At 42.2% G+C, this 576,716-nt stretch overlaps 3 protein-coding genes, 1 long non-coding RNA gene and 2 pseudogenes across 11 annotated transcripts; 3 read left to right on the top strand and 3 right to left on the bottom strand.

Moving 5' to 3' along the window:
* The first annotated feature begins 26,695 nt into the window (after positions 1-26,695).
* LOC142443530 (acyl-CoA-binding protein pseudogene) lies at positions 26,696-27,167 on the top strand (annotated as a pseudogene).
* Positions 27,168-196,796: 169,629 nt separating this feature from the next.
* NFKB1 (nuclear factor kappa B subunit 1) lies at positions 196,797-340,473 on the top strand. 4 transcript variants are annotated; one of them, XM_075543986.1, is made up of 24 exons: positions 196,797-197,260; positions 220,771-220,816; positions 226,921-226,996; positions 232,211-232,251; positions 237,283-237,381; positions 278,103-278,251; positions 292,298-292,461; positions 293,315-293,473; positions 295,615-295,719; positions 298,925-299,016; positions 301,258-301,396; positions 308,403-308,546; positions 310,337-310,426; positions 311,630-311,806; positions 313,287-313,428; positions 317,887-318,001; positions 325,669-325,870; positions 326,868-327,037; positions 327,569-327,671; positions 330,436-330,560; positions 331,902-331,968; positions 332,317-332,489; positions 333,454-333,631; positions 339,634-340,472. In XM_075543986.1, the coding sequence occupies exons 2-24, from the start codon at positions 220,778-220,780 to the stop codon at positions 339,792-339,794; spliced, it is 2,910 nt and encodes a 969-aa protein (XP_075400101.1). In that variant the 5' UTR covers positions 196,797-197,260; positions 220,771-220,777; the 3' UTR covers positions 339,795-340,472. The 4 variants fall into 4 exon arrangements, with proteins under 4 accessions (XP_075400101.1, XP_075400098.1, XP_075400100.1 ...); XM_075543983.1 differs by having other exon boundaries at positions 197,128-197,260; positions 220,771-220,801; positions 339,634-340,473; XM_075543985.1 differs by lacking the exon at positions 339,634-340,472 and adding an exon at positions 336,647-336,777 and having other exon boundaries at positions 197,128-197,260.
* A 23,728-nt stretch (positions 340,474-364,201) lies between these two features.
* MANBA (mannosidase beta) lies at positions 364,202-515,041 on the bottom strand. The gene is made up of 17 exons (XM_075543981.1): positions 514,766-515,041; positions 493,545-493,639; positions 490,221-490,326; positions 480,323-480,496; positions 477,450-477,573; positions 455,021-455,196; positions 453,927-454,037; positions 423,970-424,121; positions 417,929-418,046; positions 414,718-414,804; positions 411,051-411,218; positions 401,027-401,245; positions 393,791-393,955; positions 376,719-376,863; positions 372,502-372,644; positions 371,429-371,686; positions 364,202-365,157 (listed from the first exon to the last, which is right to left on the bottom strand). Exons 1-17 carry the CDS (start codon positions 514,940-514,942, stop codon positions 364,933-364,935), a joined length of 2,643 nt encoding a protein of 880 aa, XP_075400096.1. The 5' UTR covers positions 514,943-515,041; the 3' UTR covers positions 364,202-364,932.
* Positions 515,042-531,536: 16,495 nt separating this feature from the next.
* On the bottom strand, positions 531,537-564,890 carry UBE2D3 (ubiquitin conjugating enzyme E2 D3). Of its 4 annotated transcripts, none has more exons than XM_075543979.1 (8): positions 564,778-564,890; positions 563,320-563,477; positions 547,259-547,322; positions 547,143-547,174; positions 539,056-539,133; positions 537,460-537,565; positions 535,258-535,351; positions 531,537-533,326 (listed from the first exon to the last, which is right to left on the bottom strand). In XM_075543979.1, the coding sequence occupies exons 2-8, from the start codon at positions 563,341-563,343 to the stop codon at positions 533,281-533,283; spliced, it is 444 nt and encodes a 147-aa protein (XP_075400094.1). In that variant the 5' UTR covers positions 563,344-563,477; positions 564,778-564,890; the 3' UTR covers positions 531,537-533,280. The 4 variants fall into 4 exon arrangements, with proteins under 4 accessions (XP_075400094.1, XP_075400095.1, XP_075400093.1 ...); XM_075543980.1 differs by lacking the exon at positions 564,778-564,890 and adding an exon at positions 564,507-564,655; XM_075543978.1 differs by lacking the exon at positions 564,778-564,890 and adding an exon at positions 564,426-564,652.
* Positions 564,766-572,915, top strand: LOC142442732 (uncharacterized). Of its 2 annotated transcripts, none has more exons than XR_012783461.1 (3): positions 564,766-565,286; positions 568,205-568,404; positions 569,931-572,915. It is a non-coding gene; the product is annotated as an uncharacterized LOC142442732 (long non-coding RNA). The 2 variants fall into 2 exon arrangements; XR_012783460.1 differs by having other exon boundaries at positions 564,771-565,135; positions 568,213-568,404.
* On the bottom strand, positions 567,491-567,685 carry LOC142444041 (small nucleolar RNA SNORA73 family; annotated as a pseudogene).
* Positions 572,916-576,716: the final 3,801 nt, after the last annotated feature.

Here is a 576,716-nt window from a genome sequence, read left to right as displayed (position 1 = left end):
ACCTTGCGTAAGGTTTTGTTCTGGGTCTAAGATGCCTGACACCTGATCCGATTGACACCTCACGATCACACAAGCTGGTATGCTTCTTCAATGTGGGCTTTGTTGCTTCTGAGCTAGATGACCACTTGTTCATCTTAAAGCCTTTTAGACCCCAGACACTATAGCTTTTGATAGCCAGGCACCATCAGCTTTCGTCACCACATTTACTTATGCACTCATTTGTCTTCAGCAATTGTGTCGGGAAGGTGAGCATCATAGAATGCCAGTTTCATAGAACAAAGTGTTCTTGTGTTGAGGGAATACTTGATTCGAGGCCCAGTGTCTAGCTGCCACCTTAACTCTTAACACATGTTGTTGAAGCTAGCAGGCTAATGCATAGTGCTTAGGGTCTCAATCCCTTTCACTCCCTTTCCACCAAGCATGTGGTCCTTTTGCAAAGACCACTCTCTCCTGATAATGGAGCCAAAGTACATGAGGCAAAGGCTTCTCATCCTCTCTTCTGAGGAGCACACTGGATGCACTTCTTCCAAGAGAGGTATGTTTGTCCTTCTGGCAGCCCATGGTACTTTCAATAGTCATTGCCAACACCACAATTCAAGTGTATAAATTCTTCTGTGATCTTCTTTATTTATTGTTCAATTTTAAAATGTATATGAGCTATTGAAAATACCTGTAATCTCTTGACTACTGCTTCCCTAAGTGTTAATCATGGATCCAAATAAAATGAAATTACTGACAACTTTTGGACAAAATTATTGAAAATGTCGATCTTTTCTCTGTCTTTAATGATAGATTATATGCATATGTTTTATATAAAACCTATGTTTATATTTCTGTAGATTAATTATTATTATGTATGCAGCAATACACTGACAGGAAATGGCCCAAGGTTGAGGCCAGATTCAGAAGAGGATGTGAAACAAAGGACAGCATTGCAGCTTTTAGACGGATCTTGGCTCAAAGTAGAGATTACCAGAACAATGTTTACTTGTGTTGCATTGGCCATGCAAAGGCATCCAGCTGTGTGGACCATAGCAAACTGTAGATGACCTTGAGAAGAGTGGGAATCTCAGAACACTTCATCGTGCTCATTTGGAACTTATACGTGGATCAAGAGGCTGCTATGCAAACAGAACATACTGCATGATTTAAAATCAGAAAAGGTCTCTTTCAGGGTTGTATCCTCTCTTCATACTTATTCAATCTCTGTGTCAAGCAAATCATCAGAGAAGCTGAGTGTGGATATGCAGATGACACAAACTTGCTTACTGAAAATGAGGAGGAATTGAAGCACTTGCTGATGAAGTCCAAGGATTTTAGCCCTCCAGTACATATTTCAACTCAATGTAAGGAAGACCAAAATTCTCACAACTGGACCAATAGGTGACATCACAATAAATACAGAAAAGGTTGAAGTTGTCAAGGATTTGGTCTTACTTGAATCCACAATCAATGCTCATGGAAGCAGCAGTCAAGAGATCACACGATGCATTGCATTAGGTGAATCTTATACACAAGGCCTCTTTAGAGTACTGCAGAGCAAGAATGTCACTTTGAAGACTAAGGTGCACCTGCCCCAAGCCATGGTATTCTCCATTGCATCATATGCATGTGAAAAGTGGGACATTGCATAAGGAAGGCCAAAGATGAATGAAGGCATTTGCACTGATGTGCTGGAGAAGAATATTGAAAGGCCATAGATTGCTAAAAGGACAAACTGAAGATGTATTGGAAGAAGTAAGGGCAGAGTTGTCATTAGAGGCAAAGACAGCTAGACTTCATTTTACAGACTTTGGACAAAAATTCAGGAGAGACCAGTCCTTGGAGAAGGACATCATGTTTGGTAAAGTGGGTGAGGAAAAAAAAGAGAAGGCCCTTAATGATATGGATGGACACAGCGGGGCTGCATCCATGGGCTTAGGCCTAGGAACAATTGTGAGGATGCCGCAGGGCCGCACCATGTTTCTTTCTGCCATGCATAGGGTCACTATGAGCCAGCATCAACTCAATGGCACTGAACAACATAACCACAACACGATGATGTTGCCTATTGATCCATATATGAGGATTTTGCTTTATTTTTTACGTTGAGTCACAATCCATATTGAGGACTTTGGTCTTTTATTTTCATCAGCAAGTACTTCAAGTTCTCCTTACTTTCAGCAAGCAGTGTTTCAAAATATCTACTCATCACACAGATTTTATAAATATTGTAAAAGGACAAAACTCTGATACATAATTTTCCTGGATTTCAACCACACAATATTCCTTTGTACTGTTTTGTTTTGTTTTTAAATCCTCCTTGGCCCATGTACAGGTTCCACATACACACAATTCAATGTTCTGCAATTCTCATTCTTCACAGTATTATCCATTGTTTGTCATGATCCACACAGTTGAACACCTTAGTTTAGTCAAAACACAAGTAAACATCTTTCTTGGTACTCTCTGCTTTTAGCCAAGATGCATCTGATGTCAGCTATTATACCCCTTGTTCCATATCATCTTCTGAATCCAGCATGACTTGTGGCAACTCCCTATCAATGTTCTCTTGCAACTTTGTTCGAATTATTTTTAGCAAAATTAAAAAATTTGTTATTAATGTGTTATTAATGATATTATTCAATACTTTCTGTGTGCAAAAATATGGATCTTCATTAGACAATTCTGTGGTGCAGTGAGATTACTTGGTATGGCTCATCTATCACTGTCATTGTAACTCCCACCAAAGGATTGGGTGACACCATCTAACTAGGGCCTGGGCAACAGTGATAGGGGAATCGGTCAGTTTTGTCCTTCCAGTGGATATTCAAACATTTCAGAATCAGGAAGATAGAGAATTCTGTGGCCATCAAGAAATAAGAGCCACTAGTGAAGCACATCTGAAGTGCTGGAGACAGTAGCGGTACCAGAGACTGCAAAACCAAGATCACGGAATGCAGCAGAGAAGCCTTGCTGAGATCATGAGACAGAGCAGATGAGCAGCAACAAAATCATCAGGCAGAGCTGTCAATTTCCCAGCCCACTGAACATGGCGGGGGTCAAGAGATCATTTGACTGAGAAGATGAAGACCAGAAAGGGACATGCCCACCAGCATAGCTAAAAAGAAACATTGTGGACAAAAAACCCGCATCCTTAACACTTTGTCACCTGTAAATGTGGGGAGAGGTCAGACGCTCACAGACATCCGCCCCGAGGGCAGTTAGTCACCAGACTACAGGGTAGGCCTCTAGGGCAGTTAGTCACCAGACTATATGGCAGGCCTCACTCCCTGCTACCGGGGACAATAAGCTATCACTCCCTGAGGACTGCGACCAAGCATTCTCACCCTACCAATAATGATCTCTATCAGATGAGTCAGAGAACAGGCCAAACTGACTCTGTGACATCCAAAATTAAGTTATTCGCCCCTCTTATCACATGTATACCCCCAATTCCTCCTCTTATTGTTGCATGTTGTCCCTAGACCACCCCCTCTCATTACTGTGTTACCTATGGCACAACCCCTCCCTGTGATGTATGCCCTCACTTGTAATTAGGGGGCTTGCATGTCCCCAGAGAATATAAAAATCCTGGGCTAGCATTAAAGACGCTTTCTCCTTCCACGTGGACCACCAAGAGGGGCTGAGGTGAGCATGCTACCTTGAAATGTGTCTGACTCCATTTATTTCAATATTTCTCTTCTATCTCATGCTCTCTATAACTTTACTATGATCTTTACTTATTCTCGCTGTGCAATTGCGCCCACCGGACCCGTATGATGTGTTAGGGGCTGGCTTCCCCTGACATGTAAAGTTCTCTAATAAACTCCATGAGTTCTATGTGTCCACTGCAACAAGTTATCGAGTCCCGCGTAGGTGGAGAGTGCCCTGGGAGGGATGGCTGTTGTCAGATATGATAAAGAAATATGGAAGGTGAGGCATGTCTGACATCTACCTTGTCGCAGTCAGCCACATGCTGGTCTGGAGTTACAGTCTCCTACTCTTGTATACTCAAGAGGAAAGCAAATGTGGCCACCAGGCCATTTTCACCTCAGTTGAGGTCAGAAGTAGGATTTTTTGAAATTGCCGCAGATTCATGGAAGCATGACATTTTGTAAGATATAGAAGGATGGGGCATGGGAAGCAAAATCTTTGAATCTTAGAAGGTTACGTTGATTATTTTTATGGCTATTGGCTAAATATCTAATGGCCAGAAATGGCCTTTGGGCCAAGAGGCAGTTTGAACACAATTGACTAACAGGTAGCATCAAATTAGGGAGGATGTGCATTTTAGCGCATTTATGCAATCTCTATGCTGAGCAGACAGTCGGATCAACTGGGCTCTATGAAGAAGAAAGCGGCATCAATCTTGGAAGGAAGCTTGTTAGCAATTAGAGATATGCAGATGACACAGCCTTGTTCGCTGAAAGGAGGGCTTGATACGCTTGATACACCACCTGCAGCCTTCAGTAAGGACTATGCCGTAAGCTAAAATCCTCACAGTCACCGGACCAATAGACGAGGCTGTAACAAATAATTAAAGATTGAAGACGCCAATGGTTTTATTTTTCTTGGATCCCACAATCAATGCTCATGGAAGCATCTGTCAAGAAATCAAATCTAAAAGGAAAGAGAAATCAAATGTACTGTACAGGAGAGTTTTAAAGTGTTGAAGAGGAAGGAGGTCATGTTGAGCATTAAGGTGCGCTTGTCGCAAACCATGATATATTCACTCGCCTTGTATGCATGTGAAAGTTGGACGATGGATAGAAGAGCTGTAAACGAACGGATGCCCTTGAACAATGATGCTGGTGAAGAATATTGGCAGTACTGTGGCCTGTCAGAAGAACAAATTTCCATCTGTCGTGGAAGAAGTATAGCCAGAATTCTCTTTAGAAGACAGGATGGCAAAACTATGTCTAGTGTATTTTGAACACGGTATCATGAGAGTCCAGTCTCTGGAAGCGGACTTGGTGAAATAGAAGTTCAGGAAAAAAGAGTAACACCTTCAACATGGTTGATTAACACGAGGGTTTCAGCAGTGACTGGACCACTGCAATTGCAAGGGTAACCCAGGAAGAGGCAGCGCTCAATTCGGTTGTACAAAGGGTTGCTGTGGGTCGGACCTGACTTAATACCGCCAATAGGGAATGCTTCAGGGACTGCTCCCCCTTAGTCTCCTGGCATCATGAGACTATAGAAAAGCAATGACATAAGAATCAAAAGAATTGAATTCTCATTCTAAACGAAATGCTATGAAACATTTTTTGTTTGTTTGTTTTTGTAGTGTGAGGTGCTTAGCTATCTTGTGCATCTCACAGGTTTCTTCTAAGAGTTGAGATAATACCTATTAAAGCATTTTGAAAACTACAAAGCATGATATGAAGTGAAGGGAAATTAAAATCTCAAACTGGCCAAACCTGACTGGTAAATCATGAGAAGCACAATTTACATCAGTGTTGTGACACTCCTTGTCTGTCTGTTTCTACATACATCACATCAGACTAGATAGTTCATCCTCTCAAGACCAGAAAATTACTTCTATGTAAGTTCAGATCATTTAGAGAGAACATTTCAAAAGCACTGTTCTATTCTACAAGAGCGCTCAGAAAAGTACAAGGTTAGAGAAACACAGAAAGACAGTTAGTGAGACAGACTTACATATTGGGTACAAGCATGCCCCTGAAGATGTGCAGGACCACGTAGCATTTCTTTCTGCTTTACACAAGGTCACTTTAAGTTCACATTGGCTCAAAGGTACCTAACAATCTAATAGCATTGTACATGGGTAGCATTTTCCACTTTATCATAGAAAATGTGACGCTTCCTAGTTCTATTTTCTATGCCAATGCATTTGTTTGGTATGCTTACCGAGAAGGAAATGTACTCTTGGCACACACAAATGAAAAATCAAGCTTTGGTTCCTGTGGTTTTACATTTTAAATATGATCCATTCTTTTATGAAAAGCTTCCTACATGTAAATTAGATCAAATAAAGTTTAATTTACACAAAAGTAGAATAAAAACAGGATGATTTCACAGTGAAAGATAATAGATTTGAATACACAGGAGCCATACTGTCCCAAAAGATATATACTGTCCCCATATAGTCTAAGATCCTAAAAACCATCAGAAAGTGTTCAACTTGTCTTTGTTATGAGAACAAAAATCTTAGATGTATAATCTGAAGCCACTGAAAATATAAAGGATTTACTAATGTTTACAGGTCTTTAAACAAACACTGGTAGCTCTGTGTGTAAAACATCAGATTGCAAACTGGAAGGTTGTCGGATCCAAAACGCCAGTTGCTTTGCTTGAGAAGAATGACAAGCCACAAGGAGCAGTTCCACTCTGTTGTATGTAGAGTTCGTATGCACAGTTCCACTCTGTCGTATGTAGAGTTCGCATGCACAGTTCCACTCTGTCGTATGTAGAGTTCGCATGCACGGTTCCACTCTGTCGTATGCACAGTCACTGTGCGTGGCAATCAGCTTGATTGCAGTAGGTTGCTGTGGTTGGTCTGAGAGATTTGAACGTGCCAGGCACGATCTCCATAAAGCTCTCAGCTGTTGGCAGCGTGTTTCTCAAAGACTGAAAACAACCTGTGGTCTTTTGAAAGCCCTGTGTCTTTGAAAAAGTTCATGGTCAGGGTTCTTTTTCCCCCTTCTTCTTTTTATTTGGAAATAATATCTTATTTTGGTTTAGGTGAAGGTTTTCACAGTAATCACTATATAATTTTGTTGGTAACTTTGGCTATGTCCTTCACAATGTGTGAGCATTTTCATTATTTCCACTCTGGTTGCGTGAGTCTAGAAGCCAAAACCAAACCTACTGCCATCAATAGATACTGCCATCAAGTAGATGCCGACTCACAGAGACCCGTAGGCCCTGTAAGTTTTGAAGACTAACTTTTTACAGAAACAGGGAGCCCAGGCTTTCTCCCATGGAGTGGCTGGCAGTTTCAAGTTGCTAACCTTACCGATCACAGCCCAATGCTTAACCACTACGCCCTCATGGCTCCTGTCTTAGTCCACAGTGAATCCTTAATGTGCGTTACCGCTGCATGCTTGTTCTTTTTCTGAATGTGGAAACTACATTTCCAATGAAGGTATATTGAAAACTTAGTTAGTTTTTAAAATCACACTAAGAGAAGCTAAAGTACTTGCTAAGATAAAATGACTGTGAGTCTTTTTGAAGTGTTTAATACACAGGAATAAGTAGGTGCTTTGTTCCATCCTTCGGGGTTTTTTTTTATCTATAAGAAAGACTTGTCATATTGGAGTTAATTCCAGACAACTAAAGAGTTCAGAAGTATTCTTTTTTAATATTTTACTGTCTATCACCTATAAGGTGAAGGTAAAAGCAAGGGGAAAAAAGAGAAGTGGGGAAGCTTTGATCTATAATGGAATGAGTTTATTATCAGGAACTTCATATATTAATTGTACTCAGTTCCTTTGATATTTGACAGTTCATTTTTTTATTACAAATACAACTAAATCTTCACCTGTCTTCAAAATATAGGTAATACTTAAATTGTTATTTTCAAATTAAATTGAGATTTTTAAATAGTTTCACTGTTTTAATTTTTTAATTATCTTGACTTTATTTTTGCAAAAAAATTATAATTCTAGAGGAAAATTGGAATTAATATGCAAAACATCAACTCTAATTACCTAAACATTGTGAGAATACACAAGTTTTTCTTTGTGATTTTTTAATATTTTTGAAGTCTTCTGGGAAATGATTTAGCAACTAAGCTTGTAATATTATTTATGAACAACAGCAAAATAAAAGTTAGAGATCTGAGTAAGATGAAAGTTGAAACACTTTTTCTCTGAGACGCCAATGTTAAGGATTTATAAAACTGTCTGATTTGAGATTTCATGTCAGTGGAGTATTCTTTCTCATAAGGAAAGAAACCTGCTTTCTCCCTATCTATAGAATAAATTAGGCTCAATTACAGAGTCACTATTAGTTGGAATTGACTTCACAGCAGTGAGCTAAGAATTGAGTAATCACATACAATTTCAATCAGGGAGAACACAAGGCCAGAATTATGATGCTCAGCTAAACTTTGCAAATGAGATTACACCCTTCAGATGCAACGGAGAAATTTAAAACGTTCTATCCAAGTGAATAAAATAAAATAAATGACCCCCAACTTCTGGATAGTTACCACTCCGCAGAATTTTAGTCTCAAATATTGTATAGGAATAGCAATGACCTTAGAGATTTTAAATATAAAAAGTGCATAGGAGTAAAATATTAAATGGTTGAGTTCTTTCTTCCTACTTAGTCTACTGAAGCTTAGAACAAAGTAACCTTTTACCAAAGCTATTTTAATGTTTTGAATCTTGAAAATGCAATATCGTTTCTATTATATTCTATTATATTTTTCTCTGTTTTGTGACTCAGGTTATGAATTCTTTTTTTTAAAGATTCAGAACAATCATGGAACAAACTTGAAACCAAAATAAATTTGTCATCAGCAGAGACCGGGACAGAAAGTTGAAGCTGATAAACCTTAGTGTCCCTTTTACTCTTTATCTTCGAAGAAGTTTGTAAGGCCTTCAGCTTGGCCAAGGCTGGAGAAAGTAAGATTAGGCGAGAGACCAAGATTAGAACAGAAAGGAAATGTGTGTTACATTGCAATCTACATCCACAGGGGTAGGCTCTGTGTAAAGGTTTATGAATCTTGCCTGAGTTGAAATCAATTTTTTCATATGTCTCTTCTAGCCACAATCTGCTTTGTGAAGTATTATAAAATCTGGCTTCCAAGCCTGTGATCATAACCCCACTCTGGAAGGATTCTCTGTTATCCTAATGCACAGGATTAATCGCGGGATGTATCCTGAGCCTTCACCTTGCTCTAGGGTGTGAATCAAATCACCAACCTTTAGTTCCTGGAGGGCATGGTCTGCCTTAAGAACAAACAGGTGTGTCTTGGGAGAAGTACAACCAGAAAGCTCCTTAGAGGCAAGGATGGTGAGACTTCACCTCTCGTACTTTGGACATTTAACAGGAGAGACCAGTCCCAGAAAAATATCATGCTTGGTAAACTAGGAAACCCAAAGCCAAACTCACTACCATTGAGTCAGTACTGACTTATACATTGGGCTGCTAACTGCAAGGTCAGCAGCTTGAAACGAAGTCACCAGTGTGCTCCAAGGGAGAAAGTTGGGGCTTTCTACTCCACTAAACAATCACATTCTTGGAAACTCCCAGGGACAGTGACCTTGAACTATAGGGTTGCTATCAGGGGTAGAGGGTATCAAAAAAGAGGAAGACCCTTGGCTAGATGGAGTGACACCGTAGCTGCGACAATGCCCATGAACATGAGAACAATTGTGAGATGGCATTAGACCAGGCAGTGTTTCATTGTGCTGTACCTAAGGTCACTATGAGTTGGAGCGGACTCAATGGCACCGAACAGCAACATGGTCTGATGAAAAACAAAAGCAACACCTCCATCAAAGTCATGCCCGGTGTATACGAGGCATCTCAGAAGCAGGAAGACGGAATCATGGACTAGACAACCTTTGGTTTGATGCTTTGTTAATAGCTAACAAAATGATTCCACATATCCTCTGTCAATGTATCTTACTCTGGTGGCTTACATGTTGTTGTGTTGCTGGAAGCTGTGCCACAAGTATTTCAAATTCCATCAGGGTCACCCCTGTGGACAGGTTTTAGCAGAGCTCCCAGAATAAGAGGGAATAAGAAGGAGAATCTGGTTATCAACTTCCAAAAGTTGTTCGGGGAAATCTTTGTGAATAGCAGTGGAATGGTGTCCATTGTAGTGCTGGACTATGAGGTCCAATCAAAATATTACTGAAGACCAGAGCGACGTTACTGATGTGGGTAGAGTAAGTCTTTCAGGATCTCCGTTTGCTGGTAGAACATGATTAACATGCTTATGACTCAAAATGAAAACAAACTGCTGTAAACATTCATTAATAATAGGAAAGTGGACTGCACAAAACACACAAAAAAGGAAAATTGGCAATTGTCAAAAATGAAGTGAAGCTTTTAAGGATTCATATCATAGGCATTATTTAGCTGAAATGCACTGGTTCCATAGGACTTATGTGGTCCGCTATCCCAGGGATGGCAAACTGAGGAGGAGCATTGTTGCATCCATTGTGAAAAAGAATATCTCAAGGGCCATCCTGAAATACAGTCTTGTTTATATGATAATATCCATATTCCTATAGGCAAAAGAATTTGTAGGACTGCTATTCAAATTTATGCACCAACTATTCATGTCAAAGGTGAAGAATTTGAAGGTTTATACCAATTCTGCAGTCTAAAATTCATAAAACATGCCATCAATAAGATTGACCATTATTGGTGATTGAAAGGCAAAAATTAGATTTTTTTAAAGGCTCATTGGTGGGGGAAATATGGCCTTGTTGGGAGATGCAGGAGATCATATAATAGAATTTTACAACCAAAAATTTAGTCATGGTAAATACAAAATAAACGGTGACTATTACACATGGATCTTGCCAGGTGGCAAGGTGGAATACACAGAAATCAAGTCAACTACATCTGTGGAAAGATCATCTGTGGCAGAGATCACAGAATGGCTCAGTATCATCCGTCAGGTTAGGAGATGCCTGCAGAAGTGACCAAAACGTGCTCAAATGCAAGTTCAAGTTGAAGCTGAAAAAAATTCAAACAATTCCATGTGAGCCAAAGAATAACTTTGAGTATGCCTCACTGGAATTTAGAGACCATCATTAGAATAGATTTAACATACTGAGCATTAATGACCAAAGAAGTCGTGGCATGATATCAAGAACATCATGCATGAAGAAGCCAGCATAGCATTTAAATGACAGAAAAGAAAGACCAAAATTGATCTGAGAATACTCTAAAACTTGCTCTTAGATGTAGAATAGTTAAGACAAACTGACGAAGCAAAAGAGCTGAATCCAAAGTTCCAAAGATGGCTCAAGACAACAAAACGTAAAGTATTCCAATGAAATGCACAAAGACTTGGAGCTGGGCATTCACACGGAGAGAACAGCTGACGAAAAACACCAGCCATGGGGTTGCAGCATCGAAGCTTCCCATGGGCAAAATGTTGAAGCATCAAAAGAAGATGGAAAGAATGCATAGACCCACTGTACCTAAAAAGAATTGATTGACATTCAACCATTTCAGGAAATAAACTATGATCAAGAACGGATGGTATTGAAGGAGCAAAATTCACACTGCACTGAAGGACTACTCATAAAAAGCAGGACTGGGAGTGCTCACACGTGCTCATGTGCGCCAATAAACATGGAAGACGGCTATCGGCTTAGATACAGGAAGAGATCCACATTTGTGTGTGCCCCAAGGAAAAGTGATCCAGCAAAATACAGAAATCGTCGAACAATATCATGAATTTCACATGCAAGTAAACATTTTTGGAGGATAATTTAAAATGGTTCTGACAGTACATCAATGGGGAGCAGCCAGGAATTCACGCTGGCTTCATAAGAGCAAGCGGAACAACGGGCTGTTGTTGCTGAGGTCAGGAGAATCTTGGCTAATGGCAGAGAATAACAGAAAGAGGTTGGTCTGCATGGTATTGGCTATGCAAAGGCATTAGACTGTGTGAAGCATAACAACTGATGGATAACCTTGCAGAGAAGGAGAATTCCAGAACATGTCATCCGACTGTTGAAAATGAAAATAAGGGGAGACTGCATCGCTGAAAATCTAAACCGCGTGTGTCAGAGCGCTATCCTTTCGCCATCGCTGTTCCGTCTAGATGGGGAGCAAATAATTAAAGAAGCTGCTCGTGGGAGCGGCTCTGAGCTTCAAGTCAATCCCGCTCGCCAGAAGGAGTTCAGATAAAATTCAGACAAGCGTCAGAGGAAAAGTATGAAGGGAAGGAATGAGTTTATGGAAAGGGAATACTTTGACAAAGAAGCCCAAGAAGAACAAAGCTCCTCACAACTGGATGACTAAACAACATGGTGCTAAATCCGAAAAGATGGCACTTGTCAAGGATCTATCATTGGATGGATCACCAAGGCCAATTGAAGCAGCAGTCAAGAAATCAAATTAGGAATTGGGCTTCACATTGGCCAAGTCTGCTGCAAAATGCCTCTCTAGAGTGTTAAAAGGCCAGGCTGTCCTCTGGAGGACTGAGGTGCCCTGTTCTTTTCAAGCACCTCATTTGCATGTGAAAAAGGGGCAATGAATGCGGAGGGCCAAAGTACATTGTGAAATATGGAGTAGGGGAAGAATATCGACTATTCCAGGGTCTGCCAGAGAAGCCCTGGTGGCAGAGTGGGAATGCATTAGGCTGCTCAGCACACAGTCAGCCGTTTAAAACCACCAGCCATGTCTGTAAAGATTGACCTCTCGGAAAGCCACAGGGGTAGTTCTACCCCGTCCTGAAATAGGCTTTGCTGTGTGGTGGAATAGACTCAGTATCAGTGAGAGTGAATGAGGATGTACCAGAACAAACAAATCTCTATTGGAAAAAGTACAGCCAGAATGCTCCTGAGAGAGAGAATGGAGAGAGTTTGTCTCCAAACATAGGCCCGCTTATCAGATCTCCCTCTTGGTAGAGAGTAGAGGATCAGAGGAAAAAGACCTCCAGTGAGCTAGAAGGACACTGTGGCTACAGTCGTGGTGTAGCATCGCTAGCTAATATTCCAAAATGGCCACCCTTCAGGTAAGAGTCAGCGCAAAACACATCTAGACATATGGCGAATGCTTCCTTGTGCTGCCTTATCACCAAGATAACCTAACAATGAGGGTCCAATAGTCCCAGTAACCTGCCTCACTCAAAATTGATTCAAAAGCACTCCCACAGGCACCCGCTTAGCAGATCATTTCCTGTCCAGACATCTGCTGCTGGATGTGGTGCTGCTGTTCTTGTCTGAGTTCCTTAATTCAAATGAACTGTGATGGCTCTCCAATTGGCTCAAGATCACTTTTTCCATCTCTAGGGTTCTGCAGATAGGGAGTCTCTCCCTCATTGGGCCTTGAGCCCAAGATTAGGCGCTCCAACTTAGCCCAGACCATGAGACTGGTACAGGACTGGTCCGTGTTGTCTTGTGGTACACGTAGAGGTCACCCTGAGTCGGAACCAATTGGAATAGCATGGAAAACACACTAATATATTGATCTACATTTGAGAAAGGAACCAGGGCCTGCTGACTGGGCTTCCTGCCCAAAGGCCTAGGTTAAAGTACAGAGAAGCTGTAGTGTTTATCAGTGCCTGAGGTTTGTTACAAGATCCTACCTGTGCTAGTTTGTAGTGCATTTTTGCCTTTGATAATTTTTAAGTTGGTAAAATGTTTTCTTTTGCTTTACTTTCTGTTTCTTTCCTCAGCCTGTCCTAAAAGTTTTAAATTATAAGAGAAACTTTCTTTCTTTCAGGCTTCGTGATCCTGTTATTTGTACCACATGACTGATTTCTTACATCAATAAGCATTAATTGAGCTTTAATCAATATTTCAAATATATCTGAAATTAAATTTTAGAACTATTTTCTTCTCAACTTTGTTCTGAATATATTAAAACCATCCAAGAACCTATTTACCTAACTATGCACTATTGGGTAACCTTCTATGTGAACATCTTTACTACTCAACCTAATTTCTATAGTACATAGAAAAAGAGGTTCTTTTGTCAACAAGTACTACTGTCAAATGTTTTGAAGATTAGTGTAGGTGTTCTTATATACCTGCCCACATAAATACCTGTAGACAAAAATGTATAAAGCATCGAGGTATATGGCAAATGCTCAGTAACAGAAGAATGCTTGGGGCTGGGAGGGCAGGCTGTGTCTCCTCAGTGTGCTTTGCTTTCACATACTTCTTTCTTTTCCCAATACCACTCACAGAGTCCTGAAACAATACCCATGATGAGTCTGGCATTGGTCTGCATTTGCTCTCCTTCTTGAAGAGAATGGAAACATGCTGAAAAGAGATTTCTCTTCGCACCATCACACTGGCCCACATGCTCTCATTGGAATGTTAAAACGATCCCTTCTCTCTGCTTTCAGCAAAGGATGTCTGTGCTGAAGACTCACCTTTCACCAACCCCACTCTTCTTACCTGTGCAAGGTCTCTTTCGCACATCTATGCCTTTTCTCTTCTACGTCACATTTTCCCTCTCTGCACTAGATCCTCCCTATGTGTGCAAGCATTCGGTTTTATCTTCCAAACTGTCCTGAACCCAATATCTCCTTCAAACCACCAGCCTACTCCTCTGCTTCCCTTTTGTAACAAATGTCTTGAAAAAAGTTCCTTATACTGCTGTCATGAGGTCACATGAACCCGCACGCCACATACCACTCCCCAGAAATTACTCCTTCCTTCTAGGTAATTTATGACTTTATTTTTCTTCATAGCAGATGATATATTTTCCTTGCTCCTTTATTTAGCTATTACCTGCGTGCCTCAGTAGAAGCCACCTGGACTCTGGAGTCCTGAGTCCCAAGCACTCAGTAGTCGCAATGAAAACTTGTCAAATGGCAGAGTGCATTTGATTTTAGATTGTCAATTACCTGTTGAATATAAAATTCTTTATAAAAGCTTTCTTTATTCTTGGATGCTGTACATTTGACATTGGGAAAATCTTCTGCACAAGATCTATTTAAAGTGACAAAGAGCAAAGCTGTCTCTGAGAACTCAGGACACCTGACCCAATCCATGGAATCTTCAATCACCACATGTGCATGTGATCATTGGACAGTGAAGAAGGAAGTCCACAGAAAAATGGATGGATTTGAAATATGGTGTTGGCAAAGAATACGAAAAATACCAAGAATTGCTAGGAAATCCAACAAATGTGTCTGGGAAGACATACAACCAGAATGTTCCTTAGAAGCTAGAATGGCAAGACTTCAGCTCATATACTTCGACATGTTAACAGGAGAGACCGGTCCTGGGAAGAGACATCATGCTGGGCAAAGTACAGTGAGCTGGATTGACCCAGTGGCTGCAACAACGTGCTCAAACATGACCGTTGTGATGATGGCATCGGAGTGAGGAGTGTTTCCTTCTGTTACACACAGGGTCGCTGAGCCCCAGAGCTGGCTGGACGGCACCTAACACAATAACAACACCTATTCTGCAAGGAGTTTGTGATAATTTTTCAAGGAGTTGAAGATTATTGATAAATAGGTTTTATGTGATATGTATTTTACAAACATACATTATCCTAATCTCCCAATTTAAATAGCAGAGTCTTTATAGTACACGTAACAGTTATTTTTGTGAGGTGCCATTCGGACTGTAAACAAACATTCACCCTCATATTCCTGCTACATACTGAGTGAAAGAAGTTTATATTTAACTTTTATCTTACAGACTTTGGAAAATAAGAGAATTAATGTTAAGTGCCTTCTTGTGACATGTAAGAGAATAAATGATAAAATGCAAACTGGGATAAAAGCTTTTTAACTATTATGTCAGTTTGATTTCCACTGAAATCCACCATTACTAACCCCTCCTTATAATTTCATTGATGTTTAAGATTATTATCTTAATTACATTAAATGAGAAAAATAACTTCCTCTTAGCTATCCAGGCAATCTATAAATGAGTAATGTGAAGTCATAGATAATATATAAATTAAATAAATGGAAATGCTTTTTTCTGTATCCAATGCTTTGATGGAGCAATAGAAATTCCACATGATGCACTGAGTTTAAAAAGGGAGTTAAGGATCACTATTATAGGGATTCACAACGCCATTATATGCAATTAGAATACATCTGTTTCTAAATAAGCTGTGTTTCCTGTGTTCTCAGAGCCCTCTTTGTCAGCAGTAACCAGTAGCTGAACAGCGAGATAAGGCAACAGGTTAAAGATACTGAACCTTTGCTAACTGAAGATACCACGGATGCATTGTTAAACTTTTGAGCAAGACTTTAGCCTCCTTACAAGCGTTTTGTATTTTATTCAAGCTATTTTGGGGGGAAATGGAGCAGTGTAATACCATTGTACTCATTCATATATATTCACAATGACAATACTTTCATGAATACCTCAATTTCATACTTTCACCTAAATTCTTTAAAAACATATCTTGAGATACTGATTTAATAATTAAAACAAACAGACATAAGAAATTTCGAGGCCCAAAGTGATATAGAGTTAACAACATAAAAGCCTCCACTGACAGAGGGGTACAGACAACATGAGATCAATGAAATTCTTCTGAAAAAGGGGGACTTCTAATGCTCAACCACCACCACTGCCTTTCAGTGAGAACGTCAGTGCTGTTCAAGTTTAGTTTGTGCCTGGCGACCTTTCTTAGGCAATCACACCCACCTTCTTTGTGTGGATTACTTCCTATGATTAGATGATGGCTCATAAACTCAATGCAATATCAGTACCACATGCCAGAAAGCTCTCTCAAAGATATCTCTAGAATCCAACATAGACAGGCCTATCCAATTTCCTGAGTTAAAAATGTGGTCACTACAAAACAGCCCTACCTACTCAGATGCAACCGTTCACATTTCACATAAACCAGTCTCACATGGCTGTGACAGTCTTCCCTCCTAAGCCAGCTGCAGGGCAGGCCGGATCGCCCATAAAGACGTGCCCAGGATGGGGACAGTGTGGGCCAAGTAATGCTAGGGGGACCATGATTGAACTGTGGCTCCTGAGACACATATCTTTAAATCAGAACCCTACGAGACTACACAGACAAAATGGGGGGACTAGGCTTTCCAAGTTGTGGGAGCTGAGAGAAATCGAGTTTGATAGCTTGGGTTTAGGACTCCATCGAATCAGCCCAGCTAGGTGCAGGCCTGGCCTAGCAGGCCATGAGCCTAGCAGACAGAAGTGGGGCTCCAACTGGAAGGGTCTGGTGCGGTCCTCAGACCTGAGTGCCCTTGTAGATGGTTGGTGCTGGGAATTCTCAGATTGCCTGCCTCAGGGTTGTTTCCAAAGTTGGAAGCACTTGCTCAGCTACGCCCAAGGGCAGACCGGAGACTCTCACGGAAGGCAACCCTAAATCAAAAGTGCAGTAAAACCCCAGCCTTGAATCTTTGCTTTCAATATGGTTCCTGAGAGGATTCCCCAAGACTGTACCCCAGTTTTCATAGCAATAAATAGCTCCATGGTGCATCCTTAACTGGCTTTCTTATTTTTTTCTGAATTGGCGTTCCTTCTTCTCTAACTCCCTCTCCCCATTCGCTCCCTCTTACTTCATGGAATCACTGCGACAACTTTCCATACGCCGTCTCTGACTCAATCTCGCTTTTCGAAGGAACCTACACAATCAATGTGTTTACTTAACTTTTTACTTTTTCCATTTTATTTGGCTGTCAGGAATGAAATGCTGGCTAGTCTACCAGGGTTTTGAAATTGGTTTACCCTCTCCAAGTCTTTATCACAGGTTTAAGTATAAAATAAGATTCAACTGCATTGCCTTTGAGTTGATCCTGGCTCATGGTGACTCTATCAAACAGATAGGACTGTGCCATAATGTTTCCAAAATTGTAATCGTGATGCCAGCGGACAGGCAGCTGGTGAGCTCTTTCCTGTTAGCTGGTGGGTACTTGTCAGTTAACAGCACGGAGAATTCCCCGACTGATCTCCTTATCCTCGGTTTACGCTGCCACCAACTCCTACCTGGATAGCACTGCCATCTTCTAGCTGAGCTCCCTTCCTTGTGAATCATCCATTGTTCCTCGCCAAGTGGTTCTCCACAGGAAGAACAGTTAAGCTATTTGACCTGACTTACTCCCATGTTAGGAGTTTCATTATTCCATTGCCTGTAGCATGGCGTTCTTAAGATGATTTACAAAATCTATCATAATTAGCGCTAATTTTCCTCTTCCGTTTCCTTGTTCCTACTTTTCACTGCATTCACGTCACTCCTGCTTTTCACTGCATGTGGCTCTTAGTTGCCATCACACTGGTTCGGATTCATGGCCCTGCTTTCAGCTCCTTAGCCTGCCACGAGGCCTCTCATGGCAGTGCCTTTGGGTACACTGCTTCCTGCCCTCCTACGATTTTCCAATCTCCATCACCACTTCTACTCGCCTTGCTGTTCATCTGCCTGGTTTAGATGGCACTTGGTATTACTGAAAATCTGCTCTGATGAAAATTTTTGGTTAGTTGGCCCTCTTCCATGTTCAGAAAGAATACTATGCTTTTAAAATTTAAGACTAAATTCAGTTATACTTTTGTGATGGTGTCTATTTTTCATCTTGTCTCAAGCATTTAACATAATGTAGGTAGTGAATAAATATTGATATAACTAATTATAAATGATGAATTGTTTCTAAGATTTTTTTTACACTCCTCACAGTGCAATATTGTTTTTTCAACTTGCACGCTACATTTCTGTTTCCTCATTTTTCCTCATTCTCCCTGCCTTCTGACCTTTGTCCATGGGAAAATGTTGCTCTTTTGATGTCAAATACATGATGATTCTGAGAAGTACATGCCTCTTTAGCGTTATTGTTCACCTTATAGACCTATTGTTTGACTGATAACGTATCCAAAGTGCAGAAAGCTCCTAAGGAACGTTCTCATTGTACTTCTTATGAGACAGATTTGTGCGCCGTTTGGGCAGCTCATTGTACTTTCAGTATTCTTTGCCAGCATCACAATTCAAATAGATTGATTCTTTTTTCATCTTCTTTATTGAATGTCCAGCATTCGCATGCATATGAGGCAATTGACAATACCCTGGAAAGGGATGTAATATTAGTAATATAGAAGGGCAGGGGAAGGGGGAGGCCCTCGATGGGACAGACTGACACAGCGGCTGTATCAGTGAGCTCAAACAAAGTAACAATTACGAGGACAACCCAAGACTCGACAGTGTTTCGTGCTGTTGTGCACAGAGTCGCTACGAGGCAGGACTGACTTGACGGCACCTAACAGCACAACATTGCGTAGCTGAATGTTAATCATAGTGATGAGCTCCGTTGTGGGCCTGGAAGGGTAACTAAGGGCCATAGTCTTAGAGTTCCACCAGTCGGTACTTAAGCAGTAAGTTTGTCCTTTCAGGATTTCATGTTTTGTTTCACATTTGTCTCCCACTGTACCTGGGATGTTCTAATGTGGTCCCTGTCAAGGAGTCTGGTGGCAGATGAGCACCATTTAGTTCTTCCAGTCATGGAAGTTGGGTTTAACAAAATCAGCCCATTGGGCTAATTGGTTCCAGCCTTCCATGTTCTCCACTCTTCTTTATTATGGATGGGGAGAGTCCAACACTTATACCTTAGATGACCGCTCACAGGGTTCTAAAAGCTCAGTCACTACTCACCAATTGCTGATGACTTAATAACAACAAAACACCGGAAAACAAGTTTTTATAACACATAAGAAGGGCTGAAAAATAGCAAAAGCAAAATAAATAGAAGCTCTGTAACAATCTAGGAACAAAATGCTCTCTTTAGAAATGTTTGATATCATTATTGTTGCAACCATGGTTACATGCCTATTTATATGTCTTTTAAATACATTATGTAGAAAGCAATCTTTAAAGTGGATAGTATGAATCAATTTTGTTCAAGTGGAAAATTTAGACAATCCCATAAGCTAAAAAGTAAATTTTTGAAAACCTTCATGAGACGATTTTAAATGATCAATTCACTTTATGTAGTAGTACCCAAATCCACTGTCCTTGAGCCGATGCTGGCTCATAGCAACCCCGATGGGTTTCCAAGACTAACTCTTTATGGGAGTAGAAAGCCCAGCCTCGCACCTGAGCAGTTGCTTTTCATTTCGAATTGCTGACCATGGGGATTGCAGCCCAGGGTGTAACTACCACCCCAGGGCAGTTACAAGGTGCTTGATCAGACTAAGGAGTCTTTGGGTGATACAAATGGTTAAGCACTTAACTACTAACTGAAAGCTTAGCAGTGGGAAGGCCTCTGAAGAAAGATCTCCCCTTTTCAAAAGTCACAGCCTTGAGTAACCTAAGAAACCAGTTCTGTTATCCATACATCGGGTCATTATCAATCAGGATCAACTCCAGGCTACGGGATTTATGGACGTTAAAAGGTAAGCCTTCAGTGAGACTACAATGTATTACATATTTTCACATATACTATACCCACAAAAATAGCATGCACCCATGTAAAAGACTGGAATTATGATGAAATTATGTAAAAGTGTCCATGCATACACTGCTCATCTTCTGACACTTCCAGATATTGATTTTGCTCTCATTCACCAGTTTTTTTTTATCGCATTTGATACTACTGTTGAGATTGGAATAACAAAGCTCTAAGCCGTAGTCAATAAGTCATGGATCAAGTTTATTAGTAGTCTGCTGGTCAGAAAATGAACAATTAAGCCTGTGCGTCCATTTCTCAGGAGCTCTGGTAGTGCAGTGGTTACACATGGGGCTATGAGCTGCATGATGGGCAGTCTGAAACCACCCGGACCTCCATGAGAGAAAGACCGGATTTTTATCCTTGTAAACAGTTACAGTCTCAGAAGCACTCAAGTCAATTCTGCCTCAAAATGACCCTATAAACAGAGTAGAACTGCCTCTTGCGTTTCTGAAGCTGGGCGTCTTTATAGGAGCAGAAAGCCTCAACCATCTCCCTGAAGAGGCTGGTGGTTTCCAATGGAACAGTCTCACTTGTAACTCCCTTGAGCCTGCTGAAGCTCACCATAAGGGAATCTCAAATTAACCTGCATTTACAAAACTATCCCATCATCCGCCAGTTCTGGCTTCAACACTTATACCTTAGATGACCGCTCTCAGGGTGCTAAACAAAGCAAAGCCAATATGTACCCAGCCTCCCTTGGCAGTGAACATCTTATCAGATCATCTTAAGTAAAACCTTTAAACTATGTTCTGTCTGCTTATTTCACAGTCCAATTATGTCTTATTAGCAGCAGTGTCTTTGATGAATGATCATGAGTCACCTCAATTCTTGTGCACGTTGACATTTGAATTTCGTGATCTCTTTATTAAAAGGACGAACCCTGGAGGCTTAGCGGGTTCTTGGTGGCGCTGCTAACCGCAAGGTCAGCAGTCTGAAACCTCAAGCAGCTCTGAGGGACAAGGATGAGACTTTTTCTACTCGCGGAAAGATTTGCAATCCCAGAAGCCCACAGGGCAGTTCTACCCTGTCGCTCGCTACGAGTCAGAATCGACTTGATGGCAGCGAGAAATTAATCTAGCCAGGTTATTGCTTACTGTACACATTCTTTTCAATTTACAAATCTGAAACTCAGAACCCTTTAGGGTCCTGTCAGAAATTAAACACAGTCCTGCCCTGCAAACTTCAAACTAAAAGTAATTGAGAGGGCAGAAGGCAGGAGCAGCTGGAGAGAGTCCAAGGTTGGAGAATCTTCCTTTCACAATTGGAGAAGGAAATGGAGTGGAGGAAAGATATCCACGAAACACGCGCACACGGAGGGCACAGAGCAGTTGTGAAGAGACTGGAAAGGGCAGATTATTTCTCGGCGAGAACAAGATTGAGCGGTCTCTACTGTCATAATCTAGATCAAAACAAAACGCACTGTTAAGGAGTCCGGTCCGGGTTTGCGGGGCTGTAAAGCTTTACAGTAGTTTGCAGACAGCCTCATTTTTCTGTGTGGTGGGCTTGAATGGCTGGCCTTGCTCATCAGACCACACCATCAGGAGTCCTCTGCTTCTTGAAAACATCAAGGTGAGCTTCACGTGAATGTCTACATTCATTCAAAGGAATGGCCTTTTCATGAGACAAGAATCGCCATAAGGTCAAAACTTCAGGAACAGAAGATCACCTTCTGCTAATTAGTCACAAAAGAAACGTTTTAGCTCAGTATCCTGCCAAGGGTGGACTTTATCTGGATGAGGTCATGATGTCATTCAGCAGTGCTTCAGGATAAAACCGGCAGCCTTAACAATTACTGGGCATGAAAGGGTTTGCTGCTCTCTAATTCGTGGTGCCACTGCAGGAATGGGGGGAAATTCAAGTAGATGACTTTCAAGAGGATTATCATTCAACATGGAAAACTGCCCACTTGTGCGACACTTAACTTTAATAAGATGCGCTATAATGCTAGCAAAGTGTGGGGTAGCTAAGTATTATTGGGCCAGGCAGGGAGATTCTTTTTGAAGAAGTCACTACTAATTTTCAACACTATGACTGCTCACAAAGAAAAATAAAATGAAAAACATTCAAAATTATTCTAACTCAACTGATGCCCAAATAGCTGGTGACCTTAACTCAAGCTGTAGCAATAATATATACCGGTCAACTTCACGTAAAAACCTTCACTGCGAAGAGAGTAAGGTGAGAGGATGCAAGCCTGGATTCATACGTTCACATCATTAGAGAAACTGAAGCCAGAAACATTTACAGAAGTCTGCAAATGGGTGGTGGAAAAGTACCCCCAGAAATCCACAATGGCTTCAACAAGGCTGACTTCAGTTACCATCTGAGCCAAAACAAATTGCTTTCAGATCTGGTTCCTAAAGCCAGATGGCAGCTAGAGCACAGGAACTTCATCTACAGGGGGCTTCCCAACCTCCCATTTCTTCCCATCTCCTCGCAGGCTCCTTGCTTGCTGGCAAAAGGTGCCGAACCATTCCAGGGGCCTCCACCCTCAGCAGTTTGTCCTCTGGGGGTCCTGTCTCTGACCGGGTTTTCTCCTTCCCTGCTTTTCTTTTCCTCCCTTTTCGTTTACCCCTTCCCCACCTTCCATTTCCGTTTCCTCTGCTTCTTTCCCTTTTCTCCCTTCCTTCTTTCTTTTACTTGTTGTTTCTTCACGACTCCTTGTTGCCTTTCTACTTCCCATCCCCTCATCCACTCCATGCTTTTTCTTTTGCGCTTTCCCTTTTCTCTAGTCTTCTTTTAAACAGCCTTTCCTATCTTTCTTTTATAAAATTACTTTTCTTCCTGTTGTTTATCTTCCTACCCCTGCTTGTCTCTTTAATTTTGATTATTGTCTTTTTTGAGTTCTTTGTGTCTCTGTCTTTCTTTTGTTTCAGGTTACTTTTCCCGTCTTGCCCACTGGAGTCAAGCAACTGCAACACAGCCCATATGTCCTACATCCATGGTACTGGGCATGAGCCCGTACACACTCCAGTGCTACCTGTGCATCAATAAAAAGCAGGGGGCAATCCAGCCACTTTGCTGTTAACTATGCTGTACAAACAGCAAAAAGATCAGGTTTACCAGTTGACTACAGACTGGTGAGACTTACAAGAATATGGCCCTTAGATATAATTCCAGTTAACACTATGTTAGACTAATCAACCATGTAAGATTATGAGGAAAGCATTTAACCAAGGGTAACGTTCAGACAGTTTGGAAAGACGGCGATAACACATCATTATAAAGTGGGATTCATACTAAATATGCAAGGATGGTTTAATATTACAAAAGCAATTGATGTGAATCGCCACATAAACAAAATAAAGAGGAAGAACAATATGGTTATATCAATTGATGCAGAAAAGGCATTTGATATAATTCAACACCCATTTCTGGTTTAAAAAAAACTCAATAAAGCAGGAATAAATTCCTCAACATAATAAAGGCCAGATATGTAAAACCAGAGACCAACATCTCATATAATGGAGATAAGTTAAAAACACTCCCCCTTTGAATGAGAACCAGATACATTCTCACCACTTTTATTTAATACAGTCCTGGAAGTTTCCACTAGATCTACAAGACATCAAAAAGATACTAAAGGCATTCACATAGGCACAGAAAAAGCCGAACTCTGTGGATTTGCAGATGATATAATACTATATATAGAAAAATTTAGATTCAGTTTTTTAAATTGTTGCAATTATTGAAAGCTTTAGTAACATAGCAGGATATAAGATAAATCAATTGGCTTCTTGTATACTAAAGATGATGATATTGGAAAAGACATTATAAAGAACAATACATTTATAATCATGAAAATGGTATTATAAAAAACAACATATTTAGGAATGAATCTTACCAGAGAAACTAAACACATACAAAGAAAACCACAAAAGATTCCTACAAGACACCAAAAGAAATTCACACAGATAAACCAGCTACCATGTCCCGGGAGAGATACACTAAACATTGTGTGTGGGGGAAAAAAAATCAATATTATCAAAAACACTTCATAAATTCAACACAATTCCAATCCAAGCCCCACTATAATTCTTCAAAGAAATGGAAAAACAATCACCAACTTTGTATAGAAAGAAAAAAAGTCAGGATAAGTAAAACACTATTAAAAAATAAAAACTGAGTAGAAGGTCTTTCACTTTCAAACATTAAAATCTATTATATAGCCACAGTAATCAAAACAGCTTGGTCCTCATACATGAAGACCAATGGATTAGCATTGAGAATCCAGAAATATAACCAAGTACCTACAGAAACCTTTGATAAAAAGCTAAAGCACATGAAATGGGGAAGAGGTAGACCTTTCAATTAATGGTGCTGGAAAAACTGTATCTTCACATATAAACTAGAACCCATCCCTCACACCATGTACAAAAGGGTACTCAAGAGGGATCCAAGACCTAAATACAAACCACACAACCATAAAGACCATCAATGAAAGAATAGGGATAAACTGAAGGGACCTATGAAGACATAAACATACTACTGAACATAACAAAAATATTCACACTATAGAACACAAAATGAAGGACTAGGGCCTTCTAAATATAAGACATTTATGCACATTATAAGATTTCATCAGGAGGATTGAAAAAGAACCCACATATTTGGTGGGGGAGGGGGCTATGTAATAATACATTAGATAAACAGATAATCTCAAAAAGCTATAGAAATCTACAACATCTTAAGAAAAATACAAGTAACCCATTCAAAAAATGGACACAAATCATGACAATTTATGAAAGACAACATCCAGGAGGCCAACAATCATATGAAAAAAAATGTTCATATGAGCAATAAGAGAAATGCAAATTAAAACACTATTAGATATCACCTCACACTGACACTTTTAGAAAAATTGAGAAATAATAAATGCTGGAGATGATGCGGAGAGATTGGAACTCATGCATTGCGGGGATGTAGAATTGTACCACCACCATGCAAAGCAGTATGGAACTTCCTTAAATAAATGTAAATACAAGTACCTTATGATCCAGCCATCTTTCTACTTGGTATGTCCCCTGAAATCATATTGATGTGACTGAGGGGGAGGGAAGAGTGGAGACGCAAAGCCCTCTGTAGACAATTGGACATCCCCTCAGAGAAGGGTCCCAAGGAAGAGATGAGTCAATCAGGGTGCAGTATAGCACCAATGAAACAGGCAGCTTTCCTCTAGTTCTTTAATATTCCATCCCCACTCACCCATCTTGACCCCAATTCTACCTTACAAATCTGGCTAGGTCAGAGCATGTACACTGATACAGGTAAGAGTTCACAACACAGGGAATCCAGGACAGATAAACCCCTCAGGAAAAATAATGAGAGTAGTGATTCCAGGAGGGGAAGGGAAAAGTGGGGAGAGAGAGGGGTAACTGATCACAGTGATGGACATATAATCCCTGCCAGGTGGAAGGACAACAGAAAAGCGGGTGACGGGAGACAGTGTAAAACGTGAAAATAATAATAATTTATAAATTACCAAGGGTTCATGAAGAAAGGTGTGGGGGAGATGAGCTGATACCAAGGGCTCAAGTAGAAAGAAAATGTTTTGAATCTGATAATGATGAGAAATGTACAAATGTGCTCAACACAATGGATGAATGAATAGATTGTGATAAGAGCCCCCAATAAAATGATTTTTTTAAAGAACTAAAGAATATAACACAAACAGACATATGCACACCTATGTTTATTGTTTATTACACCAATTTTAATAATAGTGAAAACATGGAAACAACCAGAAACTCCAATTATAAAGAATAACAAACTCTGGTACATTCATATCATGGAATATTATCCAACAATGAAAAAAATGACAACTCTCTTAAACACAGCAAGACACAGCAAAACTAGAGAACATTATGCTGACCAAAGTTAGTCTTATAAAGATAAATACTTAATGATACCATTATTATAAGGGAAAACAAAGGAAGAGTAAAAGGGTTGTTATACTCAAAGACAAGACTTCAATGACTACTAGGAGGCCAGGCAGGGGATACAGAGGAATTGGGAACAGGGCAAGTAAGGACAGGAAATTTTATAAGGAGGGAGGAAGAATGGGAAGGAAATAAAAAGAGAGAGAGAACTATCTTCATGGAGGGGGTTTAGAGGATATTATTGCTTTCATTTGCTGAGATGGGATGGGCAACTGTATAGAATATGTTTCTTTAATAAACAAAATAACTAAAAATTTAAAGGGTGGGGAGGGGGAGCACGTGGGAAGGGGATGAGAATGGGGTGGTCTCCCAATTCGTTCTCTGGGGTTCTCCACTGTCCCTACAGTAAGTCCTGGCAGCTCTGCCAGTGAGCAAAGAGGAAACAAGCTTTAAAAAAAACCCTCAGCACCCCGAAGCTTGCAGGGATCTGGCAAGAACCCCCCCACACACACCCAAACAGCCTAGATACCCCAAAGGCAGTTCAGGCCTGCTGAAGGGGCAGTGCAGGAGGATTTCAAGAAGAGATCAGCAGGTTGTCAGCAAAAGTGGGGAGGAAGTCAAAAAAGGCAACAGGAAAGGATCAAACTTCAGATAAAATGGTGCAAGCCAAAGGGGACACAGGCGTAAAGGGGAAGCAGACTTAACTAGCTAACCAAGAGAGTAAAGATTTACCTGCAGAAAGAAAAAACAAGGAGAGTTCAGCAAAAGAAGCCAAGTCTGGCAGTCGGTTCTCCAAGAGGCTCTTTCCTGGCGGTTCCTCACGAGCTCTCCGGAACCCCTGCCACCCCGCCGTCATGTCTCAGGCCGAGTTTGACAAAGCTGCTGAAGAAGTTAAGCACCTTAAGACCAAACCAGCAGATGATGAAATGCTCTTCATCTACAGTCGTTTCAAACAAGCCACTGTGGGCGACATAAACACAGAATGACCTGGGATGTTGGACTTCAAGGGCAAGGCCAAGTGGGATGCCTGGAATGAGCTGAAAGGGACGTCCAAGGAGGATGCCGTGAACGCGTACACAGCCAAGGCAGAAGAGCTAAAGCAAAAGTACGGAATATAAAAGGGACTGGAGATGGGTGCCAGCCAAGCCTTTGATCCCATCAGATGCCTTGTTCTTCTTATTGCGGTTGAAGTTATGCAGTGAAGGTGACCCGTTAACCCAGTTCCTCAAGCCGTCCAAGATAAAGCTTTCCCAGATGAAGAGCAAAAAAAAAAAAAATGTTACTAACTTTATTTGTAGATCAATTGAAAGTGAATTTGCTACCAAAAAAAAAAAAAAGAAGCCAAGTCTGATTAAAGATTATTTCCCTTGTCTTATCAGGGGGCTGTTATCTTCCTTCTTGTACAATCCAGAGGAGCATGTTTATCAACTATTTTGTAAATGCAATTTTTTAGTAGCTCCAGAAACATTTTTTAAAAAGGAGGAAAGCCAACTTCATTCCATTTTTTAAAAAGTATAAATGTTGGAGTTTTTTAAAGACATTAAATCGTGTGCTGGTTGTTTAATTTTTGGTACAACCAGAAAATAGTAGGATGTTGAACTGACTATTTTGGGTGTCAACGTTCCATGGAATGGGGGTAGTTGTTGTGGCCTTGATACAAAGCATGCAGGCAAGGTGGCGACAGAGTGACACATACCGGAGGGACTCCAGAATCCAGCCCAGGAGAGTTGCTTAGAGGGAAATTCAACACTGCTTGGCCTCAGGAGGAGCATCATAAAGATAAGTAGGCACAGACCCACAAGGTTTTGAGGGGCTGGGGGCTTTTGGCTTAAGTAGGAAAAGAAGTAAAGAATGATACACACACACACACACACACACACACGTACAATACACTAATGAGAAAGGAAGGTAGGAAATCACCCAACACAACAGTATAAGATCACATCACAGTCTGCAGATGGAGATAATAACCCTGAATATCAATGGCCTGAACTAAGGCATTCAAAGACTGAATTAGCAGACTGGCTTAGAAAACACATCCCTTCAATCTGCTGCCTACAGGAGACACATCTTAAGGCTACAGACAAAAATAGACTGAGAATCAAAGACTGGAGAAAGGCATAACAAGCAAGCACTAATTCTAAAAAACGCAGGGGTTGCAATCCTAATCTCAGATAAAATTGATCTCAAAGCGCAAACCAAAAAAGGAGATAAGTTGCTCAAGGGAATGCATTAAGCATTTCAAATATATATTCCCTGAATGAGAGGTCCACTGAATACGTCAACCAAACATTCCAAAAGACAAAAAGAGAAATCACAGGCTCAGCAATTATAGTGGGTGACTTCAATACACAGCTCTCTGAGAAAGATAGATCACAAGAAAAGAAACTCAACAAGGAGGCTAGAGAGCTAAACACTACAATTAGACAATTTGAGCTGACAGATATTTACAGAGCTTTTCATCCAAATACAAAAAATTCACATTCTTTTCATGCCCGCATGACAAATATTCGAAGATAGACCACATGCTGGGACATAAGGTGAATCTACATAAATTTAAGCACATTGATATCATACAGACCACTGTGCCATAAGGCTGGAACTCAAGAAAAGGAAGACAAAGAAAACAAGAGCAAACAATTGGAGGATGGATAACTCTCTACTGCAAAAGTAGTGAGTACTGGCAAAGATAACAGATTAAATTAGGAAATTTCTAGCAACCGGTAAGAATGAGGACACGACATACCAAAACTGATGGGACACAGCAAAGGCAATTATCAGAGGAAGTTTCATAGCAGTACATGCACACGTGAGAAAGGAAGAGAGACTCATGACTCATATGCTGGCACATAATTTACAACAGCTACAGCAGAGTCAGCAGGACAATCCTACTAATAGCAAAAGGAGAGAGATAATAAAAATCAGGGCTGAGATTCAGGAGAGGGAAATTAAGAAAACCATGGAAAAAATTAATGGTGCTAAAAAGCGGTTCTTTAAGAGGATAAACAAAATTGACAGACCGCTGGTAAACCTAAACAAAGAAAAGAGGGAACAAATTTCAATAGATAGAAAAAGGGATGAAAGAGGGGACATTACAACAGACCCTAATGAAATCAAAAGAATAATTATGCTACGGATTGTACTCCAAAGAATTCAACAACTTGGAAGATATGGAAAAAATCTTGGAAAAACTATTCCTCCCTAGACTGTCCCCAAAGGTTGTCAAGAAGCTCAACAGACCCACAGCAATAGAAGAAATAGACAAGGTTATCAAGGGATTACCAACAAAAAATCCCCTGGACCGGATGGCTTTACTGGAGAATTCTACCAAGCATTTAGGGAAGGACTATTACCAATCCTACATAAACTCTTCCAGAACATAGAAAGAAACGACAAACTCCTGAACTCTTTCTATGAAGCTAGTATAACACTCATATCAAAAGCCGGCAAGGATCTCACAAGAATCGAGAACTACAGACCAATATCCCTAATGAACATCAATGCAAAAATCCTTAGCAAAATATTGACCAATAGAATACAAAAATGTATAAAGCAAAAATTCACCATGACCAAGTGGGATTCATACCAGGAATGCAGGCATGGATCAACATATGAAAGACCATTAATATCATTCGCCACATTGATATGAAAAACTATAAGAACCACATGATAATATAGATAGACGTGGGAAACAATTTCAACAACATCCAACACCAATTCCTGTTTCAGACACTCAAGAAGATAGGAATGGAATGAAATTCCTCAAGATAATACAAGCTATATATGAAAAACCAATAGCCAATGTGGTAGTCAATGGAAGAAAGACTAATACAATCCCACTGAAAAAGGGAACCAGACAAGGATGCTCCTTGCCCCCACTCTTATTTAACATCGTACTAGAGGTTTTAGCAAACAGCATAGGCAAAGAAAAGACATCAAAGGTATTTGCCTGGGGAAGGAAGAGGTGAAACTATTGTTATTCACAGATGATATGTTTTTATATATGGAAAATCCCAAAAGCTCCGCAAGGGGAGTACTGGAAGCAATAGAGGAATAAGGCAGGATGCAAGAGCAGGATACAAGATCGAACAGAAATCATGAACGTATGAAGCACATCGCTGCATGGCAAGAACTGGAAGAAGTCATGCTAAGCAAAGTAGGCCAAGTACAAAAGGACAAATGCAACACGAGTCCACTGAGGTAAGCTTTAAAAAATGCAAAAGGGGAATGTGGAAAAAGCTACTGTACACAAATATTCCTGGGGTGATGACCAGGTAGTATGGCAGGGACCAGACCAAATACAGGGATACACATGGTAGACAACTAAAAAAAAAGGTGGAGAGAGGAAAACAAAATAATGATAAAAAATGAAATGGGTAGCGGGAGCACAGGGCACTAACCCACCAAATGGGAGGATATTATTTATACCTCCACAGGGAAAGAAGGACCAGACTTTAACCCAGTGCCCAAGATGTGAATGCAATATGCCAGCATGGAGTAGGGAACCAGTGGAGAGGTCTGAGGGGCCGGACCCAATCCCAACTACTAAGTGGACACCTCTCCCACCCCCCAGAAGAATTTATTTCAAAGGCCAGCATTGAATCTGCAGGTCCAGGAGAGGGACATATCTGATCGAAGTACACGGGAGCAGATAAAGGGAGAGGAGGAGAAAGTGGAGCACATCCTGGCCCATCAGTCCTTGAGGATGATGTTCATGATTAGAGCAACCAGTCCACAGAGAGGACCACATGGCCGGCCCCACTATGAAACATGATGCCCCTCACTGACCCATCGCCCTACAGGGGACAATACTGGAGACATAGTGTGGGAATTGTGCCTGATCTGATCCCGCCATACCAAGGCAAAACACTAAGGGGGTGCAACAGAACAGCAAGGGAATGGAGCGGTGAGATCCCCAGGGAATGCTGAAGGTGAACTTTGGGGCCAGGGCATGGTGCCCCAACAGACTGGACTGGAAAATAATCCTAAAGGCCAACAAACAATCCTTGAACCAGCTACAAGCTTTTCTTTCTTATGTTTTGTTGTCATTGGTTTCTTGTTGTTGTTTTGATGTATATTGTTGCTTGGTTTTGCTCTGTCTTGTTTTTGTACATGTTATTATCTCTGCAGGTCTGTCTAAATAAAATAGGCTGGATGAACAATCTGGAGGAGAAAACAACAGGACCAACAGTTCCTTGGGGATATGGGAGAGGGGGACATAGGATATGATATGGTGCATTGAGGGGATGATAATGGATAAGCTGAAACATAGTGAGTGTTAGTTGTTTATTGTAAAACTATGATCTGGTCTGCAAACCTTCACTCAATTCACAATGAATCGCTTCAAAAGAAAGGAAAGAAAAGAATGCACAGGAGTTTACAAAAACTTAATGCACACCTTATTGAACTAAAAATACCATAAATAAGGTCTTCTAGTGCCTTTGACTGCATAATTTCTCACTCTGCCAATGTCCTTTCTCCTCTTTCTCTCTCCACCCAAGGTTGTTTCTCCATAATCAGAAGCCTCCTGGTTCTGCCTTCTACTCTGCCTCTTGTTGACTCCAAGTGCCACACTGGCTTCCTGGTAAACCACTCTTCCCAGGTATCACCTATCCAAAAGCTTGTTCTTTCACTACCACTCTCTACCTCCCCTCCCACTACTTGGATGATGCAAGCAAATGCATTTAAAGGGTACATTAGGGCATCTTGGCTCACCCAAGGAGGAGAGACTGATTTCTCCAGCATTCTTTAGGAAATATGTGTAGAGCAAAGCATAACTTGGAAGGTCCTTATCAAATGCACTGGCTCTCATGTAGGGAGCCTTGAGATTGTCTTTTGCTTACTTATTTGTTACTATAACTGGTGTTGTTGTTGAAAACATATGCTTAGAACATATATGCCTTTTCGAGTCATTCTAACATGTCCAATTCAGTCACATTGATTGTCGTATTCCAGTTGTGTAGCCATTCTCAACCTCCTTTCCAAAATTGCCCTTCCCCGGTGAACACAAGCTCACTGTCACCCAAGACGGTTACCTAATCTTTCAATTGTTGTCTTTATTTGGTCCCAGATCAAGAGTTCTTAAAAGGCCACAGTGTTCAAGGCTGGCAATCTTTGTTAAGCTAAACTATTGTTTAGTTTTAAGAAGACCATTAGGGATTATTCTTGGTTTTAAGTTTAAAGATGACTTCACAGAAATAGTTCTGGAGGTTCATCCAGCCTCCAGAGATCCAATTTCCAAATAATAGATTTTATTTCTCCCCTGTATTTTCGCCCTCCTGCTATCATATCCAAAGTACATAACCTGAATCCTCTACATTCTCTCTTCCAAAGAGTACTTTGACTGTACTTCTTCTAAAGCAGCTTTGCTCATTCTTCTGGAAGCCCATGATAGATATGGTGTTCCTCACCAACACTTCAAGCCAAATGCATCAATCATACAATGTCAAAAACACAATCACTTCACTCATTCAATAAATATGTTAGGATACCTTCAATGTACCTTCATGGCACAAACAGTGTTTGCCCTGCTGCTAGCTTAAAGGTTATGGTACAAACCCACTCAACAATGCCACGGGAGAAGAAAGAAAACAACAACACCTGGCATTCTGTTTCGATTAATTAACCATCATAAAGGTTGACACATGCTAACTTGGGTGAAGGGAAAGACAATATATAACAAGAAAGAGAATGTATTATATCTATCTATCTATATATAAATGAGGGAGGGAGGTCAGAAAAAATGAGAGAGGCAGAAGACATTGGAAGAAATACAAGCTTAAAGGCAACAGAAATCAAGCCTGTTATACATATAACTCTTCAATAACAGGGATCTACAAGTGAATACATGGATAGACACACAGGCTGAACAGGAAATACAAAGGCTTGACAGAGGATGTTTGCTCATGGGTAGTCACGTATACTCAGTGAAAGTGATGTAACATACAGGAGGCAAAGTCATGAAAACTTCTTAGCCATAATCAGACCCCTCCAAAGAATGAGTTTCTGGGCCTGTGTGCTCAAGACCATCACCTCAGCAGACACCAAGGTCAACTGGTATACTACAGTGTTGAAAGGCAATGTTCTACAGACTATTTTGGTGAGGAGAAACTGAGGTCTTAAAAGTTCATGAGCAGCCATAAGGTGCAAACATTGATTTCTGTATAAAGCAAAGTAGAAGTGTGAAGATATTCTAAGACACAAGGAAACAATTGGGTGAAAGGACTAATAGACCGGATGAAGAGAAGTTTCCACGACCTGCAGACTAGAGCTGTGAGATGATGCCCAACTGCTATCACCCAGTGCTCTGAACAGAATCATATTAGGAGATCCGGCCAGAATGGAATTAAAATGTGGAGTAAAACATTTAAGCATCAAGATGACTGGTCAGTGGAATCCATGAGGCTATGGCTTTCCATCACCCTGCAAGTCTGGAAATTAACTCACCCCATGACTTATTAATAAATAAATAAAAGACTGCAGACTAGAAAACCTTATGAAGCAGTTCTACTCTGTAACACGTGAGGTTGCCAAGAGTTAGAATCAATTAAATGGCAACTAACAACAGATTGTCTGCTAGGCACTCTTATATGCACTAAGGGATTATCCATGAAAAAAAACAGACTGAAAAAAATCCCTATCTTCCTAGAACTAAAGGTCTACCTAGTTTCAAATATACAATGTAATGAGTCACTGTGTAATTTTTAAATATTATATTCTTGAATTACAGGATTATTACAGATATTAATTTAAATATACATTAATCATTTATAGATTCATTATGTGCTTCATTATATGTGGATATTTATGCATGGATATACATATGTATACACACATTTACATATATAATTCAACGTTCTGGAAGGAATTTAGGAAAACTGGAAGTGGTCAACAATGAAATGGAACACATAAATATCCATATCCTAGGCACTAGTGAGCTGAAATGGATTGGTGTTGGTCATTTTGAATCAGAAAATCATACAATTTACTATGCTCGGAATAACACAATCAAGAGGAATGGCGTGGCCTTCACTGTCAGAAAGGATATTGCTAAATCCATCATAAAATATAATGTTGTCTTTAATAGGATTATATCAATCCTATATATACCTTCAAGGAAATCCAATCAATACAATTAGTATTAAAGGGTGTTCACCAACCACAAAAGCTAGTGTGGGGAATGTTAGAGAATTCTACCAATGACTTCTGGAAATGACTTCACTCTGAAGTCAATAAACTTTGCAATTATGAAATATTATAATTATTGGTGTTTGGAATGCAGAAGTTTGAAACAAAGAGGAAGAAACAGTGGTTAGAAAAATATGGACTTGATGATAGAAATGAAACTAGAGAGCTCATGACAGAATTTTGCAAAAAGAGAGATTTCTTCATAGCAAATACCTGTTTTGAACAACACAAAAGGCAACTATACACATGGACTTCTCCAGACGGAATACACAAAAATCAAATTGACTACAACTGTGGGAAGACAAGCTAGAGAAGCTCAATATCAGCAGCTAAGATCAGACCAGGAGCCCACTGTGCAACAGACCATCAATTGCTCATATGTAAGTTAGGATAAAGCTGATAAAAATTAAAACAAGCCCATGAGAGCCAAAATACAATCTTTAGTCTATCTCACCTGATTCCAAGAACATCTCATATGATGCACTGAACACCAGTGACAGGAGACCTGATGGGCTGTGGGAGGACGTCAAGATCATTATTCATGAAGAAACCACGGGTTATTTAAAAGAAAGAAAGAAAAGTCAAAGTGGATGTCAGAAGAAGTTCCAAAATTTGCTTGGAATCGCAGAGTGCTTTAAGCACACGGAAGAAGGAAGAAAGTCAAAGAGCTGAACAGACATTTCAAAAGGCGGCTCAAGAAGAAAAAGCCAAATACTATCATGAAATGTGCAAGGACCTAGAATTCGTTGCAATCTTGAAAGTTTCTATGGACAAAATAATGAATAATGCAAGAAGCATTGAGAGAAGATGGGAAGGATACACAGAATCACTGTACCAAAAAGAACTAGTTCCACAGTTTCAGGAGGTAGCATAGGAGAAAGAACCCATGATGCGGGAGGAAGGAATTCCAACTGCACTGAATGCATTAGCCAAAAACAGGGCTCTCGGAATTGATGGAATACCAACTGAAATGTTTCAGCACTCTCTCATCTATGCCCAGATGATGGAGGAGGCAGGGGTTGTTAATCATGAGGCGCTCTGCTCCCCCATGAGACAAGGCTCAGGACTTCCAGGCTCAGCCCTATAACCCCTGCTTTTGCTGCAGGCTCTCATCCCTGCCACAAGTCTGCACCATGCCCTGGTTTGACCTGGATCATATTTACCTCTATTCTCTGAGAGGGAACAGGAGCTCTGTGGTGTCATGGTTATAGGCTGGGCTGCTAATCATAAGGTTAGCTGTTCAAAACTACCAGCCACTCTGTGGGAGAAAGACAAAGCTTTCTAGTCCCATAAAGTGTTACAGTCTTGGAAACCCACAGGGGCAGTTCTCCCATGTTCTATAGGGTTGCTCTGAGTCAGAATTAACTCAATAGTAGTGGATTTTGGGTTTTTCTGAAAGGGATCACCAATCCACCCAAGGGGAGCATATTGTCTATATCTACACAGGAAAAGAGGGACCAGAATTAAGCCAGTGCCTCAAGATGTGAATGCAACATGCTGGCATGGAGTAGGAAACCAGTGGAGATGTATGAGGAGCCGGCCCCAATCCCAGCTACTAAGTGGACACCTGCCCCTCCCCTCAGAAGAATTTATTTCAAAAGGCGGCATTGAATCTGCAGCTCCGGGAGAGGGACATAACTGACCAGAGCACACAGGTGCTGATGAAAGGGGAAGAGGAGACAGTGGAGCACATCCTGAAACACCAGACCTTAAGGACGATGTTCCCGATTAGAGCAGCCAGTCCACAGAGAGGACCACATGGACAGCCCCACTATAAGACATGATGCCCCTCACAGACCCAAACCTCTGCAGAAGATAACACCGGAGACACAGTGTGGGAATTGCACCTGATCTGAACCCACCACACCAAGGCAAAACACTAAGGGGGTGCAAAAGAACAGCAAGGGAACAGAGCAGGAATTATACAGACCACAGCAAAACTAATGCTGGCAAGGTGAGCTCTCTGAGGGTATTGCAAAAGGTTAGATAGTGTTCCGTTCTGTAAATACAAATTTAAGATTGATTCCCAAACCCAGTTTCCTTGATTTCTAAACATATCACACACACACACACACACACACCAATCTATTAAGCTATGCAAGAGTACTAACTGTTCATTGCAGCCCTGGTGGCGTAGTGGTTATGAGTTGGGCTGGGATCGGTAAAGTCAGCAGTTTGAAACCACCAGCCAGTTCCACAGAAGAAAGACAGGACTTTCTACTCCTGTAAAGAGTTACAGTCTCAGAAACGTACAGGGGCAGTTCCACCCTGTGCTATGGGAGCATGAGGAGTCAGCGTTGATGGGTCAGTGAATTTTGAGAACTGTCTGTCTCACCTGTCCTCCTGAAAATTCACTGATGACCTTTGAGCAAGTTTTCTTCATCCCCAATTGACTGGTTTGCGTAGATGGTTTAATACTCTACTAGGGCTGATTATTGGCAGCAAAAGGTAGCAACGATGCAACATACAACTTTCCTCTAGTTCCTAAATGCTTCCTCTCCACCACCACCCCTAACCTCCCACTATCATGATACCAATCCTACCTTACAAATCCGGCTAGACCAGAGGATGTACACTGGTATAGATAGGAACTGGACATACAGGGAATCCAGGGCCGGTGATCCCTTTAGGACCAGTGGTGAGAGTGGTGAGAGGGAGGGTGGGGTGGAAAGGGGGAACCGATTACAAGGATCTACATATAACCTCCTCCCTGGGGGACGGACAACAGAAAAGTGGGTGAAGGAAGACGTCGGACAGTGAAAGATATGACACAATAATAATTTATAAATTATCTAGGGTTCATGAGGGAGAGGGGAGTAGGGATGGAGGGGGAAAATGAAGAGCTGATGCCAGGGGCTTAAGTGGAGAGCAAATGTTTTGAGAATGATGAGGGCAATGTATGTACAAATGTACTTTGCGTAATTGATGTATGTATGGATTGTGATAAGAGTTGTATGAGCTCCTAATAAAATGATTTTAATGAAAAATAATAATAAAATGGAGGGAACAAAAGATAGAAGACCGAGACTGCTTAACCCTGAAGGCCAGAGTCACTTTGATTAAAGTCAATTATACATCACAATTAAAAGTGTTAAGCCTCTCTCCCTATCCCCTTCTCTTTACTTATGATAATCCCAGAACACACCCACCATACCTTCCATTCTTCACATCTTAAGAGTTAATACTTTTAAGCATAGTTAAGCAATGACACATCTCAGCTTAGTTTGCTAATCCTGCTTTAGCTTTCTCCCCATATCCCCCTTCTAATCCAAAGAATGAAATACTAAGATCTTATCCTAACAGGAAACATTAAGATAAGTGTTTTGTTTTTATCCTGGTCTTCTCAAGGATAAAAGACCAAAGGGACAACTCTCTCTTAATGTCTCTTACCTTTGTCCCTATCCAGACAATCTGGGACTACAATGTTTTCTCTTCCCTCTAAACAATTAGTTGTCCGGAAAAGGTAATGAATTGTATCCTCTAGGGTATACATGATTGGTAGGTTTCACCCCTTTCCAATGTGCTTCCGAACTGTGGGTGGCACTCCCTCAGTGGATCATTAAATTGCTTCCCTGGGATGTTGTTGGTATTGCTGCCAGGTTGATTTCAACTCATGATGACCAGATCTGTCCTCTTCCTGTGCAAGCACTCGCCTGGTCGTCTGGCTATTCACCACTTAGTCAGCCGTTGTTAGGAGCAGTCAGGTTATCTTAGAATGATAGCAGCAACCCCGTGTGACAAAGAACTTCCCCGCGGACTTTCTAGACTGCAATCTTCACAGGAGCAAATCCCCAGGTTTTTCTCTAACAGAACTGCTTGTTGGATTTGAACCACCAATCTTTGGGTCACCAGGCCAAGGGAGCACAGTTTGCACTACCAAAGCTCATTTCCATGAGTATCCACCAGCTTAGTTAATATATATGTATATATGGTGGAAGAGAAGGAAATGGAAATATTAAGGTGGGTCACAGAGTACAGGTGTATATTGTCTTTTAGAGTTTTATCTTCTAGGCTGGGATACCATCATTTATCTGTCAGTTTGTCGTGTTGTGGTGGCTTGCCATGTTGCTGTGGTGCTGGAAGCTATGTCGCTGGTATTTCAAATACCAGCAGGGTCACCCAAAGGGAACAGGTGTCCGCAGAGTCCCCAGACTGACAACAGACTACAAGAAGGAATAACCTGTCCACTTGTGAAGAATTTGCCACGGAAAACCCTACGGGGAGCATCAAACCATTGTCAGTTACTGCAAACCTCATGGATAGAAGCAGAACATTGTCAGAGACAGTGCCGGATGATCCCCTCAGCACTCACAGTGACTGAGGAAACCCTGTCTTCTCAAAGTAGAAGCGAACATAATGACATGGATGGAGGAAAGCCTGCCAGAGTAAAGCCTTTGTTTTCTGAGGGAGCGTCGCTCAAAATGAGAAGAAGCTGCTGAAAGCATCAGTGAGTCCTTGGAATGTGCAGTCTGTCAATCTAAGAACATTGCAAGTGGTTGAAAATGAAAAGAAACTATAAAGATTGATATCCCAGGTGTCGGTGAGCTACAAGAACCTGTTATTGGCCATTTGGAGTCAGGAAATTGTATGGTTTCCTATGACAGATTCAAGAGGACTTCATCAATAAAATGGAGAGTTGAAGATCTGTCTTGATGTACACTGCTGTCTTTGATAGAACATCTGTGCTAGTCAGGAAGTATGTCATCTAGGACTCTCAGGTAAGGGTAGGCGTCCAAACTCACCCTGTCAATGGTGCTGCAGCTGATGGCACTTCCTGGGTGTCGGAAGCCTTTCGGTATAAGAGCGATCAGAGAGAGACCAAGCAGGATTGAATCTTTGGTCTTTTGCCTGAGTGGGATCTCAAGCCTATCTCTTGATCTCTCATTGCATCACCTGCCAATCCCTAGAGCTGTCATTAGACTGCTGAAGGCAGACTCACTGAGCCAACTTCAGAGCTCTGCATCCACCAACCTGTGCTCCCTCCTGGCTCTGCTGGATCATCTGACTTCCTGTTCATCTGCTTCCATTATCCAGGGGAAGCCTGACTGGAACTGGCCAACAGTTACCCATTTCTACAACCGTGTCAGCCATTTCTTGATCAATTTCTCTTCCTGTATGTAACATATACAAGAGTCACTGGGTTTGTTTCTGTAGAGAACCCAACCTAACACAATTACTTCACCATCACACTCTAAAACCAGCCTCACTGCCATCGAGTTAGTGCTGACTCATAGCAAGCACCTGTGGGTTTCCAAGACTGTAACTGTTTATGGGAGTAGAAAGCCCATTCTTTCTACCGAGGAGCTGCTGGTGGTTTTGAAATGCCAACCTTGAGGATCACAGCCCAAGGGGTAACCACTACACCACCATCTACCTGGCTAAAATGAAAAGCAGTAAAAACAACTATTATTCAAATTTTATATGCCCACTTGAAGCTACTGCTGCAGAAATTGATGATTCTACCAACATCTTCAGTCTGAAGTTGATCAAACACGAAATCAAGATGCACTGATAATTATTGGTGATTGGAATGCAAAAGTTGGAAGCTAAGAGGAATGAACCGAATCTGGAAGACGCAGGACCAGTGAAATTTTTAATGTGGCTCTTCCAGGCAAAGTCGTTAACTTCCTACCCAAGGGCCTTTCCCTGCATGGGACTATTAAGAAGGTAGGGGAAGATACTTATAGGGTGCAAATGTGAATAATTGTGAATAAGTTTCTCTGGAGAGCCATCCTGCTGTATATAAAATCAGCCTTCTGAGAAGCAGGGGCTAAATCTCATTACTAGCAAGAGCCAGGTTGGAGAGTGTCATGTGGAAGGGTGCAGTGAACCTCCAGAAGTCAGCTACACTCTCAGAGAAGAAGCAGCCAAACCAGCAGCCAGAGCCCGGAACAGAGGGCTGGACTTCTCAACCCACCGAGAAAATCAAGATGAGAGCTTTTGTGCAAAACGTTTACTTTCAGAGTGGGACGCCTCTGGACACTTAATTGGGGAACTTGGACTTATTGACCCACAGGTGTGCAGCTGTGTTGCCTGTGGGCTGAGGCTTACTGAACTAGGGTGCCTCTGGGCACTTAATTCAGAGCTGACCCGCAGAGCTTAAACTAAATGCCATATGGTTGAGGCTTATAGCACAGTGGTATGCCCTTTGGGAATTTATTAGCAGACTGGAAAGAACTTTGTAATATATCCTGATAAACAACTCAACTGTGAGCATTTCTCATTGGCATTAAAACTTGTTAACTTTCTTTTAAAACTCATATGCAAATACATTATTTCATAAAAATAGAGGTATTGGCATATGTACATTGATTTTATGGCAATACTTTGAGGTAGTTGACAGACTTTGGGCCTTTGCTCAAGCCCTGCCTCAGTGTCAGAACACTTTGTTCTAACAACCTGGCATTCTGAGATGTACACCTTCCCAGCACAATCACTGAAGACAAACTGAGTACACAAGCAAATGTGGTGAAGAAAGTTGATGGTGCCTGGCTATCAAAAGATATAGTATTTGGGAGTCTTAAAGGCTTGAAGTTAAACAAGCAGCCATCTAGCTGAGAAACAACAAGTCCACATGGAAGAAGCACACCAGTCTGTGTGATCATGATGTATTGCCGGGGGTCAGCTAACAGGCATCAGAAGACCCAAATAAACAAAGCAAAACATATTGTTGAGAACAAAGAGGGTTGGAACAGAGACGCAAAACCCATGTGTAGACTATGGGACATCCCCTCACAGTAGGGTCACAAGGAAGGGATGAGTCAACCAGGCCCTAGTACAGCACTGAAGAAATATAATATTCCTCTTGTTCCTTGAGGCTTCCTCACCCCACACTATCATGACCCCAGTCCTGTTTTTCACTGCAGGCTAGACCAGAGCAGGTACACAAGTAGAGATAAGAGCTCATGGCACATGGAATAAAAGTCAGATAAAGTTCTCAGAAACACAGATGGGAGTGGGGATACCAAGAGAGTAAGGAGAAAGTGGGGAGATGAGGGGAGGAAGGGGAAATGGACACATAACCTCACACCCCACCCAGGGGGACAAACACCAGAAACTGGGAGGGGGGGTGAGACAGAAGTTGGTGTAAGCTATGAAAATAAGAATAATTGATAATTTATCAAGGGATCATGAGGGTGGGGGTGGAAGGGTAAAAAGAGGAGCTGATACCAATGGCCCAAATAGAAAGTAAATGTTGAGAAAATAATGATGGCAACATATGTAAAAATATGCTTGATACCATTGCTTTATGCATTGTTATAAAGCTGAAAGAGCCACCAATAAAATGATCTTTAAAAATAAAAAGCTCCCTTAATTGTGAGTATTGCCTGTGAGTTTTGAGTAGCTCTTGCACTGGATCTTGGAAACTAGAGAGTTAAAACAGAGCTAATTACTTAAGATAACTCAGAAAATATGTTCTTGGTGATAGAAACTAAGCTGGAGATTGCATAATATAATTTTGTAAGAAGAATAACCTCTTCATCACCAATACATTTTCTCAACAATACAAATGGCAATTATACATGTGGATTTCTCCAGATGGAATACACAAAAACCATATGGACTATATCTGTAGAAAGACATGATGGAAAAACTCAATACCAGCAGCTGAAACCAAGCTGGGGCTATCTGCAGAACAAACCATCAATTTCTCATATGTTAGTACACACTGAAGCTGACAAAAATGGAAACAAGCCCACGAGAGCCAATATACGCCCATGAGTCTACGCCACCTGGATTTCGAGAACTTCTCAAGAAGAGATTTGATGCACTGAACACAAATGAGAATGGACCTGATGAGCTGTGGGAGGACACCAACAATATCATACAGGAAGAAAGCACAAGCTCATTAAAAAAGACAGGAGAGAAAGAAAAGCTCATCGAAGTGGATATCTGAAGAGATTCCAAACCCCATTCTCGATCAGAGAGTAGTTAAGGCAAATGGAAGAAATGATGAACCCAAAGAGCCAGACTGGAAATTTCAAAGGGCAGCTCCAGAAGACAAAGTATTATAATGAAATATGCAAAGATCTATAGTGAGAAAAACCAAAGAAGAACTGACTCAGCATATTTTAAAATGGGGAAAAAAGGCCAGCCTCAAGTTGCAATATTGGAAGGGCCTATGTGCAAAAGATTGAATGATACAGGATGCATCAAACGAAGATGGAAAGAACACATAGTCACTGTACCAAAAAGAACTGCTGAGCATTTAATCATTTCAAGAGGTTGCACATGAATATGAACCAAGGTTACTGAAGGAAAACGTTCAAACTGTTCCACCATTGGCCAAAAACAAGGTTCCAGCAATTTATTAAATATCAGTTGGAATGTTGCAACAAGCAGATGAAGCACTGGATTCACTAAGTCTGAATTCAGAATTTTGGTAGTGTTTTCAGTGAGGAATTGAACTGCTGATCTCAAAGTCAGCAGTTCAAATCTACAAGCTGCAAGTGAGATCAAGCTATTTGCACCCAGAAGCCATCTGCCAATGAAATCCTAAGGTCACTGTGACTGGAAACAATGTGATATGAGTGGAGATATTTATATGAGAAGAACTTGAGCTATTTCTTCTCTGAGTCACTGAGAGGGACTGAACCACCAACTTTTAGGTGTCCAGCACTTAACCTTAGGACTTGAGGACCCATCCTCAAAGGAGGCTGCAGAACTTTAGAATAGAAAACAGGTAAGTATGGATATATGTTAGTGAAGTTATACAAGAAGAATCAAAATAACTTAACTGGGTTTGCTGACAGGGCCAGGTAACTCTCTAACTTCTCACTTATGGCCACTATAAGAAATATATTTATATAACTTGTACATAAATATATATATGCATTCTCACCTTCAAAAAATACAGCAAAAATCTAAAACATCAACCATTGCTATCAAGTCAATTCCTACTCATAGCAAACCTACAGGAGGGAGTTGAGCCTCTTTCTAATGTTTCCAGGAACAGTCTCATTATTTTCTGTAGGAGCAGCTGGTGGCACTCTGCACTCCCCCTCATTCACAATGATATAATTTTTTTTCTTTGATGCCAGATACCTGATCCTATTGATACCTCGTGATCACACAGGCTGGTATGTTTCTTCAATGTGGGCTTTGTTGCTTCTAAGCTAGATGGCTGCTTTTTATCTCCATCCTTTAAACCCGAGATGCTATATCTTTTGATAGCCAGGCACCATCATTTTTCTTCACCACATTTGCTGATACACCTGCTTTGTCTTCAGTGATTGTGTCAGGAAGTTGAGCATCATGGAATGACAGGTTACTAGAACAAAATGTTCTTGTGTTGGGGGAATACTTGAATAGAGTCCCAATGTCCATCTGCTACTTAAATATTAAACCTATAAATATATGTAGAATATATACATTTTCCCAATATATGTAAATATTTTTACATATGTACATGCCTGTATTGGGACTACTATATATGCCCTTTACCCCCTAGCTTTTTCCTCTATTTCCTTTTACTTTCCTCTTGTCCCACTATCATGTTCAGCCTTCATTTGTGCTTTAGTAATTCCTCTCGGTTACATTACCTTTGATCAAGCCCTATCAGGCCTCCTATACCCTCCTTGCCATTGATTTTGGATCACTTGTTGTTCCCTTGTCCTGGGTTTGTTAACACCCACTTCCTTTTCCCTGCCTCCCTCTCTCCCATGTCCCCCCAAAACAGTCGGTCCCATTGCTTTCCCTTTCAGATTATTTATCCTGCATATTTTAGCTAGATAGAACTGCAGAGATAATAATGCATACACACACACACACACACGAGAGAGAGAGAGAGCAAAGCAAAGCAACAAAAGAAAACAAAGCAATAACAAAAACCAATGGCAAAAAAAGAGAAAAGTCTGTAAATAGTTCAAGGTCTGTTTGTTGACCTTTAGGAGTGTTTTCGGGTCGAGTCTGATGGGGCGCCATGCCCTGGCCCCAAAATCTATTTTTGGTATTCCCCGGGGATATCGTTTCTCTTCCTCCTCATTTTTAGCAACCAAAGTTTTGTTATCTGCACATCACAGGTTGTTAATAAGTCTTCCTCCCATCTTGATGCCGCATTGTTCCTCATACAGTCCACCTTATCTTCTTTGCGCAGCAAACAGATTGAATCAAAATGGTGAGAAAATACTACCCTGACAGACACCGTTTCTTATTTTAAACCATGCAGTGTGCCCCTGTTCTGTTAGTAAAATTGCCTTTAGATCCATGTACAAGTTCCACATTAGCTGAATAAGATGTTTTGGAATTCCCATTCCTCTCAACATTATCTATTGTTTGTTATCATCCACAGAGTTGAATGTTTTTCCATTGTTAATAAAACACAAGTAAACATATTTCTAATATTTTCTGCTTTCATCTAAGATCCACCTGACACCACCAATGATATCCCTTCCTTCGTGTCCTCTTCTGAATCCAATCTGAACCTCTGACAACTTCCTGTCAATGTACTACTGCAACCATTGCTGGATGAGCTTCTGCAAGATTTTACATGCATGTGATATCACTGACATGGTTCAATAGTTTGAATATTCTGTTGAGTCACCTTTCTTTGGAAAGGGTAAATTATGGATTTCATCCAATCAATTGCCCAAGTAACTATTTTTTAATTTTCCTGGCAGAGATGAGTAAGTGCTTCCAGTGCTTAATTAGTTTGTTCAAGCACTTCAATTGGGATTTCATCAACCCTGGATCCTTGTTTTTGGCTAATGCTCTCAGTGTAGCAAGATCATCTTTCCTCAATATCATTGGTTCTTGCTCATATGCTACGTGCTGAAATGGTGGAATATCAAAGAGTTCTTTTGGGTACAGTGACTCTTTGCGTTCTTTCCATCTTATTTTGCTGTTTCCTGCACCCTTCAATGTTTTTCTCATCGCATCTTTCCAGATAGCAACTAGAGTCTTGAATTTGAGTTCTTTCCGTTTCAGATATGCTGAGCGAATATTCTTTCTTTTTAGTGTTACACATCTAGATCTTTGTACATGATATTTACCTTTGTCCTCTCAAGCTGCCCTTTCCAAATTTCTGTTCCTATCTTTGATGTCAGCATTTCTTCCATTTGTTTTAGCTGCTTACGAGCAACTTTCAGTCTCTTCTGACATCTACTTGGATCTTTGCTTTCTTTCCAGTCTTTCTAATGACCTTTTGCCTTCTTCATATGTGATGTCCTCCCACAACTCCTCTGATCTTCTGTCACCAGTGTTCCATGCATCAACCCATTCTTCAGAGCTCCTCAAAGTGCTGCAAGGATACATGGAAGGTCGGCGTTTAGCTCTTGTGGGCTTGTTTCATTTTTAACTTCCAGTAATATATGAGCAATTGATGGTCTGTTTCACAGGCAGCTCCTGGCCTTGGTTGAGCTGCTTATATTGAGCTTCTCCTTTGTGTCTTCCCACAGATTTAGTTAATTTGATTTCTATGCATTCTATCTGGAGAAGTCCATGCCTTTTGTGTTGTTGAAAAAAGTTATTTGCAAAGATGAAGTTGTTGGTCTTGCAAAATTCTATCATGTGATCTCCAGCTTCATTTCTATCACCAAAAGCATACTTTCCAACTACTGTTCCTTTCTCTTTGTTCATACTTTTGCATTCCAATCAAAAATAATTATCAATGGGACTTGATTCTTGTGTAATCCATTTCTGACTGAAAACAAAGGTAGACTTCTTCATTTTCTCCCTCATTAGCTTTGTGATTGGTGCATACATATGAATAATAGTTGTATTGCTTGGATTTTCTTGAAGGCAAATAGATATAATATTATCATAGGCAACACTGTGCTTCAATATAGGTCTGGCAATGTCCCTTTTGATTATGCCATTCTTGGCATAAGGAAACCATATGATGGTCTGATTTCAAATGGCCAGTGCCGGTCCACTTAGGTTCACGAACACCTTTATGCAAGCCATTTAATTTTTGACTACTTTCAATTTTCCTAGATTCATACTTCCTACATTGCAAGTCCTGATGACTAGTAGATTTTTGCAGCTATTTCTTCTCAAGTCTTTTCACATCATCAGGAGAAAATCCTAAGAGCTTTATTACCATAGACTTGACGACATTCGAGCCACCATAACCGACTCTACTTTGAGACTCTACTTCGATCGTATGTTCAGTGTCTTCTTACCTGAGAGGCTCATTTTCTGGCACAGTCTCTCAAAATGTCTGCTTCTGTTCACTGGGCCTTTAGTGCATCACAATATTTAGATGCTGTGCATAAGGTTTTCAGTGACTAATTCCTATGAAGTAGACCGTTGATTCCTTCTTCATAGTCTATTCTTGGATTGGAAGTGCCTCTGAAAACTATGCCCTTTCAGTGACCTGATGGCATTTGAAATAGCAATGACATAGCTTCCAGCATCACAGCAACACAAAGACTACCACAGTGTGACAAACAGACAGGCGAGCAGGGTGGGGGGAGGGGTGTGTGTAGTAAAGTGAAGGGACAGTGAAAAAGAGGCAGACCTTTGAGGAGATGGATTAAGTAGTGGCTGCAACAATGGGCTTAAAGAAAACTGCCCAAGGACCGGTGAATGTTTGTTCTGTGGTACATTGGTTTGACACCTAAGAACAACTTCACCAGAAAAAAGCACACAAAGGATGGGGGGGGGGGGGGAGAAAGAGAACCAAATATATGGAAAATTTAACAGGATAGTGTTGCTGATTTCATTTCTTGAGATGGGCTGTGTAAATATAAATGAGTATGTTCTTTTAAAAGTAACCCTCCAGATTTCATATTCTTCAAACCTAAAGAGGGAGCTGAGTGGCTGAAAACATGAGGGCGGGAGGAAAAGTAAAATTGAAAGGAACTTGGAATCTTTAGTGGCAAACAAGTTCATCACAAGCAAAAAACAGACAAAAACAAACAAAAAACCCATGGAAATCAGTATGGTACTTCCTTAAACAAGTGCAAATCCAAGTACTTTATTTTCTACCAATCTCTACTCAATATATGCACTACAGAAATTAAGAATATAACACAAACAGACACACATATATTTGTGTTTGTTGCAGCAATTTTCACAGTTGCAAAACACATGAAAACAACCAAAAAAATCCAACTATAGAGAACAAGCTGTGGTCAATTCATACTATGGAATTTTATACATCAATAGAAAACAACGACTCTCTGAAACACTATAAGACATGGGCAAAACTAGAGAATATTATGCTTAGCAAACTCAGTCAATCTTACAAAGGTAAATATTTACTATCATCATTGTGATAAGGAGAAAACAAGAAAAAGAAATATGGTTACGTACCAATAGGCAAGACTTCGATGGATTCTAGGAGACCAGGAGCAGTGGGGGAAACTGGAAGTGGGGAGATATGGAGTGGGTGCCAGTTGATGAAAAAGCATGACGGGTTTAACAGGGAAACACAAAATTAAGAAAAAACCCTCCAGATCCCTCGCCCTTCAGATCTAAATAATGGTCTGAGTGGCTGAAAAAGGAGTAAAAGTAAAACTTCAGTGGACTTGGAGTCTCTAGTGACAGACAAGTTCATTTCAAACATAAGAAGAAAAGGGAAAAAAGCAGATTCATGATACTGATAACAACATTAATGGTAGATCAAAAAGACCTGGATGAATGACAGACACCTTACATGTACTTACTGGGTGATTATATTTATATGAAATTCTACAACAGACAAAACAAATCTATCGTGGAAGAAATCGGGTACAGTGGTTACTTCTAGGAGAATGAAAACAGCAGAGTGGATTGCCTCAGAAAGGACACAGGGAATTGAGATGATGGTAAATAAAGATTTAAATCTTCATAGGGGTGTGGGTTTCCTAGGTGGAAATATTTATCAAACTTGAGTAATTTATGCATTTCATTTTATGTAAATTTCATACCAAATGAAAAAAGCCAAAGCATCTAGGTAATAAAATAGGAACCAGGTGCTGCTGTCAGAGAAAGCAACTGGTGCAGTGTTTCAGCAGAGAAAGCCGGCACCATTCACTCAGGTTCCGAAGGAACATGTTCACGATGCAAATCAGCCTTGTTTGTCACAAAGACAGTTGACCATCCCAGCGTCCACCTCCAGGGTAGCAGAGGAGTAAACAGCATGCATATAGCCTAATGTGCCCTGGTGGTGTCATGGCTATTCATTGGGCTGTGATCCACATGGTCAACAGTTTGAAACCACCAGCAACTCCAAAGGAGAAAGACTAGACTTTCTACTCCCATAAACACTTACAGTTTCAAAAATCTACAGGGGGTCACTATGAGTTAGTATTGATTGGAAAGCATTCTTTTAAAAAATATTGTGCAGGATTTAGAAGGAATGTGCTTTATATGTGTGGAGGAATGTGGATAGGACTTCCATCAAAAGCAAGTTTTAGAAAAGGAAGAAATATTTAAAATCTATAGGGTATAACATTTCTTATTTTAATGTGCACAAAAGAACCAAACAGATTCAGAAAATGCAAGAAAATTAATGGATCAGTTCTACTCATATCTTGGGCAAAGTCTAAGACAAGAATGCAAATGATAGTCTGCATATGTCTAAACATTTTAAAGTTATAAATCAAGCTGATGAATTATTAAACAAGACATTTTACCCTTTTCATTGGCAAATGTACCTTCATAATGATAAAATTTAAAACTATATAAAAATGTACATTTATATATATGACTAAAATGGCAATATATCAAAGATAAGATTGGATTTTATTATTGTCCTTGTTTGAGTGCATTTTAGGTGGATTAACAATGTTGGGCTGAGTGATTATTTAATTTTATTTAATATGAATAAGATGTCAGCTGTCATATGCACATATTGCAAATAACTTGCTAATTCACAATGTTTTCTGAACCATGAGTTGAACACAAAGAGAAATAAGAAACAGACACAAAAATAAGTGAAGCTCATAGTCACCTCTGGAAAGAATAATTCATGAATCGATTACATCCATACTACCTGAGAGTAAGAATTCAACAAGGTAATTTATCTCTTCTCTTACCAAGGAGTGCCTACTGCTCAAATTCTCCCTGCACTGCATCATATTGTCTGCTCTCGGTCTGCAACAGCCCAGCAAGCAAACCTTCGCTGTATTTAGACGTAGAAGATAGAGGGGGGGAAATTTGAAGATGTATCTCCTTGGGGCCTGAGGTGATAGCAAACAGAGTGAACTTTGAGAGCTACAGGTTGAATGAGGCTAACCCTGAGCATCAGATGCTGAGGGACAGAGGCTCCCAGGTACTTTTAATAATAGGATCAAGAGGTGAACAATTTTATTTTTTGCAGCCTGGTGTATAAATTATAAAATTATATAGATATTGGTCATGTCAGCAGAAAATTACTGCAGTAGTTAGGTAGTTTGAATTTTTGTCATATTCAAGAAAGTGAGACCTAGGACAAGGGACAGGGGTCTTTGGGTGGTGTCCATGGTATACACAAATACAAGTATAAATGTGTGAATGCATATATATTTGTATTCAGTTTTGCTGGTTCTGACCATCAAGATGGAGTGGGAACAATAATATTTTGGTAGCAATACCTATCACCAAGATCTTGGTTTCTAAAAATAGCTCTGCATAAAAGGGAGCTCGTTGAAGAAATGACAAATTTAAGACTGTAGCAGGGGAAGGACAAGTGGACCTAGAACACATCTAAAAATAATCAGAACACAGGAAACAGATTTGGAAGCCAATGTAATAGACTTTAGTGGCCAAATCTGAGACAATCTGAACATAAAAACATGCAATGATAATAATGGATTGTAAATTCTTGATTAAAATAAAGTCTAAGGAGCCACAAATATTTTTAAAACAAATAAATTAGTAGGACAATATAAAATTATTTCTTAAAGCAGAATGTCAGTCATAAATGTAAAATAAAGGATAAAATATTTAAATTGCTATGGGTAATCTCCAATTTAAAATGGAGTTCTGATCTGTTGGCTATCATAAATCATTTCTGAAGTAAATAAAATATCTCATTTTTGTTCATTTTCATTATTATTGCCTTTTATTATTAGTATCACTATAAATCAGTAATACTTTAAAGAGTAAACCATAAAACAGAACATCTCAGAATAATAGCAGCAAATTATGTGTTACAACATATTACTAACAATAAAATGTACTAAAAAATTTTAAAGGATCATAATAATGTGGTTCATTACAACTCAATATGTTATAAATCAGTGAATACCTGTATTTAATAACCATTAGAGTAGCCATGGGTTCTGACAAGCAGTCACAATGGCTGGCAATACCAGTGGACCACGCTGAAAGAAGTAGTATTTTATGAGACCTCAAGGCAACTCCAAACACTTTTCTGTCAGGTTGTCATACTCTTGTGGTTTGTGTGTTGCTGAGATGCTGGAAGCTCTGTCACTGGTATTTCAAATACCAGCAGGGTCACCCTAAATAGGCAGGTTTCAGCAGAACTTCCAGACTAAGAACAGTCTGCAAAGAAACAGTAGGCTGTCCACTTCAGGGGAATTAGCCACTGAAACTCCTCTGAATAGCACAGAAACATTATCAGTTACTGAAAAGAAAATAAGAATCCTCATAACTGGACCAACAGAGAAAGCACTCAAGCTGCCAAGGATTTCATCTTGCTTGGGTTTGCAAACAATGCTCCTGGAAGCAGCAGTCAGGAGCTCCAGCAACTGGTTGTATTAAGTAAATCTGCTGCACAGACCTCTTTCAAGTGTTGAAAAACAGGAATGTTAATTTGAGGACGAAGGTGCATCTGACCCAATCCACAGTATTTTCAATTGCTTCCTACGAAGGTGAAAGTCGGACACTGAAGAAGGAAGACAGAAGATGAAGTGATTCGTTTGAACGATGGTGTTGGCAAAGAACACTAAAAGTGCCATGCACTGCCAAAAAACCAGACAGCCCAAATGCTTGTGGTAGTTGGATAAAATTGTCAACTTGATGAATGGAAGTGTAGGGGTGGTATCTCGCCTGTCAATCAGGTCACAGCCTGATGGTGCCTCCTTGGGGGCGTGGCCTTCTCATAAGGAGGGCCTGGGAGCTTCCCCCTCTCTCTGTCACTGGCCCTAGAGGAACTGGAGTCCCGCATTCTTTCCACCAACCTAGGATCCACTCGACTTTGTACCTACCGACCTGTGATCTTCCAGCATATTTCATCATTGCATATGGCTGCCTGAGTCTAAAGAGGGACTTACGGATGAGCATCAGACTTATGGACTTGAGTTGGACTGGGTTGGGATGTTTCCTTGATATATAATTGCTTCTTGATACAAAGCTCTCTGTATGTGAGGGTCACCGGACTTGTTTCTCTGGTCAACCTGGCCTAACAAAATGCTCTTCAGAGGAGAGGATGAAGAGCCTTCTTCTCAGGTACTTTGAACATGTTATCAGGAGAGAGTAGTCCCTGGAGAGAGACATCATGCTTGGTAAAGTGGAGGGTCCCCAAATGAAAGGAAGGCCCTTACATGATGAATTGACACAGTGGCTGCAACAGTGGATGCAAACATAAGAACAGAAGTGTTTCGCTCTGTCATACACAGGGTCCCTATGAGTCAGAACTCATAGTGCATGACAACTAACAACAACATCAACAACATGACTGCCACGTATTCATTCGTTGAGATAATGAAAATGGATCCCATGCAGATACATCTTGATAAGGTGATCAATGTTATCTCCAGGAGTAATATGATACTTCATCATTGTGGGTCACTGAATAAGATGCAATAGGAAGAAGACCGCATTGCTTCCACGGTAGTCTGCAAAGACACCGAAGGTGGCTGTCACCAGGAAGGAATGTTGGACAAATTCAAGTCAAGAGATGTTCTACAAAATTACTGGCTGGTAATTTTCAAAAATATCAATTTAATAAAAGTCAAACAGAGACTGTGAAACCATTTCAGATAAAAGATTAGAGAAACTTCACGACTGGGTACAATACATGATCCTGAATTGGATTCTCTTGTTATAAAAGGTTTTGGGGGGCAAATGGAAAATGTAAATTCCATAAAAGTCTCTGAGCACAAGATTTGGGGGATGATTCTTTGTTTTGTTTTTGAACCTTCTCTGTAAAAGAAGGTAAAGAGATAAAGGAATAAATAAGATTGCCTTGATAAGAAATTTTCTTTTTAAAAAGGTAATAGAGTTAATGTAAAAAATTAGAGCCCCAGTAAAGCACTCGATCCTGGTGAAGTGCTCAGAATATTACCAGAGGAGTTTAGAAAGCATCTCCCAAATACCCCAGGATGAAAATTCCATCCTCCAAACTCAAAAGGTGTAAGAGCCTTCCCTCCATGGAGCCCTCTCTTCATTCACTATAGCCAGTTTTCACTAAATCGAAAACTGATTTAGCAACTGATTGCGGATGTAAAACTCCAGGAAGCAAAAGAGTGATGAAGGATTGTACCCCGTTCCCACTGTGAACCCCAAAGCAAAAACCAAACTCAGTGCCAGAGTCCATTCTGACTCATGGAGATCGCAGGGGACAGGGTAGAACTCCCCTTTTGTGTTTCCAAGACTGTGATTCTTTATGGGAGTGAAAAGCTTCGTCTTTCTCCTTAGACTCTAAGGCTTAGAGGCTGCTAGTGGCTTCAAACTGCCTACCTTGTGGTTAGCAGCCCAACTTGTATCCACGGTGTCACTAGGGCTCCACTCTCGAAGCCCCAGGCAAGCATAATTTCAGAAGGTTAAAATATCACATTATAAATGTGGTACTGTAGGGCAACCACAGCACTTTGTTACGAAAAAGTAAATAGAAAATTCACCTGGATATCCAAATTACAACCTATCCAGTGGAAATAGATTGAAATTGTACCGAATTTACAACCAAGAACAAAAGTACAGTGGAGCTTCCACTGAGCTGGGTTCAAGAAGCACTGGAAAACAAAATATTGTCTTTATGATTCTTATCTCTCATAAGCCCTTCTTTTCCAATACACTTTATTCTAATGAAAAATACAATCATTAACACAATGTTTCATAAGATATTTTTTCTCTTGGCAATGTACCACAAAAAATAGTTTCCTGTCATTATCCATTCTCTTTAAATGCTATTATAATATAGATTTTTTTCAATTTCATTTTTATAGTAGGACAAACTTGGCACTCATTTGCAAGGATGAGTCAAAAAGCATTGCTTTCAAAATCATAGAAACATTTATTAAATAAAAATATCAAAATGTGAAGCTATTTGTTCACACTCTATCTTCCACCTAAGCCTATACATTTTAAGGTTCTGCTTCCATCTCTCTGACTCTTCCCTCAAACTATTCTGCACTCCTTGATGAATACTAGGTCCCAAATGGCAATTTTGCCATCCGGTGAGGGCATTCCTCTTAAAAGGTTGGGTTTTGTTTGTTTTTGGTTGGGTTCATGGAATATGGTTTCCCACCAAAATTTTCATCAAGCAGCCCTCAAAGAATGACTAAGCCCATTTTCATGGTGGAAAAAAATTATTGGGTAAAACTTTCCTGGCCTTTTCCTAACCAGTGCAGTTCTAAATTTTGTGGAAACTTCCTCCTAGTAGAACCATGTGGTCAGCCTGTGTCTCTTGAGAAAATCTATCAAAATTACCTTTTAGGAGTCCCCCGGAAAAACAGCCACTATCATAGCCTTTCTGAGTTGACCTCTCTACCTTTAATTTAACTGGCTCAGCAGCAGATCCCCCCCCAAAACCGCTGTTTTGATTGGCTCTTGTTGTGAAAGGCACCCTGATCCAATTAGCAAGCGTGCATTACTGAGCAAACTTGTCCACCGCACACAAATAAAACCTCGTTTTCGAAATCCACCGCAGTAGCAATACTTCTTTACATACCCTCTATAACACCCGCTTATGCTACATCCCCTGAAATGAACTTTCTAAAACAAAAGACATGAGACATTTAAGGGTTTTGATAAGTAATGACAAACTGTCTCCAAAGTGTTCACGACTGATTTTGCTGGCCCACATTGTGTCAGAGTAAGAGTCGTGGTTGGTCTCGTGGTAGAATGCTCACTTTGCAGGAAGGCGGCCAGGGTGCGATGTTACTCCTTGTGCAGACTTGCATGTTGTCAATGTTGCTGAACAGGTTTTGGGGGAGTTTCCAAACGAAGGCAGACCAATAAAAAAGTTCTGGTGATCCACTTCTAAAAAAGCAGCCAAGAAACTCTTGTGATCATAGCAGCCCGATACCCAGCCAATCGCCGGGATGGCACAGGACTGGGCAGCATTTTGTTCCCTGTGTGTGGAGTCACCAGAAATGGGGCGGACTCAGTGGCAGCTATCAACAACAGCAGGGTATAAGAGTCACATTTCCTAACTCACTTCTCCTTAGGCAATCATAGACTCATTTCTCCCGAACAATCAGCTTCTTATTGTCCAAACTAAGAGTCATCAGCAACAACTACAAGGATGCGGCAGGCTAATTGTCAGGAGCATCTAGAATAAGAAAATATAGAGCAATTTAGAGTCAAAGTATTTTCACTAGCTTCAGTGTTCACCACAGCACAAGGAGAGGCCACCTGAATTCTTGTGAGTGAAATGTACGGGGTCAGTCTGAATACTTCGGTGTGTTATTAAAAGGAATCCAAGCTTTAAAAATAAAGGCATTAAACTACAAACACTGGCATCCAGAAATTTCGCTCATAAGAACTAATTCAAGAAAAAAATGAAAACATATCAAGTAAAAGCCCCCCGGGATCAGCACGGACTAAAATGTTCATAGGAGCTTTGTTCATATTAGCTCAAATATGGACACAATCCTTATATATAACAACAGAAAATGGAAAACGGGTACAATTTCTGTATAGTATTATAATGGATAATATTACAGCATTCAGTGATAGAAAGGAGCAGATCACAGATAGATGTGACAACAGGGTATTCAGTGTTATGGATTGATTCCAATTCATAGTGACCTGTATTGCTGCTGCTGTTGTTGTTGTTGTTGTTAGGTGCTGTTGAGTTGCTTTCTACTTAGAGTGAACCTATGTGCAACAGAACAAAACACCAGCTGGCCCTGCACTGTCCTCATAATTTTTTCTAATGTTTGAGCTCCACTTTGTCCATCCATCTTGCTGAGGATGGATTGACATCCTCTTTCTCACTGCCCTTGCACATTAGCCAGCACGGGATTGATTCTTCCTGATCACATGTCCAGAGTACATGTGGTCATGTCCCACCATCCTTCCCTATATGGACCATTCTGGCTTTATTTCTCCCAAGGCAGATTTGTTCATTCTTTCAGTCCATGGTACTTTTAATATTGCTGGCCAACACCATAGTTCAAAGGAATCGATTTTTTGTATTCAATGTCCACTTCTCATGTGTATATGAGACTAGTGAATATACCACAGCTTGGGTCAGGTGTACCTTAGTCCTCAAAGTAACCTCCTTGCTTTCCAACATTTTGTAGAGGTCTTGTGCAGTAGATTTACCGAGTGCATCATTTCATCTCTTGACTGTTGCTCCCATGAGCATCGATGAAATACTTTAGAAGAGAGTAACACTGCTCCCTAGGATTTCTGGGATTGTAAAAAGCTAATGGCCTCATATTTAGCTCTCAGAGTGGCAACCACCATTCTTTTCATTAACAATGACACACTTAAGCCATTGTGCCACCAGGACTCCCAACAACATGTGTAAGCATCAAAACTCTAAGCTTGAAATGTGTGTTAGTCTAGGGAGACTAGAGAAACAAATTCATGAATATTCATTTGTGTATAAGAAAGAGGTTTATATACAAGAGCAATTAAATATTGAGAACACATCCCAGCCCAGTCCAGATCAAGTCCATCAGTCCAATATTACCCCATATGTCCCATAACCATCTGTAAAGTCCTCTTCAGACTCACAAAACACATACAATGATTACAAATGCAGGAAGATCACAGGCCAGTGGATGGGAAATCTTGTGGATCCAGTGGCATTATAAGCATCTCAGCACTGGCAGGGATCTCCATGTGGTTTCTCCAGGTCTAGGGCTCCTGCTGCCATCAGCATACCTTCATGTGTCTTGTCAGTACAGAGTCTCTCAGGGAATGTGTCTCCTGCCTCCAAGGAGGAAATATAGGAATTCCCAGAATCCTCAGGAGAAGGCCATGCCCACACAATTACCTCATGGGCTATCACCGATTGACAGACTAGACTCGATGCCTTCACTCTTAATCCTCTCATGTCCCAAATTGACACCAGATTATGTAACTACCACAAAACATTTAATGAGAATTTATTTTGCTATATATGCTTTTTACTAAAAATATAATCAAATATTTTGAAATAAAAGTTTGGCAGAAAAACCCACCTATAAAAGAGTATGTTCTGTAGCATTGGCATTAAAGGAAATGCTTTACAAATCAGGTATCTTACTTACTGACACCAAGTACATCAGTGGTTGCCTTGGGGTTGATCCTAGTGGTGGGAAGTGACTTGAAGGACTATCAGGAACTTTATGGGATTCTGGGAGGGAGTGTTCTGTATCTTGAAAGGTCTAATCAAAACTCACTGACAGGCACACTTAAGAACTATGTCACTGCCTTTGAATATTATCACAACAAAAGAAAAAACTCACACAAACATGGAACTCTAATTAATGAGATGCATCATGAAGAGGGGAGCTAATTTGAAAATCAGCTTCAAAAGTAGAATAGATTGATGGATGAATATATCCAGGGTGGATTTGTGATTAAAACTATTGTTAACAAGATATTAAATCAAAAAAAGATATTAAATCTAGTTGGTAGGTATAGAGTTGTTCATTCTACATTTCTTTCAACTTCTGAGTTTGTTTGAAATTTCTCATAATAAATTTTCGGGAGTAAAAAGTTGGAAGAACTAACTTATCCCCACACATGGCTTCATGAGGGGATGCTAGGGACCAGGAACAAAACTGACTGAGCTCCTCACAGTGAGCTTAGTCACAAAGGCCATGGCTCAGAGTGCTAACTTCTGGCATCCTGTAGGCCCACAAGCAATTATAATCCATTATTGGATCCCCAACACTCAATGCCTGGATCTAGTATCTTCATTACTACTTGAATTGCATGCCTGGACCAGACTGAAAAATGGTAATAAGCTCACCCTGATTTATTGTTTCCTGAGTTCTGTCTCGGCAATCATTCATCTGCACACAGGTAAATCACCAGGTTTCTGATGTGCAGTTTACAGGCTGTGTTTTATTTGTTTCTGTTTCCGTGCTGGTGGCATGATATGAGGAAGAGAGGAAACTGTTAAAGCAAACTTCTCTTTCCTTGATTTTAGGGGGACGACGGAAACACATCGACGCTGACTCATAGCTACCCAACAGGCAGGGTAGAATGGCCTCGGCGAGTTTCTGAAACTGTAACTCTACTGGCGTAGAAAGCTGGTCTTTCTCCCGAGTATGATAGAACATTGGGAAACTCAGACCTGGGAAGCCTGTTAAGACGAGGAGAAATAGCAGTTCTGCGCACACAAAACTCCACCTGCACCACTCAGTAATCGAAGTAGTCACCTGCAAGAAACAGACTGCTTATTAGCCCCCCAGGGTTCATTCCTGGCATGCATATGTAGCCCACTTAACTATTCAGCAGTCTCAACCAATGACCTTGGTATGTCTTACTTCTCTTTAATTATTGATTATTCTCTTTCCAGTTGAAAAATAGTTCAAAGTCCTCTTCAAAGAGCATATCAGTCAACACCCAATATCAGAGTTATCAGAGGCAGACTATTAGGCAGACACAGGTAAAAGTCCTTCACAGATTATATATATATATATAATTATTATTGTATATCTAAGACATCAGAGTGACTCTGAGGAATCTTGCCTTATTACAATTTCCCTAGAAAGTTTATCTTCTCTTGGAATCAACATTTTTGCTACACCCTAAGACTCTGGCCTACAAGCTTCCAACTCTTAACATGCTTTTTTGGCCTGATACCCGCCTGTTAAAGATATCATGTTTGGTGATGTACAGGGGCAGACAGAGACTTGACAAGACAGATTGCACAGTGGCTGCAACAAGGGGCTCAAACATAAAAACAATTGTGATTGGCTCAGGACCAGCCGTTGCTTTCCTTCTGTGCTCCGCAGGTTCACTGAGTGGGAACCAACTTGGGGCACCTAATAACAACAGTAGCAATTGAGCTCTGTCCTGCAACATTCAGCCAATCCTGAACCACTTAAAGGGGAGAGTTTTCACACCAACTACTCTATTATTATTATTAAATACTTTTATTCGAAGCTCTTGCAGCTCTTATCACAATCCAAACATACCAGTATATCCATTGTGTCAAGTACATTTGTACATTTGTTGCCATCATCATTTTCAAAGCATTTTCTTTCTACTTGAGTCCTTGATATCAGCTCTTCCTTTTTTCCCTCCCTTGCCTCATGAACCCGTGATAAATTACAAATTATTTTCATATTTTACATCATCTGACGTCTCCCTTCACCCACTTTTCTGTTGTTCACCACCCCCCGCCCCCCAGGAGGGAGTTCTATGTCAATCCTTGTGATCAATGCCCCTTCTCTCCCCGCACCTTCCCATTATCCTCCTGGTATCTCTATTCTCATTATTGGTCCTGAAGGGCTTATCTGTCCTGGATTCCCTGCATTGTGGGCTCATCTCTGTAGCAGTGTACATGTTAGGTCTAGTCAGATTTATAAGGTAGAATTGAGGTGAGGAGGAGGAAGCATTAAATAACTAGAGGGAAGTTGTATGTTTCATTGGTGCTATACTGTGCCCTGACTCATATCTTCCTTGTAACACTTCTGAAAGGGGGTGTCCAATTATCTACAGATGGAATTTGGGTCTCCACTCCACCCCCAACCCCAAACACCATTCATACTGCTATGGTTTTTGTTCTGAGTCTTTGATGCCTGATATCTGATCATGACATCTCATGATCACAAAGGCTGGTGTGATTCTTCCATGTGAGCTTTGTTGCTTCTCAGCTAGATGGCTGCTTATTTATATTTAAGCCTTTAAGACCCCATATGCTATATCTTTTGATAGCTTTGCACTATCAGCTTTCTTCACCACATTTGCTTATGCACCCATTTGTCTTCAGCAATCGTGTTGGAAAGCACATCAGCTACTTTCTTCATCCTTATGCACTCCATTCAATAGACTTCAGATATGATACCACGGTTTCCATTTTAAATGTTTCTCATCTACCTGTCCTTCATTTTTCGAGGTACTATTTAATCCATAGTGTTGCTAGAAATCAGAATTGACTCAAAGGCAGCTAGTTTGAATTTTAAGTTTTCTTTCCCTATATAATGGTGCAAATTATTGACACCCTACACTGATAACCAAAAAATTGGAGATTTGAGTCTTCCCAGAAGTTCTTCAAAAGAAAGGTCTGGTGATTTACTCTAACACTTCAGCCTCTCAAAGCCCTCTGAGGTTCCTGGGGTCACCATGGGTTGCCACAATCAACTTGAGAGCAACTGGATTTTCTCTTTGGTTTGGTTTGTAATCTATTCCCAAAGTATATAAAACATATATCACACTTGTTGTTACTTAAATAAATAAAAATTACAGGACTCAAGCTTAATTTTTTATTGTGAGTAATCATGGTCCTACCACCAACATGCACATCTTATGAAGAACACCCCCTTCCTCGCTGACATGTGTGTACTCACATGCGCACGCATACCCTTCTGAAAGATGGAACTCATTGTGAGATGGGCAGGTTTGGGAGTTGGAGTGAAAAACAAGGAAACTCACCTTGAAGACTACTTACTGCGTGGCAGCCTTACACATGGCTCCCTCCCTCCCCCACATTCACAGCAGCATTGCGAGACAGCGCACGTTATCAAGGCCATGGGGAACAATTGAATATGAGGAGGCTGGTGAATTAGGTTTGACTTAACCCCACAAGTGTACCAATTAACCCATTTGTAGCTCCTTTAGTAGATGAGATCAATCATTTTTTGCAGGGTTTATTTGTTTGCTTTGTTTTTCAAATGGTCCGACCCTAGGCTGGGGTTAGCAACCCAGCACCTAACCCACAGCGCCACCAGGGATTCTTTTTACTATGATAACACATGTAGCAAATATCCATGAGTTCAACATTTTCCACACAGAATAAGGTTATTTATAAAACATAACAATTGTTGTAGACACACGCACACATTTAATAAAGCATACTATTTTTTTATAAATCATGTTATTGGGACTCTTATAATAATCCATACATCAATTGCTCAAACTCATTTGTACATATGTTTCCATCATAATTTTGAAAGCATTTTCTTTCAGCTTGAGCTCTTGGTATCAACTCCTCTTTTTCCCTTCCTCTCCCACCACCTCCCACCCTCGTGAATCCTTGATAAAATTATACATTATTATTATTTTCGTATCTTACACCATCTGCTGTCTCCCTTCACTCACGTTTCTATTGTTTGTCCCCTTGGTGGTGGGGTGGGTGGGTGTTATACATCGATCATTGCAATCGGTTCCCCATTTCTCCACCTTCTCCCTACCCTCATGGTATTGCTACTCCCATTACTGTTCCTGAGGGGTTTATCTCTCCTGGATTCCTTTAAAGCATACTATTATTATTGTGCTTATTTTTCAGAGGCAAAAAGAGAGCTCAACAAAATCTCAACCAAAGGCACATATTCCTTAATTTAAAATATTATCATTCAATATGATGAGTCCTTTTGTGTTCACGTGGTCACTTTTTGAGTGATATACTTGTGCCTGTTTGTGTTTTATTCAAACTCCCGTGACATCAAGTCAGAACTGATTCACAGAGACACCTGTAGGACAGACTAGCCCTTTGGGTTTCTAAGGCTGTAAGTCTTGATGGGAGCAGAAAGTCTCATCTTTCTCCTGTGGAGCAGCTGGTGGGTTCAAACTGCAGCCCATTGTGTAGCCCACCAGGTCACAACTAAGGTGTTTCAAGAGACAGGCCAGCCCAGAGGTGACAGGGCAATGGTCTCTGGATTAGCATGCTCCTCCATTATCCTTTTGGGGCCCACTCCTCTATTGGCATTTCCCCTCCATCCCTTCTCAAATGCAAATACCCACTCAATCAGACCTGTAGCACTATAAACTTAGTTATCGCTCAAGCACAACTACACTTCCTATTTTGAGTGTATCGCTGGAGATGGATAAAATAAGCCCTGGCCATAAGAAAGAAATGACACTTTCATAAAAGAATGAATCTCTACCTAACAGTGGGTGCCTGCAGGGGAGCTAAAGATCTCTTGCCACTATTGGATTTCTCAGGGCAATATCGACTACAGGAGCACTTACTGGAAGTCTTTGAATAAGAACTCTTCCTGTCCTTTCATAAGCTTGTTCTTTCTTATTAGGTATTTCCATTCTTTCTTTTTTTTCTAAATCTATTCCAGAATTGAGAAATTTAATAAATGTTTACTGGAAAAGTCTGGACCCTATTCAGAACTTGTGCAAGCCTCAAAATACTTGGTTTGTATTTGGTATGCGGAGCTCCCACCATTGCTTAATTTCCACGCCCTTTTCATTCCTTAGAAACCTGAAAATGAGAAATCAACCAGAAATTGTTCATTTATGTCCTTCAGCACCAAGTAACCAAAAGAAAAAAAATTAATAAAATAGCACTTGCTTTTTGGAAAACCCAAGTTCTTCCCAGATGTCAGCCAGAATCTTGCATCTCCTTCTTGTCCTGTTGCTTGGGTCACAATCACAGGAGCGCCGTAAGGGAATCTATAACTATTAATGTAATTTCAATCTTGCATTAGGCTGACCTGGGGGTCAATTGGAAAAAGCATTTCCACTCCAGTAATTCAGCTTTATTGTAGGCTGTGTTAATTAGCATTTAACATCAAGTAGACAATCAAAGTTGGCAATCAAGTCGTAGCCTGATAACATCTCTTTGATGCCATAAGCCTTTTGTATAAGAGCAAAATGAACAGACAGAATCTCTCTCTCTCTCTCTCTCTCTCTCTTTATCTGACCCTTTGCCTGCTGGAACTTTGCCTGCTTCCACGGCCCCAGGTAGGACACTCGTCCCTGTAAGCCGTCAGAGCCCGGCCATGTTTCTACCAACCCTGGATCGACACAACTCTGCAGCCACCAGCCTGTTATCCTCCTATTTCCCAGTTTTACTGCATTGCTGGCCTGTGTCTACGTGAGACTGGAGAAGTTACTTATGGACTAAGCTCAGATTTATGTACCTGAGTTGGATTGAGCTGGAATACCTTTTTGATGTAGAATTACTTTTTGATATAAAGCTCTTTTTTATACATTGATGAGTGACACTGGATTTGTGTCTCTAGATAACCCAGTGTAATAGAAGGGTTTATTATGTAGTAGGTTTGGGAACAACAAAGTGAGAGTCTGATTTCTACTGTCCAGAATATCAAAGTATGCTATAAAAAATAAAACTCAGATATAAATAACAAACAAACAAAGGAAAAGGAGGCAATAATGGTTGTAAGTACAAGACAAAAAATAGCTCAAAGGAAAGAATTTAATGTCTGAGAAAACAATCAATATAATTACTTACTAACCCAAAGTTTAGTGGTGCAAGTTCACATGGAGGTGTCTCAGAAGAAACACTTGGCAATCTATCTTCCAAAAAAAAAATTGGCATTGAACATACTATCGAGCAGAATTCTACTCTGACACACATCAGATTGCCATGGGTTGGGACCACCACGTGGCAACTGGTGGTGGCTTAAACAAGGAGAAAACTGCAGTACCTTCGTACAGTAGACCCTGCTCCTACGTTCTTGCAGCAAGCATAAACTACACTAACGCCCAGCCCCTCTCTGCATTCCCCTGCATAACTTTATAACAGACAGACAACATCTTTATTGTTGTTGTTGTTAGGTGCCATCAAGTGGTTCCACGTCATTCTGTACAGCAGAAGGAAACATCGTCCTCCTCACAGTTGTTGTTCTGTTTGATCCCACTCTTGCAGCCACTGTGTCCATAAAGCTCATGAAGTCTTCCTGTTTATCACTGCCCCTCCACTTTTGCCAGCGCGGGGTCCTTCTCCAGGAACAGGTTCCTCCTGATAACATGTCCACAACACAGGACACAAAGTCTTGCCATCCTGACTTCCAAGGAGTGGAGGGTGGGTTCAAACTGCTGACCTTGTAGTTGATATCCCAATATGTAACCCACTATGCTACTAGGGCTCCATCCCCTTGAATATATCTCACCACACTGAACATTAAAGACCAAAGACCAAGAAAGTTGTGGATTGACATTATGCACAGTAGATATGAAGAAGCCAAAAGGCCATTAAAAATACAAGACAGAATGAAAAGCTGTGTGCCAGAATTGGCTTTCGAACATAAAATAATTTAAGCACATAAAAGGAATTTTGAACTAAAAGAACTGAATGAATATTTCAAAGGGCAGCTTTAGAAAACAAAATAAAATATTATAATGCATCTGAAAATACCTGGAATTATAAAATTAAATGGGGAAAAATGCTCAGCTTTACACGGGAGCAGATGAAGGGGGAGGAGGAGAGAGTGGAGCACAGCCTGGCCCACCAGGCCATGAGGATGATGTTCCTGATTGGAGCAGCCAGTCCACAGAGAAGACAACATGGCTTGCCCCATTATGGGACATGATGCCCCTCACTGACCCATGGAACTACAGGGGACAGCACTGGAGACACAGTGTGCGAATTGCACCTGACCTGATCCCACCACACCAAGGTGAAGCGCTGGGGGAGTGCAGAAGAACAGTGGGGGAATGGGGTGCCAGGGTCCCCAGAGAGTGCTGGGGGTGGACTTTGGAGCCAGGGCATGGTGCCCCAACAGACTGGACTGGAAAACACTCCTAAGGGCCAATGAATGGTCCTTGAACTGACTACAAGCTTTTCTTTCTTGATGTGTTTTATTTTATTCTTTGTCAGTGGTTTGTTGTTGTTTTGTTGTATACTGTTGATTTGTTTTCCTCTGTCTTGTTTTTGTGCATGTTATTATCTCCACAGGTCTGTCTAAATAAGATAGGCTGGATGAACGATCTGGAGGAGAAAACAACGGGACCAACAGTTCCGGGGGACTTGGGATAGGGGGAGGTAGGGGGGGCTAAGTGGTGTTAACAAACCCAGGGACAAGGGATCCGAATTGGTGGTGAGGGGGGAATGGAAGGTCTGGTAGGGAATGATCAAGGGTAAGGTAACGTAACGAAGAGGTATAGCTGTAACCCAGGTGGGGACAGAGCATGCTAGTGTGGCAGGAGGAAGGTCAAGGGAAACAGAGGAAAGAGCTAGGAGGCAACGGGCATTTATAGAGGTCTAGACAAAAACAGGTACATGCAATATATATGAGGATGGGGAAATCAATTTATGTGCCTATATTTATAGGTTTAGTATTAAGGTGACAGGACCTTGGGCCTCTACTCAAGCACTCCCTCAATGCATAAACACTTTCTTCTATTAAACTGGCATTCTATGATGCTCACCCTGCCGACACAACCGCTGAAGACAAAGTGGGTGAACAAGAAAATGTGGAGAAGAAAGCTGATGGTGCCCGGCTATCAAAAGAGACAGCATCTGGGGTCTTAAAGGCTTGAAGATAAACAAGCGGCCATCTAGCTCAGAAGCAACAAAGCCCACATGGAAGAAGCATACCAGCCTGTATGATCACGTGGTTCCAAAGGGATCAGTTATCAGGCATCAAAGAACAAAAAAATCATATCATTGGGTGCACACCTCCATGATATGATTGCTGAAGACAAATGGGTGTATAAGCAAATGTGGCGAAGAAAGCTGATGGTGCCCGGCTATCAAAAGAGTTAGTGTCTGAGGTCTTAAAGGCTAGAAGGTGAACAAGTGGCCATCTACCTCAGAAGCAACAAAGCCCACATGGAAAAAGCACACCAGCCTGTGCGATCACGAGGTGTTGAAGGGATCAGGTATAAGGCATCATTAAAAAAAAAAATCTTACCATAGTGAATGAAGGGGGAAGTGCAAAGTGGAAACCCGAAGCCCATTTGTCGGCCAATGGAGATCCCCTCCCAGAGGGGTCTAGAGGAGGAGATGAGTCAGTCAGAATGCAACGTAGCATCGATGAAGAATAAAGTTTTCCTCCAGTTCCTAAATGCCTCTTCCCCACCCACTACCATGATCCGAATTCTACCGTTCAAGTCTGGAAAGAGCAGAGGTTGTACACTGGTGCAGATAGGAGCTGGAGACACAGGGAATCCAGGGTGAATGATACCTTCAGGACCAGGGGTGTGAGGAGTGATACTGGGAGGGTAGACGGTGAGTGGATTGGAAAGGGAGAACTGATTACAAGGATCTACATGTGACCTCCTCCCTGCGGGACGGACAACAGAAAAGGGGGTGAAGGGAGACACCGGATAGGGCAAGATATGACAAAATAATAATTTATAAATTATCAAGGGTTCATGAGGGAGGGGGAAGGAGGGTGGGAGGGTAAAAAAAGAGGACCTGATGCAAAGGGCTTAAGTGGAGAGCAAATGCTTTGAAAATGATGAGGGCAAAGAATGTACAGATGTGCTTTATACAATTGATGTATGACTATGTATGGATTGTGATAAGAGTTGTATGAGTCCCTAATAAAATGTTTTTTAATGCTCAGCTTTTTCCAAGTAAAAGAACTAAAGAAAAAAACCCTGAAGCTTCCAGCTGTAATATTGAACTCTTCTATGAGCAAAACATTGAACAACTCAGGAAGCATCCAAAAAATATGGAAGGAATATGCAGACTTATTGTAACAAAAAGAATTGGTGGACCTCCCACCATTTCAAGAGATAGCACATGACCAAGAAGCGATTGTATTACAGGAAGAAAGCCACACTGCACTGAAGTCATTTAGCGAAAAGCAAGACTCCACGACATGATGGATACCAAATGAGATGTTGTAACATACAGAAAGAACACTGGACACTGTACTCATCTCTGTCAAATAAATTTGCAAGATAGCTAACTACTCAGTTGACTAGAAGAGATGCATACCTGTGCCCATTCCAAAGAAATGTGATCCAACAGAATATGGATGTTAATTAACTTTAATGTTAACATTGTGCAAAAGTAATATTTTGCTGAAGAGAATTCAAAAACGCCTTCAAGTTTGTAGATGGGGAACTTCCAGACGTTCAAGCTGAATTCAGAAGAGGCTGTGGAGAGATAGTATTACTGATAGATATCACATCGATCTCGATTGAAAGCAGAGAATACCTGAAAGACGTTTGCCTGGGTTTTAGTCACCACACAAGGACATTTGACAAATTATGCACAACACCTCAAAGAATGGGAGTTTCAGAACACTTCATTGCACTCATGCTGAACCTGTATAGAGCAATAAGCAGTCATTTGAGCAGCACAAAGGATACTGCGTGATTCAATATCAAGAAAGGAGTGTGTCAAGGTAATGTCCTTTCAACATACTCATCTGTATGATGAACACATAATCCAATAACTAGATTATATGAAGAAAAATATAAGACAGGATTGGAGAAAGGTCTAGTAACAACTTGCAACATACAGTTGACTCCATCATGGTTGCTTAAAACCTAGATGATTTGAAGCACTTTCTAACAAAGAATACTGTCTTCAGTATGGATTATCTCTCAACTAAAAGAAAGCACAAGTCTTCATATTGGATCACTAAACAACACCAGGATAAACAGAGAAAAGACTGAAATTGTTAAGGATTTCATTCACTTGGATCCACAATCAACGCTTCAGCGGTCAAGAAATCAAATGATGGATTGCATTGGGAGAATCTGCTGCATTTGACTTCTTCAAAGTGTTAAAAAGCTAAGATGTCACTTTGAGGACTAAGGTGGACCTGATCCAAAGCATGGCATTTTCAATCAGTTAGACAATGAGTAAGGGACTCAGAAGAATAGTGCATGCCTATGAATTATGGTGTTATTAATGGACATTCAATATAGCATGGACTGCTAGAAGATGAACAGATCTGTCTGGGAAGAAACCAACCAGCAGACTCCTTAGGAATGAGGATGATGAGACTTTATCTCATGTACTTTGGGCATATTATCAAGAGGACCAGTCCCTGGAGACAAAATTTCATGGTTGTTAAAACCAAAAATCACCAAAATCTGAATCTGCAGCTCTGGGGAGGGACATAGCTGATTGGAGCACATGGGAGCAGATGAAGGGGGAGGAGAAGAGAGTGGAGGACATCCTAGCCCACCAGGCCTTGAGGACAATGTTCCCAATTAGAGCAGCCAGTCCACAGAGAGGACCACATTGCCGGCCCCACTAGGAGACATGACGTCCCTCACTGACCCATAGACCTACAGGGGACCACAATGGAGACACAGTGTGGGAATTGCACCCAATCGGATCCCACCACACCGAAGCAAAACACTAACATGGTGCAACAGAACAGCAAGGGACTAGAGCAGTGAGGTCCCCAGGGAATGCTGAAGGTGAATTTGGGGGTCAGGGCTTGGTGTCCCAACAGACTAGACTGTAAAACACTCCTAAAGGCCAACAAACTAGTTAGTCCTTGAACTAACTATAAGCTTTTCTTTCTTGTTGTGTTTTGTTTTGGGTTTTTTTCGTCATTGGTTTGTTGTTGTTTTGTTGTATATTGTTGCTTGCTTTTTCTCTGTCTTGTTTCGTGCATGTTATTATCTCCACAGGTCTGGCTAAATAAGATAAACTGGATGAACAATCTGGAGGAGAAAACAACGGGACCGACAGTTCCAGAGGGACATGGGAGAGGGGAAAGTGGAGGGAAAGGTAGTGGTGTTAACAAATCTAGGGAAGAGGGAAAAACAAGTGATCCAAATCAGTGGTGAGGAGGGTGTAGGAAGCCTGGTAGGGCGTGATCAAGGGTAATGTAACCAAGAGGAATTACTGAAACCCAAATGAGACTGAGCATGATAGTGGGACAAGAGGAAGGTCAAAGGAAATAGAGGAAAGAGCTAGGAGGCAAAGGGCATTTATACAGGTCTAAATAAAGGCATGTACATATGTAAATATGTTTATATATGAGGAGGGGGAAATAGATCTATGTGCATATATTTATAGGTTTAGTATTAAGGTAGCAGATGAACATTGGGCCTCCACTCAAGTACTCCCTCATTACAAGAATATTTTGTTCTATTAAATTAAGATTCTATGGTGCTCACCTTCACAACACAATCGCTGAAAACAAAACGGGTGCATAACCAAATGTGGTGAAGAAAGCTGTTGGTTCCCAACTATCAAAAGATATAGCATCTGGGGTCTTAAAGTCTTGAAGGTAAATAAGGGGCCATCTAGCTCAGAAGCAACAAAGCCCACATGGAAGAAACACACCAGCCTACATGATCATGAGGTGCCGAAGGGATCAGTTATCAGGCATCAAAGAACAAAAAATCATATCATTGTGTGCTCACCTCCCTGATATGATTGCTGAAGACAAATGGGTGCATAAGCAAATGTGGCGAAGAAAGCTGATGGTGCCCGGCTATCAAAAGAGTTAGTGTCTGAGGTCTTAAAGGCTGGAAGGTAAACAAGTGGCCATCTAGCTCAGAAACAACAAAGCCCACATGGAAGAAGCACACCAGCCTGTGCGATCACGAGGTGTCTGAAGGCTCAAGTATCAGGCATCATTATAACAAAAACATCATATCATTGTGAACGAGGCAGGAAGCATGGAGTGGAGACCCAAAGCTCATTTGTAGGCCACTGGACATCCCCTTACAGAAGGGTTGCGGGGAGGTGACAAGCCAGTCAGGGTGCGATGTAGCAATGATGAAACATACAACTTTCCTCTAGTTCCTAAATGCTTCCTTCCCACCCACTATCATGATCCCAATTCTACCTTACAAATCCGGCTAGACCAGAGGATGTACACTGGTACAGATAGGAACTGGAAACGCGGGGAATCCAGGGCAGATGATCTCTTCAGGACCAGTGGTGTGAGTGGCAATACTGGGCGCATAGAGGTAGGGTGGGTTGGAAAGGGGGAACCGATTACAAGGATCTACATATTACCTCCTCCCTGGGGGATGGACAACAGAAAAATGGGTGAAGGGGGACGTTGGACAGTGCAAGATATGACAAAATAATAATTTGTAAATTATCAAGGGTTCATGAGGGAGAGGGGAGAGGGCAGCGGGAAGGGAGAGGAAAAATGAGGAGCTGATGCCAGGGGCCTGGGTAGAGAGAGGATGTTTTGTTTTCAGAATGATGAGGACAATGAATGTATAAATGTGCTTTACAACGGATTGTGATAAGAGTTGTGTGAACCCCTAATAAAACGATTAAACAAAAAAGAGAGAGAAGACTTTCAGTGAGCTGGATTGACACAGTGGCTTCAACAATGAGCTTCAACATAGCCATGCTGCAGGACCGGGCAGTGTCTAGTTCTGTTGTACAGAGGCTCACCATGAGCAGGAGCGGACCTGAAGGCATTTGATAACATCATGACATTGCTCATTCACCCAGGTGTGGGGATTTCTATTTTCTTCATGTTGGGGTGTAATCTTTCCTGAAGGCTGTCGTCTTCAATTTTCTACAATAACTGTTTTCTGCAAATGAGGCTGTGTCACCTGCATATCCCAGGTTGTTAATGTATCTTCTTCTAATCTTGATGCCACTTTTCCTTCATAGAGTCTGGCTTCTTTGATCATTTGCTTAGGATTCAGGTTGAATTAGTATGGTAGAAGGATATTTCTCATAATTATACTCGTGCTTCCTATTACTTACTAAGGCACTTTATTACTAATTTAATACTTTGTAAAAGTACATTATTCATCATTAAACTAACTATTGCCATAGTGTTTTCACTCATCCTGACCCTGGAGGACAAAGTAGAAGTTCTCCATAGAGTTTCTGAGACTGTAAATCATTACAGAGCCAGCCAGCCTCATCTTGCTCCAGAAAAGCACCTTGTGGGTTTGAACTGCCAACCTTGCAGTTACCAATCCAATGCTTAACCTGCTACACTACTGACGTGCACTACCCATGATTAGTGATCAAACTGAAAATGATATTTTAATTATAATGAAATACTTTTAAGCAACTAAACTATTGGCAAAGCCAGAAAATTAAGTAAGGATTTTTTTAATGTAATTTTTTAAAAGAAAACAACTTGTCTCATGTACACTTGTCTGAGGCCTTTCGTCTCAGACGCGGGGTCTATTATGAGCGTTTTCTAGACCCTAAGCCAGGACAGAACAATAGCCATCCCAACCTCTCACTTCATGGTTATCAATGGCCGTCACACTTGTCTTACCAGACCTGCCCCTGCGTCCTCCAACCCCAGGAGACTGGGGCTTATGCTGTGATATCTGTCTCTCTTAAAACCAAAGAGCATCCCTTGTAAAAGACTAAAGAAACCAAACGCAGTGTCACGGAGTCAATTCCCAGTCATAGTAACCCTACAGGACAGAGTGCAGCAGCCGAGCGGTTCCGAGGCTGGGAGTCTTGGTGGGGGCAGAAAGCCTCCCTCTCCTCCAGCCGAGCGGCTGCTGTTTTCTAACGGCTGACCTCGCAGTAAACAACACTTATCCCATTACATGACCAGGGCTGCTGCGCAAACGACTATGGAAGCCTGATTTCCAATAGAGTGAAACTTATCGACGAGAATCTCGGATTTTAGAGAGAATGCCGATTTTGGAACAGGTATTTCAATGAGGCCAAAAGAGTGGCACAACTGTCCTTGTTCTTGAAGTTCTTAATACCTTTCCTCCTCAGTTATATTCATTCTAAGATGAGCATCAGGTCAAGCAAACAGCCTTAATCGGCGTGTTATCAGCAGATTGTCCTACCACTCACAGTGAGAGTCTGATGATGATAGGATTGAGACCGATAAGGGACAATAGCTGCACAAATGATCCAATTTTTCATCTGAGTCTTAAAATAAGTCGATTATCTACTAGGTCATTGGGAAAGAACATTGCGGGTGGTGAAGCACTTTCAGAATATTATTTGATAGAATATATTTTTAAATGGCATTTATTGGATAGGTGGGACTGTTATCATTAGCCCTGCTTGAAGGATTCGGAAGCTGAAGGTTGGACAGGCTAAGTATGCCGTAGTCCTTCACCATAATTTCAGGCAAGCGTGTATTTGAAAAGTATGAAAGAAGGAAACTTTTTTTGGTAGAAGTTGAATTTTCAATTTTAAAGACAGCAAAGAGGTCTTTACAGAACATTTTTATGCTCACACACGATTCCACCTGATTCACCACAGCAATAAGAAGCTTTGGCTCTAAGGATTTTTTAATGAATAATAATTTTTACATCATCTCCATGACTTCATGCCTCTTACCAATGCTAGGGTAGAAACCTTTTCCCCAAACATATGCAGGTTTGAAGTGGGCTCACCCGATCAGCCTGGGGCCAAAGGAATCAGAATGGAAAGGTAGACATCCCCCGAAGGTCTGAAGGGCTGAGGTAAATGAAGATTCTTGGACAGGCAGGCCAGCTAGAAACATTTGAGCAGAATTCCTAGATATGTGGGAATTGGATCAGTGGGGCCATACAAAAAAATGACAGTGAAAGAGATTAGAGAAAGTAGAACAAAGTTTCTGCCTAAGTCCTAGATCACCAGGGCTCCTTTGGTTGGAATATTGCAAGTTGCCCTAATGAACAGCTTGTGGAGCAGACTCAGCTAGGACGGAGGTCGGATTTTCTATTCCCATCAAATCAGAAAGGCCCCAAAAGGGAAACATAGCCATTGGCACAAATCAGCTGAATCCAGGTAGATACAAACAGAAGGTGAAGGCAATTTTAAGAATTGAGGCTGCAGAGGCACGCAAAGACACATGAGCTAGGAAGTACAGTAATAATAATTACAAAAAATGATACTTTGCCTTTAAAAATCTAGAGCTACAATCTCTTGGGCACTTATCATGAATTAGGTACTGTCTTCTTTACTTTAGACTTGCTCATGGCATTTTTCACAATGATGCTGCCAGGTTGGACATTACTATTGTCCTTTGACAATTGAGGACACTGGAAGTGGACACCCTGCACAAAGGCTGTCAGTCACACGGCTGGTGAAGTGGGCGAGCCGAGCAGCTCGTGCCCTCTTCAGAGTCTGCAACTGATGGCATCGGTCTCTGGGCACTCTCTCCCCAGGCTTCCCCTGGTGCACTCAGCTGCCTTCAAATCTCCACAATGCCTAACGGCAGCCAACGCAAATGTAGAATATGCAGCATTGACTCCGGGACAATATCACGGATGACAGCTATGGGATCTGAAGGGATATCAGACTGCCAACAGTTATTGGTCTTCAGGCTGTGCAGCTGAAGTGTGATGCTATGCTTCGAAATACACAACAGGACTCCCCGGTTGAGGAACATTCATTGTCAGCTCCTCTCTCTCTGAAGCAGTCAAAATATGCTTCTAATGAGGAAGCTGAGGTATAACTGTACGAGAGAGATGTATAAGCCAACAATGGGTGTCATGGAGGAGGGCTCAAATGTAGGCACAGTGGGTGGGACATGTCATTGGAACAAAAATAAATGGTGTTTAAATTTCAGCTCTATTATTTATTCCAGGGAAATTGCCTAACCTCCCTTTTCTAAGCCTGGTTTTTCTCATCTATAAAATGAGTTTAATACTCCTCGCTTCAAAAACCATTGTGAGTCTCAGTGAGATGCTATATCTAAAAGGAATGTACAGCACATGATCCCCTAGTAGTTGCTCACTAAAGTGTTTCCCATAACTCTTTTTTTAATTAGGGTGCCAACCAGGTGGCTCAGGGCAGCTGACCCCATATGGACACCCGAGTCAGTGGGAAGGAAGCAAAGGAAGAGCCCACCATTCGGTTCAAGTGTGCAAATCAAAAGTGGCCCCTATGCCCCCAGCTCACACGCTCTTGACCACAGTCTGTCACAGCCCAGCCAGCCACAAGGACATTTAGAAAACGTAGTCTACAGTGAGGGGTCATTCGGGGTGCCAATTATAGAGAAGGTCCTATATATTCTTATAGTTTGACAATTTGGTTTTGCTAGTAAATTCACTGTAAGTACCATGTTTTATCAATAATATTTCTAAAGTGGTTGGCTTTCTATTTCTATAGTATTTCTAAAGAGGTTGCCCCACGAAGTTTCTGCCACTAATCCCTTATCCCCAGCCCCCCCAAACTCACTTCTCTCAGTGCTAACTTTTGAACTCAGTGCTATTGTTCAAACTTGCATGAGACAAGTAATTACCAGACTGGGTATTTGAGCAGAAATGGATTCCTGTTGAACAGAACCACAATATCATGGTGTGACACTGCCTAAAGGACCCTATTCATTGTGAATATAATTTTTAAATATATGAAGGACATCAAAATAAAGATAGTTATGATCAGCATAGTTTGTAAACTTCCTGACATAACAAGGAGAAATTGATAAGATGAAAATATTTTGTGTCTTTAGAAGATTGCACATATGTTTGTGAATTTCACACATGTTAAAGGTATTTAAATATCACAAGAAAAAATTTGCCCCCAAAAGGATAAATTCATTTTATTAAATAAAGTCAAATATCAAAATGTATAAAGCTAAAGAGAACAGCATATTTTATTATTTCTCAGAGAAAACAAAAGAATAATGTATGTCATTCCAGACCCCAGAACTATCTTTGAGTTTAGACAAGAAGTTCATTAATAAAGAAAATTATTGTCTTAATTTAACTGCAATATAGAAAATTATCCAATATATTCTGAAGCAGACTATTGATCATCACAGTAAAAAGCCATTAGTTCCCAAAGAAATAAAATGTATGTTAGTGTATTTTATTCTATGTGTCAGTAAGTCTTTGTATTCCTTATCAGAAAGTGTAATGTAGGCCTGTCTGCCTAACTCTGTGATTCTCAATTGGTTTTTTCCACTAGAATCACTTTGAGATCTAATAGACTGTATATCCTAAAGTCCAGGTAACACACCAACACAATAGACACAGTATCCATAAAAGTGAGACCAGGCTTCGGTATTGATCAGGCAATTCTTACTTGGAGCCATGACAAGTGTTGCTTTTAGGTAAGGTGGGATTGCTAACAACAAAGTCTATAGTTCAAAGGCACCAGCCCCTCTGCTGGAGAAAAAAAAATGAGGCTACCTGCTCCCATAAAGATGTATAGCCTCAAAAACTCTATATAGAGCCTCTGTGAGTTGGAATCAACTCAATCCCAGTAGGTTTGCTTTTGTTCTCTACCTGAACTATGAGTTCCTTAAGAGAAATGACCATGTCTTGTGCATTCTTAAGCCCATCTTAGTGCCTGACATATATAGATACTCGGATGGATGGATGGATGGATGGATGGATGGATGGATGGATGGATGGAAGAAAAGTGAGTGGATCTTGCCTACCAGGTATGTACTACAAGTAAGGAAAATAAGAGCATCACACTGATAGCTAAATAGATGTTACATCTTTCTCTCTGTATTTCACCACAGAGACTACTATCTGAAAGATAACGTTGTTAAATGCATATAATGGAGGACTTTTGTAACTCAAAGGGGAAGGCTACAATTATACTGCTGATTCGCACCTGCTACTTAAAAGAGAAAGGTGTCATCATACAGATCTTGTCACAGAGAGAAAAATGAAAATGCTATTAACAGTGCACAAGTAAAAAGACTATCGTGAAAATAAACCTCAGGGTGGTCTTCAGTGTTGTTCCTCTTCTCTAAATATTTAGGTTAGATTGGTTTTATGATGACTTTCTTCCCTGGAACATTATTTCCAGATCACTTGGCCATTATACTCTCTTCTAATCTGCAGGCAGAACTTTCATCCAGTTAGATGAACCAGTGTTTGGTACTTCATTCTTCCAGGGCATTCTGCCAGCATCCTTCTGACCTAACTCCACCACACCCCAGTATGTGTCATTGACTATCTGAACGAAGGCCAAATATTTCTGTACTAAACAATTTCCTAAGGAACTGCTCAAGTTAAACAGCACATCTTAAACAACTAGAGAATTTATAATTAATATGCCTCTCAACATAAATTAAATAGATGAATAAACAAGTGGCATTTGGGCATGTCTTCTCCTCAAGTCAGTTTTTGTATCTATGTTTGATGAGGGAAAAAAGAAAGGCTTAGAGCTTTGTGGAGAGAAAGAGGATGTTGAAATGTTTACAGCGTAAAATATCTGTGAAGATGTCTCCTCGATCGTCTTATCCAATAGAGTTTATCAGAAAGCAAAATCAAACAAAAAGTGATGCCCAACCAAGCATAGTGGGCAAATGAAATTTAGGCACTGAAACTGATACTTTAATTTTAATTTAAAGCTAAAGTACATCTCAAAAGATGCAAATATTAGGTAGCCTTTGTTTTCAACCTTGGTAAAAATAGCATTGTTTCCGCAATGGGAAACAATAATTCCGATATTGATTGGCTTTTTTCTCCTCATTTATCACATATTTCTAAATGTTCTATCAATTCACTTATTTTATGGTCTACAAAAATGTGCCCTCCCCTCCATCATCTCTTCCTTTGAAGATTTAGATTAAAATCTCTAGTTGCTCCCTGGATGGGCACTTGAATATCCAAGAAATATTCAAAACAGAATTTAGGATTTTCTGACTTTCATAAAAAACTGCTCCTCTTCTCTCGTACTGTCTTAGATTCATGAACTTCCCATCATCACTTCTTCCATACTAATGAGATGCCAAATGTTGTCGATGGGCTATGTCTCCTAATAAACCTCTCTGCCATCTTTCACTCTCTTCACTCAAACGCTTGCTAGTTTTAATCCAGGTTAATGCAGCCATCTCCCAGCTGGTCTTCCCACTACACTGTGTCTTTCGCCACTCTAGTAACTAAACTACCTCCTGGTTTCCCTTCTTAAAGAACAGCAAATCTTATTTCTTCAGACCCGACTTACACAACCAAAAAAATTTTTGCTTTTAGGATTATGTCTAAATGTAAACAAATTATTTTTAAAAATCACATAAGCCAATCATAGAAATGACTGAAGTTTATTGAATACACTGCTTATAACCAAAGCAACATCTCAATGGAGGAATCAGAAAGGCACAAAGCACAAAAGATAAGAGATCCTTTTTTTATGGGCATTGCCGTGGAAAAAGGCCAGGGAACACAGTTTATATAATAATTTACCCTAAAATATAGATCCCAGTTCAACCCTGGAGATCCTGTTTTTAAAACCGTATAGAGATAAATGTTTACAGTCAAATGGCCTCCGTTCAGCTGTTTACTAGGCTATTGTTTGACTTAATTGTGGGTGACTTTAGGAAGCCATGGTGTGCATGTTGGGCTGCTAATCTGGAGGTCAGCAGTTCAAAACCACAAGCCACTCCAAGGGTTTCAGAAAGATGAGGCTTTCTACTACAGTATAGTCACAGTCTTGGGAACCCCCCTCCCCGCCAGTGGCAGTTTTACTCTGTCCTATAGGGTCACGATGGGTCAGAATTGATTCAATGTCTATTTTTTAACTTTGGAAACCAAAGGAGCCCTGGTAGCACCATGGACCCCATGTGTTGGGCTGCTAACTGCAAGGTCAGCAGTTCAAATCTACCACCTGAGACTGTCTGCCTCCTGTAAAGATTCAAGTGTCTGAATCCCTATGCAGTGGTTCGATTCTACCCTTTAGGCTCCCTAGGAGTAGAAACCGACTCCATGGGAATGAGTCAGGAAACCATTTTCTTCAAACTCAAGGTTCAAAGGGGTACCTAAGACCAAATACCCTGTGTAAGTTATTCCAATTTCATAAAGTCCAGAAATATAAACTTTAGGAAGCTTATGAAGTCAGACACAGCCTTTTTCAACATGACCCAAACCAATGTTCCTAGCTTCACATTCTAATATAGTTTTCTCACTTCTATAAATTGAGCATGTCCTTTTTATTTTTTAACATGTAATCCACCCTTTGCGAGAAATATATGAACCTAAAAACCATCATTTTTTTTTACAGGAAAAAGGCAAATGTCACCTAATTTGAAAGTCCTCTCTTTTCTCACATCTAAATCTCCCCTTATTGGCCTAGGTCAGTGTTACGGGTTGTGGCATAGTGGTTATGTGTTAGGCTGCTAACCACTAGTCAGCAGTTTGAAACTACTAGTCATTCCATGGGAGAAAGGCAAGGCTTACCATTTCCATAAAGAGTCCAGGAAACCCACAGGGGCAATTCTGTGCTATCCTATAGGATCACTATGAGTCAGGGCCAACTTGATGGCCTTGAGGTATTTTTAGATCCTTCAACATAATACATGTTGGAGTCTTAACTTCCCTACTTTTGGAGATGGTCCTGTTTGAAAATACAACTTTCTGTCTGTTAAACACACATCTGCAAGGAGCACTAATGATAGGCAGCAAACCCCAGAAACTAGGGTAGAGGTTAACAAAAGAAACTGATATTTGATTTGGAGTTCGCTTCCAGAACTGTGGGGAAATGCATTTCTGTTCTTTAAGGTAACCCACTAATGATCTTTCTTTTATGGCAGCACTAAGTGACTAAGACAGCTAGGTATATAACTCCAAGAGCCTAGGAGGCATGGCAGTGTTAAAAGATAAATCATATTGAGCCAATATTGTACATTGATAAATTGATAATCATATTTAATATATGTTTGGCAAAGCAGGGTAGCATTTCAACTAGGTAGTCAAAACTGTAGTGAAAAAATTTCAAATGTTCTTATCTCCACTTTATTAGCCTTGCCATGGAAAGAGATGGGAAATAGGGTTTACACACTAATAGTTTAAGGCTTATGTTCAGTACATTGATTTTATATACATTTCTAGCCATGGTTTTTTAAGTCCCACAAAATTACTGTCTGGGACTCTGCAAATAAGCAGTGTCAACTCCTGCAGGGATTGGACAGTAACTGTGCAGATAAGCGGCCAATAGCCTACCGAAGGGCTTGGCCAAATGTGCCATCCTGCTAGATATCCTCACAGACATTGAGGGTGTCTCGCTTGGAGCAGAGTATACCCTTTTGTTACCAACTAGACCCTGGAGAGAAATAGGGCTGTCATATTGGTGACAGATAGCACATGTGCTGTGAAAACCAAGAAACTAGCATCAGGGGACTGTGGAGGGATCTCAGCACCTGAAGTAGCATGGCTGAGGGCTGCTTGCCAACCCACAGAGTAAGAGATCAGGGTATCTTTAATTAGGAGGATTCTTGGGGAAGTGGGCTGCCTCCAGGGGCTTATAGGCAGGACTAATGAATCTGTGACATTTATCTGAGCATGGCAGAGCCCTGGCCCCAACGGGACCCAGTGCAGAAGGTCTAAGCAAAGTCCCGTGGCAGAGACTGAAAGTGAGATATACGAGTTTTAATATACTAATGTGAGACACGTATCTCCCAAGTGGACTCTCGTTGTAGGAAGAGGCCAGTTTCTTTAGAATCTTAAACTTACTCTCAACATGCGACACCTGGAAAGCAGCATTCTAAGAAACTTCAGAGACTAAACATGTTAATGAGTAATACATGTCCCATGGGTCATGAAAGGGGTAAACCTTTGGAGGACCTCAAACCGAGGGATAAATAAACTTATATTTAAATGTACGTTTGTTACTAGGTCCTTAGACACACTTGAAGGCTGGAACTGGACCCCCCACCCCAACCCCAAGAAATAAACTTTCAGCTAAACAACTGACAGGTCCAAACGGTGAATATTTACACCAGGGATATACATATTCTGTAGTACAATTAATCATGTGAGACCAAAAGAGCAATATTTGCTCCCAAACAAAGCTCAGGAGCAAGAAGGACCAGGGAAAAGGGGGAAAAGGCAAGCAGGCATCCAGTTAGGAATAGCAAAGAATGCTGTTAGATTGTGTCATGAGATGCAATATGTATAAATTATTGGATGGAGAACTAGTACACTCTGCAAACATTCACCCAAACCAGAGTTCAGAAAGAAAATAATATGTCTGTTGACCTAACTGAAGTTAAAAGTGCTGATAAAGCCCTGCTTCTCCCTCGGTTCCCAAGACAGGTCCTGTCTTGCCTCTATTAGAGATAAGAACGACTTGTCACCACAGCACACCCATGCTTTTGGTGTTTTTCAGGTTGTGTGTAGATATTTAAATTAACTATGACGTGCTCCCACTATGGACTATTAAGCACTTTGGGGAGGAACATGTGATTTGCCTAAAGGAATACACCTAAAGATGCTGCGATAGAGAAAAGCGCATTGCAGCCTAGTGCATACAGTGAGATCCCATCTTAATAAAATAACAACATTCAAAACAGGTACATATATGTGCGTCAATGTGTGAATAAAGACATACAAAAAGGATAGACAATAAGTTAGCTGTTCGGAGCAGAAGATGGGTTGTGGTGGGGGGATGATTGAGGGAAAAATTATTAAAGTTTAATTGTCATATTTATCTTTATACAATATCTCTCATTGCATTAAGCTCACATTGTTTTTACAACTACTGAAGAAAATTGTACAATTATTAAAGAGAAATTAAGACAGAAAATTATCATTTTAATTTTGTTGAAGGCCTCAGAAAAGCCATGCTTTCTTTTTCCTCAAATTCCCACCCCATAATGATGTCTATTGATCCTTCCCTTGAATTCTATACCACCACTGATCGAAAAACTCAGTTATAAAATTCAACTTGAACTCAATCTCCCTAATCCGCCACCCATTTGTCAGTTTGTCATACTTGGTGGCACTCAGGTTACTGTGGTGCTGTATGCCGTGCCACCTGTATTACATACACCAGCAGGGGCACCCTTTTTGTCATACAGTAACATTTCTTAATATGGCTCTTATGTTAGGCCAGATAGAGAAACAAAGACACTCATATATGTGTAAGAGAGAGTTTTATATCAAGAAATAGTTACATATCAGGAAAACATCCCAGCTCAGTCCCACGAAAGTCCCTAAATCCGATAGTAGTCCATAAATCCCTCTTCAGACTCACACAGCGACAAGCAATGATGCTAAATGCAGGAAGAGCACAGGCTAGTGAATGCAAAGTCTTGTGGATCCAATGGCAGTGGGTACATCTCAAAGCAAATCTCTGAGTGGCACGATGGCAGGAAGGTGAAGGCAGAGAGAGAGAGTGGCCCGCCACCAAGGAGCCATTTATCTTGGTTGCCCTCCAAACCAGCTGCAACCTAGTTGACAGGCTGAACTACGCCCGCATCTTCCTATGGGAGCCATGTTGGAGCAAAAAACCTGCCACAGCTCTTCTACTCAAGTCTCTGCTACTTCTACCAAGTGATTGGATGGGACTATGCAAACAGGGTGTGTGTAACCCTAAATGAGGGGATTGGCCAGTTTCCCTTGTCACCACCTGGGCAATAAGGATGTCATTTTTGAAGTAGTAACAAAGAGAGAAACTCCAAGGACAATGGAAGCCCCAAGGGCCATGCTCAAGATCTCTGTCTGAAGTAGTGGCGGCTACTGAGACCAGATGAACCAGACACCGTGGCACAGGGGCTCAAAGGTGCAGCATTTTTAGAATATAAAATTAGAGATTATAGAATGCTTTCTCTTCATCTGGCTATGGAACTATGGAACTGTGGGACAGAGTGACAGGTGAGCTGGTTTCCTGGCCCATGGAAACAAAAACCAAGAGAGCATGTGGCTGAGAGGCTGAGAATTTGCGAGATGGAGCTACTGGCTGAGGACAGCCAGGCCTGTATCCTTACTGTTTGCTGATGCTGACTTGTGGTCACCTGTTGAAAGCAATGGGTTCTAACATAACAACAATTGTGGGGATGGTGCCCAAAGGGCAGTGTTTTGCACTGTTGTACATAGTGAGAACCAACTCCATGACACCTAGCAACAACAACAACAACAACAATTGACTTCCAGACTAAACCCCCTTAATTGTGAGTATTGTCTCTGGGTTCGGTATGGCCATTGCAACAAATTGAACGCAGCGTGGATGCAGCGTAGTGTTGGAGGAGCGGTGGGTGTCAAAATGGTAATGAAGAATGGCGGGTGGAGGCATGTCTGACTCTTGCCTCTTGGCAATAGGGAAGTCAGAGAAGGGCAGAGATGGCCTCCACTACTGTTTACTGCTCAGGTTTCAGGGACCTTTCAAACTAAGGGGACAAAGAAGACATGCCTGGTTCTCTGCTTCCAGAAAGTAGCTAATAAAAACCATATGAGTCACAACAGAAGACTACCTGACACCATGGTGGAAGATGAACCTCTTAGGTTGGAAGCCACTCTCAGTACACAGTGGAAGCAATTGACTTAAATGGGTCAACAATCACGAAGCAGGCAATTTTTTGTTCTGTCGCACACAGGGCCAGCCTGAGTCAGAGGCAGCTAGAAGACAACTAACAACAACCAGAAGCTTTCTGCATGTAACACATGAGCTAGAATTAGAAAATTTCAGAAGGATAGAGTGGAGGAAATGTGTGAGGAAACCATTTTATAGTTGATTGAGGCATGACTCGTTCACAAATTTTACCAGTGAGCTCCCTAACTCACAACATTTTGGTGCATAGGGTAATAAGTGGACATTTAGAAAATCTCAGCATACTAATTTTCGATAGCCACTTTTCCCTCATGTTTCCCATTTGTGAATGATCTGTAAGCAACCATCCAGTGAACTGCAGTTTCACTGTGGCTGTCAGAAGGTCAAAGAAACCAACCTCAACTTTGTCGGCAAAGTAGAACCCCTTCCAGGAAAAACAGAAGAGAGCTGGTCTACACTAGTCCTGTACTCCACATTCACTGACCTACCATGTAACAATCAGAAAGCTTAATGCCAATTATACAAACCATAAAGTCACAACTTGGCAAATATTCTCCAAGATTTAATATATTTATATCTAACAACCCTCAGTTGCATGTTAATTAATTTTATTAGCAAAGGTACATTTGACAAGCAGTTTTCCACAGAAAGTTCACTAAGAAGATTTCAAATTCAGGCATATTACTAATGAATTGCTGAGATTATTTTCTGTGGGCAATACTACCTTGAAATTTTTCTGGGTTAAGAGTGTAGAACTTTGGAACCTTATTGATTTGTCCCAATCCTGGAGCAGAACCAAATTTTTTTTCTGAGAAAAATCTTTGTGCTAACTACAGTACTCCCCAGCCTCCTTTATTTATACAGAGATAGGGCCACTGTCTAGAGAAGACGCAGTCTGTGTTAGTGGGTTTAATTTTTATTATAAGAGGACATCAGCCCTTTTCTTTTTGCTTAGTTGATTATTTTTATTATGTAAATATTTATTTTGTCTCCCGTTTAACAAAATATAGTTTATAACTACAATTACCTGAACATTCCATGAAGGAACAAAGACTGAGTCATACTGACTTAGAGAAGGTGTGGGTTTTCCATCAGAGTGTGTGATTTCTTTCTATTTCTCTTTATGTTTGACTCTGACTACATGGCTGTGTCAATTTTGCTAAAAGACTTATATTCACCAATTTTCTTATGCTACTGAGATTCAAATAATTTTCTTTTTAAAAAAGTTTTATTGGGACATTGTGGCAGTTACATAATCTCCTGTCAACTTGGAGATTTATGAGGTGGAGTCTAGCCTGTCAATCAGATCATAGCCAATGAGACCTCTGTGTGGACATGGCCTTCTCCTGAAGATCCGGGGAACGCCTGTCTTCCTCCATGGAGGTTGGAGCCACACTTTCCCTGCTAGACACTCCTGTTGACAAGCCACATGGAGCTGTGCTGATAAAGCCAGAGCCCTAGAACTGGAGGAGCCACGTGGAGACCTTTGTCAATTGTGAGATGTTTCCACTACCACTGGATCCACAGGACTTTCCACCCAATGACTTGTGATCTTCCTGCATTCAGAGTCATTTTATGGCTGTGTGAATCTAAGGAGGAATTTATGGACTAGTATCGACATATGGGGTAATATTGGACTTATGGACTTGATATGGACTGGGCTGGGATGTTTTCTTAATGTACAATTCCTCTTTGATATAAAGTTCTCTCTTACACACATATGAGTGTCTATGAATTTGTTTCTCTAGTCAACCCAGACTAATACAGACATAATCAAAATATCATATATTTGAATGGCTCAATCATATCAAGAAGAGATCTATAAAAAATATCCTAATCAATTTTAGAGCTTTTTCTTTTTCTTGTACTCCTTACTATTATCCCCCCATTTTCCCCCAACATCCTTTGCTGTAACCCCAAGGAACCATTGATCTAGTTACTGTATCTATATAGATTTATCCATTCTGGATTTCATATATCAAAACAACATAGGAAAAAAACCCAAAAATGCAAATAACAAAATAAAATAGAGAAAAACCCCAGTTGAAAAGAAAGAACATATTAAAAACTAGAGCAACATTAAAATGGGTCAAAAAGGAAATTAAATTATAGGGGATTGGAATTCAACGTAACTACATCAGTCATAGTCCACTTCCCAATGCGCTCTGTGTGATGGCAAGGCTATTGGAATCCCTGGGCTATGTTCAGAGGAGATTCACCAGAGGCTGCATCCACATATACTTCCCCTTTGTTGTTTTCTTTTTTAACTGATTGAACTTTTAAGTGGGTCAAAAAGGAAGATCCAATCAGGTGTTACATTTTAACCTGGCTATATCTACTATAATCATTTCTACCATATTCTGTGTCTGGTAACCCCGACATTCACATCCCTCCCTCGACTATGCTCAGAGGGACATCACAGAGAATTACTATTTGTATATACTGCAAATGATTTTGACCTTCCATCATCATCCAAACCAGGAGTTCATAATTTAGACTCTGACACTATTCCCTACTTTGGATTTGGATTATATCTTACAATCCTTGGATCACATATGGACATAGTTGATGTCAAATAATTTTCTTTTGAAAGCTCTCTCGTGTTGTTATTGTTGTTTTTAGGTGCCATTGAATTGGTTCTGACGTACAGAGATTCTGTGTGTAACAGAAAAGAACACTGCCCAGGAATATAGCCATCCTCATTGTATTAGCGACATCAGAGTTCATTGGTGTTTCCAACCATCATACTGAGGAACTTCCTCCTCTTTGTTGACCCATTACTTTATCAAGCATGACGCTTTGCTTCAGAGTCATTCCACATCAGCAAATAAAACTCCCAAAAGTTTGACCTCATCCACCTCATAAAGTTTTATTCTGCTTTAAGGAGTCAGCCCTTTCCCAGTAGTATCTGAATAACCCTCAACTCGAAGAACTCATCTTCTGGCACTATAACAGACCATGTTGCACTGTATTCATAAGGTTAGAAGTTCAAATCCACCAGCTGCTCCTTGGGGAAAAGATGAGGCAAACTTTTGTCATGACGATTTACAAAGCGCTGGAAACCTCATATAGGCTCACTGAATTGCAATTGAATTTAAGGCAGTGGGATTTTTTTTGGAGGGGGTTGTCCTTTTGCTAATGCCTTCCCTGTAGCTTGGGTTTCTTCCTTCAGTCCCACTGGTTCTTGATCTGAAAACAGTGGAATCAGTTATTTTGGAAAAGTTACTCTATTTTTGTCCCAACTTCTTTTAATGCATACTTCACCATTTAACGTTTTTCCTACTGAAGCTTTCAATATTTCAACTCAAGGCTTGATTTTTTTTTCAGTTCTTTCAGCTTGAGATATGCTGAGTTTGTTTTTCCCATTCTATTTTTCTAACTGCAGGTCTTTGTACATTTCATTATAATATTTTGGATATATTATTTCATTTCTTCCTTTGTCTTAATTTTCCTGTGCCTTCAACTTGAACTTAAATATTACCAAATAATAATCTACTCCATAGTTCGTTTTACCCATGTTAGGCTTCGCCATCTCGTCCCACAAATGTATTTAGTTCCTTTGATTCCGGTGGATTCTATCTGCCGAAGTTCACATGTACAGCCACCCTTTATGTTGTTAACTAAAATGTATTTACAGTGAAGAAGTCTTTGATCTTGCAAAATTCTATGACACGGTCTCCAGCTATGTTTCTAACACTGGAGTCATCCTGTCCTTGTTTTTTCTGTACAACTTTTGCATTTCAATAGCCAGTAATTACCAATACATCTTGATTGAAGGTTTTCAATCAATTTCATAATAAAGGAGTTAGTAGAATTCTTCAATTTCTTCATCACTAGCTTTAGCTGATGGTTGGATACATTTCAGTAATAATTGTGATAACACCATCATCTTCTATTATCCTATTACATACAGCATTGTACAGCAAGTGAGATCTTAAAATGTTTTTTGTTGATGAAGGTGATTTCCAATTTTTCTATATTTATATTTTATAGCCACATTCTGATTATTAATGGATGTTTTCAACTGTTCCTTCTCATTTTAAGCCATTCCCCAAACAAATGAGGGTCCCCAAATCTATGTTCCATTCATGCCATTAAGACTAGCCTAACAAGAGGAAGCTCTTTCCCATTCATAATGTAATTGTCCCCCAAGCTCAAGGGCTCCTCTTCCACCCTGTATGTAATGATTTTCAGTGTCTAATCCCTCAGAAATGGAAAGTCTATTCCTTCTTTATAATATGTCCTGAGTCTGAAAGTTCCATGAAACATATCCGCTATGGTAATGCTATGCTGGCTCTCCAATAGAAAGGCCTGAGGGTCCGGCCCCAATCCCAACTACGTGGATAGCCCCTGTGCTCCCTGGAAGAATTTACTTCAGAGGACAACACTAAAGCTACAGCTCAGGGAGAGGGACATATCTCATCAGAGCACATGAAAGCAAATGAAGTGGGAGGAAGAAAGAGTGGATCACAACATGGCCCATCTTGTCTTGAGGACAATATCCCTTCTCAGAGCAGCCAGTGCACAAAGAGAGCCATCTGGCCGGCTCCACTATGAAACACGACATCCTACACTGACCCATAGGCTACAGGGGACAACACTGGAGACACGGGGCAGGAGTTGCGCCCGATCTGACCCCACCGCGCTGAGGCAAAACACTAAGAGTGTGCAACAGAACAGCAAGGGGAGCAGAGCAAGGAAGGCCTGAAGGAATACCAAAAATAGACTTTGGGGCCAGGGCATGGTGCCCCATCAGATTTGACCAGAAAACACTCATAAAGGTCAACAAACAGATCTTGAATTATTTACAGGCTTTTCTTTTCTTATGTCATTGGTTTTTGGTTGTTGTGGCTTTGTTTTGCTCTAGCTTGCTTTTGTGCATATTACTATCTCTGCAGGTCTATCCAGATAAGATAAGGGGATAAGCAATCTAGAGGAGAAAACAACAGGACCCGGTGGTTCCAGGGGGACATATGAGAGGGAAAGGTGAGGGAAAGGAAGTGGTGTTAACAAACCGAAGAACAGGGGAACAACAAGTGATCCAAAACTGGTGGCGAGGAGGGTGTTGGAGACCTGGTAGGGCTTGATCAAGGGCAATGTAACCCAGAGGAATTACCGAAACCCAAATAAAGGCTGAGCATGATAGTGGGACAAGAGGAAAGTAAAAGGAAATAGAGGAAAGAACTAGGAGGCAAAGGGCATTTATAAAGGTCTAAATACAGGTGTGTACATACGCAAATATATTTATATATGATGATGGGGACAAAGATCTCTGTGCATATATTTATACATTTAGTATTAAGGTAGCAGATGGACATTGAGCCTCTACTCAAGTACTCCCTCAATGCAAGAACACTTTGTTCTACTAAACTGGCACTCTGGGACACTCACCTTCCTGACAGAATTGCTGAAGATAAAGCGGGTTACATAAGCAAATGTGGTGACGAAAGCTGATGGTGGCCAGCTATCAAAAGACATAGCATCTGGGGTCTTAAAGGCTTGAAGATAAACAAGCAGCCATCTAGCTCAGAAGCAATAAAGCCCACACGGAAAAGTACACCAGCCTATGTGATCATAAGGTGTAGATGGGATCAGGTATCAGACATCAAAGAACAAAAAATCATATCATTGTGAATGAGGGGCAGTGAGGAGTGGGGACCCAAATCCCATCTGTAGATAATTGGACATCCCCTAACAGAAAGGTCCCAGGGAGGAGATAAGCCAGTCAGGGTGCAGTGTAACAATGATGAAACCTACAACTTTCCGTTAGTTCTTTAATGCTTCTTCCCCCACCCCACCCACCCACCCACCCACTATCATGATCCCAATTCTACTTTATAATTCTGGCTAGACCAGAGGATATACACTGGTAGAGATAAGTACTGGAAATACAGGGAATCCAGGACAGATAAACCCCTCACGACCAATAATGAGAGTAGCAATACCAGGAGACTAAGGGGAAGGTGGGGTAGAAAGGGGAAACGAATCAAAGGGATCTACATATAACTCCCTCCCTGGGGGACAGACAACAGAAAAGTGGGTGAAGGGAGACATGGGACAGTGTAAGACATGACAAAATAATAATAATTTATAAATTATCAAGGGTTCATGGGGGGATGGTGTGTTAGACAGGGTTCTCTAGAGAGACAAACCAGATTGCTAGTAATTATAAATAAATATATTTATAAAGATAGATATATAAAATACAAGAAATGAACCGTTAAATTATAAACAGATAGATAATACAAGAAATTAACAGTTAAATTATAAAGCAGTGAGACACTAGCAGTCCTTTAAGGCTTGAGAGCCACCAGTTGCCAGTCCCCTTCTGTAGAGAGAGCTGGGCTACATATATCCAGGCAGCAAACAGCAAGGCAGGTCCCCAACTGTCATCAACTGTTGGTTCCCAGCTCCAGAGATGAACATTCCAATCTTGTGGGCTTAAAGAGACCTCAACTTACAGCGACACAGTCCACAGGCTAGGCATCCCACAGGTAGTGTACCCCTTTAAACTGAGGCACAGAACAAGAAAGGTGAGGCTCACCGAGCCATTTATCCCTCTGCCCTTCAGTTAATCCTACTTGTGTTTATCGGTCAGGCTGGCACAATAAACTATAGCAGATGGGGAGAAGGGGGGAAATGAGGAACTGATACCAGGGGCTCAAGTAGAAAGACAAATGTTTTGAGAATGAGGAAGGCAACAAATGAACAAATGTCCTTGACACAGTGGATGAATATATGGATTGTAATAAGAGTTGTACGAGCCTCCATGATATGATTTGTTTATTTATAAATAAATAACTAAATATCTATTTAAAAATAAATAACTAAATGTTGTTAGTATGGCTTCCATACTCAATTCACAGCAGAACAAACTGACAGATGAGTTATGGGCTATAAAGAGGACAGGCCTGGAACCCCCATGAGGCAGTTGATCTAACAACTCTTCTGTAAAGCTAAAATAATTTCAGAATTTAAAAAAATTAATGGAGAAAAGATAAGCTGCAATAAGTAATAATCAAAGTATTAGTTCAAGAATACAGTGCCTCTGCTGTCCATGGTTTATGTTTATTCTTGGATCAACATAGACTTTAAGAAGACTTTAAGATATGAAAATTATAATGTATTATTTACCAAGGGCTACTGAAGGTCGGAAATGGGGGAGGGAGGCTGAAAAGAGGAGCTGATGCCAAGGGCTGAAATAGATAGGAAATATTTTGAAAATGATGACCGCAACATATGTACAAGTGTGCCAGATACAATTATGTATGGATTGTTATAAGAGCCCCCAATAAATAATTTATTTTTAAAAAGAGAGTTTCTGTTGTATGTGTTTTCCACTGTATTGCCAATTTACAGAAATTTTTTATCACATGGTTCTCTTAACTTACCTAAAAGAACATAGGAAAAAAATCACATAATGTTAATCTTAAGGATATTGCTGATAATAGTGCACATTCCATGATTCTCTGCCTCATTATTAAGTACCCAAATAGCTAGGAAAACAGTAGCTTCTCTAGAGTTATATCCATGTCTTTTTTTTCCCTATCTGTGCATTCTCTTTATTTAAGCACATTATCCTGCTAGAGATAATGTTTGGAATTAAATATGAAGGGCTTTAAAAATTTGCAAAATAATTCCATTATGATTTATTTCCATCTTTCTACAAATGTCTAAATGACCCCGTTTGATAATGGCATAGAGGCTATATCTGACCTCTAGCTACACATTGTAGAAAGAGAATCCAACTCCTCACCAGCCCTGGGCGGAATGCCCTGAGGCAGAGGTCACATATGCTTCCCCCTTCCATTCTTCTTTACCACATGCTGACAACCATCACGTCCCTCACTGGACTTCTCTGCTAGCTTCAATAATAAGTCACACACTCAGACAATACTCATAATTCAAAGAGTTCAGTAAGAAAGCTAGCAGATGTGTTGTCCTAATTAATATTCCCCATCTTACCTCTCTAAGATTTAATATCCATTGCAATGGCTAAACAGAACCCACAGACAAAATTCATGATGAAGGGGTTTATTGAAGAAGTTAGCAGGTTGTCAGGCCAGGATAGTTGTTTATCAGGACATGTCATGAAGGATCTGCCACTCCAGGGGAAGCCTCCGTCTGAAGGCATTCAACTCCACTCCTGTGGGTCAGCAAGCTCAGCTCCCCCAATTAAGTACCTAGAGGCACCCTACTCACCACAGCCAGCAGAATGCCCCAACACACTAATCTCTACTTGCCGCTTGGTTTGGAAAGACCCACCAATCAGCCCTCTCCTCAGCCAGGAGAGAAGTCTCTCTTCAGTCCTCAGTCTCTGAATCATGTGGTCTCTTGACCTCTGCCTCATGGACCAACTCACAGGCTCACAGAGTCTGTCTCGGTTCTGCTCTACTTCTCTATCTCAAGATCTCCGTGTCTAGACCTCTAGTATCTGCCTGGCTCCTTTGCTCTGTCCCATGACCTGCACACTTTCATGCCTCTGGGCTCGGCCTCTGCAACTGCAAACCGAGATGTCAAACATGCTCCACTGGTAGTTGTTCTTCCTTGATGGTCCTGGGATTTCGATCTGTTCCTGCTCCAGAGAAGGTGGTAGGTAGCAAGGGAGCCCGGGAGGCGGTACACCTGGTTGGGCCCAAACTAGGTCAGGTGAGATTATTTCAGCCAATGGGGTCAACCAGTACCATTGTCCATGCCTCCCAGTCCAAGGCCCTAAGGCCAGAACCTGGAGACCATAGCCCTTCCACCCACCCCCATCAGCTGCTTCTTCACTATCTGCTGGGCCATGCCATGCCGTGGTGGTCTCTCTCTCTCTCTCTCTCTCTCTCTCTCTCATTCTCTGACCTCAGGTTGCCACTTGTGCATGTGCGGACCCATGAGGTTGCCCGTGTTCCGTGACTGTAAAACCTGAACCTTCATCTGTCCTTTATAAAACCCACTTGGATCACAGGCCAGGCTTCGGCATGAATTCTTTCTCATGTGAGGCCCCAAACGGAGGCCTTTCCCACCTGAGAAACCTCGCAGAGGCTCATCCTTACAGGTAGGGAAGTGGAAACTCAAAGTGGCCAATCCCTTCCATGAGTGTTCCCCACGCCCTGCTTGGATCCTCTCACCCAGTCATTTGGTGAGAGTGTCCGAAACAAGGTTAGGCGAACTGTATGAAGAAAGTTCACTTCACCACACCTTCCTTTGTAGTTCTCTTTTCGTATTTGGGGTGTAGCACCCACGCCATGCGTTTCTGTGTATTAACTGCCCGTTTACCTGATGAAAGTGAATCTTAAAAAAAAAAAAACGCTGTGTGCTGAGACACACCGCAGTAAACTAAAAGTACAAGTTTCTTTCTGTTTTTCATACTTCACATTCCCAGGAGCTGAGAGTCCTTCAATGGACTCTCAGAAATGAGCCCACAAACTGGTCAAGCAGGACTTGCCTGCTCAGTTCAACCTAATTCAATTTTTAACCTGGATCGCAAATAAGGAAGGAAATGCCAGCTAATCCCAAATTTGCATAGCTTAGCTTTTTGGTTCCTGGGTGTCTGCTATTACAAAAGCACTCTGCATGGCACATTGGGTGGCTTATCTGATTTCCAGATCAGCTGTTCCCTAGCTTATGAACTGGAAAACATGCATAAATTTTAATAGTGTGAAATTTTTATTTTCAACAGGCCTTGTCATTTAATGCTGCCATAAAAAAATCACAAATAACTTTATTCAATAGAAATATATTCTTTCACAGATCGAGAGGCCAAAGGTCTGGATTTGGGATCTGACTCTCCAGAGAAAACCCATAATTGCCTATTTGACTTTCTACGACCTGCCAGCAGTCCTAGAATCCGGCGCTTGAAGAAGCACCTGTCTTCATTTTCTGACTTCTGCTTCACCCTCTGGGTTGCCTTGTGTCTATTATGCTTCTTGTTCCTCACTCAAAATTCGCTAGGTTCAGTCCCTACATTACTCTGGTATAACATGGCAAACTTAACCCACCTGTTCCTGCTGCCATTGTGTCCATTTTGATTCATATTGACTCCATGTGTAAGCAGAACTCTACTTCCTAGGGGTTTCAGGCTTGGGACCTTTCAGAATAGAAGCTGGTGTAATAATGTGAATAATAGTTGTATTGACTGGATTTCCTGGTATGAGGACAGATATTAGCCTACCACAGACAGCACTGTAAATCCAAATAGATCTTGAAATGTCCTTTTTGACTATCAATTCAACACGATTCCTCTTGACTTTGTTATTTCCAGCATAGGAAACCATCCGACTGACTTAGAATGGTGAGTCACATTCCATTTCAGCTCACTAACACCTAGCCTATTGATCTTTATGAACTCCATTTCATTTTTTACAACCTCTGATTTTCTGAGTCGTAATTCGTACACTGCAAGTTCCGATCGTTGTTTGTAGCTCTTTCTTCTCACTTTGGGTTGTGTTCCAACAGCAAACGAAGGCCCCCAAAGCTTCACTCTGTTCGCATCATTATGGCTAACTCTACTTGGGGAAGCTAGCTCTTCTTCAGTGGTATTTTGAGTGCCTTCCGACTGAGTGGGGCTCTCCTTTAGCACTCTCTCCAACAGTGCTCTGCTTCTCATCATGAGGTTTTCAGGGTCTGTCAATGTAAGGAGGAGGAAAGAAAAAATAGCCTTGTTTGTGTAAATAAATACCTTCCTACCAAAGGGCAGAACCAGTTCTCTTTAAGCAAGAATTGAAAAGACTCTGTGATCCGTTGGGATCACTGTATTACAGCTAAAATATCCCCGAGTCTGCATAAAATAAAGCTGCTATTTACTACTTGGTGCTCTGGAACTTATTATAAAGATGTTATATTACAGCAAATATCTCTCCAACATTTCATATTGATACATAATTTCAACTTTGTACACCCAATACTCAAGCAATCATTACTGAAATTACCAATGACAAAGGAAATTACAAACAGTAAATTCTCTGGGAGCTATAACAAGAGGCACGACTCTCAACTTTTAATGATCCTAACCTCATATGGAAGTGGCAAACAATTTAATTTTGTTGTCCTTTTTATCATGTTGATTTTAGATACCATTTAGCTTCTCATCAATGACAAAATGCCACAAAATAATATGTTCTGTTAAGTGGAACTTCAGAGAAACATGTAATCATGGAGGAGTGAAAGTATTTATTACTAGATTATTGAGCTTTAATTTAAAATATGAAATCACCCTCAGAAAATAAATAACACCTGGAATAAAAACAAAGCTTTAAGATGGATATCTTGGGCTCCAGCTCGTTAAACTAGATGAAATGAGCTTTTAAGATTCCAGGTGCCAGCATTTTAATTACTTCACCATCAATTATAGTGGCAATTCAACACAAATATTCAAGCCAAATAACCAATTTGTAGCTAGGTACCAGTAGATTAAATATGGTTCAATAATCATTATAAAAATATACAGATATTATATCAAAAAGGAAATACATTCTCCTTTTTAAAATTTCACTACAGTTACTTTCAGAAGATAAATTCATAAACAAACCAAGATTATCCTACCTTTCGATGAAAAGATAATGAAAGGGTCATAGGAAATATTTTCCACAATGTTGTAAACTATGACAGAAAAATAAAGACATCAATTACTAAAGTCATTAAAACTACAGTTTTGTGTTATATTGAATGGCAATATCTGCAAGTACAAAAAATGGAGGCTACAGTGAGCAAAAACCCTTGTCTGGGGATGTGAAAACACTGACTTTATTCCAGTAAGTTGATAACCACATTCAAGCCATATAGCACTTTTTTTCCCAATCATTTTATTGGAGGCCCCATACAACTCTTATCACAATCCATACATTCATCCATTGTGTAAAGCACATGAGTACAATTGTTGCCATCATCGTTCTCAAAACCTTTTACTTTATCCTTGAGCCTTATCAGCTCCGCATTTTACCCCTCCATCCCCACCCTCTCTCCCTCATGAACCCTTAATAATTTATAAATTATTATTATTTTGTCATGTCTTACATTGTCCGATATCTCCCTTCACCCACTTTTTTGTTGTCCATCCCACAGGGAGGGTTTACATGTAGATTTTTGTAATCAGTTCCCCCTTTCTATCCCACCTTCCCTCCACCCTCCTGATATCACCACTCTCACCACTGGTCCTGAGGGGTTCATCTGTCCTGGATTTCCTGTGTTTCCAGTTCCTATCTGTATCAGTGTACATGCTCTGGTCTAGCCAGATTTGTAAAGTAGAATTAGGATCATGATAGTGGCAGGGGGTGGGAGGGAAGCATTAAAGAAATAGAGGAAAGTTGTGTTTCATCATTGCTAAACTGTATCCTAACTAGCTCATCTCCCTCGCACCCTTCTGTAAGGCGATGTCCGAGTGTCTACAGATGGGCTCTGGGTCCCACTCCACACTGTCTCTCATTCACAATGATATGATTTTTTGTTCTTTGATGCCTGATAGCTGATCCCATCTATACTTTATGATCACCCAGACTGGTGTACTTCTTCCATGTGGGGTTTGTTGCTTCTCAGCTAGATGCCTGCTAGTTTATCTTCAAGCCGTTAAGACCCCAGCTGCTATATCTTTTGATAGCTGGACACCATCAGCTTTCTTCACCACATTTGCTTATGCACCTGCTTTGTCTTCAGCGATCGTGTCGGCCAGGTGAGCATCACAGAATGCCAGTTTAATAGAACAAAGTCTTCTTGCATTAAGGGAGGACTTGAGTAGAGGCCCAATGTCCATCTGCTACCTTAATACTAAACCTATAAATATATGCACATAGATATATTTCCCCATCGTCATATGTAAATATAGTTACATGTGTACATGACTGTAATTAGACCTCTATAAATGCCCTTTGCCTCCTAGTTTTTTCCTCTATTTCATTTTACTTTCTTCTCATCCCACTATCATGTTCAGCCTTCATTTGGGTTTCAGTAATTCCTCTGGGTTACATTGCCCTTGGTCAAGCCCTACCAGGCCTCCTACATCCTCCTCGCCACCAGTTTTGGATCACTTGTTATTCCCTTGCCCCTCAGTTTGTTAACACCACTACCTTTTCCCCAACTCCTCCTCTCCCATGTCTTCCCTAGAACCGTCAGTCCCATTTTATCCTCCAGATAGTTTACCCTGCCTATCTTATCTAGATAGACCTGCAGATATGATAATAATATGCACAAAAACAAGACAGAGCAAAACGAAGCAACAAAAGCAAACAACACAACAGCAAAAAAAATTACAAAAAAAGAAAAGTCTGTAAATCGTTCAAGGTCTGTTTGTTGACCTTTATGAGTGTTTTCCAGTTGAGTCTGATGGGGTGCCACACCCTTGCCTGCTTTTGGTATTCCCCCAGTACTTCCTTGCTCTGCCCCCCTTGCTGTTCTGTCGCACGTCTTTCGTGTTTTGCTCAGTGTGGTGAGGTCAGATCGGGCGCAACTCCTGCACTGGGTCTCCAGTGTTGTCTATGGATCATAGGACTATGGATCAGTGAGGGATGTCATGTCTCATAGTGGGGCTGGCCATATGGTCTTCTCTGTGCATTGGCTGCTCTGAGCAGGGATATTGTCCTCAAGGCTTGATGGGCCAGGATATGCTCTACTCGCTTCCTCTCCCTTCATTTGCTCGTATGTGCTCTGATCAGACATGTCCCTCTCCCTGAGCTGTAGTTCAGTGTTGTCCTTTGAAGCGAATTCTTATGGGGGGATGGGCAGCTGTCCATGTAGTTGGGATTGGGACAGACTCTCCGACCTCTCTACTGGTTCCTTGCTTCATGCTGTTATGTTGCATTCACATCTTGGATCACTGGTTTGAAATCTGGTCCCTCTGTCTCTGTGGATACATAAACAATACCCTCCCCTTTGGTGAATTAGTATCCTGTTCCCTCACTACCCGTTACTGTCTTTTTTCTTTTTTCCCCCACCTTTTGAGTTGGCTGCCACATGTACCCTGGATTTGGTCTGGCCCCTGCTATACTCCCTGGACTTCACCTCAGGAATATTTGTATACAGTAGCTTTTTTTCTGGGCCCCTTTTGCATTGTTAAGCTTACCTCAGTGGACTTGTGTTGTACTTGTCCATTTTGCTTGGCTTACTTCGCTTAGCATAATTTCCATGCAGTGATGTGCTTCATGCGTCCATTACTGCTTTTTAATGATACATAGTACTCCGTTGTGTGTATGTACCACAGTTTTTTAATCTATTCATCTGTTGATGGAAATTTGGGTTGTTTCCAACTCCTTGAAATTGTTAACTGTGCCAACGATGAACATTGGAGCACAGATATGTGGCCGTGGTTTGTTTCTTGCCTCTTATGGGCATACGCCCAGTAGGGGGATTGCTGGGTCATATGGTAGCTCAATTTCCATCTGTTTTAGAAATCACCAAATTGATTTCCATATTGGTTGTACATACCTACAGGTCGACCAGCAGTGGACAAGGGTTCCTAGCTCATCACAGCCCCTCCAACACTTACTGCTTTCTGATTTTTTGAATTGGGCTATTTTTTAGGGTGTTAGGTGGTATCTCATTGTTGTTTTAACTTGCATTTCTCTTATGGCTAATAATCGGGAACATTTTCTCATGCTTATTGGCCATTCGGATTTCTGCCTTTGTAAAACTTCTGTTCAGGTTCTTTGCCTGCCTCCTCAGTGGGCAATTAGTTTTTTTCCTATTGTAAGCTGGCAGAGTATTGTAGATTTTAGTAATAAGGCCTTTGTCGGTGTCATTGCTAGAGATGTCGTCTGTGGGCACTCTTGCAACTCTCTTGGTGAATTGCTTTGATGTGCACAGGTGTTTTATCTTCAGTATATCCCAATTGTCAATTTGTGCCTCCTCTGTGTTTATGTCCTTCCCTATTTCTGATTGCCTATGTATTCCTTGTGCCAAAGTTCTTAGGTTTGTCCCAATTTCCTCATTGATGGCCCTAACAGTTTGGGGTTTTACCTCGAGGTCTGTGATCCCCCTTCAGTTTATTCTTGTGCATGGGTCTTGCTTCATTTTTCTGCAGGTAGATATCCTTTTTTTTTTTCCAGCACCACTTGTTGAAGAGGGCATCTGCTTCCCATTTGCTATTTTGGGGGCTCTTATCAAAAATGAGTTGTCTGGATGCTGATGATTTTATTTCTGGGTTTTCAGTTCTTTTCCACTACTCTGAGTATCTGTCATTAGACCAATACCATGCAGTTTTGACCACTTTAACTGTATAATATGTGCTACAGTCCAGTAAACCAAGCCCCCCCACACACTGTGTCCTTCTTCTTGAGGAGTTCTCTGCTAATTCAGGGCTTCTTCCCTCTCCATGTGAAGCTGGTAATCAGTTTTTCCATTTCTTTGAAGAAAAATGAGGGTAATTGTATTGAGATTGCATTAAACTTATATAGTGCTTTGCGCAGAACTGACATCTTTATTATATTGAGTCTTCTGATCCATGAGCACGGGATATTCTTCCATTTGTTAAGTTCACTCTTGGTTTCTTTAATAGTGTTCTGTAGTTTTCCTCATATAAATATTTTGGTTTTTTTTCAGTCAGGCATATCCCTGGATATTTCAATTTGTGTTTGGCTATTGTGAAGGGTACCACCTTTTTTATCTCCTCTTCTGTGGCCTTATCTGATGTGTATAACAGTCCAATAGTCTACTGTTTGTTGATCTTGTATCCTGCCACTCTGCCTTATTCTTCTATTTCTTGCAGTACTCCCCTGTGGAGCTTTTGGGACTTTTCATTTATAAAATCATATCATCTGAATAATGATAGTTTTACCTCTTTATTCCCCATGCAAATACCTTTGATGTCTTTTCTTTGCCTTATGCTGTTAGATCAAACCTCCAGCACAGTATTAAATAAGAATGGGGACAAAGGGCATTCTTGTCTGGTCCCCTTTTTCAGTGGGATGTGTTAATCTTTTCTCCATTGATTACCACATTAACTATTGGTTTTTCATATATAGCTTGTATTATCTTGAGGAATTTTCTTTCCATTCCTATCTTTTTGAGTGTCTTAAATAGGAATTGGTTTTGGATGTTGTCGAAAGCTTTTTCCACATCTGTCGATATTATCGTGTGGTTCTTAGAGTTTTTCATGTCAATGTGGTGAATGACACTAATGGTCTTCTGTATGTTGAACCATCCCTGCATCCCTGGTATGAATCCTACTTGGTCATGGTGGATTTATATACTTTTATATTCTATTAGCCAGTAATTTGTTAAGGATTTTTGCATCAATGTTCATTACGGACGTTGGTCTGTAGTTCTTGATTCTTGTGGGATCCCTGCCCAGTTTCGGTATCAGAGTTATACTAGCTAGCTTCATAAAATGAGTTTGGGAGCTTGTCGTCTTTTTTCTATGTTCTGGAAGAGTTTATGTAGGATTGGTGTTAATTCTTCCCTAAATTCTTGGTAGAATTCTCCAGTGAAGCCATCTGGTCCAGGAGATTTTTCCTACCTCCCTTTCTTATTAGTGTGCTGTGCATCCGTGTGTAGTTCATTCTTGACTTCTTTCTATCCTTAAGCCAATGCTATCCTGGGGTCTCTTTCTCTTTGTTGCCCTCTGGGTGAGGTTGCTCTATGTGGTGATCTTTTATTTATGCTTGGTGGGTGCTGTTCTTCTGCCCATACTGGGTTGGCAATGATCTTTTGTAGGGCTGAGTTTCTTCTAATGTATCCTGTGAGTTTTTCCTTGTCTGGGACTACTCTTACTTCTCCATCCTTTTATCTTAATTTTTTCTTCTCAAAGTGGCACTCTTGTATTGCCTGATTTATAAAGTACTTATGCAATGTCATATCCTATACACAGATTTTTTTAATTTCCAATAAGAGGAAACTTTATATTACAGAGTTTGAATATTTCTTGATTCTAAAACTTAATAGTTAAAAACTAAGGACAAGTGATTAACTGCCTAGGAAGAGTTTATTATATAATATCAACGTGTCTATGATCATTAAGCCTAGCCAGCTGCTAGGCATTATCCTAGATAAACCTGTGGAGTGATGCAGTACTAACACTTCACAGCTGTCTTCCATTTCAGATTCCCAAGTCATTTCAACATAGATTATCTCACTTGATTATCGTAATGACCCTGATAAAGAATAGAAACAGAGTATTCGTCCCATTTCCTAGATGAGAAAAGCCATATACATGGTTATTGTATCTCTGAACCCAAATAAAGGAAGTGACAACCAGATTCGTCCAAATGAATCCGTACACTGTTTATTGAGTGATTTTAATAGTTCCAGGTTTTCTGTCTTCCTGCTGAAGCCAAAAGGGGATCTAAATCTCACCCAAATGGTTAAAAGGCAATTTGCTGCCTGCATGCAGGTATTATCAGTATCTATCAAGAATAGATAGCAAAGAAGCCTGTTTTTGTCATCGCCGGTCTCATCACAATCATCCTGTTATGGAAGGATGTTCAGGATAGGTTTTATTTGACCTGCAAAATATTCTCCCACAGCAAATTTCACTGAGATATAAAAGAGAGAGAGAAATTATAGTCACAACTTCTCTTGGAACTTGACCACTCTCCTTGACCTACATCCCTGCATATGGTCCCAATGGAAAGGAACTGAGTAATTGCTTCCCTCTTCTGCACCAAGCCATACACTTCGTAATTACTCATGGTTTCCATCACTCCCGACTACTAAGAATGGGACGCATAACCAACTTCCCCAAACTGTGCACACAATTTCAGGAGGTAAATGAATCCCTAAATAACTGTGTGAAACACTTGATTGAGAGTGAGATAAAGGAATGACATAAAGAGAATACTGTCTTTAAAGGAGGGTGCCCTGGAGGTTTCGTGGTTCTGAGCTGGGCTGCTAACCGCAAGGCAAGGTCACAAGTTCGAAACCACCAGCTCTGGGGCAGAAAGATGAGGCTTTCTACCATCACAGAGAGTTACAGTCTTGGAAGCCCACTTGGGCAGCTGTACCTTGTCCTTAAGGTTTCCATGAGGCCGAATTAACTCGATGGTAAAGAGGGGTTTTGTTTTGTTTTGAATATTTTAGGAGTGAATAGGAAACCCTGGTGAGAAAAGGGTTAAACTCTTGGTGGCTAACCACAATGTAGGTGGCCCAAAGCCACCCCAAGTGTCTACAGGAGAAAACCCTTGCAATATGTGTAAGGGGAGATCACCGCCTAGAAAACCCTACTGGACAGTTCTGCACTGTCCCAGGCCTGCTATCCACAACAGGGAAAGAAAAGACCAAGTAGGGGTTACCAAAGGCTCTAAAGAGAACATTTTCATGAGGAAGCTTGTGATCTGTTCTCTCAAATTTAACAAGCAGGTTCAATCACGCAAAGATTTGGAATTGCCATTGCTGACTTCTACAAATTGTGTCAGTCCAGGGCTGGGAAAGGAAACTAGATTTTAATAAATCTAGTAAAAAGGAGAAGGCTTCCAGATAACTGTGACAGGTAGGATTATTGCACCAACCTGGCCAATAGGCACATGTGGGAGTAATAAGGTTTACGTTTAATTGAAGGGCAAAAGATAAAAGGTTCGGCAAACCTCGCCTGTCTGTCTCTTACTCTTTGATGATCAGATCAGTATGTGGCTGTCTTAGCTAGTTCTCTGTCTCAACTTGTGAGCTGCACTACCTGTGGGACACCCAACCCGTGGACCATGTTGCTATAGTTCGAGGTACCTTTGAGACCTACTGCTGGTGTGTACATCACTTGAGCTGGAAACTGTCAGACCCTGTCATCTGACTGACAGTTGGTGACCTTCCCTACTTTATGCTGCCTGTGGCCAGACTGTCTATATTGCCCTACAGAAGACTCAGCTATCTACTTCCTTGACTTGCACCCAACAGCCCTAGTGAGTTGAAGGACTATCTCATGGAAACGAGGTGAACTGAGCCCTCTGTACTCCTCTGTGACTAATTAGCTGTTTATTCCATTGTGTTATATATCTATAGCTATATGAAATCATAAGCTTCCTGGGTTTGTTTCTCTAGCGAACCCTCTCTAACACAATAACAAAGGAAGGAAAAGAATGCGATGGAAGTCAGAGGAGACGATCTGCTCTAGCAAGTGCTTGCTTGTTGTTGACTGTGTTGTCTTAATTGGATGTTGTTGTTTAGGGTTAAGAATTGCTTCTTGTCATTTGAAGGATGTTTTGTTTGCTTGTTTTTTAGTAACTAGAGAGATTAGGTGTTTATGAACTCGGGATAAGAACCGATAGAAAGATTGAGCTAGAACATAGGGAACAGTGAAAACAATTGATGGCACAACATTGTAGCAATAGACGGTGATGATTGGCTCAGAGCAGGAAAAGGAACTCGTCAAAGGAAATCATCATCCACCGAGCATGTGGCAGGCAGAATGGAATGTTGGTACATTAGTAGGTGTAAAACGGGGCTGACATGACCACCATTTTCTCAGGTAAATAATAAAATTCTCCACTAAGAACTAACATCCAAAGCAAGCCTGCTGCTGTTGAGTCAATTTGGACTCACAAAGATAGGCTCGGGAAGAATATCTCTGCGGGTTTATCACGCAGTAAGTCTCCACGGAAGCTGAGTAACAGATTTCTTCTGCAGAGCAGCTGGTATGTCATGTGCAGATAGTCAACCTTCCGTCCACCAGAAAGCACTGTGGACATCAGAGATCCTTCTACTAAGAAGAGTAGGAGCTGAATATTGATGATGATTTGGAACAACACCTGTAGGAAATAATAATAAAGTTTAAATCAAAACGGGTAAAATTCTATTGTTCTCTAGTAAACTAGGAGAACTCATTTCTCATCGACCTTTAATATATTGATAATCCCATATGGCAAAACACACCAAAGGAATATTGTCAGAATTAGGCTTGCAGCTTCCATAGAAGCATGTATAAGTAAATAAAACCATTATAATTATATCTGTTGTTGTTGTTGTTAAGTGCCATCAAGTCAGTTCAAACCCACGACAACCTATGCTCAACAGAATGAAACACTACCCAGATCTATTCCATCCTTGCAATTATTCCAATACCCAAGCCCATTTTTACAGATACCGCATCAATGAATCTTGGAGGGCCTTCCTATTTTACACTGTACCAAGCATGAAGTCTTTCTCCAGGGACTGATCGCTCCAGATAATATGTCCAAAGTATGTAAGATGAAGTCTTGCCTCTAAGGAACAGCCTGGCAGTACTTCTTCTAAGACAGGTTGGTTTGTCTTTGCAATATTCCTCCCCAGCAATTTCAACCTTTTTTCTATTTATCATTGTTACTTCTCGGTCCAATTGTGAGGATTTGGTTCTTTACACTGAGCTGTAATTCATACTGAAGACAGAAATCCTTGATCTTCATCTTCAAGTACTCCAAGGTCTCCTCATTTTCAGAAAGCACAGTTGTGTCACCTGACTCTCGAAGGTTATTAATAAGTCTTCCTCCAAACCTGATGTCATAGTCTTCATATAATCTAGCTTCTCTGTTTTGCTCCACATACAGTTTGAAGAAGTATGGTGAGAGGATACAACCCTGATGCACACCTTTCCTGATTTTAAATCATGTAGTATTCCCTTGTTTTATTTTCACAAGTGCCTCTTGATTTATGTGCAAATTCCGCAAAAACACAATTAAGTGTTCTAGAATTCCTGGTTTTTCTCAAGGCTATCTATAGTTTGTCATAATCCACAGTCAAATGCCTTGGAATAGTCAATACAATACAAGTAAACATCTTTCTAGTATTCTTTTCTTTGAGTCAAGATCCATCTGACATCAACAATGATATCCCTTTTCCATGTGCTCTTCTGAATCCCACCTGAGCCTCTGGTAGCTCCCTGTCAAAGTACTGCTGCAAACATTGTTGGATGATCTCCAGCAAACTTTCATGGTATCAATGATATTGTTCTATAGTTTAAGCATTATGTTATTTCACTTCTCTTTAGAAGGGCTACAAATATGGTCCTCCTCCAGTCATTTGGCCAAGTAGCTATCTTCCAAATTTCCTGGCACCCATGAGTGAAAGCTTCCAGTGTTTCAACAGTGCGGGGGATTAGACCAGCTATCCCGCATCAAGCTGGGTTCGAACTGAGGCGTGCGGATGAAAGGAAAAGAAAGAGCTATGTACAAAGCATGAGATCTGGAGGACTCCAATCTGATGGACTGAAGTCTTGTGTATTTTGAAGCTTGGTTTTTATATTCTTCTTACACAAGGGAATTGGTTGCAAAGCAAACATCAAAGAACTTAAACATTCCTAAACTCTTATCTATGCAAATGTTACTTAACTAGTCACAGTTTCTTAACTTTAGAATAATAAAAGCACTAGGTTCAAGGACAGTCTCACGGATATGCAAGATTCAAGAGATCCTCAAAGAGATCTTAAATAGCTGAGTTATCCCTCACTGCTTTTAGCAGCAAAGTCACAAATAGCAGTCATTTTCCACCACTTGTCTGCAGAAGCACAGAAGCGCAGGGGACTAAATAGTCACCCATTAGTAAACACCTTGATCTGCCGGATGCTTCCTACACAAAAGCATGTTGAAAAATTGCAGTGGATAATCCATCCATTCCTGGAGCCTTGTTCTTGGCTAATGCTTTCAGTGAAGCTTGCACTTGCTCCTCCAATACCATTGGTTCTGGTTCATTAGCTACATCCTAAAATGGTAGAATGTCAACTCATTCTTTTTGTTACAATGACTCTGTATTCTTTCCATCTTCTTTTGATGCTTCATACAAAGTTTAGCATTTTGTCCATGGAATCTTTCAAGATTGCAACTCAGGGCATGAATTTTTCCTGAGCTCTTTAGGTTTAATATATGCCAACCATGTTCTTCCTTTTGGGTTTTATAACTCTAGGTCTTTGCACATTTCATTAACATATTTGACTTTTCTTCCCAAGCTGTCCTTTGAAATTTTCTATTCAGCTCTCAGATTTCATCGCTTTTCCATTTGCTTAAATTACTCTATGATTAAGATCAACTAGCAACTTTCTGACATCCACTTTGATCTTTTCTTTCTTTCCTCTCTTTTACATGGCCTTGTGCTTTCTTCATGAATGATGTTCTTGAGGTCTTCCTGTGGGACAGCTGCTCATCAGGTCTTCTGTCATTAACATTCGATGTATCAAGTCTGCTCCTGAGATGTTCTTGAAATTCAAGAGGGATAGAGTCAAGTCATATTTTGGCTCTCATGTATTTGTTTTTATTTTCTTCTGCTTTAACCTGAACTTACATATAAGCAATTGATGGTCTGTTCCACAGTCAGCCCTGGCCTGGTTTTAGATGCTGACACCAAGATTCTCCATCATCTCTTCCCATACCAAACCAAGGGAGTAGAAAGCCCAGACTTTCTTCTGCTGGGCTGCTGCTGGTTTTGCACTGCCAACCATGCAGCTCGCAGCCCAATGCATAATCACTACACCACCAGGGCTCCAATGTAATTGCCATCTGGAGAAGCATATTTCATCTGGAGCAGTCTGTGTGTATAGTCACCTTAGTGTTGTTGATAAAAGGTATTTTCTATGGACAAGTCATTGGTTTTGCAAAATTCTATCAAGTGATCTCCTGCGTTGTTACTATCACCACACCATATTTTCCAACTACTATCCCTTCCTCATTGTTCCCAACTTTTGCATTTCAGTTGCCAATAATTATCAAAGCATCTTGATTGCATGTTTGATCAATTTCTGACTAAAGTCCTTGGTACAATTCTTCATGTTTTTTTCATTACTAGCTCCTGTGGTTGCTGCATAAATTTAAGTAGTTGTATTGATTGGATTTCCTTGATGGTAGGTAGATATAATTCTATCACCAGCAGCATTGTACTTGAAAATGTATTTTGAAACATCCCTTATGACAATGAATACACCACCCTATATAAAAAGCTTCCTACACTCTGGGGCGGGACCCCATATGAAGAGGTGTAACAGAATGTGGAAGTATGGAAAAATATGGTCACAGTAAAAGGTTCTGAATGTACAATGACCAAATCTTAATTCAAAATCAAATACATAATCAGATGTTTTTGGCAGTGCTTGTCCATGTGGAAATTTTCCCAGGCAAAAAGAGTTCCTGGTTGTAAAATGTTTGAGAAGGCCTCCATTAGATTTAAACAATTTTCAAAGTTCCAGCTGCAGTTATAGTAGGCATTGGTGTTGTTGGAGACCATAATGCTGGTTCCAGCTCCTAATGACATGGTTAAGTGCCCCGTAGGGTCTCCTCGTCCATTGCCAGAGTCCTTCAGAGGAGCTGTGAGTTGGAGTCCACCCTATAGCAATGGATAAGGATGCCATGTTCATATTAATGAGCTATGCTGTCAAGCATTTATTCATCTGCTCTATCCTATTCTCCCTTGTATAAGTACAAAGAAGGGCAGCTTATTAGAGCAATTTCTTCCAGAATCTGTTCCCACCAAACCAAACTTAGGGACAAAGTATAACTGCTCTATACGGGTTTTGAAACTATAAATCTTTATGAGAGTTGACAGCCTCATCTTTTTCCCATGGAGATATTGGTATATTTGAACCACTAACCTTAAGGTTAACAGCCCATAGCCTAAGTCACAGTGCCACTTAAGATCATGTTGCCACTGATACTACTGCCAAAAGCAAAATGAAGACTGAAGTGTGCTCATGTAATAAGTTACAACAATTTCAACAGTCGCATTCTTTATTTTCATAGACCTTCGCTGTGTGTCACTTTATAGTTAACCACCATATCAGGCCAATCCCGGTAGCGGATCTATGTTTTTATTACTAGATTTAGCGCTCAAAACTGACATGATCCCCACCACCACCACCACACTTTTTTTAAACATAAAGGCCCCTGTTTTAAAATTATTTCATCTGTTGTTTTTCTTCCTTCTTTTGGGTTAAGTGGGGAATGTGTTGCGTATTTTTGCTTAGTAAGCCTGTATTTGTATAAATGTTTTCAATCGTTATCTTCATGTTGACACTGGTATTAAGTTAGGAGCATACGGATAAGAGAAGAACCCAAAGGACAATGTAGTCTTGACTTTTAAATTAAGAAAATGTTAAAGATCGGGAACTGAGTATGACTGGCTTAGTTGTTCAGATTTCTCAGGGCTCTAAAAGTTGAAACAGTTCCAAAATTGTCAACTGTTTTTTTTTTAGAAATTGTAAGAAAACAACTTATTTCCCATATTTAGTGGATGTTTCAATTTTCAATGCTTAAAGAGAATCCATTATTCCACAAGTAAAGGGATTATGCCTTGAATGTACATATTCCTCTTGCCACCAAAGCAGTACTTTTTTGTTTTCTCCTTCTAAACACAGTGATCTAGTTATCCTAGAGGTTGGACGCTAGATGGCAGTAGATATCTTCTAAAAGAGTGGTTCTCAACCTGTGGGTCGTGACCCCTTGGGAGTCAAACTAGCTTTTCACATCTTTCTGATGGTCTTAGGAACTGAGACACAGTTCCTATATCTCCAGGCGGGTCCGCCCACATGAGTGCCCGGAGTGAAGAACGGTGACCCATGCTATGCTATACCATGTTTCAAAACAAAATTTCATTTATTTGTGATCAGAAATAAATATTTCATAAGATAGAATTACATATTGTTTTGTGATGACCCACTATGCTTTAATTATGTTCAATTTGTAACAATGAAAATACATCCTGAATATCAGATATTTACATTATGATTAATAGCAGTAGCAAAATTACAGCTATGGAGTAGCAACGAACATGATTTTATGGTTAGGGGGTCACCACCACACGAGGAACTGCATTAAAGGGTCGCAGCCTTAGAAAGGTTGAGAACCACTGTTCTAAAAGGACTTTGTAGTCTCAAAAAAGAGCTTCAGAAATGGCTTAATCACCTTCAAGGACAATTATTCAAGGACAAATAATCAACTCGTTAGTCAATTTGCCACAGCAATAACCTTATTCAAAAGCATAGGATATACACTTGCTTTTTGCAATATGCTCGTTCACATTATTTCCTCATGTAAGAGTGATCATATGATTGCCTTTGATCATTATTTCATTCTTAAATTGAAGGAAAATATTTCAGTAACTACTGGCTTCCTTTATTATGTAGGAGCCCTGGTGGTGTCGGGATTACACATTGGGCTGTGAGCCTCAGTGTGGGCAGTTCAAAACCACCAGCAGCTCCGATGGAGAAAGACTGGAGTTACAGTCTCAAAAACCCACAGGGGGTCGCTATGTATGACAATGACATCTCTAAGGTGAACCATAATCTATTGATGGATTTGGGGCTTGTCCATAATTCTAGCCCCCATCTAAGAACAATTAGTTCTTATGATAATGGCCCTGCTGGATGCTCACCCTCATGAAGAGATCACTGAAGATGTGGGTGCTATAGAAAAGTGTGGGGAAGACCTAGCTGGTGCTCAGCTGTCAGAAAGAATAACATTTGGGGTCCTAAAGGGTTGCGGCTATCTAAGTGAAGTGTCAACCAAGTCCACATGAAAGAAGCACACTAGTCTGTATGATCCAAGGATTGTAAATAATATAATCCAAATCTAAAGAGGGGATGGTATGTTGTGTAGAAGTCTATGGATGACAGTGGAAACACAAAATCCATCTGCAAGGTCCACATATGGATTGAGCCTCTGGGGAAGCTCTTTCAGTTATAGTTGAGGGTTGTGAACAGCCCTGTTATCAAACAGAGAGCTTTGCAAAGTTGATTATGGCAGGCGTACTTAGTTCAAAATGTAATAGCGGATAATTTGATCGCTCCTTTGACCCATTTTAAAGCTGTTTCAGGTTTTTGTTTTTACACGTAGGTGATTAAGCTCCTTGTGAATCACCTCTGACCATGGATAGTTTTGTTATTATGCAGAATGCATTGGAGGGTGGATTGTTGTAGATGAACTTTAGATAAAATTTAGTATCCTATAATTTGATCCCCCTTATGCTCCATTTAAATTTGTTCCAACTTGAGATTTATGCTCCAACTTGAGATTTATGCTCCAACTTGAGATTTATGCTCCATTTAAATTTGTTCCAACTTGAGATAGTTTATTGTGACAGCCTGGCCGATAAACACAAGTGGGATTAATTGAAGGACAGAGAGATAAATGGCTCGGTGAGCCTCGCTGTTCTTGTCTCTCATTCTTTGATCATTGGACCACTGTGTGGCTGCCTTGCTTGTTCTGTGCCTAAATTTACAGGCTACACTACCTGTGGGATGCCTAGCCTGTGAACTGTAATGCTGTAAATTGAGGTCCCTTTAAGCCCACAGGATTGGAATGTACATCTCTTGAGCTGGGGACTGATGGATGGTAACCTGGCTGACAGTTGGTGACCTGCCTTGCTGTTTGCTGCCTGTGCTGGGATAGCCTAGCTCTCTCTACAGAGGACTACCTGGTGGCCCTCAAGACTTGAAGGACTGCTAGTGTCTCACAACTCTCTCACAGGAGTGAGTTGCACTGAGCCGCTTGTACTGCTTTATAATTTAACTGTTCATTATTGTATTTTTATCTATATATCTGTATATAATTTAACAGTTCATTTCTTATGTTATATATCTATCTATCTTTATATACATATAATTACTAACAATCTGGTTTTGTCTCTCTAGAGAACCCTGTCTAACACACAACATTTAATGTTTCCTCTTTTCTTTTCTATTGAGGTTTTGTCTCTTCACTTTTTGTATGATAGTGTTTTTCTGTATAGAAATCCACGATAGGAACTCTATGGAGACAGTAATTGAATTAGTGGTTCCTTGGGAATCCTGCAGGGAATATTGGTCGGGGGGGAGGAGAGCTAATAACAATGAGTAAAAGAATAAAGAAAATGTTCTAAAACTGTTTGTGTTGGTGATTGCACAATGCTTCTTGATGCACTTGAAATGTGGAATTGTATGATATGTGAATTATATGCAAACAAAACTGTTGGGAGTGAAAAAGAGATCAGTCCCTGGGAAAAGACATCAATTTGGTAACAACGTGACATGTTGGTCTGCTAACTGCAGGGTCAGCAGTTTGAAACCACCAGAAACTTCATGAAAAGACAAGGAGGCTTTCTACTCCCATCAAGTTACAGTCTTGGAAAACCATGGCACAGTTCTTCTCACACCTATAAGGTCACTCTAAATCAGAATTGGCTTAATGGCAATAAGTCCAGAGAGCTGAGCTCTCCTGATACCATGTCCAAAGCTCACAAGATGAGGCCTCACCATCCTTTCTTTTAGGGAACATTCTGGCTTCTTCTGGCAGTTTGTAGTACTCTCAATATAATTAAAAAGCAGCAGGTCTTCATCAGTCTTCCTTATTCAATATCCAACTTTCACATATATATGCGGCACTTGAAAATACCATGGCTTGTTGTCTGGTACACCTTAGTTCTCAATGTGACAGCCTTGCTCTTCAACACTTTAAAGACGTCTTCTGCAGCAGATTTGTCCAATGTAATACTTCACTTAATTCCTTGACTGTTACTTCAAGCAGGACGTAATGGATTGTGGATTCAAGCAGGAAGAAATTTTTCACAATTTCAATCATCTCTCCATTTATCATGATGTTACCTACTGGCCCAGTTGTAAGGATTTGGATTTTCTTTACATTGTTAAAAAAAAATCCATTGCGAAGATCTTTGATCTTCATCAGCAAGTTCTTCAAGGTCTCTTGCCTCTCAGTAAGCCAGGTTGTATAATGTGTATACTGCAGGTTATTACGAAGTCACCCTTTAACCTTGATGCTATGGTTTTCCTCATGTGGTCAAGCTTTTTGATTATTCTATCAACATACAGATTGAATAAAAATGGTGAAAGGATACAACTGTAATGCATGCCTTTCCTGAGATTAAATCACATCATTATTTTTCTGTTCAAGCAACTTCCTCTTGATCCATGTTCAGATTCTGCATGAGCACAAGGAAGGGTTCTGAGACTCTCATTCTTCTCAATGCTCTTCAGAGTGTGCTATGAGCCACACAGTCAAATGCCTTTGCATAGTCAATAAAAGACAGGTGATGTCAGCTATCAGTAATGATATCTGTCATTCCATATCCTCTTCTAATTCCTGTTTGAGTTTCCTGCAGCTCCTTGTCAATGTGCCGCTGCAACCATTGTTGAAGGACCTTGAGTAAATTTTGCCTGCATATGGTATTAATGAGATTGCTTGATAAATGAAGCAATATGTTGGGTCACTTTTCTTTGGCAGGAGTACAAATGTGGATTTCTTCCAGTCAATTGGTCACGTAGCTGCCTTCCAAATTTCCTAGCCTGGATGAGCGAGTGCTTCCAGTGTTTTGTCAGGGTGCTGAAACATTCCTATTGGTGTTCCGTCGATTCCTGGAACCTTGTTTGTCGCTGTTGCTTTTAGTGCAGCTTGGAATTATTTCTTCCGCACCATCGGCTCCTGATCATATGTGACCTCTTGAAGTGGCTGAGTGTCAACCACTTCTTTCTGTCATAGCGACTGCACATTCTTTTCACCTTCTTTTGATGATTGGTTCCTACATCGTTCAATGTTTTCCCATAAAATCTTTCAATATTAAAACTCGAGGCTTGAATTTTTTTCTTTGGATTTTTCACCTGGAGATCTGCTGAGTGTGTTCTTTTTTATTGGTTTTCTAGCTCTAGGTCTTTGAACATTTCATCATAATACTTTTCTTTTCTGGTTGCCCTGTGAAATGTTCTGTCCAGCTTTTACCTTACCGTTTCTTCCATTTACTTTCACTGCTCTGCGATCAAGAGCAAGTTTCAGATTCTCTTCTGATATCTACTTTGGTCTTTTCTTTTTCTGTCTTTCTAATGACCTTTTATGTTCTTCAAGTATAATGTTCTTGACATCATCCCACAGTTCATCAGGTCTTCCTTCCATCATGTTCCATTCCAGCCACTCAAGTTAGTGATGAAGACGTTGAAGAATTCTACCAGTTTCTTCAGTCTGACAGTGATCAACTATGCCATCAAGACATCAAGATGCATTGATAATTCCTGGTGATAGAAATGCAAAAGTGGGACATAAAGAGAAAATTGGCTAGTTGGAATATATGGCCTTGGGAATAGAAATCAAGCTGGAGATCAGATGATAGAGTTTTGCGAGACCAACAACTTCTTCATTGTAAATACCCTTTTTGCCAACACATAAATGGTGACTATATCCATGGGAACCTCGCTGGATGGAAAATGCAGGAATCAAGTTGACTACATCCATGGGACGAGAAGGTGGAGAAGTTCTATATCGGCAGCAAAAACAAAGCCAAGGCCTACTGTGAAAGAGAATATCAGTTTCTCATATGTAAACTAAGGTTAAAATAAATTGAAACAAGACTGTGAGAGTCAAAATACAAACAAGTGTCTGCTACCTAAATGTCAAGAACGTCTCAAGAATAACTTGACGTATTGAATGCTAATGGCAGAAGACCTGAAGAGCTGTGGGATGCCGTCAACAGCATCACACATGGAGAAAGCAAAAAGGCATCCGAAATACATGAGGAAAGACGCTCTGGAACTTTCTCTTGAACATAGTAGTGCAAGCATACCCCTCCCCCACATAGAAATCTATTTGTTCAGGTAACAGTTGCCATTCAAGTTTCTTCTGTTGTGCTTACGAAGCAGAATTCTCCCCACCTACCCTACCAATCCAAAAGAAACACCAGGGCATGTTAAAACACAAAACCAGGACATTTCCCTAGTTGCAAATAGTTCACAGCAGCATTACACAAGAATCTATCGATCTGTGGCTTTCTTTCTGTCTTTCTTTCTTTCTTTCTTACTGAGACTTTCCAGTTTCTAATTCGTTTATATTACATTTTGACAATATTTAATAGTTTAAAGAGCAGCTTCTCCAATTGCATTACATTTGATTACAAAAGCAAATTTCAAGAAAATTAGAATATTGTCAGGATAACTGCTTTATAAAATAAGAGAGCACGTCTCAGTGAGGTAAGAACTTTGTTAGCATTTAAATAACCAAGTAGACAAAATATGATTTGTTTTTTATTTTTAAACAGTTTTTTAAAAATTTTATTAGGGACTCATACAACTCTTATCGCAATCCATACATACATCAATTGTATAAAGCACATCTGTACATTCATTGCCTTCATCGTTTTCAAAGTATTTGCTCTCCACTTAAGCCCTTTGCATCAGGTCCTCTTTTTCCCCTCCCTCCCTGCTCCTCCCTCCCTCATGAGCCCTTGATAATTTATAAATTATTATTTTGTCATATCTTGCCCTAACCGGCGTCTCCCTTCACCCCCTTTTCTGTTGTCCATCCCCCAGGGGGGAGGTCACATGTTAATCCTTGTAATCAATTCCCTCTTTCCAACCCACTCACCCTCTACCCTCCCAGTATCGTCCCTCACACCCCTGGTCCTGAAGGTATCATCCACCCTGGATTCCCTGTGCTTCCAGCTCCTATCTGCACCAGTGTACATCCTCTGCTCTATCCAGACTTGCAAGGTAGAATTCAGATCATGGTAGTGGCGGTGGGGGGGGGGGGGGAGGAAGCAATTAGGAACTGGAGGAAAGCTGTATTCTTCATCAGTGCTACATCGCACCCTGACTGACTCATCTCCTCCTCTAGACCCCACTGTAAGGGGATCTCCAGTGGCCGACAAATGGGCTTTGGGTCTCCACTCTGCACTTCCCCTTCATTCACTATGGTAAGATTTTTTTTTTTTGATGATGATGCTTTATGCCTGATCCCTTTGACACCTCGTGATCGCACAGGCTGGTGTGCTTCTTCCATGTGAACTTTGTTGCTTCGGAGCTAGATGGCCGCTTGTTCACCTTCAAGCCTTTAAGACGCCAGACACTATCTCTTTTGATAACCAGGCACTATCAGCTTTCTTCACCACATTTGCTTATGCACTTGTTTGTTCTCGACGATCTTATCATGGAGGTGTGCAGTCAATGATATGAGTTTTTGTTCTTGATGCATGGTAACTGATCCCTTCGGAACCACGTGATCAATTTTATTGACATGATTCACATATTGCATAATTCAGCGGTTTATATTAAAGAGTTGTGCATTCATCACCACAGTCAATTTCAGAAAAATTTCTTCATTCTTATATCCATTAATTTAGCTTCCGATTTCCCCCCAACCTCCTTTGTCATAAGCCTTGTTGTTATTCTTGTGTTTTACGTACCATTCTGTTGATTCTGACACACAGACACCCCACGTATAATAGACTGAATCAGCACCTGGACCTGCACCTTCCTCACAACTGTTCTTACGCTTCAGCCTATTGTTGTAGCCCCTGTGTCCATCTATCTAGCCAAGGGCTCTTTTTGGGGAGCTCCCCTACTTTACCAAGCATGATGTCCTTCTCCAGGGTCTGGTCTCTCCTAGTAATATGTCCAAAATATGTTAGACAAAGTCTTGCCATCCTTGCCTGTAAGAAGTATTCTAGGTGCACTTTTTCTAAGACAGGTTTATTTGTTCTTTTAGCAGTCCAAGGTACTTTCAATATTCTTCATTAGAACCAGAGGAAAACCATATCAATCTTTCTGCACTCTTTCTTATTCAAGGGCCAGCTGTCACATGCAGATAAGGCAATTAAAAATACCATGACTTGGGTCAGGGGTACCTTAGTCTTCAAAGTAATATCCTTTCTGTTCAACCATGTTAGGCCGCTGTGAGGCACCATTGAGGAGTTGGTGCTGACTCATAGTGACACCACGTCCCACCACCAGCAGGAACCACTGCCAGGGGCTGCGCAAATCTTTAACCCTAAGAAGACATTCATCTAGCTCCTGAGTTTCCTATACAGAGAATCAAGATTCCATGGCTTTTTCCCCTTTACATTGCTTGATTTTTTTTTTCATCCTTCATGTAGCTGTTGTATGTGGTATTGTTTTCCTGATGTATTTTTTTAACAATCTAGTTGGCATAGAGTTCACACATTGAACAATTCAACATTTCAGTCACATCAAGAAGAGTTGTGCAGTCAGCGCCACAGTCAGTTTGGGAGTATTTTCTTCATTCTTATACTCATCACTATTAACTCCCCATTCCCACCACCCACCCCCATCTCCCTCGCCATACCCCCCAAGGGGTAATCCAGTTACTGTCAAAAAACAAAAATCCAGTTACTATCTCTACAGATTTTTCTATCATGGATTTCAGAGATATATATACATATACATATATAATTAAAAAATCAAATAGATAAAAAACATCAATAGAAAAGAAAGCAGGAAATATAAAAATACTAGAAAAATTTAACTGGATCATCAGGGAGATCAAATGATAGGATGCTAAATTTTCGCCTCACTGCATCGCCAATAGGCCATTTTCTCATGCCCTCTGTCTTATAGGAAGGCTATTCAGAACCCTAGCTCAGGGAATTCACCAGGAGCTTACCGCATGTGTAAGATCCCGCTGCGGTTGATAGAGAAATTGGTCCCTTTCTCAATATATGTAGGATCCCTGATGCCACAATGGTGAGGTACTCAGCTACCAATCAAAAGATTAGCAGTTTGAACCCACCCATTGGCTCTAAGGAAGACAACCTTGACCCTCGGACAATAGTCCAGGGGTCGGAACAGTCTTGCTATCAAACATAGAGCATTGTAAAGTTGATCATGGCAGATGTAGTTCAGTTAAAAAATGTATTACTTTATGATTGGATTTCCCTTTTGATTCATTGTAAGTTGTTTCCTTTTTTAATATGTTCTGCTTTCTTTTTGATGGAGACTTCTCCATGTTCTGTCCAGTCATTGTTGTTTGATGTTGTTGTTGTTTGCTTGTTTGCTTGCTTCCTGTTTGCGTTTTATTTGATTTTCTCTATATGAAATCCAAGACAGGTAGACCTGCAGGCAGAGTAACTGGGCGGATCATTACCTAGAAGCATTGCACTGACAACAAGGAGCGGTAGACGAACATGTACTCAAGTTGACTGAGGTGAGCATTGCATTGCACTCTTCTTAATAGGATTGAATGATTGTCTAAGATGTGAAAAAAACATTTAAAAATATTTTGCAACCTGCTTTCATAACTAGTGCTGTTCTACTCTGTCGCATAGGATCACTGATTCACTCCCTGACTATAAATAAGATTTCCCCAAATTACCAAAGACACCAAGCCATAGTGACTCTATAGGGCACAGTAAAACTGTCCCTGTGGGATTCACAGGCTGTAAATTTCTATAGAACCAGTCAGCCTCTTTTTTCTCCCATAGAGAAGCTGGTCTCTTTGAACTGCTGACCTTGTGGGTAGCAGCTCAATATATAACCTCTGGCCAGTAGTGAGAAACCTAAGTCAAAGCTAATATCAATTATATGTGCCCCTGCTTTCCTTTTGGAATGGAGGCCTGGTGATGAAGTAGTTGCTTATTGGGCTGCTAGATGCAAGGTTGGCAGCTCCAAACCACCAGTCGCTCCAAGGAAGAAAATGGATTTTCTACTCCCAGAGTTAAAGTCTCAGAAAGATCTGAGGGGCCAGCCCCAATCGCAACAATGTGGACACTCGTTCTTCCCCGCAGAAGAATTTATTTGGTTTCTTCTAAAGATGTGGCATGGTATGATACTCACCTTTCTGACACAATTGCTAAAGACAAAATAGGTGCATAAACAAATGTGGTTAGAAAGGTGATGATGCAGTTATTAAAAGATAAAGAAGAACACTGTTACAAGAAACTAAGAGTGACTTCAACAAATGGAACAATAGCCCATGCTCATAGATCGGAAGACACAATCTAGTGAAGATGTCAGTTCTGACCAAGGCACTATATAAGTTTAATGCTATTCCAATAAAAATACCATCATCCCTCTTCAAAGAATTGGAAAAACAGATTGACAACTTAATATGGAGAGGGAAGAATCCCAGAACTAGCAGAGAACTCAAAAATAAGGTCAAAGTGGGAGGGCTTGCATTACCTGACTTTAGCACCTATTATACAGCCACGGTGGTCAAAACAGTGTGGTACTCGTATAAAAACAGATACTCAGACCAATAGTAAAGAGTTTTCCAAAAGGAAAACCCAGAAATAAAAACATCAGCATACAGACAACTGATCTTTGATAAGGGCCAAAAAATATCAAATGAGAAGCAGATATCCTCTTCAGCAAATGGTTCTGGAGAAAACGGATATCTACCTGCAGAAAAATGAAGCAAGACTGTTACCTCACTCCATGCGCAAGAATAAACTCAAGGTGGGTCACAGACCTTGAGGTAAAAGCCCAAACTATTAGGGCCATCAGTGAGGGAATTGGGACAAACCTGAGAACTTTGGCACAGGGAATACATAGGCGATCAGAAATATAGCTGAGGAGCAACAAAGCCCACATAGAAGAAGCACACCCATCTGTGTGATCATGAGGTCAAAAGGATAAGATATCAGGCATCTAAAACCCAGAACAAAATCATACCAATGTGAATTAGGGGTTGGAGCATGGAGTAGAGACCCAAATCCTATTTGTAGACGACTGCACATCCTCTCAGAGAAGGGTCATAAAGAAGAGATGAGCCAGTCAGGGTGCAGTATACCACTGATGAAACACACAATTTCCTCTACTTCTTTAATGCTTCCTCCCCCCTCACCCCCATTATCATGACCTCGATTCTACCTTACAAATTGGATTAGACCAGAACATGCACACTGCTAAAGATAACAACCTGCAACACAGGGGATCCAGGATAGATAAACACCTCAGGACCAATGAGAATAGAGATACCAGGAGGAGAGGGGGAAGGTGAGTGGAGAAAGGGGGAATCAATCACAAGGATTGATCTATAACCCCCTCCCAGGGGAACAAACAACAGAAAATTGGGTGAAAAGAGACAAAGGATGATGTAAGATATGAAAATAGTTATCTATAATTATCAAGAGTTCATGAGAGAGGGAGAGTGGGGTAGGAAGAGGAAAACATGAGGAGCTGATATCAAGGGCTCAAGTAGAAAGAAAATGCTTTGAAAATGATGATGGCAACATATGTACAAATGTACGGCAATAATAATAAAAATAGTAAGTGTTCCTGGGGTGTAGGGTGGAGGAGGGCGGCCACAAAGGGAGCTGATATCAAGGAGTTAAAGACAAAAGAAAATGTTTTGAAACTGATTGTGGTAGCAATTGTACAATACTGCTTGATGTGATTAAACTATGGAATGTAAGTATATATGTAAGAGCTCCCAGTAAAATGATTAATAAATAGTAAATATATTAATAAATAATAATACAGTTTAATAAAAGAAAGGAAGACCCTCAACAAGATGGGCTGACACAGTGCTGCCATGAAGGGCTCGAACACACCAACTGGGAGGCTGCCTGCAGGGCTGGCAGTGTTGTGATCTGCTGCACACAGGGTTGCTGTGACCCAGAACCGACTACACGGCACCGAACAACAGCAGAATATGACCCAGAAGAAGAGGGACATCCTTCCCTCCAACCAACTTTATCTGAGGGCCGGCTCTTTGCAAAGTGCTTTCATCAGAGGGATTACCACCTCTTGAAAGGTGTGCTCTCCACCCACCTGGGTGTGACCTTCCAGCCACACAATGCCTCACACTCAAATGAAGTCTTTCTTCTCAAAGAAGACACACAAGAAACAATATACAAGTGTGAGTTTTGTTATACCCCAAATCCCATTGATAACTGTGCAGTACAGCATAGTGGGTGTTTTCCATGCTAAAAACTTCTTACCCTAAGCTTTGCTTCACCCCACAGTGACTTGGGGGATCAGCTGTGGAAAGAGGAAGTGAAGTCCCCATCCCCCACTCTACTCTAAGCCTATTGAAAACATTTGGGTTTGCAAGTTTGTCTTCTTCTGAATATGTATTCTCAAACAGTTTCAACAAGTGGCTCTTTCTCAAAGCTTGGCATTAATATTTCCTGAATTCAGCACACAAATACTCTGGAAATACAATAGATTCAGAGGACTGACTAAACCTTGGGAGCGTTATGACAAAACACTTGGCGCTTCCAGAACATGCCAGAACTTCCCAGCCAGTGACGTTCCCACACTCTGGAAATGTGTGCACTTTCAACACCTCCTGAACTGACTACCCTCTAGCCGCGGTTGTCCTGCCCACCTCAGGAGGCAGATCCTGAAACTTCCAGAATCTAGACATAGGAAATGGATGGTTTATTGCTTCTGTGATTTCTGGCATGGTATTTTTGTGTTCACCTATACCAAATCTCATCCCACTCCCTCATCAGCAGATCAGGAGCCCTGGTGACGCATGGTGGGCAGTGTAAACCTACCAGCTCCCTCACACGATAAGCCTGAGGCTATTTGCTACTGCAAAGGTCTATAAGCTTGGAAGCCTAAAAACAGTTAACTCTGCCCTCCAGGATCAGGACTCAAAGGCAGTGGGTATATTTGTACAAGTGCAAAATATAGTCTAGCTCCTTAATCAGCCTATCAGGAAATAAAGAGCTATTGACTGTGTAAGAAATTCTAACCTGATGAAATATCTTAGAGACACTCCTCCTTGTTAATTAAAATAATTGACTTTGTCATATGACAGAATTACTTTCAGAAAACAGCTGACGTGGACACTAAATGCTTTAAACATCCTGGCCAATTTCGCAAGAGTGCTCAATCCAGAGTGAGGTCATCTTTCTCTCTTTCTTTCTTATTATTTATTTTTTTTGTAAGAAAAGAAGAAGAGACAGCGGGAAAGGAAGAAGAAAAAGACAAAGAAAGCAAAAACTTCTTAATTAATCAAGTTAAGGTTTTAAGCATTAAATCTGTTGTTTTGTTTTGCATTCTGACCTGATATCTATTGGATCCTATAATCACATTACATTAATTACAGAAAGAATGCAAATAATAATAATCACAGAAAGAACATTTTAGGAAAAATAAACACTTTTAAACTCAATTTGGTTTGGGTTTTGGTTGAGCTTTCTATTGTGATCTGGGTGTGTTTCCAAAGCACATTGGAATTGCCAATCAATATTGAACTGCCTTTCAATAAATCATACACACTCTATGTGACATTGACCACCGTCCTCCATGCATTAGCACTCTCCCCGTGTTTGCCATTAACATTCATCTCCCACCCCTATCTCTTCCTGACTTCTGAGCTCTATGGGCCCATGCTGCCTCTCTCATTTTATATGGCTGGTTGTTCTAAAAAGTTTGCACCTCCCCGGTGTTATGTTTACCCTAGGGGCCAGTCTGTTTGGGCCTCTGGGTTAGGTGGTGGACTGCTAACAGAAAGGTCATCATGGGTCACTGTGAGTTGAATCAACCCAATGGCAGTGAGTTTTAGGTTCGTTTGATTGAAAGATGGACCACAGCAAGTGAGTTTCCTTTAAGTCTTGAAGAGCAAGTAAAGGTCACAGTCTCAGGGGTTCCATCAATCTTTATCAGCTGAGTACGACGGACCTTTTTTAGGATCTTGAATTTCATTCCGTATTTGGTCCCACTCAATTCAGGGCCTCTTCATCATATTCATTTCAGGATGATCACAGCGGGTAGCAAGGCACTATCTAGTTATTCAGGTCTCAGAGTCATGCAATCCGAGGTTCATGTAGTTAAGGGTCCTTTATACTTGTTATTTCATTAAATCTTTGATTTTCTTTATTCTTTTCTTTGGATGGGGAGAGCCCAATATTTGCACCTTAGATGACTACTCAGGAGCTTCTGAGACCTCAGTCTCTATTCATGAAAGTAGGATGTACATCATATTTGCAAGTCAACTTTTTAAAACGTGAAAAAAAATCTGACTAGTAGTCCAGCTTCAAAATGCATAATCTATTATTCATATTTAATTAAAATGTTAAAATGCTTTGGTAATATTGAGACAATAACACAAACCACAAAAATAATTACAGAGCAAAAGGTTCTGAGGTGTGAAATATTTCATTTTTATGAGATTAGTTAATTTAATAGGTTTTAACCTCAAATTACACTGAAGAATTATAATATTAGAATGCATTGGAATTTAATAACTTTATCTCCAGCTAACATAAATGACTTTAATATGAATTAATCAAGGTGAAACTACACTCATAGGAATGCAAGAAGCCTCCTAGGAATGAAAATATTAAGTGACGGCATAAAAAATATGAAGGCAAGCATTATCAAAAGGAAGAGACATTATTTACTCATTTGGATTTTATGAAATCTATCAGATTCATTCGCTCAGCCTTCTGGACCAGCCATCCGCATCTGCAGACACTGACACACAGCCTTGGGAAGGTGAGATTGTCAAGCCGTGCAGAAGCCAGCGTCAATGTGCTGGTTCTTGTGCGGGATCAAAAATTCATATAGTGCTCTTCCTGTCAGCTTACTTTGTTGATTGCAGAATCTTATTAAAGGTCATACTCATGTGTGTCAGAGTTAACTCCATGGCTGTGAGTAGTACTAGTGCTAAAAACCAGCAAAGATAAATCTTTCCTCTTCTTTTTGGTTCAGAGCCTACAAGTTTGGTTTATGCATTTTTATTCTTGTCATTCATTCGAGGGGCAGGCTTATTTAATAATTATAATGAATTAACTATGAACTATTGTTTATTGTTTAGATTACACCGGAGTCTAAAGAAAACAACATGTTCACAACTGGATCAGTGAACATCATTATGATGCACAGATAAAATACTAAAGTTATCCATTTCATTCTACCTACATCAGCAATGTCCATGGAAGCAATAGTCAGGAGAAAACTGACCTAGTGCATTAGGCAAATCTCCTGCACAAGGCCTCTTCAAATTTTAAGAAGCAAAGATATCAGTTTGATGACTAAGGTGTACCTGACCCAAGTCTTAATGTTTTTATTCACCTGATTTGCACAAGAAAGTTGGACCATGAATAAGGAAGACAGAAGAAAATTCAATGCATTTAAATATGAGAAAAATGAATATACTACAAACTGCCAGAAGCACAAATCAATCATAGAAGAGGATAGCAAGGCTTCAACACACTTACTTTTAATATATTCTGAAGATAGATCAGTCACAAGAAAATGACATCATGATGGGTGAAGAGTCAGCAAAAATGGAGCATATTCTCAGTAGGATGAGCTGACCCAATAGTCATGGCAGTGGACTCAAGCATCCCACAGGACAGTCAATGTTTTACCTTGTTATATACATAAGGTCACCATGAATCAGAGCTGATTCAACTAATAGCAATGACTGGGTTTAATATGACTATTTGGAATTGGGGTTTTGAAAAGAAATAAGATTGATAATTTACTTCAGATTTCAAAGACTTATTGTGGTTCCCAAAATGTCAGTAAATAGAACAAGGGTTAGTGTATGGAATCAGGAAAGATGTGTGTGAGGGCTGTATCGTTTCACCACACTTGTTCAATCTGTATGTTGAGCAAATAATCTGAGACGCTAGACCGTATGAAGATGAACATGGCATAAATATTGGAGGAAGACTTGTTAACAACCTATGCTATGCAGATGACACAGCCTTGCTTGCTCAAAGGAGGAGCTCTTGCTGATGAAAATCAACAACTGCAGCCTTCACTATGGATTGCAACTCAATTTAATGAAAACTAAAATTCTCACAACTGGACCAATAAACAACATCGAGTGTATTAGTTCAAGTTTATTGTGCCAACCTGGCTGATTAACACATGTGGGGTTAATTGAAGGGTAGACAGATAAACGAGCCTTGCCTTTTGAGTTCTCGGGTCTCTTGCTTTCTGATGGTCAGACCAGGGTGCAGCTGCCTTAGCCAGTTCTGTGCTGCAGCTTGCAAGGCTTACTTCTGGCAAGACAATCCTAAGGAGAAGTCACATGGACCTACCCTGATGTAGCCAAGGGTGCTGGAGCAGCCATGTGGAGAACCCTGCCAGTGCTGAGATGCTTACACATTCACTGATTCTGCTTTCCTCATGAAGTTGGCATAACAGTGTGTGTTTTGTAAGATGGAGGAGGCCTTTGTGGATTGGTATTGGACATAGTGTTGGATTTGTTGGCTTGGGCAGCACTGGGTTGTGATGTTTTCTTGATGTGCACTTACTCTTTATATAAAACTCTCTCTTATACATAAGGGTTTCTGTGGATTTGTTTCTCTAAAGTACCCAGACTAACACATCAAGCTAAGCAAATAAAAGATTGAAATTGCTAGGGATTTTATTTTACTGGGATCCATAATCTATACTCATGGAAGACCAGTCAAGATATCAAACAAAATGCTGCATTGGGCAAATCTGCTGCACTGGGCCTCTTGAAAGTGTTCAAGAGCAAGGATGTACCTGACTCAAGCCATGATGTTGCGTGATATGCACGCAAACATTAACAACAAATAAGGAAGCCTACAGGAGAACTTATGCATTTGAATTATGATTTTGGCCAGGAGTACCAAAACTACCAGGGATTGCTAGAACAAAAACAGAAGATATGTCTCAGAAGATTGACCAAAATTCTTCTTAGACTTCAAAGTACCTAGATTTCATCTCATGTATTTTGGACATGTATCAAGAGAGACCAAACTGAAAAATCAAACTCACTATCATTGAGTTGTAACAACCCTACAGGACAGAGTAACACTGCCCTATGTCTTTCCAAGACTAACTCTTTACAGGAGTAGAACACCTCCTTTTTCTCCCAGAGTGGCTGAAAGGTTCAACTGATGACCTTGTGGTTAGCAGTCCATTGCCTCACCCACACTAATCACCAGACTTACTTCAAAAGAGACTAGTCCCTGGACAAGGGCATCATGTTTGATAAAGAGGAGGGGCATCAAAAGAGAGGAAGACCCGCAAGGAGATAGATTAACATAGTGGCTGCAACAGTGGACCCGAACCTGACCACTTTCAGGATGGTATAGGGCCAGGCAGCATTTGACCCTGTTGTCGCTCTAAGTTGAAACCATCTAGCCAGCACCGAACAACACTCTCACCCAAGAAGCTCCCATGGTGTGTTGTGTTAAGGGCTGAGCTGCGAACTGCCAAGTCAGTGGCTTTCTTTTTTTTTTTTAATTTTTTTTATTTTAACAATTTATTGGGGCTGATACAATTCTTTTCACAGTTCATACATATACATACATCAATTGTACAAAGCACATCTGTACAGTCTTTGCCCTAATCATTTTTTTCTCTTTTCTTCTTTTACATTTTATTAGGGACTCAAACAACTCTTACCACAATCCATACATATACATACATCAATTGTATAAAGCACATCCATACATTCCCTGCCCCAATCATTCTCAAGGCATTTGCTCTCCACTTAAGCCCCTTGCATCAGGTCCTCTTTCCCCCCCCTCCCTCCCCATTCCCCCCTCCCTCATATGCCCTTGGTAATTTATACCTCGTTATTTTGTCATATCTTGCCCTATCCGGAGTCTCCCTTCCCCCCTTCTCTGCTGTCCCTCTCCCAGGGAAGAGGTCACATGTGGATCCTTGTAATCAGTTCCCCCTTTCCAACCCACTCACCCTCCACTCTCCCAGCATCGTCCCTCACACCCTTGGTCCTGAAGGTATCATCCACCCCGGATTCCCTGTACCTCCAACCCTCATATGTACCAGTGTACAGCCTCTGTCCTATCCAGGCCTGCAAGGTAGAATTCGGATCATGGTAGTTGGGGGGAGGAAGCATCCATGATGTGGGGGAAAGCTGTGTTCTTCATCGGTACTACCTCGCACCCTAATTAACCCATCTCTCCTGAACGCCTCTATGAGGGGATCTCCATTGGCCGACACTTGGGCCTTGGGTCTCCACTCTGCACTTCACCCTTCATTCAATATGGTATATATATACATATACATATACACATATATACACACACTTATATCGTTGTTGTTGTTTTTTTGCATGATGCCTTATACCTGGTCCCTTGGCACCTCGTGATCGCACTGGCCGGTGTGCTTCTTCCATGTGGGCTTTTTTGCTTCTGAGCTAGATGGCCGCTTGTTCACCTTCAAGCCTTTAAGACCCCAGACACTATCTCTTTTGATAGCCGGGCACCATCAGCTTTCTTCACCACATTTGCTTATGCACCCATTTGTCTTCAGCGATCCTATCATGGAGGTGTGCAGTCAATTATATGATTTTTTGTTCTTTGATGCCTGGTAACTGATCCCTTTGGGACCACTCGATCACACAGGCTGGTGTGCTTCTTCCATGTGGGCTTATTTGCTTCTGAGCTAGATGGCCGCTTGTTCACCTTCAAGCCTTTAAGACCCCAGTCACTATCTCTTTTGATAGCCGGGCACCATCAGCTTTCTTCACCACATTTACTTGTTCACCCACTTTGGCTCCAGCCGTTGTGTTGGGAGAGTGAGCATCATAGAGTTCCAATTTAATAAAAGAAGGTATTCATGCATTGAGGGAGTGTTTGAGTAGAGGCCCAAGGTCCTTCCGCCACCTTAATACTTGACCTATAAATATAGACACATCGATCTACTTCCCCATCCTCCTATATATATTTGCATGTACATGTCTTTGTCTAGACCTCCATAAATGCCATTTGACTCCTAGCTCTTTCCTCCATCTCCCTTGACCTTCCTCCTGCCCTACTACCATGCTTCATCGCCACCTGGGCTAGAGTATACCTCTTCTCTAAGCAACCTTACCCTTGATCATTTCCCACCAGGCCTGCCACTCCCCCTTCTCTACCATTTGGGGTCCCATGTTTTTCCCTTGTCCCTGGGTTTGTTAACACCACTTCCTTACCCCCCCTACCCCCCCACCCCAAGTCCCCCGGAACTGTCGGTCCCGTTGTTTTTCATCCAGATAGTTCATCCAGCCTGTCCTATTCAGACAGACCTGTGGAGTCACTAACATGCACGAAAACTAGACAGAGGAAAACAAAGCAACAGTATACAACCAGACAACAAAACAACCAAAACAAACCACTGAAAAAGAACAGAACAAAACAGTTCACAAGAGAAAAGCTTGTAGTTAGTTCAGGGATCGTTTGCTGGCCCTTAGGAGCGTTTTCCAGTCCAGTCCAGTGGCTTTCTTATTTCCTGCTTTATTCATTTTCTTCCAGAATGCTTTTCAATTAACTAGGAAGAAGTAGTACATTCCTAATACAAAGGGATTGCACTGGTTATTAAACAGCATTCTCTTTTATGAGTTTCTAATCAATACAATCATAATTATTCACAGTAATTCTCTTACAGGCTATATTAGGGAGCATGATGTCAACACCATACCTGTTGCTTTTGACATATTTTTATTTTATAGAGAGATGTCACATATAGGAATTTTTAAATCAGAAAAATAACTCTGTTTTACTAGTTGCAACTTACATTAACCAATTGTTAAACTACACCATGATTAATATTTTAGCTCTATTCAGGGCATTTTTGATAGCACACTTGTTGCACAATGTTAATTTAACTCTTTTACATAACTATATTATTGCTGTTGTTTCAAAATGAATATATTTCATCAACATCTGTAGATAATTTTCATCTTCTTTTGCCGCTATACACAAAAAAGGCTGTCACCTTCTTTAATAAAGCATTGGAAGAAGCTAAAAGGATAAACGTTACTGATGCAACATTAATACTACAGATTAATTCATTCAGTAGAAGATGTACTGCGATTCTCCTGTCTGCCAGGTCCTCTGGTAGGTGCTGAGTACACTTGCTGAAGAAGATAAGGCTGCACCTCAAGGAGGTAACCTACTAGCAAGCAGCCAGGATACAAAGTGCTCTTTGTATTGTGGAAGTTGAAACTGTTTGGTTGCAAATGACCAAAGCATAATTGAAAGGAGGTTAAGCAATCGGAAGTGAATTGCTCAGGAACCAGAATGGGGGAGGAGAAAGGTCTATAGGGCGGACACAAAGCTCATTTCACTTCAGGGATTCCAGTGAGGTCAGCGGGTTTGGCGTGTGCTGGTTTCTTTCCTCTGGTCTGCCCTGCCTTGTGCCCCTTCCAGTGTCCCACTGATGATGGCCCTGCCAGCTCCAGGTGTATTTCTTAAAGGCAGTATTTGGAAAGAGAACTCTTGCTACTCCGGCCTAAGACTTGTAGAGCTCAATAATGCATGCTATTTTTTACACAGTGCTAGTGGCATATAATTCACATATCGTGCAATTCAATAGTACAATTACATCAAGAAGAGCTGTACAATCATCACCAGTTTTAGAACAATTTCTTCATTCTTATACTCATCCTGATGAGCTCTCCATTTCCCCTCAGCCTCCCCGACATCCTCTCTCCCCCTAGTCTACTTTCCTCTTTCCGACTGCTCCTTTCTGCAAAGCTAAGCACACTCCCAGTTCATCCGATTTTGTGTCAGCCTCTGCTTTGAGGAAATCCACACATTTGAATTATGTTGGAAAGTGATTTTGAAAGTACTGTGGCCTGTTGGAAAAACAAACAGATCTGTCTTAGTAGTACGTGCAGAATGCTCCTTAGAAGCAAGGCTGGTGATTCTTGTTTCACTTTGGACTGTGTTTTCAGGAGAGAGCAGTCCCTGGAAGAGGACACAAGGCTTGGGAAAGTAGACTCAGAACTCTGCCCGTGTCTCTGCGGGACAAAGGAGAGCTGCCTCTGTGAGTTTACAAGACTTTACAGCAATAAAAAGCACCATCTCTCTCCTGACCCATGGCTGGTGGTTGCTAATCGCTGACCTTGCAGTTAGCAGCATGACATCTAACCCTTGTGGTAAAATAAGAGGGCCGATGAAAAAAAAAGGAAGACTCTCAACAAGATGGATTGGCAGAGTGACCGCAACGATGGCCTGAAAGGATCTCCGAGATCAGTGGCTTTTCTTCTATGCCTACTGGGTTGGTGATACTTAGCTCAGGGGACTCATGTTGTACTTGGCTACCTTCACTTAGCATAAGTTTCTCCAACTCTTCCCATGAAACGACGTGCTTCATGTGATCATCAGTGCTTTTTAGTGATGTGTAGTACTCCACTGTCTGTATGTGCCAGAGTTTTCTAATCCACAGACTTTAGGCCCCACTCAAGTCCTCCCTCAGTGCAAGAACACTTTGTTCTAACCACCTGGCATTCTGTGATGCTCACCCTCCCAACACAATCACTGAAAACAAATGGGTGCTTAAGCAAATGTGGTGAAGAAAGCCCAGCTATCAAAAGATATACAGCATCTGGGGTCTAAATGCTTGAAGTTAAACAAGCAGCTATCTAGTTCAGAAGCAACATGACCACATGGTAGAAGCACACCAACCTGTGTGATCATGAGGTGTCGACAGGATCAGGTAACAGGCGTCAAAAGACACAAAACAGACAAACAAAAAATGCTATATTGTTGAGAACTGGGGGGCGGGGGTCAGAGCAATGGGACATCCCCTAACAGAAGGGTCACAAGGAAGGGATGAGTCAACCAGGGCACAGTATAGCACTAATGAAACACACAATATTCATATGGTTCCTTGAGACCTCCTCACCCCCAGAATCGTGAACCCAGTCCTGCCTTTCACTGCGGCCTAGACCAGAGCAAGTACACAGCAAGTGCACAGGTAACATAAGAGATAAGAGCTCACGACAAATGGAATTCAGGAACAGTAAGGGGAATATCAATACTAGAAGGCCAGAAGGAAGGTGGGGAGAGTAGGGGAGGAAGCAGGAATTGACCGCAATGATCGACACATAACCACACACCCCTCCTCCAGGGGGATGAGCAAAAGAAACCATGGGGAAGGGAGACAGCAGTCAGTGTAAGATATAAAAATAATGATAATTTATACTTTACCAAGGGGTCACAATGGTCGGGGGTCAGGAAAGAAGAGCTTATACCAAGGGCTCCTTAGAAAGTAAATGTTTAGAAAATAATGACGACAACATATGTACAAATATGCCTGATACAACTGATGTCTGGATTGTTAATAGAGCTATAAGAGTGCCAAATAAAATGACCTTTAAAATGAAAAGGAAAAAAAAAGGGATCTCCCAGGACCAAATAGTACTTCATTCTGTTGTATGTATATCAACAGAACCAACTCAACAGTACCTAACAACAACGAGATAAAACAGGGATTGTATCCCAGCACACCACGAATGACAACAACACCATCAATTGCTGCGGAGTGCTCTATGGGATTGTCAAAAATAGATTCACCAAAACTTTCTTCCAAAGCATCTCAAACTTACCACCTTCCAGTCAACACCCAATCATGTGTGAACTATTCGTGACTCCTGGCGACTATCCACCCTGACCCACTCTCTTCTGCCTCGCTGATCCATTTTGACAGACTCCCAACAAGGGTGTTTCTTCCTTAAAGCCTTGTCCTTTGGGTCACAATTGAATAAATGAAGGCGAGAATTCTACCAGGGGGAAAAATGGGCAACTCAGACTTCCTTCCAGGTGTTTAGAAATGAATTGAGATAGAGAAAATTGTTCCCTCACTAAGGATGGGGAGGAGGGAGGCAGGGGGTTAAAGGTGTCTTAAGAGTTGAAATGTTAGTAACTCACCTCCTTCCAGTGGAGCTGAAGTACATTGACAAACCGGATGGTGAAACCGTCAGGGATGCTTTTTCTCCATCAGTTGTTAAAGCCCTTATGGGTTGAAGTCCTTGCCTCCTGGAATCCCCTATTCTAAAATCTGAGAACTCCTCACAAAGATGCAGAGGATGACTAAGGACAACATCAGCATCCATGAAACATCAGGCCAACAATCCCCAAAGAGCTGGGGTAACTTTTGTCAGAAATCACGATTTTGATCCAGAAGTTCTTCTGAAATAAAGACGTTGGGTCTCACAGAAGAGGATTGTGGGTGGCGAATACGGCTTACGTTTAACTTGGTCGTCCAGTGGTTGGCCATTCAAGCCACACTGTGCCAGGGAAGTGAAGAAAGACCTGCTGATATGCTTCTGACAGAATGGCAGTCAAGAAAGCCCCACGGAGAGTTTCTACTCTGTAACACACATGGTCCATGTCCATCAAGCCAATGGCAACAGGGTTTCCAGTTTCGTTGCTTGTTTGTTATGGAATCACACAGAGCGGGCTCCACGTGACCTGCTCTCCCATTGGCAGTGGTCTGCCACAGACAAGCTTTGCTGCTGGAAGACAACGACTACCTGGCAGCATCCCTCTCCCTCCAGTTCCCACTGACCTGACAGGGCCGAGCAGACCCGCTCTCAGGGTTTCAGAGGCAGCACACCTTTCTAGGAGTTGACAGTTTACCTGTGGAGCCTCGGGTGGGTTCAAACAACTGACGCCGGGTGAGCAGCTGACATGTCACCTTGTACGCCACCATGGCGCCAAGGTGCCTCAGACTAGTGAGAGGCAGGGCAGACTGTGCTGGCCACTTTCTCAAGCCATGGCTGGTTTCCAGTGTAGTGCCCGACAGAAGGGTGGCTCCCGAAACATAAATCAATCCACTTCTTAGATAGGGAGAGCAACATGCCAGGAGACAGAGGGCCAGAATGGTTTACTCCAGGATTTCTTCCCGCTGAAAATGGGAAAGAGGCTCCTTCTCAATAAAAACTATACATATTGATGTGTGTGTATGTATAGGTATATTAATACATATCACCCTGCCATAAAATAAATGAAACCTTGATGCATGTCACAGCCTGGATAAATCTCGAAAATATCATGCTGAGCAAAATAAGTCAGTCATAAAAAGATAAATACTGTATGATCTCATTTATAGGCAATCAGCAAACACATAGAAGCCAAAAATTATTCGTTGTTACTAAGGTAAGAGGGGGCAATAAAGGGGGAGATTTCCCTTAGGAGACATTGAGTTTATCTTAGTGGTGGTAGAATGATTGGGAAATTATAGCAAGAATGGTTGCACACCACGAAAAATATAACCAACGCCACTGAATTATACACTGTGCAATTACCTCCCCTAAAATGTGTGTTGTGACACCGAACCGCTCTGCCAATGGTTATCATCGCATGTGGGAGAGAATCATCTTTGCTAGTTACCGAGGCAGTATTAGTGTGGTGTATGTCTTGACTCAGTCGCCTTTGAGATACAAAAGAAATTGAACCAGCAAGAGAGAGAAGCAGAAGAGGGATAGGATCGCTCACCAAGGAACTAAGATTCAGGAGCTGAAGGGAAATGGCCCGTCTACCAGAAACAAGAGAGAGAGCACGTCTGGTCAGAGAACATGCACTCGCCATTCAGCCTTCTAGCCTCCTGACTGGTGCGAAGAAGATCTTCAGTTTGTGAAAGCGACCCCGGCGGTGTTTCTCCTATGGCAACACTAAACAGAAGGCGTGTGTTTTGTTCTGCGTATTTTTACCACATTCTTTCAAGGCGAGGAGCTGTGCAGCAGCCGTGTGTTCTGCCATGAAGGCCGAGGAGCCGCGGAAGCCAGGACTGAAAGGAAGAATGAAGCAGATGATGATGATGATGATGACGATGACGATGATGATGATGATGATGATGATGATGATAGAAACAGAGAGAAAGAAATAGAGAAAGCACCACATCTTCAGGTTCCCGTGACTTTCAGTTCCTCTCCAGGCCTACCACAGAAAGCGCTTGGGAGGATAATGGTGCACTATGAAGGTCAGCCTCTATTACTTTTTAAAGTGGATGGCAGCATAATATTTCAATCATTGTGGTTTTTAATCTAGTTAACCAATCCTTTACTGTTTAAAATTTAGACTCCATTTAGCAAATTATTCTATGCATAAAATCATTCAATGAAAACAAATACTTGATAATGGACTTACACCAAATTGATGACTTCTCTGTGGGTATTATAAAGCATTATGCTATATAAAGCATTAGTATAATGAACTAACTAGAACTGTAGTGATAAGGCTTCCCTGAATTGCCTTGGGGTGTCGTCTGTTCTGCCTCTAGAACTGGAGGAGAGAGAACTAGCTCTCTCTCTTCTTTGTCCTGCTGGCCTGGATCCTGCATCTGGTTCATTGACGCTTAGGCCAGTAGCTAGCCATGTGGTCTGCAGCCTGCCTTGGGTCCAGTCTGTTCTACCTCCACTGACCTGTGGTCAAACCACTTCCTGTTTCAACCTCCTGCCACCCAGTTCCTCTTCTGGTTTCTGGTTCAACAGCACCGGCAGCTACATGAGTTGGGCATGGCTTCAAGTACAGTGTCTGACCCACAGTACTGAGCTGAAGTGGACCTGCCACCCTGCAGGTCCCGGGACAGTTTTCTTGATATGAATTTCTTTCTTGATATAAATTTCTTTATTATGCATGTATGCATGTCACTTGTTTTATTTCTCTAGAGAACAGGACACACACACACATTAATATTGGCTCTCTGAAATGATTTTATCTACCTATAATTCAAGAACCTCTGGCAGCTCCCTGTCAAATTGAATCTTATAAGTAGATTCACTTATTTGAGAGAGCCACTGATAATGTGTGTGTTAGACTAGCTTTTTTTAGAGAAATAAAACTAGCAACACGCATATATGTTTACCATGCGAAGGTATTCAACAGTGTGGGTCATAACAAACTGTGGAGAACCTAGAGAAGAATCAGAAATGCAGAACACTGCACTGTGCTCATGTGGAACTTGTCCATGGATCAAGAGGCAGTGTGGATGCTCCCAGTCATTAGCCATCTGAGAAACGCAAGTCGAAACAACCATGAGATACCTAACGCCCATAACTGTAGCCCACTTCAATCAATCAATAAAAACACCTGAGAACGGTCAATGTTGGAGAGGGCGTGGTGAGTAGGAAGTCTTATCCACTGCTGGTGAGCTTGTCAATACATACAGCCACTGTGCAAGACAATACCGTGATACCTAAAACAGGTGGCAATTGAACTACCATATGACCCAGCAATACTGTTACATGGCTTATACCCAAAAGAAATAAGAAGCAGATCACAAACATACGTTTGCTTCCCCCATGTTCATTGCAGCACAGTTCACAATAGCAAGATGCTGGAAACAGCCCAAATTCGCATCACTAGAAGAGAGGATTAAATAAAAAAAAGAAACTCTCATACATACACACAATGGAATACTACGTATCCTAAAAACAGCTATGAAACAATGAAAAAGCTCAACTCGTGGCGGGCTCATTATGCTGAGTGAAGCTAGTCAAGCCCAAACAGGCAGGCGCTGCAGGAGTCACCGCGGCAGGAACGAGCAACTGAACAGGCGCAAGCTCAAGCCTGCAGGCCATGCAGTCTTCTCGTCAGGTGCCAGGCAGCCTGGGAAGGAGGAGACCAGTGTCAGTGAACCACACACCATTCGCTCCAGGTAAGTGTAGTGTAGGCCAGAGAGCCCCTCAGGACAGCTGGGACCAAATGGAAGGGGAAGATGTGGGGGAGGGGTATCAGGAATGCTGTCTGCTGAGTAGAACATGTGGATCTGGGGTGAGGTCCCCCAGAGAGGAAGGCAGCCCTAAAGGATGAGGCTTACTAATGGGAGGGGCAGCGAAGAAGAGGGAAGAGGGCACAGTCAAGTTTTGGGGGGCATAGGTACATATCTGTTGAGGGGAGAGAAGGGAAGGTTGACCTCCAGGTGTGGGGAGAAGAGACTAAGGTTGTTCTGGGGAACTTTATTTAGGGAAGGTCTTAGTGGAGTGCAGTAGGTGGGCAGAATTGACCTCGGCCATCTCAGGGTATTCCGGGAACCCAGGCTGGGTGCCGTGGAACACTGGGACGCTGCGTCCCGGATCTTCTGGGTGCAAGCAGGTTCCTGAGGCTACATTGGCGACACCATGCTGGAACTTAACTGGGTGAAATGGACTCCACCTTGGACTTGTAACCTGAGGACTTGTAAGCTGAGGACTTACGCTGGGAAATACATGGCGTCTGAAGAAGCAGAAGACAACCGCACCAAGAGTGGAGTACTGCTGGTTGCCGCCAAGCAAGGTCTTGCTACACGAATGCCTTGTATGCGGTATTAAGATATGTATTGTTCCAGCAATCCTGTGAGAGCCACTCTGTTATATTTCACTTATGCTTGTTCATTTAGGGTGTCTCTCAGAGGTGTGTCGCCACCTCTTGAAGCTGTGTTGTTTGTTTCTCTGTTTCTTGGTAAATGAAACCCAGGGGTGTTGTGCCGATAGGGAAAGCAAATCAAACAAAGGTCTGGGGCGGGGGGCTAGAGAAGGGTGAGGGGGATAAAAGGGAGATGATGCCAAGAAGTCCAGGAAGGAAAACTATGTTTGGAAACTGATTATGGATGCGATTGTACAATTCTGTTTGACATGGTTGAAGTATGGAATGATTTGGCATATGTATTAAATCCAAATTTGCAGCAAATTAAAAATATAAAACGGAGGTCCAGGAATGGTTTGGGGATCTCACTAAATTCTAGCTCCATCTTAAGAACAATTCCTTCTTACATCGTGGCCCTGCTCGACATTCACCCTCGGGAAGGGAACACAGAAGATAGGGGTGTTGCAAAAAATGTACAGATGTTTTTTATACAATTGATGTATGTATATGTATGGATTGTGATAAAAGTTGTATGAGCCCCTAATAAAATGTAAAAAAAAATAATAAGAAGAAGAAGAAGTAAAAAAAGGAAATGATTAGGGCAAAGAATGTACAGATGTGCTTTATACAATTGATGTATGTATATGTATGGATTGTGATAAGAGTTGTATGAGCCCCTAATACAATGTTTTTTTTAAAAAAAAGATATGGTTGTTATAGCAAAATGTGGCAAAGAAGTTAGATGATCCCCGGCCATCAGATGAAATAGCATGTGGGGTCTTACAGACTTGTCTTCAAACAGATAGCCATCTAAGTGAGAGTCAACTAATTCCACATGGAAGGATTTCATCTTGCTTGTGTCCACAATCAATGCTCATGGAAGCAGCAGTGAAGAGATAAATGACACATTGCATTGGGTCAATCTGCTGCACAAGATCTCTTTAAACTGTTGGAAAGCAAGGATGTTACTTTGAGAAGCCAAACCATGGTACTTTCAATTGTCCATATGCAGGTGGAAGTGGAATATTGAATAAGGAAAAGCACACGGGAATCACTGCATTTGAACGCTGGTGTTAGCAAACCCTACTGAAAGTGCCATGGACTGCCCAAAGAACGAACAATTCGGTCTCGAAAGAAGTGCCGCTAGAAGGCCCCTTAGGGATGAAGGTAGCAAAACTCACTTCCTTTGGACATGTTTTTGGGCAAGACCACTCATGCTGCGTGGCAGCAGAAACGAACGATCTCGAAAAGATGGATTGGCACAGTGGCTGCAGTACTGGGCTCAAACATAAGGCCAGCTGTGAGGACGGCGCAGACTGGGCTGCGTTTAGTTCTGTGGTACAGAGGGTCACTGTGAAAGGAAATTGTCTCAACGGCACCTAACCACAATGTAATGCAAGAGTGTATATTTCCTACTTATTACTAGCATTTTCTTTTGAATTTTAAAATCCATTGCCATCAAGTCAATACTGGCCTGCAGACATTCTCTAGAGGGTTTCAGAGGCTGTACATCTTTACTGGAGCAGCCAGCCTCCTCTTTGTCCGATGGAATGGACAGTGAGTTCAAACTGCTGACCTTGCGGCTAGCAGCCCAGCATGCTGCCTACTCTACTGTCAGGGCTGCCTCTTTTGACTTTAAGTGTATCTAAAATGGCTGGGGTATCTTGAAAATTTAAAAAAATCCAATGACAATCATCTAATTTGCACATTGTAAACAAAACAGATGTTCTCTTTATTTACTATGCAGTGCTTTTAATGTGATCCTGAGCTTGTGGCCAGGAGGTCTGGAACAGAGCAAAGCCAGGCATGCGTGGTTTTCTGAAGAACACATTCAAATTGATTTCAGATGAAAGAGCTTCTACTTTCTAACCATCTGTTTCATAAGAACCTAGGCCAGTGCTGTACAGAGAAAAATTGGATTCCTAATATTAATATTCTGTTTGAACTTTTTCTGACTCAACCAGGAACAAGGCGACTTCACCATGGTCCATTGCTCATGGGGGTTTTCTACTTCATCGTTGAACCATTCGCTTTGTATTTTCCATATCGCTTTCTTCATTCAGTTCCTTTCCCGTGTGCCTGTACGAGAGTGGAATCAATCAAAAAGCATAGAGAATGCAGTTTAATAAAACACTGTGTACATCTATAGATCAATACCCTTTGTCAAGAAACAACGTTTTCAGATCATCTTTGTTAAGAAACAGAATTATATATAGTCTTGACAAGGCAGTTTATCTCCACACATGAGTCTAGTTTATCACTCCACTGTTCCACAGAGAAGTTCCGTGATTGTGGAGGAAGAATACGAGAAGGCTTCACAAAGTTCATGGACAAATTCTCTTACCTTTAGATTCCATGTGTCCGTGAACTTTTGAATCCCCCTTCAGTATGCCTAGGTTTCACAGGAATATCTCTGCACCATCCTCCCCAAACTGAGAACCATTAATGGGGACAGATTGGGCTCCTCCTGTCATCGTGTGTTTAATGACAATGTGTTAGTCTGGGTACATTGGAGAAACAAATCCACAGAAACTCATATGTATACAAGAGAGTTTGATATAAAGGGTAAGTGCTTATCAAAAAAATATCCCAACCCAGAGCTGCCCAAGCCCACAAGTCCAACATTAGCTCATATGTACAACACCGATCCACAGAGTCCTCCTCCATCTCACAAAACACACACAATGATGCCGCCTGCAGGAGGAAAGCCAGATCAGTGAACATATGAGCATCTCGGCACTGGAAGGGGTCTCCACACAGCTGGTCCAGCACTGAGGGCTGCATTGGGGTAGTTCCACGTGGCTTCTCCTTAGGGATGTCTTGCAGGAAGTGAGCATTGCCAGCTGAAGCAGGGAACTTGTTAAGGCAGCTGTGCCCTGGACCAACCACCAGAAATCAAGAGACCCAAGAACTAGAAAGGCAAGGCTCACAGAGCCATTAACTCTCCATTCTTCAATTTACCCCACATGAGTTTATTGGCCAGGCTGGCACAATAAACCTTAACTATCTCAGACAGTAACTACAAAAATTAAAAAACAAAACAAAACACATTTATTTAGCCCCAGTAATGTGCCACTCTGTTGTAAACACTCTTCATATATTAATTCAATTTATTCTCTCTAAACTTATGAACTGAAAATTATTATTATCCTATTTAATAGATGAGAAAATTGAAGAATTACAAGGTTAAGAATTTTTCCTAGGGTTGCATCACAAGTAAGGGCTAGAACTATAATTCAAACCTAGCCCTGTGTGATTCCAGCAGTCTAGATCTTGGAGGAGTATATTACAAATAAGAGATAAACAAGCAATAAGGCCAAATTGTCCTAAGTAACGCATTAAAGATGTGTGTCCATGAACTGACCTAAATCTTTAAAATACATCTTTATTTTTATTTGTAAATATATTTACAGTTGGTCTAGGTACTTCCAGTTTATAATCCAACATATGGGGAAAATATTTATTTTCTTTACCAACTGCCCTCCTCCCACACACACAAAAACATTATTACCATGGAGAGTGTGGTAATAAGTAAGTAACGATGTGAGTCACAACAATGATGGACAGCGTTGAGAAAAATGGAAATTCCAAAGCCCGTTATTGTGCTAAAGCGGAACTTGTACATGGATCAAGAAGCAATTATTCAAAGACAATAAGAGAATACTATACAGTTTAAAATCAAGAAAGGTGTGAGTCAGAGTTGAATCTTCTCGCCATATTTTTTGTACTTATTCAAGCTGAACAAATATTCCAAGAAATTTGTCTATATGTAGACTCGACATTGGTATTGGAGGCAGGCTTATTCGCAACGTGTGAGATGCAGATGACATAACCTTGCTTGCCGAAAATGAGGGCATGAAGCCCTTGCAGATGAAGCTTAAGGAATGCAGTCTTCAGTATGGATTACAGTTCAATGTAAGGAAAACCACAATCCTCACAACTGGACCAATAGTCAACATCATGATCAATAGAGAAAAGATCGAAGTTGCTTGGAATTTCATCTTGCTTGGTGGATCCACAATCAATGCTAATGGAAGTGGCTGTCGAGATCAAACAATACATCACATTGGATAAATCTGCTGTGCATGATCTCTGCAAGATGTTGGGGAGCAAATGTGTAGCACTTTGACCACTAAGTAGTCTAATATGCATTTGAGAGATGGATATTGAATAAGGAAGATTGGGTAAGGATCAGTGTATTCTCATTATTGTGCTATCAAAGAATATTGTAAGTGCCATGGACTGCCAAAAACAGATTTCCTTTGGAAAAGTACAACCAGAATCCTCCTTACAAGGAAAGATGGTGAGACTCTGTGTCATGTACTTTGCACATGTTGTCAGGGGAGACCAGTCCCTGGAAACGGACATCATGCTTGAGGAGATAAAGGTGCCATGAAACAGAAGACCTCGATGGGATGGATTGATACAGAGACTTCAACAATGGGGTGAAATATTTCAACGACTGGGAGGATAGGGCAAGCTGAGGCAGGGTTCTGTTCTGTTATACATAGGTTCACTATGAGTTGGATACGACCCAACGGCACCTCACTACAACCGCCACCGAGCCAATTCTGATTCACAAAAATCCTATAAGCAGAGCAGATCTGTCCCTTTGGATTGTGGATTTTCTACGCTCTGAAATCTTAAATTCTTTACGTTTCCATGACTTGTTTCAAATATCATTTATACCGTTTGCATTTCTTAAATGACTGTCAAATGTTTTGTTAGTTATTTTCTTCTGGACTGAACATTTTCATTGTTAATACACCCTTGCATAATGACTCCACTTTTTTATATCATTGTTGTACCTCATACAACATTCTGTACACACCTTTTTTAATGATGTGTTGACTGCTGCCAAAAAAGGAATTTGAGATTTGGACTGAAGAATACCTTATGCAAGTGCACAGTAATTTCATTTTGAGTTAACTATGCCACTAGTGTTGATCCTGCTTGACCTTTTGGTCAATGGAGGCATGCCTGGCCTCTTCTTGGAACAGTCTGCCTCTCTCCTAATGAATTGTTTAAAAATGTGGTGGAGTGGAAAGAACCCCAAACTAGATGTAGGTGGCTTGAGTCACATGAGCTACATTGCTAATTAACAGAGGTATGACGATGAGACATCTACTTAAGTTCCACATCCCTTGCCCAGATGATGGGGAAATTAATAAGCAACTCTATTATGGCAGTTAAAAGCATGGTTACAGATCACACTTCCTGGTCCAAGATTGAGCTCATTCTCCATGAATGTTACCTTGGGCAACTTATTCACTCCTCTGTACCTCAGTTTTCTCATTCATAAAATGCCATTTATAGTAGTAACATTTACTTCAAAAATAAAATGGTTCTTATAAGCATCAAATGCATTAATAAATGTAAAGCACTTAGAAGATTGACTGGCATAATGAATGTTAATTATTCTTAAAACTACCATCAACCACATTATTAGATCACAAGGTTATTGTGAAGATTGAAACTATGTAACTAAGAAGTACCTGGATTGTTAGAAAAGTACACAGTGTTTTATTTATCATCAAATCACTTATGGCAACAGAGTCTTATGCTGACTTATGCTTAACAGAACAAAATATTGCCTGGTCCTGAGTCATTTACACATTGCTGTTTTCCTCAAGTCCACTGTTGTGGCCACAGTATGCTTTTAAAACTTTGTAGTGCAGGGTGTTCATGTTCCAGTACCCTGACTTACAATATTCTGTAGTTGCCCACAGGTTTCAATGAATTTTTTTTTTTGAAGTACCTCGCTAGACCTTTCTTCCTAGTCTACTTTATTCTGAAAAGTCTGATGAAAGCTGTCCCCCATGGGTGCCTTTGCTGGCATTGGCCTCCAATACCACAGCAACATACAAGTCACCAAAATGTGACCCACTGCCAAACAGGGGATAGAACAGGCACTTGCACAGTAGTGTTTCACATACTCATCTCTACCACGATTTGCCTGTGTTGGCGTTGTACTTTCATGGCTTGTGTGCTCCTGTGACGCTAGAAGCTATGCCATTCATGCTTTCAATACCAGCAGGGTCGCCCGTAATGGACAGGTGTCAGCAGTAGTTCCATATGAAGACAGACGAGGAAGAAAGGCCTAGTGATTTATTCCAAAAACTAGCCACTGAAACCTTATATTTCAAATACTTGTAGGATCGTGGGTCTAAGTGGAGCTTTCAGATTTATTAAGAACCAAGCAGGAACTAGGACCTGGCAATGTACTTCTGGGGGAAAAAAATTGACAAATGAAAATGAATGAGCCAAAGGCATCACTGAAAAGGAAATTTATATTCCAACATACTTCATGAACACAGATGCAATAACTCTTAACAAAATGCCAGCTAATAGAATGCAACAATGTGGTAGTTATATAATTGTTTGTCAATTTGAGAGGATTAAGAGTGAAGGGGTGGAGTCTAGTCCGTCAATCAGGTCATAGCCACTGAGGTCTCTGTGTGGGCATGACCTTCTCCTAAGGATTCTGAGAACTCTGGTACTCCTCCTCAGAGACAAGAGACACTCTTTCTCTGCTCACTCCCTATGAGACATTACAGACAATAAGCCTGATGGAGTTCTGCTGATGCAGCCACAGTCTAGCTGGAGGAACCATGAGGAGATCACTGCCAATGCTGAGATGCTTACAACACCACTGGATCCACAAGACTTTCCACCCACTGGCCTGTGATCTTCCTGCATTCAGTATCATTGCATGTATTTCATGAGTCTGAAGAGGACTTTATAAATTAGTATGATGCATATATGCTAATATCAGACCTTTGGACTTGGTCTGGACTGGGCCGATATGTTTTCTCAATATAAACCTCTTTCTTATAAACATATGAGTCTCCCTGGATTTGTTTCTCTAGTCTACCCAGACTAACACAAATAACATTAAAAAAAACATCATGACCAAATGCGATTTATACCAGATATGCAACACTGTTTAACATTACAAAGCAATCAATGTAAGTCACAACATAAATAAACAAAGGAAAAGAAACACATGATTGATCAATGCAGAAAAGGCACTTGGCCTAAAATCACACCTAATAAAAATGCTCAACAAATCAAAACAGAAGGAAATTTTCTCAGCATCAGAAGGACAGATAGACAATACCAACAGGCAAGGGAGGGAGACTGAAATTATTACCCTTGAGATATGGAATCAGACAAGAATGATTTTATCATCACTCCTATTCCAACGGTGGTGGAAGTTTTACACAGAGCTATGAGGCACGAAGGAACAATTAAAGGTGTCCAAATTGGCAAAGAAGTAAAGTTTTCTTTTCAAATATGATACAATCCTATATATATGAAATCTCAAAGATTGAGCAAGAAAATTATTGGAAGTAATTGAAAGATTCAACACAACCAACAGGGTTCAAGATCAACATGCAAAAATCTGTTGGATTTCTTTACATTAACAACGTGAATTCTGAAAAGAAAATCAGGAAGACAATGTCAGCCACCCCAACGTTGGACTATTTGGGAATAACTCTAAGCAAATAAAGACTTATACAAAGGAAAATATCAAAAGAAGCCTACATCATTGAAAGAATATATCATGCTCATGGATAAAAGCACTAAACATTGTGAAAATGTCAATACTACCCAACGAAATTTACAGATAAAATACAATACTGATCCAACAGCATTCTTTCATCTGCTTTTTAAAATCACTTTATCGGGGGCTCATACAACTCTTATCGCAATCCATACATACATCCATTGTGTCAAGCACACTTGTACATTGGTTGCCATCATCATTCTCAAAACATTTGCTTTCTACTTGAGGCGTTGGTATCAGCTCCTCATTTTTCTCCTCCCTCTCCACTGTTCCTCCTTCATTAACGCTTGATAATTTGTAAATTATTATTATTTTGTCATGTCTTACACTGTCCCACGTCTCCCTTCACCCATTTTTCTGTTGTTCATGCCCCAGGGAGGGGGTTATATGCAGATCCTTGTGATCCATTCCCTCTCTCTACCCACCTTCCCCTTACCCTCCTGGTATCACTACTCTCATTATTGCTCCTGGAGGGCGGTTTATCTGTCCTGGATTCCCTGTGTTTCTAGTTCTTATCTGTACCAGTGTACATCCTCTAGTCTAGCTAGATTTGTAAGGTAGAATTGGGATCATGATAGTGAAGAAGAAGAATTAAAGAACTAGAGGAAAGTTGTATGTTACACCATTGCCATACTGTATCCTGACTGGCTCATCTCCTCCCGGTGACCCTTCCATAACCAGATGGCCAGTTGCCTACAGATGAGTTTTGGGTCTCCACTACGCACTCCCCCTCATTCACAATGATATGATTTTTTTGTTCTTTGATGCCTGATACATGATCCCATCCACACCTCGTGACACACAGGCTGGTGTCCTTCTTCCATGTGGGCTTTGTTGCTTCTCAGCTAGATGGCTGCTTGTTTATCTTCAAGCGTTTAAGACCCCAGGCATTGGGCACCATCAGCTCTCTTCACCACATTTGCTTATGCACCTGCTTTGTCTTCAGTGACCCTGTCAGGAAGGTGAGCATCATGGAATGCCAGTTTAGTAGAACAAAGTGTTTTTGCATTGAAAGTGTACTTGAGAGAGGCCTTAGATAGTTGTAGTTTATTGTACCAAGCTGGCCAATATACACATATGGGGTTAATTGAAGGGCGAAGAGATAAATGGCTTTGCCTTTCTAGTTATCGGTTCTCTTGCTTTGTGATGGTCAGACCAGGGTGCAGCTGCCTTAGCCAGTTCCCTGCTTCAGTTGGCAAGGCTCACTTCCTACAATATATCCCTGAGGAGAAGCCACATGGCCCTACCCCGATGCAGCCCTGGGTGCTAGAACAGCTGTGTGGAAACCCCTGCCAGAGCTGACATGCTTACACATTCACTGATTCACCCTTCTTCCTGCAATTGGTGTCATAGTGTGTGTTTTGTGAGATGGAGGAGGACTTTGTGGATTGTTGTCAAACATATGGGTTAATGTTGGACTTGTGGGTTTGGACAGCACTGGGTTGGGATATTTTCTTGATATACACTTAACCTTTATATAAAATGCTCCCTCATACATGAGTTTCTGTGGATTTGTTTGTCTAAAGTACCCAAACACAAGGCCCAATGTCCATATGGTACCTTAATAATATACTTATAAATATATGTGCATAGATCTATTTACCCATCAGCATATATAAATATATTTACATGTGTACATGCCTGTATTTAGACCTCTATAAATGCCTCCTACTTCTCTTTCCTCTATTTCCTTTTACTTTCCTCTTGTCCCACTATCATGCTCAACCTTCATTTGGGTTTCAGTAATTCCTCTCGGATACATTGCCCCTGATCAAGCCTACCAGGCCTCCTACACCCTTCTCACCACTGATTTTAGGATCACTTGTTGTTCCCTTGTCCCTCGGTTGTTAATACCCACTTCCTTTCCCCCCACCTCCCACTCTCCCATGTTGCCCACAGAACCATTAGTCCAGTTGTTTTCTCTTCCAGATTGTTTATTCCACCTATCTTATCTAGATAAATATACAGAGATAATAATATGCACAAAAAACAATACAGAGCAATACAATGCAACAACAACAAACAACAAAAACAATGACAAAAAAGAAAAAGTCTGTTTGTTGGCCCTTAGGAGCATTTTCGGGTCTAATCTGATGGGATGCGATGCCCTGGCCCCAAAGTCTATTTTTGGTATTCCCGCACGACTTCCTTGCTCTGCTCCCCTTGCTCCAGCAGCATTCTTTAAAGAGATGGCAAGTCTAATCTCTAACTTGATATAGAATGGAAAGGGACTAAGGACAAGGAAAGCACTAGTAAAGAAAAAGAAGCAAAGGAAGGGTCCTGACACGTACTTCTTGATCTCAAAACACAGCCCATGAAGTTAAAACAACCTGGTTTTACAATGCCAGACATATAAATCAATGGAACAAAATTAATATTCCAGAAGTAATCTGTTCCACTCATGGGCAGTTTATCTTTGACGAAAGGTAGAAATACATTAAATGTGAAAGAGATAGTCTCTTTAACAAATGACACTTCAAAACTGGGTATTCTTTTGCAGAAAAATGAAACAGGACCCATATCTCACACCATATACAAAAGTGAACTCAAGAGGTATTAAAAACATAAATGTAAAGACTATCAATTAAAAATGAGACCAAACTTTGGGGTCCTAATATACAATATAAGTACACTATCATACATGACTAAAAGTGTACAGATGACAGAAGACAAATCGACAACTAGGTCCTTCTAAAAATAGGACAATTGTGTGCATCAAAAGATTTAACCATACAAATGAAAAAGAAAACCCATAGACTAGAAAAAAATTTTGGCAAAAACACATCAGACGCTAGACATAGCTCTAAAATTTATACAAGACTTCAAAAATAAACAAGAAAAAACTTAAAAATTAATAATCCCATTTTTAATCTGCAGAGAGCAACAGACATTTTATTAAAGAAGACAGTCAGGTGGTAACATGAAGCAGTATCACTATCATTAGCCATTATTGTTGTTAGGTGCCATTGGGTTGCTTCCAACTCACAGTGACCGCACGTACAACAGAGCGAGACATTTCCCAGCCCTTGTCATTCTCACAACCATTCCTATGCTTGAGCCACTGTGTCAATCCATCTCATCAGAGGTTTGCCTCTTTGTCTCAAATTTTCTGCAAAACATGATGTTCTGTGTCAGACTGTTCTCTCCTGATAGTATGTCCAGTCTGTGAAATAAAGCCTTACCATCCAACTTTTAAGGAGCTTTCTGGTTATACTTCTTCCAAGACAGATTTACGCATTCTTCTGGTAGTCAGTGACATTCTTTACCATTCTTTACCAACACCATAATTCAAATATATTCATTCTTCAGGCATTAGCCATTAGGACAGCCCAGGAAAAGGCAGCATTTCATTGTGTGGTACACAGAGTAGCTATCAGTCGGAAGCAACTGGACATTAACTAACAATAACAAAAATTCACCCCACCCCCAACTACTACAAGTATAACATAGAAATACTACAAGAACATACAAATATATGTCTGGGAAAAGATCAACAAGTCATTTGGTTCACTAACCACATACTAATGAGAAAAGTAAATAATAAAGCAGTAAATAAATATACCACAAGATAACTACAGGTTTTGTTCAACACTTCCTGTGTGCTGACCCCCCTTCAAACCAGGAGATAAAACGCCTAAAGGCAACTTCTTTATTTTTTCTAATTTATTGTAAATTATATAGGCGAGCATATTTCAGATCAACTTTGTATTCAACAGCTTAAACCACTAGCCAGCGCCCTTAATAGTTTACCCCTCACATGCTCTGTGATTTCTCTTCTTTCTCTTGTGGACCACCATCTTCCATTTCACCCAAGTTACCACCAGTCAACAGCCAAGCCCATTGCTTTATCTTCCCTTCCTTGCCTCTCCAGTCCCCTCTGGCAAATTCCGAAGTCTGCTCTATTTCATATAAAAGTCTTTAACTTTTATGTTTTGGGGTCCCAACAAGTCCCATAACAGTGATCTCATGTGATGTTTGTCCTTTTGTGATTGACTAATTTCAGTCAACATAATATTCTTCAGGTCCATCCATGCCAAGAGGTGCTCTGTGATTTCATATAGACATTCTCATGATCTCAAGAATCTCTCCAACTAAAAAAGCAAAAAGACAGTTCCTTTCCATCAAACCGATTTCTAACCTAGTAATTCTATCTTTTAAAAATAAAAATCAAGGCAATCTGGAATTCTGAGGAGGACAACAATGTCAGAGCATCAAGATATGCTTGCTTCTCAAGTTCAAGTCTCCACACATTCTTGTAAACAATTTCAACAGAGTAATAAATTCCAGAACAGATATCTACCCTCACATCAGCAGCAAGTTTTCCACATAGGCTCCCTTTGCTTTCTTGCTGAGCCCAAGACTTACACATCAACCTGTCCTTGGGCAAAAGTTGCCTTGTATGAGATGTCCCTCCAATGAGCACTGGGCTTGGTATGTGCACTGGCACAACTGTTTTGTATGACAGAGATGAACCTTATGATTCATACATGAAACAAACCCACAGTTATCAGTAGATTCTGGCTTAGAAGGACTCTGGAAATCTTTATGGGTCAAATAGACTCATCTTTCTCTCAAGGAGCAGCTGGTGGATTTGAACCACCAACTTTAAGGTTGCCATCCAAAGCTTACCTGACAACATCTCTAGAACACTTTACACACATAAAAGCATCCCATAAATCTTGAAAAGCAGAATAAATAGCAACCATAACAAGTCCTACTCTACATTGAAATCATAGTGTCTTTAGACAATTTTCAAACAAACTACTTTTTCTAAATAAAAGTTGGTTATTGAGTTAATAGCACATAAATGAAAAGCAAATAACTAACAGTGTTTCAACACACTCTATAAATGTGCACATTAGTTATCTCAGGGAGAAAAAGAATACACCTAATTGACTTGTAATTACTCTCTTTGGCCTTCAGAAATTACTACCAATTTTTTTCTTGCAAGAACTCTTTTCTTAAGTTTAATGGTGGGTCTGCACCATACCAAACAAATATTATTTTAGAGAAGAAAATTGTATAAGCATAAAGACTTAATAGTCAACAGATAGCTAAATTGAGTTTTAAAGATCAGATGGCTTATCCTTTTTTGTCATTGGCTTTCTTTTTGTTGTTGTTATTTTGGTTTTGTTATTGTTTTGTTGGTTTTGTCTTCCTTTGTTGTTCTGTTTGTTTTGTCTGGTTTTTGCCCTTATTAATGTCTCTGCATGTCTACCTAGATAAGGTAGGCAGGATAAACAATTCAGAGATGAAAACAACGGAACCGACTGTTCCGGGAGTATAAGGGGGAAAGAGAGGTTGGAGAAAGGAGGTTGGGGGGAGACAAGCAACCCAGGGACAAGGGAAGAACAAGTGAACTAAAATCAATGGATAGAGGGGCGTAGGATACCTAGTGGGACTTAATCAAGGGCAATTAACAGTGAGGAATTATTAAGCCGTAATGAAGGCGAAACATGATGGTGGGGCAAGAGGAAAGTAAAAGGAAAGAGAGGAAAGAACCAGGAGACAGAGGACATTTATAGAGGTCAAAATACAGGCAGGTACACATGTAAATATATTTATATAACAATAAGGAAATAGATCTATGTATTTATATGTTAAGAATTAAAGTAGCAGGTGGACATTGGGCCTTGACACAAGTATTCCCTCAACACAAAAACACTCTGTTCTAACAATCTGGCAGTCTGTGAGGCTCACCTTCCAGACATGATTGCTGAAGAAAAAAATGGGTGCACGAGCAAATGTGGTGAAGAAAGCTGATGGTGCTCAGCTATCAAAAGACATAGCATCTGGGGTCTTAAAGGTTTGAAGATAAACAAGCAGCCATCTAGCTGAGAAGCAACAAAGCCCCCATGAAAGAAGTGCACCAGCCTGTGTGATCATGAAGTGTCAATGGGATAGATACTAGACATCTTCAACCCAGAACAAAATCATACTAATGTGAATGGGGGGATGCTGGGGATAAGGAGTGGAGACCCAATGCCCATCAGTATACAATTGAACATCCCCACACTGAAGGGTCACAAGAAAGAGATGATCCGGTCAGGGTGCAGTATAGCACTGATGAAACACACAATTTCCTCTAGTTCTTTAATGCTCCCCCCACCCCCATTATTAGGACCTCGATTCTACCTTGCAAATTGGATTAGACCAGAACATTCTACAGATAACAACCCACAACACAGGGAATCCAGGATAGATAAACCCCTTAGGACCAACCATGAAACTAGAGATGCCAAGAGGATACGGGGAAGGTGGGTGCAGAAAGAGGAAATCAACTACAAGGATCAACATATAACCCCCTCACAGGGGGACGGACAACAAAAAAGTGGGTAAAGGGTGACGGAAGATGATGCAAGATATGAAAATAATAATCTATAACTTATCAAGGGTTCATGAGGGAGGGACGGAAGGGAGGGGAGAGGAAAGGGGGGAAATGTAAAGCTGATACCAAGGCCTGAGGTAGAAAGAAAATGCTTTGAAAATGATGATGGCAACATATGTATAAATGTGCTTGACACAATGGAAGAATGTGTGTATTGTGATAAAAGATGTAAGAACCTTCAATAATAGTATTTAAAATGTTGTTATTAAACTTAAAAAATTAAAATTAAAAGAATCAGATGGTCCTAGAAGGGAGTTTTATTTAAGAAAATCCCCCTGATACACAATTCATGGGTAAGAGTTCTGTTTCTAAGCTTGAGCTATCTTAAGAAAAGAAAGATGGAAACAAAGTTTCAAAATCTTCTTTTGACTCAGTCAGAAAGTAGTGACAAGTGTAGTAAGAGAAGAATTGTCCGTGGGACATCAGGAGCCTGTAACAGAGTGTGATTTTCCTCATGTAGCAGTAACTCACCTGGACTTCTGAAAGGTCAGCCGTTAGAAACCACCAGCCTCTCCGCAGGAGGAAGATTGGACTTTCTACTCCCATAAACAGTTGCAGTCTTGAAAACCCACAGGGAGGTCGCTATGAGTCAGTGTTGATTCAATGGCATTGAATTTGGTTTTTGTGTGTACTCCCATAGAGAGTTACAGTCTCAGAAACCGACAGGGACAGTCAGTTCTACCCTGTCCTGTTAGTGCACTATGAGTAGGCATTGTCTGGCTAGCAATGAGGTTGTTTGTCTTTGTTTAGTAGTAGTATGATTAAGTTGTGGGTTGGTGATTATGCCTTGTGCAATCTGCAAGATAAACAGTTTAAAACAACCTGCCGTACCACGGGAGAAAGACAGGGATTTCTACTCTTGTTAAAGATTTAGCATCTCAGAAACGCACAGGGGCAGTTCTATGGGGCAGTTGGCATCGACTCAATGGGAATGAAAGTGAGTTTAAGGTGTGTATTTGGTGAGATGATTTCTTAAAACAACAATAATGGCTTTTGTTAGATCCTATAAGACAAACTCTGCCATAGAGTCAACAGTCCTATAGGACAGAGTAGAACTGTAGAACTGGCCCTGGGTTTTCTTATAGGATCTAAAAGCATTCATGTAGTAACTCTGCCATTGAGTCGATGCTGATTCATAGCAAGTGAAATGGCTACCTGGAAATAGCGCCAACTGAAGTGCTTTAAAGGAGAGTCCTGGCCGCACCGTGAAGGGTCTTCCATTGGAACCCGCCATTGCGCAGGAGTGAAAGTTGGCCTCTGTGAAACCCTAAGGGTGGTTCTACTCTCTTTTATATCACTATTAAGAGAGAGAGAGAGAGAGAGAGAGAGAGAGAGAGAGAGAGAGAGAGAGAGAGAGAGAGAGAGAGAGAGAAGAAGAAGAAGGAGGAGGAGGAGGAGGAGGAGGAGAGGAGGAGGAGGAGAGAGAGAGAGAGAGAGGAGAGAGAGAGAGAGAGAGAGAGAGAGAGAGAGAGAGAGAGAGAGAGAGAGAGAGAGGCTTCACTGCCATTGAGGCAATCCCTACAGGAAGTGTAGAACAGCACCCGTGGGGCTCTGGTAGTTTTTGAACTGCTGACCTTGAACTTAGCAGTCTATATATGACCAACTATTCCACCAAGGCTCCGCACAATAAGGTCATTATGAGTGGGAACAACTTTTTAAAGGGTTTTAAATCGATGTAGCTTAAGCTACACTAATGTGCCCACTAATTACCTGGAGGTCGTATTCACGTGCAGCACTGTTTCCATAGGTCTGGACTGGAGCCTGGGGTTCAGAATGTCTAACAGCTGCGGTTGTTATGTTGCTGCTATAAGGTGCCATCCAGTTGGTTCTGACTCATAGCAGCCCTCTTTACAGCAGAACCAAACATAATCCAGCTCTGCCCGTCCTCAAAATCTGTGCAATGTTTGAGCCCATTGTTGTAGTCACGACGTCAGTTCATCCGATTGAGAGTCTTCTTTTTTTCCCTGAACTTCCACTTGAACAAGCAAGATGTTCTTTTCCACAGAGCTGAAGTCTACCAATCCCCGCTCTCTAAAGTGCACGCTGATCGTACTTCTTCGAAGACAGATTTGTTTGTTCTTCCAACAATTCGTGGCATATTTACTATTTTTTGCCAACATCACAATTCAAAGGCATCAATTCTTCTTCATTCTTATTCACTGCTCAATTTTCTTATGCATATGAGGCAATTGAAAATACCATGATTTGGGTCAGGCAAATACATTAGTCTTCAGAGTAACATCTTTGCTTTTACCTCTTTAAAGAGACCTTTTGCAGTAGATTGCCCAGTACAGGACACCATTTAATGCCTTGGCTTTATTTCCATGGACATTGATTGTGGATTCAAATAAAACAAAATCCTTGGTAAGCTCAATATTTTCTATTTAGCATAATGTTATTTCTCAGCCAATTGTAAATATCCTTTTTCTCTGTGTTAAGGTATAAATCATACCGAAGACCATCATCATTTATATTCATCAGGAAGTGCTTCAAGTCTTCTTGACTTTCAGCACGCAAAGTTACATCATCTTTGTATGACAGGCTATTAAGGAGCCTTCTAATCCTGATGCTGAGTTCTTCCTATAGTCAGTTTTTCAGATTAACTGTTCAGCATTCAGATTAAATAAATATGGTGAAAAATTCCTGATTTTAAGCCATGCAGTATTCCCTCATGGTCTCTGCACATGTTTTACATGAGCACATTTGTGTTCTGGGAGCTCCTTATTCTTGATGTTACCCATAATTAGTAGTGAATAAAACATAAAGAAACATCTTCTGGTCTCCTCTCCTTATCTAATGTCAACAAAGATAAATTCCTCATTACCCAAACTCTTCTGAACCTGGCTTGAATTTCTAGCAGTCCACTGCAACATTTTAAAAATTATTTTCAAGAAAATTTTACTTGCATGTAATATTAATGAAATTGTTCAAAAATCAGTGCATTCTATTGAATCACGTTTCTTTGGGATGAGTACAAATATGGATCCCTTCAAGCCATTAACCAAGTAATCGTCTTCCAAATTTCTTGGAAGAGAGGAGTGAATAATGGATATTCTGTCAGTTCCTGGGGACTTGTTTTTGTTTGTTTTGCTTTGACAATGCCTGCAGTGCAGATTGCACTCTTCCTGTAATCCCATTGGCGCCTGATCGCCTGGTGCCTCTTGAACTGTTTGAACATCAGTGACTCTGTGTATTCTTTCCATCTCCATTCGATGTTCCTGCAAAGTTCAACATTTTGTCCATAGAATCCTTCAAACTTTAAACTCGAGGATTGAATTTTTTCTTCAGTTCTTCCAGCTTGAGAAATTCCAAGATCATCCTTCCCTTTAGCTTTTCCAACTCCAGGTCTTTATATACTTTATAAATAAAGTATCTTGTCTTCTTGAGTTGCCCTTTGAAATTCCCTGTTCAGCTCTTTTGCTTCATTGTTTCTTCCCTTTGTTTTTCTTTATTCTACGCTGAAGAGCAAGTTTTCTTCTGAGAGTCATTTTGTTTTTTTCTTTCTCTCCGATCTTTCTATGACCTTTTGGCTTCCTCATGGATGAGGCCTTTGATTACATCCCATGACTTGTTTCATCTTACTTGTTTAGTGTTCAGTGTGTCAAACTTTTTTTTTAGATGGTGGAATCATCTTAAGTTTGTATTTTGGCTCTTAGGAACTTGGTTTAATTTTCTTCACCTTCAGCTTGAATTTGCTTATCAACAATTTATGATCCGTTCCACAGTTTGTCCCGGGCTTTGTTCTAACTAATGCTATTGAACGTCTACATCATGCCTTTCCACAGATGTAGTAAATTTGATTCTTATGAGATGTGTATGTATAGCTGCCATCTATGTTACTGAAAAAAGTTTTCATAATGAGTATGTCACTGGTCTTGCGATTTTTATCACGTGATCTTCAGCTTTGTTTCCATCATCTTCACCATATTTTCTGACTGCTTATCCTTCTTTCCAACTTTTCATGGCCATCACCAATCATTGCGTGTTCGATCAATTTCATATTTCTGGAATTGGTAAGATCTTTAATTTCTCATATTTTGGATTAGAGGTTGGTGAATATTTGTATTAACTCACCTTCCATGTAGCTGTCTGAATACTATCCTATCACTGACAACATGGTAATTCAAGATAGAATATTCTTAACAATAAGTGCTCTTCAATTTGTCATTTCTGGCAATAGTAGACCATATGAATATCTGATTTAAATGGTCAGATCTGTCCATTTAAACTTATTAATGCTTAGGATATTGATCTTTATGACATCTTCATTTTTGATGAATTCCATTTTTTCTTGATTTATACTTAGTGCATTCCATGTCCTAGTTATTAGTAGATGCTTAAATATTTTTTTTCTCATTTAAAGGCATGCCACACCAATAAGCGAAGGTTCCCCAAACCTTGCTCCATTGATAGCACTAAGGTCAACTCTGCTTCGATGAGGCAACTCTCCCTCAGTCAGATTCTGAGGGCCTTTCCCCAGCAGCTCATTGCCTGGCACTCTATCAGATGGTATTCCATTGCTAATTTTAAGGGTTTTGGTCATTGATATTTTCAGATTTGGACTGGCTTTTCCCACTTCCCAGTATATCTTAGTCTAGAAACCCTGCTGAAACCTGTTCATCGTGGCCACAGCCCTGTTGATATTTGAAATGTCAGTGACATAACTTCTAGAAACACAGCAACACAAAAGTCCCTGCAGTGCAACAAACAGATAAGCAGTGGGTGTGTATGTTGCTGGTCCCCAAAACACATTTAAATCAACATGTAAAAGGCATATATTGGTTTGCTGGAATGGCATATTCACTGTTAAGTTTAAACACTATCATTTCACAAGCCCAAATTCTTCAGAATTTAGCCACTTTTACAAATGAAAAGGTTAAGAATGAGTGATTGATTCAATTAACATTATTGAGCTACTACAAGTTAGACAATGGTGCAAGTACCAGGGGCTCGGCAACAATTAAAATTAAGCCCTGCCCTTGAAAAATTTACCTTCGAGTGTGTCTCCAAAGGAAATATAAACACATAGATTAAAACATATTTGTGATCCATAATTCAAATGAAATAATCATGATCACTGTGTTAACTTTTTCTAAACTTAATATTCTTAGGAATATTTGCAATCCAATTATTTGTTTATAAATTGACGGTCATTGGCAATTAGATCCAACTAAACTAACATTGCACTACTTTTTATAAACCAGAAGCCAATTTTTAAATATTTTCATATGGGTGGCATAGTTTACTCAGAGTTACACTGTTGAAAATGTTGGTAAAGCACACACATTCATTAAAGCCAAAACTAATACTTGTATGTAAAATGAAATGAAATTTTTGACTTGCTTTTGGCTCAAGCTTCTATGTAAAGATGATCAAAGATACAGACTTGCCAAGACTTTCACTTTTTTCTTTTCCATGATCATCAAATATTGTCTCTGCTGAAAATAAATGAATACATTAAAATAGCAAAAACTAGGTGTTCAAATTCCATAAGGTGAGACCTACTCGGATTACAGATAACATACCATAGCTCTTTTAGTTTCTCCATAAACCGTCTAAATTAGATTGCTGTATGTCAAGGGAGAGATGAGATAGATGCAAGGCCGTATCTGAGGTGGATGGCAGCAAGCAGGCTCTGAACCAAGTGAAGATCCTTTTCTCTCCAGAGTTCACCTCCTCAAAGGATGCCAGGAGATGGCAGCACCCGCGGCAGCTTTCCTGACTGCCTGAATTAAAGCATGCATATCTGAGTCGGAAGGAGCAGAGTGGTGACCAGGACTAGATAGCGGGAGTTTTGGTTTAAAACACATTGGCATGGTGCCAAGCACAGATTCACGAGACTCAATAAACGTTCATCTTTGTCCCATGGCTAGTGCACTGGTTCAGAATAACTTTAACCCATTCCATAACTGTAGGAATGTATTCCATGGCTACCACTATGACCCCAACCACTTGGTCTGATTTTTACTTCTTGTGCTTTTTTTTTTTAGGAAGACCATCAAAAATTAAATAGATGGAAATGTCCGGGACATAGTAGTACACAACTAGGAATGCAGTAGTTCTTTCTGGGCAAGCTTTAGGGCAAACAGTACATCTACAAAATACTCTGGGAGCGATTGTTCCAGTTACCGTAGCACCCCTTCAATGCTCAGTTTGGAAGCTTTCCCTTCTCTTCTTATCATTACTTCATCCCTTTAGTCTCTTTACCTCTGCTCCTTCACAGAACAGTATTTACCTAATGTATCACTATTTTAAGGTTACAATTTAGAATGTCACAGAAAAGCAGAACTCGATTTTTTTAAAAGAAACAGCATTTATCTTGTTAGACATTCTAGAGACTTTTAAGATTGAAAGCATTACATCCCTTCTTGTCATGTAGAAATCTCATTATCACTATATAATATTTTATTAGAGACAGACATAAAGACTTTAGCGACTAAACTTGACCTTCCTTAATATCTCCTGTTTTTCACACCTTGTGAATTGTTTATCTAGAGTGAACTAAAAATGAACGGACAGTGAATCATGCATGGTTTTGGAATGACTCAAAATTCTAAAGAATAGACTTGTTAACTGTTATACATTATTTCTAAGAAACATATGTGCAAGATTGAGACCCAAACTGCCTTTAAAGAAAATCCACTTAGTTCTGCTTCTACTAATATTTTCATGAGGGAAATTTAGAAATAGAGGGGCTCCATAGAGATCATCTAATCCACCAATATTTCTTCATGACAAATAAAAAATTGAAATACTCTATCTGGTATATTTATATTTTTAAATGTAAGGAACATTCTTTTAAAATCAAAAGAATGTAACATATGTATGTAATCTGTATGGGAGCCCTGGTGGTACTGTTGTCAGGTACACATTGGAGAGCTAACCACAAGGTCTGCTGTTCAAACCCACCAGTCTATCCAAGGATGAAATATGAGGCTATCTACTCCTATAACCTTGGAAATTCTACTTATGGTCACAATGAGTTGGAACTGACTTAATGGCAATGGATTAGATAATTGTTAAATTGTCATATTTTGTATACCTATGCCCATTTAAAATATTATCATTTTAAATGATTTGTTCTTGATTTCCTCCTTTTTCTCTTTAGGAAATAAATAATATATTACTAAAAATGAGAATTGTGTAAACTACAGATAACATCTAATCATATATTTTGTTACTACGAACTGCTCTTTTCTGAAATTCTGTCTTGTTCAGCTTGGCACACACTTAACTAAAGCACACTTACTTAACCTAGGAAAAGACCATATAGATTTCTATGTATTTAGAAAAGCCAGAGGAAACAACATGAGAATGAAATGACATATTCATGTGGCAACATCTACCATATACAAAAATCCTCATGTAAGTTTTAAAAATCAGAAGAAATATATGACTGTTTTTATGGATAACAACAAGGGAGTTTAAATGATATTTTTAGGATTTTAGGAAGCAGACTACATATATATTTTCATTAAAATGCCAGTTATTGTGGTTGGTTTTAACAATTGCCCAACATTATGTAAATTACATGAACCGTATGTCAAAATGTAGGTGGCATGTTCACTAAAGATGGTGTCATGGAGGATGGACGGACTACATGCCAAAGAATAGATATACATATTTTAAATCATCTTTTTTAACTTCACCTACATTATATACAAGTACCAACTGTGGGTACTAGTCCTCAGAAATGGAATTGTGTAACATCTTCTGCCACAATCCAGACCACAGTGAGGGAGTAAACCAAAGAATGTGTGTGTGTGTTCACATCTAGTCATATATTTTATTACTATATACATGACACACTGCCATATTTCCATCCACCTTGGATCCACTCAAATCTGAACCCATGGGCCAGCGATCATCCTGCTTTAAGCTACACTTTTTTTGCATCACTGGTCTAGAAGGGGGACTTACGGGCAAGCACTGGACGTATGTGCTTGAATTGGACTGAGCTGGGATGCTTTCTTGAGGTAAAGCTCATGTATGTGGTGATATATATATATATGAATGTTATTTCTCTAGATAACCCAGCCTAACACAGACCTTAAGCTTTTCAAAGACAAATGTTACAATTTTAAAATTATAAAAAATGAAGTGCCATTTCTTTCTCCCCTGCTGCATTCCTTTCCTGAAGCAATGAATACTGATTGGCCTAGATGGCTGATGCAAGGAAATAAGAGTTTGATTAAGAAATTCTTAAAAGTGATATGCCTTGAATATTTTCACTTTCAACATTTTTCTGGCTTTAATTTGGTGAGGTTTTTAACCCTATAATTATTATAGAAATATTTTAAAGCATATATGAGCCTTTTTAATTTATTTAATATTTTAAAATTAATTTCTAGGGTGGCTTCATTTTAAAGAATGTGTATTCTACAAGTTGTGCTTTAGAGATAAACATGTACCATTCTGTAGTTCGTGTATTAGCATACCTGTAGAGATCGTGAGTTTGGTTGCAGGTCTTTGCAATAAAATGAGTATCCCAACAAAACAAGTTAATTTAATACTTTACTTTCCCAATGTGTAAAAAAATCATATTGAAACTATATGTAGCCTACAAGGTGTGCAACAGCATTATGAAAGATGTTGAAATGATGTAAGACATATTTGTCACCGAGATATAAAGTGAGCATATGTCTTTGGGAAAATGGTATCCATCATCTTGCTCAACATTGGGTTCCCATAAACTTTCAATTTGTAAAAACTGCAGCATCTGTAACATGCCATAAAACAAGGCATGTATGTATTATCTCATTTAGAAAATAAAGTCTGTCTTGTTAACACAAGATTCTGCATATTAATACATTATTAATTGTTGTTGTTGTTAGGTACTACTGAGTCAGTTCTGCCCCATGGAGACCTTATGCACAACAGAAACAATCACTGCCTAGTTCTGCCCCCATCCTTTCAACTCTCCCTTTGCTCGAGCCCATCCTCACAGCCCTAGTGTCAAATCCATCTCCTTGAGGGCCTTCCGCTCCTTTGCTGCCTCTCTGCTTTACCAACCAGGATGTCCTTCTCCAAGGACTGGTCTCTCTTAACAGCGTGTCCAAAGTATGTAAGATAGAGGCTCACCATCTTTGCCTCTAAGGAGCACTCTGGACACACACTTTGTTCATGACACATTGATTTGTCCTTTTAACAATCCATGGTACTTTTAACATTCTTCACCAGCAAACAATCAATTCTCTCACCATACTTACTCAACCTGTATGCTGAGCAAATCATCAGAGAAGCTGGCTGATATGAAGAAGAATGTGGCATCATGATTGGAGGAAGGCTTATTAACAACCTGTGACATGCAGATGACACAACTTTGCTTGCTGAAAGCAAGGAGGACTTGGAGCACTTGATGAGGATGAATGATTGCAGCCCTCCGCATGGATTACGTCTCAATGTAAAGAAGAACAAAAGCCCCACAACTGAACTCAGAGGTACCATCATGAGAAAATCAGAAAAGGTTCTTTGGTCTTGCCTGAATCCACAATCAATGCTCATGAAAGCAGCAGTCAAGAAATCAAAAAAATGAATTGCATTAGGTAACTCTGCTGCACAAGACCTTTTAAAGTATTGAAAACATGGTGTTGCTTTGAGGACTAAGGTGCTCCTGACCCAAGCCGTGGTATTTTTCCATTGCCTCATGTGCATGAAAGTGGGCTATTGAATAAGGGACAGCAAAGAGGAATCAAGACATTTGAATTGCGGTGCTGGCGAGGAATATTGAAAGTTCTGTGAACTGTACTTTCCATTTTGCAAGTAAAGCAGCCAGAATGTTCCTTAGAGGCAATGATAGCGAGATTTGAAAAAACACCTTGTATTGGTGAAGTAGAGGGACATTGAAAAAGGCCTTCCGCTAGATGGATTGACCCAGTGGCTGCCAGAACAAGGCCCATGGTGAGGAGGGCACAGGACTGGGAGGTGTTTCGTGCTGTTGTCCACAGGATCTCTATGAGCCAGGCCTGGCTTGACGGCACACAACAACTTTCAAATTAGACCGCTTCGATAAAAGAGCTAATGAGCGAATATGACAGGGATTTCCAAAATATAAACTGCTTCAAGAAAAGGTAGGTAAAGTGATTCAAGAAACACCACTGGTACCATCTTTCTTTGTTCATGCCCTCGTTTTTCTTACCTCTGTGTTTTCACACCTGGTTTCACAGCTACATCATGCTGCTAGAGGAGAAATACCACAAGTCACTGACTTTAATGAACAAAAACGTATTTTTGTACAGTTTCTGAAGCTAAATGCGCAGCCATAGTGGCAGATTTTCGCTCCGCATTGGCTCCACAGGGAGGTCCTTGTCTCTTCTTTCTTCTCCCCTGTTCTGCAAAATGTGTGCGTGTCTGCTATTCCTGCTCACCTTACCAATCTTGCTGTGGTTTAGCTGAAGGTGGAGTCACTGCCGTGAATTCTGTCCTGGGCCTGAAAGACAGCTAAAGGTTATAGTCTCAATGAGATTCCACCTTGAGCCGGTCTTCTTTATGATTTGAGATTTGTTCCACATTTTTCATCAATTGTCGTCAAGACCTCCTATTGCGAGTCCTTTCAGACTGCTCAGCAGTGGTAGCCATACACCAGCTGGTTGTTCTAGTCTCAGGGTCATTGGGGATGGGGTTCCTGTGGCCCATTGGTCCTTGGACTAGCTGCTTCCATGGATTTTTATTGTCTTCACTCTTCTTTGCTCTGCATAGTTGCACCTTTGACAGCTAACAAGCCTTTAATACTCAGCTGATAACCACATAGGATGTAAAGCATTGTCTTTGTGGCCTCTGTTGTGCCAATTGACCTTGACATCCACCAAGACAAGGAATATAATCTGTCCCTCAAAGTATTTGGTTATGGCTAAATATGTGCATAATTTTGATCCACTATGGAAAAAAAACAGTCCCTGGAAAAGGACATCATTCCAGGAAGAAGAGATGGTGAAAAAGTGGAAGGCCCTCAACAGGATGGATTGACGTACTGCTCCCGCAATGGGCTTAGACAGAGCAGTGATAATTGAGGATGGTGCAGGACTAAGCAGTGTTGTTTATAAGATTGCTACGAGGAGCAGAAACAGCACGCTCTACTACTTCAATGGATACATTCACCACCCTTGTGACCACATGTATACGAAATACCTCTGTCTAACTTACATAGATTCATAGGTATAGTCCCATTTGCCTTCCACCTATCCAGCTTCCTTGTCTATGTATCCATTTGTACAAAGGTTGTTATTATTTCACAATTTTAAATATAATTGTATTTATCTTTGCTGTCTTTAACCCTTGAATTCCTCTTTGAACATTGTATGCTGACCCCCCAGTTGATGTATATTGCCTTTACTTTGACCTACCGTAAGCAATATCTATGCTCTGTTAAGTTATTTACCATACCTTTCACGTATGAAACATTTAAAATAATGTTTGTTGTTATGTGTGCATTTTTGTTGTTCTGGTGCTTTAATTTTTGTAATAATGATCTTGTACAATATTCATCCTTTTATGATTGACTAGTTTCACTCGCCATAATGTCTGCAGGTTCATCAGTGTTACTCAGTGTTTCACAAGTTCATCGTCATTCTTTAATGTTGTATAATATTCCTTTATGTGTATGAGGGTAAGTAAAAGAGTGTTGCTACAAAACCATAGAAACCTTTATTCAATATGAAACAACTGTTTCTCTATCTCCTTCCTCTAGGTCTAGATCAGTGGTTCTCAATCTTCCTAATGTTGCGACCCTTTAATACAGTTCCTCACGTTGTGGGGACCCCCTAACCATAAAATTATCTTCATTGCTACTTGATAACTATAATTTTGCGACTGTTATGAATTGGGTGACCCCTGTGAAAGGTCCTTTGACCCCCCAAAGGTGTCGCCACCCACAGGTTGAGAACCGCTGCTCTAGACACTTCCAAAGGCAATATTTCCATCGCTCTAAGCCATCCCATCCCTGGAACTGTTGGGTAAACCTTTAACTGCTAACCATAGGCCTGTGGTTCAAACCCACCAGCTGCTCCATATGAGAAAGAGGAGGAGAGCATCTCCCATGTGGTTTACAGTCTCAGAAATCCTGCATAGGGTCACTATAAGTGGACTCACCTTCACGGCGGTCGATTTGGTTTGGTTTAGCCCTTCTTTGGGAAGTACTGAGTCCTCTCATTTACACATTAAAATGGCGACTTTGCCATCCATGATGCTCTCCTATCATGTTTCTTTCTAATGCTCTTTGAGATTTGGAAACAAAAAGAAGTCTTAAGGGCCCAAATCAGGACTTTAGTGTGTGGGAGGTAAGACGGTCAGCAAAATTGGCCTCGGACAGCACTTTTGCACCTGAAGAATGATAAGGAAGGCCTTGTCATGATGGTACAATGTTGCTGACTTTTTTCCTCACCAATGCAATTTTCAGTTTTATTAAAACTTATACATAATAAGCCCACCTTACGGTCCTGTTTCCTTCAAGAAAATCTATCAGGATTATTCCCTTGGAATCTCCTAAACAGCCTAACTTTCTTAGCTGACTGATTTGCCTTGATTTTAACTGGCTCTGCAGATCCACTCAGAAACCACAGTTTACGTAGGACTTCTCAAAGACATTTGAGTAAGACTCATAGTGACACTATACAGAGCTGTTTGTGTTTTTGTTTTGTTTTTTACTGTATTAATGAAAGAAAAAAAAACACTCTGCAGCCATCTACTAGAGCCCTGACAGTATAGTGGTTATGCATTGGGCTGCCAATCACAAGGTCAATGATTCAAAACCACCAGCCAGCTCCTCAGGGGAAAAAACAAAACAAAAACCACGAGGCTTTTTACTCCCACAAAGAGTTACAGTCTCTGAAATCCACAAGGGACGTGCTATCTATCCTCCATGGTGGGGGCACAGGTTAGAGTTGAACCTCTGTCTCATCGTTTCTTTTTCTTTTTTTTTTTAATTAAAAGATCATTTTATTGAGGGCTCTTACAACCCTTATAACAATCCATACATCAATTTGTATCCTTTGTACATATATTGTACATATGTTGTACTTATGTTGCCACCGTCATTTTCTAAACCTTCACTTTCTATTGATCACTCGGTATCAGCTCATCTTTCTCTTCTGAGCTTCACTCTGTACATTTGATTTCTTCCTCCACGTGACTCTTAGAGTTGGAAGGTTTCTAACCTTCAATGGCACGGAAGCAGAGAGAATTTTGTGTGATCGTTTCAATTCTGTCTTTACTGTGGTTACTGTGAGGTGCTCCTCAGAATGACTCTATGTACAATAAGACTGAACACTGCCCGGTGCTGCACACTCTTCACAACTTCTCTTGGGTTTGAGCCTGCTTATACAGTCCCTGTGCCAGCTAGTCTCTCTAAGGGCCGCCTTCTTTGTCACTGCCCCTCCACTTTAGCCCACACGATGTCCTGTGCCAGGGATTGATGGCTCCTGATAACATGTTCAAAGTATATGAGATGAACTCACTCCACCTTGGCTTCTAAGGATCATCCTGGCTGTCTTTCAAGACAGATGTGCTTGTTCTTTGGCCGTCCAGGGCACTTTCAATATTCTTTGCCAGTTACCACAGTTCAAATATCTGAAGTCTTCGCTGGTCTTCCTTATTCAATGTCCCACTTTCACAAGCATGTGAGGTGATTGAAAACACCCTGGTTTCGGTCAGGCACTCCTCAGTCCTCACAGTAACATCTTTGATTTTCAATATACCAAGAGGTCTTATGCAACAGAGTTACCAAATGCAGGGTGTCCTTTGATCTCTTGACTGTTGATTCCATGGGCATTGATCATGGATCCAAGCAAGAAGTCCTTGACAACTTCAATCTTGTTTCATACAACATGATGTTACCTATTGGTCAATGGGAGAAAGATGAGATTTTCTACACCCTTAAATATTTACACCCTCAGAAACACATAGCAGCAATTCTACCTTGTCTTTCAGGGTTGCTTTGAATTGTAATCTACTCAAAGGCAGTGAGTTTGACTTTGGATATCTATAGATCCAGTTGTAAATTTGGGGGTTTTCTGTACACTGAGTTATAATCCATACTGAAGACTCCAATCCTTGATCTTCATCAGCAAGTGGTTCAAGTCCTCCTCACTTTCTGCAAGCAAGGTTGTGTCATCCGCATATTGCAGGTTGTTAATAATCCTTCCTCCAATCCTGGTGACACATTCTTCTTCATATAAGCCAGCTTCTCTGGTGATCTTCTCAGCACACAGTTTGAATAAGCATGGTGAGAGGGGACAACTCTGGTGCATACCTTTACTGATTTTAAACCATGCAGTAGTATTCTCTTGTTCTGTTTCCCACAACTGCGTCATGATCCATGTACTGGTTCAGAGCACAATGACGTGTTCTGTCATGCCCACTCTTCTCAAGGCTGTCAGTAATTGGTTATGGTTCACACAACTGAATGCCTGTTGATAGTCAATAAAACACCAGTAAACATTTTCCGGGCATTTTCTGCTTTCAGGTAAGATCCACCTGATATCAGCAATGATATCCCTTGTTCCAGGTTCTCTTCTGAATCTGGTCTCAACCTCTGGCAGCTCCCTGTTAATATACAGATGCAAAATTTTACTGGCATATGATATCGATGATATCATTCTATAATCTGGGCATTCTGTTAGATAACCTTACTTTGGAGGGGTTAAAAAATGGCTCTTTTCCAGTCAGTTCACCAAGTAGCTGTCTTCCAAATTTCTTGGCATGCATGAGTGAGTGCTGCCAGCTCCTCATCGGCTCGGTGAAACATTTCAGTTTACCAACAATCCCATCAATTCCTGGAGTAATGTTTTTAGCTAGTGGCTTCATGCCAGCTGGAACTTCTTCCTTCAGTGCCATTCAGCACCACTGGTTCTTGCTCATATGATGCCTCCTGAAATTATGGGATGTAGACTAGTTCTATTTGGTATAGTGAATCTGTGTATTTGTCCCATCTTCTTTTGATTTTTCCTACGTCATTTAATATTTCATCCGCAGATACATCCCCTCACAGAAGGGTCACAGGAAAGGATGAGTCAAACAGGGCACAGTATAGCACCAATGAAACACACAATATTCCTCTGTTTCCTTGAGGCTTCCTCACGCCCCACTATCATGACCCCAGTCCTGCCTTTCACTGTGGGCTACCCTAGTGCATGTGCACAGGTACAGATAAGAGGTAAGAGCTCATGACACTCGGAATCCAGGAACAGGAATGGGAAGAAGGATACCAGAAAGGATACCAGTGGGGAGAGGTGAGGAGGAAGAAGGAACCAATTGAAATGATGGACACATAACCACCAACACCACCTTCTCCTACCCCTGGGTTATGGGGATGGACTACAGAAACCATGGGGAAAGGTTGGTGTCAGATATGAAAATAATAATTTATCATTTATCAAGGGCTTGCAAGTGTGGGGGGAGAGCGAGAAAAAAAAGAGGAGCTGGTATTAAGGGCTCAATAGAAAGTAAACATTTAGAAAATAATGATGGCAACATATGTACAAATATGCTTGATACAATTGATATATGGATTGTTATAAGAGCTGAAAGAGCCCCTAAAAATGATCTTTTAATTTTTTTTAAAGAATTGTCCACAGAATCTGTCAAGATTGCAACTCAAGACTAATTATTTTCTGGTTGTTGTTGTTGTTGAAGTTTAGGATATACTAGTAATGTTCTTCATTTTAAATTCTTTAACCCTAGATCTTTTCAAATTTCATGTAAAGTATTGCAAAATATTATAGACTGGGCATACTTTAGTTAGTAATGGAATGCGCAAAGACCTAGATGCGCAAAGATAAAGATCCAGGGATGCAGCCTTCGGTATTAATTACAACTCCATGTAGAGAAAACCCAAAACCTCACAGTGGGACCAACAGGTAACATCATGATAAAGAGAGGCACGACTGGCGTTGTCAAGGATTTAGTCTCACTTGCATCTGCAATCAATGCTCATGGAAGCAGCAGTCAAGAAATCAGACCACCTGTTATATTGGGAATCTTCTGCCCAAGACCTCTTTAAATATTGAAAAGCAGAGAGGTTACATGGATGAATAAGGTGTGCCTGACTTAAACTATACTCAATGTCCTCATGTGCCCGTGAACGTCGGATGTTGACTAGGAAAGACTGAGGAAGAATTGATGCATTTGAATTGTGACGCTGACAGAGAAAGAAGGTGGAAGGTACCGTGGACAGACAAAGGACGAACAACTGCCTTAGAAGACGTATGGCCAGAGTGCTCCTCAGAGGCAAGATGGTGAGATGAGTCTCACGCCCTCTGAACAGGTTGTCAGGAGAGATAAAGGACATCATGCGTGGTAAAGTGCAGGCACAGTGAACAAGGGGAAGGCCTTTCAGGAGCCAGCTTGGCCCCATGGCTGCAGCACAGGGCTCCAGCTTGGGGACAGTGCCGAGGCTGGCGCAGGCCCTGTGCTCTCTCACTCAGCTGCACACAGGCTTCCTGAGCATCGAAGGGACTGGACGGCTCCTCCCAACAGCCACGTTCCTCTCCAGCTGCCCTTCCCAATGTCCTGCTTGCTCTTCGACTTGATCATTTCTTTCATTTGCCTTAGCTACACTAGAATTAAAAGCGGTTTTCAGAATCTCTTCTGACATCCACGTTGGTTTCTTTCTTGTCTTTTTAAATAAACCTTTGCTTGCTTCAGGTATGATATTTGTGATGTCATCTCATAGGTCATTGGGTCTTCTGTCATTCATGTGTGATGCATTACATCTGGTGTTTCTTTCTGACTTTCTGAAAAATTCTCAATGAAGTCCTCCACCTCAGTGCGTGTGTTAAGTCAAGACTGCCATTGTTGTCTGCAGGTTGATTTAAAGGTTTTGGAATTTTTTGGTTTTTGTTTTAGATGATCGATCTCATCTGTGTGTTCGGCAGGGTTGTTTAGAGAAACAAGGCCAATAACATTCATTTATATTAAAGTAAGAATTGTATATCAGGAAGTAATTACATATCAAAAAATCATCCCAGCCCAACCCAAATCAAGTCCAAAAGTCCGATGTATTCCATTGTGAGACTCATCTAGCTGCAGGCAGGTGATGTAGAAAGGTGAACCAGGAAGCAGGAAGATCATAGGTCAGTGGGCACAGAGTCACATTGATCCAAGTTCAATGGGAATAGGGTAGGACACCAACATGTCTCAGGGTGAGGCAGCCCACATGTGGCAGCCCGTGAAGGCAGGTGGAATTCCAGCAGGCAGGAAGGCCTTCAGAGAGAGACAGAGAGAGACAGAGAGAGAGAGAGAGAGAGAGAGAGAGAGAGAGAGAGAGAGAGAGAGAGAAAGGTTCCTAGTTTCTCTTATAAAGCTCTCATCTGATTGACAGGTTGGATTCCACTCATACACTGTTATAACCATTCAAATTGACAGATATCATCTATCACATTCAGTAAGTGGTTATTGTACATGGGCCGTGCCTCTCATGAGGTTAGCTTACCCTCTCCTCCTGGCTCTTTGTCCCAGTTGCATAATGGCATGCCAGAACTCTTGACATTTGGGTCAAGAAACTCTCCAAAACAGTCTCCAATTCTATCAGTAAACCATTTTCAAAATACGTAATTCCTCTGACTCTTCAAGGAAAAAATATTACCTTCTTTTCTAATTTGTTTTTAAGTCTATATTTGTCCATTTGTATCGCAGAAATATATATATGCTTTTAAAATTTCAAGTTAATGCATGCATTTTATCATGGCCGTAGTTCAATCACATCAAGCAGCATTGTGCAATTGCGATCACAATCAGTTTCCACAATTCTTTTCCTTCCCGGACTCTTTGACATGAGCTCCCTGTTACACACACACACCCACACACACCCCCACCACCACCACCCTACTGCCAGCAACCCTTTATCTACTTGCTGTCCCTATAGGTTCATCAATCCTGGATTTCATATACTGAAAAATGGAAAAACACATATAACACAATCCAAGAGGGTGACCCCCAGTGACATAAAACACTGAGATAAACCCTAATGTGAAAAAACAAAAATTATAGAAAATGTTGAAAACCAGATCAGTTCCAGCCTGCATCAAAGGGGAAATCAACGGACAAGGTTTGAACTTCAACTCAGTTGTATCCCTTTGATCTTCTCTACTCATCTTCCAATGCACCTGTTTAGTGACCACTTTCCTCCCACCCATCCTTCTATTAAGGACAGAGGCTATTTCCTATGTTGTACCCACAGATGCTATCTTGGACTCCCACTGCCATCCACAGCCTTCTGCAAACCAGATTCTCACAATTTAGGCTCTGATACTAGTCCCTCCTTTGACTTTGGATTACATGATTACAATCCCTAGGTGACTCCTGTCGTTGTGCCTCTTGTATGTGGACCTAGTTGACATCTCCCTTAGATGGCTGCTTCTTTGGAGACAAGCCTTCAAGGCCCCAGATGCTGTTTTAGCTACTAGCCAGGTACCATCTCATTTTTTCACCACACTGACATAGCACCCTTATCTTCTGTGTTCCCTTTATTGCCTTCTTCTTATATTCATTTCCTTGCTAAAATATTTTTTATTTTCTTTTTCCCTCTAATTGTATGGCGCAAAATATTTGCCTCTGTCTTTGTGAATGCCAATAGTCAACTTGTTCATTTCTTGGCTCAATCTCTTCTTAATAATTAATAGAATTATTTTCTTGTGATACACTTGGAAGACAACTTGAAATGAAAAAATATTAATTTAATCTTCATATTTGATAGGACGAGTTGGGAAGGTTGTTTCTGACACTTTCATACAACAGAATACACATAGTGGAGAACTTCTGAGACTTTTCCAATCCCTTCCCTAAACACATTCATTTTCTTTCAAGGGCTACACATCCATGTACTAGAGATGCCATTTTCTCATTAGTGCTCGTCCCAAGGCAATAATCACAACTCCATCTATCCTGTCTTGTTACTTCAGAATGGGTGTATAAAGTTGACTGCTTTAAATTGGATATATAAAGATTGGTACTAGCAGAACAGGAAGGTGATTGGGATCAGAGAAAGAGTGATCTGAGAGCCAAAGCAATGCACATTGACCACCAAATGTGAAGTAGGAATTCTTGTTATGATAGCTGTTCAAGTAATCTGAGATAGATGGATAGATAGATAGATAGATAGATAGATAGATAGATAGATAGATGATACAGGATATCAGGCTCACTTTTCATTGTTCTGAGGTTTTTATCCTATTTGTTGTCTGCCTAAATATTCTGAGGAATTGAAGTAGACTGAAACTGACAGCTAATCAGATGTCAGTGTAAATTCAAATCTGGATGCTCAATATGTAAATTAATACTGAGAAATTAATTTTCAAATTACTGTTATTGTTGCATAACAATAAGAAAAGCTTCCACTTGTTGAATATTTAGTATCAAACAGGCACTACCGAACCAAAAACCAAAGTCACCGTGTGGCATCTATGCCGACTCATAACAACCTTACAGGATAGAGTAGAACTGCCCCGGGGAGTTTTCACAATTATAAGAACTCTTTCTGGGGAGAGAAAATCCTGTCTTTATCCCTTGAAGTGCTGCTGGTTTGAAATGCTGCCCAACATGTAACTACTATGTCCTTAACAGGCACTACATCCAGCATTTTATATCAATTTTTCCTACTTCTCATAATACTACTAAATAATAACCACGAATAGTACTATTCACAAGAAATTGAAGTTCAACACATAAATATATTTACCTGTCATTTTAATAAAATAATAAATTATAGCACAAAGATTCATACTCTTTCTTTTATGATAGTGCCTTGCCAACCTAACACTATTTTGGTTACATGAACATAAACATAACCACTCCAATCAAACGTATTTCTTCATGCAAATTTTAATAGAGATTTTTTTCAAGACTAGCCCATACAAATTTCCAGTGATCTCACTAGTATTACATAAAAGGGGAAAGTGGAAATGAAGTGATAGTACAACTAACACGGATAGGTCACAGACTGCTAGATGTCTGCTCTCAGTTGGTGATGCTGGTCTGATGAAGAGATAGCATGTTTTTTAATACATCATATCGTGAAATGAGTTATTTCCTGTGTTCAACTTCCTTCCCTAAGCAGGATTTAAATTTGTTGATAAAAAGATGCTGTTTGAGATAGTGCAGTGGTGTACTATTTATACCTTTTCATTAAAGCATAGATTTAAAATTATTGCAACCAAATGAATTTGCCTTCTCTACAAAACTATAACCATTTTGCAAAATAGCCAATTTCAAACAACAGTCATCTAACTATTTGCCAATTCTGAATTAGCAATTTTAAAATGTTTAAGTGATACACATGCGCTAAACTACTGCTGTAGGAGTTGATATTCCAACTTCAAATATGTAATTAGCATTTTTCAAGAGTGAAATGAGAATGTTATAAAGCTCAATGTTTTATAATATTGAGTTTAAAATGAGTGAGCACAAGTATATAATTTTCTGAAACATGGTTCTTTGCAGAGTGGTAGTTTTTTTAGAGATGGAAAGCACTTCTGTGCTTGTTACTGTTATTAGATGCCGTCAAGTCTGCTCCAACTGCTAACTGCCCTGTGTATAATCGAACAAAATATTGCACTATCCTCACAGGAATTGGTCTGTCTTGACAACATATCCAAAATATATGAGACAAAGTCTCACCATCCTTGCTTCTGAGGAGCATTCTATTCTGGTTGTACTGCTTATAAGAGAGATGTATTTAGCCTTTTGGCCATTGTGATAGGTAGGTTTATTGTGCCAACTGGGCCAATAAGAACATGTGGGATTAATAAGGTCACAGTTTGATTGGAAGGCAAAGAGATAAATGGCTCAGTGAGCCCTGTCTCTCTCTTTTTCTCTCTGGTGATCAGACCAGCTTGCAGCTGCTGCTTCTCTGCCTCAGCTCATAAGCTACACTACCTGTGGGACTGCCAACCCATGGATAGTGTTACTACAGCTTAAGGTTCTTCAGGACTTGTTTCACCAAACTGATGGTGTTGTATACAACACTTGAGGTTGGGACTGTCAGACTTTGTTGTCTTGCTAACTGTTAGTAACCTGCCCTGCTGTTGGCTGCCTATGGCCAGACTGCCTGCATTGCTCTACAAAAGACTCAGCGGTCTGCTTCCTTGACTTTGGACCCAGTGGCCTTGGTGAGTTGAAGGACGTCCAGTATATTAACTGTTCCATGGAAATGAGTTGAACTGAGCCCTCTGTACTTTACTGCTGTTTTGGCTAATTAGCTGTTATATTTCATATATATAATATATGTAAAATCATGAATGCCCTGGTTTTGTTTCTCTAGAGAACCCTCTCTAACACAGCCATCCATGCTACCTTTAATATTTTTTGTGGGAACCACAATTCAAATGCATTGATTCTCTTTCTGTCTTCCTTATTCAATGTCCAACCTCTACATACACATAGGACAACTGAAAATACCATAGTTTGGGTCAGTCCTCAAAGTTATATTCCTGCTCTTCAACATTTTGCAGTTTGGGTCAGTCCTCAAAGTTACATTCCTTCTCTTCAACATTTTGAAGAGGTCTCATGCAGCAGATTTACCCAGTGCAATGTGCTGTCTGATTTTTTTACTGTTGCTTCCATGAGCACTGAATATAGATCCAAACAATATGAAATCCTTGACAACTTTAGTCTTCTCTTGGATCAACATGATGTGACATAACAGTCTAGTTGTGAGGATTTTTATTTTCTTGACATTGAGTTGCAATCCACACTGAAGGCTGCAATTCTTGATCTTCATTAGCAAGTGCTTCAAATTCTCCTCACTTTCAGCAAGCAAGGTTGTGTCATCTGCATATGGAAGGTTGTTAATAAGCCTTCCTCTATTCCTGATGTTATATTCTTCATATTATCCAGATTCTCAGGTTATTTGCTAGGTATTCAGATTGAATAAATATGCTGAAAGAATACAACCCTGATGCACACTCTACAGTATTCCTGTGTTGTGTTTACAAAGCTGCCTCTTGATCCATGTACAAGGTCTGCATGAACACAATGAAATGTTCTGCAATTCCCATTCGTCCAAATGCTATCCAAAATTGGTCATAATCCACACAGTCAAATGCCTTTGCATCAATAAAACACAAGTAAACATATTTATGATATTCGCAAGATCCATCGAGTATCATCAGTGATGTCCCTTCTTCCATATCCTCTTCTGAGTCCTGCTCAAATTAATGGCAGCGTCCTGTCAATGGATTTGCAGTGAAGAAGTCATCTTGAAAACCTAAACTTATAGCCTCTTGCAAGACTGGAAAAGGGACACCAGAGATATTAATTTGTAACAAAGACAGTTACAAAGTAAAGAGAAGGAATAAGGTAGTTATCAAACATCCAAATAGAGAGAGAGAGAAAAGTAGATTTACAGATAGATTGTTTTAGACCTCAGAAAAATTTAACAAATTATAAGGTAGGAAGAAATTGAAGAAAACTTCTAATCAGAATTTTAAAAATAGGAAAATCATGAAGATTTAGTAAACACTAAAATAATAACAAAGAAGAATATAAGAAACTGTCCAAACAAAATGAACCCAGCACAGATCAAAGTAATTCGTATCACCAACACAGAGAGTTAGAGAGAGAAAAATGACCAAATTAAAGGCAAAATAGGAATCTGCTAAATATCTCAGATATGAATGAACCCAGGGGACATTATGCTAAGTGAAATTAGTAAATCACAAAATGACAAGTATTATATGACCATGTTGTATAAAGTCAACAAAAGGTTTTAGCGCTAAAAGACACATTGATTGATGGTTCCCATGGGTGAGAGTGGGAGAAGATCTCACTCCCTGGTGGGTGCTCAGGAAGACAATATTCAATAGGGGGAGGCTGGCAAAAAAAATGATGAGGGAAGAGAAGACAGTGGGAGGAGTGCAATATTTACAGGCAACAGAAGTGAATATTGTTATATTCACTATCCTGTAATAATAGTAAATGCATGGGCAGCTACACAGACTGAATTGCTGTGGGAGGGAGAGTGGGAGTGTGTCTATAAGCCCATCTAGATTAGACAGAGCATATGTGTCCATTGTTATTTAACTTTGCTGCAAATATACCCATGAATGTGGCGAAAACTTCTAAGATAAAGCTAACCACCTTGAAAGGATTCACTGGTCCCGAGGGCTCAGGACAGTAGTCTCATGCAACCAAGGTCAATGTTTAGCATTGTTCCACAAAGACAAGTTCTATAGCCTAGATTGGTGAGTGGCTACTGGGCTTCTAAGGTGCGACGATGGTCTCTCCATGTCTGGATGAAAGAACAATGGTCAAAATAAAAAATATACTGAAAAGTTATTCCAGTGGAATCGTGGACCATATAAATATCAATCTCCTTAAGTCTGAGACCATAGTAACTAGATGGTGCCCAGCTACCAGTACCAACTGCTCTGAGAAGGATAAAATTAAAATATCCAAGGAGTAGGAGGAAAAGATGGAACTGAACCCAAAAGCATAAAAGCAATTAAGCTTACCAGTTGGATTTTCACTGATGAGATCATGGACTGTAATCACTCTCAAGATCTGGATCTGAACTTATTCCTGAAGCTCAATGATCTGTCAAAAGACAGACAGGTCAATAAGGAAGCAAAAACACTGGTGAGGTATGCACACCTTAGAATAATCAATTAGTTGAGATCAAAAGGGATGCGTGTACCTAAGGATAAAGTTCAGAGAGGTTTACAAAAAGGGGGTTGAATGGAACCAAGAAACATAGCGGGTGTGGGGGGAGTAGCGGGATAGTTGCTGCTGCATTGAGGAATTGCAATGAATGAAAAATCTGAAGCTATGTATGAATTATTGAATACAAATTTATGTATGCCATTTAATCTTTACCCAATTTACTACTGAAAAATTAATCTAGCTTTGGAAACCTTATACAGTAGATCTACTTAGTACTATGGAGTCACGATGAGTCAAATGGGCTCAACAGCAATGAACATGAATGCTGTAAGCCGTGTCAGCCAGGTTTCTCCATAGTAATGAAAATAGCGTGCCTTCGAAACATTCCTAAGAAGGTGCTGTATGACAAACTATGCATGGATTTCAGACATCTCTTGCACAAAAATAGAATTTTCATCCAATTCTTATAGCATGTCTGAACAGGAGCTAGTTTGAGACACCAAGAAGATTAAAACATTAGTTGGAAGATAGCTTTCACCGATCAGAGCTACATGAATTCTACTAACATAGAAGCAAGAACAAACACGAAGTTGATGGTGAAACTGGGTGGAAATGTATGGCAACAATGCTCCAAAGGAATCAGAAGTTGACAAAAGAGGAATGAGACCGCGTTGAAGATGAAGCCTGCAGTGACAGACTATCCACATCAACTTGGGGGCGGAGATTTAGCTGTGTTTGCGCCCTTAGTGAAAAGAGCCAACAGTCAACAGCAGAAACAGAAGCAGCACCAAAGACATCTCAGTTGATTCCGTTTGCACAATTCCGACGGAAAATTAAAGTTGAGCACACGTTCTGCCTGATGAGCACTAAAACTGTTAAAGACAGATTGGGTGCCAACAAGAGCAGAGCTTTGGGTGGAATTTTTAAACAGGTGGATCAAGATCCTGAGACAGTTCTTAGAAGAACTGTAACAGGAGATGAAACAAAATTTTACCAATATGATCTTGAAGACAAAACACAATTACAGCAGTGAAAACAAAGCACAATTAAGAATGAGGAGTGTGGAATGGGGACCCAAAACCCATCTGTAGGCAACCCTTACAGAAGGGTCGCAGGGAGATGAGCTAATCAGGGTGCAGGGTAGCAACAATGAAAATATACAACTTTCCTCTAGTTCCTAAATGTTTCCTTCCCCCGCACTATCATTATCCCAATTCTACTTTACAAATCTGCCTGACCAGAGGATGTACACTGGTACAGATAGGAACTGGAAACACAGGGAATCCAGAGCGGATGAACACCTCAGGACCAGTGGTGAGAGTGACGATACCCGGAGGGTAGGGTGGAAATGGGGAACCGATTACAAGGATCTACATATAGCCTCTTCCCTGGGGGATGAACAACAGAAAAGTGGGTGGAGGGAGATGTTGGACAGTGTAAAATATGACAAAATAATAATTTATAAATTATCAAGGGTTCGTGAGGGAGTGGGGAGCGGGGATGGAGGGGTAAAAATGAGGACCCAATGCCAAGGGCTTAAGTGGAGAGCAAATACTTTGAGAATGATGAGGGCAACAAATGTACAAATGTGCTTTACACAATTTATGTAAAAGAATGAGGCATCATTCTTTAAAAGAATGAGGCATCAGGATTGGAGGAAGGCTTATTAACAACTTGAGACATGCAGATGGCACAGCCTTGCTTGCTAACAGTGAGGAGGCCTTGGAGCACGTGTTCATGAAGAGCAGTATGGGTTATGACTCAGAATGAAGAAGACCAAAATCTTCACAACGGGACCCATAGAGAACATCCCGATCAATAGAGAAAATACTGACGTTGTCAAGGATTTTACCTTTCAGTGCTAATGGAAGCAATTAAACCCAAACCAAACGCACTACCATCAAGTCAGTGCTGATTATTAGCTACCCGCTGTGGATTTCCAAGATTGTAATTGGTTATGGGAGTCGACGACCCAGCCTTTCTCCTTCGGAGCTGCTAGTGGTTTTGAACTGCTGACCATGGGATCTCAGCCCACCACATAACCATTAAACCACCAGGGCTCCAGTCAACAATAAGTGTGCTGCACACGACCTCGTTAGAGTACTCAAAAGCAAGACTAATGAACACCTGACTCATCCACATATGCATTTAAAAGTTGGACATTGAATAAGGAAGATCAAAGAAGAATGGATGAGTTTCTATTGTGGTGCTAGTAAAGACTATTGAAATTATACCAAAAGACACAAACAAATCTGTCTTAAAAGAAATACACCAGAGTGTCCTGTACTCTGGATTCTGGGGAGACAAGGGTGCTGAGACTTTGTCAGACATACGTTACACATGTTGTCTGGAGAGACCAGTCTCTGGAGAAGACACCATGCTTGGTAAAGTAGCGGGGCAGCAAAGGAGAGGAAGCCCCTGCAGGAGGTGGACTGACACAGCAGCTGCACCACCGGACTCAAGCATCGGAGCGGTCGGGATGGCACAGGACTGGGCAGTGTTTGCTTCTGCGGTGTCTGGGGTCATTATGGGTCAGCCAGCTCAGTGGCACCTAACAACAACAAGCAAGGTTGCAAACGGCCCAGCCAAACTAAAGCAGGCCATTTGAGAACAAAGACTCTGACCACAGTTGGGGGTGGTGGGGATGTTCAAGGCATTTTGCTTGTTATCTCTCTGCAGGGCCCAAAGGGATAACATCTGCTTATTATGAGACTGTTTTGAGAAAGTTAGTAAAAGCTTTAGTATAAAATCCCTAAGGAAAGTTTGACCAGAGTCTTTCTCCCCTATAGTAATGCTCCTTTTTCGGTTCCTCAGGAAAAACAACCTCACGGCCATAAAGTCATTTCTGACACGGAGTGTCTCCATATAGGGTTTCTGAGGTTGCAAATATTACAGACACAGCTGGCCTCGGCTTTCTCTCGTGGCTGACGAATATGAATGACTTTGTTGGTAGACATCCAGCACTGACCCACCAGGACCACCAGGGGGCCTTCTCATCCAAGATGGCAATCAAGACAGTTTTGTTGGCACTTCATCCGCATAGCCTGCCAGTCAATGGTTCAAGCATACCTAGAAGAGTTGCACAATCACTACCACAATCAATTTTAGGACATTTTCTTCTTCCTTGTACTCATTCTTACCAGTGTAATTAGCTTATGTAACAAATGTGGAAATTTTTTTGATGAGCATCTTAATGGGAAATCATTAGTTACCCACCTTAAAGCCCTGGCTTGCCTCCTTCTGACTTCTTTTGTTTCCTAACCTTAACAAAATCTTTAAAGGGCATCTGTTTTTCTTCAGTTAATAATATAAAGAAGATTGCAATGCCAAGGTTAAATTCCCAGGACTCTCAGTTCTTTACGGATGAACTAATGATGTATCATAACTTACTTAAGTGTCTTAACCTTGATGGAGCTTATTTTAAGAATTTTTAATTTTTATCTTTTAATTCTATTTCTCCATGAACTTTTTGGAAGACTAAAGACCCCTGTTTGTTATGGGGACTGACGAGTGTAAAATCTGTAAGACAGTCCAGCAGGCAGCATATCCAGACAGGAGTTGCTGCTGTCATCTTTCATTGGAAATTTACATGACAAATCAGAAAGCAGGAAATCTAGCAGGAGTTGAAGATGGAATCATGAGGCATAATTTTTTCATCTGAGACAAACCTCAGTTTTCCACTTAAGATCTTCAAATGAATTGATGAAGTTCACCTACCTAATTGAAGATGACCTCCTTTATCTGATGTCATTTGGTGATATTAAGCACATCTACAAAATAACTACAACCATCCATAATTAATGTTTGGCCAAGTAACTGGGTACTATATCCCAGCCAAGTTGACAGAAAGCATTAACCATCACAGATGGATGCTACAGGAAGCAGCAGCATCTATTAGAATACCTTAATGAATACTCATTATTTAAGCACACATAAAATTCTTCTAACAATCATTTTGCATGGGTATTTCTTCTTTTAACATTTTATTGTGAATTGGATCATATTTTACAGAGCACGTCAGTCTTACTTTCAACAATTCAATCACAGTTTGTTTCATCTCAGTCATTGTAATTCATCAATGGAATATCCACTGTCCACTTCCTCCCTTTGCTCCCCTCTTCCCTCCCATGCTAGTCCGGGGAGACTAGAGAAACAAATTCATGGACACACATATGTGTATGAGAAAGAGGTTACATACAAGAGCAGTTGAACATTGAGAAAACATCCCAACCCAGTCCAGTCCAAGACCATAAATCTGATGCCAATCTATAAACTCCTCTTCAGACTCATGAACACAGGCCAGTGATGCCAAATGCAGGACCATCACAGGCCAGGGGGTAGAAATTCTTTGGATACAGTGGTGTTGTAAGCCTCTCAGCGCTGGCAGGGGTCTCCACATAGCTTCTCCAGGTCCAGGGATCTGACTGTATCAGGGTGGGTCCATGTGGCTTCTTCTCAGGGATGTCTCAAAGGAAGTCCACAGAGAGAGAAAGTGTCTCCCATCTCCAAGGAGGCAAATCAGCAGTTCCCAGGATACTCAGGAGAAGGCCACGGCCACACAGAGGTCTCATTGGCTATCTCCGTATTGACAAGCTAGACTCCACCCCTACACTCTTAATTCTCAAATTGACAAATGATTATATACCTACCACACCTCCTCCTTCTTTCCTTACCCCTATAACCTATATCCTTGGGCAAATGCAATGAAACTTCTGAACATTCTGCTTCATGGAGATATTAAGACCAACTCTACTTTGAGGAGGCTTCTCTTGCCTCCTGAGAGCCTGGCAGCAGGAGGGGAAGGATATCAGACAATGTTCTGGCACTAACAAAGCACACTTTGGGTGGCCCCCTCCCTGGGGAGAAGTTACATCAAAGAAAATCAACTGCAACAGTTTAAATAAGACCCAGATCCTTAAACTGTAATTTTCAAAGTTTCTAGGTATCGATAAAAGCAAACAAACAAACAACTTCTCATCATATCAACAGCATGAAGATTTCAAACTGAGTGGAAAAAAGAAAAAAATGATACAATCAGATTATAAAGATTTTTACAATTATCTGACAAAGATTCTAAAGTGACCATCATAAAAACACTTCGACAAGCAATTTTAAAATGCTGAGGACAAAAGAAAACTATATAGTCACAGCAAGTAAATAGAAAGTCTAAGCAAAGAGAAAAAATGAAGATATAACAAAAAATCAAATGGAACTGTTAGAACTGAAAAATCAACAAAATAAAAATCCGGTGGATCCGCTCTGCTCGAAAATGAAGCAGAAAAAGAATATAATCAACGGATTTGAAGATAAAGCAGTAGAATTTAACCACTATGACCAAGAGAGAGAAAATATATGAAAAAGAGATTTCATAAACAGAGCCTTGAACCTGGGGACTACAACAAAAACAACAGAAATCTAGGGTTCGTGTGTTTGAAATCCCAGGAGAGAAGAAATGCAAATAAAAGCAACAAAAGAAAATAAAAGGTTGGCAAACAGTGTACATAGAATGGAAGGCTCAACATAGTAAAAATGTCAATTCTTCCTAAATTCCTATACAGATGTCATTCAATTCCTATGAAAATCCCAGCATGAGTTTTGGTAGATATAGACAAAATGATTCTAAGGTGTGTTTGAGCAGGAAAAAGAAATGCAATTGCTAAAACAATTTTGAAAAAGCAGAATAATGCGAAGGAATCAAACTACCCATTTTCAAAATGTCTAACTGCAGGAATCAAGATTGTGCATTTTGGTGATTGCATAAAAATACATATCAGCGAAACAAATTTAAAAGAACCCCAAAAAAGATGCTCAAGGGTTTTTGTTTTTTTGACAGCAGTGGAAAAGCAAATCAATGGAGGAAAAAGAGCCCTTTCAACAAATGGCACTGGAGCAATTGGTGATCCATCCATAGGCAAACAAATGAAACAGGTTTAAAGTTAAAACAGATCAGGGAATTAAATGGTAAATCAAATTATAACTTATCTAAGAAAAAAAATCTTAAGATTCCAGGGTTAGGCAAAGAGTCCTTAGACTTGATACCAAAACCATGATTCATGAAAGAAAACTTTAATGGATTGGACTTCATGAAAATTTTAAAAATCTTGCATTATGGAAAGATACTGACAAGGAGATGAAACTACTTGCAAGCCACACAGCAAACAACAGATTACTATCTAGAATATATAAAGAACTGTCAGAATTCAAAGTAGACAAATTAACAATCACACTAGAACACAGGCAAAAGGCATGAACAGACATTCACGAAAGAGGATATACCGATGGCAAGCAAGTACACGCAGCACGTTCAACTTCATGAGACACGAAGAAATACAACCGGAAGCCACAGAGAGAGGTCACCACACGCCTATCAAACTGGCTAAATTAAAAAGTGACAACATCAAATGCTGGCAGGGAAGCAAAGAAATTGGATCACTCCTGTACTGCTGGTTGGAACATAAAATAATACAGCCATTCAGGGAAATAGGTGCTGGGTTGCTTTAAAAATTAACATGTAGCTACCACATGACCTACAAACTGAACTCCTTGGCATGTATCCCAAGAAATTAAAACTTAGATTCACACAAAGACCTGTGGGACAATGTTTAGAGAATGTTGGTTTAATAGAGTCCTAATCTAGAAACTACCCAGATGTCCTTCTGTGGGTAAATGATTAATCTGTGGTACGTCTCTATATATCTTAGAATGCTACCAAAAAGAGTAAGAAGGAATGAGCTCTTGATTCATATAACCCTTTAAATGAATCTCCATCGAATTGTGCTGATCAAAAAATTCCAGTCCTAAAAGTTTTCACAATGTATGATTTCATTTCTAGTACATTCTTGAGGTAACAGAATTACAAGCATGAAGAATGAATTAATACTTGTCAGAGATTAAAGAAAAATTGGCAGGAGAAAAGTGAGTGTGGTTATTAAAATATAGCATGACGATCCTTGTAGAGACCGGAAGCTTCTGTATCTTTGATTGTATCGATCTCAATATTCTGGCTGAAATATTATAGTATGGATTTGCAAGATATTGGCAAGATATTGAGCAAGACTGAGATGCCAAAGTTCTTTATACTGTTTCTTATAGCTACATGCGAATCTAAAATTACCTCAAAATAAAAAGGTTAATTTTCTAAAAAAAAAAAAAAAAAGGTACTAAGGAAAAAATTATCAACAACTCAGAGTAATGGGCATATCTCTTGAAAAATACCATATACCAAGACTCAAGATAACTTGAACAGTCCTATATCTATTAAAGAAATTGAATGTACAGTTTCAGACCTTCATACAAAGAAAACTTCAGCTCCAGAGGGTTTCACAGGTGAAGTTTGTTAAATATTTATGAGGGAAAAATAGTAGCACGTCTCCAAAACTCTGCTGATGCACACCACAAACTAATTATGCTGAGTGAATGCAGCCAGATAAGAGCGCCTCGTGCGTGATTCCATTTATACAAAACTCTAGGAAATGCAAACTAATTCATCATGACAGGCTGCAGATGTGTGGTTGTTCAGGAACTTCCAGTGGACGAGGAGGGATTATCAGTTTATGAGGAGACTCTTGACAGGGAGAAGTATGTTCATTCCTCTTGATAGTTGTACATGGTGATAGTTTCATGGCTCTGTTCTGACAGGAATTCTTGTTCACTGTGTCCATCTCTTTGACCTGTGTGGATCTACAACTATGGGTTGGGTTGGACTTATCTAGACACTCAAAGATGAATAATAAGACAAAATCAGTAGATGAAACTTATCGAGTCGTACTTGTAGGTTTTCGAGGAGGTACTTGGGGGACTCACACTGCCATGGGGTCATATGTGTAGGAATCAACTCAATGGCCACCACCAACAAAAACTGTCACCAGTCCTTCTCTTTTTCCCCCTGATAACAGCACTCCAACGTTCCCTAGACAAACCTTGGCTTCTCTCGGATTATTGGTTGATGAGACACACCCCCTTCCACCTTGGCTCCAAGAGTGTGCATCTGAGTCAAAAGGCATTGTGAGGAGATGGATAGCTAAGGTCAAGTCCAGAAAAAATGAAGATACGCTAAGGGAAATAATAGAAGGGATGGAAATGAAAAGATCTAACACATTAACCACAGTTCAAAGTTCTTTTTGCTATTTTTGCTGTGCCAGATGAATCATTGGAGGTAAATTAGCAGTGTGGCTACTCTAGCCATCGCTGTCAGTCACCTCCACACATTGCAAAAAAAAAGGTTATTTTTGCTTTCAGTAACCATGCTCTGCACTTGCCCTTTCATGACTAACCCCCCCAAAGTCAATTCCAAAGTCAATCCCAAAGTCAATTCCAACTCACAGCAACCCTCTGTGTCAGGGGTAGCAATGGCTCCCTTGACTTGGTAGTCCTGGAGTGTTCTATTTTCCCCTGTTGGTGCCTCAGTGTTCCGTCCACACTGCAATAAATAATCCCTTCATTAAAGGCTCCTATTTACTCTAATGAGGGTGCCATCTGTTGCCTTTCCAAACTATGATTGATACGCAGAGGAAGTTCAACCAGTTATGAATATCAATTTTCTTTTTTAATATTCTTTTTTAATATGATTCTATTTTAATTTATTTTATGTCTTATTTTGATGTTTATGTACATATATTAAGTACTGACTCAACACACATTTATTCAATGAAATATAATTCAATGTGATGAGATATGCACAATACCCTTGGTACTAGAGAAGCAAATAAATAATGTGTGAATCTTATGAAACTTTGAGGTTCAGGAAAGACCCCTCCCCCCAAAAAAGTGACATTTGAGAGAGTTCTAATAGAGACGACTTGACCATGTCACAGACTAGGTCAGCCCCTTTCTCCTCCTGAAGTACGAGATTCAGTGCATACATACTCGGGAATACCAGAGCTAGCTGCTCAGTCTCACTTTACCCTTTCTTCAGTCTCCCTACTTCAGTGGCTGGAATGACATCTACCTAGAGCAGTCAAATGGCTCCAGCAAGTCTATTTACCACCACTCTCATTCATAAGGTAAGAGGTAAGTCTGGTGTCAAGGTCTTAAACATAAAAACAAAACCAATGCCTCCTCCTACACTAGGAGGATTGAGTTGGGAGCCATTTCCTTAATAATGTCACATTGACACAATGGTATCATCTAAATGGCTCAAAATTGTACCAAATTTCTAAATTTCTGAGATTCTAGCTACTGTAACTTAATTAGGAATTTATTATTCTAAGTACGTGGATTTAACCTTCATGGAACAGGCTCATTTTAAAGCTAATGAAAGTAAGCTTTAGAGAAAACCCGTGAGTGGGTCCTGACTCACAGGCACCCTGCAGACCAGAGCAGAACAACCCCTGTGAGTTTCCACTATAGCCCAGGGTTCTGTAGAACCTTAAATGGGTTAGTCATGAACACAGAGAGCTGGGGCGTAGGCTTCCATCTCATTTGACGTGAATTCAGAGTTTAAGGTTTTCTCACCATTCGTGTCTTTCCCTCTATGGACCTAGTGGGACATCAAATGATATTCTCTGGCACATAGTAAGCCTAAGCCTCAAAGTCAAAACTAACCTCACTGCCACTGATGCAATTCCTACTGCAGTGACCCTACAGAAAGGGTTAGAATTCTGCCCCATTAGGGATCTGAGACTTGAAATCTCTACAGGAATAGACAGCCTCATCTTGCTCCCATTGGAGTGACTGGTGGGTTTGAACAACTCACCCTGTGGTTAGCAGCTCAGTGCATAGTCCATTACTCCAGCACGGCTCTAGTCTTGTGTTATAAATGCCCAGTAACTACCTTGGCTTGCTTTTCCCTTCCCACTGTTTCTTACCCCAAAATTGTGCTTCTGCTTCAGTAAGACAACCTCAATTCTTACTTCTATTTGGCCATATCTGATGCTGTGTTTGTGATGTCACTTGTGAACAAATTGCTTAGCTTCTCCAACCTTTGTTGTTCTTACCTGTTAAACGAGAATATTAATAAATGTTTGCAAATATTTAAATGACATAACGCAGGTTAAATTTTCAACACTCAGTTGGTGCCAGTAAGTGGGAAATAATAATGTTGAGTTTAGAAGCTTCGATATTGGCATGCATCCTTAAATAAGGACTACCTTGTGAAAATGGGAGTAGAATCACCTTTGTTATTCTTGAGAACAGAAATTACAATCCGCACAAGTTACAAAGAAACCATTTTGACCTAAGCAGAATAGTCTTTCACAGTGAACTCTTCAATAATGGACTAGACCACCTTCTGGCAAATTAGGTTCTTAAAAAAATGGAATTAGTCACTGACTCTGGCATATAGTAAAAGGGAATTTTGCTTGGGATATCAAGCTGGATAACCATGTCTTTAAATTTAACTTTACTAAAGCAAACCAAACCCACTAATTCTGACTCAAATGACTTTGTATAGGATTTCCAATACTATAAGTTTTCCAGGAGCAAAAAGCCTCATCTTTCTCCTGAAGAGAGGCTAGCACGTTAGAACTCACAACTTTGCCTCAGTCCAAGGCTTAACCACCAGCTCCAGAAAAGTACTTTCTAAGATTTCTGTCATTCTAAAATGTGACTTCTGGAAAACAAATTAATGATTAGTCAAGTTATTTCTTTTAAATATAAACTATCAGTTTCATGGGGGAAAATTTTTCAAAAGGAAATGGCTAATAATAATCAGAGAAAATGCATGTGTTTTTTTCTCTATTCCAAGACAATTAGTATCTCAAATGCTCCTGAATAAGAAGGATTATATTAGGGTAGAAATATTTTCTCATGAGCACCCACTACCCCTCAAAATGCACATACCCAGGGAGGGGGAATCAATTTCTCTCTCTCTCTCTTTCACACACACACACACACACACACACACACACAAAGAGATGCTAAGACTATGTAAATTCTATTAAAACAATTTCTTTACACCATTGCGGTGGTTGTTAGGTGCCATCAAGTCAGTACTGACCCATAGCGACCCTGTGCACAACAGAGCAAAACACCTCCCCATCCTGCACCATTAATACACACAGAATCTGAAGCATCTTTAACTTGTTGAATTAGTGAAATAGTTAACAGATAAGCCACATCTCTTGCATTTTCACTTCAACATGTCCAGACAGTTCTTTCCTTAGAAGTCTAGCTGTCAAGATGATGAATGGAGGGAGATACATTGTAACCGGTGTTCGTGTTAACAGGAGTATTCCAGATTTCTATAAAATCTTAGAGGTTTCAGATATAAATATTTGTTATTATTGTTGTTGGGTGCTGTTGAGTCAGTTCCAACTCGTAGCAATCGAATAAACAACAGTGCGAAACAACCGCTCGTTCCTAGCCCTTCTTCACGCTGTTTCTTTGTTTGAGTCCTTTGTTAGAGGCTCGGGGTCAGTCTGTCTTGGTGAGGGGCTTACTCTGTTTCACTGAGCTTCTGGGGTAGGTCCATCTCTAGGGACTAATCTCACCTGATACCCTGTCCAGATTTTACACATGCATACACGCAAACAAGCATATGTGTGTGCCATATCCCATGGAGTGTAGATGTATATTTGCATATATATATGCAAGACCTCTCATATAGAGGCTTATTGAAATTTCAAAAGTTCCTGAAAAATGGAATTGAATGATAATAGCATATTGTCACAAAATTGTTGTGGAAACGTTTTCAGCCTTTTTGAAGCATGAGGATGTGTGTGAGAGACAGAGACAGAGAGAATTCTGACTCAGCCACATTGCACATAACCCTGTGAAATAGCACCAGATGCTCCGCCAGCCTCCTGATTCTTCCTGCATTCGAGTCCATTGGTGAACCACCGCGGCAGTCCATCTTCCAGGAGGCTTTCTCTCTCTCCCTGACCTTCAATTTGACCAAGCTTGGGTCCTCTTTGTCTCGCCTGAGAACCTGTGCAGCATACATGAGATTCATTTTTCCATACTCACTCTGAGGAGCACTCGGGTTCAAATTCTTCGAAGATAGGTTTGTCATATACGCACACATAATCCAATTGTGAATACATATGAAACCTTGGACTACAGTAGTCATGAGGTAGGCTGCTAACCACAAGGTCCGTAGTTGGAAACCAGCAGCCACTCTCAGAAGAAAGATGAGGCTTTCTACTCCTGTGAAGAGTTATGGTCTCACCCTGCCTTAGGGGATGCTAGGAGTCAGTTGTGAGTCGGTTTCATTTTGTTATGTGTATGATATGCAGAAGCACAGAACATCATGGGTGAGTAGATTTGACAGGCAGAGAGAGAACCTTTTGGAAGGCTGAAGCCCAGTCCATAAAAACAATTAGCAGCTGACAAATGAGATGCCCCTAAGCCATTCTGATTTGGCTGTCCAGAGCAGGGCCGATCATCCCTGTTTACCCGGAATTGAATGGTTTCCCAGTGGTGAGACTTTTATTGTAAAACCAGGCTGATTTCAGGACTTCAATGAGTCTGTGTTCTAGCTGCATGTCTTCATGGAAAACCAATAAACAATATCTATTGAATACCTAATCTTGATCTTGATTTAAAATGTTTCAGGTAATGACGAAAGCCTATGTGGTGGTTACATTATCTGGTGTCAGTTTGAGAGGATTACCAGTGAAGGGGTGGAGGGCCTGTCAATCAAGATACAACCGACGAGTCCTATGTGTGGGCATGGGCCTTCTCCTGAGAATTCTGGGAGCTCCTGTACTTCCTCCTTGGAGGTGGGTGACACACACTCTCTCTGCTAACTCTCTGAGAGACACTCTACAGATAAGACACGCGGCGCTACGTCCTGGGAGCTGGAGAAGCCACATGAACCTACCCAGATGCAGCCAGACCTCTGGAGCCGGAGAAGCCATGTAGCGACCCCTGCCAGCGCAGAGATTCTTACAATGCCACTGGATCCAGAAGACTTCCCACCCACTGACCTGTGATCTTCCTGCATTTGGCATCATTGCATGTGTTTCATGAGTCCAAAGAGGACTTTACAGATTGGCGTCAGACCTATGGGCTAATATCGAACTTAGGGACTTGATCTGAACTGGGCCAGGATGTTTTCTCAATATTCAGTTGTTCCTGTATATAAACCTCTTTCTTATTCTCATACGTGTCTCTGTGAGTTGGTTTCTTGAGTCTACCCGGACTAACACTGCCTAAATCCTCTGCCTCTTTCTCCGAGCTTCTCTTCCTTCCTCGTCCTTATTCCCCACATAGTCGAGCTTGCCTTTTCCTCCTTGTCACTTGGAATTATGACATCCACACGCACCACTTCCTTCTCTGACTTGTCACTCCTTCATGGAGCCTCTTTCTTTCATTAACTCTACTAACTTATTAAACTTCCTGTTTACCTTGGCAAACTTCCTTTGATCCTGGCTCCCCATACATTTAACCTTCTTCTCACTTCCAAACTCCTGGTGAGTCTTTTATATTTACTGCATTTCCTTTCCCATAGCCCACTCACCAGTCAGTCCATTATCATCTGACTCTTGGTTGGCACATTCTATTGAGATTCTTCTTAAAGGAAAACTAGGTCCACAGTTACTACTATCAGTACGCACCATTTTGAGACAAAATGAAATTTCCCCTTCTTCTAACTAGAGTCATCAATGTGAGCAGAGCACACACTGGTTAACTCTGTCAACCATCCGGCTATCCTGTTGGGCCATGCTTACCAAACACAAACCAAATCCACTGTCACTGAGTGTTTAACGAACCTGCGTGGGGCTTCTGAGCGTGAACATCCTTGCTGGGCCATACAGACTCATCTTTCTCCCTCAGAGACCCGGGTAGGTTTGAACCATCAACTGTCCAGTTAGCAGCCCACGGCTTCCCCACAGCACCACCAGGGCAGCCATGCTTACAATTTCAAAGATCTCAAATCCCAGTGGCTCTTCCCATTTTCATCCTTTAGAACTTGTTTGCAGTAGACCCTTGAAAGTCTCTTCTTTGGTTTTCCATACCTTCTGCCCACCTTTGATTAGCTCGCTGGAGTCCTTAAGCCTTTCTTTCTGGCTCTCACTGTGCCCAGAGATAAATCCATTCATCTTTTCTTTTTTTTCCTCTATGACCTTGTTACCTTCCAACACATCACTCTTTTTGATTTAAGGAGCCGTCCCCTGTTAAATCAAAAATCCAAATTCACTGTCATTGAGTAGATGGCAACTCATAGGGACACTCCAGGACAAAGTAGAGCCATCCCAAGAGTTTCTAAGACTGTAACTGTTAACAGAAGTAGAAAGCCCCGTCCTTCTCTTGAAGAGCAGTTGATGTTGAACTACAGAATTTTCAGATCGCAGCCCAATTCATAACTGCTAGACCACCAGGGTTCCTTGTTCCATAACTACCTTATATTTGCAGTTATCTCTCAGTTTCCATGTCTCTTCAGGCCTCGTGCTTGAATTTCTAATTGTGCATTCGTCATTTCCATAAGGACATTTCACCTTGCCTACCATTACTTTCGAAGTCTAAAGCTGAGCACATGGCATTCTCACAGGCTGTTTCTCCATCATTGATGTCTTCATTCTAAGCACCCAGAATCTGAAGTTCAGAGATTATATAGGACTCTTTCTCATCCCCTGTCACTCAAAGGGCATCTGTAATCTGTAAACATGTTTTACTGGTCCTATCTTCTAAGTGCTACTCTATTAGGTTCTTCCCCTTTTTGTTTGACTGAATAGATGGTTTAGGGTAGTGTTTGAGTGAGCTGACTCTGGAGTCAAATGGCCTTCGAACAGCTGGCTCCCCTATTACTTCTCCTACTAGCACCACCACCAGCATCAGTTTCCACCCAGTAAACTTCCACTCAAGTGGCCCCCTGTGAGAGTAGGAGAGGGCTCAGTAAGGTGGTTTGTTTTTGAAGTTTAACCAGATATGAATCGACTTTAGAACATTTTCTTCTCACTTGCACTCATTTTTTAAAAATCATTTTATTGGGGGTTCGTACAGTTCTTATCACAGTCCATCCATCCATCCATTGTGTCAAGAACATATGTACATTTGTTGCCATCATCATTTTCAAAACATTTGCCTTCTACTTGAGCCCTTAATATCTGCTGCTCATTTTCCCCCTCCCACCCCACTCCCCCTTACCTCATGAACCCTTCATCATTCATAAATTATTATTTTGTCATATGTTACACTGTCCGATGTCTCCCTCCCCTCCGCCTTCTTCTCTGCTGTCCCTCCCCCAGGGAGGAGGCTATATGTAGATTCCTGTAATCAGTTCTCCTTTCTACCCCACATTCCCTTCACCCTCCAGGCATTGCCACTCTCAGCAATGGTCCTGAAGGAGTCATCTGTCTTGGATTCCCTGTTTCCAATTGCTCTCTGTACCTATGTACATCCTCTGATCTAGCCAGATTTGTAAGGTAGAATTGGGATCATGATAGTGGGTGGGGAGGAAGCATTTAAGAACTAGAGGAAAGTTATATGTTTCATCATTGCTACCCTACACCCTGACTGGTTCATCTCCTCCCCACAACTCTTCAGTAAAGGGTGTCTGGTTGGCTACTAATGGGCTTTGAGTCTCCACTCTGCACTCACCCACATTTACAAGACCAGTTCCTCATGTCCCCCCTCAAGGCCACTTGCAATAACCTAAGAAATTATTAATCCAATTACTATCTCTATAGATGGAACTATCCTGAATTTCTTATAAAGAAACATGCACACACACACATCACAAAACCCAACAATAAAAACAAAAGAAACAGAGATAAACCTTAGCTGAAAAGAAAGCAGAAATTAATAATACTAGAACAAATTTTAAATTGGTCAAAAGAGGCAGTTTTCCACAGGGTTTTCAATGACTGGTTTATTCAAAGTACTCAGCATATTGTTGTTGCCAGGAACCTCTGGGTAGACTCAAATCTCCAAACATTTGCACTATCTAGGCCCCTTGCATCTAGATAGTGGTAATGCTGTCTGAGCAGAATTTATGTCATTTCTAGTCAAAGGCACTTAATAGCAGACTTGATTTCCTTAGGCTCTCTTCCTTTTCTGATGCAATATTGGAATCAATCCATAATGATAGTAGCATTCGATGACTGAAGAAATCACAACTCTGAGTCACTTACTGGAAGAACGCTGCCCAGAGAAGACACCCAACCAGGAACTTCTACAAAGGCCATTTGGTGAGAGAAGTAAACATTTATAGTGCTAGGTTGAAGATGTTTACAAGTTTTAAAAATAATTGTAGCTAACATTATTTCCTCCAAACATCATGTACATATGCTGGAAATCCTGTCACAGATAGGCAGTATTCAATAAATTGTAGAGATTATTATTACTTTCTTATAACAGAAAGAAGAACTACATTCAGCTGAGATAATGATGCCAACTGTTACTATGTTACTTTGGGTCCCAATCTTCTCTCCTTTACATGAGAGAGGACTGTGTAGCACTTTAATTCCTTCTTGCCTAGATAGTTCATTTATTTAGGATCTTTTGTTATAGAACTAATTGATTTGCTAAGTTATGCTGTTTATAATTGTAAGGGTAGTTGTTGTTTAAAGGCAACAAAAGAGTATTGTTTTGTAATTCCTATCAAGAAGAAAACAGTAGAGCATTTATTCCTTCCCCATTGTTTCAAGGACTGAAGAAAGGATGCTGACTCTTGAAGACCTTGTTCAAATTGCAGCTTCCCTCCCCACTCCTGTGTTACTCGGGTGTCAAGCTGACTGAGGTGGGTGCAAGCAAGTCCCTCTGATCCCCCTTCCCTCTTCCTGAGTCTCTCCATATGGGGGATTTTCTTTTATGGCCAATTTTCTGGTGAAACAGTAGATATTTCCTCTGTTTGCATTAGGTCTTTTGCTTATACTTTCGAGACAAGGATGACTAGAGTCTTTTTGAAAACATCTTTATTATTTATGGAAAGTCTTATTTTGTGGAAAAATTCCATGATCATTTAATTCCATTTTTTTAGGAACTTTTCAAAACCCTCTTCTAGGTAGACCCTGTAATTTCTCTATTCTTTACCCCCCCTTCCTTGTCTGCTTACATTTTCTTTTTAAAAAAAAACCATTTTATTTGGAATCCTACAATTCTTATCACAATCCATACATACATCCATTGTGTCAAGAACATATGTACATTTGTTGCCATCATCATTCTCAAAACATTAGCCTTCTACTTGAGCCCTTAATATCTGCTGTTCATTTTTCCCCTCCCTCCCCACTCCCCCCTAACTCATGAACCCTTCATCATTCATAAATTATTATTTTGCCACATATTACACTGTCCGATGTCTCCCCCTGCCTTCTTCTCTGCTGTCTGTCCCCCAAGGAGGAGGTTATATGTAGAGTCTTGTAATCAGTTCCCCCTTTCTACCTCACATTCTCTCCACCCTCCAGGCATCACCACTCTCACCAATGGTCCTGAAGGAGTCATCTGTCTTGGATTCCCTGTGTTTCCAGTTGCTAACTGTACCTATGTACGTCCTCTGGTTTAGCCCGATTTGAAAGGTAGAATTGAGATCATGATAGTGGGTGGGGAGGAAGCATTTAAGAACTAGAGGAAAGTTATATGTTTCATCGTTGCTACCCTGCACCCTGACTGGTTCATCTCCTCCCCACAACCCTTCAGTAAGGGGTGTCTGGTTGGCTACTAATGGGCTTTGAGTCTCCACTCTGCACTCACCCACATTTTCAATGATACGATTTTTGTTCCTTGATGCTTGATACCTGGTCCCTTTGACAGATCGTGGTCACACAGGCTGGTGTGTTTCTTCCATGTGGGCTTTGTTGCTTCTGAGCTAGGTGGCCACTTGTTCATCTTTGAGCCTTTAAGGCTCCAGACACTATATCTTTTGATAGCTGAGCACCATCAGCTTTCTTCACCCCATTTGCTTAGGCACACGTTTGTCTTCAGTGATTATATCAGGGAGGTGGGCACCCATTGATATGATTTTTAGTTCTTTGATGTCTGATAACTGGTCCCTTCTGCACCTTGTGGTCAGACAGGCTGGTGTGCTTCTTCCATGTGGGCTTTGATGCTTCTCAGCTAGATGGCCGCTTGTTTATCTTCAAGCCTTTAATACCCCAGATGCTATATCTTTTGATAGCCGGGCACCGTCAGCTTTCTTCACCACATTTGCTTAGGCACACATTTTTCTTCAGCAATCGTGTCAGGAAGGTGTGCATCCTGGAATGCCAATTTAATAGAACAAAGTGTTCTTGCATTGAGTAAGTGTTTAACTGGAGGCCCAATGTCCATCTGCTGCCTTGGTACTAAACTTAAAAATATATGCACATAGATATGTTTCCCTACACTCATATAAATATATTTGCATATGTACATTACAGTCTTTGGACCTCTATAAATACCCTGTGTCACCTAGTTCTTTCCTCTATTTCCTTTTACTTTCCTCTTGTCCCACTATCATGCTCAGCCTTCATTTGGGTTTCAGTAATTTCTCTTGGTTACCTTGCCCTTGCTGAATCCCTACCAAGCCACTCACACCCTCCTTGCTACTGATTTTGGATCATTTATTGCTCCCCTGTCCCTGGGTTGGTCAGCACCACCTCCTTGCCCTCTCCTCCCTGTCTCCTGTGTCCCCCCGGAACCATTAGTCCCGTTGTTTTCTCCTCCAGACTATTCATCCAGTCTATCTGATCTAGATAGATCTGTAGAGATAATAATGTGCACTAAAAATCAAGTCAAAGCAAGATAGGCGATGAGTGAGATCATAGTGATAACAACAAAAATGGAAACCAATTACTCATAGAAGAATAAATCAATTAAAAGAAAAAAATGTTTAAAAGAAAGAAAAAACTGCAAATAGATCAAGGTCTGATTTTTGATCTCTCAGTGTGTCCTTCAGTCAGGTCCCATGGGATACCATGTTTTGGCCCCGAGTCTGTCCTTTGTACTCCCTCGGGGCTCCCTGCTCTGCTCCCATGGTTGCTCTGCTGCACAATTTTAGTGGTTTGCCTCAGTGTCACAGGGTCAGTCTGGGCCAGTCCCGACACTGAGTCTCCAGTGTTGTCCTCTCCCTATGGCCCTGGGCCATAAAGGAACGGTGTGTCTCGTAGTCAGATCATATTGTCCACTCTTTCTATTGGCTGTACAGGGTGGAGATATCGTCCTCCAGGCCTGATGGGCCAGGATGTGCTCCACTCTCGCTTCCTCCCCCTTCATTTGCTCCCATTTGCGCTGATCAAACATGCCCCTCTCCCCTAGCTGCAGCTTCAGTGCTGTCCTCTCAAGTAAATTCTTCTGGGGTGAGGGGGCTGAGCCCTCAGGCCCCTCCACTGGCTCCCTACTCCATGCTGGCACACCGGATTCGTCTGGCACTGGCTTTATATCTGGTCTCTCTTTCCCTGTGGAGACACAAACAATACCCTCCCCTAGGGTGGGTCAGTGCCCTATTCACCCATCACACATCTTTTTTTTCCTTACCCCTTTCCTCACTCCACCCCTGTTTTAGTTGGCTACCATATGTACCCCTGAATTGGTCTGGCCCCTGCCATACTACCTGGACCTTACCCCTAGAGTGTTTAAAGTATAAAGTAGCTTTTTCCCTGTGCCCCTTTTGCACTTACCTTTCTGTTCTCTCTTATATATATATAAACTTACCTCAGCGGACTCATGTTATACTTATCCTTTTGTGCTTGGTTTAATTCACTTAGCATCATTTCCTCCAGATCTTCCCATGCGGCGATGTGCTTCATGTGTTTATCACTGCTTTTTAGCGATGCATAGTACTCCATTGTATGTATGTACCACAGTTTTTTAATCCATTCGTCTGTTGATGGAAATTTGGGTCGTTTCCAACTCCTGTGATTGTGAACTGTGCCGCAATGAACATTGGAACACAGATGTCTAGCCTTGGTTTGTTTCTTGCGTCTTCTGGGTATATGCCCAGAAGGGAGATTGCTGGGTCATATGGTAACTCAATTTCCATCTGTTTTAGATATCGCTAGATTGATTTCCATAGCAGCAGTTGGTGAGAGTTCCTGTGTCCCCACGGCCCCTCCAACACTTGTTGTTTTCTGATTTTTTGAATTGGGCAATTCTTGAGGGTGTTAGGTGGTATCTCATAGTTGTTTTGATTTGTATTTCTCTTATGGCTAATGATGGGGAACATTTTCTCATATGTTTATTGGCCATTTGGATTTCTGCCCTTGAGAAACTTCTGCTCAGGTCCTTTGCCCACCTCCTCAGTGGGCAATTAGTTTTTCTCTTATTGAAAGCTTGCAAAGTAGTGTAGATTTTAGTAATAAGGCCTTTGTCTGATGTGTCATTGCTAAAGATGGTTTCCCATTCGGTGGGCTCTCTTATTACTCTCTTGGTGAATTGCTTTGATGTACACAGGTGTTTTATCTTCAGTCTATCCCACTTGTCGATTTGTGACTCCTCTGTATTTGTATCCTTCCCTATTTCTGGTAGCCTATGTAATCCCTGTGCCAAGGTTCTCAGATTTGTCCCAGTTTATGGAAAGTATTTTAAGCACTATTTTCTAATGTTCTTCAGAGAAGTAATGGGAAAAAGGTTAGGTGGTGGGTGTATAGATTTAAAAAAATATTTCCTAAACCTTTTTTGCTATAAACTGTACTTTCTTGAAATAATACCTCAACAACTGTAACACAGCTCTGGCGTCTTCCTAACCCACCCATCTATTTGTTCTCTTCACTAGCATGCTGTCATCGCCTCTTACCCACCATTCCATCGTCTAATAAATGGCATCCCCTTTAAAAGTTATCCCTCAACAAGTAACAGTAACAACAACATAAACAATGACCAGGGTGGGGGAAAGGGAGAACAATCACAATGTTCAACGTATAACCACCTCCCGCCCCGCCCCAGGATGATGAACAACAGAAGCATGGGTGAAGGGAGACAGTGGATGATGTAAGATGTGAAAATGACAGTAATTTATTATTTGTCAAGGGTTCATGAGGGTGGGGGAAGGGAAAAAGGAGGAGCTGATACCAAGGGCTCAAGTAGAAATAAAATGCTTTGTAAAGAAGGATGGCAAAAAAAAAATTAAAAAAAAAAGAAGGATGGCAAAATATGTACAAATGTGCTTGACACAATGTCTGTATGGATTGTTAAAAGAGCTGTAAGAACCTCCAATAAAAAGATTTAGTACGATTTTAAAAAGAAAGAAAGAAAATGAGTTTCCTTGGCATCTGCCCCATGGTAAATCCTGTATGCAAATGATCTTATTTAACCCTTAGGATCCCTGGTGGCATAGTTACATGCTGGCTACAAACCAGAGGGTCAGTAGTGGGATACCACCAGCTGCTTGAGGGGAAAGCATTGACTCATGGCGGTCGTTGTTGGTTTGTTGCAGCATTTCTCAACCTGTGGGTCACGACCCCTTGGGGGTTAGAACGACCCTTTCACAGGGGTTGCCCGATTGATAACAGTAGCAAAATTACAGTTATGAAGCAGCAACAAAAACAATTTTACGGTTGGGGGGGTCACCACCACATGAGGTGTCCTGGCATTAGGAAGGTTGAGAACCACTGGTTTATTGACTATTCCTATGGAATGAGCATTGTAACCGTTCTATTTTACACGGGAGGAAATGAGCCTGGGAATGGTCCTGTAGGTCATACTGGGCCACATTGCTATTCAGGCCAAACAGGAGTGAATTGCTTTCTTGCAAAGGGCATGATGTGTGGCTCTGGCCTCAAGTTGGAAAGCAGTGCCTGATTTCATAGTCCACGAGCTTAACCACTAGGCCATAATGTCATTACCATGATATACCCCCTTCCTATGGTTAAGCATTCGATTGTATCTCTATGAAGTCATTTACTGTTTCACACTGCAGTAGCATGCACTCTTTGCCTTTGGTGGATTCTTGGACGATAGTAATGGTAGTAGTTTATAAATATTCACTTGAAGTGACAGGAAGATGCTAGTGTCTATAAGATCAATAATATTCTTCTGTCAGATTTATTGATATCTCCATTTCTATGTATTCTCTTCACCAAGGAAATGCAAGTCTGGATTCTCTGCCTATTCGTAAGAGGAAGATGATTTATGTGCCTTTTTTCTGTTGGACTTATTCGTATTGATAAAATCTACTGTGAAAATCACAATTGTTCTGGCTACTATAAAAGAGGGTGCTCTTTGGGGCTTTTTTTTTTAAAGCAGAGATTGTATCTTCTTTTCCTTTTGTAGCCTCTTATAGGCGTTGGTTGAGTGTCTCTCAATAAAATCTCAACTGTGCAAACACAAGACAAAATATGGCAAGCATATTAGTAGAGGAACAATGAAATGAAATAACTCCCCTGTGGCAGGGTGAGTACCACAAAGATCATTGTTTGGCATAGCGGTGAATTGTGCAAACACTTATGTCCTTTAAGCCTCTGCGGAAATGAATTCCAAGTCCCTCCACCTTTGAATAACTGCTTACATTGGTGACTGCTGTTAGGTGCTGTGGAATTGGTTCTGGCTCATAGGGACCCTTGTACATCAGAACGAGACATCGCCCCGTCTTGTGTCTTCTCACAATGGTCCCCATGTCCATTGTTGCGGCCGCCGTGTCAATGCATCTCCATCAGGGCCTTCCTCTGTTTTGCTGGCCCTCCACTTTACCAAGCATGACGTCCTGGGGGATGAAGTCTCTCCATTCTTGCCGCTCAGGAGCACTCTGGCCATCCTTCTTCCGAGACAGATCTGTTTATTCGATTGGCAGGCAATGGGACTTTCAATGTTCTTCACCAGCACCACATAGTTCAAATGCATCGGTTTTGCTTTGGTCTTCTATAGTCAATGTCCCACTTTCACGTGCATAGGCAGCAATTGAACATACCATGGCTTGGGTCAGACACCCCTTAGTCCTCAAAGTAACCTCCCTGCTTTTCAACACTCAACGAGGTCTTGTGCAGTAGATTTACCTAAAGAAATCGTTTGATTTCCTGACTGCTGCTTCCATGAGCATTGATAGTACGAGGGCATACCACCACCACCGCCACCACCACCCAAAAAAAATGAGATAAAGCTCCACAGAGCTTTGGTAGTATGCGGTTTTCCCCGCTAGGTGAGCTTCTAGCAGGTCACTCTGAGTTAGTGTACCCAGTGGCATCAGTCACAGTGAAGTTTTTCATAAAAGCAGTTTTGCTCAAACCTTGTTTGTTGTGATGGCCGTTTTAAGAGGCTGGGAAGTTTGGTTTCCTGCTCGGGAAAAACGCCAGCGAAACTGTTGTGGTGTTGAGCACAGCTTCCAAGCGCAGCACTGCGGGGGGCAGGGGGGGAAGCTCAAGTGTACTTCCGAGTGGTTTTCTTGTTCTCACAAAAGTTGAAATGTTGATTGACGACAAACCTCGATCTAGTTGTCAATAGACCATTGAAGAGATGGGGAATGTACCTGGACTATTTTTTAGCTCAGTTCAGTGAATTTTAATGAAAGATTTTGGAGTGAGAAAGGTCGCTGTGAAATTTGTGCATCAGGTTCTGACTGATTAGGAAAAAGAGCGCGGAGTGGAAACATGCCGTGTTTGAAAGAACAGCTCCAAAGTGACCCAGACTTATTTTTGCCCAAGTTCATTACTGGTGAGGAGACATGGTGCTTTTCTTATGAACCCAAAAGCAAACATCAATCAAGCCAGTGGAAGATGCCATTGTCACCTCACCCAAAAAAATCTCCTACGGTGAAATCAAAGGTTAAGATGATGCTCATTTGTTTTTATTTTTTTATGTGAGGGGGCTAGTGCATTTGGACTTCGTTCCACCAGGTCAGACTGTTCATCGAGCTTTCTAGTTAGAGGTTCGGAAAAGATTGTGTACAGTGTGCAACACAAGTCCTGATTTGTGGCAGACGGGGGACTGGTTTTGCCACAACAGTGTACCTGCTCACGCAGCCATCTTAGTGCTGCCTCTCTTGCCTTAAGCACCTGATCTCATGGCTTGCTAAACCTTTCTGTTTCCTTGAATGAAGAGGAACATGAAAGGACAGCGATTGGACAACGTAGAAGAAGTGAGGGAAAAAAAGAGGGTGCTGCTTATAGACATCCAAACAGATAAATTTGAAAAATGTTTCCAAGAATGGAATTGCCAAATGTATTAAGTGTAAAGGAGAGTATTTTGAATGTGATAAGGTTGTTTTATTAAAAAAATTAAATACAAAGCATTGAAAAATAATTCTCGGTTGTTGTTTTTGGTATCCCCAACATAGATTCAAGCAAGATAAAATCCTTGAAAACTTCCATCTTTTCTCCATTTATCATGATGTTACTTTTGGTCCAGTTGTGAGTCTCTTGGTCTTCCTTGCATTGAGTTGTAAGCCACACTGAAGGCTGCAATCTTTGATCTGCGTCAAGTCCTGTCTTTCAGCAAGCACGCTTGTACCATCTGCATCGCAGATTGTTCCAAAGCCTTCCTCCAGTCCTGTTGCTGCTTTCTTCTTCATTGAACCAGTTGGTTTTTTTTTATGATTTGCCCAGCATACAACTTGAACAAGTAGTGAGAGGATACAATCCTGCAGTTTACAGACCTCTTATCTTCTTAATCCCCTTTTAGTCCTTATTGTACTGGTCTTTGAAGTTCAAAGCAATTACCCAGATAAGTAATAGGCAAACTAGTAGTTGGCTGAAATCACTCAGATAATTCAAGGCAAAGCCAGGACTCCAGTTCAAGTCTGATTTTGAGTCTAGTGGAATCTTTCCATTTCTTCTTTGCTCCCATAGCCCCAAACTGGCCCTACTGTGTCTAAGCATGCTGAATTGGCTCTGTGGCCCCAACAAGCTACATATCCTTTACTGGCATATCAATTCACTCCTGTCCTCAAAAGACTGTAAATTCATGACCCTCAGGTGTATGATTTTGTGTGTGAGTCCCATTCACGTGTTACATAACACTGTCTATTTATTTATACACTAGATGCATCCCAACCTCCGAATTCTCAAGACACCATTATTTTCAGATGTGGTTTTGTCAAGTAGGGAAATTCTTGTGCCTTCCAACATTTTAGTCACACCCATAGATGGCCTGCCATGTCACAATCTTGATGTCTGAAATTCCACGCGTGGCATCTTTCTTTGTAGCCTGGTAAATGCAAATATTCCTTGACATCCCAGTGACTGGATTTGTAGCAAGCTTTCTGGGAAGCAGGTAATTTATAGGTTATAGAAAAGGATATTGAGAAACAAAGTTGTAAGACAGGAAGGTTAACTGGTGATTAGAAAAGAGTACACAAGGGACTTTTACAGTTTGGCCTGCTTATAACCTGCACTCACACTTTAAGTTCATTCTACAGGATCATGGAAAATTGAAAATTGAATTTAATCCTTCTCACTGACTAACACTGTTCATCTCTTTACAAAATATGTCACCCTGGCCCAACACTTGTAATAACCCTGTGTATCCATTGTTTTTCCACAGGAGTTGCCAGCGCCGCTGACTGGAACGTGTAGATGCTCACACCGAATGCTCTGTGTCTTCTGGGAGTTTGCACACTTCACAGTCATATCACTGGGGTGAAAAATCACCATAAGAACATAGGATTTATAAAACCCATTATCCTAAATCGTAAAAGACAGCAAAACAAAAATAAAAACCAGTTGCCAGAGTCCATTCAGTGTCATGGTGGAACTGTGTGCTGTGGGCTTTCCTTTCTTTTTAAATGTTTTATTGTGAGTGGGTGAAGGTATTCAGATGAAATCAACAGTTTTACTTCCACAATCCCTACACATTTCACTTCCACCCATCCATGACAGTCTCTTGAGGGCAACACCCCCTTCTGCCTATGTTGACTGCCTTCCAGCCTCCTCTCCTAACCCTTGAGAATTTTGTCATTGGGCAGATGCTACCCCTTGATCCCAAAAGGTTGCTTATTCTAAGGTGTGTGTACCGCATTAACACTAACATTCCCTTTATAGACCTGTCTCTTAGTTGGCTGATGCATGAAGTTGAGTTCTGATCTAAAGGGTGACTAAGAGTGATAGTCTTGAGGATCCACCAGTCTCTAGCCAGCCAGTAATCTTAATCTCTTTCACGATTTTGAATTCTGTTGTACCTTTTTCTCCAACTCTAGGTAAGACCTTCTGAGGTGATCCCTTGCAGAATGGTTGGTTTCGGTCGTGGGGTCTTCTCATCTCAGGGTAGTAGAGACCTGATGTTCATGTGGTCCATGGATCTAGTGGACTATCAGTGTCACGTGTCTTCAAGGTCCACCCCTCTTTTCGAGGCAAGAAGAACCAGTAGTTGAAGGTGCCAATTGATACTCACCAACGTAGTTTATGAGAACACTGGCTTGAGTGGACTATGCTATCCCAGTCTACCTTGGGTACCCTCCTCCCTGCGGCTCCCCAGCCCTCCTCCTCCACACACTTCCACTGGCTGGCTTTTTAGATCTCCTTTCTTTGCAGGTGCCTTTGGGTAAATTCTACCTTCCAGCTCTGGCCTGCGGCTCCCTTAACCTTTTGCCACCACCCAGAGATTTATGAATGTACTGAACAGCGCACTCAGACTCTGGAACCTTAAAGAAAAAGCAGTTTGAAAGGTAGAAGATTCTTGGGCCATCCCAAGAGAGTAGAAGTTCGCCCCAGACCAGTTCCCAATCTCATGATTCTCCACTCTGCCCAACTCTCCACTAAGAAAGTCCTTCCGAAGCCTGCGTGGGGAAGGGGATTTCACAAGGAAGTAGCTCAGGCCTGCATGGAAGAGTGGGAACTTGCCAGGGGCAATCTAATTCTTTGCAGCATTGCCTGTCTATTGCTGACTGAAGACAAGTCGACAACATTGTCATCGAGCGTTCTAAAATATCTATTTCAGCTCAAGATTTGGGGAACTCATGCCCACCAGGGTATCCCCGGGCCAACGCCTAGCTCAATGCCTGACATGTAAAAAGCTCAGATGACTGGTGGGTGCTGGTTATTGAGAGGCTGACCTGTGGATTCTAGCTGCAGTCTCCCCAGTCAGAGGAAGAGAGGGAGAGAGGGAGGAACAGAGAAAGGGAAGGTAGGCATTGGGGGGGAGGGGAGGGGAGAGAGAGAGAGAACCCCATTTTCTTTTGCCAGGTTAGTGCTTATTTATGGGCTGACCCAAACCATCCTTACCACCCTCCCTCATCCTTCTAGCCACAGTAATTATTGGTAGATGGAAGCTCCGGATAACTGCCATCGGAGCAGGAGTTCTCCGTCCTCAAGAAGAACAAATAAATGCACGAATGAAAGTCAATGTTTGTTCTTCACTGGAAGCACATCAGGTGTGCGATCGAAATTACAGTTTCACCTGCGAGTGTGCTTGAGACCCACTTTCAGGGGATCCCACACAGATTGAGATTTCTTGTCGGCTCCGGCACGCGTGGACCCGTGCCCGCCCAGCCCCTCCGGTGGGCGGCCCGCCCGGGGGCCCGCCATGCCCGCGCCGAGCGCCGCACCGCCTCCGTCTCCAGGGACCGCGCGCGGCCCGCGGGCGCTGCCAGGCGGCGTCCTCGCTCGCTGGCTCGGGCGGCCGGCCCGGCGTCCCCGGCGCCTCGCGGGCGCCCCCAGTCCCGCGCCCCGGGCGGCCTCGGAGGGCGGGAGGCTGCGCTGCGCGGCGGGGCCGGGCCGGGGGCGCGCCGGGGCCCCCGAGGTGCGGGCTTTCCCCACCCCCGGCGGCGACCCCACCTCCCGCCTCCGCGGCGTGCGCGCGGGTGTCCGTCGGTCCGTCCGCTCTCTCGACGTCAGTGGGAATTTCCAGCCAGGAAGTGAGAGAGTGAGCGAGAGAGAAAGAGAGAGAAGTGGCCCAGGCGGCGAGCCGGGGCAGGAAGAGGAGGTTTCGCCACCGGAGCGGCCCGGCGGCGCGCTGACAGCTTCCCCCGCGCTCCCGCCGCCGCCGCCGCCGCCGCCCTCGGCCCGAGCCCCGCCGCCCCGCGGCTCCCGCTGCCCCGGGAAGCACAGGCCCGAGCCGCCGCCGCCGCCGCGGGGAAGGCGGTGCCGCTGCGGCCCGGCCACCGCGCGCCCGGCGCTTCCCTCCGCCCTCGCTGCGGACATGGCGCGGCGCTGAGTGGCCCGGCCGCCGCCAGCCCGCGCGCCCTCCCCGCTCGCCCGCCCGCCCGCTCCGACCCAGCCCGCACCCGGACCACTCCGCCGCCGCCGCCTCCTCCAGCCCCAGCCCGCGCCGCCCGGAGGGGCCCCCGCGGGCGCAGGGAGGCCGCCGCCGACCCGCCACCAGGGTAAGCCAGCCGCGGGCCGCCGGGGGCCACGCTGGGGACGCGGGGCCCGGGACGCGCCGCCAAGCCACCCCGCGCCCTCTGCCGCGCCGCGCGGACTTCCTCGTTGCTGCGCTAACCGCTGCGCAGCCCGGGAAGAGGGTGGCCGTGGTTGGGTGGCACATGGGATGGGCGCGAGTGTGAAAGGCCACCGTAAGGACTTCGAGGGGACGCATCCGCCGAGGGGCCTCGGCCGAGAGCCCGGCCGTGCTTTTCCCTTTTCCTCCCACGACCCCGGGCGGGAACGGGAAGCGTTGTGGGGGGAGACTCTTTGCAAACTTTTCACCCCACCCCCACTCCTCCTGGGGTGTGGGGGTGGGGGGTGAGGGTGGAGATGCGCTGTGGCGGCCAGGAGAGGAGCCGGGAAAGTGGTTGGTGCAGTGCCGAACCAGATTTCACCTTAGGGCCATTCCTTAAAATGAAAGCAGAAATGTTTGTCAGCCCCCTTGGTCTAGGAAAGCACTTGTAAACCCCCCAGAATTGTACAGGAGACCCTTACCTCTTCCTTCCGCTCCCACCCAAAGGAGCCCTGCCTAACTTAACCCTGCGCACCCCCAGCTGGGCTGTATTCCCCTTCTGTAAGGAGCCTATGCTTGTTTTCAAAAACCAGGAGGCCCTGGCACTTGAGAGAAAAACACAGATTAGCTACGGGGAGCACTTTTCCAGGCCTTCTGCTGATGTAGAACACGTTGACAGTGGCGACATGCAGTGTGCGTGACCTCTGAAACAAAAATAGGCATATAAACAAAGTGTGCCCCAATACAAGTTTTCTTAGAGTGATTAAACGGATGGGCATGTTCGGTGTAATTTTATTGACTTAATGCTACGGGATTTGGTTTTCAAGAGTGCAGATATTTCATAGGCTTTCTTCAATAGGGGTTTCCAGTGGTAACATGAAATAACCAGATTTAACATAAGAATTTTATTATAAAGCTCATGAAATGGAAAATGATGATGAATTTCCAAAACATTTTATGGCTTTGGCTTAAAACTGTTCTTCCATCAGCTGCTCATCTTTGATAAACACCAAAGCTTTGGATATATAGCGATTTTTTTTAGCCAAATGTTTCCACTGGGTAGGTTAAATTGCAAATGTTTGCTAAAACTTTCACAAAGAAACTTGGTTAAAATAAAGCCCTTAGCTAAAGCATGCTGTTTTCTTGATTTCCATATTGTACCTTCTAGAAAGGAATCCTTTTACCATCCAATTCACTATAGAAACTATGCAAGTAATGTTAAAGCAACATATTTTTTTTCCTTGAACTTAAGAAATTGGGAAGACAGGAAATAACAAAGAAATTTGTTTCCTGTACACTTAGCCTGTAATTGAGTTGCTAAAATGGAAAAATATGTGTGTAATATGTATATATATGTATATATATGATGAAGGGAAATGGGAAATCTCCTAAAATGATTTATCCATATTGGCATACTGGCAACTCCTAATGCCCTCCAGAATGTATTTAGATAAAATGTCTTCCCAGCGAAGCCTACTAGATGCACTGGAACTTGAAGACTCAGATGTAAATTTCATGCTGGAACTAAAAATACTTCTTGCTGTCAATACTAAACCACTTTTAACATGCTTAAAGGCTTTAAAAAAACAACCAGTGTCATCCTAGTAAGGGTTGGTGATGATTTGAAAATCTGCTATCTTTGCTAAAAAAGTCCAGTTTCACTGGTATATTCTGTAGCTGGTGTTCATTTGGCCTGAATAAATGCCCCTGTTTTTCAAACCCAGTAAGCGCTGGAGTATACATACAAAAATAGCCATTCCCCTTTGTAAGCGCTGCTTTGATCTTTGCACTTCCTTTTTGCTTCTACCTCTTAAAACAAGCTCATCTGCTTTGCCTTGCCGGAGCAGCAGGAAGCTCAGTTTGTCTGAAATGCAGCAGGATTTTAGGTTTAGTGAACATATACCTCATATTTCTCTTGCCATTGTTCTGTGGAATAAATGAAGCTAGCTTGAGAAATTAATATTCATGCAGGGCATTTTTTAAAATGTCTGACTTGTTTCAAGTTTCCCGATAATTGATGAAGTCTGCTAATACGTGGACTTTCAGGAATGGCTCATTGTGGTAGTGAGGAGTCCGGAGAAGCAGTTGGCAGGAGCATCAGTCAGCCCGCAATCCCGTGGGTGCTACCTAATTTATGGGAGGTATTCCCCTGTTCAGAAAAGGTGAAAGTTCTGGCTTCTGGGGGGAAGTGGTTACTCATAACCTTCAATTAGTTTGAACTTGGGAGACCGACGGACAGTGGTTGGCCTTCTTCAATAGTAAGTTAAAACTTATTTCTAAGTTGCCATGTGGGTTTTGGATTAAGCAGTCAAAATGTCATCTTTTCCTTCTTCCAGACATGTTGGTGTAGATGTTCTCTGAGCCCAGTAGGAAGTGTAACTAGAAACAAAGAGTCACTTAAGTATTCAGGCTGTCCTCTTCTGGGACAGGAAAGGAGCTGTACTGACGAATAGGTGTGTATGAATCAGTGCCACACAGAATTTCTTTATCGGTTGTCTTAACTTACTTTGGATGGGTGGTTGCAGGGGACGCTGGTCGATAGGTGTCTGTTTTAAGGTAAAGGTAAGGGGTGATTGTTCAGAAGAGGGGCAGAAAGAAGGAGGAACAGACTTGCAGTCCTGCAAGGGACTGTAAGATGCTTGGCTCCCATGACCACGGTTCCATCTGATCCCAGTTTTCTCTCGGTTCAGTAACAACCGCTGCCTGATATCCATCCAGTAAACCGCTCTAGAGCCATTTCACCATGCCTGCTGGCATTTATTTTTGATTCATGTTCTTGCACTTCCCATAAACACCAAAGCCACTAGCAGTGTTCTGTTTGGAATTGACTCTTACTGATTAAGACACCTTGAGGATTTTAAATGAACTGGAAGCATACGCCTTGAGGGATACAGCCCCAAGGAGTCATGTTTGAATGGGATGGCATGGCCTACAAGTACCGTGGGCTGTTTTTACAAAAAAAAAAAAAAAAAAAGTACTTGAAATCACATAATTTGGTAGAGTGAATTATAGTAAGGTGGCGAAACCTCATTTTTGTCCTTGTAATAGTGTATTTCATTGAAGCATATCCACTGTCTCATTGTTACAGAAAAACAAAAAACAAATCGAAGAAACCCCACTGTGGTCTACTTGATTCTGATTCATTGTGACCCTATAGATCAGAGTAGAACTCCTCTCTAGGGTTTTCTAAGCAGTAAATCTTTACGATGGGAGCAGACTGTCCCATTTTACTCTCACAAAGTGGCTAGTGGATTTTCGAACTACTCACCTTGTGGTTGGCGGCTCAATGCACATAGCCCATTAGCATAACCCATTACACAACTGGGACACCATCTCATTGTTAAAGTGGGGAGAAAAAAACGTGGAGCATTCTTTTCATGATGCTGAAATTGTTTTATACCATTGTTTTCTGCTGTTGTAGATCCTGAGTACAAGCTAATAGGATGTCTTTTAGATTTTCAGGGGAGGGTGGTAGACCAGGCCTTGAAGATTAATTAGCCAGTAGTTTAGAAAACAAGCTGAAAAACAATCTCATTGTTGCACCACAAATAATTCAAATTTTAATTTGAACTGTCACACAAGATAATGTAATTTTATATGACATTCAGTTCTTAATTTTTACATGAATATGATTTGTTTAATTTATATTTTAACCAGAAAAAATATCATTGTAATTTTAAATTTCTTCCAAGAAATCAGTTCATCATCATGCTCTTCTTATACTGTCTGTAGTAACTAGCACAGATTTGCTTTTCAGTAATATATTTAATATGCTTTAATTTATGACCAGTTTTAAAATTAGAATGTCAATTTTGTTTTTGTTAATTTCAACATATGACAAGCTAGTTCTGCTCCATGGGGTTTCCTAGGCTGCGGTTTGGCCTGAGGAGCCGGCGGCACAGTGGGCTGCTGACCAGAGGGGTGGCTTTCTGCTCCAGGTCAGCTATCCACAGCAGCAGCTCTATTCAGGATGGAGGGTTGCTATGAGTTGCTTGAGTTGAACGTGATTTGAGGGCCGTTGAAGTGGTTTTGTGGTTTAGTCTGAGCCAGGTCTTTCTCTGGCTCAGCTTCTGGGTGGGCGCCACCTGCCAACTTTTAAATTAGCAGCCAAGGGCTTCACGTGTGCATTACCAGGGCTCTTAGATTATCGATAGTTTAAATCACCATTAAAAATTGACTTGTTATTTAAATTTTAGTGTTAGGCCAAATATTTAGAAGCTGGTTTTATTCTGGTCCATCCTTTCCAGAGAAATCAATAAACTTGATTTCTCTGAATTGTGAAAAACTCTGTCTTGGAACTTTAAGAAAGCATGTAAAGATCTGACATGACTTATTCTACATACAAAACAGAACTTTCTGAAGGAAATCAAACACGTGGAGTTGCAGTTTTTTAAAAATCCTATCGAATTCATATGAACACATATGAACGTTTGAAGCGGAGCATTGTGTTTGTTGATACATATGAAGCAATCATCAATGCTGTTGAATAGATGAATTTAACTTTTTTGTTTGCTAATGTAAGAGGTGCTCTCTTTCTATAGGGAATAAAAATTAAAGCCATATTGCCTAACCTTCTGGGAAGAAACAAGCCAAAAACACAGTTCTTGTTTCTTTCATATTCTCTAAAGTGCACTTGACGTTTATGAATTTGTATTAAAGCCCTGAGTTGGAATGGGTTTAATGACAGTGGGTTTGGCTTTGAGTTTGTAGTGCCTTTGAGAAGGGAAGCATTTCATTCCCCAAAGAGGAGTTTATGGACTGAAGTGGGGAAAACAAATGCCTTCTCATTTCAGTGTTAGAGGCGCTTGGCAAGCATAGTAATAGAGTAGTTGAAATGATAAAAGGTGCTCGTACTCGTGAAAATAGATAGATAGATAACTTCTTGACTCAGAATTTCTCTGGGGCTTCATCGAAACTGTAATTTCGATCTCACTCAAAACCCACTGCTATCAAGTCCATTCTAATTGTAGTCTTTAGTATCCCCCCAAAAGTAAACAGTGCTTGCAAGCACTGCTTTATAATCCTAGCACTGCTAACAGCCTACCTAAATTAACCACTCAAAGTAATAAGACACGTTATCCAGAATTAAATACTCTGTACCCATAAAACTGACTGTTACAAGTTACTAGATAAGAATCCTCAGGCTATTATCACGGCTCACTGTAATTAAAACCCTCAGATGCTGATGACATTGCAACATTATAAAACACCATCCTATGGCTTGTTGATTATTTGTGGCCCAGGGAGTTAAACTAAGGTATCTTTTTAATTTATTTAAAGATATTGGGAGCTCTTACAGCTCTTATAACAATCAAGCAATACCTCAATTGTATCGAGCTATTTGTACATATGTTGCCATTGTTATTTTCTAAACTTTTACATTCTATTTGAGCCTTTGGTATCTGCTCCTCTTTTTACCCTCCCTCTCCTTCCCATTCTCATGACCCTTTGATAAATTATAAATTATTATTAATTTCATATCTTACACTGACTGCTGTATCCCTTTCCCTGTGGTTTCTTCCCCCCTCCTTTCCCCTTCCCCTCTCCCCTCCTGGTGTCACTACTCCCATTTCTGCTCCTGAGGGGTTTATCTGACCTGGATTCTGTGTGTCCTGAGCTCTTATCTGTACCTGTGTACATGCCCCAGCTTAGCCCGCAGGACTGGGGTCATGGTAGTGGGGGGGGGGGTGCGGAAGCCTCAAGGAACCAGAGGAATGGTCTGTGTTTTACTGGTGCTATACTTCACCCTGGTTGATTCAGCGCTTCCTTGTGACCCCTCTGTCTACAGATGGGTTTGGGGGGGTCTCTGCTCTGACACCCCTACTTCTCAACAATATGGTTTTTTTTTAATTGTGCTTTTGCTTTGGGTCTTCTGATGTAAGGCATTCTTTTGAGAAACTTTTTTTATCGAAAGCTGCTTACTTCTTCAGACCCATCTGCTTGGCCGTCCACTTGATTCAGTTTCTGATCCGGACTTCTCATCATTCACAAACTGACACTCGTCTTAAAAAATTAATTGAAAAAAATGATACAAATATACTTGTATACTCAATATTTTTCTTATTAACAAACTGAGGAAGAAAGCGAATGTTTACTTACGTAGCCAGTATATTACAAAGCTAATGTTGAAAAGTATTCCAAAGGTGAATAGCGGTAGCGCTTGTTAATAATAAAATCATCCAAGCCCTTTACCCGTGGCTTCCCTGTATCTTGTCACCAGAGAAGTCTAACTAATGATGTGTTCCATTACACAGTCCTCTCCACCCACAGCTTCTGGGCATGAAGAGGTGCATAAACAAAGCACACAGAGCTGAAGTGTGGCCCTTTGCTGTATGTGTTGAAAATGATTGGATAGCCCATACATTTCACAATGGCAAATAAAAACCAAACCGCACTCTCTGCCATCGGGTCAATTCTGATCCTATAGGACAGGGTTTCCAAGACTGTAACTCTTTACAAAAGTAGAAAGCCTTGTCTTGGAGCGGCAATTGGTTTGGAACTGCTAGCCATGTGGCTAGCAGCCCAACAGGTAACTAACTACTACACCACTGGGGCTCTGAGCCTGGCAACCAAAGCTACTGGATATCCCCCCCCCCCCCCCGATTTGCACCTTTTTCTGGTAAATGAGGCTCACTGATGTTTCTAGGACAAAAGCATACCTTCCAAGATAAGAATTCTAAGAGTGAAAACAGTGACTATTTGGGGATATTTTATCACAAGTTCTTGAGTAGAGGGTTGGGTTTATTTTATTTGAAGACTATCTTTGCCTCTCAGTTATTAATTTAAATACATGTTATTCTGGGCGTGGAGGTTACAATTTATTGGTGTGACCATTAAGACCTTTTTTTTAAAAATGGGGGAGTGGTGTGGTTTGAGGTTATGGGAGAATAGTCCCTTTCTATTTCCTATACTTCATATAAAGCTCCACATGTAATATAGGCATGTTTACGACTTGTAACATTAAAGACTGCAAAGGTGGGAAAACTACGTGGAAGTATACTGTGTCTCTAGGAGAATCTGAAGTACAAGGTAGAATGAGGAAGGCTAAGAATAAAAAAAAATAAACTATTTTCAGTTTTATTGAAGTCTTTGTGTATGCTAGAGAGCATACAAAGCCATTGATTTAGAGAAGAAAGCAAACTTGCTGCCATAAGTCAGTGCTGATTCCTAGTGAGCCCCTGTGAGATTCTGAGACTGTAACTATGCATGGGTAGAAAACCATTCTCCCACGGAACTGCTAACACTTGACCATGAAGATTGCAGCTCAATGTGAAGAGGAGACTTTTTAAAAGTTCATGGAAAAATTAGAATTAGAAGATAAGCAAGTTTTCCACTAACCTTTGAAGACTCGCCCTACGAGAGGATACCCTCCCCCCCCTCCACAAAAAGGAATTGCGCTGGGTGGGGTGGAGCAGAGCTCTCATAGTTCACATTTTCCCCAGTAGGTAAGTATCAAGGAACTACCTCTGAGTTACTGTGCCCATTAGCATTGCCTAGGAAAGTTCTCGCTGGTCACAGTGAATTTTTTCGTAAAGGTAGTTTTGCTTGAACCTCATTTTTGTCATGGCCGATTTACAAGAAAACGCACGCGTGCCTGTGAAATTTTGATTCCTGCTCAGGGAAAAAGCTGCAGAAACTTGTGGGGTTGAACACAGCTTACAAGGACAGCACTATAGAAAAAACTCAAGTGTGTGAGTGGTGTTCTCCTTTCAAATAAGGCGAAGTAGTTATTAATGACAAACCTCATTCTAAATATTGGTCAACTTCTTGAATGGACGAAAATGTTGACTCAGTGCATTTGGAGTTCATTCCACCAGGTCAGACTGTTAAGCAAGCTTTCTATTTAGAGGTTCTGAAAAGATTGCATGACAGTGTGTGGCAAAAAGGCCTGATTTGTGGCAAATGGGGGACTGGTTTTGCCACCATGACAATGCACCTGCTCGTGCAACCATGTCAGTGTGCCAGTTTTTGGCAAAACACCGCATACCCCACGTACTTGACTCAGCTGACCTCGCTCTGTGCAGCTTCTTTTTGTTTCCGGGAATGAAGAGAGACATGAAAGGACAGCAATTTGATGACAAAGAAGAGGTGAAGAAAAAAACGAGGGAGGTGCTGTCAGCCATCCAAACTGATGAGTTTGGAAAATGTTTCCAAGAATGGAATTGTAGATTTAACAAATGTATTAAGTGTAATGGAGAGTACTGTGAAGGTGATAAGGTTCTTTTGTAAAAAAACAAAAAAAATTAAATGCATAGCTTTGAAAAAATTCTGGTTTTGGGGGGTACCCTCTTGTATAGTTAAAATTGATTACTGATAAGTAAAAGTCAATGATTTTTTTTAAAGCTTAGACTTTGATTATTTTAAAACAACACCCCCATACTGCTAATTTCAAACATGCCAGGAAGCTAGGAAAATACTTTTTGATTGCAATGGATTAAAATGAGAAAAAATAGTTTGATACCATATTTACTGATTTATTGTGGTGTTAATATACTTGTTGTAGTTGTTTTGTGCTGTCAAGTCTATAGGATATTTTTGGTCTGGCAACCCTATAGGAATTTTTAGATCAAATTTCTATAGGAGTAATTAATCCATTCATTTGCTTCTGCAGACCAGCTGGTGGATTTAAACCTTTGACCTTTTGATTAGCCAAGCATTAGTTGTGACCCCAGGGCTCCTAGCTAATACATACAACCACACCTCATTTATTGACTTGATTCATTTTCAAAGGCAGCTTGCTAAAGCAAAAGTTGCCATTATTAAAAATTGGAGAATGACCACACCTGATCACAAAATAGCAGATCACTAGAGCATTAGATAACTGCCAACCTACTGAGCATCATGGACCAGCCAAGATGACCTACTTTTAGCCATAACAGCCAGTATTGTTTTTGCCTCATACCTTGGCCTTCATTACTGATAGGTGTGTATCGTTGATACAATAGTTGTATAGATTTCTCATTGTGGTAAATGTGAAGTATTGGGTAACAAGATAGAAGAGAAGTGAGAAGTCACTGTACTAAAATACAGAAGTTCAGTTTTATGTCTTATTTTCCATATACGAGACTCTTGAAATATTTGGTGAGAGCAAGTGAACTTTTAAGAGGAGAGTCATTTATAAAATGAAGACTTGAACTTTTTTCTTGACTTGAACATAGAGATGAAACTAATATTGAAAGTGAATCAGAATTCCAGAGAAAAGGGTAAATCCATTTCTCTGGATGAAATGGGGGAGGTCATAATAAAAGGTGGGGGCCAGAAGTTGCCCTTTGATAAAATATTTTTGTGGGTGTTTCACAATGATTATCTTAATGTTTTTTAAAAAAATCATTTTATTGGGGGCTCAGACAAGTCTTATCATAATCCATACATACATCCATTTCTCAAGCACATTTGTACATTGTTGCCATCAACATTCTCAAAACATTTGCTTTCTACTTGAGCCCCTGTATCAGCTCATTTTCCCCATCCCTCCCTGCTCCCCCCTCCCTCATGAACCCTTGATAATTTATAAATTATTATTATTTTGTCATAGCTTACACTATCGTGATGTCTCCCTTCACCCACTTTTCTGTTATCCACCTCCCAGGGAGGTTGTTATATGTAGATCCTTGAAATTGGTTCCTCCTTTCCACCCCACCCTCCCACCACCCTCTTGGTATCGCCACTCTCAGCACTGGTGCTGAAGGGATCATCTCTCCTGGATTCTCTGTGTTTCCAGTTCCTATCTGTACCAGTGTACATCCTCTGGTCTAGCCAGATTTGTAAGGTAGAATTGGGATCATGATAGTGGGGAGAAGGAAGCGTTTAGGAACTAGAGGAAAGTCGTATGTTTCATCATTGCTACACTGTACACCTGACTGGCTCATCTCCTCCCTCCAACCCTTCTGTAAGGGGATGTTCAGTTGCCTACAGATAGTTCTTGGGTCCCCAATCTGCACTCCCCCTCATTCACAATGATTTGATTTTTTTGTTCTTTGATGCCTGATACCTGATCCCTTCGACACCTCATGATCACACAGGCTGGTGTGCTTCTTCCGTGTGGGCTTTGTTGCTTCTGAGTTAGATGGTCAATTATCTTAATGTTTTGTGACTTGGAAATGATGTCATTTCCCCCACATTTTCAAAACGCTTGAGAAATCAGTTATGATTAAGCAAAGATCATACACCTCGGACATAAATTGAAAAGTAGAAGCTGACAAATATACTCCCTTCCTTCATGCCTTGGGTACCATTAATTTGATAGATTATCTTTTTGAGTTCTCCTCATGTTTCCCCCCCAACTTCCAACCCTGACAACCACATTTACTAAGCATACCTCAAAACATATTATTTCCTGATGATTTAAACATTGAGATCAGTCATTTGTCCCTAAATCATAGTTATTTATTTTTTTATGATGGCCAGAGAAAAGGTTCTATTTCTCTTAAAAGAGTCTAATGGCCAAATCAGAGTTAGTCCAAGCTGTTCAGAGAGGTCAGGCAATTCTATGTTGAAATAGATGGCTTGGGGGTGAAGTGTGTGTGGTGTGTGTGTGTGTGTGTGTGTGTGTGTGTTTGTGTGTTGGAGGAGGGAGTCATTTAAGGAGTCTTGGTGGTGGTGCTGCTGGCTGATATGAGTGGGACCGCTATCCTCAAGGTGTGGCCATTTGGAAGCCACCGGGAAGTGCTTGGGAAAGAGTAGGCAATCTGCCTTCCATAAATGTTTGCAGTCTCTGACACCCTTCGATGGCATCCCCTAGGAGTCAGAGGTGGGTTTGGGGCTTGGTGGTACAGTGGGTTAAGCTTGGAACGGCGGCTGTTCAAGGTGGGAAGATGGGGAAGTCTGTTGCCTTAGAGATGCACAGCCTAGAAGCCCTGTGGGGTGGGTCTGGAGGGCCACTTTCCATCACACACACTGTCCATCACACAGCCACAGTGAGCTGTGGTGCAGCTTTGGGGCACCATGGTTCAAGCACCTGGCTCCTGACCACCAGGTTTGCTGTCCCTCACCACTGTTCAGAGAAAGATGGGGTGGCACTCGGCTTCTGGCAAGATGTAAGCCTTAGAAACGCTATGAAGGAGTTCCTGCTCTGTACTGCAGGGTCTCTGTGAGTCAGAATCAACCCAGGGCAGTGGGTTTGGCTTTAAGTTTTGTTATGTTTACTAAATACCTCTTAAATTGAACAAGCCCAGAAAACGATTTTATTGCCAAAACGCATCAATTCTATTACCTTACTTACATGTTTTATTCCCCATTAGTCAAGCACTCAACTACCTGGGAGACTGCTATTAAGCTGAGTACCACTTGACTTACTGCTACTAAGATTGGCTGTGTGAGGTCCCCACAATCTGCTTCTGAAAAGCCCCAGACGCTGAGAAATGCTAGAAAGCTCTTGTGCTGTGCACCCCTGGGGTCCCCCTGCATGGGGATCAACTCCACAGCAGTTGGTTATTGGTTACGCTGATTTCAAATGTATCATCATGCACCTTGTTCTCCCCACCACACCGCTACTCTCAGCACATTACAGAACACGGGGATTAGCCCACTGGGGTCGCTCAGCGTTTCCCCCACAGCCTGTCTAGCAGCTCTTCCTTCGAGTTAACTCATTTAGTCTCCAGTCACACTTCCCATTCTATCGGTTCAGCTACTTGTGTCTCGAACCATCCTTTCCTCCTCGAATGTCAACCTTCTTTATTACCGAGTCCTGACGTCTCCTGCTACCACCCTGTCCCTCCTTCCTGAAGCGCTGCTCAGCGCTCTGTAGTGCAAGCCTGGCCATGTCACTCCTTGACTTCGCGAAGTGAATCTCCATTGTCTTCACACGCTGATTCCTGTGCTCCTCCCCGCCACCCATGCTCCTCACTGCCCATTTCAACTTTACGTGGCTCCTGCTCCGTGATCTTCACTGTGCATGCCTTTGCCTATGAAGCCCCTGTGGGAAGAGTGCCACTCATTCATTCTTGGTCAGTGCACTAACTACTCAGCCTTCAAGCCCGACTCCCGGGCCACCATTTCACCCTCCCTCATTTCTCCGTTCTTCCTGACCACCCTATAATGAATTTTCTTCACTTCTTATGCTTTGTACGTAAGGGTTTGAGTTTTTAGTTGCTTTTTATTCACACAGTAGCGGGTCAATTTGTTGAATGAACAAGGAGAAAAAGAGACAAACTATCAGGAGGCAGATACTGATTAAGCTGTATGACTCTGGGCAGATTAGTTAATTTTTGTAGCTCTTATGTTCTCTCTTGAAAAAGAAAAAGAAAATCAGAGGATGAGATTAAATGAGCATCTACCTCTAAAGTTGCTTCTTTGGCATAATTGTATTGATTCAAAGACTTCGATTTTTTTCCTGCCATAATGAGATAGAACAATCTAAAGATAATTCTGGCAAAGCCATTTATTGATCTTCTGTATGATGACTGCTCTTTGTGTAGTCTAAGTTGACGCTTTAGCCTCCAGTCTAGTTTATCCCTGTACACAGATGCTTCTTAGACTGCACCTTTTAATTATTAATTGTTTTTACTGTGAATTCACATTCCTACTTCTCCAAAGAAATGGATGGTAGGGGGAGGGGGTGATTAAAAAAAAAGAAAGAAAGAAACGGATGGCAATCTTGAGAAAGAGACTGAATATAGAATTCAGTATTTGGATTTCATTCTGTTCGGATGTTTCATTGGTAATACAATATTTTGGGGAGGAAAAAGGTAGTGGTGACAAGAGTTAAATCTGTCATAGCAAGAAAACAGTAAGATATCTAGAATTGGTAACTCAGGGACAAGGCTAGAAGCATATTATTTGCATATTTGAAAAGCACCAGGGATATAATACACAAAGTTTAAAAGTCTTTATGAAAAAGTCTTTTTGAGGATGGGACATGAGGAGAAGTGGGTAGGGAAGAGAAGGCTTCCACTTCCACCTTTGTGGAAGAGGCTTGTATTTGTTAACTGTTAGTGAATTCAATGGACTGTGTGCTTATTTTCTCCTTAATTAGAAAACACAAATACTCCAAAATGCACTGAAGGCAAAAGCCAGGATGAAAATTAAAACTTTCCCATACTAGATTTCTAGGGAATAGGAAATCCACAACACCAGAATTGTAGAAGTGAAAGGTTTGAGAACGAAGTCCAGTAAGTGAAATCTCTTCATATTGTTACCTGATGAAATCGCTCAAACCTTGAACAAATTCAGTAAATTGGTTTTGTGTGTGTGGAAATGAGAGGCATAAAACCCCTGCAGTGCCTTGACTTAGAACATGTGAGGTTTGATCTCATTTATTTTATCTTTTTGAGTAGATCCACAGGTCGTTTTCATCTACTTTTATCGTACTGTTATCTTAATTAAGAAAAATTCACTGGGAATGGAATCTGCCACTTGATATACAGGACGATCACAATATGACTTGAGAGTATTCAGAATATCTTTTGATCCTCTGAATTTCAGTCAGCTTTGATTAAAAAACAACTATGGGTAAAGATTTGTTTCTTATGGCACCAATGCATATGTCTACTATAGCTACAGTAGACATGATAGAGCAAGAATGTGGATGCTTCTTTCATCCGAAAGGATGAGGTTGTATTTACTGTGTTCATTGATTTTAATAATCTCCGTCTTTCTCCCACATTATCCCATTGGCTTGCTTCCATATATCTCAAGAATTTTTTTAGATCTCTTTTTGTTACTGAATTCTAATTTCATTCCATCATATTTAGATGAACTATGTCACATACTATTTACTTCTTTGAAATATATTAAGATTTTCTTATACCCCAGCATATGGTCTATGCTCCATGTGCCCTGGAGAATGTGTTTTCTGTAGTCCATGGATGCATTTAGGTGAAATTGTCTGATGATGTTCTGTACCCTACATATTTCATCTCAATTTACATTTGCCAGCTACTGGGAGAAGATTTTTAAAACCTTAATTATAACTGTGTATTTGTTTGCTAGTTTTCATTCCATTTATTTAAAAAAGTTTCATACCTATACCTAGGAGCCTTGGTGTCCTAGTAGTTGCTAGTTGGGCTGTTAATTGCAAGGTCAGCAGTTCGAAACCACCAGCTGCTGTTTGGGAGTAAAAAGAAGCTTTCTACTCTCGTGAAGAGTTACTATCAGAAATTTATCGGCACAGTTCTTCTCCGTCCTAAGGGTCGCGTGCGTCAGAATCAGATGGCAGTGAGTTTGGTTTTATACCTATACCTATAATAGAGATGTAAAATAAGTGGAACCCGAACTCACAGAACTAAAGGAAGAAACATGCACATTATATGTATGGATCCCTGATGGCACAGTGCATTACAAGGTGGGTTCCATGGGAGAAAGGGGAGACTTTCTACTCGTGTAAAGAGTTACAGTCTTGGCAACGCACAGGGACAGTTTTACTTTGTCTTATAGGATCACTGTAAGTCACAGTCAATTTGATGGCAGTGAACATTGAGTTTGATAATAGATATAAACATGCTTTTTAGTATTATTTCTTCTTAATCGATATATTATTGTTATGCTATTACCAGGTAATATTCCTTTTCTCAATGTCTACTTTGTCTGATATTTTAGCATAGCCTACATTTTGCTAAGGACCCTTGTGGCATAGTGGTAATGCGCTAGACTGCAGTCCCCAAGCCAGCAGTTGAAACCCCCAGGAGAAAGATGGGCCTTATTCTCCTGTAGCGTTACAATCTAGGAAACTCACAGGACAGTTTCATCCTGGCCCTCGTAGGTCGCTGTGAGTTGGCATCGACTCCAGGAAAGTGCGTTTGGAACTCTCTATCCGTATACTTGAACTGTCTGTGTCCCCACGTGTTGGGCTGCTAACCACAATATCAGCAGTTCAAAACTGCCAGCTGCTCACAGGAGCAAGTTGGGGCTTTCTACATTCATAAAGAGTAAAAGTCTTGCAAAGTTACCCAGGCAGTTCCTCCTTGCCCCTTAGGGTTACTGTAATTCGGGATCGACTAGAGGACAGTGAGAGAGAGAATGTGTGTGTGTTTTATAATTAAAATGCATCACTTATAAAAAGCAGACACTTGCTCTTTTGTCTCATTTGACAGTCTCTAATTAACTGGGTGGGTTTATTCCATTTACATTTCGTAGAATTACTTCTATGATTGGGTTTAAGCTTGCCATCTTGCTTGATTGTTTAATCAGTTGTTCAGTCATGTTTCTCATTTCTGCTATCCTTTGTAATTTTTACAATTCCATTTTGTCTCTTTTTTCTTTTAAAAGTGTTTTTTTAGAGATTGCAGTGTTTGCTTGAATCTACCATGAAATGACAGATAAGAACTTTGCAACGGTACAATGTAATTTGTCTTCTTCTCTTCCTCTGTTGTTACTGTTATACATTGTACTTCTACATATATTATAAATCCCCAGATATATGGATATTGTTTCTTTTTGAGCAGCCAACTGTATTTGAGAAGGTAACAAATGAGAACACCAAGTCTTAGACTTAACACTTATTCAACAGCTTCATTGCTTTTCATTTTTCCATAGAGGCTCCGGTTTCTATCTAAACAGCAGCTCTTAACCTGTGGGTCACAACCCCCTTGGGGGCTAAACAGCCCTTTCACAGGGGTCGCCTGATTCATAGCAGTAGCAAAATGACAGTGATGAAGTAGCAGTGAAAATAATTTTATGGTGAGGGGGGTCACCACCACATGAGGAACTGTATTAAAGGGTTGCGGAATTAGGAAGGTTAAGAACCACTGATCTAAAATAATTTTCCTTCAGCTTGAGAAACTTTTTGTTGGTATGCCTTTTAGTAGAGGTTTGTAGTCAGTCCTTCTCTCAGCTCTGTTTAATGTGATAGTCCTGGTTTCCCCTTGATTATTAAAAGATATTTTCACTGGCTATTTAGAACTCTAGGCTGCTTCTCTCCCCCTGTACTTTAAAGGTCTCGTCACCTTATCTGCTGGCTGGTATTGCTTCAGAGAAGTCAGTTGTCATATTTATCATTATTGCCTCATATGTTTTGTGTCTCTTTTTGTTGCTGGTCCTTTTTAGAATTTTTTAAGTCAGCATTAGTTTATAGCAGTTTGGCTATAATATCCCAAAACATAGTTTGGGGCAGGCTTGGTTTATTGTTATTGTTGTTTACAAGGGTTTTTATTGAGATTTGTGAACCTATGAGTTGAATTTTTAATAACACATTAGGAAAATGTGTAGCCATTATTTCTTCCAACATTCATGTGCCCCCTCTCCTCTTTGGAACTCTACATGGTGCATCTGCAGCCCTCTTGCTGCTGTCCCCTCGCTCTCTAAACTGGCTTAATGTTTTCCTCCTGGTTTCTCTCTGAGCTTTGTTCTGAAGATGTATTGGCCTTTATTCCAGTGCGCTTCTCCTTCCTTCTACAGTGAACATTCTGCTGATAAGTTCATGCAGGGGCTTTCATTTCAATTTATGCCCTGCCTGAGCATGCATTATGGTTCTGTCTTTGTTTATATTTGTAGTCGTTTTATGATTGTATATTATTATATGCTGGAACTCATGGATACCACCTTTAGAGAGTTTGGATGTTTGTCCTTCTCTAAGGAGTGGTGAGTTTTGTTGTAATTTATTTACCAGTGAATCGTTTGATCTTACTAAAAAAGACTTAAAGTAACCTTTGTACTCTAGTGTGGCTCGTACTCCTAATACATGGTCTTCTAGGGTCACAGTTAAATGTTCAGTGACATCTGTCCAATCTGACGCATTGAGTTATCACTCTGTGCTGTCTCCTCTCTGGAATCTCGATTCAGCTCTCAGAACCTCAAGCACCCTTTCCCAGTAGGCTAGGCAGAGTCCTGTTGTCAGGATCGAGCTCACAGTTTGGACAACGCCTAGAGCAGATTGCCATGTAAAACTTGGAAACTCTCTGCGGGTAATTTCTTCCATACTGCTGGTGCACGGCCCAGGGAGATTGCTGCTCTCCAGTGTCAGAGTTCAGAAAGTGACCTCAGTTAAAAAGCCAGAGTGAATGTGAAACTCTCCTTAACTGTTTCCCAGCTTTTAAACGGGACAGCCCTCTGCTGGGTTTTGTCCATGTCATAAACTATTGCCACTGGTCTTTTATATAGTTTTCCAGTTGATTATGGCAGAGGGACACTTTTGATAACTTAGCCAGGCATGACCGAAACTACAAGTCCACTTATAATAAATCTTAACTTGGTCTGTAGCTTATAATTAATGCAATCATCATTTTTAAAGTTCTCAGTATTTACCAATTTGGCAAAATACGAAAGCAACATTTCCATCACTACTTTTAAGATCCTTAGACATATTTAAGAAGATGGTGAATATAGAGGTACCGTTAAACTGCAGCAGGAAAGGGTCTTAGCTATTTAGTGCTCTGCAGCAGGGATACCCTGAGTAGGTGGCTTTAATAATGTTTTTGTTTTTTTTCCCACAAAACAAATCTGAAACCAGGATGCCAGTTCTAGGGGAGTGTCTGTCTGTCTCTCTCTCTCTCTCTCTCTCTCTCTCTCTCTCTCTCTCTCTCTCTCTCTCTCTCTCTCGACTCTGGGGAAGTGTCCCTGTCTCTTCAGCTTCTCCACCTTTTCTCTGTGGTGATTTTCACAAGGTTTGGCATCTGTACGACCCCAACTGTATGTCCTTACTGTATCTGCTCTTTTCTTATCTCAAAATAGATTGACTCAAGACATACCTTATCCTCTCACTGCCTCATTAACGTGATAAAGAAAACCTATTCCCAAGCGGGATATAACCACAGGCATAGAGGTTAAGATTCACGACATATTTGGGGGGAGCACAATCCTATCGATAACCGATCATGTTTGAAAAACTAAAACCAGAACCATGGTTATGAATTCAAGTACTACTTACAGCGATCCTGTCCTGTAAGACAGACTAGAACTGCTGCGTCATGTTGCCTAGGCTCTAAATCTTTATAAAGCAGACTGCCCCAGCTTTCTGCTGCATGGCAACTGGTGATTCCGACCGCTGGCTCCCTGCTAGCAGCTGAGCACTTCATCACTGCACCAAGGATCCTCCGAAGTATGCTCCCAGTGCACATTTACTAATACTGTCTGTGGGCTTCCAGGTCAGAAGGAAAATGAAAGGTTTCTTGGCAGAAGTGGGATAGAGAGAGTCTTCTGGAGCCGCCAGTATGGAGTAGGATGAGATTTCTGCAGTCAGGCCCTACTGTGAATGATGTACAAGGTGAAATGAGCCGGGCATACTTGAATGATCAATCTGTCTAGAGTAGAAGATTTTTATTAGGATACAGTAATAATGATAAGATGCTAAGGACAAGTGGTTGAGATCTTCGACTTATTTACGGAAGCCAAAGACTAGAGTTTGGGGTCGACTTTGAAGGGTTTGGCATGCCATAATCTTTAAAAAGCAGGCGGGTCGAGTGGGAAAGGTACTTAGGGAGGAACAGCAGCGCAGGGAGAGAACTGCTGAGGGGGGGGGGCTCGTGCTGGCATTCAAGGGGGAGATGACACAGCCTGTGGTGCACTGTCTGTAACGGACATGAAGAGCAGATGCCTTGAGCAGCGCAGAGGGAGCAATCAGCAGGCCTTGACGTGGTTTGTGTGAAAAGAAGGAGAGGGACAGGAAAACAAGAAGAGTGGCCGTGCTTTTGACCCCGAGTAGCTGAAAGAATGGTCTGCAGATTGGGACATCAAGAGCCGAGCTCACTACAAAGGAAGGTTGAATTTGCCTTTGAGTGTTAGAGGCGCGAAGGGATTAAAAACACTATGAACTTGTCCGACATTGGTGTTCTTGCTTAAAACTAGCCGCAGTATCTTAATTTTTGGTCTCTGAGGGTTGTAGCAGTCCTGGTTTTATTTCCCTGGACAACAGAGTGGTTGTTGAGCATTGGGCTACTCACTTCAAAGTCAGCATTTTAAAACCACCAGCTGCTCCTCGAAGAAAGAAGAGGCATTCTACTCCAGTTATGGTCACGGGCATTTCTGCCCTGTCCTATGGGTTCCCTGTGAGTTGGACTTGACTTGGTGCCAGTGAACTTGGAGTTTTGGTAGAGCACAGTTGTTTGGGGGTTGATGCATCTTTCCCTTTAGGTCAGTTGAACTCATGCCAAGAAAGTGGAACTCTAACTAGGACACTAATAAAGGGTGCCCATTGATTTGTAGGAAATACCCCATTCCACAATGCCCTTCACTTCCCACGACACTGATCACTTTGCAGTGTTTTTGCTTATTTGTCCTTCTGTTTCTGCAATTGTGTTAGCTGAATATAATAATACTAATAATAACAAAGCTAGTTAAAACACAAATATTCATCATTTCTCATGATTCTATGGGTCGTTTAGGTTGTTATGGTCTGAGCTAGCTCGAACGGTCTCTGAATTCTTGAGGGTGTTTGGTGGGGTAGGGTGGTGTAGGATAGCCACAGAAAGCACTTCATCTCTCTGCTTCATAAGGTCTCTGGTCCTCCAGTTGACAGAGTAGTTCGCATGGCTGCAGTGTTCCACGTGAGCAGGAAGCCGAGGTGTGGAACTTGCTCAATATCCCTTCTTTCTCATTTTGTCATTCTAGCCATCAAATCAGGTCTCTGGCAAGCATACATCGAAAAGATTGATTTTTCCCCCTCTCTCCCTCTTCTGTCTTTTATTGGGTAAAATGGCAAAGAAATGGTAATTCTTGGGCCAACATAGATAGAAAAGATTGATTTCTCTCTCTCTCTCCTGTCTTTCACTGCGTAGAATGGTAAAGAAATGGTAATTGTTGTTTTCATCCATCTGTGTGCTCTGTTTCTGAAAAGACTGCAGCCTTGGGAACCCTTGGGGCAGTTCCGCACTGTCCAGTTGAGCCGCCATGAGCTGGAACCAATAAGAATTCAAGTCCGCCACAAGTGTAAAATCTGTGAGGATGGGTGTGGCATTGCCCTTGTGCCCTTTGAGGTCCTTGGAACTGAGACATAAAAAATGAATTGCCATCACATTAATTCTGATTCAAAGGGACTCCGTATGTCAGAGTAGAACTGCCCCCATGGGTTTCTGAGGCCATAAATGTTCACAAACTCAGAAAGCGCATCTGTGTCCAGAGGGGTTGGGTAGCAACCCCACATGTAAACTGGAGCTGCCCCGTAGCAGATTTTGCTTTTAAAGGATACATGACTGCACTGTAACGAAGACAGGAAAGCATTCATGTAGCACATCAGTGCTCTGTCATTTTAAACATAGAGATGCTTTTGTCGCCCTAGCAGTCGATGGAGTGTTTCCTGGAGAAATGTGCTGGGAATAGCCTGTCCTTCACAGTTGACCTGAGGAAATGCTTTTCAGAAGCAATTGCCACTCGAGTTGTTTGGGACTTTTAGAAAGATTTTTTGCCTGAGGAAGGATTCGTTTGCGTTTGGGGCGTAGGATCCTTTTCATCTTTCTGAACTGTGCTGTGAGTAGAGGACCTCCTATGTCGCTTTTAGGAGACTGGGAGCCAAGCAGTGTTTAAGGAAGAAAGACAATCACATCTGCCTTGTAAACAGGCGAAAGAAGGAGACTGGATTCGGACTGGCCAGCACTACAGTTCGCCCTCTAAGCTTCACTTTTCTTGCCTGGGACAGGAATGCTGACTTCTCAGGTTTGCTTTGAGGATGCAGCGAAACATTGTGAAGCAGGAGCTATAGGTTCTGACTGGGACAGGGTGCTCAGTAAAGTTTCATTCCTTCTTAGTATGAACCAAAGCATAGGACCCAAATGCTGTCAGTTGAGCTGCCTGATTCCCAGTAGTCACCTAAACACTCGGTTTCTCAAATTGTACATGTGACCGTCAGTAGATCATGATTGATTTCCCAAGCATTTTTAAGAATGAATACACTAGACTGTAGAGAGAATATATATGAGTAAGCATGCATTGTGGTTCAGTGTGTGTGCACACATGTATGGGCTGGGTTTGTTATGTAAACTGTATTTCTTACAGTGGAGCCTTGTTCAAAGGAGATTGGCTATATCTGGTCCTATAAAGGTGCCTCTGTTATAAGTGGACGAATGACCCAGCTCCATCCTTATTGGTCTGCCTGTGGGACCTTCATGTTAATTCACTCTGTCTTGCTGAGTGCTGGATGATGGTGCTGGCAGCAGGATTGCCACACCTGTTCAGCACTGCAGGAGGAACTCACTACCTACTCAGAACTAAGCTAGCTTTAACATGTTTTTCATGTGGAAAAAACCAGAACAACTCATTAGGAAAGTCATTATTGTCTAACTAAAAAACTCCTTGGATGGTTAGGTGTTTGAATACTAACCAAAAGGTTGGCTGTTTGAATCCACCCAGAGGCACCTTGGGATACAGACCTGGTTGTCTACTTCTTACAGGTCGCCTCTTTGAAAACCCTATGGAGCCCAGTTCTACCCTGCACCCACGGGTTTGCCCTGAGTGAGCGGCAACTTCATGGCCAATAACAACCGTGACAACTCCCACAAGGGGCCTGGTTGGTGCAGACAGCTGAGTATTCAACTGCTAACCGAAGGGGTGGTCATTCACACATATCCTGAAGCACCTCCAAAGAATGGCCTGAATGTCTGTTTTTGAAAACCATTCCTTGGAAAGCATACAAAGACTACATCTACTCCGATTCACAGGGAGTGCCATGAGTCAGAATTAGGCTGATGACAGCTGGTTTTGTTTGGGTTAACTAGCTCCATTTCCTTGTTCTCCTCTCTGGTATGAAAATCTCCCCGAAAATCTCCCCGAAAACCTTGCCACTGGAGAAGAGAGTTACCAAGCTTAGACGCTTCTTCTGTGGAGTCAACTGAGTATCTCTCTTTCAGTTTTAAGATCCTTAAAAACACAGGACTAGCAAAGGGGAGGGCGGGTCGAGTTGGGGAGTAGTAGGGGCATTCCCTGGTCTTTCCTGATGCTTCAGTTTCAAAAGTCTTGTTAATAGTTCAGATTTCAGAATGAAAGCTTGCCTTACAATCAGTGCATATATTATGCAGAGATTCATCCTTCCCAAATGATTCTAGGTTTGTTTTGATGTTTTACTTTTTAGCGGCAAATGAACATGGACATCACTCCAGGGTTTCCACTCCCTCTGCTCTTCCCCATGGATTTAACTGGCTGCAAACTCTTAGCAGTTCAGATTTCAGTCATCACTCCAGGTGCCCTCGACGCTGCTGACGACGCTCGTCGGGCTTTTGAAACTCTGATTGGGGGCAAAGATGAATGCATGAATCGTGGGTGGATGCTGGAGACGTTCTTTAATGTGATGCTTGGTCAAGTGCCTATAGTTTAGTGACTTACGGTTTTAAGTACTCTAGTGGTCATGATGACTGACAATGCAACACTGCTGATAAAGCACTTACTTGAGCTTTTAAATTGGAGTGAGGACTGCTTTATATTAAATCTAAATGTTCGGGCGTCTTGAAAGCTGTCCGCAAATGGAAAAGTAGATTTATAATCAATGCACCAGAGGCATTGGCCAGGTTCTGAAACCTGTGATTCATTGGCAGACTCAACCTCCGTTACTGAAACCTTGAAGGAAAATTGTTTGAGAAGATTTAGGTGCTAAGGTGCTCAGTTGAGACTAAGCCAACTGAAAAGCATCTTAATATTTTTCTTGAAGGTTAAGCCCCTTGGGTGTCCCAAAGGTAGGGATTTTTCACGTTACTAACATTTGTCCTCGTGGTTAGAACTTTTGTTTTGCACTGGTAGTCTTCGTGTGATTGATTGATGGTCTCTAATGCCTTGGCCCCTGTCCCTGTTCTAAGGACATTGCGCTTATCCATTGATATGCTCCATTTGATTCTTGTTCATTCCATCTGGTGAGGTTGAAAAAAGGTATTCCCTATGAATAGGTAGTTGGTCTTGAAAAATCCTATCATGCAGTCTCCGGCATCATTTCTATCACCAAGGCCATATTGTCAACTATCGATCCTGTTTAGTTTCTGGTTTTCACATTCAAGTCACCAGAAATTATCGATGCATCTTGATGGTATCAGACACGTGGCAGGAAATGGCTTGCTTCCGTGGACATGCCCTACAAGCTGTGAGCAGCCCTCTCCTGGCAAAGTGTTAGTAGTGCTGCTGCTACTAACAAAGAAAGTGTTAGTAGGCTCCTTTTACAGTCAAGTGACCCTTTCTTAGGGTCTCAACTTGAATAGCTTGTAGAAAACACAGCCATTTCTACAACTGTAGCTAAGTTGATGAGGGAGTGAAAAACAACATGCAGAGCTGAACCTTAGAGAGCGATAAAAAGAAACCGCTTTCCAAAAATCCAAATGTGTGTGATCTTTATCCAGAAGAGGGAGGCGAATTGTAGCAAACTCGTAAGACACTGTTCTGAGCCTGGTAGGAGGGTTTCGGGGTTCTGTGTAAGTGGTAATTTTTTGATTACGCAGTACCCGTGCTGTTAGTTAGATAGCAGAGGAGCTGCAAATGCCCAGCTCTTCCAAGTCTTTCAAAAGGGTTGTGGACAGTGTGCCGGAACAGTGGTTCACTCCTGCTTGGAACGGGATGTTGAAGAGAATATTTCAGGTTAATTCCAGGCTTACAGCTTTGCTTTGTTTTTATTTACAGCTCCAGAATGGCAGAAGACGATCCATACATGGTAGGGCATGAACGAGTAAGTTATCATATAATATATCCTCATTTATAATTTAGCTCTATAACTGGATTCCTATTTAAATATCTGCAGTGACAACATTAGCAGTGTAGGATCAGGAAGACTTTAAAATCCGTTTTTAAAAAGTATTCCAAGTTTTGTTCCTTTCACCGACTTTCTGTGGGATGTCAAGAAGGACCCCTCACAAAACAGTGAGTCGCTTCATGAAATCCTGTCACTGCACAAACTGTTACATTCATTTTGTATATGCTGCAGATCAAACAATAATCCTTTAAAATATGTATGTCAAGTTCATCCAACGAGACAGATTGATGCTGTGGGACAACATTTGGATTTAGAATCTGAAAATCTCTTAATGCTGACTGGTATCTACCTGCTCATCAGCCTCCAGTCGCCGCACTCTTCACTGGTCCTCACCTTCTCTCCTTTGCAAAACAGGAAAGCAAACTGCCCTCTTCCCCCCCCTCCCAACACCAGTTACTGCCCAGCCCACTGTGACTCATGGTAACCACATGTGCTTGAGAGTCGACGGGCACATATGCTGTTCAGTGGTGCAACCTTTCAGATGTCCATTGGCAGCCCTTTCTCTTGAATTCAAACCTCCAAGCTTCAGGCTAGTTACCAAGTGCTTAACCTTTTGTGCTACCCTAAGACTCCAACTGTCAGGAGTGTGGAAAAAACTCAGTGGAGAATGCATATGATTGGGGAGCTTGTAAGTTGTCAGTGTGTCATTTCTGACTCATGGTGCCCCCATGTATATCACCGTCAAATTGTGTCCCTGATAGCTCATTTTGGGGGGGAAGATTATCACCACGCCTTTCTTCCGGGGCATCTCTGGCTGGTCTTGCAGCCACCACCTTCCAGGTAGCTGCTGGACATGTCGACTGTTCCACCACCTGGGACTCCTTGGAAGCAAGCACTGGTTCTTTGGTAATTTTACACCAGCCGTGTGAAGTGCAGTGAGTATTCTTTGTCCTTGTTGCCTCCTTAAGTTTTATTTGGAAAAATTCGAAGCCTACACAAATGAAGACTAGCTTAACAAATCTTCACATAACTTAGTTGCTTACTAGCATTTAGCTTCTCGCCATCTCTCGTCATTTGTAGATCTATATCTCTAAATACCAAAGAAGCCCCTCAGTGGTGCAAACCATGAAGCACTAGGCTACTGCTGGAAGTCCTTTGGGAACGATGACGCACTGGGTGACTGGTGGTTCACACCCACCCAGAAAGCCCTGGGTGAGGTGAACCTCAGTCATTCTGCTCTGGAAAGCTCCGAACCCTGAGTCCCCTCAGGAGTGTGGCTCTGCTCTGGCACACGTGCAGTTGCCCTGAGTGAGTACCGAGAGGACAACAATTAGCAATGTAAGAGGGGCCTTCAAAACATTTGTGGAAAACGTGAAGTAAAAGATGATGTGTATACCTACACAGACACTCAGCATTGGGCAGCTAGCTACGATGGCAGTGGGACCCCACCAGCTTCTGCTTCAGTAAAGACGGAAAACCTTAAAATCCATATGAAGTTGTGCTCTGTCCTGTAGGGTTGCCACCAGAAGCCTCTCGATGGCAGGAGGTTGGGCTCATACATATACGTGTTTTTTATGAGCCATTTGAAAGCCGTTTGCAGGTTCTGAGTCCCTGGGTAGCACATACTAGCTAACAGGTTTGTAGTCTGAACCCACTGAGAGGCAGGCATTCAAGAGACAGGCCTGGCTACTTCTCTTTCTGGAAGATTGCATCCTTGCAAACCCTGTGCAGCAGGTCTGCTCTGCACAGATGGGTCGCCGTGAGTCAGAGCAAGTTGATGGCAACAAGCTACAAAGGGGAGCTCCAACGGCAATATGAATAGTCTAACGCAATGCCTAGTAAGAAATATTTAAAGCACTCAGGTGTTTCATTCATTAGCTATAGACTGCCAGAACCTCGGCTACATGGAAATACGGAATTTCCATGGGGGGAAACTGCCGTTCTGTATAATTTCCACAGTGACAAAGTCGAGGATCTGTCTGGGGTGGAACAGAAAAGCAGAGAGAAAGCCTGTGACCCTGCGCGGGAAGAGCAGGCTGTGGGAGACTTTGCCCAGAGGTCCCCTGCAGCTAAGCTTTCCAAGATGCAGCAGCTTGCTGGGTGAGATCAGGACAAAGGGAAGCATGTGAAGGAGAGGAAGGCGCCAGCGTGCTCTGATCTAATGTTCATAGTCACTTTGTATTGAAATTGTGGCATCCAACTACCTGAATAAATAGAAATCCCAATTAGACATATGCAAAACAAACAAACAAAACCCCAAACCAACCACAATGCTATTGAGTTGATTCTGACTCAAAAGAGTGACCCTCTAAAACAGGGTAGAACTGCCCATGCAGGTTTCCATGATTACAACCTTTTACAGGAGTAGAAAGCCTCACCTTTCTCCCGTGGAGTGGCTAGTGGTTTTGAACTGCTGACCTTCAGATGAGCAGCCCACCGCATAACCACTAGGCCACAGGGCTCTTTTACATATGCAAAGAATCAGAAAATAAAACCAAAAGTGAAATACTTTTTTAAGGGATCCAATACACTTTCTATAAACACATAACATTCATCACTCTTGGTTGTGTTCTAAATTGCTTTAGAATGACCATGTATTTCTTTTCTGATGTTCGATAATTCTTTAATTTTATTGCAACAACAGTATTGTAGAAAAAAATCTCAGAATACTTTTTTATTGGTACATGAAAAACATTGTGTTATTGGTATTACAAAAACACCTACATTTTACCTTTCACTTTTCATATACTATCTCTACCAAGTAAAGACACACTCTAGCCAGCATGGGGTTGGTTTCCGCTTGGCTGTCAATCATGCTTTCCTGTCGACACACAGGAAATCTGATCAACAAGAGGTGGCCTTTTATGCCACACAAGAGGAAAACATGCTGAAAACACTCATTTCGAAAGTTTTTCTTATGTGGCCACTTTTGTGATCATCAGCAACCAGAGGTGGGGCATGTCCTGATACGTTCATTCTTGAGAGGAGAGGCCCTTGAAGTTTTTCATTTTGTTTTTTGTCTTGCCTCGAGCTTTCTATTTTATAGTTCCTAAAGCTAATGCATTCTTTTTAGTGTTTAGTTTGTTCTAGAATTTTCTCTCCACTCCTGACAAGCCGCCCATCACAGAGCTTCCCTCTTGGTTGTCTGTAGTAGAATGTGTATCTCTCTCTTCCTGGCCTCTTGAGATCAGAGCTCTGCCTTCTAGCCAGTCACCTGTAGCCTCCTTCTAGGGTACGAGGATTTCTGCTCAGTCACCTTTTCTGCTCTGGATTATGAATATGTTCTATAAGGTGGGCCTCTTTTCCCCGTAACTCTTTTATTTATTCCTTGTATTTCATTTTCGGTGAACAGTGAGGAGCTTTAATGAACTTAACTTGTGATCCCTGCAGTGGAAGCATGTTCTTCCTCAGTGGGAAATGTCCAGCTCTTGGGACAGATCTGAAGTGTTCTTAATTGAATAAACTTCTGTTTTATTGTGCCTTACTCTTGAGTTACTATGAACGCTAGGTTCTTAGTTTGCCCAAGATTGTCAATGTCTGATTAATACACACAAGGAGGTGAGTTGCCCCAGTGGCTTTTGTGTGTGTATGGGTGAGGTTGTCATTTTATTGGGAGATCTTACAGATGTCATAACCTCCCATGGCTTAGTCCCGCCCAGCAGTTGTGTCTTGGTTTAATGCTAGTTCCTGCACATGTACTAGTAGTAGCACATTATCAAAGAGGGAGTGACATGTTGCTGATTTCTGTGCTGTCCACATGCCTTTCAAACACATGGCTTCTTGAGACGGAATCAAATAGCAAGTTCAGAAAGATTCATGTAAAATTCCAAATAAATCAAGTGGAAAGAAAAATGTGTTCTTGAGATCAGTGCTGTAGAATAGGCATTGGTCTGCTAACCACAAGATCCATGGTTCAGATTCACCAACCAATCCAGGGAAGAAAGATGAGGCTGTCTGCGTTCATAAAGATTCAGTCTCTAAAGCCCAACATAGTGCTATTATGAGTCAGAATAGACTATGTGGTAGTGGCAATTTTTTTTGTTTTTAATCTGGCAATTATCAAGATAAGGAAACCTGATGGATCTGTGGGGTAGGTGTTAGACTGGTAACCACAAGGTCAGCAGTTCAAACTCAACAGCTGCACCTCAGGAAAAAGATGAATGAGACAGATCCCAAAAATGTTTACAGTATTGGAAATCCAACGTAGTACCATCTGGGACGGGTTGACTCAGTGGCTGCAACAGTGGGCTCAAACATCGCACTACTTGTATGTAGGTTAGTATGACTTAACAGGACCTGAAAGCAGCATGAGTCTGAACCGACTCAATGTCAGTGGGCTTAGTTTGGGCTGTTCTCAAGATAGTGTTGAATTCCATCCCAGTAGAGTTCATGCCCATTGGGTGAGTTCCTTGTTGCTGCTGTGATACTTTACCACCCTCCGTGGCATAAAGCAACTCAAACTATAGATCTGGAGGTCAAAATTCTGAATTGAAGATACTTCTGTGCTTGCCCTCTGGTGGTTTTGCTTCTGATTCTCTCTTCCAAAGCTGCTAGGAGACTGCCTCACTCCTTGGCATATGACCGCTCTCCCTCCTCGCTCGCAGCACTCTAGCATCCTGCTGCTGTTGTAGCGCTGTCACCCAGTTAGTCACCCAGTTGCTCTGCCTCCCTCTGAGCAGAACCCCTGGATAATCCAGCCTAATCGCCCACCTGAGTCACATCTGCAGACCCCCTTTTGCTGTAGAAGACAGCAGTCCCAGGCTGTGTGGTTAGCTGTGGACATCTCTGCGGGTCCAGTATTCAGCCTCTCATCCCCACCAAGTCTCAGGTAGTTTGTATTGTGCTAGGACATGCAGAGTGGGGAGGGGAGGGGAGGGGAAAACTCAGTGCTCCATTATCAGCCTTTAGGACTATACATTTTCAGGACCTGCTGCCTTTTTTCTTGTAGGTCTTGAAGTTAGCTGACTAGTGTAGGCGTGTGATTACCCCCATGAAAAAAAAATGTGTAGCTTTCAGGATTCCATTCATTCGTATGTAATTCTTTTCAGGGGCTTTGGAGTGGGCACAGCATTGTCTTTTTAAAAAGCATATGAACATTTCAACGACTCCATCAAGTGTCCACTTTGTGATAGCAGGATCTGGCTGTGTTGCATCCTTTTGCGTGCGGGAGGCTTCAAGAAGTTCATAGGAAAATGGAATGAAAAGCTCATGGGACTTTTCCATGAGCTTCCCCTGCCCCCACCTCCACCCCACCCCTCACCCTTCACCCCTCACCCTTCACCCCTCACCCCACCAAAGAGGGCAAAAGAACTTTTTATTTATGTTTTCATTCTGCCCTAAGCATTGTGCTTTAAAAAAAAAAGTTCTTTTGGCAAAAAATTCATGTAACATAGAATTTAACAGTTCACTCTTAGCCAAAAAAGTTGTGCAATGACCATGTCCAGTTTTAGAGCATTTTCTTCATTCTTGCCCTCATTATTAGATCCCCCACCTCTGCCATAGCCCCAAGGAAGCATTCATCCAGTTAACTGTCTCTATAGATTTACCTATCATGGACTTCATTTAGAGAAAAACTTTTTTTTTTAACCTAAGAATAACAAAGTAAAACAGATGCAAAACTTCAGTTGAAAAGAAAGCAGAAAAATATTAAAAACTAGAACACATTTAAATCGGGTCATGTGGAAGATCAAATGTTAGGGTGCTAACGTTTTTAAGACCCCATGCAGTGAGTCAGAACTGACTTGTTGGCACTCCACAACAGCCGGGAGAGCATCCACCTGTCCGAGAATATCAGCTAATGAGATAACGCAGGTCTTTGCCACTGTGGATATCTTAGCTAGGTTCTTCTCAAATCCTTCGTCACGTAAACATAGCCCAACCCTATGCAAAGTTCCGTTCATGTGAGACATCTAACTCAGCCTCAGAAAAGAATTTTTAAGATAACTATTTCGAATATTTTCATATATTTGTTGTAGTTTGGGTTTGGGTTCCTGTCGTTCTGTCTTGGTGTTCCAAATTCAAAAATTTACAGCAGCATCGAGGAGACCGTGATTGACCAATGTTAACACTCTCCTTTACAGATGTTTCACCTGGATCCATTGAACCATACAATGTTTAATCCGGAATTATTTCAACCAGAAATGCCACTGCCAACAGGTAAGAAAACCATTGTTCTGTTTCACCTGTCTTTGTCCCCTTCACTTTTAGAATGCCCGATTTGCAGATAAGTCTCTTTTAGAAAGTGGTGTACTTAGGAAGCGGTTCTTTATGGCTTCAACATTTTTTCAAAATTTTTTCTTGAAAAATATTTGACAGAAATGCCTCTCCTCACTTATTGGCTCATTGTTAAATCTGCTGAGGCAGATATGTGCTAGAGGGATATGTTCAGAGAAGGAATTTCTTTACTGATGCTAAACTCTCAATCTTTCCTCAGCAAGGTACGGATTTCCCTTTTCCTCCAAACCAAATATCAGGGTTCATTTTCACTCCCGAAGTCACATTAATTTTTGATCCCAAACAGTTGGTGTGTGAGCCTTGTGTAGGTCGAACGGTGGGGAAAGAAAGCATAATAATCCTCTCAGTAGGAAAATTGACTTTTTGAAAACCTTTAGTTTAACATTCTGACCCATTGGATAAGAACTCCTAATACAATCCTGTTTTCGAACATGACTGTGTTCATTATTTTTAAAATAGATTCATTTGGTCTTTTATGTATTGGTGTGTGCTTGGCGATGGTAACTTTTTATGTTCTGTCTGGCTCCTCTCATCCCCCGTGGGATTTAACAGCTGTTCAAAAGCAGTGGAAGGCTTTACAGGGGTGACAGATAAAACAAGGAGTTTGGTCATCACTGAAGGAGGACATCAGGCTTTTGAACTTTAACTTGGACTTGCTTGTGTCCCTCGGGAGACTTACTCAGTTTATGTCATGCTCATTAAAAAGTATCATTTACCCTGGCGCTTAATAAGAAAAAAAAGTTCAGAACGTGTTAGTGCATTTTTATCTGTAATATTTCTATGAGTTCACGGAAGAGAAAGATGTTTGGTGTACGTTGACCTTCATTGCCCTCGGTGGTATTTCGAAACCCTTTCTAGGCGTCCCCACAGAGCTTGCACGGACATTCATAGCTGGGCTCTCATCTCCTCAGATGCCGCTGTCCGGTGTGGACTCTAGGCCTGCTTCCTGTGTAACAATGTCTTGGTAGCTTTTTGTGCGGTCCCTCAACACCCCGCCCCCTCCGGCTGAATGGCTTTCCTCAGTATAATGCCTCATGGAATGACAAGAACGGGCTTCTGCCTGCAGGAAATGTACATTCAATGACTGAATGCCAAAACTCAAGTGCCTAACTTCTTGGAATTTACTCTAAACAAGGTCGGCCTCCTCTATTTTCCCATGACTTCTTGCCCAAATGTTGCTTTCTTAGAGGCTTATTCTCTTGATAGCCATTTAACATCAGAGAGAGAGACTGTGTTCGTGTGTGGTAGAGTTTATATTGCGCTCTAAGTGTGTGTTTTGTGCCGTCCAGCTGATTCGACTCAGGCACCCCAGCGCATGACAGATTGGAACTCACGTGTGCTTTTTGAGGCTAAAGTCCTTACGTGAGCTGATTGAAAGGGCTTCCCTCCCACAGAGTGGCTGGTGGCTTGAGCCCCTGACTGCTCTCTGTCAGTACCTGAACGCTTCAGCTCTGGGCCTCCGGGGCTCTCCCGGTGGGTCGGGTGCTGTCGCCGTTAGGTGCCAGTGGAGTGGATTCCTACTCCAGGTGGCCCCGCGCCCGCAGGAAGGAATGCACCATCCGCACAGCCGTGCTGCCACTCTGATGTCAGTCCGTCTTTGTTTCCTCGTACTCACTGACCCTCCACTGGACCAAGCTGGGTTGTATCCTTGTGGGATCAAAATATTTCTCTTTTGGCTTTACTTTTTTATCAGAAATTTAATTTTAGCATTTTTAGAAAAATACTTTAAAAATTGTACTTCTTAAAGTAGTTTAAAGTTTCTTGGAAGGAACTTCGGACAGATGATCATTCACCTCCATTATGCTGTGTTGGTCAGTTCCTCCCCATTTTTGCAACCTACTTCCCTGTGAATTTCATGAAGAATAACAGGAAATAATTCTACATTTGTTTCCTACAGTCTTCTGGCCATATCCTGATTCACCACAATACTGAGCACATGAACATACATTTTAAAAATTATAATTTGCTTTTCCTTTTCACCTGAAGGTGTGTCCCTTTGTCGTGAATTTATTTCTGGGGGAGAAACAAGGGGCTCAGTATGCAACCACATTTGTGAGGATCGTGTCCGATCGGGCATTGCTTCCATTAGAAGCAGGGTCACCACAAGGACACCCAGAAAAAGACAACAAATGTTCGACGTTGAACTGCTAGCTGAGAGAAGCTGTGGGGATTACAACGGACGCAGAAATAGTATAGCATTCTTGAGCACGACCATCTTCATTTACATTCACACTGTGGGAAAGACCACATGCCTTTATGGATGGTGGTGCTGTTTACAAACAGCCTGGCTGGGGAGTTTAGGCCCTCTCTCATATTCAGCAGATCACTATTTATGTTCTCATTTTCCTCTGAATTTCCACAGTTAGATACAACCGAAGTATAATCAAGCTTTTAATTTCATTATGCTTTTACAGTAGTTATTTGTTGCGTGTGTAACTTCAATTCAATTTGATCTTGAATTTTGATACTTTCAGGGTTTTATAAGAATGCTTGTGCTAGTTCCAGACTGAGTTGGTATGAGAGGGCGATCTTTTTTTAATTTAAAATTTTAATGTAAATGCTACACTTTCTACTTTTTCTTATTTAAATAATGAAATCATTTTATTGGGGGTTCGTACAACTCTTATCACAATCCACATGTAATCCATCGTGTCAAGCACTTTTGTACATTTGTTGGCCCCCTCATCATTCTCAAAACATTTGCTTTCTACTTGAGCCCTTGGTATCAGCTCCTCATTTTCCCCCTCCCTTCCCGCTCTCCCTTCCCCCATGAACTCTCGATAATTTATAAATTATCATTTTGTCATGTCTTGCACCACCCGACATTTCCTTCACCCACTTCTCCACTGTCCGTCCCCCAGGGAGGAGGTTGTATGTAGATCCTTGTAATCTGTTCCCCCTTTCTCCCTCACCTTCCCTCCACCCTCCTGGTATCGCCACTCTTACCACTGGTGCTAAGGGGTTCATCTGTCCTGGATTCCCTGTGTTTCCAGTTCCTATCTGTACCAGTGTACATCCTCCAGTCCAGCCAGATTTTTAAAGTAGAATTGGAATCATGATAGTGCGGGTGAACTAAAGGAAAATTGTATGTTTCATCATTGCTACACTGTACCCCAACTGGCTCTTCTCCCCACAACCCTTCTGCAAGGGGATGTCCAAGTGCCCACAGATGGACCCTGGGCACATACGCTGCACTCCCCTTCTTTCACAGTGCTATGATTTTTTTGGTCTTTGATGCCTGATACCTGATCCCTTCAATGCATCGTGATCTCACAGGCTGGTGTGCTTCTTCCATGTGGACTTTGTTGTTTTGCTTTCAGATAGTTGCTTTTTTATCTTCAAGCCTATAAGACCCCAGACTCTATCTTTTGATAGCCAGGCACCATCAGCTTTCTTCACCACATTTGCTTATGTACCCGCTTTGTCTTCAGCGGGTGTGTTTCTTTCATGTGGGTTTTGTTGTTTCTCAGCTAGATGGCCGCTTTGTTTGCCATTAAGACCCCAGATGCTATATCTTTTGATAGCTGGGCACCATCAGCTTTCTTCACCACATTTGCTTGTGCACTCATTGTCTAAAGTGATCGTGACAGGAAAGTGAGCGTCGCAGACTGCCAAATTGTTAGAACAAAGTGTTCTTGTGTTGAGGGAGTACTTGAGTAGGGGCCCACTGTCCACCTGTTTCCTTAATACTAAACCTATAACTATATATACATAGATCTATTTCCCCCACATCGTATATAAAAATGTTTACATCTGTATACACCTGCATTCAGCGCTCTATAAATGGAGAGGGTGATCTTTTTAAAACTACTATAAACATCATGTAAACATCCCCTAAGCATATGGATCTATATGAATCCACCATGTCTAATAAACCAAATCTAAGTGGGGGGTGCTGGCTGGGGAATGAGGGAGTGAGAGGAGGACAGGCCAGGCAGGTAAGGAATTAAGGGTAGAGGCTATGAGTTCAAGAAACCAAAGAAACTGGAAATCTAGTGCAAGTAGCCTGAGATCAATGTCTGTGTATTATACACCTGCAGATTGCTAGCTCAATCCCTTCTAATTTCACGTAATCGAATTCTTCTCTTTGAGAAGGCAACCAGGAATGGAAATCATTGTCTAATAGCATGAAGGGCAAAGAAAATACCATCAAGTCCCAGAAGTGATTGCTACTTTTAATTGGTATTTGTGTCATTTTAAGAAGCCTTGGTGCTGCCGTGGCTCAAGCAATCAGCTGCTCTCTGAGAGGTCAGCAGTTCAAACCTCCTCCCAGCCACTCTGGGGAGGAAAGATGCAGTCTGTCGCCGTGGTGGGCTGGGGTGACTAGAGAAACCAATCCAGAGACACTCACATACATGTACGACAGAGCCCAACATCAAGAACAAGCCGGTATGCCCGACACTAGTCCAGAAGCCCCTCTTCAGACTCACGCCGCCATGTGCACGGATGCAGAGTGCAGGAAGATCCCAGGCCAGTGGGTGCAGCGTTGTGTAGACCCAGTGGTGGTGGCTCTGGCGGGTTTTAGAGTGGCTTCTCCTGCAGGAAGGTAAAGGCAAAGAGAGCGGGAGGTTCCCAGAGCCCTCCTCCTGAGGAGGCACTATCAGGCTGTGACCTGATTGCCAAGGTGAAGACCACCCCTACACGTTTATGTATCTTCCAGTTGACATGAAATTGTGTAATTGCCTCCGTCTCCATCTGGATTCACTGCCTTGGGAACCCCACGGGGCGGTTATTTTCTATCCTGCTGCTGCTTGGAGTCGGGATTAACTAGACAGTGTGAGTTAATTGGTTTTGTGTTACTTATATGGTGCTTAGTTAGGACATATTAATTCTCATTTGGCATTTTACCTTTTGTTGAGTTGGGCCATGACCCATCCCCATTCAACAAACACTTATTTATGGTCCTTCACTAAAGGCGTAAAACTATTGTTAAACTAAGGGGAAATTCAGTATTTCAAAAGCTGTAGAGAAATGATGTCCTTGTGGAACTTTAGGTAGAAAGTTGAATTGAAGCACCTATTTAGAAGCATAATTTCAAAAAAAAAAAGAAGCATAATTTCAGTTTTTGATTTGCTTTTTTTGTGTTTTACACTGAATTTAAGAAGCCTCACAGTTTCTTTTGGTTTCTGTTTTTAGCGGATGGCCCATACCTTCAAATATTAGAGCAACCTAAACAGGTAAGAAGATTGAAGGGGTGGGACTACTCATTTAAATATTAGATTAGTAAGCCTAATACTAAATTCCAAGCACTGTATAATAAATTGAATTTGTGAAGCAAGTAGCTAATCTAGAAGCACAACAACCTGTCACATTCTAGAGCAACCTCATGTGTCCTAACGTTTCTCTTTGTCATTCTTCCAATTGTCTCCAGCCTCACTCCATAGTTCAGTAAATCTCTGGTTAATTATAGAGCCTCGGTATCCTGTTATCACTACCAAATTAGCTTGCCAGCCACTCCCAGGAAAGGCATAGGTTATCTGCATTCATTGGTAAGGAAATACACAGACATGCCGTTCACATGTCTTGTGTTACATCTATCAGTTCATGTCCACATGCTCACACATGCCGTATTTAGCCTTCTTCCCCTCTGTTAGCTTGGGCTTTTGCAAAAAAGCGTCTGTCTTTGGAACATACAGCTGAACGGTCTAAAAGTAGCAGTAGGAGGAGAGCAGGTTTTAGAATGATAGTTGGAATCCGTTCTGTCTGGCGTTAGTTTTAGTCGATCTCTTTAGAGTAGCACGACAAACATTTTATTGTATCCAGCTCCAACTCCCCTGGACGCTCTCGAGAAGGGTCAGGAAATGAAGTAGTCACCTCACCAGCCTCCACGCCTTTAGGTAAAAATTTGCTGGAAGTTGGATGGGGCCAGGGCTTTGAGCAAAGAAGAAAGAGAATCTTTAAATCTGCCTTCAGGAGGTTTCAGTTGTTAAGGGATGGTGGTATTGTTCTAGTTTCCTAAGGCATGAGGACAGAAAGAGGGAAACTCTTGAGTAGATATGCTGATCACATCCATGGGGGGCTACAGATACCTCAACCAGCCTCTTGCAGTTGCCTTCCTGCATTTGTCTCTCAGTGCTATTGCAACAAATAGTAGTCGCTCTAAAGAACAGAAAAATATTTTCTCACCATTTAGGAGGCAAGAAGTCCAAGTTCCAGGCTCTTGCTATAGGGAAAACTCTCTTTGTGCCCAACTCTGAGGGAAGTCTTACCATCGCTTCCCTAGCCTTAGCTTTCCTTGACTTTTTGTCAGTCTCCATATGCATCAGTCTTTCAGCTGTCAGTGCTTATTTGCTTACTGTGTCTAATCTGCTCGTTACATTCCATAAATAACTCCATACAGTTAGGACACATGTTACATTCACAAAAAGTCTTATTCTCAAATAGGATTCCAACCAAAGGTATGAGTCAGCATTCCAACACAAAATTTGGAGGTAGGGAATAAAATTCATAACAATTGACCATTTGGCCCCCCAAATAGTGTGGGGCATGCTTGTTTGCTTTGAAGCTCATGTCAATGAGTGTAACACTGTGCATTGTAATATCTTAACAATTGCAAGTAGGTCAAGGATGTAAATGAAAAGCATACATGAAATATCGTATTATGTATGTGTTTGTAGTTAGTCAGCATTTACAGAATATCCATATAGTCTCTCTGACCAACAGATAAGGATACAGTCAAAATCATGGAAAGTTCTAATTTGGGCACAGGAAAGCCATACGGACTTTGGGACATTGTCCCAGTTGCTTTGGGAGTGGCTCCCTGGCTCCACAGTCTCCCCGGATGGCTTTGCTTTATTGCCATGTCTGCTTCCATAGCAGTGATTTCTCACAGGAAATTCCCAATTCTTCTAAAGGTTCGCCCACTGGAAATTCATCCTCTAAAATTCCAGTAGTTTAGCTCTTAGAAAATGCCCTGGCTTATTAGATCTGGATAATCCATGAAATTGGGAAACTCATTTAAATTTTATTTGTCTGCTTACTAGACTAGGTATGTTTTCCAAATATCCATTGTCATAAGCCTAGCAAAGGGGGAAGAGTTAGATGTATTTTCATATCAAGAGCTCAGTAGTCATAAGGAAAACTTAGCATTTATGATTTACCTAATAGATCAATTTAATTCCCAAATTCAGAATGTAATCCACTATATGAAGATGAGTAAATGCTCACATGACAGAAACCAAAGTATTTGTTTACCAAACTACTGATATTTTGATGTCTGACTACAGTGAAAGTAAAGGTTGGATTTAAGTCAGTCTTTCTGACTGGATGAAGGCAGCCGTGCCTTTGAGGTTGAAGACTCATTCTAAGCAAATGGGATTACTGAGATGAATGGCTGCGGATTGGCAAACCTTTAATCTCAGAGACCTAGAATCAGACACACGTGCAGATCATACATTTGAAGATAGCTTCCTAAAAGTAAAAAAGGTTATACATTTTTATCTTCAGGATAAAAATTCTTCTACAGGTAACTTGGGATAGTCTTATGCAACCATGAACAATATCTCTTGAGTGTTTTGCCAGTTATACAAAAAGCTAGAAGGCATGCCTCTTTACCTGTAGTCCATTGACTATAAACCAATGAGATATACTCATGTACATGACTATATTGGTCCAGTTGCTCCAAAAGTATTTTCAACACTTTATTAATTTTTTAAAAGGTTAAACAAATGTTCTTTTTTCTTCCTGGCCTCTTTACCACAGACTTTCCCCAGTGCTGACAGAGATGAGTCAGTCATAGCACAGATTACTAATCTTTAGAATCTAGTTCTATTTTATATTATTCAGTGTTCATGATCCTACACTGTCTAAAGCCTGAAGTGGTGTTCGGCTTGGTTAGCAGTCAGCAAATCCCCATCTTCATGGCTGGCTGAGCTGGAGGCTAAATGCCGTACATGCTGTTTTCTCTTCACTCTTTTAGAAATGCCGTTTAATTACCATAGCTAAACCGAGTAGCCGCCTGGAAAAAGGTGTACAGTTCAATTTGTAGCTTGTTTCTTCATTAGAATTTTGTTAGAAGCAAAGTTGGAGGAGTTGCCCTAAAATGACTAATCTCCCCTCAAAAGGCTTCCCTGACAACGATTAAGCTTTAGATCTCCCGAGCAACCATATGCAAGAGGTGTTTCAGATGCCAGCTCTTATGAGTTGACCAAATACTGCAAACCCATGTGGGATATGAGGAACTTTTTGCAGACTCGGATATTTATTTCAGTCCTCTGTTCATTCCAGAAATATGCTTTCGTATTGATTATCTTTGGAAATTATTGGGTTCTCAGAGAATATAAAGAAACTCTAGATGCCTTCTAGAGCTTAAAATAGTCCTAAGCATTTGGGCTAGAGACTATTCTGCAAGGCCTTATTAAGTAGAATGCTACCAACAAACCAAACTCAACTGCTATCAAGTTCATTCTGACTCTTAGGAGCAGGGTAGAAGGACAGTATACTCCATGGGATCTCCCATGCTGCGATCTCTATGGAGGCAAACGACATCATCTTTCTTCCACAGAGTGGCTGGTGGGCTCAAACCACCAAACTTTTCAGTTAGCAGCTCAGAGCTTATTTACTGTGCCGTCAGAGCTTCTTGGTATCATGCTACTTAGAAATTTAAAAACCTCACTTCCATCGATTCAGACCTGTCTCATAGTGACCCAATACGTCAGAGAAGAACCGCCCCTTTGGGTTTCTGCAACTGAAACTCTGTAAGGGGGTGGACAGCCTTATCTTCCTGCCACAGAGCAGCTAGTGGTTTCAAGTTGCTGACCTTTTAGTTAGCTGAGAAAGGCAAACATTTTACAGTAGTCAATGATATCAAAGCTGCTAACAAAACCAGGCCTGGTGGACAAGAGTATAAGTTCGGAAACTCCCCCCAGCAAGTACTGGATGTGGGTTGCTCCTTATGATCCAAATGATCTAGCATTTTTTGGTTGAAGTGATCAGTCTGGCAGTAAAAAGAAATGAAAGGTAGGAATGTTCCTTAACCGATGTTAACATATTGTTCTTTTTACCAGAGGGTAAATTTGAAAGAACAACAACAACAACAAAACCACAATAAATTAGTTCATTGACGGTGTGATTATCAAATAGCATTATCCAAAATGTGTTGACATCATTTTTAAGTAGTTTAATATAGATTGACATCTTTCCAAAAATTCAATGAAAATTTTCTTAATGTGGTGATGGGGTTAATTTGAAGGGTTAATCTTGCTTTGTTCTTCAAATATTAGCCTGCAAATTATAAGTAAGTGTGTGTTATGAGGTATAAAATGCTAGAACTGAAGTAGACCTTTAAAAATCTGATCTAATTGATTAATTTGTGTAGATGAAAAAGCATGACACCTAGATGTTTATCACAGAGCCCTGGTGGTGCAGTAGTTAAAGCATTCGGTTGCTAACTTAAAGGTTGGTGTTCAATCCCACCAGCTGTCCCACAAACAAACATGTGGCTGTCTGATTCCAGCCTTGGACGCCCAAAGGGCAGTTCCCTGTACTGTAGGGTTGGCATGAGCCAGGGGAGTCTATTTAATGGCAGTGGTTTGATTTTTGGTTTAAATGTGTATCAGTCTACAGCAGTTCACTTAATAAAGATTTCCAGCTAGCCCTTCGTTAATTAGCTACACCTGTAAGCGTCCTTTGTCATCAGTTATAGTTCAGAAGGATATCTGGTTGTATATTCACATAGATCAGTTAACATATCAAGCTTGAGCTTGGTTATGGTGTTAAGTCGGCAAACTACTTTCTGAACTAGTGAATGAGGTGGACCAGATACAGGGTCTACTGCCGGGTGGGTCTGCACAGCACAGGCACTTCTAGATTCCGTCCCAAGCCAACGGTAATCAGAGCTGATGATGAATTCCTTTAAGTAAGCGTCAATGAAGCATAATGTTGAACAGCTTGGCATTGGCAATTTAAGATGAGGAAGCTCTGATTCAAATAAGCCTTAGCATGTCAAGTCAAAAGCTTCAAACCTTCAACAATCTCTCCTTCACACATGCAAAGCATGACCGATACTTCCTCATTAGGTACCTGGCTGGTAGCCACATTCACTGCACAGGTATCAGTGTTCACTGTGGGGAAGGTGATCGTCACCTATTGAAGCCCTTCTCTTACCGTTGTCTTTGCTCATTGAATACATGCAGCAATTAGCATTTCAGAGTGTTTTCACGATTCTTGTTCAAAGTGTTTCTCACACTTGTTGGTGTCCACCTTTTCAGAGAGGATTTCGTTTCCGTTATGTGTGTGAAGGACCATCTCACGGTGGGCTTCCTGGTGCATCTAGCGAAAAGAACAAGAAATCCTACCCTCAGGTCAAAGTAAGTCCATGGTTGCCTTCTGTGATATTCTAGAAATGGTCATTTTTGAAGAGTGAAATCAAGGGACTGATTTAATTGACTATACCTGACCTTTTCCCCTAAGCTGAAGTGTTCACATGATGATAATAATCTTTAATAAAAAGTTATCTCTTGGTTATAAAGGTGACGGACTTTAAAACCGTTCATTTCCATTTGTAGAAATTTCTTTAGCACTAGGTAATGTAAAACATTTACTGTTTCTCAATCATCATAAAGGTGCTTTTGTTTTTTTCGAATTGTGTACTTCTTGAAACTGTCTTAAATGTTTTAAAGAAATGGCTGGATGGTGGGACGTGAGAGACTCAGTGAAAAATAAAGCAGGTGGCTGCGCATATGAACTGTAATATTATCTAAGATCAAGAGTTTAGATGCTCTGGCTTTGAGGAGGTTACTGAACACGTCCACACTTCATTGTCTTGACATGTAGAATGAAGAACTATGAATAGTATATTGCTTCATAGGGTTACTTAGCGATTGAAGAAGAATGGCATGCAGGGTCAGTAGCTGCGCGATAGGTAGACATCAGTGATTGGTGGATGGATGGGTTTCCTGGAATCGTCTTAGATGATTGTGGGGTCTGTACCGTCACAGGAGCAGCTTGTTAGATCTTTTCTCCTGCAGAACCACTGTGTGAGCCTAACAGCTAGCTTCTCGTTTTGCACCACGGCGTGCGTTCGTTCGTTCATTGGAGGTGCCATTCCCGCCCCTGCTGTCGAGCTGATTCCGACTCAGAGCGACCCTGTGTGAGGTTTCCGAGTCTGCAAATCTTTATGGGCGGGAACATAGGTTTACATGTCTCCCTCGGGTGACTGATGAGTTTGAACCACCAACTTGAGGTTAGCGGTCCAACACTTAAACCGCAGCGCTACCAGGCTCAGTAAGTACCAGATCTGTAGGGCGAGTCGGCAAGGTGGAAATGGCAGCAGGAGCTGAGGCTCCCCTTCGCAGGCACGTCTTCTCCCTCAGGAAAGCCTGTGTTGTTCGTAGCTCCGTTCAGTTCATTGGATGAGGGCCGCTCACAAGAATCTCCAAGGGTACCTCCTTTACTTCAAGTAGATTGCAGATGCTAAACTTCAACAGCAGTTTCCTCACGTGAGCGGTCTGTGAAAGCAGAAAACTCGGAGGGCAGTGGGAAAGCAGATACCTACGCTTTATCCTGGATTTTGGACGATAGCAAACCAATGTTTAATTGCCGGGAGGATCCTGAGTAAGTTGTTTCCTGAAAAGGATGCAGTGGGCCAAATGAGTCCGGGACCCTATGATCTCCAAGAGCCCCTTCCGCATAGCCCCTAGTTCGGTGTTTTTGAGTGAAGAGCTAAGCACGGTAAGCCAGCCCTGGTGGCACAGTGGTTACATGCTGGGCTGCCAGCAGTTGGAAACCACCTCGGGAGAAAGATGAGGCTTTGCATTCCTATAAAGAGCGACGATCTCAGAAGCCAGAAGGAGCCGTTCTACCCTGGCCTACAGGGTGACTGACTCAGTACCCACCTAGCAGCAGTCAGAGTCAGCGCCTAGCCAAGTTGAGCTTATGATTTCCAGCTGGCTTCGAAGTCGCTCAGTCATGACCAGTGGGAGAAAAGGCAGCACTGGGGATGCACAACACCTCAATCGTGTGTGCACTGAGTTTCTACCCAAGCAGGCGACAGGCAGAACAGCCCTGCGCTAGCATGATGGCCGAGCATGTGCCACTTTGAATGTGGCCACCTTCTTTGACTGGGTACTACTGCCTATTTCCCCCTCTGTTGAAAATCTCAGAGAACTGGTTGCTATGCACCTTGTGTACTGTTTTTGTTCATGTCAACCACAACTGCACCATTCTGAACCTGTTTGAAGTTCTGGTTGATATGTACAAGTAACCAGGGAAATGCTCTGTAGAGAGCCTGGAAGTGCTCACAGCCTACCCACATTTCAGCAGATGTGCGACCTCGTGTGGGTCAGTCGGAGCACACTGCCTCCTCTCATGCCTCATACCTCTCTTTTCCACAGCAAAACACAAAGTGCATGGATGCCATTTGTTACCCTTTGAGTCATGCTCCCCCATGCTATATACCATGTAGTATGAGGCCTCCCAATCCTATTTACATGTCAAATTTCTTAGTTCCAGTTGTAGGATCCCTGTTGGCGTACTGGGCTCTGCCCACCATGGCTGAACTACTAAGCACAAGGTCAGAAGTTTGAACCCACCACATGCCCCACGGGATAAAGATGGGGCTGTCTGCTCCAGTGAAAATTGTAACGTCTCAAATCCAAAAGGGCAGTTCTATTAGAGCTTACGGGGTTGCTGTGAGTCGGAAATGACTCAGTGGCAGTGAGTGAGTAGCAGTTGTGAAATTACAGATGTTTTTCCTAGTAAAGCTCATCATGTAATGTCTTTAGATCACAGAAGCAAACCAGTCTTACAATCTCAGGTGTTTTAGAAACTAGAAGGAGGAGGAACAATGGTAAAAGGGAAAATTTGAATTTTATTAAACACCAGACTGTACCAAATAGTTCACAAACACAGTCTCTTCTTATCCTCCTAATAACCCTGGTAGGTAAAAATGCAGTGCCCCTGGGAAAACTTGGCCTCAGAGTGATGAATTAGCCTCCTTTTGTCATAGGATATGGTTGTGTGTCATTCAATCGATTCTTACTCCGAGTGACACTGGAGAAGCACTAACCCATAAGGTTTTCCCAGACTGTAATCATTACAACAGCCGAGTGTCAGGCTTAGCACTAGTGACTGTTGATTTTAAAGCAGACTATAGAACCCCATCGTGTGTTAGGCCTTGGACTGCTAATTACAAATTCAGGGTTCAAATCCACCAGTGCTCTTTGGGGAAAGACCAGGCTGTCTGCTCTTGTGAAGATAGTCTTGGAAATTATGTGGGGCAGGCACTTCTAGGCTGCCCTCCAGGGTCACTGTGAGTTCAGTAGACTAGATAGCAGTGGATGCTGATTGATTATTGAACCTCTCGTGAACGTGTGCATTCGAGGTGCTAAGGGTCAAGAGTGAAGTAGCCAGAGCGTAGGTGTACAAGGATGAAAGAAGGTGCAAGGAATTGCAACTTTGGAAAAAAGGGACAGAGCCCCTCAGAGGTCAAAGGGAACTCAGATACTGGGGAGTCAGATACAAGACTCTGTCTTTTGAACATGGGTCTATAACATGTACAAATATCTTATGTGTTGATGTGTAAATGTATGACAAGGGAATAATTCTGTGCTTGATTCTCAGCCTTCATATGGTCTCAGGTCATAGCTATCTGCTCTGAACATTAATGTTTCCTCATAATAATTTAGAAATATGACCGTTTAATGTATGTTAGATGTTATTGCTAAAATCATAGTTTATTTACTAAGGAGTCTAACAATGGGAAATGAAAATAATAAAGCAATATATAAATGTGGGAGAATGGCCATTATTAAATTTCATCTACAGCTTCATAATTTCAGCTAATATTTTTGTTATCTAATTCAACATATATCCATTAAGCATTTGTTCAAGTTGTGAAAAACAAGAAGGAACTTGGGCTTAGAGAAGCTGTCCTTGTTCCCGATGAACAGTCACTGTAGTTAAATGGCACAATATTAAATGAAATGAAGCAATTAAGGGAAACTTTTATCCTAGAAACTTTTTATTTAGCTTGGAAGGATAGGGGGAAGAAGAGAAAAAGGCAGCTACAAACTTTTCTCAGAGCTTTTCTTCCAGTGTCACTCTTCTTAGTCTTTTTCATGATGCGTAATTAAGGAGAATTTGTCACTTCCTGAAGGGATTTTAAAATGCCTTTCCTTGTAGGATTCAGGCAGAGGGAAGAGTCATTGTCAGTGCATGCATCTTAACTCGAGGATATTTTCCGCTTACCTGTCTTTTTGCAGTTTACTCAGGTGTCTGCGGTGTGAAGCTATAAAGGAAGCAATGCAGTGGAGACCTGTAGAGCAGGGTTTCTCAAATCTAGTATTATTGGTATTGGGGGCTGGATAATTCTTCGTTGTAAATGGCTAGCTGTACATTCTAGGTTGTTTAAAAGCTTTTCTGGACGCAACTCCTTAAGACCAGCAGTATCCTACAATTGTGAAAACCAGAAATGTCTTTAGACATTGTCAAATGTTTGTGTGTGTGTGTGTACTCACACAGCACATGCTTGTGCAAAATTGTTCATGACTAAGAACAGCTAACCTGGACAAAGTGTTAAGTAGACAGATTTAACCTGGCTCTTGTTTTGTTTTGCATCCTTCAAGCTAAATCAGAAAGCTGTACCAGATAGCTTTCCTATATACCATAAAGTTATGCCACAAAATTATATATGGAATTGTGTATGGTAAATGATATATGTGTCCAATGATATGGAATGTACACATTTCTTATTTGCAAGCAAATGTTCTTTTCCTTTGGCCAGTTTATATTTCTTATTTTTAAGATAATGATCTTGTTGTCTGTATAATTCTAGAATCTCTTGAGTACTTGAACATTAAAGCAAAAGACAAGAAAGAGAAGCGAGGCAGTGTAAACATTCCATACTCCAGAATATCTGCTGCCTAAGAGTTAATGTAGGCCTTCTATTGGTGATCTGCTATAAATCATTACAGAAGAGAAAGTGAAAGTGGAGATGGGCTTCATTCCACACCCCGAACTGCAGACCAGTTACATTTAAACAATGAGGCATTTGTGGAAGGGATCTTCACTCTCCCCTTTGGGTGGGAGTTGGGGATTGTGGTGTTCCCAACTTTCCTTCAGAATCTACTGCAACAGAAACTGTAGGGATTTTACAGTTACTGAAGAAAGTGATGCTGCCAAAGATTACCAGTGAACCAATTACCATAGAGTACATTCCAACTTCTGTCGTGTGTGCGAATAGACCTGTGTTCCATAGTCGGGATCCATGCCTGTAGTCTTCCAGGAAATTTCCAGGCCTTTCTGCTGAGGTACTTCTAGGTGAGTTTGAATCACCAACCTTTCAGTTGATAGCTGAGTGCTTCAATGTTTGCACCACCCAGAAACTTTAGACCTCCGTATGCTGCATACTTAGTGAGTACATTCGTGTGTTCAGGCTTAAAGGAAAAAATATATGGAGTTGACCTTTTTCTCAACTACATCCTTTTACTCTCTCTCCCCCTCCTGCCCCCCAACACACATACACCTCACTCCATCTCTTCCTGGAAAGTATTTGGAAGAGCACTCCCTGTCTCCTAACCCACTCGCACCCTGACCCTGGACAAGGTTTCAGGACAGAGTGTGGTCCTTCAGTGTAGTTTAATCATATGGAGATGGCCACAAAGGGCTGGGGGCTAGCTGGGAAGCTTTAGGGACTGGCTGTGACTTGGGGATTGCAAATGCCAATGGTGCTTTATAGAGTGTGCAAATACATTTTAACCTGCTTGTCTAAAATTTAATACCTCAAGTGCAATTCCATTAAAACCAATGTCAGGAGTCTATCCAGATCCGCTATTTTCTACTGGAATTTTATCTCATGTTTAAAATCTTATTTCAAATTAGTAGAGTGTTGGCTAGGCCTCAGACTCAAAATCCAAACTCACTGCCATTGAGTGGATTCCAATTCATAGGAACCCACTGGGACTGAGTAGAACTGCCCAGGTGGATTTTTTAAACCATGAATCTTTATGGGAGTAGAAAGTCTCATCTCTTTTCTTCTACCTAGGCTTAGACATCCTTTTCTCTGCACAAAGCTGGAACTCAGTCTGCCACACCACCAGTGTTGTGCACGGTACCTGCTCAGAAATAGTCCTACTCAGTGTCTTTCTTTGCTGGTTTTCACTTCTTTTAAATGATGGTTACAGCATTAAAATTTTCAATCGCGTACGGTATAAGTGTTAAATAAGGTGTAAAGCTTGCCCCACCTCCTAGATTTTAGTAGATGTCTACATTTTGTGTGTGTGTCTTTCTGAAATAAAGCCTAATTACATCTAAAGGCCAACCTATCCTCCACTATTTCCTCCTCCTCATATTGCATTTCTCCCCTGTCCTATTGGATTCCTCTGAACCAAAATCAACTTTATGGCAGTAAATTTGAGTCTGGAGTTATACTGTCTGTAAGCCACTATTTTGAAGTTTATTTTTTTCTGATAAGTTTTTGTATTTTTACCACATAAGGAAGCATTTCCCCAAAATTAAATCTGACTTGCTCTCTCCCAGATTTTCTCTTATGTATGAGGGAGCTTCAAGAAGTTCATGGAAGAAACATGGGATTAAAAGATAGAATTTCCCCACGCATGTTTGGAAGTCACCTTACATTAGTCACCACCTTTTAGGAACAAGGAAGATCGAAACTGGGTCACATTGAATATTAAATGGAGCTCACTTTGGTCCTGTGGATCTCTCTCTGCCATCTCGATAAAACTTACCTATCCTCTGGGTGGTGTGTATGTTGACTCTTTAAAAAAAATGATTGGTACTTACAAAGATAACATATCATACCACAATTCAAACACATCAAGCAGTATTGTACAATTGCTGGCACAATCAGTTTTAAAACATCCTTTTCCTTCATGAATCCCTTGACAATGGCTCATTTTAAAACACCCCCCACACGCTGTACTCCCCTGGAAATCCTTATTCTACTTGCTGTCCCTATAGGTTCATGAATCCTGGGTTTTTCATACTGAAAAAACATATAACAAAAAATTCAAGAGAGTCACCCCAATGACCAACTACATCTGAGATAAACCCAAATGTGAAAAAACAAAAACGTACAGAAAATGTGGAAAGCCAGACCAAACCCAACATCCATCAGAGGGGATGGTGGTGAATCAAGTGACAAGGTTATAAGAGTTCAAGTCCGGTTGAATCTTTACAGGAAATAATAACAATAGCATATTCAGAGAAAAATGTGTGGAAAGGAATCATGTAGACTAATTCTTATGCCTTGCCCTTAAAAAAAAAATTCCTGTTAAACTTTGAATCACTTATTGTCCTTTCTTCCACGCTTTCCCTTTAAAGTCTCCCCTGCCCTCTTTCCTGGTGTAGCTTCTACTGGGAGAGACCTGCAGAAATGCGCGAGAAACTTCCTCTAGGCTAAGCTTGTCCTTGCCTGTTTTTGACTCAGCAAGGAGTGCCGGGGAAGGCTTGTTTCCCTCTTTTTCCCAAAAGTCATGCATGTGATTTATTTTTAATCAAACCGCCTCCCTCTTCAGAGAGCTGAGAAGGTGCCAAGTGGGCGGAGCAGCTTCCTGGGTCTTCAGAAGGGGATCCTCTGATTCTCTGCTAGGGTGGCCAGAAAGCACACATCCCAAGCTCAGCCAGCAGGATACCCTCCAGGAAGCCCACTTTTATGCAAAGCAGAAATCTGTGCCAGTGACTTTGATTGTGAAATGCAAATGGCTTAGTTAGTATTCTTTTCCCGGAAGTTATAAATACCAAATGCAATGGACTGCATACCGTTTGAACCACAGCTGATAGAAGTGTAACTATTTTTATCAGACATTTCTGAAAGTTGGTTCTCACTGATGTTTTCTATGCCGTTTTATGTTGAACAGAAGCCATGTGTTGAAATGCTTAGGGCAACAGTTTTTGCTTGATTTTATCTTCCTTTTGTTTTGTCCTCCTCCCCCTCCCCACCCTATCCCCATTGGTTTAGAAGGGGAAATGTCTACACTTGTCATGCTTCTCAATTTTAAATCTTAAATGTTGTTTGTGTCAAGGTCAACTACAGACTGACTGATCCACTGTGCTGTTGAAGGATATCATGTATCTTTGCATAACTCCCTTTCCCTGTGTAGACTTGTCTGATCCAGGAGGTTTGCCATTTTAAGGATCTAGGTGGAATATTAATTTTAAACAATGTAATCTGACTCAGTGATTGAAAGTAACAGAGGAGAAAATCATCAGTCATCAATCAGGTATACATATAGAAACTAGTTGCTTTTATTTATTAAATTTTTCATTAGTACCCTAAGCTGTCCGCCATTCAGTGTGTGAATAAGGAAAGGCAGCCCCATCCTGACGTAGGTGAGAGCGCTGTATCACAAGAAAGGCTGGAGGGAACAGCTTCTTCTTTTGGTGTTTTTTTTTTGGACTGCTGAATTTACAGGCAATTTTATTTCATATGCATTTTTTAAATCAAATTTTCAAAAATGTAAGGACTGAAAAGTAGTTGAGACCCAGTGCTCTGGAGTACATGCCACTTTAGCTCTTTGGCAGCAGCGAATTTAAAAAGCAGAGTACACTGGTGGTTCAGATGGTTAGCATGCTCAGCTGCCGAGCCAATGGAAGTTTCGGTCCATTAGAGACTCTTGAGAAGGAAGACCTGGTAAAGCCACCCCACCCCACTCCCACAAAAAAAAAAGAAAGAAAAACCGGCCATTGAACACATTATGGAGGAGCATTCTATTCTGCGAATCAGAGTCGAGTCCATAGCCACTGGATTTTGTTTGTTTTAATGAAGATACTATGTACAGGGTAAGTTAGAAAGCATTGCTACTCGGGTTCTTCCCTCATCCACATGCAGGTGTATCGCAGACAAGCTGTGTTTCATATTGGAGGCCTGAAAAGTCTCAGTAACCCATTTGTCTGACAGTTGACAAGCGGCTTCTTCAGACGGGGTCCGCTGTGCCAGGTACATCCCCGGCTGGAGGTTCGCTCCAGAAGTTCGGCTGGTTGTGTCCGTGATTCCAGAGGGATCGTCTCGGGGTCTTTTCTTGAAGGACACAGGGTGATCACAGGCTCTTGTGGAGAAGTCGTAATGAAATCGAAAACTGCAGTGGCGAGGGGAAAGATCGGGAAAGTCACACTGAGGAATGTGGTGCCTGTCACAACAATGCACCAGCTCCTCTTTGAGGGCAGCAAGAACTGTCCCAGGGAGGTTTCACTAGGAAGCTCACCGCATCCACGCACGCTCCAGGCCGTGCTTTCTCAGATGGCTTTGTGTTGTCAACATAAAAGTAACATTGAAAAGGCGCATGATTTGCGTCCCTTGAAGACGTCTGAGCTTCTTTTGAAGTGATATCAATCTAAGAGCGCAGAAATCTTGGGGGAATGATTCAAGAGTTGGAAGCAGTCTCTTCAGAATTGGATAGACTTAGTGGGAGATGTAGGGGGGAGCAATTACCCCACACCTTTGATGTAATTAATTGTTTAACAAAGAAGGCTATGATTTTATAGTAATACTTTTTGACTTATCCATGTATCTGACTTTTGAATATTTCCCCTTTTTTATTTGTACACTTACATTTCTTATATTTCCATTTTTTTACAATTTTATTCATTTAAATGAGTTGAAAGCCTCCCTTCGATATGGGGTAAGGTGAAAAAGAGGTAAGATTCAGGATCAGAAGGCTCAAAAGGGACTGCACATCCCTGTTTTCCTCCCTCTTGCCATGCTAATTAAAGATGAAGTTAGTCATTAGTGAGTGAAGCCAAAAGAGGGGGAACTTTCATCGAACAACTCTCCATTGAGCATTATACTTGCGCCCAGTGTAGCAGACAAAGATCCCTCCCACACGTAAACACAAGTGACACTTCTACACAATTCTTCTTTTAGGTAGTTTCAGAATTTTGCGATTGGCCCCTACAGCAAAATGCAACCTTGCCTTTTTGGCTTTTTGCATCTCCCTCTAAACCCTCTGTCTGTGTTGAGAGTCACCATCATAAAACCAGAGGATGCTGCTCAGTGGGGCTTCTGGCACAGAGCGTAGCTGTGAACCAACCGCAGAAGGGATCACGATAGCCATGTTGTCATGGCTCATGGGTGTCATTGAGTTGATTCTGGCTCAGCAAACCTACGTGGAGACTTCAAAAAAGACCGTGAAAAAGTAGAAGGAAAGGAAGATGGGGTGTTTCCACGAACTGTTTTGAAACCCCCTCATGACAGAGTCGACTTGTGCTGTGGGAATTTCTAGATTGTAGTTTCCATGGGAGCAGATTGCCAGGCTGTTTTCTCCCACGGAGCTGCGAGTGGGTTTGCATCACTGACCTTTCAAGTGACAGCTGAATAGTTAATCATTTCTTCTTTAATTTGGACATAGTGTGACTTTTAGCATTTCAGTTTTGTCATTGTGGCTTGGTGACCTTCCTCTGTGGACTCTTCCCCCTTATATCCCTTCTCTGCTTCCCTAAACCCATGTTTGTTCATGACACCAACCAGAAGCAAATGTCAGGTGGTTTCTCCAATCCCAACCATCCCAGGCTGTAGATTATATAGTGCCTGCCCCTTTCCATTCATAAAGTCATATACTTGATTAGGTGAGGTTCATACACAAAAGCAACAAGGCCCCCAAGGGTCTGGCACTGCCTCCTCTACAGAAAGGACACTGAAGGTCTTGAGGTGACAATATGGTACCCTGGCAGATTGAGTCTCCCCGCTCCCAGTGGATTCCAAATCAGACTCTAGTCTGCATCCACCGTCGTGAGATCTTCTGTGGGTGGGCTAGATGGTGCGTGTAGACTTCCACGGACACTGTCACCTCTAGGCTCCCAGTGACTGCGTGCTTACTAGTACCAGCTCCTTTAATCATCAAGACCCAGCCAGCCAGCCCTTTGCCATCCATTCTATTCCGACTCATTGCGACCCTGTGTAGGTTTTCCTAGGCTGCAAATCATTATGGGAACAGACAGGCCCATCTTTCTCCTTAAGAGCTGCTGGTGGGTTTGAATCACTGACGTTATGGTTAGTAGTTCAACACCTAACCACAGTGCCACTAGGGTTCCTTCGTCATCAGATACTATGTTCAGACTGAGAAGACTGGGCTAGAAGAACCCCTTAGAGACTTGGGTACTAGAATCCTTGTCTTATAGATGAGGAAACTGAGACCTAGAGGCGTTAGGAAACTCACTGTGAGTCTCACAGCCTCTCAGGGAGGGAGCTCGGGACTTCAGTTCAGGAAGCATGAGTAGAGTCCACGCATGTATGATTATCGCAAGATTAAGGATCGTTTTCTATTTCTAAGGATCCTTTACATCCATGTTCTCAGACAGGAGTGTGCTTTGGAAGCTCTCAAAAACCTCCTAAAGGCGGAGATGCCCGGAGCCGCTCCATGAATTCTAAATTACAGCATAACCATTTTGCCAAAGTAAGACTCTGATAGGATCAGAGTGGACTCATGCCATTTCATGATATTAAGATCTAACAGCAGAAGATTGAGTAGATAAATTCGAGTTTAACCATGAGATAGATCATTATACTACTGATTTTAAAATCCTGAGGACTATACAACACAGAAACTAATCTTAAAAGAAAATATCAAATTCAAAGTTATTCTTACTGACTGATTTAAAATATTAGCCCTTTTATATAAACCCTAGACTGTGAATCTTTAGTTTTGTTTACTCATAAATTAAACTAGATTGCTCAGCACACGGGGATTTCTAGGTGGGCTCTCACCCACTAACCAAAAGGTTAGCGGGCTTGAAAGCCCCGGGGACATTTCTACACCGCTCATGTGGACTCACCATGAACTGGAATCAACTGGACAGCAACTGCTTTTGTTTTTAGGTTTGGTTGACACATGACTCCACCTTGAGTTACCGGACCTTGGATTGAAGGCGAGGGCAGAGGGTGGGGGTGGGGGGTTGTGGCATAAATCAGGATAACTTAATAGCCAGGATTTTCAGCTTGTCCTGGTTGAAGATGGAGCTCTGGTAAAGTCTCAGACATACGTCCATTTATTTCCGTAGAAGAGCTTTGGAAGAGCGTGCAGGGTGGTTTTCAAACGCATAACAAAACAAAACAAAACACCTTCCAGACTCTGGTGGAGAATCCCGCCACTGCAAAGCATCTAAAAGAGCTAGAATAAACACAGCATTGTCTTCAAGTTCAGCACCGCTGAAATTTTAAGAAAGCATAGAGAAAGACATAAGGGCCATAAGACAAAGAAATTGAGAAAGACTCAATATTATACGGATGAACTTCTGATCAGGATAACCAAGATGGTTGGATTTTAAAGCCCCCTAGAACAAGACATAAGGCCTTGAATATTCCAAACCTAAGGAATTAAAACTGAGACTACCCTCTTGAATCAATACTCTCAGGCTAGAGTGTCTGTGGAAGTCTACATGCACCTTCTAGCCCACCCACAGACGATCTCATGAAGGTGCCTACAGACTAGAGGATTCTGATTTGAACTCAATCTACCAAGATAGACCTTCACGTGGGTTAAAACACCAACTTTTCTGTGGAGGAGGCAGTGCCAGCCCCTTGGGGGCCTTGTTTTTATGAATTAACCTCACCTAATCAAGACTCGTCAGTACATGACTTTATGAATGGAAAGGGGAAGCACGATATAATCTTCAGCCTGGGATGGTTGGGATTGGAGGAAACCTCCTGACATTTGCTTCTGGTTGATCTTGTGGTCCTCTGGCTGGAAAGGTGATGAGGAAGTTGCCTATTTCTGTCTAGACTCTGGGATATGAGAAGCTATCACTTCTCTCTTGAAAAGTCAATAATTAGAAGCACAACTCTTAAAGATGTACCGATTCTGAGTTCAAAGTTACAGTCCCCATGTCATCTAGAAAACACCAAGTCATCACGCCATCAGCACCTGGCAGAAGGAAATGAAATAATAAAAGGGGAAAAAAAGGTACCGATCAACATTTGTAAAGCATGTAAGCAAAGAAATCGCTACAATGGAGAGAGATGGTAGAACGATTAAAAAACAGACATCAACCTCTAGAATTTTCAGATTATCGAGTTACCCATTATTGAATTATATAGATGAAACAACACATTTCTTAAATAAAACATAGAAGCAAAGACAAGGACGGCAGAATTAAGAGAAAATCAAGTAGCATTTCTAGAAATTAAAAATATAGTCTTTGAAATTATTTAACTCAGTAAATTATCTAAAACCAAAATCAGATATAGCTAAAGAAAGAATTATCAAACTGAAAAATAGATGTAAGTTTCCCAGAATACAGACATAGAACGTGTGAAAGAAAGGCAAAATGGAGGATACAGAAGAGCGGGGGTAACAGTAACAGTGTCTGCTGAAAGCCCTGAGAGAAAGTAGTCACATACAGATTTCTGGTCCCACACTCAGAGGTGCTGATTCAGTAAGTGTATGAGGAGGTTCAGATGACTTGTGGAGTGTGCTTCCACAGTGTAAGCCCCGGAGGCTGAAGTCGGGATTCCAGGCTGCCCATGTATTCTTTCTGGTCCTTCATTTTGGTTCTTAGCTAAATGCAATTTCCTCTGTAACAAATTGAGATCTATTTTTTCATCTGTAATACTGAAATCAACAATACCTGCTTCAAAGGACAGACAAGGACGTTTCAGAAAGTTCATGGAAAATGGAACTGAAAGATGTTTCCACGAACTTTTAAAAGTTCCCTTATATATCAAAATGATGTTGTCATTACCTGGCACACAGTAGATTCTTAGAAAAATGACAGTTTTTCTTCTAGTTTTATGTACTCTGGAACACTTGTGTAAATATTAAATGGCAGTCTTAAAGTTTATGCAATCTTGGAGCTGCACACATTTTTACCAATCCACTCATTTATTCTAGCACAACCTCATTGATCAGTATTTCATCCACTCTATTTACACTACTATCTAGGATTACTAATGGCTATTGAGAGTTATTCCTTCAATCTACAGTTTTTAAGATTGAATATCTCTTGCAAGTTAGTGATTAGATAGTAATCAAGCAGGAAATTAAAATCAGATATTGTGTCAAAAAACAGAAAGCTTTATATATAACACAGAGTTTCTTGTGGCTGTCTCATTAGTAGCAGGCCAGAAAGGGGGTTATTAAATTCATAGTAAGTTCATTTAACTGCGCTTTCTCAGTCACAGTGTTTATACTAAATTGTATGATGTGTAAGGGTCTTGAAAGGGTTCATGAAAAGATGAAATTGAAAGATGTTTTCATTGAACCGTTGGAAGCCCTTGCTACAATGGCATGGCGTTCCCAATGCAGGACTCCTGCGAGCTCATGCCATTTTCAGTACAGAGTACACCTGGAAAGAACTTAGCATGGGTTCCTGATGCTCCCTTACACATCACTATTCCAACTCACTGCATCGTGTCATCTCTGACTCATAGCGATGCTATAGGACAGACTAGAACTGCCCCTGTAGGATTCCCAGACTGTAACTCGTACCTGGGAGTGGAACGCCTCCTCTTTTGCCGGTAGAGCGGCTAGTGGTTACAAACTGCTAACCTTGTGCATAATAGCATAATAGAATGTTCAGTTTGAAGACGTTTGCAAGTATTTTGTATTTTGTTACAAATATGAGGGGCTTCAAAAAGCTCAAAGGGCAAAAATCAGTATCTTAATTCTGTTTTTTCCCATGGACTTATAAAAATAATTTTATTGAGGTATGACTAACATAACATACAGTTCAGTATTTCAGTCACATTAAGAAGAGTTGTGCAGTCATCCCCACAACCAAGTTTGGAATATTCTTTTCTTTCTTGTACCCAGTAGTGTTGACTCCCCAGTTGTACCCACCCTCCCCTTCTGTGCCCCCAGGTCATTGTTAACTCAGTTGCTGTCTTCATAGATTCGCCTGCCCTGGCTTTCCTATACAGAGAAACATTCAAAACAAAAATTAAAAAATGAAAAAGGACCCAGCCGCAATGACCCTATAAAGTAGACAAAAGCTTCATTCTGAAAGAAGGCAGAGAATAATAAAAAATTAGAATAAACTCAGAATGGGTCCAAAGGGAGGTTTAAAGACAAAATTGTTCCCTTCCAGCCCCACTACAGTTGCTAAAATCCCCGCTCTGTGCTCTCTGCCTGCTATCAGGGCTGGTCCCTTTCCTGGACTATGTTCAGTGGGGATTCACTGGGGACCCAGTCGACCTGACTGCAAATGTATTTGGGCCTTCCACTATCATCCATAGCATTCAGCAAACCTGTTCCCCAAACATTTTAACCCCCTCATAGACATATCAAAGCATAATCAGTTTTTACATGTATAATTCCATGATATTAACTAAATTAGTCATATTTTGCAGTCATCACCACTATCCTGTTTCAAAATGTTTCATACCTAGGAATGACTAATAAGCATTGGAATTTATATATTTGCCACTTCTAGATTTTTCATAGAGGAGCCTTGGTGGGAACATGTTGGGCTGGTCACCACAAAGTGGGCAGTTCAAAACCACCAGCCTCTCCAGGAGAGAAAGATGAGGCTTTCTACTCCCGTAAAGTTAGTCTTGGAAAACCACAGGAGCAATTCTGTCCTGCATTGTAGCGTGACCATGAATCAGAAATGTCTCAATGGCAGGGACTTTGATTTGGAGTTTCAGATACTTCATACAAGTGGAATTATACAATATCTGTGACTGCCTATGTCAGCATAATGTTTTCAATGTTGAAGCATGGATCAGCACTTCATTTATCTTTATTACTGAGTAAAATGCTCGTTTGTATATTCCACATTCTAATCCATTCATTTGTTGGTAGCCATTGTAGACTTTTACCATCTTTTTGGCAAACGTGAATAGTGCTGCAACGAACACTGATGTTCAAATACCGTGTTTGTGTTTCTGCTTCCAATTCTTCTGGACCTGGCCAATGTTTTGGCTAATTTCAGAAAAGATGTTCCTTTAATGATATACCCCGTTTAGTGGATGACGGTCCCTAATTGGTGTACTAGTAAATGTTTTAAAAGGAGCTTCCCAGGGAAGAAACAAAACAAAACAGCACATGATTTGTAGCATTTGCCAGGTTTATGATGTAGACATTCCAGACTCAAGCGACCAACCTAAAGTCAGCTGGCTTGCAGAATTGCTAAAAATTTAACAGTCCCGTGAACCAGTCGAGCAAACGCCAACATAGTTCTGCAAGATTTCAAAGAAAACAGATGTGCTACGATTGTATCCGAGATAGAGCAGAGTGAGATCAAGATAGTAAATTGCTGCTTCAGAGGAATTGCAAAAGGCTATTTATTCATGTGTTGCATAATACAGTTGTAAGGGATTTGCAGGATCTTAGTAAGCCCATTAATTCACTAACATGGAAGCATCTGTTGTATAGTAGTTCAATAAAGCTGTGGTTTAGTGGGGGGAAAAACACTATACCCGAAAGCAAAAACTAAATCTTATTCTAGACTGTGTTGCTTATAGGTGATACAATCTTCAACAACTTGCTTAATCACGTATAAAATGAAAATAAAAACTATCTGCCTTTAGGACTAATGTAGGGAGCAAATTAATTAATTGACATAAAAACATACAGCACAGTCCCTGGCACGTGGTTAGTGTTAATGCTCACTTTTCCACAAGACAGGTTTATGTTTTTAGAAATGCATATATATGATTATCAGCTCCATGAAGCAAGGATTTTTGTTGTTTGTTTTATTTTATTTTTTACTACTATATCTCCAGCGCCTAGAATAATATCTAGTGTATATAGGGTGTGTGTGTGTGTGTGTGTGTGTGTCATTAGGTGCCACGGACTGCCTGGTCTGCACCATCTCACAATTGTTCTTATGTTTGAGCCAGTGTGGCAGCCACTGTGTCAGTCCATCTGGTTGCAAGTCTTTTTCTTACCGCCCTTCTGCTCACCAAGTATGATTTCCCTTTCCAGGAACAGATACCTCCTGATAATATATCTGAAGAACATGAGACAAATTCTAGTCATCCTTCCTTCTAAGGAGCATGATGATTATACTTCTTTCAAGACAGATTTGCTTGCTCTTTTGGAAGTCCATGATACTTTCAAGAATCTTCTCCAGCATCACAATTTGACTACATCAATTCTTCTTTGGTCTTCCTGTTTCAATGTCCAACTTTCACATGCATATGAGGCTATGGAGAATATCATAGTGTAGGTCAGGTATACCTTAATCTTCAAAATAATCTCCTTGCTTATCAGCACTATAAAGAGGTCTCGTGCAGCAGACTTATCCAGTGCAATGCATCCTTTGATCTCTTTATTTCTGCTCCCATGAATTGATTGCTATATAATATGGGTTGCTTAATGAATGGTCAACATGTAGTAGGCTGCTGGGAATCATCTTCCCAAAAGAAGTGCTAATGCTACCTTGCTGTAACTAAAGAAGAGACATAATATAATAATGATAATAATAGGTACTTGTTGGAAACGACATGTCTCTTCCTCCAGCCTTCAGAGCTGCAGCTCCGTCCTGTTCTTCCCTCTCATAGGCTTTTTTTCCCTTCAAACCTTCATCTAGAGAAGAATCGGGTGATCAATGTCTTGTAGACACTATCAAACTATGTCTAACAGATCACATCTCTAATTTGAGTTGAAATGGATTTTGTGCCCAAGTTTCTCTATACACTGCAATCACTTCAGCAAAACTGGAAATTTGTGTAGGAAACTGAAAAGCCCATGGGACCATATTATAACTCCAGTGGATTCAGATCTGAAACGGAATCACTTGGCTTCCCTCTGTCTTTCAGCTCTGGCGTCTGTTTACTGGCTTTAGTCTCCAGCTCCAGAAGGTGGCCCTGGTGGCACTCCAGGCTCATTCTTGTCAGGGCCCCAAGCCCTGCAGCAGAGTGCCTGCTCTGTTAAAGGAAGCTGAAACGAGAGCTCAGAGGCCCCACCTCCAATGGAGTTGGTTCTTGGTTCAGTTCCAGAGACGGGGAATGTGGACAGGCTGGTTGTAGTTAGAATCTTTCACAGGCTCTATCTCTGGTTCAGTAGCAACACAAACTTGTGGATTGACAGGGTAGGATCCCCGAGCAAAAATCTGAGTACTGATTAAATTCAAAGGAGCAAAAACATCATTCCTTAGTCTTTTGGGCTATGATGAAGGGGAACAGGAAACAAAACTATCAAAAAACAATTAATTTCTAACTTTGATGATCAGACTGAGACTTTGAAACTCTCTTCATTACTAATTATTTAACCCCTTGTACTTCCTTTGTGAGTGTCTAGTCTGTCTGTATTCAATTCCTATTCATTATTTTTGTGATGAAATAATTGTAGAATTTTACCAACTTCTTCAGTTTGAAATTGATCAAACTTGCAAAATGTATTGATAATCATTAGTGATTGAAATGTAATTGTAAGCAACGAGGAAGGAATGGTAACTAGAAAAGATGGTCTTGGCAATAGAAACGAAGCTGGAGATTTCATGGTAGAATTTTGCAAGACCTCTTCAACATGTGGGCTTCTCTAGATGGGATACAAAGAAATCCAATCTGTGGGGCAAGATGATGGAAAAACTCAGTACAAACAGCTAAAACCAGGCCAAATGCTGACTGTGGAACAGACTATCAATTGCTCATTTTAAGTTCAAGTGGACACTGAACAAGATTAAAACAAATCCAGAAGAGCCAAAATACAACCGTGAGTCTGAATCCCACCTGAATTCTGAGACCATCTCAAGAACAAATTTGATGCATTAAACACTACTGACAAAAGACCTAATGAGCTGCGGATGACATCGAGACCATCATTCATGAAGAAAGCACAAGGTCATCAAAAAGACAGGAATGAAAGAAAAGATCAAAGTGGATGTCAGAAAACACTCTGAAACTTGTTCTTAATTTTTAAGTAGCTAAGGCAAATTGAAGAAATGATGAAATCTAAGAAGCTGAACAGAAGATTTCGGAAGGCCGTGGAGAAGAAGGAACTATGCAAGGACCTAGAATTAGAAAACCCCAAAGGAAGGACATGGTCAGCATATCTTAAACTGAAAGAATAAAAAACAATTCAAGGCTCAAGTTACAATATTGGGAGATTTGAGGGGGGGGGGATATTGAAAAGTACAGGAAATGCCAAAGGATGATGGAAAGACTACACAGAGTCGTGGTAACAAAAAGAACTATTGGATATTAAAAAGAAAGAAGATTTTACTTTGAGGACTAAGGAGGACCCAATCTGAGCCATATTTTCCATCGCCTCTGCATGTGGAAATTGGACATTGAGAAAGGAAAGCTGAAGAAGAATGGATGCATTTGAACGATGGTGCTGGTGAAGACGACCGAAGGGACCATGGCCTGGGAAAGAACAACCAAATTTGTCAGGGAGGAAGTACAGCCAGAATACTCCTTAGAGGCTAGGATGGTGAGACTTCATCTCATGTGCTCTGAACCTGTTACCAAACCCTGGAAAAGCATACATGGGTGTTAATGAGGGGAGTTACCCAGGATATGCTGGAGGGATGTGTCTTCCGAGGATGCTCTGGAGGTGTCTGTCTGTGGGAGGGAGAGGAGTGTGCCACCTTGTAATGACCTCCTGCTAGATGGACTCTCCTCTAGGACAGTGGTTCTCAACCTTCCTCATGCCGCGACCCTTTAATACAGTTCCTCATGTGATGGGAACCCCCAACCATAACATTATTTTCATTGCTACTTCGTAACTAATTATGCTACTGTTGTGAATCATAATGTAAAGATCTGATATGCAGGGTAAATTTCCATTGTTACAAATTGAACATAATTAAAGCATAGCGATTCATCACAAAGCAGTATGTGATGATAAATTGTAAAATATTTATTTCTGATTACAAATAATGAAATTTTGTCTTGAAGCATGGTGTAGCAAGGGTAACAGTCTTCACGCCAGCCCCTTGTATGTTGGCATATCTGCATGTGGGCAGCTCCGCCTAGAGACGGATAGAGGAGTGGTATCTTGGTTCCTGAGTCCATCAGAAATATGGTCTTGGGCCACCCCTGTGAAAGGGTCGTTCGACCCCCCAAAGGGATCGCGACCCACAGGTTGAGAACCGCTGCTCTAGTGCGTAATAGTTTCATTTGATATTTGATAGATGTGTTTCCCAAACCACAAACAGAAGTAGGTGTCTATCTTGTACCTTAGAAAGAATAACACCCCAACAGCACTCCCCAGCAAAAACAAAACAGCCAAATCCATTGCCATTGAGCTGAGTCTGACTCGTAGCAACCCTATAGAGTAGTGGTTCTCAAACTGTGGGTCATGACGGCTTTGGGGTCCAACAACCCTTTCATAACAGTAGCAAAACTATAGTTATGAAGTAGCAACGAAAATAATTCTATGGTTCGGGGTGGTCACCACAACACGGGGAACTGGATTAAAGGGTCACGGCATTAGAAAACCTGCTATACAGGGTTTCCAAGACTGCAAATTTTTACAGGAGTTTTTCCCAAGGAGCAGCTGGCGGATTTGAACCACCAACCTTCTGATTGGCATCTCAATGCTTATCCCATAGGACCACAAGGTTCTTTACTAGATCCTACTTCACTGTCTTTTTCAGACAGGTTTCCTAGAATGGTGAAGTGGTAGGATGCTAGAGATCTCTCATTTGGCACTTCAAGGGCTAGCATATTTCTCATGCTGATGAATGCCAACCTGGCCAGGTTGTTCTCGTGACAAGCCCCAGGGGTCCTACCTCCGCTGTTACAATATCTTTTATCAGTGTTTTAAGTGAACTCTTAGAAGAGGTTCTTATCAAAGTTGCAGGTGACATGAAGTGAAAGATAATGGGTTTAAGGGAATCTTGAAAAGGTAGGTCAAAGGTCAAGAGCAGTGATATTTTAGCAAAGAGAAGCGCTCCCGAAAACGAATGCCACGCACAGGGTGGAAGAGATGCGCTAGTGGCAATGCATGCAGAGAACCGAGCTGTGGTTTTTAATGGATGCAACATAAGGCCCCAGTGGGTGTCACACAAGTAGTTCCACATGAAGCCACATACATAGAAGTATGGTGTACTTGGAGGCTTCAAAAGCTCATGGGAAAAATCCCAGCATCTTTTCATTGTATCCTTCCACACACTTTTTGAAGCCCTGGCAATTAAGATCCAGGAGGTGGTGGTCCCACTCCCATGGCGTGGGACCAGAGTAGACCAGGAATACTGTGAGCCCCGGGCACCACAAAGGTAGAGAACGAGAAATGGATTGGGGTGTCTGATGAGCGATGCTGGGTGGGCGGCTAACCGCACCGTCTGAGCGTTCAACTCCCCGCCCAGCACGTGCTCTGGGGAACCACGAGGCCTTGACCACGTCAGCAATCCAGGGGGGCGGTTCTACCCTTACAGGGTCTGTGGTAGGGAGGACCCCAGAGGCGGTGGGCTAGAGGGTGGATCCCAGCAGAACTCACGCCTGGTTGGAAGGGCAGTAATTCCTACTGGGCCTGGGAATACAGCCTCCAGGAGTGTATCTTCAGCCATTTGACTGGCTGTCACCTTGAAAGATGAGATGCCTCCTGGCTTTTTACAAGAGGAAGAGTTGTGTTAAGAGATGGAAAAGCCCCCATGTTCAAAATAAAATTAAAAACCAAGAGGAAGAGATAAAGGAGCCTAGCTTGAAGAGAGAAAGGTTTCCCCCGTAAGAGAGCCAGAGCTGCCCGAGCAAGGATGGAGTGTGTAGCTTCAGGAGTTCAGTGTCACGGAGCTGATGCAGAAAGAATCTGGAGGAGCTGATCCCAAGGGCTCAAATAGAAAGTAAACGTTTAGAAACGAATGATAGTAACGTATGTACAAATATGCTTGATACAATTGAGGTGTGGATTGTTCATAGAGCTGTAGGAGCCCCAGTAAAATGATCTTTTAATTAAAAATAAATAAATAAATAAATGGAATAGCACTGGGAAAAGAGAATTAGCTCATTAAAAATACAAAAGAAGACGACGACTCTGAATGACTTCACGGCAGGAACCTACCTTGGGTTGATAGCTTTTACCAGCAGTAAATTCCCCTTTTCTTTTTCCGTTTTCCTAGTATCTTGAGAAAGGTTTTTAGTTAATAAATCTTAACTCCATAACCAAAGTTCACCAGATCGGTTATGAGACAAGTACTCGTTTTTGATGGATGTCTAAAATAACTCACGGCAAGCACACCATTTCGTACAAGCACCAAAGTTTACATTTTATTTCATATGTTTTCTGTTTTCGTCTATACAAGCTGAGCAGGGTAAAGTTGTCCCACAAAAGGGGTATTGTTACTGTTGGGGCAGCTGTTTGCTTGTTTTAAGAACTAGGTACCTGGTCCAAAGCTGCTGTTATCCTAGAATCGATGTTGGTGTTTCCCTTCCTCCTCTTGTTTACACTCACGTATGCAGATGGTTCAATATTAAGTTAACCTCAGTCTGACACTTCGATTGTGTTTTCTCTTTGATCCTGTCAGTGTCCTGGAGTGTAAAATCACCAATCGAGCGACAGCGAGAAACCAGACATAGAAAATTTCCCAGATGTACTCACTTTAATTCTCCTAATTTTCAAGGGGCTTTCCACAGGAAATCACAGAAGAATAGTTGAAGTGTTCTTTATCTTATGTACTTTCCTTCTGAAGAAAGGGACAGTTACTTCTCTTCTTTGCATAGTGGTCTGAATTCCAGTACAAGACAGCTTTGTGTAGTGTGCTATAGTGGAAAGTAAATTCTACGTGGAATGGTGTCTCTTGAGTATTTCAGCCATTAAGAAGAACCAAAGGCTCTAGTGACTTTCCTAACGAGTGGTTCCAGTGAGTGTGCTACATGAAGCTTGCTAAGCAAGGTCCTTATATCATGAGGGTGACTACTTGCCTCTTAGCAGAAAGAAATCAGTAAGACTTAACCCAAACTAAATTTGAATATCGCGGAATCAGAGGATACTTCTAATTATTTCAAATTAAGGTTGGGTCAAAAAAAAGTGTTGCGAGACCTTAGCATTTTTAAAAAGAATGTTGAAAAAAAGCATTTAAACATGTTTTTGAACAAAATCAGAACCCGGCATTTATTTCAGGCCTACTTCAGTCACACTTTCCATGTTGGTCTAGTTCTTGACCCCTTTTTTAAATGTCTTTTTATGTGGTTTGAAAGCACTAAAAAATTTAGGATTGTAATTTGTCATTTTGTTTTAGCTTTTCTTTTCTGCCTCCCTCCCCCCCACCCCACACAACTTGTTGAAATAGGAGTGCTTTCCGCGATATCCCCAGAGCAGACGTTTCCTTACTATCAGGACTAACTCCCTAGGATCTTCCTTGGGTTCACTGAAAATAAAGACTTTGGATACTCGGGCTCAGTTTTAATGACATGTTGAAAGCTTTGCCTAACAGAAAAGGTTTTATTTGTCTCTAAATTTTGATTTTTCCATGCTACCAGAGGCCCCATTGCAACAGGTAATCTGAGTGTTGAATGTATGTTCTTGCATAACTGTGAGTTGTGGAATGTACTAAAAATGTTCACAATTTTCTAATTGAGTTTTTCTATAAAGTTCCTTTCAACTCAGAAATTCTGTGATTTTTATACTCCTTTTGTTTGTTCCACTTGTGTGTTTGAGTTTGAGATTGTAACTTTGAGTGTTGTCTGTCTGTCCTATGCATGTGAAAAAGCAAAGAATCTTGGAATTTTAGAGCTGCAAGATATTGTAGACATCATCTAGTGATTCTATAGATTAAGAATTAAAAGGCTTTATGCAGGATGAGAGCAGTAATGGGTGACCTAAAATTCTGAAAACCTCTGAGCTCCACATTCCTACTGCCTGACTCTTGGTTCTTCTATTTCTACTGCACTGGACACTGAAGATTGAAACTAAATATTAACCAAATTTTCTCCAGTGATCATTGTAGACCTCAGGCTAGACTTCTAAAGAGACAAGCAAAGAAGTAAAATCATTTCTGAGAGAGAGAAACTTAGCACACCATATTGAAGAAAAGACTTGGCTGACACAAAAATGAATGTGGGTTTCCCAGACCGCTAACCTGACACGCGAGGTAAAATTATTTCTTAATTTTACACACCTTATTCAAGGCAAGGCTTGGCTGACACAAATGATTGTGGGTTTCCCATGGAGAACATACTTTTAAAATTCAAGAATTTTGAGGCATTTCTATGATGCACACTGTTTTCAAATGATCTTCAAAATGTACTCTGATCTCTGATGCTGTTCGCTCAAACCCAGAATTAAACTTAAAAGCAGATGACAACTTTGTGTAGGCTGAAGTTTCTGATCGTAACAATCCTGGGACATTTTCAGTGAGTAGAAGCATCACCTGATGCTGGGATGTGGAGATGACAGTGCGTGTTTGGGCAGCGGCCCTGGGAGAGTGTCCCTGTCATAGGGAGCTGGAGCTCGGTTGTCTAGGTGACACAGTGCCTGTGGCAAGCACAGCGTTTCTCTAACTCCACTCTCACTTCTGTTTTATTGGTAACTAACTCTTGATTGTTCTCCACCCATTCTACCGCTTTGGTTAACCTCCAGCACAGTTGAGAAACTATCTCAGGGCTGAATTCTACCTGAGAATTGTGTCTAGAATGACGATATTTTCGCTTGCCCAACAGCGGTTTCCAAAACACAAAGTTCTTTATCTTAGAGCAAAAAGAATAGTGCTGGGGTTATTGATAGCATTGTCAGGTGCCTTTGAGTCAGGCCAATTCACAGCAACTCGATGGGCCGCAGAATGAAACATTGCCGGCGCCTGGGACATCCCCACGATTATTTGAATGTTTGAGCTCGTTGTTTGAGAAACTGTCAACCCAGCTCGCTGAAGACCTTTTACTTTTTCACTGCCCCTCTGTTTTCCCAAGTGTGATGTTCTTCTCTAGGAAATGATCTCTCCTGACAGGGTGTCCAACGTATGTAAGGCCCGGTCTCACCATCCTTGCCTCGGAGAAGCACGCTGGCCTTACTTCTTCCAGGACAGATCTGTTTGTCATTTTGGCATTCCATGGCACTTTCCTTATTCTTCTCCAGAACTGCCTTAGTGTGGGTACTTTAGAGAAACAAATCCACAGAAACTCATTTATCAGAGAGAGTTTTATATAAAAGTGAAGTGCGCATCAAGAAAACATCCCAACCCAGTGCTGCCCAAGCCCATAAGTCCAACATTAACCCATATGTCCAACACCAATCCACAAAGTCCTCCTCCATCTCACAAAACACACGCAATTTTGCCGACTGCAGGAGGAAAGCCCAGTCAGTGAACGTGTAAGTCTCTCAGCGCTGGCAGGGGTCTCCACACGGCTGCTCCAGCACCCAGGGCTGCATCAGGGTATGCATGCAGCTTCTTCTCCGAGAGGCCTTGCAGGAAGTGAGCCTTGCAAGCTGAAGCAGGAAACTGGCTAAGGCAGCTGCACCCTGGTCCAACCATCAGAAAGCAAGAGACCTGAGATCAAGAAAGGCAGGGTCACTGAGTTATTTATCCCTCCGCCCTTCAATTAACCCCACATGTGTTTATCGGCCAGAGTGGGGCAATAAACTAACTACCTCAAGCACCATAATTCAAATGCATCTACTCTTCAGTCTTCTTTATTCAACGTCCAACTTTCACATGCATAGGAGGTGATTAAAAATGCCATAGATTGGGTCAGGTGAACCTTAGTCTTCAAAATCATATCCTTGATTTTCAAAAAAAAAATTTTAATCATTTTTATTGGGGGGGTTTAGCAAATGCAATTCATCCTTTAACCTCTTGGCAGCTGGTTTTATTAACATTGATTGTCCAAGCAAGATGAATTCTTTGACAACTTCAATCTTTTGTCCATTTATCATGATGTTATCTATTTGCCCACTTATGAGGATTTAACTTTTTCTTCACATTGAGTTGTGATCCATACTGAAGGCTGCAGTCCTTGATCTTTAGCAGCAAATGCTACGAGTCCTCCATGCTTTCAGATGCCAGATTGTGACATCTGCATATCTCAGATTGTTAATTATCCTTCCTCTAAAGCTGATGCCACGTGCTTCCTATAATCCAGCTTCTCCGATTATTGCCTCAGCATACAGATTGAACAAGTGTGGGGAGAGGACACAACCCTGTTGCACACCTTTCCTGATTTTTAACCCTGGGTATTCCCTTGTCCTATTCACAAGACTGTCTTGATCTGTTTATGTTCCACTGAACACAGCGAAAAGTACTGGCATTTCCATTCTTTTCAAGGCTGTCCATAGTTTGTTATCATCCACACAGCCAGATGACTAGGCATAGCCAATAAAACACAAGGAAACATCTTTTTGATATGTTCTGCTTTCAGCCAAGTTCCATCTGATATCGGCAATGGTATCCTTTTTCCACATCCTCTTTTGAATCTGTTCTGAACTCTGGCAGTTGCCAGCCCTGCTGCAACCATTGTTCATCAGCAGAATTTTTATTTACTTGCATGTGATATTAATGATACTGTTCTATAATTTTAGCATCTTGTTGGGTCACCTCTTTTTAGAATGGGCACAAATATAGATTTCTTTCAGTCAGCTGGTCAAGAAGCTGTCTTCCAAATTCCCTGGCATAGATGAGTGAGTGCTTCCAGTGCTTCATCAAATTGTTGGAACATTTTCATTGGTATTTCATCAACTCCTGGAGTCTGCTTTTTGGCTAATGCTTTCAGTGCATCTTGAGCTTTTTCCTTTAGTACCACTGATTCTTGCTTATGTGCTGCCTTTTGCAATGGTTGAATGTTAACTAGTTCTATTTTGCTCTGTGTATTCTTCCCAACTTTTTTGATGCTTCCTGCATTGTTCAGTATTTTGTCCATAAAATCTTTCAGTATTGCAGTTTGAGGCTTGAAATGTTCTTGAGTTCTTTCAGCTTCTGATATGATGTGTGTTCTTCCTTTTTGCTTTTCTGACTTTAGGTCTTTGCACATTTCATTGCAATGTTTTATTGTCTTCTAGGGCCATCCTTGGAAGTTTTCTTTCCAGCTTCTTTACTTCATTTCTTCCATTTGCCTAGCAACTTGGTGATTAAGAGCAAGTTTCAAATCTCTTCTGACATCTCCTTTGGTTTTTTCCTTTCCTGTCTTTTTAGTGGCCTTTGCTTTCTTCATGAAGGATATTCTTGATTTCATCCCACAGCTTATCATATCTTCTTGTCATTTGTGTTCAATGCATCAAATCTGTTCTTGAGATGTTCTCAAAATCCATGTGGAATACACTCCAAGTCTTTAATTTTGGCTCTCATGGACTCGTTTTAATTTTCATTCATTTTTTTTAACAAGTCTTGATTAAATTGGTACTGGTTCAGTTTCCTGCCCTGAAATAAAGCAGGAAAAGCACTAGTCAGGACATTTGTCCTATTGAGTAAATTAACTTAATAAAGGAACTAAGATACATCCTTAAACAGATGTTGAGGGAAAGACTGTGCCTCTTTCCTTCACTGCTGTAACCATCATCTGTGACTGCCATCTAGCTCTTGCTGAATAAAATAATTTTCTAATGTAATAATGATAAAGGTAAAGATAAACTTACATATCAACTAGTTGGGTGATTGCAGAAAGCTTCGAGGAAAAGATTGCAATTGAACTGGATTTTGAGAAAGGTAGAAGATTGCAAGTATAATTCCACCTGCAGAGCATTAGATTAATCCACAACAAAGGTCAAAAAACAGGCCTTTCAGTAGTTAATCGGGAAATTGTAAATCATACTGCAGGAGTAAAGAGTTCATGAAATGGAAAGGTGAGATTAACTTGGAGAGGCACGGTAAGGCCCGATTATGCCAGGTTCAGAACTTTTCTTGGTGCTGTTGATTAAGCATTGGGCAGCGAACAGTATGGTCAGTAGTTTAACACCCCCCCCCCACCCCTCCAGCCACTCTGCTGTCTACTTCTGTGAAGACTTACACTTGTGGAAAAAACCCTGTGTAGATAGGGTCACTGGGAGTTGGAATAGACTCAATAGCCATGAGTTTGGTTTGGTTATAGAAAATAAATAGGCAACAGAAGTTTTAATAGAGTTACTGTGTGAACAGAATTATGGAATAAGCATTAAAACACTGTGTCCCTGTGAGTTCTGAGGTTTCTGGGACTGTTAATATCTATGGAGGAGAAAGCCTCACCTTTCTCCCTCAGGGCAGGTGGTGGGTTTGAACCACCAACCTTGAGGTGAACAGCTTAAGGCATAACTAGGCCTCCTGGAAATAGTCCTTAGGATATGTAGTAAATCTGGTAGCGTTCTGTTTAGGGAAAGGAATGGTGCAGGATACCAGTTGGAGAATCACAGTAGTTTTTTTCATGAGGTTTATGGAAGGGTTTCAAAAACTTCATGGGAAAAAAATTTTAATTATAAAAAACTTCATGGAAAAATAGAATTAAAAGATAATGAAATTGTTCCATGGACATGTTGAAGCTCTCTCATATAAGAATTCAAGGTAAACTATGTAAACTAAGCGAGAACAAAGAGGCAAACATCAGAGATTTTTAGGGTGCTGTCTAGCCCAAACTTGGAACTCTCTAAAGAATGCAAAGGACAAGAAACCGAGAGATCCAAGTTACAGCAGTAGTTCAGTGCAATTAGCATATTCCAGTGAAATTAAGGTTGTAATTTCGTTTAACAAGAAGCACTCCGCTGCTAAAGAAAAGCTTACTGGTTCTAACCACTAAGTTGCTCTGTGGGTGAAAGTTCTAGTGATATACTTCTGTAAAAAATTTTGCCCAAAAAATCCTGCAGGGAAGAGATTCTACTCTGTCACAAGGAGTTGACGTCAGTCAGAATTGACTAGACAATACCCACCAGCTATTGGAGATGATTAGTCTTGTGTGTGTTGATGTTTGGTTCTTATTTTAATTTTTTTATTGTGAATTTGGTGAAAGTTTATAGAGCAGGGAACCAGTTTTACATTTAACAATTCATACGCATTTTTGCTTTGTCACCTTTGTTGCAGGACCCTCTGTGCAGTATCACTGCCCTCCCTACTCCCTGTTTTTCCACCTCCACTTCTCTCCTAGCCCTCTGGCCTCTGGCCTTGGGCAAATGCTTCCTCTTGATCTCAGGTAGTGTTACTGTCCCTGTTACAGACCTGTCTAGTGGTTGGCTGAAAATGCAGCCATAGGTCAGTCCCAGACCTGATGGGCTCATAAGGATCACAGTGTCTTGGCGACCAGCCTGCTCTCCTCGATGATTTTGAGTTCCATTCCACTGGGGATTGCATCTTAAAGACTTTGTTGTCCCCAAGATGTCCTGAAAGCAGCTGGAAATATTATGTAGACTTGAAAGGAAGGTGAGAACATGACCTCCAATTTGGGAATCATCTGTATAAAGTAAACAGTAGCTTCTTGGAGACTGGTAAGATCATGGAGTGAGTGGTGATCTTGTCAAGATTAGAAATGGCCTAATGACCAATCTGAGTGAAGCTGCAGTGGCGTTTCTATAAAGACAGTCCAGTGGGAGCAGAGCATTTCTAGAAGGCAGTGGCAACAGCTATGATGCAGAAAGGCAAAGCGAATTAAAGACTAAGCCGCGGCGAGTGATTTGGAAATGCAGTCAGTCACGACCTTTAGTCACTTCTTCATTTGAAGGGTAGGGAAATTAATTTGCAAAAGGTTGTAGATTGCAAAAGTCTTTAGACACTAGTGATTAGGGATTTTTCTTTCATGTTTGGTAAGGAAAAAAGGGAAAAAGAATGACACTCGAGCAAGTATTTAATGCCTTTTGAGAACCTTGCCCACTGGATTATAGAAAAGATCAGATAAAAGGATGTCTCTGTTTCTTGGTATCATGCTTGCCTGGGTTGGTTTTAGGCTCCATCAAGTCGGTGCCAACTCGTAGCAACCCTAGGCCCAACAGACCGAAACACCACCCAGTCCACTGACTGGCCTCTAGGTGGTGTTGACTAAATGGTAACGTGTACAGTTGTCATCATTAGGGAACATTCTGGGGTTTTTTGGGGGGGGGGCAGGGAGGATTTTTAGAATAAGGGAGAAGAGTTTATGTTTATCGACTACATAGAACGATCTTTTGTAGAGTGATGGGAGAACGTATTTCGAGGAGGTCTGGAAGAAGTATGGTCTTAGAGCAGAATCAGTCCTGGAACAGGGAACACACCCCTTTTTCTTGGAAAGAAGGGGAGCTGTGAAGGTGCAGGGGCCTTGTGAGCCTGAGTAACAGAAAGGAGAAGCAAGGTTGAAGGGACTCTCACACAGTAGTTTCCACCTTCTCATTAATGAAGAGGAAATCCACTATTAAGATTGGCCTGTGGCACAAAGAAATAAATGGAATTGCTGCCTGATATGTATCATGAATTGTGGAGGCACTTTTTCATTTAAACTTTATGAAAAGCTAGACTATATGTTTGTGTTCCCATTTTACAGATGCAAAAACCAAGTGAGGGGAGAAGCCAGGACTGTGGGCCAGTTCTGTCCGACTCCGAATACTTTATTGAAAAGAAGGCAGTCTGAGATCTTGGGGGTGTAGCAGCCCTGTCCTGCATTCTACTAAGGCAGCGGTTCTCAACCTGTGGGCCGCGGCCCCTTTTGGGGAGGTCGAACAACCCCTTCACAGGGGTTGCCCCATTCATAACAGTAGCAAAATTACAGTTATGATGTAGCAATGAAAATAATTTCATGATTGGGGGGTTACCACAACATGAGGGACTGAATGAAAGGGTCGCGGCATTCGGAAGGTTGAGAGCCACTGCGCTGACGTCCTTTGGGGATATCATCTCTGTCAGTCTCCGGCATGAACATCCAAGGCATGCATATTTGATGAGAAAGGCACTGTGCAATGGAAGTGGTCCAGAAACGTGAATCCTAGCTCCCTGAGGGTGAGCACACTGGAAAATGAATAGAGAAAATGTGTAAGTCAGGTCCTAAGGCTGCAAAGAGAGCAAATTCCTTACAGGCTGGAGCAGTTGGAGCGGGAAGAGAGTACCCTTGAGACTTGGACTTCAGAGGAAAGCCGACTCCCTTGGTTTTCCATCTTCCCTTCCTTTGCTGTAGCTACCAGATCCCTACCTGTAATTCATCAGATTCCTCTTCCCAAACCACAGAACCCACCCAGACACCCTGCTAGCAGCACAATTGATGCTCCGCTCTTACTAATCACCACATTCTCATTTCAGTGGCCTATTGAAAAAGGTTAAAATGGCATCTAGCATTTAAAAAGAAAACAAATTTTAATTGAAAATACAAACCAGCAAGCGAGAGATTGTAATCGCCTTCAATCCATCCCTTACACAACAGATGGTATCGACCGGGAATCAGAATTATAACTTCATCTAACCCAACTCTGTATTTTAGTCAGTTATCTTCTGTGGGTTACACTTGTATTCTGGTTTAATTATGCCTTCGTTGAAGAATTGATTCTTGGCTGCCTAAAGATGTGGAGTCTTGGGCACTCTGTGGGTTGCCATGAGTTGGAATCAACTCAAAAGACAGAGGGTTTGGTTTTGCTTTGGTCCAATTTGACAAGATTATCCCACGTGCCGGTGACATAGCAGGGTCTAATAGAAGGTTCATCTAATGAGGGGCTAGGCAGTGATCAAAATCAATCAACAAAATGTATGCATATTAAATAGTAAGTAATGTGTGCGGTGGGCCAGGGGTGGGCACAAACAATGCAAGGATGCCAGTGGTGCACATTAAAAATTTTTTTTTTTGGTGGGGGAGGTTGCTGGAAGCCTCAGCAAGAAAATAGCATGTGGGCAAAGCCTGAAGGAAGTGAGGAAGAAACATGCTAGGCACAAAGGCTGGGAGGTGGCAGCTGGCCTGGCATGTTCAACAAAGACCATGAGACTGGCAGAATAGGACCTGAGCCAGTGTGAAGGGAAAGGGGAGGAGTGGTTAGAAAGAAGGTCAGGAAATGGAGATCAGGTACAGAGGACGTTGGCTTTTAAACTGTGGATGAGACGGACTGGAGGCTTGGCTCTGTGTCTTTTTCACCTCGGCACGGAAAATGTTAATGAACCGTGCAAGTACACAGGGCAGGAGGACGAGAGTCTCTGTACTTTCCATTCAGCTTCAACCAGGCTCATTTTTGGGGTATTGGAGCAGAAAAGTGACAAAATTGGGCATGATCTGATTCGAGCAGAAACACCCTGGAATGGGGCACCCGCAGATGGGGCAAATGCTGGCAGCTTAGCTAGGGTCTGGAGCAAAAACTCCGGTGGCAGGTAATGATGGCTGAACACCAGGAGGTAGCACTGGGCGTGCTGAGAAGAGGTCACACCAAAGGTCTGGCTAGAGGGGAATGCAGGCCAAAAAGTATTGCTACCTGGTTTCCAGTTCATACATACACAGGCTTATTCCAAACAAAATCCACGCAAACGTCTCTCTGTGATCAGTGGACAACTGAAGACAAATTCTCTCAGGAAGACACTGTCTTAGTCTTATGGGGTGCTTTTGAATAAAGGTCCAATCAAGACTGCCGTTCTCTAGGGGATCTGCTGGACCAATTAAACTCAAGGCACAGAGGTAAGCTCAGGCGGCGATCACAACTCTTTTCTGGGACGCCAAAGGATAGACTTTCTTGAAGGACACAGGATCATGGCATGAAGAAGAGTTAAGAACACTGAAAACTGCATTGGCGAGAACAACTCCAGAGAAGTGCTGAGAGGAATTGTTCCCTAACCACCACGCACCTGCTCGTCCTTTTGGAATAGCAAGGACTAGAGGGAGGAAGACATTGAGAATGTATCTAGTCAGTAAACGGGGCAAGAAGTGCAGAACACACATGGACCAGAGAACCACTTTTTAAAACTTAATTTCCGATTTAAGAACATACTCTTGCCCCAACGAAATAGCTGATCAATGAAATGTATAAGACAGTGCATATGTAACTTTCATGCCATCCACTTCTCATAGTCTCTTAAAATCATGTATGACCAGGCCATCAAAGTATAAGCATTCATTTGTGTTTTATTAACAAAATCATGTCCTCCCACAATTCCTAGACTTTAGCCAGTGTGACGTGTGATTTTATGAAAGAAACATGATTATGATAAGCAGTTATAGTTAGCATAATGAAACTGAAAATTAAACCAAAACAAAGAAGAAACCTCAGGTCAAAGGATGACAGAAAACTCAAGTATTCAGAGAATTCTATGTAGCAGGGTTTTGTTTGGTTTTTTGGTAACTTCACTACATAGTTGTGATGATAGACTCGTAACCCATTTTGTTCTGTTTAGTAGCACAGTTTCTTAATCTCTGCTCACATTTTAAGCCACATGAACCATTGGACAATCAAGTAAGAGACTAAGCCAGTGGAAAAAATATGAATGAGTCAACACCAATCCATGAATGCGACTACAAACAAAGCTTTCCCTCGGTGCAAGGATGAATTCCAAGATCCTCTGTCTGGACTGTCCTTCCTTGAATGTTGTCACTTGTTCCTGCATATGCGAATCCCCATTTCTTCATCTGGATAGCGACAGTCGTGGGTGAGGCCCACAACCACAAAAGGAAAGAAAAGGAAAGCGGCCAGTTTGTGGTGTGTTCCTGACAGCAGTGGGAGGGCAGGTGAATCGCCCATTGTGAGGATGTGTCTCCTAAGACTTAGGGCGCTTTTGATAAGTTGGTAAAGTCACAGACGAGGGAGGTTTCAATAAAATTAGAATTCCCTGCTTAAGGTTAAAAAACAAAAAAGGCCAAGAAGAAGGTCCTGACTTTCCTGTACATCACCCTCGTTTACCTGCCGGCCACTGTGTTAGATCTGGTCCTGTCCTCTCGTGTAACCGAGGTGGCTCTGTGCTTCCTGGGCGTTCAGCAAGAAACCCGGCTCTTTTCATCAGAGAGGGGAGCTCGGTGATTATAAACAGCGCTCCCTTTGCTTACTTCTTTTTCCGTAGACTCTGAGTTGCGGTCTAAGAGAGCGATGAGTGCACGGGTTAATGTTTGGAATGTGCTGCTTTTGTTCATTTTGGTTTTTTATGCAGGAGCAAGGGGATACACCCATGTCTGCCACCTGCCACATCTACCTCTGAGACCTCTTTTCTTAAACCCCACCTCTACCACCCCCAAAATCACAGTGTCCTGGAATACCCACCGTGAACCAATACTGTACTAGGCAAAGTAGATTTATAAAACACTAGGAGGGTGACACTAGAGGTACGCAAAACAAGGAGAGACTGGGTCAGGTGGTAGCATAGTGTGATGGACAAAGGTGGGTTTTGGAGGTGGACAGAGCTCACTTTCAAGTGCTGGTGGAGCACAAGTTGACTTCCTGTTCCTGAAGGAACCCCCCGCGTCCCTCCTTACTGGCTCTGCCAGGGATCTTGGGAGGAATACCTGTGTTCGCATGTTTCCTTCCCTAAGAGCCTAAGAAATTATTGATTTAATGCAGTTTGTTTAACTAGCAAGAGAGATAAAATAGTCACTCTTGCTCGGCTCATCGCTTTTATGACCGTCTTATGGTAAGAAGTTGCATGTTGATTTTCTGATTGCTCCCCGACCCCATTCCGATCATACTGGCTCCCCATGTGCACCCAAAGTGCTGCATGTGGGTGATCTACAGAAAAATAGATACAGATACATAGCTCTATCCTTTGCAGCTCTATCACAGGTTATTTACTTGTGAGAGTACTTGACCGATGCCCGACCACTCCTTGATCCCCGTAACGCAGGAAGTGTGCTGGGCTCCTGCTTACTGTGTATCTGTTCCTTCCTCGGCAGTGCTAGTGACCCGTGGCTGCCTGCCTGCTTCCAACTGCTAGTGACCCACGTGTGGCGTGTCAGCGTAATGCTGACCCCTTGACTTTTCAAGGGCTGACGTTTGGAAGTCGTTTATTAGGCCTTTTGCTGAAGGGCCCCTGTGGGTCGGGAAGACTAATCACACACCATGTGGTTAGCTATCTGCTCCACCCAGTGCACCACCACTTCCAAGACCGCAGAAACCCCCTTCACGGCCATTCCAACTCGGGCGACCTTACACGATCGGCGCAGAATGGCCGCTAGGGTCCCCAGGCTTGAAACTCTTTACTGAAGCAGACGGCCTCCTCTTTATTCTGAGGGGTTAGTTGGCGGGTTGCACCACTGCCCCTTCCAGTAACAGCCCAGTGCTTAACCCACTGTGCCACCAGGGTGCTTTAAAACCATAAAAGGGCTTAACTACGCACTGAGCGAATAGCTACATTTTGATTTATCAGAAAATCTAGATGGGAAAAGGATTTAAAATTGAGCTGCTAATCCCATTAGATGCTACATACCTTGCAAACGCATTGAACCTCCTTGGAAACAAATCTGATGAAATCAATTGCCTTGCTGCTGATCTCATTTTAAAGTGACAGAAGCTGAAACCAAGAGGTGTTAACTATCTCTCCCGAACCACTCGACTCAAAGGAGCCACGGGCACTGAGCCGGGCCGCCTGGACTCAACCACGTGACTCTGCTGCTGTAAGCAGTGGACAAAGTTGAGTGCCCGCGTCAAGTAGAACGAGATTTCTGCGTGAAAATCGGGGTGGGTTTCCCCCTCCTCATCTTCTTCATTATGATCACCATCACTTTAGGAGAAAATTAATCTTGAAAAAAGAGACTCATAGTTTTCATAGATGTACCCACAAAAAAAGCTAAAAATTTGAAAATCCCGTTTCCCAGAATATTTTACAAGTTTGATTTTTCTGAATCCCCTTTGAAAAGCCACCCGTGTAGTTTGCCACAGCATGTCAGAGTTGTTTTAAATCAAATCCAATGTTACTTGAGACCCATGGTTTCTGTTTCGTATTCAAAGAGCAGAAGTGGCCTGCGGGCACCATTGGGTCAGATGTTGAGTCCCAACGCTGGGGAGGCAAGCCTTGATTTCATCATAGAAGCGGAGCTCTCTAGAGCACTCCCAGGACTGATGTTCCTTCAATAACATCATCACTGCTAGAGCGTTAACAGCCCTATAAAATTTGACATTCTGTAAAAAAATACTTACCGTAGGAATAGATGTTGTCTGGCTCAATCATTTATTCCACCCACCTGCCTTTAAATAGGATTATTCTTCTTTAAAATGCTCCCCAGCATAAGTCGGTCATTTAAAGATCTTCAGGAGAAGCAGATACTACAGTATTGTTTAGGATGAGAATTAACCCCGAGGGAATGCTGTTATTTCCTGGGAACTGTTCTAATCACGTTACAGGCACTTGTTTTCTTAGTTCTCACAAGCATCTTGGAGATTTCCCTAGTTCACAGGTGAGGAAAATGAGCACTGCCCAGGGTCACGTGCAAAGGGAGAGGCAAACTGTCTTCCAAGCCACGGGTAGTCTTCCGCTAAAGGCCGGGTTTCCTTTTAGTTGATAAGGTATTTTATGCACTTTTGTCTTCTTGAGCTGATTGAAAACTTAACCACTGTTTTCACCACCAATGTTTATAAAGAGAATCATTCAACAGTAATCCACCCTCTCTTACAGGTGCAGTTGCTCTCTAATAAACAATTTGTAAGGGAACCACTAGTCAAAGAAGTAAACGGGAGGCTGAGTAAAATGAATTAAAGTATCCCTAGAACAAATGAAACTCTGAATCAGCTGCAAATGACTCAACCTCCGTGGCATGTTAGAAAGCACGGTCTCCCCGAATTACAATGCCAGTCCGTTCGAGAACCATACAACCTGAAAATAGCATCTTTTTTTTCCCTGTCCCCACACTTCAGTTTCTTCTTTCAGTCAGTATTTTGGAAAGTCCACAAGACCCAGGGGCCTCCCTGCCATTGCCCTGTGGTCACTGTGAAAGCCAGATGATGCCATGCTGACTTACATCCTTTCAACTGCATCCAGCGCCGCATTAGTCATTGGCAAATTTTCAGGGCCCCTCCCTGAGAGACTACCCAGTTCCTCACTCTTGCCACCTTGCAATCATGAAGTAATAGTGAAAAAGAGATGACAACTTTTTGAGCACACCTCCCACCTCTTTCCTTCCATGCCAGTGACTAATTCCTTCATCACAGTAACAGGAAGTGTCTGGATCCAAAGAGATGGGCCCGTAGTCACTGGATTGCTGCCAGGCTTCTGCTCACCTGAAAGCCTATCTGCTTTCACCCAAGTGAAGCATCCCGTTGTGCCTTACACCGCTACACGCCTGGACTCCGTGTCACTTACAATTGAAACAACATAGTCTTCTTCGTGCGCTTTCACAGTTGATACTGAAGAAGTCCCTGTGTGTTGGATCACTGCAACAAAGACAGTTTTCAGAAGAGGTCCCAAGGCACTGAAATTGGCTTCGTTGATTAGGATGTGCAGAGGGAACAACAGCCAACTTTGGGACAAACTCATAAATTCTCAGTACCTAGTCTACACTTTGAGGGCAAAGACTTTATTATATATATTTTTTAAAATTCCCACACTGCGTCTACAATGTTGAGAAATGCACCTGATCTGACCCCACCACACCGAGGAAAACACTTAAGGGGGTGCAACAGAACAGCAAAGGGAGCAGGGCAAGGAAGTCCCGAGGGAGTACCAAAAAGTCCCCAGGGAGTACCAGGGCGTGGTCCTCCATCTGACTCCACTGGAAAATACTCCTAAAGGTCAACAAACAGATCTTGACCTATTTACAGGCTTTTCTTCTCTTTTGTCACTGTTTGTTGTTCTTGTTTTGTTTTGCTCTGTCTTGTTAATGTGCATATTATTATCATTGCAGGTCTACCTAAATAATAAGATAAACTAGATAAACAATCCAGAGGAGAAAACAATGGGACTGACGGTTTTGGGGGGACAAGGGAGAAGGAAGTGATGTTAACAAACCCAGGGACAAGGGAACAACAGTGATCCAAAATCAGTGGCAAGGAGGGTGTAAGAAGCCTGGTAGGGATTGATCAAGGGCAGTGTAACCGAGAGGAATTACTGAAACCCAAATAAAGGCTGAGCAAGGTAGTGGGACAAGAGGAAAGTCAAAGGAAATAGAGGAAAGAACTAGGAGGCAAAGGACATTTATAGAGGTCTAAATAAAGGTATATACATATGTAAATATATTGTATACGATGATGGGAAAATAGATATATTTGCATATATTTATAGGTTTAGTATTAAGGTAGCAGATGGATATTGGGCCTCCACTCAAACACTCCCTCAATGCAAAAACACTTTGTTCTATTAAATTGGCATTCTATGATGTTCACCTTCCAAATATGATCTCTGAAGACAAACGAGTGCATAAGCAAAAGTGGTGAAGAAAGCTGATAGTGCCTGGCTATCCAAAGATATAGAATCTGGGGTCTTAAAGGCTTGAAGGTAAATAAGTGGCCATCTAGCTCAGAAGCAACGAAGCCCAATGGGAAAAGTACACCAGCCTGTGTGATCACGAGGTGTCGAAGGGATCAGGTATCAGGCATCAAAGAACAAAAAAAAAAAATCTTACTGTAAATGAGGGGGAGTGCAGATTGGGGACTTAAAACCTATCTGTAGACAACTGGACATCCCCTTACAGAAGGGTCACAGGGAGATGACGAGCTAGTCAGCTGCAGTGTACCAGTGATGAAGCATACAACTTTCCTCTAGTTCTTTAATGCTTCCATCCCCCCCGCCCCCCTTCATGATTCCAATTTTACCTTATAAATTCGGCTAGACCAGAGCATGTATGCTGGTACAGATAGGAACTGGAAACACAGGGAATCCAGGACAGATAACTCCCTAAGGACCGGTGGTGAGAGTGTCCATACCAGGAGGATGTAGGGAAGGTAGGGTAGAAAGGGGGAACCGATTACAAGGATCTACATATAACCTCCTCCCTGGGGGACAGACAGAAAAGTGGGTGAAGAGAGACATCGGACAGTGTAAGATATGTCAAAATAATAATAATTTATAAATTATCAAGGGTTCATGAGGAAGGGGGTGGTGGGGAGGGAAGGGAAATATGAGCTGATACCAAGGGCTCAAGCAGAAAGCAAATGTTTTGAGAATGATGATGGAAACAAATGTACAAATGTGATTGACACAATGGATGGATGGATGGATTGTGATAAGAATTGTATCAAGTTCATAGTTAGCAATATGCTTAGAGGGTTAGAAGAGGAGGCTTTCTATTCCCATGAAGAGTTACCGTCCTAGAAACCCACCAGGGCAGTTGTACCCTGTCCTACAGCGTCCCTGTGAATCAGAATCAACTCAGTGGCAGTGTGTTTTGTTTTGTTTGTTTGCCTTGTTTAAAACCGGCAGATGCTGGGATATTTCCTACTCCTGGGACCCCGGGCATGTCAGAGCTCAACTGCACTGTAGGGTTGGCAAGTCTAATAATCCTCAGGTGATGTGAATGGCAAACGTACGTGGTTGCTAACTGAAATGTTGGAGGTTAGAGTCACCCAAGAGTCACCTCAGAAGGAAATCCTGAATATCTGCTTGTAAAAAAACAGCCATCAGAGACCCCACGGAGCACCGTGCTATTCAGACACATGTAGCCATTGTTAGAGCTGACTTGATGGGGCCCTGGGTTTGGAGTTTTGAGGGGGAATTATTTTTTGTGTGCTTTGAATTAGGAAAATTGAAATATCAAACTTAAATCCTCTCTGGAACTGTTCTGCTCTGCAGGGACTGGAGGTCACTCCTGTGGTTTCCTGTGCTCCCTGGAAGAGGAGGAAGAGGGTTCAGAAACCCACGTTTGCAGCTGTTGGGAACCAAGTTCTGACATAGAGGCACAGAGGTTTTCTATGGAGCCGTAATATTTTTTAGAAGGGAGTCTGCCTGTAGTTCAAGAGAGATCCTCTCCCTTAAACTCTGGGAAATAATCCCAGCTCTGGCCATCTTCTAAAACTTATGATAAAAGTTTAGATTTGGGGAAAATTCATACTGGGAAAACTATAAAAACCTTGCCTCACTAGACTCTGGGTCGTTTGATGGTGTTGATATTAGGGGTGGCCTTATGAACGAGCTTCTGTCTTAAGCAGTCTTACTGGCAGATATGGGTTCTTTACCGAATTAAGTCAGAAGGACTTCCACCAAGAGACTCTCATAGGTGGGATTCCTCTCTGCTTTTTCTTTGGGGCTCTGGTCTCCTAATGCCGATTGATTGATTCAAACAGTTGTATAGTTGGGAGATCTTGGGTTTATGCCATGTGCTTTCTCAAAAAATAGACCATACGAGCTAAGGAGATAGATTGGTCACCTTGATTATTCCTGCACCCTAAAAAACCCTTCAGTCCAGGGAACCCCAGGTGGCTGGGCACCCTGTGTGGAGATAGCATACCCTATATGTACACTCTGCCTAATGGTTGGCCTCAAGCTTTCCCAGGGCTCTGACTGCATAGGATTCCCCACTCAAACCAAACCCGCCACCACTGAGTCCATCTGACAGGATTCTGGGGGTAAAAACAATGTCATTAGAGCTTACTTTCAGAGGTAGGATTTTATTGCCAGGACTTTTTGAAGGTAAGGAATCTAGGGACTTCTCGAGGGAGGTAGAAGACGAAGTGGAGGAGGAAGGATGACCACACACTCTCCTTGTTTAGAATGGCATTTTCTTTTTCATTCATTTTTTTGCTGTCTTCATCATTCTTAAGGTATAACAGAAAAAAAAGAAAAATTAGCTTATATTTTTAAAAATCTGATTTTATGGACTAAGACCTCAACCAGCATCAATTCTAAGTATTTTCATTTGGAAAGTACACCTTTTAAAAATTACGGAAACCTACCAAGCCCTGGACGTTTGTAACTCAGAAGTAGAGCTCATGGCCTAGAGATCTTGAAGGCTGAGGTATCTTAACAGATGACCACAGGCTGAGTCCTTGGGCTTGAGTATCCACAGCCACCCTTCAGGAACAGGTCCTGGGCAGGGCTCTCTCTCCTGCCTCATTGTGGTAGAATTAGGACGCAGTGCTTCGGCTCACCTCCTTCCCTTCCCGGATGTTCCAGCACAGCCACCATATCTTATCATCAATCCTTTGCCTAGCTGATGGGACCAAAAACTGTGAAGTAGACACAGATAAAAACATGTTCTTAGTAGGAAGGGGTTGCTTTATAATACTACCGCATCCTCCAAGGTTCCAAATGTAACAACATATACTGTATTCTCAGAGGTCTGCTTCCCGGAGTGAATCTGGCCACCTCAAAAAAAAGCAAAAAAAAAACCAAACCAGTAGTGTTTTGAATTATTTCCAGCCTGTCATCTGTTTAGTGCATACTTTTAAAAAACGCTGTGGTCATATACATATATGTCTGCATAATTCAGTATCCCTCTTTGGGCACTTGCCGTCTCCTCACGTGCAGTATCTCTTGTTACTGTAGAGTCAGGTGTGCTGACTCGTGGCATGTGCTTCTTCTGTAGATCTGCAACTACGTGGGACCTGCAAAGGTTATCGTCCAGCTGGTTACAAATGGAAAGAGCATCCACCTGCACGCGCACAGCTTGGTGGGGAAACACTGTGAGGATGGGATCTGCACTGTGACTGCTGGGCCCAAGGACATGGTGGTCGGGTAAGTGCCACTGCATAACGCTGTGAATGGCAACAACAGGTGGAATGTGGGACACAGGGACCTTGACATAACAGACCCTTTTGAGGAGGGATCTTCCTGAGTCCCTCCAAAACCTGAGAGCCATCGAGTCAATGCTGACTCATAGGAAACCATCTGTGATACAGTGAAATTGGCCCTGTGAATTTCCTAGACTGAGACTGAACTGTTTACGGGAGTAGAAAGCCCTGTCTTTCTCCTGCAGAGCGGCTGGTGGTTTCAAACCCACTGACCTTGTAAATCCCAGCCCAATTCATCACTACTACGCCACCAGGGCTCCAGCCCGATTTCCTCAGAGAACCTCAAAATACCCAAAAGCCTGTGCCCTCATTTGAACTTTGAAGAGTAAGGTGACCACACACCGGTCTGCTTCAAAGCAGCCACCGGCATTTGTGGCTTTGGTCTCATCTATATTGCCCCCTTTTGGCCTCAGAAGTGGGTCCAGTTGGATGGTAGGGTCACCTGGCCAACTTGGTGGCACTTTTAACAGTCGTTGCATCCTCCCAGAAATAAAGATCAGGAGGAAGGAGAAGTAAGAAGCCTAACTCTGGCAGAATTCAGCACTTGGGAACTGGCTTCAACCTCTTGATGATTCCTATAATAAACTGCCGTCTGGTTGATAGTGTGGGGCCTGAGGTGGGTAAAGATACGAACGTTGGTTTCGGCATTCACTGGGCCCGTAGTAGGAACCTGAAGCGACAAACCATTAAAGAGTTTGCCACACAAAGAAAAAGAGTGCTTTTTAAATGAGGAAAGCTCCCTTTACTGGATTGGATGGCTAAAACTCAGCCCAATCCAAAATAAGCAATTAAGTGACACATAGTTCCTTAAAACATCTTTCAAGGTTTTCTAGCCCTGTGTTAAAAAGTGCATATAAAATTCCAGTTAACCTGGTTGTTCACGCACAAAAAAGGAATTGTCAGAATCGACTATAATTAAACTGATGGCAGTATTGCAGGCTGTGCATGGAGATCAAGGTTCCAGTTGGTGGTTGTTGGGGAGCCTGAGCTTTCATGTCTCTGGGCATTTCTTCGTTTGACTGTGAAAATATTCAAGTGTGAAAACCCTCGAGAGAGAGCTTTCACCTCACTCAAATCCAATTCTGTTGATGTTAGGGCAAAAACACACACTCTAGATTGAAGGAAGAAGCTTAAGTTGATTTGAAAAATTCAAGTGTGCATTACATGAACTTGTTTTAACATCCTCCTGAGAGGCTGGCCTATTTCCTGTTCTGTATGATTGTTGGTTCATCATCTGTTTGGGAATACCTTTTCCAGTTCCTGACTGGTCTGTCAGTCAGAGCTTTGAAATACAGGGTAATTGTCTCAGTTTCAGACGAATTGATCTCTCAGTGTTTCTGTAGATTTACTCCTGTCGATGTGAAGTGTTTCTTCTCCTTAATATTGTTTAATCCTTTAGAGGAAATCCTAGATGATGTTCCCTGCTAACAATCTTTATTATTATAAAAACATAAGTATATTGAGTGTCATTAGTTTCTGTGTCCTGGGTTAGCACTCTTTCGGGAATTTAGACCGGTGCAGATCAGCACTGTGGGCAATTCAAACCCATCAGCTGGTCAGTGGGAGAAAAATGAGACAATCTGCTCCCATAGAGATTTACAGCCTCGGAAATCCTACTCTGTCATCTAAGCATCAGAATTGATGCCATGGCAGTGGTGTGTGAGCCAGAAAGAACTCGATGGCGGTGGGTTTAGGAGCTCTGGTGGCACGTGGGGTAAGCATGGAACTGCTAGTCACGTAATCAGCAGCTCAACCTCGCCAGCCTCACCTCAAGAGAAAGATGAGGCTCTGCTTCTGTAAAGATTTACAGCCCTGGAAACCGTAGAGCTGCCTTTGAGTCAGAATCTACTCCCTAGCAGTGGATTTGGATTTGGATTAATGGCTATTCAAATAACAGGAGCCGGCTATTTCCGCTTTTGTCACCATCGTAGTACAGCTGGGAACAGATTGTGTAACATCCTGGAGCCTTAGTTTCTGCCTCAATTAAATGCGAGAGGTGGGCCGCAGAATTTATCTCCAGGCCCTTTTCCATCTTCAGAATTCTAGACGGAACTAGCATTAGCTCACAGTGTGAAATGGCATGAGCAAACTTGCCACCTATGTATTCATAGTATGGCATTGATTATTACTATTTAGTTCTAACTTAATATCTCATACAGAAATTTAGGAAGTCAGCCAGAGCTCTTCTTCAGACTTGTCAATACTAGAAATGGAAGAAGCTGAAATAACCGGTTTTCCATAATGTAACTTGAACTGAGAGTGTAGATTCACACGCTGGGCACTGATCCAACATAACAAAAAGATACATTCAAAAAAAGGTATGAGAAAATAAATAATCTTTAAATTGCCAGAACAGAAGGAATTGCTTTTCTTTGAAATGATTCTCTTTGTCTTTTATCATAAATTCTCATTGAAGCTCAGTTTCTATTTTCACTAGTACTTCCAATATGTTTAAATTGCAAATAAAATGATGATATTTTAGGTAGTGGTCATAATTATAGATTGTTTTCATTTTAGGAGATTGTCTTTTTAAATTTTTTAGTTTAGCTTTAATTTTGCCTTTAGAAAATCCATATTCATTTATTTAATGTGTCTCCTGATCAAAATTATCTTGGTTTGATATTTTAGTTAGACCCTGAATATCAGTTATTTGTTTCAACAACATTTAGTTCTTTGAAATTTCCCTTTGATGACCACTCATTTCTCTCCTGGTTTTGCCTTAGGCCACCTTCTTCGCCAGTGGTCACCACACCCTCTGCTCCCTGGCAGCCTGCCAGAGATAGTCCGCCCTTTCTTTTTCTGCTAATCTCTGCAGCGCATCCCAACTAGAAGAAGCAGCAAGACCTCCCTCCATGAGCTAGTGCAGGCCATATGACATTGCTGCTTTTGTAGATCCAAAAACAGTGGGATTTTGAAAATTCCATACGCTTAACCTTAGTACCCTGAAAGGAAGCTAGCTGGAGGAAATAGACCAAGTATGGACTGAGGTTGGAAGGACCCACTTCCAAAGGACTGTGAGCCGGGCTACTTTTAAGACCTGTGCCAGCAGTGAAGCCTGTGTTTTTACGTCCAGAGAGGCGGCTAGGAGAACACAGCCACGACGCAGCAGCACTTTCCAGGTGTTTGTGATGGTGAAGGTAAATGGTACAATGCAGTTTCATGCCTGGCTGTCAATTATAAATTTTTTTACTCTATCAAGTGAGCCACTTTATAAAAACCCTAGTCTGATCTCATTCATCTAGAGTGACTGTATGGAAGATTGCTTCTCAAAAGCTTAGCATGTCTCCAATCAGCTGCAGGGTGAGAAGCGCAGATCCCCACTCCCAGAGCGTCTTCAGTAGGTTTGGGATGGAGGCTGGGAATGTACATGTTTAACACGTCCCCAGGTGATGCTGATGCTATTTAAAAGCATACTATTTTAAGAAGCAGGATTATAGTCCTGGTCCTGTTATTAGCTATGATTTCTTTTTTTTAATGGTCAGATTTAATGGAGTATAATTTAATAATCACTTTTTTTTAAAGTACCATTCTATGACTCGTGACATGCATAGATTCATATAGTCATCACAATCAAGATTGTTTATGGTTCCAAAGCCCTCAAAATTCCTTTGGTGTCCCTTTAGACTGAGTCAGCTCTCTGCCCCTCCCCTCCAGTCCCTGGCAACTACCTATCTGTTTTTAATCCTGATAGCTTTACTTCTTAGAGAATGACATATAAATCGAAACATATACAGTGTAAGTTTGGTATCTTTTACTCAGCAGAATGCATTTGAGATTCATCTATGCTGCATTTATCAATAGTTTCTTCCTTTTAATTGCTAAGTAGAATTCCATTGGGTCTCCATACCACAGTTTGAACTATGTAGTTGAACTTACAACTGCACACAGTTTGGAGTTTGTTTTTTGGTGTTTTTTTTTTGTGAGAAAGCTATTTTTTGTGGGAACATAAATTATCTTCATTCAGTATATCGGAGTGAAATTTCAGAGATGTATGGTATGTGTACACTTACCTTGAAAAGAAAGTACTGAATTGTTTTCCACATGACAGTATTCTTGTTTTTTAAGATTCGTGATCCTGTTTTTTTTCTATTACTTTCATTAATAATAATATGTGCCCATTTTACTGTACATGTTTTTACAGAAATTTGAAAACAGAAGTAGAAAGCATTACATATTGAACCTTCTTCATTGTAGCTAGCGTTTAGCTCCAAAAATTAATTATTCCATGTCCACTCTCAATTTAAATATCCTCTCACGTGGCTAGCTTCCTGTTTGAATAGTTTTAAATTTGTTGCGGTTTTGTTAGGTGGGTCAGAATACCTCTCTCTCGAGACACTGCTCCTGGAACTGGGCGTGCTTGTCCTGCTGCTGCTGGGTGGAGTGTTCCACAAACGCCAAGTAGAACTAGTTGTGTGACAGTATTGCGAGCATCGTCTATGTTCTTAAGAAGTTCTGTCTGCTTGTTCTAGCAAGTATCAAGAAAGGAGTGTTGTAATTGCCAAATGTATTTGTAGATTTATATGATTCCCATATCAGTTCTATAATGTTTTGCTTCACGTTTTGTGAAATTCTTTTATTAGATGCATTAACATTTAAGATTCCATACTCTTAATTTATTCCTTTATAATTATGTAATAACTCTATTCCTGTTGATAATCTTTGATACTAAAATAGTATTTCATCTTTTGATTATTGTTAGTGTGGAACATCATTTTCCATTCTTCTGGTATTAATATATTTGTGTCTTTAAATTCAAAGTAAACATTGATGTACTGTTTACTCACAGCTAGTGTCTTGATTTAAAATGAATTTTACAGTCTACCTTTTAATTAAGATATCGATCATTTATTTTATGGTTACATATATTTAAGTTTATTTAAATACATATATTTAAGTTTACGTATGGGTCTATGTGTTCTATTCATCATATCTATTCTTTGTACCCACTCTCCTCTTTTTTAACTTTTAAAATGTTATTGGTTATAATTTCACTTCATTTCCTTAATTTATTAGCTATCGCTCTTTGTGTTTTAGTGGCTCTGTGAAGGATTTAACTTGCCATTTTATATCTAACAATATTATGTTCATTTCTAGTAATACGCTTCTTCACACATAGCATATGAAAGTGAAAACTATCTTTATATTTTCCTCTCTTGGTCTTAGTGCTATTGTCATATAATTTAATACTCAAAAACGTTATAATCTCACACTATCTTACTCTTTCATTTTTTGCTTTAAGCAATTATTTTTTAATTTATTTTATTTTTAAATAGTTTTAAAAGATAAAGTTTTTTTAAATAAAAATGTATATTTACCCACATATTTGCCATCTATAGTGCTCATGAGTCGAGATCTCCATCTGCTGCCCCTCTCTGTCATGGTGCTCTTCATTGAATCCTTTTTGTACAGCTGATCTGATAAAGAGGCATTCTGTCAGTTACTGGATGTCTGTAAGAGTGTGTCTCTTTGTTTTTGACAGATATCTTTCAAGATGCTAAAATCCTAGGTTGATGATGCTTTTCTTTCAGTTAATAAAAAGTTGTACCGATGTCTGCTGGCTTGCTGTGTTCTGACAGAGGCCCTCTGTCACTCCATCTCTGTATGTCTCTGTATAAATGTGTCTCTTTTCCCTCTGACCACTTTTTTGTGTGTTTGTGTCCAAAATGTGGCAGAAGCCTTTTCTCTTTATTTAACATGTATGAAGATTGGTGGATACTTTTTTTTTCATGTGCTCTAGAAGCAGGGTTTTTTAAAAATCATTTTATTGGGGGCTCGTACAATTCTTATCACGATCCATACATACATCAATTGTGTTAAGCACATATGTGCATTTATTGCCATCATCATTCTCAAAACATTTGCTTTCTACCTGAGCCCTTGGTATCAGCTCCTCTCATTTTTCCCTTTCCCTCCACCACTTTCCCTCCCTCATGAACCCTTGATAATTTATAAATTATTATTATTTTGTCATATCTTATACTGGCTGATGTCTCCACCCACTTTTCTGTTGTCCATCCCCCCGGGAGGAGGTTATATAGAGATAATTGTAATTGGTTCCCACTTTCCACCCCACCTTCCTTCTACCCTCCTGGTATTGCCACTCTCACGTCATTATGACTAATTTTAATAGCATAAATTTTTCGTGTTTTTATGCATGGACTTCATTCAGGTTGGGTCTCTGGGCTTATCACGTGTATTAAATTTGGAAACTTTGCAGCCATATTTCTTGCATTTTGAAAAGGGTCTTCTCATCATCTTCTGAATGCCTATTTGATCTTTTGAAGTCTCATAGCTTATTGCTGATCTGTTAGCTTTTCTCATCATTTCCTCTTTAGTTACTTTTGAGTAAGTTTTAATTCGCTGATTTTCTTTCTGTAGTGGTTGCTATTTTATTAATCTTATCTGTGCATTCTTCTTATGAGACATTCTAGTTTTCATCCCTAGAAGTGCGTTTGGGACCTTCTACACATCCTCATGTCTTCTCTTTATGTACTAAGGCTTTCTACCTTTCTGAAACAATGGAACAGATTAAAAGCATTAATGTCTGAAAATCTGTCCTCTGTTTAACATCTGCATACATTTCTATTGATTGTCCTTAATGCTCTTTTTGAGTTGGATTTCTTATTGTTTTGCATTGCTGGACATTTTTCATTGAATGGCAAACATTTTGAATTTTGGGTAATTGTGTGCTGGCCAAACCCAGGAGCCGTCCATGGGAACAAGGTGAGGCTTTCTGCTCCCCCCAGGATGGAGAGCCACAGAAAGTCAGAAGGGCAATGCTACTGTGTCCTGTAGGGTCACTATCAGTCCGAATCCACACACTAGCAGTGAGAATACTTTTGTATCCTTTTCTAAAAATTTTTGAGGTTGAAATTGAGTTAAATTTTATGGGAGAAGGGCTTGCTGCTAGGCTTGCTTTAAAACTTAATAAGGAGACCATATAAACGTTGGTACAGGCCAAATTGAACCCACGGTTAAGGCAATCATTCAAGCAACGCCTTTCTGAAGAATAAGCCCATTTGGACTGTGGTGCTGGTGGAGGATGTGGAAGTGCCAAGGACTGACCAAAGAACAGATAAAGCTGTCTGGAAAGGAGCACACCCATGGTGCTCTCCATTGGAGACTTTGTCTCGCATCCTTTGGACATATTGCCAGCGGAGCCGAGCCCCTGGAGCAACACCATGCGTGGTAAAATGGAAGAGCAACGAAACAAGTGAGGCAGATTGACACTGTGGCGGTGACAGTGGGCTGAAAGAAAGCAGTTGTGAGGACGGCGCGGTACCAGGCGGGGTTGGCTTTGTGTGTAGGGGTCGGTATGAATTGGAACCAACTTGACAGAGTCATTAACTGAGATTCGCCAGCCCGGCAGTTTGGGACGTAAGCTATTCTACTCCTGTCTGTGCTCCGAGGATTGTTCTCCGTGCTCTTTCTGCTGGTTCTTTTCTGGCGGCTCCTGCGGCATGGTGGACTCATCTGCCGAGCACAAGATCCATGGTTTAAATCTGCCATCCTTTCTGCGGCACAAAGAGGAGACTGTCGATGCCCGTACTGTGTAAAGAGTTATGGTCAGAAACCCCCAGGGGCAATTGTACTCTGTCCTGTAGGGTCCCTGTGAGTCAGAATCGACTCGATGGCAGGGAGCTTGCTTGGTTTGGGAGTTCTCTGACCAGTGCTCACATGCTAAGACTTGAGGTGGAGCCGGCTTCTGATCTAGAAGTACAATTTCTTTCCTCTCCAGTTCTCTTCCTATGGCGCTTGACCTCTTTGACCACATCAAAATGGTTAACTCTGGCCCCTCCACTCAGGGAAATCACCAGCTCTGTTTGGGGCTCCCTTCCTGCGCTGCAGCCTGGAGCGCCTCTCTCGGCATTAAGCCAGAGCCTTCGTCAGACTGGCCTTGTTTGTTTCCCTTTTCTTAAGGATCACTGCCTCGTGCTTCCCTGGCTTCCTGTTACCAGTGTCTGAAAACCATTTCAGAACATGCTCTATCCTATGTCTTTAAGTTGTCCACCGTGGGAAGGTTAATCTGATCTAATATGGTAATAATTTCTTTTAGAATAATTAATTCCAGATTAGCCCAAGGATTTTGATGAAGGACAGATTGAAAGGTTTCAATAAGCTGATGAAGTACTGGAAGTAGTACTCAGTCGTTTATGTCTTCCAAGAAATTTGGAAAGGTGACCCAACAGAATGCTCGAATTAGGAAACAGCATCATTAATATAACATGCGTGGACAATTTTGCTGAAGATCACCCAGTAATGATTGAACAGTACATTGACACCCAGCTGCCAGAAGTTCAGGCTGAATTCAGAAGAAAATGTGGAACAAGGGATATCATTACTTATGTCAAATGTATCTTGGCTGAAAACAGAGACAACCTGAAAAATGTGGTTACTTGTGTATTGTTGACTCTGCCAAGGCATTCGACTGTGGATCATTACAAACTATGGATAACCTTGAGAAGAATGGGGATTTCAGCACACATCTTTATGCTCATGTGGGACTTGCACGTGGATCAAGAGGCACTTGTGGGAACAGAACAAGGGAATACTACATGGTTTAAAATCAGGAAAGGTGTGCATCAGGGTTGTATACTTTCGCCGTACCGCTTCAGTCTATGCTGAGAAAACCATCAGAGAAGCTGATTTATATGATGAAGAATGAGGCATCAGGACTGGAGGAAAGCTTATTAACAACTTGTGGTATACAGAAGATAAAACTTTGCTTACTGAAAGAAAGGAGATGTTAAGTACTTACGGATGAAGATCAAGGATTTCAGCCTTCGGTATGGATTACAAATCAATGTAAGGAAGACCAAATTTCTTTTTTTATTTTTTACATTTTATTAGGGGCTCCCCATCAAGCTCATGAAACCAGTAGTGAAGAGAGGAGAGGATGCATTGCACTGGGTGCATCTGCCACACGAGACTTCTTTGAAATGTTGGAAAGCAAAGATGTGAGTAGGTGGACTAAGGTATGAGTAGTCCAAAGTGTGATATCTTCAAATGCACGTGACAGTTGGATCTTCAATAAGGAAAACCAAAAAAAGAAGTGATGCATTTGAATTGGGGGCTGGTGAAGAATATGGGAAGTACCATTGGCTGCCAAAAGGACAAACAAACCTGTCTGGACTCCCAGAATACTCCTTAGAAGTGAGGGTGGCATGATTTTCTCATGGCCTTTGGCCAAGTTAGGAAAGACCAGTCCCTGGAGAAGGACACTGTACTTGACAAAGTAAAGGGGCAGCAAAAAAGTGGAAAGCCCTCAACAAGATGAATTGACCCCAGTGCCTGCAACACTGGCCTCAAAGCACAGGACTGCGTTTGTCTGTTATGCAGAGTCGCCCTGAGTCCAACATAGCTCAACGGTCCCTAAAGACAACTCCTCAAGGAGTTAGAGATGAACAGTGTCCCAGATGTCCAATTCTTCCAAAATGTTACACAATTCCATGTTTTATTCCACTTCTTCCTTGAGTAAATTCCCTCACATCTCTGGGTTGTGTATCCCATGGTATCCCACTTTAAGAAAATGTCTTGCATGGTTGTGGGTGCTGTTAATACCCAAATCTGAAGATCATGCTCAGGCAAGCCAACTGTAGGGTCCAGAGCTGAAGCCAAAAATTTCCAAAAGTCATTGATGGGATGTCTTGTCTCGTGGTAGGGCTGGCCCTATGGTCCTCTCTGTGCATTGGTTGTTCCCATCAGGAATGTCGTCCTCGAGGTTTGGTAGGCCAGGATGTAATGCTCTCTCTCTCTCTCTCTCGTCCTCGAGGCTTGGTAGGCCAGGATGTAGTTCTCTCTGTCCCTCTCCCTCTTTCTCTCTCTCTCATATACACACATATACATCTATCTATACACATACTTCTATGTCAATACACACACACACATATCTAATTCTCTTTCCCTCTTAGTTTGCTCCTCTGTGGTCTGGGCACCTGCCACTCTGCCTGACCTGTATTTTCAATGCTGTCCTCTGTAGTGCATTCTTCTGAGGAGGGGTTGATGTAGCTGGATTAGGGGCCAATCCCTCAAACCTCTCTGTTAGTTCATTGTTTCATGCTGGTATGTTGACCTCTTGGCTTGTGTTGGGGACAGTACAGGAGACAGTGCAGGAATTGTGCCCAGCCTCACCCTGACCCTCCCTACACAAAATGGAGGGCAACAGAGCAGCAAGGGAAGCACAGCAACAAAGTTTCTAAGGAACCCTGAAAATAGACTTCTGACTGAGGAGGGGAGGGGGAGCAGGGCTTGGCACCTCATCAGATCAGATTAGAAAACAGAAGGGTCAGCAGACAGGCCTAGAACTATTTATAGGTGTTCTTTCCTTCCCTCTTCTCTATCTCCCCCCCCCCCATGCCTATAAGATAGGCAGGATAAATAATCCTGAGAAGAAAACAAAGGGACCAGTGGTACCAGGGGGACATGGGAGAGAAGGAGGCAGGGGAAAGCCAACCAACTCAGGGACAAAGGAACAAGAGATCTAAAATCAATGGTGGGGTTTGATCAAGTGCAATGTAGCCGAGGGGAATTACGGCGAGTCGAATGAAGGTCAAACATGATAGTGGGTAAGTAAAAGGAAATAGAGAAAAGAATTAGGAGACAAGAGACATTTATAGAGGTATAAACAGGCATGTATATATGTGAATATATTAATATATAACAACTGGGATATAGGTATATATACATATATTTATATGTTAAGTATTAAGGTAGCAAACAGACATTGAGCCTCTACTCAAGTACTCCCTCAACACAAGAACATTTTGTTCTAATAACCTGGCATTCTGTGATGCTCACCTTCCCAACACAATTGCTAGAAGTCAAAATAGATGCATAAGCAAATGTAGTGAAGAAAGCTGATGGTGCCCGGCTATTCTGGGGTCTTAAAGGCTTGAAGTTAAACAAGCAGCCATCTAGCAGGAAAGCAACAAAGCCCACAAGGTAAAGCACCCCAGCCTGTGTGATCATGAGCTGTCAATGAGATCAGGTATCAGGCATCAGAAGAGCCGAAACAAAGTCTTATCAATGCCAATGAGGACGGTTGGAATGAAGACCCATCTGTAGACAATTGGACATCCCATTACAAAAGGGTCACAAGGAAGGAACAAGTCAGCCAGGGTGCAGTATAGCACCGATGAAGCATACATTTCTCTAGTTCTTTAGTGCTTCACCCCCACACCCCACCCCACTATCATGACTTCAGGTCTACTTTACAAATTCACCTAGACTGGAGCATGTACATTGTTACAGATAAGAGCCCTCGACACACAGAATCCAGAACAGGTAAAAGCCTCAGGAACAGTAATGGGAGTAGTAATACCATGAGGGTAGGGGGAAGGTGGAAGGAGAAGGGGGAGAAAGGAGGAACTGATATCGCAATGATCAGTATATAAACCCTGGCCCCAAGGAGGACAAACAACAGAAATGTGGGTGAAGAGATATGAAAGTAACAATAATTTATGATTTAGCAAGAGTTCATGAGGGTGGTAGAGAGGAAAAAAAGAAGCACTGATACCAAGGGCTGAAGAAAACAGAAAATTCTTTGAAAATGATGATGACAAGCATATGCACAGATAGGCGTTTAATAAAATTGATGTATGGATAGTTAAAAGAGACTTAAGAACCCCCAATGAAATAATAATAATAAAAAGTCCAAAAGTCACAGCAGGCCTCCTTGCTTCTAGCAAAGCTCATTCAAGAAACAGAGGAATGTCTTTGATGGAGGTGTGGTATGTTAGTCCAAGTAGGCTAGAGAAACAAATCCAGGGAGAATCATGTGTGTAAGAGAGAGTTTCATATCAAAGAGTAATTGTACATTAAGAAAACATCCCAACCCAGTCCAGGTCAAGTCCACACGTTTAATATTAACCCATATGTCCAATAGTAGTCCATAAATTCCTCTTTAGACCCATGCAGCCATGCAATAATGCTGAATTCAGGAAGATCACAGGCCAGTGGGTGGAAAGTCTTGTGGATCCAGTGGCAGTAGAAGCATCTCAGTGCTGGCAGGGGTCTCCGCGTGGCTTCTCCACCTCCCAGTACTCTGGTTGCATCAGTGTAGCTCCATCAGGCTTGTTATCGTCAGTAATGTCTCACAGGAAAATGAGTGTGTGGCTGCCTCCAATGAGCTGTTTATCTCCTTAGTGCCTACAAATGTGGTCATCAAGATGCAACCTGATTGCTAAACTCTACCCCTTTTCTCTTAGAACTCAAATGACAATAGATTATAGAACTACCACATGTGGTTTTTGTCTTTTAGCAGACCAAACCTCCAAAGAAACAGAGGATGGTGATTAAAATCACACCCTCTGCTAAAGTAGTCTAAGGTTCCTTGATTTACACCCTCTACTAAAGTCAAGTCTCAATCTGCCCTAATCCTGTCCGTTAGTTTAGCAGAGAATTCGCTACAAAATGGGGCTATGGCTGCATAGGCCTTATGAATGAACCACGACTCACCTGTGTTCCCGCATTATTACCTGGAAGTAGAACACTGAATTCTACTTTGTTTTCACTTATTACCGAAGTAAATTCTTAATTATTCATGTAATGTATGATGCCTCTCTGACAACGATTAAAATAGATTTTATACATAACAAAGGTACTTTACAGATGTGTACATAACTTGTAAAGTGCTACTCAAATTTCCGTTCAGGCCCTTACCTAGGTAGAGGCTGTTGTTATAAGCTGTCAAGTCAGTGCTGAGTCATAGCAACGTGGTGCACACCGAAGGAAACACTGCCTGAACCTTCCTCAAAGTTGTTTTTATGTATGAACCCATTGTTGTAGCCACTGTGTCCGTCCATCTTGTTGAAGGTCTTCCTCTTTTCCATTGGCTCTCTATTTTACCAGGCATGATGTTCTTCGGGGACCGGTCTCTCCTGACCGCATGCTAAAATACAGGAGACAAACTTCTCACTGTCCTCGCTTCTTGGGTAGCGAATGTACCCGCTGCAGTGCATCCTTTGATCTCAGTTTGGTCAGCTTACTTTGATCAGTATTTTGTTCTGTTGATCTGTAACCTTCTCTAGACAAAAGGGTATCTTCCTCCAATTATATATATCTACTCAGGCCTGGGTGCATGTGAAATTACATGCCAATTTCAATGGAATAAAAAAAAGTACAGTCCTATAGGTAACCCACAAGGTGATGAGAATTCCAGGTAAACTGTAGATCACATTCTGATACCCAAGAATGATGAAAAAATAAAATGAATACCCTCAAATGTAATACTTTTCCTACATATATATTTTTTCAGTATCTATAATTTCACATTTATTTTATACAACTTCCATAAGTTACTTAAAATAAGCACAGGTGTTTTATCCTCAGTAAGATACACACTTGAAAAGTCAAACTCAATGTCATTGAGTCAATTCTGACTCATGTTCGGGAGCTTTAAAAATTTCATGGAAAACTCCATTACCCTTTGATTTCACTTTTTCATGAGTTTTTTAAAACCCACTCTTCAAACATCGTATCTTACAATATACATCATAGGCTGTAGGCCCTTACATACATCATCTGTTGCAATCCCTTAATTATAATTTTGAAATCTGATTAGCTGAAACTAAGTATTTTTCTAGTTTTATCACAGACTCATTTGTGGTAAACCCAGTTAATCCTGATGTAAACCAAAAACTCTAAACCAAGCTGTAAACCCCAAACTCGGAATCATCGGGTAGATTCCAATAGCATTTGCCATCTACTATTCCATTTGGTGAGTTGAGTTGAATGTTCCACTGCAAAGTCTGAGTGTGTTTGATGGCTGTGTGTGCCCTCAACCTGTGGAGAGTATCAGCTAGGATGCCTTTCTGGTATCACAAAAATTCTGAATTCTGAAATGCTTCCAAACCCCTTGGGAATTTGGAGTGGCAATTGAAGATCTGTGTGTCTTTTTAAGATCCACTGAACTATAAAATGAAGTCAGATTGTCTAGTCAATCAATTTCCTAAATGTTGGTGACTGTCTTCGGCTTTTCTGTGTCCTCCAGCTTTGCAAACTTGGGTATACTTCATGTGACAAAGAAAAAAGTATTCGAGACACTGGAAGCACGAATGACAGAAGCTTGTATAAGGGGCTATAACCCTGGACTTTTAGTGCATCCTGATCTTGCCTATTTGCAAGCAGAAGGTGGAGGAGACAGGCAACTTACAGGTGAGCTCTCTCTTCCCAATCTTGCTCCTTTGAGGAGCTTAAATTTTTGCTTTGTTGTGTGTGGACTAGATGTTCGTTTTGATACCTCCGGTTTCTCATCCTTCTGATCTGTAACCACCTCCCCCCTTCCCGGAAACTTTTGATGGCAACCTGCTACCTGTAGAGTAAAATGTATCATCTCAAAGCCCTCACATGCTAGCCCTACCCACCTTTCCAACCTCATCACCAGTCCCGACCTTGCAGGTAGCCCACCTGCCCCACCCACTGTTCTCCGAACACCTGGTGCCTAATCATACCTCTGCCTCAATACTCCACCTCCTTTTTTCAACATGTCAAAACTCGATTCATCATCCAACGCTTAGTTCAAAGAACAATCTACCTGTTATGCCTTACCCAGCTCGCCTAATTGTAATGAGTATTTAAATTATTTCTTTGGGCACTTCGGGCTTATTTTAAACTAGTCTCTCTTTACAAAAGCAAAAATGTAATTTTCTGTTTTCTTGCCTTTGTTTAATTTTTTACTTCAGCTCCATTCCCCAGGCTACACGTGTCCCATCTCTGCATTTATAGTTTGTCCTTCAGCCTGGTCATTTTGGCATCTTCTCATACTCTGAAGAGGCATTTAGATAGACTAATAATAGTTTTCACCCAGATTCAGGAAGAAAAAAAAAACTTTGGATATTTATGGATGGCATAAATAAGACCCTTTAAAGAGATTTTACTCAGAATATAGAGAATTTAAAATGAAAAATAAAACTCAAATGTTATTTTTAAGTTTATGTTCTTTAGCATCCTGTATTTAAATGTCCACGCCTCCTTGCACTTACCGTGGGCATGAATGGACTTTTCCTAGATGGCGAGAAGGAGATAATCCGCCAGGCCGCTCTTCATCAGACAAAAGAGATGGACCTCAGCGTGGTCCGGCTCATGTTTACAGCTTTCCTTCCGGACAGCACGGGCAGCTTCACCAGGCGCCTGGAACCCGTGGTGTCAGATGCCATCTACGACAGCAGTGAGTGCTTGCCCTGCAAGGGGATTGATTGGTGTGCCTGCCGGCAAGAATGCAGGCTTCGAACCCCGCCCTGCTAGTTACTCACTAGCTGAGTCTTGCAGCAAGTGCGCTAATCTCCTTGTGCCTCGGGTTTCTCATCCATCAAGAGGGAATGCCGGAGTCTAGTTTAAAAACTTGATGGCTAATTAAGTAAACTATTCAGTTAGGGCCATAATAAATACAGTTCCCCTTCTTTCAATGTACATCGCAGCCTTTTACATCCCATATCTAGTCCCGTATTCTTTATTTACCACATGCGGTGAGAATTTATTGTGCTTGCTCTAGGAAGGAAAAAGAGTTTGTTTGTTTTTTCCTTTAAGGTATTGAACTGATGTGGTGGTGGCTGCTCCTACATGCCTTCCAGGTTACTCTGACTCATTGTGACCCTCGGCACCGCACGGCAGTATCAAACATTGCCTGGTCCCGAGCCATCCTCACAGCATGGTGATGCTTGAGCCCGCTGCTGCAGCCTCTGTGTCAGTTCGTCTCTTTGAGGGTTTTCCGCTGTTTGAATGACCGTCTGCATTGTCCAGCATGCTGTCTTTTTCTAGAGACTGATCTCGCCTCATAACCTGTCGAAAGTACATGAGATGAAGTCTCGCCATCTAAGGAGCATTCTGCCTCTACTTTTTATAAAAACAGGTTTCAACTGTAATTCTTACCCATCTTCATTCCAAATATCTGTCACTTTTACCAAGATAATAGCTTCAAGTTAGCTGAATGAGTAGTAGAGTACATGACTCTGAAAAGTTATTTCAGTCTCTAGTTCCTGAAACTTTTTCAAAGAGCATTTGTCATGCCCCTTAACCTGTTTGGCATACATTGGCTGTATTAAACAGATATTTCAGAAAAGACTGCAAGTGCTCATTGAAAGTGCATGGAATTTGATGTAAATTAAAAACTCGAAGTTCAGCTAATTTCCCTAATTTAAACAAGTTGGAGGGGAAGTGAAAGGGTTAGCCCATATTCTAAAGACTCTATCACCTTAAACATGCAGCTGTTGGAGTGGAAAAAAATTTTAAAAAGGAAGCTTTATACTTTACCACACTGAAACTTTTACTCCAACCACATAAAATCCTAATTTAGTTTTGGGGAAAGCAGTATCTCCATTTTTGTCTCTATATAATAAAAAGGGGAAAAAAGTGCTTTCCCCTAAGATTTTGGGACTCTTGTAATAGTTTGGCAGTAACCAGTGCTCAAGGAAGCAGCAGTCAAGAGAGCAAAGTTGGGTAAATCTGCTGCACAAGCCCTCTGTAGAGGACTGAAGATCTAGGATGTTAGATTCTGAGGACGACGTTGTGCCTGACCGAAGCCATGGCATTTCCAGTTGCCTCATGTGCATGTGAAAGTGGGCATGGAATAGAGAAGACTGAAGAAGAACCGATGCCTTTGAATTGTGGTGCTGACAGAGAACATCGAATGTATCCTGGAATAGTAAAAGAACAGACAACTCCGTCTTGGAAGAAGTATAGCCAGAGGGTTCCTTCGAGGCAAGAATGGCGAGAGTTGGACTCACATACTTTGGACATGCAGTCAGGAGAGACCAGCCCCTGGAGAGAGGCTTCACGCTTCATGAAGTAGAAGGGCAGCAAAAAGAGGAAGGCCCTTAACAAGACTGCCTGACGCTGCGGTTGCAACAATGGGCTCAGGTATCAGAGCTGTGAGGATGACGGTTTTCCCCTCTGTTGTGCACTGCGGAGCGATGCGTCAGAACCGGTTCAGTGGCACCTGCCAAAACCAACATCACTGAAATGAATTTGAGTTCCTGACCTCATTTGAATTTCAGAATTCCACTGGTTTGGTACCTCCTGAAGTGTCCAAAAAAAAAAATCTTTGTCTTTCTCTGTTAGAGGGAGAAACAGTATCCTCTCCTTTCTGTCCCATCATACATTGGTGATAATGAATGATCACTACCCAATAAGTGCTCTCAAATCTTTAAAGAGTAGTCTGATTGCTTAGGATCCCTGTTAAAATAATAAGAGGTAGAAGCAACTATTTAAATTTCCTTTTTGGTAATGGGTCCCCAAGACAAAGTCCCGGACAAGGGATTCATTTATAGAGCTGAGCATAATCTATGACATTCGTTGTTCTCCTGTGAACAGAAGCCCCCAATGCATCCAATTTGAAAATTGTAAGAATGGACAGGACCGCAGGATGTGTAACTGGAGGAGAAGAGATTTATCTTCTCTGCGACAAGGTTCAGAAAGGTAAATATCATACTCAGGTCTCAAGATGTGAAACATAATTCTTAGTATGTATCTATGAGTCACTTCTTAACAGTGCTGTGAAACTTTTTTAAAACAGGTACACAGTACAACTCACCTCTTCCAAATTTACGTTGCCTGTATTGTTTATGTTAAACCATTAATTAAAGGTTTCAAAAGAAGTAAATAGAAATAAAAAATAGTACTCACTGAAGGTTCATTATTTTTCTGTTTTAAACTTTGGTATCTAAGTTTGGTTAAACTAAAATGAGTAAGAGTCACATGCCTGGCACACATACAAACACATCCAGAGGACAAATAATAAGCTGTTGATTTTGCAGTCCTCTGTTGGATTACTGAGAGCAGTTCTGCAAACACTTCCATGTGACACTGTAATGCCAACTAAGAAGAGGAAAACCAGTAGGATTGAAACACACTAAGATAGACACATTAGTAAAAGCAAATGGAAATCATGTGCTATTTTCTGAAACCATTTTTAACATAAAATGGTACATGGGGAAAGTATAGGATAATCTAAATCTAAGCAGATAATGTGATTTGAAGTACAATCTATAAATAAAAGGTTAATAGTTTTAAAGAAATATATTCTTATTTCTGACTGAATGCTCCATATTATATGGCCAGGAAAACATGGGATCATATTTTAAAGTAAAGCACATGTAGTCTTTTTCCAAAATGATTTTCACTATATCCACATACCCAGTTCTTAGCCTCTTAACCTAGTTCGTCTGTATAATATTAATTTCCAGATTCTTAAGTGTGCATGCTATGAGTAAACATAATCTGAGTACAGTTTTTACAAATGTGATTCTTAATCATCATCCTTACATTGAGATAGCTTAATAAGAGAAGTCTTGAACTTGGTCTGAAGAATGCTGAATAACAAGGTTAAAGGGCTATACCTTGAGATCATGGGGTGTTCAATCCAAACTGATATTTCTAAAATTCTATTTAAATTGCACTTTAATTTTCATAAATTGATAGTGGGGTCCTTCCTATAGAACGGGAAATGATGCCAGTGCTAAGAGGAGTTCTGTTGTGAAAGCGGGAAATAATGGCATTCTGTCTGACCCTCATATTTTTAATAATATGAACTAATAATGTATCTAGGAGACCATATCGCATAGTGGGTTAAGTTTGGGGCTGCTAACTGCCGGATCAGCAGTTCCAAAGCACCAGTCACTCCACAGCAGAAAGGGAAAATCTATTTCCGTAACGATTTATCGTCTTGGAAACCCACAGAGACAGTTCTGCCCTTTCCTGTAAGGTCACTATGAGTTGGAATTGACCCTGTGGCAGTGAGTTTCTGTGTGGATGTGCTTAGAGCCTAGACCTTGGAACTGCATACACTGGATTCAAATCCCATCTCTTCCATTTACTAGCTGTTCCACTTTGGATCAAACAACATAATATATTTGAACCACAGTATCTCTGCTATAAAGTGATTATAATAATACATATACCTCATAGCGCTGTGTGAGGAGTAAGTCAATTACTCTGTGTGTATATGTGTGTGCGTGTGTGTGTCTGTTTCCTTAGGACAGTGCCCCAGCATGTGAGTGTGTATCTGTTTCCTCAGGATAGTGCCCCTGTGAGTGTGTGTGAGTGTGTGTGTGTGTGTGTGTGTGTGTGTGTGTCTGTTTCCTTAGGACAGTGCCCCAGCGTGTGAGTGTGTATCTGTTTCCTCAGGATAGTGCCCCTGTGAGTGTGTGTGTGTGTGTCTGTTTCCCTAGGACAGTGCCCCAGCGTGTGAGTGTGTATCTGTTTCCTTAGGATAGTGCCCCAGCGTGTGAGTGTCTATCTGTTTCCTCAGTACAGTGCCCCTGTGAGTGTGTGTGTGTGTGTGTGTGTTTCCTTAAGACAGTGCCCCAGCGTGTGTGTGTGTGTCTGTTTCTTTAGGACAGTGCCCCTGTGAGTGTGTGTGTGTGTGTGTGTTTCCTTAAGACAGTGCCCCAGCGTGTGTGTGTGTGTCTGTTTCCTCAGGACAGTGCCCCTGTGAGTGTGTGTGTGTGTGTGTGTGTGTGTTTCCTTAAGACAGTGCCCCAGCGTGTGTGTGTGTGTCTGTTTCCTTAGGACAGTGCCCCTGTGAGTGTGAGTGTGTGTGTGTGTGTTTCCTTAGGACAGTGCCCCAGCGTGTGAGTGTGTATCTGTTTCCTTAAGACAGTGCCCCTGTGAGTGTGTGTGTGTCTGTTTCCTTAGGACAGTGCCCCTGTGAGTGTGTGTGTGTGTCTGTTTCTTTAGGACAGTGCCCCTGTGAGTGTGTGTGTGTGTTTCCTTAAGACAGTGCCCCAGCGTGTGTGTGTATCTGTTTCCTCAGGATAGTGCCCCTGTGAGTGTGTGTGAGTGTGTGTGTGTGTGTGTGTGTGTGTGTCTGTTTCCTTAGGACAGTGCCCCAGCGTGTGAGTGTGTATCTGTTTCCTCAGGATAGTGCCCCTGTGAGTGTGTGTGTGTGTGTCTGTTTCCTTAGGACAGTGCCCCTGTGAGTGTGTATGTGTGTGTGTTTCCTTAAGACAGTGCCCCAGCATGTGAGAGTGTATCTGTTTCCTTAGGACAGTGCCCCTGTGAGTGTGTGTGTGTGTGTGAGTGTGTGTGTGTGTGTGTGTGCTTCCTTAAGACAGTGCCCCAGCGTGTGAGTGTGTATCTGTTTCCTCAGGATAGTGCCCCTGTGAGTGTGTGTGTGTGTGTGTGTGTTTCCTTAGGACAGTGCCCGAGCGTGTGAGTGTGTATCTGTTTCCTTAGGACAGTGCCCCTGTGAGTGTGTGTGTATGTGTGTGTGTGTTAGGACAGTGTCCCAGTCAACAGCGCATGAATGGACTATTCTGTGACTCTATCTTGAGTTGTGCTGCCCTTTGAGACACCCCTATCCCTCTTCATCCTTCACGTCTCTGAGAAGGGAATTATTCAGGGATGACGATGTGCGAGAAAGACTGATTAAGAAAAAACCCAAGTTGAACAGATAAATGTAGAATTGTGCCTTTGTAAATGAAATGTGAGGCCTATTTCTGTAGTAACTAATGTTAAAAATTTGTGATTTATTGAGCGAGTTAGTGATTCAACAGACTATTTTTCTTATTTTAAAAAAACATTCAGTAAGTAGATGGTAGAATCTTAAATCAGTTCTATGTTTTATCATGTTTACAAATACTGCATTATGTAACATGACATGCTGGGATTCACCTGTTGACAGATGACATACAGATTCGATTTTATGAAGAGGAGGAAAATGGTGGAATCTGGGAAGGGTTTGGAGATTTTTCTCCCACAGACGTTCATAGACAGGTAAGTGGATGATGACGATTTTACACTTCTGCCAGGTTGAGAGTCACGATTTAACTTCCATATGTGAAATAAGAAAGTTACAATAAACGTAATGTGCAGGGGAAAGTACTATTGTAAACGTTACAGGTCTCCCAGAGAAGCCGTTACTTGTCCTCGAATCATTGGTTCTGAGAGTCAGTTAAGAAATGTCCTGTGAGTGTCCAGTCCCTTAACCCTTAATACGGTGGTCCTCAGGGCCTCTACCTGAACGTTTGAAATACTTTGCTAAGGCAATCATGCTGATACCTGTTTTTAAAGAGTATTCTAATGAAAAGCTTTTAGAAGTACACTCCTTTAGCTGAGGCTACTGTGATTCTGATATGTCAAGATTTCCCAGCTGTAGCTGAGTATATTAATGAGAAGACCTGGAGTGGGTTGTGACTCATGCAGCTACAAGATGGAGTAGAACTGCTCTAAGTTTTCCGAGACTGTAAAGTCTCTGTGGGAGCAGGTGGCCTCATCATTCTTCTGAGAATTGGCTGATGGCTTTAAACCACCAACCCTGTGGTTAGTAGTACCTACTCACAGTGCTACCAAGGTTCCTCTTGTATATGAATATGTCATGAAAATATTGCATCCCTTGCTAAATGATTACTCTAATTCCCTTTTAAATTGTGACTGGGGAATATTATTATCAAATGCAATACAAACTAACTCACTGCCATCAAGTCAATTTGGCTCATAGAGTCTCTACAGCACAGAAGAGAACTGCCCCTGCAGGTTCCCGAGACTGTAAATATTTGTGGGGGTAGAAAGCCTCATCTTTCACCCATGGGGCACTTGGTGGTTTTGAACTGCTGAATTTCACAGAAAATCCAAATATCTATCAACAGGTGGTTGGTCAAATAAATTATGACCTCTCACTATAATGGAATATTATACAGTTAAGACAATGAGTATTCTGTGAACTGGAGCCCTGGGAGTGCAGTGGCTACGTGTGGGGCTGCGATCTGCAAGGTGCACAGTGCGAAAGCACCAGCCACTCTGTGGAAGAAAGACGAGACTGTCTGCTCCCTTAAAGATGCACAGTCTCAGAAACCCACCGGGTGGTTCTTCCCTGCCCTAGAGGGTCACCATGAGTCAGCAGTAGCTTGACAGCAGGGAGTTTGGTTTGGGTTGTCTATGAGCTAATAAGGGATATCTCAAAAATACTGTTAAATTTGAAGACAAAGAAAAAAACTAAGAGCATAACAGTAAATGTAAACTGTGTTCCTACCTTTTTATGTTCATGTGGCATAATGCCTAAAGCAACTCTAAGGATCCCTGGGGACACAGTGAGTGAGCCCCTAACTGACTGCTACCTGAAAGGCTGTTGGTTCAAACCCACCAGCCGATCAGCAGTTTTCCTCTGTCATTCTAGTGCTGCCATGAGCTGGAGTCAACTCAGCAACCCCCACCAGCGACAGAAAGACTGTGGTAGGCTTCCTAGCAAATGAACTACCGTGCTTTCATGGAGGCACAGAGTAGGAACTGAGTAGATGTAGTTTGACATCTTCCAGGAATACCATTGTCTGTCTTTGTATATTTAGCAGAATCTCAGTTCTTGTCAATGTGTTATTACATAGCCACAAAATAAAGCTAAGATTTGTAAAATGAGCACACAAGCATTTCTACCACCACCAAGAAATTAATGAGGAGGCCAGAAGTGTGTCTTAGAAGAAAGTTACAAACCCCTGCGTAGGCCCAGAGCCTTGATCCTCCTTATGGCTCAGATGCAACGGCTCCTATAAGGCTGCCTCCCCATGACGGCATAGTTTCTGCTCTCCTCATTGGCTGGCCACTGACGGGGGAGCCATTTCCTTCATTTCAGTCTCTTCCCACAATCACACTTCCTATTGCTCACTGTACCTAATGCCTTGATGATTTTCAAGGTTAATTTGGAAGAGGAAAAAAGTATAAGAAAGGCATCTTATTTAAATAATATTTACAACTAGCAGCTATTTGAAATATTAGACAAATTAGATAATGAAGATTTGAAATACACTGACATCAACTTGGATTTCAGTTTCACAGTAAAAGCTTGTGGGTACACAGTTCTGAGTTTGGGGCTTGATCTTGGGCGCTGTGTTTTTGTCCACCGTGTCTGAATGTTGGGCATAGAGAGAAATATTAGGAAAGTATTTTATGAGTAGCATAGCTGCAAAAATTATCTAATATGAACATGTAGCACTGCACCAACCTTTAGATCTTTTCACCCTGCAGTTTGCCATTGTCTTCAAAACTCCAAAGTATAAAGATGTCAACATTACCAAACCTGCCTCTGTGTTCGTCCAGCTTCGAAGGAAATCTGATTTGGAAACTAGTGAACCCAAACCTTTTCTCTACTACCCTGAAATCAAAGGTAACTCGGTTGTTTGGACATTGGGGCTTGTTCCAGGAAAAAGACAGGATGATAGACGAGATGAGGCAGCGTTCTGCTCTGAACAGCCTCTAAGTGAGTAACTGCTTCCTGAGACCATGGCATGTGTTTTCAGAGAAGAGGTAAATAATGCACTATTTGGGGATCACTGAGTTGAATCCAGCCTTTTAAAATCACATTGTTTCCATATTCCTACGAGTGTCTATCACATTTAAAGTGTTGGCATATATTTGAGAATGTATAACCTTTATTAAGTAACAAAATTATGGCAGTTGAGATCAAAAGATAAGCTTTGGTGTTTAGAAAAAAAAATCAGGCCACTCTGTCAACCAGCCTCAGGCAGTTAAGCAGAAAATGCAGGCACTGCAAAAATATAAAAATAAACAAGATACTTTTTTCTTCACAAAAGACATATCCACACAGGGAGATAGTAGTCTCCTGAAATGGCTATCGTGCAAAGCATGATCCTGAGAAACCCCAAGAGCAAAGTACCTGCAACCCACGTGAAGACGCTGCGGGGAGAACCATCGGCTCCAACAGAGCTCACAGAAAGCTTCTTGGGAAGGACTGTCATGTGGTCCTTAACATTTGAGGTCTATTTCAGCAGTGTAATGTTCAACAGAAAAGGAAGATGTTTTCTAGGCTTAGGAAACTGGGAGAACTAGAAGCCAGAGGTAAGACTAACTAGTGTTTATTCAGGGAAATTGTTACAAACACTGCTGTGGGCTGGTAAAGACTGAGGCAGGTGAAGGAGACCAGGACCAGGATGTGGAACACTGTGAGTGCCATTTAACAAATTTGCTTTGATTCTAGAGAGGGCAGTGGTCAACCCTATGTATGTTTGGAAAGACCACTCTGACTTTCTTTCATTGCTAATGAGAAGACGGTCCAGGAGACAGACAGTGAGTCACAAGAATTCTGCAAGGATTGCAGTGATTGTCACAAAGCAAAAGATGCCTAAATTATTGAATGGAAAGCTACTTTGCTCTGTGAACTTCCACCCCATACCCCACAAAGAAAGAATTAAAACATAAACAAAACTTAAGATTTCAAGTAAAAAGTGATGAAATTAGCAAAGTTATGGGTCCTGGGAATGATAGGAGGAGATGGATCCAAGATACAGGTTCATGATGGCCCCAAGAGGACTTGAGCATAACGGAGAAGTTCAGGAAATGTCGATGGATCTAGTGTTCTCTTGTCGGAAGCCTGTGATATAGTTGACTGACGAAAGGATCAAAGTAGATTTGGGTGAGAAGGAAGACAGCTCAGTTTAAAACATATTACAGGTACCTGCGAGACATTCAAGCATAACTTTTAAACAGGGAACACACCTCCATTGACACCCCCCCCCCTTGTTGCCTAGTTTTGCACTCTCTATTATTTTTATCGATCTGTAAAACTATACAGGCTGCTAAGAAGTTTCTTTATCCTTATGTAAAACTAGCACAGATTTATGTGTCTGTTGTCTGTCTCTCTAGAACCCTAGTAGAAATAATTTCCTTGGGGATGCACACTTGGTCTTTCTTGTTCGGTGACATGGCCCCGGGGAGCTGTAGTAGCATGGTGGTTACACATTGGACTGTGACCTGCGAGTGAGCACTTTGAAATGACAGCCACTCTTCAGGAGAAAGACAAGCCCTTCGACTCCCATAAGGAGTGACAGTCTTGGAAACCCAGAAGGGCGTTTCTACCCTGTCCTATAAGGTCGCTATGAGTCAGAATCAATGGCCGTGAGTGAGTTCTGTCCCCAGAATCTAGTAGAGTATACTGCAGGCATACAATAAATGACCGCCATTATTTTCAAGGTTAGTAACAAATTGGGTGCTATGTTGTCTCAATGGGCTCTATTTTAGCGCTCTAAGATTTAATATCTATGGCAATGCCTACACAGAACCCACAGACAAAATTCATAATGAAAGGGTTTATTAAGAAAGTCAGGGGGCAATGCCAGTGAGAAGTACTCAGGATAGTTGTTTATCAGGACATGTTACAAAGTTCTTTCGGATCTGCTAGTAAATTCCCAAGGGACGTACCGCTCTGCTGGAAGCCTCCACCTGAGAGTATTCGGCTGAAGCTTCAAGGGTCAGCAAACCCAGCTCCCAGAGTCGCCTCATCCCAGCAAAACTCAGCCAAAAGGCATGCAGCTCAAGCTGCATGCGGAAGCATTTCACTCCACAAGCCAGTCTTGCGCACAGAATCATCACTCCGTTTTACTTCCTCAGTGGGTTTGGAAGTCCACCACTCTTCTATGGGCTGGCTACTAGCTCTGCTGCTGCTCCGCTGATGTTATGGTTGTCTTCTGGATCCAGGAGGCTTGCTGCACAGGAATTTTGGGTCCAGAGGGATGTCCTCTACTCCTGGCTTTTGCTGTTTCTCAGAAGGCACATTTTACATACAGCAAGATGGCAACCAGGGATCCTGTTAACAATTACTCATAGGTGAATCCTATCCGTATCTTGGCAGCACTGGCGGCATGGCGATTCTGTAGTGGACTGCTGACTGCATGGGCAGCAGCTACTCCAGTCGAGCTACAGTCTCAGAAACCACAAGGGCAGTTCTGCCTTGACCTCTGAGGTCACTATGAGTCAGAATTGACCGACGGCGGGAATTTTGAGTTGATCAGTATCTTTCCCCCACCATCTTACCAGACCCATGTAGGACAAGGTCATTGGTGGGAGGTAGAGACTTTGGCTAGAAGAGCTTATTGAATAATTCACTGCCCCTGCAGGTGCTATCAAGTAAGACATTAGACATCAAAACAAAACACTTTCCTCTCCTTGTACAGAATCATCCCACTCTGAACTCTCTATAATCTTCGATCATTAATGTTCTACCTAATAAAAATGTCAGAGATGATTGCATCCAGGAGAAACAAGATATTCAAGAGAGGAATGTTTGGCGAGGGACAGATATAGGTGAGAAGCTGCTGAGTTGTGTTCGGAGAAGTTAGTTGTGCCACAGGAAGAACCGAGCGCCTTTCCCGTCTGAAACGACGGCGATTAAAGCAGGCTTGTGGTCTTAAGATAATGAGAGGTGTCATCAAAAAAAAGGGCACTTTACTTAAACTAGAACATGAAAAGCAAAAATGAGATACTTTTGAGTCACATGCACAACAAGAGGTAGGAGAGGCTAAAACTTAATCTACAGTTATGGATTAAGCCAAAGTCATCAATCATTAAAGGAAACAAAGGTAGTTTCTTGGTGTTTCAAAAATAATGGCAACTAATATCATGGAAAAGGTGCTTGGCTTTGAGTCTGATGTGCCCTCTGCCCTAATTGCAGACAAGTCACTGAACCATGTCAGCTTCCGCTTCCTCTTTAAGAGAGAAATTGCCACGTCCCTTCTAGAATAGGTTGATCTCCATAGTACATAGTACAACTGTGCCACTGTCAGAGATAGACCGCAAAGATAAATGAGCCCAATGTAAAAATGAACATGTTCAATTCCATGGAGATCAGACTGCAGGCCCCTGGGTAAAGTTTTCCGTGTAGAATTTCCTGTCATTGAAATCTGACTAGGACAGTTAATACTTTTTATAGTAGCCAAATTACAGTGAGATACAGCCACTATATGTCCATGCCGTATAAAACAAAATAATTACAGAGAAAGTATCCGATCAGCTCTTAACTAGAGACCATGTCAATAGATAGTGTTTACTTCTGAGGATGACTAAGTTACCTGCTTCCTTTCTGTGAGGTCAGCAGTTTATAATGAGTACAGTTCAGCTATTAATTAGGTATGCTGCAAATGGTGGGGGAATTTTATGAATGTTTGAAACCCTCTATTGACGCTTCTCCCTTTTGAGGTCACCTGTTTCTGATGGAAGCACATTTTTCAGAAAGTTGATTCACTGCAGTGTTTTTCAGAACGTGTCTGGGCGTGATCGATGTTTTAAGCCTGACATGTTTCACCGCTTTCTCCTGTCTCCTCTTTCACCTGCATTTAGCTGGTCATGAGATGGTTAGTAAATAGCAGGTAACAGTCGCCTATCAAATCCAGAGAGGACTGACATAAGCCCAGAATTAGACTTGAAGAAGAGCTTTCTCAAAATAACCTGTGACAGAAAGGACGCTGAAAACTCGGAAAGAGGACAGTTCTTCAATACTGTGCTGCTGGCTGCAAAAAGAACATCACAATAGCCTGTATTTAACGTAGGAAAAAGACTCCCCCAAACCCCAACTTGCACTCTGTCAGTCAGCTAGGAAGAAATATGACAATGAGTCAAGAAGCAGTGCTACAATATGTTAGGATCCGCCGTTGAACAAAAATTTCAAAATGCCTAGATGCTGTTTCTCGGCAGATCCTCCATCTGGGTCTGGATACTGCTGAAAGTGGAGTAACCAGTTCTAGAACTCTTCCCTAAAGAACTCTACACCTTTTCTGCGCATCATGTCAAAACAGCAGTTTGGGCATCCTCCAGGGACTCAACCCATGTTCCTTTCAAAGTTCACTGAGTTTAGGCGACAGAAAGGTCTGCCGGGGCAAGGTCCAGGCGCTAGGGCAGGTGGAGCAAGATTCTCAGTGCAGTTCTCTGAGGAGCGGCTGCTGCCTGCGAGCGCTGCCCGGGTGCCTTGTGCCCAGAGCAGCACGGCCGCCATGCGGTTTTCCCGGCCGTTTCCCTCACCTCTGTACTTTTCCATTTTCTTTCTCCGTTCTTTCCTTTCCTTCTATTTTCGCCCTAACCCTGTGCCCACTGGGAAAACCTAATAAAATTGCTGCTCGTGAGTTCTGAACGGCAGTCAGCATAACCTGAGGAGCCACCCTGGATTGAAGCTGACCACAGAGCTCAAAAGCCGCGGTTGAAATGGATTCTTCTTTTTAAAAATCGCTTTATTGGGGCTGGTACAGCTCTTAGCCCAGTGCACGCATACATCCATTCTGCCAAGCGCATGTTCAGCGACTGGCTATATTTTGAAGGCTCCCTGCTGAGACTAAGAGGAGAACGATGTAGTTCTCCCCTGTCCTGTAGGGTCCCTGCGAGTCGACATCGTAGCAACGTGGGTGTTTTTCTTTGCCCACATCTGCTAGGAAGAGAAAGAAAGGGATGACAGAAGAAAAACTCAGTCATAAGCCGCAGAGACAGTGAGGGAACGAAGAAGGAGTAGTAGGTCTGGTGCGAAGGAAGCAAAATGGCTGCAAGAGAACACGCGCAGTCACACGAGGAAGGAGAGGAGAAAGTCTCACTGCACACCGCTGTGTTTCACGAGAGTGTGCCTTCGACTTTCAGGGTTCCGTACCTCCTCACTCACCGAAGCCTCCAGCGTCCTCATGCATTGTGTTTATCATGCCAGCTACTGGGGAACAAGCCGCATCACGTCCTGTCTGTAGCGCCACGCTCTGACCCTTCCTTAGTATCTGGATGACTAACTGTGTGATTTGCAGTTCAAAACCCTGAGCCGCCCCTCTGTATAGAATTGAGGCTAGCTGCTTCTGCAAAGATTCGAAGCATGAGAAACCCTCCGGAGGGCTGCTCTGAGTCAGAATTGACTCCCTACCAGCAAGTGGTTTGGGCTGGATGCACCCCTTAGAAGGCCCCTGGGTGTGCACTGGACTGCAAACCGGAAGGGTGGGCACTCAGACCCATCTAGTGGTGCTGTGAATGACAAGTCTGAAGACCTGCTTCTGTTAACATTGCACCCTCGAAAACCCTGGGGAGCCCGGCTCCGCTCCACAGCACCTAGGATTGCGGTGTGTTGGAGTCACCTGCACTGCACCTCACAGCATCATTCACCAGGGACCCTCTGCCCACTTCATTCCCCCTTCAGAAACAATCAGCGCTTCTGCTACCTGCAAATTAGGTTCTTCGTTGTCTCTTCCAGGCCCTGCACAGTGTATTTCCCATACTACACTCTCCTTCCCGCTTACGTGGTTTACATGGTTGACCGCTCTTCTCTTAGGCACCCCATGTGTCTCATTTTCTGCCAGAGCATCCTCCCTCCTCCTTTCCCTCCACATATAAAGTTGATCTGGGGAAGCCACTCCTTGGAAGCCTTTCCTGAATTCCCCAGTCCACCTGGGCCTCCTAGAAAACCTCCCGGAATTCCTAGAACTCTGGTCTGCACAAGGAATTTAACATTTGATAGCCTTAGCGTGCGCTCTCGCTAAATCTTTCCTTCCCGGCCTTAAGAAAGAACATTCCTGACACCAGAAACCTCGTGTCAGGCTTCGCTGTATCCCCAGCACGTAACTTGACAGAAACCAGTCAATTCCAACTCTTCATGACCCATGTGTCTCGCTGTAGACTGGACACCACAGGGGTTTGGATGGCTGGTTTCTCAGAGGCGGATATCAGGGTTTCTTCAGCTGTTCCTGGGAGGATTCTCCAATCTGCACCCACCCTCTCAGCTCTTTGCTGAGCATGTTAACCCTTGGCACCCCCTGGGCCTCCTGGCTCATACTCAGCCCCAAACCAAACCCACTGCCATCGAACCCATTCTGATGCATAGCAGCACTATAGAACAGAGTAGAACTGGCCCCCCCTGTTGGTTTTCAAGGATGTAAATCTTTATGGGTGCAAAAAGCCTCATCTTTTTCCGACATAGTGGCTGGTGAGTTCAAACTATTAACCCTGTGGTTAGCAATCCAACATACAAAGCGGTGACCAGGGCCCTGTTGGCTCCTAGTAAATGCACAAATAAATGATAGCTGATGACTCGTCGTTGAATTCTATGGCCAAGGGGAACACGCCTAGAGTCTTATCTTCCCAGTACTCTTGGATGGGCAATCTAGTCTCCTGGTAATTCTCGCAACATTGGGCATGTTACAGTTTGGGGCGTGTACTGTTCTGTGGTCTCTCTGAGGCTGGTGCTCAGTCTAGTTGCCCATCGGAATAAAAATAAAACTTCTTGAAATTGGGCGTCTCTTCCTCCTTAAGTGACTAAAAATATCACCAGATTCAATATTCTCTCTGTGACCAGTCATACAACTGAATCAATCTCTTTTCCTCTGGTTTCACTTCCTTTTGGGCCTGCCTCTCTTTGAATACAGATAAAGAGGAAGTGCAGAGGAAACGGCAGAAGCTCATGCCCAATTTTTCGGATAGTTTCGGTGGTGGTAGCGGTGCTGGAGCTGGAGGTGGAGGCATGTTTGGGAGTGGCGGTGGAGGAGGAGGCACTGGAGGTACTGGCCCAGGTAAGAAGAACATCTACTCTCTCGAGAGTTTTTATATGTTGCAGAAGAAGAGCCCACTCCTCGCCCTTCCACTATGTTTACCAATATGTCTTTGAGTCCAGTGGGTGTGGCATTACTGAATGGTATCTTAAAGTTAATTCAACAAATACATACATGTTTATTTTCAAAGAAATGCATATTCCTTTTACAGTATGCAGATAATACCAGAAACCCTCAGGAGGGGTGTGGGGAACGTCATCCAAAGCTAACTACCTCCTTTACTTTGGTTTCCAGGGATTGCTTTTGTATTTTGCTTATTTGTTTTGAGTTTTCTATGATCTGTTTTGTTTTTTTGAATGCTTGGCATACATTTTCAAACAGTCTTCTGTTTAATCCCTGGGTATTTTTCTGTTGAATGTTTTCATCCTCCCTGTGGGTTGCATATTCTAAATCCTTTGTGTTTCTGGACATTTTTGACTGGATGGGAGAATTTTCTAATTTTGGATTATTGGGTGCTGGACAAACCCACCAGCCACCCATGGGTTGGGGAATACGAGGCTTCTGCTCTTATAAAATTTACAGAAACTCACAGGGGCAATTCTGTATTGTAGAGATCAGATTATTTATTCTGTGTTGTAGCACTTTGAAAATACATAAAATCCTACCATCCAAGGGTAATCACTTCCAGTTATTTTTTGTGCAGAGATGATCTATTTATGCATTTTCCCTGGAGTACAACTGTGACCATTCCTTGTATTTTACTCCATGTCTTGTATTAGCCATTCATTATCATTGTACTGTGAGTGTGCATAGAACTTATATGCTCCTTTCCCCTAACATTTTTATGAACTCACACCCCCTCGGTAGTTTTAACTTTATGTAAGCATCACTTTTAATGATTCGTAATATTTCATCCAGTGAGCCAAACCGTATTATCACTTGATGGATGCGATGTTTTATTATCTGTGTAAAATGCTCTTCTGAATTCCTCTAGCCACATAGCTTTTCTTTCGTTTCAGATTATCTTTGTAAATTAAGTTCTTGGAGATAAAATTACTGTGCCAAAGGGAATGCTGTCTGCCTTCAGCTCCTTCCCCAAAGAGCCCTACCAATTTATACTCCCCCACCCCCACCCCAAAGAACCTAGGAGAATGGACAATAGTGGCCATTTCTGCCTTTAGAAGTTTTTCTGAGTTGTGTGCTTGAATGTGTTCTGTGTTGGATTCGTTGTTTTGTTTTTCTCCTCAATCATCATACTACTATCTCGGGTAAAAAGTCTGAGGTTGGGTGGTGACCACTCACGGTTAACCTGTCCCTTTAGCACAAGAGTGGACAATTTTCTCCAGCATGGATTGGTCTACTTGTAAATTGCATATTGCAATGGTCTCACAGCCCTCCATGATGTCTTAACTCACCAGAAGCCCACCGGGGACAGACACAGCGCCCTCCCACACGACGGCCGATGCTTTTCCCGGGGAAGGACTCCGGGGGTTTGAAGTGACTTGACAAATCACCACTGTACCCACCCCACCCCCACCCTCCAAAGCCCTGTTCTACTTGCTGACCCCGTAGGTTCATCAATCCTGAGTTTCATATACCGAAACCCAGTCAAAGATCACACAACTTCAGGAGGGTAACCTCCGCCGATGCCCTAACACCGTTGAGATCCACCCTAAAACAAAGGAGCAAACATACAGAAAATGGGGAGACCAGGGCTATTGAACTATGGAATGATATGAGATGTGTATGAACTCCCAGTTAATAATATAAACAGTTCCTCAGTGTCTCATTCATTCTATATGTCCTTTCAGGGTACGGCTTCCCGGCCTATGGATTCCCTCCGTACAGTGGAATCACCTTCCATTCTGGAACCACCAAATCTAACGCCGGGATGAAGCACGGTAACTCAGTATTTGGGGTTGGGTTTTAATTCTGAATAAGGGTTTTTTGATAAGAAAAGATTGTTGTTATCCGTTGGGCCACCCTCTCTTTTACATCAGGAATCCATTCTCTCATTCACTTTGTCCCCCATTGGGTGACGGAAACTAGTTGCTGATGAGTTGGTTCTGACTCATGGAAAATGTTTCAGCTTCGTTTTTTGGTTTGTTTTATGTGTTTTAATCAGTACTTGTCACAACAACATTATCATTTTGAAATTATTGAATAATGCTGATAAAATAAGATATATTTCCAAAATATCATTATCTTCTAGGGGAGGGTATGAACTCCATTTTAGATGCTTTGCTCATATTTATATATTTATTTCTGAATGCCTGCTGGTAGGTTTATACAAGCATTAATAAGCGGCATAGAGAGAGTTGACTGTGCAAGAATAAAAAATTTTTTAAAGCACCAAAGCTTTCTGTTCCTCCTTTTTCTCATATGCTTTTGAAGTCTTTTTGAGTTTTATGGGGTTGGTCTTTTCCCCATTAAATGCGCCCTGGAGTAGCAACTGTTGCCATCTTTCTTCATTGTGTATGTTACATGCCCACTGATGAAATAATACAATAAAAGATTACTGTTTATGGAATGCCTGCTTTATGCCAAGTATTTGGATGTCCTTTCACTGTAATCTTCATGATTGCTTTCAGAGTAGAATATATATAGATATTTGTAGACAGAAGACATTGAGATTCTGGGGGCGGGGTAGAGGGTATTCATTCCTAGATGAAGGCACATGCTTGTCAGTGCACTAGACGTGCCCGTCGAGCTGAATTGCACGCGAAGGCTGGTGAGGCAGCATGGTCAGACCCAGAAGAGCACCATCTGAAACGGTGCTCGGGAGATTTCACACACTAAAAATGTGGCATGGGACTGTGTCTTCTCCATTTGATCTATTCATTGGCATTAGGAAAAAACAAAACTAAACTGCCATGCCTTCACTGACGATGAATTTTTCACTTTCACTGTAACTACAAAACAGGTTTCTTGTACCACGGCCATGTCCAAGAAAAAGAATTTAAAATCTTCTTTCTTTTCTCTTTGCAATGAACTTACAGTACTTTCTCCTTATACTCAGATCTGCCTCTTCACCGAGGTCCTGACTTACAGCTCACTTAGTGGACCTGACAGGAAAAAGGCTAATGTTTTTGCATTTGTCTTAGGACCCATAGGCACCCCCTCTAAAAACGGCCATGAACGTTGTGATGAAAAAGATGTTGAAAATCTTTCTGGGAAAGTCTTTGAAACCACAGAGCAAGATAAGGAGTCCAGCAAAGGGCCTGATGGGGTGACACTGACGTACACAGTCGGAGTAAAGGACGAGAAGTGTAGGTTTCAGGGTAAGTGATCACACAGTGATTACACCCAATTGGCTGGGGGTGGGAAGGGGAGCCCGTTGTAGATATAGAGAGAGATTCCTAGAAGACAAGGTATTTTTCTGCTTAATCGAAAGATGACACATCAATGCCTAGTACAGTGTGCCCCCAAAAGCCTAGTGTTTTTTATTTGTCCTTTAAAAAGCATGTGTCTGGTCATTGTAGTCACATTGGGATTTCCATTTTCCCAGATGAATCTTGGAACATAAAGTACAGAAATTTACACACAGGCTGGGCAGTCACGAACACACCATTGTTGGCTACAATGAGAATCATCTGTTTCTGGTCCTCTTGGTAGAGAACAGTTTTCCCAACCTCAGTAGTCACCCTCCCCTGCAGTCTAACTTAATGGTCCTAGCCGATTGCACCTTAGCCACACACACACACACACACACACACACACACACACACACACACCTTTTTTGGGGGGGGTTCCCTGTCAGTCACTCTCTTTATTAGGGTTCAGATGGGCCGTGTCCTTTTGTGTGCACTGTGATCCAGTTCTATCAGATCGTGCATCATGAATCCAGCGCTTTCTGGATTGTCCTCAGCTCAGCTCACTGCCATTGAGCCAAGTCCAATTCCTACGGACCCTACCGTTATTGGATGCTATTGCATCTGTTCAGACTCTTAGCAACCTTCTGCCCAATACAACGGAACCCTGCCTGGGCCTGGGCCATCCTCACAATGGTTCTTATGTTTGAAGTCTGTCTTGCAGCCATTGTGTCAATCCATCTTGTCAAGGGCCTTCCTCTGTCATTGCCTCTCTTCTTTACCATGCATGATGTCCTTCCCCAGTGGCCCGGTGGGACAGAGTAGAAGTGCCCATTGGACTTCTGAGACCGTAAAGCTTCACAGGAACAGAAAGCCTCATCTTTCTTCCTCAAAATGGCTGCTGGTTTAACATATTCACGCCATTAAATTATATGCTATATAAATTATATGTCAATCAAATTGCTTTTTAAAAAAACAGGTCATGCACCAAATTTGCTACATAGCCCCTGCTTTGCTAACTGCTGTTCTTAAGGAAACAGATTTTATGAAAACGCTGGTGACTCGGGGGAAGTGGAACTGATTGTCTAGGGCTCCTTAGGTACTTGAAGGCTTATTTCCCCAAGAGAATGGTTATCTAAAATTACAGCAAAACTCAGTCCACTATTTGGGAGCTAGTCATTTTCCTTTAAGGTGGCAGATATTTCTGAACTTTTCCTCCTTAACAAGCCATGGACAGAAACCTTCAAATCAGTCCGTAACTATAGTTGTGAGTAAGTCCATATCAGCCTGGTCTAGTGAACACAACCTGAATCCCCGAAAGGAGCATTTTCAACTGAAAGGATGTGTTCAGGTGTCAGCACGGGGACCCTGATGGTCATTGACTTGAGGCTGTCGTAACTGCAGAGCAAGTATGGGAAACTCAACGTTGATCCCGCTCGTTGCCTTGCAGACAATCTCTTTCTGGAGAAAGCTATGCAACTTGCCAAGCGGCACGCCAATGCCCTTTTTGACTACGCGGTAACAGGAGACGTGAAGATGCTGCTGGCTGTTCAGCGCCATCTTACTGCCGTGCAGGACGAGAATGGGGACAGGTGAGTCAGGACTTCGGTGTGACAAGGGCTGGTTTGAGTTAAGCAAGAGAGAACCGCGTCGCCCACATCGCATTGGCTGTGATTGAAAGAACTCTGGTGGGTGACTGGTCTTGTAATGGGAATCATCTGCTTCTCAGCATTTTTGCCATCACCTTTCAGACTCTTGAATGGTTGAAGGGTCCTAATTAAATCCCAGAAGGGCTGTTTGGCTTTGTCCCTGACTCATAGCAACCACGTGTGTAAGAGAACAAAAGGAGGCCTGGTCCCGTGCCACCTTCCTGACCATTGGTCTGTTGGATCCCTGGTGCTGCAGTGGTGTACCTTCTGGCCCCGCAGGCTGTTTCAGACAGCATCCTCTTCTGATTCATAAGGTTTTCATTTGTTAATTTTAATAGATTACCAGACCTTTCTTCCTCATCTAAGTCTGGAAACTCCACTAACGCCTATCTACCATGGGTGACCCTGCTGATGCTGGAAATGCTGGGGGCATCACTTTTAGGGTCAAAGTAATATGCAAGTCACCACAGTAGCCCCCCCCCCCAAATGACAAATATGAGTTTGTAATATAGTGTACCATTAAAAAAGAGAGAGAAAAAACAAGAAGTAATTGTGTTTATTTCCCAACTACTGGTTCCTTATTCATGGCTTCTAGTAACCGTTACTGGTCTATAACTGGAACAAACTGGTGACAGCTCCAGCCCATGTTATGTGGGAATCCACAGTTCCAAACACCGTGCCTTCCATTCCTGCTATTAGCTGAGAGCAGATTTGAAAAGCCACCTGACTTCTTTCTAAAATGCTCCTTGTAGTCCTTTCATTGAAATGTCTAAAAGGATCTCAAATGTCTTTCAACAACAAGAGGCAGCAGCCTTCAGATTCAAGTGAGACTTCTTATCCAAAACCTGCTGAAAATAGTGGCAACACTGAGAAATTCTTTTCTGTGGAAGAGCACCGCAGTGCTGGTTTTTAAACCTCAGCTGAAAACCTGAACCAAATGCTTTAGGAAAGTGCGAACCTCAAGCTTTCAAGCAAGACCTTTGTTCTCACTCCTTGCAACGTAACCAAGGATATGGTATAACTACTAGCCTTGTGGGACAGTTCCAGAGGAACTGGTGTGTGCAGCTTCTTTGGGTGATGCCATGGATAGCAGAAGGTTTCTCAACCCCCCCCCCACTCCACTCCCAGGGCGAAAAATCCAGTTCGTTTTCAACAGCATGTGCCTACAAGAGAAAGCAGTTCACCAAGACAGGAATAAGTGACATGCTGAAGGGCCTACTGCAGGAGGAGTCTAAGCAGACAAGCACGTACAGAGCAGAAAGTAGCTGCTGTGTTTGAAGGGAGGATTGGAGAAAGGAAAAGGGGACACGTGCTCTCTGAGGTGAAAGTGGTCACAAGTGTTCAGACCCTGGGTTTAGGCGAGAAGCCAAGGAAGGCTCTTTCCTTTCACAACCAGAAGGAATTCCTAGAGCCCCTGTCAGGACTCCGCACAGGCTCTCGCCAGAGCATTGTGGGCTGGGCAGCGCTGGAGGCAGGAGGCGGAGTGAGATCGAGGAGGAGACTGGCAAGTCACAGGAAGAGTGTGGACAGGGGCAGCTTTTGGCCATCACAGCTCAGCTCTCGTTATCACTGAATTTTTCATCCTGTGACTATTAGTCATCACAGAAAACATCATTTTAAAAAATAAAACTTACGTTAAAATTTTTGTTATTGGGGAAATTCCCCTTGAGGGTGTGAAGATTCGCAGCGGGGGGGGGGGGGCAGGAGGAGGGGGGGTCCAGCTTCTGCTATGAAAGGCTGAGGTGCCCGTGAACATTTCAAGGCATTTTGGGGAGGACCACAGTTTTCCTGGTAGCTGAGCAGTATGTCTGTGTTGGTTTAGGCACATGGTCCACCTCAATGTTGAGCATTGCATTTCGACAGACAGTCGTGAAATCTTGTCATCATTCTGAATATCTCTCAATAAAGAATTAGTAATAGGCTTACACACACACACACACACAGAGGCAAACGCATGTCCTCCTGTGCCTATGCTAATTCCAAATAAAATAGGAGGGGGCTTCAAAAAGCTTGTGAGAAATAAACCCATGATCTTTAATTCCATTTTGTACCAACTTTTTAAGCCCCCTCATATACGTGTGTACATGTTTTGCACAACACTCTCAACTTTTATATCTAGACTTTATAGTTCATTGCGATAGAATGAATTATAAGAACACGGAACTCCCAGACCATATTCATGATTAAGGGCTTTATTAAAGAAGTTAGCATGCAAATGAGAAATGCTAAGGATACAGTTATTAAGTCGGGGTATGTTTACAAAGTTCTTTCAGGACTGCTGATAAATACCCAAAGGGCATGCACACAAGCACAGCCCCAAAGCACTTAGCTCCAGCTCCATGGGTCAGAAAGCCCAGCTCCCCCAACTAAGTGCCTATAGGCACCCCACTCGGTGAGCAAGCTCTGCCCCAAAGCTCTCCGCGCGACTTGCTCTGTGAGCAGGGAGTCCCCTTCTCTGTCTCATGCTCTGGATCGTGGTTCTACTGATGCTGGTGGTGCTGCTCTGGTGTCAGAGCCGTCCTCTGGATCAAGGCGCATCACTGGAAGGACTCCACTCCTGGTTCCCGCTGGTAGGGGGATCCCACTCCTGCTTCTCAGAGGGCTCGGGTCCTGTTGACAGTTACTTACAGATTAATCCTGCCAGCGTTTTCCTTCCCTCCTGCACCATTTTCCCCAAACTCATGTAGGGAAAAATATATATATATTTATGTCATTCAGTGAGAGTATCAAAGACTTTGGCCAGAAGAGCCACAATGAATAATTCACTGTTTCTGCACTTGCTATGACGAGGAAAGAAACCTGAAAATAAAGCAGCATTCGTTTCTTTCACCACCAGCGGCCTGTGGAACGGAGGTAACTGCTCACGTGGCTTTCCAAGGTTACATAGATCTTTGCAGGAGTAGAAAGCCTGATCTCTCAGCTGGGAGCATCGGGTGGCATCAAACTGCTGACTTCGTGGAGAGCAACTCAATGTGTAACCCCCTGGCCCCACCAGGCCTGCTATGAGTCATAATCAGCAGGGAGTTTGGTTTTAGAGCTTTTGAGATCTTTAGATTAGAAAATTTCCAGCCTGTGCCAAAAACCCCAGATGTGCCGCAGCTGCTGCTGTAGGATACTTTGAATGTGCTACGCATCTCAAAGTCGTACGTAACCTGCAGTCACCATCCTCTTCAATGCTCGTGTGTAGCGAGGTTGAGCAGTGCAGGTATATAACTTATGCCGGATAGCCTGAGAGATGAGAAGGTGACTTTGTAGTAATACAGACCTGGGCTGGACTTCCAGCTTCACCGTCTACTAGCTACGTGGGCTTAGTTATGCCACACTTACAAGCCACATTTTCATCATCAGGCAAAGAAAAGACAATAAGTTACCTCCATCCTAAGATTCTGTTCTGCGTAATATTTGGTAAATAGAAGCTCTAAACAAAAGAGGCCACTTTTTTACTATTGTTATTGTTGGCTTGCATCCAGTTAATTTTAGAATTAAGTATTTTTAACAATTAAAAAATGTATGCTCCTAGGAATGGTATGTTTGGCTTCTTTTTGTTTTTGGAAACGTCCCTAGTGTGATCCTACTAGGTTCAGACTGCCCCTCTCACTTTAATGCTTAAAATGCGTGCTAAGACCATATGAACAGCTCAGGCATTCAATTCTGCTCCAGAGGTCACTAGGAGCCAAGGAAGGAGGCAACGCACTCTACCAGGAAAGTCTTCCCGGGAAAGGTGGTTGGAACTGGAATGTGAAGGAACGAGTAGGCATCACTCAGGCAGAGAAGAAGAGCAAAATATTCCAAGCAGAAGGACTGTTTGCATAAGAGACACACAGTTAGACAATCTTCAGAAGTTCCTCCCAAAGGTTTTTTACCCAAAGTTACAAGCCTACCATCCTTCTCTCTTTCTCTCCCTCTAGAAATATCTGACACCACTGCTGTCACCATGCTTGTAATTTAGGAGAGTGTCAGAGCTCGGTGAGGAAGCTAAACTCTTCTGAATAATTCCTAGTAGCAGGTGAAGAGAAAATCAAAGAAAAGCTAGAAGAGAAACTCATACTGCATGAGGCTGGAAGTTGAACTTGGGTCTCCTTGACCTTGAAACCTGGGCACCTTTTTACCGCAAGGAACCAGAAGCCATGCTTCTGAAGTCCAGACTGACATTGTCCCTGAGCGTGCAGGCCTAGAGCATGCCCGCCTTCAAGTGTAGCTTTGTACGGACTCCAGTCTTTCGGAGCCAAGGTTTCTCCCTCACCCGTTCCTTCCTCACGAGTCGGCTGCTCCGTGGCTCCTACCCACAGCACCGGAAACTGAGTGGGAGGACCCGCGTCAGCCCGAGACTAATCACACTGCGAGAGGTTTATCATGAATACTGCAGCTCGCTGATGCTTGTCACTCTCATCTGCATTCTAGCGTCTTGCACTTGGCAATCATCCACCTTCACGCCCAGCTTGTGAGGGACCTGCTAGAAGTCACGGCAGGTTTGGTTTCTGATGACGTCATCGACATGAGAAACGACCTTTACCAGGTAAGGAGAACATTGAAGGAACATCTGCGATTAGGATTTTGGGTCGTCGTCGTCGTCCTCAAGAAAGGATTTTTTTGTTTTCTCAGAGAGAACTTTCTATGTTTCAAGTTCTCAAGGAGAACATTGAAGAAATGTTTCTGTGTGTGAACGTGTAGTTTTTTTGTTTGGGTTTCGCTTTGTGTATGTGTTATTTTCATGGCGACAGTAGCAAAAACTTTAAACATACAAACTTTAAGTGTTTTTCTGGTAATATCCTAAGAACTCATTAGTTGGGAATATGATTATTCTGACTGGGATCCTTTGATCCGTGGGTAGTTATTTAATAGCGATCATTACGCAGTGACATTTTGCATCCTGCCGGAATGTGGCAATCTTGTAAAATCAACCAAACAGTTCATCTTAATAAAGGCGGACACCAGAGCGAAAATGTCACATTTTCCAGGAAAGGAAATCAACTAGGAGAAAAAAATTATCCTTGGAAAACAAGTAAGGGACACAGATTTTGAGGGCTGCTGAAACACACTTAGACAATCTTCAGATTAAATGTCCATCAAATAAAGGCAACCCAGAAAGGTTTAAAAAAAAAAGAAAGTTTCTTTTTTTTTTAATTAATAAATCTTTTTATTGGGGCTCATACAGCTCTTATCACAATCTGTACATACATCAATTGAGCAAAGCACCCTTATACATTCATTGCACTCATCATTCTCATAATTCACCTTCCACTTGGGTTCCTGGAATCAGCTCGGTTTCCCTTTTTTTCCCCTCCCCCGCCCTCCCCACTCCCCCTCCCCCCCTGGTCCCTTGATAGTTTATAAATAATTATTATATCTTATCTTACACTCCCCGGCGTCTCCCCTCACCCACCTCCCCATTGCCCATCTCCCAGAGAGGAGGTTACACATAGATCTCCAAAATCGGTTCTCCCTTTTTACACCCCCTTCCATCCTGGTGTCGCCATTCCTACAGCTGGTGTTGAGGGGTTCGTCTGTCCTAGATTCCCTGTGTTTCCAGATCCCTACTGCACCGCTGTACATCCTCTGGTATAACCAAGTCCGCAAGGTAGAATTGGGGTCATGATAATTGGGAGGGGAGGAAGCGTTCAGGAACTAGAGGAAGGTTTTGAGTTTCATTGTTGCTACACTGAACCCTGAGTGACTCATCTCCTCCCCACTACCCCTCTGGAAGGGATGTCTAGCTGTCTGTAGATGGGCATTGGGTCCCCATCACGCACTCCCCCCTCATTCACGGTGATGTGATCCTCACCACCACCCCGCCTTTGTTGTTTGAGACCTGGTCTCCTCTGCCCTTCACGATCACCCATGTTGGTGTGCTGCTTCCGTGTGGGCTTTGTTGCTTCTGGGCTAGATGGCCACTTGTTTGCTTTCAAGCCTTTAAGTCCCCAGACGCTATATCTCTAAGTAGTCGGGCACCATCAGCCTTCTTCACCACACTTGCTTATGCACACTTTCGTCTTCAGCGATTATGTGAGGAAGGTGATCACACAATGATTGTTTTTGTTCCTTGGTGTCTGCTACATGGTCAATTCAACACCTTGTATTCGCTTAGGCCATGTGCTTCTTAACTGTGGGCTTTGTTGCTTCTGAGCTAGATAACCGCTTATTTGCCTAGAAAGAAAGTTTCTTGAGGAAGAAAAACCATCTTGCAGAAACAAAGCTCACTGGGAGGTGAACTGAGAACACCAACACTTGCTACCAAATTGGTTATAAATAGACGTTAAGTGGACTAGAGGACAAACTTAAATTTTCAGCCAAACCGTTGCCAGGCGATCATCACACTCGTGCTGAACCCACGCCTTAGAGCAGTCCGCCGTTGGGGGGGCAGCAGGAGGGGAGGCAGGAACAGGAGAAGACTGGGTCGGTCTAGGTGCTGCATTGAGGCTGTGGTGATGAATGAAATGAAGCAAGCTGTGGGAATTGTTGAGGGTGTAAACCTTTACCCAATTAAAAAACTTTTTTTAAAATTAATTTTAGAATGAGCGAGCAAGCAAGAACTCCTCAGACAGTACATGGAGAACATTCAGCCATAGACTTGGGCTTGCCTAAATGGGCACAGACAGGTTTCCGGTATAGTAAAAAAGAGGATGAAAACTTGGGGCCAGAACCAGAGCCTTAATACTAGGTGTGTGGAGCTGAATCTGTGGCCAGCCCCTCGGGGTAAGGAGCGCAGAAGCGTGAGGTGAAATGGATTTCTGCGCCTGGGAGGGTCTCCCACACCCCCTCCCCTGGTTGCTTTCTCCGCCTCGCTGTGTTTCGGCCCCCCTTACCATCTTACCTAGAGAGTTATCTGCTCTGTTCCCTTCTCAACTTTCCACCCTTCTTCCCGGCACTCGGCCCAATGGCCCAACGTGTCTCCCAAGCCTCCTCCGCTGAGATGGTGTATGCTCAAACACCTGGGGTGAGCACTCCCAGTCTCCACAACGCTGGCCAACCAATTAACTTAGTGAAAGAACCTATTGGCCCATCTCAATTTTTAAGGCGATTATTTGAGTCTTTTTTGTTTGTTTTCTGAAAGTAAACATTTGGAAATGTTGACACATAGTTTTCAGTAGATTTTTAATAATGTGAATAGGTGTTTCCTAATAGGAGAAAATAGTAGTTGTTCATTTAACTTAATGCATTAGACCTATCTGGCTATGATGCTTAAGGGAAAATGAAGTTGGCGATTCTTAATAGACTGACAACATTAAAAGACTAGGATACAGCCTGATTTTATATTTGCATTTAAGGAATGTCTTCAAACGTTCACACTCTTTTGGGAAGTTGTTAGTCTTTGAAAAGTCATTTGGCCCCTTAAGTTTGAGTCCCTCAGACCTTTGGGGAGATAGTTCTTTGTACCCAGCACAGGTCTACAAATGAACTCAGAAATGGGAAGCGGTAGCTTCTGGATGTTCCATTCAAAGACTGCTTCACTTCATTTCCTGGAGGTTAGAGTCAAGGGGTTACTTGTTGGTCTGTTTATAGAGAGTTCCTGCACAGGACGCAGCACAGTCGGCTTAGTCATTGTAATTGATTATGTGCTAACTCCTTACTTGCTATATCATCTGATTCATCTATTGAGACTCTCCAGCGCAGAGGAACAAAGGCCTGAAACCACCCCCAGGGACATTTTGGCCACTTCTCAGTTTGTGGCTGCCAGGAGACTACCAGCCCATTTCTCTCCCACCTCGTTAACCACTCTAGTTACTGGGCGAGGGCCTGGGGTCTTCTAGTGCTCAGACACACTCAGTGGCAGTATTGACTTCAGAATCGCCAACAGATAAGTGGTTAACTCTATTTTAATCTCTTGGAAAGGTTCTCTGGTAACTATTCTAGTTGTTTAGCTCTCTATACAAATAGAAATTTGCATAGCTCTCTAAGCCAGGCGTCCTCAAACTATGGCCTGTGGGCCACAGGCAGCCCGCCGAGGGCATTTGTCCGGCCCGCCGAGGGCATTTGTCCGGCCGGCCGAGGACATTTGTCCGGCCCGCTGAGGACATTTGTCCGGCCCGCCGGGTGTTTTTGCCCCATTTGTCTATTTACTTCAAAATAAGATATGTGCAGAGTACATAGGAATTTGTTCATAGTTTTTTTTTTTAACTATAGTCTGGTCCTCCAACGGGTCTGAGGGACCCTGTTTAAAAAGTTTGAGGACCCCTGCAAGCAATAGGCAATGATTCGACAAGTATCTTAAGCATTCTCCCAAAATATCTTTCACTAATCTTACTACATTTCTGTTACCATCTGTCATAATCAATTCTGCCCTCAGCACTCTAGATGCACACACACAATTGTGTGCACAAACCCAAGTATACAGAGGTAAGATTTTTCTGCACCTATTTTAAAATTCTATTCTCTTTAACTTTTGTTTTCTTCTCCTACCCCACCCCCAACCTCCAACATAGATTAATCCAATGAATTTGACATGTATTTTATATTTGCATCTATTCCTCTCAAGCTAGGTAGACTTGTTGTTTTTCTTTGTTTTGTTTAGTGAATTACTTTTCTTTGTTTTTAATTATTATGAATTAATGCTCAGACTTTTAACATTGGTGCAGAAAAATCAAAGTTCCATTCCTTGGTAATGTACAAGTTCCTTGGCTGTGCCCCAGTAAGTGAAGATTGTGTGTATGTGTTTGTTTGTTTTTTTCCAAGTACTGGCTACATATATATGACCACTTTAAATTATAGAGATATTATAGTGTACTTTCAACAGTATCAATATTATACATACTGCTACTACTCTGAATTAAACTTTAACTTTTTTTTCTTACTGGGTCCCTATGATCTAGAATCAACTCAATGGCAGAGAGTGTATTTTTTTGTGTAATTATAGGTTATAAACCTACTGCCATCAAGGTAATTCCAACTCATAGCAACTTTATACACGGTTTCCAAGATCATAACCCTCTACAGAATCAGACAGGCACATTTTTCTCCCTCAGAGTGACTGCTGGGTTTGAACTGCTGACCTTGAAGGTAGCAACCCAGTGCCTCCTTTAGGTTCATAGAAAATTACCCCCCAAAAAATGTACAGAAAAGTTTCATGTGCCCTTCACCCTGCCTCCCCAATGGTCACTGCTCTATCATACATGCACTACTGTCTACCTTTATTTTAGGTAACTTATTCATTGCAGTGTCCACCCTGTCAATACTCGTGATTAAAGTGTTTATTGTGGAAGTGAACAGGTTAAAGTTCAGGTGAGACATGCTCAGGATGGAGTTGTTCAGTCAGTGTGTGTTGCAAAGGTCTTGCAGGACGGCTAATAAATGCCCAAAGGACATGCCACTTCTCTCTAAGCCTTACCCCAAAAGTCAGCAAGCCCGCCTCCTCCAATTAAGTGCCCAGGGCACTCACTCCACAAATCTCTCTCCTGTCCCAAAGCACTCGCCTTCCCTTGCTCTGTGAACTGGAAAGGGTACCACTCCATCGCGTGCTGTAGCTCGTGGTTCTGCTGCTGCTCCTGTGAGGTCAACGCTGTCTTCTGCATCAGGGGGACTTACAGGGATCTCAGTGCACTCTGCTCCTGTCTCTTGTTGTTGGGAAAACCCCCTCTTTAGCTTCTGAGAGGGCTCACTTTATGTGCAGCAGGATGGCAATCACAGTGAATCCTCTCAGCATCTCCCCGCATTTTCTCTTAACCAGACAGAGTATGGCTTGAAGAACTATGTTAAATAATTTGCAGTTACCTGTAGTAGCAACTTGCGTGACTGTAGCATAGTATCAAAACCAGGAAATTGACACTGGTGAGCCCTTCTGGGTACAATGTTAGATCTTACATTTCACTATTTTTGAGTGCACACGTGTGTGTGTATTCCATGTGTATGTGTTAATGCGTGAGTTCCACGTGCATGTATTTTTAAGCACACAGATGTCCCAGTGATAAAGGTCACTGTTTCTCCACTGTTTCTAGGACCTATCCGTGTGGTTGGATATGCAGTTCATTGTTTATACTTGGACTGCTGGAGAGAATCCCAGAGTGCATTCCCATGCAACCAGTTCCACACTAGTCGACATTTAAGCTGCTTCTAACTTTGTACCTCCACAAGTAACACCACAGTGGTATCCTCCCAGCTCCCTTTGAGGGTCTGTGTCAGCATCTCACGCAGATATCCCAGGTGGGCTTGCTGGGACATTGCATATTTGGGGTATCAGTTTGGTTCTCCATAATCACAGAACAAGCCGTCTAGATTTACATCGCAATGGTTACTGTAAGGAGTTGGGTCATAGTATTGTGTGTGGGTGGGATGGGGTGGCCTAGCAAGTCCTGAATCCACGTGGCTGGCCCATCAGTCAGGAATTCAGGCAGGTGCTGTTTACATTCTTGAATCTAAAATCTGGAGGGCAGGATGGAAACTCAACAGGAATGGTTTGTCCTTACGCTTTTGAGATGGAGTTTCTCTGGAAAACTGCAGTGTTTTCTATTTAGGTTTTCACCTGATTGGAAGAGGCCCACCCGTGTTTGTGATGCTAATATGTTTACATAATACCTTCCCAAGGGCCCCTAGATTTGTCTTTGATTAATTACCTGGGTACACAAGCATGGTCAGGTTGACACATAACACTACCACGTGGCTTTCCAGAATGATCAGGGAAGCCCACCTGTCCACGCCATCGCACAATCCCTGAATTCCCTCATGTAACTCTCTCTAGGTTCAAAACTCTAGAAACATGAAATATATGGTTTTGTGAGAGAACAACAGTAAAATTAAAAAAGACTTCTCATCATGGGAAGAGGGTCTGTATGATATGAATAGATATGAAGAGGCTTCAATACGTTCATAGAAAAAATGGAATGGAAAGATCATGGAATTTTTCCACAAATATTTTGAGTCCCCTCCTGTGCACAGGTGGTTGTGTGTGTGTGTGCGTGTGTGTGTGTGTGTGTGTGTTCATCCTGCCAGTTCTCCCTGCCGCAGCCAAGTGTTAGTAGCTCTCCTGTACTGACTGCTGTTGCCAAAGTTTAGGCAAAATTCCCCGGCAGCTGGAGTTCACAGCCTCTTGTAAAACATATTCAATGGGGTGACAACATTGCTGCTCCCAGTGGCCTCCTTCTTGAAAAGATAGTTTCCTGATTGTGTTTGTCTGGCTTATTTTCGGAAATACTGTTTTCAGAGCACCTCATCTGGCTTCCCTGAGGTGGCCCGTTGTGTGTCAGAGTAGTCAAATGGACCAGTTAGTCACCTATGAAGCACCAACGATCACCTTTCTCTGCATCTGAGCCTTCTTAGTGTGAGTGTCGTGTTGCCCTGGTTATGGTGTTTAGAATCCTCAAATACTTTTTACAAAATAAGGGTAGGGAGACTGCTCTGCTGATCCTGTTTCATGAACCAGACAGTAGAACAGTAGTTTTTCCACTTGGCACCTTTATTTGTCCATGCGAATAGAGAATGACAGCCCTTTATTTCTATTGGGTAGTTCATTAAACTTCTGCAATAAGACCCATCTAGCTTGGTATGTTAACATATGGAAGTATCAGTTGAAGATAGGTGTCTACTACAAAATCAAGAAAACTAAGCTTACTAATAAACCCAAAAATAGACAACCAGGCCCATTGTCTTTGCGTCACTTCTGATGCATCGCGACCTCATAAAATAGAACTGCTCCGTGAAATGTTCTTGGCTGTAATTTTAGCAGGCTTTCTCCTGCTATGATACTAGATAGATTTGAACAAACCAACCTTTCAATAAACGAGGGCAAGTTGTTTGCACTATCTAGGGACCTAAATTCATTAGTATACCAACAATCAATTAATGAATATATATTGAGTTAATATAACAACAATCAGTGAGCTGTCATGAAAAATAAGAAAACTCTTTAGTGCTATAGATATGAAAGAGCAATCCTAGAAATCAAATAACTAAATGTGTATTACAAAGGACCTTCAAAGAGTTGATGGAAAAGAACATTTTCCTTTGATTCTATTTTTTCCGCCAACCTTTTCAAGCCTTGCTTATTGCTAGTAGTGATGTATGATATGAAGGAGTAAGTTAACTTTTAAGTAAGTAAGTTGATTTTCAAAGATCAGGAGCTCATCTGAGAGTGGGAATTGGTCCTGCCCTATGGGTCTACCAATTTCAGTAACAGCCACAAGACTCCATTCGGTTCTAAACCTTGACAGCTGACCAATATGTATCTTCTCTGTACCCTTTTCCCACCATTTGCAGACGCCCTTGCACTTAGCAGTGATCACCAAGCAAGAAGCTGTGGTGGAGGACTTGTTGAGGGCTGGGGCTGACCTGAGTCTTCTGGACCGCTTGGGTAACTCTGTTTTACACCTTGCTGCCAAAGAAGGGCATGACCAAATTCTCAATATCTTACTCCAGCACCAAAAGGCTGCGCTGCTGATCAACCACCCCAATGGGGAAGGTAAGGAACAAAGGTGGGATAGCTTTCACTACCAACTTTCTAAATAACTACTAGGTATTTGACACCCAAACAAGGCAATGCCGTCAAGTGGATTCCCACTCCTGGCGACCCTCTTATGGTAGGGTTTCCAAGCTGTCGATTGTTAGGGGAATAAACAGGATTATTTGTCACCCATGGTACTTGATAAACCATTCCAAAGTGATTTCATCTTGGACTCGTCTCTCTGGGCATTTCTTTTGCTCCCCATAGTAAACTTCTTAATTGGTGATTTGGAATAATTTCCCCTTTTTCTGTGCTCTGTGTTCTTGGTATTCTTCCATGAACATGTAAAAAAAGAATAAATGTTATTTTAAAAATAATGTTTATAATCCTTTAAAATAATACACAACAAATGAATAAACAAAGTCAGGCATATGCATGGGAGGGGTTTTCATGGAAAATTGGAATGGAAACGTAACAGAATTTTTCCAAACGTTTTTTTTTTTATCTCCCCCCGCCACCACCACCCCCACCCCCCCCCCCCCACTGCTCACTGGTCTCTGGTCTGTAAGCATATGAAACCTGGCTTCCTCAGTGACTGTTTATTTGCTGTCTGCATCTCCTGGGGATGCGATGGGAGTCTGGCGCATCACATTTAAGTTCATCAGAATAAACTTACCAAAGACCAAACCACTGCCATGCAGCGATAGGGACCCTGTGGAGGCTTCCTGAGACCATTCATCTTCTGAGAGCAGACAGGCTCATCTTCCTCCTGCTGAGCCGCTGGGCAATTCAAACTGCTGGACATGCAATTAGCAACCCAGCGTTACCAGCAGGAAGCCCCCTGTGACCCGACAGTGTCTGTAAAATAAAGCACATCTTGGGTAGATATCCTTTCAGCACTAGACGGGGGACCAACCGTTTCCTTCAGCTTTTTGCCATTTCCTTTGGCTTCACCAAGTACCATCTTGGGAGCAGCCTTTCCACCCCTGTGACTGACTGTATTCTTGGGCCGTAGGTCTGAACGCCATTCACCTAGCCATGATGAGCAACAGCATGCCCTGTCTGAGGCTCCTGGTGGCTGCGGGTGCAGATGTGGATGCTCAGGAACAGAAGTCTGGGCGCACGGCGCTGCACCTGGCTGTGGAGCATGACAACATCTCGTTGGCGGGCTGCCTGCTCCTGGAGGTGAGGGGCCTCACCTCATCTGTGCATTAAACACATTCCCAGGGCTGGTGGGGCGGGGAGCGGGGGAAGGTGAGTAGTGGAATGGGTGGTGCAAACAGTTCATGTGTGGATGCCAATGGGAAGGTGGGCGGTTCAAGTCTACCTAGAGGCGGGTCCCTCAGAAGAAGGCCTGGTGTCTTCCTGTCAAAACTCAGCCATTAATGACTTGAGTACAGCTCTGCACTCACATGTGGTCACCGTGAGTCACAGGCCCTCGGCCACACCTGGCTTCCTTTCCGAGACTGATGTCATCAAGGAGTTTCCTCGCCCCACTCAGCTCTATCGATTTAACATCGGTGGCAGGCTTCTGAATAGGAGCTTCAGGGGGCATCCCCCCAGCATCGCGGAATTGGGACTCCTGCCACAGCAGAGCCAGCCCCAACCCTACATGGAGCTGGGAGTAGCACCCCAAAGGCCAAGCGACAGAGAGCACAGGGGCAAAAGAGCCGGAGAACCTGCCACTAAGCTTTTTCTTTGTGGGTTGGACTTTAGGGTGATGCCCAGGTCGACAGTACCACCTTTGACGGAACTACACCCTTGCACATAGCGGCCGGCAGAGGGTCCACACGGCTGGCAGCTCTTCTCAAAGCAGCAGGTAAGGCGGCCCGGCCTCCTCAGTGGGAGGCGTCACCAGGAAGGCTAGCCCCATGTAGCGCAAGGAGTAGAGCTGTCATGCCCCTGCTTTAAGCTGCAGACCTGACGCCGAAAGGCATGGGTAAAACACGACAGGGCAGATCGCATTTGCGCTGCTATGTAGGCCTCCACGTGGTGATTGTCTTCCTTGTCAGCTTTGCTTCTATCAGCGTTTCGTTGCTGAGCTCAAATCCAGTGACAAGGCCGCTTCGTTAAGTTGGCTTGAATTCCTCAGCGAGGAGATCAGGGGCAGTACCCATCTCACACAGTCAGGAAAAAATGCCATGTCCGGGGCTGCTGGTGGCTGAAGTCACCAGAGGGAGGGGGAGGAGGGACTGCTTGTTATATGAAATAATTTAAAGACTTCCTCTTACAAGAAAGGTCTCTTGGGAGTTGATGTTACAAGAAGCAGGTTTGTCATGCATTGCGTTCAATTAATTATGCTCAAGGGGCCAGAATAAAAGTGGTTGGTGTACATTGACCTAGCGCTCAGCTGCTAACCAAAAAGGCCGGCAGTTCAAATCCACCGGCCACTTGGAGGGAGAAAGATGTGCCACTATGCTTTCGTAGAGATTGGGAAAACCTATGGGGCAGTTCTACTCTGCCCGCAAGAGTCGGTAGAAATCAGAATCAATCGACTGGGCAAAGAGTTTGCTTTGTTTTTGTATCGCCTCTATTGTAAACTAAGCACGACAGCCAGTACGTTACATGCACCGTCTCATTGAATTCCCACACTCTTGGAGATAAAGGTTGCCGTCATCATCCTCACCTTGGCCCAGAGTCAGAGGAATGGGTGTAAGAGCGGTGAATCAGGACCGGCCAATCTGAAATTCCAGACGCTGTTCTCTCTACCTTGTTTCTCTTTGCTATGAAGCCTGCCAGTGTGCAGATGCTATTCCACCAAACCCTCCTGCAAACCGTGTGATGTGCACAGGGCTTGTACTGCTCGGCCTTGGATCGCCAGTGCCTTGCGTGTTGAGAGCAGTAACAGCAACAATTGCCTAATGGAATTAGTATCTCAAGCCTGCTCTGATATTTGATTTAAATGTTGTTTCTTATTTAATGGTTTCAAAGAGAAATGCTTCATCAATTCAAGAAAATAGAGGGAGTTAAAATACCACCTTGAAAAAAGTCAACTCATGCATAGAAAGAATCCTAGTGCACCCTGTAACACAAATAAATCTTGAACCCAGTATGCTGGGCGAGATAAGTCCATCACGAAAGGACAGCTAGGGCACGATCTCACGTATAGGAAAAATCAAAAGGCCAGTGTAGAGGAAGCAGTGCATTGCTGTGGATGATGAGGGAACTCTGGCGAAGATTGTGTGTGCTGACTGCCCCGCGTGATTCATGCCATTGATGTCACTAAAAGACATCAATGAAAGACGTGGCATTGGCACATGTGTTGTAGATCGATAGGTGTGCTTCATATATGTAACTGATTCTTGTTATTGGAGTGAACACATGTCCATGTGTGCGCATAGTTCAGTGTGTGTAAACAATGAAAACAAAATCGTGCCGGGAAGATGTAGGAGCTTCTTCGTTAGGGCAACAAAGTAGATCACATCCTCCCACGCAGCAGCCTTTCCTTTTCGCCTTTGTCAAACGGAACCTTTGTTTTGATGAGAGGCTCTGATGAGAGCGGCATGAGTCAGTCTGTGAGTCGTTTGTCACAATTAAGAAATGCTGCCAGAGTCCTATGAAAGGCTAGCAAGAAACACCTTCTCCAACATAAGGATCAATAAACTCGGATGGACAGCCTACTTCCGTGCCCAGAATCATGAGAAAGTGCCCTTTAGGTCTAGGAACAAGTGTAGCTTAGCTCCCCATCCTGTAGATCGGTTAAATTGCCTGTGTCCTAGATCAGTCCCGGACTGGAAAGTGCAATAAAGCTACCACACCAAGATCTTTGCCTTTCATTAGACATTCCTACTGCTCAAGGTGACACAAATCAAATGTTCTCCCAGCAATATGCAAAGGAGGTAATCTTCCCCAAAGCGTGCGCTGACAATATTATCACCCAGTCGATACCAAGTTCAACATTAAAGCGCTTCCTTAGCCTTTGAGAAGTAACTCTGATCTAATCTTTGAGGTTCCTTAGTGTTTTCTTTCTGGAGGCGCAAGAACACACAAGATTTCCCAAGAGCTAGCAGCCCCAGCTTGTCGTCAGCTACACATCCTAGCAGAATTGTTTTGTGTGGTCGGTCGGTTGGTGGTGGTTTGTCTTGTGTGTGTAAAGATCAAGGTTGGACCTAGGAATAAAACTGACCTTTTGTTTCCGGACATCAGTCAGGTTTGCTCTTTTTTGCAGTGAAAGAAGAGGCTGAGAAATGTGTGCTTGCCTTTGCACATTTGAACATTGAGGGTTTTTATCCCGCGGGGTCTGCCTCGTCCCCATAAACTGCTGCCCCTCCACCCCCAGACTAGAGAGGTGCCGTTCAGTTGGAGAAATCCTAGGGAGATAAATATGAAACTCAGTCTTCTGTTCTTGTAATAATGTCCTCAGACATCTAGGATATCCTAAAACATCCCCAGAGTCCAAATGAATTATAATTAAAAGAAGCTTTCTGGGTATTCCAGTGGAAGCATGATGGGTAGATTAAAAGTTAGCCATGCCATGGCCTCTGATAGCTGCTGGGCTTTGCCATTGCAAGTCCGACTCCAGCAGGGGATTGAAAGGAAACAAGGTCTGAGTTGACCGAATGCTTTTTGCCTTGATTGGACAGGAGCAGACCCTCTCGTAGAGAACTTTGAGCCTCTCTATGACCTGGAGGACTCGTGGGAAAGGGATGGAGAGGACGAAGGGGTCGTGCCTGGAACTACACCTTTAGATATGGCTGCCAACTGGCAGGTGAGTGCTTCCCCAGTCCGTGTGGCTGCCCCTAAAGGAGCTAAAGGTTCAGGAAGGTACAAACAGATAGTCTCCCTGGATCTCTAGTTTCCCCAAAGAACATGGCTATTATTTTTAAGGGAGTCTTTATTGTCAAGAGCCGTATCACTCTTGAAAAACACATCCCTGAAAGATCTGGGTCAGCTGAGGTCTGGCGGCCTCATCAGATCAGAGTGCAGATTTGAGAGAGGGCTAGAATAGAGAAGACGGATGATTCACAGAAGAGTTTCCATCCTGAACTCACACCAGAGTGGTGACCACCTCGGTTTCCGAAGTTAGGGGAAGTGTCATGGTTTGCTCGGCACGGAGGCTGGTGATTTCTGCACAGAACACGACAACGGGAATCCCTCGGAGCATGTCAGTCAACCTTAACAGAACGACTAGAGTTAAAGTCCTGATCGGAGCTCCACTGACTGAGAGCTAAATATAAAGACGGTGACTAGGTCTTCCTGGCCCAAGGAGAAAAGCCAAAGGCGGTGGATGGGTAGCACGCACGTGTCCAGCAAAACAAAATTGATTTCTCGGGGGCCAGTGCTGCTCCACATCCACCTGTGGCTTCTTCCAGGCCTTTGTTTTCCGCCGAATAACCTGGTGGAGAGACCATGTGGTTCTCCCTTTTGAGCACCTCATGTCGTGGCCCGCACCGGCCTCCTCACAAAGCATAGAAAGGTAACCTACTTCAGTGATCGCTTGCTGTCTCTACAAGGTTAGCCAAAGTGAAGCCACCTCAGAAAGAACGGCCTCTGTAGCTCAGCCTAAAATTCCTCCCCTGGTTTTGTGTTTGTTTTTGTTTCAAGATTGTACTCGCCCCTCAGTTAAACTGTATATTACACTAGGGGGATTGCCCCAAAGCTTGTAAGCCTGTGGCCACCTTGTGAGCAAGTTGATAGTGTTCATTGTCATAAACCTTTAGGTAGGGAGGAGGGGCCAATTCGGGGAACAGAGTTTCATAGCTTTGAGGAGGCTCAGCTCTCAGGGGAACACCTTGACCAACTACCCTTTGACCAAGCGATAACTGACTTGGTGGCCTGGCTGCCTTTGTCCCTCAGAAGAGCCTTGGGACCGAATCTCCCACTACCCGCCTCGGGCAGTTCCTGTGGAGCAAAGCACAACTCCCGTGCTCCAGCACCCCCACAGGGTGCACGTGCGCCTGGTGATGGTACTGACCCTCTTGTCCGCTCCTCCTTCCTTGGTGACTAGGTCGCCTAAGAAGGACATACTGAGTGATTTATCACAAAGAAACAGGTGACCCTGGTGGTCCGAACCATGTGTAATCTTTTCCCCTATTTTCCGTTCCAACAGGTTTTTGACATATTAAATGGGAAGCCATATGAGTCAGAGTTTACATCTGATGATTCCCTGCCACAAGGTGGGTCCTGATAGAACCCTAGTTCTCTTAACCAGTGTTGTCTCCCTGGGATCGACTCATTGTCGCCCGACAGCAAGGGCCTGCCATGACCCCGGGCTGACCGCGAGAAGCACGGTTGCTGGTTGCCGGATCACCAGATCCTAGTGGGGCACCAAAGAGCATCTCCCGTTTTCATCTGCTCAAGCGACAGGCTGCTTGCTGCTACTCAGCTGGGCTTCTGCCAACATTCAAGTCCTGAGCTTGATTGCTTCCATTTGGGAGGTGGAGGGAGAGCAGCGTAGCAACGGTCGGTCCGTGCGGTGTCCCTGGGAGGGGATGACAGACGTGTTTCCTCCTTGTTCCCTTCAGGAGACATGAAACAGCTGACTGAAGGTGCAAAGCTGCAGCTCTACAAGTTGCTGGAAATTCCAGATCCAGACAAAAACTGGGCCACCTTGGCACAGAAATTGGGTCTGGGGATACTTAACAATGCCTTCCGGCTGAGCCCTGCTCCTTCAAAAACTCTCATGGATAACTACGAGGTGACCCGTCGTCTGCGTATTGGACTGTTTTGATTTGACTTTCCTCTGGCCATCCCTGGCCCGGCCGTAGCCCCTTCCCACTCCTTTAGCTGAGAGAACCCAGAGCCTGACTAAAGCCCGGGAGGGTGAGGCATCCAGGATAGGAGCCCACCTTCCTGAACAGGGTATTTTCATGTGCTTTGAGATCTCCCCAGAGTCCCACAGAAAATACTCCTTTGAGGGGCTGGATTGCCACAGAACTTTGATCCCTGGGGAGAGAGGGACGTTAACACACTGGTCTGCTTTTCCCCGAAAAAGACATCTCGCCGTGTGTCAGGGCATGCCGTCATTGCTCAGTGCAGTGACTTCCAGCAGCGCTCTAGCCTGGAGATGCTTCTGTTTCTGAGAAGGAAACAGTGTTTGCTCTCGTCCCTCGGTGCTTCTCAGGGCTTCTGCTTACCCAGGGATCCTGCCTCCGCTTCACTCTTAGGTCAGCGGGTCTCAACCTGTGCGTCGCGACCCCTCGGGGTCGAACAACCCTTTCACAGGGTGGCCCAGTTCATAACAGTAGCAAACTGACAGTGATGACCTAGCAGTGAAAATCATGTTCTGGTTGGGGTTCACCCCAACATGAGGAACTGTATGAAAGGGCCGCGGCGTGAGGAAGGTGGAGAGCCGCTGCTGTAAGTAGAGGTCCGCTGTCGCAGTTCCTTTCTCTCTGCGCACTGAAAGCGACTTCTCTGCGCGACCCTGAGTGATGTCCGAGCCGAAACAGGATCGTAATCACTCTGCCCTGGCCTTTCCAGAACCTACTGGCTCTCCCCGCCCTCTCCCCCGTGTGTGTGTGTGTGTGTGTGTGTGTAGGAGACAGCACAGGCAAGGGGAATGGTAGGGACGCAATGCCGGGGGTCCCCAGTCTGCAGTGGGGGGAGTGCTCCGCGCCCGGGGGTCTGAGCACAGGGCATCCTTGCTCTCTTCCTTGCAGGTGTCCGGAGGGACGGTGCAGGAGCTGCTGGAGGCCCTCAAACAGATGGGCTACACGGAAGCCATTGATGTCATCCAGGCGGCTTTCTCCAGCTCAGGCAGGGCCACCCCCAGCTCCAGGAAGACGCCCTCTCAGACCCGCTCGCCGCCTCTCTCACCCTCCACCAGGCAGCACCTCGGTAAGGGCAAAGAGCCAGCAGTGCCTCCCGAATGGATAAACTGTCCTCTGTGTCCGTCTACTCCCAGGCCCCTGGGCTCCACCTCCTGCCTGCCCCGACACTGCTATTGGGGTGAGCAGTGGCATAGACACCGCATTTCCTTAGATTCACTTTGTATCATAAAAACAAATGGTTAAGGTAAATCTTATTTCATCAATTCTCTTCAATGGCAAGGGAGAGCTGAGAGAGGAAACACTCTCCCCAGTTTGTGGAAGCAGGATGAATGCCCGGGGAGTTGGGGCTGATCCTGTGTTTTTTGCCTGTCCCTTCAGTCCCACGGCCTCCTCCCTAGGCACCTTCTCCTGGCTCCTCCCACTTACCATTAGCTGTCTGGGTCCCCTCCCACCTGGAAAGCATGCACCCAAGTGGAAGGGACTCTTAGTGCCGCCCAGTAGCTTCAACACGGGGGTGGGGGGGTCTTCAAAGAGGTTGTGGCATTAAAAGATAGTAGAGTTTTCCCACAGCCTTTTTCAAGCCGCCCCTAAGTTCACAGAATCCTGTCCTCACACTCTACACAGCAGCGTCCTTCTTTATCGAGGACTGCCATAGCAGCAACTGCTGAGCATGGCTGGCTGTCAACAACAGACGTTGATTTTCTCACAGTTCAGGAGGCAGGAAATGGAATTCCAGGCAATAGGTGTAGACAGGGCAGGCTTTCTGTCTGGTTGGGCTCCGGAAGAAAGCCCTGGTCTCTCCAGCTCTGATCCCTGGGTCCCTCGGAGATCTCCAGGTCTCTTGGCGTCTGTCTTACTGGGTCTTGGCTCGGCTCACTTGTTTAGTTTACTTCATACCTCACAGGAAATGGACTCAAAGTACACCCTCCACTAACGCTGCCTCATTCACTTACCAAAGACAGCCCGCTCCCAGGTGGAATCATAACCACCAGGCAGAAAGGGTAGGTAGGTTTACAATACATTTGGGGTCGGGGGCAGAGTGCTGGAGGGACATAAATCAAACCATAACAAACTGCTTCCTGCTTTCTTGATAAGCTCCCAAAGCCCCTGCGCTCTCCTCACTCACCCAGGGCTCTTGCCCTCACGCCATAGCCTTGGGGAATACGGAAACAACACACACCCTCCTATTTCCACACCGTCGACCAGCCAGCTCACGGTTGCCGGTGCCTGCCCGGCTGCCTGGCATCTGGTTTCAGTGGGTTCGATGTCTGAACTCCCTTTGAAGACATCCTTTCGCCCGCCGGGCCCAGCCCTCTGATCCAGGCCCTAGCTCCTAGACTTTGTAGCCCTCTCTGTCCGTCCTACCAGCAGTTCCTCCCAACCCACAGGATGCCCTCGCCAAGCAGGCTGTAGCTCCCCTCTTCTTTCAAATCTAAACACACATCCCTTCCTCCCCCAGTGACAGCCCAGGAGCTCGGTGCCCCACTGTAGCCTCATCGCTTCTCAGAAGAGGGCTCCAGAGCTCTTCTTTCTCCTCTTCACTTCTGTTCTCTGTGGGACACCTTCCCCAGCAGGTGAAGGTCCGTCCCCACCGTGGCACCCTGATGACCCTTAACAACCAGGTTACCTGGTCCCATCATCCCTTTTGTTCACCCTCTCAGCCCTTCTCAAGGGTGGCACAGCCCCCAAACCACTTCCTCCTACTTCAAAGCATCACTTCAAGCCTCATTTGCATGTCCTCTGACCTTGACCTTATAGCCTCTCCTGTGTAGGTCACGTTCACAACCACCTCCATGCTTCCCTTGTGAAGTCACAGCACCCAAAACCAAGTCCTGAAACTCCCACACAAACTCAATATTGGCCATGATGGGTTACTACCTGCCTCGAGCTGGCTAAGGCAGAAGTCTCCGAATTACCCATGACAACGTACCTGCTCTACCCACCCCACGTCTCATCCGCCAAGGACTCCTCCCCTCTGTGTGAACCTTCATCTTCGGCAACAGCTCCTCACTGGCCTCCCTCTGGCCGTTCTCTCTACCTTCCTTCAAGCCATCTTGGCACAGCAGCGGGAGCAAGCCGTTTAAAATCTACAGCACTGTTGCCCTTCCCCCCACTCATTCCTTTATTCACAGCCCCTTCCTGGGTGCCTGGCACTGTGGGAGGCTTTGATAAAGCAGTGAACAGTAGAGGCACGATTATTTCTCTGTCTTTAACATCACTGTAATACCCTCTTCCTCCCACTCAACTGTCTATCAGTTCCCAAGAGGTTCTTCTCATCTCCCTGCTCAGGAGTCCTTAAGGCCTTAAGGCCGTTGCTTCTCAGAACAGCCCTTCACCTGGCTGGAGCTTCCTTACCTTTCCAGCTTGGTGACTATGGCACCTCCCCCCAGGGCAGGCTTCACTGTGAGAAACACTTTCCTCCCCCCCCCCCCATATTCTACTTTTATTAAGTACTGCAGCTATTTAAAACAATTTAGCAAATATATACATGCATGAGTACTTTCTTTTTTAAAACATTTTATTAGGGACTCATACAGCTCTTATCACAATCTATACATATACATAAATCAATTGTATAAAGCACATCTGTACATTCTTTGCCCTCATCATTTTCAAAGCATTTGCTCTCCACTTAAGCCCTTTGCACCAAGTCATCTTTTTTCCCCTCCCTCCCTGCTCCCCCCTCCCTTATGAACCCTTGATAATTTATAAATTAGTATTTTGTCATATCTTGCCCTAACTGGCATCTCCCTTCACCCCCTTTTCTGTTGTCCGTCCCCCAGGGAGGAGGTCACATGTAGATCCTTGTAATTGGTTCCCCCTTTCCAACCCACTCAACCTCTACTCTCCCAGTATCACCCCTCACACCCCGGGTCCTGAAGGTATCATCCACCCTGGATTCCCTGTGCCTCCAGCTCCTATCTGCACTAGTGTACAGCCTCTGCTCTATCCAGATTTGCAAGGTAGAATTCAGATCATGGTAGTGGGGGGCCGGGGGGAAGGAAGCATTTAGAAACTGGAGGAAAGCTCTATTCTTCATCAGTGATACATCACACCCTGACTGACTCATCTCCTTCTCTAGACCCCTCTGGGAGGGGATCTCCATTGGCCGACAAATGGGCTTTAGGTCTCCACTCTGCATTTCCCCCTTCATTCACGATGGTAAGATTTTTTTTTTTGATGATGCCTTATACCTGATCCCTTCGACACCTCGTGATCGCACAGGCTGGTGTGCTTCTTCCATGTGGGCTTTGTTGCTTCTGAGCTAGATGGCTGCTTGTTCACCTTCAAGCCTTTAAGACCCCAGAAAGCGGACACCATCAGCTTTCTTCGCCACATTTGCTTAGCCACCCATTTGTCCTCAGCGATCGTATCATGGAGGTGTGCACCCAATGATACGATATTTTGTTCTTTGATGCCTGATAACTGATCCCTTCGGAACCACGTGATCACACAGGCTGGTGTGTTCTTCCATGTGGGCTTTGTTGCTTCTGAGCTAGATGGCCGCTTGTTTATCTTCAAGCCTTTAAGACCCCAGATGCTGTCTCTTTTGATAGCCGGGCACCATCAGCTTTCTTCACCGCTTTGTCTTCAGAGGTTGTGTCCGGAGGGTGAGCATCATAGAATGCCAATTTAATAGAAGAAAGTATTCATGCATTGAGGGAGTGCTTGAGTAGAGGCCCAAGGTCCTTCCGCCACCTTAATACTAAACCTATAAATATAGGCACATAGATCTATTTCCCCATCCTCATATATATTTGCATGTACATGTCTTTGTCTAGACCTCTATAAATGCCCTTTGCCTCCTAGCTCTTTCCTCTATTTCCCTTGACCTTCCTCCTGCCCCACTAGCATGCTCCGTCCCCACCTGGGTTACAGCTATACCTCTTCGTTACGTTACCTTACCCTTGATCATGCCCTACCAGGCTTCCCACACCCTCCTCACCACCAATTTGGATCCCATGTTGTTCCCTTGTCCCTGGGTTTGTTAACACCACTTCCTTACCCCCCACCTCCCCCTATCCCAAGTCCCCCCAGAACTGTCGGTCCCATTGTTTTTCCTCCAGATAGTTCATCCAGCCTATCTTATTTAGACAGACCTGTGGAGATAATAACATGCACAAAAACAAGACAGAGGAAAACAAAGCAACAGTATACAACAAAACAACAACAACAAACCACTGACAAAGAACAAAACAAAACACATCAAGAAAGAAAGGCTTGTAGTCAGTTCAAGGATCGTTCGTTGGCCCTTAGGAGTGTTTTCCAGTCCAGTCTGTTGGGGCACCATGCCCTGGTCCCAAAGTCCACCGTGTCCATCAGGAAAATGACCCAATTTCTTGATTCTCATGGCCTGCTGTCCCCAACACACAAATACCCAAAGAAACCAGTCAGTACTCGCAGCATGGGGGACAGGGGGGACCCAAGTCCTTAATTTACAGTTTTTTCAAAGTACTTTACAGTTCCTACCACAAATTAAATAGTTAAAAAAAACAACCTTGGTGGGTTGTATAAATTCAGGAATTAGGAGTCAGTGGCCATGCTAATGTAATATTCCGATGTTAGAATGTAACATGTAAGCACACAGCACATGTACCGTTTGTGTGTATGTTGCACTTCTGTCTCGCTGGGCATGCACTCTCTCTGGGTAAGACATCACTGGCATTGCTCAGAATTGTAACGCCCCTTCTCTAACAAGGGGAATCGGAGCTGAGTCCCCCATGTTGGCTCAGTGTCATCAAACAAACGCACTGTATGTTCTGCTACCCACGTGTGTTCGTGGCAGTGGAGAGGGCGTAATAGCATACGAGACCATGGAGAGACCTTGTTTCCAGTTCCTACTTCTGTCACCAATTTATTTTGCCTAAGCTCAGCAATTTCCCCAGCTAAGTAGGTAATTCAGTGGTCGGAAAAAAAAATACATCTAATTTCTAAGAAAAGAAAAAATGGTACGCTTTGAGTCGAGAATATTCAGGAAGGCTTCTGATCAAACTAAGGCTAACTGGGCCTCACTTCCCTCGGGCTGCAATCACAAGGCACCCCAAACGGGGCGGTTTAAAGCAGTACACTTTCTCTCTCACCAAGTTCTTTCTCCCCCATTCTGCAAACCAGAAGTTCAAGATCAAGACACCAGCAGGGCCATCCAGGCTCCCTCCGGGGAAAGACTCCGCTCTGGGCTCTGACTAGCACCCTGAGATTGCTGGCAAGCCTTGGGGCCCTTCGGCTTGTCATGGCCTCCCCTAGGGTCCATCCTCACATGACTGTCTTCCGTGTGTGTGTGTGCGCGCGCGCGCGCGCACGCATGTGTGTGTGTGTGGCCAAGTCTCTTCTGCGTCTCCATTTCCAAGTCTGCTCTTCTGTAGGGCCCACTCTAGCCCAGTAACCCCTACTTGTGAGCAAGCGCATCTCAAAGATCCAGTTCCCCATTCTGCACTTCCATAAGGACTCGAATTTGGGGTGACACTCTCCCACCCATGACAGCTCGATTCCAGTGGAAAGGTACGCCCATGTGGTGATCTCGCCCCAGTTCATAGATCAGTAGTATATGATCATAGGAATTGATTGGTTGATGTGAAAGTCAGAACGGGTACAATGACATGACTGTTTCTGCTCCTTCCTCCACGGGAAGAGCAGGGAGCTGCATGGAGGGACGTGGTGACTTGTGGAAGGCGCGGAGGGTTGGGAGGGGGGGTGATTTCCTCTGCAGATGCCTTTCAAATCCCAATGGGAGGCCAGCCAGAGTCAAACTCAACTCAGTGGGAGTGACTTTGGATTCGATAGGGAGTGCAAGACGTGCGGGAGCCCTGGTGGTGTGGTGGTCACGCAGTGCGCTGCTAACCACAAGGTCAACAGTTCGAAACCACCAGCAAGCCAAGGGAGAAAGACGGAGCTTGCTACTCCTGTAGAGAGTTACTGTCTCAGAAACCCACAGGGGCAGTTCTACACTGCCTAGAGGGTCACAGTGAGTGGGAACTGGCTTGGCAGCAGGGAGATTGGTGAGGTGAGTGAGAGCGCTGCCTGTGCCTTGCCCCAGCCATGCCCTGGTGACCCTGAGCTCTCTCCCCTCAGATGAGCTCCCGGACAACGAAAGCATCTGTGACAGTGGCGTGGAGACCTCCTTCCGCAAGCTCAGCTTCACGGACTCGCTGACGGGCAGCAGCGCAGTGCTAACTCTGAACAAACTGCCCCGTGACTACGGGCAGCAAGGCTCCATAGAAGGCAACGTGTAACCCGCTGGCGATGTCCCCCACTGTGCAAACCAAAGCAATTCCACGGCATTGTCACGAGCAGGAACTGCAGAGTGTATCCAGAGGTGCTCAGAGGAAAACCAGCCAGCCCGAATCACTCTGGATCTCATTCAAGGCCAAGTTCTAAATTGGCTTCCTTTCTTGGTTCTTCCATGATTCTTATTTCAGTTCGCTTACAGGTAGTCAGTCTCTAGCAAGCACAGCACTCGGCTGGACTGAAGCATCGTTGGGGAGGAGATGGCTTCTTGAGCTTCACAAGCTGCCATTGGATTCCATTTGCTTCCTGTCGTCACTGCTGCTGTCCCTCTGCTGCGTCCCCACTGTCATTACTAGTTGTCAGAGTCCCCACCCAGAGCCCCCCCTAGCTGTCCGCAGTACAGGTGTGCTTTCAGATTAAGGTTAAAGAAAGGGGATGTTTTTAAGTGGCAGGCACTCAGTGTACAATAAAAAAGGCTTACTGCTTTTCCCAATGTGGTTATCTCAGTGATTTGGAAAGATGTACATGTCAATATTTAAACATGGTTACAATCAGTGCTGAAAATGGTCTTTCCCCCCTTTTCTGCATTTTGCTATTGTAAATATGTTTTTTAGATCAAATACTTTAAGGAAAAATGTTGGATTTATAAATGCTATTTTTTATTTTACTTTTATAATAAAAGGAAAAGCAAATTATTGACCTCACCTGGTTTGCTCTCTGCCAATCCTTTTCTAAGATGATTCATAACAATCATGGGGGCCTTTCCCTCGGCTGGTTATCCATCCCATTCAAATTCTCCTTTAGGATTCCAGAAATGGAAATATTTTAAGGTATGAAAAAAATGTTGAGTCTGTTTTAGACCAATATTGGAAGTGTTCCATTTGTCGAATCCTTGGCCGGCTCATCTCATTTAGGCTCGCTAGCTGGACCCTCACCTGTAGCTCACAAAAATACTCCTTACCATTGTCTCGAAACTGTCATGGAGCACGAAGTGTTGAAGCTTCAGCATACAGGAGGGTCTCAGACCAGGAACCTCCCAACATGAAGCCTGGCTGGAGTGCTCATTACTCAAAGCGTTGAGAATAAAGAAGAGGGAAACGCTGACGTGTTTGAATGAGGTGGTGTGGTGGACATGCAATGTGCAGCCAAGATGCCTTTATAACAGAGGACTTGTTCACTGTCAGCCTCCGCTACTAGAAATTCACGCTGCAAGGAGCCTCTGCTCGGCCACTCCTTCAGGATTGCTTCAGCTACACAGAGCCACCTCATCCCAGGTCATGCCCATTTCCACAGTGGCCCCCTGCAGTGACTGATCCATGTGAGTGTATAAAGATGTCCTATCAGAACAGCTCCGAAAGGCTGCTTGAGCCCCAGGTTTCCCCCACGAGGTGAGCTGAGGTGATGGGGTGGGCTGCTTGCCTTTCCCTTCCACAGGTGTCAATCTCAAGGGTGTTTCCATGTCATCTTCCCGCACACTTTCCTTCACCTTCTGGTCTGCTTCCCAGAGCACCTGGCCTGTGCAGGTGCCATGAACTCTACTGAGAAGATTTGCACAGCACAGCAAGTCACTGAAGCTTGAACATACGCAAGGAGGTATGTAAAATGACTGACCTCGGTCAACAGAATGAAACACAAAGTTCAAATGGGGTAAGTTGTAGGCAGCTTCTGAATCCGTGTCTTAACTCCAAAGTTCCTGTGTTGGGGTATTATTATGGTAGAAGAGAAAGCTGAGAAAAATAATTGAGTCTAGAACTGGACCCCACGGTATGTTGGATTGAATAGTTGATGAAGGGAAATTTCAAATTGCTGAAGAAAAAGATGTCTATTCAAAATTAGATGTTCCATCTGGTTATCACTTTGGGGCAGGGTAAATCAAGCTAAATTCCCACTATCCTCCTTTAATCAAATAATTTTCAGAAACAACAAAACAAAAATAAACCCGCAACTAGAAATGCAAGACATTGTCTCTGAATAACCTTGAAGTACAAAGATCCGCAGTGAGGCATTCTCTCGTCTGGGGTAGAAATAGTTTAGGTTCTTCATTTTACAGTGCATCCCAAATAAAGATGTTGTTGCGTCCCAAATAAAGATGTTGGGTGTGGTTTATTTTAGAAAATTCTATTTTCAATTACACTACTGTTTCTTTACTGCCCCACCCCAATTATTCCAGTTTTTGTAAGTTGTTTCCATTATAAATATAACCCTTTTTCTCCCTTAGCCCTTAAACAAGCCCCTCCCTCCATACTTCTGCAAATTCCTCTCGGTAACAAAGAACTAATTTCCCGCTGGCCGAAGCAAGCTCTCCCATCCCAAATGCTCTTCGTAGAGCAAGATGTTGGCACTCCTCACTGAGGGTTAGGGGTCTGAGTCCTACTGGTCCCGGGACAAGTGTTAACATATGGGGTAAGTAACTTCCCAGGTCGGGTCACAAAGTGTGGAGCAACTTCTGTCTACTCTTGCTGGGTTGCTCCTTGGAAACACTTACTCTGTCCTAAGGAAGCCAAGTGGCCGCACAGAGAGACGGCCATATATCCTGCCAGCTGCCTTCCCTGGGCCATCTCCGTCACCTGTAGATGCGTGTGTGAGTAGTCCTTCGGGTGTGTGCGCGCCTCTAAGAGGCTCCCTCTCGACTCCAGACTGCCTCTGCCGATGCTCTGGGGCCCCCGAGGTAAGCCACGGTGCTCAGCCCTGCTCCAACCGCAACTCGTGAGCACATCAAACAATGATGGATGCTTTAAGTCCCAGATGTGGTGTGAATTGTCATCATTCTCTGGGTTTCTGATCAGACCGGTGGCCATACCAGAAATTCACTTTAAAGAGAAGCTGACTTGAGGAAGAAGAGCAAAACTGCTCATGCTGGGACTAAAAATAACATCTCGCTTACTTAATAGGGAGCCCTGTTTCTCTTCGGTTCCAGAGACTTCCCCTTTCTCCTCCCAGATCTCAGTTCTGGCCTGAACCTCGGCATGGTGCTCTAACACCAAGCTTAGCAACACTGTGTGCATCCGTGTGTAAGGTGTCTCTTTCCTAATGCACCAGCAGATGGGGATAAATACCAAAAAGAATGCGGGAGGGCAGGTGGAGGGGGGAAAAATGACAATGGGCCGGAAATAAACCTTCCCATAAAGCTTGCCTAGCAGCAGGAAGCCGTTTAAAAATAGCTCCTCAGAACTCGGGTCCTCTTTTAAGGTTTGGATACTCAGCAGGCACGGCCTTGACTTTTCCAGTATCAGCAGTCCCCCTTTTGCAGCCGAGGGAAGCCCTGCCGCTGCGGTCGCCCGCCACCTGAGTCCCTCTCCCTGCTCCGTCGTTGGTGGCACAGGCATTCTGCATGTAGCGAGAGGAGGGGGGAAGAGGGACCAGCCAGATCTGAGCAGTCCTTATCGGCCTGCTCTCTCGGATGTATGAGTTCTACAAAACTGTTACGGCATCCCGAGGAGTATGTCACTGCAGCTTGCAATACGGAAGCAGGAGGTCTAAATATGAAATACACAATATTCAAGTCAGGGCTGATTCCAAAGCCAATTCTTCAATGTTTCTTGTCCTAGGAAGAAACGATACTGTAGTTTAAAGGAGGGGGGAAAGACAAATCTTTAAAAAGATGAGACTTCAGAGAGTTTTAAGAGGACATGTTGGTTCCTTAAAATGACTATTTCCCCCGAGATGCTCAAATATTCAAGGCCTGTAGATTACTGGTTGCTCGCTCTCCTTATTTTGCATTTTTGGGGGGATTATTTTTTCTAGTTGGTATTTTTGCAGGTAGTGGACTTGGGGAAACAGAAAAGTCTAGAGGGTGAAACTAAAATTCCATTTGAATTCTTACAATCACGGAATAGAGGGTTGGATAGGACCTTACAGATCCCTTAGGCTGATCATCCAGGTTCTGTCTTTAAGCCTCCACGTTAGGAGAGCACCTCCTCCCTGTGGTCCTGACCGCTCTGCTGGAAACATTAGCACCAATCCTAGAAACTACAATTTCCTGCCCATTGATTTTCTCTTTCCCTCCTCCTTTGATTACAACTTAATGCCAAGAAGAACAAAGTCATCACAACTTGACCAGTAGGTAACATCATGATAAATGGAGAAAGGGTGGCAGTTGTCAAGGATTTGTCTTGTTTACATCTGCAATCAGTGCTCGTGGAAGCAGCGGTCAAGAGAGAGGAATGCACTGCTACACGAGACCCGTTTAGAATATTGAAAAGCAAGGATGGTACTTTGAGGACTAACTTGCACCTGACCCAAGCCAGGGTGTTTTCCCTTGCCTCACATGCAAGTGAAAGTGGGACATTGAATAAAGACCCAAGAAGAATTGAGGCATTTGAATCGTGGTGCTGGAGCAGAATCTTGTGAGTACCCGTGGACTGTTAAAGAGAAATCAGTCTGCCTTGTAAGCAATACAGCCAGAGGCTGGTGAGAGTTCATCCTACATGCTTTGGACATATTACCAGAAGGCCATCATGCTTGGTAACGTAGAGGAGCAGCGAAAAAGAGGAAGGTCCTCAGGGAGATGGACCGACACGGTGGCTGCAGAGGAACCATTGTGAGGACGGTGCGGGATATGGCAGTGTGCCATGGCTTTGTGCAGAGGGTCTCTGTGGGTTGGACCCAGCTCCGTGGCCCTTAACAACAACATCCCTTGAGGATAGGGGGCATACTTAGGCGGGGTCGAGGATGTAGTGGCCTTCCTTCCATTGTTTATTGCATAGGTGACACCTCCTGCCATTAACCTTGTGATGCCCCTGCTCCAGGGTGGCCCTGGGTGGCCAGAGTGGAACCGGTCCTCCAGTTTCCAAAGCTGTGGCTTTTAGGAGACAGGCAGAAAGGCCTTTTCCCCAGTCATCTCTGAGTAGGCTCTAAGTACCAACATCTTAGTCGCTAGGCCAGCTAAGAGCCACTTGGAACATCCAGGGATCCATTCTGTTGTTGTCATCGTCTTTTGGTGCCAGTGAGTCAGAACAAGTCGATGTACGAGAGAAGGTCTGGCCCTTCACTGCCCTCTCAATGGTGACGCTTGCACCTATTGTGGCAGCCGGGGTGCCAATCTAGCTCATTGAGCATCTTCTTTTTTGCTGCCCCTCTCTTTTACCGAGCATGATGCCTTTTTCCAAGGACGGATGTCTCCTGATAGCATGTCCAAAGTACAAAGTCTGGCCATCCTCACTTCTAAGGAGCATTCTGGCTTTACTTCTTCCAAAATAGATTTGTTTGTGCTCTGACAGTCTACGAGTTGTGGGACATGACAACACGAACGTGATAGGTGAAGAAAGCAAAAGGTCCCAGATACCAGACAAGGGAATATGCCGACAGGTTGTTCAGGCATCGTAGAATGCAAAGGAGGCAGGACCTAGGAGACCATCCTCTCATTCCACCAACTAGCTTTTCCATGTTGGTCTCTCTTTCCATTGAATTATCGTAACAATCTTTAAGGAATTAAGATTATTAATCAAGATTTCTGGGGCATCTATTACACACCAGGCACTGTAGTAGGTGGCCATCATTCATTTTTTTCGTATTACTTTCTCCCAAATCCTCTGAGGTAAGTTTTGTTTTGTTTCATTTTCTCATTTTCTAGATGGGGAGCCATGGTGGGCTGTTAGGTAGGTGCTGACCTGCCCAACCGATGCCGGTGATGAACTTCAGCCTCTCGATGGAAGAAAGACTTGTGCTCCAGGAAAGACTTCGTGCCTTGGAAACCCTCCAAGATGGGTTCGTTCGGAGTCGGGGTCAACGCGATGGCAGTGAATTTGGTGCGGTTTTGTGTCATTTTACAGATGAGGAAACAGGCATACACAGAGCCTTAATCACGGATCTTCTGATGCTAAGAAACAATTTTAATAAGCTATACTTAAGATGAGGGATGAAGACAGCGGAATGTTCCTATTCCGTGTTGTCATGCAGAGATCCATTTATGACATTCTTGCTGGGCCGATGGTCTCCTCAGCCTGAAAGTGCTACAGTCACGTCCTCTCACACTGCACTAGAGAAAAGCAGGGAAGCCAGAGGGGTGGTCTAGACTTGAACCTACTAGTAGGAGCACGGTTGGCTTTCAATAGATTGCAGCCCCTGCAATAGTCCATGATTCTTTACTGAGGAAGACTGAAGTTTAAGGTTTTCTCTAGTCCCAAGAGCATTGATTGGAGAAGCTCTATACAAGCGTTCACTCTGAAAGTTACCGAGAGTCACCGTCAATGGCCAGCACCAAAGGCAATTTCATCTCCTATTAAGAATGGGAGGTGAGTGAGACATTGTAAAATCACTGTTTCTCTTAAACATGATTAAAGTATTAGGTGAGATAGGATAGAGGAATCATTCGACCCCAAAAAAGCTTTATTGCCCTGTCACCGACTCATGGGGTCGCCTAGCTCTACAAACTTCTCTATAATCCCCTCATTCTTAAACCTTAGACAAGACGGCCCGGGCTTGTTGATGCCAAGGGTACTTACTCATCTTTAAAAGGTTCTGGTCTCTTGAGCTCCCCCTCAAGGAAAAGGGGCAAGTAAGTCCATCTTTCTTTTGGCTTGCCAAAAAAACGAAGAACTGACAAGACCTTGCTTCTTATTTCTTTCAGGTAAGAATAAGAACAGGGCAGAAGATAGTTCCTGCTAAAATTATCATATTTTTAGGCCAGAAGCATAGCAGCAGATAAAGCAATTCTAGCAGCATCTCTTCTGTGTCTTTGTGGGGTCCGGGGAGCAGAGTTGGGGCCTGCAATGGGCATGGCTATATCTGAACTCTAGCATCCCTGCTTTGAGGGCATAGAGAAGTCAGGGGTCTGACATGCCTCCACCCTCATCCTCCTTTTCCTATTTGGACCCCAACCATTCCTCTCACGGGCCTCTACATCTATGCTGGGCTCAATAATCCATTGCCACGACCACACACAGCTCACAAACAATACTCAACAATGATGGGGGCTTATTAGGAAAATGAGTGGGTTACTACAAGTCAAGATCATTAAACAGTAAGGATACAGGCATTTGTCCACTGCTACAACTCCCCTCAACCAGCAGCCAAGTCTCTCTCTGATCCTCACTCAGTCGCAGTCACATGGTCCCATGACTTCTGCATCTGTGGGCCGGGAGTCCTGCGTGTTGTGCTCCCTCACAGTCCTTAGTCAGAGGCGAAGGGATGAAGTCTCAGGACCGCTCCTCTGTGTCGCTGTGCCTCAGGCTCCGGGCTCAGCCTCCTCCACTTAAGACAGAGCTCCGGGGCATGCTCTTCTGATGGTCCTGGGCTTCCTCCATCTACAGTGACTCCAATGCACTGAGGAAAGGCGTTGATGGAGGAGTGGGTGTTGTCTTTTAGCATCCATCCTTCCAAGAAACATACCCTCCAGTAGAATCTAAAGACACATCCCACCTTAATCCTGTAACAGAGAATGCCCTCCAAAATGGGATTATAAGCACAGGCAGAGAGTCCAAAATTACAGTATATCACACAGGCATTAGGGCTGGAGATGGTGAGATGGAACCTTGCAGAATCTGATGACAGGAATGGGAAGGGTCTAACTTGATGCTGGGAACCAAATGGGGGGACCAGCCTCCAAAACTGAATGGGTCCTAAGGGATGGTTGTGTAATGGAAAGGTAAATTAAAGAAGCTTTAGGCAAGATATGCAAAGGCTTACCTCTTGCGAGGCAGGATCGAGAGAGAGAATATTCTCTTACAGGCTTATATAATCTCAGGCATGCAAGCCATGCCATATACATACATAACAGGAAGGGGGGGTGTTAGAGGTAGGCATGCAGCAGGAATGGGAAGTGGTAGGGACATGCATATAACTGGAAGGTACATAAGTAATAAGATGAGTGGGTTCTAGATTTAAGATGGCGGCGTAACCTTGATCATCTCTGCACTGGCTTGACCTCAAGTGTCCCCAAGCTCTTCTCCAGGGGAGCAATCTATGCTGCTTTTCAGAAGGGAGTGGGCCATAGCAGAAGGTGGGACTCGTGGCAGACAACCTTCAGGCAGATAACCTTCAAGCTTACAGTAGCAACCATGTGCTTTTAAGCAGCATATTAAAGTTGGCATTATTGGGGGGTTGGGGTATCGTGGAGAATAACTTTTATTTAGGAGAATGTGTCTGGGTTTCATCTCCAACTCAGAAGTATAAAGACCTCCCTCACCAGAGTCTGCCTCCCAGACTCTTAATTATGAACATAGAATTTGTCCACCTACACTCTTTTCGGTTCTCTCAGTTGGCCCCCAAAATCACCAAGATATTCAATTTGCTATCTGCATAAAGTGACATCTCCTTTTTCAGTTCAAAACTCTCTTTTGGTGAATGCTTTCATTGACAAAATATTGTCAAATAGTTTAGGATCCTGTTTAATCTCATGCCAGAGTAAACCGGGAGTGGTTTTAATCCTTGCTAGAGAAAGACAGAGAGGTTGATGTATTCTAAGGTTCTTGAACTAATGTGAGAAACGGGCTAGCCTGGGACTCAGCCTTCAGACAACCCACCCTGTTGTCCTTGTGTTTCTGCAGCCCACATGGCTGCTCCCCGAGGACATAGGACAGACATGCCCAAGAGGGGGAAGGAAGCTTCTCAACCTGGACACTGAAGGGCATTGCCTAAGGCTCTCAAAGCCGTGGGAAAGCATCATCCTGTCCATCAACAATATCTGCCGGTGTCCGCCACAGTGGTCTGCTACTCGGTCCTGCAAATGGGGTCTGGTGAGGGACTCCAGAACGCATGCTGTTCTCCCTGCTGCTACACATCCTTCTTCAAACCACACTCCTTTTGCTTTGGAACCCGCAGCAGTGTTCTCTCTATGCCTTGCACATTTTGTCTTGTCCTGCTGCCCAACCCCTCCTCGCAACAATTTAAGGCAAGACCTCCACGGCGCTAGATAAACATCTTGTTGATTAACCCATGTTGATGTGGAATCCTGCTCACAACTGAAGCGTAGTTCAGTCCAAAAAGACCAAAGGACGAAGGGAGGAAGTCGCCTCTCGGAAGACCCACTGCGGTCCCACAGGTCAGTTACACCACCCAAGTGAGTAGTTTAAAAAGTCATTGCTGCATCCTTCCTTAAGGTCCCACAGCCCCTGGAGCCTGCAAACAGGCCAGTGTCAGAAGGTATGTACATGCTCAGGAAGTGAATTTATCTGTGTGATACAAAGGCAGCCCTTGGCCATCATCTCCTTCACTGTGTTGATCTGGGAAGGTCAAAGCTACCATGTGGTCAAAGCTTCCTTACTGTTTAGCCAAATGTGCATCTTGAACGATGAATAGCATATGTACACAGCATGTGGTCCAGAGACCTTTTGGGTTTGAGAGGCAGAAGGATTCTATCTTTTTGCTCAACAGAATAGAGTTTGTGGGCAGCAAGGTGCCCAAGCAGAAACCCACTGGAGAGTTGCTTCAGAGCTGAGCCAGGGGAGAAGCATCCATCTCTCGCTCTCCGTCAGCAGAAAGTCATTGCATGCCTGGACACATTGCCTCCCCACTTCCAGACCTACAGTTAATGCTTAAGTCTGTGGCTTTTCCTTGTAATCACTCATCTGACTTTTCCCTCATGAATCGTCTATTCTGGAGGCTCTGTGCCAAGTCTCCTAGATCCCCAGTAATTAAATTCTAATTAGAAATCATCCCGATGCCACCCTCTGGCTGTGGTATAATGATGGATGGAAATTAAGTGAATGGGAAGGCAGAGAGCAGCAAACTTGCTCTACGGTCTGAAATGTGTGCTCCTGCCCAGCTGGTGCCAAGTCTTGGCCTGGAACTGGAGGAGAAATAGGGAAGTAAGCGATCAGAGCTCCTCCTCTTCCTTCTTCCCACACACCCCTTTCCCTCCCTCCCTCCTCCCCTCCCCCCCTCCCTGCTGTCCTTTTGCCCGCTTTCTTCCTGTCCATTCACCTTCTTATTTCTTTCCCTTCCTTTCTTTTTCACTTTCCCCTCCTGCCCCCCAGCCCCACCTCCTTCTGTCTTTCTCTCCTCACTTCTTGAGAGTAGCTCCAGACTCACTCAGTCTAGGACAGAGGATTCCAGTTCCCAAACTCTTCCTTACAAACCAGAAGGCCCAGGTGAACAAGACTGGGGTAATCCTCCAGGAAACTCCAGCCCGGCCCAGGCATCCCCCCCTACACCCCTAGCCTCCCGTATAGTGCACCGGGCCCTCGGCTGAAAGAAGCAGAGCTTTGCCCAACCACCAAAGAGCAGGTCAGGCTCTTGGTGCGGGCTATTTTTGCTCCCATAGAATGTGAAGTGTCTGTCTGAAATGCCTCTTCCATCTCCTGTCACAGGAGCCTTGTGATTCGTTCCCTTTAGTGGAGGAAAAGTAAGCTATTGTATTTTCCCTTTTGATAAGAGCAATGGGAGACCCCCAAACCGAGTCATCCCAGCCATAGCCAACCTGACGCTGGGAGGAACGATAATCGTAAACCAACGTTTACAAGCACGCTACCCTGTCTTCGGTGTGGTACCTGCCCTAAGCCATAGTATTTTTCCAAAGTCATTTTATTGGGGGGCTCGTACAACTCTTATCACAATCCACACATACACCCATTGTGTCAAGCACATTTGTACATTTGTTGCCATCATCATTCTGAAAACATTTGCTTTCTACTTGGGCCCTTGGTATCAGCTCCTTGTTTTCCCCTCCCTCCCTGCCCCTCCTCCTCATGAACCCTTGATAGTTTATAAATTATTATTATTTTGTCATTTCTTACACTGTCGGACGTCTCCCTTCACCTACTTTTCTGTTGTCCATCCCCCAGGTAGGGGGCTATATGTAGATCCTTGTCATCGGTTCCCCCTTTTCCCCCCACCTCAATCACTTCATACGCATGTAGAAGTTGGACATTGGTAAAGGCAGACTGAAGGAGAATGGATGCCTTCGAAGGATGGGGCTGCCCAAGAACACTGACAGTACCACGGACTGCCAAAAGAATGGCCAGATCCGTCTTAGAAGTACAGTCAGAATGTCCCTTAGAAGCAAGAATGGCTAGACTTTATCTCCCGTGCATTGGAACATGTTACCATGTTATGAGAGACGCTGATCCCTGAAGAAGGATGTCATACTTCGTAAAGTGCAGGCCAGTGAAGAAGATGACGGCCTTAGACGGGATGGATCGAGGGCTGACCCAGGGGCGGCCACAATGGGCTCAGCCAATAAGAACAATGGACCGAGCCCGCCATGTGCTGCTCTGCTGTGATGTGGAGCCAGCTGACTCCACGGCCCCTAATGACAACAACAGGCTTTGTTCAAGGGGCCCTGGGGCATGGTGGGTTAAGTGTTGGCGTGCTGACCAAAAAGTCAGCAGTTCAAGCCCGCCAGCTGCCCCCAAGGGTGACAGATGAGGCTACATGCTGCAGTGGAGTCTCAGCAATGCTATGGAAGGTCACTGTGAGTCAGAATTGACTCAGCAGCGTTGGGTAATCTTTATGAAGCAAGCTGCTTCCTTTGTTCCCACGGAGCAGCTGGTCGGAGCCAACTGCCACCCTTTCGGTTAGCTCTCAAAATGAAAGTCTCTGGATTCCAATGCATGAAACAAATAGCATTTTAAAAGCTCATTATCGGGAGATAGAAATGTTACCTAAAAATCAAGATTTTAATATGAAAAACCATCCCCCTTTTAAACCTTAATAAGTAAATCAACTTTTAAAAAGTTATTTTAAAAATCTGCTGGCCAGATACGACTTGTGCATGACCTCTGGCCCATCCTTTCTGCAATTACATCTTCGAATGCTGATGCAGAATTTGCAGCTCTCAAAAGGGTCATGTCATCACCCCAAGGCCTCTGCTGTCCCCTCACTCCCACAAGCTCCCCTGGCTGGTGCAATTTGCAAACCACCCCACCCTGCCCTCATTCTGTGACTGCTCGCCTCCCTGTTGGAAGCTGAACACCGAGGAAATGATTATAAAAGCTAAGGTTGGCTGCCTGTGGGTGCTTGCCAGGCACAGCGTTATCATTAGCCGTGCGTCATCTCAGATGGTCTGCTCAGCCTATGAGGGTGCTGTCCTTAGGGGCCACCAACTCAGTCCCAACTCACAGCAACACAATGTATAACAGAAGGAAACCCTTTCCATCCTCAAAATCACTTCTACATAAGAGCCTATTGTGGTAGCCACACTATCAACCCCTCTGCGTTACCAAACATGTATCTGTGGGCGTTAGATCATCGGTTGTCAGTTTGCGACCTCAGAGTGAAGGGGTGGAGTTTAGCCTGTCACGCAGGTTGATGACCTCATTTGGAGGGGCTAAGGAGAGAAAGAGCGTGTTGGAGACAGGGCACACGCTCACTCCCTGCGAGACATTCCTGTGGGCAAGCTGCATGGAGCTATGCTAGAGCCCTGGAGCTGGAGGAGCCATGTGGAGACCCATACCTGTGTTCAGATGCTTCCACCACCACTGGATCCACAAGACTGTCCACCCACTGGCCTGTGATCTCTCTGCATTGGGCATCATGGCATGTGTTTCGTGAGTCTGAAGAGGAATTTATAGATTGGTATCAGACATATGGGTTAGTATTGGACTTATGGACTTGATCTGGATTAGCCTGGGATGTTTTCTCAATATTCAATTGCTCTTGTATATAAAACTCTTTCTTATACACATATGAGTGTCTATGAATTTGTTTCTCTAATCTACCTGCATAACACAGCCCTGCCTCAATGACTGGTCCTGTCTGATACCATGTACAAAATCTGCCAGATGAAGTCTCACCATCCTTGCTTCTAAGGAATATTTGGTGGTACTTTCAACATAGATGTATTTGTTTTTCTGGCAGTTCATGGTATATTTAATATTCCTCACCAATTCCTGAATTCAAAGACACCGATAAGTTCTTCAGACTTCCTCGTTCATTGTCCAGTGTCCCCATGCAGATGAGGTGACTGAAAATTCCATAGCTTGGGTCAGGCACATCTCTGTCTTCAAAATGGCATCTTTGCTTTTTAGTACTTTCAACGAGGTCTTTAGCAGCAGATTTGCTCAGAGCAATATGCCGCTTGATTTCTTGACTGATGCTTTCATGGCCATTGATTATGGATCCAAGTACAGTGAACTGTGGAGCACCATGTTTTAGGTTAAGGAAACTGAAGTGCAGTAAGCTCCCAGTGTCACCCAGCTCACTAGTAGAAGACCTAGGACTCAGGCCTGACTTCAAAGTCTGCTTCTTTCCCTCCTACAACCATCCACCGGCATGTTTCTGGTTGCACATTCCGAATTCCTGACTACGGGGATCAAATAAATAGAGGTGTGTGTGTGTGTGTGTGTGTGTGTGTGTGTGTGTAAATATCTATAGTAAAATCTCCCATCCATCGGTTTTTAGACAGTATAATCAGTGAGACTAGTTACACTTTTCACATTGTGTCTATAATTCTCATTATTCCTGATCTTGTTATTTCATTTCCTTTTACAGAAAAAACTGAGAACCAGAACTGGACAAGACTGGTTTTTCCAGGCCATAGAAGCCTTTGACAGGAAGCCTTTGACAGGAAGCCTTTGACAGGAAGCCTTTGACAGGAAGCTGTCTGACTACTTTTCAATTGCTCTCTTATTAGTTGAAAATATTTCTTTTCCCTCTGACAAGTTTTCCACATCCAGAGGTTCTGGCTTTTGCATGTTTTATTGTACTTTAAGCTCCCTGTTACCAATCTCCTCATCTATGCTTTGAAACAGTTGTTGACCCATTTTCATTATATAGATAATTTAAAACATACAAAATCACAATTCTCAGAGGTGACTGTATTTATTCTTTGGACTAACTTGTTACTTGGAGTAAAATGACTTCAAGAGAGTTTCAGTTTGAGATTTGAAGAACAACTGATGGCCACTCAGGTACTCCTCATCCTTAACAAGTATAAGAAATCTGGATTCTTCAGGAATTGGAAGTTCTGGTCCACATTTTCTCCCTTTTTATCAGGATTCATTTATTATGTCCCTAATCAGAATCTTCAGTAGTGGTCACCAGGTATGTTAATTAGCTATCCCACTAAAGTGTGTTGAACTGAGCCCACTGTACTGCCATGTGGACTAATTAGCTGTTAAATTCCTTCTTGTTGTAGATAGATGATAGATAGATAGATAGATAGATAGATAGATAGATAGATAGATAGATAGATAGATAGATTTATTGTGCCAACCTGACCAATAGGAACATGAGGGATTAATAAAGTCAGTTTGATTGGAGGGCAAAGAGATAAATGGTTCAGCAGGGCCCGCCTCTCTCTCAATCTCTCTCTCTCTCTCTCTCTCTCTCTCTCTCTCTCTCTCTCTCTCTCTCTCTATCTATCTATCTCTCTCTCTCTCTCTCTCTCTCTCTCTCTTGCTCTCTGGTGATTGAACCAGCATGCATCTGCTTTAGCTACTTCTCTGCCTCAATTTGTGAGCTACACTACCTGTGGGACAGCCAACCTGTGGATCGTGTTGCTAGAGTTTGAGGTTCCTTCAAGGCCTGCTTCACATGCTGCTAGTGTATATATCACTTGAGCTTCAGGCTGGTGGATCCTGCATCTTGTGGTGGTTAAGTTCGATATCCCATCCGAGCCTGCTTCATTAAGCTCCTGAGCTTCTGAGTTTTGGTGACACACCCTCTGTTTGCTGCTTGATGCTGGACTGCCTCCATTGCCCTAGGGAAGACTCAGCTTGTCTGCTTCCTTGACTTTGGACCTAGCAGCTCTTGTGGGTTGAAGGACTTCCAGTATATTAACTGTTCCATGAAAGTAAGGTGAACTGAGCCCTCTGTACTGCTGTGTGAACTAATTAGCTGTTATATTTTTTCATGCTGTATATATCTATTCATATATGTGTGTATATATGTGTGTATGTATATTATATATATATAATCATATGTGTCCTAGTTTTGTTTCTCTAGAGAACTCTGCCTAAAACAATCACTATGGGTCAGAAACAACTCAGTGGCAACTAACAACAGCAGCAGCAACAACAACGAGACTAAGACACACATCTTACTGAGAACTTTCTGCAGTCATTCACTGAAACCCACAGCCATCTAGCAGATTCCAACTCAGAGTGACTACCCCTTGGGTTTCTCAAACTTCAAATCTTTGTAGGAGTAGACAACCTCATCCTAGTCCCACTGATTGAAGACACATGTTTAAACATGGTTAGTTTTGAATAAATCTGTGCATGTAAAACTGAGATCCTAGTAATAATACGTTTTGACTTACCCTTGAAGAGAAAAGAAGGAACATTAATTCTCAAGTAGAAATTTCCATGCATCTGAAAGTTCCCTTTCCTGGGGATTCTACGTAGCTAGGCTGTTGTGATCTTGTATACCCATTCACTTGTGTAGTATGTCATGGCACATGACATGGAGTGCTCAGTTGTTCCAGGTCAACAGCTGAGACTTAACTTACGTAGTGTTTGACCTGACTATAATAGACCGCACATGGGATCACTCATGCTAAGGCTCAACTCAGCAAACCAAAGCCTAACTTAGTTTTTATTTCTTGTGCATGTTCAACTTTCCCAGACACCAAAATCTACCTTAAACAACCTATGCTTGTCACCTCCGCTGTAGTATATGGCCTAGTTACACAAGTTCCCAAGATGCCATCTAGGGAAACTGTCAAACTGTTGACATCTAGTGGATGTCAACTCAAAGCAGTCCTACAGGGCAGGATAAAACTGCTGCTGTATGTTTCTAAAACTATAACGCTTTGTGGGAATAGAAAACCCCACCTTTCTCTCATGGAGTGACTGGTGGTTCTGAGCTTCTGACCTTTCAGTTAGTAGCCTAACTCATAACCACTACGACACCACCGGGGCTTCTCCGTCTACGGAAATTAGTGTAGAACTAACCAATCACTTTTATCTAGTGTCACTTCTTTGCTCTTCTGTTACCAGCCTATATAAAGTTGGTTTCTCTCGCTGAATTTTTGGAACTCTCTAGTCAGCCTTCCAAACAAGATGTCCCCCAATTCATGAACTGCTAAATAAAGCAATTTGAAATTTGAAAACAGGGCTAATTCTTTCAGTATTTCTTACAGAATTCAGTAAGCCACGAGTGAAGCGGTGATGCAAGGCCCTTGTGTTTGAAAGACCCATTTTCTTGTCAAGATTTTAAAATGTCTTAGCAAATCAGCCCTTCCTCAACCTTGTGATTATGACAAACTCAGAGCAGCCCCAATGCCAGGCTGATCTTCCTGGCAATAAAGAAGGTCTGCAAAGATTTTGTACTCAATGGTGCCCGGCTATCAAAAGATAGAGTGTCTGAGGTCTTAAGAGCTTCATGTTAAACAAGTGACCATCTATCTACCAAAGAAGCAACAAAGCCCACATGGAAGAAGCGCACCGGCCTCTGTGATCATGAGGTGTAGATGGGATCAGGTATCAGGCATCAAAGACCCAGAACAAAAATCATACCAATGTGAATTGGGGCGAGGGGGGCAATGTGGAGACCCAAAGCCCATCTGTAGATAATTGGACATCCCCTTACAGAAGGGTCACAAGGAAGAGACGAGCCAGTCAGAACACAGTATAACACCAGGAAAACACAACTTTCCTCTAGTTCTTTAATGCTTCCTCCCCACTCCACCCACTATCATGACCAAAGCTGGCTAGACCAGAACATAAACACTGCTACAGTTAAGAACCTACAATACAGAAAGTCCAGGACAGATAAACCTCTCAGGACCAATAATGAGAATAGAGATACCAGGAGGGGAAGGGGAAGGTGGGGGGAGAAAAGGGGAACCAATAACAAGGTTGACATAAAATTCCCTCCCAGGGAGATGAACAACAGAAAATTGGGTGAAAAGCAACAGAGGATGATGTATGATATGAAAATAATAAATCTATAACTTATCAAGGGTTCACGAGGGAGGGCAGGCAGGGAAGGGAGGGGTAAAAATGAGCTGATACCAAGGACTCAAGTAGAAAGCAAATGTTTTAAGAATGATGATGGCAACATATGTACAAATGTGCTTGACACAATGGATGAATGTACGGATTGTGATAAGAGATGTAAGAGCCCTCAATAAAATTATTTAATTTAAAAGAAAAGGAACAAAAGGAAGAAATATATAATTTTTAAATCATGAACTTTCAAAGAAGTGTCCTAAAATGTTAAACAATGTGCCCTTGTGTCATAATTGACTCCGTGGGAATGGCTATGTCTAATGCTCTGCCATCACTGTCAGTAATTGTATGTGAGATGCTGGCAATCAATATGGCCCTTGTGGCCATGATTGCTTCCTGTGATGTCTTCTTGTTCTGCATGCTGTGCCTGTGGCTGTAACCCCATACTAGAGGGAGTCCTCTGCTGTGCTAATGGATAGGATTCAGGTGAGATTAAGTCTTGACCTCAGCAGAGTATGTGAATCAAGTCACACCCTTTGTTTCCATGGGGATACGGTTTGCTGAAAGACAAAAGCCACATTTCCATCCAGCATATTCTTCTGTGTAGAAAAGCCATCTCAGAAGCAAGCACATGGGGAGAATGGTCACCAGTGGGGCGAGTTTGAGATCTCCGCTGAAGTGGTAGAAGCCCAAATACCAGAGGATGCAGAATAGAGACCAATGGACAGAGCGAAGGAGCCAGCAGAGACCAGAGTTTGTAGCAAGGAGACCATGAGACAGAGCAGAAGAGCAGGGCCGAACCTATGCAGCTGTGAGGTGGAGCAGCAGGCTGGCTGCCTGGCCCACAGAGACAGAAGCCTGAGAAGCTGAGAACCAAGAGGACCAGAGCGACTGGCAGAAGAGAGGTGCTGATGTGGAGCAATGACTGTGACCTTACTGTTTAGTGATCCTGGCTTGTGGGAACCTGTTAACATCACTAATAAAACCCCATGCGTGTGACTTTGGTCTGTGCACTGTGTGGCCATTGCAACGGATTCCAGAACCCAGCAGAGCAGAAGAATGCAGTTGGTGGCAGAAAAGACAAAGAAGCCTGGAGGCTGGAGACCCGCCTGCCCTCTGCTTTGTGGCAATAAAGCCAGACAAGGGCAGCGCTGGCTGCCTTCCATGCTGCTTGTCTGCAGCACAGGGTTCCTCACTTGCTGAAACTGCTTGCCTCTTTATTGTCCAACTCCCTTTCAGCCAAGGGGCCCAAAGGAGAGAGACTTGTCTTTCTCTTTTTACAACATCCTCAGCAACAGGGTAATGCCTGCTCTGAGCAGCCCTCCAAAACACTCGGTAAATGAATGAATTAACTAATTTTTACCCTTTACAATCTTTGGGGTCAGAATATAACTGCTTCGTAACATTCTTTTTTACCTTTATGGTTTTTCACATCACTTTCATTCCTCTCATAAATCATTTGGAAAACAAGAATTCTTCCATTCACTTGGCAATGTTATGAAACACCTTTTCTATCCCTTCCAATTCCTTGTGCTTATTGAATTGATAAAATTTCACTCACAGTCAAAGGAGATTCTGGTAGTATTTCAACTGCTTTAAATTTCACACACAAACAGTATCTACTTGTTTTCCCCCATAACTCTGACCAAGTTGGGGACTAAGTTTCATATCTGAGAGGCAGAGGTAGCCCATGAGAATCGTCTTTGCCTTGGATCTTTGTCATTTTAGAAGTATTTGGAAAACATATCAGTATTTCCCCTGTACTCCAGTTCCCCTTCATTCCATTGGAGAACAAAATATTCCTCTTTGTTTACCAAGTGACTTGCCATGGTTTGGAAATGCCTTACAATGAGGAAGAATAAAGAGAAAGGATAAAAAGAGGTATAGTGAATGTTAAAGAAACAAAATACTGTTTTGATTATTGTCCTTTCTGTTCTGAAAGGAGAAAAGACATATGTAAACCTGTAACAAATCGTTTTTCAACCAACTGCCTCTAGAATGTGCTCTGACACATCATGGCAGCAGGACGTCTTCTGACACATTCACCATAATTAACAACAGAAGAGCCTTCTCGAATCCAAAGCCTGAAGTAAGTATCTCATCAGACTGCACTTGGAAAAACAAATCTATTAAAATGTGTAGAATTGACCAACCACGGAGCTGCACAGGAAGAATTAACTTGGCAAGAAACTTTTAGCTGTCACGTTTGAATTAGAGCATACGTTCTAAAGCCGTGGGCTTGGGAAGGCTGCCGATTGCTGTGGGAGGCCTGCCTCTTGCTGGCGTTCTCTTCAGTTCAGGCTCCTGTGAGTGTTCTTCCAACTATGAGCCAGCTGTGTGGCATCTTCACCCTCAGGCAGAGTGTATTTGAAAATGGTTTACATCGACTTCCTGGCCAGCCAAAGCCACTGCCTTCTCGTGTCTTCTGGAGCCGAGATAGCAGACTGTGGCTCAGGACCACATTGCCATGAGTCATCCCCTTACCATCAAGTAGCCATGTGATCAAGGGCCCAGGCCTAATCCTGTAAGTTTTTCTAACCGACAATTGTGTCCAATGCTGTACCTCTCTCTCCCCTTCTGTCGTCCCACCTTTGACAGTAAGGAATCTGCTATCAATTCTGATTTCCTTTGTGTTCCCTGATCTGTACTTAGCTCTAAGCCCTCTAGTGGTACAGTGGTTGTGCGTTGGGCTGCTAACAGCTAGGTCAGCAGTTTGAACCCACCAGCTGCTCCTCAGGAGAAAGATGAGGCTTTCTACTCCCATAAAGATGTAGTGCCTTGCAAAGCCACAAGAACAATTCTACTCTGTCTTCGCGGGTCGCTGTGAGTCAGAATTGATCAGTGATGATGAGCATAGTTAACGTCATGTCCCTTGGACATCAGTATGGCTTCACGTTAGTAGTTTCCCTCATCTAGATGATTTGCCTTTGTCCTTGTCCTGCTTAAGGCTTACTACGTCCCTAAATGTGTTTGAATGGTTAATAGTGCTGTCAAGCCAACTCATAACCTTATATAAAACAGAGTGAAACCCTACGCCATCCTCACTGTTGTTCTTAAGTTCAAGACCGTTGTTGCAGCCACTGTGTCAATCCACCACTGCCTGTCCCTTTGTCAGACGGTGGTAGCTTGCATGTAACTGTGATGCTGAATAGCTACTGAGCATTATCAGATGTTTGGACAGGGGGCCTTTCCCCCCTAGAACACAATTTTCTTACAGAAATAGCATGAATACAGCATATTACTCTTATAAATTCATGTCAGGATACAGTTATGTCCATTAATATTTTTCCTCTACAAATTCTGTTTCCCTCTTTGTTTTTTCCCCATATTTAAAACAACTTTTCTCAGATTTGCTTCATTGTTACTATTGCACTAGTTGCTTGAGAATGATGATGTCAAAAAAGAAGAAACGTTTCTACTAAGCAGTGTGTGTGTGTGTGTGTGTGTGTGTGTGTGTGTGTGTCCTCATGACTACCCTTCAGGGTGAGAGAGCATCTCTCTTTTTTAGGTGTGGGAATCAAAGTTGAGAGCGGTCAGGTTGTTTCCCAAGGTCACAGAGCTAATTAGCCTCAGAGCTTGAATTTGAACCCTGGCGTAAGTATGGCTCAGAGGAGCCCTGATGGTGACGTGATCATGCTGTGTGTTGGGCTGCTAACAGCAAGGTCAGCAGTTCGACAGCACCAGCTGCTCTGCCGGGGAAAGATGAGGCTTTCGGTTCCCGAAAAGGCTTACAGGCTCAGGAACCCACAAGGCGCTGTCCTAAAGGGTTGTTATAAGTTAGAATTGACCAGATGGCAATGAGCTTGGAACGTGTGGTCGAAGCCCTACCCAGCACAGGACTCCAGCTTCAGGCCGGGCTGGAGCTTCCATTGAACAGAGCACTTGCTCCGCGACACGGATTCTGAGGGGGACAATGAAGAAAGGGCTCAGCCACTCACCGCCCGGCTGACAGTGCCAACGCTCCAGCTGCTCCACTTGGGAATGAAGAGACGGTCGCTCCTGTAAAGAGTCGTCTTGGATACCCTGCGGCACAGTTCTCCTCTGCCCTGCCGGATTCCTATGAGTCACAATAGACCCAGGAACGGGTTTGATTATTGGTTTCCTAAGGGCCAAAGCTCTACAGGTGAATTATCCTCAAAGCAAGCTTTTCAAAGTGGGTGTTGTTAGTCCCATTTTCTTTTATTTTTTTAAAAAATTATCTTATTGGGGGCTCTTACAGCTCTTTTGTTAGTGTCGTTTTTCCTTGAAAAAAATTAAATAATGCACTCCCCCCAGAAACCACTCTCTGCCACTGAGTCAACACCAGCTTGTACCCATCCGCTCTGAGAGTGGACTGGAGGTGTGGGTTTCCAGCACTGTCGGTCTTTACACGCATAGAGAGTTCTGTCTCCCTCAGAGAAGCTAGTGGCTTTGAACTGCTGACCTTGTGGTAAGCAGCCCAATGCATAATCCACTGCACCACCAGGGCTCATGGTTAAATAACAAGATGAAGTTTACAAAGCCAACAGGGGCCGAATGCACGTCTTGTTTGATCAGCTACAGAAAAGTTGGTGGTTCAAGCCCAGCCAGGAACACATTCACAGAAAGACCTGGGAACCTCTGAACAACCAGTCCCTGACCTCCCCCCGGAGCGGAGCGCAGCTCTCCTCCACACACATTAGCTCACCAGGAGCTGAACATGACTCAAAGACAACTGGTTTAAGAACAGAATGAATTTACACCCTGGCCAATTTACATCTTGAAAGCACACCTCACAGAGGGCTCACCTTTACAGAGGGTGCAGTTGTAAAGGAGAGGAGTCTTCTCTCTGCTCCCCACCCCCACCCAGCAACATTTGAAATTGAAAATCCCTCGGATTTTCAAAAGTTACAAGGAAATGGTATAGTGTTTATCCAGTAAGGATCTTCTAAGTCCAGGCCTTTTCCTAAGACTTTTTGAAAGAAATGTGTTTATCTTAAAAGAGCATAAACTGAGGAAATTCCTCAATATTGAAGGCTTATTGGTCTGCATTTCTGCTCTTTGTTGAGTCACTGAAACATTATCTTGCACTGCTCCTCAATTTCAAAATGAGGACCATTATCTAATAAGCCTCAGTTTTCAAAGTAAAGCTCACTCCTGATCCATGCCATGGTGCCTTCCAAGCTATCCTTCCCAGAGGAAATCCCCAGACTGGTCTAGATTCTGTAAGCTCTCCCAGTTGTGCCAATAGAATGCCTGAGCCCAAGCTCAACAGACACATACGCTCCATACAATGTAGGACCACCGCACACGTTCATAGAATGGCTGGAGAAGCCACCGATGGAGTAAAAACTGCTGAGGCGTGTTGTCTTGCTTTTTAATTTTGATATAATTTCAAGATGACAAAAGAGTAGCAAGAACAAAAACAATCCCAGCGTTCTAGAAGAAGTCCTATGTGGCCGTAGAGCTCAAATGCTTGCTTTGGGAAAAGCTGCAGTCTATAGCCGAGACCCTAACTCCATTTGGAGTATTGGCTTCCGTTCAAACACCACATGAGTTTGGTTTTGCTGTGTGACTTCCCCAATGCTTGGCCATTCAACTAGCAATGTAGCTCTGCTTTACACACGTGACTTCCCCAATGCTTGAGGACCATTCAACTAGCAATGTAGCTCTGCTTCAGACACGTGACTTCCCCAATGCTTGAGGACCATTCAACTAGCAATGTAGCTCTGCTTCAGACACACAGTCTGGGGCAAGCTCAAGGAAGGGTGGTTTGGCCTCAGGAAGAGTGAAGGTGAACGTGAATTAACTAGTATTCAGAAAGATGTTCACACAAAGAACTAGGAAACTGGCAGAGGCATTTACTGAAAGTAACCAACGTGATGCAAGTTGGGGGCTGGGGGTTCTAATATCATCTTGTAGCTGTGACTCAGGGCCACCTGATCATAAATCACAGCTTGACCAGTTGAAAGTGGTTCAAGCCCTACAATGAATCTTGGTCCTTTCCCCACTTCTGTAGTCCCACCTGCGACAGTAAGGAATTGAGCCGTCACCAATCATATGCTTGTGATAATGATCCTTGCTCTCTATCATATATGATGAAGCCCTGGCTTTCAGTCAGCAGAGTCGTCCAGCCTGTTCTGAGCGCATGCTGAGGGTTTCCTGCAGCGGGATAATTGTCTTTGTCCTGTTTGAAGACTTACGAAAAGGATCCCTATAGAATATGCTGGAATGTAGGATCCTTTGCCTTCCAGCACAATACCTTTAGCCTAATCTCACTCTGTTAACATTTTACCCAGATGCTTTGAAAGCACCAGCTGCTCCGCAGGAGAGACAAGGGGCCTCCTCCTGCTGGGAAGAGTCAGTCTCAGAAACTCACAGGGTCAGTTCCACCCTGTCTTACAGGGTCGCTATAAGCTGTCCTTGGCTCGATGGCAGTGAGTTTGGTTTGGGTGCTATTATCTAAGTAATTTTATAAATGGTGTACTGTGGAGTGAAAGATGTTGTATAGCAGTTTGTAATTGACGAATATAAACAAGATTATGCCAACTCACGATAAAGGGAACCCCACTCTGCCGCCAAATCAACAAGTCAAAACCAACTCACACCCTTCTAATCGGAAAAGGTGTTGGATTTATCCAACTCTGAAGCCCACATGCCACCCTGGGTGCAGAGTGATGTCAGGGCACCCATGAAATTCTCAAGTCCCTATAAACCAAACACCCAACTCATGGCCATCGAGGCAACCCCAACCGACAGCAACTCTACCAGAGCATCCGTTTCCAGGTGAGCTTATTTTTCAGAGAGTCAGTCAGCAAGTTTAAAAAAAAATTGTGATTGTTCAAACAATATTTTATTAAAAACCACATACCTAAGAAAATAATCCTTCTACCCAAAATAATCAAATGGCCACAATCAACCCCAGAAACTGTCCTCCGATGGCATCCACCAACCCATCTCTCTCAGTGGTTACCTGTGAGATGCAATTTCATCTGGAAATGATAACAAGGCAGCTTCGTTTTGATTATTCATTATTTCTCAAACTGACTACGAGAAGCCTAAAGAATGCTAAAGTCTCCATGTGAGCCCATGGAGGCGGCACTGGTAACATGTCCTGTGCCTCCACAGGGGTGCTGAGGGCAGACCCCTTTTCTGGATAGGAAGAGGCCGTCTGGTTGGAACTGGCTCACAGGATACCAAAGTGTTAAAAGACGAAGGGCTGAAACACAGCCCTGGGCCTTGTGCGAAGAGTGCCTAGGTCCAGAGCATGGACACACGTACAGAGAGGAGCTCAGGACACTCGGGATCCAGGTCAGCTGAACCCCTCAGGAACAGAAAGGGGAGTCTCGATACCAGGGGGGAGGGGGAACAGGAGGAGAGGCGGGGGAAAGAAACCGTGAAGGAAGGGAGACAGAGGTTGGTGTAAGTTATGAAATTATTAATAATTTATATTTTATCAAAAGGTCGTGGGGGGGTGGGGAAAGGGAGGGTAAAAAGAGGAACTGAAACTAAGAGCTCAAGTAGAATATAAATGTTTAGAAAATAATGGCAACATATGTACAAATATGATTGATAGGATTGATGTATGCATTGTTGTAAGAGCCCCCATTAAAATGATCTTTATTTAAAAACAACAATGAATGCCTAGGTGCAGCCTGTCCTATGGGGACATCACCACAAAGTTACAAGAAGGAAGAGAGGAACTTTATTCGGCATAGGCAGCAAAGGAAAAACAATATGGGAAAGGACAGATCATGTCATCAGAACAACGTCCTTCCAAGTCAGAAGACCATTCATTACAAATCAACAGTACACGTAAAAATTACAAGTCAATCAAAGAGTCACGGTATGCTAGATTTGCTCAAAGAAACTACTGAATCACCAGGATTCTTTTTTGAATACTCATTGGCGCAAATTTTCAGTAACAATAGTCAAGAGATCTTCCTTGCTCTCATCATGCAAAAGAAAGGAGTGTAAGTGATTGCCTTTTATCTAAATGTCTTTTTCTCTCTGAGAAGGAAATGCTCAGGCAAATTCCAATAGTGCTTTGTGTCCGCCCCTTTCTGTAAACTAGCTATAATCTACTCTTCCTGAATTAAGCTGCCTCTTCTGGGTCTTTCTGGGCTTTGTGGGAGACGCTTCGGTGGTCCAGGAGTCAGGGCATCGAGGAAGTAGGCTCAACTGCTCCTAAACTGTAGGCTTTAATGCATACTTTGTGTGAGGCCGCCGCCTGAGTAAAGGGTTTGCCCTGAAAGTGGGAATGCATCCAGAAATGCCTACTCCCTCAAACCCATGTCTCTGCTTCGCCAAATTCTCTCTGGCCGCCTTCATCTCCGACCAGGGCGCTAGAACTGCTTCTCCCCCACCCCCCACCCTGGGCGCAGTGTCCACTGAAAAGACAGTCTGCCTTCCCTCAGTAAAGATCCGTCAAAGAAGTCACACGAAGAGATTTTTCCAGTTCACTCTTGTTGGTGGGTTTCCAAGGGTAAAATGCGATAGTCCTCGTCTTCCCAGTCATGAGGAAACCATTGTCACTAAATCTCCCTGGGATGCTGCCCACGTCCAACCAAACAAAGAGAGCGACAGCTGAGGTTTCCAGATGAAAGACAAACGTGTCACCTTGCTGAGAGATGAGGGCCTGAAAGAAAAAGAAAAAGGAATTGAAGGAACAAGGATGAGCCATTCCTTTTGAGAATAACCAACAGAACAGTTAGGCACCCTGGGGTGAGACAATGGCTAAGCCGTTCATGCCTTACCCAAGACTGGAGGTTCAAACGTCCCTGAGGTACCTTGGAAAACAGGCTCATAAGATGCTCTTTATTCTTAAGGGATCGTGGTGGCTTCTGGGTTCTAGGCTCATATCATCAGGAGTCTGTATCGAGAGGTGGTTCTTTTCTACTGCAATAAATAGCACCACCTTACTGACTGAACCTTTATAGTAATTTTGCAGTCCCTGGGTGGGATAGGAGGAGCTCTGGTGGGGTTGGGTTATAATTGGGCTGCTAACCACAAGGTCGGCAGTTTGAAACCACTGCTCCTCTGAGTGGGAAAGATGAGACTTTCTGAACACATGAAGATATACTCCCTCGCAGACCCAGAGAGGGCAGTTCTGTCTGTCCTAGCTGATAGTGAGAGCTGAAGAGAGGTGGGTCTCATAGATGGTTAAGGGTTCCACTGCTGACCCACAGATTGGCTGTTTGCACCTACCCAGAAGCACCGCCAAAGAAAAGCCTGCCAATCTGTTGTTTCCCAAATGTCATAGCCTTGAAAGTCCTGGAGAGCGGTTCCACTCGGGAACGCATGGGGTCACTGTGAGCCAGAGGGGACTCGATGGCAGTAGGTTTTCAGCAGAGCCTGTATACAGGCCTAAAAAGGAGATCATTTTGTACAACGCCGGTCTCTGACTGCTCGTCATGTATTCTCGGCACTCGCTGCACATCCTGGGCACTGTTTCACACACTTAAGATGACAGGGAAGGTTATTTAAGGCTGTGGAAAATTACCAGATTGCCATCTCTAACCAAAGAAATATGGAGTCTCCAATTATTAAGGGGAACCCTTCATGTGCCGCGTGAAGCTTCATTTCTTTTAAAGGTTTTTTCACGGATTCTTCAAGAGGAGAATGTTTGTGCAGAATGTCTGGGTAGTTTAAACGATTTTCTAAGGCCATCCGTGGACCTGGCAGCAGAGCCAGGTGTTTACATTCTGGACTTCTGGAATGCTCTGGCCATCTAGAGAGCCAGCAGCCAGGCTGTTATACACGCTCTGTCATGAGTGGTCTCTCACAATCAAGTCACAGTATTTAGCCCTTTCAACTTGTGCCAATTCCATATCATCTCAACAAAAAAGAGCGAGGCTCTTTACATCATGCAAGCTTCATTCCACTCAATTAGCAAATTTGCAAGTGCCCAGAGCGAGGCAGCGCCGCGGAGTGCCGATCCTAGGACAGCTGGAGCATGAGCAGGGAGCTGAGTGCAACTAGCATTTAAAGCGATTCATTGGCGCTGCGGTATGGCTCTTCAGTGTGTGTGCCTGCTACTCTGTAGGGCTTACATTGCATTCTGGGTGACTCGACAAAATTCAAAGGCCAATGCTTGTTATGCATAACTCTCTAGCCCTTCCACAATTTTATGACTGTCTGTTGAGGTTCTGAGTTACCAAAAAAAAAAAAAAAAACTACTTTGGAAAAATCAAAAGAGACTTAATAAAATATATTAAGTAGCTTAACATAGGGTCAGATTTGAAGCTAGACACCAAGAATGACACACAAATTCCTGACCCACACACCACGCTGTTCCTAAGAAGACTGACTCTAAGTGGGTGGCAGGCAAAAAATCCTTCACGTGGCCAGACCTGCATGACTAGGAAGTCAGCAGGACGTTCTCAGCCCCTGCCACTCCAAGGCCAAGTCCAGGAGGGACATTCGCATTGTGCTGCCTGGCACTGCCTTCTTCAGACTGCACATGTCATACCTGAGCTCTGTACCCAGGGGTGCAGGGGAAGCACAGTTCTGGCAGTCCTCTCGAGAGAGTTCAAGCACGTGCCCGGTCTGTGCTTAGCCCACATGAAATGTTAACCAAATTGATCAAACATGCTATCAAGACGCACTGCAATTACTGGTGGTTGAAATGCAAAAGTTGGAAACTAAAAAGAGAGATCAATAATTGGAAAACGTGATCTTGATAGAAATGACCTGGATACAGAGAGAGAGAACATTGCAAGAATGGTGATTTCTTCATTGCAAATATGCTTTTTCAACAGCATAAGCAGCACCTCTCCATGGGCTCGGTGCAAATTGCAAGGTCAACAGTTGGAGACCACCAGGCACCACAAGGAAGAAAGATGAGACTTTCTACTCCTGTAAAGAGCGACAGTCTCAAAAACCCATGGAGCAGTCCCATAGGGTCACTGTGAGTCTGCACTGACTCGAGGACAGTGCGTTTGATTTGGGGTTTATAGATGGACCTCGGGATTGGATTCACAGGAATGGAATCGACTGCACCCGTGGGTAGAGAGGAGAGATGAGCAGATTAATCAGTTCCTACAAGGCCACGGGCCAATTGTGGGACAGACCATCAGCTCCTCAAATGCAAGCTCACGTTGAAACTGAAGAGAATTAAAACAAACCCACGAGAGCCAAAATATAACCCTGTGTATATCCCACATGCTTTCAGAAAGAATCTCTCAAACAGACCTGACACACAGAACACTAATGTCCAAAGTCCAGACCAGTGGGGGGATGACATCAATAACATCTGCATGAAGAAAGGAAAAATCGTTTAAAAGACAGGACCAAAAGACCGAAATGGATGTCAGAAGACATTATTAGATTCATCCTTGAACATGGAGTGGGTTAAGTGGAAGGACGAAAGGATAAAGTAAAGGAACGGAGCCCTCGAGCTCCAAGGGCTGTTTAGGAAGACCACGTCGCATAATAGAATGTGCAAAGAAACGGACTTAGAAAAGCAGGAGCATTTGCCCAGATGAAAGACGTGAAAAGAAAAAATCCAAGCCCCAAGTGGAACTACGGAAGGAGTCTGTGCGCAAAATACTGAACGACACAGAACACGGTCCAAGAAGATGGAAGGAATACAGTTACTGTGCCCCCCCCCAAAGTGGCCAACTTTTAACCATTTCAGGAAGTAGCATATAACCAAGAATCAATGGTATTGAAGGAAGAATCCTAAACTGCAATGAAGGCATTGACAAAAACAAAAAATAAACATTGCTGCCCAGTTAATTCTAAGTCATAATGACCGTATAGGGCTGAGCAGAGTTTCCCATAGGGTTTCCAAGACTGAAGTCTTATGAGAAATAGCCTGCAAGATCTTTCTCCCACGGAGCAGCAAACTGCTAACCTTTCTGTTCCGGCTGAGCGTTTAACCGCTATGCCTCCAGGGTCCCTGGCACAGACAAGGCTCCAGGGATGGAAGGGCACCAGTTGGGGGTTCCAACAAGTGGATGCAGTGCTGAAGGGGCTCGCTCACCTATGTCAAGAAATTTGGAAGACAGCTCTTTGGGAAATTTCATCAGTTGGAAAAGATTCATATTTGTGCTCATTTCAAATAAATGTGATCTAAAGATTGTAGAAATTTTAAACAATAGTAGTGTCCGATGCAAGTATAATTTTGCTGAAGATAATTAAGAAATGGTTGCAGCCGAGCACCAACAGGCGAACGCCAGACCAGCAAGCCAGATTCAGACGAAGATGTGAAATCAGAGATATCATCGCTGGCGTCAGAATGATCTTGGCTGAAATCAGAGAAGACTAGAACAATGTGGACTTCTATTTTAATGGTGATTCAAAAGCATTCTACTGAGTGGATTATAATAAATTATGCATAACATTACAGAGAAAGAACCTCTTGAATACTTCCTTGGCTCGTATGGAACCTGTACACCGACTAAGAGGCAGACGTTGGAACAGATAAAGATGATCTATCGTGGTTTAAAATCAGGAAAGTTTGCATCAAGATTCTCTCACTATACTATGCAATCTGTCTGCTGAACAAGCGATCCTAGAAGCTGGACTATATGGAGAACAGAGCATCAGGAATGGAGGAAGGCTCAGCAACAACTGATGATAAGCAGATGACACAACCTTCCTTGCTGAAAGCCAAGAGAACTTGAAGTGCCTAGTGATAAAGGTCAAAGAGTACAACCTTCAGTGTGCATTGCACCTCAATATAGAGGAAACAAAAACCCCAATAACTAGATCACTAAACAACATCAAGAAAAGATTAAAGTTGCCAACAATATCATCATTTGGATCCACAGTCGATGTTCATGGAAACAGTAGTCAAGAACTCAGGCAACATATGGCACGAGCTAAACCTCCTGCAAAAACTTCGTGGACGTGTTCAGAAGCAAAGTCTCACCCAAGCTCTGGTATTTTAAATTTGCTCATATGCATGTGACAGCTGAAGATGGAAGAAAGACTGATAACATCTGAATTTATTGAAACTCTTCTCTCCTTGGTAGATCAGTAAATATAAGAATATTGCATACACAATGGATAGACTGCCAGACAAAAAGAAAAAAATCAGTCTTCGAAGGAGTGGGGCAGAATGTTTCTTAGAAGTGAAGATGGCACAACTTCCTCGAATGTACCTTGGACATGTTAGCAGGAGGCGCTAGTTCTGAAGAAGGGCCTCGTGTGCAGAGCCTGGCCCACAGCCAGGCAGGGTTGCCTTCTCTTGCTATAGGGTCACTACGAGTCTGAACCAACTCACGGCCACCTAAGCCCAACATCAACAAGACTGCTGTCGTCACAAGATGACCTCCTTGCAGAAGGACAAGTGTCACTGAAACTCAGATGGCACAGGACAAAGAACGAAGGCCCACTTCTCTCCCACTCCTTTATCTAAAGGTAATGAGACCTAGAGAGCAAAAGAGAAAACATGTCTTTTTCAAAATCCTAAGACTATAGACTGCAAGTGTGTTGTGTGTGTGTGTGTGTGTGTGTGTGTGTGTACACACAGAAAGGGGGTGTGTAGGCCTTTGGGTGGTACAAATAGTTGGTGCTTTCGGATGCACACAGTTGAAAGCTCAGGCCCATCCAGTGGCGGCACAGAAGGCCCGGCAACCCCAGCCACGAGGCCCTGTGGGTCTCCGCTCTCCCTGCTCTTAACGACGGGGTTGCCACGAATCAGAAGCAGTTCAACAGCAGTGGGATTTTGTTTTATTTACACATATCGTGGGCTTCAAAAAATGTGCGGAACAATGTAATTGAAAGATAATGGAATCTTTGCATGGCCTCTTCGAAGCCCTATCACCTAATTGCTTTTCTGGAAGAAGGTCAGTAAGTAGCTGTTATTGCCCTCACACGTGTTCAGCATCACTTGCAAGGATCACGTAGAACAAGGTGAAGATTGCATGATTAGCATACAGAGAAGATAAGTTTTCAGCGATTAGGCCTTGGGATTTTAGCTTGCAAATCAAACCCCGGGGTGGAGCATTTGATATGACTTGGCAAAGCAAGGCACTCTGGTGGCAGGGTGGGCCCGGCATTGACTGCTAACTGCAAGGTCAGCGGTTGGAAGCCGCATGCGCTCTGCGGAAGAAAGAGGAGGCTCTCTGGAGCCGACGACGGAAGCGCACAGGGGCGGCTCAACCCTGTCCTGCAGGGTCGCAAGGAGTTGGAATCGACTTGGTGGCAGAGGTTGTGTCTTTATTTTTAGAGTAAATGGGAAAATCCTTTCTCTTAAGGCTTCTCATTGAAGAAACTATGTCAAACACAAGAACAATTCACAGAAAATAGAGAATGAAATCTTCTAGAAAAATAGCCTCAATTACTCTGTGCAGGGAGGAAGGGGCGGAGGGAACGGTTTTCAATCAGCTAGACAGATTTCAAATCCTGCAGCTGCGCAATGTTTATAACAACATGTCCGGATCGTCCCACTTTGTTCTTGGCAATTATAACGCGATCTGGTGATTAAGCTACTTGGAAGCAATAAATCAAAGAGAGTAGAGTGAATATTAATAGACTACTTGAAAGCTCAAAATTAGATTGCTTCAGCCGGGCCTCTGATGCTTCCTGGGTACATTCTTTAACCTCTCTAGAGGGGCTGCCGCCTGCTCACATGGAGGGAGACCACCCACTGCAGGGCTAATGGGAAACTCAGAGCAGAGGCCCCAAAGCACCTGGAAGGGCATCGGGACCGGGGCAGAGGGACAATCAGAGCGTGGGCACTCCTGCCACTGCGCCAGCCCCTCCAGGGAATGTGATGGGCAGAAGACAGGGCAAGAACCCAAGGCGTTGACAATTGCGAAACGGCTTTGCCTCCAGCAGTGCAGGGGGTCAGTCGTGGCCACCCCTCGGGCCGGTTTAGGATCAATGGGCAAGTCCCGAGGAGCAGATGCCCGGTGCCTGCCCTGCAAAGCCCCAGAGACCCACAGAATGTGGCTTACCGTGACGTGGGCCCGCTGGAGCCCCACGGCCTCCTTGGGTGAGGACAGGAAGTGGTGGTTGGTTGGGCTCAGGCGCTGGCTGCCAGCTGAGAGGTCAAAGGAAACCACACAGCTTTGCCGAGTGCAATTCCCACATCTCTTCAGCAACGACGGCACCGGCTCTTTGTAGATGAGGGTGGCCTGCCCGGACTTGAGGGCAAAATGTTCGGTCATACGAGAACACACAGGCTTCAAGGAGCTCCACGTGTGCACCCTCACCTGGTGGGAAGTAAACGGAATAAAAATAGAGTGATCGGCGTTATTGAACACTGGCAGTAAGAATAGAGGGAAATTGCAATCAGAGAATTGGCCCAGAGGTCATGAAGCCCACTGGGTACGTGACCGAACAGGTCCCTGCACTTCCCACAGTCTCCATTGCTTCACATTGGAAGTGGGAACAATTACAGCACTTGCTGCTCAGGCTGCTGTCAGAATTAAGTAACAATGCGTTGAAAACATTGTCCTTTTTATGAGGGTTCTCCCAACTCCAGCCACCCAAGAGTTCTTTGACTTTCTAGTTTCTCTTTTTTTAAAAAAGAGATTTTTTTTTTAAGTAACAGTTTTCAAAGGTGGTGCTGTGGGCTGAGCACTGGACTATGTGGGAACTGCAAGGTTGGTGGTTCAAACCCACCAACTGCTTCTCGATAGAATGAGGAGGCTACCTGTTCCCACAAAGATCGACAGTCTCAGAAACACTACTCATTAACTTGATGGCAATGGGTTGGGTTTGGGGGTTACGACTTGTAATTCTCTTTCATCTAATTCTTTTTTTCACTACCCACAGTAACCCTTTAAAAAGGAAAGCATGGTCTCGTTTTAAAGATGAATCCTCAGGACGTCTGAGTGCAGCACTGGCTAAATGGCAGAACCATTAATTAAGTATAGGTGCTTTTGACTTTAAGAACAGCGCATTTTCCACTATGGAGTCTAAAAACATTAGCACGACCTAATTTCTGTTTTCTTCTTCCTGAAAGAAATATGCAAAGAATCAAAGACATAACGTAAATGTCTTAGAAAAATATCCAATGAGTTACCGTAAGCTTCACCCTGTAGTTCGTGTGGAGGTCTGACACACCGTAGACAAAGAACACGTTGTGGGTTTCAAAGCCTACTGGCAACACCGGGGCAAAGAAATTCTGCGCGAAGTAATGAAGCATTTTCCACTTTCCTCCATACTCTGAAAATAATTAAGAAAATTAAGAGAGGGATAGGATCATGCGTTAAGAGAGACTTGTGTCCACAAGGCCCAGCTGGCTGTGACTTACAACGATTCCAGGGAGCGATCACATAAGGGAGAGTTAACAGAGCTGCCCCATCTGAGGATGGCAGTGCTGAGTTAACACACTTAGCTGCTAGCTAAAGGTTAGACGTTCACATTTGTCCCCAGGTACCTGGGAAAAAAGACCTAGTCCTCTACCTCCCCCAAACCAGCTAGTAAACACCCTGTAGGGCACAGTTCGACCCGGACACCCATGGGGATTGTCCTAGAGGAGCCGGGGAGGTCCATGTCATCTGGTTTTACTGACTGATGAGCCAAGTATGGCTCCCAAAGCACGTGGCACATGCCCTCGTGTCGTCCTAAGCAGGCCTGCAGAAACCACTACCAGCAGCCCGCGTTCCACATGAGAGCCAGGGAGTCACTGGCGAAGATAAACAGACATGAGTCAATCGCTGCCTTTGAGTCAACTCAAGTCATAATGACCCTATAGAACAGGGTAGAACTATCCCTTTGGGTTTCCCAGTCTGTAAATCAGGGGTCTTCAAACTTTTTAAACAGGGGGTCAGTTCACTGTCCCTCAGACCTGTTGGAGAGCCAGACTATAGTTTAAAAAAATTTGAACAATTTTCTATGCACACTACACATATCTTATTTTGAAGTAAAAAACAAAACGGGGCAAAAACACCCGGCAGGCCAGATAAATGTCCTCGGCGGGCCGCATGTGGCCCGCGGGCGGTAGTTTGAGGACCCCTGCAGTGTAAATCTTTGGGGGAGCAGGAAACCTCATCTTTCTCCCAGGGAGCAGCTGGTCGATGCACACAGTTGATCTTTCAGTTGACAGTCCAACACTGCCCCACTGTGCGCTCAGAGCCTCCGAGGACAAGCGTCGGAGGCAGTAGTGTGAGCCACAGGCAGCACGTTCCCATAAGCAACGTGGTCTTAAGCAGAGCTGTGTGCAACCATCTTCCTTTTTATTGTGAAGGAAGACATGAAAAGCGCTGGCGGTGAACAGGTTACAACTGCTCACTTACAAGAATTATTTAGAACTCAGAGACTTCCTTTCCCATAGGCACAAAACCTTTGGAACAAACCAAAACAGCCACTATTTAAAAAAAAAAATAGGTCTGGCAAGTTTAGACTTGTTTGGAAACCATCCAAACGGATGACAGATAATGACTTGTGGAGAGTCTCAATGCTGCGTCTTGTTGGTATGTCTTCTATGCTGATCTCACAAACTTAAAAACCCTTTCAGCGTCTTCCTTTTTTCAAGATGCTTCTATTTCAGAAGGAAGGTCACGTCCCATAAAGCACTGCAGCACTGAACACCTTCCAGAAAGGAAGAGAGAGAGAGAGAGAGAGAGAGAGAGAGAGAGAGAGAGAGAGAAGACAGAGAGAGAAAACACTGCTTGAGTGCCAAGTCCAAGCTGCTGAGATAGAGGAATGTCATCTTGGAGTTCAAGGGGAAAGATTCTTTAGGGATTGGAAAATATTAACTCCTTAAAACTCCAACTGCATCTTTCAGTATGGGTTACAACTCAATGTGGGGAAAAAATCACCTTGCTTGGATCCATGATCAATGCTCATGGAAGCAGCAGTCAAGAGATCAAACAACACATTGCATCGGGTAAACCTGGTGCACAGACTTCTTTAAAGTGTTGAAGAGCAAGGATGTCACTTTGAGGACTAAGCAAGGGATGTCTGACTCAAGCCATGGTATTTTCAATCACCTCACACGTAGGTGAAAGTTGGACACCGAATAAGGAAGACTGCAGAAGTATCCAGGCACTTGACTTGCGGTGCTGGTGAAGATGCCAAAAGTACATGGGCTGCCAAAAGAACAAATGAAGCTGTCTTGGAGGGTGCATTGGCAGATGCTCCTGAGAGGCAAGGGAGTACTGAGGACATCCTCCAGCGGAGACCGGGCCCTAGAGAAGGCCCTGATGCTTGTGAAACTAGAGGGACATCGAGAAAGAGCAGGGCCCTCGACAAGATGAATTGACACAGTGGGCACAACAACGGGCTCCAACAACCCTTGAGGCTGGCATGGGACCAGGCAGTGTTTCCGTGTGCTGTACACGGCTCCCTAGGAGCCAGAACCAACTCAACAGCACCTAACAACGTGTGTCTGGAACAACACTTGTCCACATTAAAGAATCAAGCAAACTATCCAGATGTTTATAGTTGTAAAGGTATAATAATTATAAACAAGACGAATTTTAATAAAGACATGAGAACCCACAGATGCCCAGTAGGTCGATCTCTTGGAGATGTCATTTCAGGTGATCACAGAAGCCCATGTGCTGCAGGGTAAAATTGCTCCATTGAGTCTTCATGGCTTTGAGCTGTCAGAAGCAGATTGCCAGCCCTTTCTGCTGATGAGCCTCTGAGTGGGGTTGAACTGTTGTTTTTGTTTGTAGTCAAGCTCTTAAACTGTTTGTGCCACCACGCTGGATCCCCAAGGCAAGCACACGGATTAAACAGTGGCTGTCAGGCTGCCCAGAGCAGGGCCGGTGACAGCCTGCATTGTCACAGCTTCTGCCGATGCCTGGGGTCTCAGACGGGCACAAAGAGTGGCTGACGGAATCCTGTCGGAGGCTAGGTGACACCGCACTCTTGCTCTGCCATCATATTCTTATACTTGAGCTTCTGTTATTATCCCTGAAACCTTCATACTAATAATCTGCACACCATCCTGTATAAGCTATTTACAGAAACTGAGCGCTCCTGTGTCTTGAAATCAGACTCAGCTTCAGCAAGGGTAAAAGCTCCTTGACAGAGAGAAAGCAGGGCATCTGATCCAGGTGTCTCTGAATATGAGCTCTTTGTCGAGATTTCCAGCATCCCAAAAGGTTCTTCCCCCAGAGTCTCCTGGTTCTCCTCAAGTACCCTTTTATCTACTCGGTGTTGATAAACAATTTGGTCAGAGAAACTCAATGGCTATAACCAATGTGTGTTTGGCAGGAGCTCCTTTGGACCTGTGTCCAGGCAGTTTAAGAGCATCACCCATGAAAATGGCCCGTCTACTTTGATGGCCTACTCTCGTGCTTGACCCCGCACCCATGTTGCTTACTCTGTTCTGAGCTGTCCTTAACTTAGCTCATATCCAGTGGCAGCCAAAGATGCGATAGTACTCTTTAAATACATCTATTTTAAAAACACGTTCATCTCGCATACGTAGGACATGTCAGGAGAGGCCGGTCCTACAGAAGGACATCCTGCCTGGTAAAGCAGAGGAGCAGATTAAAAGAAGACCCTGCACAAGATGGACGGACACAGCGGCTGCATGGATGGGCCCAGACATCGGAACCATTGCGAGCATGGTGTGGGACGGGGCGGTGTTTCCTTCTGCTGTGCACAGGGTCGCAGTGACTCGGAAGCAACTGGATGGCACCTAACAACAACAAAGTCGATGGAAAGCTTCAAATTCTAAGTGCCCGTTGCCAGGTAAATTGGTTCCACTGGTCACCTTTCCCATACCTCCATGTCGACTAACTTCCCCCCAAAGCTGAAGGAGTTGCCATGGAGGTGACTCTGGTTCATGGCAACCCCAAGTGCCTCAGAGGAGAACCGTGCTCCATGGGATTTCCAATGGCTGACTTTTCAGAAGTGGATATCCAGGCCTTTCTTCCAAGCCACCTGCAGCCTTTCAGCAAGCAGTTAGTTGAGTGGGTTATCTGCTTGGGCCATCCAGATCCTCCAAACAGAAGGGCTGCTTACGTTCACATTCCTTGGGCCCTGGAAAAATCCTCTGAAATAGATTCAAAATGCTAAGCAAAAAGTCCAAGACATGTGGCTCAAGTCTTTGCACACAAGCCAGCCCCTTTGTGAGCGTGCTGTGTGACTGCTCAGCCCCCACTAGCCCTCCGGCTGTCCCCAGGGCCTCAGGGAAAGCAAGCAGGGGCCGCTACAGGAACGCTTTCTTAGCAACAGTTCAGCAGGGGTTAATCTTCTCCCTCGGGTCACATGCTTCCGGGGTCCCTCTGGACAGACGGAAGGGTATCGCTTTCTCTCATTCACACAACTGATGCTTACCTAGAGACGCCCAGGACGGAGCCTGCCAGATGTCATTCAACTGCCAGTAAAGCGCTCCCATGGTGTGTCCTTCTCCTTCCACGATCTCGCTGCGACTGCGGCGGTAGAACTCAGTTTCGATTTTGACACACTGGGCCTGCATCACCTGGTGCCGGGGAAGACAGGAAAGCGCACATGCTATGGTTTGACCGAGGCTGACTCCAGGCCACCGTTTCTAAGGCAGATTGGATCGATTAAGGAATTTGATTAGCATGCAGGGCACCATTGTTCCACTGGCGCCTAAGCAGGACAGAAGTTGTTGCCTGGCAACAAGAAGACACCTCTGCTCTCAGCCCATGATCCCTAAGAAGTCAGCCATTGCTCGGTGGAGTGTGTGCGCAAGCATGGGAGGAGGGGGGGGGAAGAGCAGAGACCCCAGCCCCAGGCATTTCAGAAGCTGATGGCCCAGCCCCGACCTGCCCGCACAGACAGCGGATGGCACTCACTTTGCTGGACAGTGGATGGACACCAGCCTTCGGTTGCGGGCCCACAGTCCTGCAACTTCCCAGACCTAAAGTAGCCCCAAGTCGGAGTCATCCCTGATATGCCCAAGCGTCCTGAGTACCCGTAATCTTCTGACACAACTTCCCCCCCCCCCCCCCCCCCCCGACCTCGGGATTTGGCTCAGCCAACTCATGAGTCATGTGGGAAAAGAATTCTGAATCACTTTCATTGGGTTCAAATTTATAAGGCAGGGCAAATAAGAGACATGTAAAAATAAAAATTTACAAGAAGAGGAATGCTGAGGTAAGAAAGAACTATCCGTGTAAATGATTAAGCCTTCTTAGGACAAAAAGAAAACCAGGCCAAAGCCATAATCTAACGAAAAAGCCATGGACATTCTCAATTGGAGTGAATCCAAAAGACAACGAAATCTTTTACTGACGGCCTTCTTAAATGCGATCTGCCTTTTCTTTTTCTTCCTGGTGAATTAAGCCTTTGGATGAGGGAAGGGGAAGTCTTGAGCCAAAGTATTAACTTCACTCTAAATTCCTTTCCAGATTTTCTTACCACGTATTATAATTCATATACATTTATCATTTTGTACTCAGCTTTCAATGTACATATGTGGGGGCACACAGAAAATCCCCAAACAACAACAACGGAGAAAAGCTCTGCAGCAGAGCTTTCATAGTACGCGTTTTTCCCGGTAGACGAGCATCTAGCAACTCGCTGTGAGTTAGTGCACCCAGTGGAGTTGCCTTGGAAGGTTCACTCTGGTCACAGTGAATTTTTTCATAGAAATAGTTTTGCTCGAACCTTGGTTTGTTTTTTTTTGTGATGGTCGATTTAAGAGAACAGCGTGCGACTGTAAAATTTGTTTTTTGCTCGGGGAAAAATGCTGCAGAAACTGTCGTGATGTTGAACACAGCTTACAAGGACAGTGCAATGGGGAAAAATTGAGTATACAAGTGGTTTTTGCATTTCAAAAAAGGAAAAATGTCGATTGATGACAAACTTCATTCTGGACATCTGTCCACCTCCCAAACAGTCAAAAATGTGGACTCGGGTATGTTTGGAATTCATTCCACCAGGTCAGACTGTTAATCAAGCTTTCTATTTAGAGGTGCCGTAACAATGTGCGACGAAAAAGACCTGATTTGTGGCAGACAGGTTTTGCCACCACGACATTGTACCCGCTCATGCAGCCATCTCAGTGCTCCAGTTTTTTGGCAAAAAACAGCATGCCTCTCTTTCCCCACACACCTTAGTCACCTGACCTTGCTCCATATGATTTCTTTTGATTCTGTGAATGAAGAGGGACATGAAAGGACAGCGACTTGATGACATAGAAGAGGTGAAGAAGAAAACGAGGGAGGTGCTGTCAGCCATCCAAACAGATGAGTTTGAAAAATGTTTCCAAGAATGGGATCACAGATTTGAAAAACTTAAGTTATTAATTTATTAATGGAGAGTACTTTGAAGGTGCTAAGGTTGTTTAGTAAAATAAATTTAAATACATAGCTTTGAAAAAAATCCAGTTTGTAGGGGGTACCCCCTCATATGTACACTTCCATACTCTGATACTTTTATATATACTTCTGTGCTTTATATTTTATATAGTTCTATCACAGCTTCAGTAATCATTCTCTAATTATTAGGCATTAGAATGGTTTCTAGTTTTTTGCTTCTGAAAATGCAAGCACTAAGGGCATCTTTCTGTTCAAATGCTTCCTTTTTCTCTTCTCGTGTCGTTCCTTTGGTAACAAAATAAGCTCAGTTTTACACTGGCTGTTGAATACGGCCATATTACGCCCCTTGGGAGAGTACTGCGAGCTGGGACCTCCAGGAAGAACTTAGGCAGGAACAGGTTTCCAGTGGCCTAAACGGTGATTTTTAAACATTCTCATTATTGCAGTCACTGCTTTTGAACGATATGCAAATTACACAACCTGGCTTGTTGAAAGGGGCCTGATGAAGATGCAACCCTGGGCCTGCAGTGGGCCTACACTTCAATGGCAGGCACTCCTCACAGCTGGACCAGCAGGCAGCAGGGAGGTAAACAGAACAGTGCTGACTGGGCCAGGGGTTGCACTGTCCTTGGACCCACAATCAATCTCCATGGAAACAGTTGTCAAAAAATCAAATCTGACAGGGGCTGGTTGGGGGAGTGGCCAGAAAGGAGAATCAATCAAATGAAGTCTTGCATTGGGCAAATCTGCTGGAAAAAAAAATCTCTAAAAGGTTCAAAAGCAAAGAGGTCACCTTGAGGACTGAGGTACTCCTAAGTCCAGCCATGGGATTTTAATCTCCATATATGCATGCGCAAAGCGAGAGAGGCCAGAGAACAATGCATGTTTGAATCACGGTGTTGATGCCAAATATTCACTATAGTACGGACTGCCACAAGAGTGATCACATCTGTCTTGGGAGAAGTGTACCCAGAATGCTCCTTACAAGCTCTGTAATGCTCTTCGGAGAACTATAACCAGAAATGAAGATGGCTAGCCTTTCTCTGACATGCTTCAGACATGTTATCAGAACGCACCAGTCCCTGGAGGAGGAACATCATGCTTGATAAACACGGAAATGCTGTTGAATGTGGTGCGGGGCTTGCAGTTTTGTTCTGCAGCATGTGGGCTAACTCTGAGGTGCCGCCTCTACGGCACACTGCATTTTGCCACGATCCCTAGCTGTCATGCTCTAGTCCCTTGAAATTCCCCAGGTGGCCCCCAGAAGCATGATCTCTCAGCCCCTAAGGTATAATCAACTTTTAGAACTCCCTGTAAGATAGAAGTATATATTTTCCTACATCCACACTATCATTAGTTGCTATATGATAATGGATTGATTCTGATTTAACAAGTAAATATTAGTCATGCCTTCGAATTTTTCCACTTGAAAGAACGCAGTCTAATGCAAGCACAATGCCCAGCCCTTGCTAGTAACAAAAGGTAAAGAGCCCTGGCGACTAATTCCACCTAGTAGCCTCCACTCCTCCGAACGCTCGGGTTCGAGAACAGTGCAGTGCAGCCTACGAAACAGATGGCGGTACAGAAAGGCAGATCTGGGAACACGCAAAGCTGCGGGTGCCAACTAGGTCCAGTGAATGGCACCTTTGCCCACCAAATGACAGAAGGATGATGTTGCCTATTGCTCTTCGTAAGAGGAGATTATACCATCCGAACTGCTGGGAGATTTTCTGAAAGGACCTGTTTCCCTTCAACAGGCACACCTGAATTGACCCACCCACGCCCTCTTTCCGAAAGGGCGCCGTCACAGCAGAAAGGGAGAGATGCTTAGTCACTTCCTAGGTGGCAGAGTGAGCAGGCAAATCTTATTTTAGTTGTAGAAATAGGCCTATTTTCAGCAGCTTGCTTGATTACATTATGAAATGAAGCTCCTTGGAGAGACAGATGGTATGGTGAAAAGAAATTGGACCAGGAATCAAAGGCCTAGGTTCTAATTCCAGCTTTGCTTCTGTGAGGGAAGCAGCCAGCAGCCCAACTGCATTCTCCTTTCTCCAAGGTGACTACAAGCTGGGCTTCATTTCCCTCTTCCTGGAGCGAGGAGTCACTGAGAGCTGGAATGGGACTTTTATCCTTTAATGACTTAAATTATCCTGACAATTAGAAGTAAGATCCTTCCAATACAGCAGTATCTTTGATTGAACTGTATCTATATATGTCTTCTTTGGAGAAAGCCCAAAGTCCCTTTGCAGGGTCCACACACGGATTAAGCCTCTGGCAACTGCCCTCTGACCATCGATGAGGGATGTGAATAACCCAGCTACTAGACAGCCAAAAGTCAATTCTGCACTTAGGCTAAAATGGAATATCTTATCGTTGATCTCCCCTTTTCACCCATTTAACCCATTTATCTCCCTTTTAACCCATCTGTCAGTCTGAAGGGGAAAAAAAGGGTGGGGGGGGATACTGTGAATTAAGCCTCTGGTGCATCCCCTCTGACTATAGGCCAGGGATGTAAACAGCCTGGCTTCCTTGAGAATGCATGGGAAAGTGGATAATTGCAGATGCAGTTAGGTGAATATTTAATACCTTATTATTTGATCTCCCTTTTGCCCTCTTTAAATTTGTTCTAGCTTTTAATATTATCAACTTTCTTTTTGATTGAGGTTTTCCTATCTTGTTATTTTTGTTGGTTTTATTGTTGTTGCTGCTGTTTGGTATGTTTTCCTGTATATAAGATCCAGAAGAGGTAAACTTATAGACACAGTAGTCAGACTACTGGTTTCTGTGGGCCCGGCAGGGAGGTTGGAGGGAAGTGGGGAACTGATGAGTACAGGAAAGAGGAGAACGTTTTGAACTTGACTGTGGCGCATGCGGTACAGCTCTCTGCAATACAATCGAACTATTGAATTGCATGATGTGTGGAGCACATGTCAATAAAACTGTTTTAAAAACACAATATATTTTTTAAAGTCATTTTGAATCCTCTGCCTGTTTTTAAATTTTTTTATTCACGAGGCTTTCATCTGTTCTGGATACTAGATACACATTAGATATATAATTTACAAAATGTTTCTCTATTATGTAGATTGTTTTCGCACATCTGAGGTGGTATCATTTGATGACAAATGCTCTTAGTTTTGATGAAGTCCAGTTTATATATTTTGTCCTTTGGTTGCTTGTCCTTCAGTTGTCCTACCCAAGAAACTATACTACAATGTTTTCTCTATGTTGACCCCACCCACGGACAAGGTCACGAAGAATTAGATCTATGTGTCATGTAAGGATTTTGCAGTTTTGGCCTTTGTATTTAGCAACTCGATGCATTTGGAGTTATTTTTTGTATATGGTTGGAACAGGGCTCCCATTTATTCTATGGTATGAGGAGATCTAATTGCCCTAGAAATGTTTATTGAAGAGGCTGAGTCTTTCTAAATCTTATTGCTTGGGCTCTCTTGGCAAAAACCAATTGTTTATTTCTGGGCTTAATCTTTTTAAAAAAATCATTTTATTGGGGGCTCATACAATTCTTATCACAATCCAAACATACATCAATTGTGTCAAGCACATTTGTACATTTGCTGCCATCATCATTCTCAAAACATTTGCTTTCTACTTGAGCCCTTGGTATCGGCTCCTCATTTTCCCCTCTCTCCCCACCACCCCCTCCCTCCTTCATGAACCCTTGATAATTTATAAATTATTATTATTTTGTCATGTCTTACACTGTCCAATGTCTCCCATCAACCACTTTTCTGTTGTCTGTCCCCCAGGGATGAAGTTATATGTAGATCCTTGTTCCCCCTTTGCACCCCACCTTCCTTCCACCCTCCCGGTATCGCCACTTTCACCACTGGTCCTGAAGGGATCATCTGTCCAGGATTCCCTGTTTCCAATTCCTATCTGTATTAGTGTACATCCTTTGGTCTAGCCAGATTTTTAAGGTAGAATTGGGATCATTATAGAGTGTGTTGTGTGTGTGTGTGTGTGTTTTGGGAGCGGGGGGAGTAGGAAGCATTTAGGAATTAGTGGAAAGTTGTAATGTTTCATCATTGCTACACTGCACCCTGACTGGCTCCTCTCCTCCCCATGACCCTTCTCTAAGGGGATGTCCAGTTGTCTACAGATGGATCTTGAGTCCCCACTCCGCACTCCCCTCATTCACAATGATTTGATGTTTTGTTCTTTGATGCCTGATACCTGATCCCCTCGACACCTCGTGATCACACAGGCTGGTGTGCTTCTTCCATGTGGGCTTTGTTGTCTGGGCTCAATCTTATGGATACAGTGTATCTATATACCTTGCCTTCTGGCAGGCCCACACTAGCTAGACTGCTGAAGCTCTGTACCAAGTTTTGCCATCAGAAGTGGAAGTCCTCCAGCCCTACTCTTTGTAGAGACTATTTGGGTTATTCTGGGTCCCTTGTACTTCCATATTAACTTTAGAATAGACTTAGCCATTTCTTTTAAAGAGGCCGTTAGAATTTTGAAAGAGCCCTGCACATCGAAATGGGGAGGACTGATACCTTAACAACATTAAGTCTTCTAATCCATGAAGATGGTTTCCCATTTCTTTCATTTCCTTCAAGAATGTTAAGTAGTTTTCAGGGCACAAGCCTTAGAGGACCTTTGATTAAATTTATGCCCAAGTATTTCTTATGCTACTGTAAATGGTATAGTTCAGGAAACTTCAGTTGCATATCATTTGTCAATTTCTTATTACAGGTTAAGGAATCCCCCTCCTAATCCTTGTTTGCTGAGTGCCGTTTTCACAAAGGGTGTTGGACTTTGTCAGGTGTGTTTGCTGTGTGTATTGCGATGGCAGTGTGGTTCTTTTTCCTGTATTGTAGTAACATGTTGTACTGTGGTTTTTCCTGTGTTAACCCATCCCTGCATTGTTGGGGTAACATGACTTGGTCTCAGTGCTCCATACCTAAAGCTTTCTATATGCTGCTGAATACAGGTAACCAGTACTTTGTTGACTATTTATCTTGAAGTATTCATAAGGAATCTGTAAATTGTGCTTTGCTTTTCCTGAGACATCTTTTTTTTTTTTTTTTGCTTGTTGGTTACGTTATCAAGTATCTTTGCTTCACCTTCCTTTTGAGAATCTAAGTGGAGACTTGCGCCAGTGCAGAGATGCTTCCACTGCCACTGGATCCACAAGGCTTTTCACCTGCCGGCCTGGGATCTTCCTGCATTTGGCATCATTGCATGTGCTGCATGAGTCTAAAAGGGGATTTATGGACTAGTGTCAGACATATGGGCTAATATCAGATTTAGGGACTTAATCTGGACTGGGCTGGGAATGATATAAAGCTCTCTCTTAAATGCATAGGAGTGGATTTGTTTCTCTACCCAACACAGTCTAATACAACTGGCTTCATAGAGTGATGGAGAAAGTGTTTCTCCTCCTTCTGGTTTTTTGTTATTTTTTTTAGAGGAGGGAAGGAGCTCACAGAGCTATGAGAGATTGATAATTCTTTTTAAAGCATTTGTTATAATATACCAGTGATGACTCTTAATCTCGGAATTTTCTTTGTGGAAAATCTGTTTTCACTAACTTCACTTGCAACAATTCTATTCAAAATTTCTATTTCTTCTTGAGTCACTTTGACAATTTCTATCTTTGTAGGAAATTGTCCATTTCATTTTAATCATCTGATTTGCTGCTACACAATATTCCCGTATCAAGCTTTTTATGTCTATGAAGTCTCTAGCAAGGCAACGCCTTTCACTTTACTAGCTTGAGTCTTCTCTCTCTTTATTTGGTTAGTCTAGCTTAAAGTTTGTCCACTTTGTTGACCTTTTCAAAGAACTAACTTTGGTTTCATTGATTTTCTCTGTTGTTCCAGTAAATATCTTAATGTGTCAAAGTTCTGATATTTGCTTTACTTAATGGCTGACAACTGATGTTATACTCCCACCAAACATGGAGGAGAAGCAGGAGGAGCAGGAGGAGCAGGAGGAGGAGGAGGAGGAGGAGGAGGAGGAGGAGGAGAAGAAGAAGAAGAAGAAGAAGAAGAAGAAGAAGAAGAAGAAGAAGAAGAAGAAGAAGAAGGAGGAGGAGGAGGAGGAGAAGAAACTGTTGCCCTTGAGTCAGTTCTGACTTATAGCAACCCAACAGAGGAGAAGAGAATTTCCTGCAATCATTGCGGAAGCAGGTGACCACCCCGTTCTCCCGCTTGCAGCAGCTGGTGGACTGGAACCTTTGGTTAAGAGCCGACTGTTTCAACACTGGGCCACCAAAGCCCCTTCCGGAGGTACAACACTTCCCTTATCTCAACCGGGAAGAGATAATCTTACAGTTTAAAATGCAGAAAGCCAGCTGCATTCACCGCCCTGATCCTGTGAGTAAAACACCCTTTCAGCTTGTATTTCCTCATGTGTGCAATGGAGACAGCAACACAGATGCTTAGAGATGCTGCTAGAATTTCAGAATGGAAGAAAGTATAGGAAGCACTTTGTGGCTCAGGGCAGGTTATCATGGCCACCCCTGTGGTTCTCAACTGTAACTCTTTATGAGAGTAAAAAGTCTCATCTTTCTCCTGAGAAGCAGCTGGTGGTTTTGAACTGCCAGCCTTGAGATTAGCAGCCACTAGGGTTCCTGCAGGTATCTAGTTGTTGTTAAGTGCAGATATCTGAAGGGGAAAAAAGCTAATTGATGGAGTAGTAAATAAGTAATCCTTATAAGGTGTTAATCATATAGTGGGCTAAATTAACAATGTCTTTTCCATCCTCCTTTCCCCATCCCATTGTTAACCTAAAAGCCTCGCATGGGGCTGGATTTTCAATTGATGTTTCAGAGCTGCTTACCAAACGCATCACTGTGCCAGGGCAGCAGATGTCATCAACACCTGTACCACGGCACAGCCTGCCTTTCCCTCTGAGTTCTCTAGATCAAGTTACCTGCAACATGGGGGATAAAATGCGCACATGAAGAATAAAGGTCTTTCAAGGGCATCTCAAAGCATCGAGGAGCGTTAAAAAAAATTCTGTAAAAGAGTTGTATGAGCCCCTAATAAAATGATTAAAAAACAAAACCAAAAAAAATCCAAACTCGCTGCCATCAAGTTATTGCTGACTCGTGGCAACCCCTGTGGCTGAGACTGTAACTGTTTATGGGAGTGCAGAGCCCCGTCTTTCTCCTGCGGAGCTGCTGGGGGGTTCATAGCCCAACACGTAAACACCACCAGGGTGCTGAATCAATATTTGAAGAATCAATGAAACCACTAGAGGGGGCTGTAAGCTTAGGGGTCAATACTATTAATCCTGCTGCGTCCTCTCAGTATGGCTAATAGAGAAGGCATGCTAACATTTCAATTTATACTAGTTTTTAATCTTTTTTATTTTCTCTTCTATTAAAGTTTTTGTTTAATTTGTTGCTGCTGTTAATTTTATTGTTGTCTTTTAAAAATGTTTGTCTGTAGATGAAATCCAGAATTGGTAAATCTGTAGAGACAGTAACTGAATTACTGGTTCCTTGGTAGGGAAAATGGTGAGCTAAAGATGGTGAGTATAAGAACAAAGAGAACACTACAGCTCTTCTTAATGTGACTGAATTATTGCATTGTATGCTTTGTGCATTATAGGCCAATAAAACTAATACTTTCAAAAGGCATGCTAATGAGGTAAGTCACTAAAAAGTTAGTTTAGATGTGTGGAATTAAGTGTTGTATTGTTAACCACAAGTTCAGTGGTTCAAAGCCACCAGCTACTCCATGGGGGAACGTTAAAGCTGTCTATTCCCAAGAAGATTTACGGTCTTGGAAACCCTGTATCAGGTCACTATGAGTCAGAATCAACACAATGCCAATGGGTAGATACGTTAGTTTATATAGTCACAAGCACAGCACAGCTTAAGCCTGTGTGTGTGTGTGTGTGCCCAATGTGTGAAGCACCATGCAACAGGCTAAGGTCGGAGACTGGGAGGTAAAACAAGATGATCTTGGAGCAGACGCACAGGAAAAGAATGCGAGAGGCGTGTAGAAGGAAACGCTGGCAGTTCTGCGACAAAGAAAAGGACGAAATGATCTGAATGTTCAGAAACTAACTGCACATCATGCTCCGGGAGAAACTCTGACTTGCAAAAGCTTGTTTAATAAATAGAACGACTGAGAAAAAGGCACGTGGGCAAACAGCCTATTCTTCTGAACAGCAGGAGAAGAACAAGGAGGGGAGGTGGGAAGAGAGAAGCCAGAGCTGAGAATCCGTTCACTTCTGGTACACAAATGAAAAATGATTATTCTAAAACTAAAGTCACAAGTAATATTTTTACCCTGACATCTTTTGTCTGCACTTCGGTCAAGAAAATTGAGCACTAAGAATTAAACAAAACCTAAAGAAAAGTCATGTTTTACTTCTTCCATCTCAAATTTCATTTATCAGAAACCCCCAAGGTAGAGCAAGATGCATAAAGACAGATCCAACCATTGCCTACAAAATCAGCAACAAATAATTCGCTGGTGAGGCCAGCAGCTCGGTTGCTATTGCTGTAATTGTTAGGTGTCATCTAGTTGACGCCAACTCGTCACAACGTCGTCCGACAGAATGGGCACTGTCCGGTCCCAGACCGGCCTTGCACTTGCTGCTGTCTTGCTCCTTGTTGCAGCACTGGATCCAACCCAACTCATCAAGGGTCTTCTACTTTACGCAGGATGATGTCCTTCACCAGGGACTGGTCCCTCCTGCTACGCTGTCCAAAGTACATGCGCCATCCTTGCCTCAAAGACCACGATGACTACCCTTCTTCCGAAATACGTGACTTGAAGCAGATCAAAGACTGCTACTTTCATATGGATTACAATACACGTGAACCAGCATCATCACAACCAGACCAATCAGCAGCATCACGATAAACATCACTATAAAATGTCAAAGTTTTCATTTCACTTTGATCTATAATCAATGGCCCTAGATGCAGCAATCAGGAAATCAAACGAGGATTGCATTGTGAATCTCTCCTACACAAGACTACTTTAAAGTGAAAAAAAAATCAAAGATGTCACTTTGAAGACTAAGACGTGCCTAAAGAAAGGCATGGTGTTGTCATCATCTCATGCACATTTTTCAGCTAGAAAACGAATAAGGAAGACTAATGAAGAGGTGACACATTTGAATTATGGTGTTGGTGAAGAGGATTGACTGTATCTGGACAGACGGAAACCATTGTAAAGTCAATAACGACAGCTAGCTCTAACTCAAGAATAATTAGTTCTTACATCACGGCCCTGCTGGATTGGATACTCACTGAGGCAATTGAAAGTAACATGGTTGGTGGTAGGCATACCTTAGTCCTTAAAGTAACATCATTTTCAATACTCTAAAGAGGTCTGTGCAGCAGATTGACCTAATGCAACTCATCTTTTGATCTCTTGACTGCTGCTTCCATGAGCACTGATTGTGAATCCAAACAAGACAAAATCCTTGACAACTTCCACCTTCCCCCACTTACCATGATGTTATCTATTGTCCAGTTGTGAGGATCTGGGGCTTCTGTATATTGACTTGGAAGCCACACTGAAGACTGAAATTCCTGAGCTTCATCAGTAAAGGCTTCAAGTCTTCCTTGACTTCAGCAAGCAAGATTGTTTCATTTCCATTGCGCAGGTTCTTAATAAACATGCCTCCAATCCTGATGCCACATTCTTCTTCATATAATGCAGTTTCTACGATAATTAGCTCAGCATAGAGATTGAATAGGTGTGGTGAGAGGATACAACCCTGATTTTAAACTAGGAAGTCTCCCTGTGTTCTAGGTGCCCAGCAGCCTTTTGACCCCTGTGAAGGCTCTTCATGAGCACAATGAAGCGTTCTGGAATTCCCACTCACCTCAAAGCTGTCCATAGTTGGATCTGAACTGCACAGTCATTGAAACACAAGTAAACACTTGCCTGGTCTTCCCCACGTGCAGCCAACGTCCCGCTGACATTTGCGATAATAGCCCTTGTTCCATGTTCTCTTCTCAATCCAGCGGGAACCTCTGGTAGCTCACTGTCAATGTACTGCGGAAACTGTTGTTGGATGCTCTCCAGCAAAATTGTACTTGCCTGTAATGTTAGTGATAGTGTTCTATAATTTGTGCGTTTTGTTTGGTCATCTGTCTTTGGAATAGGTACAAATATGGATCTCTTCTAGTCAGTTGGCCAAGTATCATAGTCGTCTTCCAAATTGACTGGCACGGATAAATGCCACCAGTGCGTCATCAGCTTGTTGAAACATGTCCATGGGTCTTCCATCAATTCCTGAAGCCTTATTTTGGGCTAATGCTTTCAGTGTGGTTTGGACTTGCTCCTTCAGCACCATTGGCTCTTGCTCTCATGTGACCTCTTGAAATGGTGAAATGCGGACTCGTTTTTGTACAGCGGCGCTGTGTATTACGCCCATCTTCTCTGGATGCTTCCTGCATCGTTCAATAGTTTGCCCAAAGAATCTTTCAATAATGCAACTTGAGGCTTGAATCTTTTCTTCAGCTCTTTCAGTTTAAGATATGCTGAGCATGCTCATCATTGGGTTTTCTAACTTTAGGTCTCTGCACATTTCATTATAACATTTCACTTTGTGTTCTCAAGTTGGCTGTTGAGAGTCCCTATTCAGCTCTTTGACATAATGTCTTCCCTTCACTACTCTACAATGAAGGGCAAGTTCCACAGCCTCTTCTGACATCTACTTCCATCCTTTCTTTCTTGTCTTCTTAATGGCCTTTTGCTTTCTTCATATATGATACTCTTGATGTCCTCCCACAGCTTATCAAGTCTTCTGTCATCAGTGTTCAATACCTCAAATCTGTTCTTGACATGTTCTTGAAATTCAGGTGGGATAGACTTAAGGTCATATTTTGGCTCAGGTGGACCTGTTTTAATCATCTTCAGCTTTATCCTGAACATAATTATATGAGCAACTGGTAGTCTGTTCCGAAGTCCATATCTGGCCTGGATTTAGCTGCTGACATGGAACTTCTTCATCCTCTCTTCCCACAGATGTAGTCAGTTTGATCTCTGTGTATCTCATCTGAAGAAGTGCATGTCAAGAGTCACCTTGTGTGTTATTGAAAAGGTATTTGGAATGAAGAAGTTGTTAGTCCTTGCAAAATCTGATTATGCAATCACCAGCTTAGCTTTTGCTCACCAAGACTATATTTTCCAACTACTGTTTCTGCCTTGTTGTTTCCAATATTTGCATTCCACTGGCCAATAATTATCAATGAGTCTTGATGGCATGTTTGATCAATTTCAGACTGAAGATGTGAGAGAATGCTTTAATTCCTTCATCGTTAGCTTTAGTGGTTGCTGTACAAATTTGCTTAATAGTTGTATGGATAGGATTTCCTTGCACGATGATGGACATTAACAGATAGGCAGCATTGTTCTTCAAGAAAGATTTTGAAATGTCCTTTTGATGATGAATAAAATGCCATTCCTCTTGATTGGGTCATTCCTGTATATGATTTTCTGATTCAAGATGGCCAGTATCAGTCCATTTCAACTCGCTAATTTCTAAAATATCGATCTTTGGGCATTCCATTTCATTTTTAATGATTCAAGTTTTCCTAGATCCATACTTCAAACATTCCAAGTTCTGATTAATTATTAATTGATGTTTTCAGCGGTTTCTTCTCATTTGACGTGGGTCCTCCCAGAGAATGTCTTGAAGGCTTTACTCCCACAAGCCGTTATCCATCTTTATCAATATGACTGACTCTATTTTGAGAAGGCAGTTCTTCCTCAGTTATATTTTGAGTGCGCTCTCAAAGAATCCCAGAAAATCAAGTGGGATTCAAGAAAGGACATGGAACATGGTCTATCACTGCTAGTGTCAGATGGATCACAGCTAAAGCAGTAAAAACCAGACAGATGTTTACCTGGGTTTTGTGGACTATGAACAAGCATTCAACTATGTGGATCATAACGAATGATGGGTACTATACAAAGAAGTTCCTTAGCATGTCCTTTTAAGGTGAATGGATTCAGAAAGGAACAATTACTTCCGTCAGCGCTTTGCAGTGTTTGAAGAAATCGAGTAGCAACAATATAACGAACAGCTGGAAAGAGGAAAGCCAGACTGAAAAACAACAGCTGAGAAAGAGCACACATGCACGCACGTGCCCACACACCCACGTACACACGCGCACACACCGAAAAAAGATCGTCCTAGTTCACGTATCAAAACTCTTAAATAGAATGTTAGCTATGCAAAGCTAATAAAATGCAATACTTTTAAGGAAACATATTAACACTACCCTTAATCGGTCTCTGTGAGTTAAGTTTATACATTGTATATCTGGAAAAAACGTCCCTAAATGATTTAAGATTATGGATGGAAGTCTCTTAATCACTATATTTCCTACTAAGGAAGATAGGTTGGTTTATAGTTTTCTGCTTCAGCTTTTACCCAGAGACTTGTATTTTCATACAGAGAAAACATAAAAGTGAGTTTGAATCTGGATAATAGTAAGGATATTTTAGATGCTAAAATAAAACATTAAAATGTAATCATATCTAACAAAAACTTCACACCAACTACGAAAGACCAGTTCATATGATTAGGATTATGGGTTTTTACCTTCTCCTCCCAAACCTGAAATAAGTATGCCAAAAAATGCATCAGCTAACTATGCAGTGGCATCAAGATAGTCTGGGAGCCCTGGGAGTGGCTACATTTTAGGCTGCTAAGGGCAAGGTCAGCAGTTTGAACCCATCAGCTGCTCCAAGACAAAGATGAGGCTTACTGTTCTGGAAAAGCTTTATAGTCTCATTAATCCAAAGTTGAAGGTGTGCACTATCCTATAGGTCACTATGAGTGAGAAATTCAAAACCACCAGCACACTCACGGGGTTTTCTGCTCCTGTAAACAGTTAGCCTCAGAAACGCATGGGGGCAGTTCTCTCCTGTCCTGTCAGGGCCCTGTGCATGGTCATCAACTTGATGGAAGTGAGCGAGCCTACAACAGACCGCTCAGTGCAGTACGTTGCTTGATTGCAGATCCAAGTAAAATAAAACTCTTGGCAACTTCAATTTTGTTTTCTGTGTAATGTGATGCTTCTCCTTGGTACAGTTGTGAGGATTTTTGTTTCCTTCACACTGAAATATAATCTATATTGAAGGCTTTGGTCTCCATCAGTAATTACTTTAAGTCTTCTTTGCTTTCAGCCAGCAAGAGTGTGTCATATGCGTTGAGGTAGGTTTACCACATAGCCGCAACGAGTCCACACCTATAACCCAATAATGCCACTCAGCCACCCTCCAGGTGTTTGGGTTCAAACATCTGATCTTCCAGTTAGCAGCCACGACCCGTGTCACCGGGGCTCTAGTTTACAAACAAAATCCTAGAGGAATGAAAATATGTAGCCATCAAAGATTTTTATGCTAACATCCTAACAGCTTTATTCATGACAGTAAAAAAGTAGAAACAATCCAAATTTTCCTCAGCAGAAAAATAAATAAACAAAACCCGATATGTCCATACGATGGAATATTATTTGGCAATTAAAAAGGAATGGGCCTCAGAAACATTATGTTGGTGAAAGAAGCCTGATGCAAAAGATCGCATACTATGTAATTCCATTAGATGACTGAAGTTGCTGTGCCTGTTGTTGTAGATATCTTTCAGGGAGTTGTACACTCATATTTTGGGGGAACCTTGCTGGGAGTAGATGCATTGGTTCAGAGGTGAAGCAAATCTATAACCCAGCCAGAATCTACTATAAAGTTTTACAAAGTCATACCAACAATTACTCCTACAATATCTCCAAGGTCCAGCTGTGCCATTTGCTCACCAACGGTTGGCATTGTCAACCTTGATTTAATTTGAGCCGTGCAGCTGGGTGTTAGAGGAGCCTGGCTGGTATGGCTTTAATTTTCATTTACCTGATGAAGACTGAACTGGACCACGTTGCCATATACATACTTCCGGATCTTTGCTGCCGTCCTTCATAAATACTCCTGATTCTGGATAGGAATCTTTTGTTAAGTATTTGTCGGGCAAATACCGTCAGCCAGTCTGTGGCTTGCTTTTCCTTCCCTCGGTGATTTGTTAGATACACAGGAATCCACACTTTCAATGAAGTTAATCAATCAACATTTTCTATCATTTAGTGCTTTTTACATGTCTTATTTAAAAAATCTTTGCCTATTCCTAGGTCAAAGAAGATACTTTCCTCTGTTTTCTTTTGAAGTTTTATTTTTTTACCCTTCATATTTGAAGCCGGCTGCTGCATTTTTCGTAAAAGCAGCCAGTAGGTTTGACCCTCTGACCGCTCAATAAGCAGCCATGCACATGAACTACTGGGTCACTAGGGCTTCTGCATATTAATAAGGTTATCTCTTGCTCCCTGCAGTGGAGCATCTTCGTGGTTCTAAGTCAGGTGACCACATCAATCTGAGTCTATTTCTAAAGTCTGTGCACTTCAACTGCTCTATAGTAACCATGAGGAAAATAGCACTTTATGAATGCTGAACCTTTCGAGCAGTTTTGGAAGGTGGCACCAAGGTCATGTGCTGGACTCTTACCAAAGGGTTGGAAGTTTTGACTCATCAGCCACACCTTTGTATGAAAAACCTGGTGAATTGCTCCCATAAAGATTACAGTCCAGGAAACCGTAGGGGTCATTATGAGTCAGAACTGGCTAGACAGCACTGGAAAAACAACAGAGTCATTTAGGAGTCCCTGGTTGGTGCAAAGAGTTCAATATTAGATTACCAATTTACAAGGTGGGAGGTTCAAATCCACTCAGAGTCACCTTTCAAGACAGGCCTGGCAATTGATAGAGATCGCCTAAACCCCTTTGGAGTGCAATTCTACCTCGAAACACATGGGGGCATGAGCTGGAAAGGCAACTGATCATTTTTTATAGTAATTGTGATCATTTTTTATAGTAATTGTGAGCTGGGAAACATTTTAATGCATAATTTGCTTTATTATTTCATTACCCGTTCTTATGAAAGAGATTATCTGCAAATCTTAACTCTATCAAACTTTACATGCCATCCAATGTATATTTGGAGGAAGATTTTTAAAATATATGTATGTAAGTAGAGTGGGAAATGAATATTTTCCATGATGCAAGAACTGTGAAATCTGCTTGATTTCTAATGTGGAACAAACATCAGAATGAAAGCGTCTTACCTGAGTAAGGTAGATGGTGTCTTTGAACATTTGTAACGAACTCTTGCTCTGGGGGAGCTTGAAATGAAGCGCGGCCTGATTAAGCATCTCACTGTTACCTTGTTTATGGTGTTGTCGATGCGATGAAAATGTGCTCTGGAAAGACCAGTCGCTTTCAGAGGAGACCTTGGGGGAAAACAAGTTACACATTGGGGTGCTAGCAGCAGATGACTTTCCCCTACGATCTTATCAAACGCGGAAAGCACCCCACAACGAAGGCAAAGTTTGTTCCATAGCTCTAGTTTCTTAACGGTCTTGGCTAATCACGCTTGTTATTGTTGAAAGATGAAACTTCTGCAAAGTCGATTTGGCACCTACCCTGTTCCTCCTTTAAATCTAGACCATTGCATTCTGGTGTTTCTCCAAAGTCTGGTTTTAAAAGAATGTATTTATCTATTCAGGTAAAATAAGTGGTCAAAACTTAATAATGAATGGAATCAATGTTCTATTAAAGTGGTCACAATGCTTTATCATGCATAAAACACCACTGTCACCAAGATAGGGGGCCTGGTGGCACAGTGGTTTCATGTTGGGCTGCTAACTGCCAGCTCAGCAGTTCGAAACCCCCAACAGCTCAAGAGAAAAACAAGCTTTTCACTCCCATAAAGAGTTACAGTCTCAGAAACTCATAGAGGCCATTCTACTCTGCTCACTCTGAGTCACTATGAGTCAGCATGGACTCAGACGGCAGTGAGTGAGATCACTATGATAGATGGCTTCAAGCCTGCTGCCTCTCAGTGATTCCTAAGCATAACTAATAGGTGAAAGTTGAGCTTTAATATGATTCACAGGTTCACAAACCTACTGCCCCCCCCCCAAAAAAAATTACTCAGTGCCCACCTGGTACTTAGAAATTTTTAGAGTGTAACCCCTAATCCGTGATAAAGTGTAGGTATCTGCTTTCACGGCAGCCCACCCCACCCCCACCCACTTCCTGGATTGTTCCAACACCCACTAGGGAGCAGTATCACCTACTCTGGAAATTCCAATGTACTTGAAGCCACGAAGCAAACAATACTGACACTAGTGTCCTCTACTCTGTCTGACATGGTCAATAATGGTCAGAATCACCCAGTCTCTTCCAGGACTCTCTTTTCTTGAACTTCGTTATTGTTAATTGGGTGAATGGTCATAGAGAAAAACGTTAGTTTTTCATTCAGTAATACATGTACATTTTGCTGCAACTCATCCATCCATCCCTGCGTTTTCCTGCTCCCCATTCCTGTTTTCCTCCTAACGTCTGACCCGTCATCCAGTAAATGCTGCCATTTTTATCATAAACAGTTGATTATTCTACCACGGGGTTGTCCCTCTCTCTTTTTTGTCAAGGCAAAAGGCATACAGTCCCTCTTTTATCCCTCTGAGATTCGACCATCAACACAAGATAAAAAAAGCAAACACCCTATATGATAGGATTGTATCTAGACAGGAAAAGAAAAAACATTTTTGGCTTCTAGGCCTGTAATTTAACATGCTGCCAATGCTTAAGAAAGAGATCGCGCTTGTTACATCTGAAGGTTTCCAGTTTTGATCCACGTTACACAGAGACTTCAAAAAAATATCTCCTTCAGAAAAAAATTTCAGAAAAAAATTACTCAGCGCCTGCCTAGCAATTAAAAACACTTAATCATGAAGGATGATTATGCAGAGGAATAAGTTACTTGCTAGGAATCTATCTTGCAATGTGAGCAATTGTATACTAGCCAGACTCTGGGGGGAATTTCTTCACAATCATATCTATTTTCCAAACTATCACCGCCATGATGATGTAGAGAGTACTAGCCACTTCTACTTATCTAAAACAGAGGTATTCATAATTTTCATCACCTTGTACATATTTCATATAGCTGTATTCATACACCTGTATTGTCTTTCCGTCATCCTATGCTTCATCCTTTTGTTAAGCCTTCCATCCCTCTGGTAATAATTTGAGAAGTTTCATAATTAGTAAAGCTGATATGCAAATATGTGGGCTGCTTTCTACCTCCTCAAGACTTCCGAACCTTGTGGGATCTTGAAGCTGCAACTGTAGCAGTGTTCTCAGAAGGCCAGCATTGTTGTCAGTGCTTAAACTCACTTGGTTCTCTTACTAACCCTACGAGTGGATACCATGATCCCCTTCATGTTGTAGATGAGCAAGCCAGGCATGAAGAGGCTAGGTAAACTGCTTAAGAGCCAAAGTTAGTTAATGAAGTTGAGCTTCAGACTTCAGATCTGTAAACTGATATCTCTGAAAAAAAGAAACCCTAAGAAAGTATCTATCCAGAATGGACTCCCCTGGTCATAATAATAGCTCACATTTGATGAGCCCTCCCTACCTATGAGGAACTGTGCTGAGTTCTCCATGTACGAATTCCTTTAATTTTCACACACCACATACATACACATAGGTTTCAATGAAGCATTTACTACTATTAACCACATTTTACAGATGAGAAAATTAAAATCGAAGAATGAAATCTTGTGTCCAAAGGGGCAGATTGATGCCTGAAATCCAGACCTGTTTGAGCCTGCAGTGCCAGCTTTTAGTTCCTACCCAATATGGATTCATCTTGATTAAACTTGTGGGGCTCAAATGGTCAAGTGCAAAACACGCTGGTTCAAATCCAACCAAAAGCGCCTCAGGTGAGAGACCCCACAATCTGCTTCCCGAAGGTCGCAGCCCTCAAATCCTATGGAGCATGTCTGCTCGGCACACATGGCACCGTCATGGGGTGGAGTTGGCTGGGTGGCTACTCCCAGTAGCAACACGCAGGCAGTGTAATATGAAGACGGCATTGTTTCCAATATAACAATCTGAGACTGATGCGGTATAGTAAGGTCCAAAGGAGAGGCATTTTAATACATTTGCTGAATTCATTTGTAAAGCTTTACATTAAAAGCCCAAAGTTTTATATTTAAAATGATTCTTTTGCTTTTATAATAGTCCCAATTCCTTATTCAAACCCTGAGCACAGTAGGGTGTCTTTAAAGAAGCCAATGACTAAATCAAGAAATCAAAAATGGTTCATGCAACAGAACTGCAGAAGAGATAGACTGGAATGCATTGTTATTGATACGTCAATAAAATAGGGAGCGGGGATGGGAGCAGGGTGGGGGGAGGTAATGAGGAGCTGGTACCAAGGCTCAAGTAGAAAGAAAATGTTTTGAAAATGATCTATGACAACAAATGTACAAATGTGCTTGACACAATGGATGGATGCATGGATATATCGTGATAAGAGCTGTACAAGTCCCCAATAAAATGATTTCAATATATATATAAATAAATAAATTGGGTTGGGGTTTTTTTTTAGGTTCATAAGGAGTAGAATTTTACTTCACCTTTTCTGTTTTAAAATGTAGTGTTTGATATATTTGAACATCATCAAGCGATTCAAAAAACATGACAATGCCATTCTTTTCAGGAGACGCATAAAACTGCTGATAGATTGCAGGGGAAAGTGTGTTCGTTTCTAACACGACTTCCGGTGTGCAGTGAAAGGAAACGGGTCTGCTCTGGGGTTGCAACGGGTGGTTTTAAACTGCCGACTTTCTGGTTAGCACCTAACATGACCCAACCAGGCTCTGAATTGGTGACTTCGCTTTGTTGAAATGATGATTACATTCCCCAAATAGTTCTACAATGGAAAACAATTTCTATAAAAATCTAAACTGCTTTTTTTAATGGCAGAAATGAACAAAATGATCCTGGAATTGAGATGGGACTGAAAGGAAGGCAGAATAGGCGAAGAAACCTTGAAACAGATAGCACTGGTCACCTCACACTTCCTGATTTCAAAGCTTATTGCAAACTATCGTATTTAGTGTGAACTTGCATTAGAATGGGAGAAAGAGAGGACTTTCCACTACCGTAAAGAGGTCCAGTATCGGAACCTCCCAGAGCCCGTTCTATCCTGCCCTGTAGGGGCGCTCTGAGTCAATGAACATTAGAATAGACCTAAACTTCGGTCGAATGTAGATGAGAGTCTAGAAACAAGGTCTGGCATTTATGTTGTTTTCAGTGCCTCAAGTCAGTTCAGACTCACCTGAGACCTTATTTACAACAGATTGAAACGATCCTTAGTGCTGCGTCTCCCTCGTAATTGTTGTTGTGTTTGAACCCATTGTGTGGCCATTGGGTCAATCCATCGTATTCTGTGTGCCTTCCGACATGAGAGGTGTTCATCTGCTAGCACTGTATCGGACACTGCTCACCGACTCCTCACAAGGTTTTCAGGGGCACATTTTCCAAAAGTGGCCCACCTCTTCCTTCTTCCCAGTCCGTTCAAGCTCGGATGAAACGTGTTCACTGGCACATAGGTGAGGCTGACATTTGCAATCAATTGATTTTCAGGAACAGACGGCCCAAGATAATTCAATATAGACTATTCTTCAAGACAAATTGTGCTGAGAAACTGGGTAACCGAAGTATGAATTGGGACACTAAAGAAATAACATGGCAGTGTCAGACCTCATCCAACTTCAGTGGGAAGACCGTCTGTCGCCGGCTGATTCCTGTGAGGTAGAGGTCAGACAAACCTCCACCCCCCAGCCTTGTTACCCGTCCGATACCAGCTATCCCTCACAACGTGCTCTCTGTCTCTGCTCTGTTCAATACCAGGTTGAAATGGCCACACAGAGCTCGCAAACCATACTCATGGTTATGGGGTAGATTAAAGAAGGGACCAGTTACAATTCAGGGTCAGGACCACCTTAGAAGTAACAAGAACACATCAGGACAATTTCTATGTGGCCAAGCCCTCAGGCCGGCTTGCCCCTGGGCCCATAGACGAGCCTTTGTCCTTCTCAGGCAGATGTTGTCATGCTCCTTAGCTTCACCCCACAATGCCTGGAGGGCCTCCACTGCACCTGCAAGCCCCTGCCCAAAGACGCTCAGCTGCCCAGCCCTGAGTGAACACACTACTGCAGAAGTCTCACACTGGGGGAAGCAAGCCTACCGCACCATCCCAAGTCAGTCTGTGGTTCTGCTGCTGAGATTTCTCTCCCCTTGCTTCTTGCCATTTTGGGTGTATCTCTCTCTCTCTCTCTCTCTCTCTCTCTCTCTCTCTCTCTCTCTCTCTCTCTCTCTCATGTTTTACTCCTGTTTCTTCTGGGAGACAGTGATCACCACTCACAATGAGTCCCTTTAAGCCTAGAGGGATGGCAAAACCGACCAATTTTTTATTAGGGTTCCATACCCCTTATATGCATGGTTTGAACCATGCAAATGTTCCAGGAACCTTATTTGCATTATTAATGAGCTGTCCTTGATGGGCCCAAACCCAAACCAAACTCACTGCCATGAGTAGATAGCAACCCTATAGGGAAGAATAGTACCTCCCCGGTGAGTTTCTAAGACTGTAACTGTTTACCAGAGTAGAAAGCCTTGTCTTTCTACCAAGTGCCAAGGAGTGGCTGGTGGCTTCAAACCGCTGACTTTGCAGTAAGCAGCTCAATGCTTAATCACTATGCCACTAGGGCACCCCTTTGATGATCCATAAGCACCTTTTTTTGTGGGAGTCACAAGACCACATCTAGATGAGGCAAATTAGTAATTCACTGCAACATAGACCCATTAATTCATACCAGATACAAAAATGAACAAAATGTAATTCATAAATCTGAATATAGTAATATGTTAAACCTATTAAAACCCTAAGGAAAATATAGGAGTAAATTTTTGTACTCTTTCATTAAGCCATACTTTGTTAGATATAACACCAACAAGACAATAGAAAAGAGGTTAATAAATTGAAATAATGTTTAAAAAGAAAAAAAATTAAAACTTTGTTCTTTAACTGATATAATCAAAGAAGCAAAAAGACAATCCACAGAATGCGGGAAACTTTCTAATCATGTATGGACAAATAACTTGTATACAGAATAGTTTTTAAATTACTATAACTCAACAAGAATAAAAATATTCTGATTTTAAAGTAGCAAAAGATTTTAAAATAGGGAAAAGACCTGCAGGTTGTACGATTTCCTTCATGTGAAATGTCCAGACGAGGTCAGTCCATACAGAGAGAAAGGAGATTAGTCTAAGACAGTGGCCTCACGAAGGGATCACGGAAGACATGGGTGCCACAGCAAAATGTGATGAGGAAATCAGATGGCGCTCAGCTAGCAGAAAGAATTGCATCTGGGGTCTTAAGGCTTGTCTTCAGAAAGCCATCTAATTGAGGTGACAGCTAAGAAGCATGTCAGTGTGGGCGACCCAAGCATTGTAGATACTACAACTCAAGACGTGAGGAGGGGACAGGGTTAGGGCATAAACCTGAGCACACAGGGTGTAGAAGAGCGTAGGTGACAGTGAAAGCCCCAAATTTATTTTCAGTTTCTCCACTTGGATGAAGCCTCAAGTGAATCAACCTCTGACCGTGACCAGTGAGGTCACTAAACGTGCTGTCAGAGAGAGTGCAATGGAAAATGGGCTAACGCATTTGTAGCTAGGTTAAAATTTAACACTTTATCATTTGTTCTCTCTTTTGACTCTTTTAACATTTGTTCTGAATTTCATTATTTTCTGCCATCCTTTCAGCCGAAGATTTTTATGTTTTATTTTGTTATTGCTCTTGGGGTTCTGCTTGGTTGCTGGTTTGTTGCATTTTGTTTTTCTTTACATGCCACAGAGAATGCATACATCTATAGAATTTGGAGCCAATAATAATGAGGACCAGAAGGAAGAAAAATCGTCTAAATTGTGGTGGTTATTACACAACTCTTCAATATGCTTAAACTATGCAATTGGATGATATGTACGCTACATGTCAATAAAACTGTTAAACTTTTTAAACAGTGTTCTTTTCATTGTCGCAGGTCAATAACAGAAGGAGATAAGTGGTTGCCTAGGACTGGGCTCTAGAAAGTGGGGGAGCAGAGAGAGCGGGGAAACGAATCCTGAAGGGACAGCATTTCTTTTTGCGGTGATAGAAAGGTTCTAAATCGGATCCCTGTGAACGCACAAAAGGCCGCTGAATTGTACACTTCAATGGGAAAATTATCGGGTATGTGGATTGTACCTCAGTAGACCTGTTTTTAAAAAGAACACATGTGGCTCAACTCTGAAGCCACATCTGATTGAGCAATTAAAATATGGAGGCACAGAGAGCGTGAGACGTCGTGCAGGAAGTCAGATGGCCTCGAAGGGGACACAGACGCAGAGACGGGGAGAGGAGGACTGGACCGAGGACGGGGAAAACCGAGCAGGCTTACCTTTTCCAGCGTGCTGAAGGAAGGCCAGGACTGATAGCCGTACTCAGATACCAGCCGAGCTCTGGGGAAGACGCGCCAGTCCCAGCAGTCGTGGTAGTAGTTGTAGTAATGCACATCGCCAAAATGGGTGTCCTCGGGGTGTGCAGAGACCCAGCCTTCTGCAACAGATTTGGCCCCATTTGTAGGACTAGATGTGATGAAAGGCCGTGTCTTGTCTGCCTAGGGATGAAAATAAATGTTTGCAAAGACACTTTCATCCAAAAATGTACAGATCCTCTACTTCTTCTAAAAAGTACTATCAAGAACCAGAAATGCCAAATACTGAGAGAAAATAGTAGGATCAATTGCCTCCTCTCCCTTTGAACAATACCCTGCACCTCTACTTTCCCTCGGTTTTTTGTGTTCGTTCGTAACTAACATTACAATCACTCCTCATAGCAGCTCCTCCCAGTCTTTTGCAATCGCCTCTGCCTCCACCCTCATCCCTCACGTGTAATGGCACAGGCTACTGCAGGGCTGGTCCACTTTAGCACTGTTGACAGCTGGGAATGGAGATTTCTTTGATGTGTCTGTTGTGAAGACAGAGAAGGAAGCTCTCCTGGGCACTGGGTTGACTAGAGAAACATTCATAGACACTCGTATGTGTATAAAAAAGAGCATCGTATGAAGAGTAATTGCATATTAAGGAAAAAAAACCCAGCTCAGTCCAGATCCAGTCAATAAGTCTGATATTAGTCCCTACGTCCAATACCAGACCATAAATTCCTCTTTAGACTCGTGCCCCATGCAATGGAAGATCACAGGCTAGTCGGTGAAAGTCTTTTGGATCCAGTGGCAGTGGAAGCATCTCAGTGCTGGCGTGGGTCTCCATGTGGCTCCTCCAGCTCCAGGGCTCTGGCTCCATCATCATAGGTCTTTCAGTAGGAGTGTGTGTCTCAATAGCAGGAAGGGAACCATTCCAGTGCTACAGAAATTCCCAGAATAATATAAGACTGACAATGTGTCTGTCTGATTTTATACTTGGGAGACAAGGGGGAGGGTGGGATAGCAGGAAGGGAAGGCAGAGAGACTGAGTCTGGGCTCCAGGGAACTATTTATCTCAGTTGTGCCTCCAAATGAGGTCACCAAGCTGCAACCTGATTGACAGACTAGACTCCACCCCTTGCTCAATTGACAAGAGATTATGTAACTGCCACATCTCCAATAAAAATAACTGTCTCACTTCTCCTGACCCCAGAAGAATTTATTTGAGAGGACGGCACTGAAGCTGCAGCTAGGGGAGAGGTGCATGTTCGATCAGAGCAAATGGGACCAAAGAAGGGGGAGGAAGAGAGAATGGAGCACATCCTGGCCCATCAGGCCTGGAGGACGATATCCTCACTCTGAACAGCCAATGGACAGAGTGGATAATATGGCTGATCCTACTGAGACACACTGACTCTTGATGGCCCCGGGCCCTAATGGGGACAACACTGGAGACTCAGGGCCGGGACTGGACCAGACTGACCCTGTGACACTGAGGCAAACCACTAAAAGCATGCGACACAGTAACCGTGGGAGCAGAGCAGGGAGCCCCCGAGGGAGTACAAAGGACAGACTCTGGGCCAGAGCATGGTACCCCATTGGACCTGACTGAAGGACATGTCTAGAGAACAAATATCAGACCTTGGTCTATTTACAGGTTTTTCTTTCTTTTAAAAATTTTTTTCTTTTAATTAATCTATTCTTCTATGGGTAATTGGTTTCCCTTCTTATTGTCATAGCTGTGTTCTCACTCATTGCCTAGCTTGCAATGACTTGATTTTGGGTGCATATTATTATCTCTACAGATCTATCTAGATCAGATAGACTGGATGAATAGTCTGGAGGAGAAAACAATGGGACCAGTGGTTCCGGGAGGACACGGGAGAAGGGGAGGAGAGGGCAAGGAGGTGGTGCTGATCAACCCAGGGATAGGGGAGCAATAGGTGATCCAAAATCAGTACCAAGGAGGGTGTGAGTGGCCTGGTAGGGATTCGGAAAGGGCAAGGTGACCTAGAGAAATTACTGAAACCCAAATGAAGGCTGAGCATGATAGTAGGACAAGAGGAAAGTAAAAGGAAATAGAGGAAAGAACTAGGTGACAAAGGGTATTTATAGAGGTCCAAAGACTGGAATGTACCTATGTAAATATATTTATATGAGTGTAGGGAAACAGATTTATGTGCATATATTTATAGGTTTAGTACTAAGGCAGCAGATGGACATTGGTCTTCCATTCAAGCACTTACTCAATACAAGAACACTTTGTTCTATTAAATTGACATTCCAGGATGCACACCTTCCCAACACAATTGCCGAAGAAAAATGTGTACATAAGCAAATATGGTGAAGAAAGCTGATGGTGCCTGGCTATCAAAAGATATAGCATCTGGGGTCTTAAAGGCTCGAAGATAAACAAGTGGCTCAGAAGCAACGAAGCCCACATGGAAGAAACACACCAGACTGGGTGAACACGTGCTGTCGAAGGGATCAGGTTATCAAGCATCAAGGAACAAAAAAATCATATTATTGAAAATGTGGGTGAGTGCTGAGTGGAGATTCAAAGCCCAATGGTAGACAACCGGACACCCACTTACTGAAGGATTGTGGGGAGGAAATGAACCAGGCAGGGTGCAGGGTAGCAACGATGAAACATATAACTTTCCTCTAGTTCTTAAATACTTCCCCCCCCCCCACTATCATGATTCCCAATTCTACCTTACAAAACTTGCTAGACCAGAGGATGTACATAGATACAGATAGCAACTGGAAACACAGGGAATCCAGGACAGATGACCCCTTCAGGACCAGTGGTGAGAGTGGCGCTGCCTAGAGGGTGGAGAGAATGTGGGGTAGAAAGGGAGAACTGATTACAAGAGTCTATGTGTAGCCTCCTCACTGGGGGAGGGATAGCAGAGAAGAAGGCAGGGGGAGATGTCAGACAGTGTAATATATGACAGAATAATAATAATTTATGAATGATGAAGGGTTCATGAGGTGGGGGGAGTAGGGAGGGAGAGGGAAAATGAGCAGCAGATACTAAGGGCTCGAGTAAAAGGCAGATGTTTTGAGAATGATGAGACAACAAATGTCCATATGTTCTTGACACAATGGATGTATGTATGGATTGTGATAAAAATTGTAAGAGCCCCAATAAAATTATTTTTAAAATAAAATAACTGTCTCCAGGCATTGCCATACATCCCCAGGGTGACAAAACTACCTTTTTATTGAAAATAGGAATGGAAGCTATTGATTTAGGTGGTCTTGAGTTTACAAGACCAATCAGAACCATACTACTGTTGGATGGGCCAAAGCCCCAGTTTTCTCATCTATCAAATGAAGATAGTAACAGTGCCTCCTGCTTCATAGGGATGCTGTAAAGATTAAATGTGGCGACTCAGGAAGGAAACGGCAAGGTCCCCACCAACATGCATATCTCCACTTTCATAAGGAAGAGCGGTCTCAAAGAAGAGGTGCCTAGCCAGGTGTCCATTTGCTATCCCTCTTTGTATCTGTGTGTGGTCGTGTGCCTAGTTCTCATCCTCTGCTGCCAGGAAAGGAAGCGAAGATCAGCATGGAGTCCGAAGAGACTCTGAAACTTGTAGAGGAGCTAAAGCGAGCCGAAGAAAGAATGAAGTCAAAGAGCTGTGTGTTGGACAGGGTTCTCTAGAAAGACAACCCAGATTGCTAATAATTATATATAAATATATTTATAAAGATAGATATATAATTCAAGAAATAAACCATTAAGTAATATACAGATAGATAATACAAGAAGTTAACAGTTAAATTATAAAGCAGTGAGACACTAGCAGTCCTTCAAGTTTTAAGAGCTGCCAGTTGCCAGCCCTCTTCTGTAGAGAGAGCTGGGCTATATATACCCAGGCAGCAAACAGCAAGGCAGGTCCCCAACTGTCATCAACTGTCATCCCCCAGCTCCAGAGATGAACATTCCAATCGTGTGGGCTTAAAGGGACCTCAACTTACAGCGACACAGTCCACAGGCTAGGCATCCCACAGGTAGTGTACCCCTTTAAACTGAGGCACAGAACAAGCAAGGCGAGGCTCACCGAGCCATTTATCCCTCTGCCCTTCAGTTAATCCTACTTGTGTTTATCGGCCGGGCTGGCACAATAAACTATAGCAAGCTGAATAGAAAATATCAATGGGAAGCTCGAGAAGACCAAGTCAAATATTATAAAGAAATGTGCAGAGGCTTAGAGTTACAAACCAAAAGGGGAGAACACATATTTTAAACTGAAAAAAACTCAAGAAAAATTTCAAGCTTCGAGATCCAATACTGACCGATTCTGTGGACAAAGTATTGAATGATGCAGGAAGCATCAAAAAGAAGCTGGAAAGACTGCACAGAGTCCCTACATCAGAGAGAACTAACAGACAGTCCACCATTTCAAGAGGCAGCACATGAACAAGAACCATTGGTGCTGTAAGAAGTTCACGCTGCCCTGAAAGCATTCGCCAAAAACCAGTGTCCAAGAATTTATAGAATCCCAAGTACAAAGTTTCAGCAACATCTACACTAGGAAATTTGGGAGACAGCTATTTGGCCAACTGACAGGAAGAGATCCAAAATGATACCCATTCCAAAGCAAAGTGACGCAACAAAATGCTCAAATTATAGAATCATCCCACTGAGACCCTAAGCAAGTAAAACTATGCCGGCGACCAGGCAACAATGGCTGCAGCAACACACTGACAGGAAGCTTCCAGAGGTTCAGGCGGGATTCAAAAGAGGGATATCCTTGCTGATGAAAGATGAATCTTGACTGAAAAGAGAGAAAACCAAGACGGTGTTTCCTTGTATTTCATTGACTTTGTCAAGGCAATTGACTGCGTGGATCCCAACAAACCACGGATAACCTTGAGAATAATGGGAAGAACATTTCATTGTGCTCATGAGGAATCTACATGGATCAAGAGACAGCTGTTTGAACAGAACAAGGGGATACTGAGCGGTGTAAAATCCAAGAAGGGTTGTTTCCTCTCACCACGCTTATTCAGTCTGTGTGCTGAGCAAATCATCGAGATGCTGCACGTATGGAGCCTGCGGCATCAGGGGTCCAGGGGGGCTTAGTAACAACCTGCGACATGCAGCTGACACAGCCGGCTTGCTGCACGTGAGAAGGAGCCCAAGCATCTGCTGATGAAGATCCAGGGTGGCGGCCTTCGGTGTGGATTTTGACTCCATGGCAAGGAAACCCAAATGCTCCCAACTATACCAATAGGCAACTTCATGATAAATGGAGAAAAGGTTGAAATTGTCAAGGATTTTGTTATGCGTGGATCTATAATCAATGCTCTTGGAAGCAACCGTCAAAAGCTGAATTGCATTAGGTAAATCTGCTGCACAAGACCTCTTTGGAGGACTGACAAGCAGGAAGAACTAAGATGTGTTTTCCCCAAGTCCTGGTATTTTCAATTGCCTCACATGCATGTGACACTGGGAACTGAATAAGGAAGCCTGAAGAAAAATGGATGCATCTGAATTGTGGGCTGGCCAAAAATATTGAAAGTACCATGGACTGCTAGGACAGACCCATCAGTCCTGGAAGAATCACAGCCAGAGTGCTCCTCAGAGGCAAGGATGGTGAGCCTTTGTCTCACATATTTTGGACATGTTTTCAGCAGAGACCAGTCCTTGAAGGAGGGCATCATGTCTGTTAAAGTAGAGGTGCAGCCATGGTAGGGAAGGCCCTCGGCGAGACGGATCGACAGTGTGGCTGCACCCCTGGGCTCAAGAGCAGGAACAATCATGAGGATGGGGCAGGATGCAGCAGTGTTGCCTTGTGTTGTGCATAAGGTCACCATGGGTCACAACCGACTCAATGGCACCTACAACGAGGTCTTTCTTCTCTGTCTCCTTCTGGACTCTACTGAAACCTATCGGGCATCACAGTCACTGCAGGTGCTGGCTGCACCTGAAGTACATCCGCAGGAAACTGAACCCGCGTCTCCCACGTGGAAGGTAAGCCGTCTTATCACTGAGCCACCTAGCACCCTTGAAATGTTGTAGTTGGTTGGTCACATCAAACAATGCATACGTGTTCATTGCATTGCCTCGCTCACACAATCCAAAATTACTTCTTTATTATGGCATCAGACCTCTCTGATCAAGAGATTCGTTTGTTGAGCAAATAATCTGTCAAGTGTCCATTGTGCATCAGGCCTTATTTATAACTTCAAAGAAAAGAGGTGGAAAACAGCCCTGAGCCACGCTAGCTGCTCTGCCTACCTGCAATCCTTGCTGAGCCTCCAAACACCCACTCCTTTCTGTGGGCTGGGGGCTCCACGGGGGAGAACACACATACAGTAACGGGCCTCTTCAAGAGGAAATTGTAAATTAGTAGTGAGACCAGACGCTGGACCAGGCATTCGAAGTGCGGTCAGTTCTGAAGGAAATGTGCAAGGCTCTCTGGAAACGTAAACTACATAGAAGGATTTTTCAGCTTCCCTGAAAATATACTGTCAGAACATTCTGTTTCAGCGTTTCTCCAATAGCATTTTCTTAAATCCACCCTCTCCCTCTCTGCTCCCCGCGCCTCTTTCCCTTCTCTCATAAACAAAGAATTCTCCTTCCCCCTCTTTGTCGTACCCACTTGCTGTCTTCTGGGTCACCTTTGGATTTGGTTTTGGAATGATCACCTATAAATTACCCTCTACTTTTTTTTTTTAACTGCTTTCCCCCTTCGGCCACTGTAAGGACTCCTCTACTCTCCTAAAAAACCGTCTCTGGTCCCTTGCAGTCTAGCAAATGTCTTTGCACCCACTCTGACATTTGGTACCTGATAATTCCATGGAAACAAAATTGTTTACATGCTCTACCAAATACTGCCATCCTTTGGTTCCCTAACACTAACCCCCCCCCCCCCGTGTGGGTAAATTGCCCAATCTTCCGTGCTTGATTTTGGAAGCTCTCCCATCCTGGGTGCTAGATACTCTATGTTCTTTCCCTACACGTTTGTTTCATGTCATTCATTCCAATCCCCACAATATAACCTCATTTGTCCCACTTCTTCCCGGGCTGCCACCTTTTCATTCTTCCTCTTTCCTAAATCTTCTGGACTTTGTCCTGAGCAAATGTTACTCTTGGCATCTCTGTTCATTGTTTATTTGAAGGAGAGTGTACTTCCCAAGTGCCAGGACTCCCCTGGTAGACCTGTCTATTGTTTGGCTCAATGCTGAGTCACTGGCACGAGGTTCCGTCTAGACTGAAGGGGAGTAAAGGGCCATGCCTTAGGGGGTCCCAGCAGTCTTGAGCTGACAGTAAGCGTCATCTTACTGGTCTCATTTTGAGTTTTTCTCCACATTTTCTCCCCCACTGTACCCAGGAACTCCAAATATGTTCCCTTTCAGAGAAGTTGGTAGTGATAGATTGGCACCATTTAGTTTTGTGGGTGTTAGAGTTATGCAGGCTGTTGCTTATGTGATTCCTTCGCCCCACGGACTAAATGTTTCTGTGTGCCTTTGGTTTCCTTCACTCTGTCCTCCAGATGGGGAGAGAATGACAGGTGTACCGCAGACAGGAAAGCCCCAGTCACTACTCACGAAAGTAGGCTGGACTTTGTGGACTCCGCTATACAAACTGGCTTTGCCCCCTCAAGACCATGAGGGCACTACGGTTGCATATTCTGGTTATAGGTAATATTAAAAATTAAAAATAGATTGTTATGATGCTTTTGAAGCAAAATTGGAGATAATGGAAGACCAATTCCCCAAAGCCTGATGGTCTTCCCTCCAACCCTCCAGGTTCTCAAATTTGGTAAGCTGAGTGAATCCATAAATTACTCATGAGACGCTGCCTAAAAGTGCCTGTCCTTGATAATACACTCCCATTTCTTTGTATTTATGAGCTATTTCCTCTTGGGGTCTGGTTTTAGTCGTAACTCTCACAGGTCTCCTTCTGGATCCTAACTCTGAAATGTTTATTTGGGCCAAGAGATGACCTAAGAGGAACAAAGATAGTGACCATTAAAAGAAAACACAAGTACGGATAGAGGATGACTTCGTAGGTGGCTGGATCAAAGTATGGTGTTTTTCCTGAAATGCCTTATATTTCAAGAGAAATATAAACTACTGTTCTACAACCCTTAGTCCTGTCTCTCTTCAAAGAAATCTGTGACCAGCTATTGTTCACAGAAGTATTTTACAACATACAGGTCTTTTTGAGAAATGTGTCATGTTTCCATTCCAGACAAAGAAGCAGTGGCACGTAGAAGCTATTTTCTTAAGATCAAGATAAGAACACAGTTCTAAACTTTGAGATTTTTATAAGTATCCTGTTGAATAAACCCAACAAGGATGATGAGCATGCTTGCAGTACTTAAAAGTTTATTATGTTGATACAAAAAATTCACAACAACATTTTACTATGTGTCAGAGTCTACGTAATACATTTTCCATCCATTAACTCACTCACATCACAAAACAACTTCAAGAATTAGACCCTACTCTTATCCAGGTGTTGGAGATGCGGAAATGGAAAGTAAGTAGTGGGCTCAGGTTTTCATAGACAGCAAGCATCCCAGCTAGGATGTGGAGTCAAGTTCTTAATGACTCTGCTCTGAAATACAAATCCTTGACTTTTAAAAACCCAGATAGAAGAAAATGTCACATTCACCAACACTGTGAGCAAGAGGTTAGAAAAGAAATGTTGTATTGTAATAATTCAATCTTAATAGCATATCATTTTGTGAAATGAAAAATTCTTTATGAGACATGACCTAGTAAATTAAGCAAGCTGAGTTTGAACCTAGAAGTGATCCCTCAAGTAAATGGTTTTGTGTTGTCAATTAGGCATACGGAGAAACTAAGACTATTTCAAATTGTTTAAGCCTGACCAAATGCTTAAAATATCTAATGATTGCTATGAAGTTATAAGGAGAGCCAGGTTATTGAAGACACGTTAAAACACAAGTTTTTAACAGTTAGATCATTGAATACATTATGATTTTTAAAAAGCTGCTTCCATTTCCTATAAAGATACCAATTTGTATTAACATTTCCATTATGCATGTCAATATGGCAATATATATTATATGCCTACTAAACAAATAGAACAGAGATCGTGATTATGAAGAAGGTAGGAGGTTAAAGGTAGAGTTGAGAATCAGCTCTTTACTTTTGCCCTGCCATTGAAATCGCATACCAACATATTCACATAGGAGCTACAGTAAATTCCAAACCAGTTCCTATCAGGACAATTGAAGCCCATGGACGCAGGACTCAAAAACTCAAAAGATTTCTTCCACTGGGCAAATCTGTGGCACAAGGTCTCTTTAACGTGTTTTTTAAAAGGAAGATGTCACTTTGAGAACTAATGTGCACCTGATCCAACCTATGGTTTCTCAGTAGTCTCCTACATATGTGAAAGCTGGGCAATGAACAAGGAAGATGCCAGAAGAATGTATGTGTTTGAATTATGTGCTGGCTAAGAATACTGAGTGCGCCATCGACTGTTAGAAGAACAAGCGGCGTTGTCTTGGAAGAAGTACAACCAGATGCTTCTTTGAAGCAAGGATATCAGACTTCATGTGACCTATTTTGGACTTGTCATCAGGAGGGACCAGTCCCCGGAGAACAACATCATTCTTAGTAAAGCAGAGGGTCGATGACAAAGTGGGTGAGCCTCAACAAGAGCAGTTGATACTGTGGCTGCAGCAACGGGCTCCCAGGTGGCAGTGAGTGTCGGATGGCGCAGGACGGGGCAGTGTTTTGTTCTGTTGAGCCTAGATAGGGCATCTATAAGTTAGAGCTCACTCAAACGCACCTAACAGCAGCAATAGCCTTCCAAATTACACTCAGGGTCCTGGAAGCCGCACCCAGAAACCAAAAGACACTCTGGGTTGTGCAAATCTGGTACAGGAGATGCTTCATAAGTCAAAAGACGTCTTTAACGTATTTCGAGTGCTTATAGCAACATACACGCCGATCTGCTTTTAAAACACATCTTAAGTTCTACACGATAGAAGTCATTACTTACTCCTACGACGAGTTTCCGGACATTTTCCACGTACAGCAGCACATAGTCCTTGATGTACATGGGGTAGTCAGCTACACTGATGCTGTACCAATTCATCATCAGCGCCGCTTCATTTTCATTGTTGCCGCTCCATGTGATGATAGAGGGATGCGACTTCAGTCTCCTGACCTGATATTTAAGAAAATATAAAGTGACTTCCAAATGCTCACCATAAAATAACAAAGCAACCACTTCAGCTCGATGGTTATTCATAAAATCATAGCCAGCTGCATGTCTGCGTGTAAATCCCATGTACCAGAAAGTCTCATTAGTTGAAAAATAGCTAGACATATTAGCTGTGTGCATATATTTTAAAATTATTAAAATCTCGAGATTCTTTTTGTCTAGCTTGTTTATCTCCAATTAGAGAGGGCTCCTCTTTCCTGCTCAGTACAAACTGAAGGAAATACAATCCCTTTGTGAAAACAAAATTAAGTCAGCCTCGTCATTATCCGAATCACCACAAGAAGGTTCTAAGAAATAAAAATGCAGGAGGCTGTGAGTTCCCAAGGCTCAGGGCCCAGGATACTTCAGGAGTTCCTTCTTAAGAGCAAATTGGGGCTTTGGGTAAAACCTCGAGGGTCCCATGAATTCTCCAGCAGATGTAACCAAGTCAAAAGGAAAGCAAGAGGGGGGTTTGCAATGCAAATGAGAGCCAGAAAGAGGTAAAGCTGGAGAAGGCAGGGCAAGGGAGCAAACGTCTTCCATGGAAGTAAGAGATGGTCGCAAGAGAGCACTCTGAAGGGGGAAAAAGAACATTCAAAGGATGCCTCCTAAAATAACCACCAATGTCATGTCCCTAAGAAATCAACCAAGGGTAAGTAAGTTACTAAATATATCTACATACAGAAGAGGACTTTAGAGACTAATCCCTAACAAGACACGGCCTGCGAGAACTCAGGTCATCCTGGGTGGGCCCTACCTACAGGTAAGATGATCCAATTCCGTTACATCTGACGTAGGCACAAGCATGTCCCTTTCTGGTGACACCCTGGAAGACTGGCCCCAGACACAGGGTGCAATTTCTTTGAGAATTACAGGGTGAGTCCGTGGTCAAGAAAAATTCCTTTGGAATATGTTGTGCAATATGTATTACTTCATTGACATTTATAGCTTGCTCGCTGTAATTATTTAAAATAATGGATCGCCACTGATGTTCTCACTGTGGCTCAAGCACTCAGGTGTCTGAAATAAATGTGTTCAGATTAAAAGAGATTATCTCCAAAAATATATAAATAAATAAAGAGATGATCTCCTTTAAAAAGTATGTGTCTGATGTGCATCAAAACCAGGTTGGCAAGTAGTATCCGCTTTATTTGCCTCAATATAAGAGGGTTTCAACAACTCGTGGAAAAAATGTAACGCAGAGATAACAAAGCTGTTCCACACATGTTCTGGAACCCTCTCATTTACGCCCAGGTGAGCGAGAGCGGCTATTGTCGAATTAAAATGTTTATTGTCCCGATTCATTGAAAATGGAAATGAAAATACAAACACAGACGAGGCCAAAAGCTTGGGTGGCTCCGCTGCACCTGCCCGTCACATTTGGAAGGCGTAGCACTTGAAGGCAAGCTTTACTGTAAAAGTTTAAGAAACTGCCTACTTTTCCATATAATACATAAACTAGGAGAAGTCACATTTTTATTATTTCCATGAAACAAAATTCAAAGGGTGAATGTTAACAAACTGCATATGTCTCATTCATATTTTTTTTCATTATTCACACCCACCCATCCCACTACCTACTCATCGAATAATCCAGCCAGGTACCGGGGACATAGAAAGCACTAAACATTTAGCCTTTGGAGAAATTATAATCTTGCAGGGGTGACAAATCCTTACACCATGAATGCTAAGGGTGACCTGTGTCACAAAGAGCAACTGACGGCTAGCCTTATCTAGACCTGTAGAAATGGGAAAGTTTCTCCCAGAGAAAGTTATGCTAAAGGAAGGGGGGGGCAGAAGAGAATCTATAAATTGAACCATTGAGAAGGGTGTTGAAGAAGGTGTTTCCGGCATGGAGAACACGGGGGAGATCGGTGCTGGATGAGGCGAGAGAGCCAACAGGAGCAGAGGAAGGTGAGGATCTTTGAACTTGATCCTGAGGGGCAACAGGAATCTTCTGGAGGGTTTTCAGCAAGAGAATGATTATCTTTGTGTTTTTTTAAAACTTCGGTTTTAAAATGAAACTAAGAGACAGAAAACAAATGTTTGATAGCATGCATGTCACAGTGGGTCATGACTGAGCAGAAAGAAAATGTGGGCATTCCAGAAGCCTCTATGTGACCCTCCCTACTGACAGCGCCGCACTTCCTTCACCGATTAACCATGTTCTGCATTTAATAGTAATTTCTTTGTGGCTTCTCATGGAAGTGCACGACAGCCACTATGATTATGAACTTATGGATTTAAACATACTTGGCAAATTTCAGCCCATTAAAAGCCAAAACTGTGCCACTTTGGTTTGGTTGGAATCTCCTCAAGTACTTGCACCATGCCTTGGATAGCTTCCTCGCTACACGCACGCCTGTGTGTTCCAGGGTCGTCTTGCAGGTTTCCTGCCACAGGCCTGCAACCCGCCTTCTCTCGAATATGCCCCCCTCTTAATGGGAAAAATCACTTCAGTTCCTGTGGTAGTTACACAACTTTAGGGCAACTTGAAGGTCTATAAGAGTGCAGGGGTGGTATCCAGTGTGCCCATCAGGTCAGCCTGATGGTGGCTCCTTGTGGGCGTGGCCTTCTCAGAAGGAGGGCCCAGGGAACCTCCCCCTTTGTCTCTGCCTTCACCTTCTGGCTTGCTGGCCACCTGAGGGCTGAGGGAGCCCAGCCATGTTTCCACCCACCTTGGATCCACACGACTTCGCAGTCACTGGCCTGTGGTAGCCCTGCCTGCTGCAGCATGTCCCTCAGACTGCGTAGTCTGAAGAGGGACTCGTGGGTCACTACTGGATTTAGGGACTTGGGTTGGACTGGGCTGGAATGTTTTCTTGATATAAGATTACTTCTTGATATAAATCTCTTTGTTACACATCTATGAGTGACACTGGGTTTTTTTCTCTAGCCAACCTAGTCAAACACAGTTTCACCACCTTGATACCAGCACTACTAGATAGGTGATCATTTCTAGGGCTTTTCTGTAAACAAGAGGTAAGATCTAACCACTTGCTTGCAATTGGGTATCCATAAATATAAAAAAAAGTATGCATATGTAAGATGCAAGACAAATCACAGAATTCAACAACCGCTTCAAATGTGAGGCCAGAGGGATGCTGCCGTTTGCCAAGGTTGGGAAGAGTCTAGGTGAAGAAAGTTTGGGGAAGGTACTGTAAGGTGATTTGGACATAATGCATTTGAGATATCTCTAAGCCCTTCAAGTGGAGACACTGAGTATGGAGTTGGATACATGCCAGGTATTCAACAGAGAAGACAGGCCTTGAGATCCGTGTCGGAGTCATCAGTGTACGGTGAGGCGGCAGTCCAGAGACCGGGTGGAACCACCTAATGAGCCAATTACCCGACTGATTTTTTCATGGGATTTAGTGTAAAGAAAAACGGAACCACTTGAGAGAGTTCACAAAAGACAAAACTACAACACATATGCTCTTTCTTTGCTGGGCGACTATCATACCTGGTAAGCAACTTCGGCACTCACTGAATCCATGAAGCTCTGATTGGTCGGATAAAGGGCACACGCAAACATGAAATCTTGCCATATCTATCAGACAAGACAAAAGGCAATAAAGCATTTCCATACAGTTTGTTACACGGAGAATTCTTCATCTGGAACGCTGAGTTATTTCTGTACACAAATGAAAAGAATCCATTTCTCCTGATGGATGCGATTCTTTCGGCACTACCACTGAGGAAGGCCTTCATGAAGGAGGAGCGGCTCGGGTCTCCTGGCACAAACCGTAAGGAAACCTGAGATGAGACCACGTGAGGAAGGCTAGGAGGAGGATACGAACTGTGAGCTCAAAGAAGGGCATGAGTTTGTCAGGGGCATATGAAAGAAGCTGCTCAGTAGCCCTAAAAATGACCAAATAATGGGGTGAAACTGCACAGATAGGCAGCATACTTAGAACAACGCCTGGCACTCAATAAATACTACATAATATCATTAACACTGCCATGCTCATCGGGTGGGAACTGTTCCCGATAGCTCATGCTCACCTTACTTACTGGAAACTCTGATCCTGTCAGAGACTGTACACTTGTTTCCGTCAGAGGCGGCTATGGCCTTGGGAGAGAGACATGGGTCAGAAGAACCTTCGATGTGATGGAAAATGTGTTCACTACAGATTAGTAAGTAAGCACAAGTGAGCCCATGCATTATGCTTATTAGGTAATCCTTACTGGATGTACCACACTGCTCAAAATCACAGCTTAGTTATAAAATTTGCTTTTCTATGATTATAAAGGAATTAACTTTTGATGACTGGAAGGATACTCACAGTTATTGAGTCAATTCTGGCTCATATGTGCCTGTATTTTCACTGCCACTGAACTGAATTGACTCCAACTCATAGACACACCACAAAACAGAGGGGAACTACACCTTTGAGTTTCCAAAGATACAAATCTTTTTTTTTTTAAACAATTTATTAGGGGCTCACACAACGCTTATCACAGTCCATACATATACATACATCAATTGTATAAAGCATATCTGTACATTCTTTGCCCTAATCATTTTCTTTTTTTCTCTCTTCTTTTCTTTTTTTACATTTTATTAGGGACTCATACAACTCTTATCACAATCCATACATATACATACATCAATTATATAAAGCACATCCATACATTCCCTGCCCCAATCATTCTCAAAGCATTTGCTCTCCACTTAAGCCCTTTGCATCAGGTCCTCTTTTTTTTCCCCTCCCTCCCCGCTACCCCCTCCCTCATGTGCCCTTGGTAATTTATACATCGCTATTTTGTCATATCTTGCCCTATCCGGAGACTCCCTTCCCTCCCTTCTCTGCCGTCCCTCTCCCAGGGAGGAGGTCACATGTGGATCCTTGTAATCAGTTCCCCCTTTCCAACCCACTCACCCTCCACTCTCCCAGCATCGCCCCTCACACCCTTGGTCCTGAAGGTATCATCCACCCTGGATTCCCTGTGCCTCCAGCCCTCATATGTACCAGTGTACAACCTCTGCCCTATCCAGCCCTGTAAGGTAGAATTCGGATCATGGTAGTTGGGGGGGAGGAAGCATCCAGGATGTGGGGGAAAGCTGTGTTCTTCATCGGTACTACCTCGCACCCTAATTAACCCATCTCCTCTCCTAAACCCCTCTATGAGGGGATCTTCATTGGCCGACACTTGGGCCTTGGGTCTCCACTCTGCACTTCCCCCTTGATTCAATATGGTATACACACACACACATATATACATATACACACATATACAAAGATACAAATCTTTATGGGAGCGGAAAGTCTGATCACTTTCCAATGGGGCAGGTGGTGAGTTGGAACCGCTGACCCTGCAGTTAGCAGCCCAACCCATAGCGCGCTACACCACCAAAGCCCCTGGCAACCCCATAGAAGGGAAGCTTTACATTTCAGTGGTTGTGAGCATAAATTCAGAATTCTACCCCATAGGAACTGTGTGTTTGAGGGCAAGCTATTCAACTTCTCTATGTGTCCGCTTCCCAGTCTATAAAATGAGAACAGAGAATACTAGTGTGAAACGTGTTTTGTGTCAACTTGGCTGCGCCGGTAAGAAGGTTCGAGTGGAGCACAAAGTCTCACCCAGATCACAGTCTATTAATGTCTTCTTGGGAGTGTTGTCTATTTGCTGTCCATAAAAGAGATGCTGTGGAGAACTCTCTCGCATTCTTGTTCCTGTTGGCCTGGATCCTGCACTTCGTACTCAGGCCAGTGGTCCACTATGTGGCCTGGTGACCCTGCGAGCTGTGTGTGGCCTGCCATGCTGCCTGCTGATACTGGATCCACTGGACTCTGCTTCCACTAAGCTGTGGTCTTCCCCTCTCCTGCTTTGTCCTCCTGCCTCCTGGTTCACCTTCTGCTCCTGGTCCCTTATTACTGGCAGCTGTAGAGGGGGCTTTGGCTTAGTCGCTGACCCCTGGACTTGAGCCAGATGGGGCACATTAGTCTTCAGCTCTGAGGGCTACTTTCTTGATATAAAATTCTTTCTTGCTACAAATTTCATTATACATAGATGAAAGTCACTGGTTTTGTTTCTCCAAAAACCTGGGATAACACCAATAGTAACTGCCTCATAGGACAAGCTTGAGGATAAACTGAAATGCGATATACAACATACTTAGAACAATGCCTGGCACTCAACAAGTACTATGTAATATTGTGAACAGTGCCACACTCCTCAGTAACGTCAAGGTAAACACCAGTCTTTCTATAAAGCACTTAAAATATTTTCACTATAAAATAAGAATTGGAAGATTATATTTCCTTCCCTTAATTCTCACCAATAAAAACATGTTCAGAGTACTTATGTTAAAATATTAAGCACATATTTTATTTTCGCAAATTTATTATCTTCCTTCTCACTAGACTTTGTTGGGTTTCCTTGAAGTTAAACTTTTAAAATATCTAATTTAGTCATTTATACATACTTAAATGCCACAAAGAAAAATGTAGCTGAGTGTGTATCAGTTAAACTTAATTGCTTAATATATTTGCTATCAATTATGGCTCTGAGTTTTCAAGATGCAACTTATTCCTTTGAAAGTACAGGGAACATCATTCTCTGCTCTGAGAAAGGAAGCAACCAGTAACTTTCCACTCAAAATATTGGGGGGGGGGGAGAACCAGAGGGCTCTATAACCTATCGATGCAGACGTGTTATCACAGACTCACCATGATTCCTAGTTGATCACAGAGTTCATAGAATTCATCCTGCTCATAAATTCCTCCTCCCCAAACCCGGAGGGTATTCATGTTAGCATCCACAGCAGACTGCAAAAGGAGTCGTAGCCTATAGAAAAGAGAAACTTTAAAGATAAGCTATCTTCTTTGAAATTTGAAGGAGCCCTGATGGCATAGTGGCTTATAAGTTGAGCCGTCAATCCCAAGGTCAGCAGTTTGAAACCATCAGCCCTTCCTGGAGAGGAAAGACAAGGTTTTTTTACCCATAAATTGTTGTTGTTGTTGTTGTTAGATGCCATCAGGTCAGCTCTGACCCATAGAGACCTTACACACAATCGAACTAAACACTGTGCCATCCAAACAATTGTTCCCATGCCTAAGCCCATTGATGCAGCCACTGTGTCCGTCCATCTCGTCTAGGGCTTTCCCCTTCTTCACTGCGCCATCCACTTTGTCAAACATCATGTCCTTCTCCAGGGACTGTTCTTTCCTGACAATATGTCCAAAATATGCAAGATGAAACCTTGCCATCCTTCCCTCCAAGGAGCACTCTGGCCATGCTTCTAACAACACCGATTGCTCTGTCCTGTGAGCAGTCCAGGGCACTTTCCGGATTTTCTCCAGCACCACAGTTCAAATGCATGGATGCTTTTTTAGTCTTCCTGGTTCACTGTTCCGCTTTCACATGCATATATGATGCATGGAGAATATCGCGGCTTGGATCAGGCACGCCTCAGTCCTCAAAGGAACATCCTTACTCTTCAAACCCCTAAAGAAGTCTTGTGCAGCAGATTTACCTTTGCAAGAAGATCCTCTAGGCAAAATAGCGAATGATGCAGGAAGCATCAAGAGAAGATGGAAAGAGTGCAGAGAGTCCCAATAACAAAAAGAACTGGTGGACAGTCCGCCATTTCAGGAGGAGGCATATGAACCAGAACCACTGGTGCTGAAGGAAGAAGTTCAGGCCACACGGCATGCACTAGCCTAAACCAGGGCTCCAGGAATGGATGGAACACCCATTGAAATGCTTCAAGCTGAAGAAGCGCTGGAAGCACTCACTCGTCTCTGCCAGGAAAGTTGGAGACAGCTAGTTGGCTAACTGATTATAAGAGATCCATATTTTTGCCCACTCCAAAGAAAGGTGACTCAATTCTCCAACTGCAGAACAAAAATTTTGCTTGAGATCATCCAACAACGGTTGCAACAGTGCAGTGACAGGGAGCTGCCAGAAGTTCAGGCTGGATTCAGAAAAGGATGTGGAACAAAGAATATCATTGCTGATGTCAGGTGGATTTTGGCATCAGAAAGATGTTTACTGGTCTTTCATTGACTATGCAAAGGCATTGGACTGAGTGAACCAGAATAAGCTGTGAATGCCCTTGAGAAGAATGGGAATTCCGGAACACTTCACTGAGCTCATGAGGAACCTGTACATGGAACAAGAGGCAGCTGTGCAAACAGAACAAGGGCATACTGCGTGGTTTAAAACTGAGTAAGGTGTGCAACAGAATTGTATCCTCTCACCATACTTGTTCAATCTGCATGCTGAGCAAATTACCAGAGAAACTGGATTATATAAAGAAGAGTGTGGCATCAGGGTTAGAGGAGGCTTATTAACATGCTTTAAGACCCCAGACACCATATATTTTGATAGCCAGGCACCATCAGCTTTCTTCACCACATTTGCTTATGCACCTATTTTGTCTTCAGCGATCGTGTCAGGGAAGGTGAGCATCCCAGAATGCTGAGTTTTTATAACAAAGTGTTCTTGTGTTGAGGGAGTACTTGAGTGGAGGCCCAATGTCCTTCTGCTGCCTTACTAATTAAATAAATTTATGTACATAGATCTTTTTCCCTATAATTATATGTAAATGTATTTACATAGGTGCATGCCTGTATTGAGACCTCTATATGTGTCCTTTGACTCATAGTTCTTTCCTCTATTAAATGAAAATCATTTCTGTAGGAAAATATCATTGTAAAGCTAGGAAAGCAGGCAACGATTTTATATAACCATGTCAAACGATAAAGCAAACAACAATAAACAATAAGGGCTTGAATATCAGGATTGAGTTCACCTTATCACTTTTTACAATTCCTCTAAGTCAGTATGTCTTCCTCTAGTAAGTCTCCTTTCTCTGTTCTCCAAGTTCTTTTCACATTTCCCTCAGAAGAATCCAGAAGTTTATAGCCACTTTGAGCAGATATACCAGCCATCCACAAAATACTGCCCAATCATGAATTAGGAGGAAAACACAAAGCTAGTCAGGAGTCCAGGGCCTTAGGTCCTCAGCAAAAGCACCTGTGAGCAGGAGGCTTTAGGAATAGGTCCGGCTGTGCGGGACAGCCCAGAGCCAAAAACAGGCAGGGGAGAAAACAAATACCAAAAAATTCCAAACCCACAGCCGTCAAGTCGCTTTAGACTCAAAGCGACCCTGTAGCTCAGAGTTGACCTGCTCTGAGACTCTAACTCTCAATGGGAGTGGAAAGCGTCCTAGTTCTCCCTCGGAGGAGCTGGTGGTTTGAAACCGGTGACCTTGGCTTAGCAGCCCAATGCACGACTCCAGGGAGCTGCACCACGAGGGACCCTCAGGAAGAAAAAATATGGGTTTTTTTTAAAGTTGTCTTGGAGTCAGTTTCAACGCATGCGGACGCCGTGCGTGTCAGAGTGGAACTGTACTCCAGAGAGCGCCCACTGGCTGAGGTCTCAGACGTCGCCCTTCGGAGGCGACCCTGACAAGACACAAACTGCTCACCTCTCAGTTAGCCACCCGGCACATCATCATTTGCCCCGCCCAGGGACTCCTTAAGAAGGAAAAGATGGGATGGGCAACAGAAAAGTGGGTGAAGGGAGACGCTGGGCAGTGTAAGGTTAGATAAAACAATGATTTATAAATTATTAAGGGTTCATGAGGGAGGGGGGGCAGGGAGGGAGGAGGAGGGGAAAAAGGAAAATGAGGAGCTGATTCCAGGAACCCAAGCGGAAAGCGAATGTTGAGAATGATGAGGGCAACGAATGTATCAGTATGTGCTTTACACAATTGATGTATGTATGGATTGTGATAAGAGTTATATGAGCCCCAATAAAATGATTTTTTTTAAAGGAAAAGATGGAACCAATATATCTTGTGCCTGGTCCTGGAGAAGAATTTTATTTTTTTAATGAAATTCAAAATAATATTCATGTTCTGAAGTAAAAAATTCTACTTTAACTTTTGGCAAAATGAGGAGCCCTTACTAACCACATATGAATTCAGTATATTAAATAATATGCTGCAGTGTATAGGTATACATTTTTAAAATAAATTAAGTGTAGTTATTTTAATGTAAAAGATAAACCTAATTTTGTGAACCTAATTGGCAAATCATATTTTCTTCCAAAGTTCTGTTCACATAGCTCTTAAGCAAGCACCATTTCTTTTCTAGATCTGGAATATACAAATACCTTAACATGAAAAGGTATGTAGCAGTTTTATGTTTTCAAACATACTAAAAATATATATGAGAGACTCGTGATCCCCTGCTTAAATCCGTGAGCGGTGGTGCTGGGGGCAGGGAGGGGGTGCGGGGAGGGGGGCCGCGAGGAAAGAAAGAAAAGGGAGGTGAGGACCCGGATGTTGAACCGGACTGCTTTCATTTTCATTCTCTGTTGACCTGGCAGAGTTGGGTTGAGGAGCGCATCAGAGTCCAAGGAAGTAGGAACCTTAGGGCCCCTGTGCTAGGCGGAGTAAAGATTTGAGGTTCTCTCACCAACCTTCTGTTGAAACTCTTCCCCCAAATTATTTAAATCCTTTCCCAGATGTCTCAAACAATTTTCTAAAGCCCTCCTTGGGTTTGAAGGATTCACGCTGCGCTTCATATTTCTGTCTGTATTTAGCAACTCTGAAACCTGACGCCTTCCTTGAACAGAAACTTTGCATGATGCTTTTTACACTTTTTATGTGCAAGTCATTTGATCTTGTAACGCGTTGAAAGTTGTAAATACCATGTGTTCTTCTATCAGTTCACATATTGGTAGAGTGCCTATCATGTGGAAAAGCTGATGATTCCATACCCTCATGGACCCTCGGCTCGAATAAGGAAACAAGCTGTTCAGCAAAATGAACTCACAGTTTGGTGTAAATGTACTACTGCAGTGCTACAAAGAAGAGTTACATGGTATGAGAATTTGTAGTAGAGCATTTTACTTTCAGGGAGGTAAAGGAAGACTTTTCCAAGGAAATGAGGATTAAGCTAACGGGTTCAGGCTCCAAGCTCGCTGCCATCCAGTGGACTCAGGTCAAGTCTATTGGACAGGGTAGAACTACCCTTGTGAGTCTCCCGCATATCTTTGGGGAGCAGTCTGTGCATTTGGACTACTGCTTTTATTAGCTACCCAGAGCGTCTTAGAGACGACGGGTTAGCAGGAGTTAAGAAAATACAGTATACCTGATAAGCTACTGGAGAGGTTAATTGGGAGGGAGCAGGAGTAGGGGTGGGATAAGCTTGATACCACCGAGTAATTAGACCAGAGTGAAATTTAGCTGAGATAGCTGACTGAAGAGTGGAGGATTAGACCAGCGAGTCAATGCTGGGATCCCAACCAAGAGAGACTATTGTTTGTACTTAAAATCATTGATCCCCTCTTTAAGGAAAGTAAGAAGTGTTTCGGACTCTTTCACTAGTAAGCTGTGCTGTGCAGTTGATTCCCATTTGCAGCAACCCCATAGGACAGAATATACCCCTGTGCATTTCCAAGACTGACCAACTCATCAAAGAATGTAACTAACTCTTCTTGGGAGGAAAGTGCTTTATTCCACAATTTCAAATTACTAACCTGGCAGGTAGCAGGGGATAACCACTAAGGCACTAGGGCTCCCTGGCACTAGTGTTCACTAGAATAAACGAGCAACATACTTGTAACACTAATATCTCTGCATATTTATGTTTGGTACATGATAGGTGAGCTTTCCAACTGTGATAAATTGGAGCCGTTTGTGTTAAGAAAAAAAATAGAAATAGAAGTCCCCATATTTTCCAACTCAGGATAATTGTATAAATATCCTTCTGGAAATGGAAGATTAAGGAGTATTCAGAAGTCTCTGAATAAGGGAAAAATTTAATGTTTAACTTTTATTTAAGTTAACGAAATAACATCAATGAACACTAAAAATAGAAACAAAGGTTAGTTCTGATTTCTGGATCAATAATTTTACAAATGTTAAGCATCCAGGCAGAAACAAAAAAGATTTCTTGAAATTTGGTTGCATTGATATTTATGTTAAGTGTAATGTGTTTGAAGAAGATACAGACATGATTTTGCACTAAACCTAGTTGGAAAGAGATGACGACTAACTGGTTTAAGTAGAGGACAGTATAAAGAAAGATGCTTTTGAAATTTTACTTTTAATTTTATCTAATAATCTTTTACCCAAGGGATTATTTTGTGCGTAGGAAAAATTTGCTTCTTTCATTTCTTAGAATGAGGTAAGCTATGGCAGAGTTAGACACCTATCAAAAAGTATTGGGAATAGGTTAAGAAATTTTGAGTGATTTCAAAATATTTTCTGAGCATTTTCCCCTTAGGGCTTATTTAATACTAATTGCTAGTCAAAGTAGATGTAGAAATATTCTATATGGACTATTTCTCTTTAAATTTTGTGGTCTGCCATCAATAAAAGTTACCCCAATATAAATATATATATATGAGATATTCTTCAAATAACTGAAAAGATTTTGAATTTAAGCATCCTTCCAACCCCAGAGACTAAATATCTAAAAATGTGGTAGTCGTTTTCTTGTTTCTTCAGAATAAGTGTTTATGGTTTTCTGAATATGGGATAGAGTCAGCTAGATGAAATAGTTTAACTATAACTACAAATAGATTAGAAAGGTGAAATATATGGTTTAAAAATGCCTTCCAGTCTAGCATTTCCATTCCTAGAATTCTACAGTTCCCCTGAGATTAAAGAAGCCCAATACAATGAACGCTTAAGCTTTGTCGGGCTGGTTTGTTTTTTTTTAAGACCAAGAAAAGAAAGGTGATAACTTACAAGTCAGGGGTTACTCGGTCTTGGAATGAATCTGCGGGAATCCAGTTGGAGCCTTTCAGAAATATGGGAAGTCCATTGATCTTGAAGTAGAAACTCAAACCAAAAGATCCTTTGATAGGCTCTTCTACAAGTTCCACCGTCCTAAAATACACCTGTCATGAATAAAAATAAACAAATAAACAAACAATAAATAAATAAATAAATAAACAAATCCAAACACAAGCAGAGAGGAAGGGAGAAAAAAAGAGCTACCTCTTGAACTCACAATGGCACCGGTACGCTTATGTTAATTTTCTGTTTCCACTTAATGGGGAAATGCACATTTTAGAAATATATGCGTACACACAAAATACACTGCAAGAGTCATTTATTTCTCTGTTTAAAGGCAAGCAATAAAAACCATAACCCCAAGCCCACTAACATTGAGCCGATCCTGACACATAGTACACCATGGAATAGAACAGAACTGCTCCCTGGGGCTTCCAAGGTGGCTAGAGAGCTTTACAGGAGCAGACGGCTTCATCTGTGGTCCTGGGGGTGGCTGTTCAAATCGCTGACCTTGCAGTTAGCAGCTCAACATGTAACACCACAAGGGCTCTTGACAGAAACCAGAGAAGAGTAAATTATGTGGTCAGCTGTGGGAGTACCCAGCCCCCCCACAACTAATCACGGGTTCAATAAGTGCAGCTGTACGGTTGAGATATATAAAGATTATAATAAAGTCATAGAGAGTAAGAGCGATAGGAGAGAGTAAAATAAATTACTCAGACACATTTCATAGTAGCATGCTCACCTCAGCTCCTCTTGGTGGTCCAGGGCAGGAGAGAGAGAGAGCGATTTATTGCTAACCAAGGCTTATATATCTTTGGGGGGCTGTGCAAGCCCCCTAATTACAGGTAAAGACATACGCCAGGAAGAGGTTGGACTATAGGTATTACAGCAATGGGAGGGGGACAATTGAAGGGTACACATACATAGGAAGAGGAGCGATTAAGGATATACATATGACAAGATGGGCAGATCCTAAATTCATGATGGTGACCTAACCCTGGTAGAGACTTAGCCTAAGCTTTCAGGGGAAGCAATCCACTGTTCCGAACAGCAGGGAGTGAGCCCCACCTATTTCGGAAGAAACAATGGTGTCTGCTTGCTCAAGTTGGCTCGAGTCTTCAGGGAGATAACCAGGCAATCATTTCCCATTAGTTGCAAGCAGTGCCCTAGGTCTAACATATATATTTGGGGGAGTCGAGCTGGGGAACATGTTTTTTGTATCCCAGAGTCAGCTTCCTCATGAAAGACATTTGTACTTACATTTTTTAAAAACACATTTGAAGATAGCGTTTCAAAACTAGAGGGAAAATTATTTCCCCCAAAAGGAGGAAAACACCACCAATTAAATGGAAACACCTTTGCTTCTCATTTCAGAGATGTTAAAATGTACCTCTTAAGATCAGTGAAATACAGCACAGGGCAATTCATAATTAAACAACTCTCCAATTTTACTAATACATCCCGGTAAAGCCACTCTGTTAAATGGGTAATTTAATCCTGACTAATTATCACATTAAACTTGATGCTCACAGAAATCTTGGATTGGGATCGATGTGTCTGTGGCATCCCAATTGGAGGAAGATGGAATAAGAGCATGTTCACCTGTGCTATCATGGCTCCAAGGGTGGAAGCTGAGACCTTTGGACCTGTGACTTTATCATCAAGCCTCCCCGCTGTTGGGTATAGTCAACAAGACCCTGAATGAAGAAAATGAAACAATTTTGTCAAAACTTCCACTCTCCCTGGCTGGAAATTAGATCAAGGAATGAGTGAAGAGGTCTTACACCCATAAAGTCTAACCTTGAGCCCAGACTGCATACTTCTCTAATGAAAAATGAATGCTGATACATTTATCTGCTTACATCCACGAAGTACACCTATTCTTCCACTTTCTCCCACTTGCCCTTATTTATATGACTGTATATCAGAATCAACTATAGAAGTCAGAGGAGGATGAGGAGGATCTTGACCATGCATTGCCACACCTCCTTGACAGTTTCAAAATGTACAGAATGACAGTGAGGTTCACAGGTGAGATTCAAGACCCGTGGACAGGAGCAGGAGTACCTAGAGTGTGCACTGGGGTCTGCGGGGCATCACTAATTCGCATTCAGTAGGTCCTCGAGTACAAAACTGTTTTCATAGCTGCTCTCTGGGGTCAAATGCAATGTTCCGAGGCTACAGCTTACGTGATGACATCATCATTCTGGCAACTAGTGGTATGTGTGCATGTGTATTCTGGCATTCTGCTTCGAAGGTTGAGACGTAGGGTACAAAAAGGTGAGCTTTCAGAAATTTACTCAGCTTGTTCTCCAAAGGTTTATGGCGCTCTTACATATGGCGTCAGTTGTTCCCGCTATAATCTGTGTAATTCCATCCACAAACTCAGTCACTGATTCAATTCTATAATCTCGTTACTGTTCAATGAATTATTATTTTGAATGCCTCCTTGCAAACTGCATAGAAACACAAAAGGACTAAGTGCCTTTGGCTTCACAATAACCTTTTAAAATACAAACTAATAATAATTTAAAGTTTTAATTGTACTTGTTTTAATTTTTGTTGTTGTTGAAAATACCCATTGCAGGACATGTGTCCATTCAACAATTTGTACATGAACAATTCCGTGACAGTGATACATTCTTTAGGTTGTACTCTGCTCTTCTAAATTATTCCCCTGTCATTAACATACGAGGGGGTACCCCCACCCTCACACACACACACATACACACACACACACACACACACACACACCAGTAAACGGGAAAAGGCTCCGCTGAGAGGCGCTTTCATAGCACACATTTTTCCTGCCAGGCAAGCATCGAACAACTCACTCTGAGTTAGTGCATCCAGGGACGTCACCTGGAAATGTTCTTTCTGGTCACAGTGAATTTTTTGCATAAAAGCAGTTTTGTTCAAAACTCATTTTTTGTGATGGGTGATTTAAGAGAACAGCATGCAGCTGTGAAATTTTGTTTCCTGCTCAGGAAAAGTGCTGCAGAAACTGTTGTGATGTTGAACAGAGCTTACAAGGACAGTGCTATGGGAACAACTCCAGTGTACAAGTGGTTTTCTCATTTCAAAAAAGGTGAACTGTTGATTGATGACAAACCTCTTTCTGGACGTCCTCCAACTTCCCAAACGGAAAACAATGTCAACAAAATGCATGCACTTTTGCTCAAAGACTGATGATGCGCGAGTGAAGAGATGGGCGTTACCTTAGAGCTGGAGTCCCTTGGAGCTCAACTCAGTGAATTGTAAGGGAATTTTGGGAATGAGAAGGGTCGCTGAGAAACTTGTGCCTCAGGTTCTGACTGACCAGGAAAAGGAGCATTGCGTGGAAACAAGCCATTCTTTGAAAGAACAACTCTGAAACAACCCAGCCATTTTCACAAGTTCATTGCTGGTGAGACAAGATGCTATTCTTAAGTTCCCAAAAGCAAACTCAATCAAGCCAGTGGAAGACGCCATTCTCACCTCACCCAAAGAAAGCTCGTCAAGTGAAATTAAAGATTAAGATGATGTTTACTTGGGTTTTGTTGTTATTGTTGTTGTTGCGAGGGGATAGAGCATTTGGAGTTTGTTCTACCAGGTAAGACTGTTAGTTAAGCTCTCTATTTAGAGGTTCTGAAAAGATTGCTTAACAGTGTGTGACCAAAAAAAAAAAAAAAGCCTGATTTGTGGCAGACAGGGGACTGGTTTTGCCACCATCAATGCACCTGCTCACCCAGCCATCTCAGTGCACCAGTTTTGGAGAAAAAAAAACCCAGCATGCCTCTCTTGCCCCATGTACTTTACTCACCTGACCTTGCTCTGTGTGATCTATTTTTGTTTCTGAGAATGCAGAGGGACATGAAAGGACAGCAATGTGATAATGTAGAAGAGGTAAAGAAAAACAAGGGAGGTGCTGTCAGTCATCTAAACAGATGACTTTGGAAATTGTTTCCAAGAATGGACTCACAGATTTGACAAATGTCTTAAGTGTAATAGAGAGTACTTTAAAGGTGATAAGATTGTTTTGTTTAAATGTGGCGAAGAAAACGGGTCTTCAAGCCTTTAAGACCCCAGACGCTATCTCTTTTGATAGCCATCAGCTTTCTTCGCCACATTTGCTTATGCACCCGTTTGTCCTCAGCGATCTTATAAAAAGCACCCCAGCCTGTGTGATAATGAGGTGTCAAAGCGATCAGGTATAAGGCATCATCAGAACAGAAAATTCTTACCATAGTGAATGAAGGGGGAAGTGCAGAATGGAAACCCAAAGCCCATTTGTCGGCCACTGGAGATTCCCTCACAGAGGGGGATAGGGGAGGAGATGAGTCAGTCAGGGTGCGATGTAGCACCAATGAAGAATACAGCTTTCCTCTAGTTCCTAAATACTTCCTCGCGCCCCCTCACCCCCCACTACCATGATCCGAATTCTACCTTGCAAGTCTGGAAAGAGCAGAGGATGTGCACTGGTGCAGATAGGAGCTGGAGGCACAGGGAATCCAGGGTGGATGATACCTTCAGGACCAGGGGTATGAGTGGTGATACTGGGAGGGTAGAGGGAGATTGGGTTGGAAAGAGGGAACCAATTACAAGGATCTACATGTGACCTCCTCCCTGGGGGATGGAAAGCAGAAAAGGGGGTGAAGGGAGATGTCAGATAGGACAAGATATGACAAAATAATAATTTATAACTTATCAAGGGCTCATAAGGGAGGGGGTAGTAGGGAGGGAGGGGAAAAAAAAGAGGGCCTGATGCAAAGGCTTAAGTGGAGAGCAAATGTTTTGAAAATGATGAGGGCAATGAATATACAGATGTGCTTTACACAATTGATGTATGTATGGATTGTGATTAAGAGTTGTATGAGCCCTTAAAACATTTAAAGAGATTTTTTAAAAGACTGTTTAAAAATTTTAAATTCTTAGGGCAAAGACTGTACAGATGTGCTTTATACAATTGATGTATGTATATGTATGAACTGTGATAAGAATTGTATGAGCCCCAATAAATTGTTAAAATAAAATAAAAAAATAAAAAAGAAAAAAAAAGAATTAAGAATTGTTATAATATCTGTAAGAGCTCCTAATAAAAGTATTTAAAATTTAAAAAACATTTAAATGCATAGCTTTGGGGGGAAGCGGGAAGTTCTGGGTTGGGCACTCCATCGTAAACTCACCTGTCTCACTTAGGGTGTTGTGAAGGTGATCCTTCATAGATAGCTTTAAACATTTTTAAATTCTAGGACATTGCTCAAGGCATACTGCAAATTATAATTTTACTGAAAACACTCTGAATTTAACATTCTAAAATTCTGAAGAAAGAATCAGAAAAATGAAACAGACATTTCAGCGGATCCTCACTCATGGAAAGAAAGAATCTACTCCTAAGAAAGTAGATGAAGTGATAAATAAGAAATGAAATTATGATGCAAGTCATCTTTCTTTCCCTCAGCTTTATCAGTATTAAAAATTTACCTTATTGTGTCTTATGCAACAGAACAATTCTGAGTAGTATTTATAGTGCAACTTAACTTGTGTTGTCTTTTTGAGAACAATCACAGGGATGCAAAGAAAAGGAATTACATATTTGAGAAGTAAACATGAGAAGCTCTTCAAAAGCCATCTGCTGTTGCCTTTGACGCATCTTACAGGACTAGTCATCGCACTGACTGGGCTGGAGAAATGCACACGTTAGCTGCGCAGCACCTTTCAGGGTCTCCTGAATGGAAATAAAACAGCGTGCGCCATTTTCCCCTTAAAGATCTAACCTGCAACACGAACACTGGGTTGATTTCTCATGTCTCATATAAAGACTTATCCAAATAGGCGAGTCTTCAGAGTTTGATGGACCTCCTGATTGGCTTTCATTAGCCCACTCTCGGCAGGACAATTCATCAAAGAAGACCTGCTTTATACGAATGGCAACAAAATACACAAACATTTGGGAGAATTAAATCGCTTCTTTGAGTGTCAAGCCTCTGCTGCAACAATGAGGTTAACATTGGCCCTGAAGTTGTGGGTAACGACGCCTGGGTCTTCACGGAGTCAACGCATTGGCTCCAAATCGTGTGAGTTGTCATTACACCCTTCCCCTTCATCCACTTCATTGGCAGGGAAAATCAAAACACACCGCTTCACTGAAGAGACCCCTGATACAGCGGTCAAAATACGACTGTTATTAAATCTCAACCTGGAATACACATCACCTTAATACTCTGTGGGACGAAATGGGAAGGACGCCAAGCACCACTCACGGTGGCTGTCTTGAGGAAGAGCGCCGGGCCATCTCTGAGTTACCAACCCTCTGTTTCCAAAGCTCCACTTTTATGTGAAACAGAGGGTGACAGACTATGGTGATTCAGACATGGCTATCAGGTAGGTATTTTCTAGAAAGTGGATGCACGGGCTTGTCACTCCAAGGAGAATGACTGGTAAAATCTGTGATCAATGACAATACTCAAGATTTCAAGCAAATATTAGGATTTAGAAAAGCATGCACCACTCCCAAGCACTTCAGAATTTCTCGGTACTTAAAAAGATTTCTCAAGTGCGAGCAGAGGTTATATATCACTTGTAAGTTAGACACTCTATGATTATGTGTTTAATGCCTGAGACATCTGTAATTCTCAGTCAACTGGCAGTCCAAAATACCAATGCATTATATTACAATAGCGAACACAGGTGAAAGATTCATTAAACGTGCAAGGGAGGCCAATGGATTTAAATATACAGGATATGACAAGTTTATCTATACGGTTTCAGATTCTACCCTGCAGCTGACCTTTACGAAACAACCACTTGTTAAGCATTAGTGCAGTATCGTGGAATCTCCATAATTATCTGAAGGAGTACTAAAGTATTCTTCCTTCTCCCAACTTCATATTTGTATGAGAGCACATTGTCCTCATATATTTCAACCACAAAATATTGCAAATTGACTGAATGCTGAAGCAGATGAGAACCCAGCTGTTTTCTGTTGAGCAAGATATTAAAGAAATTCATAAACCCGTAAAACAAACTTATTAGTCTCACTATTTTTAAAATATATTTTTATAAAATAGGTCATTTATACTAACTTATGATGTATTTTTTATTCCTGAAAATTCATATTTTTCATCTTACTACAGTAAATATCAATACATATAGCCTACATAAACAATAGCACTTTGGGGTCCCCATAATTTTTGATAACATTAAAGAGTCCTGAGTCCAAACAATTTGAGAATCACTAATCTAGAAAATAGAAGCCCTGATGGAGCAGCAGGGTTCCCAATAAACTGCTAACCACAAGGTCAGCTGTTCGAACCCACCAACCATTCCCACAAGAGCAAGAAGAGGCCATCTGCTCCCATAAAGATTTAAAGTCTCAGAAACCTAAAGGGGGAAGACCCTGTTCTATATGTATCAGGATTAAGTCAATGGTAGTTGGTAGTATCTTGCTTTTAATCTAGAAAATAGAATTTACATTGATTTCTTAACATCCACTAATACTAGGTGGAGGACGGATGGCGTAGTGGTTTCACGTCCGGCTGGGATCTGCACAGCCGGCAATTCAAAACCCCACAGCTCTGCCAGAGGAAGGCTGGCCTTTCTATTCTGGTAAAGTTATGGTCTCGAAAGTAACAGTGGGTGGCTATGAGTCAGTATTGACTTGATGGCAGTGAGTTTTTGTTTGGTTTGGTATTAATGTTATATCTAAAATTCACTATAGAATGCAACACCTTCTTTTTCTTTTCTGGTGAAAAAAAATCGATCCCTAACTTCCAACTCCTGGAATAATCATTTTATGACATGGGTAAAACTGGAGCCACCTGAAAATGTCCTCTGAGATGCAGTAGCTTGGTGGGTCCTTTCCCTCTGGGCATTCTCTGACAGGTTAAAGGCAGTGAGGTGATGATTAGTATCAGTAATTCCCCATTTCCACCAGCAGTCTGGCTCAAAGCCTCCTCAGATTTTACTTCTGAGAATATACTGGACTCTGAAAGAGGTTTCTTAAAATGAGCCCTAGGCAACCCAAATTGACAACCAGTGAATATATCACCTTGTCCTGAGTTCAAAGTTTTTAAAACAACCCAACAAAGCAAATTACATTGGAAATGAAACAGAAAGGCATAAACCATTAAGAATCGAATTGTATAAATGAAGCAATTTAAATCTAAATTTTTTCAATTTCCAAAATCTGTTGTTGAAGGTTTTTCCCAGCTTCTCACAAGATAGGTTTTCATATTAACTTCATAAAGACTTCATTTTCAAAACAGAAGTCTTAACTTAAAAAGGGCAGGATTGCTGAATTCATTCCTTCAGACAGGAGTTAGGACTATCTAACTGCAGAGTTCAGGAGGTGCGTGACCGAGGAGTAAATACTGTACTTCTCAAATGTCTCTCCTTGGCAGACCAAGCAGATGATAAAGCCATGAGTCACTGGTTCATACGCCAAGTGCTACTTCTCAGCTGTTTGTAATCAGACACTTAAAGGCTGTCAGAGAATCACTGGGCTTTCAGAGGGGTGATTTCATACTTTTTTAAAAAAAACCTGAATGTTGGAATGTATTACCTGAAAGATTTTTCAAGTAATGTTCATGGATTTCTAAAATATATCTTAGAAATCACTTCACGTCAACTCCCATGCATTTTGAGAGGCAACTCAATGCGGCATTTCTGTCTTTGCTGTGATCCCTTTCCTACTGCTCTGCTCTGACTTGCAGAAAGACCAAGAAAAGAAGCTCTGGGTCCCCACAAACGGGCCGGTGGAGCAGGATATAAGGTGGGTTCTCTTTGCTTTTCCCTTGCGCTTTGCAGGACACACACCAGAAGCTAACATTGAAGTTGATGTCAGCATAGTTATCTCACATCCGGTAGCAAGTGGGCTATCTTGCATATCCAACATTTCTATCTTCTGTGACAAAATTAGTTTCAGTAGTAACAATAACATTGGATGATGAGTCCTAATAACCAGAAAAAAGAATGCAGATAGTGAACATTTTTCTTTTCTTATATTTTGTATGTAACTATACATACAGTTAAAAACAGAAATAAAATAAAACAAAAAAACACCTTAAAGTAAATATGAGAGTATAAAAAGGGGGAAGTACAGGAGCCCTGGTGGTAGAGTGTGCTAAGCTGTGGGCTGTTAACAGAAAAAAAGGGACAGTAATGGATGTATTTATTTTTCACATGCTCTGAAAAAAGCAGAACAAAACTACATATTGGCTTCTTGTACTAATGAATAATTTTTTCTTTTGAACCTTGAGTTCTAAAACTCTATCAACATCATCAAAATAATTCTTGATTTTATATATATATATATATATATATATATATATACACACGCACACACATATGTACTAAGGAGCACAGCAAGATAAGTCAATGTGGCTTCATACGGCTGACAAAAAAAACATTTATTTATTTTGACTTTAAAATGTCCTTTTAAATGAAGCCAAATAGACAAGTATATAACAAAGGCATTGAATATAAAGATCAACTTGACAGGTAGTCTTATAAATCGCAATCCACAGGAAATTCTGAAAAATGTGATCTGTGTCTTTGTTCCTCGAAGCTAGATTCGAGCATCTCACAAATATCTGAGTAAAAATGTCAACTTTTAAATTCTTCTGCAAAGATCACAGAAAATGCCTGAATCATAGGGAATATAGATATTACTTAATTTACTGCTTTAGAACAAATACCTGGTTCTTTATGAAAATGACTGGGGCATTAAAACATTGCTACTAGGATTCCTCCAGGCAATGTAAAACCAGCATTTTTGTTGCCTCTACTGGCACTCTCCCTCAGAATATCGTTTTTCCTACTTTTGGTTATTGCAAGGTTAGTAGTCTTCCCCACACTGCTGTGCACGGATCTTCAAAGAAGAGTTAAAATTTGATTTGTCACTGGAGGTGGTTCAAGGAGGACTCTAGCTCTTTGTAAACATGCTTGTGTCTGACTAGCCACATCTAAAACTCCAGGAAACAAGATCAGTCAGAAAAGAAAAATTGCACTCGGCAAAGAGTGGCATCTTAGCTGATCCCGGGTAGCCACAGTTCCATTGAATCATACACTGCCAGCGTTGACATTGACGGGCTGACACGGTTTCAGAATGAGTATTCCATCTTGTCTTGGAAGATCTCTCTGCAGTTTTTTCCAGCAATGAGGTAAGATGGAAAAGAATGAGTAAGTTTTTTCCAGATATCAAAAAATCGTTTCACACGAAGAAACACCTCCAAAAGGCTGAATTCCACAAGGTTCAGAGAATTATTTCCATAAAGTTGAAATAAAATTTGGTTTTCTGAATGAAACCCACTGTGATTTTCTGAATGAAACCCACTGTGAAGATGAACCGCACACTCATTATCATACCCTTGGCCACTGCGGAGGTTTCAGAAACAGTGGTCAAAGAAAGAATGGGCGTCCGGGACTACCATTTGGGGACACCCTCAAAGCAAGAGATGCGAATCCAAGTCCAATGGCCTTCAGATAGCAGTCACCTGCTTCTTTTCGTATGAGGGCCTTTCAGCCTTCAGTCCAAAGGAGCCTGTTGGTTCCTTAAATGGGCTACAGGTAAGTTTGCTTCGTGGGATTTACACAATGGATCCTTCTGCTGTCACTTGTGAAAGATGTGGTGGGCCACAACAAGGACAGCGTCTGAGCTTGCAGTATTCTATAGCACACGGCCTGGGTCCGCAAAGGCTGCTGGATAGAAACTAGAACATGGTACTAGACATATTCTCCCCCTGGGTTCCATAGAAGCACTGCTACCTCATTATAATGATAGGTGTTTGCTCCACTAGGTTTCCCGCCAACAGAAATGTAACTGCCTTTTCAGAGATATGCATGCCTTCCTCCCCATCTTGGCTTGAGTTTCCAGACTAAGGTTCATTTGTCACTCTTGTAGGAGTGTTTGCTGGTTTGGGATGCTGTTAGTACAATATTTTATAGCAGCAAAAGAAAAATCTTCTCCCTCTCCTCTCATCTTGAAAGATTGACCCCAGCTTAGGCAAGGTCTCTGTCGAAGGGGGTTTTAAGACAAATAAAATCACTCCTTTGAGCTGATGCCAACTCATACATACTTATAAAGGAGGTGTCTAAGCAGGCTCTTTGCCTCAGTGCTTGGGAGATAAGATTAGGAAATTGCAGGACCTGAGTGCAGAAGTATGCCCCTCATCTTGGTGTTTGTCCTTGCAGTAGAGAACTAACTCATACAATATTTGTCCTTTTGTGATTGACCAACTTCATTCAGCATAATGAATTCCAGGCCCATCCATGTCCCGAGGTGTTTCATGATCCCAGCACTGTTTTTAAGGGATTCATGGTGTTCCATTGCGTGTGTACCAGGTTCTTTATCCATTCTTCTACACGTATGCACTTTGGCTGTTTTCAACCTCTTTCAATTGTAAACTGTGACACAATGAACATGCGAGTTTCCTTGCTTTCTTACAACATGTGTTAGTCTGGTAGGCATGGTTCTGCCTTTGTGAATGAGTGTTGTTTAAAGTTTTGCCCTTCTACCAACCCCATTGTTTGTGTAAACCGTGTGGTAACTTTAGAGTTAAATCTGTATTGATCAGAAATTCCTGTATTACTGTTTGAAGTTGGCCCATATTTGTACAATTTCCTATTTTCGACATCACTTTAAATTCTATACCATTGGCTAAATTAGTGGCACGATCAATAGAATTACAGTACGTCACAGGGGTGTGATTTATAATGTTCTCTATCATAAAATGGTAATGATGTCTCTAAAGTGAACCAGAAGCATAAATAAGCCATAGATATAAATGGATCTGAGGCTCTCACAAGAACAATTGGTTCTTATGGCATGACCGTGCCACTTGATGCTCACCCTCGTGAGAAGATCATTTAATACATAGATGCAATAACAGTTCCTTGTGCGCTTCCTTTCCATCCTGGTCCAGACACTATGGCTCGTGGTGAGAAGAAGGGCCGTTGGACTATCAACGAGATCCTAACCAGAATATACCATCAACATTCGCAAGTGTATCTGTGCTGTGGGCTTCAAGAAAAGTACCCCTCCAGCACTCAAGGAGATCAGGGGGTTTATCATGAAGAAGATCGGAACACCAGGTGTATGAATTGATAGCATGTTCAATAAAGCTGCCGGTGCCAAAGGAATCACGAACGTCCCGTATGTATCCATGTGTGGTTGTCCAGGAAACGTGATGAGGATGGATATTCCCCGAACAAGCTCTATACACTGATTACCTACGTGCCTGTCACCAATTTCAGAAACCTACAGACAGTCAGTATAAGTGAAAACTAGTGGCTGAGTATCTAATAAGGGTTCTAAAATGGGGAAGAAGAAGAAGAAAAAAAGATATAGATGTTATAGCAAAGAGTGATGAAGAAACTAGATGGTACCAGCTATCAGAAAGAGTGTTGGCCATTCCACCAGGGAGGAGGTCACATGTAGATCCTTGTAGTCAGTTCCCCCTTTCCAACCCACCTTCCTCCACCCTCCCAGTATCGCTGCTCTCACCACTGGTCCTGAAGGGATCATCCGCCCTGGGTTCCCTGTGTTTCCAGTTCGTATCTGTACCAGTGTACATCCTCTGGTCTAGCCAGACTGGTAAGGTAGAATTGGGATCATGATAGTGGGGAGGAAGAAACACTTAGGAACTAGGGGAAAGTTGTATGTTTCTTCATTGCTACGGAGACGTTGGACAGGGCAAGATATGACAAAATAATAATTGACAAATTATCAAGGGTTCATTAGGAAGGGAAAGTGGGGAGGGCGGGGAAAAATGAGAAGCTGATGGCAGGGGCTTAGGTAGAGAGCAGATATTTTGAGAATAATGAGGGCAATGAATGTACAAATGTGCTTTACACAATTGATGTATGTATGGATTGTGATAAGAGTTGTATGAGCCCCTAATAAAATGATTTTTTAAAGCTGTAAGAGCCTCAATAAATTGATATTTTTAATCTTAAAAGAAAACGTTTTGAGTTTATCTCAAAGCTCAAAAAACACATTTAAACAAAAAATAAAGAAGAATCGCTTCTGGGGTCATGGAAAGCTTTTCTTCAAACAAGCAGCGATCTAAATGAGGTGTCAACTGAATCCATATGGAAGAAGCACACCAGCCTGTTTGACACAAGGATTATAAATCTAAAATTCAAATCCAATGAAAGGAATAGTATTATTCCTTAATAATACTTAAATTGCGACTGTCTGCTTTGCAGAAGGCTATAGGTGGGAGTGAAAGCCCAACAGGGTCACCACATGGCTTAAGTCTCCAGTGAATTCTCTCTGACCATCGTTGAGGGATATGAAGAGGCTTGTTATCAGGCAGGGAGCATTGCAACATCAATTAAGGCAGATGTAGTTAAATTAAAATGCAAAATCTTACCATTTGAGCTCCCTTTTGACCCACTTTAAAGCTCTTTCCGTTTTTATTTTCTGCTTTCTTTTGGACTGAGGTTTTTCTATGTTTTGTCTAGTCATTGTTTGAGTTTGTTTGCTTGCCTCCTGATCAAAGGTGTTTTGTAGGGTTCTCGGTCTATGAAATCCAGGACAGGGAGATCAAGGGGCACAGTAAGTGGGGTGATAATTGCCATGGGGCATGGCAGGGGAGTACAGGGGTAAGCAGGAAACTAGAAACAGTAAGTGCAAGAAGAACATCTTCTGAAATTGTGCTGATTATTACACAAATCTCCATATGACTGAAAGATGAAATTGTGCGAAATATGAAGTAAATGCCAAGAAAACTATTTTATTTTTTTAAACACAACATGGATTAATGTGGAGGGCATGATACTGAGTAAATAAGGCAATCACAGAGGACAATATTACATGATCTCACATTTGTAAAAAGACAAGAATAATTACACATTCGGAGAGTCCTGCTCTTTGGTGGTTACTAGCGATGGGAGAAGAAAGAGGGGAGGTCGCCTTCTAGATGGTAAACCGTGTGCTATTTTGGGTGATGGGAAAGGCAAGGCTGAGTGCAGGTGAAGTGTGCACAGCTTGAACACAATCCACGAGGACAGCAAGAAGTGCACGGGAATAAGGACTATGGTCGGTTACGCACTGCAGTATCTATAATGCTGCAACAACAGCAATACCAACCAAAAATATGCAGCCAGTTACATAGGCAGATGTGTACATATATATTAGAAGGTTTTGAATTTTTCATTAAAAAAAAGAGAAAGAAAATGTTCTGAAATTGATTGTGGCAATGGTTGTACAATTCCTCTTGACATGATTGAACTATTGAATTGTATGATATGTGGATTATGTGCCAATAAAATGGGGATTTTTTCTTTTGTAACTTCTTTGTTCTGTGAGCTTTCTTATGCCCCCTCAAATGTGTACAGGAAGACATATGCTAGTGATGGGGATGTGCATGTACAAGTGTGTGTGCATGCATATGAGTGGCTATGTTTGTGTGCGCTGCGTCTGTATTGCTGTACATATAATAATACGTGCTGAAGGCACGGTTACAGGTACTTCCTGGACATAACCAATTACCTCAGAGATCGCTTTACTGGATCTGAAGGCTTAGGGCCATCAGCGCATGGGACAACTTGGTCAACTTGCACAGCATTGCTCGTAAAGTTTGTGTTCTGTATTCTACTTTGGTGAGTAGCATGGGGGATTTATATGGGACCATCTATGAGATCCCTATTGTTCTCTATTCCTCTGGCGCCAAAACGAAAGAAGGAAAGCAAATACTCAAAACAGGAACTACTTGAAAGGACTAATTAACTCAACTCGCTGCCATCAAGTCGGTTCCGACCAACCCACAGCGACTCTACGGACCAAAGGAGAAGTGGCCCTGTGGGATTCGGACCCTAACACTCCTGGAGGAGAAAGGCTCATCTTTCTTTGCCGTGAGTAGCCCACCCCGTAAGCACCGAGCCCTCAGGACTTCCCTGAATCACACGCTCCACCCCGAGACTGGACAAACCAGAGCCTGGCTGCCACCGCTGGTCGCTTTCACCAGGACATACTGACTGGGTCCAGACAGAACGGGGAGTGGGGATGTGGGCGGCAAGGAAATGCAAACTCTCTGTCAAAGTCAGACTTCTTCAACCAGGAGAAATTAGAGGGACACCTCCACCCTCCACTATCACTCTGAAATACACTGTCGCCCCCAGAAACACTTTTCCGCTAAATAACAGATTGGATGATAAAATAAACAATATCACCAGTGAGTTCTGTGCCACTGAGCTATTCTTAGAAATCATCTCGTGAATGAGGGGAGCGTGTGATGGGGACCCAATGCCCATCTGTAGACAGCTGGACATCCCTTGCAGAGGGGTAGTGGGGAGGAGATGAGTCACTCAGGGTTCAGTGTAGTAACAATGAAACTCAAAACCTTCCTCTAGTTCCTGAACGCTTCCTCCCCTCCCAATCATCATGACCCCAGTTCTGCCTTGCGGACCTGGTTAGACCAGAGGATGTACAGCGGTGCAGTAGGAATCTGGAAACACAGGGAATCTAGGATGGATGAACCCCTCAGGACCAGCGGTGAGAGTGGCGACACCAGGAGGGAAGGGGGTGTAGAAAGGGAGAACCGGTCTTGAGGATCTATGTGTAACCTCCTCTCTGGGAGATGGGCAATGGGAAGGTGGGTAAGGGGAGACGCCGGGCAGTGTAAGATAGGATAAAATAATTATTTATAAACTATTAAGGGAACAGGGGGAAGGGGTGAGCGGGGATGGAGGGGAACGGGGGAAAAAAGGAAACCGAGCTAATTCTAGGAACCCAAGTGGAAGGCGAATTTCGAGAATGAAGAGGGCAACGAATGTATAAGGGTGCTTTGCTCAATTGATGTATGTATGGATTGTGATAAGAGTTGTATGAGCCCGAATAAAATGATTTAGTAATAAAAAAAGAAATCATCTACGTGAGATCAAGCCGCCAACATTTACACTAAAGCAAAAATGAGAAAATAAAGACGGAAAGGGGGACTAAATGGATGGAAATGGAACAAGAAGAATGAGAATGGTGGTTTCCCTCTATTCAGACTGGAGAGACGGGAACAAAATCATAAACCAGAGTGCATTGGAGAGGTGACTATCGGAGACCAAAATGATACACCTGACTTCAAGGTTAAACCCTGATTCCTTGGTCCTCCCTACACACGTTGGGCCTAATCTGGTTTTCAATATTTTCTGTGATTTGTCATTAGTTTGGGCTTGCATATTGGGGTTTATCTCAGATGTACTTTATCATTGGGGGTAACACCCTTGAATTTTTGTTATGTGGTTACCTGTGTTTCGGTATAGGAAACCCAGGACTGCGGAGCCTATAGAGACAGCACGAAGAAGAAGGGCTTCTGGGGGAGAGGGGGCACAGCGGGGGAGGGTGGAAGGTAAAGGGGAGATAAGGAATTCATGAAGAAAGAGAGTATTTTGAAACTGATTGTGGTAGCAATTGTACAATGCTGCTTGATGTAACTGAACTATGGAATGGTATGACATCTATATTAGCTCCTAATAAAAAGGTTTTGCAAAAAGTCTAACCAATGTCGCTGAGCAATATGCATACAAACTGTCACAGGGGTACCTAATTTACTGTGTGCACTTTCACCAAAAATAACAGAAGATATTATTTTTGAAAAGCTCATGAATCACAAAAGAACATTGTCCCACTGTCTCGCTTCGGACCTGTCATCGAGAGGGAGCAGTCCCATAGCGACAGCGTGGGTGAAGGCGAAGATAGCACTTTCCAAGCGAAAGCCAAGCGGGGTTGAGGTTTGATAAGTAGGTTAAGTTGTTGAATCCAAAATGTGTTGTCTGAAATGCAAACCCCTACCTAACTGCCAATGAAAAGTTGCTCAAAATTAAGAGAACAATCCTGCTCATCAAGGGTGAGGGCGGGCCCCCAGGGAGCGCCCCGCACACTACCAGAAAGATAGGCTCAAACAACCTGGCAATTGTGAGGGCCATGCAGGACCAGGAAACGCTTCATTCTGTTGTGCATAAGGTCAGGGTCAACTCAAAGACAGCCACCAACCACACTCCTGCTCAGCCCGCACCCAGAATCCCGTGCTGCTCCTGCCGGTGTCAGCTGTGCGTTGTCACGTGGCAGAGGCAGTACCTAAGAAGCTCAAAATGTTTCTCATCTCACTGGAAAAGAGGCACGAGAGAACAGAGGAAGGCTGAAGCGAGATGGATTTCAACGAGATGCTTAAAAAAAAGAGGAAATATTTTTGCGTCATGTAGGCCCGAGGCAGCAATAACATGAGACCAAACCATAGGTGAGGCCAACAGAGGTGAGATAAGGAGGAATGTTGACGAGAGTCCGTGTGTAAAGTCCAGTCTGACGCAAGACAAGTACTGCTGCGTGATGAAGCAAAGGCGGCGCTTATAAAGTTACTTTGGAAAACAACTTCGTCTTATCTGTAAAAGTGTAATCTGAGAATACTCGGTGACCCAGCAATTCCACGGCCTGCAGAAAGGTTGTTGGAGGTGCGTTATGCTCCAAGTGTCCTATTAAGAGTGTTCATAACAACATTACTTGGAATAGTCATACCTGGAAACTCCCTCAACAGCACAGCCTGTAACCCAACGAAGTGTTAAAGGACAGTGTAAATAAACAAGCCTACAGCTATAGACCGTAACACACCTAAACGTCACAAACATAACGCTGATCCACATTAGCCAGGCACAAAAGCCTAGACATTGAATACAGAAGGTTCCAAACCAGGAAAAAGTAACTGCGGTGTTAAAAGTCAAGAGAAGTGGGTCTTTGGAAAGGAGGACAGGGTAGCTCTGGGGAAGGCAGGGGTGTGGTGGGGGTCAGGGTGGGGGGTGGTAGTCCGAGATTCCGGCAATGCTCTAGGTCCCTGCTGGGTAGGGAAAACAGTTTGCAATTGGCTGCTAACCTGACGGTTTGTGCTTTGAACTCATCCAGCAGCTCCGGAGAAGAAGGGGTTAGTGACCGACTTCCACAGAGACGACAACCGAGGCGATTCTGTGCAGCAGGGCTGCTCTGTAACCCACGGGCCACCATGGGTTGGAATTGACTCGATGGCACAGATTTCCTTGTGGTCATCTATGTTCTATCTCTGAACTCGGATAACGGATCTATGAGTATGTGCTCCATCATAATTCATTAAAGTTGTCACATCTGGTGTACTTTTCTGTATGCATGTTCCATTCCACCATTGAAAAAATCCTATCCTGCCACATGTCCATCAAAGAATGTCTAAGGAGAAAAACGACCCGGAGACTGCTGCCCACACCCAGATAATAATGGCCGTGAACTGTCGTGCCGGCTGTTAAGTCATGAGCACTTGAGAAGATCAAGAAATCTACAATCCTCCAGAAATTGAATTTCCTGGAAGAACTTTGCTGAATGGAACCCAAAGGAAACTCGTGTTTTATCTGTCTCCCTTCCAATTTGGCTAGCTGATATTTCTTATCTAAATTTTAGAAGCCACATGGATTGCTTCCAAACATGCAAAGAAGTGATATTCTTAACCTTGTCCTGTTTTCCTTGCCACCGAGTTGTTGAACAGCTCAAACTACCATTGAATCCCACTCAACCAGCCCCGTTCCAAAACCAACAACCAAACACCCGACTGCCATCAAGCGGATTCCAACTCACAGGAAGCATACCCATGGTTTCCAAAATTTAACATTGCGAATCTTTACGAGAACCGACACGACTCAACTTTCTTCCAAGGAGTGGCTGGTCCGTTTGAACTGCTGACTTGCAGTTAGCATCCCCATGTTTATCCTACCAGAGCTTCTGACCATGCCAGTCTTTTGCCAGAAATACCACTTCAGAGTTGCCACTGCAAATGAAATTCTGACATAAATTCTTTACCCATTCTTATAAAAACAACATCCACCATTAGAGATCCTCTCCCATAACTTTAGTTGCACCTGCCCACTTTAAGCTCACTTCACACTTCGCTTCCACTGCAACATAGGTGACTGGAGGGACAACTTTAACAATCAGACATTCCCTTAGCTGTCCTTCAAGTTAAATCTTATTTCTCTGTCTTGCTTCCTTCAATTTCCCTTGTGACTCTTCTGAACCTTCTAAGAAGCAATACACCAAACTGATTAAAATGCTTTGGTAGCTAAATAAAACTGTTGCTTAAGACTTTCACATAATATAGAATTATTGCCCCGATTTCATTTTGGAGATGATAAAGACATTTCAAAACCACAGCATTAAACTCACAGATTCAGAAACAAATTAGAAAGACCCTAGTTTCACAAGGAATTTAATTAATATATATATAGGTCTATAAAATAAACCCAAGAAAACTGCCATTAGATTAGACCCTATAGGACAGGGTAGAACTGTCCCTGTGGGTTTACAAGACTGTAACTCTTTACATGAGTAGAAAACCTCATCTTTCTCCCATAGAGCAGCTGATGGGTGTGTTTTGAAGGGTCCAGGATGGTCAGCATAGCTGGCAACTCAGTGCATAACCCACTATGCCACTAGGGTTCCCAGGTATGCAGAAGGCCCAGAAAACAAGGTCAAATCATATTACACAGCTCTAATATCTTGAAAAACACCATTCACCAGACCAACTTAATGCATCACAATCAGAAATCCATCCTTCATTCAGAATAAAGGAATCTTGGCTCGCATCTAAGAGATTCATTGCTTCAACCTCACCTGGGTCTTCACTGCTGCCGACAATCCTAGAGTCTGGCATCAATCTTTTCTAGCCCTTTCTCTAAGGAAGTCTGGTGGTGATGTCAAGTAAGTATTTGACCGCTAACCACAAGGTCCTCGGCTGAAACTCACCTGAGGGCATCTGCTCCCATAAAGACTAACGTCTCAGAAACCCTGTGAGTTGCTCTGAATCAGAATTGGCCCATAGTATTGCATTTGGGGTTGTTGGCGTGTTTATGTCACCTTTTCTCCGCAGTGACTACATTCATTTCCCATAAATCTCTAACACCCCCATTCCCTCAGCAGACAATACTGCATCCTAGTCCCCAGGGAATGAGTTATATAACCAACTACCTAAACTTCCTTCCCTAGGTGCACTCTCTCCTCTTTAAATCCTACTAAAAGGACACTTTGCAGTCCCTACTGAATGAAAATACACTGTGGGTGCACTTAGATTAGAGACCTTAAAATATCCTCCATCCTCAGCGTTCATGGTCTTTCTTCTTTTACCGCGATGGCTACAGTTCCTCATCCTGGAGGGAATCCATCCCCTCAGGTGGTAGGTGCCACCCTCTCCTCTACTCTTAGAAATCTTACCCTATTGAGTGGATCAATCATTCCTCACCACCAGTCTTGTCCCATCAAGATCGTGTTAGTGCTTTATTTCATACTACTTTTAAACTTAAGAGAAAATTTGCCAACATAGAACAAAGAACTTCACCCAGAGACCAGAGTCAACATTGTTAATTATCCCAATGGCACTGTTTAGCAAAGAACAGCCATTTAGGGTCACTCATTGTGCCCAGTTGTCACCTAATCTCTTTGAATGTGGAGTAGTTGCACAGACTTTTCCTTGACATTTTTTAAGATTAATTAAATTTGAAGATTTTAGGTAATATGCCACAGTTTGATTATGTCTGATGTCTCCTCCTGATTAGATAATGGCTTATGATCTTTGGGCAGGACTTCCACAGAAGTGGAGCCTTGGAGGCATAGGGGGTGGTAAGTTGGGTGGCTAACAACAAGGTCAGCAGTTCGAAACCACCAACTGCTCTGAGGGAGAAAGAGACGGCTGTCTCCTCCTGTAACAGTCTCAGAAACCCACAGAGGTATTTCTACCCTGTCCTATAGGGGTATTTTTACCCTGTCCTACAGGTCCCTATGAATCAGAATCACCTTGATGGCAGTGAGTTGTTGCTTTCTTTTTTTGAGATCACAGAAGTGGAAGTGTTGGGGTGGTGCAAACAGTTAACACATTTGAGTGCTAAATGAAAGGTTCATGGTTCAAGTCCACCAGATGCTCCTCAGGAGTAACTCCTAGATATCCACTTCTGAAATATCCATAATTGAAAATGCTATGGCGCACACGTGACGCACACGGAGCCATCCTAAATCAGAATCCACTTGATGGCACTGGCTGGCATGAGATGATGCCGGGTCCTTGTGGCACATCAGGTAGGCACGCTGTTTCCCGCCTGCTATGATGGCGATAATATTCATCACCTACCCAAGTAACAACAGCTACTCTTATCACTGTGCTTTTTCCCTTCTTCAGAATTAATGTTTTCTTAAGAGATGCTTTGAGACTATATAAATATTCCATCCTTCGTGCTGTTTTTAATCCTCTAGTTTTAGTATCCAATCATATTTCTTATCTAAATTACTTATTACTATGGTAACTGGCAAATGATGCTTTTTTTCTAGGTCTGTCATTTCTTTTACATTTATTAATTGACATCTTACTGTAAGGACTAACTTCTCCTCCTTCCCCATTTACTTATTTAAATCTATGTAAACTTAGGGATTTCTATTACATTCAGTGATTTATTCCTTCAAATGTGGTCAGTGAAAGCCCTGTGAGGCTGGCTTCCACTGACATGTCCCCATCACTCAAGCACCTCCTTACTTCTTGTCACAGCAAGACAGTCTAGGCTCCGGTGCAGGAATCAGTCATTTCTCCAAAGGGCCTTGATTCCTTTTAAGAGAAGGGGTTTTTACAAACCAACATCTAGGTTGTATTCATTTCTAACAGAGTGTTATGGTTTCCAAATGTGTACACATGTGAATGTATGCATGCTTGCCTGTGTGCATAGCACACAAACATGCACAATATCTAGATTTATTTTCATATCTGTCTACAGATACTGGTACATAGTACCATGGACTGGGAAAAGAACAAAGTTGTCTTGGATTAAGTACAGCCAGAATGCTCCTTAGAAGCAAAAATAGTGAGATTTCCTCTCCCATGATTTGGACCTGCTGTCCAGAGAGACGAGTCCCTAGAGAAGGACATCATGCTTGGTAAAGGTGTGGAGCAGCCAAAAAGAGAAAGACCGTCAACAATATGGAATGCGTCAAAGTCAATGTCCTATGCGTTAGTGAGTTGAACTGGATTGGTATTGGCCATATGGCCTACTGTGCCAAGAATTAAACTGAAATGGCATCACATTTGTGGTGAAGTGACATTTCTTAATATGGCTCTTCTGTCCCTGTCTCTGTAATGCCCACAAATGACTGGGTGGGACTATGCAAACAGGGGGTGCAGCATGAATTGCCACGCCTCCGCGTATAAAGGAATCATCTCAGAGGCGAGAACAGAGAGAATTCCCAGGACTGTCGAAGAGCGCATCCCAGAGAGTTAGAGAGGCTGAAGCGGCCAGGTCACACGGAGACCACAGGGACCAGAGCAGAGGAGCTGTCGCGCTGAGCCCAGAGACTGTGAAGCAGGAGAGGAGGGAGGTTTTCTGCCTGGAGAACAAGGCAGAGCCATGGGGCCCTGCGGCTGAAAGGCTGAGGACCAGCGGGGGACAGCGGGGGCTAAGGAGAGCTGCTGCTATGGACCAAAGGCTGTAGCCCTAGCACTTTAGGAGCCTGACTTGGAACCTGTAATTTCCCTAATAAACCACTATAGCTGTGAATATTGTCTGTGAGGTCTGTGTGGTCATGGATTTGTGAGCCTAGCAAAGAGGTCGAATGCTGTGGGCGGAGCAGTCAATGTCACAATAAGGTTTAAAAAAAAAAAGATGGAGGATAGTGGTATGTCCGATCTCTGCCTTGGAGAAATCGTACTTGGGCTGGTGTTGAGATAGAGGCTCCCTCTCCCTAACGTAGTCCAAGGTCAGATATGGCCACCATATCATTTTCACATTTCTCTCCAAAAGGTGATTTCCCTGGTCTATCCTGAAGTATAATTTTAGACATAAGACACAATGTATATGCCTACTAGGAAGATGTATTAATATGCTTATTATTCATATCTATGCACCATTAATGCCAAAGACTTTTAGCAATGTCTGCAGTCTAAAATTGATCGAGATGCATTGATAATTTCTAGTGATTGGAGTGCAAAGTTGGAAACAAAGAGAAAGGATCAGTAGTTGGAAAATATGGACTTAGTGATAAATAATAATAAAAAAACCACACCATAGATCCTATTCATAGATTCGGAAACACAATGTCTTTAGATTTAGAAGGTGGGAAAACTTACCAGGGATCGCAGGACAGAGTTTTTGCAAGATCAATTACTGAAACTCAAAGTCACTGCCATCTAGTTGATGCCAACTCATCGCTACCCTATAAGGCCATCCCTGGGATTTTCCAAGAGATTCTGTTTACAGGAGTAGAAAGCCCCGTCTTTCTCCTGAGGAGCAGTTGCTGGTCTCAAACAGTGGACTTCACAGATCACAGCCCAACTCATCTCCACTACACCGCCAGAGTGCCTAGCAACTATTCACTGCAAATACTTCAATTCAACATAAACCTGGTCACATGGAATCGTGAGAAATTTCCACAAACACATCGTAGTCCCTCATGTACCTGGGTTTTCATATATTGTTCTCTTTCTGCCTCGTTGCTATCTTGCCTGAGTGAATTCTACTTGGGCTTCATGACACATACATCACCTTCTCTAAGACTCTTTCCAGAATGTTCCTTCTCTGCGCTTCTTTGACCTTTTATTTTCCTGAGTCTTTGTCACATTTTATTGCAATCACTTGCTTAAATATTTCACTTCCCAAGTGGATCTTTAGCTTGAGTAAGCTCTCAGAGGGAGATGGCAAAGTGTCTGTTTCCCCGCTCTCCCTCCAGGCCCGGCAACATAGCTGAAACACATTAGGTGGTGCTCCTTGAGTACTTGCTGAGTACAATGAGGTAAGAAATAACCAATTCTACAGCAGCCTGGCCAAATGATACATTCCACATACGTGTATGAACACAAGGAGAGGGACAACATATTTCCTTTGTTTCTGCGGTTGGTCAATTCAAAGGGTGGCAGGTTGATGCGTAAAGAACACTGACGCAGCCCCGTTCCCGGAGTGAAGGATTGCTTCCCCAAAATAGAAATGAACAGGAGCCCCTCTTCTTTCTCGGTGCAGTTAGAATGACACGATGTGTTTGGGACTTTCTTGAAGACAACACACAGCCCTGCCTTTCAACGTGTTAGAGTGCACATGTCCTGCTAGGAGGGTTAGAGTAAAAGCAAAGGCTTTGCTCCATTAGCGAGCGCCAGGATGTTCTCTCGGTGTGCGGTAACACATACCCACAGTCTCTCAGAAATTCTATTGCATGCTTGAACAAGTTTTAGAGAGAACAAAATGAATCCCTGAAGGAGACTGGCTCTTCATTTATATTTATGTGTCCAAATTTAGCAATGGTGCCTGGCTCACGGAAGAGGGGATGCCACAGTGAGAGGTGACATCACAGTGCAAACATGTTGAGATTGGGAACCCATGAGGATTTGCATCATTACAACTGACTTACACTTTTACTCGCGGAAGCCAGATCCACGTTGTGCCATTTTCATGGTTCGATTTTTAAAAGTTGCTTGAAGGGTTAAGTAAGCATCCTCTAGCTAATAATCCCAAAGGGCAGCTCTTTCCACTGCATAGATCCACCAAGAACCCACTGTCATCAAGTGAATTCAATGCATGTTGCTGTTGTTAGGTGCCGTTGAGTCAGTTCTGACTCATAGCGACCCATGTTCAACAGAACCAAACACTGCCTGGCGCCATGCCATCCTCACGATGGTGCTTATGTGTAAGCCCACGGATGCAGCCACTGTGTCCACCCATCTTGTCAACAGCCTTCCTCTTTTTCACTGCCCTCTACTTTACCAACACGATGTCCTGCCACCCTTCATCTGAGACAGAGGTGCTGGTTCTCTTGGCAGTTTGTGCTACTTTCAATATTCTCCGCCAGCACTATAATTCCAAGGCAGCCATTTTCCTTCGCTCTTTATTCAGTGTCCAACTTTCACACACAAAGGAAGCAATCGAAAGCACCATGGTCTGAGTCCGCACACCTTAGACCTCAAAATAACAGTTTTACTTTTCGACACTGTAGAGAGGTCTTGTCCAAATCACAGTGACACTGTAAGACAGAGTATACGTGTGCCTTTGGTTTTCCCAAACCTTACCTCTTTTCTTTGTCCTGGGAGCAACTGGTGGGTTGGAACCAACCACAGTTAGCTCAGCATGTGGCCCACTCCACCACCGGGGTTCTGCCCATTCACAGTGCTGTGTCTCTTCACCCCAGACAATCTGCTCTCAGTATCTGCTGTCCGAGCTCACCACAAATCCGATTCATACATTCAGAAGCACAATGTCTTTAGATTTAGAGGTTATGCCTTTTTTGGGTGGGGGGCAGGTGGACTTATTTTTATTCCATTTTAAGAGGCAGGGGAGATTGATCCTTTGGTAAAGGTCTTTGACAGCATTGCTTTAGAGAATAAAGGCTAGCTTTCCCTCATGTGGGCAAAAGACGGGCTTGCCATTCCCTTAAAGAGGTTCAGTCTCAGAAAGGCACAGGGCCAGCTCTACCCTACACTTAACAACAACATACGAGTCATTTAAGTTCAAAAGCAATGCAAAATCTCTGAAAAATCGACCCCATCCATTGCGTTTCACTTAATTGAAATGAATGAGAACACTATGCAATCACTTTGCATGCTTACATACTTACTAATTACTATATATTTATAATATATATATATTCCTAAAGTCTAAGCTTGCCTTTTGAGTGATGGAAAATTTTTCAGCTTAAACTTCTTACTGACATCATCACATGAAAACGTTCTTGATCATCTGTGGGCAAATTATCCACTTTGTGTATTAAGATAAGTGGTTTTCAGTGAGGTTGCGCTCTCTCTAGGCTCAACAATGGGATCAAACCTAAGAACCATCGTAAGGATGGTGCAGGGCCAGGAAATGTTTTTGTTCATTGGGTCGCTCTAGGTTAGCAACTACATCTAGTTGTTAATTTTGCCTAAGAAAAATCATTTATATATAAGTAAGTACCTACTTACATGAGTAGCAAGCCAAATGGCAATTTCTTTTAAATTTCAAAGTGAGAATTTAATAGTTTATGAACTGGAAAACAGAAACATTGTCACTTAGATGCTCTGAGCCTTGGAAACACCAACTAACATTTTCAATCATTAATAATACCACATGCAATCATATTCATGGCTTTGTCCCAATTACCATCTATGTGCCAGTTCGGGGTCTTTAATATTTCTTAACTCAGTATATAATTGATCCCAGGAAATGTCCTACACTTAGTTTTCCATTCTATAAACCCCAGGGAACTCTCGCTCAGTTCATTTATGTGTTAATTTTATTTGCTACTCATTTATGACTAAAGTCTCTTATTTTGAAAAAAAAATTATTGTACTAGTTAACTATGATCTTCCTATGAAGAGAGACAAAAAAAGAAAACAGCGAATGAGCTCCCTTCCCAAGTCCTCTCTGGAGGAAGAGGGACATATATACAACTCATTCACGGATGACTTTTCACCCTCAGCACTTAATTATGAAAAAAAGTTGCTTAAATGGACTCACTTTGGGGATCCATCACATAATAGCCACAAATTAACTAACTTCTATTGCATGTATATATTAATAATTAATAGAATTTGTTTTATCTCTTAGTCCACCTAACATTTATTATGTGCCTGCTAAATCACTGCATTCTCTCATTATAATTATTATTTCCTTTGCAGCACTAACAGCAATTATAATTAACTATTGATAATCCTTGCTTTTCACAACACTAACTGAATGAGCCCTGTTGGATTCAACCCATCAGTCACTCCACAGGAGAAAAACATGGCAACCTACTTCTATAGTGATTTACAGCCTTGCAAAACCTGTGGGGCAGCTCTCCTCTGTCCTGTAGGATCTCTGTGAATGGAAATTGACTCAATAGCAACAGCTTTGATTGATTGAGAGAGAAAGAGAGTGAGTTCTGGTGGTAACTGAAATCCGTCCATATTAAAACCATGCAAGATGAAGGCATTATTCCAATAGACACAAGTTTCGGTTATCACGGTAACCTGCAAATGGAGCCATGATAGTGTAGTAAGTGATACATTGAGCTCCTAACTACAAAGTCATTAGTTGGAAACCACCAGCTGCTCTTCAGGAGAAAAGGAGGCTTTCTACTCCTGTCAAGATGTACAGTATCTGAACCTCACAGAAACAGTTCTACAGTGTCTTAAAGGGTCACTATGAATTAGAACTGGCTCAATGGCAGTGAATTTGGTTTGGGGTCTTTTTTTTTTCCTTTGGTACAACTCCTTATGTATTGTTTTTCTCACTCAGCAGTCTGTCAATTGCATGTGGAAAAAGATAGTTTATCACATATCCTTCTTACATAATCTTTCTCTCTCACTGCCATTGAGTCAGTGATGACTCATAGTGACCACTGTGAGCTTCCAAATTTGAACTGTTCATGGGAGGAGAAAGCCCTGTCTTTCTCCTGCAGAGCTGCTGGTGGATTTGAACTACTGACCATGGGGATGGCAGCCCAACTAGTAATCACTGCACCAACAGGGCTCAATAGACACTCAAAAAGTATCTGCCAAATAAAGGAACAACATGTAAAAATAGTGTGGGGGCAGCATCTAACCTCCTCTGCTTCCTAAGAGGGAAGGAGACTCAAATTCAATATCAATCCAAGGTCAAGTCCTATGAGGCAGAGGTCAGTTTATGCGTCCACCTTCCAACCTTCTTTACCAACTCAGACACCAACTCTTACAACAAGCTCTGCACGATCTATTTCTCTGTTATTATTGATAATCTGCTGCAATTAATATACATGACTCACAGACCATACTCAGGATTAAGGAGTTCTTTTGGGAAAGTTCACTCACTGCCATAGAGTCAATGCTAACTTGTAACGACTCTATAAGACAAAGTAGAACTTTCAAACTATGGACCTTGCAGTTAGTAACCCAGAAATTAACAGGTTATAATTCAGGATAAAAAATGAACAGAAAAGAGTTCTTCAATTAGGACAGCCTCTTTCAGCCACACCCACCAGCACACCACTCTCTGGTCGGTTTCCTCTCAGCCCCATGGCCCCTTGGCCTCGGCTCTGCTTGGGCCAGTGTGACTCTGTTGATCGGATACCAGCTCTTTTCACAAGCTAGCTACCCAAATTCACCTGTCTCAGCCACTCTTTCTCGTGCTCTTGGTGCTGGTCGTGCGGCTGCTACCACACCTCTGCCACATCTCTCAGTGTCTGGTGCACAGTTCCCTTCTTCCTGGATTGAGGAGGTTCAGCACACAGGGATCTTGGGGCCCAAAAGGACTTGCTCTATTCCGGACCCTTTTTTTTGCTGATGGCAGTGAGATTCCTCCATTTCCTCTCCTGAGATAGACCATTCTAAGCCTAATGGGAAGACAAGATTGGTCAACCACCTCTTGAGAGTCCCAGAGATGTTATTTGCATGGCCCCGCACTGTACGGATGCAGTACTTACATTATGATCAAGCCATCCAATGCCCTCAGAGGGTCACAAACACTTCACATGTACATAGTCCTACCCAGTCGTTTCGTGAGGGTTCCAATGACTGACTAGAAGAGCCATGTCAAGTCATTCACTGTACAGCACCAAGATCTATCACAATTTGGTTTACCATAAAGTCCATGTATTTTACAAATTCTCCAGGACCCCCGGTGGCATATTGGCTAAGTACTCAGCTGCGAACTGAAAGGTCCTCTGTTCAAATCCACCGGTTTCTCTATAAGAGAAAGATGTAGCCATTTGCGTTCATAAATTTTATAGCCTTTGAAACCCCATGAGGCAGTTAGTTCTTTGTCGTATCGAGTTGCTATGAACTGGAATGGGCTCAGCAGCCACAGAGTTTTACTTCCTCCAGCTCTGCTCCTACACTTGGCTACTTCCTGGGAGGCAGGTCTCTCCCCACTGCCCAGAATCGCAAGCTCTTCTCCTGGGCAGCTCCTGGCGTCCCTAGTCACAGAGGACAGGCCCTGACAGGTTTCCCCTGGTGGACCTGTGTGTCTTCCCGCAAAGCTCTGCAGAATATGTGCGCTCAGATAGAGCAGCCAGGGCAGCAACAGCAGTCAGATTGGTGCAGGGACAAAACCCTACGTCACTGTTGTTGATGCGGTCATGTTACTGTAACGGAAACCAGCTCACTGTTTAGCCCCTGGAGTCAGCCGCAGCTTTTTCTTTCCTAGTTAAGTGCTTGTTGTTGCTAATCTGTTATTCATTAGGCTTATTACAGGTGTCAGGGCAGCATTTCAGTGGAACGTGTTTCCTCTACAGCAAGAGGGAGAGGAGGGAACAAGCGAGAGCTTAAACCCCACCCCTCCCCCTCCCTCATAAAAGCAGTGCCATTGAATCCAAGCTGACTCACAGCCACCATACAAGACAGAGTAGAACTTCCCTGGTGGGTATCCGAACCTGCAGCTTTTTCCAGGCCTAGAGAGCCCCCCTCCTTCTCTCTCAGAGAACCTGGTGCTTCCAAACTGCTGAGCTTTGCAGCTTGCAGCCCCCATGTAAACCAGACTCCTCACTACTAGGAAAAGACATGACAACGAAATAATCAGATATGTCACAAAAAAAAAAGGTGAGATAGCCTATAAATGGGTCTGGGCACTACAATGTCAATGGTTCAAAAACAAAATTTAAAAAAAAGGATAGAGGAGTTGTAGCTTTCAACAATTAAGGACACTTAATAGTCAAATTGAATGTGTCAATCACTGGCACACACCCCTTCCCATGAGGGCGCAAATGGGAGAGAGGTGTCAGTGAGGAGGAAGAAAGGAGCCATCAAGGATGGACTCATTCTGCTTCCTTCCAATGGTGGATGGGAGTACATGTAAACGCATGAGTGCACACAACAGAAGCGCATAAGGTGTGGAGATGGAGAACTTCATAGTGATTTTCTCTGGGTGGTGGGTTATATGAGTTTTGCTGTTTTCTTCATTATTGGCAAAGAGGCGTATAGTGATTGTAACAAGAAATATAATTTTTAACAAAATATTTTAAGGTAGCAGCTTACCTTTGCTGATTTTGTAATACTCAAGTTCCCAGCCAATTTAAAGAGAACTGTCATGTTATACCCAATCTGATTTCCATGTCCATGAGGCCACCAAGTTTCTACAGAAATATCCTGTGAATAAATAAGCCATTCTAAGTAATCTTTGGCAAATTTTCAGCAAAATGATATCATAATCTAAAGCCCCCCATCAATTTCTCATGTTGATAAACCCAGAAATTCTGAGATCTAAAATAGGATTAATCTTCCTATCCACAATATGTCAACTCATACCAACCTATAGATACTAGTTAAAAATTAATATGCTAAGAGGTTGGTATGGATTGAAATGCCAAAAGGGAAGGTACAGAAATAGCCTGGCTGTTCAAAACTATTCCTATTGCTATGGCTGACGCGCTGTGCTTACTTTGATTATACATTCTTAAGAGGTAGACTGACTGAAGGTCGATTCTGACTTGACGTCAAGAAGTCATTTTAAGTTTTGCGGAGTAACTGCATGCTGGTATGCTCTACTGTTTTCCAACTCACAGCTTTGATTAATCAAATATAAAAGGCAAAAATCCAATCCAGCTCTAACTATAAAAATCACAAGTTTAGAATTAGAATTCTGCACACAGAATAAGCACCAATTTGGAAAATAATTAACAAGCACTAGAAGTGCTGTTTAAAAATACAGTTTAGAAAGTGTTTTGAGTGTAAGATACTGTAAGTGATACAGAATATTGTAAATACTATTAAAAAGTCAAATGTAACACATTGATTTCTTAAGGGGAAAGAATGCCAAATTAGTCACATAGTCTTAAAATTTGGGAAAGTCACTTCTCAGCTCTTCTACACACAAAAGACATGGGAGATTACAAATAGACAAGATGCCCCTGGTGGTGCAGGGGGGTTGGTGCTCAGCTGCGAACCACAAGGTGCCCAGTTCAAACCCACCAGCCGCTCCTTTAGAGAAAGATGAGGCCGTCTGCTCCCACAAATAGACAAGATAAATGAATAAGGATTTTCCTTTCCTATTCAGTCCCTACTTTCGGAGCATTTCTTCGGAGTGGACATTGCCTTCCATCCAGTGCACCTCGGGAATCACCATCATTTACCTTGTGAATTGCCACAAGTAGTTTGACAATCCTTTCCCCAGGTTCAAGTGTGATGCTGTATGTCTTCTCTGTTTGCAATTTAGGGATGGCGATAATCACCTGACCGCCAACAGGTTGTGAGCTGACAACATCAAAAGACGCCTCTATTTCAAGACTCCACTCGTGGACACTGTTATCTAAGGCGAATAAGAAGAAGAAATACATACATATATATACACAGAATAGTGTAAATACTACAGAAAAAATCAAATGTAACACATTGCCTTCTTAAAGGGAAAGAATGCCAAATTAGACACATAGTCCTAAAATTTGGGAAAGTCACTTCGTATACACACAATATACTAAGCACTGTCTTTGTAGACCTTAGGAATCATTGAGGATAAATAAGACCAAAGCAGCTACTAACCCACTATATGCTCCACAAAAAGTTCAAAGGAAATTCTCTTTTCATTTTAAGAGTTTAATCCTTCATCCTAACGAATAACCAGAAGTATATATTTATGCATACCTCCACTCTAGTAATTCCAAGTTTATCAATTACAGAAACTTATAAGTAGAACACAAGATAATGACAAATGGAAAACCATCAGAAATCTTCCAAGAATGATATGCACATATCCCTTTTCATAAAGTAAAGTAAAAATAATGAGCGTTTTAAAGTTATGCATTTGGTATAAATGTTTATGCATTAAAATTAATCACAATCCAAAAGATACATATATGTTTTAAATATAAGTTACGTGAGAAAGATTTACTGAGACGTTTCTGTGTACGGTATACTTTGCTAGGTGAGAAGATCTGAATGGTGGCCAGAGTACACGTGATGCCTGCCGCTGGCTCTCGGAGTGAGAGTCAAATTCAGCATGAGCAAGAACAATAGAGTGATGATTAGTAGAAGGGGGGTCTAAGAAAACAGATACAGGAAGAAAGATATCTAATTCACAGTGGTTAAGAGAAGGTTTCTCTGAAATAATCAGAGAAGTGGATTATAAAAGTGTGGCAGCAGGCCTGGAGGAAGGCTTATTAACAACCTGTGGAAAGCAAATGACACAAGCTTGCTTGCCGAAAGTGAGGAGGAACTGAAGGCCTTGCAAATAAAGGTCAAGAATTGCAGCCTTCAGTATGGATTACAACTTAATGTACGGAAAACCAAAATCCTCTCAAAACTGGACCAACAGATAATATCGGTATTTGGAGACAAGGTTGATGTCCAGGGTTTCGTCTTGCTTAGATTGACAATCAGTGCTCACAGAAGCAGCAGTCAAGAGATCAAAAGACTAATTGCATTAGGTGAATCTGCTGCACAAGACCCCTTTAGAGTGTTGCAGAGCATGGATGTTACTTTGAGGACTGAGGTGCGCTTGACTCAAGCCAGGGTATTGTCCATTGTTTCATACGGATATGGAAGGCGGGCCTTGAATAAGGAAGATATGGCAGAATCAATGCATTTGATGGTGGTGCTGGAGAATATTGACAGTACCGTGGTCTGTTAAAAGGACAAACCGATCTGTATTGGAAGAAGTAAGGCCAGACTTTGTCTTGCATATTTTGGACATATTGTCAGAAGAGACCAGTTCCTGGAGAAGGACATCATGGTTGGTACAGTGGAAGGGCAATGGAAAGAGGAAGGCCCTGAGCGAGATGGACGGACACAGTGGCCGCATCGATGCACTCAGGCACAGGAACAATTGTGAAGTTGGCGCAGGACCATGTGATGTAGTGCACAGGGCAGCTATGGGTCGAAGCCGACTCGATGGCACCTAAAAACAACAAGAAGACTAGAAAGACAAAGCAGTATCTAGCTGTTGTCATCAGGACACAGTACCTAAATGCAAAAGGAGAAAAGTGTTAGACATAGAGTGAAAGTAGGAAAGCCCAAGATGCCAGAAAGCTTCTCCATAACATGGAGCTTAAACTGCAATGAAGTTGGTGAGCGAGACCATCATGAATGATAACATATTATAGGGCACATGTGAAGTTTGACAATTTTATATAAACCAATAGGGAATCCTGGAGCCTTGTTTTGAGCTGATGTTTTCAGTGCACTTGGACTCCATCTTTCAGTACCATTTGTCCTTGATCATATGTTACTTCTCGAAATAGTTGAACGTTGGTCGACTACTTCTTTTTGAAAGACTGACTGCATGCCCTTTCCATCTTCTGTTGGTGCTTCCTCTATCTTTCAATGTTTTGACCATAGAATCTTTCAATATTTCAACTGGAGGCTTGAATTTTTTCTTGAGTTCTTTTCATGTAAGATAGGCTGAGCATGCCCTTTGTTAGTTTTCTAACTCTATGTCTTGCCATATTTCATTACAATATTTGACTTTGTCTTCTCAAGCTACCCTTTGAGATTTTCTGCTCAGCTCTTTGACTTCGTTTCTCCCATTTGGTTTAGCTACTCTAAAATAAAGAACAAGCTTCACAGTCTATTCTGACATCTACTTTTACCTTTTCTGTCCTGTCTATTCAATGACCTTTTTCTTTCCTCATGTATCATGTTTTTGATGCCATCTCAGAGCTTATCAGGTTTTCTGACATTAGTGTTTATGTGCCAAATCTGTTCTTGAGATTTCATCAAAATTCAGGCGGCATATTCATTCTCAAGGTCCTATTTTGGCTCTCATGAATTTGGTTTCGTTTCAACTTCAACCTGAGCTTACCTATGCACAATCGATGGTCTGTTCCACAGGGGATCTCTGGCCTGGTGGTAGCTGCTGAGATTGAGCTTTTTCATCATGTCTTCCCACATAGGTAGTCAATTTTATTTCTGAGCCTGGAGAATTCAACACGTATAGCCTCCTTTTGAGTTGTTGGGGTAAAAGGTATTTTGGATAAAGAAGTCAGTTGTCTTGCAAAATTCTATCATACACTCTCCAGGTTCTTTTATATCACCAGGACCATATTTTACAACAACTCTCCCTTCCTCTTTGTTTCCAACTTTTGCATTCCAATTACCAATAACTATCCATGCATCTTAGCTATTTGATCGAGTTCAGACTGAAGAAATTGGTAGAATTCTTCAGTTTCTTCATCACTGGTTTTAATGGTTGAGGTGTGCATTTGAGTAAAAGTTGTATTGCTTGAGCTTCCTGTTTTATTTTCTCATCACAGACAGCATTGTACTACAAGATCGATCTTGAAACGTCCTTTTTGATGAGGAATGCAACCCCACTCCTCCTGAGAGTGCCATTGATGGCATCGTAAACCACATGATTTTATGATTCAAAGTGGCCGATGCCCATCCATTTCAGCTGACCTTTACCTAGGATATTGATCTTTATGTGTTCCATTTCCGTTCTCAAGACTTCCAAATTTGTATATTCATTCTTCATACATTCCAAGTTCTGATTATCAATTGATCTTTGCAGCTATGTCTTCTCACTGTGAGTAGTGCCCCATAAGCAAATTAAGGTCATGAAGTCTTTGCGCCTGCAAGTTTTACAACATCTGTGTCACGATGGTTGATTCTACTTTGAGAAGGCAGCCCCTCCTCAGTCGTGTTTGAGCGCCTCCCGACCTGAAGGCTCATCTTCTGGCACTGCCTCTGACACCATTTTGCTCCTAATTCATTGGGGTCTCAGTAACTGACAACATTTCCAATGCTGTCCATGGTGTTTTCAGTGTCTAATTCCACTGAACAGCCTAGTCCTGCTTTGTAATCTCTTCTTAGTCTGGAAGCTTTGCAGAAACTCGTTCGCTTTGTTGACCCTGCAGGTACTTGAAATAGCAGCGACAGATCTTTCAGCATCATAGCACTGAACAACAAGCTGACAGACAAGTGGTGCTTGCTGAAAGTGAGGAGGGCTGGAAGCACTTGCTATGAATATGTGGGATTGCAGCCTTCAGTATGGATTACAACTCAATGTAAAGAAAACCAAAATCCTCACAATGAGATTAGTACACAATCTTATGATAAATGAAGAAAACATGGGAAGTGATCAAAGATTTCATTTACTTGGATCCACAATAAATGCTCATGGAAACAGCAGTCAAGAGATCAAACCACACGTTGAACTGGGTAAATCTGCTGCACTAGACCTCTTTAAAGTAGTGAAAAGCAAGGATGTTACTTTGAGAACTAAAATGTGCCTGACCCATTCTATGGTATTTTCAACACCCATTTCTGAGAAAAACACTCAATACAATAGGAATAGAAAGGAAATTATAAAAGCCATATATTTTTCAAAGTGGCCAAAACATATTTTCAAAACATAATAAAAGCCATATATTTTTCAAAGTGACCAAAATCACACTCAATGGGACAAAACAAAGCATTTCCCCTTAAAACAGTAACTAGACAAGGATACCCCACCAACAAGAAGAACCCAACCATCCCTAGCCAGCCTCCCGCCAAGCATCAACATCACTCTATTCAACACCAAGCAGGAAGTCTTAGCCAGAGGCACGGATTCATCTCTTTGTGCATACGGACCCTTCCTTGACGCATTGAGATTTAAAGTAGAAGCCATTAAACAGGAACCACCACCCGCTTCCATGTCTTGCCAACATCCTGCATGTCTAAGTGGACCGCCACTCACCACAGCTTTTCCCTCCTTTGTAAAGTAGCAAAGAACAAACCACCCTTCCTCGGTGACCACTTGAACTGTGGTGTCGAAAGTACCATGGATTGCCACAAGAACAAACAAATCTGCCTTGTTAGAAGTATGGCCAAAATGGCCCGTAGAGGCAATGATGGCTAGATTTCATCTCATGACTTCATCTTGACATCACTGAACAACATTTTAAATTAGGGATCTCTCTAACTTCTTTTATGTACAGCAAACAGCTCAAACATAGCAACAACCATGAGGAGATCATAAGGCTGGGCAATGTTTTGTTCCGTTCTAAATAGGATGGCTACAAATTATAACTGACTCCATGGTACCTAACAACATTTTCTCTCTAGAGAGGTTATCAATTGGGAAATACTATAGGGACCCTGATCCTATAAATAGGGAAGGGATTGATAATCTTGGGTTTATTGGAAAAGAAAGCAAATATGACTGGTGTGTGCAGTGGGCTAAGCACTGGGCTGCTAACAAACAGGCCAACAGTTTGAGCTTACCAGGCACGCCACAGACACGAAATGAGGCAGTCAATCTGCATCCATAAAGGTTGACAGCCGGAACCCCTAAGGAGCAGCTGTCGTTCAGGGTCACAGTGAGTGGGAAGTGACTCGATGGTGATGGGTTTGGTTGGTTTCTTTGGTTGTGCAGTGTAACGGCCTTCGTAAGTGGTATTGCTTACTTATGTGGAACCACATCAGGGCAAAAGCACACAGTCAAATGTGATTCCCAGCTGATTATTTTCTAAGCTATCCCTAAATCTTTGATGCTACATGACCTCTAGCTCCTCGTGGCCCTTCCCTACTATCTCTTATTTCAAAATAATAATAAAAGCTAGCAATTACTGAGCACATACTACAAGACAGGCATTGTTTTACACCACTGACATATGTTATTCCAGTATCATGACAATCCAATAAGATACATAAAGAGTTACAGTCTCAGACAGAATCTTGATTTTATAATTGAGAAGACTGTGGCACAGAGAACTTGAGTAACTTGCCCAAGGTCACCCAGGTGGTGACAGTGCTGAGATTCAGACAGAGACTACGCTCTTAACCTCTCACCCAAGTCATACCTCCCAAACCATGTCTCAGTGATACTCAGTATTTTTATAAGGAAACAGAGCACTAGTGTTAGGAGGTGAGGGTGTCATTAAGAGGGGACATTTGTTTAGCTGGTATGTGGCTATGACAGGCACCAAATAGTTCTTCGGCTGAGTTGTTATCCATAAAGCACAGATTCATAAATTAGAGGTAAGCAGATCAGTCACCTCGTCCACTCTCTGACTAATGTTGAATACTCTCTAGACCACACGTTGGCAAACTATGGAGCTGGGCCAAATATGCTCACCTCTTGCATGAAGCCCATTCAGTCATTCACATCGTGGTTGGGGTTGCTTTTGTACCATAATGGCAGGGTAATTCCATAGGGCCCCCAAAGCCTAAAATATTTACTAATGAACCTTTAGTTTTCAAACTTTGCTGGCCCTTGGTCTAGTGTATTACCAACCAAAGGCCACCCCAGCTTCTGTGTTGCTATTTCTAATCATACACACACCAAATCCAGAAGCCCTGGTCTCATAGTGCTTGCATGGTGGACTGCTAACCTCAAGGTCAGCGGTGTGAAGTTGCCTGCAACTCCAATGGAGAAAGATAAGGCTTTCTCCTCTCATACAGAGTTCCGTCTCAGAAACCCACAGGAGCAGTTCTACCCTGCTCTGTAGGGTGGCCATGAGGCAGAATCGACTTGATAGCAATGAATTTAGGGGAGAGGGGATTCCACCTCCTGAGCACCTCCTACCACACATAACTCCCAAGGTCAGGCAGGCTCCTCTCCTGCTTCCTGTCACTTTCCCTTCAGCAGGAGGATCAACTGGCTATAATCGTCTCTGGCCAAAGTCACTGCAAATCTCTCTCTCTCTCTCTCTCTCTCTCTCTCTCTCTCTCTCTCTCTCTCTCTCTCTCTCTCTCTCTCTCTCACACACACACACACACACACACACACACACACACACGTTTCTCACTTGGGATGTTCTCGTGTTCAGCAGGACTCCTCAGGCCCTCATCCTGTTTAACACCTTGGTTGTCACTAAGGGAAAAAATTAAGGCTGGAGAGTTAGGAACTCAATAGGAAGATTGATGAGTCTGCAGGCTCATCACCAGACACACCTCACGGTCATGTGTGTGCCCTCTCCTCTTCTTCCAGAGTAAAGCCCCTTCTCCGCATCTCCTTCCCAGAAGGACACAGAGGATCACTGCAGCTTACATTTCCCAGGTACTTTTTTAGAGGCTTAAGTAGAATCAGCCATCTTTTTGGTATGGTTTGGCTACTTCTTTTCAGTTGTGGCTTTAAATTTCCGAATCCTGTTTCTCATTAAGGAGAACTTAATCTTAGAAATGAAGACCCAGTTGTAGAATGCAGCTTCTTATCATATCTCCCCCCCGCATGAGTGAGTTACCCTTTTTCAGCAAGACCAATAATCCCTGTTTCTCCTGAAACTGCGCATAAGATCATTTGCCCAAGGAGGTTAGGAGAGAAGAGAGTGCATGCAGGAAGCGCAGGGAGGAGACGGGATGAGGGGTGTGAATGAGATGAAGTAAATTACATATGAATTTGTTGGATGTAAAATTGATGATCTGCTCTGTAAACCTTCACCCAAATCACAATTTAAAAAAAAATTTTTTAACTGGTTGTAGAATCTGGTTTTGTGCTTGGTTTAAAAGGAAAAGTGGGGCTTCTTAATCAATGGTGAGCTCCCATACCAGCTACATGGACAACTGCCCCGCTCCCCAGAAGAATGTACTTGAGAGGACAGCACTGAAGCTATAGCGAGGGGAGAGGGGCATGTCTGATCAAAGCACATGGGAGCAAATGAATGGGGAGGAAGAGAGAGAGGAGCACATCCTGGCCCATCAGGCCTGGAGGAAGATATCCCCGCTCTGAACATCCAATGAACAGAGTGGACAATATGGCTGATCCCACTACTAGACACACTGTCCCTGGCTGGCCCAGGGCCCTAAGGGGGACAACACTTGAGACTCAATGTCTAGACTGGCCCGGACTGACCTTACAACACGGAGGCAAACTACTAAAGGCGTGCGGCAAAGCAACCATGAGAGCAGAGCAGGGAGCCCCCGAGGGAGTACAAAGGACAGACTCTGGGGTCAGAGCATGGCACCCCACTGGATCTAACTGAAGGACATGCCTAGAGATCAAAAATCAGACCTTCATCTATTTACAGGTTTTTATTTCTTTTTAAAATATTTTTGTCTTTTAATTAATTTATTCTTTTATTGGTCATTGGTTTTCTTTTTTAATGTCATCGCTGTGTTCTCATTCATCGCCTATCTTGCTATGGCTTGATTTTTGGTGCATATTATTATCTCTACAGATCTATCTAGATAAATAGGCTGGGCGAATAGTCTGGAGGAGAAAACAACGGCACCAATGGTTCCAGGGGCACATGGGAGAGGGAGAGGTGGGGGTAAGGAGGTGGTGCTGACCAACCCAGGGACGAGGGAGCAACAAGTGATCCAAAATCAGTGGCAAGGAGGGTGTGAGAGGCCAGAAAGGGATTCAGCAAGGGCAAGGTAACCGAGAGAAATTACTGAAACCCAAATGAACGCTGAGCATGACAATGGGACAAGAGGAAAGTCAAAGGAAATAGAGGAAAGAACTAGGGGTATTTATAGAGGTCTAAATACTGCCATGTACATATATAAATATATTTATATATGAGGGTGGGGAAATAGATCTACGTGCATACATTTGTAAGTTTAGTATTAAGGCAGCAGATGGGCATTGGGCCTCCACTCAAGTACACACAAGCCAGAACACGTTGTTCTATTAAATTGGCATTCCATGATGCACACCTTCCAGACACGATTGCTGAAGAAAAATGTGTGCATAAGCAAATGTGGTGAAGAAAGCTCATGGTGCCCAGCTATCAAATGATATAGCGCCTGGGGTCTTAAAGACTTGAAAATAAACAAGCGGCCATCTAGCTGAGATGCATCAAAGCCCACATGAAAGAGGCACACAAGTCTGTCTGATCACGAGGTGTAGAAGGGACCAGTTATCAGACATCAAAGAATAAAAAATCTTATCAGTGGGTGCCCATCTTCCCGATATGATCAATGAAGACAAACGTGTGCATAAGCAAATGTGGTGAAGAAAGCTGATGGTGCCCGGCTATCAAAAGATATAGTGTCTGGTGTCTTAAAGGCTTGAAGATAAACAAGTGGCCAACTAGCTGAGAAGCAACAAAGCCCACATGGAAGAAGCACACCAGCCTGGGTGACCAGGAGATGTCGAAGGGATCAAAGAACAACAAAAAAATTATATCATCGTAAATGAGGTTGATTGCAGAGTGAAGACTCAAAGCCCATCAGTAGGCAATTGGACACCCCCTTAATGAAGAGTTGTGGGGAGGAGATAAGCCAGTCAGGGTGCAGGTTAGCAACGATGAAACATATAACTTTCTTGTAGTCCTTAAATGCTTCCTCCCCCCACACTATCATGATCCCAATTCTACCTTACAAATCTGGCTAGACCAGAAGATGAACATTAGTACAGATAGCAACTGGAAACAGGACAGATGACCCCTTCAGGGCCAGTGGTGAGAGTGGCAATGCCTGGAGGTTGGAGGGAATGTGGGGTGGAAAGGGGGAAGCAATTATAAGAATCTACGTATAGCCTCCTTCCTGGGGGATGGACAGCAGAGAAGAGGACAGGGGAAGATGTCAGACAGTATAACATGACAAAATAATAATAATTTATGAATGATGAAGGGTTCATGAGGGAGGGGTCAGTCGGGAGGGAGGTGGAAAATTGAGGAGCCGATATTCAGGGCTCAAGTAGAAGGCAAAAGTTTTGAGAATGATGATGGCAACAAATGTACATATGTGCTTGACACGTGGATGTATGTATGGATTGTGATAAGAATTGTACGAGCCCCCAATAAAATGACTTTTTAAAAATGGGGCAAAAAGAAATACATTAAAGCTTACAAATTTTGCTTATCTATCATCCCCCCCCTAAAAAATGCGGTGATACACATGTACAATCTAATAAGAACTCTTGTATTATGACTGAATAAGTAGGTTAATTCATATTTCTTAAATCATGTCCAAAATGGACAATGTTCTAGGACGTGGAAGATGCTCCAGTCAGCATTGTCGGTTCTCCTGAGTGAACATCCATCCCAATTATACTGTTTTATATCTTCTCAACACTGAACTAGACAACTCAGGGCCCCAACAGGACAGAAGTTCTTTATCAAAACAGGGTGGAGAGGCAAGGTAGACCTGCCCTTCCCTATTTGGGGAACCCTTCCCTTGCCTGTGGCCTTCTAGCTGAACTCCTGCCCACATGCAGGAAAGACAATGCTCTGTAGGTTTTTCCATATAAACTAAACCAGACCGGCAACCCAGACCGGCAGAGCTTAACAGGTGAGTCTGGGCACTGACTCATCTTCCGGTTTTTCCAGAGCTGACTTGGAAAGGTTTCTTTAAAAAATATTACTAATAATACAGGTGCGAACCTGCACTGGAATACCTGGATTAACATACATTGTTCCTTCATTCAAGGAATTTTCAAGAGAACTCAGCTCTATAGATAAAAGCAATGTATTCATCATTAAAAACCAATTGCCGTAACCAATTTGTGAGTAGAAATTGGGGTATCTCCACTCAAGTAGTTCCTCAATGCACGAACACTTTGCTCTATTCAATAGGTATTCCATGATGCACACCTTCCCGACAGGATCACTGAAGAGAAATGTGTGCATAAGCAAATGTGGTGAAGAAAGCTGATAGTGCCCGGCTATCAAAAGATATAGTGCCTGGGTCTTAAAGGCTTGAAGTTAAACAAGGGGTCATCTAGCTCAGAAGCAACAAAGCCCACATGGAAGAAGCACACCAGTCTGTGTGATCACAAGGTGCCAAAGGGATCAGATATCAGGCATCAAAGAACAAAAATATCATATCATTGTACATGAGGGTGAGTGTAGAGTAGCCACCCAAAGCCCATCAGTAGGAAACTGGACATCCACTTTTGGAAGGGTTGCAGGGAGGAGACGAGCCAGTCAGGGTGCAGGTTAGCAACAATGAAACATACAACTCTCCTCTAGTTCTTAAAGGCTTCCTCAATCCACTATCATGATCCCAATTCTACCTTACAAATCTGGCTAGACCAGAGGATGTACACTGGTACAGATTCGAGCTGGAAACACAGGGAATCCAGGACAGTTGATCCCTTCAGGACCAGTGGTAAGAGTGGCAATACCGAGATGGGTGAGGGAAGGTGGGGTGGAAAGGGGGAACCAATTACAAGTATCTACATATGGCCTCCTCCCTGGGGGATGGACAATAGAGGGGTGGGTGATGGGAGACATCAGACAGTGTAAGATACAACAAAATAATAATAATTTATAAATTATCAAGGGTTCATGAGGGAGGGGAGAGCAGGAAGGGAGAGGGGAAATGAGGAGCTGATACCAAGGGCTCAAGTAGAAAGCAAATGTTTTGAGAATGATGATGGCAACATGTACAAATGTGCTTGACACAATGGATGGATGTGTGGATTGTGATAAGAATTGTACGATCCCCCAATAAAATGATTTAAAAAGAAAAATAATTAAAAGGCACGCAAAGAAACTTGTTATAAATAAAGTCAAACAGAAACAGAAGAAAAAAAAAGGAAACTGGGGTCTTAATAACTTATGAACAGGCATCTTACGTGCAACTGTTGGTCTCGCCCCATCCAGAGCCAAGATGTATGGAAAGAATAGGACAAGAAAACAATTCGTCTAAAAGACTATGTAAATCTCAGCCTCCGTGACTCTGAGACTTGAAGGACTAGATAGTGCCCGGCTACCACTACCTACTGCTTGAAAAGGGATCACAAGAAAAAGTCCTGGCTAGAGTGGGAGAAACATGGAATACCACGCAACATCACAAAAGGAACAAAAGCACTGTTGGGATGCCTGAGACTATGGTTCTTAGTCAACCTTGGCGCCTCGAACTGAACGTACCCCAAAATCATGAGTGTTGGCCATTGCAAGGGATAATCCAACCCATCCACGAAATAGAGTGTGGTGGGAGGGACGGTTGATGAGAGAATAGGATAAAGAAGGATGGAGGGTGGAGGCACGCCTGACTGGGGCCGTGGACTGGTGTGGAGAAAAGTCTCTTTCTCCTTTGTGTCACTAGGTTAGGTCAGCCATGGTCCCCACATCATTTCCTCAGGTAATGGCCTCTATTCCGTGATACCTCTGGCTTGACTTGAGTCATAAACCTCTTGGTTAGCAGCCAGGCCCTTAACCATTTGCACCTCCCCCCACCAACGCCCTCCCCAAGGGGCATCATTAGCCTTTAAACTCCTCTATAGAAACTTCTGCCTCCTTTTGTAAGTCTATGTTCTTTGTCAAGATGTAGTTGGCAAGAAAGTAGAGAATAGCTTTATTGAATGTTGTCTATAATAAAAGAATATTTTCAGTAACATGAGAAGACGTGGGAAGCAGAAAGCTAAGAAGATGGTTGTTATGGCCATTCGTGTTTGTCTAATAAGCACTAGGAAAGGTAGTCTCAAACTCCACCATAAGTCTTCCTTTAATTGACTACAATAAAGGCTCGAGTATCAATGTCTTCAGTTATCATTGGGTTCTTCCATCCCCATTAAGCTGTAATGATCTTCACTTACAAAATGAAGCGAAAGAGCCATGGCAGGTTTGAAGCAGAAGGAACTCGGTGCTTTCCTAGCCGATTGACACCAGGGGTTTCTGAGGCCTTGACAGTAGTGTTGAATGGCTGAACACCAGTGCCAAGGCTCTGACTGACTGATGAGGCACTCCACCTTCCACACACGTCTCAGGGAGCCACCACCCCAAAAGAGCTGTGGTAGCAAGCACACATTAATTGAAATTTGTGTCAGGAGAACCAACAGCCCAAGTACTATCTGCTTTTCAAAATTCCAAGCCCAAATATCAAATACAATCAGTGTAGAACAAAGAATGGTAAGCGGGTGTAACAATGGAATGTTAGCCCCTTACTAAGAAGCTCTTGTAACAGAGGAGTCCCTGGATGGCGCAGAGGGTTAATGTGCTAGGCTGCTAACCCAAAGAGTGCGAGTTTGCGTCTACCCACCTCCGAAGAAAGGTCTGGTGATCTGCTTCCCCCAAACCAGCTCCTGAAAATCTTGGGCTGCTCGGAGTCAGAACCAATTTAAGCACAGCGGCTTTGAGCTGGGGTCAGAGTTTCAAGATGTGATGGAAGGGAAAGTAACATTCAGCTGCTGCCATACAAAAGTGTGCTAAGGTCATCCCAATCCAGCAGACACTCCCACCAGAACGGAAAAGAAATCTTACTGGAAATTCACACCGCAATATGGGGAGTGGAGTATGCAGGTCTCAGATAAGTCAGTTGCATCTCTGTTGGTAGAAAAATGGGGGAGCAACCTCCCGTTGGGAAAACTGCTTAGCAATACTTATGTGGACCCCAAGGGGAGAATGTGCCTGGTGCTACAGTAGATTCCTAAGTGGAAATGTTTGACCTAGTTTCTATGAAGCCCTTGGTGAGGCTGCCTGTGTGTTATAGACCACTGAGATTTAGACTCTGATCTCTCAAGATGCATAACATCCTTCACAGGTTTCACCAGAAGGATTTGACATGGAAACCCCACTAAGTGAACTGGGCTTTTCCACAAACTCAGCTGTAGCATTGGATTTAAGGCTGAAATTCCCTCGGGGGAGAAGAAGCAGGTGAGCAGTAGTCCAAGGGAATAGAACTGAGTCATGGGACTTTGGTTAGAGTCTTGTGCCTAGAGAGTGCCCAATGAATGGTGGCCCAGAATTACCATATACTTACTGTGTTGTTGCTCTCCTTGCTTCAATATTACATGTATTAATCTAGTAAGTATGGCTCTGCTTTTCTGAATGACTATTATTAGAAGATTTGCCCTATCACCAAGCCTTGTTGCTTATGTAAATCGTGCCCAATCACTTAAAAGTTTAATCTGTTCAAATCAAGTCAACAATTCATGCATTGCAGTTCATAGCTGGTCTCTACTCATATAATTTCCCTTTCTCAGCAGTGTTTTAAACTATGTGCTGCTGACTAAACTATTGACGCTATCAATGCATAGCAGCTACACATTGGGCTGCTAACCACAAGGTCAGTAGTTCCAAACCACCAGCTGCTCCACAGGAGAAGAATGAGACTTTCTAATCCTGTAAAGATTCAGAGAATCACAGGGGCAGTTCTACCCTACCCTCTAGGGTTACTAAGAGTCAGACCTGACTTGATGGCAGTGGAAGTGATGTTCCAGAGGGATGATTCAGAACGTTCTCTAACACAAAATGACAATGAAGCCTCTAAGGTGATTCACAGACATATATAAACTATCGATGCATTAATGGATTTTGGATTTGCATTTAATTCTAGCCCCAATCTAAGAATAATTAGGTCTCATGACATGGCCCTACTTGATGCTTGCCCTCATGAAGAGATCACTGAAAATCTAGGTGCAATAGCAAAGTGAGGTGAAGAAACTAGATGATGCCCAACTATCAGAAAGAATAGTGTCTGGGGTCCTACTGGCTTTTTTCAAACCAGCAGCCATCTATGTGAGGTATACATTAAGTCTACATGGAAGAAGCACGCCAGTCTGTGTGATCCAAAGACTGTAAATAATATCATCTAAATCTGAAAGATGGAATGGTATCATAGATTAAATGGTGAACATCTGGTTTTCAGAAGGCTGTGGTTGACAGTAAACGTCAAAAATCCATTTGCAGGGTCTATACATGGATTAAGAGAGCATTGCAAAGTAGATCATGGGAGACATAGTTAAACCAAAATGTAATATCTAATCATTTGATCCCCCTTTTGACACATTTTCAAGCTATTTCAGATTTTTTTTTAAAGCGAAGGGGGAAACACACATGCAATAAACCCCTGGTGAATCCCCTCTGACCACGGACCAGGGATGTGAATGGCCTTGCTGTCATGCAGAACGCATTGGAATGCCGGTTGTTGCAGATGCAGTTAGATTAAAATTCAGTACCCTGTCATTTATGATCCATTTAAATTTGTTCTAGCTTTTTAACTGAGATCTTTATCTGGTTTGCTTTGTTATTGTTGCTAGTTTTTTTTTTTTTTTTTTTTTTTACGTTTCTCTGTATATGAAATGAGATGGATTAACAAAACAACCACAGCAGCGGGCTCAAACATATTGGAGACCATGAAGATGGTACAGGGCTGGGCAATATTGCCTTCTCTTACACATGAGCTTGTCATAAGAGGTAGCTGCACTGCAACTAAGCACCACCTAAAATGGGTACGTGATGCTTCTATCAACCAACGGAAATATACTTATCTGTAAACTCTGACAAGCACTATAAATTATCCAAGAAAAAGACAAGATGTTGCCCCAACCACTGAAAATCTACTTGCAAGCCAAAGTCACCACCATAGTCGATGCCATCCCATAGCGATGGGAAAGGAGTTTCCGAGGCTGTGACTCTCTATGGGCGTAGAAAGGCCCAGCTTTCTTCCGTGGAGGCTTCTAACAGCTGACCTTGCAGTTACCAACTCAGAGCCACTGTGCCACCAGGGCTCCTGAGAGTCTACAAAATACTCCCAAAGGCCACAGTGAAGAGAACCAGATGACTTGGGAGGAGCACCTGATCTGACTGTGGGGGGTCTGCAAACACTGGGAGATTAGGTAGGTAAGCTGGAAGAGATGCTTCCTCTCCTTGTCTGGGGCTTGGTGAACTTCACCCTGCCAGACTCCCCAAGGCTCCCCCTTTGCCTGCCCCCCTCCATAAAGATGCATTTTATGGGTAAAGCAGCACAAAGAACAACAAGAAACTGACTCCAAATGAATGCATCTTTATCACACAAGACGCTACGCAAGACTGATAATCTCTGCCCTCGTTCGTTACCTGCATGGTCCCCTGTTCAAAAGCACCAGTCTAGCTGCTAACTGCAAGGTCACCTGTTCAAAAGCACCACTCTGTTGGAGAAAGACAGGGCTTTCTACTCCCGTAAAGAGTTTGTCTCAGAAAGTCACAAGGGCAATTCTGCCCTGTCCTGTGGGGTTGCTGTGAGTCGGAATCGACTCGATGGACGAGAAAAAGACCGCATTCAACGGTAAGCAAAGGGCAGTAATAGCCTGCAACGCAGACCGCTAAATGCATGCAGAATCCGGTTGGGAGCTTGACTGCGCTCCTCCAGGTCATCTAGAATGGGGGTGGGGTGGGGGGCGAGGGTGCTTTGTGAGGTGGGGAGTAAATCTGCACAGGACAGGAGAGAGAAAGTCTCCAGGCACAGGTGAAAGAACGACTTCTGGAGGATGGAAATAAGGGGACCCAAGTTGAAGAAGAAAGACATCTCTATAGTATTCTCTTCACTGTGGTAACAAGAGATTGAACCCCAAAGCCACAAAGCGCAATTACATACCGACCACTCCCTTTGAATGGGTTAAATGATTGACACGGGTTAAATGGTTGACTCCTAAGGTCAGCAGTTTGACCCCACCAACAGCCCTCTTGGCAAAAGGACAGGGCAGTCTACTTCTCTGAAGATGCCCCCTTTGAAGCCTTACAGGGCAGTGTGACTCTGTCGTATAAGGTTGCTATGAGTTGAAATCTCCTCAAAAGCAATCGGGTTTTATCTACTTTTACTTCTAATATATTTATCTACTTTTCAACCATTTTATTGATTTGTAGTTCATGTACTACACAATTTAATGGTTTAAACACATTTTAAGAGTCGTGCCGTGACCATCACAATCCATTGAGATGATTTCATTCCTGCGCCAGGGCGCTTTGCTCCCCATTCCCCCAACCTCCCCTGCCACAATCCTAAGAAATGATTGATCTACTCACAGTCTCTATAGCTCTACCTCTCCTGGAGTCCAGCTAAAGAAAATCATATTTTAAAAACTTCAACAGCAACAAAGTGAAACATAGGAGCACTTCAATTCAAAATGAAGCAGCAAATTACTGCTGATGTCAAACTCAACGTCGCTGCCAGCCTGAGTCAGGTCTAACCCGTAGTGACCCCTGTAGGAGAGAGTTGAGCAGACCTTTTGACTAGTCCACATTAAAAATGGGTCCAAAAGGAAAACAAATGACAAGATGGTCAATTTTAACAGCAGTTCACAACCATCAGCTGGTTCAAAGATGAAACTTTCTGCTCCTGTAAAGAATTAAAGAAGAAACACACAGGGGCAGTTCTTCCCTGTCCTATTAGCTCACTAGGAGGTGCAACTGACGTGATGGCAGTGAAAGATCTGCCCCAGCAGCCCTAAAGGAGCAGTGGACCATGCAGCAGCCTGGCGAACGTAAGGTCAGCGTTCAACCTCCCCAGCCAGTTTGCAGGAGAAAGACAGGGCCACCCACTCCTGCCACGATCAGCCTCAGAAAACCACAGGACAGCTCAGCTATGTCTTACTGGGTCATTACCAGTCAGAAATAACTCGAGATGGCAATGAGCTTTCATAGTGCCAGTCATTCACTTTCCAACTCACTTTATGAGGGGAAGACTATTCACCTCCCTAGTCAACAGTCCAAGGGAATTCAATAGAGGCTTACTTGGCATGGGGACTCTGCAAAGGGACTTTGGGCTTTCACTGTCATCCATCGCTTTCTGCAAACCAGGTGTTCAGAATTTAACTCTAATACAATTCCCTCCTCTGATCTTAGATTTTATTGTTTACAACCTTTGAATTGCATCAGCCAGTGTGTTCTTTTCATGCAGACTCAGCTGACACCTCACTTAGATGGCTGTTTGTTTTAAGACAATCTTTTAAAACCCCAGATGCTATTTGTTCTGGGGTTTTAAAACCCCTGATGCTATTCGTTCTGGGGTTGTAAAACCCCAAATGCTATTAGATAGCTGGGCACTATCTAATTTATGCACCACATGCCACCACCCGTATGTTCAATCATCACTTCATGAGAACAAGTATTGAACAAGTGCCCATCTGGCTGAGAAGCCACAAAGCCCACCAGCCTGTGTGATCATGAGGTGTTGATGGGATCCGGTATTAGGCATCAAAGACCCAGAACAAAAAATCATATCGATGTGAATTGGTGTGTGGAGTGTAGACCCAAAGCCATCTGTAGACAATTGGACATCCCCTTACAGAAGGGTAACAAGGAATTGATGAGCCAGTCAGGGTGCAGTACAGCACTAATGAAACATACAATTCTCCTCCAGTTCTTTCATGCTTCCCCACCACCACCACTATCATGACCTCCATTCTACCTCACAAATCTGGCTAGAACAGAGCATTTAAACTGCTACAGATAAGAGCTCATAACACAGAGAATCCAGGATAGATAAACCTCTCAGGACCAATGATGAGAATAGAGATACCAAGAAGGTAAGGGGGAGGTGGGAGGAGAAAGGGGGAATCAATCACAATGATCTACATATAACCCCTTCCTGGGGAATGGACAAGAGAAAAGCAGGTGAAGGGAGACAGTGGTTGGTGTCAGACATGGGGAAATTTAAAAAAAAACAAACTATCAAGGGTTCCTGAGGGAGAGGAGGAAATGAAGAGCTGATATCAAGGGCTCAGGTAAAAAGAAAATGTTTTGAAAATAATGATTGGAACAAATGTAAAAATGCGCTTGACACAATGGATGGATGTGTGGATTGTGATAAGAGCTGTAGGAGTCCCAATAAAATGATTTTTTTAAAGAAAGAAAATGATGGCAACATATGTACAAATGTGCTTGAACACAATGAATGTATGGCATGTATGGATTGTGATAAGAGTTGTAAGAGCCCCAAATAAAATGATCTAAAAATAAATAAAGAACTAGCGGGAAAATAAATAAAATTATGTGCTTAACTATGTCTCTGTGATTGATGGAGAGATGCAGGCAAGGTCTCTCGACAATACACTTGTCTTAGTTTCATTAGGCTGTGTTTAAAAAAAGTCTAATACAAATAGATGTTTCTAAGGTGATTTGTTGAGCCAGTTAAATTCAAGGCACAGAGAGGTTCAGCCAATTCTGGAGACTGGTTTTGAGGATCCCAATGGGGTAATCTTGATGGGTTTTCTTTTTTTTAATAGAGCTAGAGGGCTTATTATGAAAAGTTGGCTTTTTCTTTTTATTATTAATATTGAAAACTGCCTTGGTGAGAAAAAGGCTAGGAAAGTTGCACTGAGGATTTTTTTTATCCATTATGATAATGCACCTGCTCATTTTCAAGAGTAGAAGAATTATCCTGGCATCATTTCATTGGGAAGCCTTACCGCCTCCACCCTACAGCCCTTATCTTGCCCTGCAGACGTCTTTTGGTTCCCCAAAACTCAAGGAACATTTGTCAGGAACACAATGTGAGTCATTCCAGGATGCCCAAGCATCCATTTTGACACAGTGTTGATTTAGACTCCTTTGGGGGGAAATTAAAGAGATAGAAACGCCATTTTATGAAGTATCTAGACCTTGAGGACAACTATGTTAAGAAATAAAAGCTTCACGTTTTGCTATTTTTGTATAGTAAAGGTTTCTAGCAGTTCAGAGCAATGCTTTTTGACATGACCTTCCTTCTCATCTTTGGAATTGGAGCTTTGAATCCTATCAATTGATTTTTACCCCCCATCTTCCCTTCCTCCATACCTCAGAAACTCAAATCTGGCCCCAACCTTCACTTCTGCTCCAACAAATTAAGTTAGTCCTCACCACTAACGACTACGAGAACAGCAGAGCCTTGCTGGTTTCCGCACCAGGTAAAAAGCACCTGAGTTTTCTTTTGCACTGTCAGGGCCAACTTTTCACTGCTAAAGAGTTGCTTAACATATGGGTGTCCTACATCCACTACTGCTATTTAAACCCGAAGAGAGTATTTTAGGGATAAGGATGCATCATTCTACTACATATTTTCAAATGAGGATTTTGAATCAACTGTTATATTCTAATACCTAGATAATCACAGGAAATACAATAGCTCCTATTTCCTTTGACCTCAGGACTTGTCCTCAAATAGATTTTTTTACATCACTGAAAACACTAAAGATAAGAAAAAATCATTCAGATTAGGGCAAAATCTAACATAGGACAACAGGATATTAAGAAACGCTAAGGCTTAGACACTACTCTTGTCATAGAACGTGCAAGAATACAGGGGAGGGGGTAGTATCTATGGGCATGTAATAAAGTGAATTTATCCATAAGAATTTTCATTTATTTTTTTAAGTTCAAAACTTTTTCTATCAAACTCTGAATCATTAAATTGAATGAGAGTTGTTTCTTTTGATTTTCAAGAATCAGCTCACAAATTTTAAAATGAAGAAATAAGTGGAACTTATGAAAAAGCAAAAATGTTATCTTTTTCAAGTCACCAAAAGGTGAAAGCAAAGAGTGCCACATAGCCACATTAGTTTAGCCTTCCGTAAGGAGTTGGTTGAAATCACCAGATTAGTTCGTTCCAATAACTACTTTGCCCTCTGTCATCGTGGTTGTTGGGTGTCCTGGGGTCAGCCCCAACTATGCCAACCCTAGGTACGACCGAACAGAACACTGCCCAGTCCTGCCCCAGGCTCAAAAAGGTACCAACTTGTGTCAGACCCTCTTCTAAAGTGGAGACTCAGAACACCTTAATCCTGTCCATTAGCAGGGCAGAGGACCTCTTCAAAGTGAGGTTATAGCCACATGTCCAGAGGCTACAATTCATAATACGTCACATAAGACATCATGGCCACAGGGTCATATTAATCAACTACACCGCAGGTGCGTGAGGACAGAGAAAGGAAAGCTGCTCATGCAGCTGCAGTCGGAGCAGATGTGAGACATGCGAGTGTATTGTATCAATGGCCTTGCCTTGAGAAGTGGGACTTTCATTTGTTTCCATGCGGATTGTAAGCCTCGTTTACATTTACTTAATGCAAATAAAGTTCATCTTCCCCAGTGACGGATAAACTGAACTCTGAGCACTCATCTTTAGGAAGACATAGTTAACTTCATGCTGACTTTTAATTTCAATCCTTCATTCTCAATCAACCTGCAGCAGGATTATTCAAGTGCTTTCAAGGACCAGGGAGTCATAATGTTGTTTGCAAACTATCTGAAACAATAGTTAAGCTCCCAATCTATTAGCTAAATATATGTATCACACAACTTTTTGCCAACTTAACACTTTTTGGTTTTGTGTTTTGCTAAATATGACCGTTACCCTAGGTGTTCATACATATTTGAGAAAAGTTCTGGGTGGAGGTGGGAGGACAGGGATAGAATAAACCATTATATGATTTTACCAACAAAACCCTTCAGTTCAGGTTCTGTTCTCAGAATAGTTTGAAAAGCATTAAATTGGAAAACTATAAATTCAGCCAGATTTATATGCACGGCTGAGATCAGTTATCTTCATGTCTTCTTTCACAATATTTAAAAATACCAGCAGCGCCAAGTGACCTCCTCAATTACCAACCATCTGTGATGGCTTTTGTCATCTGCCTTTAGAAGGTACAGATTTGGCTCAACCGAATAGCAATCTGGGGTGAGCAGACTCAAAGATAATAAGAGTCTTGTACTGACACACCAAATTCTTTCAGATTGAGTTCATCTGCTAAGTCCTAAGTATAATTGGGCTGAGCATTGTGCGTGTTGGACATAAGATCCCACTTGCCTACAACCTTCGCCCTTGATGGCCCTAACTTCTCGAATCCCCACTAATCTTGCGTTGCTGGACAACTGTGACTCTCGTCCTGGCAGCCGATCACAGTCTCTGAATTGTTTGGTGAGTGTTTCTTTCTCTTCTTGCCCCAACTAATGTGTAGCTCAATGAAGAAGGCACAAGAAGACGTTCAGAATTTCTTTTCTTATGACGAACCAACCTACTGCCAAGCGAAGGAGTCCACAAACATGGGATGAGCTTTCCACAGATTCAAGAACATTTGTCAGAGTTCTGAGCTTTTATTGAATGTGCTTTACTTGCCTTCCAGTGTATTTTCAAGATGTAGCAAGGCCCGTGTGTCAGGGCCCTCACACGGGTGCTCTTAGTCATGGGAAAGATGCACAGTGATGGGGAGCCAGGCCAGGGATTTTAGCAGACCCCAAACTTGCCGCAGTAGAGCTCCAAATGTGACTGTAAAACACAGCCAAAGCGGAGTCCCGTGGAGGTGAGCCAAACCCTCCATCCCTTTTCTGAGGCTGTAAATCTTCACAGACTCCTCTTTCTCCAGCAGAGCAGTTCATGAGTTTGAGCCTCTGACCTTGTGGTTAGCAGCTTCAAACCGACTCGCAGCCCCGCCCCAAACAAACTCACTCACCGCCGTCAACACAGCGCTGACTCATGGTGACCTTAGAGGATGGGTTAGAATGACTCCTGTGAGTTTTAGAGACTGTCACTCTACTGGAGTAGAAGCCTCATCTTTCTCCTTCAGAGAGGCTGCTGATTCCGAACTGTGGGCCTGGGGGTCACAGCCTGCAGGTAATCACCATGCCACTAGGGCTCCTGCCAGGGTCCTTTAAACGGGACTTTAAAGACAGCAAAAAGGAGAGCATGTTTATGGGCCCAATGAAGTCCAGAATGCTTAATTTAAGAAAAGCACTTGCATGGTGTTTTTTCTGTCCTTTTTAATATTTAACTAATATTTAACTACACACACATATATATTTACAAATATATATATTTAAAATACAACCACTGGCTGACTTTATATCGTAAATTTTCTTTAAAAGTTACACCTTGCTTTTTTTTTTCTTTCATTTTTATCGATTGAATGTGCCACAAAGTTACTATAAAATCTGACTCTGAAAAATATATCTATAGATTTAAATTATAAACCCAAGTTTTATAACAAGGAGGAGACTCAAAAAGAAAAAGAAAGCCACCTCTTACCATATATAGGGGAAAATGTGAAGTAGTTCAGATGACAAATATTATAGGCTTCGATTCTAACATCATTCCAAATTCCCTGGGTAGGAAAGGAAGGCCCCCAGTCCCAACTGAAGGAACATTGCTCCTACAATTTCAAACAGAGGGGAGAAAAAGAGAGCTTCTGAGTAACATAAAATTTAACCTTGAAAAAGGTTTTCATTTAAAACATTGTATGACTCTATGACATTGCATGTATAGTCTTCCAATTATGCCCTCTTAGCACACATGTCCTTATGTAATCCCTTCTGCATGAGTACAGACCAGACCTACGAAATCACTCCTGACCAACAGAACACAGCAGAAGTGATCGACGGGAGTCACTTCCAAAATTAGGTCATGAAAGCCTGTCTTCTGCTTTGGACACAGTCCCCCTGCTGTGGCCAGAGAGGAGGCCAGCCCTTCGTTGTAAGGCAATCCTGTGGAGAGAGTGTGTGAGTGTGCTTGGATCCCGATCTTCTGAGGCCTGCCAGCACCCACATGAGAGAGCTAGGAATGAGAGGGCTTCTCAGTCCTAGTCTAGCCTTGAGATGAGAGCAATCCAGTCCGAGCCGACCGGAGCCTCAGGAGAGACATGGAGCCAGGGACCCCCAACGAAGCCTAGCTGACGTTGCTGACGTGAGACACCGTGATAATAAGAGCTGTTTTAAGCTAACTTTGAGGTAACTTGTTTCACATTACAAGATGACTGAAAACAATATCCAAGATCTCAACTTATACAACCTAGTTAAGTTGCCAGAAATGTTCTAAGAACATAAAACCTAATTAAGAAGAGCTGTGCACGTGTCATCAAAGCGTATTACTCCAACCCACACAGTCGTTCCCTCTAATCTTCTTCAAGATATGTCTGGACCTAATCTTTGTATTAGGCAGGAAGGGGCAGATATTCTCTCCAAATACACATGACAGGCTGAGACTCCGGACTTGCTTTTCAAAGTCGGTGCCTTCACACTGGACCATGCCAATCTTCACAGAAATATCAAGACGCAATGCATTTGGGGAGGGAAAGACTCCCTCAGGCAATAGGGACTCTGTGGCAATAGAAATCTGGGTCTGGTTCTTGATTTCAGTGACAAAACTCTCGGATCGTCTATGTAGATAACCGGAGAGGCTGTTTTAAATAATGTGGGAGAGAGAAAGAAAACACTTTATGGATGTATTATAGCACATGCACTACAGTTACTGACAACATGAAAAAGAAAGGCGTTCATTCTCTTCGCATTTGAATCTGGTTGGTCCTGGTTTTAACGGAAGCCAGGATGGTGGCATAGCAGGTTACGTGCTGGATGGCTCACACCCAGATCAGCGGTTAGAAGCCACCAGCTGCACTACTCAATGGGAGAAAGCTAAGACTTTCTGCTCCCCCCGCAGGATTTACTGCTTCAGGAATCCTGGGTGGGCTTCTTATGGACCAGAACAGACACTACGACCGTGTGTCTGAGTTGGGTTTTAGTCCAATTACAGCTGTGGAAGCAAATAGTTAGATCACTGACCCGAATCTGGGCAGGCGGCAAACAGGAGGAGGGATCATTTTGACCTCAGTACCTATATAGGTACCATTGTTTTCATGTGCTGCCAAGTCAATTCTGGTCCACCGTTACTGTACCTAACAGAATAGTACTTTATATAGGATTTTTTAGATTTTGTAATCTCTATAGAAGGAGATCTGTGGGTCCTTCCTACCCTGAAGCCACCGGCAGATGAATACGAACTGCCAACCTTTGGGTTAGCAGCTGAGCACTTTCACTTTTTCACCACCAGTGTGTCTCATACAGGTTCTGCAAGCTGCCAGTGAGTTGATTTCTACTCATAGTGACCCTATCTATTCAGGATTTCTAAAACTGTAAATCTTTATGGGAGCAGCCGGCCTCAACTTTCTCCCATGGAGCAGCTGAGGAATAGAACCACCAACCCTGTGATTAGAAGCCCAATGTCTAACACATATTGAAACTATACATACTCATATACATACATAAACCGAAACATACAGTCTAGTGAGCGTTGAACTGCTGACCACGAGGTTGATAGTTCAAACCCACCAGCTACTCCTCAGACGAGGAGGCTATGTGCTTCGGGAAAGATTTACAGCCTTTGAAAAGCTACATAGGGTCACTGTGAGTCAGAAGGAGTTTGATAGCAATGGGTTTGGTTTTACAGGGAATATAATTCAACAGCAAAACCGTCCAACTGAAAAAGAACCAGTTAAGAGGTCATGAATAGTCTGAATTTATCAGTTGACACTTTTTTTTAACCTAAAGAATGCTGGCAAAAAAAGACCCCCAAAGCTTTAGTATCTTCACAATTAACCCAAGGATTCTATTTGCTGTGAAAATTAAATATCTTGATAGAATACTGTTTCAAGTATGTATTAGAATAAATCCAAGTACTAAGGAAAAAAAGTTCCCTCTGTGGATGTGGTTATCTTTAAATTGGACTTTATGTGAAGCAAGCAGTCAATATTGAACACATGTGCCAATATTGTAATATTTTCAGAAAGCTTCCTAGACAGAAGAATCACAAATAAACATGAGCCTCAAAGTCCGGGGAAAGGCGGATAAGGCTACAGGTTAACAGATAATCTGTAAAGTTCCATCATCATCACATACATGTCTTCTTCTGAAATGTGCTTCAGGGGAAAAACCTGGATTGATGAAAATTGTCCACAAAAATTCAAAAAGTCTTTTTTATTCTCCATTCCAATTTTCAAACACCACAGAAGGGGGCAAAAAGGAAACACCCAAGGTCTGAAATGCCTCTGGAACCTTTCAGCAAACATTTCACATGCTGCCCCAGCCCAACCTCGAGGCTAAAGCTGCATCCACTGGGCAGGCTGTTACCTTTCTAATGAAGTTGACATGGCATTCACCTTTCTGCTTCCTCGGCGGGCAGTTGGGAGGCACCTGGTAGCTGCTATGGGCTTTGCTCTGCTGGGCTGCATATCTCACTGCCGACTGGAAACGGAGCTCAACCGTGTTCAGTGTGTCTTTGACCACACTGGTGATATCAAAGCTCTGAATCAAGAGAAAACAATAAGACAAACCCAGGATTGAGAAGCACTTTCACAGGTAAAATTTTAGATATATGGTAGAATTATGAAAGATGCAAAAGGTAGTTCAAATGTTATAAGTTTAGCTTCCTTGCAGTACAAAGTATTTCTACACACACATTATATATATAAATATATATACAAATATATATATATATACACAAACATGCATTTCTATGAACACAGACATACTTTTATTTACAACCAAGCACATTCTCTTACAAACACATATGTTGAGGTTTGGTTTCACCTTTTGTTTCTCCTGTGCCAGAGGGATGGTCCTAGAGCAGTGGCTAGAAAAGACTTCTTCCCTAGACTGTCTGCTCGGGCTGTGTACACATCCCACTGAACAGCCAACGTGCTCCTAGACACTCGTGGCAACCTGACTCTTGGGTATGCAGAGCAGGTACTTCTAGGTCATATGTTATTTTTGTTTAGAAAAATCTAACCTTGAAAGAGAAATCACTATTTTTTGCCTTTTCTTCTTCTTCTTCTTCCCCCTCCTCTTTCTCCTCCTCTTCCTTCTTCTTCATGAGTGTCTTAATAAGCTAACATATCACAAAGCATCTGCCATTTCAACATGTATAATTACTTCAGAGCCACTAATTCCTCGTTTTGTACAAGCATCATTACCCTCTGCTTTCAATTTTTACATCATTCTTAGCAGAAACCAAGAGCCCTCTAAGAAATAAGGCATGTTTTCTTTTAAAATGGTTTTTGATTCTGCGATTCCATGAAACTGCGGTTCTTACAAGAATGCTGTCATAGTAAGGAACTCTCCTGGCGGTTCAGTCACTGGTATCACAGTCAACACTCTAGGGAAATGCATGCACAACTGGGGAAATCAAAACCTCCGGACAAACAGCATCAGCTACCAGGGAGTTGACTCTGACTCACGGCACTCCTGTGTGCCACGGTAGAACTAGGATCCTTAGGATTCTCTGTGGCTTCTTTTTCTGAAGTAGATCACCAGGCCTTTATTCTGAGGGGCAAATAATAGACCTGAATTATTTACATAACTCTGTCAAAAGGGTGCTGGTATCATAGTGCGTTACGAGTTGGACTGCTCTCACCATATGTTCAGCCATTTGAACCCATCAGTCAGTTGTCAGGAGAAAAACGAGGCTGTCTGCTTCAGTAAATATTCACAGCCTAAGACACCTGAAGGACCAGTTCTGCTCTATCCTATTGGGTGTCTATGAGGTGGAATCCACTCAATTTGTGCAAGGAGTGTGTACAAATCGTCATCCCTGAGTGTGCAAACCATTAATATAATCATCTGCTGACCGAATCTAAAATCTAACCTAACGATGGCAAAAATCAAAAGGATGAAGGTTTGCATCTCCCCGAAAGCACCTCAAAACAAAGGCCTGGCAATCTGCTTCTCCCCAAAAGCAGCCATTGAGATCCAACAGAGCAGAGTTCTGCTCCAGCACACAGGGAGTGAACATGAGTCAGAAGAGACTCAAAGTATAACATATCTCACTTTCAAATGATCTCGTTTACGCTTCCTCCTGTCCATAATTGCTATAACATCACCAATATGGGTGCTTTGAAGTTTAACTTAAATGAGATTATATATATGAAAAGCATTGCATACATATCACCCACTTGCGTACAAGACATCTATTTTTCCCTCCCTCCACCTCTCTCCTCCACATCACCCTCGCCCGGGCTACGCTGTCCCAAGGTACATTTCACAGGGGTCTGCTGCACCACAGGGCTCCACTGCGGCCTGACGACCAGAAGCACTCCTGACAGGAAGCATGTGAGTGAGCCAGTTTAAAGGAGAAAGGGAAAATTGCACGTTTGGGACTGAACACCAAGCACAGCAAACTGATCCCAGGACTGCATATAACCACCACATTAACTCCCTTCACGTGTTTAAATGATCGAGTTGGAAAGCAGGTAGATACTCCAAAAACACTAATGCACTAAATCAAGCACCCCCTAAAGGAGAGAATTCCTGCCATTTTTCTACCTGATGTCTCATCCACAGTGGGCACTTGACATGTCTTATTTCTTCATTTCCTGCAATCCCACCCCCACTCCTAGGGTATAACTATTAGTATCTAGTAACAAAATATCAACTATGGCTTGCATTTATCTAATAACTCAGTATCAATGTTGAAACTCGAATTCAGGATAACCCTGAACAGTATATTTACTTGGGTTATTAGAACTTGAATGTATGCATTCTCTCCATTTAGAACAAGATGTGTTTGAAATACTACTTTCTTGTGTTTAATAAGAATGGCATCGGTAGATCTATAAAAATGATAGTTTATATAGTAAATTATTTTATACATGTATTTATATATCACAGAAAATTTATAGCTACTTAGTTGCGGCAATAATCTAGTTGCAAAATTGTTCCAAAAATAGTGTGTCGTTTTGATAATGTTGCTGTGGTTAGGTGCCTTCAAGCCAGTTCTGACGCGTGGTGACTTCATGTACAATAGCACAAAATAATGCCCGGTCCTGCCCCCTCTTCACAATTATTGTTATGCTATGTGAGCCGGCAGCCACTCTGTCAACTCATCTCCTTGGAGGTCTTCATGTTTACCCCTGACCTTCTACTTTAACCAACATGCCCTTTTCCGGGAACTGGTCTCTCCTCCTAACCTGTCCAAAGTGCATGAGGAAGAGATTCAGCAGCCTTGCTTTTAAGGAGCAATTCTGGATATACTTCTTTCAAGATATGGTTGCTTGCTCTCCTGGAGGTCCATGGTACTTTCAATATTCTTTTAATTCAAACACTTCAGTTCGTCTGCCATCTTCCTTATTCACTTGCCAATTTTCACATGCCTAAGAGGCTATTGAAAATGTGCTTGATACAATTGATTTATGGATTGTTATAAGAGCTTTAAGAGCCCCCAATAAAATGATTACTGAAAAATAACAGAGAGAAAGACAATACCATGGCTTGGGTCAGGTACACCTCAGTCCTCAAACTCATATCTTTGTTCTCCAGCCCTTTAAAGAGGTTTGTGCAGCAGACTAGCCCAGTGCAATGCATTGCTTTATATCCGGACTTCTGCTTCCATGAGCATTGGCTGTGATTCCAAGGAAAAGTAATTAATTTCTTGACAACTTCAGTCTTTTCTCCATTGAGCTTGATGTTGACTTTTGGTCTAGTTATAAAGATGTGGGTCTTCTTTACATTAACTTGTAATCCATAGTGAAGGATGAAATCTTTTATGTTCATTCACAAAGTAAAGTTGCATCGTCTGTATATCAAAGGTTGTTAATACACCTTCCTCCAATTCTGCACCACATTCTTCTTCATGCAGTCCAGATTCTCAGATTAGTTACTCAGTACACAGGTGGAATAAGGCGGCTACATGCCTGATGCACACTTTTCCAGATTTAAACCACACAGTACTTCTTTGTTCATGGAACTCCCTCCTGGTTCCTCTAGAGGTACCACATGAGTACAACAAAATGTTCTTGAATTCCCATTATTCTCAATGTCACCATAGTGTGTTATGATCCACACAGTTCCTACGCAATACAGAAAACACAAACAAACATCTTTCTGGTTTCCTCTGCTTTCAGACAAGGTCCATCTGACATCAGCAACGATATCCTTTGCTCCACTTCCTCTTCTAAATCTAGTTGAATTTCTGGTAGCAACCTGTCAAGATATTGTTGCAATCATTTTTTAAGTTAGCTTCAGCAAAATTTTATCTATATGTGATATTAATAATATTGGTGTATAATTTGTGCATTTTCTTGGGTCCCATTTCCTTGGAATGGGCACAAATAGGAATTGCTTACAGGCTGTTGGCATAGATGAAGGAATGCCTCTAGTGTCATCAGCTTGCTGGAACATTTCCATTGGCATCCCATCAATGCCCAGGGCTTTGTTTTTTTAATGCTTCAGTACTACTTGGATGTTGTCTTTCAGTTCCTGATCATATGATACCTATGGAATGGTTGTATGTTGACCTATTCTTTCGGGCACAGTGACTTTACCAATTTACACATTTTCTATCTTCTTTTGATGCTTCCTGAATCATTTAATATTTTCCCCGTAGAATCCATCAATATTTCAACTCTAGATTTGATATTTTTTCCCCATGAATTCTTTCTGCTTCAGATATGCTGAGTGCATTCTTCCTTTTTGGCATTCTAACACCAGGTCTTTGCATGTGGGGAAAGAAAAAAACACAAAAAAGATGAATATATGGAATAAAAGGGGAGCGGGGGCATGGGGCGCTAACCCACCCAAGGGGAGGGTATTGTTTATATCTCCACAGGGAAAGAGGGGCCAGACGTTAACCCAGTGCCACAAGGTGTGAATGCAACATTCTGGCGTGGAGGAGGGAACCAGTGGAGAGGTCTGGGAGGCTGGCCCCAGTACCAAAAATTAAGTGGATTCCTGCCCCTCCCCCCAGAAGAATTTGTTTCAAAGGACGACAATGATTCTGCACCTCCAGGAGAGGGACATATCTGATTGGAGCACACGGGAGCAGATGAAGGGGGAGGAGGAGAGAGTGGAGCACAGCCAGGCCCACCAGGCCGTGAGGATATTGTTCCTGATTAGAGCAGCCAGTCCAGAGAGAGAATAACATGGCTCCCCCCCCTATGAGACATGACGCCCCTCACTGACCCATGGCCCTGCAGGGGACAGCACCAGAGACACAGTGTGGGAATTGCGCCTGACCTGATCCCACCACACTGAGGGAAAGCACTGGGGGAGTGCAGCGGAACAGCAAGGGAATGGAGTGGCAAGATCCCCAGGGAATGCTGAAAGTGGACTTTGGGGCCAGGGCATGATGCCCCAACAGACTGGACTGGAAAATGCTCCTAAAGGCCAACAAACGATCCTTGAACTAACTACAAGCTTTTCTTTCTTGTTGTGTTTTATTTAGTTCTTTGTCAGTGGTTTGTTGTTGTTGTTTTGTTGTATACTGTTGCTTGGTATTGCTCTGTCTTGTTTTTGTGCATGTTAGTATCTCCACAGGTCTGTCTAAATAAGATAGGCTGGATGAACTATCTATCTGGAGGAAAAACAATGGGACCAACAGTTCTTGGGGGACATGAGATAAGGGGGACTTGGGGGGTAAGGGAGTGGTGTTAACAAACCCAGGGACAAGGCAACAATAAGTGATCCAAATTGGTGGTGAGGTGGGTGTGGCAGGCCTAGTAGGGAATGATCAAGGGTAAGGTAATGAAGAGGTATAGCTGAAACCCAGGTGGGGACGGAGCATGATAGTGGGACAGGAGGAAAGTCAAGGGAAAGAGAGGAAAGAGCTAAGAGGCAAAGGGCATTTATAGAGGTCTAAACAAAGACATGTACATATGCAAATATATATGAGGATGGGGAAATATATCTATGTGCCTATATTTATAGGTTTAGTATTAAGGTGGTGGAAGGACATTGGGCCTCTACTCAAGTACTCCCTCAATGCATGAATACTTTCTTCTATTAAATTTGCATTCTATGATGCTCACCCTCCGGACACAACCGCTGAAGACAAAGTGGGTAAACAAACAAATGTGGTGAAGAAAGCTGATGGTGCCTGGCTAGCAAAAGATATAGTGCTGGGTTCTTAAAGGCTTGAAAATAAACAAGCGGTCATCTAACTCAGAAGCAACAAAGCCCACATGGAAGAACACACCGCCGTGTGTGATCACATGGTTCCGAAGGGATCAGTTATCAGGCATCAAAGAACAAAAAATCATATCATTGGGTGCACACCTCCAGGATACGATCGCTGAGGACAAACGGGTGCATAAGCAAATGTGGCGAAGAAAGCTGATGGTGCCGGCTATCAAAAGAGATAGTGTCTGGGGTCTTAAAGGCTTGAAGGTAAACAAGCGGCCATCTAGCTCAGAAGCAACAAAGCCCACATAGAAGAAGCACACCAGCCTGTGTAATCACGAGGTGTTGAAGGGATCAGATGTAAGACATCATCATCAGAAAAAAAAAATCTTACCATAGTGAATGAAGGGGGAAGTGCAGAGTAGAGACCCAAAGCCCATTTGTTGGCCACTGGAGATCCCCTTGCAGAGGAGTCTAGGGGAGGAGATGAGTCAGTCAGGGTGCAATGTAGCACTGATGAAGAATACAGCTTTCCTCCAGTTCCTAAATGCTTCCTCCCCGCCAACTATCATGATCCAAATTCTACCTTGCAAGTCTGGATAGAGCAGAGGATGTACACTGGGGAAGATAGGAGCTGGAGGCACAGGGAATCTAGGGTGGTTGATACCTTCAGGACCAGAGGCGTGAGGGGTGATACTGGGAGGGTAGAGGAAGTGTGGGTTGGAAAGAGGGAACCGATTACAATGATCTACATGTGGCCTCCTCCCTGGGGGATGGACAACAGAGAGGTGGGTGGGAGGAGATGTCGGACGGGGCAGGATGTGACAAAATAATAATTTGTGGATTGTCGAGGGCTCATGGGGGAGGAGAGCCGGGGAGGGAGGGGAAAGAAAGGAGGACCTGATGTAGAGGGCTTAGGTGGAGAGCAAGGGCTTTGACAGTGATGAGGGAAGGGAATGTGCAGATGTGCTTTGCATGGTTGATGCATGTGTGGATTGTGATGAGAGTTGTATGAGGCCCTAATAAAATGTTTTAAAATAATAATAATAATATAGTTCATGTTCTTGAGCTGTCCTTTGATGTTTTCTGTTCAGTTGCTTATTTGATTACTATTTGCTTATTTATTCCATTTTCTTCAGTTACTCTATATTCAAGGGCAAGTTTCAGTGTCTCTTCTGACATCCACTTTGATCATTTCATGATGTCATCCACAACTTGTAAGGTCTTCTGTCATAGGTGTTTAATAAGTCAAATCTGTTCTCCAAATGGTCTCAAACTTCAAGTGGGATATACTCAAGGTCATATTTTGGCTCTCATGGACTTTTATCTTTCTTCAACTTCAACTTGAACTTATATATGAGCAACTGTGGGACTGCTCCACAGTTAACCCCTGCCTCATTTTGGCTGCTGATGTTGAACTTCTCCATCATCTCTTCCCATACATGTAGTCAATTTGATTTCTGTATATTCTATTTTCTGAGGGCCATGTTGCCTTTTAGGTTGTTGAAAAAAGGTATTTGCAATAAAGGAGTAATTGTTATTGAAAAACTCTGTCATATGATCTCCAGCTTCATTTCTGTTACCATATCCACATCTTCCCATTACTGTCCTTTCTTCTTTTTTTTCCAACTTTTGCATTCCAATTACCAATAATTATCTATGCAGCTGGAATGCAAGTTTGATCAATTTCAGTCTGAAGATGTTGGTAGAATTCTTCAATTTTTACATCACTAGCTTTAATGGTTGGTTCATAAATTTGAATATTAATTGTATTAACTGGATTTCTTTGTAAGCATATAGTATTATTCTATTACAGACAGCATTTTACCCCAAGCTAGATCTTGAAATGTTCTCTTTGATGATGAGTACAGTGCCATTCCTCTTGCATCTGTTCTTACCAGCGGGTTAGTCTGGGTCCATTAGAGAACAAATCCACAGAAACTCATATGTATAAGAGAGTTTTATATAAAGGGTAAGTGTACACTAAGAAAACATCCCAACCCAGTGCTGCTCAAACCCATAAGTCCAACATTAGCCTGTGGGGGAGGTCAGACGCTTACAGGCATCCTCCCTGAGGGCAGTTAGTCAACAGACTACAGGGTAGGCCTCACTCCCTTCTGCTGGGGACAATAAACTATTTCTCCCTGAGGCCTGAGACCAAGCTTTCACACCCTACCAATAATGGTCTCTATCAGTTGAGCCAGGGAACAGGCCAAACCGGCTCTGTGACATCCAAAGTTAAGTTGCCATCCTAAATCTAGGATCCGCCCATCTTGTCACATGTGTACCTCAATCCCTCCTCTTCCTATTATGTGGATACCTCTAGATCACCCCCTCCCATTACTGTATTACCTATAGCAGAATCCCTTCCTGTGACGTATGTCTTCATCTGTAATTAGGGGGCTTGCAGGTCCCCAGAGAATATAAAAACCTGGGCTAGCATTAAATATCACTCTCTCCCTCCACGTAGACCACCAAGTGGGGCTGAGGTGAGCATGCTACCATGAATTGTGTCTGACTCCATTTATTTCAATATTTCTCTTCTATCTCTTATGCTCTCTATACCTTTACTATGATCTTACTTATTATCACTGTACAATTGCGCCTACCAAACCTGTAATGATGTGTTAGGGGCTGGCCTCCCCTGACATTAGCCCATATGTGTGACACCAATCTACAGAGTCCTCCATCTCACAAAGCACACTCAATAATGCTGACTGCAGGAGGAAAGCCAAATCAGTGAGCCTGTAAGCATCTCAGCACTGGCAGCGGTCTCCACACGGCTGCTCCAGCACCCAGGGCTGGGGTAGATCCATGCTGCTTCTCCCCAGGGATGTCTTGCAGGAAGTGAGCCTTGCCAGTCGAAGCAGGGAACTGGCTAAGGCACCTGCACCCTGGTCTGACTATCACAAAGCCAGAGATCTAAAAACTAGAAAGGTGAAGCTCATGGAGGCATTTATTCCTCCTCCCGTCAGTTAACCCCACATGTGTTTATAGGCACAATAAACCTTAACTATTTCAACCAGTATTGTTGCCCTTATGGCTGCCTGATTCAAAATGGCCAATGCCAATCTATTCAGCTCACTAGTCTTCAGGATTATGGATCTTTATGGATTCCATTTTATTTTTTTGCCAACTTCTAGTTTTCCTAGATTCATGTTTTGTACATTCCACCTTCCAATTATTAGTGGATGTTGGCAACTGTTTCATCTCATGTTGAGTGGTCCCCACCAGCCAATGAAGGTCCCTAACGTTTTACTCCATCCATATCATATGGGTTAGCTCTGCTTTGAGAAGCAAGTTCTTCCTGTTTGGGGTGTCTTCTGATCAAAAGGGCCCATCTCCCGGTACTGTATCTGAAAACATTTTGTTGCTATTCGTGAGGTTGTTGCTATTCGTGAGGTTGTCAGTGGCTAACCCCTCAAAAGAGGACTGCCTTCACAGTCTGTCCTTAGTCTGGAGCTTCACTGACACCGTTCAGCTCGGTGACCCAGCTGGTATTTGAAATAGTGGAGACATAGCTTCCAGCACCACAGCGACGTGCAAGCCATCACTGTATGACAAACCGATGGATAAGTGGTAGATTAAGATAATAAGAAGTATTAAATTAATCAAAGCTATAAAACAAAATCAGTGCCTTTTCTAAATATTTTCTTCGTGCTTTTTTAAAATGTTGTAAAAAAATAAAATAAAAATGTTATAAACTATTACATAGCACAAAACTCTGAATAAATATTCAATAACAGTACTACAATGGACGCTTTAAAAATGTTACAGGGATTCAAGGCGTACTCTGAACAACAGGAAAAGGAGCAGCATTTGTTGAACACTTTCTATTTGTCAAGCACAGTGCCAACAATTTCATACGAGCCATTAACTTTTCACAATAACCCCATAGGGTACAGAGTATACTTCTTAAGAGTTTACATTCTTAAGAAGCACCTCTCAATACAAATCTTCTTATCATTTATAAGTATGGCAACTGAGGCCCAGAGCAATAAAGTAACTTAACCAGTGCTCGGAAAAGCTTGAATTTGTCTACATGACCAATTAAGCTCTTACCCTTCTCTGCTCACAGTAACAAGTAATGCAAACACGCGTTAAGTGGCCTTTTCATTAAATGCCATTAGATACTCACATAACTATGGAACATGTTGTCCGTTTTCCCAATCGTAACATTATTGAGCAGAATTTCTGCCACTGTATCAATGCTCTCGAAAATCAGAGTTACTTTTTGCCACTGGCTAAAAAATAAGAAAGATTATTAAAACAAGATGTATATGCCACTCCCCTAAATAACTTTTATTTTATTAGGTAAGAACTAAGGGAATCAATATTTCCCAGAAAATATTCAATCGTATAAAGTGCTTCCCAGTACAATTTTCAGAAGACCTGGTTTAATCCCCTTTGTCATGCTTTTCCAGTGACCCAGCTTGTCTCTTCACAAGAATCAAACTACGTCAAGTCAGGAGTTCCAAATTCCCAAGGGCACCGACTTCTCTCTGGTGACTTCACAAAGTGTTTATGAGAATCAGTTAAAGACGAGATGTAAACCATTTCCACAAAGTAGTACATTTAGTGACACGTATGAGAACACATTAACCAACAACAAGTGCTTATGAGCTAATATTATATGTCCTGTACTCTGCGAAGCTTTCAAGGAACTAAAGTAGTTTATTTAGTACTTAAAGAGTCTACTGGGTAAATCTATCTGTAAGTGCTGTCAGATCAGCGTTTCTATCATTAAGGCAGACTTCCAGAAAGAAACAGTAACTTAAAGATGGGTCAGCTAAATAAAACAGGGAAAGTCTATACTATTGAGTATTCATTTTTTTAAAGTGAAGTAATTAAAGGAGCAGGTCAGAAAGGATAGCATATCGTCTGATTTTGTTTATAAGAAAACTGCAGAAGCAAATCCATCGTGATGGAAGGTCGATTCGAGGCTGGATGTGAGTGTGGAGGACTGGAGTGCGTGTTGGGGCATGGGAAGAATGGGGAGTGATACTAATACATAGAGTTTTCTTGTTGAAATGATGAAAACTGATGTTCTAAAGCTGTAGGATGGTTGTACATCCTGTGAATGTACTAACGAATACACTAAAAACCCCTGGAGTGTACACTTTAAATGGGTCAATTGTATGGTATGTACATTGTATCTCAAAGAAGAGGCTAATTTTTTTAAAATGAGTATAAATGCCTAGGTAGAGGACAGACGCCCATGAAAAAGCAAACCAAGGCAAAGAAATGCTAAAGTTTCTATATGAATATATAGGAAAACAAAAAGACAATGCAAGAAATTGACTCAGGCAGCATTGGCCTGATTCCAAGCATCACTAATAAAAGTATAGGAGAACGTGGAAATATTAGAAAGGTATACCAAGAGGCAAAAATCAACGTTACTCAGAAACAGACTGAATTCAAAGAGATGAATGAAAGATATAAGTAAAAAACACTTTAAGCAGCAGAGACTCAAAACATGGCGTTACATTAAGAGAAACTACTAAATTGTTAGAAACTGAAATTAGCTCAAAGAAGGAATCGCATTTGGTTCAATGTTGGGTATGTTGAGTCCCAGGTGAGATAAGACCCCTCATTCACAATTCACTGTCATTGAGCCCATCCTGAGTCAGAGAGAGAGTAGTACTGTCCCTGTGTATTTCTGAGAAGTTACCTCTTCACGGGAGCAGAAAGTCTCATCTCTCTCCCACAGTGGCGGGTGGTCTCAAACTGCTGACCTACAGTTAGAAGTCTACCACTGAAGCACTACACCCCCAGGGCTTCTCCAGAACCGCTAAGGTTGTTGTTGGGTGTCCTGGGGTCAGTTCAGACTCATGGTGACCCTACCTATGCACAACAGAAGGAAACACTGCCCAGTCCTGGGTCACCCTCATATCGTTCTTCTCTGCCTGCCCATTGTTGCAGCCACTGTGTCAATCCATCTTGTCAGGGGCCTTCTGCCAATAGAGACTGAAAACATTATCTAGAAATCAGAACCCAAAGCACAGTGACTCCATGGTATCCATGGTATCAATATTCTGACTTTATTTTCCTTTTAAGAGATTAGCAAATAATTACCAATAAAAACGATAATATAAAAGGCACAACGGTTTATTTGTTTTCGTTTTTTAATTTAGCAATAATGATGGGATACACATTGAGCTGCTGACTTCAAGAGTAGCGGTTCAAACCCATCAAGTGCTCTGGGGGAGAAATTTGAGGCTGACTGCTCCCATAAAGATTTATACCCTCATAAACCTTACATAGATTTTGATGAATTGGAATAAACTTTAATGGTGATGGGTTTGGTGGTATATGTAAGTGGGTGACATGCTTTCCAAATAGAAAAACCTTCTTATAGCACTATTAACCATAACTCAAAACAATATCCCTCATTTTTATCATGGCTTCATAAGTAAGGTCAAAGCCATAGTCTCAAGGGCAGAATAGCACCACGCAGAACAAACAACACTTCTCTGATTCCACTCAACAATATCATAAATCTGTCTTGGAAGAAATACAGCTGAATGCCCCTTAGAAGTGGGGATGGCAAGATTTTGTCTCCCTATTTTGCACATATCAGGAGGGGCAAGTTTCTTGAGACAAGGACAAAGAAAGCCACTTGACCGGTCTAACTGATGAGTCACCCTATACCAGAATCGGAGATGCAGGAGGTCATGAGCCTGAGCACGTAGGACCCTGCCAAATAAGGACATAGTGGAGTCCCAGCCAGCCAGAGACAACCGCCTTTTTAAAGAAAAACCCCAGTCCCAAGCTCAAGGGCGCCTGCCCTCTCAGCAGAAGGGCCTGCCAGGTGCAGGTTGCATCTCAGCACGACGAGCCTTTGGTAGTGTCTCCCGTCTGTACTGCTCAATAAACCTCCTGCGCAGCCTCTTCCTACCTGTGTGACTGGTCTCTGCATTGCCGCCAGGCCACCGAGGCAGGATCCGCCCCGCTGAGGGGGTCACTGCGCCCTAACACTTGGCTAAAGACATCGTACTTGGTCATGGGGAGGGTTGGTGGAAAAGAAGACCCTCAACGTGATGGATTGGCACAGTGGCTACAACCCGGGGCTCCACCGTATCAATTGTGAGGATGGCGCGGGAGCAGGCAGGGTTTCTTTGCGTCCCACACAGGGTCACTGTGAGTTGGAACCAAGCCGAGGGCACCTGACATGACATCAACGACAACATCGTGGATGGATTCCAGGGAAGCAGACACGGAGAAAGGGAGCCAAAAGAAAGTGACCTGGGGGAGGTGGGCTCCAGGAACATTACCGGAAAATAATTAAGAAACAACCTCATGGCCGGGAGCGTCCTCACACACAGACCAAAACACAGATTTCTCTAAACTTTTATAGCACAAGGCATTATTGAATATCATTTAACTTCTAAACCAAAGATCACTGCTCAGACAGAAAAAGAAGAGCAAATAAATAAGGCAATAAACACATACAAACACTTACCTAATGTCAAAGGGAATTTTAAATTCCTTTATGTAGATCCAGTTTTCCCAAGAAATCCATCTGTATTTCTGGTCATTGAATCTGTAGTAAGGGTCCTGTGGATAAAAGTTGAATTTTATGTAGATGGTTAAATGTGTGAACATACATTAACGTGAAATCAATTATGAGCATTACTTTGTACCGACAAATCAATTATTATCATTATTTGGCACCAAAAACTAATGTTCTCTTGGCCTAGGAATACCATGGGGGCAGAGCATTAACACCAAAATAAGCATGGAAAAGTTCCAGCAAATACATGAAGTGAAAGAGTTCTCATATGTAAACCACAGGGTTTCGTTATCGAAGAACATGTGTGCAGATTGGCTTCCCTTGTTAAAACCAAGTCCAGTATCTCCAATTTATTTTTCAGAGTTTGAGAGAATTTCTAGCTGTGTGGCTCTTAACACTTTGTTACAGAGAACACTATCCTAACAGAAGACCATTACCCAAGCAGGCCTCCTGACGTAATCTTCTCATTCTGAAAAAAAAAAACCCAAAAAAACAAAAAGCCTAGGGCATTGCATCCAATCTAGCTCATAGAGATCCCACAGGACAGGGGACAACTGCTCCCTGGGTTTCCAAGGCTGAACATCTGTAGGCATCATCTTTCTCCCATAGGGTGGCTGATGGGTTCGAACTACTGACTTTGTGGTTAGCAGCCGAACACATACTCCATTATGCCACCAGAAACCCCAATTGCCTGACTTCAAGTAGATTCCAACTGTAAATCTTTATAGGAGCAGACAGTCTCACTTTCTCCCCTCAAACACCTGGTGGATTTGAACCAGTAACCTTGGGGATAGCAGTCCAATGGTTGCTGGGAACAAGGGTCCAGGTTTGCCTGTCACTGTTTCAGCCAAAGAAAGAGACCAGGTTGATTCAAGAAACTCACATTTTATTTCTGCTCGTGTGAGTCAGAGGGAAACAGTGGGGTTTGCTATCTCCAAACTGCTTCAAAAATCCAGTGAAAATCAAGTAGATGATATGCCTCAAGCCATGTGACAAAAGCCAGCCATGACAATGATCACAGGAAGGGAACAATTGGTTGCTGCATTGGTCCACGGGTTACCAGGCCACCCTCCCAGGAGGATGCCTCACAAGCCATCTGAAAAGGGAATGGCCTGTCTTAGCTACTTATTATAATAGCCTTGCTTAACGCCTTCCTGAGATAGACCTTCCCTGCTGATTAAGTTGAAAAGACATTTTTAGGGCTGGTTGTTTTGTGATTGTCAACAAACTAAATCTTAATGCGTATAATATTTTTCTAGTGTTTTGGCTAGTCACAGGCTACCACACCCTCTATCACGATGCCTCACCCACAGCAATACCAATACCAAGTCAAAATTGCCCAGAAATCAAAATTGTACATTTGGTGTCCATTCAGAAACGTCCCCAACAGATACAAAAACTACAATAAGGAAATGGTGCTTTGGGGGGGCTCTGAAATGGGAAGCAGAGAAAGGCAATGGAGACCTGCAAACAGAAAAGTATCAACACATCAGCTAGTTGCTCATACATACGAAAATTGCTTTGCCTGGCATCCTTGGCCCTTTGCGGTCGGGCAGGCCCTTGACAGTGGAAATTAGATTAGTGGCCCCAGAAATAGAACCTGCTTCCCTAACCAACACAGACACTGCTTATATAAACAGGGCCCCACATTTCTGCTAACATCAACAAGGCAGACATCCTCAGGGGTCCATTTGGAATGTATCAGCCTCTGCCCCACCCCTACATGGTGGGTTACTGGCTTACAGTGAATTGCTACAGTCGGTCTGTGCAGTACAACTGGTTATCATAGTGAACACGCGACCTGCCTCTCTGTGCACACCCTACCTCGGGCCTCGGACACAAGACAAGCACATAGTCTATATTGTCCTCCCATCACTGTCTCTTCTTCCTCTGTTTTCCTGGTAAAGACAGACCAATCACTGTGACGTGAATGATAGATTACAAGCTTTTAAGACCCTACCTGCTATGCCATGAACAAGGAAGTAGAACAGAATCACTGGGCCACCTAGCTGAGCTTTTCCATGAAACTATAACCTAAACCTCCAAAGAACCAAATCACATAAGGTGTTCAGTTATTTATGGGCAGCTTTAGCAGCTACTTTTTAGTTGGGGGTGGGGGGGGTTACAACTATATCTATCACACAACTTTTGCCAATTTATCATTTTTATAGCTATATAATGTACTGACAGCAATTGAAATTGGATTGTAACCCTGTCCTTAATCAGTGAGCTTTTCCCTCATCACCATTAATCCCCATTAAAACACAGCCTGGTACTTGTATAACAAGAGTGTTTTTAATATCTTGTGTAGTTGTGTGCTGTGCTTCACAATCAGGAAATGGGTGAGGTGTGGGGGATGATGGGAGACCAAAAGTAATCTGCAGAGTATCTAGTCAGGCTGAGCCACTGGCAGGTCCGCTCTAGCCACAGGCAAGAATCTCGACGAGCCTTAGCATCCAGCAGAGACCATGGTACTCTTGATCATGCTGTATCCAACTCGATACTTGCCTAGGAGACCACCCTATAGACGCGACCTGATTTTGTTCTGGGTGAAAGTATCTCTTACTTGTTCCATGACAGAAATGTCTTCCCTGGCTTTTTGAATGCCCACACAGAAGTCTCATTGGCTATAACCCGATTGAAAGACTAGACTCAACCCCTATATTATGATTTTATCCTACCACCTTTTCATGGGATTTTGTTTATTATTGTTTTCTGTTGGTTTTCCCAACTGTGAAGCACAGGAAGAGTGGATGCATAGCCATATGACTTATCTGTACCAGTGTACAGGCTCTGGTCCAGCACTAAGGAAGGCAGGACTGGGGACATGATAGTGGGAGGTGAGGAAACCTCAAGGAACCAGAGGAATATTGTGTTTCATCGGTGCTTTACTTCACTCTGGTTGATGCATTCCTTCCTTGTGACCCTTTTGTGAGGGGGTATCCCATTGTCTACAAATGGATTTGGGGTCTCTCCTCCAACTCACCTCTTTCTCAACAATATATTCTTTGTTTGTTTGGCGTCTTCTGATGCCTGTTCCTTGATCCAGTTGGCACCTCATGCTCACACAGTTAAAAGCTCATAGCACAAGGAATCCAGGTCAGATAAACCCCTCAGAAACAGAAATGGGATGGTAGGGGAAAGGTGGAAAGAGGAGGGGAGGAAGGGGAAAGTGATCGCAATGATGGACATATAATCTCTCTCTCTTTCTTTCTCTCTCTCTCTCACACACACACACACCATGAAGAAAACTCCTCTCTAGGACGGAACATTAAAGGGAGCCTGTGGGCAGGCTGAAATGCTTGCTAGGTGACCACCTGGATACACTTGTTGAGTGGAAGTGGGAAAATGCAGCAATGAAAAGACAGGTTGAGTCTAGGCACTGACACTCGTAGGCCTGGTTTAGAGGAACTAGAGGAGAAGATGAGAGCGGGTCGACTGGTCTGAAGTTCATGTCCTAGCACAAGGGGGCTAGACTTGTTGAGAATTTGTGATGGGGCCATTGTCTAAAACAGCTTTTCTCAAGCTGTGGATCGTGACCACTTTGGGGGTCAAATGACCCTTTCACAGGGGTCGTGTAAGACCATCAGAAAACACGTATTTCAGATGGTCTCAGGAACCAAGACGCCATTCCTCTTTCTGTCTCCAGGCAGGTCCGCCCACATGTAGATACGCCCACATACGAGTACCCGGTGTGAAGAATGTTACCCATGCTACACCATACTTTAAGAAAAATTTCATTTACTTGTAATTAGAAATAAATATTTTGCAATATATAATTACATATTGTTTTTGTGGTGAATCACTATGCTTTAATTATGTTCCATTTGTAACAATGAAAATACATCCTGCATATCAGATATTTACATTATGATTCATAGTAGTATCAAAATTACAGTTATGAAGTAGCAACGAAAATAATTTTATTCCTCACAACATGAGGAACTTTATAAAGGGTTGAGGCATTAGGAAGGTTGAGAACCACTGGTCTAAGGGCAAGGTGACCAATGAATTCCCTGGTGAGACTAAGTGAGGCAACCCACATTGAGTTGCTCAGAACCAGACTGGATGAAGATAAGATTTTCAAGCCTGTGAACTGGTGCATATTGCTGCAGACTTTATGGACGGCCTGTCTGATTTTACTTTGCTTGTGGATGTGGAGTTCACAAGATTCCAACTGGAATGAAGATTTTTTACACGAAAGAATTTGATGGTCTCCTCCAGAGCACTGGGTTGATGCAAGTGGGCCGGATAGAAATTGGATACCCAAAATTGGGTGGATAAAGGCATGAAGTGGTTGACTTACAAACTTTCATTAGTGGGGGAATATATTCATAGGATTACAGGATGAAGGTGTAGGTATTAACTGCAATTGTTAGGCATAGGATATTTTTGTTTTCTTCACTTATAGAATGTTATGTTTAAATGAGGGTGGCACATATTGAATTTATGTATTTTAGTTTTATCCTGTTACATACAGATATAATTTTATTGTTTGTTTGAAAATTATATTTGGCTAAAGAGTTATGTGAAAGTGTCAAACTGGCAAGGGGTGGCCTGTGGTAGTTACATAATCTGGTATCAATTTGGGACTTAAGAGGATTAAGAGTGAAGGGGTAGAGTCTAGTCTGGCAATTATAGCCAATGAGACCTCTGTGTGGGTATAGCCTTCTCCTGAGGATTCTGGGAATTCCTGGATTTCCTCCTTGGAGGTGGGAGACACTTTCTCTGTACTAACAAGGCTCACTCCCTGAGAGACACTCTACTGACAAGACACACGGCACTACGCTGCTAGACCCTGTGCCCTGGGAACTGGAGGAGCCATGTGGAGACCCCTGCCAGCGCTGAGATGCTTCTGTCACTACTGGATACCCAAGACTTTGCACCCACTGGCCTGTGATCTTCCTGCATTCGGCATCATTGCATGCGTTTTGTGAGTCTGAAGATGACTTTATAGATTGGTATCGGACATATGGGCTAACATCAGACTTATGACTTGATCTGGAAAGTTTTCTCAATATTCAATTGCTCTTGTATATAAACTTCTTTCTTGTACACATATCAGTGTCCATGAATTTGTTTCTCTTGTCTACCCAGACACACACACACACACACACACACACACACACACACACACTCAGAAGGACGAACAACAGAAACTGTGAGGGAAGAGAGAGAGTGATCGGTGTGAGATATGAAAATAATAATAATTTATCATTTTCCAAGGGGTCATGAGGTGGGTGAGAGGGGGAAGGAGAGAAAAAAAGAGGAGCTGATACCAAGGGCTCAAATAGAAAGTAAACATTTAGAAAAGAATGATGGCAACATATGTACAAATATGCTTGATGTTGTTATAAGAGCTGTAAGAGCCCCCACTAAAATGGTCTTTAAAATGAATAAATATAAAGACATAAACAAATCAATGGGATGTGATACAAACCTAAAAAATGGTGATCATAACTGATACAAGGGGTTATATGGAATGCTGGAGTGGGGGTGGGTGATAGGAAGGGAAAGGGGGTTTGGGGAGTAAATAAAGAAGGCGGGAGGCAGGGAGGGAGCTCTAAAACTGATGGTGATTGCACAACTCAGTTTAAAGGCAGGTGATTTAACCACTGCGGAGGGAATGCTCTAACATGGATGCGGTAGTGATCTGACAATTCTCCTTGACAGGATTAAATGACTGAACTCTTGAATTGGATGATATGTAAACTAAATGCCAAAGAAACGTAGGGGTTAAAAGGCAGGAAATGTTGAGCCCGCCTACTTTGTTCTCTTTTAACATTTAAGAAAACTATTTGGGTCTTCTTGCCATTCCATATAAAGATGAGGATTTCTTTCCCTATTTTTTAAAAGAAAACAGTTGGGATTTTGATTGGGATTGTGTTAAATCTTAATGTTTGGGATAGCATTGGCATCCTAACAATACTACCTCTGCTACTCTACAGGAACCCTGGTGGTGTAAGGATTACGAGTTGGGCTGCAGTCCCACCATCAGCGCTGTGGAAGAAAGACAGGGCTTCCTACTCCCCTGAATATGGTAGTTACATCTCAGCAACCCATAGGGGCGTGACTAGGAGTCAGCATTGACTCGCTAGCAGGAAGTATTTTGTCTACTCGTTTGTTTCGGAATCTATGAATAGGGAACATCCTGCTATTCACATAGATATTCTTTAATCTCTTTAGGTGTAGGACCGCTAGTCACAAGGTTAGTGGTTCAAACCCACTAGCCAGTGTGTGAGAGAAACATGAGGCTACCTGCTCCCATAAAGACCTATAGCAGCTTTGCTCCAAGAGCACACCCCTCAGTGCTCTGTATCTTTCCGCTCTACTTTTATTTCTAGGTTCTACAATGCATTGCAATGTCCACACAGAACTCACAAGCGATGCTAACACTTATGGGGTTTATTACTGAAGTTAATTGGTTACAATTCAGGTGAGAAATGCTTAGGATACAGTTGTTCGTTAAGAAAAATTCTATGGATAAATTTAGCCAGTGATGTGAAGGACTTATATCATGAAAACTCATAGCAACACTATAAAGCGTGTCTGAGTCCTGGCTAGTGATTTATTTAATGTGGTTCTGCTAGCCATAACCCTGTCATTCCCACCATACGACCTTTGGGGTCTAGGTAAGAAAAAAAATGGGAGAAGACAAGATTCCGTTGTGAATGCTTGCTAACAGGGTTTATGTGATATCCTGGGGGTATAAAATGAGGCATCTGTGAAGCAGGAGAGGGGATTTTACTCGCTCCCTACCAGAAAGAGTCACGAATGGAGCGCAGACTCTAGACCAGGAGCCCGAGCAGGGCCTTCACCCCATGAGCAATTAAAGCCGGGAGGTTCCTTGTGCAGTGGGGTGGAGTTCCTCAGGGCAGTTGGCTCACAGGCCCATGGAGCTGGAGCTGAGTGCCTTTGTGGGGAGGCTTCCAGCAGAGCGGCCTGTGTGCCCTTAGGGGCTTTGTCGGCGTCACTGTGAACTGGGTGCTGCCCCAACTACCATTACCGAGCCTTCGGATCAAAGATCCCACATAGGAATTCTGATGAAAAGGGGAGAAATGTAGAACAGCATTTCAAATTTTCCATGGGCTCTATACTTTCTGGAGCCAGGGAGTTTGGATAAACTCTTGAGACATCTTTTGAAACCTTAAACCAAAAATATCCCCTGAAGTCATCTTGAAATCAGATGAAAGTTTCACTTCACTAGGAACATAAAAATCTGCCGTGAGCATGGTGCTCTTTTAATAGCTGTGTGGATCAAATGAACAACACTAATTCAAAGACGAGTTCAGCGCCTTAGGGGGTAGGCGAGGTCAGGGAGGGGGAAGAACTCAGGCAAAGGAGCGTAAGAATGGTCACTCAACTCAAAGAAGATCGCCAATGCCATCAGCCGGTACGTGTAGACAGACATTGTTGAATTCATGTCTGTTTTGCTGTATCTATTCTCAACAACAATTTTTAAAATTTAATTAAGAGGTAAAAAAGTTCATTCTTGGATTCACTTAACATTTCTGAAGTGATTTTTTCATCCAGCTTTACTGAGTACAAAAAAGATCTCTACAGAAATACATACAAATGTAGATATCATCAAACTTTCAGACACGAGGCTTCCTACATGACCCTAGAGTGTGGGCAGCGATCTCCAGCGTGTAAGCCAAAGGCATCTCCGCGCTCGCCTCTGTCCGTGCGGCGAGCTACGAGTGAGCACGCGCTACTGCATCGAGGTTTCTTTAACAGCCACCGCCGTGCCTTCTTCTGTGTCTCTTGCTGCTTTCGCTCCACAAGGGTAGAGGTGGACAGCTTCAAAAGAGACCCCATAGTGAGCAAATGCTAAAATATTTAGCATCTGGTCTTTCACATAAAACACTTGCCCTAGACAACTGGCCTGAGTGCTCACAGCGGTACATCTATCTGAATGCCCGGCACTGAGCCTCCCTTTATAATACTCAGGTTTCTTCCTGCCCCTGCACTGTTCCACCTTTCGCTCCTCGAGAAGCCAGTTGGCATCGCATTGATTGCAAGGCCTGGTTTCAGCGCAGAAGTGCGCCCCATAGGATTTTTGACCATGACTTTTCAGAGTTGATTGCTAAGCCTTTCTTCTCAGCGACCTCTGGGTGGCTTCAAGCTGCCCACATTTCAGTCAGCACCCCAGGGTTCAACATCCAACAAGACCATTCCCAGATAAAGGGCAGGATAGAGCATGGTAAGCCACGCTTTGGAGTTCATTTCTCTTTGTGAATAACACAAAGTAATGGAAACAGTGCAGGCACAGAGGAGATGTTTCCGTCCACCAGAAACAGGGCCAAGGGTTTTCCTTATGTACCACGAGCAGGGACTGCAACTCCAGGGGAAGAAATAGGAGCACATCCTTTGTATCCGAGGGTCCCTCTGCTGGGAACCTCCTTGACCCAGGAGACAGAGAAAGAGGGAAGGTGTTATGCCACCAGAAATGGTGAGAGACGGCAAGAAGCAGCAGCACATGAATGGCAGCAGAAGAATCTGGAGACTGGCAGGAGAGGGGACAATGGACTTCCAAATCCATGAAGCAAGAAAGCTGAGCACCTTTCCACAGGAGTCTTGCTGGCTGAGCAAGAAGGCAACTCTAGGAACTTATCAGCTGAGTTAAAGAGGCTCATGCCTAGGACCAGAGAGGAGCGCCTGCCAGGCACTGCTGAGAGAGACTGTCATGACTGAAGAACTATACGCTGTCATTCTCTTGCTGAATTGTAACCTAATAAAGCGCATAATCTTCACTGTCATCTGTGAGTTCTATATAGCCATTACAATAGGTTATCAAGCCCAGCAGAACGTTATAGATGGGAACGTTGAATAGTAGCGACATGACTGAGCCCTGCCTCACTGGAATCAGACCTGGGCTGTTTGTGCTCATGTTTCCCGCTGCCCTCTGTGACTCAGAGATGGCCAGATGACACTACGGCCACGCCAGTTTGCCGGGTGGTGTCAGAAGTAGGATTTATTGCCATTGTAACCTTCTACTTCCCGAATAGGCCCCAGATTGAGAAGAAAAAAAGAGGAAGAAGAAAGGAGAGACCAACTTGGGCTCGGTTCCACAGAGGTATAAACTAGATGCCCAAGGCAGACTGTCAAGCCCGTTTGGGAGCTGCCCAAGGTACACAGCTGTGGGAGGCCCGCAAGCAGCCAGGACGCGGTTTCCCAGAAAGAGAAGAAAAGCGGCGGCCAGAAACTGCTGAAAGCGCTATTTTGATAAACGACTGCGGAACAGAAGGGTTGGTGAGATTCTCTTCAACAGACAGACAACCGCAAGACTGACTTTTGCACTGCAGTTAACGGGGAGGTTTTGTTCCAGTAAATGGGATATGCCAAATCCAGATAACTTGCTTCCTCTTTTCTATAATCCCCCCCCCCAGCCCCCCATGCAGGACTCCACCTCCCTACTGACTTAATGTGGAGCAAATCATGAAGGACACAAATCCGAAGGGGTAACTAATGAGTAGCCTGCACACAAGTCTGCATCCAGCCCTTGTGGAGTTACAAATAGTAATTCTACACTGTAGACTTTGTCCCATACAGTTAAAGATACCATTAGGAGGTAGCCTCGCGCAGCAGCAGAGGGTCCATCGGCTGAGCCTGGGCTGGGTGAGGAGCTGGCCAGCTCAAGGGGTCCCTTCCCACTTCCTCGGCCTTGAGGAAAACGGCCTGTTGAATTCAAGAGGGCAATCTTCCCACAGGTTCTTTTTCCAGATCAACAAAAGAAATGACCTTCAATGTTCTCTCACTCAGGGAAAATACCTCACCCAGAAAGAAAGACAGGAAAAAGAAAGACAGAGACTTAGATGACACTTACAATGATTACTTCAAATTAACCAACATAATTTGGTTCCGTTAATCAGACCCTCTTCGCTCACATTAACATCCTGAGTCCTTTCGAAAGCACACAGCTGCTTAGCAATACCTCTTATGATGCCTAAAGCCTGCACCCGGGCTGTTGTGGTCTCTGACCCGTGGTGAGCCTGCGGTGTCGGAGTAGAACGACACTGCATAGGGTTTCCAAAGACAGACTTTCCAGAAGCAGATCAACAAACCAGAGGTCAGATAAAGCCACACTTTACTTGGTTGTTTCTGGGGAAAAAACGGGAAGTATGAAAATAGTTTGTTAGCCCACTTGCTTCAGCCATTAAAATTTGATCTTTAGATGGGTTTGGCCATGTCTGCAAAGAAAGCTTTGAAAAGATATGCCCCACCCAGTGCTTTGGAGTACTCACGGATCAGTAGTCTTTTTGTCAGAAGCTGGAAAAAAAATCTGGAACCACGAAGAAAACTCCTCTCTGGGACTGAATGTTAAAGGGAGCTTGAGAGCAGGCTGAGATGCTTGCTAGGCGACCACCTGGATCTACTTGTTGAGTGGAAGTGGGAGAAATGCAGCAATAAAGAGACGGGTTGGGTTTGGCCACTGACACCTGTGGACTTGGTTTCCAGGAGAAAAAGGAGAAGATGAGAGCGGGCTGACAGGTCTAAAGTCGATGACCTAGCATGCAGGGACTAGGCTTGTTGAGCATTTGTGAGAGCCCATGTTCTAAAGGCAAGGCGACCAATGGGCACCCTGTGGAGGCTGAGTGAGGCAGCCCACATTGAGTTGACCAGAACCCGACCAGATACAGATTTTTGAGCCTGTGAACTGGTGCATATTGTTGCTGATTTATGGATGGCCTGTCCGGATCTGACTTTGCTTGTGGATGCAGACTTCACAAGGTTCCAACTGGAATGAAGACTCTTCATGTCGAACAATGATTGTCTTCTCAGAGAACTGGGTTGATGTAAGTGGGCAGTATATAAATTGGGTATCCAAAATTGGGGGGAGAAGGGAATTAAGTGGTTGGCTTACAAACTTTCATAGGTGGGAGAACATATGCACAGGATTATAGGATTAAGGTGTAGGAGTTACTTAATTTAAATCATGAAGCTAAAGAACTATGTACAGGTGCCAGTATGGCAAGGGGTGGATTGAGTTAGTTTATTGTGCCAACCTGGCCAATAAACACATGTGAGATTAATTGAAGGGTGGACGAATAAATGGCTCGGTGAGCCTCACCTTTCTAGTTCTCGGGTCTCTTGCTTTGTGATGGTCCCACTGGAGGGCAGCTGCCTTAGCAGTTCCCTGCTTCAGCTCCAAGGCTGACTTCCTGCAAGACATCCCCAAGGAGAAGCCACATGAACCTACCCCGATGCAGCCCTGGAGGCTGGAGCACCTGTGTGGAGACCCCTGCCAGTGCTGAGATGTTTACGCATTCACTGACTCAGCTTTCCTCCTGCACTCGGCATTGTTGGGTGAGATGGAGGAGGACTGTGTGGATTGGTGTTGGACATATGGGTTAATGTTGGACTCGTGAGCTTGGGCAGCACTGGGTTGGGATGTTTTCTTGATGCACACTTAACCTTTATATACAACTCTCTCTTATACACGAGTTTCTGTGGATTTGTTTCTCTAAAGTACCCAGACTAATACAATTTGGTTTCCAGTATTGGGCGACACGAAGCATTTCAGCCCATGCCTTAAATGCACCTCATGTGCCATCAAATAGGGAAAGAAATGCATACCTGGTTTAAGAATCAGGATTGAAAATATTTTTAATCTTTTATTTTTTAATAGGAGCTTAAAAACCTCATGGCACCCTTCTCAAAAACTGAGTGACATTATTGTTTGATGACTATTGCTGTTCAAATCTAACTTCCAAATGCACAACCATGAGCTAACTCATCTCTAGCATGTCACATGTGGCTTAACTAGTCAGACACTTAGAAGGAAAAAATTACGAATCTTTACACGAAGCCTGCCTTAAAAAGCTTTTGAGAATATTTCACATAAAAATGATCAAAATGTTTTTTAAAATGTCCTTCTCCCCACTCCCTCAATGCATGAATACCTTCTTTTATTAAATTGGAACTCTATGATGCTCACTCTCCCGACACAACGGCTGGAGCCAAAGTGGTGAACAAGTAAATGTGGTGAAGAAAGCTGATGGTGCCCGGCTATCAAAAGAGATAGTGACTGGGGTCTTAAAGGCTTGAAGATAAACAAGCGGCCATCTAGCTCAGAAGCAACAAAGTCCACATGGAAGAACACACCAGCCTGTGTGATCGAGTGGTCCCAAAGGGATCAGTTACCAGGCATCAAAGAACAAAAAATCATATCATTGACTGCACACCTCCATGATAGGATCGCTGAAGATAAATGGGTGCATAAGCAAATGTGGTGAAGAAAGCTGATGGTGCCCGGCTATCAAAAGAGATAGTGTCTGGGGTCTTAAAGGCTTGAAGGTGAACAAGTGGCCATCTAGCTCAGAAGCAAAAAAGCCCACATGGAAGAAGCACACCGGCCAGTGCGATCACGAGGTGCCAAGGGACCAGGTATAAGGCATCATGCAAAAAAAACAACAACAACGATATAAGTGTGTGTATATATGTGTATATGTATATGTATATATATACCATATTAAATGAAGGGGGAAGTGCAGAGTGGAGACCCAAGGCCCAAGTGTCGGCCAATGGAGATCCCCTCATAGAGGCGTTCAGGAGAGGAGATGGGTTAATTAGGGTGCGAGGTAGTACCGATGAAGAACACAGCTTTCCCCCAGATCCTGGATGCTTCCTTCCCCCAACTACCATGATCCGAATTCTACCTTGCAGGCCTGGATAGGACAGAGGCTGTACACTGGTACATATGAGGGCTGGAGGTACAGGGAATCCAGGGTGGATGATACCTTCAGGACCAAGGGTGTGAGGGACGATGCTGGGAGAGTGGAGGGTGAGTGGGCTGGAAAGGGGGAACTGATTACAAGGATCCACATGTGACCTCTTCCCTGGGAGAGGGACAGCAGAGAAGGGGGGAAGGGAGACTCCGGATAGGGCAAGATATGACAAAATAACGATGTATAAATTACCAAGGGCACATGAGGGAGGGGGGAAAGGGGAGGGAGGGGAAAAAAAAAGAGGAACTGATGCAAAGGGCTTAAGTGGAGAGCAAATGCTTTGAGAATGATTGGGGCAGGGAATGTATGGATGTGCTTTATACAATTGATGTATGTATATGTATGGATGGTGATAAGAGTTGTATGGGTCCCTAATAAAATGTAAAAAAAGAAAGAAAAAAATGATTAGGGCAAAGACCGTACAGATGTGCATTATACAATTGATGTATGTATATGTATGAACTGTGATAAGAATTGTATGAGCCCCTAATAAATTGTTAAAATTAAAAAAAAAAATTTTATCTAAAAAAAAAAATGTCCTTCTCCCAAACACATAAAATATATTCATATGGAAACTGCCTTTCTGATAAACAGCACAAAAGTATGCATGCACCCACACACATGTTACATAGAATGCTTTTACAGGTGATAAATTGCTTACTAGGAGAGTCTCCATGGACTGAATCATGCTCCTTAGATCGAATGACCAAGAACTTGTTAGCAATAATTTCTAAAGAAGCATATTATAGAAATCACATTACAGCTCCTGTGATACAATATTTTCATTATAAAGTTTATATCACTTTATAAATGTAACATTTAAGAAATGTCCTTCTCTGAAAGAGGACCACAGTAGCCCCAACTGCCATGACCCTGCTGCCATTACTGACTGCTCTGAAAGGGGTCACAAAGGAGGTCCTGGGGAAAAAAATCTGCAACAAAACTCAAAGTCATAAAAATTTAAAAAAAACAACAAACAGGTTTGCTGATCCCATAGAGACTAAAGGAATCCCAAGACCATGACCTTCAGATGCCTTTCAGGCCTGGAACTGGACTTCACCCAGTGACGCTGTTGTTAGGTGCCGTCAAGTCAGTCTGACTAGTGGTGACCCTAAGTACAACTGGGCAAAACCTGGTCCGGCGTCACCCCCACAATTGTCCTTACGTTGGAGCCCATTGTGCAGCCACTGCGTTAACCCCCCATCAAGGGCTGCCTTCTGCTTGCTGCCCTCTACACTAGTAAACATGATGTCCTTCCGCCCAGTCTGGCTTCTTCTGATTCCAGGTTCAAAGTGCACGAGACACGTCTCACCACCCTTGCCTCTAAGGAACATTCTGGCTGTACTTCTTCCAAGGCAGAATTGTTTGCTCTTTTGGCGGTAAACCAAATGCTAGGCCTAGAGGAGGAGCAATAACACCTGTGAGGTGGCCACTGGCTAGAACAATCGAACATAATAGCTCAGAGGACTAGCATCTGCCCAGGAGCAGAGCTCAGAGGCAAGAAAAGATCGTGGAGACAGGCGAATACAAACGGTAACCGGCTAGATGAAGTGGGAAGCGTGCTTTTCATGGTGGGCGTAGCAATCAGTGTCACAAAACTTGCCCCAAAGCACCATAAAAAGGTTTTAAATATGAAAATTGAGAGAAATATTAAGTGCAGTCTACTATTTTTAATACATATTTATAATCTATTGTCTTTTATAATAGTTTTTCCAAAAGTTAAGGACACGCTGCGTGAAGGTGCTGGAATGATCCAGAGGAGCTATAAAAGCAGACACTTACACTTGATACTAGATCATGGGCTTAGGCCACTGAAGTTTTAATCTGATGAGTAACTTTTTTTTCTTCTGAAAAAGAGTGATAAGCCAAACAAGTTTGGAACCTATGGAATATAGGACAGGGGTATTCAGGAGAAAGATAAACCTTTCTATTCTGGTAAATAAAGAGTTACAGCCTTGGAAATCCACAGGGGCATTTCTACTCTGTCCTAGAGGGCGGCTAAGAGTTGAAATTGTCTTGATGGCAGTGAGTTTATTGGGGTTAAGGTTTTTATTAGGAGTACATCTTTATAATGCCATTTTTTTCAGCTATTAAAATTATACTGACTCTATAGTTATAGATACAGAAAGATACCCACCAAGCATTTTAAATGAAAAGTCCTCTTACAAAAGTATCTTAGGGAATGATTTCACTTTAATATTACTGTATTTCTTTGTGGATACTAGGAAAAATCTGGAAACTTATACACTAAAATTTATACGGTGGTTATCTCTGCTTCTGAAATTTTTGTGTGGGTTATTTTTCTTCCTTATATTTTCCTGCATCTATTTTTTGCCCAATACGCAATAAACTTTTATAATTCTCTTTAAAATGGTTCAAAGAGAAGGAGTAAGAAATATATATCGGCATGTGCAAATTTAGGACAAGATCCAATAAAGGAATGAGTATACATCATAGTAAATGTACACAATGGGTTTAAAGGGTCCCTTAAATCTGACTTATGCTTATATGTTTACTATATAGAAAAGTAACTATCCTACCTATTTTAAGATGTATTAGAAATGTGTGTGCATAGAAAAATTCTGAATGAACATCCTGTATTTTGAAATTCTAATACTGATTATTCCTAGAAGTCAGACTTCCCATGTTTTTCTTTCTTATATATATTTTCTAATGTTCACACAATGTCAATATCTTTTAAAAATTAATATAGTTTTCAGAATTTATACAAGTGAGGACTTACACAGGAAAACCTAAGAACTTTCGCATCAAGTCCCCTTATCTTGTCATGGCAATTAGACTTTTTGTCTCACCTGAATGTGGCTTCACACAGAATACTCAATTATTTTTTAGTGTTAATTCCTAATAATAATTGTAGGCTAGGAATAACCAAACCCCCAAAAAAAACAAGCTCATAGTCACTGAGTTGATACTAACTCATAGCTATCCTATGAAGCAGGGTAAAACTACCCCTTTGGCTTCTGAGACTTTAAATCTTTATAGGAACAGAGAGCTTCATCTTTCTCTGATGGAGCAGCTGCTGGGTTTGAAGCACTGACCTGGCAGCTAGCAGCTCAGTGCACAGCCCACTACACCACCAGGGCTACTTCAAGGTGGCACAAATGGTTAAATACTTAAAATATTCAAACATACTCAGAAGAGAAATATGGCAATCTGCTGCTGAAGGTCCTGAAAACCGGACAGAGCCCCTCTCTGTATACACAACTGACTCATGACAACTGCATGCTCTTAATGGAGGGCAGAGAGAATGGTAGCCACTAGCAGGAAGCTCAAAAGGATTCCAAGACACCTTAGGCTTTGATCCTGGACTGTATAGAATAGGGGCCCTGGTAGTCTAGTGGGTCCTCAAGGGGCGGCTATCTTCAAGGTCAGCAGTCCAAAACCACCAGCCAATCTGAGGGGTAAAGACTGGGCTTTGTAGTCCCGTAAAGAGTTTCGGTGTTAGAAACTCACAGGGGCAGTTCTACCCTGCCTCATAGGGTCGCTATATGAGGCAGCACCTTACTGAGAGAACACCTGGACTGTTATCTATAAAGCACGAGGTCTTTCCATGAATATAATCTTCATTTAGTCCACTGCTTGGGTTGAAAACCCTGACCTAACTTGGCCCCTTCTCCTCTACAGGTCACACCCAGTCTATCAGCAAGTCGTACGGCTATTATGTTCAAAATGTGTTCTCACTACCATGTTTCCTCATTTCACTCATGCCACCCTCAAGCCCCTGGGTGGTACAAACCGTTAAAATACACTCAACTGCTATTTGAAAGGTTGGAGCTTCAAGCTCACAAAAAAGAGGCTTTAGAAGAAATGTGTGGCCAATTATTTCTGAAAACTCAGCCAGCCCAAGCTCTCTGGAGCACACTTGGACTCGGATAGCCAGGGGTTACCATGAGATTTCCGTCACCTCCGGCTGGAGGCATGTTTCCTCTCTTGCGCCACTGTATTCTCCGTATCACAGCCAAAGTAGCCTTATCATGTGACCACACTCAAAATAGCGTCCCATCAGATTGGGAATTAAATCCAGTGTTGCCCTGGTCTACAAGCGCTGCCTGATCTGCCCTCAACTCCTACTTTTTACCAGAGTCCCCAAGCCCCCCTCCTCTCTCTCTCTTTCTCTCTCTCTCTCTCTCTCTCTATCTATCTATCTATCTCTATCTCACACACACACACACACACACACACGCACTTATCGCCTTACAATTCCTGGAATTTATTAATCAAGTTCCTGGAATTTATTTATTAGGCCCCAAACCAGACCACTTTTTGTTTTGTCTCTGTAAGGAACACACATCTGCTTAAAAGTCACTTGATCAAAAAGATCTCAGCTTTGACCTGCAGGAGGCCAACAGGAGGAATAGGATGCAGAAAGCTGCGTGCCTTCGGGCAGGTGGCGTGTGGGTTGGGGAGGCTGCCTCTGGGCACTTGGTGGAGCTAGGTTTGCAGTTGAAGCATAGTGCTTCAGGGCAGCACATAGTAGCAGAGTGAGGCGCCCTGGGCAATTATCATGCCAGCTAAGACAGCTTGGTAACTTGCCCAACAAGGAGAGCAAAGAGGCCCATAGAAAGAGGCAAGTCTGTCTGCTCTGCTGAAAAGAGATTGTCTTGATGAAGAAAGTGGTTCTCCAATCATCTCTGATCTTGAATTGTGACCTGTTTCTTCCCTTATAAACCCTGTAACCTGGAGGGGAAAAGAAAACAGTGAGGTCGCTGCTAAAAGCCACCTTATCTAAAAGGCTGTCTTTAACCACTCCTTTTAAGATTAGCCTTTGCCATAGTTTTCTTGAGCACATCACCAATCCTTATATTATCTATTTGTTGATTGTCCATCTTCCCCACTAGAATGGTCACTGGGCTAAGATTTCTTTTATTTCACCGCTCCACTTTAAGCCCAAGGTGCCTGCTACACTGCAGGTATTTTTTGCCCATAATAGATCACACACACAAAGATAAATACATAAAATGCTTATGGGATAATTCACTAGGTGAATGAACAACTTAATTCATTACTTTAGCAAAATGAATCCCAAGTTTTCAAATAAACAATTAGTTCTGAACTCAATGCCCAAAAGCAACTGGAATAGCAGTAAACAGCATCATATTACTCAATAATGCTACTGATACTACTGGTAATTTTCAATAGATCTGGTCACCCTCATCTCCCCAAAGCCTCTCTACTCTCCCACACCAACACAATTGAAGACCCATGTCCACTTCGTTGACAGGTTTTATAACAATTTGTCAAGAGATCGAGCAGACATTATAAATGATTTCCACAGAAGAAAAGTTATTAGTTATTTCATGCTATCAGCAACCACATTCTCATTCAGCAGCAACCAAAAGCTGTTAGCCCTGTAAGATGGGCCCATGTTCAACTATACTAAAGCCATTCATTGCCTCTCATTGGCTTAACTCTGTTAGTAAAATGAGTGGAGGAAAGAGGGGGGGGGGGATCAGATCCATGGCCATCAAGCTGAGTCCAATTCATGGCAACCTCATGATGCTTCTATGTACACCAGTTCCAGTGTTTTCTTGGCTAACACACGGTACATCTGTATGGAAACAGCCGGCCATCCTTTCTTCTGCAGCACTGCTGGGTACGTTTACCTTTCCCACCTTTCAGTGAGTAATCGAGCACAAACTTATTTTGTCCAACCCCGGGACCTAGAGGCCAGGGGGAAAGCAGACAGAAGTGAACTCACTGTCACGGAGTGCATTCTGACTCACGGGACAGCATGGAGGCCCTCGGAGGGTTTCTTGGGCTGTAAATCTCTAAGGGAGCTGAAAGAGACCCGTCTTTCTCCAAGGAGTGGCTGGGGCCCTTCAACTACCAACCGTAAGAATGGAAGTTTGACATCTAACCCACTGCTCCAAACGAAACACAACCAAACCCACTGCCATCTAGTCAACAGCCACGCATAGCAAGCCTAGAGGACAGGGCAGCGCTGCCTGGGTGTTTCTGAGGGTGTAACTTTTCACAGGAGTGGAAAGCCCACGTCTTTCTCCACAGAGGGGCTGGTGATTTCGAGCTGCTGTCCTCGCAGTTAGCAGTCTAGTCTTAACCACTATGCCACCAGGGCTCCACAAGGAAAGACCCTAAAGACCCTACAAAGTAAACACAGGGCCCTCGAGGCAAGCGTAATGAAGCTTCAGTGTGGCCAAGGGCAGATAGGATCTGCCACCCAAGTAGTTTCTTAACCAGAAATGGTTAAAATACTTGTTTACTTTAAAAAACAAAACAGCGCTCATTGTCGCTTCGAGCATTCGTTGCCTTTCTGCTCTGCATTCTTGGGGGGAAGGAAAGGAAAGCGAATCAGTGAAGCAGCATTTGGGGTGCATATGTGGAGGGGCTGTTGGGGTCTTTCGGTATTCTGAAGGCGCCAGAGGGCTTGCCACTCACAGTCCCTGATCTCCCGAGGCTGTGCCCCCCTCTGCACCAACAGATCAAGGTGCCCAGTCATCGCTCACAGATGCCTTCCTTTCCTGATCCCACACCCAGGTGGCCAGGAGAAGGGCACAGGCCACAGAGGCCAAGCCTGGAGGCATCCACGGAGGCGGTAGCACCAGCATCCGTGACGGCCCCACTTTGGCCATGTCCTGGCATGGCTCAGTGCTCTCTGCCCGCAGGGTTTGCCCTGCCAGGCAGTGGGAGGCAGTCTGAGCAGCTCAGCAGAACCAGGGGACGGGCCTGCCCTCTGGGTGGGGCCGGGCCCTGGAGGGAGGAGAGCGTGCTCCCCCCTGCGCCCCGTCGCTGAGGGCTGGGAGGCTTCTCTGGGGGGCTTCAGTGGACTGTCCTGCCATCTAAGTAACTTAGAACACTGGTGGCAACCGACCACATAGCGTCAAAAACGCTTAACGCTGGCTATGGAGGAAGACGGGCCTGTGTTAGAGGCCACTGGTGTGATCTTGGGCAAATTTAGAATCTTCTGTGGTTCCTCTGCTCCAGGATGTTCTGTTGTTGCTGGGGGCTGTCTGGTAGGTTTTCAACTCATAGTGACCCCAAGAAACAGCGTAGTCGAATGGCCCCAACGAGGTTTCTAGGCAGTAGTCTTTAAGGAGTTGTGCCATGCTGGAGCAGTGCTTCAGCAAAAGGTTGGCAGTTCAAAACCACTCAGGGGGAGAAAGCTGCCTGGGTCTGCTTCAGTCAAGAGGTGATTCCCGGCAGTAGGGCTTTTGATCTTGAGGAAACTGATCACCAGGTGATCACCAGGTGCCTCGGTTCACTGAACCACCGGCCATTTGCTTAACGGATGAGCGCTCCACCACTGCAACACCCCTTAGTGGGAGGAGTGCTCCTTCCATAATGCTTTGTTGCTGTTGCTGCTGTTGTTGGGTGCCATCGAGTCGGCTCCGACCCATAGCAACCCAGTGCACAGCAGAACGAAACACTGCCTGCTCCTGTGCCAGCCTCACAATCGTCCCTGTGCCTCAGACAGATCATCGACGGCTGCGCCCCCACTGTACCAAACCTAACATCCTTCTCCGAGGACTGGCCCTTTGGTACAACATGTCCAAAGTGTGTAAAATGAAGTCTTGCCATCCTTGCCTCCAAAGAGCCCTCTGGCCTTACTTCTTCCAGCAAGATCCGCTCGCCCGGCCATAGCCCCATACCGCCCACAGAAACCAGACCAGAATGCCTATCGCAGGAAGCAATGGGAGCCGGGGTAATGCATGCAAAATATGTATCACCTACGTCTTGTCCCAACAAAAGCAATAGAGAAGGGCATAGGGCACGCGCAGCAGGTGGGGCCTCAACAGCGGTGGAAGACGGGAAGTCTGCCATCTACGCGCCCAGGCTGAAGACCACGAACTGTTCCCCTCTAGTGTCTGCCCACATTGGCCCGGGAGTCGAGAAATGGAACTATCTACCGGGACACACACACACACACACACACACACACACACACACACACACACACCTTTCTTTGCATTCCAGTGAACTTTAAAAAGTATTTCATCTTTAGCTGGCTTGCCAACCCCAACTTTGCATCCAAATCCCGATTTCTGCTGGCTTAAAAGTGAAAATAAAACCCCGAGACGTGACTGGATATAGCTAACCCTTCGTTAGCACTTGTCCAGACAGAAACGCCTTATGCCGTATCAGTGAGCATGCCGTGGGCTTCCTCGCCACAGAGGAGAGTGGTGGAATAAACAAACTGCTGCTAGAAATACTGCTTTCTCTGTCCTTTCGCCTTCTACAATTACTGCTGGTTCAAAGCGGGCCGGTATGTGTCGATCTAGCACCCTACTTGCTCTTGGCCAACAGCAGATAAATTGCCTGCATAGTTTTCGCCATAAATCAAAAGATTCAAAGAGGAAGTTAGTGCAAAAGCGTCAGGAACAGGCCCGGGCTCCGGAGGGCCCCTCTTGCCAGCAGGGTAGCGGGGTGCAGGCCCGCGGGGCGGCGGGCGGACGCGCGCAGTACCTGGATCAGGCCCTTCTGGAACAAGGCGCTGTGCACGCAGCCGGGGACGGTTCCGCCCAGATCCAGCGAGCCGTTCGCGTTGCGAACCCGCCAGCTGCCCCGCAAGCTGTGGCTGCGCGCCCCGGCGACGCGCCCTGCCTGGCAGAGCGCGAGCAGCACCAGCAGGCGAAGGGGCATCTCCGGTCCGGGTGCAATCGGGACTCGGAAGGGTGGGATTCCGGGGCTCCCGGCTCCAGGGCGCTGCACAGACGCCTCTCCGCCCTCGCGCACGCAGGGGGCAGCGCGCTCTCCTCCCTCCTGGGCCCGGCCCCGCCCAGAGGCAGGCCCGCCCCCCTCCCGGTTCGGCTGAGCGGCTCAGACTGCCTCCCACTGCCTGGCGGGGCAAACCCTGCGGGCAGAGAGCACCGAGCCATGCCAGCACCCGGCCGAAGTGGGGCCGTCACGGATGCTGGTGCTACCGCCTCCGTGGACGCCTCCAGGCTTGACCCCTGTGGCCTGAGCCCCTCCCTTTGCCCTATCGCCACCTGGGTGGGGGGTCAGGAAAGGAAGAAGTCTGTGATCAACAACCGTGATCTGTTGGTGCAGAGGGGTGCACAGCCTCGGGAGATCAGGAACCGTGAGTGGCAAGCCCCCTGGCGCCTTCACAAAACCCGACAATCCCTCCACATTTCCTCCCCAGATTTAGAGACCTTCATCCCTAGCAGCAGCCATGGGCGTGGCGGCGTAAGACCCACCTGCCTTCCAACCTGCTGAGGTGAGAGCAAACCTATCCTTCACATCATAAATAGCGTATGCTAATAATAGTACCCAGTCCATAAGGTTGCTTATGAGAGCTAACCGAAAATGAGTCACAGCGTGCAGTAGAGAACGTGGCCCAGAGAAAACACAACCTGAGCTATTCTTAGTAGTGGATTATGCCCCCCTGCTTTTAACACCTCCCCACAAGTTTACAAAAACTGTCCTGAGATTCCGGGAATCTGAGCGTGGAGGTGAGTCTTAAATCGTCTGCCTCACTCTAGCTGTGAGACTTGCCCACAAAAATCTCTAATACTTGGTTCCTGAACTCCAGAGTGTAGACAATTTCAACATTAAGCATAAAGGATTTCACATACTACGTGACTGCCCCTAACAAGGCCAAGGGCTCCAAGCAATACCGCAGACCCACTGGAGCCTGGTTTCCATTAGAATGTAATGGCGCTCCCAGAAAGCTGTTGCAGGGGACAAAGACCTGGTGGATAAGCTGAGTCATCAATCGATTACTGCTCTGGATGTTTGGGGCTTTGGGTCATTGTCATTTTCAGGAAAGAAACTTTGGGAAGTGATCAACCACTGTTTTGTGAATTTAGGATTTCACAGTACATCAACTAGACTGACAGAACCCTGCTGATGCAGTCGGTGAAGTATTGCTGCTAATCACAAGGTCAGTAGCGACAACGTGCCTGCCACTTCCACAGTGAGGCTTTCTACTCTCAAACAGCTTCAGCCTCACAAGCCCACAGGGGCCCTTGCCTCTCCCCTATGGGCTCTCGATGGGTTGTAATCCACTTGATGATGGCAGCGAGTGAGTGAAATTAGACATTTCAATGTGTTCATGTATTTGGCTGATTTCAATACTTTGGAAAGAGTGCTTTAAAAGGACCTTTCCTCATATTAAATCTGAATCTTATGGTAGTCCTAGAATTCTCTCAATCTGCAGGCACTGGACAATATTTTACTTTATCAAGGCAAGCATTTTCCAGCAGCCTAGCATCTTGGCTTTAGGGCATCCAGCCCCCAAACTTGGTTATGTAGCTGAGAGAGCCTACACAGAGACCCGAGCCTTACTATACCCAGGCCAGAACTTTCCTCTCACAGCTTTGGCTCTCCCAGCAGTGGAGTCTGGTGGCATTACTTGAGACAAGACTCTGGCTGGTGACCAAGCCTTCGTCATTCCAGTAATGCTACTTTTGATCCGAACCAAGGTCTCAGCTCAAATAATGTGCCTGAACTCATGACATTAAATCGCCAACCACATCTGTTCAACACGGATAATGAGACTTATGGACGCAAGAGTGGTGATGGAATTTTCTTCATGGGAGCTAGATACTCCATCAAGCGAAAGTGAAAGAAAATTTACCCTACCCTATTTGTTTGACTATATTCTGTTGATCTCTTATGAAATATTTGAGGAAAGCTTTTGTTTTTAGAATAGAGACTTAGCATTCCTCTTCTCATTTCAGGGTAGAAAGATGACATCATTTTCAGCTAATTCCACTTTGAGACTAAGGATTTTCCAAGCAAAAGCCGACTCATACGTGCTCTGCTTAACAGTGATTTGGCACAGATAATTTGGTGCAGTTTTCGCTCTTTTTACCATAATTTCTTGTGAACAAGGAGGAATAAACCTTATTTTTAATAATCCCAAGACTGCTCAATTTATATAATTTAAAGACGCATGCCATAGTTTTGATGGCCACTAACAACCTACTAACTAAAAGGTTGGAAATTCCAATTCACCCAGGAGCACCTTGGAAGGGAGACTTGGTACTCTATTTCTGGAAAATCAGCCAATGACATCCATGGGGGGCGCGGTTCTACTTGACACGTGGCCTTGCTGTGAGTCAGAACTGACTCCACAGCAATTGCTTTCCTGGTTGTTTTTGTTTTCTTGTTTGTTTGTTTTATTGAGGGGCGGGAAGGAGGGGTAATGCCTACATTGAATATGAAGATAAAAGTTTTAAATTGAACTGAACTCGGCTTTTTAATAATTTGGATTAAGCCCACACGCGAAAGGAAATGATATATGCACCGAAACATGACAGGCCAGGAAAGTCCAAACGCCTGCCTACTGAAGACAGTCCATGAAGAACCCCACTGTAGAAGCAGATGCGCTTCAGTCTACCTGTCAAACTGTCACTGAGAATTTTGCCTGTTTGCTGCCTTTCTAATGGTTCTGGTAAAAACAAAAGGAAACTCGCCTCTCCGTGACGAAAATGAGAAATGAACATTTGCTTTTCATATAGGAGCTGTTATTGTTGTTGGGAGTGGGGGTCGCTTGGAGAGATCACAATGGCTTCACAGAGCTGGAGTTAGCAAGCACAGAACTCCTAAATCCTCGCTCTAAAGGACATACGGACCTCCCAGCAAGTGACACATCCTTTTTTTGGTCATACACAACACTTATAAAAATTGTTTATGCCAATGCACAGAAAAAATCTGGACAAAAAGAAAATTTCCCAGACTAGACTGATGTAAGATGAGAAACTGGTAACAAAAAGGATAAACCAAAAATTATGAGCCCATTTATTTTCCATGTATAAAACATTTCTAAAAAATTTCACAAATCAAAGAAACAACAATAATGGAAATTTATAACTCTACCACGCTGCAAAGGGGATATCAAAATATGTGGGATATAGGCAGGGCAGTATTTAAATGAAACTTTATAGGCTCGCTTACTTTAGACAAGGAAAAATAATGAACTTGAGTTTTAAATAAAGAAGATTGGTGGTGGTGTGGTGGGGGGGAGGGGTGCAGCAATAGATCCAGAAAATGTAGAAAAACAAAGTAAATAATGAAGAGACACATATTAGTAACATATAAAAGTAATAAACCAGAATGGATGATTGATCGTGAGTGCTTTAGGGAGAATAAGAGAGTAGCCAACCCTCCAACAACGTTGCGAAAGGGGAGAGGCGTCAACACCAGAACTCCAGTTGTGAAGAGGGTATGTTACCATAGACAAAAGGGAAACAGAATGGTAGGCACTGAAGAACATGACCGCCACATTGGCAAAATTTTTTAAATATATAACTTGACCAAGTTGACTTATGACACAATAAAAATACTGACAGTACTGATGCCCTGTTTTTTAAAGAATCCATTTAAAACCTATTCATCAAATAAACCAAAACATTAGGCCTAATGATATTAACAAGAGAGTGAGTCCTACCAAAACTTTAAAGAGCAATTGGTCCTTATTTTATGCAAATGATCATAGCAATAATTAAAAGGAAAAAACCCTAGTTTATCATGAGACAAATAAAACCTTCATATTGAAGCCAATTTTTTTGTTTTGATGTCAGAATTACGTAAATGAAATGAGCCAAAATATGTATGAATTGTGGAATGAAAAACTGATGATCCTGCTCGGTAAGCCTTCACCCAATTGACAAAAAGAAGTTAAAAAAATTAACAATATATAAAAGTATGTGCAAGGCAAAGAGGCTTCTTAGAGCAGGCTAGTGAATGTCTCAACCTGGGCAGAGGCCAGACAGAACCAGTTTCTTGAAGCACCAACAGGAGTACCCACAGCAGTCCCATAGGAAGAAGAGCAAAGCCGAGAAACCAAAGACCACCTTTTATAAATTGTAGGGTGTTCCTCATCTGTCTTGCTCATTTCACAAGTTTGAGAATCAAATATGATAGAAAGGAAGTCATCAGAAAACGCAGTCTAGCAAACTTGATGTACCGTTACCCTGCATAAGCTATGCCTCGCCAATAAAATCTCAAGTGAATGGTAGAGACTGATACACACACTTGGCACTCCGAGTCTAGCCTTTAGACCGCCCTCCTGCCTAAACCTTTCTGAGGGCTGTTTTAAAATGTAGATCTCTTCCCACGACCTACAAGGGCCCAATAATCGGACTCGGTCCACTTTTGCTCCTCTAACTACATTCCATTGCGCTGTCCTTTGTTGCTGGTCTGTGAGCACGCTACCTGGAGTCCTAAAAGAGGGCCCTGAGGCTTGTGTGGCCGAAAGCAACAGGTCTCAGGTGAAAAGTCACCCTTCCCCCATGCCAGCCCACCCCCATTAAGCCTCCAGTGAATCCCCTCTGCCCATAGGAGAGGGGCAGGAACAGCATTGCTCTCCCCCAGAGAGCATTGCAAAGTAGACTATGAGAAGGGATTGCATTTTAACTGAGCCACATCTGCCTTGGAAAGTAGATGATTGCAGATACAATGAGATTAAAATTTAACACCTTATCCTTTGAGCTTGCTTTTCCCTCATTTTAAATTTGTTCTACTTTTTAAATATTTTTGCTTTCAATTGAAGTTTCTCTGTTTTACTTTGTTATTGTTTGTTTAGTAAGTTTTTTTTGTATATGAGGGTTTCTTGGGGTTATGGCAGGGGAGGTTGGGGGCAAATGGAACGCTAAGAGCAATGGATACACAAAAGAAGAAAATGTTCTAATATTGATTATAGTGATGACTACACAAGTCTTCTCAATATGATTTAATTATATGAAATGTGAATTATATGCCAATAAAACTGTAACCAAAAAACCCCTCATATCCCCGTCCCTCAATCACTCTTTATTCTATTATCTTATCTTATATACTTCATAGCACGCATAATTAACAGAAGTTTTCCTACTAGACTACAAGTGTCATGTCCCCCCTCCTTGCCTAAACCAAAGAAGAAATGCTCAATGTTTGTTGAATTAATTCATTTCTAGCACACTTTTTGAAAATTCAGACCAAATCAAAGTTTGTCTCAAGTCAATTTGGTATTTCAAAAGTACTCACTTCATTTCTCATTGACTGAAAAGTAGTTTGGAAAGATGGAATTTAAAAGATAATGGGATATTTCCACAAAATGTTTGAAGCCCTCTTGCATATGGTAAGTGTTTAAAATAGTAATTTGGAACCAAAACATATTATCTATGGTTAGCAGTTACTATCTTTTTGACTAACATTTTGAGTGGAGGCGAACTTCCCCTCTATAGAATTCAGTAACATCTAGAGCTGTGCGATCATAACTTCCAACCACGCCTCTTTCTCAGGGATCAGCTTGTTTGCTATCCAACATTTTGCATTTACCACAATCATGAAAAAAATCTACTGTCCATTTTGCACATGATGTACATCTGGTAAAGTAACACTGGCTATGATAGTTATGGTTATGTGTTAACTTGACTGGGCCATGGTTCTCAGTGGTTTGGTACTTATGCAATCGTATGAATTGGCAGTTATGTGATGATATAATTAGGCAGGTATGTAATAGTATAGATCGGCAGTTATATGATATAGTTGTTAGGTAGTCTAGCATAAGGTCTGGCATTACACATGCCCAGAGGTTTAAGCTGCGGAAACAAAGGCGTGGCAGGCAGACTGCACATGCTCAGAGATTCAGGTTTCCCGCCAGGTACACCTGGGTGGGCGCTGCACCTGAATTGGCCCACCTAGACCAGGTGAATTCAATTTAGCCAATGGGGTCCACAAGGGTGGTCCACCACGCCTCCCCGCCGAATAATTGAAAAGGCAGGAGCCCGGAGTGGACTGTGTGACCTTGGGAGCGGCTTCCAGGAGGCCGCACATTCGTGAGGAGCCCTGTGGCTGCCTGTGTCGACCTGAAACTGCTTCTAACGCTCATAAAACTCACTTGGATTACAACCCAGGCTTCCGCGTGAATTCTTTCTCACGTGGAGCCAAGGACCGAGGTATATCTCTCCCCTTGATAGATCTAACGTAGTCATCCTCCATTTTCACACAAAGCTCTTTTTCACATAAAAACCTGGTCTTTGGCTCCTGAGCCATGTCCGTAAGTGAAGAGTGATAGAGTTCTAAAACATTTTCACCATCCCAACATTATGCCCATTCCTCAGACAAGGAGTTCCCATTTCTCTGAACCTCTAACAATCATCAAACTTGCTTTATAGATTTAAACCCAAATATTTTATACAAATAGAGTGATACAGTCTGCAGTCCCTTGTGTCTGGCTTATGTCATGTAGTACAATGTTCTTAAGTTCCATCGTTACCCATGCAATCCTTTTGATAGATGAATAATACTAGAATAATAGCTTTATTACACTTTGCTTCCAATTCATCGATTGGTGAACATTTGGATTGTTTCCACTTTTCATTATTGTGATTGGTGTTCCCATAACTATTCATGTAAAATGTTTGCATATCTGTATTCAATGATACAAGGATAATTTTGAGAACATCTCAAGAACAGGCCTCTCTGCATTGTATGTAACTGGCCCAGCAGATCCCCTAAGACAGTGGTTCTAAACCTTCCTAATGTTGCGACCCTTTAAAAGTTTTCATGCTGTGGTGACCTCCAACCATAAAGTTATTTTCATTGCTATTTACTAACTGTAATTTTGCTACTGTTATGAATTGGGCGAGCCCTGCGAAAGGTTCGTTTAACCCCAAAGTGGTTGAGACCCACATGTTGCGAACTGCTGCCCTAGGAAGACACTGCTTCAATTGCACTTTGGTTTTTTGACAGTATTGGTCAATCTAAGCCTTGGTTCATTTTTTCCCCATAAAATCCTCATTAGCTTTGAGCTTGCTTCAAAAACCTGATGGGAAGATCAGCTGGCTGATCCCGCAATCTATGTTTTGGGGCGACAATCTTCTTCTGGAAGTCACTCACTCTAACAAGACTAAACCAATAGTACTACTGATAAAACCTGTCTATACTCTTTCAGTGGTTGCAGAGAATTGTTACAAATTTTGTTTGGAATAAGCCAATGCAAGCATGAACTACAACCCAAACAGCAATACGTTTCTACTGACGCTCGGAGCCTGAGTGGCGGACATTACATGCCGTGCTGCTACCTCCCAAGCCAGCAGCTGGAAATCACTGCCACTTGATGGGGAGATCGGATTTTCTATTTCTTTTTTAAAAAACATTTTATTAGGGGCTCATACAACTCTTATCACAGTCCATACATATACATACATCAATTGTATAAAGCACATCCATACATTATCTGCCCCAATCATTCTCAAAGCATTTGCTCTCCACTTAAGCCCCTTGCATCAGGTCCTTTTTTTCCCCCCTCCCTCCCCGCTACCCCCTCCCTCATGTGCCCTTGGTAATTTATACATCGTTATTTTGTCATATCTTGCCCTATCTGGAGTCTACCTTCCCTCCGTCTCTGCCGACCATCTCCCAGGGAGGAGGTCACATGTAGATCCATGTAATCAGTTCCCCCTTTCCAACCCACTCACCCTACACTGTCCCAGCCTCGCCCCTCACACCCTTGGTCCTGAAGGTATCATCCACCCTGGATTCCCTGTGCCTCCAGCCCTCATATGTACCAGTGTACAACCTCTGCCCTATCCAGCCCTGCAAGGTAGAATTCGGATCATGGTAGTTGGGGGGAGGAAGCATCCAGGATCTGGGGGAAAGCTGTGTTCTTCATCGGTACTACCTCGCACCCTAATTAACCCATCTTCTCTCCTAAACCTCTCTATGAGGGGATCTCCATTGCCCGACACTTGGGCCTTGGGTCTCCACTCTGCACTTCACCCTTCATTCAATATGGTATGTATACACACACATATATATACATATACACACATATATCTTTTTTTTTTTGCATGATGCCTTATACCTGGTCCCTTTGCCACCTCGTGATCGCACTGGCCGGTGTGCTTCTTCCATGTGGGCTTTTTTGCTTCTGAGCTAGATGGCCGCTTGTTCACCTTCAAGCCTTTAAGACCCCAGTCACTATCTCTTTTGATAGCCGGGCACCATCAGCTTTCTTCACCACATTTGCTTATGCACCCATTTGTCTTCAGCGATCCTATCATGGAGGTGTGCAGTCAATGATATGATTTTTTGTTCTTTGATGCCTGGTAACTGATCCCTTTGGGACCACTCGATCACACAGGCTGGTGTGTTCTTCCATGTGGACTTTGTTGCTTCTGAGCTAGATGGCCGCTTGTTTATCTTCAAGCCTTTAAGACCCCAGTCACTATCTCTTTTGATAGCCAGGCACCATCAGCTTTCTTCACCACATTTGCTTGTTCACCCACTTTGCCTCCAGCAGTTGTGTCGGGAGAGTGAGCATCAGAGTTCCAATTTAATAAAAAAAAGGATTCATGCACTGAGGAAGTGTGAGTAGAGGCCCAAGGTCCTTCCGCCACCTTAATACTTATCACAATCCATACAGTGTCAAGCACATTTGTAGCCTTCATCAACACATTTGCTTTCTGCATGAGCCCTTGGTATCAACTCATTTTCCCCCTCCCTCCCTATCCACCCCCTCATGAATCCTTGATAATTTACAAATTATTTTGTCATATCTTACACAGTCCAATGTCTCCCTTCACCCATTTTTCTGTTGACCATCATCCAGGGAGGAGGTTACATGTAGATCCTTGTAATCAGTTACCCCTTTCCAGCCCACCTTCCCTCTACCCTCCAGTTATCACCTCTCTCACCACTGGTCCTGAAGGGATTATCGGCCGTGGATTCCCCGTGTTTCCAGTTCCTATCTGTAACACCAGGCACCATCAGCTTTCTTCATATTTGTTTATGGACACATTTGTCTTCAGTGAACATATCAGGAAGGTGAGCACCCAGATACGATTTTTTGTTCTTTGATGTCTGATACCTGGTCCCGTCTACACCTCATGGTCACACAGGTTGGTGTGCTTTGTTGCTTCTGAGCTAGACGACTGCTTGTTTCCTGCAAGCCTTTAAGAACCCAGACACTATCTTTTGATAGCCGGGCACCATCAGCTTTTTTCACATTTGTTTGTGAACATTAGATATTCTTTGAGCTGGTAGAGTGGATTACAGAGATTTAATTGAAAAGGCAAGGGTTTAGTCACTCCAAGGAAGATGAGGCTGCCTGCTTCCACAAAGATTCCGTTTCAGAAACCCACAGGTCAATTCTACACTGTTCTATGGAGTCAACATGTTACAATTGACTCAAAATGGCAGTGGGTTTGGTTTGTTTGCTTTAAAATGTTTTCTTTCAACAGTGTTTTGTGGTCTTTGGTGTACAAGTCTTGCACCTCCTTGGTTAAATTGATGCGGGTTCTTTTTTAATACTATTACAAAATTGTGTTAGCTTCATTTCCAGATCTTTCTTTGCTAGTGTATAGAGATACAACTGATTTAAAAATATATTTTATTGTCTGGGTGAAATTTTATACAGCAAATTCCCTTCCCCTTTAACAATTTTAATACAAATTGTGACATTGGTTACAATTTTCACATCAGAATCCTATTTCTTCTATATGCTGTTTCCATTGATCAAGCTCTTTCTTGTCCCTCCTTCCCATAACTTTGCTTTTCACTGTTGACAATTTGGTCTCCTATACTTGCCTGTTCAAGTGAGTACATTACTCATGGCGGCAATGCTTATTTTATAAGCCAATCTATTATTTGGTTGAAAGGTGTTGATCTTGGGGAGTAGCTTGTTTCATGTTCAATGGTTATCTTAGGGCAATAGTCTAGGGTTCTAGCCTATAGTAGTCCACTAAAATTGTCCTGTTTCAGGCAATTGATTTTTGTTCCATTCTTCTCCTATACGACCTGGAACCAGGAATACCTGGTTGTCCTGTGGGTTAAGTGCTGACCTACAAGGTCAAAGATTTAAACATGAGCTAATCTTGAGGAAAAGAGGTGGTTGTTTGCTCCCATCAAGACAGCCATAGAACCCCAAAGTTCTACCATCCTATCATTCAGAATCCACTTGATAATGGTCTTGGTTTACATTTATCTGGGACCTTCTGTTGTATCCAACCAGAATGGTCAATACAATAAATCTGTGGTCTCTGTATCATGTGTTTACATCTAACATGCTAAATGCAAGTTTCTTTCCTATTATGCACAGATGGCGTTTTAATGCATGAAATCATTGTCAGCTGGCTCCTGCTTCTTTATATTTTTCTTTTGATTTTAAAGTGTGAGCTATCAAGATTCTAGTGTGTGCGCTCTTCTGCCAGCACTTGGTTGTTGATTGGGAACTACTTCAAAATGTTATTTGTTGGGTGCATAAGCAAATGTGGTGAAGAAAGCTGATGGTGCCCGGCTATCAAAAGAGATAGTGTCTGGGGTCTTAAAGGTGAACAAGCGGCCATCTAGGTCAGAAGCAAATAAGCCCACATGGAAGAAGCACACCGGCCAGTGCGATCAGGAGGTGCCCAAGGGGCCAGGTATAAGGCATCATGCAAAAAAAAAAAAGATGTGTGTGTGTATGTATGTGTATATATGTATATATATATATATCATATCAAATGAAGGGGGAAGTGCAGAGTGGAGACCCAAGGCCCAAGTGTCGGCTAATGGAGATCCCCTCATAGAGGGGTTTAGGAGAGGAGATGGGTTAATTAGGGTGTGAGGTAGTATCGATGAAGAACACAGCTTTCCCCCAGATCCTGGATGCTTCCTCCCCCCAACTACCATGATCCGAATTCTACCTTGCAGGGCTGCATAGGACAGAGGCTGTACACTGGTACATGAGGGCTGGAGGTACAGGGAATCCAGGGTGGATGATACCTTCAGGACCAAGGGTGTGAGGGACGATGCTGGGAGAGTGGAGGGTGAGTGGGTTGGAAAGGGGGAAGTGATTACAAGGATCCACATGTGACCTCTTCCCTGGGAGAGGGACAGCAGAGAAGGGGGGAAGGTAGACTCCGGATAGGGCAAGATATGACAAAATAACGATGTATAAATTACCAAGGGCATATGAGGGAGGGGGTAATGGGGAGGGAGGGGGAAAAAAAAAGAGGACCTGATGCAAGGGGCTTAAGTGGAGAGCAAATGCCTTGAGAATGATTGGGGCAGGGAATGTATGGATGTGCTTTATACAATTGATGTATGTATATGTATGGATTGTGGTAAGAGTTGTATGAGTCCCTAATAAAATGTAAAAGAAGAGAAAAAAAATGATTAGGGCAAAGACTGCACAGATGTGCTTTATACAATTGATGTATGTATATGTATGAACTGTGAAAAGAATTGTATCAGCCCCAATAAATTGTTAAAATAAATAAATTAATTTAAAAAAAAGCTATTTGTTTCTTGTGTTCACCTAGGTAGAAAAACTTAAGAGGTGTAATTCTTCACAAAGCTGGCTACAAATCGTTGGGGGGTGGGAAGAGTATTCTGCCCCAGAGCACCAAGTTCCAAGATAGTCTCCTTATTCAGGTTTGCATTTCCTGTGACACTTTGTCACAGTATGAACACGAAAGCTCAATTTCCCTTGGTTTAACAAGTGCTCTATTAAGAGGAAGTTAGCTTCTAGCTGTGTTCTACTTCCACTCTGGGTTCCTGATTTTAGGCCTGAGCGTACTTCATTTGTCACAGATCAGTGACGACAGCCAGACATTGAAATGTCTACTCAGGAACGTTGGTGGTGGTTTTCTTACAGTAGCGGAGAGGTGGGGGGCAAGGAGCGAAGGTGGGGCAATGGGCTAGCACTTGGGGCTTACTAAGACTGGTGGTTCAAACTCACCAACTGTTCATGGGAGGAAGAGGTGCCGTTTGCTTCCTTCGACAACCGCTTTGGAGACTTTATGGGGCAGATCTCCCATCTCGTAAGGTCAGACATCAACAGGTGCTTTTCAGTAAGACTTCTATAGTGCATTGCCAAGGTTTCATTTTTTGTACCTTTAAAGTCAACGAAGGAATGCTAATGTCAACGGATTTAACTCAGTTGTCTATTAACAAAGAAATCACTGGTAGTGACATTGCTACAGAGATCTATAGTTCACAAAGGAGAAAGCTATATGCTATGTGGGTTATGAGCCAGTCAAAGAACAAAACTCACGAGAAAGAGAAGCTCGTGTGAGCTGAGCTGGCAGTGGTGGTACAGCCAAGGAAGTGATTTCAGATGGAAAGGTGGTGAGTGGTGGGAAAGTGACATGTAGCCTTCAAAGTTACTTTAGTTATCTGCTCTCTTGGAAATGCAATGGGAAACCATTCGGTTGTTGGAGCAAAGCGATGGGACTCAGGTTTAAAGACTGTGCCGAGTGCTGTGAGACTGCTGGAAGGGTAGAAGTAGGGGCCTCTTCAAACGACTGCAACTCAAGTAAGAGGGAGAACTAACGATTAGGGCAGCTAAGTGAACAGGAATGCTGAGATTAGAATCAAGTTTCAAGAAGCTGACAAGAATTGCTATTTGATTGGATGTGGAGTGTGAACATATAAGTTCGACAGGGTAAATGAAAAAACAAACCAGCTTATATTTACTGAGTACAGAAAGAGGTAGGGGGTGTTTATAGAAATCAGGTTTGTTTTAAACATTTTAAGAGCGGTCTCAGAAGTAATTACGTTTTGCAGTGTTACCCATGGAAATGTTTATAGGTGGATACTGAATAAGAAGCTATAGACAGAAACCTGGAGTTCAGGAGACATCAGGATTGTTCATTGTTTTCCTAACGAACAGATTTGGAAGTACTTTGTTCAACACTTCAAATTTCATATGGCAAACAAAAAACATCAAAGTTATAGAGGCTGCTTATAAGCACTTGGATACTCAAAGGTTGGCAACATGTGCCCACCCAAAGGGAGCTCAGCAATCACTTCAGCTGTGAACAAACCCTGTGGGACACCATTCTCTGACATACGGAGCCGCCATGCATCACCATCAAGTAGTCGGCAACTACTTTTACTTAGCTAATACAACCAGACTCAAACCTACTACTATCCGTTAAGTCAGAGTGGAACTGTCCCTTGAGTTTTCGGAGGCTGCAAATATTTATGGGAGCAACTAGCCTCATCTGTCTGCCAAGGAGTGGCTGGTGGGTCCCAACTGCTGACCTTTTAGTTAGCAGCCAATTTGCAACCCAGTATGCACCAAGTCTCATTTTAGCCAAGAGTATGTAAACATAAAAATGTAATTTCATAAAACGATTTCTTACAACACATACAAAATGAAAAAGTCTTAGAATAACCTATTCACAAGTAATGGACAGCATGGTAGATATGATTAACAGGGCATTAAAATATTAAGCATGTAAAAAAATGATCAAAAGCAATGTAACAGGTAAGACCACCAAGGAGTAAAAAGTAGTAAAGATTGCAAACAAGGAATTCAGCTAACTTTACAACTTTTCTAGGCTTTCTAGTTTACCTTAGATCTTTTAAGATGTTCCTTAACACTGGTGGTTTTGGCTGAGAGGTTTTAAAATCCAAATTCACTATTACCATTTCTCCCATCTTTACACCTCAAACTGAGTTAACACCATTTTGGGGGGTGGAGTTGTAGTGTGGCTGTTTACAACAGTACAATGAAAACTAGGTCTAAATCCTGACTCAAGCCACTTTGAAATAAGTACTGCGACAAAATTTAAAAATCATACAAATTTTCCTGAAAAACATGAAAATGTTACTCCCGTATCCTCCAAGGTTGGCTATACACTTCTACAACAGATGTTTCATGGTTCACAAAAGATCCCGTCATCTTCTAGTTTATACCAATACAGCAGTGTGAGCGTTCAAACAGGCTTTACTTTGAATGTTGTCTTGGGAATAGTCCAGGGCACAAAGTAGTTTTCCGATGACATTTCTTTAGGGCAGCTCTTACTTACCCTTTAAGATCGTGCAGGGGCATGACTGTGATTGGGGGGCAGAAAAACCTCCCTGGCACATGTTCCCTTTTCTTAAAACTTTTTAAGCTGTGTGCCTTTGCAAAGATCTACCAACACTACCTCTTCTTGCCCACTGACTGAGAAACCTGTAACAGGGCAGGGATGCCCCTTTGCATTTGAGGCTGTACATCTTGAGGGAAAAGTCTAATTTTCCCAAAGAGTGGTCAGCAAATTTGAACTATGGATCTCTTGGTTAACAGGCCAATGTGTTAACACAATACATGATCAGGATTCCTTAGGAATCTCCCCCCAAAAAGATCGTCATACCTAACCTTCTGTTCTAACCTGCATGGAATTTAACTGGTTCGTCTTGGAAAACTGCTTGAACTTTTTATTAAGGGAGTCAGAATAGCAAATGTATAATGGAGACATGCTTAAAATCCACTAATTACAGAATGTTTGAACAGTTGGGAATAAACTAGAGCCCCAGTAGCAGTATTTATTTCTACTTACCTTCATGTTTAGTGCTAGGCTAAGAGTGTTTTATTTTAAATTTCTCCTGGCTTAAACTATGTAAGTTAGGATTTAGATCCCTAGACTGTAACCCCAAATAGCAAAGGGCAGGAAATAGATACCCTTTTAATACTCTGCGTAAGAGTTACTATGAATTTTAAGATGTCAATACTAAACTACACAGTATAACAAGTTCTACAAATAAAGCCATGAACAAAGAAACAGAAGTAAAACGAAGGTTCAAAGATCACTGGCTGCCATGTTACAAAGAGCCAGTTATCTAAAAGTGGCGCTCTAATTCTACCATGTATCCCCATTACCTGGAGAACTTTTAGTTTGCTGGGCACCACCCTATAATTCAGTATACATACTTCAGTGATTTCCATCTTAAAGAATTCCTCAAAATATCTTGTCTCCAGACCACACTATGCTGAGGGGGGGAAAACCAACATTGCTTGTCACCTCGGATTACAGGGCAGAGTAACCGCTCTGTAGGTTTTTCCAAAGCTGCAAAAATCTGTGCGGAAACAGATGTTCTCCCGCAGGCCTGCTACTGCTGCTGGCTGAGTGCTTAACGGCTGTGCCACAAAGGCTCCTACACTTTTGAGATAGTTACAATTCAGGATTCTTTGAAACTCTTTTAAGTCCAAATTTATCATACAATTAAGTGTAGATTTCATGTGTTAGCTGGAATTACTGAGTAAGACCAAAGTCTTTCTTTAAACACAGACTTTAATGTTAACAATTCCTTTAAGCTCAATGAACTATTACAAGTGTTATGCAAATGTCACTATTAGACAATATTAGTGACTTGCATTGGGTTCCTCATAAAATAGAAGACAAAAGTCACTGAAAAGTGTAATTGACAATCATTTAACAGTTTTGTTATGCCAACACAAAACATGGCTAATTTGAGTCACCCCCAAACCACTAACACCGCATGATCAGCATCTTAAGTAAACTTCAACTAAGCCATTAAAAAAAGTGAGTGAGTCACTACCCCTGAGACCACTAGTTAACCGTGGTTCATACTTTAAAATGTGAGCACACCCACACATGAAAGTGAACTAATCATTGTTTTTTTAAAGTTTTCTACATCTGATTATCACATTGCAAACTTGCCCAGCAACATAGGTCATTAAAATGTATATTTAAGTACCATCAACTGGCCAACTGGACTATAATCCCTATAAATGAGAAACTTGGAAGTATTCATTGAAAATAAATTTATGCATTAAAAGATGTAGGAAATACACAAGCAGAGCCAAAGTCAACTCTTAATCTGCCAATATTCACTTCAGCCCTACACATGGCACAAGTAATGTCAAAGGGAAGGAAGGCGAAATCTTGGGTTCTTTTGAAGGTTTACATTAGAGATAGTCTAAAGCTCAGTTTCCATACATTCAAAAATGTTGGTTTTCCAGGTACTTTAAATAACTGTTCTCTTCAAACCTGGAGAAGCCTTTATGGCTTATTCCCTTAGACGTGGCATATGAAATATTGCAGAGAGCAGAACATATTATTCATCTGTATGACAACTGATGATCGAAGTAATCTCTGTAATACCTAAGGCGAAAGAGGTCAATCTGAAAACCAATTAGGGATCCAGAAGTTGACAAGTTGTTTCCATCCATGGTTGGCTTCCAAGAAATGATTTGCCTACTAAAGCTGTTATATTTAGAGTATAGGAGTCTCAGAAGTTATTACTTTGGAAATAGCCAAAAAGCAGTACTTCTTACCTTGTGTTGTTACTAATTTCTCATTCATAATTTGAACCCAAAAGAAGTCACAGTACATCTATCCTTAAGAAGCTACCAGTATTTTTAAAGCATTAGAAAAAAAAAATTCACTCACTAGAAAATTGTATAGTTGGATTGCTATTTCCCAAGGAACTGCTTATTACAGAATTAACAGTCAGAACTTCTTCAGAAGGCATGCATTTCCAGTTTAGAGAACAACCCTAAGTCAATAAATCATGTCCAAACGACGTATTAAAATGTTTATAAAAATCAAGCTTTAACATTTATTTTATATCTAGCTTACCACATCATTGTGCAGACAAGGAATAAGACTGCACCGTTGTGTAAGCTGTGCAAAAACGTGAAAATGGAGCAAAGTCACAGATGTGTTCAAAATCGAATACAGGACTGTAATAAAGCAATGGACAAATCAGAACAACTAGGGAAAAAGCAAAACTAGAGGGTCAGAATTAGGAAGGGTGAAGATAATGCCTTTGTTACTAGAGAAGTTAGATCAGTGGCACAGATAGCACTTGTCAAACAAAAATCCAATAGCATCGACTTTTATTCATTCATGTTAAGTCACCTGAAATGATACCGGTTGCATTTAAATGCTCATTAATGTAAAATGGCTGAACAAATCCATTTCAATGGATACTCAATATCCCACATAGTAAAGTCACTTCAACACAGCCTCATGACAACTCCCACACCAAAACAGTACTTTATTTTGTAAATTTTGACCCATTATTATTCCCATTTTTTTAGCTGTCAAGTGTACAAGGTGAAGAAAAAATTTAAATGGGGGTTGCACCTGGAAAATAAATTTCTTAAAACTCCATATACAGGTTTCAAAACTGCTGGGTCCCAAGTCCATCTTTGAACTCTAGGGCTGCCAGTATCATGTGCAGCATACTAAAGCTATACTATCTGAGTAGCTTATTAATTCTGCATAAATCAGGTCAATCAATGTGTCAACCTGTAACAGACTGTGCACTTTAACTGAACATGGCAAAATATTCACTCTTTTGAACTTTACATCATTATTTGATGTCAAACAATGAAGCAAATCCCAACAGTATATACAAAACAGCTTTGCATTTACAAAAGATTGTTTCCCATACTGATTAATCCAGGCAGCTAACTCATTGGTTTATGCAACTTTATTGAAGAAAAATAAATCAATTACTAGCAGAGCTATTAGTTGATCACTCATCCATTGACAACTTGCATCATTTATTCAGTGCTATATTAAACAGTGTATTGGAAGATAGATTAACTAATAGCTCCAAGCCTCCTAACAATTTAAATGAAAATTACAAAATGTTTTGAGACCCTATTTTGGAATACAAAGGGTGTTTGACTTCCAATTTCCATTCTCTGTAGAACAAGAACAGGTCATTCCTTTATTGACATGCATAAAATACATCACATTTTCTGTTCTGCTGATGCTATAAATTCAATACCAATTCTCCAGCCACATCAGTTATGAGCATAAAGTATATCATGTAACCTCAAATCTCTTTGCCAGTGGAAGGCTTAAACAAGAATGGATGCTGCTAGAATAACGCTGCTTCCTTTGCTGTGACAACTGAGCATCCATCTCCCTCCCCCTCAGATGACTTCTTCAGCATGTTAGAGCAGTGAGGAATGGTTTTAGTCTCATAACCAAGTTAGAGTGAAGACATTGGCCACATAATACACATGCTCCATTAAAAAAGAACAAAACAAAACAAAAAAAAACCAAAAAACAATCTTGGGCAACTGTTCTCTTGTAACTACTTTACAGTTTCTAAAAGCAGTTATTGTCCAAAGCTGGAAGAACTTAAGTCTTCTCAGATGAGCATGTGAATGAATGGAGGGAGGTAAACAAAAAATAAAATTAAAAAAGATGAGGTCTGATAGGGGAGCAGCCGGATAAGAAAAATCAAAAAAGGAACAGTAATTTAAAGTTTATTCCAGCTATAATGCAGGTTATTCTGACTTTAAGGTAGCATCACATGGCATACTTCTGAGTCCATTCCCGAGATATTCTGTTGTACCTGTAAATGAAGAAGATTTTATTTAAAACTTTAAAATCTAAGAATTTTCAGTACTTAAGAAGAAAGAGTTCTTATTAATGGCCAGCCTCATCAGGGATATATCCTTTTAATAGCTACGATCAGAATATAAACTAAGGAATAAAGAGAAACAGCAATGGTACTCTAAACAATGAGACGAGAGCTCTAAGCACTGAAGACAGTAATGAGAATTTTTCTATCTCCTACCACTGAGCTAATGTTTTATTAGAAACTCTTAAAATTATGCAAAATACTCACTGTGGCACATTAACATTTACAAAATTATTTTACAGTATGAGCTAGGACTTGTGTTAGAATAGCACATACATTCTATACCTAATAAAATCCATCAAAATTAGATCATAACCCCCACCCCAATCTAGCTTCATCCCAAACTTTGAAAGAAATATAGAAATTACTTGCTCCTATCTAGAAAAGATGATGCCTATAGGACTAAGGGACAAACAAAAGAATTAAGACACTGGGCAGGATATGGGTGACAGCGCAGTGGTCTTCAAGAGCAACTAAGAGTGAGTGTGTTATGTACTAATTCTGAACTACGTGTGTTACTTTCCAAATATGTGGTGACTAAAGTTACTAAGCCTCACCAGAGACTTGCTGAGTGGGAACTGCTGAAAGTAGAAGGCAGGTATCTTTGTGAAAAAGAGTAACAGGTAATTGACACATAAACACAAGGCAAATCACTTAAGCTTATGAATGCTACCAATGTATCTGAATTATATCCATGCCACAAGCTACTTACCCAAACACACACACAAACCCAAAATAGCAATAATCTTAAGAAACTTAGATCAAAGAAAAGAGAACGTTCATTTTCCATTTTAATGTTTAAAACAAACAAAGTGGATTTTCAAACTAAGAATGAAGCAATTCTAATTTCTAAAAAATCTGAAGGACTATTTTTTGTACTATTAATAGTTAACTCATTTAAAGATACCTTCTTCAAAAGGCCAGCACTTTACAAACAGACTTCACCAGCACACAGGGAGCCACAGAATATAGCCGACACTAAAGCAGGCTTTGTCAGTGATCAGTATTTAGTTTAGATGCTTAGCTTCAAACTGCTTTTCCTGACATTACTTACTACCTGCTACCTGGTAACATTTGTACTAAATTATCACATTCCATGTAATGCCGAATTGTATGACTATACAAGTCTTTAAAATTAAAGTTAACACCATCGTCGTATGAAAAAAGGACATTACCTTAAATGGCATTTCCTTACTAGTACTATAAAACTGCTTTGCCATGCAAAAATACTTGCAAGCAATAATTACTCAGTACACTTTAAAGCTTAACGAAGTCAAGCAGTTAAAAAATACAGTGTTTATGAAAAGTGCCAAATCTCTGTTACCTTTTGTTAGTTAATACCGTGCTATAAAGCATGCAGCACCCCAGTGGTTGGCAGTACCATGAATAAGCGCACCAGAGCACAGGTCTTCTTACCCTACAACATAGCGTATTTCTCTGTCCACTCTCTTGCTAACCTATTGTACCTAATTGAACAAGTATACTTGGCATTAATTATAACATACTGTAGTCGTAATGGTGATGTCTAACATAACGGAATGAGAAATTTAATTTTATTTTTACAACAGTAACAATAGTGTGCTCCCGAATATAATTGGGGTAGAGAAAATTTTGTGTTCTTCCCCTAAACAATAATTTAGGAATATGCTATAAAATTTAAAATATTTTTAACAAACTATTCACTGTCACATGAGCCAAAACCTAGTGATTAAAACAAATATTTTAATAACTATCTGGTATACTTCACCTATAACCTTACCATAAATTAGCATCAAGTCTTGTAGACATTGACACAATAATAGCACAATATAAATTTAAGCAAAACAACTTTTGTTACAACTTTTAAGCTATTTTATACTTACTTATCTCTGTCTGTTTTATAGATCCGTGCAATCTCTGGCACTAGGGGGTCATCTGGGTTCGGATCACATAGCAGTGAACAAATGGATAAAAGAACTGCAAGGATACAAATGTCTATTATGTGATCATTGGCACTGAGATAACTTAAAAGCTATGAAGCACTCTTGTAAAACACATACATGTCAACCCTCAAAATAAATGTTTTTTCGTTTAGATCTTAATGTACACGAGATATTTTGCATCCCAGAAGAGAAGTTCGAGGTAAATAAATACTAAAAATAGTTTTGCTGGCATTAAATTCCAGACCAGCTACAAAAATACTGCCAACCCCAGATTTTAGTTTATTTCATTAAAAATAGTACTACTGGTACTTAAGTAATCAAGAGTTAAAAGAACCATTTTTCTCTGTACTGAAAGGGGGGGGGGGGAATCTAGAGAACATCTATGTTATTAGCCATAAATTCTCAAAACCAAAATGCTATCAAGTTGATGCTGACTCGAAGTGTCCCTACAGGACAGGACTAATTGCCACAATGAGTTTATGAAACAGTAACTCTCTATGGGAGTAGGATGCCTCATTTTTCTCCTGAGGAGCAGCAATCAATGCAGCCTGCCCTGGGAGCTTCTCACAAACTCTCAGCACCACCATTCCCCTGGCCCCATGAAATTTTGTCTTCTTGAATTTGAAATGCAACCATAATACTACTATGAGATCCAAGTGTAAACAAGCCATATATTCCCCTAAGTAAAAACAGAAAGAAAAAAAGACCCCAAAACCAAACAAAGTAATTGCTTTTCAGGTAGATTCTGTTAACAGCCCTATAGGGCAGAGTAGATTGCTTTATAGGGTTTTCCAACACTGTAAAAATATTTACAGAAAGCATGGTGACTCTTTCTCCCAGAGCGGCTGGTGAATTCAAAGCACCAATCTTTCAGGTAGCAGCTGAATACATAACTACTACCCCACCAGGAATCCTTACATTTGCAGGACTACTGATTCCATGTCAAACCTCTTCAGTTTCTTATTCTTACCTTTTCAACACACCAGCTCAGAAGATGCCAAGTACCATGAGACATATATCACATTATGTTAGAGTGTCCATTATAGGACAGCCACCACGCAATGTGTGAAAAATGTGTGAACACATAAACGCAGTATGAGAAGCAAATTAAGTACCATTAAAAAACAACACTAACTTTGACAGCAAATAATTTCAAATCTGTGTTTCAAAGAATCAAACCACATCCTGCAATTAGATCCCTCCAAAATCATTTTAGTCATTCTCGAGAAATGCTACACAGCATCTCTTAGAAATTCCGTATTTGCATAGGATAAGCAAATAATTTTAAACATGATTCAAAGTAAAAACACCCAAAATTGAACTGTGAGTACCTAAAGAGGATTAATACCAAAATCTGAATGATTTAGAAGGCAGACATCCTTTCCCAGTAAGTTTTGTGTCTGTGTGAGTGAAATGAGAGCCACTGGAGTCCCTGCTGAGAGAAGGACCGCACTCTCAATGAGGATATTCACGCAGGACCAGGGCGAGGTGTCACAGATGTTACTGAGAGACCCTTACAACAATTAGAAGAGCATAATTGATCTAAAGACTTTTCCAACTCTATCCATTTAGACTGTTAAGACCAAACCAAACTATCATATTCACACCACCTAAGGTTTTTTCTTTTATTTTTACTCTAAAAATAAACAGGAAGGCAAAAACTAAATGCTTCCTACCACACAAATCTTAAATTTTAAAAACTCTTGATAGTCATTAAACTTACCATATATACTTGAGTATAAGCCAACCCAAATATTAGCCGAGGCACCTAATTTTATCACAAAAATTGAATTAAAAACGTGCTGAAAAAACTCGGCTTATACACAAGTACATCCGGTATATTGCAGCATCATGCTAGCTTTTATAAAAGCAACTAAATAAAGAATGAGATGTGCATGTGACTTGGATGAAAAATAGTACCAAATGTATTCAAATAAGTTTTGTGTTGTTTTTACTGAAACCAACTTCCCCCTAACCATTTGTATGTTAACTTGCTCCCATAAAATGCTTAATGAATAAATACTGCCGCAAAAGGCAAAATGTTAACTTATTCCTTTTTTCATAGAAGAGTTGGCAGAAGGACAAGACTAAGTATATATATATAAAAAAGAGCAACTCAAAACTTAAAAAAAAGTATTTTACCTTTAGAAATAGTTAAAGCAGGAGACCACTGTGATCTTAGAATATCGAGACAAATGCTGCCATTACTGTTAATATTTGGATGATAAATTCTTGTTGTAAATGCAACCTAAAATAAATAAAATCAAGCATTCAGAAAACCTTTTAGGGCAAGGCTGAAAATAATTAAGATACAATTTAAGACAACCAAATGGATAGTGCCTAATTTATACATTAAAAAAAAGGTTCAAAAATGACTGAATCTGGCCTTTAAAAATCAAAGCCAAACCAAACGGTCATTGAGTTAATTCCAACTCATAGCGACCCTACAGGCAGGGTAGAACTGCCTCTATGGGGTACGAGACTAACACTTTATGGAAATAGAACTCTCACCTTTCTCCTGGAAGGCTTTTAAAATTAAAATGCAAAGAATAACTTAGGGCAAAAATTTGCTATCAGATGTGAAGTTACCTGTGGCCTTACCATATGGAGAGCTAAAGAGTAATTTGAAGGGCATTTAAATACAAGGTGATTTGACCAGCACATCTTACTAACTTAAATGTAGCATGCCTTTTAATCTGTGCTCTAAATGAACATAATATGTACATTTGAATTCAGTAAAGTCTCTGGGTTACATGTCTTAATTTACATGAGATATCCTTTTAATGTAGGGCTTCCAACCCTACATGACCATGACATATGAAGCAAACCAGGCATAAAATTAAATTTATACAATTTAGGTGATCTTACCCGGTTAACAGGAACAGGAAAATTTAAAGAGTCAAGGCTGAGAGGTACAGTAAATCCCAACAGCCTGATATGGATGGTTGGGTTTTTGGCAAGACTGGAAAGCCACAAACAAACATTCAAAGCGGCATGGTCAGTTGTCCTCTTTGGGCAAGAGTAATACTATTTTTCAAAGCACTGTTATTATTATTAATGACTTACTTGCAAAGGATCAGAAAAACAAAACCTTTCCATCACAATCACCATATCTACATGCTACTCTTATATCACTGAGTACCAAGCCTGTTCTTGCACTAACCCCCAAACCAAACCTGATGTCACTGAATGGATTCTAACTCATAAGAGGGTTCCAAAATTGTGGATCTTTATGGGACAGCCTCATCCTTCTGAAGGGCTGAAGAACCACCAAGCTTGTGGTCAGGAGCTTATCTTCTTGCATGAGGATAAGGCTAAATAAGAAGCGTATGCACCGTACCCAGTTCCAACTGGCCTACAAAATTCTTAACTGCATCTTTAAAGAATAGATTATCCTGTGTAACCTGGGGACTGCCTGTAATCCACCAGTATTTGATCTCAAGGACCCATTTGGTAAACCTGTAACGTGACCGGTGAAGGGGAATTCCAAAGACAACAAAGGTCTTATTGCCAAGATCTCTTTTATGATTACTCATATAAATATGTCAATAGCTTGGGAAGTCAAACACATGCCTTTAATACTAATAAACTAGTCACCTCAGGGTACTAATTTTAATTTAAAAAAATTTCCTCAGTTATCCATCAGAAACACATACAGCAGTTTTAATTTGTTAAGAATGCTCTAAAATAAAGAATGAGTATATATATACTGGAGACTTAGAGGGTGGAAACACTTACCTTAGGTGGTTTGAAGGGGTAGTCTGTAGGAAAATGAATTGTCAAAAAGAATACACCGCCTTGATATGGGCTGTCATTCTGTGAAAGAAAAATTATCGTTACACATTCCATACAGGATTTCTATTTTCTGAAGATTCCTCTATTAACAAATCAAGTTTAGTTCTTTAAAAACTACAGTGTACTTGAATCATCCAATTCCTCCTCGCAATTCAGTTCAAATTAACCGGAAATCACCACAAAAATTTAAACATACACTAAAAAATTATGGGAGACATCTCAATTTATAAGACATTAAATGAATCACTAGAAATATAAATACACCAGATTCTGATTCCCAAAGTATAAAGAAGCAAACGAACTATTCATAGTCAAGCTATAATTAAAAAAAAAAAAACCACCACAACAAAAAACCCAAACTTGTAAGTGTAGTTCATATATTTTTCTCACTAAAAGTCAGATGTATGTCGAAAGCTCAGTATCACTTACAGGTTATTCTGCTCATTGGCAAATAAAAACGCCAATTATTTCAAGCAACAGGAAACTACCTCGCGTGAGAGGCAATAAAATAGATCTAAGAAAAATTTAACTTCTACCCAACCCCAAACCCATCTGCCATTCAGTAGCTCCTGAATCAGAGATAACCCATAGTTTTCCCAAGGCTGTAAATCTTTATGGGAGCAGACAAGTCTCATCTTTCAAAGAGTGGCCGCTAGGTTTGAACCATTGCTTTGTGGTTAGCAATTCAATGTTTAGCTGACATAGCCACCAGGGCGCCTCAAAATTCTCATTTAAAACCACGAGGTTTTTTAATCCTTCAAAGGCATCCTGAACTATTCATAGAAGAAAATGAATTGTGAATACCAAGTCAAACAGTCACCTAGCCAATTCCAAATCATACTAACCCTCCCTGTTGGACAGAATAGAACTGCCCTATATAGTTTTATTGGATTGTTTATCTTTATGGAAGCAGACTGCAACACATTTCTTTTGCAGAGCCATTGGTATGTTTGAGCGGCCAAATTCTCTAGTAGCCAAGTGCTTTCCACAGTTGGCCACGAGGCTTTATTAACACCAAAACAAGGTGAGATAACAAAGCTGTTTGCCATTCCAGTTTAATGAAAACCAAAACTTTTAAGTTGTTTACATTTTAAGTTATCCAATAACCCCCCAGCACAAATTACTGCTCGACCTTGACCTCATCATGTGCTTAAAATGAGTAAAATATACTTAGAATCATGTCAAGTGAAAACAATGATAGAATGAGTTTCCAAACCTAGATTCTTTTGAAGGCCACCAAGATGAAGGTGACCAGAGAAGGTGATGTGCAAACGATACTGGCTTGCTCAAAAATAAAGACGATAGGGATTTATAAAGTTGCCTCTGAAGCCAATAAAATTTTATAGCAACTGGATTACTATCAATATCATATCTGCTCTATTAGAGACTTTGAATAGAGAACATCATTCTTTTTCAGAACACATATTACAAGTATACGAAGAACTTAAATAGCAAACAATTTTACAAACAGGTTAATATTGAAGATAATATATTAAAGCTTTTATAAAACCCAGTTCTTAAAGAGTTTCGTTTAATCTTTCCTCCTCCCTTCACAAAATCAAGTGCTATGTCTAATTGGTTCAAATAAAGATGGTTCAGTAAGATTGATAGACTATTCAAAGTTCGTTTGCTCAAAAATGTGTAAGATGAAAACATATTATGACGTAGAAATGTCGAAGTATTGTTCCTTACAAGATGTGAGGTGGTCATGCACCTTGGTCAAGTTATCTGGGGGGGTGGGGGGGGGGATCCTGGATGCTTCCTCCCCCCAACTACCATGATCCGAATTCTACCTTGCAGGGCTGCATAGGACAGAGGCTGTACACTGGTACATATGAGGGCTGGAGGTACAGGGAATCCAGGGTGGATGATACCTTCAGGACCAAGGGTGTGAGGGACGATGCTGGGTGAGTGGAGGGTGAGTGGGTTGGAAAGGGGGAACTGATTACAAGGATCCACATGTGACCTCTTCCCTGGGAGAGGGACAGCAGAGAAGGGGGGAAGGGAGACTCCGGATAGGGCAAGATATGACAAAATAACGATGTACAAATTACCAAGGGCACATGAGGGAGGGGGGAAAGGGGAGGGAGGGGAAAAAAAAAAGAGGACCTGATGCAAGGGGCTTAAGTGGAGAGCAATTGCCTTGAGAATGATTGGGGCAGGTAATGTATGGATGTGCTTTATACATTTGATGTATGTACATGTATGGATTGTGATGAGTCCCTAATAAAATGTAAAAAAAGAAAAGAGGAGAAAAAAATGATTAGGGCAAAGACTTTACAGATGTGCTTTATACAATTGATGTATGTATATGTATGAACTGTGATAAGAATTGTATGAGCCCCAATAAATTGTTAAAAAAAAGTTATGGGGGGGGGGAGGGACAGACAATCCCTCAGGCTTGGCAAAGTAGGAAGGCCCTCCATGCTGTGGATTTACACAGTGAAGAAACGATCTCAAGCATAATAAAAGATTGTTTGAGGGTGGCACAGGAGGCTCACCATGAATCAGAAGTGACTCAGTGGTACTTAACATAGAAATAACTTACTACTGGTATACCTGCCTTCATTCACTCTGGCTCGTTACCACTGACTACATTAATTCTATAATGATGAACTAGTCTAAGACACATATCACTTCTGATTAAAACCTACTAAACTCTTAATGTTAAGCATCAACTCTCCCCCCACCCCCAAATCAAACCAGTTGCTATTAAGTCGAACAGAAATCATGGAGACATCATGTGTATAAAGGCTAACTGCTTTGTACGGTTGTTTTGCTGTCAAAGGTAATAGTCAAATAAAGTGCTTCCTCCTGTGGCTATGCGATACACAAGCAAGTTAGCTTGGGTCTCCAAATAGTTTTAACATTACCTCTCTCTGCAAGCTTCATTTCCAATTAAAATAAAATAATTAAGCATGTAAAAACCAGCTGCAGTATGTAAGGAGGTTAATTTCTTCCCATTGCATCATTCATACTGGAACTATACTTTTTTTAATAGCACATACACAGACTTACCAAAGAACTTATAAAATCTTATGAAATCATATAAAATATTTTTATCCCTATGTGTGGTTCCTGTGTACCATTTAAATGATGCACTTTTTGTTTCATAACGTTAACAATCAAAGAGAATTCCGCCAATTACAATCTATTAAATTCTGTAATTTTTGCAGATCCACGAGTATGAGCAAAAAAGAAATGGAAACTCAGATAGTTATCTGATTGGCACTCTGAACTTTGCATTAAACACTGTTTTTAAGAGTTTTATGAGCCCCAATAAAATGATTTATAAAAAACAGTTTTTTAATAAATCAGAGCCTATAATCATTAGAATACCGGCAACCGTAATTGTGACAGTGCTATTACTTCAACTGATCTGAGAAAATACTCCAAGGATAAGTTTAATTTTGTTACTATCCAGTTTTCCAAGAAAATCCATTCTCTATAGATTGTTATGTCATCAGACTAAACTTTCCTGGAACACAACGGCCTGCCACATAGGTGAATAAATAATTACCCTGTGATGCTATGTCACAAAGATGCACCAAAGGTAAAAAGAATTACTACTTGAGTTCTTCAACTGATGTCCTTCACAGTAAAGGTTCCTTGTTTATAAGGTTCCTGGCATATAACCTTGCATAGTTAGAGAGAAACAGGGGCCCAGTCAAGATGGCTCTTAAATATAAAGGCCGACTATTTCTCCCCCAACAATACATAGGCCCAAACTGGCTGAACTATCAGTTACTTAACTACCGTATATACTTGAGTATAAGCTGACCCAACTATCAGCCGAGGCACCTAATTTTACCACAAAAACTGCATTAAAATGTGCTGGAAAACTCGGCTTATACACGAGTACATACGATATTTGTAGTCTGTTAAATTTGTTGTACTGTGATAGCTTTGTGTGTTGTAATGTTGGAAGCAAGGCAACCGATATTTGAAATACCACCGGGGTTTTAGTTGCCATTCCAGATAAAACTGAAGGATCTAACTTGATCTCCTTGGAGTGGGGATGTGTGGCAGGGCATTGTGTTAAAAGATGAGCACCCGTGATTGACAAGCTCTCAGAAATGACTGGGAAAAAGCCACTTTCCACTGATGTGGCTGGAGTACGCTTTGGGGATCTTCATTGCTGTTGGGACACGACTCAAAGTAAGAAGAAACAGATGCAAACTTCCACGTGGAATGCATGAAGTGGGAACATTTACAAAGTTGGAAAAAAGGAAATTGTACCTTTCATCATCTCAGGAATTAGCTTAAACGGACTAGTAGTGACAATTTGCAGACACTTTTTGGTCTAGTGTCAAAAATAGCAAGTTAAAAAGAAACAGTGCCAATCCATCATAAAAAATAACAATTCAAGATCTACCCTTAAGTACCACACTGTCACTGACAGGAGGACTACAAGAAAGACCAGTTGATAAGACCGTTAGTCAAATGCAGGCACAATCCATTAATACTAAAGATGAAGAAATTGAAGCTTTTTACAAAACCCTGCATCTTAAATGGATCAAAAATCAAATCAAGGTACATTGATATTTACTGGTGAATGAAATGCAACAGTTGGAAAGGAAGAAGGGATCAGTAGTAGAGAAATACTACCAAGCCTGATGACCTATTCATTGGGAAATTCCCTTTTTCAACAACATAAATGGCAATATCCATGTGGACCGAGTCAGACTACATACACAGAAATCAAGTCTGCTCTGTATGTCGTTAAGAGCCATCCAGCGTGATTGATAACCCGAATAGGCCATCAATGCTCATATGTTAAATGCAAGTTGAAACTGATGAAAATGAAGCCCAGGAGTACCAAAATATAACTCGAGTATATACACCTTAAGTTAGAGACCATCTCAAAAATAGATGAGGCATTTACCGCTCGCTCCTAACTAGAGACCAGTTGCACTGAAGAGTGACTTTAAGGGCATCATATATGAAGCGAGCACGAAAGGTCATTAAAAAGGCATTTAAGAAATAAAAGACCAAAATTTCTATCAGAAGACTCGAAATTTGCTCTTAAATATCGAGTAACAAGTAAAAGAAATGCTGAAAAGAAGATTTCAGAGAGTAGTTTGAGGAGACAAAAATATTATAATGCCAAGTGCAACATGGTGAGAACACACCTAGCATTTCTCAAGTTGAAAGAACTGGCAAAAAATTCAGCCCACAAGATTGAAGAGGTCTATGGGCAAAATACTGAATGAGGCAGGAAGCATCAACTACAGATGGGAGTTAAATAAAAGGAACAAAAGGCAGCAATTGAGTACAAATATATGAGGTAGCATGTAATCAAGAAACAATGGTATTAAAGGGAAAAAATGGTTAATTTGCACTGGAAAGATTAGCGAAATACCAGGCTTAAGTTGACCAAATGTCAATTGAGATGTTTCAATTACACCTTTCAGGCATATTTGTTGTCTGTTACAAGGTTTTTGGAAGTAAACTACCTGGCCAATTGTCTGGACTAGGTTCACAATTGCGCCTATTCCACAGATGACCCCAAAGAATGCAAAAATTATCGATCAATTACTATTAATATCAAATTCAAGTAAATTCTGCTGAAAATAACTCAGAAACTGTTGCAATAATGTACTTATTGGAGACTGCCAGAATTTCAAACTGGATCTAGGAAACAACATAATATATGGATTATCACTAGTGATATCAGACAGATGTTAGCTGAAAACGCCGTGAATCCCCGAAAGATGTGCATCGGTATTTTGACTCCACAAAGGCCCAATTGTGTGATCATGGCCAAAAGTGCAAAGAATAAGAATTTTTGAACACTTCACCCTTTCGTGATCTCTGGGACATATATCAACCACCATCCATTTTTATCCTGTCAGGTTCTTTGGAAGATGCTATTGCAATTGCACTACATGCTACCGTGTGGGTTGTATGTGTACCTTTCTAACTGCATGAATTTGAGGAACAGGTTTCTTACAAATCTTACCCCATCAGTCCCCTTAGGACATATTCTACCACGTTAACAGCATCAAAATATGTATTATCTATAAGTAGAACCACCACTCCATTAATGAAAATATAGTATCAACTAAAAATTCAAAGTAGAAAATAATTCAGTCATAAGAGAGTTATGCTCCTGCGGAACTTGTACATATATCAAGTAGTAGTTGTTCAAATAGAACAAGGAGATATTGCACAGTTTACAATGAGGAAACATATCAAGGTCATATGCTTTGACTGTAATTAATGTCAGGTGCTCATAGATACAACCTTGCTTACTGAAAATGTAGAGAACATGGAAGCACTTACTAATAAAAATAAGGATTTTATCTTACTTAGATCCACAATCAATGGCCATGCAAACAGCAATCAATAAACCAAATTACGCATTGCACTGGTCAAGTCTGCATAAAAAAAAGCCTTTTGTAAACATTCTCAAGCACCTTATCTGCATATAGAAGAAGACCCACGAATAAAGAAGACCAAATTGCCTCTTCACTGTCTTTGAAATACGCTACTGGCAAAGAAGACTGGATATACCAGCGACTCAGATGTAGTGGTTAAGAGTTGGGCTGCTAGCCCCAAGGTTATCATTTCAAAACCACCAGCAAGCTGAGGGAGATGAAGCTCTGATAAAGTTAGCCTTGGAAACACAGAAGAACAAACATATGTGCCTTGATGTCAGCACATCTTGACCAGTACCGCCTTCTTTTTTCACTGCCCCTCTACTTTAGCAACCATGATGTCCTTTTGTAGAGTGGTCTTCTCTCTAACATGCCAACAGTACATGAGACAAAGCCTTGCAATTCCTACCTCTAAGGAGAATTCTGACCATACTTCTTCGAAGACACACTTGTTTGTTCATTTGGCAGTCCATAATACTTTACATATGCATCGACAATTCTTTGATGTTCCTTATCTAATGCCCAACCTTTCACATGCACTAAGTGATTGAAATATACCAAAGTTTGGGTCAGGCACACCTTAGTCCTCAAAGTAACGTACTTGCTTTTCTAAAGAGGTCTTGTGCAGCAGATTTACCTACGCTGCTCCCATGAGTACCGATTGTAGATCAATGAAAAAAGAGGAAGATTATTAACCAACTTGACTGCAGCTAACAAAAAAAAAAAAAAAATCAAGTTCTATCACGTTTGATTTTTCATCTATCTCCTCTTCTTGACACTGATTTTTCACTTACTCGGATCTCATACTTGTTTTAAAATTGCCAACTTCAACTAGATTTTAAGATTCTCTAAGGATCTACATAAGTTCTAACTATTAAGCTCACTTTGTCCAATGCCTAAAAAACAGCACACTTAGAATTGTTAATGGGAGAGGGTGAGGGGAGACTTGACACACTATAGTTATCACAATGAAAAAAAAACCCAACAACTCGTTGACTGAATCCATTCCCACTGGCTAACCCTTCGTTGGGTATTTCTTCCTTTAGAATTTTAGAAACGTCTACTATTAACCATTAGCCCATCTCATACATTATTTGTTTGCCTAAAGGTAAAACAGCAAAATAAAATGGGAGAATAATTTTTTCAGAAAGGTATGTCATATATAATCCTAAACTGTCTTCTAAGTCAGAAATCAAAGCAAACACTGCCATCGAGCCAATGCCAACTCACAGCAAGCCTAAAGGCCAGGGCAGGGCAGAACAGCAAACCTTGAGTTTCCAAAATGGTAACTATTTACAGGAATAAAAATCCACCAGCTTTCTCACTAGGAGCAACTAACCATGAGGCTCACAGCCCAATGCATAACTACTACACCCTGCAAATATTAAGCACTGTTCAAAATATACAGTCATACTTCTGGATCTTTTGTTGGGATATGATTCTTAATTGGTACCTATATTCTGAATACTTAAATTACATAGCATATGGTTTCTAACCATATTAAAAATGTTGTTTCTCTTTCAAAATAACAATACAGCCAGGGCATAACAAAAATAAATTACACAATGAAATAAACCTAAAGAACAGGCTAAAATGACAACCAAATCAGTCATTTATCCTTAAAGCCAAATTTAAAAAATTGATACTTACAGGTCCCATAATTGTGGCTTGCCAATGAAACACTAGAAAAATAAAAACATTTATTATTTTTAAATGCACACATTCTTTTGAAATTAGCCACAAAAACGAACTTGAAAGTTACTTACTATCATCCCCAACTGGACCTGCAGAACATTGTGCTGGAGGATCACGGGCCAAATCACTAAGTTCCTATACCAAGAGAGAAAATGGTGGGTCATGTAAGTGTAATAAAGAGTCAACTGTTCCAGTAGATTTTAGCCCATCCTTTAACAGACAAGCAATTCTTTCCCCAAATTAATACAAGGGGTTTCAAAAAGTTTGCAGAAAAATCAATCCTATTATCTTTTATCCTCATTTTCCACGAATTTTTAAAAAGATGTTCCCAACACTACCGTTAAATCAAAGCCAAAAACAAATTCACTGCCATAGCGTCCATTCTGATCATAGTAACTATCAGCACATATAATAAGTAACCTTAGTACGGTGTCTGAAATCTGGTAGGCATTATTTGTTTAATGAACACATAATCATCTTGATTAGGGTTCAAAAAAGTATACATGTCTGTTTAATTACATGTACAAAAGCTCTCCACTTAAAATTTTAAGTAATTGTAGTCTGATACTTTCAGAGCCCAAGAATTTTAACAAGGCTACTCTTGATATTCATGTAAATGGATTAAAAAACATTTTTCCAGACAGTCTTTGTTCCTTATTTCCATCTTAAATTATTCTTCCTATACCCTATTATGTCTGCAGGATCCTTTACATCTGACCATTTCCACTTGAAAAACCTCTCCATAGGGCCAGGTATCTTAACCATTTAATTTCATTTCCCCATGCTAATCTCATCTCTTACTCAACAAATTGCATTCAAAGCAAGCTACACTCTTTAAGATTCCAACTCGGAAAGAAACTACTTTTAGAAGCAGGCATAGATAGTTCCACCTTAATAATGTAGCCAATAATCATTAAAAGCTAAAAATAGCACTATAATGTTAATAACACTGTTGCCTTTAATATTTTCAAATTAATTTCTTACAGTTGTCTGTATGGCACACATTGATTGGCAAGACTCAACTCAAAAAGAGGTAATAATGTTTGGGATTCAATTTTAACAAAAAGAAACGACATAACTTATGTGCAAGACTTAAGTACTAGAAAGCAGAGGAATGGACAATTAAATAAGACACGAGAATTTAACTACTATTAATATAGCTATAATTAACCTCTTCCTTCACTTAATATACTGGAACATTTCCTATAACTGGATTAAGTGGAAATAAATTTCCTAAATGGCTACATTTTTATTTTCAATGTTTGCTTTCCAGTACAAAGTCCCACCAACAAAATTCAGAAGCCAGAACTTTCAGTATAAGCCCTTCAAAAGTTGTACAAAAGAAATTATGTTTAAATCCCAGAATTATCACCTGGTAGAAAACAGGAAATTATACCATTCATTAGCACATAAAACAAGCTATGACTAGTACAGAAGGAAAACAAATTATAACATATATACCCCTTAATTTTTATTAAAGTTCCAGAAATATCATTGAGTAAACTGGTCAAAGTTGAAAACTTGTGTTGTTTAATTAGCCGTATGTTTATTGTGATTGATGATTAGGTTGCAAATGAGACTTGCAGACCTCAAGGGTTGAGATTATACCATGTATTCAATACATATTATAATAATCACAGGAATAAAAAAATCAGATCTCATATAAGTGGTAGATAGCACTTCAATTGACAACCAAAAAGGATTCTGACAGATTTGTAAATCACATTAAGCAAGGGCATAGGCAGGGAATATATTTACTAAAAAGAGCAATTGTTTTCTAGGAAATAACAAAGTCTTGGCATGGAAGAGGTTAAAAAACCCCAGGAAGGACAAGAAAAATTTTCATATGCTCATACAGTTAGTTATGTTATGGTTAGTTATGGTTCTATGTTAGTTATGGTTCTATGACCCCAGTTCTAATAGACAGAAATAATTGGGGTTTAAATCCTTTTCAGTTAATCGAAAGGTAAAAGCTTTAAATGCCATAAATGGGAAAACGTAAGTGGACATTTCCCTTTAAATTCAAAAATTAAAGGTGACTATCCTGGTTGCCAGGAAGAGTCAATTTACACCCAACTGTCCTGACATATGCCACCTGTCATAATCTTTTTTGGCAATTTTTCTTTTAGGTAGGTAAAGGATCCCTGGTGGCACTGTAGATTAGGTGTTGGGCTGCTAACTTAGTCACAATGAGTCAAGAATGATATTGACTAGCTAAATGAGTCCCCATTGAGTCTATGTGGATTCAGGGTAACCCCTTGTTGTCAAGGGAGAATTGTCCTGCACACAGTATACATCACTAGACCTTTCTTGTGTGGTACCTCCGAATTGTCCTAAACCTTCAACGCTCTACAGTCAAGCATATTAACCACTTACACCATCCAGGGATTTGGGATTGTTGTTTCTAGTTGATATCCATTCAGTCCAAGCTCATAGTGAAATCTATGAACAACCTATAGGCCCCCCATCCTGCACCATCCTCACAATTAATTATGTTTGATTCCAATGCTGTAGTCACGGTGTCAGCCCTTGGTGAAGGTCTCCCTGATCTCCCCCCCCCCCCCGAAAAAAAAATGCCTAAAGTACATGAAGCAAAGTCTCAGAACAAATGTGCCTCTAAGGTGCATCCCACCTCCACTTATTTCAACACAAGACAGGATGGATTTATTAGACCTTAGCTCAGTATGAGGAGTTTGGTGGCATGCATGGTGGTGGGTTATATGTGTTGGGTTGCTTACCACAGGGCCAACACTTTGAAATAATCAGCAACTCTATGACGTGTGAATGATAAGGTTTCCACTCATGTAAAGATTTAGTCTCAGAAAGCTGGAGGTAATTCTCTACTGCCATCTAAGTTCCTATGTGAGTGAGAATAAACTGGACGGCAGCGTTTCACTAACTTTGTACACTTCAGCAATGCCTTGAGATTATCATGTACCAGTGTAAAATGTGTAATTGGTCATCTCCCAAATATACAACTTAATTCCCTGTCTTTAATGAAGATGAGCAACTAAAAAGAGCTATTTTAAGGTTCAGCATCAATTTAGAGAAATAACTTTTAATTCAACTTAGACTTAGTATTATACTAGGCCTATTTCCTCAGTGATTAAATAGGAATGTCTACCTTTACAAGATTTCTGAGGGGAAATCAAACTTAAAAGCACGTTGACAAACTACCTTGCACACATTATAATACTTAGTACCAAGTACTCAATAAACAAACCACTTACAGAACACTCATCGTTCAAGCAAAATTCCTGGGTAGGTTCTCAATTCATTCATTACTAAAACAAAAGCAAGAATGGATCATAAATAGGCTATGTACTATTCTCTTAAGATAATTTTGATTACTGCTATGTATTTTGTTTTGCTTGACAAATCCTTATGCTTGGCAGTCTATAACACAGTCATCTAAAGCTACATTACCATGCTTTCAAGAATATACTATAAAACTCAGGAACTAAAGGACTTTAAAAAGGTTTAACACAATCCAACTTTCTTATGTTGACCTACTACAAATCATCTACGTAACATAATTATTTAAAAACCCTGGTAGTTATTTCTAAATAAAAATCAGTGTAATGGTTGATCTAAACAAAATATGCAATAATCACATCAAAAGAATTTTATTATAGATAAAATCAAAGTTCAAAAAATTGAAGACCTAAAATGGATCAACACACCACTTCGAATTATGAAAAATATGAAAGTATTTCTACAAGAAATGGTGACTTTTTCCTGCACTTTATGAATCACATTAAGTCTGTTTAAGTGCTAGTAGAACTATTTTTCTCAACTAGTTAGTGCTGAATTTTAGCTTTTCGTTCCTATAATTTCAGGCTCTGGTTACTGTCAGGTTCTTCAGAATGCCACATTCTCCAAATGTCCATCACAAAGATACTTAATGAATAAGCAAAGACCTAAAATTCAGCCCAATAAGCATAAGCTAAAATAATATTATCTACTTTAAATTCAACTTAAATTCAAAAGTATTTTAAGGATCAAAATATAAGGTCTGATTTAGAAGAACACTATTTTAATTTCATCACATTTTAAAAAGTAACACCCAATGGGAATCAAGTCACGTACTAGCACTTAACACCTGATACCCAAATAATTTTCATGACATTACGGTAATCCCATAGCACAAGCAAATGAAAAGTTAAAAAATAATGTAAGATTATTTTAAGGGAGAAAAGTATGGGGACCAACTGTGTTATCTCAGATCTTTTTAGCAGCACTTTGGGTGTACTCAAAAGTCACCTTAGCCATATTTCTAGGAACGACTTTTTTCCTTACTCCAAACATGTTAACTGCAGTTTTGGATGATTGCCAGCTATCACTGACCGATTACTTCAAACCAAAATCAAACCCACCATCTAGTCAATTCTAACCCATACTGACCTAATTTAGAGATTCTGTGGTGGTAAAAATTTGCAGGACCAGATACAGGGGTCATTGTTAAGTTTGTTAGCCATTTAATGACTAACCAACAGCATAACCAAGCTTCCTTTAACCAATTACTCAAATAAGGCTACATCATAGATTTTTTTCCCCCTTCAGTCTAAATAACATAGCCAAGGAACCTCTTGACTAAGAAAATAGCTTTAAGACCCCAAATGGGTATCAGTTCTTCCCTCTAAGAGTTCAAAAGGTCACATACTTTTCCTTCTCTAATTATGATCTGCAAGGATGTGACCCAGAGCTGTTGGCAGGCATATGGCCTTTGAATTATATGGTAAAGCCAAAGAAAAGACCTACGTAATTTGGTAATCAAATGTGGGATTTCTCTATTTTGAGATTGTCATTTGCCCTGGTTTTTAGTTATTTCTTTGTTAATCACCCTAGTTTCCTTCTAATAAACTTTCCTCATTTGATCTGGTATTGCAAATAAGGAAAAGGGGGGAGGGGAGGCGCAGGGGGAACTGGAAAGAGATTCACTCTAAGCAGAGCACCACCTCGGACCTATTTACCAATACTGAATGAAGGTCATTAATGCACAAAGATTTGAGACTTGCTGAGGATAGATAAGAAATTCAAATACAGCAAACAGTCTGGAAACTAAACGAGGGATAACAGAGAAATCATGTGCCCCTTTATAGCAAAGAGTCAGCTTTCAAAATGGTCACAGATGTTAGTGGTTACTTTACATGAAAATGCAGCATTAGCTAAATTCACTTAAAGAACAATTTGTAGACACTGGCATTGAAGCAAATATAATGAATCTTTTACATTAACATTTTGAAGTCCACTTCTATACCCTGGTGTACTAGAGACACTACAGCCTATAAAAAAAGGACTTAATCTTTTAGAACCAAAGGCAAGGGGGAAGCTAAAGATAAGTCTTTAAACAAGAGTAAGACAAAATGAGGTTTGGGTCTTTGAATGTACAGACAAGTCATGCACCAGATATAATCTTGAAATTTATTTTGTAAAATTACTAACGTCCTAAATATTATTTTGACACACCCACATTTCATATGGATATGTGTGTACACACACACACACACGTACCTATTATATAATCACCTTGAGCCAGTTCAAACGGGTTGGTTCAGTCATGGCTGATGCAGCAATACTGGAACCAACTTAAATTTGTAAAATGGAAGAGTAACTGAAAAATTATCAGTAAAAGTCCTGGAATAGGAGACATAGAAGAGGCATGGTGCTTCCTTTCTGGATTCTGGTGCAATATTATTGCCAGAACTAGAGAGCAATGCATATAAGTAACCTAACTCAGCATCTTTTGAATTGGGTACAGCGGTTTCTGATGGACATTCATTCAAGAGATTCAACTGCTACGCAACCCCAATGCTGCTCATTTTCTAGAGAATAAATTTCTATCAGCACGCCAACCCACAACTTTTTCCTGTTGTGGTTATTATTCTGGTACATCCACGTTTTACGTGTTTAGGTTTCCTGGATTGGTTATAGCCATGACTGGGCTGGAAGAAGTGATCTAGAGGTCTGATAACAATGTTCACATTTTTACTCCATTGCGCTCAAATTTTAAGAAATGCAGCAGACAACCATAAAAGTTCTATTGTGTACTTTCCAATATGATTTACTTCTTTTATTGCTTCATTTTCAGATTTTACAGCATGTGACGACTATGAAGGTGCCCGGTGGTACTGTTGGGTAAGTACTGAATTGCTAACCACTAGGTTAGTGGTTCACACCCAAGAGACACTCAGAAAGTAAAAGAGGCAATCTGTTCCTATACAGATTTATAGTTTTGGAAACCCTTATGTATAATCACTATGCATCAGTATTGATGCAACTGCAGGGTTTTTTTTGGGAGGGGGGGAACTATATGTAAGATCCCTGGTAGCACAATGGATATGCACTCAACAACTGCTAAATGAAAGACTGGCATTTCAAATCCATCTAGTGGCTCTGTAGCTAACCCCTGGTTCCAACTACCCAAACCCAAACTGACTTCTATTGAGTCAAAGTCAACATTCATAGCAACCCTATACAGAGTTTCCAAGGTTATAAATCTTTACAGTATCATTAGAGCGTCTTCTGATCAACAAAAGTACACCCAAACTCACTGTCCCTGTGGGTTTGAGACTGTTTAACTCTTTACAGAAACAGATAGCCTCAGCTTTCTCCCCAAGTTGCTGGTGTTTTAGAGTCAGTTGACCTCAAGGTTAGAAGCCCAACAAGTAACCACTACACCAACAGGGCCCCAAAAACCCATGGGTCAGTTCAACTCTGTCATACGAGTCACTATCAACTTGCAAGCAAGTAACTTTATACTATATGAGTACATACTTGTTAAGGTAGTGCTGTTTCCCAGCTTTTCAAATTTTAAATTGTAAACCTATACATTTGTTTCAGAACACTGACCCTAAGCCATTTTTCTAAAAAGAACATGCTAAGAATTTGAGGAAATACTGATCTTGTACATTACAAACAGACATATCCTCATCCAAGGTTTCCTTACTTTGGAGAAATAAATACGATCCTTTATTGTAGGAATACTAATTACAGACAGCAGATCCATGACTACATTAAAAAGCAACAGCAGTAATTCAGATGGAAGAACTTGAATTGTCACTGGAGCTATTTTTGAAAGGCACAAAAAGTGATTGTGAACACAGCATTTTATCTTTATGGAAATAGGCCTTTACACCCATTTTATAGTAGTCACTCACTAGGGAAAGGCACGACTAAAGTGTGGTGAGTTTCAGGTAAAAGAAAGACAATGCGGAAAAAAAGGTCTAGGGAAGTATTTAAAAACAACAACAACAAATGCTCCTTTCTCAATAGGATGCCATAACATAAAATGTTTAGATTAAATTTGTTGCAGAATTAGACATACTAGAGGGGGGGAAATGCACCCCAGCAACCCAATTCTCCATTCCGCTAGAATTGATCCAGACAAAGTATTAAATTGGTATTCTCTCAGAATCAGTTGTCTCTTAACTAGCCACCGATAGCCCACATCTCAACTTAGCAAGTCTGTTATATTTTTCAAATCACATGAACTTCAACAGAAAAATGGAAAGCAAAAATCAGTTTCAGTGTATGAAGAAAATGAAGCAACTACACAGAATTCTGAAAAGTAATTTTGTCTGATTTTTTACCTAAAATGACATTGGAGCCTAAAGTTTTCAACAATTTATAAAATTTGAATGGAAAGTGCCAGCTCATTGCTTCTTGTAGATTAGAAACAGCAGCAAGAACCAGGAAGAACAGTTCACATATGGTACCTGCTAAGCTTTTGTACTCTGCTGACTCAGGTGGGCCCTTGGCTCCCTATAGACACTGAAATAGGAAAACAGTTGGCAAAGGAATGTTACTGACACAAGCTAGAGGTCAAAGTTCCATACACCTCGATGGGGCATAAAATGGATTACAGATACAATTAGACTGCAGTATTATGAACTATACTGCCTATTAAAGAGATTAAACAGTTTTTGTTCCATGAGGTGTTTGAGGGGAAATTTTCTCGTTCAGGGTCATCTTCCTCTGAATGAGTTCTCTTGAAGCATCAGCAACTGGCTACTGTAAGAAGAATCTAGGTCTCCTCTCATGGGAAATGTTTCTGCTGAAAGCTTAAACAGATCCAAGGAAAAAGGACCAATGAGACCAGACCATTCTTCGAAGTAAATGCTATTCTCAAATCTCATGATTTCACACTGACCACGTCAAATCTCACATTGACCACACCAGGTTCAAAGACTGGATGTGAATTTGAGAACAAAACACGATTGCAAATTAAAGATTTCAAACTCCTAAAGTCTCTGCTCACTTCCGTAAGACATGATGAACACCATGGTAGAACGTGGGGCAGAATTCAAGGCATTTGTTCTGAAATGCCAGCAGCAGGCAGGCATATCCTAAACTATTCGATATTCTTCTTTGTAGGTACCAAACAGTAATGAACTTGAGCACTTTTATTTTTAAAAAATCCTTTGTGGCATTCAAAGAGGAAGTTTGTGGAAGATTTTGTTTCAGGCACGGTGGGCTACAGAATCTATTTGAGAATTAAATTTCTTAATTACAGCTAAATATTTTTTTGCTTTCTCTGTACCTGTTCCTCATTCAATGATGGAAGACGGTGCTAACAGTGAAGTGATCAACCACAGACTACAAACAGGACAGGCTACTGACAACATCAAGGGCTCAAAGGCAATGCTAGAGACGTACAAGAAATGCTCCGTTTTGGTCTTAAAAGAGCTTGCAAACTAAGACAAAATATTCATGAACATGTAAGCTATAAACCGGCAAAGTTAATCTCTTCCACTGTCATGAGTAGATTCCATTCATTGTCCTTATAACCAGATCTTCCCCTGTGGGTTTCTGAGACTATAACTTTATAAAATATCATTTTATTGGGGGCTCAAACAACTCTTAGACAATCCATACATCAATTTTTTCAAGCACATTTGTACATTCGTTGCCCTCATCATTATCAAAATATTTGCTCTCCACTTAAGCCCTTGGTATCTCAGCTCATTTTTCCTTCCCTCCCCCATGAACCCTCGATAATTTATAAATTATTATTTTGTCAGGTCTTACACTGTCCGATGTCACCCTTCACCCAATTTTCTATTGTCCGCCCCCCAGGGAGGAGGTTATATGGAGATATTTATAATCGGTTCTCCCTTTCTACCCTACCTTCTCTCCACCCTCCGTACTGGTACCGCCATTCTCACCACTGGTCCAGAAGGGATCATCTGTCCTGGATTCCCTGTGTTCCTGGTTCTTATCTGTACAAGTGTACATCCTCTGGTCTAGGCAGATTTGTAAGGTAGAATTTGTAAGGTAGAAGTTGGGGGAAGCATTTAAGAATTAGAGGGGGGGAAATTTTTAAAAAAGAGACTAACTCTTTATGGGAATAGAAAGTCTCATCTTATCCCATATAGAGTGGCTGATGTTTTTGAACTGTTTACCTTGTGGTTAGCAGTCCAATGCACAACCACTATACCTGTTCTACGCGTAAGTTAAAATGTTTTAGAAACACGACCTTTATCAGATCAATATAACCAACACAGCAACTTACGAAAAAGAAAAAAAAAGTTGTAACATCAATCCTCAAATACTTTATTCAAATCTGTCCCTTTCCCAAGGTTTGCCAAAACTTAATTCAGTTGGTTACAGCATTAAGTTCAAGTTCATGGGTTCTACCCTTACAAACAGTAGTCATCATCACTGTGTTCCACCATCATGTTAACCCAATCTCATTCATCTTATAAAACACAATACAAAAACCACCAAAAGGCTACAACTGGTCTGCTAAACTACAAGGTTAGCTGTTCGAAAACTACCAGCAGTTACATGGGAGAAAGACGAAGCCTTCTACTCCCATAGAAAGTTCGTCTCGAAAACTCACAGGGGCAGCTCTACCCTATAGGAATCACTGAGTTGAAATCGACTTGGTAACAGTTGAGGGGTTTTTGTTTTCACAGGCCATATAAAGGAGCCCTGGTGGTATAACTGGGTAAATACTAATTACAGGTGGGAAGTTCCAACCCACCAGTCACTCCACAGAATAAAGATGAGGTTACCTGTTGTCATAAAAATGTACAGCCCAAGAAACCCTATACAAGGGTTCTACAACTTGGAATTGACTCTACAGCAGTAACTTTGATTTGGTTGGAAAGATACATATAAGTTAAAGTTAGTTTATTTCTTGCATTTGTTATTCACAATTAAATTTTACTTGACTAGAAAGAAACTGTGTATGGTCATGTAACTTACCACTAACAAAACAGCTTTGCTTGGGAAACTTACATACAAAATTCTACCTCAGGCCTGGATTAAAATGAGGTTCTGAATCAGGAAGAAGAATGATTAAGTGCCCTTGCAATCTAATATAAAAGTACACCTTAGAGATATTGCAGGTTCAGTTCCAGATCTCAATAAAGTTACGTATTGAAATAAAGTGAGTCGCATGGATTTCTGTTTCCTCCTTACTTGAGTTATGTTTACTCTATACTTCAGTGTGCAATAGGCCATGCCAAAGTTCATGTGATTGTCAGAATAATCAAAATGTGACACAAAGACCAGGCTGTTGAAAAAATGACACCAACAGACTTTCTTAGAGCCGTCACAAACTTTCATTACAAAAACAACAAACTAAATATGCAAAAAAGCATTAAAACAAGGCATGCCTGTATGTATATTCTCCCTGAATATGAACTACTAAATTAGGCAGACAATGCTGTAATTAATATACAGTAAAGATCACTTTAGATTTACTATAAAAATACTTTAACTTTTAAGAACTTTAATACATTTCTATACACCATGTTAGGTAATGTGAGTCAATTCTACTCAGTGACCAGGCTGCAGAATCAACCTGCCTCAAAGTGTTCCCTTTTTTGGTTGTGATCTTTTTAAAAAAACAAGCCATTAGAGGTCTTTCTCCCAGAGCCACTTAGTATGCTCCAAGAACTTTTATATTTTAGTACCCGAGTGGTTAACTACTTGGCACCACTGTTTTTTAAAATATGTAGCTATAAATAGTAAAGATGCAAACAATAAACACCTCACAAATATATAGGCACCAGTAGTTATTTTCAAGAGAATAGTCCTTAACAATTTCAAAAAACTAAGCTTACACACTTTAAATCCAATTTTACTTTGGAATTAGTAAGACTTTGAAATTCTGAAAGCTTCTTACAGTAATATCAGTACAGGGACTACACATCTGTCTCATTACATCATGGACAAAATATTAACTTCCTGTTTAATTATAATTATGAGATTAAGTATGCTTATTCATTAGCAAGGTACCAAGAATGGTGTGAATGACTACTACATTTTTTAGATCACTATAAAATGTTCTGCAAACACCTGAAATAAACAATGTCAGATAGAAAAACTTAGGTTATCAGTTTTGATCTATGGGGAGTGGGAGCCATCAATATAGCTCAGTGGGAGAAAAGATCAAAACATTACATCTGGTAAATAAATAATAACAATAGTTAATCACACCAGAGATCCCTATTAAAGTTTTCAAATACAATAAATTTACCTATAAAGTTGAATCGAAGGTTCCTAAAAATATATAAAATGTCAAAATTTATATATAAAATGTCATGGGTATAAATACATAATATAATCTGTAGTTTGGGTCAAGTATAAAAATACTTTAAACAATGGGTTTCTTCCTTCTCATAAAACTGAGGATAAATAATATTTAAAGAAGGAATATGGCTAATAAAACACAGCCTAAATATACCTGCTATTATTGACATGATTCAATTTTAAAATATTAACTGCTGTTAGCAAAACTACACCAAGAGCAAAAATTTCCAGGTATAAGAATATAGTTGAATTGTGCTTAAACTGTGAGAAAAATCAAAGATAAGTTACACTTTTAACAATGACTAAGTGTAGCACAGGCAAACATTTAAACAGATTGCAGTCTGTAACAATATCAGGCAAAGCTGCTGCATGGACATCAATTTTCATCTAAACTGGTTTAAATAAATGGTTTCACTATATGATTTCTAATACCCTGAGACTAGACTAATGTCCTAAGGGTAGGACTTAAGTAAATATCAAATTACTACCTTATACACAGGTAGGCCTTATCCAGCTCCCAAGATGGGCTTCATAAAGGTAACATTTCAAAATTATGCCTATTCCCAGCAATGATTAAGTCTGTTAAGACCACCTATGTGTACCTGCACTTTAAAAAAAATTCTGAACATTCTGATATATAAACTCACTGATTAATAGTCATCTTTTATTATATAAACATTAGTGAATAGAAAATATTACTGAACAAAAGAGTGCTAAAGCCAATCTAGGACTTGAGTTCAAAATTTTATTGGAAACGTTTTTACCCCAGTGTTGGAAGGTCAATCTTTTAATAGAAAGGGATCACTATAGTTAAAACACTTTGAAGAATTTTCAACAAATGACAGTATCTTTGAGCTATTATTAATATAGAAAGCTTGAAAGATTAATTGAGTTACAAAATAAATCTTTTCTTGTGCTAGCAAAAGTATTCAACTTTACATTCCTAAGTACTAGATAGCAGATGAGCAAGAAAAATGTGTCAAAATAAATCACCATTATTCAAAATAAAATTTGAGGTAATCATATGACTAATGTCCTGTCATACACAAGTTAGTAAGCTACTTAAAGACCTGAAAACAAAGGTACCTGAAATAGTCTAGCCATTCTATTTGGAGAAATGTCCCCTCCAACCCAGCTTAAGGTGTCCCTACAATCCTAGAACTACTTTCAAACATGTTAACTTAAACCAATTTACAAACTATTAGCTAGAAGAATAAGGATCCAATATAAAATTCAAGGCCATCGAGTGGACTCCAACTCCTTTCAACTGTGCATGCAGGACAAAGCAGAACTACTCCATGGGTTTCCAAGACAAAACTTCAACTGGAATCAATGGCCCAATCTCCCTCTGGGAGAAACTCATGGTCCAAAAAACTAAAGATCTCCCCCATTAGCAGCACAACCCACAGCCCAGCCCTGTTCCAAGACTAAATCCCAATTACGTATTTAAATGTGAAACGGGGAAGGGGAGGTTAATCTTATTTCAGGTAGCAATAATGAAAACCACACCCATTCAACTTTTAAAAAGGCACTGGAAATGATTCAAAATAGCAGTAAAGCATGGAGGTTGAACTCTACTTAGCCTCTCTGTGTCACTATTTCATTAAACATAAAATGGGATTCAGAGGTGCTCACAGGGTTGTTGGAAGGTTAAATGAGCTAATACTAGAAAAGAGATTAGAAATAGTACCTGATATACAACACTTCATTATTGACAGCAACTATATATGCAAAAGAAATTATTTTTTAATACCAGGACCTAAAGGATAATATGAAAGTAAAGATTCCAGTCAGACTGCCTGGTTTCTAATTACAACTCTGACATGAGTTTTTAGCCTCGGTGTAGCTCCTCATTTTCCTAATCTCAAAAATCGAAATAGTGCTAACTACTTCCTAGGTTGACGTTGAAAGGTTAAATGAGCAAATAGAAATACTTCAAACAGCACTGACATTAAAATTATTAACAGTTAATATTACATAAGTTCTTTGCAAAGTTCTCCTAAATTATCATTACAGCATTTTGTATTTGTACCTTAAATACAAAAGTGTAAGAGGGACGTCAAAGAGTACATGGAAAAATTCCATCATTTGTCCAGAGAAAATTTTGAAGGCCCTCATCTATATTTTTGTTAAAAATGCAAATGGTAGCAAAATTGTCAATGGCCTCCAAACAGCACCAATCAGCTTTTGATTAAAAGCCCTTAAGAATGTATCACCGATTTCCAAATAATGCAGGGGGAGAAAAACAAAATAAAGACAGGTTGTTTCCTAAAGCAGCTGGGTCTAAGAAATATTCAAACTAGACAAAAAGAACACAGCTGAAACAAATTCAAAGGCTGGTTCAACGAATGACTTTAAGACAGGTAATTATTCCAACAAGCATTTCAAGAGATTATCAAGGAATTTGTATTTAAAATTTGAAGGCTGCAGACAGAATGAATTCAAACAAAATAAGCATTTGACAAGAAACATCACATTGGCATCAATGCCCATTTGACTTATTTTATACTCAAACCAAATGCATTGTCACCAAGTCATTTCCAACTCAGAAGCAGCACTACAGGACAGAGTAGAACTGCCCTCTAGGGTCTCCAAGGTTATAATCTTTCTGGAAGGAGCCGGCACAGCTCTCCTATGGATCAGCAGGTAGGTCTATAACCTTATAGTGGTCACCAGTCATGAGCTTTAACCACTGTAATCATCAGGTTTATTTCTTTAACAAAGGGGTCTAAAAAGCATCCTGCTTTCCTCATTGTCCACTCACTAAAATTGTTTGGATCTGGGATGTGTTTTTAAAGAGCTTCCCCATGTGATTCTGACAACAGCTGAAAACCGAAACAGAGGCAAATGCAAAAATTGTGTACAGTAATGTTCCACATAAACACTTGTTTTCCCACGTGGAAAGTGTTATGTCAACTATCTGTATTCTATAACTCCCCCCAAAAGTTACAGGGGACAGTCAGTTAACAAGTTAAAGTTGTTGAGCTAAAATGCTAACTTATATATTTTGGCTCCAGTATTCACAGAATTAAACATTACATTTTATACTGCCTCCAGAACTTTCATATCATTTAATAGAACAACGCTTCAGAAGTTAGGCCTGGGTAACAGAGTGGTCATCAGAATGTACAGTAAGCCTAAGTTTTTCTTCCTTGCCTTTCCTTAAGATGATTCTCAAAACACCAAGCATTAGTTTAGAATTCACAGAAATCTATAATGACTATGCAATGATTTATCTAAAAAATCCCAAGGTTTCAGCATCACTACATTAGAGTGAGTGACCTAAAACTTCACCTTCCATATAATGCCAGATCTGGCTAATAATAATAAGCATCCAGATCGTACTTAATAAATGAAAATTAAGTCCCTTCAGTAAATCAAGTTCTTGCTATTCCTTCAATATAACACTCTTGTAAAAAAAAACAGCTAACCTATCAAACCCACATCCCTTGCCTCTTAGTTTCTAGTAAGGTTCTATTTAGTCCATGGCATTTTTTTCAAATTAGCTGTAAATACTCCACCCTCTGCGATTGTGCAAGAACCAAACACACTACGTACACAAGTTGAAAAAAAAAGGGGGTGGTGGTCAGAGTTTGAGTATCCCGGCAGGGGGGCCCTTTCTTACAGCAACATAAAATCCAATGTAAAAAGTTACCACTTAACAAAGATTTATTATTTCATATTATTACGAAAGGAGATGCCGGAAAGAGCCTGAACCAGTTAAAGCAGCCGCCATCTTAAAATGCGGGATAGAAGTTAGAGCAAGAAAATGAGACTAAACCACCGGAGGTGGAGGTTCCGTTCAGTCCCCAACTCGAAAAGCCTTTTTTTTTTCTCCCCACAACTGAGAGTGACATTTTACTATCAAAGCACGGATTCGGTGATGGGGGAGGGGGTTTGTAGAGACAACAAAATAAAACGGCCTGATACAAATATGTTATTAAATAGGTTGAGGCCAAAAATAGGTACCTCTCCTAGCCTTTCCGAACAGCTATCCCACTCCATCCCCTTCAGAGCCAAAGTAAAAGGGAGCTAACTATGCAGGCTCTCGCATCAGTTCCTGCGTGCCCCGGACATACCGCCCCGGAGGAAGAGCAGCAACTACAACACACAGAGGAAGTGGCAACATTGTGTCACCCCATCTCCTCCCGGCCCTACCGACTCCGGTGTAACCTGCCCAGCGTCAGCGAAGAGTTCCTGGCTACATTCGTTCGGATCCGACTCGGCCAGGTTTCTGGGCTCTTGCCCCAGATGGCCTTGAAGCTGGGGTTTACAACTAAAACAAGCTCACAAGCACAAGAATAGGAAGCGCCATGACTTCTGCCAAAGCTTCTTCTCCCCGCCATCCCGATCCTCAACCGGAACTCTTCTGGAAGCAGCAGAAAATTGAGGTGCCTTACAGGCAGCTTCTCGGTCCACCTCCATCCCCATTTCCACCGACACCATGGAAATACACTTGCATGTGCCCCACCTCGCCAATTCAATACCGTCCCGTCCCCCCCGAAAGTACACCAATGTGACCCAAAGAGTTATTTTCAGAATCCTATTTCTCCGCCCCCATCACCGTTCTCCCCGGCCCTGGGGTTACCTTATTAATCCGTTTCAGCGCCATAGTCTGTGCTTTTCGTCTGGCTCCGCACTATCTCGGTGTGCGCTCGGAGGTCCAGCCAAAACTCTGATTATCCGGGCGGCGGGCGGGGAAGGCTTGTCTCTTCGTCTCACACCGGCTCTGCCAGACACAGGCGCCTTTTGCAAAAACGAAGCAGATCAGCACTCGCACGGGCCCGGGAGAGACCCTGATGAAGCCAAGTCCCTGAAAACGGCCGCGATCCGGGGTGGGTGGGGTGGCAAGGCCACCAACAGCCTCTATGCCGTGCTTCGGCCCCAAGAGGCGGCGAGGGTGACGGGGAGAGTTGGGGTGGCTACAGGTCTGACTTCCAGGCCTCTCGAGAGGAAGAGACCCAGGTGGGAGAGGAAGAGGCGTAGGAGAAAGGGGTGGGTGCGGGGCAGGGTCCGGAGCCCAGCAAAGGAGGAGCCGGGGCCTAGTCGGCGCTATGCCGGCGTCACTAGGGCAGAGAAAGGCAAGGGGGGAGGGGGAAGCAGGAGACTCCGGACAGACGCCCGGCTTCTTTCGTTTTCTGCTCAAAGGTGCGGCCGGGGAGGGGAAGGAAATAAAGGGAGAGGCTTGGTATGTGTTGCTGTCCCCGCAGCTAAGGCTATTCTGAGTCGCCCCTGACGCCACCGTACACTCCGCCTTCCAGCGCGCGCCCGTGCGCGCCCGCCCGCCCAGCCACCGCCACCGCCACCACGCGCCCGCGCTGCCCCTAAGGCTCCGGCTCCGGCGCGAGGACGCGCCCATGCCCTCTCCTCCCGCGGCAGGAGAGGCCCGGACCCTTCCAGCCTTTTCACCTCACCCCACCCAACAGGCCGGTGGTCAACTCAGCCCCCGTAGGGCCCGTATTTCCCCTCGCCCGCGGCCAGTGGGCCGGCCTCCCTTCCCTTCCCCTGGCCATCCACACCCACGCGTACAGAGGGGCCGGGGCCTCCCTCGAGCTGCGGCCTCGGCCTCCTCCCGCGCGGCAGCTGGTGCCTCCCCGGCCCTACGGGGCTCACGCGCACGACACAGCCACAAGATGTCCGCTCTGACGGAACTACTGCCAGCTGCCACGCTCCGCCCCTCCCCCCTCCTCCTGCCTCTTCACCGCCGCGTATCAGTCCGCCAACGCCGCCGTCGCGAGCCCAGGACGAATCTAAGGGTGAAGGGGGACGGTTTACTTCCCACGTCCAGGGTCGAGGGTCTCTGTGCCACTCCCTTTTCCTTCTCCTTTTCCGTACGGCACCTCCTTACTACACGGATCAGAGGTTGGACTGGGAGGGCGGGGGCCGGAGGCGGGTCATGGGCTGGGGGAGGGTAGACGAGCGGCGGAAACCCTCAGACTAAGAGAAGCATCGAGAACCGGAAGGAGACCATGGGAGGAAGGTAATGGAAGCGGCAGCTGCGCGGTGGATCCCTACGCCCCTCCCAGCAGCATCCCCGTTTCCTCACTTGGTATTGAGGCGGCGGATCTCGCGAGAACCTCGTGGCTGGCTTAGTGGAACTGTAGCGCTGCAATGACTTAGGACCGGTTTTGTGTGCTCTTCCTGACCAGAGCCCGCCCCCAAACCGCAAGCTATCGCGAGAAGCAGTGAGGCTGGCTCGAAGTTGGGCGGGACGCTTGCGGAGAAGCACCGCCCCTCCGTGCTGGTGCTGGAGGGAGGGAGAGGAAATGGAATTCCCCGGCCTGGTGAGAGCGCGTGCTGACACATCCTGCACTCACGCGCCCGCTCCGGAATGTGCCATGGGAGGTGCCCGAGATACCTTTCGTCGAGGTAGACCGGAGCTTTTGAGGTTTCGAGTGCTGCAGGTGAACGAAATTAGCCGTCCGTCGGAGTCGGTTAACCAGTGGGTGGAGGCACATCCTAGGAGCCCGTATTTTTAATAGAACCCGGTCGACCGCTATCCCCTCTCACGTGAGAGCAAATCGAGTGCCTTTCGGACTAGAGATTCCTTACTCAGTAAGCGCACGGACCAGCTTCCACTGTTAGCCCAACTTGGAATCGATCAGGGGGTGGGCAGGCTATTCCAAGGTTAGACGTGGAAACAGGTTCACTGCTTTAATGCCACTCTGTCTTCCTGGTGCTGCTTCCATTCCTGGAGAACTCGGGAGTTGAGCTACCATTTCACAAAGTGGCGAAAGCCAGTCAAAATAGGTGGAGGAGCTTTGAGTCAGAAAACCTCAATATTTACTGGAATATGTAAGTTGTTAGGCGCGGTAGGTTTTGTTCCGACACTTAGCCAGCCTAAGTACAACAGTATAAATCACTGCCCAGCCCCGCGACATCATAATTGTTCTTATGTTGGAGCCCATTGCTGCCACATTACTAATTCACCTTGTAAAGCTCCTGCCGTGTTTTTTGGCTGGCTCGCTACTTTACAGATCAAGGTAACCTCCTCCAAGGACTTGTCTTTCCTGACAACATGTCCTAAGTATTCTGGCTGTATTTCTTCCAAGAATATATAATGGGGGCTGGAGGGGGCAGGATATGAGATAGGATTGTACACACCCCAAAATCCAAGACCTCTGTCTTAGATTGATTCCAATTCATAGTGACTTCATATAGCGGCTTCATAGTGACTTTTGGGTTTATCCAGACTGCATATCTCTCTCTCTCTCACAACTGGTTGAGCGGAACAGCCATGTTGGGTCAGCAGCCCACCGCCTAACCCAGAGCGCCACCAAGCTTCCTTAAAAGGCAGTAAATTGGGTTGTGTTTTTTTTTAGGATAATTTCAAGTCGGGTAAGCCCTAACTTGCTTAACGTTTTTAAAATATTCTTTAATGACTCCACTTATCAAAATTGAAATCTTGAGACTTTCATGGAAAAATATACTTGTTTTTAAAATAAGCTTAATTTTTATTAAGGAAAACAGCAAAGGAATTTCTGTTTGGGAAATTATTGCCTAACAAAAACTTAACAGATCACTGATAAATGGTCTTATATATACATGGTTAAGTGACCATACAGTAGGGTAGAGCATTTAGTAAAACAGTACACTCAAATGCTTAATGTTGATACAAATCACCTGTGGCTTTTCGAATTGCAAACCTTGATTTATTAGGCCAGCAGTTGAGCCCGAGGAAGTCTGCATTCCTAACAAAGTTCTCATGTACTATGGGTCAAATTTTCAGTTAGGGGACACTAAAGTGTTCGTTACCTACTGTACTGGATACATCTACCTTTTCCTTTGAATAATCTCTCATTCGTTCTCTTTCCTTGTAGCCACTTTAGAAGCTCAGGATTAGGCATGGAGGTAGAGGGAAAATTCCCGTTTTTCTTTCCTGTTGCTTCCCTGTGCGATCTTCCTCTAGTTACTTCGGAGCGTTTGCTTCCACACTACACTAAAGCTAACAGTAGCTGTTCTTTCTTAGAGGTTTCTGTATGGTTCCAATGCCATGATGTGGGTGAGAAGAGAAAATGCAGTGCAACTGCATTATTAACTAGTCAAATATTAACTGGCCATAATGTGTATTAACAACAAATGTGTATTAACAACAGCAAAACACACAAAACCCAAGATAAAATGGCCATCCAGCCAAATACCTCAAGATGACCTCATATGTTTCAGGGCAGAACTAAGTTCTATAAGGTTTTTAATGACTGATTTTTTAAACTAGGTCACCAGGCCTTTCTGGGAGTGCTCTTGAATCTCTTGTCTTTTGATAAGGGGCAAATACATGAACTGTTTACACGACCCAAGGACTCTAATAATATAAAACAATAAAGCCTAGTGCCATCAAGTCAATTCCTACTCATAGCAACCCTCGTGGACCGTAGAACAGTTTCTTAGGGTTTCCCAAACTAAATCTGTATAGAAGACGGCCTTGTCTTTCTCCCTTAGAGCAACTGGGGGGTTTGAACATTGAATTTGTGCTTAGCAACCCTGTGCTTAACCCACTGAGCTACTAAGGATCCCTATAATAAATATAGGTGATATTTCTGGAATACTTGAATGAACCAGGTATTGTATTTAATAGCCTCATTTTGGACATGAAAAAACACAATGATTAAGCTACTACCTCAAGGTCACACAAATTGTAATCAATGTAATTAATAATAATTGAGTTTCATGTTTTTTTAAGATAGAAAGTAGGAGAGTAGTATCTTGTTGTTTTTATTGTTTCTTTAATAGAACCTAGATTCAGGAGGGGTGTAGTGGCGGGCTATTTCCTGCGTGGTTTGTCTCCTCAGTCGTTGTCCATGGGACGCTGTAGGAATATGCAGGCACAGACTCAGGCCCAGCTTGATCTCTGACATGTGAAAAAGGACTGTATGTTATGGGACTGAACCCTGTGCTCCTCCATACCACCTGGACAGAGCTTGGGGAGAGTGAGCTCCTGGGAGTATCCATGTTGGGGAGTAGTGTGTTTTATTTTTCTATTTAAAATGTCATTTAAATCTAATTTATGTCTTACTTAGGCATCCTTTATTGAATAAATATACCCTGTTATTAACCCAGAATATTAATAAATTCCATGATTTTTTATACTAAAGCTTGTTACAAGATGGTATATATACAAATTGGCCCCTCTAGGGCTTTTCTTTATATACCTTACTGAATAATATTTTGTATCACCCTGTAACTCAGCTCAAAAATAACAACAACAATAATCCACTCATTGTCATCCTCCAAGAACTTCACTGTAAATTGCATAGGAAGTAGGTATATTTGATTCTATTTCCATTATAGATATACAGACAAGAATACTTCAAAGAGCATACATCTAACCAGCGTTAGAGCAAGGACAGCATTAAACCTTTGTCGATGTAAATTGTATTGTGACTATTAGGAAAAATCATTACTATTAGAGACAAGCCGTCGCTCACCTGCAAGTTTGTTGTACTGTAGTAATTGATGTATTGTTTTCCTTGGAGCTGTATAGGCCACTGGTATTTCAAATACCAGCAGTGTCACCTGTGGGTTCAGCAGACACCCAAACTTAAGAAGAAAGGCCCTGGCAATTTACTTCTGAAAACTATGTAATGACAACCTATGGATCTCATCAGGAGGGATCACTTTGAGGAGAATATATGTGGTGACATGGAGTGTATCCTCCATAAGAAGACCTTTGAAGGTAAAGATTGGCTTTGTACCTGAAATGATGGCCTGAAACATTCCAGTAATTATGAGGAAGCTGCAGGGCTAAACAGTGTTGCTTGATGTTGTTTCTAAAGACACCATGAGTTAGAGTTCACTTGATGGCAGCTATCTTATCTACCTGTCCTGAACCAGAAGTTAAGAAACAAGAGCTCTGAGAGAACTTGGCAAAGGCTTCTTTAGGCCCAAGTTTTTTATCTAGAAAACTAGTATTGGGATACTGATATTCTTAACAAGTTCAGAGTTCCACGAAGCTCTTATTCAGAATGGCTGGATAGATTTAAAACAATGAAGAAGTATAAACATGGTTGATTCATATTATCTGTATCAGCTCTTTATAGATTTAAATGTGTCATAAAACATCTCACACTAGTGGCAACTGCCAGCCAGTAAGGTGTTTTAATATAAAAGTAGCAACTTAAAGATCAGAGGTCTCTGAGTTGGTAACATGTATAAAAGTCCATAGATTTTTAGGGAAAATCCTGTATGTCTCTAAAAGGCCTAGTTCTTTGAAGATTTTCCTCCAAAATTTGACGCTTACATATTCTATCTACAGCAAATTAATGGTACAAACTAGGACAAGTAAAGGGCTTGCTGTCAATAAACAGGGACACCAACAAGAGAAATTCCTGTTGACATAGGGAGGGAACAAAAATATGAACTCAAAACACAGCGGTCAGAAATTTGAATGCAGAGTTCTAAATCCTTTCTGTGTGTACTAGAACTTGCTTTGGCAAGCTGTTGAAACCATAGACCTCAGAATGTCTTTATTAATTTTTCTTGATACATAAATATTTTATTAGGGAATATTTTATACATATACATAAATAACAATGGTAAGGAAGCCTATTTACCTAACTTCCAATTTTAATAATCTTCAAGTCTCTAGTAAGCTTATTTCCTCCATACTCTAACCCAGTGGTTCTCAACCTATGGGTCGCGACTCCTTTGTGGGGGGGGGGGAGGTCGCCTAAAGACCATTGAAAAACACATATTTCTCATAGTCTTAGGAACCGAGACACCGCTCCTCTATCCGTCTCCAGGCAGGTCCATCCACATGCAGATATGCCCACATAGGAGTACCCGGTGTGATGACATCACTGTGACAATCCCATTACATACACCCCATACCAATACACGTTTATGTGACAGGATTGGCGCCATAATGTACTTATGCGGACCAGTCACCCGTAGAGAGCAGCTACTGTGTAGCAGTATTGGAGGTAAAATGACACTTCATGAATTATAATTACAGAGTAAATGTAAAATCATATACTGTAAAATCATAAACTAGTGCAAAAATATATATATCTGTACCATGGGAACTTAATCTGGATGCTGATCGGTCTTTTTATATTCAGCTGTGGTTGATGTAACAGGTATGTAAAAAAAACAACAGAGAATGGTATATCATAGGAAACCTTAATGAACTGTTTTGACTGATCTACGCCATGTATCATCTTTTGTATTATTAAAGCTATTGTTATATATTATTTTTAATAGCAAACCATCCCATTACAATGGATTGTGTAGAGAAGAACATAAAGCAAAGAAAATATAGTGAGGATTTTTTTACAGTATGGTTTTACCTCAATAATTACAGCAAGAATTGAGACACCACAATGTGTTATTTGTTGTGAAGTTCTAGCAGCTGAATCTATGAAGCCTTACAAACTAAAACGCCATTTTGACAGCAAGCATCTGAGCTTTGCTGGCAAGGATACCAACTATTTTAGAAGCAAAGCTGGTGGACTCAAGAAAGCCAGACTTGACCATGGTGGCAAGTACCACAAACAAAATGTAGCAACCATTGAAGCTTCATATTTGGTAGCTCTTAGAATCGCCAGAGCTATGAAACCTCACTTCATTGCTGAGGATTTACTGTTGCCAGCAACCAAAGACATTGTTCGAGTTATCAGAGATGAATTTGTTACAAAATTGAGTGCAATTTCCTTATCTAATGACACTATCCACAGAAGAATAGATGACATGTCTGCTGATATTCTTGATCAGGTAATCCAGGAAATTAAATCTGCTCCACTTCCAATATTTAGCATCCAGCTTGATGAATCTACAGACGTTGCAAACTGTTCCCAGTTACTGGTTTATGTGAGATATATTAATGATGGCAACTTTAAAGATGAGTTTCTTTTTTGCAAACCTCTTGAAATGACAACTACTGCATATGATGTATTTGACACAGTCGGTTCATTTCTGAAAGCATCAGATCTCTTGGGAAAAGGTTTGTGGTGTTTGCACAGCTGGTGCTCCAGCTATGCTAGATGTCGATCTGGATTTCAATGTTTGGTACTGAATGAGTCACCAAAAGTTATCGGAACTCACTGTCTGATTCATTGACAAATATTAGCAATGAAAACGCTGCCACAAGAGTTACAAAAAGTAATGAAAAGCGTCATAAGTTCTGTCAATTTTGTATAGGCCAGCACTTTAAATAGTCGACTGTTTTCACAACTGTGCAACCAGCTGAATGTGCCAAACGATGCTCTGCTATTTCACACTGAAGTGAGATGGTTGTCAACAGGTAAATTTTTAAACGTATTTTTGAGTTTCGTGATGAATTCAAAACATTTTTTAATCAGAAAGCAAGACCGCATTTCGAAGCACTTTTCAGCAATAAAAATGAACTGCAGAAAATAGATTACTTGGTTGCCATCTTGAATGAGTTAAATTTATCACTGCAAGGGCCAAATGCAACATGCCTCAATTTGTCTGAAAAGATCCGATCATTCCAAATGAAACTTCAGCTTTGGCTAAAAAAAAAAAAATTGGATGAAAATAAAACTTACATGTTGCCTACCTTACTTGCGTTCTTTGAGGAACATGACATTGAACCAGACAAAAGGATTATGATGATAATTTCTGTGAAAGAACACTTGCACCTGCTTGCAGATGAAATTTCATTGTACTTTCCAAATCTACCTGACACCCCTTTTGCACTTGCCAGAAGCCCATTCACAGTAAAGTTGAAGATGTTCCCGAGACAGCACAAGAGGAGTTCATTGAACTTATTAACAGTGATGCAGCGAGAACTGATTGCTCTACAATGCCAGTTACAAAATTCTGGATCAAGTGTTTGCAGTCATATCCTGTTCTGTCTGAAACTGTGTTGCGCCTCCTTCCATTTCCAACAACGTATCTTTGTGAAACAGGTTTTTCTAGCTTGTTGGTTATCAAGTCTAAATACAGAAGTAGACTTGTTGTGGAAGATGATCTTCGATGTGCTCTTGCAAAGACTGCCCCGAGAATTTCTGAACTGGTGAGAAAGAAGCTATCTCAACCTTCGCACTGACGATTTTTTACGCATACTGTCGCAAAATGTAGCAGTGTAGTTTACTGTTGTTATATTAAGACTGTTACCCATGCTTCAAGACAAAAATTCATTTATTTGTAATTGAAAGTATTTCACAATATAGTACATATTGTTTTTGTGATCAATCAATATGCTTTATGTTCAATTTGTAACAAAAATACACCTGGGTATCAGATATTTACATTGATTCATAACCAGCAAAATTACAGTTATGAATGAAAATAATTTTATGGTTGGGGGTCCCCACAACATGAGGAACTGTACTCTAGGGTCATGGCATAGGAAGGTTGAGAACCACTGCTCTAACCAAGCTCAAAAATGAAATAAAAAAACAACTCCCTGCCATAGAGTTGATTCCACTTAGGGTGATCCCGTAGGAGAAGGTACCATCAGAGTTTCCCAGACTAACTACAGGGATCGAAGGCCTCATCTTTCCCTTTCGGAGCACAGTTAACAACACAGGTAACACCCCAACACAAACCCCCTATGCCACTAAGACTCTATACTTCCACCCAAACCCCCACACTCGTTTAGAAACAAATTGCAAACATTTCATTTATAAATATTTCAGTTCATATCTTTAAAATATGAAAGTCTTCTACTTGATACATAACTCTAATACCATCATCTCACACACCGGAAGAATTCCTTATTATGAGTTATTTAACTTGTTCAGATTATCCTGTTAACAGTTTATTATATAGTTTGTTTAAATCAGAATTCATACATTAAAATTGGGTAATATGGCTCCTTTTAAACTGTGTGTGTGTAAATTAGGTTGGAGTTTTATGTCAAATCATCAATATTGTATTCTATAGTTTATTAGCACCCCATCCCCCACCAAGTACCTTCTCCTAACCCCCACCCCTTTGATTTCTTCCTCTTGTGAATTACTATCTCCGCGCAAATTAATGCCTGTCAACCCTTCTAGCCTATTACATCCTCTTCCCTCTCACCCCCTGCCCTCCCACAGTAATCTCCAAAATCTGTTTGCTTTGGTAAGAAAGTCTTTGTTTTGCTTTTTTGTCTCCTTATAACTGTGGTCCTTTGGTAATTGACTCAGCATATTTCCCAAGTCTATGCATGCCATGAAGTGCTTTGTGGTTTCTTCATTGTTTTTCAGTGATGAATAATATTCCATTGTGTGTTGTATCAGATTTTCTTTATCTCAGCTCAGATTTTTTAAGTGTATAACAAAATTCATGATACTTTAAAAAGAAAACCTCTGAAATGCAATTTTTAAATTACTAAAAAAAATTGTGATAAGGAATAAGTATTCTTGTGGACATAATAAGTGCAGTCCAGTGGTGAGAGCTAGACCCAAATGTTGAAATAATGATGATCATAAATGATATTTCCAGAGTAAGCAACAGTTGCAATGTTATCTAAAGTATCCACAATTTCTATTAATGATACCTGTTGTTATGTACCCGAGTTGATTCTGACTCAGAGACACATTGCATAGTGTCTAATACATGCATACATAGGTACAGCTAATGATGCTGTGTGTGTGTGGTCAACATTGATAATTGAGGGAAATGCCAATTATAAAGTTAGGGATTAATGAAAATAAAAGTGAAAATTTTCCCCATGTAAGTTCACACCATTTACCCATAAACTTCATTAATTTCATAATAAAAAGTCTGATGTAGACTTGGTAGAGTTCTTATATTAAGCTTTGAAGGCATTGTGAAAGTTTAACAAAATAAAAGTTGATTTTTGCTACAAAAGTGATTTATCAAGAAAAAAATTTTAAACAACCAGTTTCTCTTAAAAGAAGACTCAGAAGTAGTATATAACAGTTGTAGGACATAGCTTTATCTCACTTGTTTTTTTGTGAGGGTGTGTGTGTTTTCTTAGAACCCATAAAGGTACCTTATAGATAATTTAGTTAATGCAGAATGATTCATATTCACAAGCATTCTGAATAATTTGGTTTCACTATATCTCATTTATTACATGTCTTGGTGTAATAGTTACTTATTGGGTTGCTGACCACAAAGTAAGGAGTTCGAAGCCACCAGCTGCTCCTCAGGAGAAAGGTGGGCTTTCTCCTCCCATATGGAAGAATGGTTACCGTCTCTGACACTCACAGGGGCAGTTCTGTACTGTCCTAAAGAGTAGGAATGGGTCAAAACCAACTCACTGGCAGTGAGTTTGGAGTTTGTGTTAAGATGTAGTGGGATAGCTGTATGATGAAAACAATAGGAGTGAAAAATTAAAATCCTCTGTACTATAAAAAGACAGCCTAACTTAGTTTATTTACTTCATCCAGTCCCTGTTACAAAGATGCAAACACTCCAGACTGTACAGTCAATGAGTAGTAGAACTAGAATTTAAGCCTAGACAATCTGACATCAAAGTCCACATTTGTAACCACTCAGCTATTTATTTTTTAGACCTTGAAACGCTATGTTGTCCAGTAATACAATGATCAATTTGCTGCTTCAAAATGTTTATTTCTCAGTATTAAAAGTAGCATCCTACCTAGTGAATAAAAAGGCTTTTCCAAAATGTTCCTTTGCAGTAAGATTGGGAGGAGCCCTGTGCCATAGTGGGTTACACTCTTCAGCTGCTAACCACGACATCAGCAGTTGTAAGCCACCAGCCTTGCAGATGAAGAACCTATGAGGCCATTCTACTGGATCCCTGAGGGTCGCTCTAAGTAAGAAGCGATTTGATGGCAGTGAGTGAAAGTGGGAGGGAGGAATGGTTGTATGGCATGAGTATTATCTAGACAGGGTGCCTTGTGGTGCAAATGGTCAAGTGCTTGGTGGCTAGCCAAAAGACTGGTAGTGTGAACCCACCCAGTCCTCCCTGGGAGGACACTTAGTTTTCAGCTCCTGTAAAGATAAAAGCCAATTTGGGCTCATCCTTAACTCTACCCCCATTCTAAGGACAATTCTTAGGATATGGCCCTACTAGATACTTGCCCTCAGGAAGACATCAATGAAGATACAGATGCTATAGCAAAGTGTGGTGATAAACCAGATGGTTCCCAGCTATCTGTATAGTATCCAGGATCTTAAAGATTTGTCTTCCAACAAGCAGCTATCTAAGTGAAGATTAACCTAGTCTGCATGGAAGAAGCACACCAGCCTTGTGTGATTCAGGGATTGCAAGTAATAAATCAGAATCTGAAGGAACAGTGTCATCTTAAGTTATGAACACCTGGTTTGCAAAAGGCAACCATTATGATATTGGAAACCTCAAACCTGCTTATTAGGAGGGTCACCACATAAATATCCAGACTCTTCTCATTGTAGTTGAGGGATGTGAGGAGACAGGACAGAGAGCATTGTAAAGTGGATTAGGGCAGATATAATTAGGTTAAAATGTAACACCTTATCATTTGAACTCCCTTTTTAAAGTTGTTTCTGTTTTTTAGTATTTTCTGATACCTTTTAAGTGAAGTTTTTCTGTCATTGTTAGTTTTGTATGTTTTTTGTATATGAAATTCAGGATAGACAAATAGAGACAGTAACTGCATCAGTAATTACCTAGAGGCATGGCAGAGGAGATTGGAAGGAAATAGGAAGCTAACAGCAAGAAGTATGAAAAGGAAGGAAATGTTCTGTAATCAATTGTGGTGATGATTGTACAACTTTTCTGAATATTATTGAATGATTAAATTGTTTCTGAATAATATGTCAATAAACTTTTAAAAAGATGATTCTACAAGACAGTCTGTCTACCTTGTTACTTTCGGCCTTGATTAGTTAAAATCTACTGGGCAGCACTTGAAAACAGTGTTATAAAGATCCCACTTTATTTAAAATGGACTCTCATTTGACTGACTTGAATTAAGATAGTAGCAAATAGCCGTGCTTTTTTATACTGCAGTCAGGGGTATGCTAAAACCCCCTCTTTTAAATAATGAAAGAAACACATGCAGAAGTTAATAAGGGTACCCCCAGATGTCAAGAAGATAAGCCAAAATTTGTTTCCTTTCTGAAGTTTCAAGTATGGTCTAATTATAACAGATCAGTTTTCTCCCATGAATTGCCATAATAAATGATAAAAATACAAAAGATGAAAAATTACTGAAAATGGCAGTGAAAACACTAACCTGAACAATGAAGGTATGCTAAGGTTTTAATATGTGAATGCATCAGTGAGGCCACATTATTATAGCGACTTGATAATAGGAGTTAAGTCAAATGTACTAATGAGTAAATAACAGGTTAGTACATATGATTATGATTCTTGTAACTTTTCAGAGTTTTTAAACTCTAAAAGATTCTTATAATTTTCCAGGGGTACTGAAAAATTTATGCTATTTTATCAGTTGAATTAATTTTAAATGCTATCTTTTAGATTTTCATTTATAAAGTATGTTTACTTATTTTACTGAGAATAGGTAATTTGCAACCCATCCCAACCAAATGTTGCTTCATTTTATTTGCATAAAAATCCAATTTATTTCTGTACCTTACCAGTTCAGAGTCTTGCTTTTGGTAATCAGAAAAATCAGTGTGGTTAAGGAAAATATATTTGATACTCAGAATAATATTTTGACCATAGGTAAATAAGTTTGGGGCATATAATGAACTGATTCGTGTATAGGTCTTTGATCTACAAATAAAGCATTAAAAAACTTACATACACAAATCTTCTGAACATTATTCATAACAGCCAAAAAGTGGAAACATCACAAATGTCCATCTTCTGAGTAATGAATAAGCGTAATGTGCTGAATCCATATTATAGAATCTTGTTTCTCAGTAAGAAGAAACATCTGATGGGTGCTATACTGTGGATGTACCTTGAAAACATTATGCTAATATTGAAATAAGCCAGTCACAAAAGGTCACATAATTCTACTTGTATGAAAAAATCAGGTCACACATTTATATGAATTGGCAGGTCCATAGAGACAAATGGAAAGTGACTGCTAATGGGTATGAGGCTAGTTAGGAAGGGGTGGTAATGAAATATTCTAAAATGAGTACTGATGG

The sequence above is a fragment of the Tenrec ecaudatus genome, chromosome 3, assembly GCF_050624435.1.
Source record: "Tenrec ecaudatus isolate mTenEca1 chromosome 3, mTenEca1.hap1, whole genome shotgun sequence".
In the NCBI taxonomy this organism is placed as follows: Eukaryota; Metazoa; Chordata; class Mammalia; order Afrosoricida; family Tenrecidae; genus Tenrec; species Tenrec ecaudatus.
The sequence above is the reverse complement of the archived record's forward strand: the minus strand, read 5'-3'. Positions and strand labels throughout refer to the sequence as shown.

Excerpts from the sequence above, each read along its gene's own strand:
- NFKB1 (XM_075543986.1), top strand. The coding sequence starts at position 220,778 with ATGGCAGAAGACGATCCATACATGGTAGGGCATGAACGA. Across the intron at positions 220,817-226,920 it reads ACATGGTAGGGCATGAACGA|ATGTTTCACCTGGATCCATT; the intron begins GTAAGTTATCAT and ends TCTCCTTTACAG. Across the intron at positions 327,672-330,435 it reads AGCTCTTCTCAAAGCAGCAG|GAGCAGACCCTCTCGTAGAG; the intron begins GTAAGGCGGCCC and ends TTGATTGGACAG.
- MANBA (XM_075543981.1), bottom strand. The coding sequence starts at position 514,942 with ATGCCCCTTCGCCTGCTGGTGCTGCTCGCGCTCTGCCAGGCAGGGCGC. Across the intron at positions 493,640-514,765 it reads TCCAGAAGGGCCTGATCCAG|GACCCTTACTACAGATTCAA; the intron begins GTACTGCGCGCG and ends TTTTATCCACAG. Across the intron at positions 365,158-371,428 it reads TCCAGCGGGCCCACGTCACG|GCCCTCATCTCTCAGCAAGG; the intron begins GTAAGCCACATT and ends TTTTTCTTTCAG.
- UBE2D3 (XM_075543979.1), bottom strand. The coding sequence starts at position 563,343 with ATGGCGCTGAAACGGATTAATAAG. Across the intron at positions 537,566-539,055 it reads ACCCCTTCAAACCACCTAAG|GTTGCATTTACAACAAGAAT; the intron begins GTAAGTGTTTCC and ends TATTTATTTTAG. Across the intron at positions 533,327-535,257 it reads TATAAAACAGACAGAGATAA|GTACAACAGAATATCTCGGG; the intron begins GTAAGTATAAAA and ends CTTCATTTACAG.